At 39.4% G+C, this 489,241-nt stretch overlaps 22 protein-coding genes and 2 long non-coding RNA genes across 80 annotated transcripts; 10 read left to right on the plus strand and 14 right to left on the minus strand.

Moving 5' to 3' along the window:
• The first annotated feature begins 5,295 nt into the window (after nucleotides 1-5,295).
• Nucleotides 5,296-16,736, plus strand: LOC103465442 (uncharacterized). 2 transcript variants are annotated; one of them, XM_081607482.1, is made up of 5 exons: nucleotides 5,296-7,078; nucleotides 7,940-11,613; nucleotides 11,971-12,803; nucleotides 13,518-13,622; nucleotides 14,313-16,736. In XM_081607482.1, the coding sequence occupies exon 1, from the start codon at nucleotides 5,677-5,679 to the stop codon at nucleotides 7,069-7,071; it is 1,395 nt and encodes a 464-aa protein (XP_081463608.1). In that variant the 5' UTR covers nucleotides 5,296-5,676; the 3' UTR covers nucleotides 7,072-7,078; nucleotides 7,940-11,613; nucleotides 11,971-12,803; nucleotides 13,518-13,622; nucleotides 14,313-16,736. The 2 variants fall into 2 exon arrangements, with proteins under 2 accessions (XP_081463608.1, XP_081463607.1); XM_081607481.1 differs by having other exon boundaries at nucleotides 13,518-16,736.
• An 8,989-nt stretch (nucleotides 16,737-25,725) lies between these two features.
• Nucleotides 25,726-38,955, minus strand: cldn19 (claudin 19). Of its 2 annotated transcripts, none has more exons than XM_008410267.3 (5): nucleotides 38,201-38,955; nucleotides 33,789-33,953; nucleotides 33,420-33,504; nucleotides 31,398-31,544; nucleotides 25,726-28,346 (listed from the first exon to the last, which is right to left on the minus strand). In XM_008410267.3, exons 1-5 carry the CDS (start codon nucleotides 38,421-38,423, stop codon nucleotides 28,310-28,312), a joined length of 657 nt encoding a protein of 218 aa, XP_008408489.1. In that variant the 5' UTR covers nucleotides 38,424-38,955; the 3' UTR covers nucleotides 25,726-28,309. The 2 variants fall into 2 exon arrangements, with proteins under 2 accessions (XP_008408489.1, XP_008408488.1); XM_008410266.3 differs by having other exon boundaries at nucleotides 25,726-27,868; nucleotides 38,201-38,953.
• A 14,743-nt stretch (nucleotides 38,956-53,698) lies between these two features.
• p3h1 (prolyl 3-hydroxylase 1) lies at nucleotides 53,699-66,284 on the minus strand. The gene is made up of 15 exons (XM_008410269.3): nucleotides 65,728-66,284; nucleotides 64,529-64,681; nucleotides 63,580-63,769; nucleotides 63,365-63,496; nucleotides 62,464-62,603; nucleotides 61,527-61,616; nucleotides 61,371-61,423; nucleotides 59,868-59,995; nucleotides 59,661-59,788; nucleotides 59,475-59,570; nucleotides 58,193-58,343; nucleotides 57,178-57,295; nucleotides 57,024-57,099; nucleotides 54,354-54,494; nucleotides 53,699-54,237 (listed from the first exon to the last, which is right to left on the minus strand). The coding sequence occupies exons 1-15, from the start codon at nucleotides 66,190-66,192 to the stop codon at nucleotides 53,809-53,811; spliced, it is 2,490 nt and encodes an 829-aa protein (XP_008408491.1). The 5' UTR covers nucleotides 66,193-66,284; the 3' UTR covers nucleotides 53,699-53,808.
• Nucleotides 66,285-78,538: 12,254 nt separating this feature from the next.
• elf3 (E74-like factor 3 (ets domain transcription factor, epithelial-specific)) lies at nucleotides 78,539-82,622 on the minus strand. Of its 2 annotated transcripts, XM_008410270.3 has the most exons (9): nucleotides 82,461-82,622; nucleotides 82,173-82,321; nucleotides 81,177-81,410; nucleotides 80,939-81,046; nucleotides 80,707-80,853; nucleotides 80,542-80,616; nucleotides 80,335-80,454; nucleotides 80,017-80,212; nucleotides 78,539-79,436 (listed from the first exon to the last, which is right to left on the minus strand). In XM_008410270.3, the coding sequence occupies exons 2-9, from the start codon at nucleotides 82,312-82,314 to the stop codon at nucleotides 79,310-79,312; spliced, it is 1,149 nt and encodes a 382-aa protein (XP_008408492.1). In that variant the 5' UTR covers nucleotides 82,315-82,321; nucleotides 82,461-82,622; the 3' UTR covers nucleotides 78,539-79,309. The 2 variants fall into 2 exon arrangements, with proteins under 2 accessions (XP_008408492.1, XP_081463609.1); XM_081607483.1 differs by lacking the exon at nucleotides 82,461-82,622 and having other exon boundaries at nucleotides 82,173-82,332.
• An 8,485-nt stretch (nucleotides 82,623-91,107) lies between these two features.
• arfrp1 (ADP-ribosylation factor related protein 1) lies at nucleotides 91,108-95,338 on the plus strand. Of its 2 annotated transcripts, XM_008410271.3 has the most exons (7): nucleotides 91,111-91,465; nucleotides 92,322-92,409; nucleotides 92,582-92,664; nucleotides 93,060-93,141; nucleotides 93,249-93,319; nucleotides 94,363-94,463; nucleotides 94,963-95,338. In XM_008410271.3, exons 1-7 carry the CDS (start codon nucleotides 91,373-91,375, stop codon nucleotides 95,048-95,050), a joined length of 606 nt encoding a protein of 201 aa, XP_008408493.1. In that variant the 5' UTR covers nucleotides 91,111-91,372; the 3' UTR covers nucleotides 95,051-95,338. The 2 variants fall into 2 exon arrangements, 1 of the variants encoding a protein (XP_008408493.1); XR_533794.3 differs by lacking the exon at nucleotides 94,963-95,338 and having other exon boundaries at nucleotides 91,108-91,465; nucleotides 93,236-93,319.
• A 5,857-nt stretch (nucleotides 95,339-101,195) lies between these two features.
• On the minus strand, nucleotides 101,196-104,329 carry LOC103465448 (acidic mammalian chitinase-like). Its single transcript, XM_008410273.3, has 12 exons — nucleotides 104,290-104,329; nucleotides 104,119-104,182; nucleotides 103,995-104,021; nucleotides 103,688-103,892; nucleotides 103,504-103,560; nucleotides 103,216-103,381; nucleotides 102,992-103,116; nucleotides 102,798-102,921; nucleotides 102,285-102,467; nucleotides 102,047-102,163; nucleotides 101,838-101,970; nucleotides 101,196-101,700 (listed from the first exon to the last, which is right to left on the minus strand). The coding sequence occupies exons 2-12, from the start codon at nucleotides 104,141-104,143 to the stop codon at nucleotides 101,453-101,455; spliced, it is 1,410 nt and encodes a 469-aa protein (XP_008408495.1). The 5' UTR covers nucleotides 104,144-104,182; nucleotides 104,290-104,329; the 3' UTR covers nucleotides 101,196-101,452.
• Nucleotides 104,330-112,665: 8,336 nt separating this feature from the next.
• chia.1 (chitinase, acidic.1) lies at nucleotides 112,666-118,321 on the minus strand. Its single transcript, XM_008410274.3, has 12 exons — nucleotides 118,286-118,321; nucleotides 118,002-118,061; nucleotides 117,026-117,058; nucleotides 116,734-116,938; nucleotides 115,679-115,735; nucleotides 115,424-115,589; nucleotides 115,090-115,214; nucleotides 114,131-114,254; nucleotides 113,657-113,839; nucleotides 113,314-113,430; nucleotides 113,105-113,231; nucleotides 112,666-113,009 (listed from the first exon to the last, which is right to left on the minus strand). The coding sequence occupies exons 2-12, from the start codon at nucleotides 118,018-118,020 to the stop codon at nucleotides 112,801-112,803; spliced, it is 1,365 nt and encodes a 454-aa protein (XP_008408496.1). The 5' UTR covers nucleotides 118,021-118,061; nucleotides 118,286-118,321; the 3' UTR covers nucleotides 112,666-112,800.
• A 1,874-nt stretch (nucleotides 118,322-120,195) lies between these two features.
• Nucleotides 120,196-147,927, minus strand: cntn2 (contactin 2). 2 transcript variants are annotated; one of them, XM_081607484.1, is made up of 23 exons: nucleotides 147,586-147,927; nucleotides 143,994-144,119; nucleotides 142,649-142,787; nucleotides 141,318-141,490; nucleotides 141,065-141,160; nucleotides 140,267-140,479; nucleotides 139,409-139,511; nucleotides 137,988-138,169; nucleotides 137,706-137,842; nucleotides 137,290-137,419; nucleotides 136,886-137,036; nucleotides 136,232-136,359; nucleotides 135,214-135,389; nucleotides 133,382-133,502; nucleotides 132,458-132,616; nucleotides 131,205-131,354; nucleotides 130,664-130,734; nucleotides 128,905-129,139; nucleotides 127,491-127,603; nucleotides 125,856-126,042; nucleotides 125,008-125,120; nucleotides 124,540-124,708; nucleotides 120,196-123,565 (listed from the first exon to the last, which is right to left on the minus strand). In XM_081607484.1, exons 2-23 carry the CDS (start codon nucleotides 144,046-144,048, stop codon nucleotides 123,465-123,467), a joined length of 3,102 nt encoding a protein of 1,033 aa, XP_081463610.1. In that variant the 5' UTR covers nucleotides 144,049-144,119; nucleotides 147,586-147,927; the 3' UTR covers nucleotides 120,196-123,464. The 2 variants fall into 2 exon arrangements, with proteins under 2 accessions (XP_081463610.1, XP_008408497.1); XM_008410275.3 differs by having other exon boundaries at nucleotides 142,649-142,790; nucleotides 147,586-147,925.
• A 13,957-nt stretch (nucleotides 147,928-161,884) lies between these two features.
• On the minus strand, nucleotides 161,885-270,143 carry nfasca (neurofascin homolog (chicken) a). Of its 38 annotated transcripts, none has more exons than XM_008410277.3 (37): nucleotides 269,881-270,143; nucleotides 234,772-234,912; nucleotides 223,734-223,870; nucleotides 211,513-211,561; nucleotides 210,371-210,531; nucleotides 208,127-208,144; nucleotides 205,680-205,788; nucleotides 203,626-203,822; nucleotides 202,659-202,781; nucleotides 201,691-201,861; nucleotides 200,785-200,832; nucleotides 198,993-199,104; nucleotides 197,868-198,052; nucleotides 197,654-197,785; nucleotides 196,863-197,015; nucleotides 196,224-196,335; nucleotides 195,838-196,004; nucleotides 194,926-195,073; nucleotides 193,375-193,499; nucleotides 192,785-192,829; nucleotides 191,335-191,436; nucleotides 190,556-190,753; nucleotides 190,124-190,194; nucleotides 188,969-189,191; nucleotides 188,755-188,870; nucleotides 188,434-188,644; nucleotides 187,366-187,488; nucleotides 186,869-187,042; nucleotides 183,648-183,677; nucleotides 181,134-181,358; nucleotides 179,990-180,109; nucleotides 175,503-175,649; nucleotides 173,382-173,510; nucleotides 172,674-172,709; nucleotides 171,631-171,700; nucleotides 169,976-170,017; nucleotides 161,885-167,321 (listed from the first exon to the last, which is right to left on the minus strand). In XM_008410277.3, exons 5-37 carry the CDS (start codon nucleotides 210,483-210,485, stop codon nucleotides 167,093-167,095), a joined length of 4,206 nt encoding a protein of 1,401 aa, XP_008408499.2. In that variant the 5' UTR covers nucleotides 210,486-210,531; nucleotides 211,513-211,561; nucleotides 223,734-223,870; nucleotides 234,772-234,912; nucleotides 269,881-270,143; the 3' UTR covers nucleotides 161,885-167,092. The 38 variants fall into 38 exon arrangements, 32 of the variants coding, with proteins under 32 accessions (XP_008408499.2, XP_008408500.2, XP_081463620.1 ...); XM_008410278.3 differs by lacking the exon at nucleotides 269,881-270,143 and adding an exon at nucleotides 235,085-235,177; XM_081607494.1 differs by lacking the exon at nucleotides 269,881-270,143 and having other exon boundaries at nucleotides 173,382-173,406; nucleotides 173,497-173,510; nucleotides 234,772-235,166.
• A 7,248-nt stretch (nucleotides 270,144-277,391) lies between these two features.
• LOC103465456 (uncharacterized) lies at nucleotides 277,392-280,806 on the minus strand. Its single transcript, XM_008410318.2, has 2 exons — nucleotides 280,459-280,806; nucleotides 277,392-278,561 (listed from the first exon to the last, which is right to left on the minus strand). The coding sequence occupies exons 1-2, from the start codon at nucleotides 280,664-280,666 to the stop codon at nucleotides 277,783-277,785; spliced, it is 987 nt and encodes a 328-aa protein (XP_008408540.1). The 5' UTR covers nucleotides 280,667-280,806; the 3' UTR covers nucleotides 277,392-277,782.
• Nucleotides 280,807-281,863: 1,057 nt separating this feature from the next.
• On the minus strand, nucleotides 281,864-296,599 carry zc3h11a (zinc finger CCCH-type containing 11A). Of its 3 annotated transcripts, none has more exons than XM_081607500.1 (17): nucleotides 296,494-296,599; nucleotides 294,711-294,782; nucleotides 293,336-293,464; nucleotides 293,096-293,215; nucleotides 291,478-291,601; nucleotides 291,211-291,399; nucleotides 290,658-290,723; nucleotides 290,410-290,580; nucleotides 290,051-290,128; nucleotides 289,872-289,970; nucleotides 288,190-288,249; nucleotides 287,621-288,112; nucleotides 286,565-286,638; nucleotides 286,023-286,482; nucleotides 284,473-284,591; nucleotides 284,056-284,219; nucleotides 281,864-282,887 (listed from the first exon to the last, which is right to left on the minus strand). In XM_081607500.1, the coding sequence occupies exons 3-17, from the start codon at nucleotides 293,387-293,389 to the stop codon at nucleotides 282,656-282,658; spliced, it is 2,502 nt and encodes an 833-aa protein (XP_081463626.1). In that variant the 5' UTR covers nucleotides 293,390-293,464; nucleotides 294,711-294,782; nucleotides 296,494-296,599; the 3' UTR covers nucleotides 281,864-282,655. The 3 variants fall into 3 exon arrangements, with proteins under 3 accessions (XP_081463626.1, XP_008408542.1, XP_008408541.1); XM_008410320.3 differs by having other exon boundaries at nucleotides 296,147-296,596; XM_008410319.3 differs by having other exon boundaries at nucleotides 294,711-296,596.
• Nucleotides 296,600-297,326: 727 nt separating this feature from the next.
• Nucleotides 297,327-312,538, plus strand: sypl2a (synaptophysin-like 2a). Its single transcript, XM_008410323.3, has 6 exons — nucleotides 297,327-297,536; nucleotides 297,726-297,800; nucleotides 304,999-305,120; nucleotides 307,528-307,723; nucleotides 308,654-308,824; nucleotides 311,186-312,538. Exons 1-6 carry the CDS (start codon nucleotides 297,522-297,524, stop codon nucleotides 311,309-311,311), a joined length of 705 nt encoding a protein of 234 aa, XP_008408545.1. The 5' UTR covers nucleotides 297,327-297,521; the 3' UTR covers nucleotides 311,312-312,538.
• Nucleotides 312,539-315,106: 2,568 nt separating this feature from the next.
• On the plus strand, nucleotides 315,107-331,607 carry atxn7l2a (ataxin 7-like 2a). The gene is made up of 10 exons (XM_008410324.2): nucleotides 315,107-315,302; nucleotides 316,226-316,294; nucleotides 318,586-318,922; nucleotides 319,252-319,502; nucleotides 321,136-321,218; nucleotides 322,432-322,643; nucleotides 323,036-323,216; nucleotides 324,997-325,118; nucleotides 326,150-327,080; nucleotides 331,285-331,607. The coding sequence occupies exons 1-10, from the start codon at nucleotides 315,173-315,175 to the stop codon at nucleotides 331,300-331,302; spliced, it is 2,334 nt and encodes a 777-aa protein (XP_008408546.1). The 5' UTR covers nucleotides 315,107-315,172; the 3' UTR covers nucleotides 331,303-331,607.
• Nucleotides 331,608-331,903: 296 nt separating this feature from the next.
• On the plus strand, nucleotides 331,904-338,066 carry cyb561d1 (cytochrome b561 family, member D1). Its single transcript, XM_008410325.3, has 3 exons — nucleotides 331,904-333,051; nucleotides 334,035-334,072; nucleotides 335,613-338,066. The coding sequence occupies exons 1-3, from the start codon at nucleotides 332,895-332,897 to the stop codon at nucleotides 336,117-336,119; spliced, it is 702 nt and encodes a 233-aa protein (XP_008408547.1). The 5' UTR covers nucleotides 331,904-332,894; the 3' UTR covers nucleotides 336,120-338,066.
• A 1,319-nt stretch (nucleotides 338,067-339,385) lies between these two features.
• zbtb40 (zinc finger and BTB domain containing 40) lies at nucleotides 339,386-395,089 on the minus strand. Of its 3 annotated transcripts, none has more exons than XM_081607501.1 (12): nucleotides 394,116-395,089; nucleotides 352,575-352,739; nucleotides 352,075-352,490; nucleotides 351,511-351,713; nucleotides 350,207-350,405; nucleotides 349,759-350,142; nucleotides 348,816-349,022; nucleotides 348,532-348,696; nucleotides 347,869-348,083; nucleotides 340,657-340,813; nucleotides 340,161-340,372; nucleotides 339,386-340,049 (listed from the first exon to the last, which is right to left on the minus strand). In XM_081607501.1, the coding sequence occupies exons 2-12, from the start codon at nucleotides 352,724-352,726 to the stop codon at nucleotides 339,834-339,836; spliced, it is 2,526 nt and encodes an 841-aa protein (XP_081463627.1). In that variant the 5' UTR covers nucleotides 352,727-352,739; nucleotides 394,116-395,089; the 3' UTR covers nucleotides 339,386-339,833. The 3 variants fall into 3 exon arrangements, with proteins under 3 accessions (XP_081463627.1, XP_008408549.1, XP_008408550.1); XM_008410327.3 differs by lacking the exon at nucleotides 394,116-395,089 and adding an exon at nucleotides 354,115-354,259; XM_008410328.3 differs by lacking the exon at nucleotides 394,116-395,089 and adding an exon at nucleotides 353,831-354,098.
• usp48 (ubiquitin specific peptidase 48) lies at nucleotides 356,777-374,953 on the minus strand. Of its 4 annotated transcripts, none has more exons than XM_008410330.3 (28): nucleotides 374,797-374,953; nucleotides 374,194-374,345; nucleotides 373,503-373,623; nucleotides 373,218-373,359; nucleotides 371,495-371,622; nucleotides 371,046-371,170; nucleotides 369,728-369,836; nucleotides 369,211-369,344; nucleotides 368,668-368,753; nucleotides 367,799-367,978; nucleotides 367,505-367,642; nucleotides 367,204-367,353; nucleotides 365,208-365,408; nucleotides 364,850-364,961; nucleotides 364,624-364,757; nucleotides 363,941-364,009; nucleotides 363,681-363,805; nucleotides 363,203-363,325; nucleotides 363,058-363,119; nucleotides 361,931-362,041; nucleotides 361,341-361,465; nucleotides 360,253-360,359; nucleotides 359,868-359,975; nucleotides 358,910-359,092; nucleotides 358,694-358,819; nucleotides 358,561-358,609; nucleotides 357,688-357,714; nucleotides 356,777-357,534 (listed from the first exon to the last, which is right to left on the minus strand). In XM_008410330.3, exons 2-28 carry the CDS (start codon nucleotides 374,325-374,327, stop codon nucleotides 357,512-357,514), a joined length of 3,132 nt encoding a protein of 1,043 aa, XP_008408552.1. In that variant the 5' UTR covers nucleotides 374,328-374,345; nucleotides 374,797-374,953; the 3' UTR covers nucleotides 356,777-357,511. The 4 variants fall into 4 exon arrangements, 3 of the variants coding, with proteins under 3 accessions (XP_008408552.1, XP_008408551.1, XP_017160524.1); XM_008410329.3 differs by having other exon boundaries at nucleotides 364,624-364,760; XM_017305035.2 differs by lacking the exon at nucleotides 374,797-374,953 and adding an exon at nucleotides 374,627-374,728 and having other exon boundaries at nucleotides 364,624-364,760.
• LOC145551771 (uncharacterized) lies at nucleotides 390,290-392,189 on the plus strand. Its single transcript, XR_014087687.1, has 2 exons — nucleotides 390,290-391,271; nucleotides 391,960-392,189. It is a non-coding gene; the product is annotated as an uncharacterized LOC145551771 (long non-coding RNA).
• Nucleotides 395,090-395,596: 507 nt separating the features above from the next.
• Nucleotides 395,597-410,976, plus strand: LOC103465465 (calcium/calmodulin-dependent protein kinase type 1D-like). Its single transcript, XM_008410331.3, has 13 exons — nucleotides 395,597-395,715; nucleotides 397,145-397,256; nucleotides 401,237-401,362; nucleotides 401,552-401,626; nucleotides 401,982-402,120; nucleotides 402,910-403,033; nucleotides 403,930-404,005; nucleotides 405,161-405,273; nucleotides 406,742-406,820; nucleotides 406,908-406,995; nucleotides 407,518-407,876; nucleotides 409,071-409,155; nucleotides 409,243-410,976. Exons 2-12 carry the CDS (start codon nucleotides 397,171-397,173, stop codon nucleotides 409,132-409,134), a joined length of 1,329 nt encoding a protein of 442 aa, XP_008408553.1. The 5' UTR covers nucleotides 395,597-395,715; nucleotides 397,145-397,170; the 3' UTR covers nucleotides 409,135-409,155; nucleotides 409,243-410,976.
• A 537-nt stretch (nucleotides 410,977-411,513) lies between these two features.
• On the minus strand, nucleotides 411,514-430,138 carry lamb3 (laminin subunit beta 3). Of its 4 annotated transcripts, none has more exons than XM_008410337.3 (23): nucleotides 430,018-430,138; nucleotides 429,886-429,935; nucleotides 428,219-428,367; nucleotides 423,555-423,669; nucleotides 423,352-423,425; nucleotides 423,046-423,234; nucleotides 422,220-422,283; nucleotides 421,941-422,131; nucleotides 420,484-420,604; nucleotides 419,251-419,439; nucleotides 418,994-419,149; nucleotides 418,259-418,452; nucleotides 416,930-417,026; nucleotides 416,443-416,818; nucleotides 415,736-415,896; nucleotides 415,400-415,611; nucleotides 414,907-415,113; nucleotides 414,646-414,790; nucleotides 414,348-414,555; nucleotides 413,741-413,882; nucleotides 413,469-413,645; nucleotides 412,363-412,522; nucleotides 411,514-411,958 (listed from the first exon to the last, which is right to left on the minus strand). In XM_008410337.3, exons 2-23 carry the CDS (start codon nucleotides 429,908-429,910, stop codon nucleotides 411,819-411,821), a joined length of 3,492 nt encoding a protein of 1,163 aa, XP_008408559.1. In that variant the 5' UTR covers nucleotides 429,911-429,935; nucleotides 430,018-430,138; the 3' UTR covers nucleotides 411,514-411,818. The 4 variants fall into 4 exon arrangements, with proteins under 4 accessions (XP_008408559.1, XP_008408558.1, XP_008408557.1 ...); XM_008410336.3 differs by having other exon boundaries at nucleotides 428,219-428,370; XM_008410335.3 differs by having other exon boundaries at nucleotides 429,886-430,121.
• A 6,824-nt stretch (nucleotides 430,139-436,962) lies between these two features.
• On the plus strand, nucleotides 436,963-438,613 carry g0s2 (G0/G1 switch 2). Its single transcript, XM_008410339.2, has 2 exons — nucleotides 436,963-437,065; nucleotides 437,746-438,613. The coding sequence occupies exon 2, from the start codon at nucleotides 437,759-437,761 to the stop codon at nucleotides 438,149-438,151; it is 393 nt and encodes a 130-aa protein (XP_008408561.1). The 5' UTR covers nucleotides 436,963-437,065; nucleotides 437,746-437,758; the 3' UTR covers nucleotides 438,152-438,613.
• A 4,562-nt stretch (nucleotides 438,614-443,175) lies between these two features.
• ldlrad2 (low density lipoprotein receptor class A domain containing 2) lies at nucleotides 443,176-456,523 on the minus strand. 3 transcript variants are annotated; one of them, XM_017304597.2, is made up of 5 exons: nucleotides 456,349-456,523; nucleotides 447,065-447,550; nucleotides 445,349-445,498; nucleotides 445,116-445,221; nucleotides 443,176-444,159 (listed from the first exon to the last, which is right to left on the minus strand). In XM_017304597.2, exons 1-5 carry the CDS (start codon nucleotides 456,521-456,523, stop codon nucleotides 443,820-443,822), a joined length of 1,257 nt encoding a protein of 418 aa, XP_017160086.2. In that variant the 3' UTR covers nucleotides 443,176-443,819. The 3 variants fall into 3 exon arrangements, with proteins under 3 accessions (XP_017160086.2, XP_081463631.1, XP_008408564.1); XM_081607505.1 differs by having other exon boundaries at nucleotides 445,116-445,253; XM_008410342.3 differs by lacking the exon at nucleotides 456,349-456,523 and adding an exon at nucleotides 455,398-455,703.
• LOC103465468 (glandular kallikrein-like) lies at nucleotides 451,054-453,842 on the plus strand. Its single transcript, XM_008410341.3, has 6 exons — nucleotides 451,054-451,181; nucleotides 451,365-451,554; nucleotides 451,631-451,813; nucleotides 451,966-452,027; nucleotides 452,558-452,706; nucleotides 452,813-453,842. The coding sequence occupies exons 1-6, from the start codon at nucleotides 451,142-451,144 to the stop codon at nucleotides 452,972-452,974; spliced, it is 786 nt and encodes a 261-aa protein (XP_008408563.2). The 5' UTR covers nucleotides 451,054-451,141; the 3' UTR covers nucleotides 452,975-453,842.
• A 1,287-nt stretch (nucleotides 456,524-457,810) lies between the features above and the next one.
• On the minus strand, nucleotides 457,811-475,102 carry nampt2 (nicotinamide phosphoribosyltransferase 2). Of its 3 annotated transcripts, XM_081607503.1 has the most exons (12): nucleotides 474,669-475,102; nucleotides 473,197-473,258; nucleotides 472,245-472,380; nucleotides 469,565-469,668; nucleotides 469,347-469,475; nucleotides 467,666-467,824; nucleotides 466,831-466,961; nucleotides 466,415-466,640; nucleotides 465,374-465,493; nucleotides 464,533-464,673; nucleotides 461,672-461,797; nucleotides 457,811-459,942 (listed from the first exon to the last, which is right to left on the minus strand). In XM_081607503.1, exons 2-12 carry the CDS (start codon nucleotides 473,215-473,217, stop codon nucleotides 459,781-459,783), a joined length of 1,455 nt encoding a protein of 484 aa, XP_081463629.1. In that variant the 5' UTR covers nucleotides 473,218-473,258; nucleotides 474,669-475,102; the 3' UTR covers nucleotides 457,811-459,780. The 3 variants fall into 3 exon arrangements, with proteins under 3 accessions (XP_081463629.1, XP_008408567.1, XP_081463630.1); XM_008410345.3 differs by lacking the exon at nucleotides 473,197-473,258 and having other exon boundaries at nucleotides 474,669-475,097; XM_081607504.1 differs by lacking the exons at nucleotides 457,811-459,942; nucleotides 461,672-461,797; nucleotides 473,197-473,258 and adding an exon at nucleotides 462,291-462,451 and having other exon boundaries at nucleotides 474,669-475,098.
• Nucleotides 469,732-471,547, plus strand: LOC103465471 (uncharacterized). Its single transcript, XR_001776650.2, has 3 exons — nucleotides 469,732-469,890; nucleotides 470,622-470,674; nucleotides 470,792-471,547. It is a non-coding gene; the product is annotated as an uncharacterized LOC103465471 (long non-coding RNA).
• Nucleotides 475,103-489,241: the final 14,139 nt, after the last annotated feature.

Raw genomic sequence — 489,241 nt, forward strand, 5'->3', positions numbered from 1 at the left:
TTTGTGGTGCCTAGAAGCTGAAAGCTGCTTCTTCTCATTTGATTCTGGTTCTGGGGACGCAGAGCAGAACTAGAACCAGAAGACCTGAGAGATCTGGAAGGTTGCTACGACAACAGCAGATCTTTAATGTATTGTGGTGCTAAGTCGTTCAGTGATTTATAAACTAACAGTACTTTAAAGTCTATTCTCTGAGCTGCAGGGAGCCAGTGTAGTGACTGTAGAACTGGTGTGATGTATTTTCTAATCCTTAATTCTACATAGATCAGCCTAACATAGACTCATAAGGCTGCTTCCTTCTGGCCCAAGTGCATATAAATCCAGAGTAATGACTACTCAATAGAAACTGTTGCTGAAGGTGACTCTCTTATAGTGACTGATCAAAATTGGGCCAAGTCACCTTTTAAATGCATGCTAAATGACAATACGTCATTTCTGATTCATGATGCCGTGAATTTAATCACACAACCAATTCTCACATAAACCAGTAAGCCTTACAGCTGAATATGACCTGACAGGAAAGATTTTTCCAGCCAAGGACACATTGCATGTTATGCAGCTACGATTGTTGCTATACTGGATATCTCTATCTATCTATCTATCTATCTATCTATCTATCTATCTATCTATCTATCTATCTATCTATCTATCTATCTATCTATCTATCTATCTATCTATCTATCTATCTATCTATCTATCTATCTATCTATCTATCTATCTATCTATCTATCTATCTATCTATCTATCTATCTATCTATCTATCTATCTATCTATCTATCTATCTATCTATCTATCTATATGATTTAATACTTTGTCAAAGCATTGTAAATAAAATAACAAAAACTGTTCAATTACGCTAAAAAGAGATGAATTCTGAGACTTTCATCGTTAAACTTCTCTTCTGAAACTCGTCTGAAGCACAAAGTCGGCGCGACACATTCACAGGAAAACCCACACACGTTCTGTCCTCTGACTCAACTTTCCACATCTTAATGCAAATCCCTTTTTCAGAGCTGCACTAAAGGCATGTCCGCCCCAACAAAACGAGAGGAGGCAGGAAGGACGGGATGAGTTCGGAGGAAGAGAAAGGAATGCCCAAATACCCGATTTTCTCAAAAACACCTTACAGTAAAACAAGTTCACAGATGTTTCTGGGTCAGAATGGAAATGAGTGACCGACCTCCTGCAAAAGTAAGGAGCAGTACGAGGAGCAGCAATCCTCATGTACAACCGTTACTCACCACGAAAATCATCCATGGTAGTTTAGTTTAGAAGAAGCAATTTTAGAAGAAATGATAATATAACAAACAAAAAAGGTATGAAGATATTTATTTTAAATTCAATTCAATTCTTCCACCTTTATTTTACCAAAAGAAAAAAAAAAGATTGACCCAGTTCATGCACATCCCAGCCAGAGATGGATATTCTCTATAGGGGTTGAATACTTGGTTTGAATTTGAAGCCATCATGAGTGGAGAACTTTACATGTTCACACGCCACCAGATCGCTCAGTAACTGCAACATCAGGCCACTGGCACATCTAGAACGCTGAGCAGTCACACAATCTGGGCCATCTAGTCCAGATGTTTTTATGCACTTTGACCTTTCATCCACACCAAAAATTCATTTGAATATCACCAAAAAATAATTATTTATGAGAACTCTGTATTTGTGTCTGCATGAGTACATGTGAAAACAGAGATTTGGGGTCTGATGCATTACAATCTGCAACAAGTAATGAGCCAATATATCTATATTCTTGCTTAGACATGAATCCCAATCAACATTGTCTTGTGTTTTGCTAACTTTATATTCTAATATGTCATTTAAAAGTAGTTGCACCTATTTGTCTTATATCTATACACCCATAGGACAGGTATGAAGTTTTCCATATTCATCTCTGGTCTGTGCTGATTTGTTCTGTTTTTTTTCTCTGATGTTTTCTGACAAACCTCTGGGGTTTCCGTCAGAACAGCTGGATCTACCCTGAGGTTACATTTCACACAGCTGGACTCTGTTTACTAATCAGGTCATTCCTGGAGACAGTTAGTCGCACCGGTTTCATTAAGGAGTCTGGCTGCTAACGCAGGGCGTCGACTTTTTGGGTTTTTGAAAATCACACGCACCATTTTATGTTCATGTATCACAAATATAATTCCAATGAAGCGCTTTGAATTGCCTTGTTGCTGGAAATGTGCTGTATAAATAAATTGAACTTACCTTACCAATGAAACACATGGGAGCTTGTCGTTGGTTAAAACTCAACCTGAGTGAACAAAGCTGTTCTCTGCTTGGCATAACTGTAATAATAATTAAACCAGATTTTTTTTAGGCCCTTTTAATTTAGCTCACCAAAGCGCCACCATGTAAAGCTCCTGCAGGCCATCGGCCATGCTTCCTCTTTGGTCATGGTCGGTTCTGCTCCCCTGCTGCGACGGGCTGGAGGCGTGGAGCTCCTGCAGCGGTGCTGCTTGTTAGATGAACTCTCTGTAAACCCTGTGTGTGCACTTCTACCTCGCTGCGGCGCACAGAGACGTGTCAACCGCTCCTACCTCATTTTCATCACTTCCCTTTGCGGGAAACTTTGATTCAATTTAATTAGCATTGCCTGTGCCACGGTAACCTGAGAAGGAAGGTTTCATCCTCTGGTGGCCTTAGTGGAGTTTGATACTGTGGGGCTTGTATGTTAATATGCGAGAGCATGCATGTATTATAAATTGCCACAGCTGTGTCAGACAGCTGCTGGGGGGGCTGCGTTCAAGCAAGGGGTACCTCCCCCCTCTTCCTGAAGGCAGACAGAGCACAGCCACATGCACTCAGGGCTCCACATAACCAGAGTTCAGAGCTCACATTCAAAAATATGCAAATTCACCCAATCACCTTCGAGAACAGTTCCAGAGGTGGATGATAGCAAAACGCAAACAGTGCATATGCTTGGATGTATTCAATTTGTGTGTGTGTGGGGAGGGGGGGGGGGGGGGGGGGGATGTGCGTGGGTGTGCATGTGTGTGTGTGTGGGTGGGGGGGGGGGGGGTGTGCATGTGTGTGTGTTTTCATCTGACTTTGTTGTTGACACAAACTTATGAGGTTCCAGAGATGATTTAATTTGGAGCCTCGGGACATGGCTCAGGCAGAAGAGTGGAATGAGTGTAATGTTGGAAAACTCCCCTTTACTCCTGTGTGACATCAGACTGGCTGCCACCGCTGCTGCTGCCGCTGCTGCTGCCGCTGCTGCTGCCGCCGCTGCTGCTGCCGCTGCTGCTGCTGGCTCTGAGGTACCCAGGGACTTTTCACACAGATCTGTTTGATCTGTGTGCTGCAGACTCAGCAGATTGCTCAGTTATTTTGTGTCCAATAAAAAAAAAAGTTCATAATACTCACCATTTACAATATAAAGCAGGTATTCACAGAGGAGCTCATGTACAAACCAGAAAAAAAATAAGTAATTTAAAAGTAACATGTCCGCTGGCTGAATTAAATCTAATATAAATAAAATAGTGCTTTCATTTTGTTTCATTCAGGGTGCTATTATATAATTGTGTCAGAAGGTGTCACGGTATGGCAATGTTTAGTAACAGGAACCAGTTCGTACTGTGTCTGACCTCATGGCTGGAATGAAAAATCATGTTTGAGTTGGATGACCACGTTAAAATGACACTGACACAATAAAAGCAACTACATCCTACCTTTAATTCTGGTTTAAGTCAAATAATCTAGTTACTTTAAGGGAACTGGTTCAAGTTCTGCTTGTGTTCTCTGAGCATGGAGTTCAGCTCCTCCTATTTCTGAGTTTTGAGTTTGATTTTTCTACTGCCAGGTGTTTCTTGTTACCATTGTAAAAAAAATAAAAAATAAAAAATAGCACACACATACTCCCCAGACACACATTTTCAGGCACCCATACAAATAATCAAAAAGGTTGAAGGTCATACAAACAGAGGTTAATGTTTTATGAGTACAATCTGTCTACTCTGATGCCAGAATGATTTAATAAAGTCAATGAAACAATTAGGATCGCTTCAGGAGACGTTTGAGAGAGCAAAGCTGCTCTGGCCCGTCTAGACACCAAACTCCTCGATACCGTATCAGGTTTGGTTCTTTATGTTCTTATTTTCTGGGAAAAAAAGCAGGCTGTTGTCACATTACGTAAATAAGCTCTAATAGGCTGGGAGATAAATATCACTCCACTCTTTTTTGTTTCCTACAACCTATTTTGGAGTGATGGAGAAGAGGAAGCTGGTCCTACTGGAACCAGACTTATTGAGCTGGCCTGAACAATTCACAGTCCATTCAGCAGTTAACATTAGAGGAACAGCTGCTGCCAGCTAAAGTCGTTTCCAGGTGTTGCCTCGCTGCAGAGAATTACATCATTGGATATTTTAACTTCTCGATTAAATTTTCTTCTTCTTTTCTCCTCTGTGATTCTCAAATGAATGCACCCCTTATACCTCCAGGTGACTTTTTTTCCATTTGAAAACAATTCTTGCCATCTTCCCAGATGATGTTTTGATAATTCATTCATTGCTGCATAAAGAGAGTCTCAAGGTTTACTGAAACTGTGTGTTAGATAAATCACTTAGTCGCTCTATGAAATCAGGACTTTTGTGACTTATGATTACTCCTGGTGTGAAAACAATTTTTTATGATGATGATCAAGCATAGAAACAGAATCCTTAGAAAAAGCATCAGGCAAAAATTAGACTTTACTCTGCTAAATGGACTGAACTTATATAGTTCTTTATCCAGTCATTTTGACCACTCAAAGCTCTTTACACTAGAGTCACATTCATCCATTCAGGCTCACATTTAATACACCGATACTCAGATCAGTTGGCAATTTGGGGTTAAGTGCCAAGGACACATTGACGCATGGCAGGAGGAAGCTGAAATCAAACCTACAACAATCACAAGACAACTACTCTACCCACACAGCCACAGTCACCCACTACCAGGTGGAAGCATTCATTATGAACTCCATGATACCAGAGATCTGCAACTTAAATATGTAAAATATGCATGTAAAAAACATATGTAAAAAGCAAGATGAATAATAATAATAATAATAATAATAATAATAATAATAATAATAATAATAATAATAATAATAATAATAATAATAATAATAATAATAATAATAATAAGCTATTGTACAAGGCTATAACATCTTACACAATATGTTATAATATTGTACAAAAATATTATATAATTCTATAATTTTAGAATTGTATAATATTAGAACTACCAAGAACTACCATTTTATTTCTACTTTTAGGATGTTTTTTTTTTAAGTGGGCACAATTTATCAAAATTCATAAGAAATTATTCAAATGTAGTGTTATTATTATTATCCTTAAACCATAAGTTGACTCCATGCCCCAGGTTTTACTTCACTCAGCAGCACTCACTGAGTGAAGTTCAGGTTGGAACACTCAAAGAGCTGGAGTGTCAGAGCAGCAGGTTGCCGGAGCAACATGGAATATTATGACATAGAACATTATGTCACTGATGATGTCACCAAATCCTTTGGTGACAAGGGGCAGAATTCTGTGTGTGTCTTTTAAGATTCATTTTTGACAGAGATGCATCTGCCTTGTGCTCTTTTGCAGAGCTTGTTTGTGGACTTTTGAACGCTCAAGCTTTGACAAAACAAGAATAGAAAAGAAAAAATACGATCGGAAAATGTTCCGTCTCGAAAAGAATCCAGAATCTCCCTCCCAGCAGGAAGAAGACAAAGAGGCCTTTTTTGGCAAAGTCTTTTCTCTTCTTAAAGAAGCAACCAGTCTGTTCGAGGACAAGGAGGATTTGATCGAGCAGTTGAGACAAATGCAGAGGAAAATAGGAGACATGAAATGTATCGACGATGATTACCAGTATCTCAAAAGTCAGATATTCATTTGTAGTAAGGTCAACGAACATTTAAAACACGAGTTTCATGTATTGAAAGAAAAACTGGAAGCTCAAGCTACCCTCAGGGACAAATGCAGAAGGAAACAGAGAGAACTTGACAGTATAATCCAAAGCAACCAAGCTTTTGAAACAGTAGTTAAGGAGTTAACTTTGAAACTAAAGAATCCCAACGAACTGAAAGAAGAGTACCAGGCAGCGCAAGACAAGAAAGAAATCCTGACACAAGAAAACATGTGGCTGGAAATCCAGATTCAGGAGGTCCAGAGACAGCTTTCAATACAGAGCCAGCTGGAAAAAGACTGCGAAGAATCCGAGGACTATAACAGTAGCTTGGAAATGACTAACATAATTATGGAGAGACAGCTCGAGGGGTTAGAGGACAAACTTTGGGAAAAAGAAACCAACTTCATGACTAGCTACACCGAAAAACTCCAGTCCAAACTCATCCAGCTCCAAAAGGAGTACAAGGCCGAACAGTACTGGTCTGACAAACTGAAGCATATCAGAAGTCATTGGAGCGAGATTAAAGAGAAGAACAGCACACTTCAGGCGGAACACGACAAGCTCAAACGGCAGCTTTGGAAAACTAGGAGGTTCAAGAACAGGAACAGTGAAATTACTTCACTCATTCAGGGTAAAGAGGAAGAAAATGCCTCTTTATGCCTGGAAAATGGGAGGCTCAGAAAGGAACTGCAGGAGTTGGAAAGCACCGAGGAAAAAATCGAAGTGTTCAGTGACGAACTGCAGGAAGTGTTGGTCTGTCCGACAACGACCGAGGAAAGCGAGAGTGCTCATGTCATTTTCCCCCCACCTGTTCTACCAGACGAGGAGCCAGAAACCTCCACCAGCCAGGATGGGCAGGTTACTGACTGCAAGCTTCACCAGTATCTGTCGCTGTCAGAGACACAACCCCACAGTCTGAGAGAAGATCCCGGATTTGTAGTTTCAACAGATGCTGATAGGCCCTCACCAGTCCACTGTGTGGATGAGACAAAAATCACTGTGGATCCGGGGTGGCCCAGCACACAGGGAAGTGAAGCACAGCTTTCCAAGCAAAAGGGGCTTTGGGGAGACGTGTCATTTTACAACATGTTTTTTGTCGTACCTAAAATCACGTACGATAAATTTTTTGGCAGAAGACAAGAGCCCTCACCTCTCACTCACTAACTCACAGGTAAAAACACACGCGTGCACACACACACAATTATTTCACATCATGAACAACATTCCGTAGATTGGTGAATCAAACAAGCACACAGCAAATCAACTAGACACAGAACGACAGAAAACTCACACAAACAGAAAAACATAAACATCTGCAGGTTTCCTCCGGGCACTCCGGTTTATACCCTAAAAGCACCATGTCAAGTGATGGTATTTGTATCTAAACTGCCCTAATAATATTCTTAATTAGCATATTGTATCTTGATGACAATAATAAGTGCCCTACTTATCAGCAACCTGCAATAAGGACGGCAAGAAGAATCGTTTAGAAATAAATTATTTCAAAAGTTTAGTTAGAGCTAAACGTTTTGTTATTAAAGTTTTTATTAAACTTTTCAATTAATTAAATACATGAAATAAAATGCCTGAATTATTTGACAGGCTGCACAGGTGAGACGTTATTTGTACTTTTTAAGGAAACATTGGGGCATCTGTTTATTGAAAGCAGATTATAGAGATGTTAGGGCTTTTAAATAATTTATTTTTTATACAATTAATTTTTAACATAATTTATTTTTGGTAAAAATCAAGAATATTCAGTCCACTTTTACAGTAATCATTGTTGAAGACTTTATTTTTTTAATTGAGAAGCTGAGTTTGATTCTTCCAGATCTCTATTTACAGCTTTAATGTTAGCAATATATATCAATGCTGCTGCCTTCCGTCCTTGCAGCTCCTCTCACACTTCTCGTTTCTCAGTCAGAAAATCTCAGGCAGGCATATGTTACATTATGTTGCATTCAATGTTGTCATAAAAAATAGACTCACATTTTAATTTCCGATTTGCTATAATTATTTCTTGAAATCGTAGTCATCACCAGGGCTTTCTGTTGCAACTGCCACCCCAGTAGACCCGCCGCCGCCGCTGAACACTGAACTTGGCGCCGATTGCTCACGCCACTTTCACTTAAAGCTGCAGTATGTAGCTTTTATTAAAAAATATATTGGCCTACATATTTGTCTTTTAACTGGCACTGTGTTGACAGATAATCTGTGAAAAGATCGAGCTCCTCCATCTCGAAGGGATCACCAGTTCCCTTCACGGAACTGGTGATCCACAGCGGGCCGCACCAGCCGGTGGTGGCGCCTTCGCAGCCGCTGGACCTGGACCCTTTTGGAGCGGCGCCGTTCCCCTCCAAGCAGTAACTCAACATGTCTTCCGCCAGTAGCCGTTAACCCACAGCTGTTTTTTTTGTTTTTTGTCACTGTAGCTCAGGGTCCTACCTGAGGAGCTCAGGTAGGACCCTGAGCTCCTACCTCTGTCGGAAGAAACGCACCGCTCTCAACCAAAAACAGCCAATCAGAGTCAGGAGGACCTTAGTGCTGTCAATACATATATGTCACGACATATATGTAAAACTGAGGTAAAACAATATTTTGTATGACACGGCACCTTTAAAGTTTTATTTCGAAAAGCCCGTCCTTCAAAATAGCAACATGTCACAACATTTATTGAATCCGGTACGGCGTCACCCACCTGAGGTTTCTCTACGGCAGACATATTTGTCTTTGGTCAGAGTTTCTGCTGGCGAAAAGCAGAAGGGGAGTTGGGGTAAGTCAGCCAGGACTTGAGAAAAACTTTAGAAGCTGCAACGTCCAGGTGGGCTTTGTATGTCTCTCTGTGGTCTCACTAGGTCTATTGTTTGAGTGGCGATATACTCAATTTGGTCCACTTTACTTATGAGACAGACGTACACTCTCCCACCCATGCACCGACATCTTCACACCCACATACAGATGAGGAAGAGGCTCCTCTCAGCCTGCTCTAAAAGCCCTTGGCGCTGCTTGTTTACCCTTCACTGTGACAGCTTTGTGTGTTTGTGTGTGTTTGTGTGTGTGTGCACGCGTCTGCGTGTGTGCGTGTGTGTGTGTAGATCTGAGGGGCGAGATATTGCGTGTCAAGTGCTCTCGAGGGCTACACTATCATTTCTGAGTGTTATCACACCATCCTACTTCCCAGGGGTAGGCTGTCTTTCTTTTTGGCTTTTTTTTTTCTCTTTAATACACACACTCTGTTTTCTCTCTCTGTCACACACACACAGATATACACACACATTAGATGTACACACAGACTCAGTAGGAAGTCCAGACAGTGTTTGCGCAGTGAAGTGTAAAGTCAAAGAAAAAAAAAAGTGTATGGAGTAAGTTGACCAGTTGGTCAGAGTACACACACACAAACACACGTAAAAGTTTGTATTTCTTCCCATATTAGAAAAGTTTAAAGATCTCCATTCATTTTAGTTGCTCCATTTGTATCCAACCACAATAATCCAGCAAAGCGGACTAAACTGAGGTTTACTTTACAACATCGCCTTAATTCAAACTCTACCCTGACACTAATTTCCCTCCCAGCCTACAGGAGTATTGGTCAGAACCGGTCAGAACCAGATCACACATCCCTGTACTTCTACCCAACACACAACTTTCTGTTGACTTCCAATTGTTTTAGTAAGTGTCTTTACGCCTAACCCAGATATTCCATAACCTTAATCTCTCCCTAATCCTAACTTTAACCACAATTTATTTCACACCATACCTCTAAACATAAAGCTGCAGTATGGAACTTTTATAAAAAATATATTTATTTTTACATATTTGCTGAAACAGTCAATTTGCCGTGACAGTATGGTGTGAGAGAGCTAATCTGTGAAAAAAAGATATTCTCTTCCAGTGCTAACTAGAAACAACCAATCAGAGCTTAGTGCTGTCAATCACCCTCCGTGTAGCGATGCTCATGACATCCAGCTCCCCCCACCTTACTCTATGCTGTGGTACAGAGCCTGTTGTGAATGCCAACTCTAGTTACCATGGCCACAATGATGACCCATAGCATAGAGTAAGCAGTTTTCCTGAAACAGTAACTTGTTTCTCTACCATTAGCACATAGAGCAGCGAGTACATGAGGTTCATTGACAGCACTTAGACCCTCCCCCTCACTCTGATTGGTTGTGAATGTTTTCATATGCCAATAGCATCTCAAGAAGAGGTGGAGGAGATTGGTCTATTCACAGATCATCTGTCCCATAACGTGCGGCAATTTTAACAAATGTAAAAAAATAAAAACAACATATCTTTAGTTTTTAGCTCAGTACAGAAGCAATGTCAGAACCGGGAAAACCTCCTCACTTTCTAAAATCAGCTGCCTTTAGCTGGTGAGAAAGTGTTCCTCTATGTACAGCCCAGCTCCCAGAACCTCCACTTTCATTCCAGTTAGATGAGGAGCTTCGAAGACTCAAAGGAGAAACCTTTCAGACTTTCTGTGCATAGTGTGTTCCCCCTTTGGTTTTTGGAATCAGAAACCTGGAGCATGTCAGAATTCAAATGTTCTGCCTTTAGGACAGCTCCATGGGCTCAGAAACCTTAGATGTGCTCCTGTCTTCCATGAAAAACAGTCTCACCCACACAGCTGCCCAGCTTGCACTAGAAACACACTCAATCTGACCTTTTCTAAATTAACATCCACTTTCCTGCTGAGGGAATATAATGGACACAACTCTGTGCTCAAATGCTTATGTGTAAGAAACCTCTTTTTCAAATCATAAATTATCAAAACAACACAGTGGTCACAGTTAGGAAATGTCCTCCTGGCTCTAGCTGGGAGTTCCTCTATTTAAAGTCACAGTACCTGCGTCGCTATGCAAACAGCCTAGGATACAAAAATAGATTTAAGCTACAAAAATAATAAACAAAACAAAAAAAATTCAAGATATAATCTAAAGTTGTGTATGTTGTGCTCCTTTTCTGATTTCTTTTCTTTTTCTTTGCATGTTTTCAGAACATCAAACCACTTCAAATATTAGTAAAAAAACAAAATGCAGTTTTTAAATGACGGTGTTTATTGTTAAGGGAGAAAAAAAACTCCAAACCGACGTGTAAAAAGTATCATAACTGTATACCAACATAACACACACATTTTTGCTATTTATTCAAAAAACTATTTTTTTAGATTTCCATCTATCTCTGGTGGACTACTACGGAGCCCCCTAAGGTACATATGGAATTTTTAACTTTTTTATTTTTTGCGTTCTCTCGCAATATGCTTACTGCAATATTTGCTGGTCTATTTCATACACCAGGTCCGGGCCAAGGCATAAGCAAACTAAGCAGCCGCTTAGGGCCCCAGGGCCACTGAGGGGCCCCCTCATTGGAGCTTGTTTTTTTTCTTTTTTTGTAATAATATCTATGTCATTACAATATAAAAAAAACACACAGTTTCACTATGAAGTGATTTGTTTTACTGTAATATATATTTGATAATGTATGTAGAAATAATTATTTTATGGATAAAAAGAAAGAAATTAATTGCTCTTGGGGGCCCCTGGTGGCCGTGGTAGGTACTGCATGCTTCGTGAGCTGTAATGAGCAGAGCATCCAAACGTCCAAAGCTCCGGTCAGAAGTTGAGTTAAAACAATGTTTAAAAAATGGACTTTTACTTCGGGGAGGGAGAAAAGAAAGAGGAAGAATAGAAAAAAGCCCAGATAAAGGTTTGTTTTAATGTGTCCTGGTAATGTAATGTAATGTATAAGATTTGTAAAGCTGCTAATAGAAAATTAGCTTGATGGCGATCTGGAAGGGTCCAGTTCAACAACCAGACATTTATGCTAGGGTCTTTGTGTGAAGCTGAGTTTAAACTTTAAATTAGTTGATTCTCATGGTTGGCTCTGTATATTTCTGAGGTACTTTTGGCTTCAAAACGTCGTGTTTGATAACGTTTGATGAATTTGAAATTAGTGTACTAATCCATGCTATCTGTCAGATTCTGCCATAAATTAGAGAGACTCACTCAGTCGTTTTATTTTTCATCCTCCTCTGCCTGCCTCTGTGTCTCCCTGCTCTGACAGCTTATAAAGTAATTCACCATGAACCACTTAGCAACAAGTGGAAGTCTCACAACACAAATATCCTACAATCAAAGGTACTTTCAAATTCAAATACCTCTTCTATTGAAGATGCCCGTTCGCCTGCTTCCAATGCTGCAGACTCATCAGTCTCAGATTTCATCCCCTTACCTATTCTGGGTTTAAATCTGGGTCTGCATTCTGAAGTCTAAAATTGAGGACAAATGTAGGGAAAGGGGAGAATAAACGTGAGTAAACTCTGTGTTTGCTTTTCATATAATGATGAATTAAATAATGTCATTCACTTTGCATTGTTAAACATTGGAAAACCAGTATGTGGCCACAGGGTTAAAGTGTATTACTTCCAAATCAGCAGCACAAATTTCTCTGATTTCTTCAGGTCCTCTTTGACAATTCAGTCAGTCCGCATTATTAACAAAATAGATAAGATTTAAGATTTAGCATGTTATCTTGACAACTTGGCAGGTAACAACAGTGGTAGTTGGCAAGTGTGCCGTTTTTTCGCCGTCCAGCAGGAAGCCGGGGGGACTGGATGGTCACGTTTCAACAAGTCTATACGCTCAGACCTCTGCACTGGAGAACAAAACAGACATTACACAACACAGAAGAGCCAACAACAAGTCAAGACTCAGCAGTGCACCTATATCTCATGGACAAAAGACACTTCTCTTAAAGATTAAATTGTGCACACTTTGGACAAGGAAGACATGTTTTGAGAGAGGAGTGGATGAAGCCTATATGAAACTCAAAACCACTTGAACAGAGAATGTGTCCTCAGGTTTCATCTTTCTAACACCTACAGAGTTTAATAGAAGGTATTTAATAAATAGTACTGCATAAATCTTGGTCTGTACTGATTAAGAAATGATTTAGTCAAACTGTGAATATTGAGCATAAGTAGCTTTAGCTTAATACTAACCTCATAGCAGTTAAAACAAACATTAGTATTATTTACCAGAGCAAACTGGTTCTGTAGTCTGAGTGAAGTCATTAAACCAGGGGCCTCCAACTCCGGCCCTCAGGAGTTTACGTTCCTCTAGAGGAGGTTCAATGAATTCTGACCAGATCATGACCTCTGCAGTGGTGTATTTCCAAATGGTGACCTGGTGAGCAGGCACGTGCAGAGGGGCAGCTGGGGGTGCTTGAGCACCTGCCCTTTTTGCTCCTTGCCTCCAAGTGCCCTTTTGATCAAATTTTTTATTTTTTATTGTTTTGTATTATTATTTCCTAAGCCCTCTTCTGACACATAAAAACATGTGCTAAAATTATTTGCTTTTTTGTTTCTTTTTTGGATAACATAATAAGCCCTCCGGTCACCTTGATACCTTTGACCTTTTGCATGTGACGCATGACACAGTTGCCTCTAGTGCAGTGAGATAAGGCGGCTAACTGGAGCTCAACGTAGCGAACGTTCCAGATTACTGAACAGTTTTTGGTGAATTAAAAAAAATGTTTTTGGTGAATAAAGTGGAGTAGACTTGCTACTTGTCAGATGACGGAAAACGTTGAACGTATCGTTTCTGCTTCAGCTCGGAGTCGCGGTTTAAGAAGAGAGGTAATGAAATACAACAGACACTGACAGGCCTCTGCGTCTGCCTTTCTCTGAAGAACTACTGAGGGGAGGAGACAACCAGGTGAGGAGAAACTGTTCTTATCTATTCATTCATTATTTTTATCATAGACATTAGGCTGTCGTTGTTGTGCTATTAGCTAGCTGCTAGCTAACGACTTTGCTAGCAACGCAAGATAACTAAAAAGCTTCTCCCCTGTATCTTTAATGATATCAGTCATTCTTTATTATTGCTTATGCAATAAGCAAAACCTATCAACTCCAAAATGGTTATATGTCTTCTAATTTCCTTTGCTGTATAATGTACATTTCATTTATTCTAGCGTTAGGTAAATGTATCTTGAAGGAGAATAGCACTTACATAATAGTCCAACAAGGATATTCATTTAGAATTAAAAATAACTCACCCTGAATTATCTTGATAGATATAATTTTTTTATAGATTACAGTCCACTAAAATGTTGCATTGTGCCCTTGTTTATATTTTTAATAGTGTAATTCTGTAAAGACAAAATATGTCTGCTGGTCTAGCTCTGATTTACATATCCTGCTAAATTGCGGGTTTGAATATTGCAATACATAACTATAACAAAATAGACCTGCAGAAAGATATTACTAATAACATATCTAGGCATAGTGTTATGCTCTATATAGAGATGTTTGTTAGCTTTGATTGTATATGTCACATTTTTGTAATTTATCATTGTTTATTAAACTCTGAAAGCTGTGTGGCTTTGTTAATATTCTGTCCTAGAATGCGGTTAGATGTGCCCATTTTTGTTGTTGAGCACCTGCCCCTTTAGTGGTCTCTGCACGGCCCTGCTGGTGAGACTGCTTCTGACCTATTCTCTGACCAAACTGGGTCTCTACCAGTGTTTGGTCAAAGCGACTCAACTTCACTTTCAGAAGAATAAATTCACCATTTCTGATTAAAATAAATAAGAAGAAAACAAAAAACCCCAGCAGTTTGAGAGTATGCCATAAAGTGAAAGGGTAAGGAAGAAAACTTTACCATGTGCAAATTATCTTGCATATTTATACTATCAATAATTCTAACCAGCAAAAAAAAGGGACTATTTACAACAAATAGGCACACATCACTGGCAAGTGATAAGTCTATGTTCCATTATTTAGTCCAAGTCCAACAGAAGTGCTTGCACCCACATTCTCTAGTTATTAGTGAAGCACTATTAAATTTTATATCTATAAGACCTGAACTAATCTTTGTAAATCCCTTTTTTTTTTTTCTTTTTCACTAATTATTGGGAAAGCCATTAATGCTGCAGATTAATATGCATAGAGAAGCAGTCTGGATTTGGTATACATCACTGAAAGTAATTATGGATGAAAGCCTTTTTTGACTGTGAGGTGTTGGCGGCAGGAAGGTCAACACTGCCCTCTTCAGGCCATCTGCCCCAGCTGTCTTTGAGGTCAGTTTATATCTTGCTCCACAATAATCCATCCAAACATTGCAACATGGTTGAAGTTGTCCAAATACCCGAGTTTTGTGTTTCAAGTGAACTCTCTCTCTCTCTCTCTCTCTCTCTCTCTCTCTCTCTCTCTCTCTCTCTCTCTCTTTTTCTTTCTAATGGATGTAAATGTTTCAAACTTTTCAGAAATAATTTGTTAGTGGGAGGAAAAAAGGGGAGGCTACTCTTTTTTTGGTTAAGCAGGAACAAGTGAAATGATAAACAGAGGCTGGAGTGAAGGACAAAAGTACTGTTTAGTTCTTGCGTGGTTGATGTTTAGCTCTTTTCCAAACTGTTGTTGCTTATTTATTTCAAACGGAACAAGGAGCATTACAAAATATGCTAGTTTTATTTAAAATAATATACCAGGTAGCCTATTAAGAAGAATTAAAAGCCACATAGCAAAACATCAACACTTCACTGCAATACAGACAATGCATAAAAGAATTCAGAATGGACTCAGTGTCTTCACACACCTGGACTAAACAATCACATTGTGTGAGTTATCAGAAGTTAATGTTGATTCCCATTTCATTGCAATGTTTTTATTCCTGCTTCACTGAGTCAGATAGTGTGTTTTTGTTTGGTTGAGGGTGAAAATGAGCCCAAAGTAAACAGAAATGTAAAGATGTGCTCAGGGGCGGATCTACTGGAGTGGCATGGGGTGGCAGTTGCCACCCCAAATGAGAGCCTTGCCACCCCTGTTGTCACCCCAGCTGGCGACTATGAATTCAATAAATATTTATGGGGAATCGAACATTAAGCGCACAAATCTCTTTTTTCTGACAACATTGAATGCGACACAACGTAACCTGACACCTACTGCTGAGTAGCGGGAAGTGAGAGAGAAGGACAGAGCGCGAGGCAGCAGCATTGATGGATACATTACTGGACTGGACATGACGTGACTTATCGTGCGCCACACCATTGCTGTCCATTGAGTCAACATTATGGGTGGTCAGAAAATACCACAGTCACGAAAAGAATCTGAAAAATGGACGCAATATTTAGCGGTTAATTCAACCCTATGAATTAGATAACAAGGGCTTCAGATTTAACAGGTGAGAAAAAAGTTTTAACTTAAAAAAAACATTGAACAAGTGAGCAGTGGGTCAGGTGGGTCTAGCCTAACTGTTGCTAACCTTCTATTGACTTTGATAACCTTAACGTGTGCTGTGCAGTTCGGTGTGTTTTGGTTCTGTTAGCACTAAAACAGGTCAACCCGCCCACCAAGTCATCAGTAGAGCAGGTGTTTAAATACGACTTAAAATAAAGAGGAGAAAACTGATGTTTGATCAATTCTCCGTGATACAAATCTATGAACAATTCTGTTTCTGTTAGTTCTGTCAAGATGCAAGAACGGGAAAATGATTGTATATTGGTCAGTCATTTTATTTTAAATAGGCTGTAGGAGCTGTAGTTTGATGATTAGTTCAGTTTTTGTCGCTTGTTTAATTTTTAGGAATTGCAGCGCCACAATAAAGGTACAATAAAGCTGATAAACAGGTGAAGAACCAAACACCAGTGTTGTGTTCAAGACCACCTAACCCGAGACCAAGACAAGACCAAGACTTTTAGGGTCCGAGACCAAATCAAGACCAAGACCGAGGGAAGTCGAGACCGAGTCAAGACCAAGACCAGCGCCCCGCGCTACATGACACAATAAAATGTAAAATATGATCAAAATTACTTCTCAAATTGATCTCAAACATCCATATTCCCATAAACACACATAGATATTAAATACTTAATAAATTTAACCAATATTAAATTTAACAAACTCTTTGTTCTGCTTTGTGTCCATCTCTGTGCTACGATCTGCGGTAGTCTTGTGCCATCCCTAAAAAGATAACGCCCTGGGTGTTTACCCATGTTGTTCATGTCAGAAACCACCACTGTCTGCACCATTAAACATAACAATTGAGGCAAAGCCCTGATGCTCAACTATGAACACTGACCAAGGAGCAACAAGCAAGAAGTAGATACATGTATGCCAGTGGTTCCCAAACTTTTTGTCCTGCGCCCCCCCCAGTGGTTTCCAAACATTTTCTGCCCCCCCCCACAAATAGCTGTGTGGTTGAACGATGTGTTTTTGAGGGGAAGGATTGTCATATTTGGTTTCATCAAACTAAACAGTTTCTCCCGCAAGGCTTTGGGATTCTTTTTTTCCATGTCTCTTGAAACCTTGATATCCTTACTCCTTAATAATGCTGGCTAAATTGATCCAGAACCTATTAATGTTTTTAAACAAAGATACAATAAAAATGCAGGTTTTTAGCAGTTTTTTATGTTTTCATAGAATATTTGCGTCAATTTCCACAACAGAGTAGAACTGAAAGTACAAATGTTTTTAGATCAATGTTTCTTTATTATTAGGTTGGAAACTTTGTGCTTCTTTCACGTCAATCAGTGGTTCCCAAACTTTTTCTCCTGGACCCGTGGTTTCCAAACAATTTCTAGCTAGTCATCTTTTAGCTAACTTTACCTGCATCAAACAGCTTTACTAAACAGTCTATTAGTTTGGGGGGGAAACTGTGAAAAGTTCTTTGCGTTTTGCTGGTTTGCTGCCATGATTCTAACACACATGAGCAGTTCTGCACAGCAGCAGCAGGTCTCCTTCGCTGCCGCACAGGTGTAAACCCAGCGCCTTAGCGCTCATGTTGCGTTTAAAGGCGGCTCGGAAAAACAGATTACCACATGTTAACAACGGATTAAACAGTTTTAACTGCTGATAAAAGTGACAAAGGACAAAGATATGGGAACTGTATCAAATTGACAGAGGAATAACAGAGACTTGGCCGTTCTAAAGTAAAAACCCAGCGCATACAGCGTTCATGTTTTTTTGTTTTTCATTTTCATCCAGACGGCTCGTGCCCCCCCCTGCAATGGCAAGGCGCCCCCCTCTAGGGAGCTTACCACAGGGCCCGCTTTTCATTGGCTAATGCCCATTTTATGTCACAGCGCAGCTATCACGTGGGTTACCGGCTCACAAACTCATGCTAATATACATTGTGGACTACCAGACCGACAGAAAGTTTTTGCGTCAGGACTCGGGGAAAAAAATGGTTCTCCATCAGTGGGGTATCTGTACAGGCGATGTCAGGTATCCTGATCGTGTTTGTGGAACTAAAATTCACAGATTTTCAAAATCTGAAACGGAAAGCCTTGCTTGGATCAAAGCTTGTGCACGACCGCATTTGCAGCTCAACCGTCGTAGGATCAATAAGAACAAAGTGTCTGCTGGCGTAAGTATTATTGCTTTGCTTTCTTTGTGTTTAGTGAATGAAAAAAATAGTCAATAATAAACACATCCATTATAAAAACCTTTTAGCCAAGTACAGCATAATGGCAGTACCGATACAACTTCTGCATCCTGAAGCCTCTCTGTTACAGCCTTACGTTAGCTGAACAGATCAATATGCAATGTGTACCGTATCTGACATACATTAAAGATTTTATTTAACCTAAAAAGGCTTTTTACTGTAATCATGTTAGCCACACTAGCTTTTACTAAACTGTAATCATGTTAGCCACACTAGCACCAAGTACCGTGTATAAGTCCTAGGCACATTCGAACCCTCAAAACCATGAATGCCCGACTTACCCAGCCTTGCAAGAACAATAGCCATCAGTGATCTTGTCCACAGCTATATTTATGCTGAGGGTCTGAGGATCTGCTGTTTTCCTCATCGACTGGTAGCATTTAGCTGCAACTCACACAATGTTAGAGGCATTGCGTGGCTAAAACAACTTGATATTGTCCAAAAAAGATGACATGAACTTGTTGGTTCCCTTGTCCATTGCCGTGGCTGATATTTTGTGAAAATTCGGCAGAAATGCTAAACTAATCGACTCAGAAATACTCTGCAGTCAGTTGAAACGAAAAATCCCATTGAAGCTAAGCTCTGCCAGGAGGTTAATGTGAGACATGAAGTCACGTGGTACTTTTGAGGGGCGTTTCTGGGCGGAGCTTGGTAAGGTCCATTGTACTGCTCCTGAATGTCGCATCACTACATTGCAGACTTTTGTTGTTTCATATGTGTGACAAGTCAGTCAACACCTCCGCACAATAATTCAGAGCAGTGAGTGACAACTTTTTTTCATCACAATGTTTATATGTCTCTATACAGCTAGCTTTGCTAACATCACGTCAACGGAGCATACCTTTATTTGAGCTACTTTTCTAAGTGACGAAAAAAGTTAGACATAGTCCCCACCGCCTGTGAAAGCGAAGCGCTGCTGAGTTAGCTGTGGCCATCGGATTTCTGATGATTTATGCAGCGTTATTCTATTACTGACTAGTAGACAGAACTTCTGCCGCTGAGAGAAAACCGCTGCGCATGTCTTGGAGCGCCGCGTGCGAGTGAAAGGTGGGGGAGGAGGGGAGGAACATAAACACGTAATTGGCAAGTCACGTATTGGTTGGATTTTTATCGGTGCGTTTTGCATCCACTGAAAACAAAGATGTTAACAAATTAACTGGATAGTATGCTGTACGTTTAGTGATATTTTCACAGTTGCGGTCTCGACCGGTCTTGAAATAAAATACCGAGTTCTCAGCGCCCGAGACAAGACCGAGACCAAATGCGGTCGAGTCCGAGACCATCAAAAAAATGGTCTCGAGACCGGTCTCGAGACCAAGACCGATCTCGAGTGCTACAACACTGCCAAACACCACTTCTATTTTGCCTTTTCTCGCTCTGTGTCGGCTTTACGCGGACCCATTGCCATGGCAACCGACAGACAACAGCTCAACGAGCAGATAGAGCAGAGATTACCGATCAGGGGAATCAACACCAAAAAACAAACATTTCCCACACAAAAAAGGAGCAAAAACACCAAAACAGAACATTCAGTCTGTTACATTATGCCGTCAGGCTTGATGTCTATATTGTCTTAATAAGTTTTCGCCTGAGCACAGCGGTGGTTGATTAGCTGATTTAATAGATTGGCTATATCTGATAACAAATGATGGCGCTATGAATATTTTTGTGACAGATTTCTGCTCGTCCTGCATTGGGATAAAATGGTTTTCTGGACATAACTCAATGAATCACATAGTGACTAATAGACGCTGTCCAATCCAGTAATACATATCAATCAGCAGGAGTATGAAAGATATAAAAATAATTAACTATACTATATTAAGAAATTCTATTTAATCCTCAGTGCTACATGAATGCAAGTTAAAACATTTTGCAACAAGTAAATCAAGTAAATTAAGTCCAATGTTAGGTCTGTGTAAGCTAAACGTGAGAATGAGACGTTCTATACACACACATACTGGCATATGCTGCCACCCCTGGAAAAATCCCTGCCACCTTCTTGCCACCCCATAAATATTTTTCTAGATCCGCCCCTGGATGTGCTGTAAAATCATAAAGATATGTCTGGTGGAGATAATGCTATCCTTGTTAACCAAAACCACCATCACTACAGGTTACTGCCATCTGCTTGCAAAAACATGGAGATAAAATGTAACACAAAAAGGTACAGATGTCCAATTGTCCCTGTTTGGGTCAACCTCAGTTTAATTTGATTTGATAAGCCTGAATAGAGACTGATGATTGTTGCGGTTATTATTGTAATACTTTCATTTTGTTTGTACTTTTAACTGCAACTGTTCTTTGCTGGCTGCAAAACAAATTATCCATTGGGGAAAATAAAGTTTATCTTTGCTTCTTTTTTTTTTTTTCTTTTAGATTCCTCTGTTGCTCACAGACACAATGTGACGTCCCCCTCCACTTTACATGGAGGGGTTCGTCTTTTTGTTCATTGTTCTTTGTCCCAAGGCACACCGGAAGTAGCTCCATCCATGATCCGCTCTATAGGCCGTGCTTCGGCATAAAGAGGGAGAGGGAATAAAGAGCGGAGTTATTGTGCAAGTCTGTCTCCCTATTTTTTGTTACGGCTCAACAAGCCGGGTCGTAACACACAACAATTCGGTTACACCTTCATAGATTCCTCAATGGAGATGCACATACTCTGTCCTGCAAGTAACAAAATATAAATGTGCGTATCCGTACAGCAGAGGGCAGTACTGAGTCAGTGAAATTTCGGCATGCACCAACCAGAAATACTGCCATGAATGTACGTGTCGATTGTGCTGGGAACTTTGAACCCCAATCTGTATTGACAGGAGGGAGAAATATGTATCAAAACTGTTGGTCATGTTTTAGGTCTGATTTATTATGGTGGGGTCAATGAAGTCAAACTGGCTTGGTGGTACTGAAACATTTTATAGAATAAAAATAACAGTTTACCTCAGTTTCTGAACAAATTGAAGCATGAAGGGTTTTTGTATTTATGCAGGACAGGAAAAAATCTACAACTACACAACTAATATTGCATTTTTTTCCATGACTTACATAGAACTGAATACATGATTTACCCCATAATTACCTGCATAAGTATCACATATCAGAAAACCTTTCTTATGACAAAGAGTGTGTGAGTGAACACACTGTGGAGGAATAACCTCTGTTTACACTAGGAGAATAGTGATCTATTAATTAGGCCCTAAAGTTCTGGACTGGAGCCATGGTCATATGTTTTTCTGGAACAAAAGATCCGGACCTCCCAAGATGAGTTAGATTGGTTGAATGGAGTGTGACTATATATCAGAGGAATTTAGTACAAAATCCCAGGGAAAACAGCATCCAGTAAATATAGAAAGTACAAGTCACTGTTAAAATGCCAGATTTCCACAGTCTGAACCTGAAACACACAATTAATATTTTTTTGAGAAACAAAACATTGTAAAAGAGCACATAAACCTTTGATTCAATTTCACTTCTAAGATTTACTGGGTTGTTTTCCAAGTACCTTGGAATGCAAATGGTAACCATAGCTGTGTTTCCATTGGAACCAAATCTTTGTCTATTTTCTGCTAATGTCGAAAAAGCACAATTTAACAACAGCAGTATTTACAGTAAATAAGAAATGACATTCAAATCACACCACAATAAGTCTGTTCACATAAGTTTGCATTAGCACTATCAATTCAACACACTGGAATGACACATAACTTTTTATGAACTGTGATGCTGTGAGAGCTCTGGTACAGCCAGCTGCACAATGTACAAAAAAACTCCAAAAACAAACCATCATCCTCCTACTACTTCCTGTTTTCTTCTTTGTGGTTCTGGACAGTAGTAACATCTGGCTGTTGATCACGTAATGGCCAAGCAACCAAACATGGTGGTATCCGGATAGAAGCAGAGAACAGCCAATAGAAATATTGAGAGAGAACATGAGAAAGTGAAGAAATGCCGAGGCCTCTCAGGGAGAGTCTGGCAGGGGAAGGTAGCAGTAGTGGCCATGGCTACTGCAGTGAGGCTCATACTGGAGATCAGTTTGACAGATATGTCCGTCAAACTGATATACAGTATCAGTGAGGCGAGGAAGTCCTGGATGAGGATGAAGAGTTTGCACTTCATCCTCATCTAAATGACTTCCTTACACCACTTGAGGAAGTCGTTTAGTTTATTTTCCTTCTCCACACTCCCTCCCTCATTCCTTGTCGATGTCCATGCTGTGACCTGTGATGGTTGTCATCCCATCCCAGACCACCGTCATGTTTCCTTTCAGCTTCTGCTCCACCTTTCCCCCATAGGCATCTTTAGCCTCCCTCATACAATGTTCCACTTCCCTGTGCACTAATTTAATCTCCACCTTGTTTTTGCTCCTGAAGGCCATCTTTTTCCTATTAAGGATGATCCCCTGAGCCACCCACAGTTTGTTTTGACCAACCCCTCAGTCGAGGGGTTGGTCAGCCTCTCCATGTCCTCGTCTTGTGAATTCAGCAGCACATCCCAGTCTGTCATTTCATAAGTATTTTAGGGCATCTTCATATTCAGGAGTCCATCTCCTGATGAACCGTCTGCTGACCAGCTGGCTACTAACAGGGGGAAGGAGGGGAACTGCGGCTTCAATTAGACCAGGTTATGATCAGTGGAGGGACGCTACATGTCTCCCTCTTGTTGGCGTAAAATAAGTCAGTTGTCTTTTTTGCTGCTGAATCCAAAACCTAATAAGATGCTGTCAGAGTGGAGTCCATAGTAACCAGAATAGATAATGACCGCTTCCACAAAGAGTTAACATGGGTTACACCAAAGGCTGATTTTTGAGTTTGCATTTCTTGAAAGCTTTTGTATCTCTTTCAGTTCTAATCGCAGTGAACGCCTCCGGCTTGACAGTAGCATCTGGAATGAAGTCAGCTAGCCACTTCCCAGAAAAAAAACCATACTGAACCCACAGTAAATCTGATGTTCGATCAGTGCAGACTGATCACGGATCTTTTTTGGCGGTGAATTCACATCCCCCATAGTTACAGAGGGAATTAATGGCTTAACTCAAATCGCCTGTAGCTGTCCATTAGTTTAGCCGTTGAACTGGCCTTGGTCCCTGTGTCTACTTCTCAGCTCAACAGTTGTACTGTCACACAATAAGTCATTAAAAAAACATGTCGCAGATTTGTCTGTCTTCTTTGAGGTTTTGTTTAGTAAACCTATTTTGATATGACCAAAATAAAAACACCTCATCCTAGCAAAAAAAAAATTATTGCAAAATGGGTGCCCCCCCACACCCCACACCCCTATTTGCTGTGTTTCCATGAAGCAAATGTATTTTCTAAATGTCAAATTACACAATTATATGGTCAATGGCAACACCACTATAGTATGTGGGACAAAAAAAATGTAAAAGATTAAAAAAGACATGGCACTGCAGGACAACTTGAACAACGTCTGCCTCTACAGCGCCATCTATCCCTTCACAACTTGTTACTTTTCAGTTTATGAAACCTGAAAAGAAGCAATTCTGTTCCTACAGCCATATGCAACATTTATTTTGGATATAGTTGTCAGTAATAACTGCAACTATTCCTGTCGAAAACTTGATATGTTCAGTTTTGTCAAAAGCAATAATAATTATTGCGATTCCAATAATCCTTTGCAATGCTTTCACAGCTCAAGCCTCATTAAATAAAAATATAAATACTTGCACAAATATTTACTTCCTTTAAGTAGACTGACCTAATTCAACAGAGGCCCAGCCAAAAGGTGCCAGGAGTCTGACAATGAGTTGAGCCTGGAGAACAAACCACTGTAATGTCTTTATAACACATCATTCATCATTGCATATTTCACCCAATGTGTCAATTTATTTTCTAAATGAAAGCTGTTCTGCACTTTAACTCAAACTGAAAAGTTTTGAATACACGATAAAAGATTTGTCTGTAAAAGCATCCCAAGCTTTTTAAGAAAACACAATGAATTTTACAAAGTTTTTATTTTTGGGTTTTATGACAGTTCTGGCCCAAATGTCTGTCTGCCTCTTTACATGCCAGTTAAATATTGAGGACGGTTCATTCGTAAATGTTAAGCATATGTGAGATTTCACATCCATGCTCGGCTCTCATCGCTGCTGCGGTTTTCACTCGGCTTTTTCATTTCCTCTAACAGGCTTGTTTTGTCTTCACCGTACAAACTGAACAACATTTATTTCTGTTGAGAGTTGTTTTAGTCCTTGTGCTGATATTTAAAATTCTTGTATGGAATCAAAATGGTATAATTGTGTTCCAAGCTCTGTATTCCTGTTAGCTCCACACAAAACTCATATTGAGGCCGTTAACCTATGAAACTTGTCTAACAGGTTGTTCACACACACTAACACACAGCAGCTGTGTTGAGCTAATAGTACATTTCCAACTTTTTTTATGAACCGTGTGATGCTGAGAGCTCTGGTGGAGCCAGCTGCACATTGCCTGAAAAAACTAAAACAAACCATCTTTCTCTTTCCACTTCCTGTCGTCTTCTTTGTCGTTTTCACCAGTAGTAACATCTGGCTATTGGCGTGTGACATGTGATGCAAAAAAAAGTGTTTTCACCTCATCTTAACGCAAAAGGTTTTGATCAAAAAACGTGTTTTCGAAATCGGAATGTTTCCATAAAGCAAATTTATTTTCGTAATTTCAGTTCGTGTCTTTATGGTTAAAGGAAGCGCAGCTACTGTCAGTTATTTCCAAAGCAAAATATTTACATACACGTCACTTCACATCTGCGTCCTTCCAAAATTAGATTTAAATTAAAAAACGTTTCAAAGTTTTTAGCAGATTGTGTCCTTCAGAGCAATTTAGGTATGCCATCTTCATCTTAGCTATCTAGATAATAATAATACCCCAGCTAAACTTTGAGCTAAACATTGTTCCAGAAATGTTAACTTCCATTACTTTCTACACATAGAGAAAAAAAAATCTTCAAAGATACAATGATCTCATGGATCACTTAACTAGTTTAATGCCATTAGGGAAATGGACACAAAATTAATTTGTGAACAAAATCTGACCGTGGATGTTTTTGAATTCAAAGTAAACAGAAATTCACCGGATGCAACAGAATTTTGTTTTGCTCATAAATATCATCTGCAGCCATCCTCATTTCATGTTTTTTTGCTGAAACCAAAAAAAAAATCAAGCCTTGTTGTCAGTTGTAGCAGAAGTGAGCAAGTGAACCTTGTGGGTCTCCCTGCTGAGTATGTGCCGCAGTTCATTCAAGCAGAAGTGGAATGCCACGTCTGTAATTACTGAACAACAGGGAGCAAAAAGTCGGAGGAAGGAGTGGGGAGATTGGGCGAACAGCAGAAAGGCTGAAAGTTTGGAAAACAGGCGACAAACCACTGAGTCAAAACCCACAGTCATTTATGTCTCTGTTTACTTCATTCTAGGAGACAGACATGAGTATACTGTAAATAAGATAATACACAACATAAAAGAGGTAAATATTAGATAAAGGTATGCCACAGGAAATAAATGCAGGCATTTGCTTAAACTTGTGTTCCTTAGTACACAGGACAGCAGGTAGAGCAGAACATCCTGTAGGTAGAGGTGCACTGATCAGCCGTGGAAGGAAATCTGCCAATTTTTGAGCTAAGATTAGGGATTTGAGCATCAAAGGCTGATACATTTTCTGATACTTTCCCTATTCATTAAATCTATAATTACTAAGACGTCTCACAATTTTTTATTGATAAACACTGCATGTACTGTAATGGTATTTATGAGTTTGCTAAACATGAAATAAAGATTAAATAACATCGGTGCGACAATATGGAGAAACAAGAATTCATCTTTTTATGTTTACAAATCAAAATATGTTTTTGAAGTAATCTCTAAACAGTTAAAATATTATATTGTGTTTTGACTTGTACTCATAGTTAGGGCTCAGTCTTTTCCTACCTTGAATATTATTCTAAATAAAAAGTAAAGCACTCTTGTGCTTCTCAAACAGTAAAATCTGCATTTATAATAATGACGTTTCTGATACGGGCGCACATGGGCAACTGCCCAGGGTGGTGTCTTGTGGGGGGGCAGCGTGAGCTAAATTACACCCTGACCCCAGCCCTGTGTTGCTTAACAATCCTTTTAGTGGAGCGCCAACAGAATTCAGCTAAAAGCTAACACAGTGTTTTTTCTGTCCATCTCTCATTATTTCTTTTATTATTATTATAATAATTATTATTACTATTATTATTATTATTGACAGCCCAAAAATCTGCAACACAAACAGTTTGAAAGTGGAGAAGGTTTTCAAACTGGAAGAGCGTCGTCAATCAGACTGACAAACCTGTAAGCAAATCCTGAAAACATAAAGGGTCAAACTAGGAACCGCTCCGCTCCTTACTTCAATATAAGACTTTAAAACATAGGAAATGATGTCGCGCTTTAAGCACTTACCTTCACATCCGGGCTCATAATAATCACTTAGACTTACTTCCACAGGCAAAGTCAAGTGATAACACCAACAAATTTGTACTTTGTGACACTTAACTTTGACAAGAAAAGGTTAAGGTATTTTAACATTGCGTGGTTTTGTGTCATGATATCTTGAGTGACCCTTACTGGGACATACCTAACTGAAAATCCACTAAATTACTATACTTGTCAATGAATTCTCTCTTTTATGTGTCACAGGGAAGAGAACAAAGACTTATAGTCAGTTAAAATCAACCCCAAGGACACAAACGAATAGTTTTATGAGTCGGTATCAGCCAGGAAAGGCTTGATCAATGCATCTCTACATTTAGGGGCCAAAACACTGAGGACACTGTCATCCGTTCATACATCCATTTTCTGACATGGTCAGCAACAACTTATGCAGATGAAAACTTAAAGACAGACACAGTAAAGGGAAATGATTCATCCGTGATCCAGGCGGTTTGGCAACAAAGCAAAAATTCTTCATCAAAACAATGACATAAGACAGTACATATTTGCTAATATTATTTTTGTTCATAAGTGATACTGCAGAGTAGTTACATATTCATTCTTGGAAATCCAACATAAAAAAGGTATACAGAACTACTGGCAAAAGACATCCACAACTCAGACAGGAAAGGGTTCATATCATCAAATACATAACCAATTACATTTGCACAAACTTGTTATAAGGAAATGTAGTAAAATATTACATATGTAGTAAATAAAAAAACAGTATGGAGTAGGTGATATTCACACCCAGGCATTTTAACATGTTATAGAAAACATACCCTGAATGACTGTGTCTCTCCCAAAGTCAACAACAAAGACAAGGTTCTGATCTCTCTGCCCCCTAACATGTCAAAAATTTGCAAACCTCCCCAAGCACTTTCTATAACCCCAAAAATTATTCTGCTGCAAATTGTTTTGAGTTCAGTTCATAAATTTGTTTCTTGTCTGGTTTCAATTCCTCATTTGGGAGGGTTTTGCCTGTTGACAGAATCTAAGCCATGGCAAGGCCAGAAGACTCTCCCCAACTACAAGTACTGCTCCCTTTTCTCTGGTGGGGTACTTTTAACATTTGGTCTGCAATTCAGAGGGGAAAAAAGACATGTTTCAGTGAAAATACAGTCACAGTGAACAAATTAAACCAGAAAGACACATTTGTAACACCTAGAGATCACTGTAGTTGACACCGCAGATCAGCGCAATGTCATGTTTCAGTTCATTCTTAACTTTCAGCCAACGACAGGAAACAAAGGGAGGTATGGAAGGTATAGACAGGGATGATATCTTGCTTCTCAAAGAAAAGTATCCTTTAAGAATCTCTATTTACAATGAAGACTCAAAAGCTGGTGAAATGAAAGAAGACCTAGCCTACGTCTTTCCATTAAAACTGGCAAGGTGAAAGAAAATGGGAATCCTGATCAAAAGGTCCAAATTTGGGGCCAATAATGTGACAGGAACGATAGAAGGGAATTCAGTGGTTGGACAGTCAGATAGTCCTCGATAAAAAGGCGGGGCTGATCAGTCAGGGAAACTAGTTTCACTCAACAACTCTGCCCTGAATTAGAGGAGAGAAGAAGACAATCACAGAAGAACAGGGTAAGACAGGAAGGGAAAGAAGGAACACAACAATACTTCTGAGATTCCCTGTGTTACAAAGTCAAAATCTCTGTGCTGTGTTAGTACAAAGTGATGAAGATGGGCGGTTTACTATGTGGGCGCTGGCTAAAAATGTGAGGGATAAAATGAAGTTTCACAGAAATTAGTCTCCATGGACTGTTTATTAAAAATAAAACAAAATCAATTAATTGGACGAAATAAATAATTGTATTTTATTCCAGTACTCAGACTGTATAATAAGGTTAAGGTGTCTCCAGATATGGTGCCACAGTAATGACAGCTTAGCAAAAGTCTGGATTTAGAGGAACAATTTATGTCTGCGCAAAGGGAACTAGAAATTGCCTACAAGCATACCTAGAAATGTTTAACCTTTCTGAAGTAGAGCTCTATGAAAAGTTATGAGTAAGTCTGTTTTCTGAAGTTGATAACTCAGTAGCTTGGATAAGGAGAAACGCTAAATCAGTTAATATTAACGTTCTAAAGTATCACAAGAAATGGTTGCTAATTTTGACTAAAATACTGATTTCTGACGCAAAATCATATTGGCTGAGGTTGCTAACAAAATCAGTTCACCTGATTGGGCGATCATTAATCTTTCCAGATAAGTTCAAAATAACTAAGACCTAAAAAAAAAACACAGTTTTTAATGCTTCACATGTAACAGTTTGCTGCAAATTCGAAAACCTTCCTCTTCTCTTGGTGATTAAGGCCTCATTGGCCTTCATCAGCTAATGAGGCAGATTAAGGCAACAAACAGCACAACTAACGAAATCACGGAGCAACAACTTAATTGTTCAGCTGAGGAAACAGCAGCCAACTCAACATCTTCAACTCCCTGCAAAATGGCATTTCTCAAATCTGAACCCTCTTTAACGGTTAATAAAGTGTTTGTACTTTACATTACTGTAAGCATTGTATTGGCTGGACTTTTTCAATAAGTTGTTGAGTTAAATCTTCTCCAAGTAGGATTCTTGCTAACTTCCCTGCAAAAACCTAAGTAAAGAAAGTTGTCAATTTAAAGCAAAGTATTGTTCATATGATGTTGTATCTGTATTTATTACTTCCTAAAATGCCTAGTAATGAAAACATTAAACCTCTGTAGATGCTAGACCGCTAGCTTAAACCACATTAGCTTAGACCTATGCTAACGCTGACCTAGCTGGCAGATATTATGTAAAAGTACAGGAATGACATCAATGTTGCCACCTAAAGCTGAATTAATATTAACGTTTCAACTAAAAATAAGAAAAGGAGAAGATTTTGTTTAAACCCTAAATCTTTTACCATTCTATGACTGATAGCTTTTCATAACTGTGGTTCAGTAAAAACTACTGGAAGCCCTTCTTTTACATTACTTGACATTCTTTCTTATTTAAAAGGAGAAAAGGAATTTCCTATAGCTCTACAGGTTCTCCAGTCGGAAAATAACAGGACACTCCAGAATCAAGTGTTTTTGAGGAAAAGAGGATGCAGGAAAAAGGAGCAGGCCAACTGTGACCTTTTCTTGGAAAAGTTAATGGCTTTATTATCTGGAACAGTGGCGGACCAGCCCTTTCATATACACAAATGAGGGCAAAGTGATGTGGGAGCACCAAGAGGAAACTCAAGAGCCAATTTAATGTAACTGCACAGTTCAGCTGTAAAATGTTTGAATCTGGGTTTAGCTGCAGGTAATGCTTCTGTTTTGTCTGTTTTTAGGTCGTATTTCTTAAAATCTGTTGCTACAAATGATATGTTAATATATTTTCTTTCTGCGATTAAAGTATACAGGTGCTTTTTTTTTTAGCTTACTATTAGCTTATGGGTTTTTTCTTCAGATACAGTGCAATTGCATTACAAAGTAGCTTATTGCTCATTATTTGTGTCTGCAACATAGCTTAGAAAAAATTATTAAACGAGGCAGTGTTTAAAGCAGGACCTTCAGTGTTAGTAAATGGACCATAATGAAAACTTTCCCTCTTTCTCTTCATGCAGAAACCAATAGTAATCAGCCACACACATGCTCATTAGAGATAAAGCAATAGGCTAATGGAACAATTCACTTCCGCTGTTGCAGTTCAGATTGTGTCTCTTGATTTAAGTCAGGTGAAAACCAAGCTGGTTTTTTTTTTAATGAGAAAGGCACTGGAGCATTCTGGACACTCCAGTACATTCATTAATACTTTATTTACCAATGTAAAAGCATGGACTGAAAATGATTGTTTGGTTTTTGTTTTTTTATTACAGTTTCTCTGATTTCTGATGTCACACAACCTCACTGCACCAAGTGGAATCGGACACGTTATTGAGGATTAAGAACACCAACGTAGCTCCAACCAGGAAGCACAGGACATGCAGGTAGAGACTCTTTGAGTTTTGCTGTGTGGGAACTTTTACATCCGAACCCAAATTCCAATACTGAAATAAAATGAATAAGACATGAGCTGTCACATACATTTTATGTGGATTTTTTTTTTTCACCATGAGGTGACGTTGTGTACATTCTTAGGAATTCACTTTGTGGTAACCTTACATGCCTAAACAAAATAGCTTTGCTCTTGGCTTTCGAAAGCAAAAAATGGAGACCAAGAACAAAGTTCAAGAATCAAAACAATCCTTAAGTGATCAGAATTATCACTGACACCGTAGTTCCACACAAAGAAGGTTTTTTTGTGTTTTTATTTTCTGCACAACACTGTATAGTGACTTTGCAGCAGATGAGCTCCTTCCACTCACTGCATTAGCTTAAGACCGTGTAACATTGAGCTGGACAAATACTCCTTTAGAGTCTTAAAAATATGTGATGCTGGTAAATCATGTGATTGTGTCTAAGTCTAGTGTGTAAGTGCGGTCTGATAGCGCAAAGGATAGTCTTTCTGTTTTGTTTCATTTTTCATTATTTGAGAGAAAGAAACAAATAAAAACTAGGTTGGTGCCCAGCGTGTCCTCTGCTCTCTGTTTGGGGAACTGCTGGAGGTGTTGGGGTTGGGTTTTTTTTTTTTACACGTACTCCCTGGCTGTGGAAGGCTGTGATTGACGATAATACTGTTGCCCTCGCATGTCGTCTTTAGAGCAGGAGCAGCACAGCAAGGAACCGCCCAGAACGGTCAGGCTGGCAGCGGCCCAGCCCACGAACAGTGCCGAGCCGAACTCGTACCTGCGTAGGAAAAAGAGTGGAAAGAGACAGGAAAGCATTTATAGTCAGTCAAAAGAGTTTAGATCAAAGTTTCACAAAATTGTTTACCTGTTTTCAATTTAATAACTTGAATAAATCGATCCACCTCAGAGTTGTGCTCTAAAATTAGAATTGTGCTAACATCTCATGTTGCAACATTTTTCGTCATAAGAAATCCTGTCCCATGACGCGTTAACTAATTGCTGTTAGCATGTGATTTCAGGTTAAGTAAGGGTGAGCAAATATTGTAAACCCTGGTTGAGGTCAGTGGTTTGAAACCTCGGGTCTACAGTCAAAACTAGAAGTTTACATACACCTAATAAAAAGACACCAAACTTTTCTTGTTTCAGGTCAGTAAGAATTACCAGAATTACATAGATATTTGTCAAGTGCCATAATAATGGGAGAAAGAATATGAGATGTATTTATTAATAAAAAGCAGAATGTTAAAACCTCCACCCTATGAGAACCTTGTTTAAGTAGTTAGGTTTTTATCAGAATCATTGTTATTCACCAAGTCTGCACAGACAAACAATCTGACTTTTGTTTGGCTTTGCTCTCAATAAAGACATTTAAAAAATACATATATAAAGAACACTCAAAATGAAAAAAAATATATACAATCATTTTACAAAAAAGGAAAACATGGTTGAATTAGTGGAAAAATATTAGGTACTGATCTGGGCACTTTGTTGCAGGTTCATCAGAGATGGAGGAAATAGTCTCTGTGGCAGCAGGTTTTTGCAAAGCGCTCTGTTGTGCCTACCTGAAGGTAAATATTGAAAACGTTTGTGTTGAAACAGATGGGTGGCATCTGCAGAGATGTTAGCTGACCTTTTCCTGACCCTAGACCTATACACGTTCTGGATGGGTTTTAGGTCAGCCTTGATGATGCTCTCTGCAGACCTAGCTGGCCTGTTTTGTTGTTTTGTTGATGAGCCAAACCACACAGGTGGGCCTGATGCATCACCAGCTTCCTGATGCATCACCAGCATCAGGAAGCTGGTGATGCACTGAGAGGTGGAGGCTGGTACTATGAACATGTTGAATACCAAACTGAGGTCCACAAGCAAGATCCTTACCTATGTCCTTTGGTAGTTGAGACACTGCAGGGTGAAGTTTAGTTGACTGTTTCAACCGTTGACCTGTTTGCAGGTCAACAGTTGACCTGCAAACAGATTGCAAAGGGCCCAACAGGGTGCTCGAGAAGTTTCAAAACTTGTCGCTAAAAGAATTTCAAGACCATAGACACCAGGGTAAACACTGTGGTCTTTTAACCCATTGATTGTGCGTTTCTTGGGGACAGGGATGATTGTGGAACATTTGAAAGTCTAGGGAACCTTGCTCAACTCAAGAGACCTGCTGAAGATCTGGGCCAGTTGGTCAGCGCAGGTTCTCAGGCAAGAGAGGGATTGCATATCATCAAGATTTGTTGAAGGATCCTATTGACATCTTCCTCAGAGATCTCAAGTCCAGGCAGGGCGAGGACAGGAGAGTGGTTGATGCATACAGAGTTTTTGTGTCAGAGTGTCCGGTCTGTAATCTCTAGTGGAGTCTCTGTCACCAGCAGGGTTTGTTCCAAGCACACACAGGCAGATGGCAACAAAAGCATTGGTGGCTAGCATTGTGCTGCGCTTTTACAGAATACAGAATTTTACAGTCACACCACTGTTCTATCAATATTGATACTAAAGAGAGGTTGGCGATAGAGGGACAACCTGGCAGTTGAAAATGTATTTACCTTCCTAGCAGGTCTGAGCTGCAGAATCAGGATGTAATGCCATGGATGGTACATTTTGTTATACAACAAACAGCAACTTTACAAGAGTATGAGATATAACCCGAGCAAGTACATACCTGGCATTGAGCGGTGTATTTGGGTTAAAGAATTGGTAGGACACTTGAGTGGCGTACCAGGACACAGACACGAGCGTGCAGAGACCTGCGAAGGAAAAAGGCAAGAGATTTGTCTCTCTGCTTTAATTAGGGGTGCTACAACTAAACACAAATGGAACGCAGTGGATCTGTGTTTAGGTCATCTTCCCCTCAGGGATGAGTTTAATTTATGTCTGAGGTCAGAAGCTAAAATGACCACTTCCTGTTTACAGCAGGGGCCTTAACTGCCTAACAGAATCCTACATTCAGGCTAGAAAAATGTGAGATCTCTTGTGAAACACACACTTTACCGAAGCTACACCGTGTGTTCCTTTCTGGAATTAACCCCACCTGCGAGCAGGAAGAGAGCTCCTCCAGTGACAGCAATACGGGTCTTGGTGGATGGGTTGTTATCTCCCACCTTGGTGCACTTCATCCCTACGACGCTGACGATGATGCCGATAAAACCAAGGAGCACTGATATCACCATGAGAGCCCGGCATGTCTGAATGTGGACTAGATAAAAGAGAGAGAAAAAATGAGCAGGAAACGTAGGGCGTAGCATCGTGTAGCACAGAGTAGCATGGAGAAGCAGTGGGTCGGTGTTACAGATACTTGGAGAAGACGCAGAAGGATAAAGAGAAGGAAAGAAAGTAGTGGACAGTTTTCAAAACAAATAATTTCTCAGTTCTTCAGTTGGAAAAACACCCAGAAAAACTCTGGACATTAAAGTGATAATTTCGAAGGAATTACAACACAGATGCCGCAAAGGACTGATGGGAGACCGCATGCATTTATGACGGCTCATTAGTCCACCACTGTCCCACTTTTCACAGCATCGTTATCTCCAGCTATTTATTTGTCGGAGCTGTGAGACTGTAGACGTCCAAATCGTCATTCCAGTGTGGCTTTGCTTTTTCAAAATTTTAATCTATTGCCCACACTGACCTCAACACACATAACTTGTGGGAGGAACAAAATTACATAGAACCGTACACATACACACGCACACATACACACACACACTCTTACGTACAGAGCGCACAATGTCTGTATATATGCAGCTGCTGTAGGTGGGACAGACACAGATGAAGCTCTTTCTCTGGCACGGAGCAGCTGTAGGAGGTCCTGTTCTCCATGTTTCACACAGAGAAATTAGTGTGGCTCGGTAACAAAGCTAGATTGTTTTCATTCAGGCCTCCATTGATGCTGTTTACGGACATACTGTGTGCCAACCGTGGTCACTGAAATGAAAAAGTTACTCTAACAGTCTTTGAACACAGCGTCACAAGAGAAGAAAAGAAAATGGAAATTCAAACACACCCCATGTAGAAGTGAGGGACGTGTTTCAGCACCGGCCTGACACACCATTCGTTATTTGACAGAAAAACACACAGATCCATTCACGGTGCTGCAGAGGCTGAACTGGGACGATTTACAACGGCAGCAACAGGATGAACTAACTTTGATGTCTGATTTATTGCTCCAGAGCTGCTTTTAAAGATCTTGAACAGAAAAGAGTCTTGATTTTTTATTTTATTTTTTATCTACTCTGTGTTTTAATCTTTGATTTTAAGTTAAAGGCTCATTGCCTTTGCGCTGCCCAGGCACAGGCTGTGACAGGGCGAGGCGGTGGCAGCAGGCTCATGGTTAGCCTCCTCTGTCTAAACTAAGACTGGTACTGCCAGCCACACTTCCAATGTACCCACTGGTATGTGTGAGCGCGTGTGTGCGCTTAAGTGTGTGTGTGTGTGCAGGCAGTGAAATCTCATTGTGAGGTCACTCATCGCTAATTGGAATATCCAGCAGTGGACAGTAACGGAGTATATTTACTTGAGTACTGTACTTAAGTGCATTTTTTGAGTATCTTCACTTGAGGATTAATTTTGTGGGGAATTTATGATTTTCACTCCTCTACATTTCAAAGACAAATGTTGTATTTTTGAAAAAAATCCTTTCCTGTATCTTATTTTGGAGGGGCAGGTGAGAGAAGTTTTTCTTTTTTTGGAAATAGCTGTCATCTTTTATTGCATGTTTATGCAGACATTTTTCACAGGTGGTGTAGACATTTTGTAGTAGAGTGGTTTTCAGCAAGTTACAAGGTTCTGTAAAAGCGTTCAGAAAACAATACAGCAATGTATTGATATTAGAAAATATAATTTATACTTTCGAATACTTAAGTATTTTCAAAAATAAGTACTTCAGTACTTTAACTTGAGTAAACTTTTGACCAAGCAACCTTTACCTCTAGCTCAGTGAGATGTGACCACGAATATCAATGCTTTTACTCAAGTACTAGAGTCGAGTACTTTGTCCACTACAATATCATATCAGACATCTGATCCAGTAAACACTTCTGGCTATTTTCCATTAAAAAAAATTCTTCTTAGACTCATGATGCTTATATTATTGCGGCAGCATTAATTTGAACTTTGCCGTTTTTCCTTTGGCTAGCAGTATTTTGCTTTCAAATGGTCCAGAGGTTTCTGCCTGGTTCTACAGGCTCCATAAGAAGCCATCAACTGAAATAACAAAACACACTAATACTTCTCTAGCCTCTCTTACACAAAGCATCTCTACAGAGAAAGCATGAGCCACCAAAGGAGGCAGTCACAGGGCTGTAGTGGTCTGCAAATGTAGGGGCTAGCTAGATTTCAAATTCAGAAATACTTTATTGATCCCAAACAGAAAATAAATGAATCCAGCTTGATGTGATGTTGCCGTGACAGGCGGTCTGTGTGACACAGCTGGTCGGTGCAGATGTGGGACCACCACTGTAAAAGTGCGCGGCACACACCATTCCCGGCCATTAACACACACTCAATGGGTTTCGGTGAAGTGCAGCGAGACGGAACGGATCATTGGACCCGGGCCAAGGTTCCTTCAGAAGTTATAACTTTTGAAAATGGAATCAAACTGAGAAGGCTTCGTATTCCACCGACACGCTCATTCCTGCCCACAGCGTATGCACAGCTTCACTCCGGTCCTGCCTTGGCTACGCGTTGCCAGGTTAGAAGCGAGTTTGTCTTTGTGGCTTTGTGACAAAGTGCTTGTGAAAGAGCTTCCTGTTTAGGACAGCACTGTGGATTGAATTATTTATTTTATTTATTGTGACTATTCATTGTCAAAATTTAACCTGATTAGCATGATTGTCACTTATGTGTTTGTTGATTAAGACAAAAAAGGAACAATTTGAAAACATTTTTCAAAGAGGAAGACAGCTAGTCTTTTCAATGCCTCCAAGTAACAACAAACTGATTTGAGTAGATTTAAAAACAAGGTATCTTGGTGATTGCATGTAAGTTGCAACAAGCTGTCCTTTCAGGACTATTAGCTTCCACAACCCATCGTGACTAACGGCTAATCGTACCTTCAGCTTTCAGCTTCACCTTTAGCAAGAAGTTCAGCAAACCAAGCGTTACTCTCCATTATGTTTGCTTGACAGTTCAAGCAGACAAAGCACAGTCTGGTGAACAATTATGCCCACTGTCACATGCTGCTCCTGCTGCAAGTGCATCCAGAACAGCAGAGGTCTCATGGTGCTCTCACTGCCAGATCAAAACAAAGTTTCAATCATACCTGCTGCGTCTTCCCCAAAGCTCCTGAGCTCCTGCCTACGGCAGTGAAGGGAGGAACATGCGCTTCAGTATAGAGTAACACATAAACGACGGCTTGGAAAGTTTAATTTGATGTTTGTCTTTGGTCACTGGGTGTGTAAGCGAACAACGGGGAACAATGCACGTGTGTGGGGAAGACAAAACACATTCTGGGAATATCTTTAGTGTTGGCCTCAACACTGCCCCTTTCTTCTCGTAATAGCGGCTATTCATCCACAAGGACAATACGCTGCTCTTATTGCTGCAGCGGTTCAAAGGAGATAGACGATCAGTTTGGGTGCCCTGGTGTTGAAGATACTACTGATGCACAAAGTCATCGAAGTGTTTGCACTTTCAAGAGAGTGCCATAAAGTTAAGTTCTATGAAAAACAAGATGTTTTTTCTTACTGCACACCACTTCGACTCTCCCACTCCCCCAATTATTTCATTAGAAACTGTAGTGAATGATTTAAGTGGAGTAAAAGATGGATTGACTCGTACAATCCATAATTAAGAGTCTGTGTCCTCCTCAAAAGATCGGTGATGACAAGAGACTCATATTTGGAGCTAATTTATATCTGAACCCTACATTCCTTAGCCTTTCACCACTTTTCTCACATTACATGAACGCAGCTTCATTAAAAGATGCTGCATTTTTAAGTGAGATTTACAGCTTGGGAACTTCTGTGAGTCGAGATGACATCAATCACTCAGGGGGTGTGAGGATATGAATAGGCCAACTACAATAACTCTTATGATTTGTAGCTCAACAACATTTGTAAAAGAGTTTAGAGAAAAACGATGAGGCAGCTGATTAGCAGTCATTCAAAGCCGCATTAAATCTAACAAAGAAAACAGTGCAACAGAGAGTATCTGAAGAAACGTAGACATGCCACTTGTGGTGACGTTAGCAGAGTTTGGCTTTATTGAAGTCATCCAATAAAAAAATGACCACACAGTTGCTCTGAACCATACCCTGCTAGTTTTAGTACGTCATACTAACAATATAATCATAGAGTTGTACACAACAAACCCTTGAGGGTAAGAAAAAAAACATAACACAAAAATGACAGGAAGTAGAACGGTCAAAGGCATTAGTGCACACACTGCAATAACTTCAAGTATCTTTTTTGTATTTACTCAATCAAATTTAAACATCATACTCACTGTCCAGCGAGAGCATGGAGTCAAAGATCTTGCACTGCACCTGCCCCGTACTCTGGGACGCACAGCTCATCCAAAGCCCCTCGTACAGACCTACAGCTGTGATGATGGCATCCCCGGCATAAGACGACTGCTTCCACTGGGGCAGCGCGGTGGTGGAGATGATGCCGATCCAGCCGCCCAACGCCAGAAAGTACCCCAGCAACTGAAGACCCGAGTTGGCCATCCTCGCTCTGAAAATCTGTTTCTACTTGTTCTACTTCTCTTTCTCTCCACCTGACTTGGAGCGGCTTACTCTCGAGACTTCTCCTTTCTCTGTGGGCAGTCTTTGTGTTGTTGCTGCTTCTTGTTTGACTTTTCTCCTCACTTTCTTGTCCCTCTAAGCATCACCCCTTCTGTCTGCTTCAACTCACATTTGTGTGATTCTCCACTTTATCTCAGTGTTAACTCTTTCTTGGCTTGTACCCACAACTTGGATGCTTGTTTTGCCTGTCAGCCAGAATGATGAACAAAACTCTCCTCCTCGAGGTCTGTGCTATCCGCTTTCTTTGGGCACCTCTCCAGGGATGAGTCAAAAACAATTTGTGCTGGTCAAAGATTAGACTTGTTGAGGAAAATCGCTGGGCCGGCTCACTGTTTGCATGGCTTCCTTCTGTTCCTTCTCTTTCTTTCTGCCGTTTTGCGTGCTCTCTCCCCCCCCACTGAAGTCCTTTCAACTGGTGCAAGCTCAAGTGGCTAAGTGAGAGGGAGCAGAGGAAAGTGAAAAGCAAAAAAAAAAAAAAAAAAGAACTTGTGGAAACAACAGGCTGAACCTGAAGGGATGGGTAATAGAATTGACTTATGATTGGATTCTGGTGTGTTTTAGCAACGCCTATGGGAGGGAAGAGGGATGGACCAACTGGGAGGAGGGGGTGAAGAAGCAAAGACTGTTTAAAGAGAGACAAAGAGAAAGTAAAAAAAGAAAATGCTGGTCAGGCAGAAACCTACTACAGGTGCAAATGAGGTATTTATTTTTTTGTCTTATATTTTCAACCCAACTAGTGAGTTAACTTTCCCTAAGAAACTCTAGTCGATCCTGTTTGATTGGTTGTCGGATGAATTCATCCCTGAAGAGTTGGCTAACCCAGACTGGAGGTGCAGAGGGAGATGGGGGCGAAATGCAACAAATGCACGTAAATCAGCCCCAAAACAAAGCAGCTGCTGAAAAGGACATGTCACATTCAGACAGGCTCTCAGGAAATTATGTTCCACCAAAGCATGCCACCCCTCATCACCACGGAAACCCAGATGACTCAAGGGAGAAATTCACACAGGAGCAAACAAGAGTTCACCCAACTGTACACCCTTGCAAGCTGCGAACACAGTCAAACTCTCCTGCCTTTTGTGTGTGTGTGTGTTTGTGCATGTGCGTGAGCGTGTGTGTGTGTGGGAGGGGGAGTTGGTGCGACAGCAACCCGTTTTCCCACAGCTGCTCGGCCTGTCAGCTCTACTTGGACTCAGCTCATTAAATTAGCTTAAATTCACTCCAGACTAACACACTAATTCCATTCTGCCTATTAGACTGTCCACACGGCTGTTCTCAGAGACATGGCCGTTCCTCGCGTCTGCAAGAGACATGTCTCACCCCTACCAGTAACACTGTGTCACACACATGCAGCCTGTCTACACGACAAGGATGTCCGTGCGTAACTTCTCGCAGATTCTTGGCCTCGTCAGTGCGTGATGGATGCTCAGGTGGGTTACATGGATTTTCTTTCCACCTTCATGTGCAAAAAAAGGAAAGTGTTCTTTCTACTCATATATGTTTTCAGCCTTGAACTTGAACTCAACTTGCCACAACATTACACACACACCGGCACAAAACGGCTTTCTTTGTCCTGAGTAGATCTGGATAGTTTGCCTGTGTGTATGTGTAGCTGGGTTTCCTCTAGCTATGTAATCGAGCAAATTGGAATTACAGAATGAATTTGCTTAATAGAAATATGGCAATTTCCAAAAAACTCACTTTTACAATAAAACGTTTTTGCGCTAGGCTGAGGTTGTTTCTTGGCTGTATCAAAATTTGTGCATGTTGTAACTAGTCATTACTCCTGGTGGAAAAGACAGAGAAGACAACAGGAAGTGGTATTAGGATGATGATGCTGCATGTGTTTTTTACTGACTTATAGCGCTGTGAACAAGCTTATTCACGTGTGATTTTAACTGGGTTTCTTATTTAACGAAAAAACCGCAATTGTGAAATTGTGTTGTTCGACATCAGCAAAATATCGACAAAGTTTTGCGCACGTTTGTAAGGCTAACGCAGCTTTCTGTTAAATGACAGACTTGACATCTTTGGGTTGGTTGTGGTCGGGGCGAGGAGGCCGGCTGAGCCAGCAAGGAGAGATGAAAGAGGAGAAAAACAAGTGCTCAGTTCAGTGAGAGCCGGGTCGAGTGGCTGGTGCTCCAGAGGGGCTGTCAGGTCCTTACGACTTTGAATCATAACAACTTGCTGACGTTGGTCTTAAAATGACAGCTCTGCTAAAAATGATCCACCCCAGGTTTTGCGCTAATTTGATAGTTTGAATAAAATTACCTGCCATTGTTTTTCTTTTGTGTTCAGATTCAGAAAAGACATTGGGCTGTAAATATCTGAACCATCAACTGGTTGAGGCTTACAACTAGTAAAGTATGAAATGTGAAACATTGAAATACCAAAAACACTGTTTGGAAGTCAAGCTTGGTAGAAGGCTATTCAGTGAAGATACTTTAAGGACTAGCAAACCTACATGAGTCTTCAATTTTTTTTTCACTACAGCCATATTTTCCTTTGTCTATGTTGATAATTTTACTTAATTATGACTAAGCCCTAAACTATTTTGCTTACAATGCAAATTCTGCAAGTACCATGATGGAGGTCTTAGCCACCTTCTGTCCACCAACCTTGGACTGAGTTGGTTTGGAGCATTGACAGCCCTTCTTAGCACAGCGTTACTTGACTCTACTCGGTTAAATCTCTTTTCCACTAGTAAAGGCTATGCGGAACCAGTCCCTTTTCAAAACCCACTACCTTTGGGTTCCAAGCGCATCAAGTCAGGCTGGAGTGACAATGGTGCGGAGTAATTGGTAGTGTGACTCCAAGTCTTGCTTCAATTGGAGGAAGTGTGGGGGAGGGGTTGCCCATTTTGAAGTAAGAAAAAGTTGATGGAAATGGTACATTTCAAAATAACTTCCTCAAGTTTGCAAAAACGTTTTTACACTCAGTCGAAGTGATTTTTGGTATTTCTGAAAAAGAGCTTCTGTGCTAAAGGGGAGATGGAAGCACATTTGACCCACTGTGTGGTTGGTTGTACCAGGTATGTTTCAGTGAAAAATAATTTAGGAAGGAGGCTACCAGATTACTTTTAATATAATCTTTCAATTTGCAATGTTTAATTTAATATATTAGTTGAAAAAAATTATCCGACATAGGCTATCCAATTGTCAAAATCAAAATTGTCTACAAATAATAGAGACTTGGCCTACCTAAGTCTCGATTATTTTATCTACTGAATATATCCAGAAACAGTTCTCTAGCAAAGAACAAATCTATTCTCACTAGAACTCTGCCTTTGTACTTTTAAATGCTAAGTGCTTCATTCTAAATCCATTGTTTAAAGTCTATTGAATAGGAAAACTGAAAGAATCAAAAGTTACGTTATGATGTGAAAAACACAAAAAGTTCTCACACCTCGATGTCAAGTGTCAAACTGCGAAAATAAAAATGTACCTAGTCTGTGACAACTATTTTGGAAATTCACACACAAACATTTTTGTAACAGCTCCCTCTAGGCTGCTATTTTTATCGACTGTGACAACCAACCCCTTTCCCTCCTACCTCGGCTCGCAACAGCCTCACACCCAAGATGAATTGAAAACCTGGTGTTGTGGATGCAAAGCAGGAACATAGAGGAGGAGGAAGTTCAGACCACCTCTTTCACTGATCATAATGGACAACATGAGTTTCTTGGCAATCAAATGAGATCAACTCCAAGCGCTAACAAGGACCCTCACAGAGTGCAGTGTTATGTGTTTCACTGAGATATGGATCATATCTTCATCTCCAAATCGTGGTTTTTAAAGTCATATTAACAAGCTCACTCTTGCATGATTTTAATTTCATTCCTTATTTAATGAAAACACCGCAATAGCAACATTGTGCTTTTTTGGCATTAGCAGAAAGTAAACAAAGATTTGCATGCATTCCTAATGGAGCTAGAGACAGATTTATGAAGAGCATAATAAAAGCAGCTTAAAGTCAAGATGGAGACATCAAGAAGACATAATACTGAAGAGCAAGCTCCGGGCAGAACAATGTCAAAAATGTTTGATCAATGAAGAAGGGTATCACAGGCTTCAGCCAGAGAGAGGATAGGGCAGATGAAAGTCTGGATAGGGCCAGATCATGTTCTTTAGCAGGTTTAATTTAATAAACTCAGAAACCTCCTTTCCTGCCCCAAGCCAGACAGTCATCATGTCCTCCTTTGATCCACAGCTTCTCTGTCATACCTCACAGGTTCTGCTTCTACATGTTTGTCTTCTGCCAAATCAGGAGATGCTGGTAGTCCCTTTACCTGAACCCCCCACCTGTCTGTCTCCAGGAAAGTATGAAGATGATGAAGCAGCAGAAGCAACTGAACTGGAGCACAACTGCACATCCAAATGGTGCCAGCCCCAGAACCCGAAAGGCCTTTGTAGAGCAGTTTCTCTGGGATTCTGCTGCACCTCTTCAACCTTAACCTGACTACTATGTGGGACTCATAAAGTACTTTCTGAATTGAATTTAAAAAGGACAGATAAAATCTTTGGTAACACTTTATTTGAAGGGGTGTGCATAAGACTGACGTCACACTGTCGTAAACATGACATAACATCTGTCATGAACATGAAGTCTTTATGAATGTTTATGACTGTTGTCATGAAGTGTCATTCGGTAAATAATGACACTTTAAAGCAAAGTTGCTCTAAAAGTTGCATTGAAAGTCAATTAAAAATGCCAACTTTGCATTAAATTATCATAATTTACAGAATCATGGCACTTTTAATGGACTTTTAATGCAACTTTTAGAGCAACTTTGCATTAAAAGTGTCATAATGACACTTCATGACAACTGTCATAAACATTAATAAAGACTTATTTATGTTCATGACAGATGTTATGTCATGTTTATGACAGTGTCATGTCAGTCCTATGCCCACCCCTTCAAATAAAATGTTACCAAATCTTTTACTAATTGTTTTCTAAGTCGCCTGTTTTGTTGTCATGAAATTGATTCACATTTTAAATTTAGACAACTTTGTCTACATGAATGGTTCGTATGTGAGAGTTAAGGGGTTTGAGAAACTTCTCTGACCTTAATCTGACATCCACTCTGTTGTCGGAATATGTACCAACAACATTGTTGCTGTGGATACACTCGCACTGTCCTTGTGCCTCTTGGTTTATACCCCTGTGAGACAAATCTCCTGCAATTAGGAAAGCACCACATGTGGTTAGCACATTCTCATGTCCGTGCACAGACAATAAAAATCTCATGGGCCCATCAGATTAAGCCTGTCATGACTACTGAGAAACCCTTGTGGACATGTAAATGGTATAAGACTATTACGATATAAAACAAAGCGGACAAGTTGTGGGCTATTCTCAGAGGTGGAACCAAGTCATTAATTTTCCAAGTCGCAAGTAAGTGTCAAGTCTTCCCACCCAAGTTCTGACTAAAGTCATTTAGTCGGTCACAAAAGAAAAGTTCTAAGTTGTATCCAAATCCTAAACCTCAAAGCATATTAGCGATCTATGTTTTTGCATCCACCTGAATAATGTGTAGTTGCGCCACTGCCAAGTATGTTATTCAGTCACAATGGTTTATCATTTTTAGACTTATGACATTCTTTTAAAGCATGTATCTGTTTGCCAGAACAGCCAGCAAAAAGGAACTAAAGTACCAAACATACAGTTATAAAGCTGATGTTAATTTTCATATTAAATACAAACAGAAACAAACAAAAAAGACATTTAATTGAGAAAATGACAAGAAAATGTCACCATAGGAAAAATAACTTTATTTACATAAAAGAAAAAAAATATCCCCTTTTACAGTGTTATATAAATTATTCCATACAGTATTATGATGATGAGAAGTGAATTATTTGTGCAACTGCATAAAAGCAAATGTTCTGTCTTCAAGTTGATTTTAGAGGCTGACTACGGGAATACATAATAATAAAAATAATTATTCAATTTAGATAATAGAAGTAGTTGCAATGTTACCGTTAAAGTCACTATTGCAAGGTTAGGACGCTGCAGAGCCAGCTGACCGATCGGCCATCTTGTTTTTTGGTCAGTGAAAGTGAAAACCTGCAGCTCTTTGACCATGTATTCAGAATTGGTTCATTAAAAAGGAAAGTGACAAAATGATTACTTTTGTTGTAAAGCTAACATTGACTACTGACAGTATTAGCTTTGAGTTATGATTCTTTGTGTAACTTTAAAAGTAAAAGTTAGATAATTTTGTTAGTTCTCCATAGGTTTCAACCCAAATGTTTTACATATCCTAATTCATTTCTTCATCATTGTCACCTTGTAATTTGTGTCAGCACATTTTTATCTGGGGGAAGATGGTAAACTGCTTAATTAAACTTTTTTTTCTTAGCATGGCCATGAGCCGGCTCCAGCAGAGGAACCAGGTGCCTCACCTTCCTCGTGATCATTGACTGTCCATGAGGCCAGATCCTGCTTGGGGCTCCAGTCCAAGGTAAATGACAATTAACTTGAGTTTCTACCATTTTCTAATAATTTTACCAACAGTTGTCCTCTCACCAAGATGTTTGACTACTATCTTGTAGCCCATCCCAGCCTGATAAGATACAGGACAAGACAAGACAGCCAAACATTAGGCTACAGACCAAAGATCTCCCTGGCAGCTCTTTGGTCTGGTCCATGGTGGAGACGTTAGAGTCTGATTGAATGTGTGGACAGGTGTCTTTTATACAAGTAACTCATTTTTAAAATGTATTTTATTTGATTGTTTTCTGAAACTTAGAAAGTGGAAAATATCACAGTAGGTAGATGGAAACGGTAAGTTAAAAAAAAAAAACTTTCTCAATTTTTCTTTTCTTTTTTTCAGTCATTTGAGGTTGCTTTTGGCTCTTCCGGAAAAGAGTCAGTGCACTAAAGGGAAATTTACTGAATAAGTTCTGACACAGCGAACGTTCCCAGTCCAAACCTTTAGACTGGAGGGGAGGACCTGGAGCCTGAACTGCCTGTCAACAGTCACTCCAGGCTGGGATGGGAATGATGAAACGCTCCCTCTGACTGGTGGTCGTGAGAGGCTTGGAAATTGTAAAAGTTCAAACCTCCAGTCCAGAGTGGAGGACTGTCAGCCTGGAGTGGCTGGCAAAAGGCAATCTGTATCTTACCAGAGGCAATAAACCCTGAAAAATTTCTATGTCCAACCCTGCAGCCTGGAGGGGATGGAATCACACCTAATTCACTTTTTTATTCATTATTATTATTATTATTATTATTATTATTATTATTATTATTATTATTATTATTATTATTATTTATTAATAACGACTTTTTAAAAGTTTGCTAAAAGTCTCATGACAATTTTTATGGATACATAGCTAATAACACATAAATGATAGGAAAGTAATAACAAAATAAAAGCAAAACACTAGTGGATCATCACAAAAACAAAGTCTGTCACCATCAGCATGTGAAGCATATGTATTTACATATTTTCAATACTACTTGGAGACAATTTATGCAATATGAAAGACACTACAAGTCACATCCCAATAATTACAATAGTTTATGTTCTTGTTGCAATAATCCCATAAACCATGCTGGTTGTAAGCTGCAATTACCATACACCCAAGTTTTTCTGCTAATGCTAAAGAGCTCGTATGAGAAGGCGGTGTCCAAATGAATGAATGCAGACTAACCTCAGAAATGAATAATGAATGTCTGTGCTTTGAAGAGAGCTCCTCCGGTCCAGCTGAAGGCCCCCTCCAAGAGACTTATTATGGGCAGTAAACAGAGCTACTGTGGCCTGTTGTAGATAGCAGACGATTGTTGTATCCCCAAACGAAATGATTGCAGACATTTAGTTTGGCAGCCTAATGTTTGGCTGTCTTGTCTTGGTTTGTTTTCGTGTTGCCGTGAAGCGAAAGTGTTATTAGAGTTTTGAATGTCTAATGAAACTCAAAAGGTTCCACTCTTTTCATCCTGCTGTTTCCTAGGGTTAGGACACAGCAGGTCAACCGCATTGAAATACAAGGGCAGGAATATATGTCACATAAAAAAGTAATTATACCTAACTCTAGCTGCACAGCTGCTATTTCCAATCTTGCCAAAACTTTCCTTCCTGGCCTGTTTGTTTTTTCTCTTGGTCTTTTGTGATGCTATTTCTTCATTAATGTTTTCTAACCGACCTCTGGGGCCTTCACAGAACAATGGTCTCAAACCGAGAGGAGCTCACACAGATGGACTCATTTTTAGCTCCCCAATATCTCCTCTCTGTTTGCTCCAACTTGTGCAGCTCCTCGACAGGGTACAGTGGCTTCTACCAGTTATGTCTGTTTTCTTTTCCTCTCCTCACATTTTCCAGACCCCTGTCGCACTAAGCCGAGCTTAGCAGTCAGCTGAGCTGATCAAAGACTGTGGCCATGCAGTGGCTAACAAGAGGCGAGAGTTCCCAGTGACATAGGACCTCCCAGCGGGTTTACACCACTATAGACTTACTGTAATTGGAATGAATGTGGGGGGATGAAAGCCAACCGTCGGCTCTACGTATTAGATCGAATGACCTGAAACGATTCAGAAGTTCCCAGATGAACTGTTTTGCCAAAATGGCTGAATATTGTTAAGAAAATTGATGTGATGGAACGAGTGTCCTTCATTAGCAGATTCAAAGATGACATCTTGGTGAAAAAGTGGGGAAGATAGACACATATGACACCTAAGAAGAGACTACAGGAAATGCAGCATTATTATTACAGGAAATGCAGCATCATTATCAAATAACCCTTCTAGTCACTTGTGACTGAGATGTTTCGTTTCCTTAAGTTTCATTTTTTTTGTCTAAATATGAGCTCACCAGTTTATGTTTTATTTATGGATACTTTGGGTGTGGCCTTTACAGACTTTAATACTCTGTATAATGTATGTGACATATCTTAACATGTTGGTGTCCGCTAAAAATGTTAGAGAAAGAAAATGAAAAAGAAAAATGAAATGATTCTATCTGAAAAAGAATCTCAGGTCTGTGGAACATTCTGTTAGTCCTCTCTCGGGTTTTACATCTTAGAACCGGGTCTTCATAGCCTACTCTGACCTCCTCCTCTTTCTTCTCTTCTTCCGTCCACCACGTTCTTGACATTTTGACATTTTGATAGGGGCCCTCACTCTGGGCCCCCTATCATCTCTAATTAGCCCTAAAAGCTCTTCCCTCTTTCTCTTTTCTTTGTTGGACAGCTTGCCTCTGTTCCCTATTGTGCAGCAAACCACACTGAACATAAAGATCTTTTATTGCTTGAGACAGAATTAGTCCAAAATTAGCCTAAACCAAACCTGCAGATCTGGTTGCTAAAAACTGCAGTGTGCCTTTACTATGAGTAAGATATATTCTTCTTATTTACCAAGCCTTTTATTGTCACGTGGATAAATAAGCATTGTTAATGATAGGATCAGCTATGACAACTCATACATTTACTACAGATATAAAAGTTTGAGTGTTGCTGAACATTCTTGAATCAACTCTGACAGAGTTGTTGTCCGCTGATTTGAAGGTCACGAGTTAGACGCTTGGGTTCTTGTGCAAGACGCCGAGATCCATGTTGCGATGTTCTTTCTCTATGAGTGGAGAGACTGATAGCATTGCATCACTCATCAGTAAAGCCAAAACATCCGCTACCTCCACAAACTGAGAACAGCCAAGAGCTCAGCCCCTATGAGGTGCACCTTTTACAGAGGAGAGCATCCTGACCATATAGATGAAAGTGTGGGAAGGTACCTGCCCTGGGTGTGTTGTGAAAGGAACCAAAGGAAATTATTGGTGCGACTCTACTCTTCTTTTCTTACATTTACACCACCTGGCTCACCTGAAATGTCCACCGTTTTGAAGGAATCCCTATTGTATCACCCTTCTCAAAGCTTCTTTAGTTTGCTGCCATCTAGAAAGAGTCTGCCAGCTCTGCCTCCTCCGTCCAATGAATTTGGCACATGCCTGGATCTGCTGGCTGAGGATAAGTGTAAATACAGCAACACTGTTATTCACATTGATATTAATGACACTTGGTTGTACCTAGTGAAGGTGACTAAAATTAGTGTTGACTCCGTGTGCAATCAACATTTCTGACTGCGTAGTTTGCCCTGGTGCCTTGTCTGATCGGAGGCGGGACAATAAGACCATTAAACCAGACTAGTGATTCAAATGGTTTCATCAGCTTGTTGAGTCCCTAGCTCAGCGCCTAGAGTATGTAATTCATAATTAACAGCTCTTTGTGAATTTGTTATTATTTTTTTATGATCTATTTGTATGTTTGGAGTTGAAAATAGCATTGGCCAAGGAAATCATTCATTCAAAGATCCAAACTGGTTCTGCCCAACTTTTAGTACTTCTATTTGGCAACCTATATTAACTGCATTGGCCTTTTAGATCATGATTTTTATTTTTTTATTTTAAGGAGTTGTTTGAGCATTTGAATTAACACGCTGCTCTTACTGCACCAAACTTTAGTCCAGAATCTTTTCCAGAACGACTGGATTTGTAATGGAATTCAAATACACACATATTGACTATTTACCAATAAAGTGACTTCTAAGGTGTGAAGGCTGCACTGGATTTTAGTTTGGGGTGTCTGCATAAAGGCCCCTAGCACCATGAAGTTTACTAAACTTGTTTTTTTTGGTTTTTTTTGTTTGCCGCCCCCCACCTTTTTTTTTCTCTCCAGTGCAGACATATATAACCCGGGCAACACTCATTCATGTCTTTGCCTTCATCCGTTCCTTTCTGGCACCTTCTTCAAGCCTTCTCCTCTTCCTGGAGATGAAACAAAATGAGCTGCACCTGCGTTTCCAGGCTAGAACCAGTTCCTTGAACTCCTTTGAACACAATACTGAATTGATCCTCAAAGAAGAGAGTTTAAGGGATAAAACAGTCAACATAAGTAGCAGAGAGCAACTGGAGCACTCTTGTGGCGTTGCTGTAGGTAAAGAGAGGGGAGCTGGGAGCTGACAGGTTTTTTTACTGTGAGACTGCATACATCAGGTGCTGGTAAGAGCAGCCTCAAGCCACAGGTGGGGAGTAACATTTGCGTTGAGTGACTTTTGAAATAAATAAATAAATAAATAAGAACAGAAAAGGGGGGATAACTACTTTTTACTTCTACATAAAAAAAGAAAAACACTGAAGTAGTGCTGGTCTCAAGTATCACCTAAACCAACTAGTGTGGATGGACCAAGGAGCCAGAGCTCTGGTAGCATCATGCTCACGTAAATGCATACTTGTCCTATTCTTGGATGGGTTACTTTGTATTTGTGATTTTATTTTTTCTTGTCATCTGGTTACCACCCTGTGGACAAAAAGCAAACAAGCAATAAAAATAATCCATCCATCCATCCGTCCATCCATTTTCTAACACCCTGGTTCCTCAGTGGGGTTGAGAGGTACTGGTGTCCATCTCCAGCTAACATTCTGGGCGAGAGGCAGGGTCACCCTGGACAGGTTGCAGAATGAAGATAATGTAAAAAGAAAAATGTGTGAACAAACAGACTAAAGACTTTTTATATCGACCACAGATTTATAAGCAAAACTGCGAATTCTTAGTAATGCAATTGTCTTCTAGGAATTTCCTACAGTGGTATATTGATGTTATCGCTGGTGCCACCACCCACCACCTGCTTTGGGGAGTAATTGCTTGTTCCTGAGGAGTCTGCAGGTGAGTTACCTTCCCATGGAACAACCAATCACTTGACTGGGTTGGCTTATGATCTCTTCAGGTAAACTGGCCCAAAACAAGACTGTCAGGTTAACTGGTTTCTCAGTAATTGTCCTTTGGCATGAGTGTGATCATGGCTTGCAAAGCTGTGAACATCATTCTGTTGGCAGTGGAGTGCTGCTTAGCAAACATTAACAATGTTGGTAATCGTAACTGACCTAAATCAGGAAAGAATTTATCTGATTTGAGTAAAAAAACAAACAATCTTTTCATAAAGTGGGTGTAAGTGATGAATTTTAACTGTTTACTGACCGTTTAGTAAAGTGAAAGGACAAAACACACATCTGATTTCTACTATCAAAATGATTTATGAGACTAGAAACAAATTTAGGTTAAAAGTCAAGATTTTCAAAACAGCATCATGCAAACCACATGGCATGCTGAGGCCAGTCAGTCGTCACCTGTATTAACTGCAATCACGACTTGCTTTAAAGTGTTTCTATTCCTTTTCCTGCAGCAGTCTGGCTCTATAGATCCCTCTCAGCAATGGTCCCATGCCCAGACCGGCACGGCTGTGATCCTAGTTCTATAGAAGAATAAGGAGATGGTTGATGGAGGAGTTGAAGTCATTGGACAGGCATCCATTTGAACAACCACCAAAACAAAGGAGCCCTTTGTTTCAAAAAAACACAAGATTGGTTTTAGACACAAGAGCCCAGAGCAGTAGCAGCAATGGAACTGAGATACAGTTTGACTTTTATTTGAACTGTAATGCTCCGCAAACCTGCAGGTTGTCCATTTTTCCACAGCTCAATAAATGAGCAAGGACACATTGTTTTTTTACGTAGACTAGTGAGAGTCTAATATTGAAACCTGCTACCGAAACACCTTCTTTGCCAGATGGTGTCTTCAGCAGACAGAGGACCAAAGTCGGCCCTCCGTGGCCAGAGTCACAGTTTGGGCTCCATGTCCTGCTTGTGACCAATCTAAACCCACTAGTGCTGTCTCCAGGAACCACCATGCTACCGTGCCAAGAAGGACACACTCTGAGACACTCAGAGGACATTTTCTGAATGAAGACAATCAAATTTAGACTTTAGATTAACAATCTGCACCACACGCATCAAAATGCAGCGTGGACAGTCAGAGATGGCTGTGCCAATCGCGGAGTAGATCCCCGTTGTCTACTGTACTCACGCTGACCCACCCAGCCACCGGCCACCCTCCCTCTGCTCCACTCCTCTGTGTTGCAGAAACAATGGGTGAATCCATGAGCCTCAAACACAAAAGAAAAAACAAAGTTGCCTGTGTGCGCCTCTCTCCCTCTTGCGAACGAAGGGGAGAAAGATGACACAAAGAAAGCACTGACAGCGGGACACGAGTGAGCACGCTGCAGCGGAGCCGAGGGATCCTGCTCATGTATTCATTACTGTGGGAGGGTCGTCTTGCGCGCGGCAGCCGACTCCATCTGACCTTCATGAGGACGCCTGCGAGCTCAATCGTACTAAAATAAAAAAGTACCTTAAAGAGATTCATCAGAGATCTCTGCAGTGGGACTGGACAGAATCTGCTTTTGTCTACAACCAGGGATGGACTTGATGCTGTTCTATGAGCTCACAGCTCGAGTTGGTGGGTGTGTACACCAACTCAACTATGTGTTTGAACAGGGTTAAAGGAATGTTACACTGAACACTTGGTTCACATGCCAAAGCTGACTCGTAATCATGACATGGACTTCATCTGTAAGGCCAGCAGTGGAACCAGTATACACATACACACTTTACTTTCCATTGCAGAACTCTTTCATAAAGTATCTACAGTTTGTTAGCATAAGTAATAGTGGATGTTTTCTTGGTAGTTCACCAACCATAAGTTTTGTACTGCTAAACAAAATCATTTATAGAAGTAATGTACAGTCATGTTCAGTAAAATAAAATATACTCCAGATGAGTTTCATCTGTCAGTCGCTGATAGTCTGGTAGACTCTGTTTGGAGACCAAAGTTGGTTACATTTTCAGTTGGTGTAGTTCGCTTTCACTCTGCACCGTGTCAAACGATCCAAACCCCTTCCTCAACTGTGCACCAAGAACCGCCGAAGGAAATGACATGAAAACCTCTGAAGAAGACACTGAGCGCCACTTCCTTCTTCACAAAATGCAGACAAAAATGGAGTGGTGTCAGATTTGCGCAGTCATTTGGATTTCTCTTGTTCTCGGATTTCAAAAGATGATTTTGGAGAAAAAGCTGACATTATATTGTCATCATAAACAAAACATAACACGTCATGAACATGAAGGAGTCTTCTTGAATGTTTATGACTGTTGTCATTAAGTATCGTTTGGTAAATGACACTAAGTTGACACTTTTAATGCAACTTTTAATGCATATTTGCATTTAAATATGCATTAAAAGTTACATATAAAGACTCTCTCATGTTCCTGGTTCCATGTAAAAAAAAAAAAAGTGTTCCCTGTGTTTAATCAGAAACTATCTACTTGTTTCCTAGAAAGCTGAGATGAATTTACCTGGTCAGACTTAATAAAACCTTTCTTGGAAAAGTCATTAGTAAGACTCTGGGACATCAGCAGACCACATTGAGAGCCATAATCCACAACTGGAGAAAAATGCAGCAGCTAGTTCAAGGCTAAAACCACTGATGACCAAAAAGAACATGAAGTCCAGTCTCACATCTGCCCAGTAAATATTGTGATGGTTCTCAAGACTCTGGGGAAAATATTCTGTTGACTGTTGAGACAATAGTGGACCTTCCTCTGTCTCTGGACATGCTAACTTGAGTTGTAGAAGCTAGCTATGCTAATAAATCATGCAATGAGACAACTTGATCAAAAGCTCTAAGTATTTCTTCTGACCCAAAGAAATCTGATCAGTCCCTGCAGGAAATGTACGCAGTACTTTTAAATTCACTTTATTTTTAACTCATAGCATCATAAAAACAAAACAAAGTTAAACTAATTGCCTCACCTCACAGCTGGTTCGATTCGACTAATTGGATAAAGGTCACATTGTTTCACTGTGATTTCTCTCCGACTCACCAGAAAGCAGATAAAAATACAGTAAGAAACTTTTCACACCTTCGTACATGTAGGCTGTAGGTAACCTCAGATCAGTGACCATCAGGGATTTAGCTGCCCATCGGTGAAATGAACAGTTACTCCTCAACACTCATTGAAACAGCAGCCCAGGGACATGATGTGGTTTTTTCAGCCGTATAAAAATAAATATTTCGCAAAACTGCACTTTTTCACGCGATCAACAGCCAAGTGTTACTACTGCCATGATTTTTTGTGACTTATTGCATGAACAAGTTTATTTATGTGTTATTTTAATGTAATTTTCTATTTCATGAAAACGTCGCAATTGGTAAGTTGTGTTTTTTTGACATTAGCAGAAAACAGACGAAGGTTTGTGCACATTTGTAATGGAACTACAGCAGACGGACACAGTGGGTCAGAAACTCTTCACTCGTTTACCTTTTTAACTCTGAAAGGTGCCCAATAATGCATTTCAAAGCAAGTTCAATTATTGTAACACACCATTTCCTTTTATTCATTCATCCACAGTGAAGACCTTGAGAAGTAAAAAACAAAAAAAAAGTAGACACCACATCGACACACTCACACCTGCACATGTCACAGCTCATCTTTTCCACTTTCGTTATCAGAGGCTGATGCTGAGTCCTTCTTGGAGGAACCTTTTATCGTCTTTTTAACAGCAGGAGCTGCACCTTTTTTATTGCCCTGCTTCGCTTTCTGTTTTGCGGCTTTGGTGGCAGCTGCGGCCTTGGTTGTGTCTCCAGCTTTGTTTTTTGCTTTGGCCGGAGCTTTGGCCATAGCAGCAGGTTTGGTAGTCCTTTTTTTCTCAGCCGTGCCCTCTGGCCGATCGGCTGATTTTCCAGCAGAAGTTGTGTCCGGTTTCTTTTCCCGTTTATCCGTTGCCAACTGGTCGGCCTGTGAAGCAGCCGGCCCAGACTCACCGGGGTCCTGTGACTCTTTCTGACTGAACTCTTCATTTACAGGTGTGGAAAACATGTTCAGCATGTCCTGAGCCTGGATTCTCTCCTGGTAAGGGCAAAAAAAAGACAAACTTAAAAGGTAGAACACCTCCAAATAAAACACTTTTCTTTTTCATTTGTTCATATTGAGCGAAGTCAGCGGACGAGTGTTAGCTGCATTACCTTTTCTTCGTGAGTGGGATCCAAGGTGAACCACAGAGCCACTGCACATCTTTGACCTTTAGTGACGGCCCGGACGCCGTGAGGGTTTTCTTTCCCTGCTCCAAACCCGACAACCCGGCCGCAGCGGGGGTGAACCTCGGCCTGCAGAGGGCATGAAGACGAACGTTTAATCTACCATCTGTTACGACGTGAGCGACACGCGAGCTCAGCACTTTTAACATCGTCACAGTGCATCGTTTTACATCTGTTTATAATATTAGGATTGTATGTGATGAACCATTACGTCAACGTTGCTCTGAGAGGCAACATAAAGGACATGTTTATGTACTAACAAAAATCTGAAAACTGTGGCCATCAGTCAGTCAATTTTTTTAATTTGACTTGATGGTGGAGCCCATAACTAGCAAAGTAATGAAAATATATTGACAAAGCAAGAAACATTTTTAATTCAAAATCCCCTTTTGTTGCTAAATTATTGGATAGACATATGAGCTGAACAACAAATACATTTATTGTTTCTAATCTTATTTTTTTTAATCATCAGATTGGAGCAGAGTGATATTCTATCCATTCGTCTTTCCAGTGTTTCAATAACTCCTGATCATTCATGGAGCTTTTTCAGAAATGTGGGTGCGGACGCTGACGTTAGCATCAGGGACGTCTGTGATTGGTATTCATGTATTTTGTATTCATGTGTTCAGAAATACATGAATACAAAAGTTCTGGGTCTGGACTTTTATGTGTAAAACAAAAAAAAAAGTGGTTAAACCCATTAAAAATGTTTAATATGTTAAAATCTATGAAATTGATTCATCGTAATTAACGTGTTAAACTCGTAGAGCCCTAATAAATGAGTAAGATGAGTTATCACAGTGGTTTCCCTGTTTTCTGGGCCGACTTCTAGGGTGTTTTCTTTCTTTGCACTTCTTTCTCTGCTCCATTCTTATTTCCTTCTTTTCCTTTTCTTTCCCACCTCTTGTTTTTCCAGTTTTTCTCTAGTGATTTCTGCAGTAAAAAAGCACGTTGTCGCTTTGTTTAGTTTAAATAGTTAGCGTAGTTAACGACTGCCTCTCATTAAGTCTGCATGTGTGATCTCTGTTTGTAAGAGATGTATTAGAGAGGTATTGCCTAGTATTGCTTAGAACTATTATCCTGACCATTAAGTTCAAAACGTAGTAAATGCTACTGAACAAGGTTAAGTGGACCTCGGTAACAGTGTTTTGGGACACTGTTTTCACCCCTCACCCTCTGTTTCAGTGTTGTGCACAAACACGTTTCAAACACTGTATTCATGAGTTCAGGTCACGTTTTTGAGATATTGAGAACATTGGTGGTGAAGTGATACGTTTTGGAGGGGAAGCGAAAAATTGAAGCAGTTTCTTTTAGGGTAAACTTGGGATATTTCATGGGGACAGAGCCGGGGTACTGAGGGGTTTTTATTTGTTTACAGACAGGAAATGGAGTGAGGAGAAGCTGCAGCTGGTAACTCCTCCCTCCAGCCGTGTTGTGGATGAGTAACGGAAAGAACAACAGAGATGTATTTAATTTACATCAGTGATGTTTTTTTTTTTTTTTTTTTAATTTGTCCACTGATGTCCAAAAATCACTAGACCACTAACTAGAAACACAAAATAATTCTGTTGTAATTTTTCTTTAAAAGTTCATCAATAAATTAAATGTGCAATATGCTAATTAAACAAAGAGCTAACTTTTCCATCATATTGAATGGCAAAGTGTTTCCTAACTTTTGGGGTAATTTTTTTCAGTTTACTTGGTCTAGAAAAACTTAGTCTACTCCCAGCAACAATAAGTAAAACTTTTTTTCAAAACACAAAACCAAGTCTAGTAAAGTAAAAGTGCTTTAGTCTTTTTTTTAAGTTACAAATTTCCTGGATGTTTCTTGCTATTTAATAGTAAATTAAAAGAAAACACAGCAAAAAAAAAAAAAAAAGCTTTCCATTAAAGAGTTAAATTTGTCACCGAAATTCTTGTGGTGAAAAATTATAAAAGTTCCAGCATTAAGATTAAAGAGAAACATTGTGGTGGACTGATAAACTTATGAAATACATACATGGGCCCTCAATTTCTCTTTGTTGCATTGTTTAATAATTGTAAAATAATTGTGTGATGAGTACTTTATGTCCAAGACAACTCCAGCTTCCAGTTTTTGACTATTCTGAATTACGGTGGGTTTTTGACTTTGCAATAACAGCTTAAAGGGATAAAGAAAACTCCTGACAAATCTCATCTGTGTCATATTGATGCTAGTAAGAGGATTAAGAATGACCGCAATAAAGACAGCAGCTAAAATGGACACTTTTTGGTCAAAGTTTTCTTTTGTGTGATTAAATATATTAAAATATGCGAATAAGACATGTTGTTTTAGGAATTCGTCTCTTGCAAAGACAACAGGGAACAATAAAACAAAGGACAGGCAGTGGCACCAATATGTACACACACTTTATTTGAAATCAGAAAGAATTAGTTGTAGTTGGATCTGTGAACTTAGTTCAAAATATCTAGATGGATGGTGAACTATGAACATGAATTCATTCATTTTAACTCGGATGAACTCAATCAACAACTAGTTTTTGTTCAGAACACTAATCTTCCAGAAATGCCCCTTACTTAGTGTCACTCATTTTCCCATCAGCCCCTGCTGTTACTTACGGTGACTGTTTTTGCATCCAGCTCAGTGAAAATGAACTCTCCTCCCTCAAAGTCATCATTTAGATACAAGATGGCACTGAAAGAACGACACTGCAACGTTAGGCAGAGAACAAAAAACACAAAGATCTCCTCAGAATGTTTTTTTTTACCTCACCTGTAGTCTCTGTGAGTGTAAGCAGGAGGTTCTTTTTTACACTGATTGAGGTCGGAAACCAGGACACAGTTGTCGACGTGAACAGGATGGCTTAGGTCCTTCCGGTCCTCCTGCTTTTCTGAACGAGCGGCAGCACAAAGACAAGTTAACCATCCCACTGTCACACGACCTCTGACCTGCAGCACATCAGGCTGACAAATCCAGGTGGAGCACCTAGCAATAATAGCACCATGGAAAAGTATTTTGCTGTTTACATATTTCTTTTTTTTTTTTTGGCTCACCGTAACTAAGTGCACAAATTTGCAGCAAAACCTGGGTTCAACTAAAAATTAGCTTATGAGAAACACCTCTAACATTAAATACTTTATTTTCTTAGAAAATATGTTCTTTTTTTTGCCTTCTGGCAGTATTTTGACTGGATATTTTCTTTTTTTTTTTTTGCGCAACTGCCTCTGTAAGATCCTGCAAGGGAATCTCAATTTCGTTTAGTTTCAGACTTTGACTAGGCCACTCCTAACCCCTATTTATTTGAATTATTCAGAGGTCAACTTACTGGTGTGCTTAGATCATACTGTATATCTGCAGTGTTTAGGTTTAAAGTCACTGCATTTTCTGCTCTGCAGCAGGTTTGTGCTAGCTGCATCAATATTAACTTTGCTATGTTAGACTCAATCCCCACCAAATTATTTAAGTAAGTGTTGTCTTTGATTATGGTGGAGCTACGATCTTATATGTGGAAGTAATTTCACTTTCGTGTTTTACTGGGAAGTAGTTGGAATTTGAGGCTTGGTCACATTAATAAACTCTGTTATTAACTTGTTTATGAAGCCATAAACAAAAAAACACATTACAATAACATACATCACATTTGCACTACTGTTCATAAAAAAATCTTTCTAACTTTACTCTTACATTCGACTGAACTAGTCTCATCACTGCAAACTGGAAGTGGTTTTCCGTAAGCTGTGCAAGTCTCAGACAGAGAGCATGATCACCCCCTAGTGGCTGAGCTCACCATCGACGGCAGAGCGACACACCAGATGAGAGTAGGAGAAGTACAGAGGCGTGTCCAGTCGGAAGTAGGACTCCAACACCTTCCGGACTTTCTCACTCAGGTCGAAGAACATACGAGCGCTCTTCAGAGGAACCTTCCCCTCCTGGCCGAGCTACGAAACATAAAAACACAATATAACGGCCAGCATGGAGCGGGCCAAATGACAAAGGCTTGTCTCTCTACACACAGTGAGAAGTGCGTGTGTAAATGTGTTTGGCATTCTGGGTAAATACAACCAAAACAGACGCCAGAATCTAATGCTGGTGGGAGAAATAGCTCGAGGTCTTTTACCAATGACAAAAGAGAAATCTTACAACCTCCAGAATCTGACGCCACAGCATATCTGTTTACGCTTAGTGAAGAGGGAAGTTGAAGTTGCGCTCATGTTTTCTTCTGAGGTTTTTGTGTCGTTTCCTTCAGTGATTATTGGTGCAGCGCCACCACAGCCGAGGAGGGGAACCATCCATCCATCCATCCATCCATTTTCTTCCGCTTATCCGGGGTCGGGTCGCGGGGGCAGCAGCTTCAGAAGGGAGGCCAAGACTTCCCTCTCCCCAGCCACTTCTTCCAGCTCCTCCGGGGGAATCCCATGGCGTTCCCAGGCCAGCCGAGAGACATAGTCCCTCCAGGGTGTCCTGGGTCTTCCCCAAGGCCTCCTCCTGGTGGGACGTGCCCGGAACACCTCACCAGGGAGGCGTCCAGGAGGCATCCTGACCAGATGCCCGAGGCACCTCAACTGGCTCCTCTCGACATGTTTTGTAATGACTGAATCGTTTGACACAATGTAGTGAGAAAGCGAACAGAAACAGCCGAAAATGCAACTTTGGTCCCCAATCAAACCGAGTTTACTGGACTATCAGGTGAGAAGACACACTTTAAAATATATAATTATGTATCATATCCTAAAATAATGGCCTGAGTCTCATATTTTGGAAACAAAGAGTTTTTTTTTTTTTTTTACCAAAATCACTTTTGTCAAAAATGACTTGGGCCATTATTTTCAGGAAACTTATGAAGTTATAAAACTTATGAAGTTCATAAGTTTTCTGAAAATAATGGCCTAAGTCATTTTTGAAAAAATTGATTTTGGTTTAAAAAATATATATTTTTTTTGTTTGTTTGTTTTTCTTTTTAACCATAATCACTTTTGTCAATAATGGCTTAGGCCATTATTTTCAGGAAGGTGACAGTACGTTTTCTACAACCCAGTTATCCACTCTTCTGTAAAATAAAATAAGCTGACCTTGATAGCCTTCAGGATGGTGACCCCCTGGAACATCTCACTAGGTGTGTGTGGGGATGGGTGCCCACTGTAGCCGTCGCCTTTCAGAGCGGCAGCCTGGGAGAGGAGTGTAGGATGGTTACGCTGATGTGACACGCTCTCTCACAAAAGCCATCCAGGACGAATCTCCTTTTTGTTTGGACTCACGTTGGAGAGGCGCTGCAGCTCCCTGCAGTCATCGTCGCTGATCACCTCATCCAGCAGCACCCGCTGAGAGCCGTTCAGCTGCTTGGATGTCATGGTAACTCTGATGTTATCGAACAGCACGGCACCCCCTAGAGGACGCAGGTCACAGTACATTTCTGTTGCTCTTGGATGAAGCGTCCCAATGGACTCTGGCGTTTGGACGGTCACCTTCTTGGGGCGCGACCATCTTGGCCATGTCCGAAGAATCCTTCTTCTTCTCCTCAACCAGAGTTTCAATCTCCTTCATCAGGTTTCCGATCTCCTCCGTGATCCTCGCTGCAGTCTCTCTCTCGGCTCTGAGATATGCAGAGTTATTCCAAAGTGACAGAGGAGTGGATGGAGATCAACATAACTCACACTGCAGGAGCTTGTATGTAGGCCCGCAGCTATCAATTATTCTGACGATCAATTGGATGGGAAAAATTTGCCACATTGTGCAGATTTTTCTTTTAACTATGTTGATTTTTTTGTAAATAATAAATTCTGTCAATTTAGATTTTTTTTTTAGTTAGCTTTGAAACCAAAATCTGTTATTAATTTTTATATTTTGCAATAGTTTAGATTACTTTGATAACTTTTAAACCCTCCCAACACACTGGGTGGTGGATGTCTTTTGTTTGTTAGATGTTCAGTGTGAAGGAAAGTTTTTGTAAAATGACTCCTTTTTACCACTTTTTTAACTTTATCATCAAACTAAGTTTGATGTTAAAAGCTGCTATATATTTCTGATAAGTTACTTATTTTTATCTATGTTGTAAGGAATATTTTTGCTAGAAATACACTACATATTTCAAACAATCAAGTGGTAAATGTGTTCAAAAACCCAAATTTCTTGGTCAAATTTTGGTTTTGGAGCTCAGAAGGACGGGGCAAACCTCTATATCCTTCTTAGACAATGTAATAAATACATTAAAATGCTAATTCAACTGGATTTCCCCAGAGTGGGACAAAAAAAGCAGATTTCTATTCCATGAATTCATTGTCTACTGGACCAGAACCCGGTTAAACTAAAACTATCCCACTTGAAGAGTTCTGGGTAGAACGTGCTTACAGAGAAAGGTGTTTTGTCTTAAATGTAAATCGTGTATTTTTTTTATTTTTATTTATTTACTTTTTTTTTTTTTTGCTTAGTTTTATTTTGTTACTTGTTTTTGGCTTCAGTACTGCTCTGAGAGTGTTTTTCTTTCAGCATATCGCCTTTTTAACAATGAATCGATTACTAAATAAGATTAATTCAACGATTGTTTTACATCACAGCTCATTTTTCTATGTTGGATGTGGACATTAGTGCCACATAATGTGGCAAGTTTCACAGCAAACATGTAGTTGTGGTGGGAAAATTAATTCCAGTTTAACAAAAGTATCCAAATCCCTGATGAGCTGTTTGTTTGATGATGTTGGTACGTTTATGTAAGTGTAATTTTACACATTTTTGATTTGTTTTCTGAAACTTCCCATTAAGAGCAAGATTGCGTGAAACGTTTCTGCAGGTTAAAATCTAACACACGTGGGCTTTCTGCAGTAGTAAATATTCTGCTGAACAAAGTAAGATATTCACATCCATAACACATGTAAATTGAAAACACATGTATTATAATAGGCGTGTCAAGAATAAAGTAACATTGCGATGCACTTCGGCACTTCAATTTGCCGAAGTGCCGTGAATCTTACTTGTGTTTGTTCCTCAGCTTCTTTGGCATCACATCCTCTGGAGTCCAAGTGTCCTTGCAGTGAAAACAACATTTGCATGTTAAAAGGAGAATTTTCAGTTATCGGTCTTCCATAACAACAAGGAAAAACAGGACGAGGATGGTTTTGTTTTCTCACCGGATCTACGAAGGTGATTCCAAAAGCTTCATATCCAAAGTACAGCAGCTCCTTCTCCAGTATGGACTGCTGGATGTACTGCTTCACCACCTGGTTACAGAGCAGACACCAAATCCCAGCTTGTGACACATCTAATAAACACAAAGTCAACTAATTATCAGTCATTTTACTATTCTTTGAGGTTCTGATAAAAGCGAAGGTGTACTGCAAAAACACATCTTACCAAGTAGTTTTGGTTTAGTTTCAAGTGAAAATATCTTACACTTGAAATAAGACAAAAACTAACTTAAAAATAACTTTTCATCAGAAAATTTGAGCTCATTTTGAGTGAATAATTCCTTAATATTAATGAAAAACTACTTGTTGCAGTGACAAATTATTTCAATTATAACAAGATATTGAAATAATCTGCCAATGAAACTAAAAGTTTTTTATCATATAAAGGAATTATTGTCTTAAAACAAGCTGCTATATCTTTCTGAGAAGTTACTTGTTAGCTAGTTTACTCTTATTTCAAGTGTATTAAGATATTTGAACTAGAAAAAAATAGAAAATCAAAAATACTTGCTAAGATTTTGTATTTTTGCAGTGTAAAAGAAACTGATCTACAAAGACATTTTCAAAGGTTCAGATTGTCTACTTTAGAAAAAAAACGGAATTAAAAAAGAAAAGCATTTCAGGACTATTTCTTTTCATAATCAGATCTAAATTTTGATGCAAAAAAAGATATTTTACACTGTGTGACTGAAGAACATGACACATTTTAATGAGCCGTCAAGCCAAAACTTAACCGATTTTCAAAAACAAAGCTGCCTCTTGATGGGGAGTTTAACTGGTGTTTTTTTCTGTCAGCAGATATTAAAAAGGTGGTCTTCCTGTCCTTCAGCAGTAACACTGATAAAATCGATCAAGTCAAGCGTTGTGAATGTGACAGTACCTGTCTGGCTGATATGGCCGCGGCCTTTTCCTCACCCAGCACAGCAGAATAATAGTTGAGGTTCTGGTTCATCATCTGGTCCTCAGGGTGGAACAACAGGAAGGTCTTGGCACACTCTATGGCCTGCTCATACTTCTCACCTGCAAAAAGGAAGAGGGGGAGGAGCAGCAGCATTATCTGCTTCGGTCAGGTCGGGTCGCCTTGGGGTTGAGCCTCGTTGGGAGGTTTATTTTCTCATTCCAAGCTTTCTGAATGTGACCATTTTCAGCAAAACATGATGCTGATGAGTGTCTTGACTTCTTGGTTAACTTCTGGAAGTTATATAAACATTTTTACTATAATTTTAGAACGGAATTTTAACAAAGCAATATTTGCCCATTCTGCCTGACAGAAGTTGTCCGGATCGCTCAGCCTGTGAGGACGACTCGTTTTATTCTACAGATATTCAAACCAAATAGTTCTCCAAAACATTAAGCTCTATGCTGCTCTAGAAATACATATCCAATTGTAACACACGTATTTGAGAAGCCGGTCACATAAAGACATGTGACTTTGCATCACTACACAGTAACTGCTTTTACCAGTAGTCATATTTTCAAGCTTATTGATATGCCTTGATGCTCTTATTTGACAAACAGCGGAGGAAAATAGTAAAAAAAAATCCCACAATACCGACAGTTTTAGTTGTTTTTATTTAAACATCATTAATTGGAATTTATCATAAAGATAAATCAAAATCCCGTCATGATAAGGAATTTATCACAATAAACGATACGATAGACGTTCACCCTCAGTTGTAACGTGACAAAAGGTGAAAACACACAACAGGTATGAGCTGGTCTAGACACCGACGTGTGCTCTAGTCTGACTCCATCTCACATCGACAGACTGACAGACTTACTGTTGTAGTAGGAGAACTGCAGGTAGTTGAAGTGAGAGGGCAGGAAGTCCTCGAAAGGAGCGTCTCTGCCAGCAGCAGAGGCCAGTTCCAGAGAGCAGCGCTGCTTGCAGTTCAGCAGCTGCATGTAGTGATCTGACACAAACAGTCACATTTACATGAGCGCCATGAAACATGAAGATGCAGCATGCAAACGCATTTCACCTCCTCTGCCTCACCTGTCATGGCCTGGAACAGGTCGGCGCTGTACTCCATGTAGGTGTATCCGTCGAAGCGGTACCCCCCCTCACACAGAGCTCTGCACTCCTTGTAGGCGGTGAAGTATTCCTCCAGGGCGTTCTCAAAGTGTTTGGCTGCCAGGCCAAAAGAGTCGTCGCTATAGAAGCTCTTCCCCAGCAGAAACTCAGCCTGAGGAAAGACGCCACGTTACCGATTTTGAAAACAATTCCAGATCGGGTATCAATTATCAGGTATGTGTCTGATCTACCAAGTTGGGCAGAGCACCCAAAAATTTGACTCAAGTTAGAGTAGAACTACATCAACATATTTTTATTCAAGTAAAATATGAACAAAATATTTCACTAGAATAAAAAGTAAAAAAGTAACGATCCAATAAATTACTCAAGCAAGAGTAAAAAAAAAAAGTATCTGGTAAAAAGCCTACTAAAGTACTAAGTAACTGATCAAATTATTAATCATTTATTTAAAAATTACATCACCAGAAGGACCACAATATAAAGTCAAGTGGAAATAAGAACATAAATGATAATAATTCATGTACGTGACAAAAAAGAACATTTTTCAAATCAGTTTCACTCAATAAACAACAAAACCTGCAGCTGTGTGTCTGTGTTTGGTAACATTTTGGTTAAAACATGTTTATTTTTCCATTCTCTGTGTAGAAAATCCAGAAATTTTACTCAAGTAAAAGTAGAGAAACTTCATAATAAAATAACTCAAGAAAAAAGCACAGCATAGTAAAAATACTCCTAAAAGTAAATTTTTTTCAAAAATGTTACTCAAGTAAATGTAATTGAGTAAATGTAACTAGATGCTGCCCAACTCTGCCAATCGAATGGCAGATCTATTCAGTCTAAGTCTGTGTCATTAAATAATAATTAAGTATCAGAAGTGAAATATAAAGACTGGTGCATGTCTAGTTCTCACCATGTGTGGCTTAGCTTCCAGATCTCTGAAGTTCTCCTCCTCCACTCTTGCCATCATCCTGTAGTACTCCAGGTTCTGCTTCATCTCCAGGTGGTCTGGGTTGGCCTGGGAGAAGGTGTGGGCAGCAGCCACCGCCTTGTCCAGCTTATTGATCTGAAACGACACAGATCGCTTCTGTTCGCCTGATGTTCTTGGTGAAATAAATTTACAAAACAGACGAAAAACACAGTGAAAGTCCTGCATCAGTCTGAGTAGAACTAAAATATTAGTGTCTACATACTGACAATTATGGAAATGGAAATGATTACATTTGTAAAGGAGATAGTCAACAGATGGAGTGAAGGAAAGGAGACAGAAGATGTCAAATTTCATAGTTGCCATAGAAATTTAAGTGTGGTAGAAAAACCCTGCAGGTACAGTTGACACCAGAAGTTTACATACACCACATTAAAAATATATATGAACGTTTTTTTTCTCACTGTCTGAAGGTTAAATCAGACCAAATGTCTCTCGTTTTAGAGAGATAGAATATGTCAGACACTAATTTATTAATATCTTCAAAAATCAGAAGTTAACATACAGAATGATAACCATGTTTCTAGACTGAGAGAAATCTAAGATGGTGATTGCTATGGCTTTGGGAACTGCTGATAGGTTAGCAGCACAAATCTTCAACTGTGTGTCTATAACATAGATAGAGACAGAGAGACAGTCAAACCGGTGGATGCAGAGATGAATAAGGGATGTAGTTTTGTCTGTTTTACATATTTCTCTGAATTTTTGCCAAACTATTATTTCTGACAACGTGTGTTGTGTTATTGTACATCTGATTGTGTATAGCTTTTTTTTTTCTTTTTTTTTTTTAATAATACCTTGTTTCAAATGGGTAACACAGAATATTTTCACGTCATAAAAACCTAAAGAAGCCTTGATAATAGCTAAAAATGAAACGACTGACTACCAAGCGCACAGTTATTTTTACAAACTCAATCGTTTCCGCTATTTTTGACTCTTCAAACTACACAATGCTGAACTTCTACGTCCCAACGTCAAATTTACGTGGAGGCAGAAGTCAATTTAAGACGTGGCAGAAGTCTCCGTCCGAAGGAGGGGGCTGGGTGTTTACAACGCAGACCTGTCTTAGCTCTGAATGAAAACGTGAATCAAGCTGAAAGCTTACAGTCCGACCATGAAGTTACCTTGAAATAGGCCACTTGTAGGTAGTTGTACGGAGTCCTCTTCCCAAACTCCAGCTCCACTTCCTCGCTGACTTGATGCAAAGTTGGAGAACCGAGTTTCTCGGTTTCGCACGAGTTCACACAGTCTGCCCGCTTCAGAATGTTCTGGAAAAAGCTTAAATCCTCCACCGAACCGGCCCCGGGGATAGGAAATTCCAAGTCCCGTAAAGGCTCGCCGAGAGCGGACTGGTTGTCACATCGCAGCCGACACTGAACCTTCACGTTTCGGACCGTAGCTTTGTTCCTGAGGGCCTTCTCCATGTTCAGGATGACCGCCAGCCAGTCCCCTCTGTAGTAGGCTTCCACCGCCGCGTCGAAGAGGAAATCATAAGGCACCAAAGTTAAGTTACTCAGACTGGAGTCTGGCCTGCAGAAGCCCGCAGTGAGCCAGAGACATGTCCAGAGCAGCGCGTTGCGGGGTCCCATGATGGGGTCCGGAGCCAGGACAGCACAGAGAAGGAGGCCCTTCTCCTCCAGACAGGAACTTTTAGTTTGGAGGCGGGATTGGACATTTGAGAACCCCTGTTCCACCCCCCAACACCTTCAAAATATTTTACATAGTGACAAAAAAAAAAAAACGGCAACACAAAAAGTACACAATTTTTATTATTATTATATTATTATTAAAGCTCAAAAATTGGTCATGTTATAATGTTATTCCTTCATCAGAAACATACCTGGCGTGTTGCTTTGATTATTTCATGCATATTTGAGAAATCCTTTAATCTCGCATAGCAACCATTCAGCTGTGCAAAACACCTGGGTGAACCCACGGCCACTTCAACAACTGTACAGTTTGGATTTGCAGAAGTGTTACTTGAAATTGTAACTGTAACCCAGTGCAATATGAATTATTTTTGCAGGATTGTGGGGGGTGGGGAGGACTGGTGTCTATGTCCACCCTGAGTCCACCATGGACAGGTCACCAGTCCATCATAGTGAGAAACACACAGGACAAACCTGGGCACTCAAATCCAAGGGAAATTTAGAGAGAAAAATGAACCCAACAGTACGAACCGTGGGAGAAAGTCAGAATACTGGACAATTTCATTTTATTTTTAACACAACATGGGAAAAATGTCTCGTCATAAACGACAAAATCTGTTATTACTGGCATTAGTATTATTTTTAAATCAATATTAAGGAATTATTTACTTAAAATCAGCTGATATATTTTGCTGAATCAATCAATCAATCAATCAAATTTTATTTGTATAGCACATTTCAGCAGCAAGGCATTTCAAAGTGCTTTACATAATTAAAATAAAAACAGAAATAAACAGTGAGAAAGAGAGAAATTTAAAAAATAAATAAAAAAAAATAAAAAAACAAACTCCCGTTGTCCTTTGCAGAATTTAACTAACTATAGAGGACTCCGCCGTCCTTTGCGGAATTTAACTAACTATAGAGGACTCCGCCGTCCTTTGCGGAATTTAACTATGTCATAGAGGACTCCGCCGTCCTTTAGCAGGGGACGCCGCCGTCCCACACAGAATTTAACTAACTTAGAGTTAGGGGAGTCTGCCCTCCCGCGGACCTTAACTGCTTTTATTGTACCTGCCTTTGCGGAATTTAACTAACTATAGAGGACTCCGCCGTCCTTTGCGGAATTTAACTAACTATAGAGGACTCCGCCGTCCTTTGCGGAATTTAACTAACTATAGAGGACTCCGCCGTCCTTTGCGGAATTTAACTAACTATAGAGGACTCCGCCGTCCTTTGCGGAATTTAACTATGTCATAGAGGACTCCGCCGTCCTTTAGCAGGGGACGCCGCCGTCCCACACAGAATTTAACTAACTTAGAGTTAGGGGAGTCTGCCCTCCCGCGGACTTTAACTGCTTTTATTGTACCTGACAGTGCCTAGGATTCTCAGGGTTTAACTTCCTTTGCGGAATTTAACTAACAATAGAGGACTCCGCCGTCCTTTGCGGAATTTAACTATTTCATAGAGGACTCCGCCGTCCTTTAGCAGGGGACGCCGCCGTCCCACACAGAATTTAACTAACTTAGAGTTAGGGGAGTCTGCCCTCCCGCGGACTTTAACTGCTTTTATTGTACCTGACAGTGCCTAGGATTCTCAGGGTTTAACTTCTTACCAGAGGACGCCGCCGTCCCACACAGAATTTAACTAACTTATAGTTAGAGGAGTCTGCCCTCCCGCGGACTTTAACTGGTTCCATTCCATTTCCATTCCACTGTAATTTTCATCGTTTTCCACCCTCATTTTTCACTTTCTTCCCCATACATAAAAGAAAGAAGAAAAAAAAAAAAAATTCAAAACATTAAAGACATAAAAACATGGAAGACATCAAAACCCGCACTCTAACCCTAATTTAGCCATAAGCAACTCTAAACAGGTGGGTTTTAAGTTGAGATTTAAAGGCACCCAGTGTTTCAGCTGTTTTACAGTTTTCTGGAAGTTTGTTCCAAATCTGTGGTGCGTAGAAACTGAATGCTGCTTCTCCTCGTCTGGTTCTGGTTCTGGGGATGCAGAGCAGACCAGAACCAGAAGATCTGAGGGGTCTAGACGGTTGGTACAGTAATAACAGATCTTTAAGGTATTGTGGTGCTAAACCGTTCAGAGATTTATAAACTAACATCAGTATTTTAAAGTCTATTCTCTGAGCTACAGGGAGCCAGTGTAGGGACTTTAAAACTGGTGTTATGTGCTCTATCTTCCTGGTTTTAGTGAGAACCCGAGCAGCAGCATTCTGGATCAGCTGCAGCTGTTTGATTGATTTATTAGTCAGACCTGTGAAGACGCTGTTGCAGTAATCAATGCGGCTAAAGATAAATGCATGGATGAGTTTCTCTAGATCGTGCTGAGACATAAGTCCTCTAATCCTAGAGATGTTCTTCAGGTGATAGAAGGCCGACTTTGTGACTGTCTTAATGTGGCTCTGAAGGTTCAGGTCAGAGTCCATCACTACTCCCAGGTTTCGGGCCTGATCGCTGGTTTTTAGTTGTAATAACTGAAGCTGTGCATTGATTCTAGTTCGTTCCTCTTTAGGTCCAAAGATAATAACTTCAGTTTTGTTTCTGTTTAGCTGGAGAAAGTTTTGGCACATCCACACATTTATCTGTTCTAAGCATCTATTCAGTGATTGGATGGGTTCAGAGTCACCTGGTGACATCGTGATGAATAGTTACTTGTCAGTTAGTTTTGTCTTATTTCAAGTGTACTAAGATATTTGCATGTGAATATGGGGGGGGATCTTTGATAGGACTGTGTTTTTACAGTGCACAAGTACGTTTCAAGGTATTGCATTTATTACTGTATCAGTCCACAGAGGGGCGCTGTTGATACATCACAGTTCAACGTGTTCGTCAACATCCATGTCAGGGTCAAAACCATTAGCTCAGTGTTTCTCAACCTTTTTCGGGCCAGCGGGCCATCCATAAAACTTCACCCACATGGCATTTATTGTGCAAACCAGAGCTTTCAGTGGAAAAACAAAAGTTCCAGGTCCTTTTAATGCCATTAATGCCATGAGACAGAAACATGGATTATACCTGTCTATTGATTTATAGATTAATAGTTTTACTGGACAGAAATTACAAAGAACAAACCTGGTTCTTGATCAAATCCTAATGAGCCAAATTGAAAGTGTCATGGAGTCATCAGCCTCATGACAATAACACTGACATGAAAAATAATATTGAAGAAATAAATATATCAAATCTAATTAAAAACATAAATAAGTGATAAGTTCTTTACTGTTATGGTCTGTAATATGTATTTATTCTCAGTATTAGATGTGGTCTCAACAAACCCATGGCACTTCAACAATATTATTTTACCTTTTATCTGGAAATAGTGTCTGTTTATTCTAGCCATACAGTCCTCTGTATTAATTATTGCTCGAAGTGTCTTGCCATACAAGTTTATTCCTCTGTATTTACTTTAGGTTTTTAGTTTATTCTTGCATTTTGTTCTTCATTAATTTCCATTTAGGTTCCTTTGATTAGTATTATCTTCTCTTGGTTTATTGCTATGTCCACTTTAGTTTCTCTCCTGTTGCTAGATTTATTTGATCGTTTATTGACGCTCAGTAATCTTCACTCATCACCTGCTGTGCCGTCTAATTGTCATTTGTTTTACATCATGTGTTGATTTTTCACTGTTCAGCTTTGGATTCTCTGTTTTTATGCCATAATTCACATCTAGTTCATCGTTCCATTTTATGTCCCGCTTCTCATGTTTCAGAGTTTTGCTCAATGTGCTCGTCTTTTTATTTATTTATTTTTTAAGCCCCTAAGGTGCAGGGCGGTCGGGAAATGTATTGATGGGGAAAAAGGCAGACTGACATAAACCTTTTAAAACAACGGAAACAATTTCGGTATTCTGATTATTTAAATTTAAAGGTGCTGTGGTAACGTTGTTCTATCACCCCCGTTTCATACCGGACCACTTGCAGCACCGGGGTTAACTCTATAAAATGAACGCTCTCTATCGTGGTATCACCCATGGAGGGATTTCTTTATTTAAATGGGTTCATTTTTCAGAGGGATACAAAATTAGGGTATTGTGATTAGTAATTACATGTTTATAAGAGCAATTTTGTGTTGTCCTACCATGGAAGCGGGCAGCTTTCAACCGGAAATAAAACACCTTTTAATATAAGTTGAGGTACATCTATGATGAAAATTACAGGCCTCTCTCATCTTTTTAAGTGGGAGAACTTGCACAATTGGTGGCTGACTAAATACTTTTTTGCCCCACTGTATGTACAAAAATCCTCAATAAAACATAAAATATTTGAAAATCAGACACCAGACAAAGTGAATCACAGCACCGTCATCAGCCGGTGTAACGCTGAATTGATGCGGTGAAGCTACCAGTAGCAGGACAACGAAGCTGCACCAAGAAGCTACAAACACTGAATAGAAGGAGAGCTGCCATCGATAGAGTTGCAGCATGATTTAATGTTACAAGGTTGCATTGTGCCCTTGTTTATATTTTTAATAGTGTAATTCTGTAAAGATAAAATATGTCTGGTTTTCTAGCTCTGATTTACATATCTTGCTAAATTGCGGGATCAAATATTGCAATACTTTCCTATAACAAAATAGACCTGCAGAAAGAAATTACTAATAAAATATCTTGCATAATTGTATGCTCTATATAGAGATTTTAACTTTGATTGTAGATCTCACAAATTTTTTGTTTATTAAACTGAAAGCTATGTGGCTTTGTTAATATTCTGTCCTAGAAGGCGGTTAGATGTGCCTTTTTTTTATTTTGAGCACCTGCCCCTTTAGTGGTCTCTGCACGGCCCTGTCAAGGAGTGTCTTATATTGTTTTATTGTCTCAGGAAAGACACGTGTCTCATTTACGATTGAACTATATGACTGAATTCAAATATTTAAAAAAGAATTTTCCTGCTGAATTGAATAAAACAAAGAACTCAAAGGATTTTCAGTCATAAAGTAAAACACATAAATGTGTTTCTAGTTACATAAAATTGTTTAATAAGGGTTAGAGATAGGATCTGAAGCATGACTGGGATAATCTTGTAATTCCTCCATTTTTTTAGAGTAAACTCTTTCCTCTGTCAAAAACCTGCAGCACATTTTCTTCTTTTTGTCAACGTCTTTAGAAAGTAAAAACAAAATAAATAAATCAGTTCAGTTCAGTTCAGTTTACTTATATAAAACCTATTCACATCTAATATCAACTCAATGCCCTGAAAAAAAAAGAGTCAATCCAGTCATACAAACAGATTACAGTTTGAATTGGACTGATTGCAGTCCAGTTCAGTTTAATATTCAATTTGGTTAAAAAGTTGATTTTCTTTAGGAAAGTGGGGAAACATAGCCAAGTGTATCCAGCAATCTAAACCTATAGCAGAATAAACCACTCTAACATTAAGTTTTATCGAAATGGAAAGTTTTTAAGCCATTATTCAGTCTGTGCTGTACACAGTACTACTGTTTCTCCTGATAATACAGTTAATTAAAAAAAAAAAATCTGTTAAACAGCTGTGACCTGTTAACTTTATGTCACGACTCAAGTTTTTTTACATAAAGGAGTTAGTAAAGTACAACAAACATGTATGCTATAAAAGGACAGTTTTAGTTTTATTTGTCGTTAAATATTTTTGCTGCTGTGTTGTACCACATTATTATTATTATTATTATTACTATTATTATTATTATTATTATTACACCTCCAGCCAGCATAGTGACGTTCTCCTTTGTTTTTCTTTCATGTTCGCTCTGCTCTCCGATACTCTCCATGATGACAGCCAGTGACTCAGACAAGATCCTCATTTAAATATGGCGCTCTGCACTGCTGCTGCTCCTGCAATCAACTGCGCAGTCAATCTTTGTAGATCGCGTGCAACATGCCCACTCACTGCACATGCCATTTTTCCCCCCTTCCTTGCGTAACTTACCGTTCCTTATTTGGATTCTCTGTAAATCAGGCCCACAGTGTGAACAACCCAGTGGGGAAACAGTGATGGATGTGAAGGAATGAGATAAACAACCGATACCATCTAAACATTACGAATGTCACATTCATGTTTAAGCTAAAACTGACGTATATTTGCTCTGTAAATGGCTGTCAGTTAGATATTAACACAGCCACTCTACTTGTGTTTAAAACAGGCTTCTGAAGCACTTTCTGAGTGAGCACAGCAGACAATTTACGAACTTTAGGACAGCAAAATGAGTATTTAACTCTTTGCCATTTGATTTTTAGCGGAAGAAAATAGACTCAGCTGGACAGTCATAAAAAAAAAAGGTAAAGGGTAAAATGTCACAGGACCAGAACACAGCTGCATTCACTGTTAAGTTACAGCTGCTGGTGTTCAAGTCCACTGCAGGGTCTTTGTTTCCAGATCACACCTGCACCAGCATCAGAGGGAGAGAGAAAAAGGAAAGGTCACATACTCACAGCTACAGAACAATTTCATATTTGTTTGTTCTAGAACTTGAAGTATTCTGTGGTGAACCAGAACATAAAAGTTTGATAATAATCACTGATCCACTGCGGGTTTTTCTTTAATAAAACACATTGAAGATCTGTGGACGACATTAACCATCAGAGTGAAAAAAGCAGGGAGCCGACTCCAAAATATCGTTTAGAAATTAGTTATTTAACAATTCCCTCTGTTCATGGTTGCTGCTGGTATCGTACAACAAAACCATAAAGGAGTTTCAGTCATAAGAAAAAGCAACAACACACATGCCAAAAATAACGTTAAGCGTTTTACCTGGTCTAATGCTAAATATATGTATAGTAATAACTTAGAACTGAAGCACATGACGCTGTATGATGTAACTTCTCTCCAGCACATAAAATTAACAAGTCCTAATATCAATATCAACGTTTCAGATGTAGATTAGCTTCACAGGTTAATTAAGCGTCTGCAGCAGACAGACAGATGGATGTGTTCAACCCAACTAACAATCTTGTTAAGATCATGAATTTATTTTTCATGAATTTAATTTCTCTTTGGGATCAATAAAGTATTTTTGAATTGAATTTAAAATTTGTATTACATAAAAGAAGTTGTAATATCCAAACCAAGTCAACTTTATTCATGAACACTTAAAAAAAGAGGCACAAATGACCAAAGACATTAAAATATAAATTCTAGAAGACATAAAATATGTTATAAAGTAACATCTTGAGTGAATAAGATGGACAGTCAAAAGCCAATGAAATTTTTTATTTTGTTTAGTTTTAGTTTTCAGAGCAAATTAAAAAAACACAGCTAAGAGTGAATTTCATGACCAGTGAGCTGCTACTGAAATATTTCTGCTTCTCAACAAGATCGTGAAAGTAGTGACTGAAGAGCAAGAGCATGTGAAGATTATCAGAATAAAGAAAAAGAAAAAGAAAAATCTTAAAATGAATGAACAAGCAGCCAAAACCTCTGTGTTTCAATCTTTACATTTAAGGGTGTCAGAGTCAGCTAACGTTTTCATACTGTTTTCTAATGAGAGAGAGCTGATCAAGTAAGAGTCAAGAGTCTTGACTCTTACTTGTTCAAGATACTTTAATAAAGACTGAATGGACTGGAAGTCTTCTTGTTTAAGAGGAAAACAAACCTGTCTATCATCAGCATAAAAACATATTTCTTTGTGTTTCATAAAGATGACGTCCAAGGGAAGCAGACCCTGTGGTTATTTTTATGTACAGCAGCGACTTCAGAGAATCCGACCCTTTAAACACAATGAGAGCAGACCTGCACCATGTAACCACATCCAACACCACAAACAGCCTGACAAAGACTAAGACCATCCAACCCAACAATACCAAGTGCTGCAAGTCCAGATTTCTGTTTCAAACTACGTATCATGTTATTTTGTAACGCTGTTTACAATTTAATTCAGCTCTATTCCATTTTTTGTTTTTGTTGCATCGCTTCAATTCACAACAGACATCGTCTCGAGACACTTCAATAAACAAGTTATTTTGATTCAGTCACACATGCACACACGCATACACACACACACACACACACACACACACACACACACACACGCACACACCCCCCCCCCACACACACACACACACACACACACACACACACACACACACACACACACACACACACACACACACACACACGTTCCACCTGATCTTAGTTGTCAAACATTACAACGGTGCTTTATTTGCTTGACTTTGCTGCCGGTGTTTGTTTACAGCTGAGTATTTTGTTGTTATCCACTGTTCTGTTCTTTGCTTTCACCAGAACTTGTGTTTGTGGCGTCATTTGTGGAAAACCTTGTGCCACATGCCTTCTTCCCAGGTTCATCGGAGTTTATGCCTTGCAGCAACTTTGAGTTTCACTTTATCTGCTTGCTTGTCTCTAAAGGAAGGGCGCAGAAAAGCAATCAATGTTACAAAAGCCACCAATATCCAGGTTTTTAAAGTAAAATTCTCATGTTTTTTTATTTATTCATTTATTTATTAAACTTCTCTATGTCAACCCAAATCCGATGACGTTGTCCGAACTCTTACAGCACTTTAATATGTTCTACCTTATGATTCACACATGGAGTTCCTGTCCTTGCACACATTGGCTCTTGTGTATAAAACATAAAGCATAAAGTCCTATTATAACATCAAAGCAGGCCACGTGACACATGATCTTTTATTGCTTCTCTCTCTCTTTATCTCAGCTCCTACGTCTCCCAGATAGCTTCATGTTGGTTTCTGTAATGGGTGATTTTATGATTTACCAGGCAGAGAGGTGTTAGAGGTCAGTTTAATGTATAACACAGGTGACTGGCTTACTGACTGCATGTGTTTATCAAGTGACAATGCGATGAGATCACGGCAGTAAAAAAGAAAAAAAAAAACATAATCTACCACTCCCTCTGTCTCCGGTATTTTTTCTGGCACAGATCAAGTGGTTTCCAGTAAGCTACGTGCAACACACGGACCTGGCAGCTTGCCAGCCTACCTGCTCGACAGGTATGTTGACTTTGTGGGAGGAGAAGTTGCTCTCACCTCTTTCGGTGTGTGTCAGACTTGCTAAGTAGAGTGGTTAGATAATTAACCCATCCAACGTGGACGATTAGAAAACATCTTATAAGTCAACTTCTAAAGTTTGAAAAGGCTGTAAATAAGATTTTTTTAATCAGCATATCATCAGTTGTTGCTGTGAGTTTGTCAGAGAACATGTTGGATCTGATTGGATTCTTGCCGTTTGGCTTACATCTCAGCAGACAGTGAATTTTAGCCGGGACAAAATAGGTTATCTTCTTCAGGCTTTGCAATATGGCTCTCATTGAAGTCATAGAGTCATACTGTGATCCCAAAGGTGCAATATGACACTATAGATAAACAAGGGCAGCGCAGTGATAGGGCTGTCAGATGCGTCGCCCCACGGCCAGCGGGTTTCTGGTGCATGACTTCGACTGCAGGCCGGTGTGTCTGCATGCTCGTCCTGTGGCTGCAAAAAAATGTTTTATGGAAAGCAAATGAGTGACTAATTTCATTTCATCACAATGCATTTAAACCAACAGCGGTTAGAAGGTCATACAGTTTTGGTAAATTGTAAATCTGCCTTATCAATAGCGTCAGAAGAACAAACATTTTGCTTAGACTCACCTACTAGGCCAGGCGTATCTGCCCAAACTGAAGCTCCACCCGATGTGTTTTTGCAATGTGTTGTCGTGCAACAGTAAGATAAAATAAATAAAAACTATTTTGTTGTAGTTAGTGCAGTCACAGAGACCATGATGAGGCTCACAGTAATATCTTTGAGAGTGTTGAAAATTTGAATTCAGAGACCAAACATTTACATTTTGATTCATCTGAGGGTGGCAAAGCTGAGCCACAGTATTTAAAAAGATACATGTCTCTAGATGATGTTTTGTTATGACAGCCCTTCCAAAGTGGTAACTAAGTCACAGTTGTTAGCTCATGAAGACAATATATTCTGCTTTTTGAGACTGGAGTGTGACCGGCTAAGGCTGATGATATGGACATTTATAATGCAGTGTTTGGTGTTATCTTAAAGGGGACTCTATTGACTTTCATTTAGAGTCAGAGTTAGGGTGGTCACAACCTGTTATAATAATAATAATAATAATAATAATAATAATAATAATAATAATAATAATAATAATGCACAGTTTTCCCCATTTTTCATCTAATCTAAACTAGAAACATTTCTTTTTAGCTCAGTGGTATCCAGTGACATCAGCGACACGAGAGTTAACAACATATAACTTTTCAAAAATGATGGTTAAGCTTTGCCACGTTGAGATGGACCAAAAAAAAAAAATGGTGTGGTTCACGGACTAATTCAGATTAAAACCCACGTGAGTCTCTTCAGTCATCCTGCTTCCTTCCTACAGAAAAACAGTGAAAACAGCCTGAAAAGGAAAAGTTTCCTCCTTTTACTTCTGCAGAATTTATTACTGACTGGTCAGTTATGTATTTGCAAATACAACCTGTATATGTCGCCACCATGGTTCTGAACGGCTAATTTAAAGTGTGGCTCGTTGAAGGTTCTGATGTTAAAGATGTTTTTATGGGTATCTTTATTACTCCTTTCTCACTAAGGTGTTTTCTACTAACATGCTGAGGACTATTTTGCGTGACTGCATTGGACATTTTTATTTGCTCAGTTAATGATTATCCAGCATATACTGTCTGGCTAAAAAAAAAGGTTTTACTGCAAATCACATCAAGCTCTTGAAAGGAATCAGTGAAATTTGTTTTAAAATGTTCAATTTAAGGAGAGAAGTCCAAAATAAGTTCGGCTCAGTTTACGTATATGTTGCCAATTCACAATGCATGTCATCTTTAGCCACTTTACAAACAACTCATTTCAGTTCGGCCACACACATTCCCAGTGATCTTCGTTATCAAATGGTGAAATAAGCTCAGGTCATTATTCAATTAGTTAAAAACATTTCTAAGGAAACCCAGCAGATTGCATCACATTGACATGCAGCCTTCACTCCTCCTGGACGAACACGTTGCGTTGCTTCATTGACTTTACAGCAATCCCTCATATCGAGCATGCATGTAGCGACAGTGGAAAGGAAAAATTCCCCTCTAACAGGAAGAAACCTCAAGCAGAACCAGAACCTGGCTCAGAACAAGTGTCCCTCTGCCACGACCGACTGGAGGTTTGAGAAAACAGAGCAGATACACAAAAAAAGAAACAAAGAAACTGATGGAGTATTTTCTATGTTAATAAAAAGTTAATAACGTTTAGTTGTGCACCTTCCTCCAGGAAGATGCAACAGCCAAGAGGAACTCCAGACCTGGTGTAGCTTACGTGTAGAGAAAAACAACTGAAAACATAGTAGCAGCAGCCTAAGTTTATACCAGCAGAGCTACAGAGATGGCTCAGGATCACCTAACAGCTCAGAATGACACATGAGAAAGGCCGAACCTGACTTTCTGAATGAATTCTATCAGTTTGAATTTTAAAGCATTGCTTATCGGGTGGAGAGATGGCTCAGAGGCAGATTTAAAGAGAAGGAAAAGCAAATTAGCAGCGCCACAGTAACAGCTGATGGCGTTACTGTGGAACATCATCTGTGCTGTCCAGATGTTGAGCTGTTATGGTCACACCAAACGCATTTTGAGCATCAGGCGCATCTGGTTTACATTCAAAGTCTATGTGGAGCGTTGGACGCTTGATGCTCAAAATGCATTTGGTGTGAACTCACCATTAACATGTCACAGCAGTAATGTGGCTGTAACATTCTCAGGATTCTCAGTCTCCAGTCAGAGGCCTCTTCAAATCGGTTGCAAGACTGACTGCTACTGGAGATCCTTCCTGCACACAGTGGCTCTTAGAAGATATTTGGGTGAACTGAGTTATGACATCATTCAATTTCCCTTTGGTTCTAATGAAGTAACTCTCAACTGAATGGAGTTGAATTTAAATATAACTTATTCTTATTCAGATTAAAATAAGACTAAATTCTGCCAACTATTTAAATTTATTTTTTCTTCCCTGCCAAAAATGAAATGAAAAAAAAAATTAAAAAGCATAATAATTATTTCACACTTATGAAGAGCCTTAAATAACTCTCAAGATGCTGATGTTCTGCAACACAAATCATTTAAACTATATAAGGAAATTATAGGGTTTGATCAAAACTGCAGGGAACTTGTTGGAAGGTAAATGAAAAGGGTAAAAGCGCTCCATATGTAGAGTGCTAATATTTATTAGAGGTATAAATGTGCATGGTCTGAGTTTTATATGTGTGTGTGGTTTATGTGAGGGGCGTAATGAGAGGAACATCTGGTAAATCTACATGAGGTCAAATGAACAAATAAATTGACTGATTAGCATTGTGGTTTATTTCTCACATCCACCAATACAGAGATTGACGAGTGAAACAGTTATGTGAAAAAATATATATAATCATAAAATCCGTAAACTACATAGTAGGATTACTCATCTGTTATTCTTTAATAAACATTGTGAGAACATGCTTTACACACTTTATAACAAGTCATACAGATAGGTAGAACATAATGTAAATGTTGACGTGACAAAAAACATCACCTACATTTATTTCTTTCTGTTCTGTCTCTAATTTCTGCTTTCCGAATCTCACATTCAGAGCCACAATTGAGTTTCGTATGTCAATGGAACCATGACAGAACAATACAGAAAATTAGATATTTCCAGTATCATTTATTTATACCCATGTACCACAGCAAAAACTTTAAGCACAGAGATTAGCCGGTCATGAATTTACAATTTTAAAAAAATACACAAAAAAACACACACTATATGCAAACTACCGCAAATATTGAACAACTGCTACTTTGTTTACAAAGGCTCAAAAACATCAGCAGAACTATGTCTAAAGTTTCTGTAACGAGGATCAAAATATAAAACATGTGAAACATTAATATTGGTTCATAAAACCTACTGGAGCCAAACACAATGGCTTACATTTTCTTCAACATCTTCCCCGTAAGAGGAAGTTTCGTCTTTTAAAGTTTCAGATAGTAACGACTTTTTTCCCCAGCCAGGCAAAAAACAGGCTTTTCTGGTTCCTAAACTTCTGCGCTGGTCGGCTTCGTGATCTCTATCTGCTCAGAGACTGACGCCTCCGATACCGCTGCCAATCTCCTCAGTCTTCCACCCACTGGAATTTTTTCCAAACTTGTACACAAGTCTTCTGCCGTCAACCCGCTCCAAAATCTCTCTCTTGTAGTAATACCTGCAAGTAGAGACATATCACCTTAGGGATTCCAACGACTTGTACAAGAAGAAAATGTTCTAAAGCAACTACTAGTGTTCTAATGGTGATTATGATACTATGATGATGGAAAATAATTCCCTGAATTGACGTGCTATGGTAGTCTGCTTCTCATAAAATATGTATTTATCTTGGCTGTTTGGTCCTGAGGAGTCATTGTTGCCAATATGCATGACTATAAACTAATAAAGTTTAGTTTATAGGGTTCAAACAAAGGATTTAAACCTTACTTTGCAAACTTCATCTGTGCACAACTAAGTCATGCAACACAGTAGTAGTCATCCTCTTTTTTTGTTTTTGTTTTGTTTCTTTTTTTTTTTTGCTGTGCCAGCCCAAAACTTTTACTTGCCCAGTCAGGCCACCCCTTTGAAGAAACCTCCAGTGCGTCCGTATTTAACAAATTAAATCTGGGTTTTGTTCAGTGGTTTACGAATGCAAATTCATATTTGAGAAAATTAGCACATTTTAGGTTTTCACTGACACAAATTTGGGATCATCGCGAGAGCAGGGACTCCTTTTTTATTTTTGCCTGGTAACTCACCTCATGGCCCGGCTCAGTTTCTCGTAGGTCATGCTGGTGTTCTTCTTCTTCTGGCCCCACATCTGGGCGACGGCCTCGGACTTGAGGAACTTGAACACCCCCTCCCGACGGTCCTCCCACTTCATCAGGCCCTGGTTCTTCTCGGGGTGGATGAGGATGTCTCTGATGAACTCCCACAGGTGGGTGCCACGTGGTGCTGCAAAGAACGGACAACAATCAGCTCGCTGTTTCCAGTTGTGAAAAGTGTTAGCATGAACACGCAAATATAAAGGCGATCTTGACCCGAGGAGAAAACTACTTGTAATGTAGAAAGCGTACCATGTTTGCTTTTTTTTGGGTTGTCATATATGCTGCTGCTGTGTCCACGGTTGACTTTAGGAGGCCGCCCTCGGGGTCTCTTGATGCGACAGTCTCCGTCTTCGGTTTTGATGTGGACCTCTGTCAACACAGCAATTCGTTTACCATGCCGAACCTCGACTGTACCATAAGACCAGAATGCTAGATCAAGTGTGCCTGAATACTCACTTGACACTGGATAGAACTCAGGGTCTGATTCGCTGCTGCCGGACTCTGGTGAGCTCATGAATGTAAACGTGCCACCTGAAGACACATCACACACGTTTGAGAAAAGAAACGTCTTGATACGCCGAACTTTAAGAAACGTCGACAAGACGATAGAAGTATACTAACTGTTGGCCGAGGAACTGCATTCACTGTCAGATGGATTGTCAGAAAGGTAATCAGTGTCGTCCAAAGTTGTCAGGGACTCCATGGTGAATCTGGTCAAATCATAACCATCGCGGTATTCAAAGTTTCTCTTGATTTCAGCTTCTTCACCTGTGTGGTAGATGGATGTGTTATTCCAAGTTTTCTCTAACATTACAAACTTTCGCTACCTACATAAGTAAATATCAAAATGTACCATGGCCAATTTTGAGCGTGGTCAGCAAAGGGAAGCTCAGGCTGTCCAGAAAGTTATCAAGAAGTTGACATGTCTCACTTAGTTCTGGTCCAGAGAGACTCTGCAGTTCTGGAAAAAAAAGAAGAATTTGTTATGTTTTTACCATCTCTGAAGACGGACTGATGATTGATTGCATGTAGACAGATTGATATCTGTGGATTTGAACAATAAAACGATACATTTTAGAGATTTAGTTTACCATATTTGGTCTTGTATTCTTCTAAGCTCTGGTAAAGATGTGGGCCGAGCTGCGGGCCGAAAACGGCAGTCATCTCTTCCTGGTTTATGCGGCAGAGGTTTGGGCCATCAATGGAGCAGAAGTCCAGACTCAGGGTGCTGGCATCAAACTTGGTTCTCTCCACATGGTCGCTGATCCACTCTAGAACGTGCTCTGCCGTCCATTGGTGAGGGCTGATCTGTTTGTACCAGTGACCTGAGGAATGAGAGCCATTTATTACCTGATGTCCTTCTGACAAAAGTGCTAATAATTTTTTTTTAAATCAAATCAGTCTCCTGATTTCCCATCTCCAGTAAAGCTTAAAGCCAAACAAAAACTCTGCTTGAAACATCCTCTTTTTGATTTTTTTTTTTTTGAGCACATCTGCATTTTCTGGTGTTTTATCCACAAAACAATACAAGAGTGAAACAACACCCCACTTAGGGATCAGACAAGGTCAGACAAATATAGCCAGCCCAGTTGACTAAGCAGGAGGTCACAGCATTTCTCTGCTACGAGCGTCGAGTTCAGTTAAACATTGACAGTTCGGTTAATCATTAGCGCAATTAGGTCAAAGTAAATTGACCTCATGGTTTGGTTATCTTCAGTTAGGATCATGTGGCTCATGTACAAGTACTCTACTATATTACCATCACTGTACAGGATGTAGCTTTTGATGACAAACAGGAGCTTCCAAACTTCTTGATAGTTTTCTGGTGTCAATTTCAGTGGAGCCCAAACATTATTCATATACCTTGGAGATTTAGATTTAAAGTTAAACATAAATATTTCATCAAAATATCTCATTTGATTGGAGGTAGTAATAATTTGAATGTGTGGGAGATCAGTGCATCGTTCTCAGTCAGAAACAAACTTCAAACAAAAGTCTAGTTCTCTACATTTGGGTGTTAAGTGGAGGTCCCACGTTGACCTGAAACAAACAAGGTAAACTGCCTCAATGTCAGACGATCCTCTTACCTCTTGTGTTGTAACTTCTGCTCTCCAAAGTGTGGATGGTGGGCAGCGCATGGAGCTGCTGTGGGGGGATGTCGGGTAAGCCAGTCTGATACATCGTCAGGTTGGCGTGAGTCAAGATGCTGCTGAGGCACGGCGACGACATCGAGTCTCTGAGAGACATCAACAAGTTACAAATCAGTTATTCTGAATTTTTTTTTTCAAAAGTAAAGTTTTTCACATTGTTGCAACTTTAAATGTGAGCATCTCCTCTACATGAATTGTATTAAATAATTCTTTGGAGTCATTTACCTCTTTCAGCACAAAGCCACTGTATGGTTAAAAAAAAAAAGATTCAAAACTATCCCACTTTAGTTTGTGTATCGTCTCTTCGGTCTTTGTTCCTGTCTGTTCTTTACAAGGTTCCTGTCTCCAAGGCAAAAAAGCGCTTTCGGTTGGAAATCAACATGTTTATATCCCTGTGGAGGAGTGGGGGATGGAGAGGTAAATTCAGGGGAATTCCACCTGAGGGTGGCCACACCTCCATCCCTCCTACGCTTTCCAGAGAACTCGACTAACAACGCTCACCTGTCCTGTTTTCCTTTCTAAGCTTTACCGTCTCTTACCCATCATCACTGAAGATTAGATTAAAGTTCTTGCCTGACAGATTCAGTTACTGTAAATTGATCTGCTTTGCCTAACTGGATTCCTTTAGCTAGGCCGCAAACAACAGTGCCATAACAAAATAAGATCTCGGGTGTTTTATCACGGATCATTTGCATTTTTTTTTTTTATCAAGAAAATGTCATTTTCACTTGTAATCATCTAGTTGGACTTTGTGACTTAATGGTATGTTTTTCTTGTTGTCCATTGGAATACATCCACAGAAAGGAGGAAGTAGGCTGATTTAGAACCTTAAATAGAGACTCTGACAATGACAGATTGAAGATGAACATGTGGGCAGGTAGTTTTATCAGTTCCACCAGACGATGTGCAAGAGAGATGAGCAAACCTTACCGAGACTGTTTTCTTGTCTAATTTGTTCACTTAAGTCCTGGGATTACATGTAATTACTTATTGTTGCAAATAGCACAATTGTACGTCATATATGTGCAAACGCATCCATGTAATCACGCACACACACACCTTCACACAAAAATGAACTCAACTCTCACTCATTTAGCCCCTACTGCGTGCTAATGGCTGCGGCGATAACCCAAAGAAAAGACGCAGAGTACAAAGATAGGCTCATTTTTCTGTTTCACTCTCCGTGGCGTGTTTGAACCGAATGACTTAAATAATTGCACTGGTCATACATTTTACCGTGACAAGGTGCGGGCAGATAACATTCACAGTCACGCCATCATTTGGATCAATCTAGGTCACCCTGCAATGCCTAACAATAGCAACAGGTTTGCTGCCTGTGGAGCGATACTGTTATTTTAAACCAGGCAGTAAAAACATGCCATGAAGCTTATTCTGTTCTCCGTAGCTCAGAGAACAGACTTTAAAATGCTGTTTATAAGTCGCTGAACGGCTTAACACCAGGTCTTCTTCTGGTCTGCTCTGCATTCCCAGAACCAGGAACAAATGAGGAGAAGCAGCTTTCAGCTTCTATGCACCACAAATCTGGAACCAACTTCTAGAAAACTGCAGAACAGTCAAAACACTGAGTTCCTTTAAATCTAGACTGAAAACCCATCTGTTAACAGTTGCTTTTTAACCATAATAAATGACACATCGACCAACATTTTGATGTGTAATGATGGCACTTGGAAAAATGTGATGTTTCAATTGTTAATGTTTGTGTTTTTATGATGTAAAACCCTTTGAAATGCTGAAATGTGCCACACAATTAAACTTGATTGATTTAACTTGATTATTTTGTTTGCTATTTTGCAACTTTAATGTTGCAAATAATAAATCCCATCAATGAGGTCTTTTTCCACACCACCTGAAACCTCTTTTAAACAAACAAACCTTTACAGACTATATTTAATCTATCATTTTCACAAATATCATTGAAAAGGTTTGGTTTTATGAATAAATGCATCTTTTATGATGAAAAACAATCTTGATAGTGCTTTAGAGTCAGGTTTTAGGACTGATTGGAGATGATGTCTTTGGGTTAACACCACGGTTTGAGACCTCAGAAAGTTTTGAATAATATAAACCTGTCTGAACAGTGATGGGTCTAAATCAGGGGTCTTCAACCTGTGACCCCGGAACCAATGTAGCTCCTTAGATCTTTCACTATGGCTTTTATTAAAAACCACATACATTCTAATACTAAATCAGCTTATTACCATCTTAAAACTATTGCCAAAATAAAAGCTTTCCTGTCAAAACATGACAGAAAAACTGGTCCATGGTCTATTTTATGTAAATTAGATCACAGTAATGGTTTCCTTTATTCAGAAATTAAAAAAAAAAAAAAAGCTTCTGGATCAGCTAATCCAGAAGCTATTTTTTGGGGGGGGTTTTAGCTACAGCTAATCCGGAAACAAGGTCATAACAATCATATCACACCTGTTGTTAAATCTCTGTACTGACTCCATTTGTTAAAAATAGATGACAAAAAATATATATTATTTTTAAAAAGCACAGAATGTTATTGAACTGAAATACTTCCATGCTTGTTGGGTAGAAACCATGTAGTCTTCAGTTGGTCTTCAGTGGGGTTTGAAAGCTGAGTTTCTGAACTGCTGCGCTGAAAACATTTTTGTTTTGAACAGAATTAATCTGCCCCGGCAGCTTCAACACCTTCATGGTCCTTATCTGCTGCTTCTATAGCCAACAAACACACAAAACGCAGAGTTCATCCAGAGAGGATGAGTCAGGAGAGGTCGGCAACAGGAGGCCGACTTTGTAATTGTCTTTATGTTCACCACTGCACCCAGAATGGGGGCCTGATTGCTAGTTTCTAACTGTAACAGCTGCAGTTGCGTGCTGACTCTAGATCATTCCTCTTAAAATCCAAAGATAATCACTCCAGGTTTGTTTCTATTCATCTGAAGAAAGTTATAGCACATCCAAGTATTGATTTGTTCAGTGAATCTACTCAGTGCTTGCTTGTCACCAGGTGACATTGTAATGTAGAGCTGTGTATCCTGCATACTAATGGCAACTAATATTACTACTTGTTATAATCTGAGCTAGGGATAGGGTTAGGGTTAAGATTTTTATTTTCTTGAGAGGCCCAAGATGGAGCCATGGGAACCCTGCATGTAATTTTTGTCTGCTGTGATGACAAGTTACCTGCTGACCCAAAGAAGTCCCGGTTCTTTAGGTAAGTTTGGAACCAGTCAGCTGCTGTGCCAGAGGGTCCAACACAGTTCTCCAGTCCATGGTCAACAAATGACCATGCTGCACTGAGGTTCAACCAAACCAACACCGTGGTTCTTCCACAGCTTGTGTTCAGATGGATGTCATTGAACAGAGCGCTTGCTCATTGTTGGGAAGCTATTTAAGTGTAGAAAAAACTTTTTCAACAATTGATGATATGGAAGGTTGGAGACTGGCTCATCATTTTTCAATAGCAACTTGTCCAGACTGTTCTTTTGTAGCAGTAGTTGGAGAGCTGTTGTTTCAAAGCCTGACATGAAAGATGAGTTCAGTATTTTAATCAGTTCAGATGCATTGACAGGCAAAAGTTTGATTGACTGCATCTTTATAGTAAATCAGACATGTGGGGCGAAGTGGATAGACACATCCATCATCAGTCTGTTTGCTTGTGTTAGAAAATGCTGTTGATTTGTAAGTCATGACAGATTCTTGGACATCAGATCTGGTCATTCCAGCTCACCCTGTTTCTCTTTATGACTGCTTTATTTAGTGCTTTATTTTATGCTTTATATTTAGTATACTTGAAATAAGACAAAACTAACTTACAAATAACATTTCAGCATATGAGCATATAACATATGAGCTTGTTTTAAGTCAATTATTCCTTAATATTGATGAAAAACTACTTGTTCCACTTGTTCCATTGGCAGATTATTTGTCTCATAACAATATATTTTCCCAATGCTTTTAGTGAAATAATCTGCCAATGGAAATAGAACTTTTTTTATCAATATTAAAGAATTATTTACTTAAAACAAGCTCCTATATCTTGCTGAGAAGTTAGTTATATGTTTTCTCTTATTTCAAGTGTATTAAGATATTTGCACTAGAAACTAGATCGAAAATACTTGCTAAGATTTTGTGTTTTTGCAGCATAAGGTTACAATTATTCACTTAAATCGTAATTTGCAAAGTTCAACTGACTTTCAGGTTTTGTCTGGCTAGCTTGTCAAACTCAGTCAGATATGTACCTGTGAGTAAGACATTAACTGCTCAGCTCAGCACTTCAAGAATTTATTTTAGTGCTTTCACTAACTGCAAAAGGAATTACGTTCATACCAGTTTGTCTGAACAGCTTCATAACTTTACAGTTTTTGCAACGCAGCAACTTTTACTGACAGTTCATCTGCAGAACTTCAGGCCGTAAATGATCCCACATTGTTTGGTTTGTTATTGTTGAATAGTTAAGAAATCACAGTAAATCAGCACAAAGGAAACTACAAGGTGCAATTTTACAGATATGGACAAGTTTCAGAATGCAGAGACTCAGTTTCTATATTGTTGAGGATAGTAAATATCTAAAGTATATAATATTTTAATTAAACACAATGACAACTTTTGGGAATATTTATACACAATGCTTTCTGATTTTTTTCTTCAATCCTGAGGATAAAAATGAAGAAGCATTGTACTTTTGATGTACAGCGACACTGTGCTTTTAAGACAGCAACACTTAAAGAGGAAATACATAAGAAGTGTTTTATTTATATGTCGTTAAGAGTATTTGCTCTAAAACACCTAACATGCTAATCATTAATGAGTCGGTAAATAAGTCAGTTTGTAAGGATCTAAACAATGGGTGGCTGTTTATGTCTGAAGCCAAGAAAGAGGCAGTTTTATGGTTAAACTACAATAAGTACATTTTTGATTAACCTTAAAGTATCCGGTGTAGTTTCTAAAGCAAGAATTCTTGAAAATCTTGTTTTCTCTTGAACATTGACTGAATAATCACAAAGTTACTGAAACTGGTTCCATTTTTGTTGATTGAATTAAGTTTAAACTCCTGGGCAAACTGATATTTGGTGGTTTACATAAATAAGAATTGTGTGTGGAAAGAATCCACTGTTTCTATTGTTATGTTGAAGCCATTGAAACCTTGACAATACTGCTACTGAATAAGAAGTTCAGTAAACTGAGAAGTCAGAAAAGACTGCAGCTTTATGTGATGGTGCCATTGATGGTACAGTGAACCATATGTTGTGGGGATAAGTGGGCCTATTTTCTCCTTTTTGCCCATTGTGTCGTCTTATGTCAATAACAGCCAGTGAAACTGTACTTCTGCTGAAAATTTCATAACAGCAATTATGTCCAGTTTCCACTGGCGCTGGAAGAATGCAGCCCAGCTGGTTTTTACTCTCTGTAGTGCCAAGACACTGGAGTGCCTTGGAGACAACAGAAAATTCATTTCATCACTTCTCATCACACAACATTTCTATTGTCCACCAGAATTATTACTTAAGGCGGGGACTTTCCACAAACATTTGTGGGGCATTTAGAAAACCAGAGTAAGAAAAGAGTCATGATTTTAAGACGGGGAAGTTATGTATGGATTCTGAACACCCTGAAGTATAGCGTCGCTTTATAGTTTTTTGAACACTGAAGTGCTTTGGGAATTTCTGCCCTTCATGCTACATGTGCAAGAAACATGAAATGTTGGAAGTACTCTGTGCTTTGTCAGATCTCACTGTAAACACAACTAAACACCTCCAAATACATCCAAAGCTAATATGTTGCATTGTTACCAAGCAATGAAACCTCTTGCTAACAATGCAGCACTGTGAGTATTTTACTGTGAAGTTCTGACTAACTGAAATGTAAATGCCCTGGACCAGAAAAAGATGCCCGTGTTAGTTAGGATTGCAGAACCTGAGCTGGGAGGGAGCCGTATACACCAAGTGCAACATTTCTGAATGACCAGGAAGCTGTCAATCAATTGCTCATTCCTTCAACTCATTAATTTTTTTTCTAACCCTTCTAGCCAGCTGTGAAGCAGCTAATCAACTTCAGGTGTCTGTGGAATCCAGGAACCTTAAAAGTTTCTATCACAAGGTGCACAGAAAGGGTCTGAGCCGAAGACTCCAGGTAGGAAACAGTTTCATTTGCAGACCAAGGGCCGGGGTTACGAAGCTGCAGCCAAAATGGTGATCATCTGCTAATGCAGCCGTTTCCTCGTGCTTCCAGTGTAAGTGGAGACTTCAGCTCACCAGAATGCAGGAGTCTGGCAAGATGATAACAACTGTGTGTCCACAAGATAAGTTACATAGTTATGCAGATGACCAATCTACTTGGCAGTGTCACCAGGTGTTTATGAACCCATTCAAGTGTTGAGTAGGTAAACTGAAGGAAATCAGTGCATGAATGTGCCAAAGCAACTAAAGATAAACTAACTGTTCTTAGTTGAATTGATTACTGCGACAGTCTTCATCTAACAAGACAGTCTAGATGTAGAATGCTGCTGCCTGCATCCAGCTCTAATGTCCTTGCACTAGCGCTATGATTCTCAGGGGACATTAAAACACTTTTATTGGCTTATAAATCAATACGACATTATCTGTTTTTATATGAACCTCCCAGACCACTCAGGTCTTCTGGATTTAGTCTACTCTGCATCCCCAGAATCAGAACCAAACATGGAAAAGCAGCTTTTCTGTTTTCAGACTCCACTAATCTGGAGCAAACTTCCAGAAAACAGCAATATTGAAACACTGAGTTCTTTTAAAATATGGCTAAATGCAGATTTCTTTATAGTTGACTTCAGTTAATACTAACTGGTACCATTTTTGTCTGTCTTTAGCATTTCTTTACGCTCGTTTATTATGCCAGTGTAATGTTTTGTGTATTTTGCCCGCTGCTGTTCTGTGTTTGTTTGTAACGTTGCAAATGACATTTTCAAGGGACAAAAATAGATCGCGCCGCTGTTGTCGTGTCTCAGTTTCTGTTTTTCTGTGGCATTCAGCAACTATTGTGCAAACTGCTGCCCACTTTCCTCGACTGGAAATTGAGGGTAAAATTGGGTAAAAAAACACATTAGTAATTTATGTGTTTCCGGTTTTAGACACAGGCAAGCTATGACAAACACGTTACAATTCACAAATCAAATCAAAGGTATTGTTATTGCCACTTACTTACCTTAAATAATTTGTCTATTATTAGTGGGTGTGTTTTACTGCAGGCTTTTTTTTTTTTTTTTTTTTTAAAGCATTTTCAAATATGGAGCCTTGATCCAAGACACAATTACAAGCCAGTAGGATTTTTACCTGCATTTTCAGAGTCCTGGAAACGAATGTGACCAAATCAATTGTCAAGACGCAGAAGAATCAAACAATCATGTGCTGCCTTTAGGGTCAGAGGTCAGGATTTTGCTTGTGCAAATACTTTTTCTCTGTTCAATTCACTGAGACCCACAGTTTCCCGCAGACAGAAAGTTAAAAGGGAGCAAATCCTTTTTAAAAAGATTTGCTCCCCTCCTTAGAAAAATGTTTTAGTTTTTTTAACCTTAACAGTCTTGATTACTCCTAAGAGGCTGCACATCACTTCTTTATTTAACAGATCATTTATCTCTGAAGATCTGCAAACATTCCTGTCATATCATATCGTAGCTTTGTACTGACACCTAATGGCCGCAGACAACAACATCCGCTTCATTTACGTTTTTAAATAAAGGATTTACCACATTTGTGTCCTGATGCAGGTTTCCAGATCTATACTGATGACGTTGTTTATGTAGCTGGTAAGTTTACAGTTAAATCTGTTTCATCACAGCTGTCTCTGTGTCACAATGAATCTAAACATAACTGTCATTTTTCTCCTTTTTCGTATAGGGTTTGTTAATTAGTCTCAGTAATTATTCTAATGGAAGGTTTTAGTGGACAAATTACTGAACAAGTCTCAGAAGTAGCACATCTTGGTGTCATTTTGGATTTGCATTTAAAATATGACAAATGTGTCACCATGTTGAGTAGAGCAGAACCTCACAGCCCTTCAGGATTACATCCGCCTTTTCATGTCGCAAATGTTTTCATGCATTTAATGATTTTTATTCTCATTCAAAGTGCCGTGTCCCTTTCATAATTTAATAATGTTTTATTGTAAATAAGTGTTTTATTAGAAGTTTGTATGTTTTGTAGCTTAATTGGCCACTTCGCAATTTATGCAAATGAGGTGCGCAGAGCTGGAGAGTTAACGAAGGATTGAGAGTAGAGAAGGGAAGGCGCTGCAGGGAGATGGACAGAGAGACACACGGGTTTTCAACTGTAGTTGCTTTGTGGAGATTAGCTAAGAACCAATTGCTCTTGTAAGAGAATTACGCAAAAACTGTGGAATTTAGTTTTGTTTTGCATCTTTACATCGGACCGCTGTGTTTTTATTTTTTGTAAAAAAAATAAAAAATTATATATATATATATATATATATATATATATATATATATATATATATATATATATATATATATATAGTTGTAAAAAAAATATATATATATATGTTTTATTTATTTATTTTTCCTCCCTAAACACACGAGTGAAATTTGAAAAATTTACCTTGTGGTAACACACAAAATATTTAAAAAGAAAAACAGTGGAAGGTCTCGCTAAACCCAGAACCTTCTTGCTGCAAGGCAACAGCTCTACCAACAGCCAAAAAGATCATTATTATCTTTTTTCTTTCTTTTTTTCCCGAATATTTACATATTTACATAATATTTACAAATCAAGTGTATAAAAAGAATCGGGGATTTTCTCTCTTTTTTTCTTTTAATTCTTTTCTTTTAATTCTTTTCTTTTATTATTTTTTTTCCCCCACATCCCTCACTCCAGACCAGTGGGTGGCGAGAATTCACATTTCGGCTTTTGCACTGTCAAGAAGAAGAAGAAAAAAGACGACGAAGAAGAAGAACATTGTCGTCGTGTAACACTGCGTATTTGTTTTCCAATATTTATTAGACGCGTTTTCGGTTATCGGGCTGTTTTAGCACAGCTAGCTGTTTTCTGTATATAATGACATCAAAGTGAAACGTATTGCCGTGACAGACTCACGGGTGTTTAGCTAAACCAAGCTAACAGCAGGAGTTGCGCATCAGTACCTCTTTCAGCTGATCCAAAATGTACACTCTGTTGTCTGGATTATACAAGTACATGTTTCAGAAGGACGAATACTGCGTGTTGATCCTGGGGCTGGATAATGCAGGAAAGACGGTATGTAAACGTCTTCCTGACGTTTACTTCTTGTTTTCCTTCCTCTAATGTTATTGTGTGGTTGTAAAAAGTGCAAAGAGAAGATCCTATTTTGGTTTAAGAATCAGTGGAGCTTCAATTAAAACTAAGTCTTTTAACTTTGTATGGAACAGAAGATATTTATTTATACTAGCATTAATTTCTTAGCATTTTTTGGTGGATTTATTTAATGTGATCAACCGTTTTGGATTTCCTTCCACAAGTTTTTCACAACAGTTTGCTGGAATTTTTTTGGCCCATTCCTCCAAAAAATGGAGGAGTCTGTTCTGAACTGCATTCGCTGTTGTTGTATGTCGCTGTTGGAGAAACGGCTTCTTCTTTTGACATTGGCACTTCAGCCATTGATGTTTGTACAGAAACTGAACGTTAAACGCTGTAGTACCAGTTTTAGCCATCAGCTTTAGCAGGTTCTTAGCTTCTCTTCACCCATCTCACACTAAAACTCATTTGTTTCATGGACCCAGAACAGGTTCCATGTCCCTCAGAACGGATACAAACATCACACATCCTCCACAGTGCTTAATAGTTGGATTTTACTAAATAATAAAGGATTTTTAGCAGTGTTGCTCCAAAAGATCTGGTTGCTATACAGATAGCATCTAAAAGCTGTTTTGGAGATTTGGTAACTACAAGAAGCCACTCGTTTACCTGGTTTACCATCCTCTTCACCAAGCAAGACCAACATTTTGTCATAGTTGCATTTATTTTCTTCAGCATTGTTCTGATTAGTTTGATCAGTCGAATCTGCTGTAGAGTTTGCAGCTTGTATGTCCGTTATGATCCAGGGAACCAACTGTTACTCTCTCTCTGTCTGCAGACCTTTCTGGAACAGACCAAGACTAAGTTCAGTAAAAACTACAAGGGGATGAATCTGTCCAAAGTCACAACAACGGTTGGGTTAAACAGTAAGCTGATATTTAAATTGTTTTGAAGGCTTCTGAAACCACACAGATTTGTTTGTCCTAATTCAGATACTCGTGCCTGTTGTTCAGACTTCTGTAGTTACAAACAGAAGCTGTTTGAAATTGTTCCGCTGTGTCGCAGCATTTCTCATGGATCTTTCTCTTTTCTTCGCAGTTGGCACCATCGACGTCGGCAAGGCTCGCCTAATGTTCTGGGATCTGGGCGGTCAGGAGGAGCTGCAGTCTCTCTGGGACAAAGTATGCTACAAATGAAGCACCAGCAATATGAATTCTCTTTTAGGGGTTGGCATTTATCGTATCATGAAAAATAAGAATTTTGATTTAATGTTGTCAAAAAAGTCAAAACTTACAGTATTGTGTTGGGAACGGTATTTTTACTATTTTCTGCACTATTTTTTCCATGAGAGCATTTCTATTGTACATCTACAGTAAATGTTTAGGTTGAATATTTTAGGGAAAAGAAATGTTTGAATTTTTAAGTACTTTTCAAAATTGTTATCAAAGTTTATCCCAATAAACAGCCAAAGGTTAGGATGGATCCAGTGTGTTGATTTGAGTTTTTTGCTCGTACAGAACTGTCTGTAAAACATTCTGCTGTTGTTGTAAAAACTACCTTTTCTTTCATGCTGTAGTACTACGCCGAGTCTCACGGAGTCATCTACGTGATTGATTCAACTGATGAAGAGCGCCTTTCAGAGTCAAAGGAAGCCTTTGGTAAGTTCTGTTTTGATTTTATGGCAAAAAAATCAAGTCACTTTATTGTAGTGAAAAGATAAATAACCGTTTAGACCTACATGAATTGTATCAGGATTGTTTTCCAGAGAAAATGATCTGCAGTGAGGCGTTAGAAGGCGTTCCACTCCTCATTCTTGCCAACAAGCAGGATGTACCGGTACAGTAACCCTTCATTACTCCGATATTCATGTTCATTTCCCTCATTTTTAGCAGAATGGCAATCGACTGACATTTACATGTGAAACTGATCTTATAACCCACCAGGTCACATCTGCACCTGTGCAGTTAGCAACATTTACCCCACTGTTACCGACTCAGTGACTCGGTCACTACATTTAAGGACTTTTCGGAGAACAAATTCGATATCAGCCCAAATTGTAATCAGGTCTTTTAAAGGCCTGATCTCTCAGAGACACTCTGTGAGAAAACTGCAATCTGCTCACCACCGATTTCAAACACTAGCCGTGTTTCCATTCCCCACAGAGCTGCACAAATCCGCTTAATGGAAACACAGCAATTTTGGGGAAAAAAACAAACAAACAAACAAAAAACAAACACATTTTTCAGCTGGGTCCACCAGAGCTGTCGCAGCATCACAGTCCATAAAAAGTTGATGACTGAGACGATGAACGCTGAATTATGGATATATCTCATATAACTGTTTACATTCGTCACTGCCATGAGTTTTAATCACTTATCATGTGAACAAGCTCATTCATGTGTTAATGTCTTATTTAATGGAAACACTGCAATTGTGCAATTATTTGGGGGACACTAGCAGAATATAGACAAACATCTGCGCTCATTTGTAAAGGAAATGATGCAGCTACTGTAAAAGTCGCACTCTGTTGAGAACAGGTGGTGATTTTGACTCTGAAGAACAAAAAAGGAACAAAACCAAGTTTTTACACTCCTGACTTTACATAGAGATGGCAGCGATGTAAAAAAAGCAGAAATTAATCTTCTTTTCCTCTGGGTTTGATGGTTTCTGACCTTTTTTTTAAATCAGAGTAATAATCTTATGATATTTGGCTTTAGTGAACATTGATTTTTCTTTTTTCTTTTTGTCCATTTTGACTTGTTAAAAATGGCAAATAAAATATCAACAGTATTTGACAAACCAGAAAAGAGTTTGTGAGTGTAGTACTTTGCCCTCGTGTTGCTTTTGACGGTTGTGATGTGTATTTTTTCTCTTCTCAGAGTCGTTTGTCGGTTCCAGACATCAAAACAGCCTTCAGTGACTCGGCACCAAAGATCGGCAAAAGAGACTGTTTAGTGCAGCCCTGCACTGCCCTCACAGGGTACGAATACCTCTGGGCTGTAGCACTGTGCTTCAGCAGACAATATAAAGAGTTATTTATGTTTTTGGCACTTAATAAATGTGGGAAGGTTAATACTTGCAGCTTGTTGAATGCACACTTTGATGTTTGGACTGTTGGCACATGTCATGGGCATCCTCACTACCTAAAAGAAAACAGAAATCACTCCTTTCACCACAAACATTAACAATGTATCATTTTTTTTAAGAGACAAGTGGATGTAGTAGAAACATACATACACCGAATAAAAAACACTTATTTACTTTTTTCTCACAGTCTTAAGTTAAACCAAATAAAGCTTCTCTTGTTTTAGGTAGTTAGAATTTTGGAAATTCTAAGTACCAGAATAATAAGAGGTGGAAAATGTTGGACACATATTTATCAACATCTTTCAGATTCAGAAGATTCCGTTCAACATCAGTTTGAGACACTTTGTGAAAAAAATCCACCTGTTGCTGATTCTTCCCTCGTTGTGCTGCAGGGACGGAGTGAACGAAGGCATTCAGTGGATGGTGAAGTGTGTGGTGAGGAACATTCACCGGCCGCCCAGGCAGAAGGACATCACCTAAAACATGGCTGACCCCACATATTCTGGACGTTGGCTGAGTTTTTGGACATTCCATGCGACCCCTGGAGTTGATGACATTCTGTTTTTCTAGTTTTACACTAGTTGGAAGTTTTTCTCTTTGGACTCTTGTTACGGTGTGACTGTACAGGTTGATTTTGCACTGTGAACTTGGGGTGATACATTTTCTAGAGATCAGTAGCGAACTGCACAGTAAGCTGAGCCTCACTGACAGCAAGGAAACATTGATATGTCACTTCTCTTATAAATACATCAAGTTTTCATTACTTTAGTCGGGTCCTTAAATTCATTTTTCCTTTATTTACAGGTTTAGGCGTGTCTGGCCATGAAGTTCAACATTTAATATCTGTTACATCCAAAAGGTCACAACATATTTGAGGACGCAGGGTTAAAAATGAGTGTTCAAACATTCTTTTTATTTAAATACGTTTTCTTGAAAGTCTTATTTGTTCAGCTGCTTTTAACTCTCTGTGAAGAAAAAGAGAACAATATAAACCTTTACTCCCCATGTCAAAGCACAACCACCCTCCCCACAGGGCATGACTCTCGCTTCGGGTGAGAGAGGTCCCAGATTCAAATCCCAGACGAGCCCCCATAAATATGTTGTGTCCGATAAAAGGGCACAACATATTGGAGGACACACGGTCAAAAATGAGGATTCAAACTTTCTTTTTGTTTAAATACTTTTTCTTGAAAGTCTTTTGTTCATGCTCTGCTGCGTGTAAACCAAGTGCTTAAAAGGTTACTTGTGTATTCATTTAAGCAAACAATCAAATGCATTTATAATTTTATTCTTTATATGAAACTGAGCAACAAAATATGTTGGTGTTTCTCTGAAACTACATCAGGTTACTGTGGGGGGGGAACCAAGAGGATCAAAGACCATATGAGTGTAATAACGTAAAGGGAAGTGGTTCAGTTGTGGGAAATGTAAAACTTGTGGGAACTGCAGAATAATTCAGATGATTATAGTCAAGTGTGTTTTATTATCTTTCAGTACAAAAGATACAATCAAAAATTAACAGTATTAAAGTTTACACATTTGCACACTTGAAATACACAGTTAAAGTCGTTACGTGAAAGCTGCAGGTTGATGTGAGGATGTGACGTTGACTTTCTCTCCCATCTGTGGAGCAACACTTTCCTCTAGTGGCCAAAGTATTCCTTCACGTTGTCAGCATTGGTCGGTCAGGTTGCAGTGTCGCAGACAGAATTACTTCAGTATGTCTGCTTAAAGCTGTAGGTTTTATAAAAAGAAAAAAAGGTTACATTTTTACTATATAAAATGTTCACAGTGCAGCGGATGTATAGTCTGTTTAGTAGCTGTGATGCAGGAAGGCTGAACATGGGATTTGATAAGCTGATTAACATTTCATTATTTACAAGGAATCAGTGGGACTGGACCATAGCAGTAGGATACTGACACACACCTACAGGAAGAGGGAAGATATTGACATCAATAATGGAGATAAAAAATGTGAAGAAAGGCCCTCCACAATGGTGTACAACAGTGGAGCCATGCCTTCCAACTGCAGTGGTGCAGGGTAAAAAAAAAGTTTAGGGGCTCCCATCCCCCCCAAAAAATGCATTCTCTAAACCCTTCAGAGCTACGCTGAAAACAACATGGAAACAAATGCAGCTGTGCTCTGTTTATCTAAAGCCTGCAATATAAAATAAAATATACAACAGAAATATCCTTTATTGTGCCTTGGTGGGGAAACAGCAGAATGACAGGCAGATGGTAGCATGCAGATACACATAATCTAAAATAATGACAATAAGATGTAAACTAATACAAAATGTACAACATGATAAAAACAGATCCTCCAACACCATTTAACAATGTACACGTCACCAGCTGCTTTTCCATTGACCATATAAATGAGATAAAATTATCTCATCCAAAATACAATAATTCACTAAACGACAATGGAAACAGCTTTTTTTCGCGTGGCGGGCAGTTATATGATCAACAAACGAATGTTCTGCGACAGGCGGAAAAAACAAGACAACAGGAAGAGATAGGAGGGTCATGAGGCAGAATGTTTTACAAGTGATCTTTAATTGTCTTATTTAATGGAAACAACTGAAATTGTGTGTGTGTGTGTGTGTGTGTGTGTGTGTGTGTGTGTGTGTGTGTGTGCGTGCGTGCGTGCGTGCGTGCGTGTGTGTGTGTGTGTGTTTTTCACGAGTGGAATATAAGTTTTACGCACACTTGTATTGAAAACAGACTGAATGAGCTCTGTAGATCTGCCACAGCTCTATGTGGGAGACGCTGTCCATCGTTGATGTTATTTTTGATCGCCCATTTGTCTCTCACTACCTGTAGTGGGTGGAGGAAGCATCCTGGGTCAGAGCTGGCCTTCCTCATTAGCTTTCCTAACCTCTTCCTCTCAGCTGTAAACTGCTGCTCACCACCAAAGAAGATCCCACTAAACGTACCACACTCTACAACTTACTACACCGTAGAAGATGGCTGCCACAACAGAGACGGGAGGTATGGATTGGGGTCTGAAAAACAGGCAGGGGTTGATAAGAGGGGTTATTCTGTAACTATGGATCTTTGAAACCAAATAGACTCTCAGTATCTCTTGTCTCTTGAAACAGAGTGAAGAATTCCAGAAAAGACGGTGACACTTCCCCACCTAGATAGACTCAGTCAAAAGTCTTCTTTGCTTTTTTTCTTGCTATAACTTTCTTACTTTAAGGTCTTGAAAGTTAGATGGAGGAAAGAAACAACTTAAAGTGAAAGACTGTCATTGCTTTATGACTGCTTTGATGCTAATGCTTTACACAAGCACACTTTGTTCTGTGAGGAAATTGGGAATCTTTTATTAAAAATATATGTATATATTAATGCAATTCACTTGGCAACTAGTTTAAGGATGAAAATGTAGTTTTGTTTGTCAATAATGAAACAATTCTTACATTAAAAAAATAAAATAGTAGTCTTCCAACATCTCTCTCTACCCCATTTTATTTCCTCAAGTCATTTGATTTCGATAAATTTAACACAAAATAACATTAACATCAAAGGGAAATAAATGGTTACAACAGATTATAAAGGCTTTTCTATAGACGTGTTGTAAACAGTGATGATAGCTGGAAGGTTGTCCTGTAGCAGTCAGTATTACAGCGTTTCTGGATAAGCGTCTCTGCTGTTGGATCCCAGTCTTATGGAGAGGATGCTCAGGGCTGCAGGGGGTCAAGGGGACAGACACACTGTTAAGTGAAAAATCAGCTGTGACCCAGAGTCTGAGATGAATGCAGCCAGCTGGGTCAGAGCTGACTCAACTCCACAGATAAGCTCTCTTAAATGTGTTATATCTTATCTTTTCTGACTGTCATACACGGCCATGTACGCAGAGAGATTGGTTCGCTCAGTGCATATCGTTCAGAACAGTTTCCAGATAATCTTAATTGATAATGAAGCGTCTGTGGAGCAGTGACGTGCGGTGAGGTTCATAGCCGGTGAGGCACCGATTTATTTCTGATCGGATTTGCAAATCTAGACCCCTACATGTTATTGTTTACATAAGGAAATTTTGCGCATGCGTACAATGCAATTTTTTTAACATGTGATGCTTAGCCACGCCGCAGAATAATTCTGTTATCTCAATCAAACTTAGACATGTAGATGATATTAATTTCCTGCTGTGCTTAACAGCAAAGGGAGAAACAGTTAAAGTACAACTCAAAACCACGTCTTTCTCGCTCACTGTATCAGCGCAGCTACTGTATTGCTAGATTGTTGTTACTGTGTCTTACTCTGCAGTTGTGGAGTCACAATGTCTGGGATAATGAGCGCCCCCAGCGATGAGGCAAGAGAACTGCCTGCCTCACCTCGAATCTTTTCTCTGCCGTTTCTGATCGCTCCTCGGCACACAAAACATGATACACACACAGTGGGTGACAATAAAAACACAGTATATTAAATACATAAGCTAAATTATGGAAAATCAGTTCATACATTAAATGTTTTTAACCATTTTATTGGCGACGAACAGACAGGAGGAGCATGCTCTCATAGAATAGCAACCGGTGCAGTTAGCGAGAGGTTGCGCAATCCCAGGTGAGGCTCAGCTTCCTGCTGCCTCACCAGCTTCGCTTCTGAGCATTTGAATGGGAAAAAGCGAAAATCCAGCGATTTTGAAGAAAAAAAAATCAGATTTGGTTAAATTAAATTAAAAATAGGTACTTTATAGTACAAACCACAGGGTGAAAATATCTTTATAAATGATTTTATTATTATATATTTTTCCATGATCTGTCTCCCCTGACCACACGTCACTGCTGTGGAGTATCTATTCAGGACACATAGCAACTATATCATGTAATGTATCAGCAATGCACTGCATTTAGGACAGGAGACCAACCGTGAACTGACCCACCACTGTGATCTTGATTCATATTGTATAAAACAGAGTTTGACTTGTGATACATTGCCCTTTTACTGCCCAGAGCTGGTCCTTATTTTTAAGCAAGTGCATTCCATCTTCTAATAAGATGGCAGGAGAGAAATTCAGCTGATTCGCATTTTCCTGAATTAAAATGAATGTGCAAAGATAACGGCCTAATAATCCCCAGAGGTTCCAGAGCAGACTCCATAGATAAAAAGAGACAACCCTTCCCAATGAGCTTCTTCAACATTTTTAAGTCGCTGGCTTTCTAAAGCAAGTGATGAAGATATTGAACAACTCTCCATAACAGACTTATAGAAGACATGCAGCGTCTTGCACTGAGGGACCGAAGCTTCCTCAGTAAGTGCATTCGGTTCTGATCCTTCTTGTAAACAGTTAAACTGCTGCATCTAGGTGAACACTGGCATGTTTATACTCCTCTACAACCTCCGCTCATTCTACCATGTTTGATCTGTTTCTGGAGAAATCTAAAATTTTTGCGTAGTTTACATTCAGCATAAAATGGTTGTTTTCACACCAAAGCGGCCCCCCCAGTTGTCTCTATGCAGCTTCTTGACCACCTTTGGTACACCTGACAACTGCAGAGGCATCTGAGTATTTCTGTAAACGACAGGAAGATGTTTTATACTGGAAGTCAGAGGTGTACAGTGTGAGAAGGAACGGTGGGAGTATAGTTCCTCGTGGTGCTCCTGGTTGGACACAAAGTCCGTCGGTTTCAAACTGTTGTCTGTTGTGGGGTAATCATTAATTCAGGTGATTCTAGAGATTCTGACAGAGCTAATTTGAGTTAAACTGGAGGAACAAAGGGAACCCAGGGTTCACAGTGTTGCCTGCTTTTATCATTTTTATGTCCAGTGAGAGGTAAGCAGAAATGCTAAGGAGGCTTAGCTGTGCCTCCATGTCCTGCAGTAGCTGTCAATCAGAAAAATGTGGATATTTGCAGACGGGAAGAAACTTTGCATGTGAAAAAAATTTGGGCCCCAATAAATTGTGATAGCAATATTTGCTTTAGTTTTGACGTGTAGCATCAAAACTTCATTTTGCACATCCTGAAGTATTAGGTTGAAGCACTTTAGAACATTTTTTTCCTGAACTCCAATCAGCCAAAAATGTTTATTTCATTTTTTATGAACATTGAATACAGAAAAAAGCATACCTACAATCACCACATGCTTGTGGACATGTATTTGTATTTTCTCCAAATATTTTTTTTTTCTACACCATTTGGTGGCGCCATGAGGGAGGAGGAATCTATGAGCTGTTGCTTAAATCAGTTTAAATTGGGATCTTTCTCTTGATAGATGTGTTCTATCAAAAAATGCAATGCACTCCACTGCATGGCTTAAACCGGCTGTGTTCCGTGTTCTCAAGTGGAAGTACACAGAACTCACCTTTACAGATCTGCTCACAGATTTTCTGTACAACCGAGTCTGAGGTTTTGTGATGGCTGCTCCAAAATTTTGATTTTTATTGTCCTTTAAGCCATCCTGGATCGGAGTCTTTGGACTATCTGCAGTTTGGAAGACCCGTTTGTGCCCTTCCTTTAACTTGGCTGATATTAAGAAATGTTGCTTCAATATTTCCACATGATATTTTTTCCTTAAAATGGAGTTCTGAGGGTTACACACTTCCCCCTTTCTTTTGCAAATATAACAGGGGTCCTTATATGATCTCATATACTTTATTTACAATAAAATTACACTGAAATAATGTTTTTATTACTTTATTTCCAATAAGATGTACTTTGACAGCTGTTAATAATGTAGTCATGAGTACAAAGGTAGTTTCTGTTTGTTGGTAAATTTGATTTCTTGTCACATATTTTCCCAAAACTACATTTTTTTTCTGCATCAAGTTATAATACAGGTAAGTACGTGTTTTTACAAACAATAGATGGAAGAGGAGATTTGCAGTCTTTTTGATTGTTGGTTTGAGCTACATTTTACATCACTACCACTGAAAGCTCAAGGCCAAACGCAGCACTTGCAGTGGTCAGCGAAGACGGATCCAGTTCCGCAGACCCGCTCGTACGTGGTGCCTCCAGCGCACATGTAGAACTTGGTCCTGTCGTCGGGGTGGACATAGAGACCGTCGGCCTTGCCGTTGCAGAAGCCAGATCCTGGAGCATGTGTAGTGGTGGTGGTGGTGGTGGTTGGAGACGTAGTGCTAGCGCCAGGCTTGGGGGTGGTGGTTGAGGGCATTGGTGGAAGCTCTGTACAGGCAGAATTGTAGTATTACTACATAAATACCACTCATAAACTGGTATTTTCCTTATGTAAAAAAGAAAACACTGATGAAGACATTGTATTTTTCTGGTTTGGACTGAGGTCGAATTCTACTACACCTCACCGATGTTAAGAAGACTGCGGAGATGGGACAGTAGAGGGTGGCTTCCTTCTCCACAGAATTTTCCAGCAAAGTCGTCTAAATCAAGGGCCCAAACAAAGGCTCCACCAAACTTCTGCTGCTGCAGGTAGTTGACCTGTTTGACCACACATAAGAGATGCTGTTGGAATCACCTCTCACACACTAAGTGTTCAGGGAGAAGCTCTTCGTACCTTGATCCTGTAGCTTTCCTTGTTGTCAAATCCTACCCACTCATTGTTTTTGGTTGCATATGGAACTTTCTGGTCATCGATCCACTGGATGGTGGTGTCCTTCACAAAGTTGCAGATCTACACAATAGAAAACATTGTCAGGAATATAGAACTTTGTATTTCATTTGTAGGCCATTACCCATCAAATATTACTAATATGATACATATAATAAGTAAGTATCCAAAGGCAGTTGTTTACTTCATAGTAGGACCAGAATCCAGCTTCACGGGTGTATGGTCCGGCTGAAGCGGGTCCACTTGCAGGGGCTCCAACAGCTGTGTTTGCCGATGTTAGACGGAATGTACGACCATAGGCTGCAAATCCCATTCTCAGCTTCTCTAATGGGGCGCCATTGTCTCTCCAGTACCTCATTGCGTAGTCCTAAGAATTTCGATTGAACAAAGATAAACATAAATAAACAAAAATACCATGGTACCAAAACAATCCATTCATTTTTCTGCACATGCATAGATAAGCCCTTACATCTTCCCCCATTCCTGTGATCTGTGCAAGATCATAGGAATGGGGGGCCTATCTCATGGATGGCAGATGGGGTGCACCCTAGACAGAGTGCAAGTCCTTCACAGGGCAAAACAGATTCACTCAGAACTAATAATCTTGCATTCACACAATCACACCTAAAGGCAAACTAGGGGACAGTTAACCTGACATATGTTTTAGGATGGTATAAGGATGCAAATGGATCCTTACAGTGTTGAAATAGATGAGGTCGCCTGAATCCTCAGATCCTTGGTACAGTGGGCTGTTATGGCCAGTGAACTGCTCCCAAGTTCCATGGAAGTCATAGGTCATGACATTGATGAAATCCAGTTCCCTAGGTAAACAAAACCCTTAGTCAACAACTCCCAGACTTCCTGTGAGAAACAACTTGACAAAGTACTTACTTGGCAACCTCAGCGACCTCGAATCCACCATCGATGGTTCCCTTTCCGGCAGGCACTGCAGCAGTCAGCATGAGCCGAGGTTTACCTGTGGCTGCAGCCTCTGCAGAATAAGCTGCAACAAGTTCCTGCAATAATTACCCCAAAACTGTGAGGATGGAGGTCAAAATAAAACATGGAAATATAGTTTAGTGTTGCAAAAGAAGGTTTGTTTTTTTTCAACCTACCCTGCAGAGAAGAGTAAACCTCTCCTTATCTTCAGGGGGGCTTCCACGGGCACCCGGGTACTCCCAGTCCAGATCCAGTCCATCAAATCCATGCAGCCTCAGGAATTTGATTGAAGACTGGATGAACTTCTGACGGTTTTCTGGTGTGGACACCATGATGGAAAACCTGGAGGAGACAGATTTTAAGGACCAAGACACTTTTTAGACAAAGTCAGCCGATAGTTATTGACATTTTGCTGCAGGTCATTTGTCTCAGGAGTTTAAAAGACAATCTGCACAGTTACTTACTGAGTGGAGCCAAAGTTCCAGCCACCAACAGCCAGCAGAGTCTTCAAGTGAGGATTCCTAGAAAAATAAAAATAAAACTGAATATTTGAAGAGCATGTAGTGCAGTGTTGAAAAGAAGTGAACATTGAAAGCTTTATGCTTTAAATGTTCGTCTGACATAACGATCTTAACTGTTCTGACTTACTTCAACTTCAGTTCGTTGAAGGCCTTGTAGAGGACATCGTCGTTCCATTCGTAGGTAACCAGCTCGTTGGCGTGATTGATGATGGAGAAGGCATAGATCAGAGAGGTACACAGAAAGGGGTCTACGTTTTGTGGCAGGTATTTGCCTTCACCAGGCCTATACTGAGACCAGTTGGTGAAATAGCACTCCATTCTGCTTGAGTATGCTGTGAAAGAGCAACAAAATATGAAATTATAACCTCAAAGTGGAGTTCTTCAAAATTAAGTATGTAAATCGTGTCGGTTGATGAAAGTATGTCTTATCTTACCCAGCTGGACAAGCACCAGACACAAGGCTTTGGTGGAAAAAAGAATAGGGAGACAAATGAAACCATACATTCAACAATACAGATGGACCTCATAATGGTTGTTGAACCATGATTTTTACAATACCTGTGAGCAATACGAGCCTTGCCATGTTGTAATTTTGTTTTTTTCTTACAACTTCTTTAGATGACTACAAGCAAAAAAAAGAAACAGAGTTTTTAAATTAGTAACACAAAAAAGTCAACATAGATAGTTTCAGCTAAACATCAGAGGACGTCCTTCCCCTCCTCAACTCACCGTGGGACCAGACCAAAAATCCAACGAGTGGCAGCAAACTGTGGTCTTTTATACACTGCTGAAGAGAGAAAGTGAGTGAGAGAGAGAGAGCAAAAGTTGTACCAACCTCCAACAAACTAGAATCATAAATATAATGTTTATTAGAATATGTAAAGATAAGATGGTAAAATGCTACATATGGATAATAATTTACTTAGTCAGGGTCTAGGTGTCATTGAGATTGTGCAACAAATTACATATTATCATATCATTGATCAGCCATATAGACCTTTGAGCACTGTACATCAGTACAATATTGTTGCTGTTGTCATGAGAACCTGCTAGGAGAATAGATAGGGTCAAAATAGTGCAGTAAATAAAATACTTAAGTCAGCTGCAGAAAGAATTTGCTATTATATTTATATATTAATTTACTTATGGCTGAATTTCCTGCATCAAGCAGACTGTAACTTTATATACCTGGAAAAAAAAAACATGCAACAGCATAAGACAGAAAATGGAATAACTTCAAAAGGGTGAGATTTTTCCATTTTACGTTCACACACAGGCAAGCTAGCAGAAAGGCTAATGGAGTATTTCTCCACCATAATTGGAGTTTTTTCTATTCAGAGCTTTGGTTGCTCTATCTTCCTTCTTTAGGAAACCACTGACTGTCACTCAACAATATATTCTTCAGCTTACAGGTCATATTTCTTCCCTCAGTGATTGTGATCTGCAGTACTGATCCACCCTGGGTCACAAAACTGGGATGAAAAGAACACGGTCAGCTGTGCAGATCAGCTTCAGAGTTGCATAATGGGGTTATAAAGCCGACACAAATAAACTCAGCAATATTTGATAACCTGAAATTAAATTACCAGTTAAATTCCAAGAAATTCTGATGATTCATGACCATGATGCATATACCTTGCAGCAATAATAAAACCACAAATGTAATGCCAGATGTCAAAGCATAACAAGATTTTTAAAATATAACATATTTCTGCATACTTTCAGTGTGACAATTTTATTTACTGAGTGCATATTAAAGTAGAGAGACCACTTTAAAAATATGCTTACGTATACTGTGTAAAAGTCCAGAACAGTACATTTTTTTAAATCACTTTACTAATATTTGGGTTGATAGTAACTAATTACATTTATTATATTACATTTACTATATTAATATTTATGTTGTTTTTTTAATTTACTTTTAGGAGCATTTTTTCTATCCTGTACTTTTACTTTTACTTGAGTCATTTTACTATAAAGTATTTCTACTCTCACTTGACTAAAATTTCTGGATTTTCTACCCACTGAATGAAAAACTTGAATAGACTTTTTTACTAAATAATTTTTTCTCTTACTTGAGTCATTTCTTGGACGACTGCTTTTTACTTTTGAGTAAAAATATGTAGAAGTAGTGCTGCTCCTCCTTGTCTACGTGTTTGCTGTACTCTGCCCACCTCTACTAATATCTCCCATATGTCGGCACTAAACTTTGTAATGAGTACCGTCAACCTTCTAGTTGTAGTAGATTTATAGTTCAAATTTTATTCACCATGGTATTTTAATACCTCTCTCATTATTACACAGCGTTAAAAAATTAAATATAATCATACTTATGTAACTGATGTGCAGGACATAAATACCAGGATAAACCTGATGTTTATCAGCTGAAATCTTTATTAGGGTTCCAAGCCCTGCAGCAATGATGTGACAGCATCAGCATGAAACTCAATACATTTAAATCATCTATGCAACAAGGTGACAAAAAGTTACCGATTTTAAGAATTATTGAAGTTACGCACTGACAAGGAAACACAAAAGCTAATTAAGTAAAATTAGCCTTTGTGTTTGAAATAATTCAATTCAGTTTATTTCTATAGCAGTAATTCATAACAAACGTCGTCTCAAGGTGCTTAACAGAGAAATCAGTTCAGTCACACATACATTCCATTTGACCCTTGTTATCAAACAGTACGATATGCTCAATTAATTATTCAAAGTAGATGAAAATGTTTCTATGTAAGAAACCAAGCAAATAGCATCGAGTCTTTGACTTTCAGCATTCATTCTTCCTGGACAAACACGTAGCAACAATCGCTTCAAAGTCTTGTTAGGGGATGCAATTCCATGCAAAATATTTTGTACAGAATTGATACGGGTGGGTCGGTCCGTGTATGGATTTTGTACAAAACTGCGAATTTTGCTTTATTTGAATATGATTTAGAAACGACCGCGTCTTTCAACAAATAAAAGTTGGAAAAGAAAAATGCTTTTTGATCTTTGAACTTTCTGATATTAAAAGATTCAATAGAGCAAATGGTGGTCATCTTTTCAAGTTTCAGATATTACATGTTTTTGCTATGTATTCCTTAACATAGGAAAACCTTTTTGATATCTCCAGCAAAGGTTTAGTCATGATCAACGTCATGATCTGTAGTTTTCTGTAGTGAAAACTACAGAAAAAAAGCAAAAGACAGGTTACGAAACAAATTTCAGCGATTCCTTTGAACTAGAGATTTATGTTATGTTGTCGTCAGGGTGGCCTGTTTATCTAATTGCACTATAAATATTAATTAGCTTGATAGCTAACACGTTTTATACTTCTAGTGGTGTTTACTTGTCTTTGAGTGACATGTTCTTATCACCGGTTGAATAGTCATCGAACTGAAAAATAAATTAAACTCCTGGTATTTTCTGCACGTCTAATAAATGATTGTTCAAGTGGAAAGGATGAGAATTTATATCAGGTTGGCGCAGATAATCCTAAGGTGTTGTGGTAGATGGTGGTGATGGTGGTACGAGTTTGTCTCACAATCGATAGAGTGCCCATTCAAGACCTCTCTCTGCTGTTGTGACTTTGGGCAAAACACGTCACTTGAGTTGCCTGCTGGTGGTGCTCAGAGGGCCTATAGATTATTGCCAAGAGGAAAATTAAAGTCATCAGACCCAACATGTAGATGACATAGAGGCCATTATGGCTTTATGTCGTTAGGTGTAGATCAGTGTTTCTCAACCTTTTTTGGCCCAGCGCCCCCCTAGCCTTTATCCAGGTTCCTCACCGCCCCCCAGTAAGAATTTGTAGGCTACTTTGCACTGACTATTATTTTATCATTAATATTACTATCACTATTATAGATGTTTTGATTTTTATGCTTGTTTCTGTATTTATCATCAAAAATAATTTCCCAGAGAACAAAAAAGTCATGGGAATAGAAATTTTTTTCACAGGCGTCTACAAAAAATGCAATAAACATTCAAGTTAAAATCGGTAGGCCTAACAGCAGCCAATCAGAATGGAAAAAATATTCTTATTTTGTGCCATTTTCTAGTTGTTAAATGTTGCACAAAATGACCAGATAAAAGATGTTCAACATGCCAGTTTAAACTTTGAACTATTTGCAAAACGACTGAGCTCTGCAGCATTAAAACATGGATAGAACTGTAACTACATTAATCATAACTCTTCTTCTCTTCAGTGTTTCTGTCAGTTTCTGGTAGTGCAGCTCTGTGCTGCCTTCAGGAGAATGGGACATCAGAGTATCATCCATAAAACTTCACCCACATGGAATTTAATGTGCAAACCAGAGCTTTCAGTGGAAAAACAAAAGTTCCAGATCTTTTTAATGCCATACAGATATGATACAGAAACATGGATTATATATTTATATAGACCTTACTATTGATTTATAGATTAATAGTTTTACTGAACAGAAATTACAAAGAACAAATCTGGTTCTTAATCAAATCCTAATGAGGCGGTATAAATTATAAAGTAACAGAGAGGTTTTTATTAATGTAATGCTTTAATTGGTGACTGTGTTGTATAACTTTATATTTTTTGTTTTTATGATGTAAAGCACTTTGAACTGCCTTATTGCTGAAATGTGCTATACAAATCAACCTGACTTGACTTGACTCATTCTGTGCCGCATTGATGCAGTAATTCATGTTAAAGGAGACCCAATTAACTATTATGGCCATAGAACAGTTAGGAAAAGCCCAGATGATTATATTATTATATATCAACACCAGTTCTGTCAGGAGGAATCGGCCAAAGTTCCAGCAAACTCCTTTGAAGAGATTTCTGTAGGAAACCCAACGTACCTGACCCAAATCAAACAATTTATAGGCCTCTACATTCTACAGAAATGTATATTCTAAGGAATTGTTTGAAAACTTCATAAGAACTTTTTAACTTTGTTAATCAAAACTGAAACACAAAAACTTTAGTTTGATTCAATGCCAGGCAGTTAGGAAAAAAACATATTACTTACAACACAGTATTCATAACTATCAGGGTTCAGCTGTAACATTCTATTCATGTTAATCATAAGTGTATTTTCAAATAGACCAGTCTAGAAAAATAAACCTTTATTGACCAATGTAACTCTAAAAAATGCATACATACATATATAAATATACACAATTATTGAATTATTTTTTGTTGTTGTTAACCTTTATGTATATAAAACCAATTTGATGGGCCTTGACTGTAATACCCTACACCTCCTTTCAGAGGGTCACAGGTCAAATACAGAATCTGAAGGAAGTCTGATCGGTAACTGCCCTGATTTTCTCTGGCTGTGCCGATGACCTCTGGACTATTGTTATCTGTGCAGCTGACGGGTCAAGCTTCAAGGATCTCACCTGTGTGTGTGTCATCTCATCCTCTTCTGAAATTAGACCTACTAAAGTTGGGTCATCTCTAAGTGATGTGATGTGTGAAGAGCAGTCATGGGAGACACGAACACGGAGGAACGGGTGAGAAGTAATAAGACCTGATCTGTGTTCTTTGTGTGATTTTGTTGAAGCCAGAACCAAAGTCCATAAATATGTACAGGCAGCAGTTCGGTCAGCCATTCACAACTCAAAAACATTGTAGAACCAGAATCTTTTCTTTTTACATCATGTTGACCAAAATCATGCATACATATGAAGTGTGTGTTGATGTTGTAAGACTGTTTGTAAAGGTGAGCTCAGGCAATAACAGACTGTCTGACTTCATAGCTGCCATCAGTCTATTGTAACCTGAGGTTTTTGATCTGAATCCATATCTATATTGCCTTTATCTTTCATTTTTCAAGAAACACAAAGGCAGTTAAGATGGGTGTAAAAAAGTAATCGGTATTTTTATATCTTGCATCCTGTTTATGTAAGAGAACAAAAATAAATTATTAATCTCTCTATTGATAACATGAGTAAAAAACTTCATAAGGTATTTAGAACGGTTTCATTATGTCAACAATCCAAGGTCCATAAGATCAGTTCGTTTCAATCAAATGTTTCATTATTGGTGGATTCAGTGGAATAAAAATTAAGAACAAATATATTAAAATTCTGTCATAAAATCCATAAGTTTCAACCTAAAGAAACAAAAATATGTTGCTGTATACTACAAAATATCACTCAATCTATCAAGCAATATATTCCTATATATATGAGATTTCATATCTGGGAAATTCATATTTTCCAATATATTTCCATATCAGCAAAGAGCATATAGGTATGTAACACACTAAGTACTTGTCACTCTTTAAATAGGCCAGCTAACACATCTGTGATGCAAATTAGAGGACACAACTTTAACACGCCTATATGTTCAAGTTATTTTAAATGTATTTTTAGAGGTATCATCATCATTAGTTTATTATTTATAATGATTCGATTGAATAATAATTCAAAAGTAACATCTGATTTTTAGTCATTAATATTTAATATTTTTATCTATTATTGATTTTTAAGTTATTTCAGTGTCCTTTGTGGGATTTTCAAACATTAACAGAAAGGTATTGACAATTTTATCCACATGTGCATGCAGCTCTCATTTATGAATGACTTCTGAACATAAAGCTTCAGCGAAGCACAGAGATAATCTGGGGCCTTCTAGATATGCACCGATCCGATACTGAAAACATTTCTAGATCTGGTATCAGTGGTGACGTGGCCTATGCATGAGGTCAGATCTGTTAGGTCTAATTCTATGCTTTGTTCTTTGATTTCAAAACAGCTATTTTCAAGAGGCTATGTTTCCACAGAATATTTTGATGAAGAAAAAAATATATTAATCACCTTGAAAGTGGCAGAAACATTTCTAAGTGATGTTTAAAATGGTATTTACTGACACGTAGCTATCAAATGACAAATTACTCTCTTAATTCTTGATAAATAAATAAATAAATAAATAAATAAATAAATAAATAAATAAATAAATAAATCCTACATGTATTCTGAAACGTACAAAGCAAATTCAAAAGTGTCAAATGTTTTGGTGTTAGTAGACTTTGTGCAAAAGCAGAGTTAATTTTACTCTCATAGAGTCACATTCTGTTTATGTAACTCTGGGGTGTTTATTATTAGTAGTTAAAATCCAGTGTTAAATCAAAGTGTTTCGTATCAGATCTAGAGGTGTTAAAATAGAATCAATAACTCTTTACTTCTTAACTCTGATCTCCACCAGCGGCTCTAACACTGAAGGAGTTATTTCACCGACTGCGCCCAGAATCACAGATTCCAAGCGAAGCGACAGAAGCCAAGTTATTTCAGGACTATTTACTTTCCACCTGTCTGAGGTGTTTACCACGCTTGGTAAGTCTTTTTTTTCTGAGATGGTTTATAACTATTATTTTGAGTTGAGCTCAACCTGTATGACTGACGTCACGTTCGCCACACGGCTCGGTGTTAGCATATTTAGCTTAGCATGCCGAATGTTAGCGGAGTATAAGTGTTGGAAAATATCGAGCCGGTGAACATTTAATCAAATTCTTGGCTAACTTGAACAGATCCGTAATAATCTGGAGTATGTTTTTTCATGATGTTGAACGTTTACATGAATATTGGTCAGATTTATCAACCTTTCTGATCGATTTTTTTCCTTTGAAAAAATATAAAAGGCTTTTTCACGTTGAGCGCATTATTCCCGCTGTTATGTCTTCTTATAGTTTTGCAGCATGTTTTAATCCTTTTATTGTATATATTAGATCCAGTCTGGTTGAGGATGAATCTCCAGTCGTCAGCCTAACCTCTCCCTCCCGATCCCTCCATGGATTCTTCGAAGATTCAAGCTCCAAAAATGATTATGTAAGTGTTAATATCTCTGAAACTCTACATTTCTGTAATTGAGGCTTGTTGTTAGAGTTGTAGTAAAAATGTATTCCTTCGCTCCATTCCTCAATTCCTTAATTACAAATAACTCTTAAGAAGTTAAAGAAGAACTCTGTGAGAGTTAATATTAAGATCTAACACTGAATTAGTGTTAGTAAGTGTTAAATTATTAACTCCAGCAGATTTGATATTTGACACTTTATAAGAGTTAAAGTACTAACTCTCCAAAAAGAGTTAAATAAACACTTTCTGGTGTGGACCCATATAGACACTTTAAAAGTGTTGAAATCAAATCTGACAGTGTTAATCTGGGCCTCCTGGATTTGCTGTGTATCGATTCACCCATCCTATTCCCATCCTGTGCTAACAGATTATCTTGCTAATGTCTGAGTCTAATATTCAACTGCTTCTCAAAATGGTAAATTGTCTCCTTTAAATATAGAAATATGTCAGTACAGTTGTGAATTTCATTTGTTAGCATTTCAGGTCAGTTAGGATGTTTAACTCACCCAAACTTGACCTAGAACCAACTAACCTGTAACACAAGCCTCCTTTTTCTGTACTATAGGACAAACGCTTAATTTGTGCACGTCATAAGCGTCTGAGTGTTTTTATGCAACAACGTGAGGGAGGATATGAGTCGTCTCATAGCCGGTTGCGAAAGTGAATGGATAAATGTAACAGCACCCCCTAGTGTTTTTCTCGGGAACAACGGGATGAAAATATTGTATGTTTCAACCTGTAACACTTTCTCCTTCTCAACGAACCTCCTGTGAATGGCCCAACACTCAAATATATGGATATAGATAAGTCCATTGAATGTGATTCTGTGTGAGAACCTGAATTTGAACATACATATAAAAACGATAGGTTGATCACAGCTTAGGGATTTGTATCAACAAGTCTAAATCTGATTTTGTCTGATGAAGAATTTTTTATCTCTTTACTGGGTCATTTAATGGGTCAGGGTTATCAGGCAGTCTGTGGTTCGTCTGATTATGCAAACGTTTTTCTGAACCGTGTTTGACGGTTTATATGACAAGAACCTCCTTTAAAAAACGGTCATGTAGCAATATTTCTTTTTTTAAAGCTAATCTTGACACAACAATGTTTCAAATTGCCACCAAAGTGCAACAACTGTCTTATGTTAAACATTTTGTAACACCTTAGTCGGATTACACAAATTGTCTTTTAAAGTGATATAATATTGTGATATGGATCATATTTGCTGCATTTGTTCAAAAACCTTCTAATGTCTTCAGAACTGAGTCAGACACAATGAGATTTTATCACTGATTTATTTTGTGCTCCTGAGCAGCACTCTGGAGGTTAAGCAGTAATGGACACTTTGGACAGATTTCTCTAACATACAGTGTGAATGTTCAATGAAATGTTATAATTTCTAGAGGATGCTTTTCTGGCTTAAGGCCAGTTGCAGCACTTGCAGGAATCCCAGTAGACGAGACCAGGCTGACAGTGGTGGAGGTAAGTGATTCCCTGGAAGCACTGGAAGTAGGTGGTCTTATCAGCTGCATTCTCGTACAACCCATCAGGACGACCGGCGCAAAAATCGGCAATGGGATCCCTGGTGGTTGTGGGTCGCGGTGTGGTGGTTGGTTTTGGAGCGAAACCTTCATACGGGGACAACAGAAAAAAATCAATCTATAGATTAAGTGGTTAAAAAAGGACATGCTAAAAGATAGTAGAAGAGAAGAAGGAAATATACCCATTGACATTCTGAGGTGGTTGACGAGGGGGTATTGTCCATCTGAACAGAACGATCCGCTAAAGTCATCCATGTCCAGAGTCCACACATGAGCACCGCCCAAAGACGCTGAAGTCATAAACTGGACCTACAAGATCAATAGAAATGGCCATCAGTTTGATAGAAACAGATAATGAGTGAACAAATGAATGAAAAACAGTTTTACTTACCTTGGAAGAAATGCTGCGTTTGTCATCATAGCCCACCCAAGCACTGCTGTAGGTGGCATAAGGAACTTGCTGCTCAGAGATCCAGGAAACTTCTGCACCGTTGATGAAGTCACAAATCTGGAAGCAGAACCAAAACAGAACATTGAGTTGTAAATACTTAAACTTGGCACAACTAATGTAAAGATCCAACTTTCTGCTCTAAATGCGCTTTTTCTCATTACATGTAGATCAACATATTCTGTTGTAGTTTTATTCCACCGCTTTTACAAAAAACGTTCATTATCGTGTTTATTTCTGATGTGTGCCATAAAGTTAACCGAGTTCATTAATGTTGAAGCCATACCTCGTAGTAGGCCCAGAAGCCGGCAGTACGGGTGTAGGGTCCAGCGTCTGCGGGGCCGTTGGATGGAGCTCCAAGGCCGTTCGCCGATGTGCTGAGACGGTAGGTCCGGCCGTATGTTGGGAAACCCAGGAGCAGCTTCTCTGCTGGTGCCCCCAGAGATATCCAGTGAGACACTGAAGAGTTCTGTGGAAAAATAGTTTAAATGTGAAAGGTTTTGCAATGTGGATATAAAACATTGACTCAAACTTGATGAAGTGTGTCCAGAAGGCTGGTTGGGTTGACAAGCAACAGTAAACTAGGATCTTCAAATTAGAATCCAATAAACAATAAATACCACTTTAATGTACTTTTGATATTTTTTTTTATTCAATCTATATTCTCTCAGTGTGAATGTAGATTGAATATGTTATTAACTTATATTTACAAGTCAATTGAGAACCTGCCGTCCAGTGTGATCTAGTTCTAGTTTCTTACAATGTTGAAGTGAAATTGTGATCCGATGTCAACAGAGCTGCGGTACAGTGGGCTGTGGTGTCCAGTCACTGGCTCCCAGTATCCATGGAAATCGTAGTTCATGATGTTCATGAAGTCCATGTGGCTGTTGGAATACAGGGAGAAACAGCATTTTTGATTAACATGAAGGCAAAATTGATAGAAAATTGGAAAATGAGGCTGTTTTTAACAATTAGGTCCTGTGAACGGCTGTCTGTTGATCCCATTAACTTTGGTCAATGAACAATTTCAAACTATTTCAGAATCAGATTTATCTCAATGAAGAAAACCTGAACACAAATATTTTAAAAAGACAAAAAATATATTTTTTTCTTTCTTGTAAATATGTGTATACACAGTGTTTTTACAAAAGTGGAAAAGCAAGAATGAATTAATGCAAATATGCAAGTATTGATCTGTAAAAGCAATGTATATACACATTTGAAACAACTGTATAAGACAGCAAACAATTTATCTAAATTAATCTAAAGCAAAATATGTTCTTAATATCTTTGTTTGCTGAGAATATTAAATTGTGGTAATAAAACAATCCAACCTCCATTTTGAGGGTCATGTGTTTAGGGGTATAAAGAAAAGGATGTGATATTTCCCAGGTTTTCAAATCATTTAGACTTGACCCCAACTATACAACATCATGCGACCGGCACCTACTTTTAATATTATATTTGTTAAACAAAGATTAACCCTGTTTGTGAGAATCAAAGATCTTCGCTCCTTATATAAAACTTAAGAGGAAAATAAGCAGCAGGTGCTGCAGATTAAATTCCCTTTTTAATAATCAACAGGTGTGACCGCCTCTTTATAAGCAGTTGCTTTTACCAGTTTGCTGATCTGGGATTTAAGAATGTCTCTTCCTCTCAGTCTTGACCAGAATAGATGTACAGTACAAGCATAAATGACTTCAGGTTTGTGAAACTTACGCTGCGATCTTGCTGACGTCGTATGCGTTGTCAATGTTTGAAACGAAGCCGGCCACATTGGATGAAAGTAGCAGCCTTGTCTTCCTGTTGTCTGTGGCGTCATCCTGGAACGCTATTGCCAGCTCCTGTACGCAGAAATACAAAGATTTCAATTTTTAAATGAGAACCTTTGTTTTGACACTGAAAATAAGCAAAAATCTAATGTACGATTCCATCTTGAATGATCCTATCTTACATAAGGACTAAGGACAAACTTCTCCAAAGCAGAAGTTAAATAATAGATAACAGCACATCAGAAGTTGCTGTAATGGGTAGTGATGAAGGGTCTGCTTACCGAGACCAGCAGAGTGAAGCGCTCCTTGTCCTCCGGTGGGCTGCCGTTGTGTCCAGGATACTCCCAGTCCAGATTCAGCCCGTCAAAGTCATGGGCGCGCAGGTAGCTGATTGCTGACTTAATGAAGGCCTGTCGGGTCTCTGGTTTGCCAACCATGGCAATGTATCTGAACGGAAAATATTTTATGTCTGCTATAAGGATTCAGTACTTAAGAAACATGCATTAAACAGTAAGTGTTGATAAATTGGGACTTACGGGCTCACTCCATTTACAGTGCCTCCGACAGACAGCAGAGTCTTCAGGGCAGGGTTGCTAAGTGACAAAGATAGGCAGAAAATAGAGTAAACCTTAAAACAAGTAAAGAAATTTCCCATCATAATCATGCCAGGCCAATGTAGTTTAAACAGCTTAGCAGTGGGCTAGAAAACTTGAATATTTTCATCCATCCATTTATTGCTTTGTGGTTATCTGGGATCAAGTCCAGGGGGAATCCCTGATGTCCTTTTCCTCTGTGAGACCCAAAACTCATTTTGGGGAATCCCAAGGATTCCCTGGCCAGCTGGGATACAGAATCTCTCAAGTGAGTTTTGGCTCTTCCCCAGGGAAATCTTCCAAAGGAGGCACAGGAAGCAAACTGATCAAATAACCAACCTCCTCTGAATGACTGGGCCTTCAGATCCTGTTCATTATGCCGGATTGTTGAAAAGGTTTCTCCAATCCTAGATACATCATACTCCTGCAGTATTTCCCCCACAAAACCCCCCATAGGGCATGGTTGCAAGGTTCAACAATTCATCAGAGCCTCTTCCATAACACCCCTCTCAAGCAGCCTGGTAAAGAAGGTACTGCCTCTTGAGAGTTGGAACATGCTCTCTAGTGATCTTTCCTAAAAGTTGGAGCCATCGTAAGATCCTGCAAGTGAGCGCTTTGGCTAATTCTGCTATGTTTCCTTAGATCAGGAGAGTCAAACTCCAGTCTTTGATGGCTCTGCAACTTTTAGACGTGTCTTTTTAGCAACATGCTGTAATCAAAACACTGAATTTCCTCTTCAGCATGCGGTCTGGCACTCTGGAGTTCTGCCAATAAAATTTGATTCAGGTGTAAGGGTAAGTAACATACTTTTATTAGACCATAACAGTTTTGTTTTTGTCTCTCTTGGTGTTGCTTTCAGGGTTCCATTATGTTTTTAGTCAATTTTGTGCCCCATAAAATAATATCTGTGGCTTGAGAATCATACAAGCCATGGCAGACAGATGCTCTTGGACTTGGCAAATACGGACATGAGAAATCGTGTTGCTATACAGACTTACTATTTCTTGAGGCCGTTAAGGCTGGCGTACAGCTCCTGATCGTTCCACTCAATGTTAGTGATCTGGTTGAAGTTGTTGATGGTGGCCAGAGCGTAGATGACATGGGTGCAGAGGAACGGGTCGATGTTGTCCGGGGTGAATTTACCACCGCTGGGTCTGTACTGGGCCCAGTTGGTCATATGACACACCAACTTGTTGGATGAAGCTGAGGGCATTTGGAGATAAGCCATAAAGATGGTCAGCATTCAGTCTAAAAAAAATGCAACTTTATTATTTTACAGCAGAAACTCACCGATGTGTGCGAGGACCAGAAAGCCCACGGCGGCTAACAGACAAAGAGAGAGAAAGATTATGAACCAAGATAACATAATTTTATTCATATTATGTTAATAAGACCAAGAGGAAGATAAAACATATTTGTTGTGCACCAAACCCAAATTATCAACCTGTTCCTATGGCCTGGTTCATATTTGTTTCAATATGTATCTTTTTATATATATATCTCATATACATATTATATATTCTTTACATATTTTGACAGCTATACAAACAATTCAGTTCTATTTTGTTCATTTCTACAGCTCTGTTTCACAACAAACCTTGTCACAAGAAACTTTGCAAAAATTAGAATTTCAATTCAATCACACATCAATTCCAATCGATCCAAGTTATCAAACAGAGCATAAAACTCAGCTTAATGTTCAAATTAGTTTTAAAAATGTTCTTGCATCGGATCATTGGCATATGATTAAATAATAATAATTAACACATTTTGGTATAAATGAAAAAAAATATAGCTGTTTTTTTTCTTCCTGCGTTTTGAAGCAATCTGAAAAAAATCGTCAAAGCTGTATTTCCTTTCACTGGGCTGTTGACAGGAAATTAAATTTCTTACATGTTTGTTCAACCACAATTATAAACAAGGTTTTCATTTCTCATGTTGCCATGCATGTTAGTTTATCTCAATATTTGGACATACCTATAACTGAAACAAAAGTTTCAGTTATAGGTAGTTTCAAATTTTCCAGCTGCTAAGCTCTTAATGTTTGAGGCACAAACTTCTGTATCATCTTATATAATCACCTAAACAGTTCAAATCTATCATCCAAACTTTGCATAATGATTATGATGATCATGATGAGCAAGTAGAAGGAGGAGCAGCAACAGCAGCTTGACAATCATATATATTTGACACACAATAAAATCCATTCATTGCTGTCTTTGCTTTGAATGCTCATCGGCTTAAATAGTGAATGAAGAAGGTTTACCGAGGAGAAACTTAGTCATTTTGTCCCGGTTGGAGTTCCAGTGCCTTCACTGCTGCAGATCTGCAACGCCAAAGGAATGAACAACATAAAACAACAGCTGCTAAAAGCGTTTAACAAAGCTGTTAACAGAAAGTGTGTAGGTTTTAAAAATGTAATAATGTAATATATATATATATATATATATATATATATATATATATATATATATATATATATATATATATAATACTAATAAAATTTCTAAGTAATAACATTCTGTTTGTGCGTAAGTCAAAAATCGGTACCGTTCTTCACGAGGAACAAGGCAGAGTCCTGACTTGACTAAAGAGGCTTCTTATTTATATTATTCTTATTAATGACTAATAGAAGGTGGCAAAGTGCAGCTGATAAGAACTTGGCGTGATGGAGAGCTGATGAAATTGATTAATGACCCGACTTCAAGGGCAGACAGGTCAAAAATCTGGAAGTCCGGGAAAGTGAGCCGCAGTATCAGGCTGGGAGCAGCGATAGGTGTAATCAGTTTATACAAGATCTCTATAAATGAAATCGATACAAAGAAAGGTGATAAAATAAAATAAAAAAACAGGACTAATAAATAGTTAGATATAACTCTGAGAAGGAAGCTTGCAACTTCCTGCTTGGAATGTTGATTTGCGTCCCAATGAACTTTGACCCTGGAGCCAGGAGCATTTAATGAACCAAAGGGGAGCTACAATTAAAGGGGCAGTTCCACATAAACACCACATTTCTCATGTTGCTGGCTCACTGAACTTTCAAACTACATTACAGCCGACTAAGAAGTTTTATACATAGAGTTTCACAAAATAACAATTACAGACTTACCAGAGGGTTTTCTTTTTTTATGTTCTTCATGTTTGTAATAACTGAGATGGTGTTATGGACAAAGACAATAAAACTTTATTGTTTTTGTGATGGTTGCATAAATGTCCTCACCCTTAAAGAAAAACTGGAATAAACTTTCAGGATTCAGACGATATGATGTCAAACGTTCTGTCACTTATATTTACCCTGAAAGTTAATTCATTTCTTGGGTTAAATCAGGGGTAAGAGTCAGAGGAAGGGTAGAAAAAAATATAATGCACAGTTAGTTCAGGTTATTAAGATTGAATTAGTATGTAATTATTTTTAGTTTTTAATAAGATAATTTCTGACATTTTTAAAAACAAAATAAAACATGGTAAAAGGAATAAAAATAAATGTTTTCTATTTCTATTTACATTTTACTTTTAAAAAGTGAAAAAATGTATTTAATTTATCTAAGGCTTTGTGATTAATATAGTCACTTTTAAAATTTAATACACACAATCATATAAAAATAGTTCTTTCAATTCCATTAAGTCTTGATTAATGACTAAATCAGTTCATATTTTTGAATGTTGTGGCTTTCCTGTTGTTCAGATCCAGATGCTATTTGTTGGTATTAAATCAGCAGATACATGTTCATAATGCTACATCCAGGAAATACGATGGACAAAAAAGTTGAAATTATCTTGCCATTTTTCTACATCAAACAGTTGAATGAGTTTTTCTTGTGCTTGTCTTTCTCTCTTTGTGTCATGGCAGATGACTGGTCAACTTCCTGTTAAAACAGACTTTTCCTTTCCACTGTCACCACATGCATGCTCAGTATGACGGCTTGAATCTGTTCATATCAATGATTTGAATTGACTATCTTTCTCTATACAGTTTTGATGTGTGTGGTTTTTTTATGTTTTTCAGACAGAATTTGTTGTGAATCAGAGGATAGACAGGCAGAGCTGAACTTAATGTGATGAATTCATATACGTCACATCACCCACTTGGATTGTGTGTGGATTTGGGAATCATTGATTTGTTGAAATTGATTTATTATTGTTAAACAGAGAAAAAAAACACTAGTTTAATTCTCTGTGTTCTTTGTGTTGGGTATTTGGTCTTATATGGTCATATTTGTGTGTTTGTAGAAATCCTTCCTGTTCAGTCATCAAGTAGCAAAAAACATTTGATTTCCTTTTGGAATTAATGTATATTTGAACTGAACTGAATTCACCAACTTTGTGGGGGTTAGTTGCATTTTAGTGAATAAAATAAAATAAAATAAAAAATGTGTTTGAGTTTTTCTGTCACCTGTACAACAAAGGCAGGCAGTGAGTTTTATGAGTTGATATAAAAGAAAAGAAACACTTTGCTCAAATATAATTCCAATGTGTTTATTTAAAAACAGCTTTACATGTAGCAATCTTCTTGCACCTTCCATTCAGTTACAATACAAATAATAAAAAAAATAATAAAAAAAAAAAAGACCCAAAGGCAAAATAAGCCAGAACTGATTCAAGCTCGTGTCTGTTTGGCCAACGCTACCATATATGGTCACATATCCTTATGGCTCTGCACTGAACACTGAAGGCATAAAAAAAAGAAAACACTGTACAGAGTATAAAGCACAACGACACACACCATAAACTACATTCAGTGGTTCTGACAACTGCTGTGTAATGCTTTACATTTGGGAGTGGAAGACAGAGCAGACGTTAGAAGTCGTGTATAAACAGGTTATGTATTTCATAAGCTCTTCTGGATGAGCGGTTGAATGACAGGTCACATTGCCTCAGAGTACAGCCCAAATTAAAAATTGAAAGACAAAATGGCAACCTACTGTCTTGAGAAAATGTAAGCACTAAGAGGAATATAGACTATATATGTCAAGAAAAAAAATCAGTTTTCCCATTTTTTTCCAGCTAATATAGAAAATGTTTCCCAGGTTTTAAATTCACACTGACTGCTGAAGATAACCAACAGCAACATTACACCAATAATGTGTAATTATTGGTGTAATTATTATTACACCAATAATAATAATAATTAACCCTGTGAGAAAATTCACCAACCTAAGCTAGGGTTAACCCTAACCCTAAGCTAGGGTTAATCCTAACCCTAGCTTAGGGTTAGGGTAAACCCTAACCCTAAGCTGACTACAGAAAACGTTTCCTGATACATCACAAACTAACTGACTCAAAGTCATAAAACTGTAACACAAAACATGTTGAAATGATCAAATAAAGCATTTGCATGTACAATCAAGTAGTCTATTATCCAACCACCAGCAAAGTAAACAAGTCTGGTCGTCAAAGCCATTTAAATACAAAGACGTTCGTGGATTTAGGCACAACTCAACGATAAATTAAAGGTTTGCCCTCAAAGCTGACAAAAAGGTGACATTTCTACCTTTTTTTGTATTTGATTTAAATATTAATTCTGCAGTCTTACTTCCTTCCTTCACTATATAAAGACTGCAGGCTGACAGCAGGTCAGACTCACAAAATCACCTGTGTAGTTTAAGTCTAACTAGGACTTCATCTAGATTTTGATGGAAACATTTACACCATGCTAATTTTCTTGTAAGTGCTTCAGTCTTCACTTGAAGAGACCCGAGTTTTGCTGACTGCTTCAGGTGAGAGCTTAGTGGTACAAACAGGCTGTTCTACAACTTCCTGCCTGTTTATGGACTCGGATCAGAGGCCAGTTGGCACAGAGTATTACTAGTGATAACTGCCGTTTATTCAAATGATAAAATCAGCAAAACGTTTTGGATCATAATTATTTGATTGGACATACATGACTCAACTGAAGCAGAATTGCAGCTTTAAATTAAAACTAGACATTTTCACATCTGCACTATGCATTGATGTGTTGATAAATAGGTTATAACAGCATTTTCCAGTCAGTTCAGAAGTTACAGAACAGCAACTCTGAGAATTTCCATTCAAGTCAAGTAGTGTCCAAACTGGCAAAACTAAACTTCAGATGAGTCACTAAATTCATGAAATAAAAAAAGAAAAAACTGTTTAATGTGATTTTTTTTGTTTCTTCTTCTTTCATCTTTTCAACAATAAAGAAACTTTTATAAAAAATGAATGTAATTGAAGATCTAAATCTTAAAAAGGACTTTGAACTGTTATGTAAGAAGAACAGGCGATTTTCAATTTTTGGGGTGGAGTGGGCACAAATGGCCCCCCAGCCACACTTTGGACACCCCTGAACTAAATCCTGCATAAATAATAAAAGATAGTGCAAACACTTTGACAAAAAAAAAAAAAGTGCAAATAAAAAAATTTGTTCTTGGCAAAACAAGAAATATATAAATAAAAATCAACACATTGAAATAAATAAGGCAAAAATAAGAAGAAAGAAATAAAAATAACAGCAAGAACCTCTAGAAACAACAGAAGGCGGCGGGTGTTCTGGAGGCTCGGTGGGATCTGGGAACTGCAGAGGGTCAGACGTGTTGCGTCAGCGCCGGTGGCCTGACCACGGCACTAATACTAACAACTCTTTCATCTCTCCCTGATTAGCCTTATCGGCAAAAAATGATCGGCAATAAACACATCAAACATGAACGTTTTTTACACTGCAGGCACATATTCTATCAATGATAAAAGGAGCGGACGTGCTCTGCCGCCTGCTGCGGTTACAACAGAGACACAAACACAAACAGAGCGAGTCAGCTTAAAGGTCCGTCTGATTGTTGCGGTCAGAGCAAATGGCAGAAAGGACATTTCTTTTTCTAATCTACCGTTGCGGGAACTTACGTTGTTTTGAAGGCGTCAACTTTTTTTTTAACCTAAAGACATAAAACCTATTTTCTGTATTTAACACTTGCTACTTTGAGATAATCTGAAAAACGAGCACAACAGAAACAAATCATTTTCTTCTGCAGTGCTGAGGCACTAACCTGGCGGCTACAGTGGTTTGTTACACAAAACTCTTTTCTGTTTCATCAGAGTACAAAATTCTGATTTTCTTGGTTTTAGAATGACCACGATAGTTTTAGAGCTAACCGCCCCAGCTATCTAATCATCCTCCCTAAAATATCTGTGAATGCAGAGTGAAACCGTGTTAACCCCAGAATGCCATGCTCATTAGGGCAAAAAGTAAAAAAAAAAGTATATCGAAAGAAAAACAATAGACAGCATTTTAAAAGCTTCAACTCAACTTTAACCAGATTAAAGTGGGTGCTTAGTCCCTGGTTTTGCAGAAACAATTAAGACCCTCCTCTCTAAAGACGGAGTTGCAGCAGGTGGAGACGAGGGGATGGAGGGAACAACATGCAGCTTTCATTCCGTCGGGTTACGCTGCTCCATGCACGTCCAGGAAAACGGGAAGACAGTGAGACCTGACATGCAGAAAACAACTGCGGCAGATGAAAGGCTTTTTTTTGCCAAATTAAACGACGTAGATATAGCTGCTCTTAGAGTGAATGTCAGATCACACATCTAGAAGCTAACAATGCTAACCATCCACTCACTCAGTTCTGTTTGCACCTTAAGAGCTGATGTTCATGAAGAACCCAGGAGTGGTAAGTTCTGGTTCCCTCCACTGCACTGAGATGTTAAAACTGTTATTATAAGGAATGAAATCTAAAGTCCACCTGGAGCCTTCGCTTCACTAACAGTAACAGACGGATCACAGCAGGCTGAAGGCCAAGAGAACCGGGCCAATGGCCATGTGGAGGAGGGAGCTGGTCAGGGCAGAGGAGGCGTCCTTCTGCACCATCATTCCGGTTCCTGTGAAATGGAGAGAGAGAGCAGCACGGCTCAGTGTAGGTCAAAGTGTTTTTCTGAGTCAGTGGGGCTGAATGGAGGAAAGAATCTCAGCTTTTTGGTTTAAACTGAAGTGATCAGTCTCACACAGATGGGTGTGCGTACAGTCAACTGTTCTTAAGTTGTTTTTCTTTTTGTATTTTGACTTGCCAAAAGTACAATGGACAAAAGTTAGAAGCTAAAAACTGGTGCAAATAGGCCTGTTACAAGAAGAAATTCTGCTGGATGATAAATTGTCCCAGATGTTATTGTGATATGTGGTAATATTGTTGTTTTCAGACCATTTTCAAGTAGCATAATGGTTATGACAAAGCAATGCAAGAACACATTCTCAAAGATCAATAAACTTTAAATTCTAATTAAAATTTAGCACAAACAATACAACAGAAATATCAAATAAAATGAATTATGATGAGTCTATAAACAAAATTGTCCTTTGAAAAATGGGATAATTGAGACCAAAGCACCAGAGTGAAGAGTTTTATCATTTAAATTTTTGACAGAAAGAGAGAAAAGAGACAAATGATAAATCCTCCAAGTGGAAACTATTGAGTTTGTTTTAATTTATTATGTGATTATTTGATTTATTGCTGTCCATTTCTGTTTTTTTAACATGTTGTGTGTTAGTGTGGCTCTCAGCGTTGTTGTTTGAATACCACTGAGAAATCAAACAGAATTACTCTCATAAGCAGTTAAGAGTGTTACAAATGATATGTATATACATCTAAAAAAATGTCATTCAAATTTGCGTTTAGTTTATTTCAAACGTAAAGGACACAGATATGATATAAAAAGGAGAAAAAAAGAAGAAAGATGGGGAAAACAGTTTAAAGGGGAAATAGAAGAGTGGATGTTCATGGTAACTTCTTCTGCTTCCTCTAATAATCTCATTTAACTTCTCAATAGTGAAAGATGTGACTCAGGCTGTCACATCTTACCAGAGTCCTGGGACACGATGACCTCATGAGACGGTCCGTCTCCGCCCTCGCCCCATGTCCGAATCTCCAGCAGTGCGTAGCCGTAGTCTTTAGTTAGCGGCAGAGTGAATGACGTCTTCGACTTGTCCAGAAACTTCATTACAGTCTGGTCATCATGTCTGTACAGAATCTGAAAAATAGCAACGCAAGCAGCTCTTAAAAAGCTTTAAAAAAAAAAACAAAAAAACAAGCAACATTAGGTTTCATAAGGAAACAGAGAGGCAGGAACCTCAACAGAATGCATCCAGAAAGTCTCCTGGAATAAAGATTTACTGTCGTTACACAGACAGGAGAGCATTTCAGAAACCGAAGATTTACATAAAAGTACATCTAACCAAAATGGAAGAAATTCCTTTGTCCTGTTGTTGTTTTGAGCTGCAGCTGAGGTCAGTGCTGACCGCTTAGACTTCCTATGTTCAGAGAACTGACCTTATAGCCCAACACGGCTGACTCGTTGTGCATCGCTGTCACATGACTCCACTTCAGCGTTACTTCAGAGCCTTTGGTTTCAGTCGACACGTTGCCCGGAGGACGATTGGGAGCTGAAATTGAAGGACGGGCATTAAAAATATTAGATACAAAATACTAAAATGAACTAAGGCAGGTTTAGAAAACGGTAAAAAGAATCCAGTTTTCTGATATGCATCGACAAAGTTAAGAAAATGAACATGTTGGGCTGCATTTGCACAGAGATTCAGATTTAGAGGATCGGATGCCATTTTGTTGGTATCAGTTCATAACATATATATATATATATATATATATATATATATATATAGACTGTCATCACAATTAGTTTTACAGTTCTATACAATTTTTATTGTTACTAATTATAATTGCTTTGTCTTTTCAATGCTAAAAAAACATGCACAAAGCAACGGGTTTTGGGGGGTTTTTGGCTGACTTGGTTGGGATTGTTCTCTAGTTTCATTTTCAATTAAACTTTTTTCATTTTGTTGAAAAAGCAACCAAGAAGGGCTGAAAATGGTGTATTGTATTTCTGCTTCTTTTTTTTTTATGCACTATATCTCCAAGAGTGTTGATGGGTGTATATATGTGCAATAAGAATTGTGTATTATAATTTGTTTGTTTGGCTGTAATAAAAAAGATTAAAAAAAAAAAAAGCTAACTGCAGGAAGCTGAAATACTAAAGCGAACAGAGTTACTGTCTGCTGGATTTTCATAAAGTCACTTTGTGAAAGCCTAAACGAGCTCTCCAGGGCTGAGTGGTGTTGGATAGGAACGCGTGCGTTGCCAGGGGAGAACTGTGGCCGTACGTGGTTTCCTGGTGGTGACGGCAGTGCGAGGCGACGGAGGCCCCGTGCCGGCGCTGTTGTACGCCAGAACGGCCACATTGTACCGAGTGCTCGGTCGAAGGCCGGACACCCGGGCTGTAGGCTGTAGCCCGGCCGTCCTGACCCGGTCCGCGGCCGCCTCTCTCTCGTGCTGCCGCCAGTATCGGATCTGAGGACAAACACCGAACGCAGACACTTAGGTTTCCTCTACCCCTTCATTCGTAGTTTTATTTTTTCCAGTCTTCGCACTGCAACAACACAAAGCCTTACGCAGTATTTTTGGTCTAGTTTCCAGTGCAAACATCTTAATACACCTGAAATAAGACAAAACTAACTCATAAGTCATTTTCCAGTAAGATACAGGAGCTCATTTCAGTAAATAATTCCTAAATATTGATGAAAACATTCCAGTTCCAATGGCAAATTATTTTACTAATAAGAATTTTTTTTCAGTGCTATAAGTTAAACAATCTGCCAATGGAACAAATGCTTCATTGATATTAACAAATAGTTTATTTAAACAAACTTCTGTCTCTTGCTGAAAAGTTACTTGTAAGTTAGTTTTGTCTTATTTAAAGTATAAGATATTTGCGCTAGAAACTTGACCAAAAATGTTGGGTGGAATTTTGTACTTTTGCAGTGCGCATGTAATGACCAGCTGAGGTTGACAAACAGGAAAATAAAAACTGATTGTTATAATTATATAAACCAGTAATCAGCTGCTGACATCAGCTTTTCTGTCACTAATAAAAAATTGCCTTTGCTCTGAACTGGACTGAAATCAGAAAAGCTGATAATGTGAGCCTGGATTACATCAAATTGGAGTAATAAACAATCAGTCCACCTTTTACAATAGGTCAAAGCAATTCTATATGCATAAGCAGCAATGAAAAAGCTGTCTGAGAGAACAGATAGTGATTTATCCATTAATATAAACCAAGCTGCTGGCTCTGTCATCATCAACTTTCCTTTCATAGAAATTCCACCAGATTACCAGAAACTGAAAAGGTTCATACCACTAGCGGAACAAGTCAGCATCGGGGCGGGCGGCGCGGCCAATGACCGGGCCCCTCACGTGTATCACCTGTGCTGCTGGAAACGGTGGAGCGGTGGGGGGTGCGGTTTGGGTCACGTTTCTCATTTCATTTTTACCCAGGAAGCACATTGGCTAAACCGTGAGTCAAATAGTCACTGGGACTGACTACTATATATTCCATTGAGGGACAGTAACTTTAGCATTACATACACCTTTCTGAACAGGCGAGGGCACACTTTCTCCTTCTATAATCAGACATTAAAGCGACTTGAAACCATTCCTCCCTCCCTGGCACCTCCAGACCCGGGCCCCCATGGGCACCCATCCGGGCCCAGGCCCCCACTATAGCTCCGCGCCTGGTTCATACAAACAAATGCATATATTTGGTCACCAAATCCACCTCGGTTTTCTGATGCTGCCCTGACTGGACAACCTGTTAACCATAAAACCACTTCAACTATTTGGTACAGGTTTCTGTGCTTTGTGAGCTGGTTTTCCCATCAAAACACAGAGTAACATATTTACAAAAATGACCATGGCATTTGATTTGCAGCCATGTTAGTGTGAGTGAAGCTGCTTACCTCATATCCTCTTAGGATGCCGTTGCTAAGCGGCTGGATGGGTTCCCATGACACCTGGATCTCAAAGGCCGACAGTGCTGTGGCATTGATGCCTGAAGGTCTCACAGTTGGCTCTACAGAGGGGCGACAAACTTCATAAAGCAAACTAAATTGTAATATACCAACTAATGTTCCACAAGGGTCAAGACTTGACCTGGCCTTTCTGTCCAATTTACTAATAAAGCAGCTAAATCTGGTGTGATTTCACGTATACAGTTCTATGTTGATGACACAATTCTCTACTTGTATCCTCCAACAACTTCAACTTAGTCTCAGGACAATCCTTTTGAAATCTTCAGATAAATACCTTTAAGACCAAAGTCATGTGGGTTGGTATAAACAAACAAATAACATAAAATGCCGTCTGCAATCAGCTATCGGTACTGTTGATGGGACTCCTTTAGAAAAGGTTCCTGAATGTCTAAATCTGGGAGTCTGTCTAGACTATACTCTGTTTTTTTTTTAAAATACATTGAAAGTTTGCAGGCTAAGATCAAATCAATCTGCAAACTTAATTTTGTTATCAGTTCCTAAAACTTTGTAACAGGCTTGTTGTCCTTTAAGTCTGCTGGAGGAAATCCAGAGACCAGACACACTCATCTCCTCAGATAACAAGGAGATAATTGGTTTATTGGGTTCTTTTATGTTTATGTCGTCTAGTTGTGTAATTTTAAATTATGCTTAATGTTTAAAATTAAGCATTATTTAAAATGTTTAATTTTAAACATTAAGTTTAAAATTAACTTAATGTTTAAGTAAATGTTAACATTAACTTAAACATTAAGTTAATGTTAAACTTAATGTTTAACATTTAGTTAAACATTAAGTTCTCCTTTTGACGGAGAACTCATTTTGAGTTCTCTGTCAAAAGGAGGGTGACGGAGAACTCCTTCTCCGTCACCCTCCTTTTGCCACAGTTAAGAAACCAATTTCTTCTGGATAAATAAAGGTCTTATTTTTATTTACAAACTGACAAAACATGTAAATATGTGACGGTTGTGCCAAGGTTGTGGCTGCTCTCTAGTGGTGGAAGAGAACATTGGAGACAATGTCAAACCATTTCAATGTGTAAAGGGGGCGGGGGATTTTCCTACTCGTCTTACAGTGGGGAGTTTCTGTGAGCAGCTATGGCAGGGATGTAAAAAGTGTGGCCCGGGAGCCATTTGTGGTCCTTTGACAATACCGGTGTGAATGTTTTTTTCCCCTCAAAATGATCTCACTGCATATATTAAGAGCCCAACTTCGAATGCATTTAATCACACTTTAAATTAGATCTATTGATAATCTCAAATGATCAAACATTGCAAGAATTCGTAAAAATATGATCGGTGAGGGTTCAAAGCTGAGCTGAACTGGAGAGAAGTGAAAGACTCGCCTTCCTCTGCAGAGTAGACGTCTGAGAGCTGGCTGAACGGACCTTCACCTCTGCGGTTGTACGCTTTGATCTTTACTTCAAAAGGAGTGTAAGGCGTCAGGCTTTCATTGTAGTAGACGTAGCGAGAGGACTCCACATGCAGGATTTGCACCTCCGACCACAGCGGCGTGTCTTTCTTCCTGAAGGCCAGAATGTAGCCAAAGCCGTCCCCGTTCTGGTACTCCCTGGCCATGGGCTGGGCGATTCAGGACAAACCAAGAACAAGAAGGGCAAAGTGTCAGTGCTGGAGTTGTTGTTGTTAGCGTTACCAGCCTGTCCATCCCATCCGGTGAATCATCATGTGCCAACCACGGTTGGATGGGTTCCCATGACACCTGATCAGTAACCTAGAGCAGTGTTCCTCAAACTTTTTCAGCCTGAGGACCCCTTGACCCATTTCACAAACCCTCATGGACCATCTGACTCGAAACCACCCCACAAAAACACAACATCTTAACATATACAACCTTAAATTGAAATATTAGTCTCTTAACTCATTTATTGTAGTTTTTTTTGTTCATCCTAATAAGAAAGGAAATGTGTAAATGGGGCTGGCCACAACAGAGTCATGAACACATCTATCCAGGGTCTTTTGGAGTTATTTACAGATTCTGAAAGTGTGGATTCAAAACTTTCCAATTGTGTGAAATACATGGAAATCAGAAAAGAAGAAGTTGTTCTTTACTACCAATGTTGTATGCATTAATAACATTTTGGGGCTATCTGTAATTTAGAAACAAAATAAAAGAAAAAGTAAATTGAGTTATTTTGGTAGAAACAAATATCCTCTTCTGCACCATTAAATATAAAAATTATCCACCATTTTCAGTCAATTGTATTTTTCTATTGTATTTATTTTATAGATTAAATTCTTTTTAAGTAAATAAAAAAATAACTAGCTGTTGACATGAGAACAGAGCATTATGAGCAAGAAAAGTCGGAAAACATAGAACAGTTCTGACCAACTGAGACTCGTTCATAAGAATCGAATGGCTCATGAACGTCACACCAATACTCTCAGCACGCATGGCTTGGCTTCCTCCGATCATACAGTATTCCTGGCGTTGTTATCTCTCCAGTGGTAACTTCAGTCTTTCTTTTGAGTGACCCGGTTTTAAGCCATCCATCCATTTTCTTACACCCTTGTCCCTTAGTGGAGTCAGGAGGGGTGCTGGTGCCCATCTCCAGCTAACGTTCCGGGCAAGATGCGGGGTCACCCTGGACAGGTCGCCAGTCTGTCGCAGGGCAACACAGAGACACACAGGACACACAACCATGCACACACACTCACACCTAGGGGCAATTTGGAGAGACCAATTAACCTGACAGTCATGTTTTTGGACTGTGGGAGGAAATCGGAGTACCCAGAGAAAACCCACCATGCACAGGGAGATCATGCAAACTCCATGCAGAAAGACCGGGAATCGAACCCAGAACCTTCTTGCTGCAAGGCAACAGCTCTACCAACTGCGCCACTGTGCAGCCCGTTTTGAGTCAGCAGACCACAGTTTGATAATGACCTGACCTAGATGAACCCTGTAAGTTCTACTCCGTTCACAGATATTATCAGTAAATCCTTTATGGAAGAAAAAATAAAGTATCGTTATAAAACTTGGTTTTGTTGCAGAGCAGCACGCTACTGTGAATGTGAAAATGCCACATGAATAATAAGACAGTGTGCTGTCATGGACAGCACAAAAGCTGGAGACCAGCTACTCACAGTCCAGGTAACAATCAGTTCATTGCGGTTTCCTCCCCCTCCACCGAGTCCACTTGGGGCCACCGTAGGAGCTGTGATCCAAACATGAAAACACAAAACACAAGGTGTGAAACCTCTGTCTGTTAAATAGTTAAAGCATTTAAAGGGGGAGTAGCCTTGGAAACAAAATATTTCCTAACATTTGCAGAAGTTAAGAACTGCACAGTTCTGGTCCTCCGACTTAATGAAGTGTAGAAAAATACTTCAATAAATTGATGTAATTTATTTCCTCACAAGCTCTAGGTGAGCAACTAACAGCCTCAATATCTCTAATAAGTCGGCTTCAATGGTTTTAAAACCATAAAACACAAACACAACTCTTGAGTCTTTACTCAAACGTTAAACACATTCATTTTGTATCATAATTATTTATTAAGCTCAATCATTTTTCAAGGGTTTGGTTAGGCAGCTCTAGAGAAATTCATTTACAGCAAAAATGACTGCGTTGAAACGGTTGCCAGGGCGACGGTGTGAGACTGGGGGTCTCTTTTTGGGACGTTACCTGCTTGCTTTGTGCGGATGACGTGGGACGGCATGCTGGGCTCCCCGCTGCCCAGAATGTTGCTGGCGATGACCTGGAATTCATAATCCATCCAGGGAATCAATCCGGTCACCCGCGCCGACTCGGCGTTCCCCTCGATGTTTGCTGGTTCTGGTGAGAACATTAAAGGCACCTGGGTTTATTTCTATGGATTGATTCTGTCCTTTACGGAGTATATCGAATAATGAGGTGGAACACAGAAAGAAATGTCAAGATTTTGTTGTTTTAAAGAACATTACGATTACATTTGGACTCTCATTAAATAACCACAAACAACGTTTCTGCTTTTACATTTCTCACCCCACCTGAATAGCAACTGGGCCGTATCATATAATTCGTGATAATACCAATATCGCAATAAAATACATTTTATCGCCATGTGCTGATGACACGTAGGCTAAAAATCAAAACACAGACAGTCAGTTGTTCCTTCACTGGAAATGTCCGGGACAGACGGTGGAAATGAAAATGATCATTAGGAAGCCCGTTCACGTTTTTACTGTTTGCAGGGTTTTTTTTGTTGTTTTTTTTAATGTGACATATTTTCTTGAGCATTTTTAACAGGAACACATCCTTTTAAAAACACTAAACAAGATTCTTAGTTTTGCACATATTGTTTGCATTTTACAAAAAAAAAAAACATGGAGGGAAAAACAGTTTTGAACATCTTGTAAAGCTCTGTTGAACCACAACGGTTTGCTTAACTTGTGTGTTTAAGTTTTTAATTTCCATTTGGTAGGACTTGGCTTTTTTTTGTTGTCCAAATGGATTCGTTTTCTACCTGTGTGCCATCACATTTGTCTAAAATGTCAACGTGTTAAGTGTTGTGACACTTTGTACGCTCATGTCTTAAATTAAATGATGTGGCTTATTACTTGTTACCTTGTCAATTCCACTCTATCGTGCAAAGTAATAATTTTTACTGAACGTTCGGCACTTGATGATCTCTCTATTCACACTGTAGATGTTCAATGGTAATTGTCAGCTAGAGTTTGGAAGCTAAAACCTTACATTTTGTTCATATGCTATACATTACAGAACTAAAGTCCCTTGGTGCTACATTGTAGCTGTTAATAATAGAGTGGAGAGGTTCTGAATGTGAGAGGACGATAAATCACTCAACAAAATTAGACTAACTCACTTCCTGGTTCAAAAAGTGAGTTTGCACATGACGTCATTTTGCCCCTTGGACCAAACGCCACGACATCACACACCTGTCATCATCTTCCTCCACTCTGTCGAGAGAGACGATCGACCCATTATGACGTATTTGCCGATGGGACTGTGGTTGTCATAGCCACGGCTCCATTTGAGTTCCACCGACGTCTCGGCCACGTTCTTCACCAGCAGACCACCGGGTGGTCCTGGGGGTCCTGGGCACCAAAGCAGCACATTGTGTCCACAGTATTCACATGAATCAGTCAGAAGCTGGGCTTTGACTCCACGCCTCAAATCAAATCAACATGGTTAGCGATTTTTCTCTGCAGCTGAAGAAATTCAGCAGCAGATGCAAAAAATAATAACTTGTATCACATAAATGGAAGTGAATTATTTATGAATTACTTAACACCAGTAGATGTGACGGGCCACATGGCTGTGAGTTTAGAGTTTAAACTGCAAACATAAAGGTGCTAAAACATCAGCGATGAACCAATAAACCCGTCACAATCAACTTCATGATAAATTAAAACGAGCTTGATCATTTCCATGCTGATCATTAATATTTTTCTAGCAGCAGTTTTGTTTACAGATAAATGGTCCATTTTATTTGTGGACTTGGATGTGTGTGGGATTTGATTTGTTTTATTTTGGATATTTAAAATGTCCTCCAGTTCCAGTGAGAAGTGTTCCTTACAACGTGAATGTGTATTGATGTTGAGAGGGTGAACATCAATATATCACTTTGAAAATGTCTAATTTCCCCACATTTTCAACATCGTTAAACATTCCAACTCTGTTCAGTAGCAGCTAAAAAGGTCGATATCAGTGGAACTTTGAATGATTTAATAATAATATTATATATATATATATATATATATATATATATATATATATATATATATATATATATATATTCTCTCTACTCCCATTTTCTGTCTAAAAACGAAGCAGGTGTCAGAAGCTTTGATGTTACTCACCTCGCACAACCAGTTTAGCAGAAGAAGCAGCGCTGTCCACCACAGTCTGAGCTGTGCAGGTAAATACTCCGGCCTGACTCAGCTGAGCGTTTACAATAAGCAGGTCGCCGATGTTTTCCTTCTGAAAGGACAGAGGGACAGACGGAATACCGCGGGAATTAGGTTCCGCTCCGCCGACGGAAAACAATCTGCGAAGTCAGAAGTCACTAGCGGCGTTTCCATTAACCGTATAATTGCGCAAATTGGAATTACAAAAATAAATCCTGTTAATGGAAACACGGCGATTTCGGGGGGAAAAAAAACTCGTTTTTTGTTTTTCTAATTTTCGGCGCTAGAACGAGGTGGTTTTTCATCTGTATCGCGTCACATGAGTCACGTGATCAATAGCCCAATAGTTGCTAGCTACAGGCGGAAGAGACGAAGAAAAAGACAGGAAGTAGCTGGAGCATGGATGATATGTTTTTAATGACTTATCTCGTGAACAAGTTTATTAGGGCGACTGTGGCTCTGTGGGTAGAGTAGTCGTTTTCAGAAGGTTGCATCAGAAGGTTGCATGTTCAATTCCAGCTTCCTCCTGCCACATGTCGACGTGCCCCTGGGCAAGGCACTTAACCCCAAGTTGCCTACCGAGCTGCGTATCGGTGCATAAATGTGTGAGCGTTTGTGAGTGCGAATGGGAGAATGTGGCTCTAGTGTAAAGCGCTTTGAGTGGTCAAAATGATCGGATAAAGCGCTATATAAGTTCAGTTCATTGCGCAACTCACAGTGGTGGCAGTTACAAAATCTTGGAGGGCGCGAGAGGAGACGAAGAGGGGCGACTCGATATTATCGGAATATATCAGAAAAGTTTCGTGCACATCTGTAGCGGAAAACGCAGCTACTGGTGCACTTAGAGCATCTGCCTGTAAGAGAACATTAAAATATTTCAGTACAAATGAATGAAATAAGAAACTAATCGGATGTAGCGTCTCCTGTAAAGGTTATTTGCTGTAAAAGCATTCTATTTTAGTCACATGCAGCTGATGTATAGTGTAATTTTATTCTTATTCATAGACGGGCTGAAAATAGATCAGTGCTGAAAACGCTGACTGTGCTGTGAATTCCAGGTGTGGTATAACAGAAATCAGCAGCAGAGTATAAGGTAGAATACGTTTTCTTCGCAATTTCTCTACGTCATCATCTTCAACTATGATCATAGATAAGACTGTCAAGCAATTAATCAATTACATGATTAATTAAAATGTTAATTCAATATTTTTCATTCTGATGATTCATATTTTTTTAAGGGGAATTTGGTTTAGAGACTTCGTAATCCGTTTTTTATGGTTTCAGTTGCGTGTAGCTTTCCTTTTTTTAATTGTGTTTGGTTGCTTTATTTGGGATATTTAATAAAATGTCTTCCAGTTCCAGTGTGAAGTGTTCTTAACAAAATTAATGTTTATTATGTGTTTATGGGGACAAACCTGAATTATTATGTCATTACAAATAGATTTCTTGAAAATTGCCTGAAAACAATAACATTATCGTTTATCACAATAATTTCTAGGGAAATTTATCATCTAGTAAAATGTATCATGACAGGCTGAGGTGTACTTGGATTATTATGCCGTTGTCATCATATCAGTTAAAAATGGGGTCAAAATGACAGTATTGTTATGAATTACAATCATTTTTGGGACAATTATCGTCCGATAAAGTCTGTTATCGTGACAGGCCTAAATCTGGATCATAAAGGAATGACGTCCCACAGCAGACTGAAATGTCCGTCTACAATCAGGACTTCAGGCTGTGCCACAGGGATAAGGTATGAGGCTCTGGGTCACAGCGCTCACCGCCTCCACCCGCTGGTACGGCCCAGCCCAGTTCTCCAGGTCCAGCAGAACCCCATTGAGGGCCCAGGTGAAGGTCAAGTCCATGGTGGGGTCATGGGAGGCGTGGCACTGCAGCGTCACGTTCTCCCCCTGGTTGATGTCAGCGTTGGAGGGAGCCAGTGTGATTTTGGTGGCATCTGCAAGTTAAATACATGTCTGTAAATATTAAGAGATAACATTTAGCTGGGCAAAGCGCACGTGGTAGAGATTCTCTCTTTAGGGATCGTTAGTTATCTTCTCGTTCCTGAGAGCGAAAGCTGGGACAGACGGCAATACAGAAAGAAGAGCGGCATAGAAACAACTGTTAAGCCAAACCTGGTTGGCATTTTAATCTGCAAAATAATAAAATAATCAAGGTATATGTAAATAACGGAGCCTTACACAGATGTTTCCTAAACTTTCCAATATTTTTGCAAATATATTCTGTGCAAACTATGAAAATCAAGGACTTGATTTTCATACAGTCATCAACACAGTATGCCAATTGTCAGCAGTTAATATTTACATTGAACAAGTCCTGTGTTAACTATAAAGTCACTCAGAAAGGAGGAGGCCATTTCTCAAAATGAAACAGAAAAAGAAGCCAGATTAGAGATTGAATAAATGCACTTAGGAAAAAACACAGCAACATTTTTTGAATCGAGCTTTGTGGTCAGATAAAGCTAATGTTGAAATGTTTGGTCAACATTTGGTCACAGATCACAAATGAGTCATCATGATCTGTTGACTATGACAACAAAGTGTTTTTCTTACACAACAGGAAGCGTCTGATTAGCACCTGAAGTCTCACATGCTACCTGAACTATAGCCCTTGATATAGCAGCAGAGTTCAAACCATCTCTTCCAGTCCATCAATGATAATGGACAACATTAGATCTGCGGCAAACAAACTGGATGAACTTCAAGTGGCAACAGGGACCCAGCCAGAGTGCAGAGGATGCAGTGTTAGGTTTCACTGAGATGTGAAGCCACAGTTTACCTCTAACAGACAGGTGTCCGGTGCTGTTGGCTTTGCCCAGGTAGTTCTCAGCAAAGCAGGTGTATTTTCCTTCATCTGCCCGGCTGATGTTGTAGATCCACAGCGTGCCATCTGGAGTTACTGTGATCCTGGGAGGAGACAGACGGGAGGCGTAAAACAAAACAGAAACACACAGCCGGCTAACCAGAGCTCTGCTAACAGATATAAACACTGTTTTATGCCTTATTTTCATATCATCTGTTTATTGGTGAATTAAAAAAAAAAAAGACGTTTCTTTTTTTATTTATTATGAAATTTTAATGTCTGACAATATGTAGATTTTTCATATCTGACTTGATTTAGCATAAGATCAACTGATTTTCTGATGATTAGCAGAGTGTGGCAGTGTGAGCAGGAGATGGTTCTGTCCTATAATATGCAGAATAAGTGACAGCTCTGAGGAAACCAGCACCGATTCTAAAAAACACAACGACTCTTTATATAATACTCCGCTGAAGGCACCAAAATCTGCCTTCAGCATTATGATGTTAAGTACTTTGTGAGAGGTTGTTGTGGAATGTCAAAGAAAAAAAAATTTAAATCTCAGAAATGTTTGTCTTTCTTCTGCCTGGGAGCAACAATGCATGTTTTCCTGTTTCTGCTACAGTCTGGTACCTGCTGCTGTTGGTCAGAAGCTCCGTCCCTCGGCTCCAGAACAGGATGGGCTTCGGTGCCGCGCGAGGGCGACACTCGATCACCACCTGGCCGCCTCTGGCTGCCGGGATCAGCTTCCTCACCGGATTCAGCCTGAAATCTGGAGCCTGGACTGGAACAGGGACACGGCATGCAGGAAGTCAGAACGCAGTGTCATGACATAAAATAGTTTTCCTGGAACGGTAAGTTGTTTCTCTGCCATCAGCACATTATGCAACAAGTACAGTAGGTTGACTGACAGCTCTGAGACCCTCCTCCTGGCTCTGATTGGGTGTTTCTGACTGGCATAAAAACCTTCAGAAATTCCTTATCGGTTTGTCGGAGTGTGCAGTTAAAAATGTCTCAGACTGCACTGCCTCTCTTACCTTGGACCCTCAGCTCGGCAGATGAATAAATCGTGCCGTGTTTGTTCTCAGCCACACACTGGTACATCCCTGAATCCTCCAGGGCCAGGTTGCTGATTTTCAGATGCGCTCCGTTCACCGTCACCCGATCCTTTTTCCCGACACGAAGCATGAACCAAATAACGTAAGAGAAAGAGTGAAGTAACTGTCAGTACTGTCTTCAACTGAACAGCAAAGCGACCAAGCAAGAGCTCGTTTAGTTACAGAGCAGCTGTAGTCCTGATCAATCAATCCTAATGTAGCTGTAAATTATTTAAAACTAGAATTTCACCATGGAAGTTTGATGTAAAATCAGGACTTTATGAGCTCAGAAACAAAATATCTAAAACAGGATATCTAAAGGAGCAGAGATGATCAACAGAGCTTCTGTGTGTTACCTGTGTGGTGAGAAACAATCCGTTGCGTATCCAGCGGACAGCCGGTCGAGGTTTTCCAGCAGCTAAGCAGCTCCAGTGAAGTTCTGAGCTGATCTCCACCTCCGAGTCGCTCATCACCTGCAACCACTCCGGCTGAGCTGCAGGGATGGAGAGAGAGAGAGAGAGAGAGAGAGAGAGAGAGAGAGAGAGAGAGAGAGAGAGAGAGAGAGAGAGGCTGGTCAAACAAAGACAAGACAACCCAGATGAATGGCGTATTTCACTACAATCCTCTCTGCTTGGCACCTTGCACAATGATGCGTCCCTGGTATGTGTCACGTCCTTCTGAGTTGTAGGCTTCACACTCATAAATTCCCTCGTCGTCAAAAGAGAGTTCAGGTAGGGTGAGGGTGTGACTCTGTGAGGAGGAGCCTGTTTTGGACGGCATTAAACCGTCAACCTTCCTCCACCGAAGCTTCGGGACTGGACTGAAAAATACAAAAGAATTTAGACATACTTACACTCAGAAAAACAACAAATCAGTGAGTCGTGAATGACTGCTCAGTCACTGGAGCGATGGCAAGTGAGTCTGGAACCCAGACAAAGAGCTTTACAGGACATCAAAGGAAAGACAACAAGAAAGCAGCACTGATATGTGGTCATTTCCTTAAGAGTGCAATAACACTTAGAAACATCACATACGATGTCAAAACACCAGTAATAAAGAAAACTTTATATCCAAATTGAGTCTTTACCCTCGTGCTTCAAAAAGGGAAATCTGTGTCAATCTGTGATCAAAATGTTTTCAGTCCCGATTTAAAGGAACCAACAGTTTCTGCATAACTCAGATTTTTCAGTGACGATGTTCCAGAGTGGAGGAGCGACGGAGACTCGCCTTATTTAGGTCTGGTCCTGAAAATGCTGAGCAAGCAGGTCTCTGATACGACAGATCCTACTGTACAGATTTACTTTCACAAGAGGAGAATTACTCCTTGTGAACAAAGTAATTCTCTATATATGAATTTTTTTCTAAATAAAAAAAATTCTGATTTATATGAACAGAGGTCCTATGTGTTATATATATATATATATATGTCTTTCTATATATAAAAACATTAGCTAAAATCCATTTTACCACATTTTTGATAATATGCTGTTGCCTGATTTAATTTATCTTTTACCACAACTGCAATAATCTAAGCACCCTTAGATAAAAACAAGCTCCAGATTTATTGTTTTTAAGTTAAACATTTAATGTGTTAAAGATAATCTGAGTGCTTACTTTCAATCTCTTTTTGAATTTAGAAATTGATCAAGTATATTTATATTATCATCTTATTTCTTTCTTTCCCTTCTTTCTTAATTGAAGTTTATTAGTGTAATTACAATTTTAATGACTTGCACTGACATAATATAGCCTATACACCAGTATAGCGTTGAGATATAAGGTTACAGAAATTTTGAGAATAATTGTATTTCCATTTTAAAATATGCAAAGTATATATATATATATTCTTGTCCCATGTGCAGTGTGCAAATTTGGCTTCCTAAAAAAGAGAATCATATTGTACCATGTTTTGAATAAGTCATGTATTTTTACAGACTCTTTGCTTTTAGCAACCCTTTGATCAAGTTCTGCTTTAAATAAAGTTAGAGGTAAGTTGAGTTAAAAATGTCTCCATTACAGCTTTTCTAGAATATGTTCTAATTTCTTGTTGCAAGCTTACTTTCCGTTCGCAAAGCATTCCAATTGGGCAGTGTGTCCAGCGAGGGCGTAAGTCTCCGCTGGGAAGCGCAGCCTAATGCTTGGTGCTGACCTCCTGGGATTGGCTGACAAAGAAAAGAAAACCTGATCATTTAATGGTGCAGAATTAGGTTTCGACATCTAAATATTATCAAGTTCTTAAAAATCACTATAAATATGAACAGACATAAAACATAAAGCTCTGAAAAAGCTTTATTGTGATTCTAACCTTCCTGTCGGTATAAATGTTCTTTATACCAACAGACTTTCTCAAAACTGAGACAAAGATGTTCTGCTATCTGATTTCTCAGAACCAAACGTCCAGACTCCACTTTGGACGCCAATTCGTTGGTAGTGGAAAAGTGGCAAATATCAAAACTTCATCATCAAACTGGACTCAAAATAAAAGTTCTATGTCAGTCAAAAGTCTTACATACCAAGTGGTACATATTTATACTGAATCCTTTCTTATAGTTTGAGAGTGGAATTTTCAACCAATCCAGTCTGATGTAAGTTACCCTGGACTCTTAATGCGACTTTTGTAAAATTTCAACAGCTGTAAAATTTCAACACATGGCTATATGGCTGTTGAAAATATATATTTTTATGTCAGGTGATCAGCTTCACAGGACAAAGTGGCTGGTTGTGTTGCACACGCACTCAAGCATGCACACACACACACACACACACACACACACACACACACACACACACACACGCACACACAAACGCACACACCTGATGCATACATTCTGATAAAAATGCATACTTGAATCCTAAAACTGGGGAAAAAAACAGAATTATTCCACCACAGTAGCAGAAAGACATCCGGTGACCTTACCATCTGGCATTACAGTGAGCAGGCTGCCCTTGCTAAAAGTGCTTTTGGTGCTGATGTCCAGATTGATGGTAGTAAAGCAGAAGTAGTTCCCAGTGTCATTTAACTCTGCTTTGGCCAAGTACAGGTTCCCAGTGACCTGCGACACAAACCAGCGTCCGTCGTCCTTTCTGATGAAGTTGGGAAACTCATTGAAATACCAGCGATAGGACAGAGCTGCAGAAGACAAAGAGGCGATATACGGTGAAAGATGTCGCAATCAGGAATTACACTGATCACTCATGTGGGGTTCTGGTTACAGAGAGTTGCATGTTAAGGGCATTTCAGCTGTTACTTGCGCTTATTCCCAAGAATTTTAATGTTTTTACCCAATAGCTTTAACCTACAGCTGATTTTTCAGACACATACCATCTAATATACTCTTTCATGGATCCAATAAAAAGAATTTCAAAATGTATTTTTATGTTAGAACTTAAAAACGTGACTTCGTACTAGTACAGTTGCTTTCTGATGACTTGCTAGGGTCAAAGGGTACTTTGCAGATGGTGATTTACGTCACACATAAATGGGTAATAAGACATATTCAAGTTGTCATGGTGATATCAAACGGGGCTCACAGGTTTGCATTTCCACTAAGAAAGTAAAAAAAAAAGATGACATTTTACAAAAACAGGGATAATGTCCAGTTTACTTTATATTCCAACAGACACTTTATTACAGTGTTGAATACATAAGGTTACATTAGTATTACTTGCTGAGTGTTGGCAGCATTATGCTGAAGCACTGCAGCAAAGGTGCTACCTGGGTAATGTGGGGGCGGCTGACAGGCCAGGAAAGTGCCGGCGCCCTCATACACGGTCTGTGAAGTCCTGCTGTCAGGAGGGAAGTCATGAAGGTCTGAAGAAAGATGAAAACGCAGAGATGAAGGTGGAAATATCAAACACCAAAGACTGCTGACACATGGAGGGCTTAAAGGAGGAATAATGCTTTAAAATCATGAAGATTTGGTGCCAAATTAAACAAAGAGCAACTTATCCAGAAAGGTCCGACTCACAGCCAAACTTGAGATTAGCAGCTCGGCTGATGATCGTCCCACACGGGTTCTTAGCCAGACACTGGTACGATCCGGTATCTTGGGAATTGTCAGGGCTGCTGATCACCAGGCTGCCAGCCACCAGAGTGTACCGGCTCAACCCCAGCTCCAGGACTGTGCCGTTCAGTTTCCACCTGCAGGGTCAGAGTCAACGGAATAAAAACAAACCGAACAGAAGACACTGATTTTACTTTATGTGGGCCACTGGTCAATTTCTTCTCCAAGATGTAAATTGGTGGTGTGCTTTACTAGCTGCATGTCTGTTGACCATATAGTTGTGCAATTTGACATTTGAAAAATAAAGTTGCTTAGTGGAAACACGGCAATTTCGGAAAAAAACTCATTTTTAGTCAAAAGTTTTAGCACTGAGATGAGGCGAGTTTTTTTTTGGTCATATAAAATCGTTTTCTTTCACAAAACTGCATTGGAAATACATTTTTTGTATCACACGACCACATGATTAACAACCGAATGTTTCTACTGACGCAAACCATGAAGAAGAAGATGACAGGAAGTAATTAGAGGATCATAATGGTTTTTTAATGAGTTACGTGCAAACAAACTTATTGTGATTTTTGTTTAAAGGAAACACTGCAATTGTGACATTGTGTTTTGTTATATTAGCTGAATAGTGACAAAGTTTTGCACACATTTGTAATGGAAACGCAGCTCCTCTCTGACATCAACTAGTTCTCCATACAGATGTATAAAAGTTGGACTGCATCTAAATAAAACTTGTTTAGAGCCACAAATGGTACATTAACTTTGGAAAGAAGAACATAGTTTTTTAGAAATAGACTTTATAGGAAATGTTTCTACTTTTAAGTTTTGACATAAAAAAAAAAAAACTTTTTAAAAAGATGTAGGATATATTTCCTTCGATTGGATGCCGATACTTCAACAAATTAAGTACGGCAAAAGGATACAATTTAAATTTATGGTAAAATACCTTTAAATATCTTGTAAAAGCACTAAATATCCTGCTCTGAACCACTGCATATTGTTATTTGGATGAAACCTCAATAACAGTAAATGTGAAGCGTTCTGGTTATTAATTTGCTGAAATGTTTTCAGTCACTCCATAATTACACACTTTTTGGGTTAGTAAGTATAGTTACGGTAAGAAAATATGTCCGATGTGTTGGTCATGCATAAACACAGTTAAAATGAAACCAAAAATAAATGGAAGTCAACACAGTCTTAATATGAGTAGAAACACTAATTTGTATTTGTGTGTGTGTGTGCGTGCGTGCGTGCGGGTGTGTGTGCGTGCGCGTGTGTGTGTTACCCACGAGTAGGTTGCAGGTGGACTGGCTCTCGCCTGACAGCTCAGAGTTATTTTGCCTTCAGTCAAGCCCTCTGGGTAAATTAAGCTGCTTGGCTGCTCTTCAAACACTGGTCCTCTGTCGTGACCCGACACACACACGTTTCCTACTGGAAGCCAGATTTCAAGGAGGACAAGGTGGATCAGAAACATCTCCACATTTTGCTTTATTGTGCAATATTAATAATGTAAAAAAAAAAAAAAAAAAAAAAAAAGCTAGTTCGCATGAGTGAGATGTTTTCCAGAGGAAACTTCTTACTCGCCTTAATCTTTGCGGTGAGGTACTCAAACATTGCCTCGTTTTATTATATAAAATCAGAATTACAAATGTTAAAATTTTTGGTGTAGATGTATTATTATCACTATTAGGAATAAATCACCAGTGGTGTTGTTGGTAATGACAAGTATAAGACCCAAAAATGATATGAATGAAGAAAGGTTAGGACAGGAGAAAACATCCAAACGGAAAACATGCATCTTGTTTCTTCTGCTAAAAATGACCTTCATTACTTTGCATGCAACAAATGCATCTCACAAAGGAAGCTAAATGTTTTTATCAGTAGCAGTATGACCTTAGAGTCCTTTACTTTTATCTCTTGACTTACAGTAAAAGTTGTAATTCATGAGATAAAAGTTATTTTTAAAGTTTCATGCTGTGGCATAAGGCTATTTTAATGCTTTTGTGTCACAATAATTAATTTTCATCACTTTTGTTCCTAAATCTACAACTTGTCCCATGAGCAATGTGGTTGTTAAATGTAGACTTACAGGGTATTAACTTGACTTTGTTGTCTTTCATTTTTAAATGCCTAAAAATTGACGTTTTAAATCTTTGGCATTTTAGAACCGATTTCAGAACAACTCCAGTTCAACATGAATTTAAAACCTAATATTTATTTCTGAACATGCATTCTGCCAGAAAGTCAAAAACAAACAAAAAAACTGATGTGTAAAACTGTAAAATTAAAACTGCACTGTTTAATATTTATTAACCTTTTGTCCTTTAGAAGATGCTACAAAGTAGATAGTCTAGAAACCAAACGTTTTTCTTTTGTCCTGCTTAACCAGATCGGGACATTTTTCAGGACTGTGTAGGAACCATAAAAACATTCATATTTTTTGGAACATGGAGAGTGATGAAACTCTCCATATTTAATTGTCACTGCGATGACCATTGCGATCATTGCAATAAATACCTCCAAACGGTGCGTTAAGGTTTCAGGAGTGTATTAGTCATTGCTGCTCATGTGTGTGTTTGTCAGCAGAAACATTAATCTGTCTAATAACTCAGAGGCATGAAAATTGAAACTTACCAGCTGCCTTCAGAGCGGCAGAACTGAGGAAAAGCAAACCCAACCAAACGTCCATCCTCTGGATCCAACTGGGTCACAATCAGCAGAGAAATCTCCTCCTTCCAGGAAGGACTGCCCGCTCTGTGCCTGAGCAGAAATGATGACAAAAAATACTTTCATAAAAACCCCAACAACGTGGAATCCCAGTTACCGCTATGTGAATGCAACCAAATAAAGCACAAATACACTGAGCAATTTTTACACAACTGTAGCAAAACATCATCTGAAAATCTGACTTTAAAACTGACTCAGAGATTGCACTGAAAACAGAAAACAGGTAATCCACTTTTTAAAAAATGAGTTTGTTACAAGTAATACAATCAAGTTTACTCAAGTGAATATATTAAGTTCATTAAGTTGTCATGTCAAACAAACGTAAACAAATTAAGTTTGACAATCTCCGATTACACGTCTCAAATCAACTCAGATTTTTTTAAACAGCCTTTACAGTCAAAATGGATTTCTGCAAAAATAAAGGCAACTAAATACACAAAATGAATGAATGCATAAATATTCACCACTTCAAGTCAGTATGTAGTAGACGCACCATTGGCTGAAATCACAGCAGAGTGTGTAGGGGCAAATAAATGTACATAAAATGGACAGGTCATCACTCCTGTCCTGACTGTCTGTGACCTTCAAACAGTCTCTGGTCGTCTACTAAAGCAATCTTGGCTTTCCGTTCAGGCTGCGGCTTTATGTCATAAGTAAATATCTATCGCATCAGGGATTATTTTGCCGTATCAGAATCAGAATTTTATTTATTGGCCGAGATGATGAGAACGAACGAAGAATTCGATTTCCGTTTAACAAGAGCTCGAGACGTCAATAAACTTTAGGGGAAATACACTGAGGACAGAGGAAGGAAAATGTGGTTCTTCAGCAGCAGGAACACACTCCAACAGCAGGGACCATCAGTTGTTTAGCTTCCTTCAACTCCTCAGAAATATGAGTTTGAGGAATTTTAAAGCAATGAGTCCCTTTGAACAAGAAGAAACAGAACCAAGCAGAGTTTGGGTTGAGTGTAAAGTTGGGTATGAGGGGCATTGCTGTACACACGGTCACTATGGAAAGATACTGCTAGACATCCGTCCTTGGTCAGGTTAATATTCATTTAGATGAGTTTCATTTGTTTTTATTCTTAAAGCATGATTAGCTCATAAAAACTCTTCTTCTGGTGACATTCCTGCTGATATTTTCTGTGCAGTCTGTTTACTTACTAGCAGCTATTTTTGGCAATAGCTTGGTTTTGTCAAAAAAGTCTTTAAGGCCTTGTAACATGTAATGATTCATTTACTTGATGTTTCTACTATCCGTGTCATTGAAATCATCACATAAGAAAAAGATTCGGTGACATTTATTTCTTGGTTTGTGTCTTTTTCTACAGCAGCAATATAATCTAGAACTTTTCCTTAAGAGGAAAACTCAAAAATCTAAAGCGTTAGTGTGGAGTAGATGTAGCGGGGGAGTCAAAGTCGTTTTCATTTTGGGACATATTAAGATCATGAATGTTCTCAAAGGGTCGGTTATTGTGCCAGGGCGTATTAATAAAACCCATTACCAAACTGTTGAAATATTAATAAAAAGTTATCTCTGCGGTGCATTCAACAAGTATTATTAAATAATATTGAACATCTTTTCCCAATGATGAAATTTGGCAACACAGAGATAAAAACTGCTGATCAGTTTGATTGATAAAATAATATTCAAGCACACAAGTGTTATGTTGAAGGTTCTATGTATGTGGTCCTCCAGTGCACTGGTGGTTGGCCCGTAGGGGGCGCTGGGGCATCATCCTGCCATATGTGGAGAGGGGGAAAAATATATAAAAATGATCCATAAACATTATTTTTTTAAAACTAACTGTACTATTAAAACCATTTTTTCTATATAGTGCATGTCTAAATGTAACCTGAGTTATTTCCCCCACTGACTCATTTAACATGGAGTTTCCCAAACAGACTTTAGCCCATCATGTTTGGTTGCTCAGGAGAAAAAATAAACATTTGGCCAATCAGCATCATTTCTTTGGGCCTATTTGAATTTCACCCCTGCCACAGAAGTTCCTAGAAAGTTTTGTATTGCTGTTGTTATAGAGTTAATGATGGCATTGATGGGAGTTGGAGAGGAAACTTTGACCAGATTCTCCATCCTGAATGACAATGGAAAGGATTTTCACTTATAGCTACGGCTTCTGTTTTATTAGTTCTAACTGCCATTTTGTACTGCTCTTTTCCACCTCTTGTTTGTTCAGATTTAAACTTCTAGGCAATTATACACCAGTTTGACATTTTCCACTGTTTTGAATCTGATTGTTGACACTGATTCTGTGAATAAATACTGGATATCTTGCAAGTTAGTGAAAAGACCTTTTTACTTTTAGCTAATTGAACAATATTATGTAATTGTTCTGGAGTAGGAAGAGAAATCTACTGGCATATCAACCGAACTAAGGTTTTTTTCACCAGCTGCTTTAGCGAGATTTGGCCCCGGGGCCTCGAGTTTGACACATGAGATACAGGAGGTGGAACAAGGGAAGAGAAGAGTAAGGAAGAAGATGGAAATAGAAAGGACGAGAAAGACGATTTTCTACTAGAGAATCCCATGGATGGGGGTCCATAGAAGAGTAAGGACTGGAAACCCCACAGAATCAAACTGCAACCCACTGTGTGTTCTATCTTTCTGCCAGAACCATCGACACAAAGCCCAGCACAGCTGCGCTTTTGAAGACGTTCTGAATTAGCCAACATAATATGGACCGTGTCAAACTCCCTCTAATACTTTTACTATTTATTTCTCCTCGTAACATCAGCTCTGAATAGGCCCGTCACAATAGCAAATGTTGCTGAACGATAAATTGTCCCAGAAATCATTGCGATACACGATAACGCTGAATTTGAGTTTCAAGTCATCTCTTTCGGATAAATGAAAATTCGCCCTCTCAAAGACTAATAAACTTTAATTCTGTACAGAAAACTCCACTCTGCAAATGGAAGATATTTTAAATATCCAAAATAAAACACAACGAAAAGTAATAAACGAATCTCACATAACCGAAACCACCAAATAAAACGGATTATGATAAATTGCCCTTCAAAAAATATTAATCGTCTGGATGGAAATTGTCGAGCTCAATTTAATTTATCACTGATAAATTAATTATTGCACTGATTAATTACTTACTGCAGGCTTAATTCTGAGGTACTATAACGACTTTGCTGCCTAATACATCCCGACCGCTAATATGTGCCATAATCAAGCGATCATGTGTGAGATTAACTTTTATCTCTCGGTGGTCATTATACTTTGCCTGATCTGCGCAGAGGGACCAGCCTAGCAGCCTCAGCCTATGAGGACGCTGGAAATGGAGCATGGACTCGTCAGGTTTGTCTGCAGGAAGCTCTGCTCGATGGAAATGAATAAGCTGATGTGTTATTGTGTAAACCCCTGGCTTCATACCGCAGAGCAAGAAAAAAAAAAAAGAACCAGCATCCCGGAGGGGAAGATGGTCTGGAACGAACCGGGGAGGGGATGGTGCTGTAAGGTTGTTTACCTTTTCCAAGATGCTCTGCTTGGAGCGGCGATGCGGAGCTGCGGAGCTGCGGAGGGAGCTCCGACGGAGGTCGCTGGAACGTTAGACGGAGGGCGGCTGGCCGGCCGGCCGGGCTGGCTGTCCTCCGCGCTCTCCTCCCGGGCTCGGTCCTCGTCGCTACCGTTGCTTCTTCTCTGCCAGTGGAGCCCCGTTCCGCCGCTGCTCTCTACCTCTGTCTGATCACTTCCCTCAGTGTCATCCCTCCTTTCTTTGAATCGCGTTCTTGTCCCATCACTGTAGTCAAGTTTGCGGAAATTCAACAACTTCCGGTCTGTTATCGCGCACAAAAATCTGCAGTACGGCCCTCATTTGTACGACCAGTAACAACAGCCTTCATGCTGTTTCTCCCTCAGTCTGTAAATGAACTCGAATATTATTGAAAAGTCTATTTATTGGAGCTTTATTACTAAGGGAAGCACATTATAAAGATGCATTAAACAGAGATGGCTGTTTTAAAGCCTTTGCTTGTGTTAATTATGATGGGATTCTACTAATACAAACATGACATTTGAATTTAGAATACATCAGACCAATAAAAAATACCAGTTATAAATACAGAAAAAACTGGCTAAAAGTATGTTTAATTCCTGCTTCAGCAGATCATGCTTCAAATCACTGACTTCACTCTGGATATCAAACATCAGAGATTCATTCACTGCCTCTCATTCATTCACTGCCTCTCATTCATTCACTGCCTCTCTATGCTTCCTACAGATTCTGGGACCTTAATTTGCAAAAGGAAAAGAGAGAGAAAGGGAGGGAGAGAGAACTTATCTGACAAGATATTGACTCCTTGTGAAGCTCCTGTTGCTTATGGCACCATGACTTTACAAAATTTGACAACAGTCATTTTTTTCCTGCAAAAAATGAATAAAGGGGCTTTCATTGACTATAACCAATAAAAATTAAAAGAAATAAAGACTTGAAATATTTCAACCTATTCATAATGAATAAAGGTACACAGGTTTCACTTTCTGAAATCACTGACAAAGAATATCAATAAAAAAAAAGTTTTGATTGTCTAGATTTACCTAGACAATCACTGTTTAAGTGTGGAACATTATTAGTATGACATGATGTGAATGACAAACCAGGTTGGTTTAAATAAGTGTCGTTCCTGGGAATCACGTTTAGATGGTAATATTGTATCTCTGAAACATAAACAGTGAGTTTATGTTTCACTGTGCCGAAACATAAACTCAAGCTTTTATTCTGAAGGCAAAGCAGGTCAGTTTCCGGTAACGGTTTGGCTCCCACAGTCTGGTGCGCATAGGGCGATAGTCCAGCGCTGCAGACCACCGTGAGCCCCAACACCACCTGAACGCGCCACACACCCTTGTGAAAGTCTTTTACGTTTAAAAAAATATATAATAATAATAATAATAATAATAATAATAATAATAATAATAATAATAATAATAATAATACTGAAGGAGAACGCATGCGCAGAAAACAACTGTCTAAGCTCTAGTCAACCAAAATAATAACAATATTTTAGAGTACGAGTTGCTTGTAGTTTGTGATTGATTTAGGTTAGGGTTAGGGTTAGGATGCAGAGAGGGTTGCAGGTAATGCCTGGTAGATATGGGACCCTGGTAGAGTTGGGACCCTGGTGGAGTTGGGACCCTGGTAGAGTTGGGACCCTGGTGGAGTTGGGACCCTGGTAGAGTTGGGACCCTGGTAGAGTTGGGACCCTGGTAGAGTTGGGACCCTGGTGGAGTTGGGGCCTTGGTAGAGTTGGGGCCCTGGTAGAGTTGGGACCCTGGTGGAGTTGGGGCCTTGGTGGAGTTGGGGCCCTCATATAAGGGCCTCAGAAAGGCCTCAGCAGCTTTATAAGGCAGCTTCTCCTGCCCCCTGATGCGGCTCTGGGTCAGTTCTGCCCCGTTGTGAGATCGTTGTGAGTCCCAGTCTCTCTCTACTAGTAGACAAACAGTTTCATCCACATCTAACATCAAGCTGCTTGTCCTGTAAGCTATAATTAAAAAAACTAAAGAATGACAAATTATTTCAGGCGTTTCTATAACTCATTGTCATTGGTACTTTTTTCTTTTTCTGTTTGGAACTCTGACCAAACAGAAACTATTTTAAGCCTCTAGCTGATAAATGTGGTTTATTGTAAAACACTTGATCACATTTGGTTACTGTACTGTGAAAATGATAGAAAATCCCTTCCAGTGACCCAAACCGCGGATCTTAACGTCTTGTCTCTTCTCCAGAGTTGTTTGGGTGCTTAGCAAAACAAAAGTACACAGTGACGAAGGAAAAGACCAGCACCAGTCTGAGCTCAGTTCTGGACCGGCTGCAGAGCCCATGTGAACGTCCTTTGTTTGTGGGCCTTGGCTGCCTAGAAGTGAGGCAGAAGCGGGGTGGCAGGTGCTGTCTCTGCTCCTCCTCCTCCTCCCCTGCTCTTCCTCCTCCCGCTCCCCTTCTCCTCCCAGGGGAGCCTGGCTGTGGGTGGAGTCGTCTTACCAGTAAGAAGAAAGAGGGCTCTCCAGTTCTGCACCGTGAGCAGATCTGATGGTTTGGGGGAATGTCACACAACACTTCAGAAATCATCACATAATTCAAATTTACTGTGTTTGTGCAAAATATTCGACAGTCATGGCTTGTATATTCATGTAAAAAATAAATGAAAAAAAGATGAGCTGAATAATGACATTATTTCCTTTCTCCCTGCTCATAATAATAATCTGGAACAAAAAATTGTTTGAAAAGGGTTAAACACAGAGCCGGCTCAGGCACTGCAATAGTTTATCTTTGCACCAAAAAAAAAAACTAAACACTGTTAAACGCTTTTTATTGTTAAATTTTTCTCTGTACCTTTAAGTGGAGTTCAATGCGTAAAAGTTTGATTGAAATAATAACCTGTGGGGACATCCTGCTTGATAAATTACTTGTGAGGAATCATGAGAGTTTCAACTATGAGCGACAGCTTAAATCCTTAGTGACAGGTCAGCAGGATCATCATGGAGGTCGAGGGGTCTAACTTAACAAGAAACTCCAATGCTTCAGATTGTTGGCCTATTTCAGGGTCAGATGTACAGAATATGTATGCATTAGCTGTTCCCGTTTTGGTTTACGGTGAGGGCTCCATGTAAACAAAATGTGTTTGAGTTCAGTCTGAAACAGGCTCAAAAGCTGAGAATAGATTGTTGCGATGAAGGCGGAGTTTCAGAAAAAGCAGGAGCTTCTTAAAGAGACAGAGTCCCAATTTCAAGGCATTAAATTACAAAGTCACATTTCTTTTAAGGCATTTTTGATATACAAAGCATTTATATGACAACTGAAGGTAACATAATTACTTGATTATGCTATAAAATGGAACTATGTGCCTGAAAAACGACATAATACCGCCCCTTCAATGCAGCAGTTACAGCAGGAAGTCCCCATCAGCTCTTGAGACTAAAATGTCTGCATGTTTTTGTTTGCAAAACAGCTCGAACTCATTCAGGTCGAACAAAGAGAATCTCTGAGCAGCAGTTTTTAAGTCATGCCACAAATGACTTAACAACTGTGTTTAGATCAAAACACATGATCTAAGTGTTAATGTAGTCGGCCTCAAACTGTAACCCACTGATCTACTGTTGTACCGCTGTTCAACAGTAGATTTGTGGTTTTCATAGGTCAGCCATCAATATCCCAGCTGTGAGACTGTGAACGTAGTCGTTGCTTGCGGGAGTAACAGTTTTCTAGATTTAAAGCTTGCAGTTTGCATCAGTCATCACTGTCTAGAAAAGCTCACGTTTCCCATGTACAGGCTATCATATTTCCGAGTTGTTAAGGACAGAGAAGGCAGGTCCAGCTGTGTCCTGAGTCTGCATCCATCTGTTGGCCAGAGCAGCACAATCAATACTGCTGATATTAACGATGGTTAAAAGCCTACGGAGAAACCGGAGAGATTTTCTGTAGCCTAAAGCATGGGGTGTTACCCCAGGGGCTACTGAATATCCTGCTTGTCCAATACAGTCAGTAGCGGACTTTGGCCAGAAAGAAAGTCAGAATTGGTGGCTTCCTAGGCATCAGCTGGGTCAACGCACCCACCTGTTTCCCCTTCTTCTGTTTTCGGGCACAATGTTTCCTTTTGATAGTTGGTCCTCGCACCCTGCTGTCCAGTCCATTATCCTCAAGAGCCGCTGTCTCCGAAGTGCGGATTTCAGCCTTGGTGATGTATTACCAGTTGAACTGTCTCCAATGGCCATCAGCTAAGCAGAGCTGCATTCAGCCGTAAAGTTTGTTTTTATTCAAACTTCAGCAGTTTTCTAGTTGTCCTGCTGAGGTAGTGACATCAATTTGTGACATCATGCGAATTGATGTCACAAAGAGAATTGATGTCACTCTTATGGAGCAAGAGTGACATCACAAAGCTGCACCGTCATAACCATTGCAGAAAACAAGAGCAAGTACAAGGATTGTCACCAATTTATAACAAACAAAAGGACCAACAATGAGTGAGAGCAGTAAGCCATCGTTTTCTTATTCCCTGAATGAGAAAACACAACAGAGATTAGCTAGAGAGACAGAGAAACTCGAAGGCATTCTGAAAGAACTCAGCAAGCTGTCTATTGAGAGGCAGACTCTGATTAAATCAAATGAAGAGCTAAAGATTAAAAAGGAACAGGCTGCATTCGAAAAAGAAAAGCTGCTTCAGAAAAAAGATGAAGAATTTAAAAAACTGTTCAATGTAAACAAAATTTTAAATGAGGACAATACCACCCTGGAGAAGAGAAACACTGCCCTGGAGAAGGAAAACACTGCTCTGGAGCAGAGAAACAGCGCCCTGGAGCAGACAAACACTGCCCAGGAGCAAATAGACGACACTCTGGAGGAGATAAACAACACCCTGGAGCAGAGAAACGACACCCTGGAGCAGAGAAACAATGCCCTGCAACAGAAAAACAAAGCCCTGGAGGAGAAAAAGACCACTCTGGGGCATAAAAACAGCAACATGAAGCTTATGAACATCACCCTGGAGCGGAGTATCCCCGCAGTGGAGCAGAAATTCCCTGGAGAAGGAAAAGATCGCCCTGGAGCAGAGAAACACCGCCCTGGAGCAGACAAACATCGCCCAGGAGCAAATAGGCAACGCTCTGGGGAAGGTAAACGCCAACCTGGTGCAGACAAACGACGCTCTGAAGCAGAGACTCACCGAAGTGAAGCAGAAATACTCGGCCCTGGAGCAGAGAGACACCACCCTGGGGCTGAGAAATGTCAACCTGGAGCAGGGAAACGCCATCCTGGGACAGCGAAACGCCGTCCTGGAGAAGAGATGCGCTGCCTTGAAACATAGAAACGCCGCCCTGGAGCAGAGAAACACCATCCTGGAGCAGATAAATGCTGCCCTGGAGACGGAAAAGACCAAACTGGAGGAGGATTACAGCTATCTGCTGGAGAAAACCAACGAGCTGCTAGAGAAACACAATGTCCTCAGACAGGAAAATGACATCTTGGAGGAGGAAAACGACGCCCTGAAGGTGAATCGCATCGTCCTCCAGCAGAGAAGCCTCGCCTTGAAGCAGCAAAACACTGCCTTGGAGCAGCAAAACACTGCCTTGGAGCATATAAGGACTGAACTGCAGATTGAAATGGAACAGCTGAACAATAGGTTGAGGGACAGAGAGGAGCAGCAGAACCAGCAGCCATCTGAAAAAGAAACCCACGAAGACAGCCAGTTGGTTACAGACCAGCCACTGGAGCAGCCATCTGTATTCAGACGAGTGGTCGGACGCCTCACCAATACACTTGTGAAAATGTATAAAACAGACACACTGAGGTATTGGGTTCAACCTTGGTACTTCTAAATAAAGAAGTGTCATGAGAGCCCAAGCTTCATGCTTGATTGTCAGTGGCAGAAAAGCTTGAGGTCCACAGGACTGCGGTGCTATGGGAACTTCACTCCATCGAACTCAGGTCATTGTGACGATTTAATGAATTATGTTTATGTCCACTAGGTGGCGAGAATGAGTTTATGTGAATGCATAAATGTAAAGAATAGAACAACAGAAGAAGACAGTTACATTTTTGATATTGAAAAAGCATATGACATGCTTTGGAAGGAGAGCTTATTAATTAAGATGGATAAAATGGGAATAAAAGGGAAAATGTTTAATTGGATTAAGGATTTTTTAAAGAATAGAATGATAGAAGTAAGAGTTGTGGTAAATTGTTCAAATATTTATGCTATACAAAATGGAACTCCACAAGGTAGTGTATGTAGTCCGTTGCTTTTTAATATAATGATTAATGATATTTTTGATAATATAGATTTTAGAATTAGTAAAACATTATATGCATATCATGAGGCATTATGGGTGAGAGGAGGCAATATTGGTATTTTAAAAAATAGAATGCAATCAGCAATTAATAAGGCTGAAACAGGGTCACATGAATGGGGGTTTCATTTGTTTGTTGAGAAGACAAAAGAATGCTTTTCAAAGAAAAGGGTTAATCCTACAGTAGATCTTAGGATGCCCTAGGCCGCAGTTTGATGATTGACTTTGTCATCGTCTCATCGGATTTGCGGCCGTATGTCTTGGACACTCGGGTGAAGAGAGGTGCGGAGCTGTCCACTGACCACTACCTGGTGACGAGTTGGCTCCGGTGGTGGGGGAGGAAGCCGGTCAGACCTGGCAGGCCCAAACGTGTAGTGAGGGTCTGCTGGGAACGTCTGGCGGAGTCCCCTGTGAGACGGAGCTTCAACTCTTATCTCCGGCAGAACTTCGAACACATTCCGGGGGAGGTGGGGGACATTGAGTCTGAGTGGACCATGTTCCGTACCTCCATTGCCAAGGCGGCCTATCGGAGCTGCGGCCGCAAGGTTGTTTTATGCCTGTCGCGGCGGCAACCCTCGAACCCGTTGGTGGACACCTTCGGTGAGGGATGCTGTCAAGCTGAAGAAGGAGTCCTACTGGGCCTTTTTTTGGCCTGTGGGACTCCAGAAGCAGCTGATGGGTACCGGCGGGCGAAACGGCATGCGGCTCGGGTTGTCGCTGAGGCAAAAACTCGGGCGTGGGAGGAGTTTGGAGAGGCCATGGAGACAGACTTCCGTACGGCTTCGAGGCGATTCTGGTCCACCATCCGGCGTCTCAGCAGGGTCCTGGAGGGTGCATGGGAGTTCACCCAACCAGTCTACATGTGTTTTGTGGACTTGGAGAAGGCGTTCGACCGTGTCCCTGGGGGGGCCATGTGGGGGGTATTCCGGGAGTATGGGGTACCGGGCCCTTTGATACGGGCTGTCAGGTCCCTGTATGACCGGTGTCAGAGTCTGGTCCGCATTGCCGGCAGTAAGTCGGGCTCGTTTCCGGTGAGAGTTGGACTCCGCCAAGGCTGCCTTTTGTCACCGATTCTGTTCATTACTTTTATGGACAGAATTTCTAGGCGCAGCCAAGGTGTTGAGGGGATCCGTTTTGGTGGTCTTAGGATCACATCTCTGCTTTTTGCGGATGATGTGGTCCTGTTGGCTTCATCGGAATGTGATCTGCTGCTCTCACTGGAGCGGTTCGCAGCCGAGTGTGAAGCGGCCGGGATGAGGCTCAGTGCCTCCAAATCCGAGGCCATGGTCTTGAGCCGGAAAAGGGTAGAGTGCCTTCTCCGGGTCAGGGGGGTAGTCCTGCCTCAAGTGGAGGAGTTTAAGTATCTGGGGATCTTGTTCACGAATGAGGGAAGAAGGGAGCGGGAGATCGACAGGCGGATTGGGGCAGCGTCTGCCGTGAAGCGGGCGCTGTACCGGTCCGTCGTGGTGAAGAGAGAGCTGAGCCAAAAAGCGAAGCTCTCGATTTACCGGTCGATCTACGTTCCCACCCTCATCTATGGTCATGAGCTTTGGGTCATGACCGAAAGAACGAGATCACGGGTACAAGCGGCTGAAATGGGTTTCCTCCGCAGGGTGGCTGGGCTCTCCCTTAGAGATAGGGTGAGAAGCTCGGTCATCCGGGAGGGACTCAGAGTAGAGCCGCTGCTCCTCCACGTCGAGAGGAGCCAGTTGAGGTGGCTCGGGCGTCTGGTCAGGATGCCTCCTGGACGCCTCCCTGGTGAGGTGTTCCAGGCACGTCCCACTGGGAGGAGGCCTCGGGGAAGACCCAGGACACGCTGAAGGGATTACGTCTCTCGGCTGTCCTGGGAACGCCTTGGGATTCCTCCGGAGGAGCTGGAAGAAGTGGTTGGGGAGAGGGAAGTCTGGGCCTCCCTTCTGAAGCTGCTGCTCCCACGACCCGACCCCGGATAAGCGGAAGAAAATGGATGGATGGATGGATGGATGGATGGATGGATAGATCTTAGGTTATATGGGAAAAATTTAAAGCAGGTAAATATTGTAATATTTATCTGCTTTAAATATTACCATATTTAAAGCAATGAAAAAAATGAAAGGTTAAGGTGCATATACAGAAGATTATTGATAAATGTAAAAAAGGTATAAATATATTGAGATGGGGCTGCACAGTGGCCCAGTTGGTAGAGATGTTGCCTTCCAGCAAGAAGGTTCTGGGTTCAATTCCCAGTCTTTCTGCATGGAGTTTGCATGTTCTCCCTGTGCATGTGTGGGTTTTCTCCAGGTACTCCGGTTTCCTCCCACAGTCCAAAAACATGACTGTCAGGTTAATTGGCCTCTCTAAATTGCCCCTAGGTGTGAGTGTGTGTGCATGGTTGTTTGTCCTGTGTGTCTCTGTGTTGCCCTGCGACAAACTGGCAACCTGTCCGCCTCTCGCCCGGAATGTTAGCTGGAGATAGGCACCAACAACCCTCCCGATCCCACTAAGGGACAAGGGTGTAAAGAAAATGGATGGATGGATGGATGGATGGATGGATGGATGGATGGATGGATATATTGAGATGTTTGTCAGGCAATGACTGGGGGGTACATCTTTAAAGAGAATGTATGATGTTTTAATTCGCTTTGTGTTGGGCTATGGATGTATTGTTTACAAGTCAGCTGCAAATTCATTGTTAGTCGATTTAGATAGAATACAAGCTAAAGCGCTCATAATATGTTGTGGGGCTTTTAGAACGTCTCCAATTCCTGCTCTTCAGGTGATTACTGGAGAAATGCCAGTGGACTTAAGGCGGATGAAAATGTCAGCAAATTATTGGTTAAATTTACAAGGGCATGAGGAAAGTCACCCTACACAACAGGTATTTAGAGAATGCTGGGAGTATGGTCATAACATAAGTAGTTTTGGATGGGATGGAAATATTTATGCAAATCATTTAGGGATAAATAATACAGCATGCTGTAAAACTGTCAGTAAATCTAAAATTGCTTCATGGATATTTGAAATGCCAATAGTAAATTTAAAAACCAAAAAAAATAGAACAGTCTTGTGGAAGTTGGATCAAATTATTTAGCAGTATTAAGAAATAATGTATGAAAGTATGACACAAATGTGTATAGATGCATCTAAAGAGGAAAATGGTAAAACAGGAGTAGCAGTATATATACCTAAACAAGAAGTTTTTATAAAAAGAAGAACAGATAATTTATCAATTTTTTCAGTAGAAATGTTGGCAATTATTTTGGCATTGCAATGGGTGGTGGAGGTAAAGCCCAGAAAGGTAGTTATCCGTTTAGATTCAATGTCTTGCCTAACTAGTATTATCAGTGGAAAATCTGAAAGCCATCAAGATCTTTTAGGTGAACCTTGTTATTTGATATATGATATAAAGCAACAAAATATATTAAATTCACATGGGTTCCAGCACATAAAGGACTTGTAGGTAATGAAAAAGTAGATAGGGCTGCACAGTGGCGCAGTTGGTAGAGCTGTTGCCTTGCAGCAAGAAGGTTCTGGGTTCGATTCCCCCGGTCTTTCTGCATGGAGTTTGCATGTTCTCCCTGTGCATGGTGGGTTTTCTCCGGGTACTCCGGTTTCCTCCCACAGTCCAAAAACATGACTGTCAGGTTAATTGGTCTGTCTAGGTGTGAATGTGTGTCTCTGTGTTGCCCTGCGACAGACTGGCGACCTGTCTAGGGTGACCCTGTCTCTCGCCCGGAACGTTAGCTGGAGACAGGCACCAGCAACCCTCCTGACCCCACTAAGGACAAGAAAAGAAAATGGATGGATGGAAAAAGTAGATAAGTCAGCTAAAGAAGCAGAAATTGAATATGACGTCCCACTAAGTAAAGCAGAAGTAGAAGTAATTATTAAAGATAAAATAAACAATATATGAGCGCTGTGGGTCACGGCATAAAGTGAGAATCTCTCGCTTACGGAAAGCAGTGTTTAAATAATGAATCGTTTTGCAAAACAATGCTTTATGAAGAGGAAAGAAGAAAAGAAGAGGAATTGTGTCAACTTATTAGATGAAACTGACTTAAGTGACACATTCTTTATTGGTGTTGTGGACTGTGAAAATTAGTCAGAAAAAAGTGCAGTGTTGACAGAGGGTGCCACACACTGCAGCCTGACGTTCACACTGCAGCCTGACGTGACCCAATTCCGATTTTTTTGACGTAATGCGACCTGTATCCGATCTTTTCATGGCAGTGTGAACAGCACAGGTCGGATTCTTTTTCGAATGTGACCCATATCCGACACATATAAAAAGTGAATGAGGAGGTTTGTCTCTTTATGCACAAACTTTTCACAGTCAGTCAATCAAGTTTACTTGTGTCGCACATTTCACTAAGAAGGCTGTTCAAAGTGCTTCACATCATCAAAACACAAAAATACAAAGTCATAGAACACACTGTCAACAACTGAAACATTACATTTTGCCAAGTCCAAAATCATTACACATCAAAATGTTGGTTAGCGTTTCATTTATTATGATTTAAAAGTAACAAAGTAGGTGGGTGTTTGGTCTTGATTTAAAGGAACTCAGTGTTTCAGCTGTTTTGCGGCTTTCTGGAACTTTGTTCCAGATTTGTGGTGCATAGAAGCTGAAAGCTGCTTCGCTAAGTACTAGAGACTTCTTTGTACAGCTGACTGTAAGCTTCAGGGAGAACTCCCGATGGAAGGATCCTCCTGTTACTCCACCAAACTCTTCCATCTCCTGCCACATGAAGCGCAGCTAATGTGTGCCGTCATCACAGTGTGACACATTAACGCCCACCACAGCACACCACCTTCCTCTGCCCTCCATCTGTCTCTCTCATGGGGTTTGCAGAGTGACTACGTAATGAGGTGGCCGGAGCACAGCAGCCAGATAATAGCAGACGACCATTAGCTCTATTACACACGGGGAAACACCAGCCACAGCAACAAATGCACTCCTATTGTTTTCCTGCCCCGCCTCTTCCACTTTGCCTAATAAGAACATTTTGGGGCTCAAGCCATAAACAGGTGGATCAATAATAAAAATGTAACTTAGCACTATTTTTATGTCTCTGAGTGAAAAGCTGCGTCAGCTCATCTCTGAAATATTTTCGTTCCGGACGGATGTCAACTGAAGCTCTTCCTGTTGCTAGCAGACTACCACGAATAAAAGAAAGCACACTTGTACTTTAATTTGCCAGATTGTGCTGCTATAGTGACAAACACTGAAGCTAAATCCTAAAGTACTTACTGAAGTTAGTAAGTTCTTTATTACTTACTAACTGAAGTACTTACTTCAATTAGTGGTACTGACTGTAAGTCTACAGCACACCTGCTGTCGTGACAGACCGCCACCTGCTGCAAGGATTTTCCTGTGGAACGTAACTCCAAATTATCTGTATCTCTTTATCTGTACATAGATTTTAAAAAATCTAATTCATGTATTTTGTTTTCTAAGATATTTTAAATGAAATGCTGCTTAGAAAGCTGAGATACCCAATATCTAGGCCTAGGCTAAATGTTGCCTGATTCACTAGCGGCTGGGATTCGCAAAATAGCCAATCCTGGAGCTGCATTCATTTTCCATGGCTCTGATTGGCTGAACCCTTATGAAGAGAAATGGTAGATATTAGCTGCTGCAGTAGTGCTAAGTTGTTTCATCTGTGTATTAATACATATTGAGGAATATTAGGTATTTAAACTGTTTTAAAAAAGGACGTTTTAAGCACTATTTGCTTACGGTTGTGGTCCCTAACCTCAGTTAATGGCGGTCCACTGTATACACTCTAATCCTTCGCAGTGTTTATTCATCACATTGCAGGAAATAAGCTGCTCCCTTCCTTTAAAAACCCAGACTTTATTTTTTCTGCTGCAATATAAAAGGTTTAACAGTTGTCTGACATTTCTGCTACCATAAACAATGTTTCCTCTGACTTCTTGTTGCCCTTCTGCTGAACAAAGTTAACAGTGTTACGATTTACTGCTTCTGATTCAGTTTCATCTAACTGAAAGAGACGAGGTATAGAAAGGATAAATGATGAACATAGTAGTCCAGCCTTGAAAGAACAAATACATGGACTAGTTTTTCTCTCTGAATGATATTTTTAATTATGGGAATACTGCAGAGGTGAAAAAAGTACGTTATTTTAGTACTGCTATGCCACTATTTCCTTGATCCCAGCAACGTATTACTTTTCAATATAAAGCCATGCAGACTGGGATAGCTTAAGAAATTTAATCAATATTTTACAACTGCATTTTGCTTATACTCTATTACCTTTTATATCAAACAAAGCTATAAAAATGTGTCCAAATCCAAATTTGACCAGCAATATTTTTGTATTGTAAAGTCTAAATGAGCCAAAAGATTCTAATTATCATAATTCTGTAATCTTGCAACAAACATCAGCACTGTGAAAAGCATCTTTTCAGGTCAATCATAACCAAATATAAAAGCCTGCTGATAACTATGAACTCTTTCATGTTTGCATAAGCTCTTAAAACAGCAAAGTGTGAGAACATGTGGGTGTTTATACATGAACGTTTGTTAACTTGCGATGCCCTCGTTCTTCCCTGACACCCAAACCCTCAGTGGCAGCTTAGATAATAAATCACTGAATTTAAATGATTCATAAAGATTGCTTTGTGTCTCCACTAAATAATTTATGATGCACTTGTTTTGACCTCGGTCCCCCCGCCCAGCCCATTCACCTTCACCCATCCACCATGCTTGTCTAGACATCCTGTGCAGTAATTCCCAACTGGGGCTGGATGTGTGGATAAGTTGTCTGCTTAGTGAGGCACTACTAGCCATGCGGCACCACCCACCCTGACGGAGGAGTGGAAGACAGGGACGGAGCTCGCATGGGAGGAGGGGAAGTGAGAGACAGAAGTTTGTACAAGGCCTTCTCGCTACACGCTCTCTGTTTGATGTGATCTTTGTCTCAGGGTCTGCAGTCAGTCTCCGTGGGCTGGTCTGGGCGATGTTTTTGGGTGGGATGTCGGTTGACTGATTTCTTTTCTCCTCTTTATAAGATTGATTGATTTGACCCTTCCACCACTAAACAGTCTCTGACGTTATTATTTTATGCTAGTCGTCTAGTGGAAGAGTTCCCATTTGTCTTGTAGTGGTCGCATCGTGTCGGGTGGATCACTTATTTCGGTCTAAAGCTGTCACTAACATCTTTAGCAGAGCTCAGCGGGTTCCTGATTTATTAAAATTGGACATTTCCTAATTTTGTTTGAAAATGTTAAACAAAATTTGACATTTTCTTTCAGAATATGTAAGAGCAGCAACAATATGCAATTGCGCATTAGAATTACTCCCTTGCATTAGCTTTGGATAGACTAACAGCTAGCATGCCTCGGCTGATCACATACCGAATTGGCTTCTTCCTCTGCTGCTGATTAGCACAACTAGACTGCTGTTAGCCTTGAATAAGCTAACAACTAGCAAGCTAAAATGTTCTCAAGAAATGTGGTTGGGATACAATATCTGTAAGCTGTAAAGGCTAATGGCATTAGCATGCTCTAGCTTAAAAACAATACTCAAACTCCTCAAACATGGACTATATTATTCTAACATACCATTTAAAACTAGGTTAGTGATTTGTGTAATCTTTGGGCGATTAAAGTTGAATAAAGGACCATAGTTGTACGTTCATCATTGCACCAACTCATTTTAATTAGTTTAGGGCTAATTAAACCTAATTTCCAAAACTATTCAATTCAAACCACTTTCACATGTACCCAGTTACGCTCAGGTAAACCGTATTCTTGACTTATTCTGATGTAAGCAGAAACAGTTGTGCTGCTATTTGATTGGTTTATTAAACCATAAGTTTGATTAGTGCAGAGGGACAAAACAGGTTCTACAAATAATATGACAAAAATCACGGATTTTTTTGAAGCACTCCTCCAGTAAAACTCTGCCAGTCCCACCATCCCCACAGAGGAAGAGAGTCAATAAAACCACAAAATCCCAGAGGACCAAAGAAATCAGAAGTCAGACATAGAGAAAAGGAGATAGCTTTACTATAAAGAAGTTGTTGCTAGCAGAAGTTGCAACATCTCATACACGCATATATGGTGAGTATACTTTTTTTTTTCTTGAGTACTTTACAAACGCTTTACTTTGCATGTTGAAGCAAGACTTTAACAAGCTGCTGTGATGCACATGGTAGGTAAAAAAAAGAGAGATGCAAATATGACAGTTCATAAAAAGCCATACACCATGTGATCAGTCATTTACAAAATCCAGAATCAAAGGTGTATTCTAAAGTTTGAAGCATTTGGAAAGGAAGGGGGAAAAAAAGAAATTGACATTTTCTTTCAGAATGTGTAACAGATGGGGGGAAAAAAGAAAAAAGAACTGAACTAAGAATCGAGGAGTGTGCAGATTGTTGCTCGGTTTTGAAGCCAGTTCACTTTTTATGCCCCTGGGGTCGACTCAGGGAGGAACATGTAAGCAGACGGAGCAGCGAGATGCGCGTTTCCAGACCACATCTTAAAGAGGAGGAAAAAGAAGGACACATCTGCAGAGAAAGTTCCAAGATGGATCCTTCCTTTCCCTTTTCCTTGCTTTCTGCTGCGGCTCCTGTTTCAAGCTTGTCAACATGTCGGTTTAAAGCAACAATACACTACAGAACAGAACAATTGCATCAAAGACTTCATCCAACTAATTAAAACTTCACAAAGACAGACAGGGAAAAAATGGATTTTAGCATGGAATAATGTGGATTCTTTTTTATGAGTCACATGTTTTGTTTTGAAGTGAGAGCGAATGAGGAAGGCAGCCTGTTAGAGGAATGTGTTTTGGTCTAAAGATCACCTCCTCACAGCTCTGCACATGCACACATCGTTTTTACAGCAAACCTGCTCAAAGGTTCCTGTAAGAACTTCCTGATTGTGTGATTGGTTAGAGAACATAAACAGTGAAATTATGTGCAAACATTCTCATCGGTGGCTGTTACGTAATTTGCCAGCAGGCCTTGTTCTATTCCTGGTCCTATTAACAACTCTGAACAAGCGTTGGAGTCGGAACGGACGTTCTGTTGTAGCAATTCAGATCATGAGATATGCTGACGGGTCGGGTAGGTAACCAACTAAGTAACATTAATTAGCATAACAGTGGGGAAAAAAAAGAAATTTAATTTTAGAACCTTTAGTATGTAGTTGAAGGAAACACTTGCAAACAGTGGCCATGTTTCCATCAACGATTTTTATACACATTTTAGAAAATTTGAAAAAACTAATTCCTCAATTTTGCAAACATTTTTGGCTGTTGGCTTTTCCATCCATCCATTTTCTAACACTCTTGTCCCTTAGTGCGGTTGGGAGGGTTGCTGGTGCCCATCTCCAGCTAACGTTCCGGGCGAGAGGCGGGGTCACCCTGGACAGGTCACCAGTCTGTCCTGTTGGCTTGGGGGGGCACTAATGCACTAAAGTAGAGATGCTGAATGTGCATGAATACATTTGCTGAATAGGTTCTGACGTAGCGAACTTTGCCATCCACTAGTGGTTAAAGCCTCCTGGGGTGGGGGTGTTCCTGGAGGGTCTGTGCCTTAAAGAGGCACAAAACCTGGAAAAATGTCTAAGTCCAACATTATGTTTGTGTAATCTGGTTACTTTGTTCTACACTGGTAGATGGAGATGAGCCTCATTCGCTTTTTTTTCTTTTTTTTTTAAATTTCTTTTTTGATAATTTAAATTTGTTCAAAATTCTCGTGACAATTGGATGGAAACATAGCAAACGAGCTAACAAAATAAATTGGCCAAAAAGGTACCTACTGACCCACATAAATGGGAAGAATGTGCGCTAGCAACATTTATAGAGTAAAGTGACAACAACATGGCTGCACATACAAACATTGCTTTGCGACTTTCAAATGAGATCCTGGAAGAAAATGAAGGGCTTTCCCCAAGTAAAATCAGTCCGAGGTCATTCATAACTGCTGATGAACGCGTATCTTTGTGCTAATTCCAAATAGATATTTGATTGAATCAAAGGCCAAGGAGATGCCTTGCTGCTTTACCTGACAATGCTGGATTGCTCTGTAAAGGCAACGACGCAGAGAGAAAGTTCGCATCAGGTGCACACAGGTGCAGCACGCCTCACAGATCTCGACCACAATGGAGCCGAACTAATCTGTCACAGGCTAGAGATGCTTTGGGGATACCAACGTGTGACTCTGTCTTTCTAGATAAGAACATATAAGGGGAAGAAACAATAATTATTTACAAAATGGTAGGAGATCTTCTTCCAGGACCTGCATGTACAGAATAACTGCCAAACAGTAAATAAGAATAGAGATTTTCTGTACAGTAGTCAGAGTTATATTACATAAACACACAGCAAAAAAACGTGAATACATGATGGTGACAACAGGAGCAGAACAACAGACAGAAATGTGGCTGTTTTGATTGATTAAAAACACAAGGTTTTATTTAGTTATTGTTTTGTGTGTGCGCACGTGTGTGTGTATGTGCGTGTGGGTGTGTGTGTGTGTGCGTGCGTGCGTGTGTGTGTGTGTGTGTGTGTGTGTGTGTGTGTGTGTGTGTGTGTGTGCGTGTGCGTGTGTGTGTGTGCGCGATTCTATTTCTGACAATGAAATGCAGCCACAATAAAAGGCAAAAATGTGTTTTATTTTAAAATTAAATATGAATATAATGTAGACTTAATATTAATACTATTTCTGTAATAGACATATAAATTAAATATTTACATGGAGTTCCAAGCTAACAAAAAAAAAAAATCAATGATATTCATTGAAGCGCTAGACTATGTTCACACAGCAGGTCTAGATACGCAAATCCAATTTTTTATTTATTTATTTTTTGCGTTTTAATTCATACTACTAACTCAATCTGACCTCTATTTGAACGGTTTACAATCCCAAAGCGACTCGCAAGAGAAGAAGAACGTAGACGTCACACATCAGCGCTCTGTTTACGGCAGTAATAATGGATGGAGCGGTCTGTGGATCAATCTGAACGTTCATCCAGCAGTGAGAGCCGACAGCGTCGTCACAAGATCATAACAAGACGATAACTTTCAGGATTACAACTTTCAGACATTGTTTACATCCAGAGCTGCTGCTTCCTCTGATGCAGCGTTACGACGCAGGTCTCGCTTCAATGACGTAAAAGACAGAGAAAATGCGCCACGACGGTTCATACTGGCGACGCTTTTTGAAAACTTTCGGATATGTACGTAATTCAGTACCACATGTGGAAGTGGAACAGATCCGATTTTTTTTGGGTTCGGACTGAAAATGTTGGATATGGGTCACATATAGGGAGGAAAAAGGGGGAAAGTCGAATTTGAGTCGCATTTGCCTGCTGTGTGAACGTAGCCTCAGATAGTGCTGTTGAGTGGAAGAAGCCACACTCTGGAGGGCTAAAATAAAGTAATGCATTGAATAAATAATTTTGTAAGTAATCAATTTAGGAATCAAAACTATCCCTACTGGTTTTTTTGTTTTGTTTTAGTGAACACGGAGTCAACCTATCAGCTTGCATGGATGTAAAATACTGATCCTTCCTCTCCAAAAACAACATATTACAGCGTATGTCATTTTAAAGTGATTCAGTTAATTATGACCATACTGTAGAAATTCTACTTTAACAGTAGCATGAGAACAAATGACTATCATAATGTCAGGTTCTGCAAAGAGGCGCAAATGGCAGAAAAACGCAAAGGTGTGGATTTGTTCATCCAGTTGGGTTAAGACAACATGAACGATTTTACAAGTCATGTGAAGGGAAAGAAATGCACAATTTTTATCTGCTTTTAAATGTCGAAATGATGTGATATCTCATTCACTGAAGTTTGCTTAGTTTATAGTGGACACAAACATCTGACTGTTGGCTGTAAGAAACCAAAGAATGGAAGCAGCATAAACCCACCTTAAATCTGGACACACCTTGGTTTTTCGTCCACAGGAAGAATTTAAAGTCTGCTTTCAAAATCTAAAATATCCCATGTGTGTGTGTGTGTGTGTGCGTGTGTGTGTGTGAGAGACGCAGATTTTTATTCCATTTTCTGTCATGAACCCAAATGTTGTTGCTACAGATTTTGATGTTTTATTAATAGCGTGCAACAAATTTGAACTCAAAATAAAAGAAAATGTGAGGCGCCATGGCAACAAAGAAGCAGAGCGGCGGTGGCTTGCTTGCTTATGAGGGAATTAACTGGGTTTGATATTTTGGTGTTTCTTGCTAAAACTACAATTTCTGTTTCTATTTAGTGCACATGTTTTACTATCATGCTCCAAAATATTTGTTTTTTCTTATTATTCAAAAGATGGACTTTTTTTTTTTTTTTACAGTAGAATGTAAGAGGCGCTGAAGCCTGTGCAGGTGCTGGGTTCTCTCTCTCTTTTTTTTTTTACAAGACATTAAAAGGTTGGATTGAACATTGGAGACGAACATATCGATAAAAACACGCGTTTTCAGATTTAAGATGGCTAACAGAAACCTAACGTTATGTTTTTATCAACCAGATTAAACTCAAAATGTGATGGAGGTTGTGCATAGTTTCAAGGGGCACTAAAATGTGTGCCAGGACTGTGTACAGCATTTATTAGGATTCAATACATCATCTACCAGCTGTGGAAAACAAAAAAAGAAGAAAAGAAAATTGTTCACTGCGCAGTAAGTATCAATATGATAAACATATCTGCCAGCATCCTGTTCAGATTAATAGTGAGAGGCTGATATGTCACAGGATGGGGTCTGAGTGGACTCAGGGATTCAGATTCAGAGGAGCATCTCAGGCAGAGCAGCGGCGAAATGATGGGGGGGGGGGGGGACAGAAAACCCAATGAAAGAAACCAAGACTGCTTGCTGATGCATCCAAAGCCGCCACTGAAGGCACACTTCAAAGTTTTGCATGGGTGAATAGCAGACAGGGGCGCTCCGGAGACGACTTCTCCTCTCCGTCCAACGATTGCCTCCGACGGATCGTGTAATCAGAGCCAAGAAACGGAAAATTAAAGGCTTGTGGTCTAAGATTACCCCACTCCCCCAACACCCCCGTGTTCCTCGTCTTTATCTCTATGGAGGAGAAAGAGCCTGTTTAGTCTCCAGGCAGCGCCTCCTGCGTTTCTGCGTGTACCGTGTGTTAGATACTCGTATAATCAAGTGTGTGTCTCGTGTACGGTGAGGTGCCTAACGGGAATCAGAGGGGCGTTGGGGAGTCCTGCAGCGGCGCCGCTCCGCTACGCCAGCGAGTAGATGGCGTTGACAGGAGAGGTGGCCTCGGAGCTCTCGTTTCCCTCCGTCTCGTCCTTGTCCTTCTTCACCGTGTACTGGCCGATGAATGAGCCGTCCTCGTTGAACTGGCCATCGCCGCCTTCGCCGTAGTCCACGAGGCTGTCGTCGCTCTCCTTCACGTTGCCGTCCAGCGAAGTCTGGCTGCCCTGCAGAGGCTTGTTGTCCTCGTCGCTGCTGCAATGACAAGCAGAAAGGTTAGAGATTCAGAGACCAGTGTGCCCTCTTGACATGTCAGTGGGACATAGAGAACCCGCCACCAGTTAAAGCTACGGTATGTAGCTTTTATAAAAACCATGTTTTTTACATATTTGTTAAAACTGTCACCGTGTCGTGCTTTCTGAAGAAACACAGTGCTCCCAACCAAAAGCAACCAATCAGAGCCAGGAGGAGGAGCTTAGCGCTGTCAATTATTCTCATGTAGTCGCTGCTAAATGTGCTGATGGCAGGGAAACAACATATGGTTGCTATCGGTGGCCATGCTAATTAGTTTAGTGCAGCAAAGAGCAAAAAGGGAGTGGGGTGAGTGGGTGAGCTGTATACACATGGGGATGATTGACAGCGCTAAGACCCTCCTGCAGCTCTGATTGGTTGTTTTTAGTTAACTCTTTGAACTCTGGGAGAAAGCAGAGGAGCTCAATTTTTTTCACAGATTATTTGTTACCATTACAACATAGTGACCGTTTAACCAAATATGTAAAAATTTACTATTTTATACAAGTTAAATAGTGAAGCTTCAAAGGCATACGATGTAATGATTGCTGGAAAAGAATCATTTTTCTGGTTCACTTTGTCCCACTTTTTTTTTTTTTAAACTGGTTCTGGATACTCCAGGCTCTCTAACACACGACCCAAATGCTTCTCTAATCTTCACCACTGCCTCCACAGATTAGTTACCTACTGGCTACATCTTTATGTGCTGCTGTTCTCCAACTTTGTATTTAGTTCACAATCTAATTCATTAAAGTGCGTTTTTTTTTTGGTTTTTTTTTCCCCAACTAGCATAATTTAATAAGATATTCTAAGCCACTGCTCCTCCCTCTGGTCTATTTACAAATTAAATTTCATTTCAATAAACCATAAAACAAAGGTTGAGCAGGGCAAGCAAGGTTGTGTTGCAGCACAATAAATGTGAAGTTATGAAAGTGCAGCTCTATTATAAGAAACTATTTAACAATTATGAAGAAGATAATTAACCTCTTTGTATTTTTATTTTTAATCAACTGTTCAGTCATTTGAAATATTTCACAGGTTTGTTTTTTTATTGCTATTCTCCTGTCACAATCACAAAGTTTTTTTCTGAGAGTTAAATGAGGGCAAAGTGTCGACATGCTGCCATGGAAACCAGATGCAAAAGAACTGTCCTGGAAATATGCAAATAGCATCTCTCTAGGAACACATTTAAATGAGAAATTATGTTTCTGTTTACCCATATTTATTTATATTTTTAGGGAAACTACAGCCAGAGAAAATTGCTTGGCTTTCTCATTGTTTGCAAAATTGTGCAGAAAAAAAATACTGTCTGCTGAAACCTAGACTTTTGGCGCATGGTAAAAAAGGGAAAACAGTGATGGTGTTGGTTGGTTACACAAATAAAATGAGACGCAGAAGTTCATCCTCTCTTCCTCTGAAGTCTGACAGATATTTTTTTTCCCCTCATTTCTTCTAAAAAAAAATTAGTTGTCGCAATTATTTCAAACTGATGTTTTCCCTTTTTAAATACAAAGATTCCAACCTGACGACCGTGGGACATTCCAAGAGATGCGTCGCATGCAGAGATCGATGAGCATAGCAGAATGAAACTCTGAAGCAAATCCACTGTTACTGGGAAAGCAGTGGGATGGAGGGCTCAGCAGCGCGCCGCCATCAAGATTTAATAGTGCACAAGAGTTTTTATTATTCTCATAAAATTCCAAGTTAGAACAGAAATATAAATATGGAAGACATGACAATTTGCTACACGTTCAATAGCTTTTTTCTCTCCAAACAAATCAGTTGCAGGGACGTTTTATTCTGCTGTCATTTACCATCTGCAGCATCTGTTGTTCATATAAAATTGACATTCTGATGTGATTCCTATAATCAGATGTTTTAAAAATTAACCTCTATGTGGCGGCTCCGACTTCGACTCCAGACCTCGGTTCCTTTGTCCCTTTGCTGTCTGATTACTGTCAAATAATTTTTAGAAAGCTAAAGTTTCAGTTAAGCTTGAATTGAAGCTTCTACTTTGGGATTTTTATTTTACTGCCAAATTGTAACAAACAATTCAAACAGAAAACTATTATTGGCTGTCATACTAAAAGTAACTTAAGTAATATCAAGTGTCTGAACTGAATAAGAAAAAAAGGTAAAAAGGTCCATCAACATTTTGGAGTCCTTTTTAACTCAACAGATTTAAAAAGAATATAGAATTAAGAGTGCGTTTAAGTATTTGAAATATGGTGGGGGGCGGGGGGTTACCTTAGAACAAATATGAATTTTTAAAAACGGAAGCAAAATCCATGCAAACTGTCACCTCGTGTTTTTTTTCCACCTGAGCTAAAGAGAGAACTTACCTTCTCCGTCTGCCTACAAACAGATATGTTGTTCACCAACATTTTCGTATCTTTATATGAAATACTATACAGCAAAGAATCCATCTAAAGTCATCCAGCTGACATAAACACAGATTCCTCTTTGCAATCTGACTGAAGATCCAACATGGCAAGCTCTGTGGTCTTCCAGATCAAGCTCCAGCTGATCAAGCTTTCCCCCCTCCCCCGAATGCAACCACCCCAAAAAAAAAGCGTCCAGCCCCACAACATGCACAAGTCGTGCCGGCACCAATGTACCTGTTTTCATTTTCGTTCCTGTCGCGGACAGATGAACCATTTCCGCATTTGGAAGAGAAAGGGATGAAGTATGAGGAATCGTGGGGGGGGAACAGTGAGGGCAGAAGAGGTGCAGAGAAAAAGATAGAAATGACAAAAACACGAGCTCCGCTCCATGCATGCGCGGGAAACCTTCCACACGCACCGACACACACACAGGGTTAAATGGAGGGACTTGCACCGAAATTAACGTCTGATCTGGGATCAACAGAAGCAACAATCTTAGCAGTAATGGTGTGTAACGGACAGAGTTGATTAATAAACTAAACGTGATTAATTGGAACAGATTAATTGTGTTAACACTAAAGAGCAAATCCGCAGATCACCGTTTTCGACATTTATTACCTTTAGATTTACCTTGGTTTCCCTTGAAAACAGATTTTCTGAGGTTTTTACAACACTAAGTATTTCACAAAACCAAAGCTACTTAATAATAGCAATAATAATAATGAAAACAATACATCCTTAATAATAGTCTCAACAATATGAGAGGCAAAACCAGGAAGGTCTGTGGAAGCTCCAACGCACACAGTTAAGGGTAAATGTTATGGTGCCACGCTTCAAAACGAACTGGAGTTTATTAACTGCAGATTATGTACGTTTAATAAAAGCCATATTAGGTTAAAGAAGATGCTAGATGATACAAAAAAAGGACAAAACCACAGAGATCAGTGGAACCTGAAAGAACCAAAAGACAAATCACTTACAAAACGGCTATAGCACACAGTTCACACAGCAGTCCTGACGTGAACCAGCTTCTGTTTCCTCGTCTGCTGCTGTAAAGGTTTTCTGAACAGCGACAGTTGGTTGTTGGATCATGACGGAGGAGACAGCAGTAACTGTTCTGTATGAAGGCGGTCTGCCGTCGTCGTAGGACTCTAGTTTCATAGTTTCATTCTAAAGCCTCATGTTGTTGAATTTTTTGGAACGGTGTTCAGTTGCAACTCACAACTATTGAGAGATCATCTCTGATTGGCTGGCTGCTTTCCATGGTCTACGCACCATGAAGGACAATATGTAGCTATTTCATACGCAAAGCAGACATGATTTTTCAACGCTTTGGAGCATTTTCAGATGTTTTCTGATTTTCATGATTATTAATAATACATTTCTGATAATCACTTGTAATTAATTGGTAATTTCTAATATATATATTATTAATGATGTTTTTTTTTGTTGTTGTTTGTTGTTTTTATGTATCTGAGCAATTTTGAGAGCCAATTTAAGGAAGATGTGGAGCCAGCAGCTGTAGAGCTCACAGCTGCTGTTGTTATGGTTACGGCTTCTGAAGATGGAATTTGTTTGATTTCAAAGAATTTTGAGATTATTTCAATTTCCTTCCCAACTTTAAAATAGAGGAGTTGTTGCTCCACTGATGAGGCACCTTGGCATGTATACATACAGTAATGTAAATAATCATATGGTATTTATCAGATATAGTCAGTAAAATGACTGTCAGATTTCCTTTTTCCACATTAAAGACTTTTTCCACAAAGTGAAACATTGTTGCTGCTTGTTTAATATGATCCATGATGCTACTTTGAAAAGACTTTTGTACAGATGACTAACTTTATGTGATACACAGTGAATGCAATGAGCTCTTTGTTTATACTTACTGGTAATCAAAGGATCCATCCTGATCTTTCTGATCCACTGGATCCAGGGGAAGATCTTTTTTGTCACGAACTGATTAAAAAAAACAAAGAAAGAAAAAGAAAAGGAAAGAAAGGTTTGCTCAAAGTTCCACGGTTGGTAAAGTTCACGTATTGGTAGCTTTTTGGGGTCAGTTTAAAAAACCCAAAAGTGTTTTTTTCTTTTTTTGATCACACTTGACTTGCATTGTCAAATAAACTTTAATATCAGACAATAACTAGAGTTGATACAAAATAAAGCCATTTTCAGTTAATGGTTTGTTATAAAGGGAAAACCAATGAGAGAAAGGACTAGTGGTAACACTTTATTTGACAGGTTGTTCATAAGACTGACATGACACTGTCATTGAAATTACATGACATAACATCTGTCATGAACATAAAGGAGTCTTTATGAATGTTTATGACAGTTGTCATGAGGTGTCATGAGGTAAATAATTACATTGTTAATGCAAAGTTGCTTTAAAAATTGCATTAAAAGTCCATTAAAAGTGCCAACTTTGCATGATTTTGTAAATTATGATAATTTAATGCAAAGTTGGCATTTTTAATGGACGTTCAATGCAACTAAAGCAACTTTGCATCAAAAGTGTCATTATTTACTGAATGTCACTTCATGACAATCATAGATATTCATAAAGACTCCTTCATGTTCATGACAGTGTCATGTCAGTCTCATGGACCCACCTTCAAACATAGTGTTAACAAACACTTTACTGGGATTCTCTTTCACTGTAAATTATAAAAGTGTAGATTAAAGCTGGGTTACTTAGTTACTGCGGATTAAAAAGAGAAAATATGCGTTAATTTGCGATTGCTCCCTGTCGGACTGACCACGTCAGTAACTCGGGGTCTGCTGGAGTTTGTATTAGAGGCACAGTGTTTGGTAAGATCTTCTGTCATTAATTCTTCACTCACAAAAAAGAAGACCTGGTGTTACTCTGTCAGTCTGCATCATGTTAAGCCCCTTTCTGTTAGCTTCATGTCTGATCCGTCACGGCACCTACCGAGGTATTTTGTGAAACCAGTCAAGAAGCCGGGACCTAGACATTACAGAAACTGTAAAACATTATTACAAATCTGTATTCTCTTCTTCCCAGGGTTTAGGCCATCAGACGCCCATTTTCTGATCTATGTGTTTGTGATTGTGTCAACAAAGAGATATTATTTTAGTTTGATCTACAAAGGAAAGTATTTCAAATTCAATTTGATAACATCTGTCAATCTAAAATAGAATAGTTTTGGAGTCCAAACTGGAGACCTAAATCCATCGTACTGTACATAGACAGATGTTCTAGATATACTTTAATAGAATTCCAGCTAAATATAAAATACATATAAAACACAGAGAAATGCAATAGCATGACTGTTGACCAGCGTGAGTCTACAAAAAAGAAAACAATCATAAAAAACAATGTAAGGCCGAATAATACAGTCTGAACCAAAAATAATTATGGATAAATTATGGATAAAATTACTTTTATTTCCTGAGATTGAATGTAATGTTACCTGTTATGTGATCCAGTGATTCTGACTTTTGTGTACATAATCAAACATGTTCATTAGTCAGAAAACCGTTCAGAATTTCTTGTTCGAGATAAACGGCAAAAGGATTTTTCTCTACAAATCAAATATTCAGAGGGCTGCAGATATTATCCAACAAAAACATAAGAAGGATTGAAAACACTTTGAATGAAGTGAATTTATAGCCTTACTTGGGTATTTGCCTCCTCGACTCCTCTTGATGAAGCAGACAATGAGGAGGATCAGTATAATGAGGGCAATGGCACACATCAAGCCAATGAACCAGCCCTGAGTGGCTATGTCTACCTGGTCTATGTGAGCTGGACACACACACACACACACACACACACACACACACACACACACACACACACAGAGAGAGAGAGAGAGAGAGAGTTTTCAGGATGAGAGTTGTAGTTTTCTTATATCTTGTCACATTGCTCAATTACTTAAGAATTACATTTATCCACAGCAGCAGAAATCTTCTTTCTGTGGAAGATTTTACTTACACTCAAACAATTTTGTGAATGTTGTCATTTAAATTTAAAATCCTCCCTAAAGCTCCCTTAGATATAGCAAAATTATAAAGCTTTTTTTTTTTACTGAGGTACTATATGAGCGGTCTTTGCGATGTGAAGCTGCAGCAGAACTCAGGTTGGGATGATTTATCATTTGTTGTTTGCTTATAAATATCAAATATAGTTCATCATTTACAACAGCTGCGTTTCCATGACAAACATGTGCAAAACTGTCAGTATTCTGCAAATGTCAAAAAAAGCAACGATTTCACAATTGTCTCCATTAAATAAGAAATGTAATTAAAATCCCATGTGTATAAGCTTGTTCACGCTCATTAAAAAACACGCCGCTCCATGATCCTACACCTGTTTCCAGACGCTGCAGTCAGTGTGATGGCTGATATTAGATATATTTTCATTATCAGCTCAAGTCTAAAAAACTCAGTTTTAGGTCAGTTTTGTTCATTCTCACATACATCCACACACACCCAACAAACAAAAGTCATTTACTTGTAAACAATAAAGCAGTCAGGTAGTAATGTTTGTTACATCTTAACCAATAGATATGGATGCCTAGCTAAGTCAAACTACAGTTGAAGTTCAACTAGACATCTGTCCTGGTCCCAGTATTCAGCAGTCAGAGTCTTTCAGCTTCTGACCTTTTATACCATGACAGAAAAAGGCACAACATACAGTGGAGCCTCTGCTGTGTGGTTCAGTATTTGTGGGTTTTTCTGTGTAATGTAACTCCAAATTATTCACAGAAAATCCGTCTTTTTGTGTGTTTTCCTGTAGAGGATTTCTAAAATAAAATATCAGAAGAAAAATGCAGCTTGGGAAGATGAACTACCTCAGCGCAATGCTGCTTGACGCTGCTATTTGCTGGTGTTTGGTTGGAAACCAACCTGGAAACGTCTTTCATTATCCTTGGCACTCACTTCCCTATAGCCAAAATAAGTAAGACCGTAACTGAGATGGTTCCCACTGTACGTAATAATGCATGTTTGAACTGTTAAAATGGGCAGTTCTAAGTGATTTTAGAAGGAGTTTGAGTTATATTCCTTAGCATTTAGCTAAAATCCTCAAATTCTGTGGTCCTAATCCAAACACCAGGGGTCCACTGTACAGCCATGTTATTACAGGAGGTGTTTGAAGCAATAATGTTTGCATACAAAGACTCTGCATAATTGAATTTATCAATAGTTATAAAAATGTACATTGTCACTGCATCACAGTTATAAAATTAATTATATATAAAGTTTTTTTTTCTTTTGAAATCTTGTTGGACAAAATCAGACCGTGGAGACAAATCCATCGTAGACACAGTAGGAAAGAAAGGACTTCAAATGGCCATTTTTACTGTAATGCAGAAATCTTACTTTGCATCCTAATATTAATAAACAATATTGCAAACTAACATGTCCATTTTAAGCTTTTACAAGCTGAATGGGCTGTTTGTGCGTATGTCGATGTCCACCCCTAAGCAGGATTGGGCTGTCTTAAGTTTTCCTAAATTTTATTAGGCAAAAAACATCTGCAAATGTTTGTTTGGTGTCGACAATCAGCTGGTTCCACTTTCAGCTGAGTAAAAGTGTCATAAAACCAAACAAAGTAAAATCAGTCAGCATTGTCAGGCTGCTTAAAGCTTCTTCTCCCAGAGAGAAACTCACCATGTGGGGTAGAGAAAGACAAGCCATGCCAACTCACCCAGCTTTCACTGAGCTACCTTTGACACTACAGAGACAGAAAGGCTTCCGGATCAGCCCACCGGACTGAAAGCAGCTCTCCTCTCACCTGCTTTAGTTTTAAAGGTGACAGATTTGCTGCTGATGCTGTTGAGCTCTTGGGAGTAAACCTTCAGATGGTACTTCTCACCAGCGATCAGAGCCTTCAGATTAACGGGCGGCTGTTTCCCCTCTTCAACTGTCACTGTCTTGTTGCCTTGGAGACACAGGAAAAGTGCCAATCACACTCCGGAGGCGTCACTGACTGGACAGTGATTACTGTCGTGTGCAGCTGAGATCACAAAGTGCTTCAACGGAGAGACCGGTTTGCAAAGCGCAGTGTGAGTAGACGGTTTGCTGATGAGAACAATGCATTGCCATCACAGATAATAAAAAAGATGTGTTTGTGTACCTTTGGCATCTTTACTTTAGCAAAATGAGAAAAATAAATTGAACATCTTGTAGGTAAAAGTTCAAAGTTAATCGTTTCCAAAGGGCCCAATTCTCAAGAAAGACTAATAAAAAAGGGAAACAAAACAAATGCAGAAGGATACTTCGAAGAAACAGCATTGTGTCAAATTAAAATGGTTCTATGCGTCTGGTTTTCGTCCAGCTTTATTGGACAAAAGTGAAGGTTTTGGGTGGCAACGCATTGTTGATGTGAAGTTACTCTCACAGTCACACTTTCATATTCTTAAAGTCCAATCAGAAAAGAGCAGCAACATCATTTGCATCTTTGTGGCAGAAAGGCATGCCAGTCATGACCGGAACGAGCGATAGCCATGACTCGGAAGTGGCAGCAAACAGAAGGGAATATTAGCTGATGACATCAGGCGCCACATGATCAACAGTTTCAAAGGCGTGATGTCATCTGACAGCATCAGCTCAAAGCCATTCTACGCTCAAGACATGCAGTTCACATGCAGACACACAATACCGGAGGACATCGGTGCGCCTCTACTGAGGCTGTGGAAAAATAAATCAGTCTGAGTTCACTCAGGTTCTAACTTGACCTTGTGGAAGTGAAGGACACAACAGGAAGTTTCTGGTTATCCACAATCTCTCAGATGATTTCATCTCCAAGACCTGCACTCAGTCCGCATTCCCATCCGAAAATACTCAGGGGAGCATAAAGGGATGATGATGATTATGATGGGATGAAGGAAGTTGCCAGCCAGGCTTTCTAAGAGTCAAAGCTTTTAGACTTGACCCTGGAAAGCACATGGGATTAAAGGAGCAGCAAATCAATCCCATCATTCCCCTTTCATTCATTTCTTCCTTTCCGATCCGTTTAGAGTCAGAGTGCATTCAGGTCTCAAAGTAGAAACAGAAAACCTTCATTCTCCTATTCATACAGTCATAGTCTAAGGGGTAGACCCATTGCAGTGTGATGAAAGAAAGCATACAAAACAAATTGTAAGAATAATGCTCCATTCCCTTTGTAGTTAGAACTCGGAAATTTCAACTTCCCAGTCATAAAAATCAACCAGAACGCTCTCCGAAGTCGGACTCAGTCGACCTCCAGTTAGGAATTATAAGACCTACTTCACATTTCAATATGGCCACTTCTAAATATGTTTATTTTACAAAACGCATTTTGAAAAATGGCTTAAAATCAATGTTACATGCGCCTGCATCTATAAACTGGACAACTTAAAGTGGCGTTTGCTTATGGAAAGTAAGAGTTCATTACCACCAGCCCTGTTATGAGACTGGGTCATTTAGATCCCACAAGCTTTTTTTATTCTGTGCACAATCTCACTGACCCTGTATGCACTTTTACAAGGTCTTTTTTGTGTGGTTTTGGAAACTGAGGGTCTGACGGGACAAATTCTCCCGCTCCCCTTCTGCCTGATCGTGACATTTTCCTCGCTCACCGTGGAAGGCTTAATCCAACTCCAGCTCCATTTGCCTGGAAAGTCTGGTTCGTTTGGAAAGGTGTTTTGGTAATGGAACACTGATGCGGACCAAAAAAGAGAACTGTAGTCTACCTAAAAACGTGGGTCTTGATTGGGCAGTGAAAGTTCCGTCGAGTGACCAAAAGTATTATTGCAACGCAGTAAGCTAGCTGAAACTACCAACTAGGTTACTGGGGTACTCTTCAGCTCTAGTATATGGCAGCCTTTGCTTATTTATTTATTTAGTTTCTTCATCAAGTTGATTTTAGAAATTATCATTTTGTCCTGGACAATCATATTCAATAAAACAAATTATGTGTTTCAATGAGATTAAAAATAACTATTGAAAATAACAACAAGGGAGGTATGAAACATACTTTTTATTAATTCTACACTTTTGTATTAAAGGATTTTTTGTGACGCAGAAGTTAAAGGTTAACTTGACTTTCTGATTTTGCACTGTGTGGAGCTGATAGATTATTACAGGAAATGTATTAAAACACCTTCACATATCAATTTGTTTAGCCATAAACATAGCAAAAACCATGCAGTGGGACTCAATAAAATCTCTGTAAATCCAAAACAATTCAACCTTAACCAGTTCTAGACCTTAAAAACAAAGTGGAAAGATGTGCTTCAGAAAGGAAAGATTCAAGAGTATCTAGCACCGGTTCCACAAAGAAAAAAGATTACTATGACAACATGGGTGGTCAGAACAGTGGCATACTCAAATAAAAGTCCATGTAAAGCAATCAGAGTGGCCCATTTAAAGTGAAAGTCCAACTGGAGGCATTCCAAGCCAGGCAGCAGCATGAACAGAGATGGCACAGAGAGCTAGAGACGACATGGTGAGGGACTTTTTATAAGAAACCCAAACAGTCCCTTCATGGATACACAGTGTTAGAAATCAAATTATGCAGTTATTTCTTTGTGTTAAGGACTTATTTACTTATTTAGTTCAAATAAATGTAATTGAAGTGCATTGTATGATTTATAAATGTGTACAATAAGTTGCAGGAAAACTCATGTCATACAAATATATAATCAGAAAATACATTTTTAAAAATATCCCAAATGCACGCATTACAAACTGTTGTGGATTTAATAGTTTGTATGTTAAATAGAGTAGTGATTGAAACACTTGTCAAGTCTGGGGTATTTGCTTCCTGAACATCTGTGCAAACAGTTTTTATATTTTCCAGTTTCCTAATGAATGATTTTAGATAACACCATGCAGATATGTAAATGCCCTGTAAAACCTCCACGCTGTCTGACACTGAATCAGACACATTTTCTTTTTTTTTAGGTCAGTTAATATTGCCAAAATTATATCTATTTGCTAAATGACAAAAATAATAAAAGATGTTTCATTAGAGGATAATTTATTGCTTTCTTTAAACTCTGAAGATCACATTCATACAGAGTCCAATGGTTTTGAACACCATGGGAAAGCCCAGATGATGATCTCATGGCTTTGCAAGCTTCTGATAGTTTAACATCTGAGTTAAACTGAATCACACTTGTGAACCTCTTTAAGGTAACTCCCCAAACACACCATGCTCTTGTGTGATTTGATGGAAAAACAAAAATAAATCGGTTAAAATGCAAGAAAACAAAGTTTCAAAGTTCCACAAGGATAGTTTGTCCAATTTTTTGGTCTAATGGTTCCACGTTCATCCATCCTGGTGCAAATCTGTGAGTGGACCAAGTGGAACAGATGCTGCTGAAGCTGGTAAGAGAGTCATTATCCATAGTGAAACATGTCCTGTACCTGCATGGGCTCAGTGTGGAGGATGCAATGACTCCAAAGTTACATGAGGAGCGAGTTTACAATTTGCAATTGTACTTGGAAGCGAATGCCTAATTTTGAGACATGTGCTCATGAAACTAGAACTGATCAGTATGGTCATAATGTCCATTGTTACTGTGGTGGCCGCATCATGTTTGGATGGTTTTCTGCAGAATGAACTAGAGCACTTCATAAAATATTAATACTAATGACATCAGACAGGAAGTTAAAGCTCGGGGGGCAAATGGGTTTTCCAAATGGACAATGGCCCCAAGAATACAGCCAAAATGATATAGTGGCTTAAGGACAACAAAGTCAATGTTGCTGAGTGGTCATTATAAAGCCCTGATCTCAGTCCCATAGGAAATGACTGGGAGAGGAGAAGAGGTATATGTGAGCAAAGCGGCTTATGAACCCAAAATCTCCATACAAATATTGTGAGAAGCTTGTGAAAAGATAAAGTTTAAAAAGGAATTCTACCAAATACCGAGGAAGCACATTTAAAATCTTGAACTTTACAAAGGTTTTCAAAAATAATTTACATCTTCTCTTAATTATTCTGGCATTTAGCAAACAGGCATTATTTTGATCACTCTAATTGACCTCAACAAGGAATGTTTAGTCTGATTTATTGTCAGTCAGAAAATAGGTACCTCTTATTTCCTACAGCTCCGCAAACATTTGGTACACATTTGTAAATCATGCTAAGCACAATCACAGCAACACTAAGATCATGTCTGGTAAAAGGCGTTCACATTTTACTCTTCAAACTTTATGTGCCATCCCTGCAAGGGATTCGCTCTCAGACGAGCAAACATATGTTTTATGTTTTGATGTTTTCAGACGTTCGGCACAGGCTTTGTGTCTTACTGTCCAGAGTGACCTCTAGAACAAACTTGCTGTCAGCTGGGAAGTTGTGACTCCAGTTGACGTTCGCGTAGTAACTGTTGGGGACCACCGTCAGATTCCAGATCTCCCGCCGAGGGGTTACTACACAGATGGGTTATTGGGGGGTAGGATCAGGGGCAAAGGGTTAAAAGTCGGAAGAAACAGGTAACACTTTATTTGATGGGGTGTGCATAAGACTGACATGACACTGTCATAAATAATGAAATTTTTAATGCAAAGTTGCGTTAAAAGTCCATTAAAATTGTCAACTTTGCATTAAAAGTGTCCTAACGCTAACCCTACCCTAATGACCGACTGGTTTTGATTGTGAAAAATGACTCGTTAGCCCCTTTCAGAACAATGAAACCTCCTTTTACGGATCATGTCATATTCTCTGGACAGATAACGGTTTGTGTGCTTTCAGAGCACGCAGCTAGGAGACAGGATCAAATAGGCATGGCCTACAACTTTAAGAATTGAGCTGGGCAGTATGCTAAGTGTTCAGGGTTCTAACTGGCTAACCTGTGTATCTTAGCTCTCATGAAAGTAAATAATATATATAGACCTTTTCACAAATAGGATCTTAAGTTGTTTTGCAAAAAAAAATAAAAAATTACGAAATAAAAAAATGTGAACATGAAAAAGATTAATAGATAAAAGTAAATCTGTATTTTTCAATACTGAATCAAGACAATGAAAGTGTACTCCACAGGTCAGGAGATAATGCTTGACCTGACGGATCGCCACAGGTTTCAGAACAGATCTAAGGAGCCAATAGTATTCTCAAGGTACACCCTTAAAACCTGACTCGTACAGTTCAAGTCTCTGACTACCTACCAAGTAGATTAGAGATGTAACATTGTTAAGTTGACTTTACATTATTCTCCCTTATCCCACGTCACGACCAAAAGCACAGACAGAATGCACGATCTGAAAAGGGCTACTGGATTTATCATGTCATACAACACAATTTTCCAGTATGTCTGTTTTTAGTGCAACATACAGCACAGCCTATCAGGATGCAGTCCTGACATACCTTCCTGTTTTTTGTCAGGAGGGAGAAGTCAACCATATTCCTTCAAACTACAAAGTGAGACTCAGTGAAAAGCAGTAATACAACATGTACCCAAGACATTCTGATCAACTCGCTTGGTAGTGACCAGCACAGGAACTGTGGAGGGTGTAGTTGCCTCAGTGGTAGTAGTAGTGGTAGTAGTAGGAGGGGTTGTTGGAGGAGGGGTAGGAGTTGTGATACTGATTGTTGTGGGAGGGATGGTAGTAGGAGGAAGGGGAGGAAGAGGAGTGGGAGTAGGAGAGGAAACAGAAAACAGGGTGGCATCCGTAAGCTCAACTACAGGGAAGGAAGAAGGAGAGAGCAGAGGGTTAAACACAAGGCAGCAGGAACATCACACAAAACTGTGACACACTGACACTCTAGACGATGGAGCGTAGAACTGAACGCCATCATGTTCCCCTCACTGGAGCAATCACAAAATCACCCACAAACCACAGCTGTTTTTATTTTGTCACTGATGTCATTCAGTCAGATGCTAGAACAGAGGACAGCCAGGACAACCTTTCATTTTCCACTTCCCTTCTCTTGTGTGTGCGTGTGTGTGGTGTCTTTTATTTTCTGGTCCTCAGAACCTGCAATCCTTTAGATGTTTTCCACCTTGAAAACTCCACATTCAAATGACTTATCCTGTAGCACAACGGCACAGGAGCAGCACAGACATGTTCAGGTGTGCCGCAGCTGAGAACATCTAAAGTACGAATGGCTGAGAACGCCACAACACTAACTAACATAGCTCAACATTGCTGCCACCAGGTGGTGAAATATTGGTAATACGTGTGGCTCTTACTGGCAATTAAGATGGTGTGTTCTACAGCAGCTATGTTACAGTCATTAATCTTTTCTAGTTTTACTATAAGAAGAAAAATTACTTCAACTTAGTTTATTATGAAGTCAAAAACAAAACTAAAACTTAAGGGTTCAGTTTGGGTCCAATAACTTAAATGCTTGACATTAGAACAAATTTAACCAATCTGAATGAAGCTCTCTGCACAGATTTTCATAAATGACATTGAGTAATAACAATATGTGAATGACCTTTAGTTTGTCTTCTGATACTCAGAGAGTTTCCAGAATAACATGCATTAATGTGAAACCTTTTCAAGGAAACAGTTTGAATTGCATTAGTTCTGTTAACCTGAACACAATGATGAAGCGGCCAGACTCATGTGAGGAACACCCCAAACCACAACACCCCAAACACCACCCCAAACAACACCACCCCAAACAACAACACCCCAAAAAGCAACACCCCAAACCTCATACAGCATGCTATTGTCATGTATTTCATGCATACCCTTAACCAGCGCTTCACAAAATTACCAGCATTTTTAAGCCATGACAGTTCAGTGGCTTCAAAGGTCACTTCAGGGAAAGACTTCATGCTACCTTACTTGTCACATTCAGAAGTTGCCAATGATTCACTGAACAGTGGTGATCCATAAAGACGACATCATGACAGATGTGCAGAAGCTCAAAACCAACCAAACAAACAAACAAACATAAAAAGAAGCCAGTGGATGACTAAGCAATCCAAGTGTTGTGTACCTCAGCATTCCCTACAACTTGCACACTTAAAAAAAAAAAAAAAAAGACATCATTGTGGTTGTATATTGAGATGCAGCGGCATTCATTTTTTTTGTAGTGACAAAAGCAGTGCCACAAAAAAAAAAAAACCTTTAGCAGCTACAAAAAGTTCCTTTGCATCTCACAGCAAAACGGCAGAGACTGTGATGCAGTCAGGCTGCATTACACAGACGCACCAGCAGGTGCCAGTGTTTCAGGAACGGAAGTTTAAAGTAAGCAGAGGCACAAATAGACTTAAAAACATTTATGGAGTAGAAGTAATGATAAAAGAGAGCATTATGAAATGCAGCCAAACTGGTAAAACGCACACCATGCCTGTTAAACCCCTGGGAACACACAGCAGCAGCAGTGGACCGACAGCGGCTTCAAACAAAGTGGAAGGATGATCAGATGGAGACAGGCAGTCATATTATACCTCATCTAATATATCGCAAGTGTGTTTCAAACTCCTTATTAATATGCTTTCAATGAGTATGATGTGCAGATGGACCCCTAGATTGTATTGCTGTTATTTGTGAATTTACCTGTTTGTTACACTTAGCCTGCTTTGATTTTTTTATCAAAGCAGGCTTATATTATTATTATTATTATTACTTCTTTCTTTATTCTTTATCTTGCCTAAATTTGATTTAGACATACATACATACAGACATACATAAGGTTCCAACCTTTAGTGTATGTATGTTAATGTCTTGAACACCAATTTTCTTGTGTGAATATGTGAAGAAATATAGAAAAAAAAACCTGCCAGCCTGACATAAAGCTTCCTCCTTCCATAACAGAGCCAATTCGTTCTCATGCTGCTGTGAGCAGCACTGAAAACCCGGCCTGCATGAAGCCACAGTGGGGCAGCAACAGAACCGTCGCTAAGGGCTGTAACAGTGACTGCACTGCTGCTGTTGTTAGATGGACAGATAAAAACAAAATGTCAGTGTTGGACAGCAATGGTCAATGAGACTGTGCTTTTTGTTCCCCCATTACCTACATCTGTAGCATCAGTAAAGTTTTCTGCTGGTGGAAAGAACAGAGACACAGAAGACACAGGAGAAAAGTGGGTGAGACAGGAAGGAACAAGACAATAGCACCGTTTCAAACTGTCACTGGTATAAACCATAAAGGCACACAGAAATGGGCTGGAGGACATCTTACCAGCCTAAACACTCGTTGAGCGTGAGCGAGAACTAGACTTTCAGCAGGTAACAGGAAGGCTGGCAAGAGTCATTCTGTTTCATTAGCTGGAGCTTTCAACTTCTCTCAACCTGTGTTTCTATTACAAATGTGCGCAAAACTCTGTTGATGTCCTGCTAAAAAAAAAAGAACACAATTTTGCAATTGAATGAATAAATCTGTTTACGCAATGGGTCATTACAAATCATGGAGGCAACAGATGTAATCTCTGGTATGAGATATATTCATATTTCAGCCATGATATTATGGCACGTTGTCAGCCATCAGAGGAGGCGTCTGCGTCCTATTCAGGCATTGGAGTGGGAAGATCCTTATTCTTGTGAGTGGCTGCGTATGTGGCGTCTTTGGGAAATTTTAGTCTGCGATTTCACAGAAGAGTTATGGATTCAACACTTTAAAATGACAAACTCAACTTTTGACAAACTGTTCAATGCTATGAGAGCTCTGGTGGAGTCAGCTGCCAATAAAAAAAATGATGTTCCTGCTGTATAGAAACAGTCATGACTCATGATGAGAAAAAAAGTGTTTTCATTGAGGTTTTTGCAGATTTCAGTATGACCAAAAAACAACCTTGTCATAGCACAAAAAAATTTGGTAACACTTTATTTGAAGGGGTGTGCACAAGACTGACGTAATACTGTCATACACATGATATAAACATGATATAACACCAGTCATGAACATGAAGTGTCATTCGGTAAATAATGACACTTTTAATGCAAAATTGTCCATTTTAATGGACTTTTAATACAACCTTCAATACAACTTTGCATTTAAAGTGCCGTTATTTACCGAATGACACTTGATGACAACAGTCATAAAGACTCCTTCATGTTCACAATAGGTGTTATGTCATGTTTATGACAGTGTCATGTCAGTCTTCTGCAGACCCTTTCAAATAAAGTGCCTCCAAAAATGTTATCAAAAAATTTAACTTTTTTTTTCGAAATTGGCATGTTTCTATTAAGTGCTTTTGTTTTGCTATTTTGAATTTGCACAATTTCATGATCAGTAAAAGCTCAGCTGCTGCTAAAGGAATGTGTTTGAGTTTGACAAATTGGTCCCATTTTAAACTAAGGGACAACATTCTTTAGGAAGCACACACAGAGGCTGTTGTTTCAGCAATGCTCCCGTTGTTAACAACCTTAACCGTTATTATAAGCTACTGATGCCAGTTTAAAGTTTTAACTGAATAGACATTTTTTCTTTGTTTTAGAATATTAGTAAACCATGTATGAGCAGCAGCTGCTCTCTCTCACACAAGGCGTACCATTGTCTCTGTTCGCAATGTAATTAATGACAGAAAAAGGTATTGCCAACATTCCTCTTATATATTCTGATGCAATAGTTTTTAAACAGCAGGTCAAAGTACACAAAACAACCTATTGTATTATAAATGGATGGAAATTTAGATGAGTGAATCACTGCTATCTAGACATTTTAGATTTAAGACATTTCCAATAAGGTCAGTCATATAGCATCTGTCCAATAGTACAAAAAATAACAACTCTATATTAGTCCTAAACTTCTATGGACCAGGACTTTTAAAAATGATCTCATCAGTAAACGGCAGCAAGTCATTATTTATTAATAGCAGTGATAGATGCGCTTAAAAGAAAGCAATATGTAAAAATAGTGACAGTTCAAGAATCTACAGCTTGTAGAACGAGGTTTGGAGCCCAGAACATTAAGTATTCAGGTGCTTTGTGGCCTTTTCTGACTTTGATGTTGTTGTGCAAGTGTTTTATCTAAAGGTGCACAAGGTCATTGAAGCTTGCTGACATCTTTTATGCGCAGCTTCCTTCAGCTTGCTGTGGGTCGAGGACTGTGCCAACATCTTCAGTCATTCTGCTGTAAGTTAGCTGTTGTACCGAGGATTATTCCAGCTTGGATCAACCTGCATTTGTCACTTTGATGTCCGCATTATGAACTCAATGGCATTTGGGTCTATAGAAGACTTCTGAACAACAAAAACTAGCTTAGTGGCTGTGAAACAAACCCAAATCATTGGTTCGATGAGTTTGTGCAGAAACAGACTGAATGCTTTTCACCCATAATACCACTGTGTGCAAGAGCAAAACATGCACTGCACGCTTTTAACTTTCCGCTGCACTTTTAACTGCAGACAACCGAAGCTGTGAAACAAAGTTCTTTTGGAGACAGTAAGCTTTCTCCTATTATTGCAAAAAGACAAACGGAAGCTTTCAAATCATTCCCCTATTGCCATCTATACTCTCATATCATTTAATTTTCCTTTAAATTTTGCTGCGCTTTCTGGTACAATGACAAAAAAAAAGGAAATTTGACTCTGATTCTGAGTTGAACTCTCCTATTAAATTCAAAGCTCTGGTATTTATTAGCTGAATTCAGTTATTTAACTGTCCCTCAGCTTCCTGTGTGTCCAGGTGAGAGGAACATCTGGACACAGTAGCATGAGTTTAAGTAGTGATATTTTTTGGGTCAACACTCTTTCAGTCACAGTTCTGTTGGTTCTGTATTCATGGTACATCCAGTTAAGAACACAGATTTTCACACATATTGACATATTTCAGCTGAAATTTGTCTTTGGATTTTACCAGAATGTTTCTTCTGACTGAGAGGAATGTTGTGTGTTTAGGTGCGGCTCAGTCAGAGCCCTGAATGGAGCTAAAGATTAGGGTGATGGCAAGGAGAGCTTCCAAACTGATAGCCTTGGATATCATGAGGTAATTTGTCAGAATATTAGAGAAAATATGCAGAAAGCTGCTCAGTTATCAGGAGAAAGGCTTAGGGGCTGTGACACCAATGAAGATTTTTATATTGATAATTAAGAAGATTATCCTGCTTTTAATTAAATATAAAGAGACATTGAAATCATTTTTGGCTTTATCTGTTATTCTGAATATACTTTATAAATTACATTCTCAGACTGATGAACAGCTGATCTTAACTCCTTCTCTCCTTTTGGCAAAACATCATCTTTCTTAAAAAATGAAGGGTTTTTTTTTGTTTGTTTGTTTTTTTTGAATGCTCACCTTCATTGGTAAAGTGCGGCGACTCTTCGGCATAGACCTCTCCCGTTCCCACCTGGGTGAGCGCTGACAGGTTGAACTTGTAGCGAGCGGACCGGTCCGGCAGGCGCAGGATGAAGTCTGTCACGTTGGGACGGAACGTCTTGATCTCCTGTTGATCCAGTCTGGACCCGTTCACTGGACACAAACACAGAGCATGGTCATGGTTTACTGTGGCATCAGAACTTCTCAGTGTTAGTGGGCAATAACTGCTCCACAGAGACGATGATTGGAATGATTGGATTTCATGAATTCTATTACTATCCCACAACCAGTCTTAGTATTTTTTTGTTGTTTTTTTTCCTTTGGATTGAAAATTGTGGGTAAAACAGGAAAGGTCACACCAGCAGTTTGGCAGTAATTCAGTAATTTAAAACAAAGACCTGAAACTAATCAATAATATGTTTTTAAGCCATATTGTCCAGTCATGGTTGGAAGAGTCACAAAGTAAATGAAGTCACCTCTCTGGCATACGAGTTGGTATCCAATTAGAATGCCGTTGGGTTCTAATGGTTTGCCCCATTCCAAGTAGAGTGTGTCCAAACTTCTGCGGTTAATCCTGAAGAACCTGGGAGCATCGGGAACTGCAAATATTTCAAGACAGAAGAGAAAAACATGAAAAGAACAGGACATGAGAAACAAAGAGACACGGTTAGACCAAATACTGAACATAAAGTTCTACAACTAATTACTAACGACTAGTGGCTACAACAAATCTCTCAACTTTATACCAGTGTTGTCCAGTCAAAGCCTTTAGGGGGCCCTGTGGTTAGTATGACTCACAGGATGGTTTGTTTAAAGGAAATAATTATGTGAATAGTTCTGCATATGTTAAACATATCCATATCCATCTATATACACTCTATCAATTTTAATTAGATATTTGAATGAGCAAAACATATAAAACATACAGGACAGAGTGTGCTTTAAATGTCTTTTAACAGTTTTACTAAAATGCATCTAAAACTAAAGACTGTCATGGCTTTAAAAGTAACTCCATCCAAAAATGTGTTCAAGTTCAGATTGATAATGTTTTATTTTCTGAAAGTAATGACTGTTTTTTTGTTTGTTTTGTTTTTAATAAAACACAAAAATACGATAAAATCATCAAGTTCTAATGTTGTTGACAGGTTAGCCTGATGGAGCACACACAGGTGGCGACATCTTCTCCCATCACCCTGAGCAAAGGCATAAACCACAGGGTACGTACGCGGAGTCGCAATTACTATGACGACGAAGAAGAAGAAAACAGGAAGTGATAGTGATAGGAGGATGATGGTTTGCTTTCAGGGGGATTTTTTGGGACAATGTGCAGCTGGCTCCACCGGAGCTCTCGCAGAACCACACAGTTCATAAAAAGTTGTGTGTCATTGCAACATGTTGAATCCATAGCTCTAATGTAACATCGCAAACACAGCTAGTGTGAATGACAGAGACACTGATATAACCTGAACATACCAACTAAAGGGTTGCATGATTCTCATATGACATTGATGTTTATGATAAAGTGTGGTTCGTTGGGTCCTCACCGCCCTCCGCAGTGGTGAATTCCACGTTGTTGCTGGGTAGACTCTCAAAGCGACTGTTGGCCACAACCATGAACATCTTATATTTAGAGTAGGGCACCAAGTCTTTGAGAATCCCGGACGGTTCTGGCACAGTCGTGTAGAACCCAGTGGTCTTCTTCTCCTTGCTCACCACCAGCCCTGGAACCAGACTGGATTCGCGCCAGTAGTACAACTGGGAATTACGAAAGAGAGGACGTATGGGTAAGATGAAAAGTCAGAAAGTAGGGGGTGGGGGGTCTGCAGTGGAGTCAGTTCTCAATTCAAAATGTTCCTCATTCTCACTCTGTACTCCTTGAACTCCCCCTGGACAGAACTCAGATCTACGGGCTTCCAGTGGATGTTTGCTCTGGTGCTGCCAACCTTCGACACCCGCAGCTCAGTGGGTGAATCAGTGGGCTCTGAAAACAGCGCGATATGTTTAATTCAGGCGCTAGTTTTTTTTTAAACAAAAACTTTTTCTTTTTTTTTTCTTAATATTTGTTGCATTTACACTCACTGTCCTCTCCAGAATATCCAATGACGATGTTAGACTCGGGTCCTGATCCCAACTCATTCCTGGCCTGGATTTTTATCTCGTAAGGCACATATGTTTCAGTGTTGCGAACGACATATTTGGTCTCAGACGTGGTCACGTTGGTCCAGTCGTCCCCAGAGTCTTTCCGTCTCCACCACACGTTGTACTGCAGATTTGGGCCGTTTTTCTCCAGATCGCGCAGAGGCTAGAGAAACAAATCAAGCTTCAAGCTCAAGCTGCCCGGTTTGACGATTTGAAAAGTCTTAATGTGATGTAAAACAAACAAAAAGAAAAATCAGAAGGAATCTGCAAGGAGGTCAAAAATAATAACAAGGTGAAAAGTTTAAAAGGTTGTGCCAAAAGATTAAGAATTTAAACATTAATATTTAAGAAAAATGATCTTGACATTCTTTTTGAGCATGTCAAGATTACTGTGGTACAAAAATATGTCTTTTGAATTCCTTGTTCTTGTGCATGTTTTTATACTATCATGTTCGAAATAAAAATAAATAATAAAGTTAACATAAAACATGTTAAATTTATTAACATATTATAACATAGTTATGACTTAAATGTGTTAAGTCATAACTAGACTTAACATATTTAACTAGACTTACAATCAGACTCCAACTACTGTTTAAAATTATTTCTAAACTGCAAGTGGAGAAGATGGATTGCAATGTTTATGTTTTGGTGCTTCATTAGTCTTGAATCATGACTTTTTACCATTTTAGAATTTACAATTTACTCTTTATTATTGTAGATTTATTTTGATAACCAGCACTTGCATGTAGTTCTCATTGCTCAACAGCAGGGGGTCACTGGAGCAATCTAACTTAAGACATGCGTTGAATTTTTTAATGTATTTTTTGGCTCTAGTGGCCTGTATTTCACACTAGACTGTCAGGGAAGGCGGGTTGTGAGAAAGTGGGGAAGACATGCAGCAAAGGTCAACGGGCCGGGACTCGAACCCGTGGAGGACTGAGGTCGCACGCTCTAACACCTGCGCAACCAATGAGGCTGATTTCCGTTTTTAAAACTGGTTTTGATCTTCTTCTTCAAATATTTTTTTACTACCAATCTCTCTGAATGATGAGCGATTTGCTTCCCTGATTCTGTTATTGCGTGGTGCCTTACCTCCCAGGTGATCTCCATGTTGTCCTTATTGGATCCCCAACCACGTAGATCTCTGGGAATTGAATCTGGGGCTGAATTTCAAAAAGATGAATAGATTTATATCAAACATGAGCAAGTAGATTTTTTCTTGCAATCATTTTTCTAACCTATGTTAATAAAGATTATATATAGCGCATGCTCTTGTGTTTCCCATGTTAAGGATTGGCTAACTGTCATCCCAGGCAAACACGGTGTTATTGATTACTAGGTAACGTTGATCAAATTACAATTCTTTACAAATCCTGACACGGGGTGCCACATGGTAGTGTTTGTTGAGATCTTTACTGAATAAAGAGCTGTCCCTGTACAGCAAATGAAACATTTTACTAAATTATCGTCTGACTCAAGCCAGAGGCATGCACTAAATGTGATTTTAGATTTGATGCTACTTACGTGCTGCGGTGGTTTTGTACCGAGGTGAGGGCTGACTAGGTTGACTCCGACCCACTGAGTTAATGGCAATGACCCTGAACTGATAATTGACATTGGGGGCAAGCTGCAGGATGACAGAGTTGAGGTCTCCAGGGAAAGAGGACAGGTTCTGCCATCTGCCTGGCTCCCAGCGGTTCTCCTCAAACTGGACCAAGAAATCTGCAGAAAGCACAACGGGCTTCAGAATGAAACCATGTAAGGATGACACAGTAATAATTCTTCAAGGCTGTTATACTCCCTGCGTGACAGTAAGCCAAGTACAGCTTGTGCTGAAAATATGGCTTTCATCCATTGAAAGCCTTTTTTGATCAAAATATTGATCTGTGGATTTCTTGTCAGAGCCTCTCACCTCCAGCAGTCATTGTACGAGAGGCAGGGGTAACAAGTGCTAGTTCACCATGGTGACATAAGCTGCATTTACATTAACCATAAAATTTTAATCACTTATCGCGTAAACAACCATGTGATTTTCATTTCCTTTCTTATTTAAAGGAAATACCTCGATTGCAAAGTTGTGTTTTCTCGACATTAGCAAAATATAGACAAAGATCTGCACCAATTTGTAAAGGAAACGCCGTTATTGAGACACAAAAACGTACACACTCTCTCTGCCACAGAGAGAGTGTACGTTTTTGATCTAACACTACGAAAAGGCAGTTGACCTAACATGAATGCTTTTTAGCCAAGAGAGGAAGAATACACCTGAAAAAAAAGCACAGGTACACACGGCCAGAGCGTACCTGTGACAGGGCTCCTGCGGTCGTTCCCAGGAATCCAGGTGAGGCGAACACTACGGGCTGACGGGTCTGACAGATCCAGATCTATTGGTGGGTCTGGATGGTCTGCAGAGGAACACAGGATAATACTGCTCATAAGCACACACACAACAACCTTCATTCATGGCATACTGTACACTAGGCCTGCCTATACCTGGTTAGATTATCAAAACCTTTAGAAAATAAATAAAACAGAACAAAAACAAAAACCATAAAAGTAATAAAAGATCATAAAATCTTTCTTGTACTCTTTTCAACCAAAGGGCCAAAGAAAAAAAAACTTTCATTGATATTTAATTAATTCTGTTATTCCAACAATTGAAAATGTTATTCTGTTCATCACAACTACAAACATCTGCACATATTATTGGGATTTTTTGTGATAGGCCAACACAAACCAAAGTGCATACTTGTAAAGAAAATGTGTTAGAGGCACCAAAAGACCCATAGCCTTAGGAACAATGGAATTAACTTTTTTATTCTGTCAGAAAGTCTCTTGAGATAACATTTCTTTTTCAAGGAAATGGAGATGGTGCTCATCAAAGCACAGATTCATATCAGATTCAGAATCTGCAGCAAGATTCATTTCCACAGACAATCTTAATCCACTCTGACTGAGTGGACACTTTTGTAAAGATGAACAAGCAACAAGGTAAGTCCCAAAACACATCATTAGATTATAGCTTTTCACACTAAAATCTGATTTTTAGCTGACACACAGGCTCCAACTGTCCGTCAGTCAACACACCACCAGACTGAACTGAAAATCCTGCCAGACTAAACAGGATTTGGGCTTTTGGGCCAGTAAACCCAAAAGCTGCTCGAGCAACATCACACTTTCACTTTCATTTTTTCCATACTTTTGAGCTCCCATTGTGGATAAGTAGTACACTACTATTTTTTTCTTTACAAGTAAAAATGTTTTGAGTTAGCATTTTTCCCCAAAGCGGATGCATTTTATTTTGCCACCGGGTCTCACTTCCTGTCTGACTCGTGACAGTCTCAGGGAATCTGCGAGGGTCCATTGACTTCCAGGAGTTATAACTGCTGCCAACATCATCCGACCTGATGTTCTGTCGGATCACATGCCAAACCAGATCCGGTGTGTTTTGGGCCTAAGTCTTTCAATGTAGAGACACATATGTATATATTATATATTTGTGCAATGCCGTGCCTCGTTTGACTTCTACGTCACAATTCTGTTCTGCTTTGGTCTGACACGTAAAAATCCCAATAAAAAGAAAAAAAGAAGAAAAAAAATTGTGATTGTAAGGTGGCAAAACATAAAACAGGAGGGAAATTTCAAATGCTGTAGATATAGAGATGGAAGCAAAAACATAAAGTAGATAATAAGGCATCAGGACATGAAAAAAAAAAAACAGACAGACGAGCTTCCAGTTGAGCCATGTGTTACCTGGAGGCAAGGCACTAAAGATTGAGGGGTTGAGGAAGGCGTCCTCTGTGGGTCAGGAGGTGGGGATAAAGGTTAGATTAATTAGGTTAGTCTACAGCAAAGGAGAACAACAGTTAAAATATAACTTGAGTATCATTACAATTCAATTGTATGTAGCTTCTGATAAAGACATTAATTTAATGTAGAGCTTAGAAGATGATTAAATAGATTGCCTTCTTTAATTTGCTACATCTTAATACATGTGTTGTTTTCTTGAAACAAATTGCTATCTAGCTAAATGCCAGGCTGGAACATTTAGTGTTTGCTACATGTTATTCAAACTAGCTGGCTTCACTACAAACAACACATTATTATTCTATCATCACGTTCTTCTTGTATGAAATACACACTGTAGTGCTGCTGGATATGCATATTTTCTTCAGACAATACATTCCATCACTATATGCACAGTGATCTACTCTACATCTATGAGTCTATGTGAAGACACTGAGTTAGCTACATTGTACTAAATGAACATCACTGGTACAGGGAGTTGTGTTTCTGTCAGATCACATCAGTGCTTTGCAGCACCATTCTGTACACTAGTGTACCTAAGACAGTGAGGCGGGCTGAGGCCGAGTCCTGGTCTATCTCAGATTTAACAGTGCAGGTGTAAATTCCCTCATCGTTCTCACTGACAGACGGGATAGTCAGGGACTCTTCATTCTTCTTCAGCCTGGAGGACAGAAAACGGATCAGTTGTTAAGTAATATAGAGCAGCGTGTTCATTGAAAATTACGGTAGAGTGGCACAAGACTAAATTGTAGGCCCTCTGCTTTTTTTCCTTGCATGTGATAGGATTGATTAGTGACGATCTGGGTTACAGTTGCTACTTGGATCAATCGTAGCCCAGCAGTGAACATTTACGTGCTGTTCCACATACAAAACATAGACGTTGGGGTAATCAAGCTTTTTCTGGTGCCATGCGTCAACTGTGGAACCTGCTTCTACTAGATCTTCAATCTGTAACTGAACAAGATCTTTTTAAGTCAACGCCAACAACGTTTTTCTATTCAGACCTTTACAAAATTAAAAACATGACGCCACTTCTAGTTGTATGTACTTGAGTTTTTCTACTTTCTACCTTGTTTTAACCTTGTTTTTATTTATTTTTTTCTTGTATATGTTGACTTTTTATTTACATTTTTGTAAAGATTTTTTTGGCTCAAGTGGCCTTTATTTGATAGTTAATTGACAGGAAAGTGGGTAATGAGAGAAGAGGGAAGGCATGCAGCAAAGGTTGCCAAGGCCGGGAATCGAACCTGCGACAGCTGCGTCAAGGACTAAGGCCTCCATATGTGGGTTGTGCTTAACCCCTGCACCACCACAGCTATGCTGATTTTGCCAAGCACTTTGGTTCATCAATATTGTGGATGCTTAAAGGATTATATAAACAACTGATTGATGGATCAATCAATTCCTTGGTTGGTTGAATTTGATGCAACCTCCACAATCTGGCAGTTAGAAGGACAGAAAGCCTGCCTACATCAATGACCTTGACCCCACTGAACACTAGAAAGGTCAACTTTGGTCTGCTGTTTGTTGGTCGCAGTGACCAACTCAACCACACTGCTAGTGTTGACTTGCTACAGATGCAGGTTGAGGATTGAGATGCCATCCCACAGCAGTGTGTGACCAAGCTGGTGGCCAGAATGAGGAGGCGTTTCAGGTTGTTGTGGTATTGTGTATGATTGAGCAACATACCTATTTGTTAAATAACTAAATTGTTAAATCGCCAAAGTATCTTGCTTCTTCAAACTTTAATCATCCGATTCAATCAACGACACCCAAAGGCAGGATGAGCTGTTTAGCCGAGAGGGTTTTCCAAATTTTTTATGGTCGCAATCCATATACTGAGCTCTGCTTTTCTTCACTAATGAGGGACCATTTAAAGAGAAATAAACAATCTTTCAGATTTATTGACAAACTGGAGACATGATATTATATATGATGACTACATTCAAAAAGTGAAACTAGGAAAAGTGGACTGACATGCAGCAAAAATCCCATCCAGGAAGCAAATTTAAATCCAAGATGTTCTGACTCTGATATAAACTTTTAAAAAAGGAGGCTTAATTGGTAAAAACAATCAGACATCATACCTCCATCCCAGATCCAGGCGCTCTCCGTCCTTGGTCCAGGTCACCTTGGTGGGCAGGCTGGGGTCCGACACCACCTTACAGTGGAAGCTAGCTTTAGAGCCCCTCAAAACTGACTGGTGCGTGGGAGCTTGAATTATACGAGTAGGCTCTAAATCAGAGTTAAAATGACAGAAAAAAAAGTAGAATAGGCACACTGACAGTCACATAGTACGACATCTGAACAACATCTTTGAGCGGCCTCATCAACACATCTCTATATCAAATTCTGTTTTCCTAAAAGCCTTTTTCCCACTCGCCCTCCTCTGGCTCCTCCTCGTTCAGGGATCACAGACTAGTTAAAGTGGTTCACTCCCCTAAACACCTTCACCTCCAACAGAGAAGGAATAACATACATCTGAAGAGAAGAGGCATGATCAAGTGGTAGAAACAAAGTTCTGAGGAAATAAAACGATTAATTGCAGACATTCCTTCTTACAGCCAACTATTCCTAGATCGGTAATTACCATGTACAAAACTCAGATATCGTAAATGTACTTCAACTGTCCACTTAGTCACTTTTAATCACTGTAGATGTTTTTCACTGATGAGTTTAAACTACCAGTCTGTCCAAAACTCTTCTCCGTGTCTGTTTTTTCATTTGAGTTTTGAAAGATGAAGCCATTTTTCTTCCCGCCACCTGTTTAAACCTCATGAATTCCTGATGGTGTCACTCTTTTCTTCTATTTATTAAAAAAAAGTATTTCCTGATGTCTTCTAATTGTATTAAACTCGGAATGCAAATGGACACACAAGGCACGTCAAGAAAAGGCACTGAAGAGCTTGACTCGCCCCCAAACAGCAGGCTATTTGGCACAAGGAAGGAAAATAACTGTTCAAACTATCATGAAAGTTAGTGTTTAAGCAATGTCTGACCTTTGACCTCCAGCTGGACCTGGTTCTCAGCGTTACCCAACATGTTGTTAGCCACACAGGTGTAGATGCCCTCATCCTCCTTTCGAGCGCGTTTGATCTCCAGGGTGCCGTTGATGTAGGCCCGGTACTGACCCCCGTCCAGCCCACTGCCCTGGCCATTCTTAAACCTCCAGAGTAAAGGTGAAGGTTAGCTTTGGTTAACAAAAAAAAATTACCTAAAACACATTAATCCGATATAGCTTTAAATTTAAAATAAGAAACATTACAGAGACACAGGACTTGCATACAGCTGATATAACTAAATTGTGCGACCTGTCAGTGACTTGGTAAGTCATTCTACATCACAGGAGCTGTGTTAGTTTGAAAAAAAACTATGGGATGCTCACCAGCGCAGCTCAGGTAAAGGAGAGCCAAAGAAAGGGCAGTTGAGGAAGGTTCGGTTGTTCATGACGACTTTGATTAACTGATTTTTGGGTCCCAGCATCCGTGGAGCCATGTCTGTAACACGGAAACTAAAGGTAACAACACTGAAACAAGGTCATCGGGACATTTTTAAATTTCTAAGAAATGATATCTTGTGTGTTTGGAAGGTTAAACAAACAAACTGGTCCTGATATAAAGCTTTATCTATTTACAGTTTTGTCCCTGTTCCTGGCAGTTTGTGAACATTATGCAGGAGCAGCTGCAGCTTTTGGTCAAGTCCACTCAGTTCATAGAATAAAAGAACAATGTTCATTTTACTCAAACATATACAGAGAAACTGATCATTATATATATATATATATATATATATATATATATATATATATATATATATATATATATATATATATATATATATATATATATATATATGTATAGCTTTACAAACTGCTAAACTAATTCCTTTAACTTATTCTGTTTTTGACCTACATTTTTACACTGTTTTCAAACACGGTTCACCTTCAGTTCAGCTAATTTCATTTCCCCCTAATCTGCCTAAACTACTCTGTCTAAACATGGCCGCCCCGCTTTCCGCGTCTCACCGAGAACACTGACGAAGGCGTTGGCCAGCAGGTAGCCGTGCTGGTTGGAGGCGTTGCACTGGTAGACTGCACTGCTTCCGATCTGCACCCCGCGGAACAGAATGGTGTCACCTAGAACTTCTCTGTTTGCGCTTGTTGGAGTTTCTGTGATCTCTAGAAAAAGAGAAACATAAGGAGAAAATGAAGCAGCGCGTTTCTCGATTGATTTTTACCCAGAAAGCACATGGGCAAAAACTGTTAGTGAAACGGTCACTGGGATTGACTAGTATATATTCCATTGAGGGAAAGTAACTTTAACATATGAATTCCTCATATGTTAACATAAAGGCTCGTTTTGAAGTATAAGCTGCTACTTACAGGCAACCGTACTGATTAAATAACATAAAAGTCGAGCAGTTCCCTAAAAGTCCAACGGATGGCAGCAATGTGCCATGCAAAACAAAACACCCACAGTTTACAGGACACACTTCCTGCTAAAGAGCCCCTTGGTGGTTGAAGAAAAATCTGGTATATGATCTGAATGGTCTCTGGTATTGTTCAGGGGGCCGGACCAAATGTGGAGGCGGCCCGCAGGTCGTAGTTTGGGGACCACTGCTTTACTGCATCTCCTTAAATGTCTAACGTAGTGATCAGGTCACTTGGATACATCACACAAAAATGATCCTGTATAGTTAAATGTGGCTCTTCTCAAGACGGATTAAACTAATCGTTGAAAGTGCATTTGCCCCAAATTTAACAAAAGCAACAAGGAGCTATGGGTAAAACAAAACGAGTCAAAAAAGAAGCCATACTGTTTATTGGCTCGCCGTTCATAAGCCACTGGATGTTGGGCTTAGGGTTGCCATTGGCTCGACACACCAAGCGGCCATTTTCCTCTGGGGCCAGCACCAGGTTTGTGGGTTTGTCTAACCAGTAAGGAGCAGCTGTGGGGGCAAAAAGGAGCCAGTTTAGCCTAATAACACAGGTTCCTTCATGTTGTTACAACAAGCACTGTCTCGTCCTCACCTTTAACTTGGACATCGATGGAATGGCGTATGCTGCCCAGACGGTTGTCTGCCATGCAGACATACTCCCCAGCATCCTCCTCTGACACACTGAGAATTTTCAGAGTCTTATTGAAATTCTCAAACTTCACCTTTAGTGCTGGCAGGTCTCCCCCCCTCTTAAACCACTTGATGGAGGGAGTCGGACTGCGAGGAAAATGGGCGGAGAGAGACATGTGTAAAACTTTGACGTAATAACTCTGTTGGTTGGATTACATCTAATACAGCAAGAAGAAACAAAGTATCTCCCTGAAGAAAACCAAGATATCTCTCTCTCTCTCTCTTTCTCTCTCTCTCTCTCTCATATATATATTATATACGTATATATTTACATATATATTACAATTGACACTATGTCATGACATTTTTGATCAGTTTTGGTATGATAATTCGTAAAAAAAAAAAAAGGAGTTCCTTTGCTTTCTCCCAGTGCTAACTAGAAACAAAGAATCACAACCAGGAGGAGGGTCTTAGTGCTGTCAATCACCACTCTTTGTGGTGCTGCTCACCTCCTCCTTCCCTTCCATGCTCTCTGCTTCGCTGCAGCTAGCATACCCTTCAACAAATGCCAAGGCTAGTTAGCATGGCCACCCTATGACGGTGGATAAACAGTTTTCCTGTGACGGTAAGTAGTTTCACCACCATTAGCACATTGAGCAGCGAGTACGTGAGGTTAATTTACAGCGCTAAGACTCGCCTCCTGGCTCTGATTGGGTGATTTTGGTTAGGTGAATTTCTTCAGACAGATCTTCAGATCTTTTCACATGGCGACAGATTTACAGTAGTAAAAAAACATCTTTCTTTAAAGAAAGTTACATATTGCAGTTTTAATAGCATTTGAATTATAGAAGTTTTCTTTTAATATGTATGTATGTATGTATGTATGTATGTATGTATGTATGTATGTATGTATGTATGTATGTATGTATGTATGTATGTATGTATGTATGTATGTATGTATGTATGTATGTATGTATGTATGTATGTATGTATGTATGTATGTATGTATGTATGTATGTATGTATGTATGTTTTTTAATTTCCTCTCACTTGTATGTATGCGTATGTATGTGTGTGTTCGTGCTCACAGCCCAGCAGCGATACACTCCAGCAGTAATCGCTCATCTCGTAGCACCATTTTGGAGCTCCCACTCCCTTCAGGAGACAGGAAGGATGGCGGTGTCTCTGCTACTTTGCGGCCTGAAAATGAGAGACGGTGGCAGGTTGTTATGGGGACAAACACATTGATTGTCCCTGGAGCGTGAGCCGCGTCCCACCAGCAGCTGAACATCCTCCCTCTCACGTCATCTAATAATATTATTCCGATCATTTCCTCGTGGCTGAGTTTCGCCTGAGGAAGAGGCTAACATCCTCAGTCTTGTCTGACAGGAAGACATTAGAAAAGACAGATACAGCACGGGGCTCATTCATCTTCACTCTCATTGGGTTAGAAAAGCAGCACATCAAATTAGCCAAGTTTGCGTTTGGAAACATATTTAAGTTAATTCCTCATTGCCATTAGTGCACTGATGAAAAATTATGGTAATAATTTCCAAAAGAAAAAGAAAAAACAACCTTGGTGGTTTTTGTTCTTTTGAATGCTAAAGTTAAAAGAAGGCATTTGCTCTAGTCTGATCTCCAGATGAAACCTGAGTTATTCATGTTACTCTGTACCCCCAACATCTGAAACAAACCTGGTTAATCCAGGTGACATCTGAGCATCTGATTTGGTCATAGAAATATGTCTCTATTACCAAAGGTCACAGGAGGTTATCCTGTGTGATACTTGAACTCATAAAGCCCCAGTTCAACACCACAGTTATATCTAATTATTGTAAGGAATTTGCACTTAAGAAGTGAGGTGGGTAGGTTCGTAGAAAAACATATTCACCTGGAGAAGGAAACGTTTCTATTACAAAGAATAGAAAGTGGTCATTTACTTTACCACTCAGAGGCCATAACATTATTTATTCATTAATAAATTACATAGTCGATCAACAATAAAGACTGTTTTAACCTTACAGAAGCTGCATTTCCATTAACCATAAAATTGTGCAATTTGAAATGGGGAAAATAAATTTATTTAAAGGAAAGACGCCAATTTTGAAGAAAAAAAAAAAAAAAAAAAACTCTGGTTTTTCTACAAAATGTTTTGGCGCTAGGAGGTGGTGGTTTCTCAGTCGTGTCAAAATATATACATTTCGCAAAACTGCAATAAAAACACTTTTTTCACATCTCACAAGTCGTTTTCTCATTGGAGAAAACGACAAAGAAGACGTCAGGAAGTAGTAGGAGGATGATCCGGACAATGTGCAGCTGGCTCCACCAGAGCTCTCGCAGCATCGCACACTTCATAAAAAGTTGTGTGTCATTTCAACGTGTTGAATCCTTCACTCTTCTGTAAAATCGGAGTCTGCAATTTCCCCAAAACGCTACATACGTAGCCGCTCCCAAGTAGGCGGGGCTTGTCGCTCCAATACCTGAACAACCTCTCCTCTGATGGTTGGTAGATGATGAGCGCTAGCGCCATGGTAACTGTTTACATCTGTCTCTACCATGATTTTTAACAACAAACAAGCTTATTCACATGGGATTTTAATTTTAGTTCTTATTTAGTGGAAATGCCACAATTGTAAAATTGTGTTCTTTTTCTAGATCAGCAGAATATAGACAGAGATTTGGGCACATTTGTAATGGAAACACAGACACAACAACCTATAGCAACAGAGCAATGCAGAGTTTAAAGAGCTCGTAGATTAAGCAGTTAGTTTAGATTAGGTTCAGCTTCACTGGGCATAGATTAGTGCGTACAAGATGCTATTGTGAAAACTGACTAGCGGGTTATCAGGAAGTAGACCACTGTGACGTAAACAAACTCACCACCGAAGGGATCAGAGGCATTGTAAGATGTGTCATTATATGGCTCCCCTGGAAACAGCAGGCGCAAAAAAAATGGCTGATCAGTGCAAAAACTAGCTGAACCAGGTAGTGGTACTGAATTAACCTGGAAGATTGATTGAATTTGTTCCATTCCATATAGTGCTATATTAGATTTCTTAAGTAACATTGGTTGTTTTTCATGTAAACTAGTTGTCTGTTACTAAAATGGCATAAATATTACTCATATCTGGAGGAACACACAAACATATGTGTTCTTATTAGATTCATGGGAAGCACATTGAAAAACATAGATTTTTCTTTTTTTTTTCTTTTGGCAAGTTGATTTTTTTTTTAAATCAACAGAAAAGCACTACAGTGAATTCAAACTTTGGGAGATTTTAGAAGATGATACAATACAGGACAAATATCTATTCAAAACACTTGTAGGAAATAAAATAAATAAACAGAATTAAGCTGCTAGCTGTCCTATCAGATTACTTTCATAGTGCCAATTTTCAAACTTACTTTATAATAAATATATAAATTTTTTATCATGTTAAGAATTTTGAGTTATGATCATTTCCAACAAATGATGTTTAAAACCCCCTAAAACTGTCTATACTTTCAGGATTGACAACTTTTCTTTTTTCTCCACTGTTTGCTCATTAAGTTAAAAAACAATACATTTGAAAATACAGTTACCAAATTAAGTTTATTCATTAGACATAGGAATGTTTTTCAAGAGCTGTATTTGTGTTTTTTGGGGGTGTAATTGCCGTGACACACAGCTGCCTAAAAAAGATGTCACAAATACCTTTTATTGTCACTTTTATCATTATCACAATAGAACTGCGATACATTGTGACAAAACGTTATGTTCACTGGTGTTTGCATGTTGCCACTTACTGGTCTGAACTTTGAGGTTGAAGGGGTTCTTCTGCTGGATGGTGTATGTGAAGTTGAAGCGAGCGTTGCAGCTGTAGTCGTTTTGACCGTCTTGGACCAAAACATTGGAGAAATACAGGTCTCCATTCAGACCCATGGAAACCCTCCTGTCTTGATGGATGGGGGTCATGTCTGTGGACAAAGAAGGGAAAACATTAGCACTATAGGAAAGTACACACAAAAAAACTCAACGTTGTTTTCATTTCTATCTTATTTAGTTTTCATGATTTCATAGATGTGCTATATTAACCCTTTCATTCATAAATTATGATCCTTTGTGTCAAGATTTTTTTTTCCAATTTTTTTATTTTCTTAAGGCATAAAAAAAAGGTAGGAAGATTTTTATTTATTTATTTTTTAAATCTTTTTTAGGTGATCAATTGTAATTTTCTCCAAATACAAAGTTGTTATTTGAAAAATACATCAGCAGTTAATGTTCTGTAGGGGTTAGCTGCCAGTTTTAACTTTTCACTTTTCCAGCTGCTTGGAAAGGTGAAAAAAAGAATAAAAACGGTGTGCTGTGGTGGTGCAGGGGTTGAGCGCGGCCCACATGTGGAGGCCTTGGTCCTCGACGCAGCTGTCACAGGTTCGATTCCTGGCCTTGGTGACCTTTGCTGCATGTCTGCCCCCTTCTCTCATTACCCTCTTTCCTGTAAATTAACTATCAAATAAAGGCCACTAGAGCCAAAAAAAAACTAATTCTTTGAAAGAATAAAAACAAATCACATTCAAGTCTCTCTGAGTTTTTCTCTTGCTTTCCTGATCAGGTTAAAACAAGCCTAAATATGCTGATGCCTGCACACGGCTCTTTGTGTGATGAGAGTGAAGAGGAAAAACAACAGATACTTCATTTCTTAAAAAAAAAGAAAAAACAAGTATGCTCTTCTTCTAATAAGGAAATAGCAAGTCTATGAGGAAGGTTTGCTCACTGCTGTCCATCCAGAATATGAGTGGAGGAGGCAGGCCAGGCGGTGGGTTGCAGGGTAGGACCAGAGGGGAGCCTTCAGTCACCGGCACCGGGGCCAGCACTTCCTTAGGCCATAACGGGGCCTCTGAAAGACAAAGGGCAACATAATCAGAATTCATTTTATTGTTATTGTGTACAAAAGAAAGCACAATAAAATTTAAAAATGAACTCTTGAATGTGTATCAAATAATTTAAAATAATGCATAAGTGTATCTCAATAACTATAAAGATATAGTAGAAACACACAGAAAGAACCGGAATGTTAAGGAAAAATAAATAAATAGAAAATGTCCCGTGTACTCTCGCTCGCCCCCTGTACCATTCTCTCTCTCTCTCCCCTCGCACCTGCAACCTGTTTCTAATCATCCATCTGTCTCTACTTCAGGATTCAACCTGCCCAGTCTATATACAACTTATTATCAGTTCCTCCTTGTTGGTTCCTCATGTCTAATCCTGCTATCTCACTGTGGTCCCTTGTTCATGTCGTTTTTTTGTTCTGCTCTGGTTCCCTGTGCTCATTTTGATTTTTGTAAGTTTGTTGTGCATTTTGGTCCAGCCATAAACTTATAAGTCATTACAGATATAGATTAATTTATTACGCAGAGTGGAATATTTTGAGCTCAAATTTAATTTTTTTGTAATTTTGATGATTCTGGCTTAGAGATCATGAAAACCGAGAATTCAGATTCTCCGAAAATTAGAATATCACAAGGGATCAATAAAAAAGGACATTTTTAATAGAAATGTCACTTTTCCTGTTCATTTCTATGCCCTCAGTAATTGGTTGGGCTCCGTTTGCATGAGTCACTGCATCAGTGTGCACCAGTGTGGTCGCTCTTCCTCCTCCTTACAATGCTCCATAGATTCTCTATGGGATTCTCTATGCTCTCTGTAAACACATACTTCTAACAATAAAAAAACGTTCTTACTGGAGACGCGGAGCAGTATTTTGTTGGACAGGGCCACTCCGAGCTCATTTGTGGCAAAACACTGGTACTCTCCCTCGTAGTCCTCTGGTCGTCCTCCGCTACGGAACCCAACCTCCAGGGTTCCTGAGCGTTTTCTCATAGTCACTCTGGGATCTTTGCCAATGTTGAACAACCTCCCATTCCTCCTCCATGAGAACCTGAGGAACATTCAGGGAATTAACCATTACATTTAAACTGCATAAGAAGAAATAACGTATGCCAAGCACTGTAGAACTGGTGTGATGTGCTCCGTCTTCCTGGTCTTAGTCAGAACACCAGTAGCAGCGTTCTGGACAATCTGCAACTGGAGGACTGATTTTTTTTTTAGGCAGACCTGAAAAGACACTGTTGCAGTAATCGATTCAACTAAAGATAAACATATGGATGAGTTTCCCTAGATCTGGGACATTAGACATTTAATCCTGAAGATGTTCTTCAGATGATAGAAGGTTGACTTTGTAACTGTCTTTATGTGGCTCTGGGTGTGGTGATGGTCAGAGTCCATCACCACACCCAGATTTCAGGTCTAGTAATTGAAGCTGTGTGCTCACTCTAGATTCTTCTTCTTTAGGTCCAAAGATAATAACTTGAGTTTTGTAAAAACACTGGCTTAGATTAAATGGGCCATGAGAAAAGAGCCAACATCTAGATTAAAGTCGCACCTATAAACCAGTGGAACCAAGCTTTCTGCTGTGTGTTTTCAGTGTCAGAGTGATGACAACTGAGTGAGTCAGTAAGGTCTTTTGGTGACAATTTTATAAGCATGAATGGTCAACTGAGTGCATTATGGGAGTACAATGCTCTTCCTGTGAAAAGAAGAGAAAGTTTGTGAACAGAGGAGCGAACAGTGTCTGTGTGTGTGTCAATGGAAAGTCCCCACAGATAGCCACGTAAACGTGTGTGTGTGTGGGGCCGGGGGGGGGTGCGTGCGTGTGTGTGTGCGTGCATGTGTGTTTGTGTATGCGTGTGGGTGCATGTGGAATGTGTGTCTTACGTAAAGCTGGACTGTATCCAAACAAACAATGTCCCACTGTACTGAGTGGTCCTCGCCATGATGATGTAACGAAGTGTGTGTCCAACGCTCTGACAGGCTGGACGTTTCAGTGTGTATGGTGAGTGGCACTAAGACTAGATTTGGAAACTGGACTAACAAAAACTAAAACTCTACATTGCTCCAATGGCTGCTGTAGCTCATGTTAATATAATTATTGCTAGATAATTGTCACATCATTTACTCCAGAGGTCCACTGATGGGGATCACATCATGAAAATGTATCTCAAAATATTATTTGCAGAAAATACATATAAACACAAGTATGGACTTTCTCAGAATTGTCTGAATGCAAAGAAATTAAGTAATAACATCACCTGAGCTTAAATAACTTCAGTCAGAGATGAGTGTGTTAATTGTGGATGATTTTTCATTTGAACTTTTACCATTTCTGGAAAAATGTAAGAAGGAAACTAACAAAGCAAACAAACAAACAAACTGCTGCTTTGTAGTTTGTGCGAGTGTGTGAGAGTTAGAGACCACAACCACGTGTTTCCAGCTAAAATCTGTGAATACTTGAGACCCCCTGTAAAGGCTATTATTACTGCCCGTTTTAATAACTCAAACAACGAATATCCCTGAAGATGCAGCAATAAACACAGTATAAACTGTCTTAGTACAACCACAGGAGCTAGCATCCACTGTCTCCGCTTTTAGGGCAACAGCCAATCAGTAACAAAAAAAATGAAAGGTTCCGCTGGATTGGCTGCTTTGCAAATGCCAGCCAATAGAATGTCAGGTTGCATTGCGCCTGTTTATTTCAGCTTCCAAAGCTGAAATAAAGCTTAAGACAGAAAACTCTTTCAGCAAGTGAAGCCATTTCTATATAAGCATCGTTTAGGAAATTAAGCTGAATTTCCCTGTTTGATCTCCAATGAGGGAGCCAAATCAGGGTGTGTGTTTGTGTGTGTTTGTGTGCGTGTGTGTATGTGTTGCGAGGGCTCTGTGAGTGTTCACTGCTTACGTTGGCACTGGGTTGCCCTTGGCTTCACACTCTATGATGATGGTGTTATCTCTGGGGTCGACGATGTAGTCCTTCACTGACTGTTTGATTATGGTGGGGGGCTGCTTCACTGTGGAGCGTGCAGACACAAAGCAACAGCTTATACATACACCGTACAGGTAGATACACTCCGGTACACACACCGCTCTGATATCTACATCAACCCCAAACCACAAACAGCATGATATCAATTATTATTAAGTATTACAAAGTCATTAAATGAGCTATGCTGGAGAAGGAGTAGGAGATATTTGTCCCCACAATAGAAATAGGTTTAGAAAACATAAAGAGGACATCATTTTGGACCAATTTGTTGGATTTTATACTCTGAAGCAGCAACCTTTACACCTCAGAGCCATTTTTTATCTTTAATCCATCTACAAATAATCTGTTTAGAGCCACAAAAGCTCATGAAACAAATTTGATTATTTTAAGTATGTCTTGATTTTTAAATGAGAGGGGGGGAATGTATTTCTGGTTTTTGGTTTTAAAGTAAAATAAAAAAAAATATATAAACTTTTACATAAAGGTAATGAATTCAACGAAATGTCAAATTTATCAAAATTACATCAAAGTAGCAACCAAAAGACAAATAAATTATATTATAGAAAAGAACATTCATTAGACCATTATTGCCATTCTTTGTAGGAAATGCTATAAATATGCTCCTTGAAAAAATGCTAATGCTAGCAATGTTTACTACCGTCACATTTTCAAATACTAATTCTTTAGCAATTTTTTCCCCCCCAAATTTATTGAGACCAACATGAGGCTCCGGAGCCGCAGGTTGAGAAACCTCAACTTCAGAAAGAAAACAGGAAGAGAGGACAAAATAACTAAAAGAGTAAGAGAATCTCCTGAATCAGGTTACACCAGATGTTAAAGAGGATTTCACATCTGGCCCGGCATATTTGCTTGCCAGCTGTATGCTGTTTTTGTTTTTTTTTCGCATCTCCATAACGTTAGAAGCATTTGAAAGAAAATAGCATGCATGACTGCAGCCAGCATTTAAAATGTTTAAGCCTGAAAATCCCACGAGAGCACTAAGACATTAAAGCTGATGAACATCTATAATTCACTGAAAACCTGCAATCCACTCCAAAGGTATCGTCAAACGCTTCAAACATGGCGGTAAACATACTCTGATCGTGGGGACGAGGAGGCAACTTCTCGTTTTCCAGAAACAGCTCTTTTAATTTTCCTTGCCATTTTTTAATGAAATGTAACGTCCACATGAATCGTTTATAAGTAAGCAGTTAATAGTAGATGTGCACTGAAACATGACTGGTGTAGTTTTTTATAAAAGGAGCAGCAACTCGTTCAATCCTAAAACGTCTGCCAATGTTAATAGTTCCAATACAATCCTTTGGATTTTTGTCTGTTAACTAGACAGACATTATATTCTTCTTGATAAAACAGATATTAACTTGTTTCACTAAAGTTAGCATCTGATTCAGAGCTTTCAGTTTTGCCATTAAGAGAAATAGATCTTTATTCCACTGGTGAATCTGAACGCCATCATGAGTGCTCTAAAAACATGGTTTATTTGTACAATTCAAAGATAACAAAAATAGGTAAGAAATAACAGCAGGTATTGGAAAATGGCATCATTGAAAGAATGTAACACAGCGATCCGAGCTCCGACTCTGAAGACTAATGGAAAGCACCATTGAAGTAAAGGCTGGTTCAAACTAGACCACTTTGGAGCAGTTTAGGGGAAAAGTATTAAACCCTGGTACAGGATTCTGCTGCACTTAGTTCACAACAGCTTAAATGTGATTGTATGAATGCCAGAAAAATGGAGGATGTAAACAGTTTTCCCCTTTCCTTTGTGGGATTCCAACCTTAACTAGGAGAGTTATTCACGCACATCAAAGTGCTTCACATTTACAGACTGCCTGGTGTGGTTTATGCAGGAGCCACAATCAGCTGAGCAGCAGAAGGTTATAATCAGACCTCACTGGTTCGACAGTAGAAGGCCCTCAGTAGCTATGGTAACATATGATTGCCCCGCAAATTTTGAGCAAACTTTATAAATTTCGCAAAAACAGAAAGAAAAAAAAAACCGAATTAGGCATGTTTCCATCTACTGGTGGCTACATAAAGCATCATTACAACCGATGTTGATGTTACGCATGGCTGTAATAAAGTTAAGTGCTCACTACGTCACAACTTATTCCACCTCCCCTTCAGCGCATTAACTCATTAATAGCTTAACAGCTGAGTTGATCTGGAAAAATCCACTCAGTTGAGTCTATAACTTTTATTGTCATTTGTTAGTTTTGCAGTTTCCATCAACCTTTCCAAATGCGATTAATGCGCATTAAAAAACCGGCTGGTGGCAGATGTGCTATGCTAACTGCTGGGGGAAGAGATGCAGAAGGAACGACATGCTAAGAGATACTTACAGTCTTGCTGGATCTTTGCTGTTAGTCCGGTGTGAAACAGAAAGAGAGAAAGATGTGATGGGGTGGTTAATATTAATAAAGGCATACTGATTACCGTGCCATGTTAAAACTGGAGGATACAGGTTTGGAGAGCTCCTAGCTCATCCACGCTACTTGTTTTTAGTTTTTGTTAAACTGAGCAGTTAGTGTTATTCATCAATATGTTCAGTCAGGAGTCAAACTGAGAGTTATTAGTGTACTAATAACTATTAATAACTATACTATTTATATGCTTTAGCATAATGCAGGCAACAATCAATGACAATATCAAGCAATTGATATATGTGCGTTTCATCTCCTTCTGCTCATCTCTTAAAAAGTCTATGCTTGAAATATGGATAATCTTTACTTTACCGAATTAATGGGAGGAAGCGACACAAATCAAGAAAATGTGGTGAGTTGGAGCTGAGAGAGAGTTTGACCACCTGAGAGCCACTACTGTAACATAGTTAGGATGGAAAGTATGTAATCTATGTGACAGAAGAGACGTGACATTTGGACTGTAAAAGAAGCCGAGGACACTCACCTGGAAGAGGATTCCATACCGGTGGAGCACAAGCAGTTTCAAACAGAGAAAAAAAACACACTTTGTTATGGTGTTCAGAAAAAAAACATCACTAACACAATGACTCTGTGTGTTGAACTGACAGAAAAAAATATGAAACTGGAGGAGAGAACAACAGATTTAAAAGGCCTTCTTCATGTACGCGCAACCATAACCACACAATGTACAGACTCGGTGCACTTCTACCTAAAATAAGACAAAATGACAAAGCACCAAATAATGATTTAGTGATGTGTGAGAACATATTGGTTTGGTGTTAATTCTTTGTTTTATTAACTTCCATTTTCATCAGTGTTTTACTCTGCAATAACAGCTGCCAATGACGACTCGACTCCTTATTGTTAGTCATCAGTGTGAGTAATGTGTTTACAAGGAGGCATTTATCTCTGCTTGGTTAGATACGCCTGGTTTCGTTATGTGGTGTGGTACCAGTCAGCGCGGTTTGGTTGGGTGTTTTATGGTTTTATGCTGAGTTCAGGAGGAACTCACCACTGGAGGAAACCCAACCCTAACATTCCATCATATTACTGAGACGACGAATGTGATGTGTTAGCATTAGCACATCTCATGCTTGCTAGCAGTTTTCCTGTCCTTTGAACAAAGGACTGTGACGTGTGGCGCCAGTAGCTCCGCCCTTACTGTACCTGTGTCATTGTCCTACACGGATCGACAACTGAAGGGGTCCAGGAACGGCGTGGTACAAGTCGGACGCATGGGCCGCTTTTACATTAGAAACAGACAAAATAGCGCACCAAAACACAGCCACCTGTTCCCTACTGCTCTGTGAAAATGAGATATTACAGGCAGTGACGGAAAGTCAGTGACTCTGTGCAGTTTGCTGTGTTTCCTTTATTAGATCATTTCTTCTCAGCCGTCTTAATTTAATCAATGGAACCGGACTGGTCCGCGTTACAATCTGGATTGAGTTGGGCTGTACTTAACTCATTTAGAATGCCACTCATCCAGTTTTCCTCTAAGGGATGGACATGCCAGTATGTCGGCAGAACATAATAGCCTAGTGTCCAAAGGTCAGGCACAAAAGAATATCAGAGTGAGATGAGAAGAGAGATGGAGCAGTTCACAGCTGACAGGGGTTAGAGGTCAATGCAAGACTGTCCATGTGTGTCCATGTGTGTAAAGATGCATGAGCCAGGTGTGTTTAAGACCCTGACAGAAATAATGTTTTAATTTAAAACAAATGAGTCCTTAAACTATTATCCACAGATAGGAGGTGATCTGTTCTGATCACTATCTGAATGAATTAGATTCTATCTACAGCGTCACATGTTTTCCTGTCAAATGGTATTTGTAATCAACTAAACATGGTTACTAATAATTACTTAATGGGTCATATGTATTTTATAACGATATATGCACGCATCATTATTGAAGAGGTTTTGCAGAAACCATGATGCGTTCAAGAACGCAGAGTCTGGCTGCGTAAAGAGAACACATTGCTCTCTGCTCCGGCTCTAGCTGTGTCTTGTGAAATGTGATTCACTTCTAAAAACAAAAAACAGCTGGCTTGTTTTCGTGTCAGAGTTGATAAGAATAAATAAATATGAACCAGTATGTTTTCATGTAAATTATTTTTTGTAATTGGGCAGTGTTTACACTTTTCAGCCTGTTGAGTGACTTACGATCTAGAGGAACTTCGATGGCTGCCGCTTCCTGCCACAGCAGCAGTAATGACAGCAACGTCAGGGCTGCATGCCCAACCATTCCCAACATTTCTCTCCCTCCAACTGGCCGCATACAATCCTGCCCTCTGCTGATTGGTCAGACGGTTCCTCTGACAGCTCTGGAGTGGAGATAGGAATACAAATTTTTTTTAGAAAGATCAAGGTAGCGCAGCAAAGTGTGCTACAGTATTGTAAATAGGTCATGAAGAGGTGAGCGTGCGACTGTCTTTCAGGTCTGGCCTACATTCACAGCTCGGTTGCTCTGGCTCTCCAGAGAAAAGTGCTTAGAAAACAGGAGAGGAGAGGATGAGCTGCTACGAACGGGATCAGGCCGCATTCCCAGGAAGAGACAAGGCAGGATGAACATGCTCATGTATCCAAATTCATCAGGGCTATCAAAGGTGTCGTGGTTTCTTAAAAAGTCATATTTGGCAACAATGTAATTGCTCATAAAGTGAAGCAAGCATCATGTTTGAGTTTTAGTTTAGTATAATAGCAGTAGTAATTTTTTCTTCATTTTTCTCAGATGTTGATTAGCAGTACTCATACAGTCACATTCAATACATGAGAATATTACAGAAAAGTTCATTCATTAGAAATTAAAAACATTCAGGAACTCAGTTCACCAAGTTAAACAAATATAGATTCATTTCACAAGTCTTTATTTCTGTTTTTTAGTGATTTTTATGAATTGTTAATTAATCAGGCAAATCACAATTTTTTACAGAAATATGAAATGCTAAGTAAACAAATAGTGGCTTAAATCATTTCAGGGTACACATGTTTGTCATATTTGTTTTTTTTAGGTTTTATCTTAATTATTGTTTGATTTTCTGTCAAATAAAAATATAATAAAACCGCATTTCTGACTTGGCGACTCTGGCTACGGTGGTAAAATGTTTGGACCCGGCTGTGTTTTAGTCCCTCCTGTTAAACTGACCGTGAGAGACGGTCAGATCCAGGAGCGTTCTGGTTTTAAGTGTTTCCTAGACTGTCCCTGTCAAACAAACACATCCTTCAGACAGCAGGTGTATCATGTCAGGTTAATCATGACGGACTCTTGCTTTCTAAATGCTGTGCGCACTGTTACACTGACTCACGTTGGCTGCTGTTATATTTCCTTCCACTCTGGCAACTCCCCTCACAGACCTGTAGAGAAATAAAGAAAATACATATGAATTAACAATACATCCATTGTTTTTTGGGGGAAAAAACACAACCAGAAAATTGTTAGATTACATTAGATCATCCTTACAGAAGAAATCTGAACACAAATAATATTTAAATCAAGAAGGGCACGGCATGGATCACACTAAATCGGACATTTAGTCACTAAAGCAGGTTCAGCAAGAACTGAACTCTGAGGGAGAAATGTGCGTCAGAAACGCCAGCCTGCTTAAAATGATCAGAATGGAAAGAAGCAGAAAAATACAGTATATGGCAAACAATGAAAGCAGCAGACACGCTAAAGCGTTCACGCCTCAGGACTGTCTGCAGCAGAGTGGAAACTTCATCTGAACAGTGCGGCTGCACCATAAAGAGCCGGTCTGTGCAGCAGCAGCTGCTGCTCCCCTCAGGATCACCCTCGCCTCTTTCTGGGTCCTTATTTACTCACTCCTACGAAAATACACACAAAATACCAGATGCGAGGTCTACCTGCAGGGAGACCCCTCTATGGAAATGTAGGGAAAGAAAAGAATTAAAGAGTTTCTTTCTCCAAAAACTGCTGCAACTGAATGTGTTTTTCAGGGAGGTTCCTTCATTGTTCGCTCTACATCTGCAGCAGCGGTAAATGAACAGAAGACAAGCTGAGTACACGCACCCAACACACTCTGCTGCATAAATGCAAAAAAAATCAATAAATATCTGTTTTTGTTTGTATTTTTTTTCAATAGAATGGAATATACTCTATTGATCCCCAAGTGAAAATTACTTATTAGTTGACAAGCTACTGCATCTAAGGTGTTAAATGTTAGTAATAAAAATATAACCATAAGCGATAAAATGTATTATGTGTGTGTGTGTGTGTGTGTGTGTGGGTGCGTGCGTGTGTGTGTACCTAAGAGTGATGTGAGTGATATCAAATATGACTGAATATAAATAAATGAATAAATAAATAAAATAACAAGCATACAAATGCAAATATGTTAATCTATAAATGAGTGAAGAGAAATTTTAATTTAACTAACTTAGGAAGTAAGGTTCCTGATGTAGTTGGGCCTTAAATTAGCTGCTCTGGTGTATTCTGACCCTAACCTCAGATATGGGTAATTTACGGCAAAGCTAAAAGATGAATCATAACTTATTTGCATTAATTGCAAACAGAGCAGAGAAGAGGTAGCGATGCCGCGAGATATTATCAGGATGTTTGAAGGAAAACAAATCGTGCAGCAGAAATGAAGAGGTCGTTAGGGGCAACCCAAGACTGGTTTCTGGTTTTTTTTTAGGAATGGCGGGACGCAAACTGTACTTTGACCCAGTTCTCATCTTCCAGGCTGCTGGCTATCTCCCTGTCTGATCTGAAATCAAACATAATATAAATGTACCTACTGGACTTTTAGAACTTCTTCTTAGTAACGGTGACAGCTGACTCATTAAAAGGCGTTATTGGGAGATAAAAACGACTGAGCAACACCACCTAAGAGAAGTTCACCAAGATGAAATGATGCTGCTTTTGACTCCAGGAGGACATGTACGGAACATCTGGGGTAAAAAAAATGTTAACTGGGTTAAGTGTGTTGCCAGAGGCCACAGCAGCAGTCTGTCCTACTTGAGGAGAGCGGCTGCCATGGTCACAGGCTGCAAGCTGGCAGCTCACCCAGCAGCACTTCCATAGTGTTTGAACAGAACCCAGCCTGAACCCAGCAGCGGCGTCACATCAAAAAAACGATGAAGATCTGAATAACAATGTTTGGCTTCCTAAAAAAAAAGCCTAAAACATGGCAACGCACAGGAATTAACTCTCCATTTTCCGCTTTTGCAGTCACAACTGAAACCTGAAACCTTAGAGCCGACAATTTGTTTCAAATGTTTGTCAGTAAAATTAAGAATTTTATCACATTTTACATTTTTATCTTGTACTTATCGTCAGCGTAAATAATAAGTTCGGTTCATTGGTTTATTCATACAGGCCAAATGACGGCTTCAGTCTGGTCAAATTCACAGCAAAATGAGCAGATCCAAAATAACATCAATTCAATCCAAATTCGAAGATATATTCATGATCCAAAAGGCAGTTAAATGATGTTGCAACTCCTGTCATTCAAGTGTCGACAAAGAGTCACTGTGCAAGTCGCAGGATCACTTCACACTGTAACTCCGTTCTTACAAGACCAGGAGTTCTCCTATTGGACCTTGACCAACAGCTGCATCTTGTATTTAGAACTGCTGGATGCAATAAATAACACTGACATTTATTTGTCCTCGCTTAAAAATTAAAAATATATAATTCTGGCACACTGTCACAGATTCTCAGGGTGGATCAAAAGTCTGCTGGGCAATTCCTCATCCAGAGCAACCGTCAAAAGAAACAACTCAAGATGAAATTTCAAAATGAGCCAGCAGAACCAGGCTCAATGTGAGCCAGACGGGGAGACCAGAACCCGACACAAGAAAGAGTAGAATTCTACTGGGTCAACCAGCGAACAGACAGAGAAGTTGTAAACGATGACGTCGATTTTCTGCGCTGTTTTAGAATTGTAGTCTCCCTGTAGTTTAAACAATGGCAGTGGAGGAAGTGAATGAAGTCGTCCAGTCCGTGTCGGACACGCTTCCAAGTATTGATTTAACATTAACAGCCTCCTCGGCTCTTCTCTCTTCGTAGAGGAGAGTGGTTGTTTCCCGTAAGCTTCACAGCATTGATCTGGCGCATTGTATACGTCACGAACAAACGTAAAAACAAATGGTGGGTAAAATTTAGTACATGATAACAGTTCATGCCTCCAGAAAGCAAACGTTTCTCAGTAGCTAAGAGTCCAGACCCTCTGGACGAAGCAAAGCATAGAACAAGCAGCTGGTTCTTATCTAGGAACACATTTCCTTCCAAATTTACCTTCGAGGTGTGACGTGTTTTTATTTCCACAACAGATAAAGAGCCTGAAAAGGTACAACACATCATAGTACTCCACACTAAAATGTGGGGTAGACATGTATGTGTGTTTGTGTGAGCTCATCATCCTTCAAAAGGTATTGAGATGATTTTAAAAAGAAAACCCACAGACCAAGCAGAGCAGACATCCAAACGTCAGGACAAATGGCAGTGAAGATAGAAAGGAACAGGAGTAAATGTTGCTGAGCAAACATGAGGAACAGAAGAAAACGGTTTGATTTCAGAACAGCATAAAATAAACAGAGGAACACGAGGAGACACAGTTCTGGTCTGAGGTGAGGTGGATGAAAGAGGCTCTTACTGCTGGAACAAACCCTGACGTTTACGGCATGTTGCATGATGTGAGTTGGCGTGTGAGATAAAGGACCAAATATTTCATCACTCATTAATAAATGAATTCATTTTTACTATATTTGAAAATCTTTGAAAATTTAAGGTGTTATGACAGCATTTTAAATTCACTGCAAGTTCTAGAAATCAGCATCTATGTAAATCATTACATTGCAGACAAAGTCTTAATGCTACAAAATGTGGGTTAAATGTTTCAGGAAGTATTACTAATCCATTTTTGCGTTACATTAACAGACATACCATAAATAATTAACCTCCCATGTGTGTCATTACCTCCACTTTCCCCTAAAAGATCCATGTCAACTCCCATGTCCACTACACAGAAGAGGGACAAAACAAAGTGGCGTCGTATTTCAGCCTAACCCTCGGCACCCCGCGCAACCTCCAGGGACAGTCGGATGGAGGACATGAAGAGAAGAAGAACCAGTGGGTGCGGGGTGAATGCACGGTTGCCAGGCGATAAATGTGTGTATCTGGATGTCATGCTTGGGAAGAGCTGTAGCTCACTGTTGCAGAATGACCTAGTTTTGATCAAAAGCAAGAGCAAGTGTGAGCAGAAAATTAGGGAACATGAGGGAAACATGGAGATGCAGCTGAGAGGCGAACGGTTTCAGTCGATGTATTCTCCAGAAACAGCAAGAAAAGAGAGAAGGAAACACAAACAGAAAAAAAAATGATCCTACAGATCATCTAAGGAACATAAAGGAGCAGTTCATCTACACCCCACTTGTCAATCAACTTCAGATGATTACAGGGGCATAATTCCCCTAAAAGTCAGTTTTTTGGGGGGATGAGAGGAGAGTGAATATTTGTAGAAGAAATCAAAGACAGTTGACAGACGCCACGCTTCAAACTCCACTCTGATTGCACTGCATGTACCAGAGGAAAACTGATGATCTCGGCTAGACATGTAGTAACTGGGCTGGTAGGAGGGAAGTTCTTTTACTGTCCTGATTTTACACGATGGCACTTTATTAAGGAGAGAGCGTGATCAACAGGAAATAGGCTTCAGTCATCCTAGTGAAATCTCCTCCATGTCATATTGGGTAGTTAAAGAAGACCCAAGTGCAGAAAGTATGACTGCAATCTTTAAAAAAGAACAAAATGAAACTGACATTGAGAACATGGAGGTAAAACACAGGGAACAACAGAGACAAACAGATCGCAATGAAAACAGTCAGAGGAGAATGATGAAATCAAAATACTGGATATGCACTGAGGAAGGAGGAAGAGGACAGGGGACAGCCGGGGGAAATTAAGAGATGGAAAACATCTGGGCAGGGAAGCAGGCTGACAGGCTGACTAAGGGAGAAAGAAACCAAGCGGAAACACGGGGACACCATGGATAATAAGAAAAACCTGAAACTAACACAAGCAATCAACAGGAAGAAACTCTAATCTATAGAAACAAGTCTAAAACACAAGCAATGGGGAATAAGTTAGCTACCAAGGAAAAATCTAAAAAGCTAAGCTAATTAACAAGAAAAATGATAGACACAGAAACATAGATAGAAGGCTAATTTTATACACCTTAATATTGTAACACTTCAACACACTACTCTTCTTATTTTCTGCTACCTTTAACTGTCAGATTTTAAGTCATAAACTTTTGCTTTTTGGCCATATGTGAAGAAAGGCTACATTTTTTCATTCAAATTAATATTTTAGGTACATAAGCTACCGGATTTGAGAATCCCTGCCTTAGACTGTAGCCTCTGTGATACTACCTGAGAAAGAAAAGGTAAAACATCGAAATCAAAATCAAAAACAAAGAGAAAAGGCAAGGCAAGGTGAGACGAGACGAGATAAGATAACTCATATCAGTAGTCATGTTTCCATGAATGTTTTTTTTATGTACATTTTGAAGTATCGCATTGGGAGAGGTTGATGGAAACGACAAAATTCAAACTAACTTCCTCAATAGAGCTTCGGAGCGGGACGTCACTGCCCTAGTCGGAGGGGTATCAGCGCCATCTTTGGTGTCCATAAACATAACCGACAAAAACAGTCCCGCAGATTTTTTTAATCCAAGTTACTTAAAATAATTTAGCTATGGTACGAACTTGCTGCGTTATTGTCTGTAATGTCCGATCACACGACTGAAACGGTAAAAAGATGGAAAACGGACTTTCGTTTCACTATTTTCCTGCTTGGAAACAACGCGAGGAGGCTAAGCTAACGGAGCTAACGAAAAGAAAATGAATGTCCTGGTGTCAGCGGTGAGACGCTGATATTACCTTCTCCAAAATCCCCAGATACCTACAGGTTTGCTCCAGACATTTTCATTCTGGTGAGTGTCTAAATTTGCTTTGTTAGTGTTGTGTCATAATTTTTTGCTATGATTTTGTCCGGGTGTACTCATGTTCAGTTTATGTTGAGTTCATTTAAGTGGGTCAACCTTGTTTAGGTCGGGCTTATATTGTTTAGATAGCGTAGTCCGAGTTTTGTCAGTGGACGTCGAGGTTATTACATTATTGTGAAGTAAACTATTTTACTAGTGTTATCAAATGTACAGCTTTAATACTGATGTGTGTTCAGATATGTCCTCTTAAAGGCAAACCGACGTATGAAATGGATGAGCTCAATCCTGACTGGGGTCCAGCGCTGAATATGGGTCACTGCGAGGTCAACGGCACAACATCGGACCGACATGGGCGTCAATTAAAGAGGCGATACAGCAAAACCATCAACAAGTTACAGAGACTGTTTTTATTATTTACCCCAGAAGAGGTAAATAATGAAAACACAGTAGCGGAGGCAACAGAAGAGGAGCAAGTTGGAGAGGCTGAGGAGGAAGAAACCCCAGAGAGGAGCTCAGCAAGGCTGCAGACTCTGAACAGGAACAGGAACCATTTGTGTTGAAATACAGTTGGAAGTGGCTGTTTTCTCTCATTTAATAATTTAATGTATTAAACATTCATGAATCGTTTGATTCAAGCACTTCAAGTTGCATGTAAACAGGTGAAGAAATGAATCATATTTTAAGTAAAAATGTGATATTTAAATACTTCAGGTAATAAACATACATGTGATGAAAGATTATATTTTTAAATAAATATTGTATGTGATTAAAGTAAACAACTGTATAATCAGACATCTGTCAGGACACTGGGTTTTTGGGTTTGTTTTGCTTTTCATTTTATTTAGCTTCATGTTTTAATTCACTAGTTTAGCCCTTCATGGTCCTTTTGATATTATTAGAGGTATTTAGTGTAATTAGAATTATATTATTGCTTTTCCTTGTTTGTCTGAGTCCATCTCAAGTCTTATTTAATGACTATAGTTTAATTCTATTTGATCCTAGTTATTTCTTATTTCAGCCTCCCTGCAGGGTTTCTAGTAATGTTTATTTATTAATTTGATCACCATAGGTTCAGTTATTCTTTCATGTCTCGAGTCTGTCTGTATCTTTCTTTGGTAATTCTAGTTAAGTTCTTTGTTTAGATTTTCTAGTTTCTCTAGCTCTGTGTTCCTTAGTTCTTATTGTTAGATCAGCCTTGTTTCTATTTAGGTTCGGTCATGGTTTCCCTCATATCTTTCTCTCCTAGTTCATCAGGTTTTCTTTACTCTTAGTGTCTTTTGTATTAGAAGTATTTTTCAGTTCCCTGTTTCCTCCCGTTTGTGTCCCAGCAGATCTCCTTAGTTTCCCTGTGCCACCTTCCCCCCAGCCCTCAGCAGCTCCTGTGCCAAATTACTCACACCTGCTGTCACTCTTCTCATTTAGGCCATTGTCCCACTAGTTAAGCTCCTCTTTTTCAGTCACAACTCGTCAGTCTGTCTTGTTATCCTGCTCACCACGTTGCCAGTTGTTACCTTTGTTATCCCTCGTGTCTCCTGTTTCATTGTGTTTAGGATTTCCTTGTTTTCCCTGGATTTTGGATTTAGTTAGTTTATTTTGTTCATTAAAATAACATCCACATAAAGTACGTAGACCTGCTGCGTTTGTGTCCACCGCCACATCATGACACAAACCAGATGAAAGAGCCCATCTTTAAACATTTAATGTGTAATTAAACAACAAAGGTGACAAATTTTATGAAATAGTTCACACTCTAATAAATATTTCTTGTATTTAACATATTTCAGGTAAGTGAACATGCAATGAAATAGATCCTGTCCTAGAATTTTATGCAATTGAACATTACGGGTAACAAGTGATGATCATCTGAAGTAATGCATTTTATGAATATTTTTTAAAATATAATTTTGGTTAAAAAATAAAAAGTCAAAATGGGGAAAAAAATTGACTACAGAAATAGCTAAAAAAAATATAAAGTGTTTAAATTTAATAAAGGTGAGTGTGCCTCATCTATACAGTCTTAATGGGACACGATTTGGAAGCTACTGAAGAAAACATTTAATGTTAAAATTATTTAAATAATTGAATATGACATAAAATTTTAATAGAGGATAGTGTGCCTCGTGTAATAGCATAGCAATAGCACTTTTTTGTATCAGTTGGTCACAAGACAAAGTCTTTATTTACAGGAGTGTTTGGAAATTGACTGTCCCTATGTGAAACTCCGAGCGCTTGAGGAGGGACCAGTAAAGAACAGCTGGCCGGAATTAGCGTTCATAAATCGGATCAACCTTGAGCTGAACGTCCCTTACTCGGCGGAGCGCGGGATATCCAGTATCCAACTTGAAAACAACTTCACTGCGGTCGGTAACACAATGAAAACACCGGTGTTCTGAATAGTTTGTTTTGGTCTGTGGACACCAAAAATGGCGCCGAGCGACGTAAACGTCATACGCTGTGACGTCAGCTCCAAAGCTCTATTTCACATAAACATGTTCGCATGAGGTGGCTTTCAGCTTTTCCAAAAGAAAAAATGTATGCACTAAAGTTCAAACCTAAAGTTCGCAGAAGAAAGACTCTGAAATATGTGGTCCATGCTAGTTTGCAACTTCTACTTCCTGTGTTTTACTCCCATATGTCGCTGACATTATGCTTCATGTAGCCTGGCTGATTTGCTTTAAATCAGTAAAACACCTAACTCACATTTTCTTTTTCTTTTTTTTCTGACATTTTGAAAGTTTCCTCTGAAGTCTCAAGACAGTTGAATGGAAACATAGCGAGTGTGTGGCCACTTCACATTCCAAGTTAAGAAAAAAAAAAAAAAACACCAATTGACAGAATAAACATATTAAAAGACCTAGGGCGGGGATGCAATTGACGCAATTCAGCACTATTGCTTTCATATACCTATTCGGTCTATAGTGTGCGACATACTAAACATCTATGTTTACAATTATCCAGGATCTTCTTTGCCTCTCCTAAGCACCAACTGCTCATATGAATACTGATCTGCACACCAAACAACCTTCGCTGCAGCTTAAACCAAACATCTTAGCCTTGATCTTATAATTAATGTTTCACTGGTCTGATTTTGCACTGTCTGCTCCATTCTGCTGCCCTATCTTTTGACGGTGTGGGTGGAAGGCATTGACTGAGTTTGACAATTATGTCTGCAAATAATAGAAGAAGTCTAATGCTCCTTTACAACTCAAGGTTAATAGAGTCACAGTCAATGGACGATTTATAGAGATTGTTGTTCACCTCTCAGTTTTATTATTTTTCAATAGACACTTGTGATGGAGTACTGAGTAGGAGGAACTCCTTCAGTGTCAGTGGACATGATTTAGTTGAACAAAGCAAACAGCCCACAGTAAGCTGAGGGTTCTGGGCAGGTGGGTTATGGGGGTGTAGGCGTCAGGTTGTCATGTTTTGTTGATTTACTTTTATGACCCAAATATGTGACTGACGATCAATGCAGAGGCTGGGGAAAGGAGAATTACAGGAGAATCTAATGGTGTTTAATGGCTTCAGATGGGCAAGTAAAGAGAGGTTTATTTGTCTTACTTTGTAGCAGAGATGCAGCCAGCATGAAAGGGAGGCTGATGATCTTGAGATGTCACAAAAGACACATGGAAAGACAAGTGGAACATGGGATAGAGCTGCATGACAGTAGGAAGCTTCAAACAGATAGCTGTTTAGGTTGATGGAGACATGGGTCCACTGGAGATATAGGTCCATTGGAGACATGGGTCCATTGGAGACATAGGTCCATTGGAGACATAGGTCCATTGGAGACATAGGCTCATTGGAGACATGGGTCCATTGGAGACATAGGTCCATTGGAGACATGGGTCCATTGGAGACATGGGTCCATTGGAGACATGGCTCATTGGAGACATAAGTCCATTGGAGACATAGGTTCATTGGAGACATGGGTCCATTGGACAACTCTGGTGCGGATTAACTTGTATTCTGGTTGAGTGTTGAGAATGTTGTCTGACTAGGAACCGACTTGTTGGTCTGAGGAATGCTAAGGTGGGGGGTTGAGTTGGGTTCCAGGTTTTAGAATCAAAGGCACAAGAAGACAGGGTGTACTTTCCTTAGAAGATAACATTAGGTGGGCCAAACTACAGAATGTAGGAGAGTATCGGTGGTCTATTTGTTCTGTGGTGTTGATGAGATTATGAACTGGAGGCCAGCAAGAGATTGGAAATAGAGTTGAAAATAGACACACATAAACCACACGATTACCTCATCTAAAGCATCCTTAAAGACACAGGACAGAATGAGATTCCCATTCTAGGCCAGTTCATAAAAAAAGCTACAACCTGTTGTTTGCTGACTGGTCTTTCTTTATTCTCTGCTAGACTTATTTCACTGCTCCATCTTTTATGCAATTCATTTTATCCTTTTTGGTCCCGGCTTCCTTAACCTTGTTTTCTCTGCCACTCATTTTTTTCTCCTCTCACCCATCCACCCTGTAGGCCTCCATCATCCACTGTTGACAATGAAAGTGTACCACGCGCCCCGATAGCACATCTGGGTTTCACTTTGTGTTTCTCCTCCAACCATTCATCCTTATCATCCACACCTCCCTCCCCTGGCCCCAGTACCTTCATCCCTCTTCTTTTTGCAGCTGTCTTTTTTCACCTCTCCCTCTTGCCCAGACAACCCTGTGGTTGCCAGGGCTCCTTAGCAACAGCCCCACGAGGCAAAGGATAGATGAAGAAGGTAGGCGAGGGAACAAAGGCGTCGAAGGGAGGGGTAAGAAGGGGTGAAGATGAGGATGAGGAGAAGGTGGTAAGGGGGAGACTAAGCATAGCAGCAGAACGAGGCTAGAGATATGGATTAGCGATACAAAATTCATGGCATGTGAGATGTGATGTGTCTCACTCTTCAGTCAGGTCAAGAACTGCATAAAGTGTTTTTGATCATGCATGTGCTTGCATTATGTACGGGATTTAGGAATTAATTCTATGGCAGACAACCTCCTCTCGTTTATTTGAAACGCGTGTTTCTACTTCGCATTCGGACTTGAGATTAAAAAATCGCCTGATTGTAAAGTCAAACACAGGGTATGAAATTCAATCAGAATGCCATGTAAGCTCCCAAGTGACTTATTTTAAAGGGTGAATGAATAAACATGAACCTTGCATCCAAAAGAGACCTGGCATAAAAATGGCCCTTTTGTGCTGAAACACCGGGAAAAAAAAACAACATATTTTCAAGCAGTGCCCTTCATTCTGACTAGAGAAGTTTATGGTAAGAGAAGTACAGACAAGGAAGTGAGGTCTATGAAAGAAAATAAACCAGTGGTAACCAGCTCCTGTTCTTAAATTTGAGAAATCTCTTGCAAAAGGTCAGTTCAAGCAGATTTCATCATGTGATCTCTAGTGCCAATATCACAAAATTAAAACATTGACAAAGGGTTTCTGCAGGCTTTTAAGATATTTTAATATTAATATTTTCTCCGGTCTTTAGGTCTTAATATTTTATTTTAAGACCACATTTTATGAAATTTAAGACGTGTTTCATGACAGGGATGTACAAAAAAAAAAATCCAATGTTATGTATATATTTGTAAGAATGGAAAATTATCGAGGAAGAAATGCCATTACTGGTGAGATTTTTATTTACTTATTTATTTAATTTCCTTTTGCCAAAAACTCACTGAGAACCAGATCTCATTTCTGTGTGAGCAATAAAATCTGAAACACTCAAGATTAATTACATCTTATCACATTCTTACTTTTGTATTAGATATTAGTCATAATTCTTTTCGTTCCATGTTCTACTCCCTTTCCTTACTCCTTCTTAGATGCCTTTCCCTTTGTAGTAACAACTGTGTTGAAATAAAATTCATCAAAAGTCAGACTGGTGCTTGACCACCATGTTTAGTATCCACTAAGCCTGCGCAGGTCAGAGTTTGAGTCTCACTAAATGATGCTCCTAGGTCAGTGCTAGAAGTCCTAGGAGCTAAAGCTAAAGCTGGGGAGCGTTAGCCACTCCAGCAGATTAAAGCTGTGACATTTCCATGGCTATTGACAGCAGCTTTGGGCTGCATTTGGCTCTTTACAGCCTTAACCCCTACAATACCAAGCTTCTTAGCACCAAATGAATGTAGAATCTCATGGAATGGCAACAGAAATGAGCCAGTGGTTGAAGACGAGCGCTGTCCAGCCAACCGGCAATAAATGTGCACTTTGGCTAGCTAGCAAGCCGCTGGTTAGTGGTAGCCTCAACAAGTCGTAGAACACAACGAAGATATCTGCACGTGATTCAAATTTTTGTTTGACAGCAATGTCTCACAGGAAAAAACTAAACAAAAACAAAACTACATCAAATATAAGAGAATAAATAGTCCTGTCACATCAAAATTTTAAGTATTTGAGTTAAACATACAGACACTTTGAAGAGTCAAACTCAAGATGACTGAGATAAAACCTGTCTTTGCTGGTATTATTTAGGCCTATGTGCATTGCGTTACGCGTTTAGGGTCATGTTGTAATGACTCAACTAAGGTATCTCACAAAAGCGTAAGTTTGTGGAAGCACCCAAGTTACCTTAGCTTTTCATTCCCAGGGCTTTAAATCCTGCTGTTGTGACTCGGAGGTGGAAACTCTTCAGAACTGTATCTTGAGCATTTGGAGAAGCTCTCTGCTATTTACGTTGTTGCTTCTTGCACCTCGGTGGCATCTCACTGCAGAAAAATATCCAACACAAATACACAAAAATGGGGTTATGAAATATACTACAGTATATTTAATGTAATATGAAAACTCTTAGGCCTGATTATAGCAAATATATTTCTGTGGAGATAGAAAACTTTAAAAAGGAAATGCACTGGAATGAAGTAATTGTAAACATTCACTGTTTTTCATATTCAAGGAAATTCCAATCACAGTCATCATAGTAAAATCAAAAGGAAAAACTTCTATAGGATGTAAGTATACATTAACATACAATATGTTTGTTGCTGAAATCCATAATCCAACAGCTTAAACAGTAAAATTATTAGGTGTGTCAGAAGATCACCTAATGATTAGTCAAATACATGCCTGGGAAACAGAAGTAGCCATAAATTAGCTTAAAGCTGCCTGCAGGGGGCAGCATAACAGGAAAAACTGCGTCTAAAGAGCTACGAGGAAATCTGTTGCCGGGATACCACAAGATTTTTTTCCACAGATAGATTGGGGGCGAGTACGATGTTTTTATCCATCCATTTTCTTGCACCCTTGTCCCTTACTGGGGTCAGGAGGGTTGCTGGTGCCCATCTCCAGCTAACGTTTCGGGCGAGAGGCAGGGTCACCCTGGACAGGTCGCCAGTCTGTCGCAGGGCAACACAGAGACACACAGGACACACAACCATGCACACACACACTCACACCTAGGGACAATTTAGAGAGGCCAATTAACCCCACAGTCATGTTTTTGGACTGTGGGAGGAAACCGGAGTACCCAGAGAAAACCCACGCATGCACAGGGAGAACATGCAAACTCCATGCAGAAAGACTGGGAATTGAACTCAGAACCTTCTTGCTGCAAGGCAATAGCTCTACCAACTGCACCACTGTGCAGCCCACAATGTTTTTAATACGTTTTAATATGTTTGAAACATATCAGCAGGTTATGTTTCCATAACATAACTTGTTATGGAAACAGGTGTGTGTATGTGTGTGCCGCATGAAGATTAAGCTGACAGAGCAGCTGTACAGACGGCTGTCCACTGGAGGCCCGGATTGGTATCTTCTTATTTGTTGTCATTCTGAATATTAATTTGGCTGGTGAGATAATTTTTCAGCAGAAAAATTTGTGTTCTGTAACTCTTTCTGTTCTCACACTTTATTATTATACCAAAATTTTTTGTAACCAATACATTCTATCAAAACCAACATATTTGCGTTCCCCAGAGCGGAGGCAGTGTTTACTGCATGCTTCTGAACTCTGTCCTTTATAACGACAAATCTAACAGGAATGAGCTAGAAGGGATCATTATCCTTGATCGTTTATTATAATAGTGGTTGTTTTAATAGGACTGAATGAAGTAACTGTAAACCGATTTGCAGGATAGCAGCAACTAATGAGCCACTTTGCTCAACGTGGATTTATGGCACAAAACTGAAATCAGTTTCAACATAGAAAACAGACGGTCCTGTTTCAGCATGCCAAGGTGTGACAGATATTGATTGGTGTATTCACACTGTTCTCTTGTGCTCACGTGAAATTTGGCAGCACGATTTTTGAAGGATTTCCAGCAAAACAAAACATGTGAGCAAGCTGAAAAACATTTTTTGTTTATGGTTAGTAATTAAAAAAAATTCACAATCTTTGTATTTGTATTTGTATTCTTTTTTTGGGCAAAAATAGCTGGGACAAGACCTGTCAGGGTAGAGGTACAGTTTAACTCAGAGCTGTGATATTTGTGATATATTTATCAAAAGTAACTTTAAGAGAAAAGGGAAGAGCTTAAAACCACTGAGAAAAAGAAAAAAGAAAAAAAAACTGACTTTAATTTCAGAATTCTGATTTTTTTTTTTTTTTCTGTGAATTTTTTAAGTGACTAATCCTCTCCTTTAAAAGGGGGCCCTATTTACAAACGAGAGCAATATTACAGAAATGTCTTGTTTTAGCTTCTTCTCTTTGTTTACTTGAGTGCGGTTCTAAAACCATATCAACTGGGCCTCAGTTGGCAGCTCTGGATCGTCTCCCTGGAGGCTAAAACAATAAAAGCCATTTTGTGATTTCCTGGGTTGTCCTAAAGAGACACACAAGCACACGCACACACACGCACACACAAACATGCTTGTCATTCCCAATTTGTCTGCCATAATTACACCATTACCAAATTTCATTTTCTACCCTCTTCTCTCAAAATAACATTATGTGCATTAACACATGTCTGCTCACCAATAGGGACACAGTTAATGTCTCTCTGTTCATTTATTATGTAGAACGATACGACACATCTCTTATCTTCCCTTTACGTTCAAAATCTCAGACGGCCTCGGATCAATGTCAGATATTTAGTTTTTAATTCCCTCAACACGCAAGTTTCATTTGAGGAAGACAGTGAACCTTTAAAAAGTTGCATTGTTCACTTTTTTTCTAAATGAATTTAGCTGTGGATAGAAACCATGGCTCGGTGGGTAGAGAAGTTGTCTTGGAATCTGACGGTTATGAGTTTGATCACAGATTTCTCTGTTGCCACTTGATGATATCTGGCTGGGAAAGGCCTTGTGTTCATTTGTACCAGTAAATAACTGGATAACTCATAAACTTTCTTTAGAAAGGGACAATGTACAGCTCAAATACCAATATCACCATTCAATGCGCTGCACCAGATTATCTGCAGTCCCTTGACAGGTTACGAAAATAGATATAGAATATTTAATAAAATAAAATCGGATACATAAAGCTGCATTTTGCTTTTTAATCACATTGCACTCCTCCAGGTGCTGAAATTAGTTAAATTAGTGGAACAATGACTGACAATAACAGGAAGATTTGGCTGGCAATCAAATTAATTAATAATTAATATGGATGTGATCATATTTTAAAGTTTAAAATTTAGATGCCGATTCCTAAATCTATTAAAAACACGTAGAATAAGTCAGATAGATATAAAAAAAATTTCCTTTGATAGAATGACATATTTTGGGTAAATTATTCATAAATGATTTAACTTGGTTATCAATTTCTTGGTCACTTTATATGTAAACAAGCAGCGACCCAGCAGTCAGCAGCTTGAGGCCGGGCTGGTCAGTAGTTTAAGGAAACCTTTTACGAGTGAGTGACACAACAGCCAATGGCAAGCTGAGCCTGGAGCCGAAACAATCAAGACGGTCACTCAGTGGAAGAAACCGCTGGAGCAAGTTAAGCGCTTAAATAGCTCATTTAGACTGGGGTCAGGAGGAAATTATGACACATACTGAGAAGAGCCACAAGCATGTGCTGCTAGAGCTGGTCTTTTATCAGGTGCAGTAGGATCTCAGCCCTTCTGTTAGGATCTTTGGTTGTTTTATGGTTTGATTTGATTCTAATTTCATTATTAGTTTGTGCTAGTTTCTTATTTTGATTAGATCAGTCTTGTTCCTGTTTTTCTTTAGTTCAGTTCTTTCTTAGTGATTCTAGTTTATCATGTTTATCTCTTGTGGCTAGCTATTTTTACTTACTCTAGTAAGCAACTCTCCCTCTCTCTCTTTGTCTCTCTCTTTCTTTCTCTTCACTCTGTCTCTGGTTTCTACCTTCACACCTGCAACACATTAGCTAATCAGCCTAGGTCCATTGTTTCAGCATTCAACCTCCCAGTACTTAAGCACGTCTTTCTCAGTCACTCCTCGCTGGTTCCTCCTGTTACTTCCCTGTTTCACCCCATGTACCCCCTGTGTTTTCTTGTTGGCTTTTTTCATTGTGGTTTACTTTTTGTTCTGTTCTGGCTCCCTGTGGTTTTTGAAAGTGAAAGTTTTTATTTTCATCATTTTCATTAAATCTTCAAAGTTCACTTGACGTCTATGGATCCACTGTAAACTTTCACACCGCCACACATCATGCCACCTACATCTGCACAACTCCAAATATCACAATGTTAAATTGTACAACTTAATTTAGCTTCACTTCTTGCAGAAAAATCTATATTATGACACAGCAGGCATGCTTTGTTTTATTTTAAAAGAAAGTGTTAAAAACTATTAATGAAAAGTGTTGTTTGATGCTTAAAATATTCACACCTCTCGCAGACATTTTGGTCTTTCCATCCATCCATCCATCCATCCATCCATCCATCCATCCATCCATCCATCCATCCATCCATCCATCCATCCATCCATCCATCCATCCATCCATCCATCCATCCATCCATCCATCCATTTTCTGCAGCTTATCCGGGGTCGGGTCGCAGGGGCAGCAACTTCAGAAGGGAGGCCCAGACTTCCCTCTCCCTAGCCACTTCTTCCAGCTCCTCCGGGGGAACCCCAAAGCGTTCCCAGGCCAGTCGAGAGACATAGTCCCTCCAGCATGTCCTGGATCTTCCCCGAGGCCTCCTCCCGGTGGGACGTGCCTGGAACACCTCACCAGTGAGTCGTCCAGGAGGCATCCTTACCAGATGCCCGAGCCACCTCAACTGGCTCCTCTCGACGTGGAGGAGCAGCAGCTCTACTCTGAGTCCCTCCCGGATGACCGAGCTTCTCACCCTATCTCTAAGGGAGAGCCCAGCCACCTTGCGGAGGAAACCCAATTCAGCCGCTTGTACCTGTGAACTCGTTCTTTCGGTCATGACCCAAAGCTCATGACCATAGATGAGGGTGGGAACGTAGATCGACCGGTAAATCGAGAGCTTCGCTTTTTGACTCAGCTCTCTCTTCACCACGACGGACCGGTACAGCGCCCGCTTCACAGTAGACGCTGCCCCAATCCACCTGTCGATCTCCCGCTCCTTTCTTCCCTCATTCGTGAACAAGATCCCCAGATACTTAAACTCCTCCACTTGAGGCAGGACGACCCCCCTGACCCGGAGAAGGCACTCTACCCTTTTCCGGCTCAAGACCATGGCCTCGGATTTGGAGGCACTGAGCCTCATCGCGGCCGCTTTACACTTGGCCGCGAACCGCTCCAGCGAGAGCTGCAGATCACGATCTGATGAAGCCAAAAGGACCACATCATCCGCAAAAAGCAGAGATGTGATCCTAAGGCCACCAAAACGGATCCCCTCAACACCTCGGCTGCGCCTAGAAATTATGTCCGTGAAAGTAATGAATAGAATCGGTGACAAAGGGCAGCCTTGGCGGAGTCCAACTCTCACCGGAAACGAGCCCGACTTACTGCCGGCAATGCGGACCAGACTCTGACACCGGTCATACAGGGACCTGACAGCCCGTATCAAAGGGCCCGGTACCCCATACTCCCGGAGAACCCCCGACAAGACCCCCTGGGGACACGGTCGAACGCCTTCTCCAAGTCCACAAAACACATGTAGACTGGTTGGGCGAACTCCCATGCATCCTCCAGGACCCTGCTGGTCTTTTCATTTGACCAAAATGTTTCTTCTAACTGAAGGTAACACAAATGTTCTGGAACGGTTCCACCCTCTCTTGAATTGAATGTGACAGCAAATCTGAGGGTATAACTAATCATAGAGTGATAAAGACTTTATAAAATCATTTTCTTATTTCTTAAGTGAAAACTAACAGTTTTATTTTAAAAGTCACTCAGCAATTAGGAAGTGAATACTGTGGCTACGCAAACATCTGTTATTCAGGCATCCTTTAATTTAAATGTTGATATAAATTTTATTTGTTTTATTTATTTATTTATATTTATTTATTTATTTTTGCAAAACCAATACAACCAGAGGATAAATTTTATTTCCACTGTGACTAAATGATGGCATTTCAGAAATTATTTACACCTTTCTCAATAATCAGTGGGATCATTTCCATATGGATCAAATTATTTAAAACCTTCACTCTTAATTATATTCCCAGAAGATCCACAGAACTGGCGCTTGGTTCCTGCTGCATCCACGCTTTCTGTCGTTTAAATATTCTGCAGATGAGGCTAATTAGACACACACACATGCGCGCGCGCACACACCCACCCACGCACACACACACTCACACATACGTCTATCGTTGCAGAGACTTTCCATCAATCTGACCCTATCCATAACCATTACCAGTATGACTAACCCTAAACAAGGGTCATACCTACATTTCAATCGATCCAGTTACCAAACAGTAAAATATGTTCAACTGAATTATTCAAAGTAGATTAAAAGGTTTCCATCAAGTCATTTACCTGCAGAATTCACTCCTCCTGGACGAACACGTAGGAACAATCACTTTAGTTGTGTCCCTCATCCCAAGCATATGCACGTAGCGACAGTGGAGAGGAAAAACTCCCCTTTAACAGGAGGAAACCTCCAGCAGAACCAGAACCAGAACCTGGCTCAGAACTAGCAGCCATCTGCCACAACTGACTGGAGGTTTGAGCCAATAAACCCAATAGACTGCTTCAGAGGATTTGAAACCACTGCTTGACAGAGGGGCTACTTTTTGTCCTAAAATGTCACAGTACTACAACTTCGTACTTGTCAAAATTATTTACCTGAAGAAAGACTTCAACTTCAACGTGTTTCCTTTCCTAAAAGTCGAAACGTGACAAACATCAGAGGCATCGATTTGAGCGCAGTTCATTTGTGGGCTGATCACAGATGGATAATTTGTTCTGATCTTTTCCCTTTGGCCATGGAGAGAGGGGGTGGATGGGGGCAGAGGAAGGGGGATGGGACGCTCATGTCTGAGACCTCTTGCTATCAAATATTTGCTGTGAAAGCGTCGTCACTGTCCATTAGCGTTCCCCTCTCTCTCTCTCTTTCAGTTTTCTGGGTGCATTAACCTCCTCTCCACAACGCTCCCAAACAAAGGAAGGACTGTATTTCACAATGAGAATGTTTGCATGCGTGTGTGTGTGTGTGTGTGTGTGTGTGCGTGTGTGTGTGTGTGTGTGTGTGTGTGCGTGTGTGTATGCATGCGTGTTTGCGTGTATTCAGTTTTCTGCCATTTCCACAGAATATCCACCGTGTTGAAACGCTTAGCAAACACCTGTCTACATCACAATACTACTGCGTACACCTGACCCAGTGACACAAAACACATCGTGCGCATTCATGCCGTAATCCTCCCACAGGCGAATGAAGCCTCTCAGAATACACACACTCACACTCTTAATAAAAAGGCCTTTTTAAGTACAGGGTTCCTAATAACTTCAGCTCTCATTTGAACACCAAACATTCCTGGCCTCAAATTGAACCACAGTGCAGAATCAGCTCCACAAAAGACCTGAATGGTCCAATATGAATCATGACACAACTTCAGTATCAGTGTTAAAAGAACGATATGCAGCCACCGACAGTGCTGCTGACTAAACTATTATACCACACACACTCAGACAGACTGCACTCTCTTGAGCTGTTTAAGTGCTTCAGCTCATTTCTCACAGAAATGTCTTTGTACATTTAGGAAACTGGTCCTTGAAATCTTTTTCCTTAAACTCCAAAGTACCAAAAAAAGGTTAAATTTTACGTCTCAAACATTTCAAGCAACGCATGCAAACTCCACATGGTGACCAAAAGTAGAGAAAAAGTCTTTAGTTTTCCAGCTATGCTGATGTCACACCTCTCTGTACTGCTGACAAAAAGCCACTAATGCACAAATTACCTGCATTTCAGGTAATTACATTTCAGATAAGTTCACACAGAACAAACTAAGGTTCTAGTTATTGGCACAAACCCCCAGATGGCACATCTTCAAACATCGACGAGGAATCAAAAACAGAAAAGAATGTATTTTGTCTTCTAGAGAATATTGCAATAGGTTGGCCCGTTCTCTCTCAGTCCAGTGACATTAGCATATGCTGTTACAACCCTGGAAAATAATTACTTTAATGCTGTTTAATGCTTCAGTCTTCCTGAGAAGACCACATCTTCAAAATGTAGCTGCAAGAATTCTGACGCAGACCAGGAAGCGATCTGGCATCACAGCAGAGCGTGAGTCTTTGCAGGGCCAGCTGTGGCATTTCCAATTGTTTTTATGGAACACTTATTGGTTTTTAAAATTGTTAAAGGTATTAGTTCACCCTATTCATCAGATTTGCTTCTCTCCTGCAGGCCACCTGACCCCGCAGGCCTTCTGTTAGTCATTTTCATTTTCTCATTACGCTCCTCACCTTGGGAGCAGCCTTCCTGATGCCTGGCTGCTGACCGAGGTGATCGTTTGAGAAACTTCTCGGTTCAGCCAGGGTTTTAGTTGGATTTTAATACATAGTCTTTTTATTCATTTACATTTTATTATTTCCATTTAATTTCATATTTGAATTATTATTATTATTATTATTATTATTATTATTATTATTATTATTATTAGTATTATTATTATTACTATCCATTTGATTAGAGTACACTTGTCATTATTTTCGATTTTATCTTAGAGGGATTTTTTTTTCATTTGTTTTTATGATATTTACGAAAAGGCTTTTAGTATTTTTTGTTTTATTGATTTATTTTCATGTCATAATAATTTAATGTCCTTAATTAAATTATGTCTTTTTCTCTTAATTTCATTATTCCTGGTGTGATTGCATGTTTATCTGTGTGTTTTTAAACAGTAAAGAGAATTTTCTGTTGTCATTTGTATGAAAAGAGCTCTGCAAATAACATTTAACTGAACGCATAAATGTTTTTTTTTTTTTCATTCTTTACATGTTCTGTCAGGCACTGTAAAGAGAGAAAGCTAATAAGAGCTGATAAATGTGTCCAGCTGTCCAGGGGGAATGTCTCACACCACACACACACACGCATACAGGCGCGCACACACACAAATGCCCAACTGACCCCTCAAAAAAACACAGAGTTACATAAATTGTTTGAGATGTATTAATATTCTGTCTGATCAGGAAAGTGTCACACAGGATGTCTCTTAATGACCTCAAATAGGTCAAAGGTCAAAGTAAAGCACTCAAGGTTTCCCTGCTGGAGACCACTGGGGGGAACAGATGTAGTTCTCGGAGTGATAAACAGCTGATCACTGAAAAGCAGTCAGGCCTGAACGCTGAGAGGCCAGTGATAAAGAGAAAAGAGAAAAGACATCTACCAACAACAGCAACAAAAGCACATGATCATAGAGAGAAATTAGACTTTTGATTCCTGTTTCAAACACACACTGAAAGATCTGAATGAATCTTTACACCTGGGTTCAGACATTTTTATCAGAAAACGAACAGAGCTCAAACGTCGTCATATTAGCTAATGAGCTGAGCCATGTTCTATGTGGGGCTGTTTGCAAAAATTAACAGCGATAATTTGGGTATTTTAGCCTCCCATAGGTGGAAAATATATGGGAGTTAATTTTCAAAGTCATGTATATTTTTTATATAAATGTCACAGTTTCAAACTAAATATTGAGAAAGAAAGCTAAATGTTGATCTTACAAACTAAATGTTCACCTCTAAACTAAATACTCAGCAACTAAATATTAAGTTTGCAAACAAAATATGCATCATGTTCAGAGCTAACTTAATATTAAGCTAGCTAACGCTAACCTAACTAAACATTTAGTTTGGAGTCAAATATTTTGTTAAAAAACTGAATATTTAGCTTACTAATTAACTATTTGGTTTGAAACTGTGGCATCCATTAATAAATCAATAATATGGAGAAAATATGCCTTCAAAAATGAACCTCCATTTTTGTTTCCCATTATAAATATAAATTACTGCTGTTAAGTTTTGACTGTGTAGTTTTACACTAAGTACCCAGTGGTGTTCGCGCGATGCTCAGTCCTCAAAACTACAAAGGCTTGTTTAAAATGCAGCAACTTTGTGTTGTTTGAACCAACTGGACAACAAATGGACTTAGTGCAGCATCCAGATATCACACCTTACCAGCGCTGCACATCCGGCGTCTCCGCCGAGAGGATGGGGAGTATCAAAATATGCAAGCGAAGCAGATCTGAACTGGATGCATCCGTTTGCAGAGCGGGAGTTCAATGACATGCAGCACAGTAACTTCAAGAGCCACCAAGCTAACCACAGAGAATCACACTACAACCAATAGGTAGTAAACAGGCAGTTTTATCCTCAGTGAAAACTTGATTTACATCATTTTTGTTGTTGTAAATTTTTAATCTCAGTGATTTTTTATTTGAAATTTAGGTAAGTATTGAAATTGTTCAATACCATATTTTAATTTATTTGTTTATTTATTCTTCGTGGTTCATGTCTCCAGGTAAGAACATCCGCCATGCTCATTTCATCCACTGTTTACATCTGACTGATGTGCAAAACTGTGTGTCTTTCACAGAATGACATAAAGTCAATATGACAGGCTCAAATTCAAACAAGCATCAGATATAATCTGATTCAGGAGCACGTGTTTAAAAAGTCTGATCTTAAAAATGATGATTTCCTGTGATATGTGGGTTAAAAATAAGACAAGCTAGTAAGATTTAAAAAAGAACACAAAAAAAACTGGAACTGAGGAACAAAGCCAGAAAAAGCATAAATTGTCAGGCAGAATTAAAGCAATCATAACTGATGACCTGTGTGTTGGGCGAAGCATGGGCAGGAGCTTTTTTTTTTTTTTTTTTTTTTGCTTTCTCTCTATTCCACATTCTGCAATCCAAATAAGGACGTCATATAACAAAGACAAACATTAGATAACACAAGAATTATTGTTTATAATAAGGTAGCAAAAAAACAACCTTAAAAAGTAAGACATACAGTACAGCAACACCATACAGAACCAGAGATGAGTCTGTTTGATGCAACAGAGATTTCCCAAGTCACCTCCTCTCCAGCTTCAGGCAGGTAAACAGTGATGAGATGGAAGATGTGGTGGAAAAGGAGGACAAAGGTTGTGAGAAATGGAAACTGAGGGAATAGAGTTCACTCTGTTTGATTCCAGTCGGACTGTGGTTTTTACAAACAGCGGAGCGAAGAACAAAGAACTGCATATCAGCATTTTATAATGCAAACTGAGCTGAGTGCTGTGTTAATTATTATTGTTTTGTGATTTTTTTTTTTCTGGAGAAAACTGTCAAACTCAATTACCTTACAGAGTGAAGTGGTATATAATCCTTGCATGGGCTTCGCTGAACCACACACAGTCTGCACGTGTTTCAGAGCCTCTGTCAGAGCAGCTTTCACGTAGAGGTGCTTGGTCACCGCTTTGTAGATCCTTGTGTGTCAATCCTTCAGCATACAGGGGAGAGGAAAAAAAAAGAGCAAACACAAAGACTTGAGGTTCTGTCAGCTGAATTCAGAGCTGGGAGACAGAGCAGCAGCAGACGCTCCAGAAATAAAGGAAGGAAAAAGTCTTCTTTTATAGCATTTAATCTGTTTTCCTTTGCCCCCCACAACTCACTCTGTTCCTTTTCCTTTCTCTGAGCTCTCACTGTGTCAGAACGTTACTCTCTCTCCGACACACACTTACACACTGATTCTCCATCTGTCACCGCCTCCTCTTCGTCACCACTCCCCCTCATACATTATTAATGCGTCTCAGACTCACGCTCCACTGCTATCACACACGCACGCACACGCATGCACGCATACACACACACACGCGCACACACACACAAACACACACACGTGCATTTACATTACAAAATATAGACAAATGCACTACATGTTCATGAAAGTCAGATGTGGCGGCAAACGGTTCCAGCCAAAATGTTGAAGATACAAAGGTGAAACGAAAACTTTGTGATGCAATCATAAAAAATTTTTTAAAAATCAGCATGTCCTATGATATATTTAGGACTCTTTTCCAGAATACACACACATGCAAATATCAGTTGGCACATTGGGGACAATGTGGGCATTACACCACCAACCCCAGCCCTCTGGCTAGTCTCCACCAGTCAGAGAGGTGAGTTTTTATGGAAACTGTTCAAAAGATGCCAGCAGGCTCATTAGTTAGGATTGTAAACTGGTTGCATGGCTGGTTGGGTCATTATCCTATTGGTTGTTGTCCTTAGGGGGGGCGAAGAAATTTGATTAAAATTGCATTTTCACTTGATAATGACAAACTCTGATGAAACATTAAAAACAGAGATTGCGATTGTCAAATTTGTTGTTCTATACAAAAAAATGCTAATAATGGTGAATGACATTACCATTATTTGGTAATGTCATTACCAAATAATGACATTACCAAATAGTAATAGTGGAGTAGTTCTACCTCTAGAGGTAGAACTACTCCACTGGATGTAGCTGGTGTATGGAAGAAGTGTGGTGCATGTGCATGTGTGTATAGGCATGTGTGCGTGTGCGTGTGTATGCGTGTGTGCGTGCGTGTGTGTGTGTGTGTATGCGTGCGTGTGTGTGTGTGTGTGTGTATGCGTGTGTGTGTGCGTGTGATAAGTTGTATTTTGAACAGAATTTGTTTGTTGGGCTCCAACCATATGTAGTGAAAGATTTGTTAGTCGAAGAAACGGCATGAATTTCTAAACACATATGTTTAATAGATACTTTTACCATTGATGCACAAAGTAACACGAAATGCTGTGATGACATTTGAAGTCCACCCTGTCCGTACCTGCAGATCTCAGCTGATTGGTCGGTGGTTGGCTTCTCTAGTAACTAGAAGAGCTGGGCTCCTCCCACTGGGTTCACGGTCAGACCTCGCCTCAAATAGAGGATGAATCTGGAGGTCAGGGAGCGACCACAGCCATCTATGGAGAACTGAAATACTTGAGATCCTCTCTAAAATGCGTATAACGTTTTAATAGTTAAAATACCAAATATATGCTAATATGCATTAATACAAACATTAGAAACTGTCTTGGTACCACAGATTTAGCCTGGTTATTCCCTTCCGGTGCAATTCTGCACGATTCTCATCTCCCTTGGATTTCTCCCATTGAGCTTGATTTCTCAGGTTGAATTTCAATTACGCCAATCAGTGAACAGAATCCATTCAGTCCATGTTGGCCACGCTTCCAAATATTGAGCCATTTAAAGTCACAGGCAAACTTTAGACACTGATTGCAGTTTCCCAACCAATCTTTAAATTTCGATTTTGGCCGATACTAATTTTTTTGTCTGAAATGTTGCTAAATACAGCAAGAAAGTTGCTGAGCTGGCAACAGTGGGGCGACTGTTATTAACAGCAAATGTACAGACATGACCTGGTGGGCGGGGCTAACAGTCAAACCTCTGAGGGGAGAACAGAAGAGGACAGTGGTTGATTTTTAGACCTTTGCTGAGGTAGATAAGATCGCAGGATAAGATCGGTTTCACATGCAAGTATCACCCAATCTCCAAACTCCCCAAATTAAGGAAATCTGTGCCGATAATCTGCTTTGCCAATAAATTGATGCCCGTTTACTTCTTAATAGCCGAGGATCCATACGGTCTGTTCGAAAGAAAGCATGAAACAAGCGGCTGGTTTCTACCAGGCTAACACAGAAGTTAACAACCACAGCCTTCCTTCTTTCCACTCTTGTAGATGCAGCCAATCAGCATCGAGAAAAATGAATGGCAGCACTACCAATGGTGTGTCAAGCAGCATGTTTTTCAGCTTCCCAAGCTGCATTTCCTTTCAAATATTTAAGAACGGAAAAAAATAAATCTGTGTGTAGGTGAAGTATTTTAGAGTAACGTTCCACAGAAAAATCTGTGAGTAAATGACTCTGCAAATACACCAGGAAGGAGTGGGAGTCCATTCACGACATACTTTAATCAAGCGACTTTTTCAGATCAAATTAAATTACGTGTAAAAAATAAAATTCACATTCTATTCTCGCGCATTGGTTTCTACACATTAGCATAGCATTTTGTACTAAAAGGTTTCTTTAAACACACACATCATTCATGCACAAAGAGAATTCTTTTATGCGAGAAAACCAATCATGCATTAATGCCAATGTAACACATGCACATACACTGAAATCACACACACACGCAAGGCACACACACAGAGTTATCCATGCATTCAGTGGAGGAAAGGAAGCGTCCCTCAGCTAGAGTAAATCTGAGTTTTCTCATGGATTTGGCATCGCTGGGAGAAAACTAACCAGAGAACAACGAGCTTGGCTGGAATTTAAAAAATACATTCAAGATCCATGGAAAAAAACTGTTATATAAGACCAAACACAGTCCAATAAACTCTTTTAGCCATCTGCTTACTTTTCGGTCTAAGTGGAATGAATCAAAATTAACTTTCATCTGTAATTATGACCAGATTGTAAAGGATTAATTTGATAACATGCCTCTACAAAGAAATTAAATGTCTTTGTTTGTTGAAGTGCTTTGAGATGACATTTATCGTATGTTGGCTCTATAGAAATAAGTTGAAATAACTTGAAATTAAATAAAACTGTGAGGAATCTAAGTAATTAATGTGTTTTTTTCATCAATCCAGTCACTCAAAGTTAATCTTTATTTATGGCAGCCAATAGAAGTCTCAGTTTCATGCTGTTTGGTCATCACACCACAGGATTTCGATCCTTAAGCTTCTGCTATTTGTATTTTCTGCCTGTGAACCTATCAACGCAGCTACATGTAGGTTAGCATCGGCTACCTCTGACAGGAGCCACCCAAGGTGATTTACACATCACTACATTTCTATTGTTGTAATAATCCATGTTTAGATATAATCTTCACGAAAAAAAAGGATTCAAAAATGCTTTTATGTGCCAAAATAAATATGAACTGACCCAGTTTCATTTTTCTGACTTTTGGTATATTCCACACAGTAGCATTGCTAGAACGCAGACAGTCGTTCTAGCAATGTTCAGGCTCACCTGAACATTCAACGCTGAGGATAAAACCCTGAGCTGCTGCTGGAGTTTATGCAGAGTATGTCTGGAGAACAGACTACATGACTTAAAAATATGAGCACGGATGCCTCTGTGTCAAAATTGATGTATGCGCTTCTGTGAGCGAGACTGGATCGATGTGACTCTGGTGCAAAAGTCACTAATAAATGAAACGTAAGGCTTTTACCTTGAAAGGGTAGAAGCAAAACATTGCAGTTTAATCTTCACTGCACTGACAGCTTGTCTAGTTTAGACATCATTTTAAATGTTTTCACAGCTTCAGGCAGTTTTACTTTCTCGATTCAACCCATTTTCAAATCTGTTCTTAATTCCCCTATTTTGTTTTAATTTTTTTGTTTTGTTTTCCTCACGTCCTTCTTCCGAATTATTTTACTTTATATATACATATAAAGTTATATATATATATATATATATATATATATATATATATATAAAAATAATTTTTTTTTCTGTTTTTCAATGCTTTAGTCATTTTTACTTTTTTTATTTTTTTTTATTTTGCGTGGCTGCACAGTGGCGCAGTTGGTAGGTTTCCTTACAGCAAGAAGGTCTTGGGTTCGATTCCCGCAAAAACTTGCTCAGCAGTTTAATGCAAAAAAAAATCTATTGATAATTTTCATAATCTCATTTTTACATAAAATGTAAAAAAAAAAAAAAAAAGTTATGTCTTTCAAAACTGATATTTCTTCTGTTATTTTATTATCCTTTGAGAGATTATATTTTAGTTTACAAAAACTTAAACTTAGCATAAACAATAAAAAAAAAAGAAACATTTTAATCTCCCAGGCCTATGAATCATTTTGGACTTAAACATAGAATTTTAGACATTGGACAATTTTTTTATGAATTTCTAGTTCATTTGATCGTAAAAACATGCTCCTCACCCCATCTGCTATGTTTTACCATCATGTCATTAAATTAGCCCAGAGGGACAAACTGAACACTTGAGTCTCTTTTAACCCATCCATCCATCCATCCATCCATCCATCCATCCATCCATCCATCCATCCATCCATCCATCCATCCATCCATCCATCCATCCATTTTCTTACACCCTTGTCCCTCAGTGGGGTCAGGAGGGCTGCTGGTGCCCATCTCCAGCTAACATTTCGGGCGAGAGGCGGGGTCACTCTGGACAGGTCGTCAGTCTGTCACAGGGCAACACAGACAAACGGGACACACAACCACGCACACACACACTCACACCTAGGGGCAATTTGGAGAGGCCAATTAACCTGACAGTCAAGTTTTTGGACTGTGGGAGAAAACCGGAGTACCAGGAGAAAACCCACACATGCACAGGGAGAACATGCAAACTCCATGCAGAAAGACCGGGATCGGGAATCGAACCCAGAACCTTCTTGCTGCAAGGCAACAGATCTCTTTTAACCATGGTTATATAATTGCACAGTAAGGATAAGGTTAAAGATGCAGTTACAGTTACTAAATGTTGCTTCATCCTAAGCGCTGAATCTTAGGATCACTCTCTCTAGATGTGACATTGAAAGATTTGTGCCTAAATATTCCTTCAGCAAATTCTTGCTCATGTATACTGTATGTTTCATTACAGTATTCTGTTTCTAAGCAGATTTTCCAGCTCCAGCAAGACAAAATAAACTACGTAGCAAAAATGTCTGAAAAAACAAACCATCTCCAGAGGAAGGCTAGAGGAAGGACTGCAGACCTTCAGGGCCTCAGACTCTCAACACACACACACACACGCACACACACACACACACACACACGCACACACACACACACACACACACACACACACACACACACGCACACACACCTGTTTTCATCAAACTATCTTTAGAACTGGCTAGAACAGAAACACTTCAAAAGTAGTAGGGATGTGTTTCTGAAGCTGTGTGTGTGTGTGTGTGTGTGCGTGTGTGTGTGCGTGTGTGCGTGTGTGTGCGTGTGTGTGTGTGTGTGTGTGTGTGTGTGTGTGTGTGCGTGTGCGTGTGTGTGTGTGGGTGTGTAAAACCCTGAGGGTGGATGGGTGTGTATCTAGGCTTGACCTACTGACCTCAACCAACATTTTCAGCTCCCTTCTGTCTACAACCAAACTCCAGAATCAATACCTTTCCACAGTCACTGCTGCCAGGCATGATATGCAAATACGCAGCGCATCTCATTAGAAATGATGCGCTGACAACAATGGGAAGGCCTAAGCCCCTGACTGTTTCCTTAAGACATCTTCAAGACATTCAAGTACACACGGGTGCACACACACACACACAAACACACGCACACATACACAGAAAAGCAATCGGCATCAACTCCTGGCCAGATGGACTCCAGTTTTTGGAAATCTTCAACTGACAAGAAAACAGAAAAGTGTACTTGAGTTCAGGCCAATAAGCAATAAATCAATTAATCGTATGAAAAATTAAAACAAACTCAATGATTTCTTTTAATTTCTTTTAATTAAAAATTTCTTTTAATTTTTAATTAATGATTTAGTGTTTTTCTTCTGTCTTTCTACCAAAACTTGAAGGATAAAAGTCTTCAGTCTGGTGTTTTAGGGTTAGGGTTAGGGGACAACATCTGGGACAATTTAACATTCAGCAAAATTTGTTATCGTGACAGGCCTGCTGGGGTTGTAAATATACTGGGAAACCCACCAATATGAAATCTTTGTGTCTCTTACTGTCTAAGGTCTAGGCCTTTCAGCCAAATAATCACTATAAATGATTATTTATAAAAAAAAATAAAAAATTGACCAAGGCGTATATTTGAGAAAACTCCGTATTTGTGCGTTTACATGAAAAAACTTAGAGGTTAGATTCTCACGACTGAGCAAATTAGAGATGGAGAAAACAGATGAGAAAGACGTGAGGACGGTTTGAAAGCCAGACAATAACCGGACCTGATGTACTGTACGCAGGAGGAGGACGGTGGGGGCGACCGCCACACGCCCAGACTCACCCGCATGCAGGCCACGTCCGGCAGTTACTGAGCCATATGTGGGGTACACATCACCCCAGGGCACTGAGACATGGTATTCTAATTAAGCAGCAACAAAATTAGGCTCACGTACTCATAAACACACACACACACACACACACGCTGAGTGGCTGACTGCAGAATGTAAACCCTGATGTATGATTCAGTAAAAACCAGCAGGCAAAGGGTCACTTCAGTCGCACAGAGGGGAGAAACATTCTTATGACTCATTTCATAACGTCCTATGTTTTTGTACACTGCAAAAATAGAAAATATTACCAAGTATTTTTGTTCTGGTTCATATTGGAAATATCTTAGTACACTTGAAATAAGAAAAAAAAACTTTCAAGTAACTTTTCAGCAAGATATAAGAACTTGTTTTAAGTAACTCCTTAATATGGATGAGAAAGTTCTTTTCCACTAGCTGATTATATCACTTATGACATAGGAAAAATATCTTGTTAGAAGTGAAATAAAGTATTACCGATATTTGCACTAAAATCTACACCAAAACTACTTGGTATAGATTTTGTGTTTTTGCAGTGTATGAACATGATTAACCGAGATGTCAACTTTTAAACAGAAGTGTTAAATGATGCTTAAGGCCTGATGTGGATTCCGATGTGAGAACTGCTGTGCGTCAAGACGCATGTTCATGTTTGTCGGGGGGGAAATTTATGCTAAACTGATACAGTGTGCGGGGGGCAACTATGAATGAGACTCTGTTCCTGTCAACGCAAGATTAAAGACCGCAGCAATTGTGCAAGCGGTGTCCACCTCTGCGCCACGTCACACTGCTGCCCTTTCTGCGCTGCACACAAGGACACATTTACAGCAGCGACAGAGAAAATCTTACACAACAAGAACAACCCGGACAAGACGGAAAAACCCCAAACTTTCAACCAGACACTAAACTGGCCAGCTGACTTTGGCTAGCTGTGCCACAGCTACGGAGCGCCTCTTTGTGCCAATCTGAAGAATTTAAACTCAAATTTTCAATTCATTGTTTTATCCACTACAAGATTTACAACATAAACTAGGTCACTCACATAATTATACATTTATTTTCTGTCTATAGCAAATAACGAGTCCCATCTGGATTAAAGAGCCGTTCTGATTTGAGTAAATTCCACATTTCATATAGAGCACATCTACAATATTCAAAGGAAAATGCATCTTGGGAAGCTGTTGCAGACACGCTATTGGCTGCCGTTTTCAGAGCAGCCAATCCAGAAGCGCCATTGATTTCCCCTACTGCTGATTGGCTGAACCACCAGGAGAAGAAATAAGGAAGAGTGTAAATGTTATTTCTGTGGTATCGCTCAGCTAACTTTAACTGTGTGTATGGATGCACATTGAGGTATATCTGGAATTTGAACTTTTAAATTGAGCTGTTCTAAATGTTCTCTATTCGCTAGTTTCAGCTACTCACCCTGGGAGCTATGTAGCTGCAGATCACTGTGAGCTTCATTCACTTAAACTAGGACATCTCATGTTTACTCAACTAAACACTCGGTCAGATGACATATGGGTTTCCATCCAGCCATTAAACGCCAACATTTTTTTCCTGTAATTAATTAATCAAAATTAATTTAATATTAATGAAAGTCCCAGTCTTAATTTAAATACAAGAATACTGTAATCTTTCAGTAGCTACTCTAAAATGTGTGATTAAAATAAGTAACTGTTTGGGACAGTTATTAGTTTTCTTATTTTAGACATTTTTAATCATTATTTCTGCAATTTAGTTCAAACATTTTTGAATGTATTCAAGATGATTCTGTTTTTCATATGAATTGGATACAGCACTTTCCAAACCCAGTTAGTAATCAAAACTCGTGATAGATCTGTATGAAAACTCCAGCATTGGCCAAACTGGGTCATCAACTGGTCAGTGAGCAAAACAGAAATGAATCTACAACAAAGTGGCTATAAAAATAAATAATCTAAGCCCTGTAGTGGTCTATTCAAAGTCCAGAGCTCCACCTGGTGTAAATTTTGTGGCGGGGCTAAGCATCTGCCAGAATTCCTCCACAACGATGTCATCAATCAGCGGTGTCAGCCATTGCTGTTAAATGTGGTTCTGCAAATAATTAAAACAGGGAGTAATTCATTTTTATAATCTTCGTGCATTGATCTCTTACAAACAAGCAAACACCAACCTTTCATTTTACAGCAATTTCAATACCAAATCCCACAGGAGGTCAAATTCCTTATTTCACTCATTGACATGAAAATCAATTTTAATCTCACATACAACACGACGTCAGCCAGGCTAACTGCATCAAGTCATTGAGTTTGTAGTAATCCCCTATACCGACCAATCACAGTGTGGAAGGATGCGAGAGGTGAGACAGCAGACAGAAGAAACTAAAGCTCCAGTCCAGAGAGGAGAGAACAACAGAGTGCAGACATCATGGCAGCACCAGCCTCCATTAGTAACTTTATACAGGAGAAAACACTCAGTCACTGGCCCAGCAGTACTTTAATGGGAGGATAATTGAATGAGTTTAACAAGTTTGACAGAAAGTGCCAACCACTAGCGTGCGTCTCTCTGGTGAAGAAGGTTTGGAGAAAGTTTTAAACATCAAAATAAAATGGAGGAAGATTGAGAGGCGGTGAGCAGCGAGGGAACTGGAAGCTGAACCAGGTTGTCTGGAGGTAACCATGACAGCAGTAATTTAATTATCATTTCCATGGTGACTCTGATGCTGATCTCCACCTTTCCACAGTCCAGAAACCAAACAGAGCGACCGTCTGATCCAGAGCCAGCTCATCTGTGCTGCTGGTTCTTCACTTGATTCTGCCTTAGAAGGGAACATTTTAAACATGTTTCCCCTTTTTCTGTTTCTGTACATTAGATAAACTTTTCACAATAAGTATTTTGCTTCATAATCATTGGCTGCTTTCATTGCTGTTTGTTTAATGGGACAATTTGACCAGCGTCAAGACATTTAGTTATAAAAAGGTAAATAAAAAAGAAAAGTTAACATATAAACAAGTAAACTGCAACAGGCAAAGCAGACAGTCCACATACTGAATAAAGGTCACATTTCAGGTCTTAGACCTGACCATGCACTCCCCACAAAACTCCAACAACTCCTATGAACCATCAAATGCTTCAGATCCACACATCTGTCTCCAGAAAATGAAGGAGGCCCCATTTTAGGACCACAAGGGCCAAATGGAGTAGGTCAGATTTTTTTTCATGAAAACCTCTGTGCCTCATCGTGACATGTAACAGAAAAGTTTCAATCTTCAGTAAAGCTACTTCATTATTAAGCCTGTCATGATAAATTTTGACGACTGATAAAAAAGAAACTATTGAGATAAACGCCAATATTGTAATTTTGAGACCATATTCAACTACTATAATAATAATAATGGTTTAATAATGCAAGTATACCCACTCAAGATCAAGATCAATTAACTTTAATTTCTAAACAATATAAATTGTGGCTAACTGTCAGACCCGTAATTGTAGTTTTAGTTTGACTTTAGTTTGACGCAGGAACAACAACATCCCACAAACTTTAAGTCAAACCTTGGAATGGGGTGAGAAAGAGTCCCGCTTGCTCAATCTTGCATTACAATCTTGCGTAACACACCAGTCACATCAGAGAATAAACAACACATTTTATTGGATTGTATTTTGGCCTTGACGCATACATACATGCATAAATACACAAATATATTTCCTTATTTGTTGTTGTGTTTGATTTGCTTCACAAATCTCAAACTTTGCTTTGGAAGTTTTTAGTCCACATGTTGCATTTTTATTTTGTTTCATTCTGACTGAGTTCTAATTAGAGGTGCACCAATTGCAGTTTTCTGGCCGATCACCAATTACCAATCTTTTAAAAAGCCTGACCTGTCGATTCCCATTTTGGCCGATACCATTTTTTGTCTTGGCTAAATATACCAAGAAAATTGGTGATTTAGCAACAGTAGGGTGACTATTATTAACTAACAGTCAAACCTCTCTCATGGGAGGGCAGAAAAGTACAGTGGCTGATTTTTTCAAATTTGCTGACGTAGAAAAACATCGGTGGATAAAATCAGCTTCACATGTAAGCATCAGTCAATCACCAATCTCCAAAAATTAAGGAAATCGGCGCAGATTCCTCTCCCAATACTGGACTTAAATTTGTTTTCTTTCAACCAAGAAGTTTGTTTCTGATCAAAAAAAAGGAGTGAAAATGTTCTTTTATTTTCTTTTATTGTCCTCAAATAAATCCAAACTGTGTTTTTAAAGGACCTCCGTTCACTAAAGAGGTGAACAGATTGAGGTTTGATCAACTGAAACACTGTGGATTTAAAACAAGAGGTAGAAAACTGCAGTGCAGATGTAGAGGAATATTAATATTAAACATTAGAGCAGGTCCTATCTGAGAGCAGACATGTTTTATGTTTGATAGGATTTTTTTTTTCTGTGAAAACATCAAAAAAAGTCTGCTCTGTTTCCGGGAATAAAATATGCACTGAAACTGGGGAAGCTGGAGTAAAAAGCTTAACGTTCCTGTTTAACCATTTTCTCTCTTTTATATGTCCCCCCTACACCCCCAAACACACACACACACTCACGGGCATGCACACACACCACCATGCAGTCATTACGTCTGGTGACACAATAGCTTCTGGCAGCAGCTGGTCAGCAGTAGACAATTGAATCACACAAACACTCTGTGTGTACATGTGTGTTAGCCAACACACACGTACACACACTCTTAGATTGAGCAGGAACAAGCCCCTGCATGTCTAATGATGCGCCACGATGACAAAAAACACACGGAGGGACAACCTGACTGGCCATCTGTAGAGCTGGGACCATGTGGAGCATCTGTAACTGATCAATAACTCACTCAGTCTTCAACGTTTGCTCATGACAACATGTGGACATAAACATACCTGAACCGGCTCATACAGCGGAGCACAGAATTACTCCTTCTTCTGCCAATGTCGGACTTAAATTTGTTTTGTCTTTTTTTCAACAAAGAAGTTTTTTTCTTAGAGGAAATGAGAGACGAATAGGTGGCAAAACAAAACAAATAAAGTACCGGTTTTAATTTCTGAGCAGATTTTTGCAGATAATTTATTTATTTTTTTGACAAATTATCTGTGATGGTTGAAAGGCTTCCTGGACTTTACCCTGACCTTTATCTCCCCCCACAGATCCTCTATCTGGGCTGGGCCGATGCAAAATATTAACATTGATTTTAGTCAGAGAATTTAAAGATGACCTCAGTTTCAATCTGTTAGGAGTTTGAATAATTTTGGCCTTAACTGTGTGTTCATTTCTGCTCGTGTCGTGATGGGTGGGTTCCGTTCTCCAGCCCAGAGAATGGAATTTTAACTCAGTTCATGTTTATCGAAAAGATGGCAAAAAAACAAACAGCTTTCAATCATGGCGACAATGAGAAGCAACGGGAGGAGCCAGTAGAAAATAATGAGACCGAGGAGGAAGTGGAAATGACAAAAAAACCATCAGCTGGGGAAGGGAGCAGGAAGGACAAAGGAGGAGAAAACTAACAGCCGGGAAAGACAGAAAATGGACAGCTGAGTGTGAGAATGGAATCGAGAAACGAAACGGGGGAAAGACAGCCTAAACATTAACAGAAATAAATACTAAATCTAACAGAACAAGTCCAAAAAAAACTAACAATAAGAAAAAGTGAACTAACACAAGGAATAAACTAGAATGGAAAACAAACAACTAAAACAAATCCAAGGAGTAAATAATGACACTCCATAGTGCTGGTTTAGTAACCATGTCCCACTTCTAGTGTCTAAAAGAACATATGAAGACTGATTTGTGACCACTGCTGAAGATGTGAAAATAAACATTAAAATAAACCGATGTTATTCCGACTCCACTCTTTACTGCAACTTAGCAACTGCAAAGGTTCGATTTACAGCTCCGACTTTGAATAAGTTGTGGATTTTATGGTCTTACTTGGAACTAATTCCTGCATCATGAAAATCAACACATTTTATTTGAATTGTTTTAATTGAAAAATAAGTTGTTTAAAAAAAAAGTTATATTGTAAAAGTAATATTCTTTTTTACTGTTAAATGTGAAATGATGACAGCAATTCCTTTTAATTTTGTCAAATCCACAGCATTTGTCTTGGTTTCCTAAATGTGTTTTTTTTTTTTATTACCATGAGATTTAATTAAAAAAGATATAAATGCTGCATGATCATGGACAAAAACACATGATGAGGAGGGGGGAACAGTTTGCAGCCTGATGCACAACATGTGTCATGTCGCTCTTTCAATGAAGTCAGAAGATGTGGCAGAATCACTTACTGACTGCCAATTATACAGAGAGACAGAGGGAGAGAGAGAGAGAGAGAGAGAGAGAGAGAGAGAGAGAGAGAGAGAGAGTTGCTCACTTCAAGGAAACACCTGCAGCCATGTTTGTACTTAACGGACTGATGGCCATGTTCCCACTGCTGACACTCACAGAGACGCACATAAACACACGCTGTACGGTTTCATAGAGACTTCCTGTCTGTTCTGTCCAATTATCACCTCAAGTCCCTGATGTATTTCTGAAGATGTCGATGGGAGGCTGAGGGACGGACTTCTCTGTGCGGCGCCCTGTCCTGACCTCAGGGTTGAACCGCAGGGGGAAGTTCCACCCCTTGGTAGGCTGGCGACTGTCTTAAACGTTTTCACTGGAGGCCAGGAATCACGCTGACGGCTGACACTGTGTGCATATTACCAACCATTTTCATTGGTTCATCAGATTAACACTATCTTTGCTATCGTTTACAATAAATTCATATTCAGTAAACCAGTAAAAAAACAATGTTATTTTTATATATAAAACAAATTATGACGAATTTATAGGATGCACATTGGCAAGGAGATAGTAATCATTCAGATGCTGTATGTCCACTTGTTATTTACAATTATCATTATTGCTATTATTATTTTTATTATGGGTCTGTATGTTTTTTTTGTCTAGCTATGAGAGTCAGTTTGTACACTTCAAAAACACAAAATCTTACCCAGTCATTGTGGTCTAATTTCTAGTGCAAATATTTTAATACACTTGAAATAAGATAAACTATCTTAAAAGTAACTTTGGCTTGCTTTAAGCAAATTGTTGCTTATTGATGAAAAAGCAGACAAATTAACATGTAACATGGGAAAAATGTTTAATTAAAGGTGAAATAATCAGCCAATACAAGCACATAATCGTCACTAATAAGGAATTATTGACTTAAAACAAGCTTCTATATCTTACTGAAAAATTACTTTTGTCAGTTAGTTTTGTCTTATTTCAAGTGCACTAAGATATTTGCTCTAGAAATTAGACCAGAATTACATGGTAAGAATTTGTGTTTTTGCAGTGTAATAATTTTGTTTATGTAATACAATTTATTTGTTGGTTGTATATGAACAGGTATGTGAATACCAAGACATGAAAATTGTTGGCTGACAGGGCTACTGATTTAGAAGGAGGAAATGAAAAATCCAGACTGAGACATGAACAGGTCTGTCAGCTGAGCTGAAGAGTGTGTAAATGTTTGGAGGTAGTTGGGTGACCTACATGTACCAAGGGACCCTTGGGCTTCAATTATACTTGGTCATGGCACCCATGAACTCAACCAGTAAGGACATATCCATACAAACACACACAGAGAGAAACAATATTATTAACATTCTACAAATTGTAAATTAAAACATTTGAATCTGCTGGAGGTTTGTTCCTGTTAAAACACGGTGGTATCTTTCCACTGGTGTTATGTTTCTATCAACGTTTTTTTGTTTTGTTTCTTTTTTAGCACATTTTAAATTATTGCACTACAAAAAAGTTCATGGATAAGGTCACATTCAAAATAATTTCCTCCATTTCGGACAAAGGTTTTTTCGCTTGCTCGAGGTGGTTTCTGGCTTTTCCATAAAAGAGTTAATGTGTTAAACAAAGGATGGAAACAAAGATGCCAAAACATTTCTGACATAGACAATTCTTCCCGTCCATTGGAGGGTCTGTGCCTTACCAGGAGCACAAAACGGAAACATTTCTGTTTATTATAGCCATACGTAGTATCAACATTTGAGGATGTTGCGCTTTGGATAGCCTGGTTGGTTCACTCCAAACCAGAAGATGGAAACTCACCTAGCTCTCATTCATCTGAATTTGAATTTTGTCATAACTCTTCTGAATTGAATTGAATGCATCCAAATTGGAATGAACTGAATTGAATACAACTGATTTTAGTTTAAATTCCCATTATACGGAATATGAATTCTGCGTAACTGGATCTGAAGTTGATCTGTTTGCCATGTAAGATACCCAAAGATGATATCTGAATTGGCACTACATAAGTGAATACAACTGAAGTTAATCATTAAAACACTGTGTAAGAATTGAATAATTGTCAGAGAAAGTAATGAGTAATATTTCATTTTATGACTGATGGCTATCACAGATTTTCCTTTATGTGATAATGGCAGTAACTGAGGCACAAAAAAATGAAACTGGAAATGCACAACATATCACATCACAAATCCTCTCTGCATTATCATCGTGTGGAATATCACAATTTCAAACCAGTACCAGGATATGATATTTGGTACAAAACTACTAACTTCAACTCCAGCTGAAGTTAAAATGTATTCTTACTGTGCATATCAGTAATAGGTCTAGTCACCTAACGGTTCTTCATTCCCACATCTGATGTATGATTGTTGTTCTGGCTGAGATAATAAGGATTCCATATGAGTAATAGGACATTACGTAAAAGTAAAAAAAAGAAGAGCCAGAAAATGGTGGGTCGATTACGTCATATACATTTTCAGGAACAACATCACAACAAAATATTTCCTGACACGGTCCAGGTTCCTCGCCTGCGTACAGCAGCATTCCCTGTGTGTTTTTGCCGTTATGTTTAATGAGACGTACAGTACGACATGAAGGCGTTTCACTACACATCTTCTGTTTTTGCACGCATGAACAAACCGTGACACTAGAAGAATATGAATGATTGCTTTGCATCACAGCCTTATAGGTCAAGGCGAGTCTGCATGGCGATAGGTGAAAGATCGGTCTTTTATGGGAGATCTTTATCCTTCACAGATTGTTGAGCAGGAGTGTGTCTGTCTGTCATGAATTGGAATTGAAGTGACTATGTGGTTTAATGTCCTTCACTCCACACTGCCACGCTCCACTGACTTTACACCACTCTACACTAGCTGCCCAGCACACACACACGCACACGCACACACACACACACACACACACATACACACGCACGCACACAGAGGTTCACACATACTCATATGAAACTCAGTTATCTTGTCAGTGTACTCAGCCAAACATGAGGCTTAAAGAGATTAAGCTAGGCCTAAGCTAGGCCCTCCTGCTGCTGAATTTGGGCCCTCAGGGTATTCAGAGAAGGCCTTAAGAGGTCCCAGAAACAAACATAATCATAATAAATAAATACACATTCATAAAATATAAAAACACTATTTCTTTAAAATGGATTCAAATGATTAGAGGAGGTTTCTCTGTGCTTTAAGGTGTAAAATAAGCTTAATTTGCAAGTTTCTGTCAGATATTTACACATTACCGAGATTTTATATTACAAAAAAATAAAAAATAAGTAAGCCAAGGGTGACATTTGAGAAAATGATCAGTCCATCTTTATCTTGAAATTGATGTCCTGGAGAAGCCTTACTGAAAAGCAAATGGGGATACGAAGGTTCATGGGAGAATTATTGTGTTCATAAATTCCAAATACTGGACTGCTAGTCTAGTGGATAGGTCATAACTATATATTACTAAAACCAGGAAGACAGAGCATTCTAAATTCCTTCCACTGGCTCCCTGGAGATCAGAGACTAGACTTTAAAATACTGTTATTAGTTTATAAATCACTGAACGGTTTAGCATCACAATACATTAAAGATATGCTGTTGTTGTATCAACCTTCCAGACCTCTCAGCTCTTCTGGTTCTGGTCTGCTCTTCATCTCTCTCACCGGTTGCCAGGCTATTTAGTAAGAAGGAAGAGCCTTCTTACTAAATAGCCACCTGGATTTGCCTAGAAACTGTTTTTTAATACAGTAAAAAACTTTGACCTGTTTTATTCTTTTTGTAAAGTAGAAACACAGTGACCTACGGAGTTATGCTGAAATAAATTAAATTGAAGCGAACGTGACTGTTACAGGGCTATTTCTGGCCCTCCTTTATTACGATGTGAAGAATGGTTTCTGCTAACCCCAGAGAAATGAGCACTTTGGTCTCATTTAAATCCCCTTTTCTAGAAAATGGTGATATTTCTAGTGAACAGCTGCAAGGCTGGCTGAACAATGAGACAAACCCCTCTGACATTTCCTACACCTGCTTGGTAGCATTCAGGGTCACAGCAGGGCTGAAGAACTTCCCAGCAGTCACCAGGAACGTAGAGCCTGGACAGGTCCATCACAGGGTCAAGACAACAGTTGTGTTTCCATTATGCAAATGTGCGCAAATCGTTGTCTATTTTCCGCAAAAAAACAATACATAAAATTTTGCAACTGTGGCGTTTCCATTAAATAAGAAATTAATTTAAAATCATACATGAATAAGCTAATTGGAAGCTGCTACATATGTGCCGTTTTGGGAAAATTATAGCCGGTAACTTTACAGAAGAGCTGTGGATTCAAGACGCTTGAATGACACAAAACTTTTTATGAACTGTGTGATGCTGTGTGAGCTCTGGTGGAGCCAGCTGCACATTGTCTGAAGAAAACAAAAACAGACCATCATCCTCCTACTAGTTCCTGTTGTCATTTTTGTCATTTTCACCAGTATTAACATTCTGTTGTTGATCATGTGACTGGTGTGATGTGAAAAAGTGTTTTGCAAAATACACCTATTTTGACATTTTGAAAAATTGCCACATGCAAAAAGTTTTTTCAAAACTGGCGTATTTCCTTTAAGTTAATTTATTTTTGTAATTTCAATTTGTGGAATTTTATGGTGAATGGAAACATAGCTAGTGTCAACCCAAACAATACTCCAATCAAGACAGTTTCCAGGTATAAAATAAATACATACGACAAAGGGTTTCTCTTTGTTGTGGCTAACTGATGTGTGGAAGAAATTGATTAATGATAATGATAAACATTAATGATAAACATGAGCACAGAAAAACTCTGCCTGTACTAAATGTGATTTTATCAACTGAGAATAGAAATTCTCTCTTCAGCAATGTTTTTGCCCCATAAGCAGGCAATGTGCAATCAAACTAGGAACAATGGCAATCCAGCCTAAAAAAACATACAACCATAGCAGAGAAATACTTATTACATACAACTACATAGACAGTAAAAAAAAAAAAAGAAAAAAAAAAGGTGATTTAATATTTTTTCACGCTGTCAGTCTGTTGTCTTTTTTCCCCTCCACAGTCCAAACAGAAAAGCTCTGGACATACCAAGTATGTCTAATGTAAAGTAACTGAACCCGTCTGTGATTTTATCCCACCCCCAGTTTCATTTTCAACTCTCCCCTTACCCTCAACCTCTCATTATCTGTCTTGTATTCATATAATCCGACACCCCTTCACACCGTCTTGGTTTGGTCATGTTCTATCCCTTCCAAGGATTTCTCCGTGTCTCTCCGTCATCCCCCCCCCCTTCTCTCCACTCCTTGTATCCCTTCTGTCAGCGGCTGCCGTCTTTCTTAACCCACTTTTAAAGCAAAACAATAGAAACAATACAAAGTGAGCGCCCGGGGTGATGGGAGGGGATGCAGATTGGAGAGGCCGCACGAGTATCAAAAGCCTGCTCCCCACAGAGAGGGAGACGCAGGGAGGGGCAGTGCTCTCCATCTGCTGAGGTGCAAACAGGAAACAAGGCAGTTATGGAGCGTAATGACAGACTGCCAATAGAGTAAGTGTGTGGATAAGTACCCAATCTACATCTCTTTCTGGGTAATTGAACCACCGGTGTTTCCTAGCAAGATGAGGAGCTCCATTTTATCTGGATCTCAGGTACAGCTGATGAGTTCTTCTCTGTTGTTAGGACGTATAAGAACCAGTCGGTTTCGAATTAGTTTATAATTTCTGAATGAAACATTAAGAAAGGCAGTAGATTCAGTCATCTTTCTCAAACAGGACTTACATTAGGACTTAAGGTGTGTACCTGTAATGGGGAGTCTGGGGTTCAGTGAATGCAGCATTCTACTCTAACCAAAAGTTGTACTCAAATAAGAGTGGCACTACTTCAATATATTTTTTTACTCAAGGAAAAGCCAAAAGTAGCCGTCCAAGAAATTACTCAAGAGTAAAAAATCATTTTGCAAAAAGTCTACTCATGTACTAACTGGGGCTGCACAGTGGCGCAGTTGGTAGATCTGTTGCCTTGCAGCAAGAAGGTTCTGGGTTCAATTCCCAGCCCCGGTCTTTCTGCATGGAGTTTGCATGTTCTCCCTGTGCATGAGTGGGTTTTCTCTGGGTACTCCTGTTTCCTCCCACAGTCCAAAAACATGACTGTTAGGTTAATTGGTCTGTCTAAATTGTCCCTAAGTGTGCGTGTGTGTGCATGGTTGTTTGTCCTGTGTGTCTCTGTGTTGCCCTACGACAGACTGGCGACCTGTCCAGGGTGACCCCGCCTCTCGCCCGGAACGTCAGCTGGAGATGGGCACCAGCAACCCTCCCGACGCCACTGTGGGACAAGGGTGTAAGAAAATGGATGGATGTACTAACTGATCAAAATATCAATCATTTAATATTTGGATGATCATCAGATGGACCAAAATATAAAGTTAAGTGGAAATTTTAGTATTTTAAAGACAAAAATGACAATAATTCATATAACTAGCAAAAAAAAAAAAATAAAATAAAATAAAATAATAATAGAATCAGGTAAAAGAAAATGTTTCCAAATCAGTTTCTCTCAATAAAAAACTTGAGTAACTTAAAAAAGTTACTCAAGAAAATGTAATTGAGTAAATGTCTAACACATTTATGATGATCCTGAAACAGCAGTTAGAGGATCAATACATTATTAGTACATTTGATATAATTCTTTCCATCTTGCTTAGCTTAGGGGGTTTTGACACATATGTGGTATTTTCTGAAAAAGATATTAAGCTAACATGCCATGAGGTGTATCTACCATGGTACCTGCTTAGTGTAGACATGTGACAGAAGCTGATATGGAATTCTTCATTTGTGTTTTTGTTTCTGTGGACCTCAGCAGGGTCAATATAGTGAGTTAAAAAACTTAAATCATGCACAGTAGTTAATGTATTTCTTTACCAGTGTTGCTCTATTTTCAAGAATCGCTTTTATTAGAAGTCGACTGATCATTGTGTCACTTTTCTTGTTTTGGCATCAACCTTAAATAAATTGGATTTAAGTCATCAACTTCACCTGGACAGCTCTCGGTTAAAGCAAATGGAAAAACTTCTGTCACCTGTTGTTGCCAAAATCAGCGTCGCTAGATTTCTGCTCAGACCTAACATTAGTGTGTTAAAATCCAGCAGTCTGGGTTTGATTAATCAGCAAATATCAGGAAGCAGTATGGGTGAGTGGATATGAAAAGCCTCATATTTACAGCTACATTTTGACACAATACCATCACTGTGAGTGCTTGTGAAACACAGTCTGGTTACTAAGGCCAGGCTATCTGGCTGCTAGGCAGCAGACAGGAAACATACAGCTGGGTTTTATTTCAGCTTGTTTTTGTCTCCTTCAGCTCTGCATCAAAAACAGATCAGTGAAAGGATTCTTTCTTTCCTACAGCAAGAGTCATAAAGAATGACTCAATTATCAATCGTCACGTCTTTAGATTAAAAGAATTTCCAGCAATAAACTATTAAAATGTAATTTAATCAATTTAAGGAGTCAGAACGTCTGGTCATTATTTAACATTAAAAGCAACAACAAATCAGTGCAAGTTAAATCTTTAAAAGTGTAGACTTATTAATTACATGATTCCAATTTAGCAATTTAAGTTATTCCGACATGATCATGATCATACTATATCGTGCTACGTTCTTGCTGACCCAGCTGAATCAGCGTTGTCCTTAGTGGTGTGGAGTTTTCTTCTTCCATGTTGCAGATCACAGACGTCTCTGTCAGCTGGCCAGAAAAGACCACATTATGACTCGGAGATGACTTATACTGGGAACTTCTTAGTGTGCATCCATGATTTTTGTGTACATGAGCATTGTTGTTGTTTTGTATGTGTACTGTGGTGTATCAGGGCGAAGAAATGTAGAGCTACAGGCCGTACTGAACATGGCATTACTACAGTATCTGCAACAATACCATCATTGAGCGGACTGACACTCGGCATGTACAGAAAAAAGAGAAACGACCAAACAAAAGCAACTACTGTTACTGTTCGATACTAAATGCTACGTCATGCTGCTACGACTACGGCACATTTTTCCACTGACAAGAGTTTATCTCTGTTAGGTTGATTGATTGTGGTTTACAGCTAAACCACAATTCTTTAATGTCCTCACTGGACAGAGCTGCACTATACAGCTAGACTGTCAGTTAACAGAAGAGTTGCTAAGTTCTGTTTCCTTCCTCACTTATTATTTCTCATTTAGTCTGGAAAGCTGTGAACACATCGAAAATAAATCAACCAATAACATTAACATTAAAGCTAATATGATAAGCAGTTAGCTTTATAGCTAACACATAATTAATGTTATTATTAATAACATTGGATATAAGGCTAATATGTGTTAGCCTTATAGCTAACACATCACCAAGTTGATTATGTGTTAGCTGTACAGCTAATACATTATGTTAGCCTTACAGCTAACACATTGGCTAACATGGATTTAGTTAGTTATACAATTTAGCCTTACAGCTAACACAAAATTAAGGTGGTTAATAAATGAATCATTATCACAACATATTCACCAAAAATGAGAAAGATGTTCGGCCTTCTTTGATTTGTAACTGTAATAATTACTCTGTGAGTAATTAAGTTTATTAACTTGTCCTTTAATTGTCAGCATTCTTATTCATGTTTAATTACTGTCCTTTGTACAGTTCTTAACTTTATTTCTAATTTGAACTACTTTTGCTTTATATAAAAATTCCCTTCTCACCCTCTGCAGGTGGTCTCTCTCTCTCTCTCTCTCTCTCTCTCTCTCTCTTTCTCTCTTTCATCCTCTGAGCTTGGGTCCTCTAGCAGAGGCCTGGGAGCTTGAGGGTTCTGCAGTATCTTGGCTTTGCCTAAACATCATTTATAAAGTGTTGTATTGCCTGTTTGAAGAAACAGAAAGGAAGGTTTTATTGGTTAGGTTAAGATACACAAACTTGGTTCAACTCGTTGAAACCAGCTATAATAAAACCGGAAATTCAGAGTTCATCAACAGACTTAATGTTTGCAGAAGCTGCTTCTGGGAATATGACCAACACACATCAACTCACAAGCCAGTTAGATGAGCAACTGACAAAAATGTCTCTTTCTGATAAATAAAGCAGAGAGAATAGAGAGGGCCCTGCAGGCCTGCGCCAGAAGTAGAAAGGCTGTCCTTTGTTAACATGTTGGTGTGGCTCATCCTATTGATGTGAGCTTTTAGATCTGGACAATCCTCAGCTGTCAGTCACACGCAGCCAAACCGAGGCGCTGAGTGCAAGACAGAAACAGATGGGGTATTTGGTTGGTGATGCCCTTCAGGCACCCAGCTTTGGTCACTTTCAAACAGACTGGAAAGGAGCTGGAGGATCAGATGAGAACACGCAAACCATAAACACAGTCTGTTCAGGCTCCACTCCACCCCGGTCCAATGAGACGCGGTGTTAACAGGCATCCTGGCTCATCACATTCTAAGTACACAGGCACCAACTATTCCCTCCTGGCATTACAGTGTTATGAGTGATCAGACACTTACCATGCAAAATAAGGAAAGGCCAAGGCACAGAGTGAGCTGCTAGCTAAGCAAAACACATCAGATCAACTGATGTTTCTGTATTCAGTCACTTGAACCACATAATTATGTAGACATCGACATGGCTGACATTTATCCGAGTCCTACTTTGTGCCATAAATGCCTCATGAGCTATTCTGTCTGATTTTTATTTTTTTTGGGGGGGGTAAGTATAAATAATGTAGGCCTTTCCAAAGCTGTGTCACAGGACACATAAAACAATCCCCCACTAAAACAATTGACAGCTAAATTGCACACATTTCAGTGAATAAATACAATGAGACACTTCGTGGGTTGCGAGTAGCCTGGCCAGTGCCCTCCTACACAATTCTACTCAATTTTCATCTCCATTCAGTTTCAGATTTCTCCTACTGACTTGGATTTCTCTGGTAGGTACCGGGCCAATCAGCGAACGGAGAGAGGACTTGTGAATGATGACATCGATTTTCTGCTGTTCTTGTTTTCATTATGGACTAGCCCACATGGATCATCCAGTTCAGGCCCTTTGACCTGCCTGCCTAATTAACCAAAATAAACCAATCATCCCAGCAATGGATTGCTGACCTTCATATGGCCTTCAGATGAGTTCAAGCACAGTGCATAGAAAGCTGAATGGAATGGGTTTCCATGACCAAGCAGGATAATCTCAGCCTTATGTGACCAACTGCAATGCAAAGCGTTGGATGCAGTGGTGTAAAGGACATCTTAAGAGACAAATCATGCCAGAATAGTTGAAGCTGTTAGGAAAGAGACACATAATTTTATATGTTGTACTTCTATATATTGTATTTCTGGCATGCCCATGATTTGAAGTTTGATGTGACGTCTCTACTGGTCACATCAAGGGACTGACATAATCTCTGAGAAAAAAAGAAAAAAAAAAAAAAGACATGTGTTTAAGGCTTCTGAAGAAAATCTGATTTACTGTTAAAGTGGTTTACTGTGCCCTTTAATGAGAAATATTGGATTGTAAAAATACTCCTTCTCTGAGTAATATCCAGGCACGTGCAGAAGGGGTTGCTGGGGGTGCTTGAGCACCTGCCCTTTTTGCTCCTTGCCCCCAAGTGCCCTTTTGGTCAATTTTTATCTTATTTTATTTTATTTTATTTTTTTGTATTATTTTCTAAGCCTTCTTGTGACACATAACATGTACTAAAATTATTATTATTATTATTTTATTTTTATTTTTGTACAACATAATAAGCCCTCTGGTCACCTTGTTACCTTTGACCTTTTGCCCGTGACGCATGACGCAGTTGCCTCTCGCGCATTGAGATAAGGCGGCTAACTGGAGCTCAACGTAGCAAACGTTCCAGATTACTGAACAGTTTTTGGTGAATTAAAAAAAATGTTTTTGGTGGATAAAGTGGAGTAGACTTGCTACTTGTCAGATGACGGAAAACGTTGAACGTATCGCTTCTGCTTCAGCTCGGAGTCGCGGTTTAAGCAGAGAGGTAATGAAATACAACAGACACTGACAGGCCTCTGCGTCTGCCTTTCTCTGAAGAACTACTGAGCGGGAGGAGACAACCAGGTGAGGAGAAACTGTTCTTATCTATCGATTCAGTATTTTTATCATACAGACATTAGGCTGTTGTTGTTGTGCTATAAGCTAGCTGCTAAGCTAACGATTTTGCTAGCAAAGCAAGATAACTAAAAAGCTTCTCCCCTGTACCGTTAATGATAGCGGTCATTCTTTAGTATTTATTATGCAATAGGGGACACATCGCCTGTCCAAAACAGATCATCTCCATAATGGATATATTTCCGATCTTCTAATTTCCTTTGCTGCATAATGTACATTTCATTTATTCTGGCGTTAGGTAAATGTATCTTGAAGGAAAATAACACTTAAATAAAAGTCCAACAGGGATATTCATTTAGAATTAAAAATAACTCACCGTTAATTACCATGATAGATATAATGAATGTAATAAAAGTGTCATTAATGAAGGGGAAAAAACTCAACCCAGACTTTAAGTTTAGGGTCTGGTTAGCAGAGTATGAAGTTAAATTTTTTTTCCCAATTATTCAATGGGGGGGAAAAAAAACTAACCTCAATTAAGTAAAATAAAATTGTAATTAAAACTTTTGGAATTGTAATGATTTCTTAAAAAAAAAAATCGTTTTGTTTAAAAAACTTTTTAATTAAATAACTAATTTTTGTCTTGTGAACATAAAAAGTTATTTGCCAAACATAAACTTTTATTTTCACACATCAGAAATATTTTGTTGTGATTTTAGGTCCTGCCCACGACGTCATGTGAGAATCACAAGCAAAACTTTGAGTCACAAACAAAACCTTAGAATATTAAGAAAAGATTTCTGACATGCACAAATAAGTTTTTGCAAAAAAAAAAAATCACTTCATGAGACAAATGTGTGATTTAAATGTTTAAAAAAGTTTTTTAAGCAAAACTCAGTAGGCTTTTCTCATGGTGACATACATTAACAATTAAATATTTGCTTTTGTTTTTTGTTTTTTCTGCAGGTCCACGTTAAAGTTTGATGCAGCTCTGCTTTCCTGAATGGACCATCTTCATCTCCACTGCAAGTGCAGCAAACAGGAAGCTCTTTGTTTTATAGATTACTGTACACTAAAAGGTTGCATTGTGCATTGCATCTTGCTAAATTGCCGGTTTGAATATTGCAATACTTTCCTATAACAAAATAGACCTGCAGAAAGAAATTACTAATAAAATATCTTACATATGCATAGTTGTATGCTCTATGTAGAGATTTTCCTTAGCTTTGATTGTATATCTCACCATTTTGTAATTTATCATTGTTTATTAAACTTTGAAAGCTGAGTGGCTTTGTTAATATTCTGTCCTAAAATACTGTTAGATGTGCCCTTTTTTTTTTTTTTGAGCACCTGCCCCTTTAGTGGTCTCTGCACGGCCCTGGTAATATCCTCCCTGAGGTACTTCATTTTTTTTATCAGTTTAGCTTATTGGCATCTTAATTCATTTGTCTTTGTTTATTCTTCCTTTATTTCTTCTTCTTCTGTTCGAGTGTTTGTTATACTTATTCTTGGTATATTTGTTTAGATGAAACTTATATGTTTGTTAGTTTTTTTTACAGTTGTGTCACCTTTAATCCCAGTAGGCACCAGCTCCCCTCTCCCATCTGCTGTTTAAAGTCATGACACATATTTAATGACCTTAAGGAAGATTCTTAAGGAACAGTACTTTCAAATTATTTTATATGTTCATGATAGATTAAGTAGATATGTAGATAAATCAAAAATACCACATCAGTAGTCAGTTTAATCAAGAGAGACAAAGAACAGAGGCTATTAAAGCTGACTCCAACTTTTATTTGCATGATAATGAGTGCCGGAAAATCTGAATCTACCAAATCAGACATGGTGTCTGGGAGGATCAGAGCTGCCGAGTGTATTTCGGTCCTAACCCCGGAGCAGCTACATTTGGAAAAGACGCCTTTGGCGAATACATTACTAAAATATCATCAGTGTGCATAGACAAAGGAGAGTGTGACCTTTGTCTTCCTGCAGGCTTCGCTCTGTGTCTGCTCCAGTGTGAGCCAGCCCAATGCCACTGAGAATATCTGCAACCAATCCAGTCCGTCTCTACGTCTGACACAATGCTACTCCACGGTTCATACCGTAGGCCTGCTCATACTTCACTACTGACTGTATGAAAACAGTCAAACTCAAAAGCCAGAACCGTGGCAGAAGTCTCCACAGAAATTCTTACTATTCACTATTAAATATCACCTAAAACTGAAATCCAGAAAGTCGGGATACTGCAACCGCCTGATTAGATTTTTAATCAAGTTTCTAGTAGTGTTGTTATTATTTCACAAACATTGTGGTGTTATCATCCTAATTTTACCGTCACTTTTAGACGAGGATGTTCCAGTGGCACCAACGCAGCATATTCTGTGTTAAGGTTTCCCTCCTGGTTCCTGTCATTAGCTGATCAGGTCTGTTGATGAGCAGCAGACTGAGGCCTGGAGCATCGTCAGACCTTTCCTCCTTCCATCTGCTCTTCCCATCCTCTGTTTATCCTCTGCCCGTCGCAGCCTGCCAGACGGCTGTGAGGGAAATTCACCTCTAATTCACTTGGGTAAAAGAGAGAGAAATTACCAGACAGGAGACCAGTGGGCCACTTCTGCGTGAAATACCATTCTACAAAGTATGATTACATGTGAATTATTAAAAGGATGAACCAATGACTAAGCAGATTTCTTCCAGTTTTCAATACACAGTGTCAACAGGCTGTGTATAAAAAAAATACACCATCAGAAATAATCTTAACCTAGTGCCTTTCCACACTATGTGAGTCATAAGTCTCAACGTTTCTTCCTTTTGTTGAAATGTGTGATACGGATAACTGAGCAACTTCAAGAAAAAAAAATCTAACTTATATTTCATTTTCATAATACTAGCTTGTTTGAAACAGAAAACAAAAGAAGTGACAGAAAAGCTTAATGAGATAACACTTGAATTGACAGATATTGAATGAGCAGGTGCTGCACTGGAAACACAAAAGGTTTTCAGTAAATGTAGGGGTGGCTTAAGACAGCTAAGAACATTTTTCAAAATACAAAAAAAAGGGGGGGGAGAAATCCTGTACATTTTGAAGAATTATCTTATGCCTAAACCACAACCAACAGCGGTCCACCATGTACAGCGGTCCACCATGAAAAAGCTCAACATGCTGATAACGAAGGCTGGTTTTGTTCTAGGTGGCATTCTGGAGGCTCCGGAGAAGACTGTCCAAAGAAAAATGTTTCATAAAATGAAGAACATAATGGACCTCAGGATTCTCTTCACAGCGCTAATACTCAACAACTGAGTTTCTTCAGTCAGAAGCCGCTTCAGTGATACAGACAGCTAGTAGTCATAGTGAGATTTCATTAATGTCTAATTTCTTTCTGGCCTTAAAGTATGTCTCCAGCACCCTGGATTCAATCTAAAACTGAACCGTTTGTTAACAGGAAAGTTCATTTTACTAAAAGCTGAAATTTTATTTGATGATTTAAGTGTCTTCTTATCCTCCTCTTAATCTAAATGTAACATGTTTGGCTCTATAACAGGTTTTAGACTCTTGAATATAAAAACGTATGTTGTGTAAACAAGTGTTTAGATGAGTAAGTCTCCAGCGTCTGAGTGTAAGTGAATGCAACAGAGTGCATCCCAGTGGCTCTCCCTCCTCCGTTTGACTAAGTATTCTTGTGATAATGATAAAAATGATAATTCACTATCATGCACACAACACACACCAACACACAGGGGTTAAACGCCTTGCACTGGAGGAAGATGAAACTGAACCCTCAACCTTTATCTGTTTCGACTTTATTACCTCATTTTAGATTAAGTAGAATTTTTATCAAAGTTGAGAGCAAGGCCTGTTGTAAAGATATACAATACATATAGATGAAGTCATAATTTGTTCTTTTCATTAAAATAATGCACACTTAGATTTTTTTGTTAAACAGGTAAAAAGGAAATGATTTACAACAGTGCTTTTCAACCTTTTATGATTTATGTTTTAATTGAAAAAAATCACGAGGCACAACATCAACCAAAAGTGTAAACAAAAATACTCTGTAGCTGCCTATATTACATATATAGTCATACTTATCAAAGTGTCTTGAATAGGAATCAAATAACCACAAAAATTTATTTTTATCATATTTTACATTTCTTATTTCAAATTGCACTTAACATGTCCACTTCAAAAATACACCTGGCCAGTGCCACAACACTGTCGTGTGTGATACATTCATGCATCACTAATTCTCTTGCTGTACCTACTGCCATCTAGTGATAATAAAATTACATGATTACACCGCTAGTCACTACTACAGCAAAGACACTCAAAGATGGCATTATTTGCAGATAATTAATTCGATTTAAAAAAAAAAAAAATCTTTTACGACCAATTACCGTATTTTCCAGATTATGAGCGCACCATACTATAAACTGTACCTTCAAAGTTTTTGAATTCCCCGCCCCGCCACCTGGAAACTTACATATATCAGCCGCACCGGGCTACAGGCCGCTGGTATCTCTGCCGCTCTCGGTTTCCCATAAGGACCCAGCAGAGGGCAGCAGAGGGCTGCGTCCTAATAACTGCTGGATATATTAAGGACGCAGTTCTCCCGTCTCCAAATCCAGTTTTGTTCACACCGAGTTTACATGCAGGGGCTCTATTTCCCTTTTAACATGTTACAAGGGAACATGTTAAAAGTTCCCTTGTAACATGGGAAGCTGTTAAAAGCTCATATGATGAGCTTTTAAGCTCATTAAGTTGCTTTTAAGTTGCATATGATGCAAATTAAAAGCTGCATCATATGAGTTTGAAAACATTTCTCCATCGTGCCTGCTGCTAGCATGTGCTTGTTTGAAATGACAATTAGCGCGTTCTTCTTTGATTTCCAATTTTGACTTCCAATGATTCACTTCCTGCTAAAGAGCCCCCTGGTGGTTGAAGAAAAATCCACCGAAAAGCCGCATGTTCAAAGTGTAGGAAAGAAGTAGCAGCTTATAGTCCGGAAAATAAGGTAGGTGAAATTGGATAATTTCCACGGCACACCTGACGATCAATCACGGTACACTAGTGTGCCGTGGCACAGTGGTTAAAAAACACTGATTTACAATACAATTATTTAGCCTTTGGATTGGAAAAACATAATGCACCCAGAGTGCAAACTATAATTCCGCACACACTGACCTTTTCAAGCCTCCATTCCTGATAATTATGATTTTTTGCTACATTCAACCCAAAAATTGGGCCATTCTTACGTGTAATTGTAATTCCTATGGAATTTTATCCAAATATTTGTTAACTGGGTCAAAGTTAGCCCTATGTCGAGGTAAAAAAAATGGCTGTTGCTCTAAGATTTTCTGCCTGGAAAGATAGGGTTCATTCAGTTCAATTCAGTTTGTTTACAACATGTCATCTCAATGCACTGTAAAAAAAAAGAAAAAAAAAAGATGGCACTTCAATCCATTCAAGCAGTGTTCCTGAAAGGAGACTGCATTAGTCTTTTGTTATGTGCCAAATTGAACCCCTAGCTATATTAATTTCACACAAAAAATTAAGGGTAAAAAAAAATACATCAAACAGAGCACAAAAACTTTCTAGACAGATGATTCAGAACATAGAATGTCAGCAACCAGAAGCAATGACATTAGCGGGACACTGATCAGTACAATTGGCAAGCAAATTTGAATTCTACCAACCTAATTAAGGGTTTAAGGTATTTGAGAATTACTATAACCCCCGACATGATACAGCCAGTCAAGGATAATTATGGTACATTGATGGGAAAAATAAAAGCTGATCTTACTACTGGACATTTTCCATTCATTGGATGGGTGGGAACAATGCAAATGAACGCATTACTAAGACTCTTCCAATCTCTACATCTACAGACTGCCAGCTCATTTTTAAAGGAGACAGGGGGATTAAATCTGCCTGACTTGAAAGAAATATCTCCATGCTGCTCGGCTTAGATCAGTGGCTGCGTGGTTGTGCCAAGATAATATTATATGGGTGGGGATGGATGGAGCAGAGTGACTGCCCAAATAGCCAGTTGGACATAAGCCCATTTATGAGAACAGACTCCTGGAAAGCTGCCAAAATACATAATCAGAAAGTAAAAAAGAAATACACTTAATGTCTGGTCAGCAGTGAGTAAGGCGCTAAATTTTCCCCCTCAATATCTAGAACAAAAAAAAGCAACATATAAAATTACATTTGTACCATCAATACCATATTGGCTTTAAACAATAGGAAATTATTAGGGGATCAGGAGACCTGATGTCCTTGCAACAACTCCAACAAGTTATGATCTCCCCTCAAATGACTTAATACTTACAGCTTACACATTGCTGATAGAAAAATGATGAATGGTGTGAAATATTGAACATTTTTTGGAGTCTTTCCAGAAAAGACTGATCACATAAGGCAGATAAAATGATTTAGTGTTTGCTACATGTTATCAAAACTCACATCAGTTCCAGTTGAGAATATTATTCTTAATGGCTAAGAAGGCAACAAGCACATCATAGTTAAAACCACACCCACCAGAAGTGACCCAATTCAAAGAGAGGTTAAAAATGTATGCCGTAGAGAAACTATAACTGCATGGCCATAATTAAAAACACAAGAATGGACTTTGCAAGTTGGGATTTCATTATATTATTTTTCTGGCTGATATTTTGACTATTAATGTTCCCTTTCTCTTCTCTTTTGCTATCAAAAAAACCCAAACATTTTTAATGCCTCGAACATGTGGAAGTAAAATTTATGAACTATTATTTATGAGAGTAATGCCTACAGCTTTTTTTCCCTTTCAAATGCACTGATTGCAATACAACTTCGAAAATAAACAGCCTGCGTGCCGGCCTGTATGATACTGACCTGCAGTTTTAACCATATGCGATCGCCTTGTTCGCCGCAGGAAGCTGACACCAGACAGAATCTAACACCAGAAGATACAGGTAAATATAGCACCTGATCACACCCAACATTGCAAGGTGACCATGGCGACCAGCAGGCTGCACTAATACCAAGTTAATTTATCTTGAACTGGACATCATCCCAATCTAACTTCCTAGTAGTTTTCTCACTAAAAAGGTAAATCCACAAAATATATATATATATACATATATATATACTGCTCAAAAAAATAAAGGGAACACTTCAGTGTTCACTTAAATGTTAAAGTGTTCCCTTTATTTTTTTTGAGCAGTGTATATATCTATATATCTATATATCTATATATATATATATATATATATATATATATATATATATATATATATATATATATATATGTGTGTGTGTGTGTGTGTGTGTGTGTGTGCGTGTGTGTGTGTCCTCTTTGTATATAAAGAAGTGTCGAGTATCTTTAAAAATTGAAACAGCTCATAAATGTCTTAAAGCTTCAACATCTTTATTTTTCTACCATAGAGTTTGCAGTTGTCTTTTTGAGAATTAACCACCGGTAGGCCTGTCACAATGGGCAACAAATCAATGAACCGTATAATAAGTTAAAAGTGAGCACAATAATTTTAGCCGATACAGAGATGCTCCCCTTTAACAATGTTGAAAAGCCACCATTTTGAGCGTTTCTACTGCATTTTCAGCTTTTGAGCTTTCCCTTATATATAGATTATATATAGCAACCAGACTGCTGATTAGATTGACACAGGGATTTCAGTTGGACTCCTTTATTAAAATAATGAAATATCCTCCACATATAACTATGTTTAAAGTTAGCTGATATTTTTTTGTCAAACCAAAACAAAAAAGTGAAAAAGTTTTTGTTGAAGATTTTTGAAGCTAAGATAATTTATCTCTGTTCAGTAGTCTAACAGCAATACAGCACAACAAATGGGATCTAGGATCTTTTGTACTGCAACACTGACATCTAGTGGTCAAATATGTGCACTACATCCTGGTGTGAGCAAAGCCTATCAAAAAAAGGCTTACAGTAAATTAATATAGGATTATGGCGATTTGGTTTTTCCCTACATGACCTCACTTCACCTCTTGGATGTTAGCTTTGCTTTATCAAGCTTTGCCATGTAAACAGATGATAGATGAACATGCTTCCATTTTAGAGCTGTTTCAATAAGAAGCATGTAGAAAATGTGGAGTTGTTCAGAGACAGTCCCACCCATTGGCTACACTGTAGCTGATGCTGAACTTTCAAAGAAGAAAGAAATAATAATTGAAGTAATGTAAATCTTCAGTGACTTCCACTTATACAAACCCCTGATAAAGGCACTGGTTGAACTTCACCTTCACATATTGAGCTGATCAACGTACTGCTTTGTTATTAAAATCAAACATGTCTCCCAGAGTGTACTAGCATCCCTGGATGGAGTCCCTTTAACCCACGCCATGGAGACAATTGACTGCTCCTGGAACCTCAGGTGGTTCGAGAGATGATTGCATCTTTGATTATCAGACCACGGTGTTCTTATGTCAGTCATCAGAGGAAGTCAGCTAAACCTGTTGACACCTGACACCAGCGGGTCGTATTACATTCTGTCCTGTACATATCAGCCTACCTCTGCTCTATGTGCTCCTCCTTCATGGCTCCTCATCTTTCCTCATAACCCTCATCTTTTTTTAGAGCTGAACAAACATATTCCTCTCATGTTGCTGGGGTACAAGCTATGTCCGTGGAAGAAAGGGGAAGTCACGTGCTTGATGCCACAGAGAGTCAGGGACAGTCTGTCTGGGATGTTAGTTTGTTCCCTTCTAAGACCAAACAAGACGAGTTATTCTCTGCTGGTACGATGAAAATTGAGGCAGAAATCACAAATCTGTGCAGCCGTGTTCTCACCACTAACATGCATAACAGTAAGCAATCGTACAATATCTCCTCAGCACAAATTTTCACAATCTTACTTTAAAAATACAGTCAGTCTAAAGCTCCAAGTGACATTTTATTTTAAAGAATCATTTGAAAAGCCTTTCCATGCATAATTCTTAAAATAAAAAACATTTATTTGAGAATAAAACATAATTTAAATGGTGCAGTAACCTTGCTTAGGCATATTTTGATTTGATTTGCACATTTTTAAACATGCTTTTGGATAACAGTGCAGAATTTAAGCCAATATTGCAAGTGATCAGTTTTCTAAAATATGCATCACGTGCTATGCATAGCATTCTGATCAATGCCCTCTTTCCCTGTCTGGTTAGCTGGACATCCATGTCTTGGTAGGTCTGCAGTTGATTCATCCTCTCTCCATGTTCAGATGTCGGTTTGAACAGAGTTCTGAAATATCATTCTTGACTTGTCTGCTGTGTTCCTTGGTCTTCAGTATGTCGTTTGTTCTCTATGTTCTCTAGGAAACCTCTGAGGTCAGAAACAGAACATCTATCGATCCCTTAGATGCACAGGATCACAGAACTACCTGTGATTAAGAGTTACAGGTAGTCACTTCTTAGTAATTAGGTGATAATCTGAAAATCTGTAAAGCGGGTTCCTTGTTCCTTGCCCAAATGTATAAGACATTTTTAAGATATTTATTTGAAACAACTTGAAACCATGTATCCTTCTTCTTTGTACTTTACAATTATGCACTACTTTGTGTAGCCTTATCACATAAAATCATAAAACAATTTGTAGACGTAAGTGGTAGTAATGTGGCAAAATGTAAAAAAAAAATAAAAAAAAAAGGTTTAAAGGAGAAGATAACATTCACTGCAGGCATCAAGACTTTTTCAGCGATTACCTGAAACACCATTTCTCTATTGCTGTATGACTGACTGGTTGAGGGCTCACATGGTGGCTACCAGATCAAAATCTACATTTAGCCTTTGCAGATGCAGAAAGTCCAAAGACATAAAAAGCCAGAATGTACAAACCAAACAAAGAAAGAACAAAACACTATGGTACAGCCGACGACAAACCTTTAAACTTTCTGTTCTACCTAATCGACAGTGTTCTGAATCACACATTGTGTCCTAGTCCAAGAACACGGTGACAGTAACTGGAGCATGCACCGCCACATCCTGTGGCAATAACATGTATGCACATTGGATCCTGGCACAGATGCAGACAACTCGTTCTGCTCACACCGGTCGCACAGATAAGCTGTTGCCTTAAGCAACCCAAAAACTCATACTGTTGTACGCTGTGATGAATAATGTCTGATGTTGTGCAATGAGACGAGAAAAATATTAATGATTTTACAGTTGACTGCTAATAGAACATAATGTATAAAATAAATGTGAATACAAATTTATGTGGAAAGTAATATCTGAATTCTAATGAAGGCAGTGAAGCTGTTTAGATTTATCCCAGCCTCATTAAACAACATAAAGATGACCTGCAGAGAGACTAATCCAGGAGAATAACTATGCAATGTCTGTAGTCAGAGTTGATGTGTAATACTGCAGCACACACGTGGAACACGGGACCTAGAACAGGACAGCAGGACAAGACTTTGATTTGGGCTCTGACGGAGGCTGTGTCTTCCATGATGTAATCACTAAGCATGATTTCCACACTTTCATATCCGTGGTCCACCTCGAGCCAAACCACGGTGTGATGATCCCAGGCTAGAACCCGGAGGCCTAACCAAACAAGCCCAGGCAGCCCTTTAAATGTCCTCGTTGTCCTCTGCGCCGACACCTCCGCTCACACGCCAAAGACAGCCACAGGCCTCTGCGGATGCAGTCAGGGAGGTACAGCCTGCTCGTTTGCGCGGGTTTTGGTGCTTGTGTTTGAGATTTGCGCAGAGCAGCAAAGTTATCCCAAAACCGCAGCATCATCCAGAGGATGCGCAAAGAGGCGAGGCCCGTTGCCCACACCGGGCGCCCCGAGAACACTGCGGCGAGACGCGAAAACACATCTCAGTTTCAGCAGAGTTTGCGGCACTCTGTCCTGCTGTCATTATCTGTTCCTTGACGCCGTGAACTCCATAGCTCCGGTTCCCCACAGCCGGGACACCACCCGATGCGTCAGCGCGACGTTAAAGCTCCAACTACGAGAGCATCATAGAAAGATTATGTCCGCTTACCTGCGCTGGTCTGCTGCGTCGCCCCCGCTGCGGTACCCGGCGCTGTCAGCTCCGCAGCGACATCGCAGGACCTTCTCCCTCCTCTGTGCGGTCGGTGTGAGTGGAACGATGACTCCGTGTTTCCTGTGAGAGCAGCCGCAGCAGCAGCAGCAGCAGCAGCTTTCCCTGTTTCTGTACCTCTGCCCTCCTCAGCTGTTTTCCCTCTGGCTCGCGCAGCGCGCATCCCTTCTCTGCTGCCGCGTGCACACGCTTCGGAGTCAGGTGGCGGGAAGCTGTGCAGCCGGAGGAAACTGCCCCGCAGGGCAGAACATCATGGCGGAAATTTAGTCCGAAAGCTTCAATCATATTCAGTTAATTCAAATGTTGTTAAAAAGCCAATTTATTTCAGTAGCCTATCCTAATTCACTCGGTGAAAGACGCACGAATATTTACGCTAATTATTTTATGCTTACATCTAAAGAAAACACACTTAGGAATAAAATATGTCAGACCAATGAAAAAAATGACAATACAGAAATGTGGACTAAATAGAAAGTATTAATACTTGTTGAAAGTTTATTTTCTAAATGTACTTTTAACCTGCAAACGAGCACATACATACATACAGACAGACAGAGAGACATACATGATTGATATGTTTGACTGTGTCCTAATGGGATAGTGAATGGACTAAATTTATATAACATTTCTCTGGTACTGACCACTTAAAGTACTTTACATTAGAGCTACATTCAAGTCACATATATAGACATAAATCAATATCCCAAGTTGCCTTGCCCGTGGGTATATATGTGACAGATGGAAGTTGGAATAGAACCCACAACCTTCCGATTGCTATTACTCTATACCACTGAGCCACAGCTGCAAGATGTCTTGCAATCAGAACATTTTGCCAATCAGAAGTACTTGCAATACTCATTATGTTAAGACACTGGTGTTGCAAGGAGTGGCTTCCTGCCAATCAAGAAGCCCTTAACATTCACTTGATCACCTTATTGATCCTGAAGAGCCAATGTAACATTCTTCTCTTCCACATCCAGCTTTAGAGGCTCCAAGGTTATCCCCTACATCAGGCTTTTTATCCCTCTGTTTACCGGAATCACCTAACAGTCTTGTGCTTAGACAGAAGCCACAGTGCCAGACGTGTTAAAATAGTTGCTTTACAAATGACGTTTTCTTTTGATCCATCCATCATGTCCATTTATCTCTGAGGTCATGCAGCATAAGGTTGGATATGCCCTGTACAGGTTGCCAGTCCTTCACAGGAGGCATCTAACCACATTTTTCATTTGATAGAATTAATTCAGTGCCTGCAACGGTACTTGGTTCAAATTTAAGTTTCATAAACCACATTAAAAATGTAAAAGAAAAGAAAAAATCTGAAGAACATTGCCTGAGGGCATCTGTTTTTCTCTAAGTCGACTGCAGAGACTTTAGTTTATGCTTTTTAGAACTTGCAGAATAGCTTAACGTCTTTCTTTTCTGGTCTTCCTAAAGGAACTTTAACTCCACATTACAGCTACTTCAGGACTCGAAAGCGAGCTCACATTACACTAAATTTAAAGTCTTTGCACCGACTACACGTACATTTCAGAATTGTTTTTTGTAATGCTCTGAATAGTTTTTGCCCACCCAATTTGTCATATTTGCAAAGGGTCTCCTGTAGGTAATTAGGGTGAAAACTAAAACTTAATCCTTACATAGACGTGTCCCTTAGCTGGAAATCAGCCTTTCTGTAGACCTGATTCCAGTTGCTAACTTAAACACATTTACATTTTATTTGAAGCTTATAGCTATTTTGTACCTCTTAAAGTTTAATAAATTCTTTTTGAGCAGTCCAAAAACATGACTTCTGGATCAACTGAAAACCCTAAAAAGACCTGTAGGTATGAGAATGTGTGTCCCTGTGTTGCCCCATCGTGGACTGGCAACCCCAGTCGATGACCCGTATAACCTATGTCTGGATGGACAAGCAGATATAGACAGTAGATAGAATTCTCTCCTTTTCCAGCATATGTATGTCCAGTGTTTCCTTGTTAATGTAAACTGTCCTGACTGGATGGCCCAGGAATTAGAGCCATGGATGATTATGGTCTGAGTCTTATAACCAGGGGCGTCGTAAAGGGGAGAAATGTTAAGACAATTCCAAGGGCCCCTGACTGACAGGGGGCCCTCCACAAAATAGTTTTGTTTTTTTTTCTTCATAGAAATAGAATTTTTTTTTTTTTACAACTGTCAGAAACATTGTTTAAATTTTAAAGAGTTTAATTGGCAGCAGTGTTGTCTCAATTGTATTGATTCCAGTGTCCCGAGCCGCGTTGTATTAATCGTTTTTAGGTTTGATTTTTACCCAGTGTCATGTGGTGGGGTTGGTGGTGGTGAGGATAGAACGCTGAGACCCAGGTTATGGTGAAGATGACGGTGTTTAATGATGAAGCAACAGTTCAACACAGGCGGCACGTCAGAGAGTTATCGCACAGCTAATACCGGTAGCTACTGATAGACAGGACTGAAACTAAAACAAGCAACCTCAGAACTTCACAGTTCTTCTGAGGAAACTGACTGACTGACAAAGACGACTAACGTATGACGATAGACATATGACGAGGATCCAACGAAGAACACAGACAACAGGTAAGACTAAATACACATGGGGTAATCAAGGGAACGAGACACACCTGGGAGACAATCAACGGGGGAAGACGCAGAGACAGGACTCACAGGAAACAGGATCATACAGAAACTAAAAAATAAACACATAGAAACACGGATCACGACACCCAGCAAGATTGTTTTAGATTTAATATTAATCCTGTAGTGTTGTCTCGTTTCTTTTAGCATTTATCTTTTACACACCAGCCATGTACTCCTTTTAGTGTTTTGTTCAGCAGTATGGTCTTGTTTCTCAGAAATTTAAATTAGCCTCCTCCAGCATTCATTCATTCATTAACAGCAAAAAAGTCAGCATTGCCTATCTGGCCAGAATTCTTAACATTTAAAATAAAAAATCTAGCAGCGGAATAAAGAAAAGCCCCAGTGCAAGACGCTACATAAGGCGTCCTCGGTCCTGCTAATATCCTTAACATCTAAAATAAAAAATCTAGCACTGAGATAAAGAAAAGCCCCGGTGCAAGACACTACCTAAGGCATCCTCGGTCCTGCTAAAAACCATTGGCTTTAACAAAAACAACAGAGAAATTATGGTATCCTAATGGGGCTTCTCAGGTAGATCTTCAGTTTTTCAAGATCCCAATCTAATCAGAGTCACTTGACAAGTCATAGTGAGGTATAAACCACACTCGTCTGGAACTCTCTCTTTCTCTAATTATGTCAGATTCAATCCCAGATGTTGAAGGTATTGGTTCCTCTTCTCTGTCCATGTGAGACTTCATCCAAATACATATGCAAGGGAATGACAAACTTGGAATTTTGCAGTATGTTGAAGGTGAAGGACTATCAGACACAATGGGATCTTCATACGCTGTCCTTCATGGACTACTGAGGACAGGGGATGACAAAACAGGATCTTCACTGACTGGGGGACTGATAGCATGAACTGAAATAATGGGACCTTCACAAGGCATTCGTAGTGAGGGACTGAAGACAGGGGAGGACAGAATGAGATCCTCACATGCACTCTTAGGTGAAAGACTGAAGGGTGGAAAAATGGGATCCACCCAGAATGTCATGGGTGAGGGACTGGAGACAAGGGATGACTGAAAAGAATCCTCATGCACCGTCCCTTGTGAGGGACTGAGGACAGGGGATGACAGAACGGGATCCTCACAGAACGTATTTGTGGAGGGACTGACAACAGGTTCCTCTTCATCATCGCTGTCCCTGGTCTTCTTGGCAGGGGGCTCCTCTTCAGAGTCACTGTCCTTTGTCCTCTTTCTGTTTATGCCAGTCACAGATGTCACACGAGCCACATTCCCTACCAAACCTACCTGATGACGTTGTGAGATACCAATAGGTCTGGAGTCATCTGGACTCAAAAGGCTCTTCCCGCTTGTCAAGTCCATGTATGGATTCAAGTGAGGTTAACTGAGAAATGCTCTCTTGAAGCTTCTGAGCCATTTTGATGTCTCATATGTATTCAAAATTTGGAGGAAGAACCTCAAGTAGCTCTGACTCAGCGTAAGGACGGTCCACTATCGGACTGCAGCTGGTAGTACTGATCTACTGGAGGCTAAGAAGCCTCAGAGTGAAAATCTTTCCTGCCGACAGCCACCAGTGTAAAATAACTCTTTGAAGAAGCTTAATTAATGAGTTACAACAACATTTAATTTCCCTTTGGGATTAATAAAGTATTTTTGAATTTGAATTCTGTCAATATTACTCTCTCTATGGAGACAAAGAACATCAACAAAATGGATTCTCTAAAAGTAATTCTCTCAAACTAAAATAATACGTTTCCAATCACCACACCACTATTAATATTGCTGACTCTTTCTGAAAATGGAATCAGCGTGAAAATATATTACAGCTCCAAATGTGCAAAGGACCAACACAGCATTTCATAAACAAGTAATTATTCAAAACTCTTCTTTCTTAGAAAAATAAAACTGAACAATAATAAAAATATGAACTATTTAGTAATAACACAGGATAAACATTTTTCTAAAATATCTAAAAGCTATGTAAACAGAAATATATATCTAAAAACTTTTCTAATCTTCAAGTGTTAAGGTTTTATTTCAAGCAACATATCCAAGGAGGCCAAATATGTTTTTGAGACATTTTTGAAACCTGGATCAGGTACTGACTTCTTATTACAAAGATCTGAATAAAACAAGACAGATCTTCTAAAACCAGAAATAACTTTTTAAACCACATAAGCAGTGTTAAACTACTAAAAAATTAGATCTAAAAGAGATAAACTAAATAATTTATGGATATTATAGGAGGTACATGTTTGAAAAGTTTTTGTCTTTCTTAAGTTTTTATTGAAGTAATTTCATATAATTTCACCAATGTATCCATGGAAACTAAATATGTTTTCGCATTTTTCAAAAAAATGGACAAAGAATTGGAGTCATGAAAGCTGATTTTCACAAAGAAATCATTATTTCGTATTTGAAAATCAGCTTTGATTGAAGATCACTACGACACAGACACACACACACACGTGTCCACACACGTATAATGCTTATTACTGGGGTGGTCAGTGGTAGGAGTTTGCCCTGCAATGGCCCGCCTCTGTTGTTGTGTCCTTGGTCAAGACACTTCTCCCACCTTTCTTGTTGGTGTTGGTTAGAATCCATTAGCTTATCGTTATCAGAGAGTCAACCTGTACATGAATGGAAATTACTGATTTTATGTAAAGCGTCTTTGAGTGTCCCAATAAATCTCTACAAGTCTGATGTCAATTGCCATGGAAACCAAATATGTTTTGTCAGGGTATTTTTTTAAAAAAAGGTCAAGAACAAGCAAGTTTTCCTGTTTGTTTTTTTCAAACCAGTATAACAATTTTTCTCAAACAGTAGTGCTAACATCCCAGACATTTATCCACAAATTTCAATAAGCTAACACATAAGTCACAAAAGAATTAACTCACAAATTTGTTTAATCAGACAAATGCAACATAGACCTATTAAAGCTATATATTTCAAAGAAGTGAACAAAATTTCTAAGCATTGGACTACAAAGTCATCAAACCTGATACTATTAGATTAAATAGCACCATTTTTTTTTAGCTTTTTCAAATCAATTCACCCATGTTAGCATTCTAATCCATGTTAGAACCCATGTTTTTAGCATAGAATGCTAACTCATGTTAGCATTCTATGCTAAAAAAACAAAAACAGATCAACATGTGCCTATCTTGAAAAAATAATAAAACTAAACAATTAAATCATAGACTGTCATAGGGAAAATAAATTTTTTAAAATGCTTTTTAAAGTAATATTAAATATGTAAAGCATTTCATTCAGCGTATCCATGGATACCGAGTGTGTATCACTGCATTTTCCAAAAAATAATGGTCAAAAACAAGCTAATTTTCCAACAACTGGACAGAATTTTAACTGTTTTTTTTCTTCTTCTTTCTTTTCAAATCAGCATAACAGTTATTCTCAAACACTAGCGTTAATAAAGCATTGGACGCAAAGTCATTAAACCTGATACCCTCGTACAGCACCTGTTTCAATTTGCAGACTTTAGGATATGCTTAAAAAAAACAGGTCTACATGTTGCTTTCCTACAAAAATAACAAAACTAAACAATTAAATTACAGGCTATTAAAGGGGAAAATACATGTTGTTAAATGTTTTTCTTAAGTAACACTAAATAGAGAATGTATTTTATTTAGCGTATCTATGGAAACTGAATGTTTATCAGAGCATTTTTCAAAAAATAACGGTCACGAACAAGCTAATTTTTCAAGAATTTGACATTAATTCAACTAATTTGACTAAAATTAAATAAATACACATATTTCTTAAATCACTACACCAGTTTAACATTCCTAACATTTAGTTGAAATTCATGTCAAGAAAAAGGCTGTTAAGATCTGTGCTAGCAAGAATGCTACTTGTCTTTTTTGTACAGTAGGTAGCATTTCTTTAAAAAAAAAACGCAGACAAACATAAAATAAACTAAACAATTCCTTATTATTTTAGTAATAACTTGTTTTTGTTTATTAAAAATAGAAGAATGATATTAACCTTCTGGCTGATCACCCTACTGGTGCTCCTCATGGCCAGGATCAATCTTTCGTCGGTTTGGGCTTCTACAGCAAGTGCGTATTTCAGCAAGTGCTTCTTCAGCAAGTTTTGCAAAGTAGACTTAACAGGTTCAAACCTTCCGAGGCGTTATGCTCCTTCAGGCGTCTCCTTCAAAAATCCCGTAGCAAAGGGAAAGAATTCAGAAGGTCAGCGTCATTTATAGGGTTGCCGACGCTAACGTTGTTTCCATAACTTTCATTGACGAATGCACGCGCTGGTGCGTGAGAGAAATTGGACTACAGAAGTTGCAAATTTCACTAGCTAAATAGTAAAGATTCATGCAGAACACCTTGTGTTGTCGTACATAGTTCAGCTACAAATCACTCTTACAAGGCAAAAAAATATATTAATATATATATAATAACATATGTTAATATTTTAATATTAATGTTGAATTGTTATCTTGATACAAGTCATTGCAAGGTGTTATAAGTGTAGCTTCCGTTCTTTGGTGCCACAGAAACATTGCCACATCTGTGATCTAGTAATGCCCAGCATTTGCCCACTCAGTCCTCCTGGGCATATCCTTCAAGCAGTTACAGACTGAGTTTGTATGCCTTTCTAACAAAGGCAGATCAGCTCCTAAAATTTTACTATCAAGCAAATAATGCCTCTCTGCACCGATGTGATTTGCCTACATTTAAATTGGGGCTTATGCATGTATTGTCCCAACAACCTGGCCATTTTGGTGGACTTGTATGTAAATTGCAGTTTGCATCTCATATATAAACAAAGACATATATTCTGCTGAAAGCTGGTGAAAAATCTGAAGGAGGAAAACGGGGCTCTAGAGCAACCTGATTTATTGGTAGCTTTACGATTTTTGTATCTGTTTTATTTTGCACAAAGACACATACAATTCAACACTATTGCTGTAGATCAGCGTTTCTCAATTCTGATCCTCAGGAACCACTGACCTGGGTATTTTAGACACTTCTCTGCTCCAGAATACCTGATTCAAATGATTGCATGACCTCCTCTGCATGTCATCAGAAGCCTGTTAATCACCCACTTGTTCATGTCAGGTTTGTGGCAGAAGAGAAACGCCACAACCGTTGCAGGACAGGGCTTCCCTTGGGACAGAAATTGAGAAACACTGCCGTAGACAGTTTGAATGGGCACTCAGGCGAATGAAATCATTTTTAATCGTACAATTGAGAAAGCGTCCGATGAGCGTTCACTTGCACAGTGCCGCTCGGCTCCAGCTGGCCCTCTCCCTCGTGTGGAGCCTGTAGTGGGTGTTGAGGTGTGCCGACTGGTTGAAGCATTTCCCGCAGACGTGGCATCGGAAGGGCTTCTCCCCAGTGTGGATGCGGTGGTGCCGCTTAAGCATGCTGACCGTGGTGAAGCTCTTCCTGCACACCGCACAGCTGTACGGCTTCTCTTTGGTGTGCCAGCGCATGTGCACCTCCAGCTGGCAGGCAAAGCTGAAGGTCTTGCCGCACTCTTTGCAGCAGTGCCACCTCTGGTTGCTCTGGCTGGGGTGAAATGAGCGAGACAGAGGCTGCTTCAGCGATCTCATGTTCTTGATCGGCAGTATGTGCATGCTCTGTTTGCTGTTGGAATAAAGCGTCCCCTTCCCCTGGACGTCAATTCTTAAAGGTTTCTGACTCTTTGCGGTAGAGACGGCCGCTCTGCAGTCTACGTGGACCGTCGTGGGCAACAATAAGCTGTTGGTTGGCTGCTTTTTCTCATTCTCCTCCTCGGCATTTTCCGTCTTTGTTTCCAGACATGTCGGCGGTAGTGTGGAGACACCGGGGGCTGGGGGAGGACATGATTCCTGCGGCTCAATATCACAGCAGTTTCCTTCTAATTGCCCAGTTGCTTCATGTGTAAAACCACTTTGTATCTTTCTAACTGTTGATTCTTCTTTGACTTGAGGAACGAGCTCCAAGTTGCTTCTCTCCTCGGGCTCACAGAGTTGACTTTCCTCTTGGAGATGGACGGTGAGAGGCTCTGAAAGATCAAAAGCATCACATTATGCCAAGGTTACTCCAAAACAGGTGGTCGAGTCCCTGTTCTACACCTGAAGAGGAGCTAAACCTTAACCTTGATACCCAGAGTCTGGAATCTTATCTTAGAATGGATCCTACTTTAGATTGTGCTTCCAATGGTACATCTGCTGTCCAACACATCTGTGGCAAATCAGACTAACTCCAAATCCAAGGTCTAGATAAGAGACGCAAGGAACATTAGACATTGTGAGGAGATTTAGAAATAAATGCCAGGGGCACAAAATGGTTAAGAGAGAGGCAAAGAAAAATAAAGAATGTCTTTTTGATGAGTTTCTAAGTAAACAACTGTATATAAAGTCCCACACCCTTAGCAAAAGGCTTTCAGTGTACAATTTTGGACATTGTAAAAATTTTGATTCATCTTTGTCATGACAAATTTCAATTAATGACGTTTGGAAAAAAAACAAAAAAACTCCAATCTATTGTCGGGATTGTTTTACCATTTTCTCCACTGTTTGTTCAATGATTGTATCAATACATATCAATAAATTAAAAAAATATGATTAAATACAGTTACTGTGAGCAGTTTAGTGATACACATTAAACTTATTCAAACGACTGGCTTCCCAACAGAAAAATGGGTGTGTTTTTTCAAGAACAGTATTTGTGTTTGTGGGGTTATGATTGCTGTACTAAGCAATCGTAGTACAGCACATACTGTACTACTGTGGGTACAGTATGTGCTGTACAGCACTGTACTTGGGTACAGCACTGTGACCCAATGCTGTACTTGGGTCACAGTTACCTAAAAAAGTAATAAATAGTTCTTGTCATCACTTTTATCAAAACAGTAGAACAAAAAATGATAAAAATTTAAATCCATATCACCAAGCCCTACATAACACAACACGAGTCACAAATATTTGTTAGTCGTGTTACTCTAGAAAGAAGGGGGTGTTTTTGTTTGTTTTTGGGGGAGGGGTTTCTTAAGGCTTCAACCTAAACGGAATTGATGCTTGTTTGGCATTTTATTGGTAGCAAGCAAGAAGGCCATCAAAAGGAAATAGCTTCTAAGTTAAAGCCCAGCTAGTGTCTGACATGTGGATACACACTGTAATGGACATTCACAGGATGGAGAGACTAACAGCTGAGGTGAATTAACAGAGGGATGCTTTTCTCTCACAATGGAGGAAATGGATGGACTATAGGATATCTAAGGAGTCGAACCTTGACAGGACAAACTGTAAATAATGCTTTTACACAGAAGTTTTTTTTAAAAAAAAAAAGAAAGAAAGAAAAAGAAAAGGTTAAAGTGCCTTCTCTGGGTTGTGAATGGGTTCTTGACCCGAGTCGAGGAGTTTAGGTATCTCGGTATCTTGACTTTGGAGGCTCTGAGTGTAAAAAGTGGCCATGCTTTCTGCAAAGCCCTGTCTGTTTTTATGGTGTAAAAGCGCTATAACCCTTTCAATGATCCGGACAGCACGTGTGCTATGGCTTCATATGAAATAATCTGGGCAAAAAGGAAAATCAGAACAGGTTTGAGATGGAATGTCGAGTGTTACAATCAGCAAAACTGGATTCAGGTTCTTTAAAAAAAGATTAAAAGAAGTGACGTTTTAAATTAAAAGAAAGCGTTATGGAGCATAATATAACTCACGCCTTTGCCCCAGCCATTGGTGTGTGTGCATTACTGGCATCACTTTCTTTACTATCTTCTAAGGCCCAATCATAATAAGGGTTTTCAAGCAAACTGAATTTAGTAGACCAACAGAGGGGAGAGTGGTTGAATACAGAATCAGATTCCACTCTTCCCTAATACACAGAGCTGCTGGCTCTTCCCAAACTGAATTGAAACCACCACCGCAGAGACTGAAATGCTCTGCAGCACCGCTCTTCACCTGACTGCTGCAGCAGCAGCCGCTGGACGGCTGCGTTCAGGAGCTTCTGGAGGCGGTCGTTCTCCTCTCTGGAGCGAAGCAGCTCGCTCTGGTACTCGGCCACCGCGTCTTTAACGGCCCCGAGGATCTCCGCCGCGGCTGCGGTCAGCCTGTCGTTTAGGAAAACGCTTAGCCGGTCCAGCTTACTCATGTTTTCGACAGTGTCCATCTGTCACCGCCCACCATACCGGAAGCACAAGCAGACCGGCGGCTTCTGTTTGTAGTCAGTGAACTGCAAAACTAGTGTAGTGGCGCCATCTTGCGGTGGGCTGTCTTCTTCTTTTTCTTCGCTTTTTTTTTTTGGCGGTTGGCAAACGGTTGGTGTGGTGTCCTAAGCGCTCTAAAAAACACACTTTTACTCACATATTAAAATACAGTACACTACTTGCACGTAAGGTATTTTTAGTAGTAGTACATTTGTTGTAATTTTATTGCAGAAGTGGTATTTTGTGGTTTTCAGATAGTTCAAAGAACTACATTTTTAAAATCATTAACATATCCTCTGGATAATTTTTAAGACTTTGTTTCGGTATACATATTTCAGTAATGGCATAAAAGTTACGTTTTTTCAACGTAAAAAAGTAACTGGTCGTCGCAAGTGATGTAATATTTGTTGTGATACTTTGATATAGAACTTTTCTGGCAAAAGAGCAAGAATTCTGATGAGTTCACGCAGTTCCATGGTTTTATTTCTATTTTTGACTCATAAAAAATCTATTAGAGTGAGAAAAGCTAAGAAAAGCACAAACATTATATTTGATATTTTCCCTATTCTAATGCAAATCCCCACTTTCCTAAAACGGAATTTTGACTTAAAAAAAGGGAAAAAATACCACTTCTAAAACATGTTTTACGCAAGGGGAAAAACACATTTCGGGCAAACAATATTATTTTAAGAAGGTGGCAAATGTTTCAATAGTTTTTTTTATTCCCTTCTTGATTTCTTTTTTCCTCTATATTCATTTAAATTTGGCATTTCTATTTCTACTAAACTGCACCGCTTCTGTAAATTTCATGTTTAGACTTTCAAGTCTGTAGTTGTCCTGATAAAGCCTTCTTTTAGTAGCTAGGATTATAAAAAAAGACATTTTTACCCTAGTCATTGGTAATTATTGAAGTACGTTTTTTTTAAGACAGTAATTTTTTTCAAATATACCTGTTTAATCAGGATTTTTTATTTTTGGAAGATGGGAGAAACCAGAGAAAATGTGTTGACCAACTTGGTTAACATGAAGTTCAAATTCCAAATTTCCTTCCAATCTTCTATTGAGTTAACAAAATAAAGTTAGAAGTGCATTAACATAGGCACATAGTGCCAAGGTGGCCGCAGCAAATTTCAAATAAACTGAATCCAAACCAATACTGCTCCAATTTGTCATTAAAAGTATTTTTTATTTACATAGATGATTTTAAGATCATGACAAAGCGTCATGGAGGAGCAATCACACATAAGGATCGTAAAACCAGTATGTCATCTATCAGAATACATCAATATAAAAAAAAAAACCAGAGGACAAAAAGAAATAGAAGTGTTTTCTTCTACAGAACATAGAAACACCACAAAGACTCCCTGAGGTATTCATTATTAAAAACTGCAGAGTGCTGAGGATCTCGGCGAGGTTTGGGTTTTTCTAAGTGTTCAGGACAAGAAGTCTCAGTCCAACATGATCAAATCCACCCGTGACAAACGACAGGAGGAATTCCACTCGCATGCTAACTCTGATCACAGGGAACCTGGGCAGAATTTTAACTCATAATACAGGAAGTGGAGGAATCCACTGAGACATACACAACAGAAAAACACAGATACCAGCAGAAGTGCCCCCATGTTCATTAGTTCTATATCCAGCTTGCATACACAGTATACAGATAAGACTCCCCGGCTAAAATGCTGCTTTCCTCCATCAATTCCTGACAAACTGCAGCTTCTACAAACACACTTTTCCCTTTCTTTCTTCTGGAACTTGTCAAACGCAAAGAAGTTGGGAGAACGTTCCCACACAATGCAAGTCTGCAGATTTTCACACGGCAGAGCATCTGACAGAATGGCGTGCGAGAGACGTCGTCTAAAATGTGACAAACGTGAAGGTAATTCGTGAAATGAGCTGAATTCTTTACGACGCATCTCTGACTCGCTCGTGGCTCGCCGGTTCTCCCTTCAGCTGTCGATCATTTCCGACAGCTCCTGCAGCAGGTCATCCTCTCCGATGGCCGGGTCCACGTCGCCCTCCAGATGGTCGTCGGTGAACTGGTTGATCAGATCCTCGAAGTCGTCCACCGAGGAGCTGCAGGCGTCAGGGTTGGAGGTGGAGGTGGAGGTGGAGGCGGTGCGGGACGCCGCCGCACTGGATCTGCGTGCCCTGGACTGGGTGGGACTTCTGAGGACGGGACTGAAATGAAAGAAGGGAGGCGGCCTTGTTCATGTTCGTGTAATAACAATCTGACATCTGAAGTATCCGTGTTGATCCTTTGAGATGGTGGAAGGTAGGTAAACAATGTTTTTCTTTCTACGTGTTTGTTATGGCATTATATTATGAGACAGATAATCTGATAAAAAAAAATAAAATTAGCTCCACTGCCTTCTCCCAGTAGTAACAGCAGAAATATACGACTCAGTTAGAAACAATGAATCAGAGCCAGCAGGAGGCTCTTAGTGCAGCCAGTCACTCTCATGCTCCCCCCTGTCCTTTTTTCTCTCCTGCGCTACAGCAGGGTCACAATAACATAGTCTGTCATGAATGCTAAGGCTAGTTAGCATAGCCGCTGTTGACGGCAGATAAACAGTTTTAATGGAACGGAAAGCTATTTCTTTGCCATTAGCACATTGAACAGCATTGATTGGCAGCATTAAGCCCCTCCTCCTGGCTCTGATTGGTTGTTTTCGGTCGGGAGTGATGCATTTCTTCAGACTAAAATAATAGCACAAATAGGAGCTATTATTTCACAGATTATCTCTCTTATACTATCAAGACATAATGACAATTTTAACAAATATGTAAGAAAAACATGTAACAAAATACAGCTTTAATGTGGGATTTTTTTTTTTAAATGACATGGATAACAGAAAAACATTCATATCGTCTGACTGACTAAACTTCCAATTACAGAATATTTTACTGAGTGCTTATTACCGCAAAAGGTACAGCTCAAATTAGCATTCAGCTTCAAAAAGATTCAGCCTAGCCCTCTGTACAGCATCACCTCTGATAAAATAGATATTCACTGAGAGCAAGTGATTTCAGTCCAGTAGACTCGCTGGAGTCTACACCAGCGAGTCTACTGGCTGCCAATCAGATGAAGGCAGACCAAGATTGCAATGTTTGTTCTATTTTTATTGATGTGGTCTCCGGTCCGCTTGATCTGCATTCTAACCACTCCAGAGTTCACTTTAAACAAACCCAGGGCTAGGTTTTTAGGCGAACCAGAGTTCACTTTTTTGGTTTGGATCAAAGTTCGATTACGCAACAAGCAAACCAGACTTTCCAGACAGACGGAATGGAGTTGGATTAAAGTGGACTAAACAGTTCTTGTGTGAAAGCAGCCTTGGTGTGAACTTACCTTTGTGGGACCGGCCAGCTGTCTCTGACTGCATCTCCACTGGCGGCTGCCTTGATGTCTTGACCCTGAATCTGCGTGAAGACAGGAACCGTCTGAAGCTCGTCCCTCTGGGTGCTGGGGGTGGGCGGCACAGCAGATGTCAGCTGGACCTCTTTGTTTGAAGACTTTAAGGGGAAAATTGGCAGAGTGTCAGTAAATTCAAGGGTTGATTTGAGATAATGACAGATGTTCTAAACACAGGAACATTCAGATATAATCACATCCTTAAAGACAGTCATCTGTCACGGACATTTCTGTTGAAGCAATGACTGACTGTTTTGATTTCTAGCTTTAATGTCATTGTCATTAGCATGTTTCAATAATGATGAAGTATAAAGTGAATGATGCATAGCTCGGCCTTAAGCGGGAGCAATCTACCTGCTGAGCGACGGTGGAGCTGTTCATGGGTTTCACAGCTGCAACAGCAGAACCCTCCACTCCTCTCTTCTTCGGAGGCGGCTTCACCACTGATGGCTTCACATTCAGCTTAGGCCTCACTGAAACAAAACGAAAACAAACATTTAAAAAAACAGCATATTATGGGATGGAAATAGAAGTGCTTCTCTTCTCCTAACTGTTCTTTATAGTAGATTCTACACACATGTTCAGACTGCAACCAGCTTTCTGTTCACCAGAGGTCAGCAAGCTTTTTCAAACTTACTTATAGAGAAGAAGACTTGTTTTGTCCAGCCAAGTAAATAATTCCTTAACACAGATTGTACTAGCTCCATGGCAGATTAACTTATAACATGGGAAAATGTCTTATTAAAAGTGAAATAATCAGCCAACGGAAGTAGAAATTGTTCATCAATATTATGGAATTATTTACTGAAAACAACTTCTATATCTTCCTGAAAAGTTACTTGTACGTTAGTTCTGTCTTATTTCAAGTACCGTATTTTCCGCACTGTAAGGTGCACCTAAAAACCTTCAATTTCCTCAAAAGCCGACAGTGCGCCTTATAATCCGGTGCGCCTTATATATGGACCAATACTGAGCCACAACAGGTCTAGCAACTACGGTAAGCAGCCACCGACTTCATTTTCGCCTGTAGAAGAAGAGCGCGGTGCATGCTGGGATAGTTGTCAGAACGCTGGTTTGTTAATAAAGTTTGATTGACCTATCTACCTACCGACCTGATAATCAGGTCGTCTGCAGGTCATTTAGCACCACGTTCTCCACCAACATGCTGTGCGCGAACGGAGAAGGGTGACCATCGTCCGGCCACGCCCCGGTCCAGTTGCGGAAGGCTCTCCTCGGCGGGGGAAGAGAGACAGAGACTGAGGCGGCAGCGTGTCGGTTGGTCTGTGTTACCCAGAAAGCAGTTGGGCACAATATTGCAACACCAACACCGTGAGTGAAACAATGACTGGGGCAGACTACTATATAAAGTACTCTTCTTTATTATTACACATACACATTTGTAGAGAACGGAACAAATTGCGTCCCGTAGCGTCTATTCAATGCGCCTTATGATCCGGTGCGCCTTATAGTGCGGAAAATACGGTATACTAAGATATCTGCAGTAGAAAGTAGACAAACACACTTGCTAAGATTTTGTGTTTTTGTAATATACACATCCATGTTTGGGGTTCATTAACATTTCAGATCAACTGAGTGGACCACAGCTGCTGATTAATAAATACAATCCTCAGAAATAAGACCTCCTAATAATTGTGTATATTAGCAGGTGTGTATATTTGTCATGCATGTCTGATCACGTTAATGATTCCTCTATAGAACGATCAGTGACATAGGACAGGAAACAGATTTGTCTGAACAGAGCACATAATTTGTTATTTGTCCCCCTCAACAGTTTTGAATAGTTTAATCTAAATTTAGAGGATTTGGAATAAACTCAGACCTGATCCCTGCAGGTCACGTTTGCTCAAACCAAACAGAGAAAGTCCAGTTCTGTCTCGTCTCACCTTTGCAGCTGCCTGGATGCTCCAAGGTTTTGGTCTGATTAGAGTCTGCCGGGAGTTCTGCAGGCTGGCTCGACTCCCTCGTTATCTGTGCAGACGGCTGTGAGACGGGGCTTCTTGTGGTTTTGTCCAGGAAGTCTGTGGAGCTCTGCTTTGGTGAGGTTGAGAGCGCCGTTGCCGTGGCTGCGGTTTTGGGGCCAGGAGAAGCCGTCCTCTTCGGAGGCGATGGTGCTTGCGGTTTTAGGGAGACAAGTTTCCGAAATGAGACTCTGGAAGCCGGCGGGGGCTCTGCCGACGCCTGACAGGTCGTGGCAGGGATCTTCCTCTTGAGGGCACTGCTGGCGCTCTGCTTCTGAGACGAATCGGCCTCGGCGGGGCTTTTGGCCTGCCCCTCCCGCTCCTGCCTGCGGAGGCGTTTCTCCTGCATGATCTCCTCAAACGTCTTAACCTTGATGGCGGAGGCCTGCACGGACAGTAAGTTTCCGTTACTCATGGCTGGCAAACCAGCAGCCAATCAGATGAAGGCGCTGAAGGACCAGACATACCTGAGCAGGAGCTTCTGCAGTTTTTGCCGGCCTCTCTTCTGGTTCAGTGCTCCTTTCAGCCGCCGTGTTGCCTTCTATCACACAGGAGAAAACGTGACAAAATCAGCTGGAATTATCCTCCATATTTGCCACATTTTCATTTTGGGTCATATTAAGATCATGAATGTTCTTAAAGGGCCAGTTGTGCCAAGATATGTTGATCAAACCCATTAACAGATTGCCAAGATATTAATAAAAAAGCTGTCTCTGTATTCAATAAGTTCCTCATAAAGTGAAATAATATTAAGCATCTTTTCACACGGAGCAGTCACTTTCTGAATGTCACAATTGTTTTTGTGGTTTTTACAAAAATCAGAAATTGCTGCTTTTGTGTCGTCAATTAAATATTTGCAAGAAATTTTGCGATATTTGTCATTGTGACTTTTGGTACACGACTCAAGTGCCGAGTTACTCATCAAAACATCAATCATTTAACACTTAACACTTACATTATCACATGGACCAAAATATAAAGTTATGTGGAAAGACTGAAATTAAAATAATATAAATATCAAAATCAGGCAAAAGACAACATTTCCCAAATCAGTTTTTTTCAATTCTGAAGCTTGAACAAAAACGGCAGGTGTGTCTGTGTTTGGTTAAAACATGTTTGTTCTTCATTCAGTGGGGAGAGAATCCAGAAATTTTACTCAAATAAGAGCAGCGATATGTCATAATAAAATAACTCAAGTAAAAAGTACAGCATAGTAAAAAAAAAAAAACTCCTAAAACATTATTTCAAACAAGTTAATCAACTACCCAACTCTGCTTATTCTGCTTAATCAGAATATTTTTGCGGAAAATTTGCAAAAAAGAAAAGTGTGGTGATCTTGTTGATTTTGTGTGAATTTCTGTGGAATTCTGCTAAATAAATAGAGGGACTGACTTCTGTAATTTGGCAGTAAATGGATAAACACTGCCTTTATTTGATTAATAAAGTAATATGTATGCACACAAATGCTGCCCTGAAGGCTCCGTTTAAGCGGTGGTGGGCCAGATCCGCTTTGTGTTTCTTACGTTGGGTTGGGGGCTTCTTGACTCGCAGCAGATGTGGCCTCTTGGGGGCGCTGTGCTCGGGGCTGTCGGTGGTCTGCTGGGCCTGGACCTTGGCTGCCTTCTCCCTGCGGATCTCCTCCAGGGTCTTCACCCTCACCTTCTCCACGTCAGCGGCGTCCATCGGCCCCGGTCCCTTGGCTGGAGCCTTCTCCTCTGGATGCTCCGCCTTCATCAGGTTGGGGTTCTGGTTCTGTTGCTCCTCCTGCTTCATCTTCTTCTCTCGAATGATCTCAGAGAAGGTTTTAACGTGGCCGATGGGGGCGTCTGTTAGAGTGATGGATCTCTTGGTCGCCTTGGCGGCCCTGACCGGATCTGGTTTGGTGGTTTCCGCTGCGTCAGCTGCAGGAACGTCCTTCTGGCTGCCGGCCTTGGCCGCCTTGGCCTGTCTGATCTCTTCTAGGGTTTTGATGCGGATCCGATCGGGAGCTTTGGTAGACACTGGGTTGGCCTCGGCTGGAGAAACGTGGGAAGGGTTTGTAACTACCAACATGAGTAAGAAGAGAAGTGCTGCCTCTAGTCAGAGGTCTTACCTGCATGAGCACCTCTGACAGGAGGAACCAGCCCAAGTCTTTCTTTGATTGGCTTCAAGGCTGAAGAAGAAAAATGAAAAAAGAGTTTGTTGATCTGACCTCAACCTGTGTAACATGACACCACAGGAAGAATATTAGTAATCTGACTGAATCAGCAGGATTTGCAGTAAGGAAGCACAGACTGTCTGCTTGTTTTTAGCCTGACCTCTGACTGCTCCTTTTGTAGGCAGGTGCAACTTCCTCAAAATATTGTAAAAAGAATTAAATCATGCTGGTAGTGATTATTAGAAGGTAGGCCTGTCGCGATAAACGATTAATCAATTAATCAGATGATAAATTAAACATATCGACCTCATTTTAATTATCGTCTTTATTGTCTCTTCCGGCCTTTTTTCTTCCTGTTGATGACACTGAATGAAAAAGGGCTCAACTCTGGTGCCCTCCACTGACCCTCCCTTCCTCATTCCCTTAGTGTAATGTTCAGCGAACACGACACAAGTTATCGACTGATTGTCGGAAGCATTTTCAAAACCTGAGACACACATTAGCCGACAGAAATCCCAGGTATAACGGTTCGATCGGGTTCGTCGTGCCGTGTGGTGTCCAGCCACATGGGCACAAAATATTGGCTACAAGTCCATTATTTTAACTCATTTTAAAATCAGGCATTAATCAAGGCTTTACTAGAATCTACCTGTGACGCATGTGGCTAAAGTCAGCGTGAAGTCCTGACTGAATGAAAATCAATATAACCTATTTATGTCACGTTAACGAAGAACAGCTGAAAAGTTACCAGGTTTATTAACTGCAGTAGCAATTTGGCTCGAACTCCTCCCATTGTCATTTCTATATTCTTTGCACAAAATGTTGAATAAACATTAATGTTGTTTCCACATATCATCTCCAATGTCCGCTGGACTTCAGGTTGCGCTGTGTCAGCTGTTTGGGATTCCCCTCAGAAAGCACAGAGGAGAATCCGTGCTTTCTGATTGGCTACCCGTCACATTCAACACGCTGCCTTAAGCTCCCAGTCGGGGAAAACCCATAACTCACCACACACTGCAGGATGATCGGTTACGAAATCACCAGCGACAATCTTAGATCGGCCAACGATGTAAGATTGTCATAAGGGGAAAATAGTGGCAAAAAATTGTGTAGTATGAACTACTGAATAGGTGGTCAGATGTGCCCATCTTCTTTATTTAAAGCTAGTGATTACTGAAGGCCAATATAGTGTACAGATTTCATAATCTGCACTCTTTTGGTTGAATGCAGTATTTATTTCCACTTTGGCTTTATGTTTAGTTTTTATTCAAGTATGTTTTTTGTTCATGGAGACAGAGAATCCATTTTATTTTTGTTTTTGGTTGTTTTTTTTATTTAGTTTATCAGTTCCAGTGTTGTGTTCTTTTGAAAATAAAGTGCATCTATCTATAGCAGGAAATAGCATGCATTATTACGTCATTTCCATTAAATCAGTGTCAAAAGGTCTTGAAACAATATTATCGTTTATCGCAATAATTTTTTTAGACAATTAATCGCTCAGCAAAATTTGTTATCGTGACAGGCCTATTAGAAGGCAACGTGAATTAGCCAAAACCAGCAAAAACACATCTGAGCTTTGAAACACATGACAAACAGAACATTTTCAGACACCTCAGCTAGTGCGTTTCCCCGCTCACCTTTCTGAGTGTTGACCGGCGGTTGCTCTTCATCAACAATTCTGCCCAGGCGCTCGGCCAGACTTTTCTTTATTGTAATCTGTCCCCCGCTTTGAAAATCTAAAGCAGAACCAAACCAGGAGCTTCAGAATGGAACTAGCACTTTCAGCAGCAAGAGCAACAGATTGATCCAAACCCACCTGCAGGGGGCGCCCTTAGCCCGAGCCGTTCAGCCACGCTGCCTCTGGGTCGCTCAGGCTCTTCCAAAACAACAGCGCCTGATATCAGACACAAAGCAGAAGATCACTGATATGAACACAAGTGGTTCTCTACAGACTCTTGATTGGAAATAACAGTGATATGTAAATGGTGACAGATAGGATAATAAAAAATAAATAAAATAAATAAATACAGAACTTAAACTTCACCAGAAGCACCGTTCTGAAACGTAGAACTTTTTTCTTCTGATTTCTGAGGCCTGAATTATCCGAGGATAAAGTAACTGCTGATGGTTCCAGGGTAAAAGCTGAGGGCACAGGAAGAGCAGTTTGTTGCTCACCTCCAAACTGCAAGTGGGCGGGCCGGTATAATGGCAGGCCGTTCTCTGTCTCTCCGTTGGTGGAGGTGTCGGCGCTCTGGAGGTGGTAACCTGTCCTCCTCATGCTGGACTTCAGGGCCTTCCTGAGCCGGATCTCCTCCAAGGTGCTCACGCCAAAATTCAGCAGCTCTCCTGGACAAAACACGACCCCTCGTAACCTTTCCTGAGGCCTTCAGTCGTTGGGTCAGAGCTGCAGAGCTTGGTCTCACCTGACTTAGCCGTCTTCCTAGGTGAAGGGCCGACCTTGCCGTCCTCTCCCTCCTCCGAGAACTGATCTGAAACGCAAAGAGCTGAGCGGTCAGAATCAAAGATGTTGTTTGAAAGTGATCAATAGATTGGGAAAAGATGATGATGTCAATTCAAAACAAAACAAACCACCATTTTATGCTACCTATATTTGCCAAACGGAGCAAATATAGAACCGGTCTACAGGACTGGTTTAACAAGAAAGGCTATCCAAACAAAAACAGTCATTCAGCTTCTGCAGAGCAGCTTGGACTGAACTGACTGGTCTGAGTTCAGTCATCCACAAGGTGAAATGGACCTAAATGGACTGATGTTTACAGTTTGTAGCTATGGAAACTCTCCCCAAGACTCATGTACTCCCGATTGTCAGGCGACAGTCGGACCTCTGTGACATTTACTATCCAAACAGCCGTTTTGGCATTTGTTTTTTTTTTGCCTCTGGCAAATTAAACTGACCCGAGTTTAGAAGCACTAATTTCACATAACTTTGGGGGAAAAAAGACAGCTGGGGCTCACCTTCTTCATCCTCATCATCATCTGCTGGATTAATCACCACGGGTGGATGTGTGGGGCTTGGTACCGGCTCCTGTGTGTCCGTCTTGATGACCCCTCGGAGCTGAGGGTTGGCTGCATTGGGTGGAGCGGCGGCAGCCGGCGGCGGCGGGGCCGGCTCCTCGTGGGGCGGCTCCTCGCTTTTGCTCAGAACTGGAAAAAACAGCAGCCGTCAACTTAAAGAGCACTATGTTTCTTTAGAGCATATTGGTGGGAAGAAATTCAGCTTACCTTTATCAGGAGGGACAAAGACGCCCTCTATGTAGCGGGGCCTCTCATGGAAGAAGGCACAGTGTGGTTTCTGGCAGCCAGCGGGCTGGTTCTCCCAGTAACAGGGAATTTCCTTCCTGTTTTTCTGTTTTTGATCAAACACAAATGGCACTGTGAGCGGACGAGATCATCGTTTGGGGTTGCTTTAACGTTTCTTCTAATATAATCCAAACTACAGAAGCCCATAACCCTGAACCAGTGTTGTAGGAAAGCCTGGAGTCTGAAACCAAACATAGGATGCAACTCCAGCTGGAGAGAAGGCGGCAATGTTTGGATCAGAGTCAAGCATGAAGACTTACTGCAGGTTTTTAGCTTCTGACAACTTCTACACAGGTTTTACAGGAAGCAACTTCTCTTTGCTCCCTAGTTAGGGTTGCAGCTTCAACACCTGTGTAGCTTATTAACTACACAGATTTGGACGTAATTTATCACTTTTATTTTGACACATGCTTTTGGAAGGCTTGTAAATCTGACGCACAAACGACAACCGCAACATTAATCTGATGGTTGAAGAACCTAAATAACAGATTAAAGACAATAATCTTTGTTAATGAGCGCATATGTCTATTTATTCAACAATTTATCAGCAAAACAGTTTTGAAAATATTGCTTATTTTGTCAATAGATGGTTTTTGAATAAAATGTGATTAATGACAGACCCTGCAATTGATATGAGTTAACTAAAGAGTTAAAAATTTTAACATAATTCTTTGTTTTTATATGCTAAAGTTCCCGCTGAAACCTTTGTATTCACATGTTTTTGGTATGCCAATAAATCTCATGCACAAACAACATCCACTAACAACAGCGATGGACGCTGCTGGGGGTTCATTTTGTTTAAAAAAAAACCACACGATCTGACTGGACGCTGGAAAAGACTATTGCCGTGTTCAAGTTGTGCTAAAAGTGAGTAAAATTTTCTTTAACGTTGACAGGAAATTTGAAAATATTACTTGATATTCATGCATTTTTGGAAGACCAGAAGACTAATACCTAAACACCAACTACAAAAACTTAAAAAAGGCAATCATTTACAAAAAGCCCAAGATAAATTAACAATGCTAAGCCTGGTGGGGGCAGAAGAAAAGTCTGGTGGCCCATCAGGCTAATAATACACTGAGGGAAACCCTGCCATCGGTGAAGCTATTCGTGCCTCAAATAGCATCTCAATGCTAAACATGTAGCAGCACCACAGACGTCCCCAGTGCTGACGCCAGCGTCCGCATCCACATTTCTAAAGAAGTTCCACAAACGATCAGGAGTTTCTGAAACACTGGAAAGTTGACTGGCTAGAATATCACTCAGCTTCAATCAGATGGTTAAATGCACAATAAATATCTTTGTTCTTAAGCTCATATTTTATTCAATAACTTGGCAGCAAAAAGTGTATTTTGAATTGAAAATGTTTATGTGGTTTTCGATTAAAATGCAATTAATTAATTACAGTTAACTTGATTAAAACTCTTTATTGGCTTCCAGCACTAATTATAAGACATTAAATAGGTTAAAACCTAGCTCCTTCAAAAAGGAAACCTGAATGAAGTCGCTGGTACGACAGGGACGGCTAAACCGGGCTTACCGTGATCTCCATGTGGCGAAACTTGCAGACAGTACGGAAGCAGCGTCCTTCCTGCCACAGGTTACAGACAGTCTCGTTGCCCATGGCAGCCTCACAGTGTCGGAATGGGCAGCTGTCACCCTGTTCAGTAAAAAAGAAGAAAAAAAAGAAAAATGAAGCTCACTTTCTCAGTTCTCGTTTCAAGTCAGCTTCAAAACAAAGGATGCAAGTGCAGAGTGCATCAGAGGTCTCTGGTCTTACTTTAGTGCAGGTAGAATAGTAGAAGAAGTAGCAGTCGTCTCCATGGTTGGTCATAGTAATACGTGACGAGGCTTAAGAGGCGGCAGTGACCCAGCAGCTGGTTCCCTTCTGAAACGATCGAGACTCTCCCTGAGATCAAAAAGGAAAAAAAAAAAGGTTTCCTCATTACTTCTATTCCCGTTATACATCAGACCAGGGAGTCACATAATGAACCCAGAAGCAATCCGTCTGCCAGTGTTTACATGGTGACTTAAAGATGCGTCGGAGGAAATCTCTGTGCATCGGTCTTAAAATGTGACTCAAAAATTCAATCTGTTCAGATGAGAGATTAAAGTTTGCAAACGAACATCGGTAGGGCCGTTCTGCTGCTGCCATGACGACCATAGAGAGTTACTATGGTGTCTGAGACGACTAGTACTCTTTGGGAGGGAGGGAGCAGAAAACTGTAGCAAATGTGTCAAAATAAAGACCAACTTATTTATTTTTATGGAGAAACAACTTATTGTTCCATAGTGCTGACCAGGGTTCAATTTAATGTGGACTCGTTACTGACAGCTTCAATGTGAACATGTGGTCGAGTTTTGCTTTGGTTGTATTTGTATTCTGCATTCACTGTATTTTAGTGGTGGATTCCAGTCCAGTCTCACTCCAAGACCATGATGAAATTGTTTGTTTTTTTAAATGAATGTCTGTTGGGAGCAGATTTGTTGAAGAAGTGGTAAAACTGGTGGTTGCTGGTTTACTGTAAGTCTGTACTGTTCTGATGTTATAGAGTCTAGATGTAAAATTTGGACGGTTTAGATTTGTCACAAGGTGTTCTGCCGTTATTTGGATTGTTTTACTTTTTTTAATAAGTTTTAACCACAACTAAGATATCACAGCTGAAATTACTAGTCCAGATTTTGGTCAGGTCTTCCCATTAATGAACTGTTGGGGTTAAACCTTAGACTGTTCAAAGTTACATTTTTAATGCTTATTATTCAGAAAATCAATTTTCCTGCTTACAGTTTAGTTACTAAACAGCCCATAAGCATGTCTGCTACAGGACAGGTACTTGCTTAGAATTTTTTGTTTTATTTATTACATGCCAATTTATTTTTTATCATATTGGATCAAACTGAACTGCATCATAATTTGTTAGAAAACAAAATACTGAATTGTAGCAAATCTGGGTTTTCTCTTCCTAACCAATTAGATTGTTGCAATCGCATGACGCTACTTATCATGTGGGCTACAAATCAAGAGATGCATAACCCCAACGTAGCCAGGCATTTAGGCCAGAGAACGTCTCTCAACAGAACTTAGTTTTAGTTTTTGTAATTTTGTCGACATCCATCAGCTACAACTGACATTGGCTCACACTGCCCCACTTTACCTGAGGTGCCTATGCTGGTGTCTTCCTCTTGAGTGCACTGCTGGTACGGTGTCTCCGGAATTATATGGAGTCCTGAAGGAAGACTTGATCCATGAGATAAGAGGAAAAGTGGGGGAGGTCGCCCAGAAAAACTCGTCTTCCTATGTGATTCCTGGTCTCAGGCGATGTGAGACATCTGTATCTCAGCCAGACCGCTAAACAGGACCGACAAAGGGTGCAAAAGTCCTTTTTTTTTTTCCCGTTTTTTTTTTTTTTTTTGTATGAATAACTGAAGTGACTAATCGAGGAAATATATAGGGGGAATTAATCAGCCAGACGAATGGATAGGACAAAAAAATATTTAAATTCAAGTGGCAAACGTTGGGTTGATGTGTAGCCAAAAAAAAAAAAAAAACAATCTTCAGGGTCTTCTTGTGCCTGGGCGCATTTTGTTGTCGGTGTGGCAATATATATATATATATATTTTTTTTAAAAATTAAAAAATGGGAGAGAAATCTGGGCTTCTAGTGATTTTCAGCTGTTGCTTAACAACGCTGAAATGGAGTCTTCTGCCTACGGATTGTGATGAGTGCAAGCTATCCACATCCAGAGCTCCCCAGAGAGGGTCGAGAGGGCTGGCTCTAAACCTACAAATCAATCAAAAACACTTCCCAACAAACTGAAAGTGGGTTAATATGAGAGAAAGAGAGAGAGAGAGAAAAGGAGAGACAGCACAAACAGCTGAAACATTTCAACATAAAGCAGAAATACACTCTTGATATTGACTCTAGGGTATAGCAGTATTTGACAAAAATCGAGGTACAGATGCTAAGACAGGCTGCAGCTCTGTTAAAATGTCACATTTATTTATCTCATGTATGTTTTGCTGCTTAGGAACCTCCATTTTAAGCTGTAGATCAGCTTGAACAGGTTTGGCCTTATTCTGAAGGTTTTCAGGTGGTTCACACATCTTCACTAATTATAAGCCTTTCCCATAATGTTCCCACTCAAACCATTTTGTACTAATTTATCAGTTTATTTCTCAAGAGAGCTAAGGATATTGATAAAAACAGATACGATGGACAATACAAAAAAAATGCCAGTATTTTATCATACAGATCAGTTGACTAAAACTGATCCCCGACCTAACCAAAGCAGTTCTGAACGAACTCCAGCCTGCAGATTTTTATTACGTTGAAGAGCTCAAGATGTTCTTGCCAATAACACGAATAACGTGACAACTCCCCAGGTTTACGTCGCGCCTTTCTCGCTCTACCTCTCAAAGTAACATTTCTATTCAAACAGGATTAGCATCAGGGAGGGAACATTTTATTCAGTACCTTGCCCAGTTGTACGTGGGTACATGGCGAGGCCAGCTGGATCACAGCCGCCCCACTTTGGTGAAAATAACCAAAGTTTAAAAACAGACAAAGTGAAGAAAGCGATGACATACTTACTCTAAAATGTGTACAATAGCTTAAAGCTAGCTGGAACAAGCTACGAGCGATCCCCAAGTAGTGATGGAAATTAGACTATAACACACATTTATGAACTGATCACGACTCTTTATGGTTATCAAAAAACTAGAAGTACGGATAACGAACTATTCTTAATACTTGTAACGAGTTTGTACGACAGAACTTATTTTAGCACATGCTACATAATACAGGCCGAGACCTTCTCCTTAGCTAAAATGTTAAGATGGCTGTTTATGTCGTAATTACCGGAGAAAGTACTCTCCAGCTTCAACGTTTCCAAATAACAACAGAGTTAGCATATAAACACGACGTATGATTCCAATTACCAGTTGTTGTTTTTTTAAAAAGATATTTTAAAAGTTCTGAAATACGAGAGTTGTGGTCCCGGGTCGCCCAAGTCCGAAGATGTAGGAGACAAAATCAAAATGGCGGCTGCAGCTAAAAATACGAGTGGGCTCTGTTCAAATGTTGCGTTCATGTAACGAGGGAACCTCAGTTATTTAACTACTTCAAGCTTGACCGCCGGTGTTCTGTGCAACTCCAAAATATTCAACCACAGTTGAAAACATAACTTAAACAGAAAATGTTAAATTCTTTGGAAAAAAATATATTATATTAGTGGGTATACAACACTACCTAATTTAATCATTCCAAGTTGTTAGTTGGAATGATTTTGTTGTTTTGAAAGGTTGGGCCCTTTTTGCTGTGACGCTCAAATTACACTACAGCCCGAAGGGGTAGAGTACCCAAAAATAGTCCCCAAGTTAGAGTACTACTTAAGCATGTTTTTCACTGAAGTAAAAGCAAAAAGTAGCCGTCCAAGAAATTCTTCAAATAAGAGTAAAAAATTGTTTCGTTTAAGCTGTGAGAAACTGGTTATGACATCTGATTTAATATTTTACTATTATTTTATCAGAGAGACAAAATAAAAAGTTATGTGAAAATTCTGGTGAAACTGAAATAATACAAATATTACGAACAAATAACATGATTATACGAACGCTTGGACAGATTAGCGTTGTGTAAAGGTGATATTAATGTTCAGTGGCAAAAACAAAGAAAAAATCTAAACAAAAACACCCTGCATATCCCGCCTCTTTTGCCACTCGCCGTCACTTCTTGCTGGGACATGCAACGGTAAAAGGAAAAGGAGCGGAGCCAAAAAAACCGGAACTTGTGTAGATTTTATTGTGGTGTGTTTGACAGCGGTTGGCTGGTTGAGTAGGGTTTGACAGTAGCTTGCTGTTGTATCGTATGTCAGTTCGAATACTCAGAAAGTTACTTTAAGTTTGATAAATAGCTTAAGTTACAGTATTAAAATTTACTAGACGACATTTTACTCCTAACCGTCCCTATGGCCTCTGTTCAGGTGGGTAAGTTGTAGCAGTGGAGTATCGTTAGCATTTCACTAACATGGAGTTGGCTAACTTTATGCAGATAGAGCTAGTTGTTGCAGTTTCACAAACAGTAGCTGATGATAAACTGTAATAAACTGCCGTAATAAACTGTTTTATTCTTTGTGCAGCTAATTAAGTTTGTTCTTTTCTGTGTCGAGCAGGGTTTGGCGTCTGGGTTCTCTCTGGACCTGGGGCCACTGAAAGAACCTCTCGGATTTATTCGTGTCTTAGAATGGGTGAGTAAAGCCACAACACAAGAATTGAGACCTGAAGAATACTTTTAGAGCAAACAGACATACTCCCGTCTCATAGCTTTGTTTGAGTACATGTTTAGAGTTCAGATTTAGCGCAGTTTATTTTCTAATTTATGAGATGTGTCAACCTAAATGAGGTCACGTGTCTCGCCCATTTACAGTTGCTATGCTAAGACAGTACGGTGATACAGTAGGGTCATAGGCGTGTTGTCAACTGACACAAATCTTTTGAAATCAAGAGATGGCGTTTTGTGAAACCGGTCATAATGAACGAATGCCTTCTGCAGACAATCTTATTGCTTGAGGGCATGTGGGTTGCATGCTTAAGAGACTTTACGTCTGCTAAGACACAAGAGCTTAGATGTACCAGGCTGCTGTATTTTCACTACTTTTTAACTTTACGACCGATAGCACTGTGTGTGTTGAAGGTGTGGTTATCGGCGTCCTGTTGCTGATTAACATGTATATGAGACAGAGGTGGGGCAATAACTGGTTACATTTACTCAGTAGTTTCCTTGACATTCGCATTGTATTCATCTTTATGCACATCAGAGGAATAAAATAAAAAAGCAAACTGCATCACCAGAATTGTGACCAGGGCATGTTTTTTGTTTTAGCTGTGTTAATGGATTCTATTGTTTATAGTCAGCCAGTATTTCAATAAGTAGTCATTATGTTGGTCATTTATTCAGGTTGTTTCTTTTCAGATGAATTAACACAATATCAGACTCCTACTTACATTGCAGTAAAACATATCCATTCAACTACTTATTTGCTTTATACCTCAAAGTACTATTCAAACTCAGATGGAACAAAAACACTATATAATGTTCTATATCTGAATAATGTACGACGAGAAACAAAGCTAAGTTGGGTTCTGTGTCTAGTCAGATTCTTAATTTAATAATCAGTTTTTTATTAGTTTTGTATATTCACAAATTAAACGGTAAAATTTCCTCTAGAAAAAGAAACAAAACAACAAGCCTGGACTTTTATACAGAAGTTGAACATTTAGATTGGCCTTAATAACATAATCAGTTCCAGTATGGAGTCTTCTTTTCCAGCTTCTTCTTGTTTTCATTTTCTTCTGACAGAATCCTTTTTGCAGATTTGAGGAAAAACAATAAACATACAAAATTTGTTATCACGATAACAAATTTTGCTGGACGATAAATTGTTCCAGAAGTTATTGCGATAAATGATAATATTGTTGGTTTGGTACTATTTTCAAGTAATATAATAGTAATAATGGCATAGAGCACAATGGCAAGAACACATTCTCAAGGATCAATACATTTTAAATTCTAATGAACATATATCTCTGAAACCGGAACACATTTTAATTATCCAAAATAAAAAAAATATCAAATAAAATGAATTTTTGAAGTCTTTGTCATCAAAAATCTTCAGATAAAAAAGGACTAGTTGAGACCAAAGCACCAAATGTAAGACGTTTTTCATCCAGTTTTTGGTAGAAAGAGAGGAAAAAAGAGAAACAATAAATCATACTAATTGAAATTATTGAGTTTGTTTTCATTTATCATGCTATTAATTGATTTATTGATGATTGTGATATGCAAGTGTACATGCTAACTATTTACAGTTTGTAGCACTAACAAAGGCCTTCAAAGTATAAAACTTAGTTGACAAAGTCACAATTTGGTGGTGATGCAAGGTCTACATGGCTTTTCCGGACTTTCTTAAATTTGACAGATTTTAATCTGACAGGAAAAAGTAATCTTTTTCAATATATTAATATTCAGCATTTCTTCAACCCAGTCTGCCCAGTTAGGGGCCTCTGTTTTCAGTTGTTTCTTAGTAATTGCTCTTTAATTCACCACTAAACATTAACATGTCTCCTGAACTTGTTAATCTTTCATTTGCTCTCCCAGCATATAAGAAGTTAAATATGAATGGAAATTTCACCTTCAAGATGTAATTCATCAGACTCAGTTTTTCTGATCGTTTCAGTTTTTCTGATCGTTTAACTCAGTAATACAAATGGGTGGGTTTTGTTTGACTTCAGCTGCCCTAAACCCTGGACAAAGAGGACAGACAAAAGTTATCAATGTAACCAATGGAACCCAAGTGTGGGGATGGTGACCACAGCTTCCCGCGAATACTTGAGAACAACTTTAAAAATGCTTAAAACTGCCCATTTTATTAGTTCAAACACCAACTATGCATTAATATGGCGAGTGGAAACCACCTTAGCACTACAGCAAAAATGAATATCTAGTCTCTGTTTTTGTGGGATACAACCAGTCAGTACCAAGGAAAATGAATGGTGCTCCTGGTCTGACTGCTTTGCAATATTTCAGAGAAGATCTACAAAAACATTTCTGCAAATTCTTAGTTACATTCCACAGAAAAATCTGCGAATCGAAGGGGTTTCACTGGATCAGTCATTGATGGCTTACCCCCAGATCAAACTTGTCAGATACAGCATTGATAATTGGTTAAACTATGTTATTTTTGTTGTCATACATGCAAATTATTATTTATTAACCTTTTATTTTTTTATCTTTTAGCTAAGTAATGACCTGGTAGGCATTGTTCTTGACACCACGGGGGAGACATTGTTAGTCACCAGTCAGCCTGCTTACCTGTACCTGTGTCAACCTTAGCGAAATGAGTTAAACTTTAACTAGATGCAAAGATTGACACGGTTAACTTACCACCTGCCACTGAATAATCTCACAAAGAAGCTGAAAGCAAAACAGAATGGACACGTAATTTAGGTCAGGATATGCCGTACTTGGCTAGAACAGAGAAGTTTGCTCTTTTCCTGAACGCTTCAAGGACAACGTTTCTCTGACTGGGACGTTTCATTCTTTACGAGAACCCAAGTTCAAAAGTGTCAAACACAAGTCCCTCCTACTGCAGCGCACCCACCTCATGTTTCTCAGATGCCACTCAAGAAAAAAACAACCTCTGCCCAGAATATGTGCCAAGAAAAAACTGGAAGAACAGAATGAGATTTTCTTCCTTTCTGCTCCTTTTATCGTTTTAGACCGTTTACTCTTTTACTAACGTGGCCTTGTGCCATTGGAATATTAATGCTGAAGGTTTCAATTGGTAAAATGTTACAACTGACACTGCTGCGTTGGATTAGATGTAAAACAGTGTGGGTGATTTTTATTTTATGTAATATAAAAAAATAAGTGTTAGTTTTAGAAGATGTATGTAAATCCAGTCTGCTTTACCTTTACTTCCCTAAATACTGTGTAGCCAACCAAAAATTAAAAAACGAAGATCGAGTCCTTTCTAAATTTCTGGTCCTTATCAGTGTTCAGTCTGATCTTCATGCTTTCTTGGAAAGCAAAGGTCCATTTCCTGCACTCCTCCAGTGAAAATGACATGTGCGCAGTCTCTTTTCTGATTGCAGCAGTTGTAATTAACTTTTATACGTTTTTCCACTGACGTCGTCTACACAGTACCGTAAGCCTGGCAACGCCAAAGAACAGCAAAGAATAAAGACGGTTTATCACAGTTGGATATGGATAAAAGAATGATAGAAAAGTATGTCATTAAAATTTTCTGTGCAAGAGAACGATTATTTTTTTTATTCCTCTTTCTACTTTTTTATGCAGACAAGACAAAGGGAATGACTTCCACTGCAACACTTTTCTTTCTGTGGTTTTTCAGAATGGCTGATTGAATTAATGTAGTCCATTGATGTCGGTAGGCACTTTTTATGAAGTAGCCTGAAATGACCTTTGCTGTGACTTCACGCGGTTTACTTAAACAAAAGAAAACTAAATCTAGGAATGTGATCGTACTACTAGGAAAGTGAAAACGTCAAAAGAGCACTACAATGCACTGCAATGAAAATCAACCTACTATCAACACTTGAATGTTAAATAATTATTTTTAGATAGGGAGATTAAAACCGTTATAGCCTAAAAGTTTTACAACTAAATTAAACTTCTTGAATTGGACAATGTTGGTTAAAAATACAAACTTTATTTCTTTTTTTAACGGCACTTCTTTTTCCTTTTATTGTATTTTCATAGTGAGCAGGGTCACAAACAGCCAGTGAAAGTGCTCTCACGGAAAACCTTTTTCAGGAAAGAGTGACTCGGGTCTTGTTGTTGCCGAGATAAGACATTCTTCCCAGGCCAAGAAACCGAAAGTGTGTATCTCGTTGATTTTTGCAGAAAAGACGAGAAGAAAAAAAAACTGAACTGTGTTTGCTTCATTAAACTATTATGTATTTACCTTAAGCATACAAACACAAATGTCACTGTAAAATACTTTTTTCATGTCTATTTGAAAAAAGGGGGAAAAAAATGGTTGCAGTTTCTGCAGCCCTATACCGCTATCGCAGTGTTGGCGTGTGCACTAATTGTTTGCTAATATTTTCCAAGTGTTATAAATCTGCATTTTTCACATGAATTAGAGTTTAGCCCTGAGCCCAACCCCACCCAAAATTTGTCCGGGTTGGGCCAAAATTCTAAGCTTGATGGACGAATCGAGCTTCTGTGGCACATTTTTAATAAGCCTACAGTAATACAGCAAAGAGAAAAGTAAACAACAATGAATGATATTAACTTGTTGATCTACTTATTCGAGTCTAAATGGAGGAGCGGGTAGTTTACCTTGTCGAGGAAAGAAAGAACCGTTGTAAAAATACATGAAATCGTATTAATAAAGATTCACAGCTAAACCAAGAAATGTACATGGGACTTGGTATATATAATGTTTCTGTAAAAGACGACGTGCCTTTGTCACACGGGTGTCACTGAGAAAGGTTCTTTCAGAAGTGTAGAGAATAACCATGTGCCATACTGTATGTCAAAGCAGGAACTATAAAGCTAATTTTGGTTTTAGGTTAACACCTAATGTTACAAATGTGCTCATATTTGTGTCAAGGTTGCTGACAGAAATTTTGCTCATTGTCGTATATTTAAATGTTTTTTGTTGTTCCTGTAAGAGCTCTTCACTGGATGGATAGGATTTCTATTGGTTCAAAGCGTTTTAATGATATTTGCTCATTTTAGTTGCTTTGAGTTTCCAAAGTAAAATGTTGAAGCAGATTTTTGACCTTTCTTGCCTTCATTTCTCAGGTTAGGATTGCTGCATGTCAGCTTCCATTGACAAAGTCTTTAGGGTTAAGAATGTTTCCATGTACAGTTTTAAAACACATTTTGGACCTCTTTGTATCATGTGTCCATACTGCCAGATAGTTACTATCTGTGCTACAGCCTTTAAACATGGACATTAGCCCGTAGCAGGAGTGTTATGCTGTCAGGCATCCAGTGCTCTGGTTATTTTTGCTTTCTGTTGCCACATCCCCATGATGTGTTTTTTATAAATATAGGTTGTTGTATGAAATACTATAGAACCTGCCTTACAGCCTCGTGACTGGCTGCCACTCCCTGACCAGGAAATGCAGTCTGGAATGTGTTGGAAGCCTGAAAGTGGACACAGAGGTTCTGCAGAGGGGTTTCCCTCTGCATATTCCCAATAGAGGCTGCAAGGTGGGCCAAACACCGGCTGAGATGAAAGCTGGAAATGTTATGTAGATAAATATAAATCTTACAAATTTATGCACTATTTATATTAGGCACCATCTATTATATTATTTTATTTGAGACTTTGTTTGCCTAAGTTGTCCAAGTGAAGTTGGAACATCTCCATGGAATTTCAGATGTTGGCTTTGGTAGGTGTAGTTAAACAAACTGTATTATTCTCTAGGAGAAAGTGTAGATAACAGGATAACATCCTTATTGGAAGGTTTCCACTGGAGGAATGGTATCAGATCGTAAACTGTGGCTCAAGATTAATGTGCACGTTCCAATATCAGTTTATGAAGAATAAGGTTAAGTTCTTGGCATTACAACAATCAAACCCTTATAAATGTTTCTAGTGCAAGTCCCGTTTCTAGTGGGCAAAACTAATTTACAAGTAAGCTTGTTTTAAGTCAGTAATTCCTTAATATTGACTAAAACATACTATCTCCATTATCAGATAAATTTACTTGTAACAAGACAATTTCCCATGTTATAAGTGAAATAATCTGCTGATGGAGCTAGTACATTTTCATCTGTGTCGAGATTTATTTAACAAGCTATGTCTTATTGGGAAGTTACTTTTGAATTAGTTTTTGTCTTGACAAGGAGACGCTACACTGTAACAGCTCTGCTGTTTAAGCTCAGAGTAGCTTCACGCTGTCCTGCAGAATCAGTTTTTGTCACAGGTTAAAGGAAGTGCTCTTGCTTAGCCCCATTCTTTCTTTTCTTCCTGCTTGTGTCCGTCTGTGTCAGCATGCTCAGCAATATCAGCTTGCACCCCCCGAACAACCCCACCCTGTTCTGCTGGCTTTTGTTTTTCCACTTTTCAGAGTTGTCCCACCACCTCCCACAAATTGGATGCAAGTTTAGTCCAATTTCATACTGTCAGTTTGATCCAGTATGAAAAATGAACACATTTTAAAATGCTGTTTCTCAAAGGCTGTCTGAGTTAAAGATTGTGATTCAGTCCTCCATCCTGAGGGTTAGCTGGGGTGAGTGTAGAGGAAAATCTCCTACAACCTTTCTGACAATAAATGTCTCTTTTAGTATAAAAAAATAAGATGACTTTGAATTGTTGCCTTGTGATTAAAAACTGTTCTATGTTCTGTCTGTTTCTTGCTTTTTTTATGAACCATAATTGTGTCTAAATAAATAGGATTGATTGATATTAAATAGAAGTAGAGAGCATTGACTGCTAATGTAGGATAAATTTTTCCCCTCGTGAAAAGGGCTGCTCCATGGTGCCATAGATGAATGTCAAATGCAGATAAATACGGATAAACACTGTATCTGTATTTATTGTAAAATATTATAAAAGCTCCCATTTTGACTCAAATAAGACTGAGTGTCATGCCAGATGGTGAAGCTGGTCCAGTCTGGGTTTGTGTTGCTGTTGGCTTGATGAAATAAAATGTGTGGAAGAGGGATGTGACAGCAGCAGGGTGATTATTCTCCCTGAAAGCTCAAACAGAAGATTGGGTAAAAAAAAACAAACGTGTCTTATTGGTCAAATAAGAGAAGCATCATTAGATCCGTCTGATATGAAAACTCTTAATGGCCGTTGTGTTCAGCAACAGTTACACATTGTTCTTTGTGTCACATTAAGTTTGATTTCTTTTTAAACAGAATATTTCAGTTTTGTTTTTATTTTTCTGCTTTTCTAGGTCTTTGCTATCTTTGCATTTGCCACCACCGGAGGTTACTCTGGAAAAACCAACATAAAAGTCCCCTGTGAACCACCATCAAGTTCACATGATGTCACAGCTGTGTTCGGCTACCCGTTCAGGTATTGGAGAGAACTAGTGTTTCCTATAATAATCACCTATGCTACAGCATTTTCCAGATGATCACACTAGCATTGACATGAGCAAAACTAAAAATTCACATTCTTGCTGGATCTAAAGTTGTCTAATTTTCTGATCAAAGTAAGCAGGTATAATGTAAATCTGTCTCCTGCTATGTTTCAACTGCTGTTTGGGGAATTGGCATAATAGCATCCTTTTTTTTTCTTTTTTGAGTAAAACATTTATATTGTAAAACAGTTCAATGTTTTCACATCATAGACTGAAAATCATACATCACATTGATTCATTACACGTGGAGTTAAATATTTCAGGCCTTTATTTCTTGTCATTTTGATGATGGTGGCTCATAGATAACCCAAAATTGAGTGTCTCAGAAAATTGGAATATCAAGAAAAAGTTAAGGATTGGAAACTGATGGTGAAACTCGTGGATTGGGAACTCATGGTGCCTCATCCCAATCAGGGTCAGGAATACCTGAAAGGATTCCTGAGCCTCTAAATGGTCTCAGTCTGGGTCAGGACTGACTGGACAGATGTCCCTAAGACGGCCCGACCTACACAAGGAGGGGAAATCACAAGAGGTCGTTGATGGAGAAGCTGGTTCTTCACACAGTGCTGAATTCAAGCATTATCATAGAAAGTTGAGTGAAAAATTGTGTTCCATTAAGCCATGCATATCAAATTTCTAAATAACAAAAGACTTAAAATATTACACGTTGTGTAATGAATATATATTATATATGAGTATCACTTCACTTTTTAAAGTAATATTTCAAAAAGTGAAGTATCACTTTTAGTTTTTATTTTCACAATATCCACATTTTTGGAGCTGTAACTCTTAAAAATTAAACGGAATAGACCTTCATTAGTTTCAGTGTCACACAGATTATGTTTCATTTTGGAAAATGACACAAAATGCTAACTATCTAATTACACTGAAACAAGTTGCCAGGGGTTTGTAAAACAAGCATTTCTTTTCTTTGTGGCAGTAACAATATGACCAGGCCAGATTATTCACATTTGGTGCTAGTAAAGAAAATGGTGCTTCTTTTTATTTGTCTGGAGGAATATATCACAATGAAAAGGTTCTAAAAGAGTTGTTTCTGCACCCATCCAGGGTCTGCTAGGAAAGAGCATTTAATTACAATTAAAGATGAGATCAGGACCTAGTCACAAACATTTCTAAATTTTCTAGCACTAACAACTTGTAAAATTAAAGATAACCTACAGTTTATAAGAAAATGACAATGTAAATTTCTCTTTTGAAGCATCTCCAAAGAGCAAACATCAAGTCATTCTTAACACGGCGTAGGTTTACTTAGGCTGCTTTCATTATTTCATTTTGCCCAGAGAAATAAAATGATTCCACAAAAGGCCAAAACAGCCAGGGTCAAAATGAATCATACTGCTGAGGACCACAAGCCACTCTTATGTGCTTTAACTTTGTGATCCTTAAAGCTTGACTCATCAAGTTAAACCACCACTTCTGTGGAAGAGACATCTTCAAGTCAGAGTCAAGTATGCTAAGGACAGCCTGTAGAGAATATGGTGGAAGCTTGTCCTCTGCTCAGATGAGTCGAAACAAGAGCTCTTTGCCCGTAGACATTGCTTCTGATTGCAGAAAGAATAGAGAGGAGTAGAACCCAAATTACAATATCCCATCAGTAAAACATGGAGACTTGAGTGAGTCTGGAACTGGGAATCTTATTGTGGTGGAAGGAATCCTGAAAAAAAGGGCATGAGAAGATTCTGAAAGACAACCTAAAGCAGTCAGCATGTTATGGGTCTGGGCTATCACTTTGTTTTCCGTCACGGCAGGGACCCAAAACATACATTGCTACTGCTGAGGACCAACCTCCTCAGGAGGAACATGAACTCTGATCGGCTGTGATCGGCCCTCATGGGTGATGGGAATCAGAAGCAAAAAAAACCTGATCGGAGCATCCCTAATCTTATGATGTAATTTTTAAATTTTAAATAATTTATGTTTTGATCAGTTACTCAGAATTTGAGTAGCCTTTATACCAATACTTATTTTACTCTCACTTGAGTAATCTCTTGGATGGCTACTTTTAAACTTTTACTTGAGTAAAACTGTATTGAAGTAGAACTATTTGTACTTGAGTACAGTTTTTGAATACTCTGATCTTGTGCAGGCTGCCTGAATGCATTCACTGCTTTAAATACAAGCAAACTTGTTGTTCTTGGCTGTATAAATGGTCTGGCGGAGTTTTTATGAAATTCTTTCAAAGTTCACATAATTGCTTCTCTCTTGTTGCTCTCCATTGGAAGTCCACTAACGGAGGTAAGGACATAAAATCCATCATTAAAACAACTTCAGTCACAGCAGCAGGTTAAGGAAGTCTGTCTCTTTCTTTTTTACCATCAGATTGGGAGCGCATCCATTTGAAATTACTTATTGTAACGACAGTCGCAGCACCATGCACCTCCAGGGTGACTTCTCCTCCTCTGCGGAGTTCTATGTCTGCATTGGTGTGTTTGGGTTCCTCTACTGCACCGCTACTCTGATCCTCTACTTGGGCTACCAGAGTGTCTACCGTCAGACCAGCCGCGGCCCCATCATTGTAAGGACACATCCTGGTCTCAGCCGTCATGAGCCGCTCGCAGTGTTGTATCCAATCCCGATTGCTGAATTTTACTTTCTGTCCATATCAACATTCTCTGATGCAGACATTTTTACTAAGCCGTTTATTGTTGCTCTTAATGCATGTGACGCAGGATTCCCTCCAGTGTATTATAAGCCTGGCGGGCCACCAGGCTTTACTTGCCTGGTGGCCCGCCAGTAAGCATCATTTGTTTATTTTAAAATGGTTTTATATAACAGTAACAGTGATTGGAAAGGTGGATTTAACTAGGTTTATACTAGTTGACGCAGTTAACTGGGTGTGTGCACCAACTACACCTTCCCTGAAACCTGCCCGCATGCTATTACTTACAAATAATAGTATGCATCTCTGAATTTTTGTAACTTTTAACATTTTGTAACACAGAATCACAGTAGACAGCTGGTGGACTGCCCTAGCGCCCATCCCACCTGACTGATCAGGATTTTTGTGATTTATACGAATCACAGCCGTTTTCAGTTTAATGCCTCTTAAAATAATTTGAGTTATATCCGAAATCTATTTGAGAGGGAGGAGTGGGTGGCAAATATCACTTTGTTGTTGGAAAAAGCTACTGATCCAGGCCTTACTGAGAGGTACTATGATTATGAGGAGTTAAAAATCCAAGTTAGAATAAGGGCAGCACAACAGGCTGATTTTGTGCAGGCTGCCTGCACAAAAAGTTGATTTTCAGCACATATTCAGATAAACAAGCTATATCAATGCCCATGCTGTCTAAACAAATTATTTTCTTTGTTCTGAATAGAAGTTGAAATTACTTTTTTGCAAATGAGTTGACAGTGTCTCATTTACCTACCCTGATTCCACACTGCTTTGTATATGCTTATGTGTATGCAAAATATGCTGAGTTTAACTTTTTCTTTCTGCCAGGACCTGGTGGTGACTGCGCTCTTTGCCTTCCTGTGGCTCGTGTCCTCCTCAGCGTGGGCCAAAGGCCTGACTGATGTCAAGTGGGCCACCAACCCCGAACACGTAGCAAAGAAATGTCAAATATGTGAAGCAGTAGAGTTTCCATCCATGGGTCGCCTGAATGCTTCAGTGGTAAGTTTTGATGAAGTTGGGTAGTGCAGGTTCCTTTAACTTCTATTATTCAGATTTGTTAGCAAGTAGAAGTTCAGGTAGGCATTCAGGTATTTGTTACTGCAGTACAACAGACGCAGGAGAATTTATGTTAGAACTTTAAACCTAAGATTGAACCGAGTCATCTAGTTGCTAGTATCCCAAGCACTCCTTTCAATCAACTTGACCTTCTTTAGGTTTGCTGGTCATTTCACTGAGGTCATTGTGAGAACCATTCTACCCCAGAACACAACCCTGCTGGGAAGACGTAACTCAAAACATGTTCAGTTGGGAGCATAACCTCTATGAAACATTTAGAGGTTAACGATTCCTTGGTGTAAAAACTGCTTTGTAATTCGTATAGATCTCTGCTGCCAAGCTGAATACAGAACTGCGGTAGTGGCATTCATGTAAACTCTAGTAGTTACACTGTGCTGCCAGTTTCTGTGACCAGTTTCTCTAGCATCATAAACTTATTAATGTTGTGAAGATTTTAAAAATGGCTTCAGTGTCCCCCCTTGTATATCCTGGAAGCTCCAGTAAGATATCGAGGATATATTTAGAGGTTCTATAGTGAGATTCTCTGGGGATACAGATTAAAATTAGAGACAGTGGTTTAGATTGTATGGGGAGAGATGTACAGGAGGGCTGGGCATAGTTAAGAACCTCACTGTTAAATTTGATTTCAATTCTTTGGGTCACAATTCAATTCAGTATTGCTTTAAATAAATGGTATCCTGATACCAATACCAGCAAAGTACTTGTCGATACTCCAAACTGATACCACTGTTCTTCACTAAGGTGCCACGCAAAGTCTAAACCACACTTCATACCAGATTGTCATGGTGATGCACCAATAAGCTATTTGCTGATTCTTCAAAATAAGAAAATAAAACAGAAGAAGGGAAAAGTTGGATCGCGGGAGGGGGCAAAACTATCGGTAGTTTGGAGTAGAAGTTGCGCTTGACTTTTTTGTTGTCCTTCATTTTGACCATTGCTGTCAAAAGAATATCCTGTCATCTACTTTTATTCATCAGTTTTTAAAATGATAACAATAACTGCATTTAGTTTTTATTCTGCATGTGTATTTATTGTGCAGCACATTGTGCTTGTTAGTCTGATGGACATTTGCACTTCAATTTATTTCCTTACTCAGTAAGGTCAGCTACGTACTCTATTTAAATTATTATAAGTACATTAACAACTTGATTGTCCGTCTTCTTTTGGCTTCCTCTGTGTATGTACTGCAGGCTTATTCAATGCCCCACAGAAGCCCAGGCAAATGGTTTTGGCCCGAATTTTGGGTCGGACTACAGATCTAAATTCTATAGAGAAATGCATCTTTTAACAAGTAATTTGGTAAAGAAATCTACAGTGCTCCATTTATGATTTGTTAAAACAGTTGAAGTAATAGTAGACTTAAAAAGAAGAGAAATCCTGTTCTAAATAAAATAAATTTGTTTTCAAAAGTTATCGTGTGAATTATGAGTACCAACTTGTTCACTTTGTATTGGCGAGTACTTAAACTGAAGTACTGGTACTCAGTCTAGACACCCCAACATTAAATACTTCCATATTGATTTAGTAATAAGTAGTACACAAATAATTAATTGGATTACCAGTTAATAGTTGCTTTTTTATTATTTTTTTCCAACCCATATGAACAGCCATGGTGATGTGCATTACTTGAGCAGTGTGTGTGTGTGTGTGTGTGTGTGTGTGTGTGTGTGTGTGTGTGTGTGTGTGTGTGTGTGTGTGTGTGTGTGTGTGTGTGTGTGTGTGTGTGTGTGTGTGTGTGTGTGTGTGTGTGTGTGTGTGCGTGTGTGTGTGTGTGTGTGTATGTATGTGTATATATATATATAGATTCGCATTTTGAGCAGTAAAATATCTGAAGATAAAACAGTAACACAATAACATCTGTGCTTGATATGAGGTACTTTATTAAAACTGAAGTTTGTTTAAATGTAAATAATTCTCCTTTTCTTTGTTGAAACTGAGATAATTCACGTAATTTTTAAATCATTTTTAAGCATATTTGAGCAATACTGCCATTCTGACCCACACTCCTCACCAGTAGGTAGCACTAATGCACACTTGCCAATTAAAAAAGAAGACAATTATAGCAACTTCATATCCACCTGTTTACATCATAAACCTAGTATAAATATAAATATTACAAGATAAGAACAAGTTTATCAATTTGAAGAAATTGTTGTATTTTCTCTGTGTAATACCAAATAATTTGTGTTGGTTATGAATACTTAATATAAAAAAAAACACAAATCAAGCAAATTTGTTTGAAATGAAAAACTAATTATTAAACTCATTTGTTATGTTTTCTAGATTTTTGGCTTTCTCAACTTGATCCTGTGGGCAGGAAACTGCTGGTTTATTTACAAGGAGACCCCTTTCCACAAAGACCCCAGCCAAGCAGCCACGATGGAGGAAGGCGGCGCCCCCGGGCCGTAACCCCCTCCTCAGCAGCCTTAAGCTCCAGCCGGCTCTTACGCTGAAATGGAAACAAAGGAAGGCCAACTGCCATTTATTTTCTGTTCAGCCCCACCACGTAGCTTAAGGTTTTATTTCTCTCCAAACAGCTCTTGATGTCAAGTCTTTAAAAACACTAAGTGCAGACCCAAACTTTAAATGCTTTCACACTGTATAACCTGGAACTTCCAGTTGGTTCGATTTGGTTGAAATATGCAACTTTATGGATTTCAGTGAAGTTGACAAAACCAGACAACCAATGCTCTAACCTACTGAGACACACTAAAAAGTTTTTGTTTTTGTGTGTGTTTGTTTTTTTTTTTGTTTTTTAGAACATCAGCTATATGTTTTACTCCAGAGTTCTTTTTTTTATTTCAGCCTAGAAAGCAAATCTTTCTAAAGTGTCTTTGAAACAATTTTGTGTTATTATTGTTTGTTTTTTGTTGAACTCCAGATCCAGGGAGTCTGGACTGGTTTCCATCAGCTCACAGTGGAGGTGAAGCATCAGGACAAATTGGGTTTATTTCCTGTAATGTAATGCTGAACCTGATCAGTAACACTAGGAGTCATCTTCATTTGAACCAAAATGTGCCTTACTGTGATATTATTTATATACAGTTCATGTGAATTTTTGTCAACACTAATTGGTTTGCTGCATTTTTTTTTAAAGTTTCCTTTCTATTTTCTCTGAAGAAAAAAAGTTCTGTAGGCAGCTTCTCTGACTACTTTTATTTCCTTCTCCCCCTTTTTTTCTTTTTTTTTAGTCCAGTTTAAATCCTCGACTAGGTATATTTAGTCTAATTGTCAGATTTAAAATTCCAAACATGTTTGACAGGCAAAGGTCAGTCTCTAAGTGCTGAGGCTATGAACTGTAAAATGTTTGTAACCAGACAGGGACAACCATCGATGATGTTTTGGTTTCTGATTCTTGACAGAATAAATTCTTGCATTGTACCAGGAATGAATGTACCTGTGCAGAGGGAATATTGGTTGGCATGTTTTAAACACTACCAAGGGCAGTATGTCATACCAAAAATGATTGATTTAAACCCTCAGTATCAGTTTTAAAGATTTACTCAGACATAATGATGTATGTTCGTCTATTGGATTATTGACAATGAAACGTAATGTTTTTTTTTGCCTCATTTGTGCAGAAGGAAGCGCTTGTTTTTCTGTATTGACACGATAAATACGAGAGCTGCACAACTGGACTGTCTCCTTTCTTTCTTTCTTTTTTTTCTACATGAACTGGTCTGATTTGGTAGATCAGTGCTGGACATGTGAACAGTGTGCAAGTATACAAAATAGGCACCACAGGGCCTGAGTCAAGAGCAAAGTTACTGTTACAGGCACTGAAGCATCCGACACTCGGTTAAAACAGTAACTGGATAACTAGAAAGTATTACTGGGATGTAGCAACACCTTTCAAGCAATAAGGCGTTTGGTTCAAAATAGCATTTTTATCTGGATCTTTGTTTTTTCATCTAGCAGGTTATCTGTAAACTGCAGTTTCTGCTCAGAACCAGTTAATAATACATTCACTTGATTGACTTGTTTGGAAAAAAAGAAGTACTTTTGGAAGTATATTTACTGCGCTGTACTTTTTACCTTTACTTGATTGTGAAGTGTCGCTACTCTTCCTCTACCTACCGTGAATAACTTCACTGAATGAAGAACAAGTTTGTTTTAACCAAAATTCACCAAACACAGACACACACCAGCAGTTTTTGTTAAAGTTTCAGAAGTTTTACATTGAAGGAAATTGATATGGCGAAATGTTTTATTTTTGATTTTGTCTAATATGATTGATATTTTGAGTTGCCTTGTTACCAAATGCTTTTTTTACTCTTACTCGAGTAATTTTTTGGACTGCTACTTTTTACTTTCACTCAAGTAAAAATATGTTGAAGTAGTACTACTCTTACCAGAGGATAATTTTTGGGTATCTTGGCTCTGGTCAGAGCCAAGATTGCTTTACATACAGCAAGTTTTGCTTGAAGGTGATGCTTCATGTGTTTCTTTTTGCTGTAAAATAAAGATGAATTAAATCAAAAAAGGGTAAAAACATACTGTATTTAAAAATTTAAGAAGCTTAACTGACGATGGTTTAAAAGCAACGTAATATCGAGGACACTTTAGCAGGGTTTTAGAATGTTTTGTTGAGCTTCTGCAAGGTGACCAATCCAGCACAGCCATTGTGTTTGTAAGAAAGGATGCTAGCTAACTTTTATGTCCAGATGCCTTAAAGTCTGCCAGGTTGTCAGTTTCTCTACCTTGCTGGATGCCACTTCCATTGTTTTCCATGTGAATCAACAACAGTGTCTTACAATCTTCCATACAATATAGAAGGTTTACTCTATGGTCCTTTAGTAAGACAAGTACCAGCATCACAGCTGGTATCTGTCTTACAGTGTGTACCCGAAACCCCAACACTGATTGAACTACTTCAATATCTGAATGAAATCACGACAAATTACACTCAACATACCAATTATGGTTTCTCATTATGGTCTTTGCAGGTGGAGCTGAGCAGGTGGTGCAAATATGGCTGTGCCCCCTTCATCAGTTCGGTTTATTAAACTGTCCCTTGTCGCATCAAGGAACTTCAATCCAATCATCCTGTGTCCAATTCATGTCATTATTCAACTGAGTTGAAAAAGACTAAAACAACTAATGGTGTCGTTAGTGAAAAATCTGTCCCTGTATATGGAACGGTTGCCGTGGGAGTCATGTATTACGACTGTCAGTCTTCAGTCAGAGTCTTCGGACTCCTTGTAAGACTGACTGCTACAGCATCACCACGTGCAACGACTCTTTGAAGATGCTTAGATGATATGAATTTAATTTCCCTTTTGGGGTAAATAAAGTACCTTTGAATTTGAATCATAAAGAAGGAAATCTTTGCTGAGTAAAACAAGGTATATTTTAATTGTTAAATTTCAATTAAATTGCCCTCTTTACCTGTGATAAAATACAATGAAATTAGTATGTTCACATAAGTTTGATGTGTGAACCTTTTTTGGACTCACATCAGTGCAGCACTGTTACCCAGAGTATAGTTTCTACACTACAACAAATGCGCTCTAAACTTAGACAAGCTTCTCCGGTTACAGGCAGTTATTTTAACCAGGTATGTTTAGGGGCAACTTAAATTCTCCAGCTGTCACAGTCTGAACTGTTTCCCACATTTTCACCCCTCCCTTAATTGGTCTTTATCAACAGCAAGGCTCTTTTACAACTCAATTAACATATATCACCATTTTTTATTATTAAATATGACTGGAGCATGTTTATTTGTTTGGAATTTCCCAAAAACTATGCTAATAGTCTTGCCTTAACCTCATCCTGGAATTTGAAAAACAAACTCTGACACACAGACCTGTTCAGCAAACTGTAATGTTATTGAGAAGTCAATTCATTTGAGGAACTTTATCACAAAGTGAAACACATAATATAGATTAATTACAATTTGCAATGGTTTAAATAGGATTTTTGGACATTTTAAATCTAAATGTTTTATATGCCCAGAATCACGGGAACTTGGATAGTTTATGGTAAACTGGTAAATAAAAAAATCAGTTTGTTATTGTAAACACTTGTAGGAATGCGTGAACACAACACATGAATGTCGAAATGCATCAACACTTTCCGAATAATAAAACCCAGTTCATCTGTGTCAAGTACTGCTCATCAGAAAGGTTAGGAAAAAAACCACCCTGAACATTAACGTGCCTGTGGTATGGTACCTCAGCTTCTCACAGCTTCAGAGCGCGCACGCAGGAAGTTCCTGTCCTGTCGTGTCGAGAACGCGAGATATGACGTAAGCCGCTTGCCCGCGCAGCGATGATGGCGGTGCGTGAACGCGCAGTAAAAGTAATGGCTGCTCTGGATCGGCGGGTACCTAGCCTCGATGAATTCGTTGGTCAAAGCTGGACTGCCTGGGCCGACTGGGCTGGTGTGACAGCGGCAGATGGTAAGGAACCATCCTGACACACACATTAGCAGCTACGGAGCCGATTAGCCATCCCTCCGCGGTTATTTTTCTTCAAAACGGATGGTAGAACTAACCATGTTACCCAAACAAAGACCCTGCCGGGTCCTAGTGCTGGGTGGATAACATGTTGCTCCCTTCTGCCTCCTTCTACATGCATAGTCTACAAGAAGATAAACCCATATTAAAAATTAAGTCATGGGCGCTGTGATGTGTGTGCTACTGCTGCGGCCATGAAGGAAGCTGCCAGTTCTTTAGGAACAAGGTTCGTTTCAGGGTTAGCAGTCAGGCAGCAGTGGCAGCATAGCGGAAGGAGGCTAGTTAGACTGGCTGGGCGAGCAACTTCTCAGCCTGGGAAGCTAAGCTAGCCCGGTCCGCCTCTGTGAGGTGGTTAGCCTGAGATGCTAACGCTAGCCGGAGGATCAAAGCAGACACCGGTGACGGAGGAGGAGTCTGATGCTGCTGCCACCATGGAAATACTGGCCCAATCTCTGATATTAGCAAACGTTACTCAGTGTTCTCATTGCCTTGTGCTAATATTTCCAGCTTTGCGGCTTCAGCTATGCCATGTGTGTGACGGTGTGTTTGACAGGAGACCTCACCTGTCACTGATGCACAGAAAACCCTCCTGCCTTTGTCAGTTTGAAAGTATGTGCGCTTACTCAGAGTGTTGCATCTCCTCTGCTATTGAGGTGGCTGTGTGATAAAGTCCCAGTTGTTGCAATAAAACAAACAAAACACACATACCAAAAATATCCCACAGAACTGTAGCAGCCAAAAAGGAGAAGCTGCTGACCTACAATCCCATCATTTATGTAACTCTCTGTAAGGATGTGTGAAAACATGAATGAATGAGAACAGAGACATATCTCTAAAGAAGAACATGTATGTTCTAACGTTTCCAGGGCCTGATGTGGATGACTGCAGCAAAAATGGGAAGAAGGCTGCAGAAGCTATGTCACTCAGTAAAGAGGGTAAGTCGTTTTAATCAAGTTTTTACATGTGACTTTATAAATCTTCAGAAGGGTCTCAGAAAGTGACCCGAACCCCTTCAGATTATATACCCAGTCAGGATATATAATCTGACAGGACAGCAGATCCACAGCATGTGTGTGACATGAGAAATCAGCAGAATTTGGTCCAGGTTTGGGCCTTACTGAGGATGCTGCACAACAACTTTGCTTGTATTAGCAGTACTGAGTGCATTTGAGCATCCTGCAGGAGGGTTGCATTGCATCAGCCTTGAGTCAGATATCGTCGCTTCCGTGATCCCAGCTGGGTGTGCTGCATGTGCAATGTTTAATCTGCCACATATTAGAATCCTCCGCTTTCTTTTGATCAGCTACGATTGGAGATCAGAAGATCAAATACTAAAAAAATCAGAGTTTTTGTTTTTCTCTTTGTTCTTTATATTCATCATCAACTAACAACTCAATTTTCTGTTGATAAACACGAATCAACAGCATAAAATTTGATGCACTTTGTCTTAGTTTGTGTTTTAGTCACTTTGTCGGGGGGAAACCGAATCAGAATTGGTCAAAACGGCAAAATTGGACTCTACTAACAGAAAAACAGAAATTAGCATCAGTTATGCGAAGAGGTAAGTTTTATTAGTTATATTAAGAATCAACTTTAAAATATAATTTTACTAAATACTTATTTAAACCAGAATCCTCTCAGCTACGCTGCCTTTGTCTCAAATGTAAAAGTGACTATTGTAGTCCCGCACCTGATCTCAGTTTTTATGCCAAAAGCATCTTTGTAAAACAGATTTTTTTTTTTTTGATTCAGGTACAAAAAAAAAACTATCAAACTGAGTTGCCTGTGTCTTGTTGGCTCTGTGCTCTGTGGTCCTCTACCTGCTACTACTTCCTTTAGAGACAAGAGTTTCAGTGTTGACTCGTGGGTGGCCGCCATTTTGTTTCCGGGGGGCTGAGCTGACTTAGTTAAATTGATCGAGGAAATATTTTAATAAGCTGTTTAGAGAGGCGGTGGTGTTTAAGCTCTTGTGTGCTTCAAGATATGAAAATATGAATCACTGAAATTACACCTTGTGTTGTAGACTTTATTAAATGACTTTTTTTGGTAATATTGACTTTCTAAATAACTGCTAAGTTTGATGTTTTTTTTGGTGTAATATAGATATTGCTTCTGGTGAAACAGATGAACCACATGCTGTGCACAATGCAGATCAGACTTATAGGCAGGGTTTACCTTTTGATGCAGCACTAAGTGCTGCTAAAACTCTTTCTCATGGCAGTAGCCAAATATTAGCAGCAAAGTGAGATTTGATGCCTTTGGAAATAAATCTGTTCGTAATTTTAGTCTCAGCCTCACAAACTTTTTAATTAGGCCGACACGCAAACAGGAAGTGGAACAAGGGAAGTGCAGAACACACTGAGGACAACATCTACCGGACACACTCACTAACTCTAACTGGCCAATTGAAGCTTGTTTCACACAGTTCAGTTGAGTCTATTTGTACCATAATATTTCACAACTTAAGACACTTTGCAAAACGGACCAAATCCGTTTCTACGTAAAAATATATAATCATATGAAGAGATTCAGATGACTTATGATAAAAAAAAAACTTGATTACAATATAAAGCAGTTTAAATTAATCTATCAATTTTTCTGACGATTAACCGATTAATAGGATAAACATATGCAGATTTTTGTATTGAACCACTTAAACTTTTTATTTTTTTACATAATATTAGAAATGCATTAAAAAATGCCAGTAGACAAATTCCTTTTTAAAATTGGAAAATAATTATTTATTTGGCTAAAATGCACCAACAGCGTTCCTTTAGTGAACACTTGATCATTTGTAGCAAAGGAAGCATCAGCATGTAAAAAAAAAAAAAAAGTCATTCTAACATCAGAGAAGTTCAGCTCTTTCGGCTGAACATTTCTGCTTTCTGCTAATTGTATTTTGGATTAGCTGCTTAAGACAGCAATTGATGCTTAATGGGAGATTTATTCATTTATTTTTCGGAAATTGAACCAGGTAAAGCTAAAACTGCCACTTGAGTTCTGGATAGAACAAATTTACAAATTTTTTAAATTTTATTTATTTGTCCAAAATGCAAATTGTATATATATTTTTGTACAGTTTTGACTTAATCACAGGTCTGAGTGTGTGGCCTGTATACTCCAGTTAATGATTAATCGATTAGTAAATTAGTTGAGGGTTATTTCAACAAAACACGTTTGATTGCATAAAGCCCGCCGTTCTCTTCTCGTTCTCTCTGAATGCCAGACATGTCCATCTTTGGCCTGTACCCGGGCCACGATGACTTCTACCTGGTGGTGTGCAGCCACTGTGGCCAGGTGGTGAAGCCTCAGGCCTTTGAGAAGCACTGCGAGCGGAGACACGGGCCCCTGGCCAAGCTCTACGGCAAGCTGCGCTCTCCCACGCCGGCCCTCCAGCACCAGAGACCCTACCACGGCCACTCTCCTTCGCATGTGGTCAACCCCCCCTCTGCGTCGTCGTGGGAGGCTCGAGGGCCGAGCGTCGGGCAGCCGCGGCCCGCGCCTCCTTCCCCATCCACCCCACCTCAGTACAGATACCCAAAGAGCGCCAAGGACGGAGTACGGTAAGAGACCACAGGGTTTTCAGTACACTCCTTTAGGACACCAGCCACATAAATGTGTGATACTGTCACTAAACTGTAACTGAATTTAATCATATTTTAAAATTTATTAATATCATCATTGAACAAAAAGTGGAGAAATCAGTAAAGCTGACAACCAAGACAATATGAACAGTAGTTTTTTTTGGAATGTCATTATTTTGAATTTATTGTGACAAAATCCTTATGATGACAAGAAGTTGAACAGACGTATTGCACCGTTTTTGATTGTTTGTTTTTTTTACTTGGTAAGTTGTCCCGATGCTGAGGCTGTCTCTCCTCCCGCCCCCCAGACTTTCGCCCCTGGAGAAGTCCTTCCACAGCAGCCACAAAGAGGTGGCCATGTTCAAGCAGCCGCCGCCCCTGGAACCTCCGGTCCTGTCTCCGCCTCCGTCCCTTCGAGACCCCCCTTGGCCGCATGGGGCCCCACCCGCTGGCCGGCCGGCGTCTGGCGACAAGCCGCCCCCGCAGAGGAAGGACTCGCCCCAGCTGTCTGCCGTGATGAGCCACCGGGTCCCCAGGCCCTACAACAAAGTGGCCTCCAGTAAGTCGACATGGAGCGTTCAGCCACAGGACTGACTGGTCAGCTTAGTCTGACGTCCAGATATTAGATATTAGTCATATTGATATTAATACATATATGGAATGTGACTATATGGTCTGATATATGAAATATGTTTGATCTGTTGTCATAGTGATTATATTTGGAGTTTTATTGCAGTTTTGGACAAAAGAGTCCAAAATGACAGAACTGGTGAAAAGAGGATCATGTTGGCATGGAAACAAAGTAAGACATCCTGACAACAGTTGCCAAGCGTTCTGTGTCACACGGGTTAAATTAATGAATGACTTGGGCTATGTTCATACACCAGCTCTCGGTGTTCAGTTCTGTTTATTTTTTGCTCAAAATTCAATATTTATTTATTTATTTATTTATTTATGTTTGCGTGGTCATTCTCACTACTGAATGACGCGACTGCAGTCAGACTTCTGTGTGAACAGAAACCCAAAGCGACCGGCATACGCAGAAGAAGAACGTAGACGTCACACAGTAGCGCTCTGTTTCTGGAAGTAATGATGGATGGAGACGTCTATGGATTATATGACAAAGGAAGCTGATAAAAAGAAAACACAACTAATAGCGATTAGCGCCGACTGCAGCTTCTGTGGAGAAGTCTGTTACATGTTGTAACGTAACTCCTGGTCTCAGTGTTGTTGCTTTATCTTGATGTGACTTCAGTTCAACTCAAAGATATCTTATTTCCCAGAGGTAAATTAAATGTTATCGTAACTCGGATCGTCCGAGTGTCTTCAAAGAGTTGTTGTAGATGGCTGATGCTGTGGGCTGGAAGGATCTCCAGTAGCAATCAGTCTTGCAGTGAATCTGAAGAGGCCTCTGACTGAAAACACTGCTGCTGTATGACGGCATCAGGCCCGTCACGACAAGCTAACAACTCAGTTTCAAGTCAGCAGATGATATTCCACAGCAACATGTTCAGGGTGACTCAAACAGAAGTTATCAATTCTGATAATCCACCTCATTTGCTTTTGCCGCTCCTTTTTAAATCTCCCTCTGGTTGTACGGTTAGACAGATGTTGGAGTAGGGGATACAATTGTTCGACGGACAGAAGAGATGGCCTGAGCTTCCCTATTCTTACTCCTTTTTGGTTTTCTCTACTCTTGTATTTTCTTTTTATAAACTCATGTACATGGCATTATTGCCACATTGTTTTATATTTATTTTCACTTCTAAAACGTAGCATGTTTTTTTTATTATTATTTTTTATTAAACTACCATCTAATCAGCGCTCGCTGTCAGATGGTTTTATGTTTAATAACTTGGTGCCCTGGTCGGCTCTTCTGGTCATGAAGATGTTTTTCCTGCTTTGAGTCACCACTACTTTACAGATTTTAACTGTTTATATAGTGATTACATCAGAATTTTAAATATCTCCATATACAGTTGTTTTAGGGTATTGCTCTTCTCTACACGTCTTGTCTTGAAACAACTAATTTGAGTATTTAACATGCATTTGAAGGCTTGGATGATATAGTCATGCTTTTGTCTGCAAATCAGTATTTCACAGGATTTTTGCAAATATTAGCTTTTATATCTGGGTTTCACATTCTTTCAGATCCATCCGATATTTGACTGAAATGCTCTCTGTGTTCTCAGAAAGGGAGTGCGATCTGGATAAGCACTGCGGCGTCCTTGACCCTGACAGAAAGAAGGTCTGCACTCGGCTCCTGACATGCAACGTGAGTAACACGCAGACTGGGCTAGCCTGGAGCTAATATGCAAAGAGGAGAAGATAAACCTGTCAGCAACTGTAGTGAAAGCTGGTTCTACAAAGTTCTGACTCAAGGATGTTCAGACTTGAATGTATCTTTCTACTTCATTGTTCTGCACTACCTTCTGTGTTGATCTTCCACTTGAAATCCCTTTAGAATGTGTTTGAGCTTAAAGTTGTAATGTGACAAAAGGTAAAAAGGTTTGGTCTGGACAGGAAGACTCCTGTTATTATGACTGTTTTTGTTTTTTTTAATCTGAAGTAGCATGTAAAGGTCAGAGGTCATGTCCTGACAGGATGACCTGAATAATAGGAAATGACAAAATAAACACCTGTCCAATAGAACATTTGCTTCTGTTAACTCTTAGCATCATGTTGACATTTTAACTTCACATTGAGAAATGCTTCAAAACGACATAAAACCAAAGAATTCATCCTCATTGTGTCATAATGAATTTTATTTCGATAAATTGTTGTCTGTGATGAACAATGGTAACGCTTGAAATATTTTCTGCAGAAATGTCCATCAAATATTTCTGCCACACTGCCTCTGACGCTCCAGCTCTCAGCTAAACACTAGGACAGAGTATGTTGGTATAGTAACTTGACTCAGGGTTACTCTAACTGGCTTTCTGAAACCAGATCCCCATGCACATACTCATCCCTGAAGTTATTGAGCTTTAAAGGGGCAGGATTATGTATAATTGACTTGTTTGAGCTTTATATCATGTTATAATGTTATTCTCTCATCATAAACATGATTGGAGTGTTGCCTTGATTCTTTCATGCATGTTTGAGAAAAAAAATCCCTTAATCTCCATGGCAACCATTCAGATATGCAAAACGCCTGGGTGGAAACTTGAACCGCCTTTGAGACGAATCTCGTCCTCAGAGCTGCAGTTTCTAAGCTGTTGACCTCACAGAGCAGCTTTTCCCCACTCAGCTCCTTCAGACTAGCCAGCAGCAATTAGCAAACACCTGGTGGAAGTGCACATCTGCTGAGCTCATTATAGAAGCTACTTCTTATTTCAACGCGGGTAAAAATGTTGTTAAAGGGTTAACAGAGGAGCCATGTTGTGATGACTTCCTGAAGGCGGAGTTTCACAAAGAGCAGAAGTTTCTTAAAGAGACAGAGGCCCAATTTTATGGCGGTAAACACCTGCTGTGTCCTCATCCTTCAGATCCACTCCATCCATCAGCGCAGGAAGGTGGTGGGTCGCAGCAAGAACTTTGACCAGCTAGTGGCAGAACTTAAGATGAAGGTCCGAGAGAAGGGAGCCCAGGCCCTGGATGGGGGCTTCTCTACCGGAGGGTCACCCAGTCCAGAGGCCCCAAGGGAGCAAGCCGGTGTCCCCCACTGCAGGAGACCTCTGGCCAGCCTTCCTGCGTTCAGGTCAGGACACACAGAGCAAGTGGATTCAATTGTAAAGAAAAGAAAGAAAAAAAAAAAAAAAGCATCTAGCACCTTTTGGATTTTTTATTTTGGCTGCAGATGCTTCTTTGCTACAAATAATCAAGAGACTGAAGGAATGCTGTTGTTGCATTCCTTATAAATATTTATTTTCTTATTTAATTAAGGAATTTCATCTTTTGGTGTATTTCTAACATTGTATAAAAAAGAATTAAATGGAAAATCTGCACAACGTGCCAATATATTTCTCTGATTCATCATCAGAATAATCGCTAGATTCTTGAAGAACTAAAACAATGGTTATCTGCAGCCCTAGAGTGCGCGTGTGTTTTTTTGTGTTTTTTTTAAAGCGAGTGTGTGACTCTGTGTTCCAGTCGCTCCATGGCCGTGTCGGAGTGCGCCCCGGAGGAGGAGAAGCAGTGGCAGGATGAGGCGGGGCTCCAGGCCCCGTCCCCTCTGCTGCACGGACACATCTCCAGTGACGACAGTGAGGCCGAAGCAGCTGAAGAGCTGTCGGACTTCCCTTCATCTACCACACACCCAACACCTGCAGCGGTAACGTGTCCCCCCACTCAACACGCACTTCTGCTTTAAAAAAAGATACACAAGGAATCCTGACCCTATTGAGATGAGACCAGAATTATTCATTTCTCTTGCAGGATTAGTCAGGTTTAAAGTAACCACTGTTTTTAAGAGAGAAAAGGACGCATTGAGGCCCCTTTTACATGGAGCCGCTCATCTGTGAAACTGTAACATTTCTGTTGCGACACCAGAGTGAAACTTTTCTGCAACACCCTCCACGAAGGTGTGAAGAAAACGGGTGCAGAACGCACGGCGGTAACAAACGAACAGGCAGAAAACGACAAAAACAATGGCGGAATCTTTTCAGTTTCTGATGAGGAACATATGAGTTACATGGGAAACCGATTACTGTTTATGAGGTGGAAGCTAAGGGTCAAAAACGCATGCACGTTCGATGACATACTAAAATCACAGTGCCATCCAGTGGTCTGGCATGACAACTACAGCATATTTATTTAGCCTCTGCATCGCCATCTAATGGTGAAACTTTTTCCCAGTCCTATTAGGGCTGGACAATAAATCAGTAGCAATATGAATCGCGATAGACATTTGATCATCATCAATAGATGATGCATCTGATAGAGTATTCAGTATATAGCATATTCTTTGAACTCTGATCCAGAACCACACAGCATTCTGGGGGACGTAGGCAGAGGAAAGACTTTATCCACTCAACCTCATGACCAGCTAGGGTTGTTGGTGAGATCAACTCACTCACTCACTCTTTGGTTAACCAACAACAACTTGCTTGATAACAAGCTGTTTCAAGACCCCTCCCTCCCCAACTGCTAGGTACGCTAACATGCTAACACACACTCTAGAGCTGCAGATAACCATTATTTTAGTTCGTCAAGAATCTAGCGATTATTCTGATTATTAATCAGATAAATATATTGACACTTCTGCAGCAGCAGTGTCTAGTTTTGCCACCATGTCTCATAACTGCATAAAAATTAAAAAACAAAGGTATGGAGTGAAAAATGGATAAAACAGGAAAGGTCACGCCACCAGTTTGGCTGTATTTTATGTATTTAAAGCATAAAATAAACAACTAATAATTATCGATATCGACTGATATGAGACACTTATGTCGTGATAAGTTTTCCAGCCATATCTTCCTATTTTCTATTCACATTTAGAATCAATATTTGCAAAACTATAATGTCAACATCTCACGCCAAGCAGTGATTCATTATTATAATATTCACATGAACAATAATGCTGAAGTTATTTTTTCTAAAAATAATAGCACGGTTAGACCCCCCCCCCCAGAAGTTAAAGTAAAATTGCAACAGTCTTTCTAGCTTTCAGGAAGTTTTTAGCTGTGTTTTTAAGAACAGTGTCACCTTGGTGGGAGAATCCTCTGAATCAGTGGATTCAATAGTTGGTGAGAAATGTCACCGCCCTAATCAGTTCAGACTTTAGCTGAAAGAAAAAATAATTATTCACAAAACGAGGAAATGCAGTCATCCCGTAACCATGACGGGGTGATGATGATAACATGAAAGCAGAAGTGTTTTGGTTCCTTATACCAGGCACAGCGTAACAGAGATAACGTAAATTTAAATGAACCGCGAAGAAACCTCTGAACGGCGTTGAATCGATTTGATCAATTACTGAATCGATCTAATCTGTTTTTGAAGATTTTGATTCTCGGAAGAATAAAATCTTGCTCAAATTCGCCAAGAATCTCAATGTGGTCTGCTGTTGCTCACGTCGATCATGAATGAATCTTGTGATCTTGTCTCTTTAGGTGTGCTCGTTCGGCAGCCACTCGTTGGGTCATGGGATCTACACGTTTGACAGAAGGCTTCACCACGTGCGGTCGGCCCTCAGCAGCATGCTGGAGCAGCACATCAGTGCTCATCTATGGAAGTAAGAGACCCAAACTCCCACTAAGCTTTTGTTTATGGGAGTCCTACATACATCTTGTAGTCTGCAAATCTGTGTTCACGTCATCTGAAATAATACGTTGGAGTTTTATGATCTTACCTGGTGAAAACCATATTTGTGGTATTTAAAATTAATGTCACTAATAGAATATGCTGGTTCTATGGCTTTATTTCACATATTTTCAGATTTTTGTCTTTTTAAAACGTCTTTTTTTTTTTTTTTGCAAAAACAAAATCTTACCAAGTATTTTTGGTTTTGTTTCTAGCGCAAATATCTTGTTTTACTGGAAAAGTTACTTGAACTAACTTTCAAGTAACTTTTCAGCAATTTATAGGAGCTTGTTTCAAGTCAATAATTCCTTAATATTGATGAAAAAGTACTAGTTCCATCCATCCATTTTCTAACACTCTTGTCCCTTAGTGGGGTCAGGAGGGGTGCTGGTGCCTCTCCAGCGAACGTTTTGGGCGAGAGGCGGGGTCACCCTGGACAGGTCACCAGTCTGTTGCAGTAATAGTTCCATTATTATTTATTTTCTTATTGAAATAATAATGGCAGATTATTTCATTTATAACAAGACATTTTCCAGTGAAATAATCTGCCAGTGGAACTGGTACTTTTTCATCAATATTAAGGAATTATTGACTAAAAACGGCCTATAAATGATTGAAACGTTACTTGAAAGTTAGTTTTATCTTATTTCAAGAATAAGATGTTTGCACCAGAAACTAGATCAAAAATACTTAGTAAGATTTTGTGTTGTTGGAGTGCATCTAACACTGAACGTGTCTAATAGTGGAGGAGGTTGCAGCTCGACGTTTTCTGTTGCACTGCCACATTTTACCTCTTTGCCAACTAGTTAGACCAGAGTCTAAATTTCTTATATGATTCATGTCTATTCTGATATTCAGGCTATAAATGTTTTATATTTATTATTAGTTTCAGTCAGATGCGTTTTACTGAATGCATCAGGGATTTATTCATGGATCCTTTTCTGCTTTTTTCTTTTTTTCCAGGAAAATACCTCAAGCCACAGACCTTCTGTCACCAACCTCCTCAGCCAAGTCCATCACTTCTTCTTCTCCTGTCTCCATAACAACCTCCTCCTCCTCTTCATTTCATTCTAAGGTCCGCGGAGGCAGTCACATCAGCTCGTCTCTCAGAAACGCGTCGTCCTCCCCCAGCCGGGGGCCGGGCAGACCTCTGACCGCGCCGCAGTCGGAGAACTCTGGTGGTGGCTTTGCCGGTTCTGGTTCTCACCCCCTGGCCCTGGGGAAGCCTGGCCTGGGGCGTCAGGTAACGGCAGGCAGGTCCAGGAACCCGGTGGGGCGACCCAGCAAGCAGATGCTGAAGCTGCGAGTGGAGGCGGCCACCGCTGCCACATTCCGTAAACGCAAGGCCCCGTCGCAGGAAGGAGAGCACTCTGGCCCTGAGAGGAACTGCATCATCCTGCAGGACAGGGGACCCCCACCTTCCTCTTCCTCCTCCAAGGCCCCCTCTTCCTCCCTCCACCCTCATGGACAGACCAATGGCACTCTCTCCCCCAGCAGTAAGCCCCGCCCCCAGCCGCCCCCCTCTGAGTCCCACTCCCCCGCCGCCAAGGCGGTGTGGACTTACAAGCGGACTCTCCCCCCTCTGAGCCACGCCTCCCCCCCTGACCTCTCCCCTGCCACGAATTCCCACAGTCGGACCGGTGTGGGGGACTCGGGGCTGCTGGGCCAGGGCGGCGGGGGGAGGACCTTTCTGGAACATCAGGGACTGAAGAAACGGAAGGGGGGAGGCATGGAGGAACACCCCCCCTCATCCAGACTCTCAGTGCCGCGCCTGCCTTCCTCCTCCTCCAGCTCTGGCTCCTCATCCTCGCCACGCTCCACTTTCTACCCCTGGAAGGACAGCAAGAGTGGAGGTCTGGACGGAGACATGGACAAGAAGCTGGCCTCACAGAAGGTGGGTTTACTTAACCTCACCAGGAAAATAACACAGAGCGTATTTACAGTTGTGTCTGAGGAATATTGACGATCCTTCAAAGTAAAAGGCTTTACATCCTGAAACTAAAACAGAGACAATCTGATATTTAACACTAACGCATAGTAAATGTTTTTCTCCCCCAAGAAGAATTCTAAATTTTTTATTATGTCAGTTTGTCAGAAGAGAGAAAGCAGAATGTTTTATATTAAGAATTTTTTTGTTCTAGTGGCCTTTATTTGATAGAAAATGGACAGAAAAAGTGGGTTATGAGAGAGGGTAAAGGTCAACAGGCCAGTAATCGAACCTGTGACAGCTGCGTGGAGGATCAAGGCTTCCGCACACGTCTATCCCCGCACCACGGCCGCACCTGAGCAGAACATGGGACAAAGGAAAAGGAAACTCTGAGCAGGAAGCTTTGTGCTCTACAGAAGGAAACGAGGTCTTGTTTTACCAAGATTGTAATGAATACTGGACCTTTTATTTTAACAGCTCAGCTGCATCAATATTTCACACCTCTGTCCAGTGATTAGGTGTCAGGTGACTCCCACAGCTGATTTTTACCGTCACGCCTGCAGTGAACATAAATCAGGTGTTAAGAAACCCAAAACAACCGAAACTCTCCCTGGAAATCCCAATCGTCTTAGCAACCGGTGAGCTCCTAACAACCTGGGATTTAATGTCTGTAAACAGAATTACTTCCTCATTCTGCTCTGACCTCAGCCCAACTCTGTGTTCCAGTTCACACACATGGAGCAGGATGCTGCAAAGGCCTATTGCTCTAAACGGGATAAGTCAGAATGTCCACAGGGGGGCGCCGTTTTAGTCAAGACACCCAACTCTTTGGTTTAATCCAAATGCCTTCTGCCTAATTTTCCCCCCTATTTTTAATTTAAAAAAACACAGTGACAAAGACAGCATTGTGTGAAGCATGAGCAGAAAATGCAAATAAAGTCCAACTTGGACATTTCACCATCATGTGGTGTTTTCCTCATGCTGAAAGACGAGAACGGTTATGAAGCAGCGCCGAGGCAAAATCAACCAACTTTGTTTCATGGCTCTGATTCAGCTGCACTTTCCTTCCTGTTAAAACCGTCATGGACACAGCAGTTTTCTTTACAGAACCAAACCCCTGTGTTGCACACTCCACCCAAACAGATGGATACATTGGTGAGGAGAAATTAATTAAGGTTTGGAATCTTGTAGTAAGATTCAAAGATGGAACCAGTGAACCCAGAAAACAGAGTTTAAATTATGGATGCAATGCAACCTATGGTTCCCTTATAGAAAACCAATTTGAATGCTAAACTGAATTTGAACTTCTGGTTATTTGATAACCAGGATCATGTTTGGAATTGATTTAGAATCTATTTGTATGATGGGTTTAGATTTGTTGTGAATTGATGCTATCTAATAAACAAAGCAAATTAAGTTTCATAAAAGGAACATAATAGAAAAAAAAACTTCATTAGATTAAAACACTTGATGTTAAAAATTTGGGAATGACCCTTTAGCAGAGCTGTCGGCCATGTTGTGACTCATTCTATGATCTTCACAGCCGTCGCTTAAGCCATTAAAACCATTCAGTAGCTTTTGGGCTTAACGGCCCACATTAAGGAGAAGAAGTAGTTGTTGTTCTTCTCTCTCAGACTTCCTCCTCCTCATGCTCCTGCTGTCTCCCTTGGCAACCAACATGCTGCTGCTCAGTCAGCTTTCTCCTCTCTAAACAGCTGCTCAGCGTTATCATTACATAACGAACAGACTTTTAAATGAGTCTCCGTCTCTGACCGACGTCGGCTCAACATGGCAACCATTTCCATTTACTCAAATGTTCTACATCCACATGTCCTGCTCTGGGTTTGGAAGCGTTCTTTTTCTTTCTGTTCTGTTCCTCTTCACATTTAATGGCGCATTTATTAATTGTACTACAGCATAAAGCCCAAACTATGACATGACCGCATCTGTACAGAAACGACACAACATAACGGTCCCACAGAATGAATGGAACGAACCTCGGGGAGGGTGATATTCTGAAGCTTTGTATTGTATTAGAATATGATGATATCTGCATGATCCAGCAGGTTTATGCTCCAGTGCAAACTCATCATTTGGATTTGAATTATTTTTCTTCAGCTTTATAAACTTATTTTTTGTTACAAAAGTCTGACTTTGGCAACTGTTGATGTTTTTTTTTTTTTTTAAATCAAGCCATATCTGAGCCAAACTCTTAAGCAAAGTAGAATTTAAATCCAGTTTCTACTGGATACGGAGCAGCAACGCAGCACCGTCTAATCCATTGTTGCAATCCTCTGAAGGCCCACTAGAGGGCGCTTGCAATGCCTTAAAAAGCTGAAGTTGAGATGAGAGAAAAACAATGTAAAAATAAAAAATGTAATCATTTCTAATTAGATTTTTTTAAATCATAAAATATAATCTGTTTCTCAACCATCTATTAAAAATGATTGTGGCTGTGATTGGCTATCAGCAGAGTTGAGTAGTAACTAGTTACATTTGCTTGAGTAACTTTTTTTTTTATTTACTTTTGGAGTATTTTTACTACACTGCATTTTTATTTTTACTTGAGTAATTTTGTTTAATAATTTCTGGATTCTCGACCTAATGAATGAAAAACAAACATCACCAGACACAAACACACAGTTGCAGTTTTTCTTAAAGTTTCAGAAGTTTTATATTGAAAGAAACTGATTAAAATTTTTTTTCTTTTGCCTGATTTTTTTTTTGTGTCTAAAATCAGACTCAACTAAAATCAGAAGTTATGATTTCAACTGATTCTGATCAGTTAAAGTCGGAATCACTAGTCAAAGTGAGAATTCTGAAGGTTGATGGTTCTCCACACATTTAGGCCCCGTTTACACGACAACGATTTCGGGGGAAAACGGAAGAGTTTTGTTGCGTTTGTAGTGTGCATTTACACGAAACCACCGAATGTTTTCTCTAACAACGGCACAGATTGAAAACGGGTTCCAGACCAGCTCATGCATAGTATGACGCAAAACATAGCTGCTTCCTACAATCCACAGAAGAAAAAGAAACTACTCACAATGCTGGTGTTACTGTTTCCCCATCAGATTCGGTTCCCTCAGCGTCTCTTCACCGCTCCGCACCGCCCAGGTGGCAAAATACACGGCTGCTTGTTCAGCGCTCTTATCTAGAGAACTACGGACCAGGACCAGCCCGGCTCCAGACGAGTTTAACAGGAGGGGCACCGACTTATTTTGGGGGGCAAAATGAATCTACGTAGCTGAACATAGACAACAACACCAGCAGCCTACAGGCTACTTGTTAACAAGCTTAACATGCTGTATTGATATTAGCTAGTCATCTTTTAGCTATCATCCCCTGCATCCAACAGCTTTACTCAACTCAGTCGGTTAGTTCGGGGGAAAAACTGCCAAGTTATTTACGTTTTGCTGGTTTGCTGCCATGATTCTAACACACACCTGCGCAGCAGCATCAGGTCTCCTTCCTGCCTCACAAGTGTAAACCCAGCGCAAGCGTCTCAGCGTTCATGTTGCGTTTGAAGGCGGCTCGGAAAAACAGGTTACGACTTGTTAGCGACGGATAAAACTGTTTTAACTGCTGAAAAAGGTAACAGAGGACACGGATATGGGACGTGCGGGAACTCCTATTTTATCAAATTGATATAGGAATAACAGACTGTTGGCCATTCCAAGGTAAAAACAATAAACAGCTTCCAGTCCGGAGCCGCTACAGACACCGTGAAAGCTCAAACAAGGTTTTTCGGCAAAGTTATTCCACTTTTTCCAACTGCATGCGCCCTAATCAGACGCACACAATGCGTGTTCTCTCACGGAAATCCACATGCCTTCAAGTACAACTTTTTTTTAAACACATGCACACTTTCAAAGTTTCAAAGAACCTAGCTCCAACTAGGCGCAGCGAGAGCATTACACGTTTTCGATGTGTACCGTTACTGTGTAAACACAGATCGTAATCAAAACGTTATCGTGTAAACGATCCAACAAAAACGGAACAAAAGTGCCGTTTTTGTTGGATCGTTGTCGTGTAAACGCCCCCTTAGTAGTATTGTCTGTGTGTGCCCCTTCTCAGAATCTAAGGCTGTTTGGGGAAGCTCGCTGCTCCAACCTGTCAGGTGTTTGAATTCTCTCTTACTAACTCTGAACTGTTTTCTTCTGTCTTCCAGCCAAAACTGCACCATTAAGTGTGCTTGCCTTACAAGCCACTAGGAGGGAGCCAGCTCCACTCAGTCTGTGACTGGGCCAACAGGACTATGTGTGTGTATGCCTTTGTCTGCCGAGCGTCCGCTCCAGTATGAATGGGCCGGGTTGTGTTTGTGCCGTGTGGACCCGTCTGTGTGCTGCGTGGGGATGGATGAACGTGGGTGAGGAGGCTGGGATGAACCATAGAGTATGGATTTAGAAATACCTCAAGACCATCTGGTTATGCTGCTAAATTGAATATGTTGGTTTATTAAAAAAATGTATTAAAAATGTCATTTTCACTTGGTTTCTGTCCCTGTGACTGTTATTTTACCTTTTGTACATTTGATCAGAGGGTACTGGTCAACGTCCATGGTGCTGCTTGTTAGGAACGTGAACATATTGGAGTTTATCTTTGAAATTATGTAAAGCATATCGAATGTATAACATGACCTAAACTAACAATGGAAATAGTCAAAACATGGCAAACTTTAATTGAAAATGCTGAAAAAACTTGAGAAATATTTGCAGAATTCTGTTGACTTTTTACGTTTTCACCTGTATTTTCTGTTCTTAGTGGGTTGGGGAGGGATACTATGTTTACATCCTGTTGCAACTGACTTTTCCTTTCTTAAGAGGCTCCAGGCAATGTTCTGTCAGCATAGAACTCAAAGATGGAGGCGGGAGATCAATCGTATGGGTCTATAACCTCCTGACTCAGGAATATACTAAAATACGTCTGCACCAATTTCAAATGTCGTCACCACGATCTTAGCAAGAGTGTGTCAGAGGAATGTCCCAGAAATCCCATCATGAGTGGGGGTGATGCAATAATCAGTTAGATTGGTGAGTTTCCTATGTGATTTAGATTATGCTGAACCTCAGACTGGTGTCGGTCCCCTATTTAGCTTATTGTGCAGAACTTCCTGGTATGGTGGGACATACATGGGGTACTGAGAACCCTTCCTGCCTCTGTTGAGCTGGAGCGTCAGCAATGCTGACCGCAGGATTGCTGCCAGAAGGGTCGCATAAAGGTGTGGTGATTGTCTCCAGCAGTCATTGGGCGAGAGGCGGAGTCCAACCCGGACAGGTCACCAGTCCTTCACAGAGACGCACAGGACAACCAGCCATGTACAGGCAGACGCACACACCTTGTATTTTAAAAACCAGTTTACCTAACAGTCGTGGGCAGAAAGCAAGGTAAATGTTAATTAATCCCACTGTTCTGCTTTCACGCGCTCATCAACTCGCCTTATTTGGATTTAAGATCGCAGTTTTATTATCGTGTGTATTGTTAATATGATTAACTTCAGTTAGAGAACTAGGGCTATTAATATAAAATGTGTCCGTTCTGAGCAGACTTTGGCGAAACCGCTTCCTGGAATACACCGGAAGTGGCGTCGCGTGTTTATTTGTGACGTTGCAGTGGCTCCTGCCAGCCCCTGGTCTCCTCTTCCTTTTGCCGCGGATCGGATCTCCCGTTCTTTCAGTTGACAATGCAGCTTATCGGGCGTCACTTCGCACGCGCCGCACCCCAGCCTTCCAGCACGCCACTTCCATCCAGCGGGGTTGACGCAGCAGCGGCGGCGGCACGATGCCGTCTGACGTGGAGTACAGCCCGTTGGGAGAGGGGCTTGGGATGCGGGATTTCTGGATCTACGTGTGGCTGCGCAGAGCAGCTTTGATCGCAGCTCATGTCACCGGTCTAGGCTTTACCATCGTCATCTCCGTGCTGTCCAGACCCGGAACCAGTGAGTGTATTTAAGTTGAATTCGGTCACTTAATGTGACCGAATTCCTGTCAAGTTGACCGAATTCAACTTGACAGGATTTGATTATCTGTTTCCTGGAAGGAGTGACAACATGTGACTGGTCTTCTCAGTTCCCTACTGGTTTCCATCCGGAGGGACACTTATTGATATAAGGCATGTCGAATTCTGATCCCATCTGAATTTGCTCCTCTTGTCAAAACTCGTTAGACCAGGCAACATTTTTCACGCTCCTTTGACCAAAAAGTGCAGTTTTCTGTTTATGGCCGACGGGAGCAGCACCTGCTCTGGGTTTCTGCTGCTGTATTCCTGCAGCTGCTTCAGGGTCTATCTGTTATTCATTCAGAGATGGTTTCCACATTTGGATGCAGTGAGATGTTATTTAAAGGATCTATCGTCTCAAACCATCCTACCTTTTTGTCTGCATCACAGCACCTTATTGGACGGCTTGATTTTCTGGGACCTTTTTGTGTAAACTGCTCTGGTGCAAGTTGGAGGTCATGACCTCCAGAAGTCAACAGAACCACATCGTCTGCAAAAAGTAAAGATGAGATCCTGACGCCCTCCTCTTTATGACTACGCCTTAAGATCCAGTCCATAAACACTACAAACACCGTCAGTGACCAAAAAGAGTTGATTAGGAGGAACGACTCCTCAAATTAACATTTATTAGTTAATTTAAGAAGAAGTGACCTGTGGGGTGATAATGTTTAAACAAACAGGTGGGAAGAAGGCCTCTCAGATAATTCACCATGCAACCAAAGAACAGTTTCATTTGTTGGTTATTTTGGATGAGAATGTGTAAATAATGTTGGGATTTCCTGCAGCCTTAGCTCTGCTTTCAGACTCTGATGTCTGTTGCAGCTGCAACAGAATAAATGTTACCACATTCTTAAGTTTTTTTTCTCCTGTTCTGAAAATCAACTTCCATTGAGAAACACTCTCTGATGTCTCTCTGTCTTGCAGGTCTGTTTTCTTGGCATCCGCTGTGCATGTCTGTTGCTGTAAGTCTCACACACGCACAAACTAATGCATCGGTGCATCATTTTGTCCCAACCTGACAAACTGATGCATCACTACCACCAGGGACAGTTGATGACATAGATTACATCGCCTTGTTACCATGACAGCAATCTCTCCTCCTGATTAAACATGACTAAATATTAACAAATATGATCAGAAAACACCCACTCTGTGATGTTCAGCCATGTTAGTACCAGCATAAAGGGGTCATTTTATTCAGATAAATTCAGCCTACAGAGCTTTCATTGAACATCAAAGACTTTTGGTCCATTTTTAGAAAGTTCAGCACATCAATCATGATGCGTACTGTACGAGTTATTCAGCCCTTTAGTTCAATATGCCAGTTATTTTTCCTGAATTCTGTACACAACGGGCTGCTGGGACTCTAACTTCATTTTTGAGCTTGGTGTTTGTTAAGACTCATTCATTCCTTCATACCTTACTAATAACAATCGCTTCACTTTAATAAAGTTGGACAGAGTCTATTTAACTCAAATTGCGTTTTTTTCACCACATATAAAGTAGCTTTATTTGCTGATTCGGTTTACTGATGGGTCCAGCTCGTTTAAACATTAGCGGCAGGGTTTCTGTTGACTCTGCAGTTTTTTTCAGCCTTTCGTACCGCCGTCATCTTTCCACTGTAAATAATTGATGCTGGTGGAGGCAGCTGACATGAAGCGTTTCACCGACGTCTCTACAGTCTGGCAGCGCGGACATGAAGCTGCCAGATGTCGTTGTTGGCAGATCTGTCAACAAGTCGACATTTATGTGAAGGAGTATTGAGAACCACTGTAGATTAAAATGACTTTACCCTGAGTGCAGAAGCACATCAGACACAATGACAAAATATGTGTCATTGTGTCAAACCTGGGGCCCGCAGGCCAAATCCAGCCTCTCAAAACCATTTATGTGGCCCTCTAGAATCGAACTTTAACATAACAATTACATTGATGTGAAAAGCTGTTGTTAAATTTTAAGAACTAGTACTAGAATATTTTAACAGTAATTTTAATTAGGGGTGCATCAAATGCAGTCTAATGACGGATTGCCAATTACCAATCTTTTAAAAAGCCAGATCTGCTGATTCTTATTTTGGCCAATACCAATTTTTTTTTTGTCTGAAATGTAGCTAAATAAAGCAAGAAAGTCACTGAGTTGGCAACAGTGGGGTGACTTGTTAACTACAAATGTGCAGACATGACCTGGTGGGCGGGGCTAAGAGTCAAACCTCTTTCAGGAGAACAGAAGAGGACAGTGGTTGATTGTTTAGATCTTTGCTGAGGTAGATAAGATCGTCTTCAGATGGAAGTATCAGCCGATCACCGATCTCCCAAAATTAAGGAAATTGGCACCGATTAATTGACTGGCTGATTAATCTGTGTACCCCTAAATTTAACTGGTGTTTTTATTAAGGCATTCCGCCATGAGCGGTCCCTTTGAGAACATTTATGGTCTGGATATGATGAAAATGAGTTTGACATCCCTGCAGCAGCATCCCTGATCCCGTTCTTCTTTCTGCAGTACTGCTTGTGCATGACTGAAGGCATCCTCCTCTTCTCCGCTGAGGGTACCATCTTCTGCCTGAAGTCACGGAAGAACAAAGTGCGTTTCCACTGGCTGTGCCAGGCCCTGGCGCTGGTGTCGGCGGCGGTTGGGCTGGGCTTCATCCTGGCCAGTAAGGTCGTGTCCGAGCTGCCCCACCTGGTGTCCTGGCACAGCCTGATGGGCTGCTACACCCTGGCCGCCTCCCTGCTCCAGGCCGGCTGCGGCGTCTGCCTAGTCTTCCACAAGCAGCTGCGGCTCTCCTCATCCCTGGCCAAACTCAAGCTCTACCACGCCACCTGCGGCCTGGTGGTGTACCTGCTGGCCACCAGCACCATCATGCTGGCCATGCTGTCAGACTGGTTCCAGGCTACGGTGAAGGGGGCGGCTTGGTGGCTGATGACCATGCTTCCCCTCTTCCTTGCCCTGGTGGCCATGAACCAGATCACTAACGCCTACCTGCCCCGCAAGAAGATAAGCAGCTAGGCTGCAGACGGAACACGGTGCAGAGTCGGAACGGAAAATGAGTTTTCTAAGGTTTTGATGGAGACTGTTTTCACGCTTCAGGGATTCATTGAGTTCTAAGCAGATTTATGTCCAAACATGTTCCTACCTGAAGTCCACAGCCAGTATCTAGTGGTGAGTGGAGGAAATGCAGCATGAAGCTCTTAAGCACTGAATCATATCTGACTCTCGTGGATGAAGGCAGAGCCTTTTGTGCCGCTGATGCAGTGAAAGCGATGAAGGCCGATCGGAAACCTGACAGCAGCTTTTAGATTCCTGATCACTTTAAAGCTGCATTCTGTCACTTTTATTTAAAAAATAAAAAAGAGTCTGTTTTACATATTTGTTGAAACTGTCATGATGTCATGACCAATATGAGACCAATAATCTGTAAAAAAAAAATGCTAACTAGAAATAACCAATTAATGTCGGGAGGAAGGTCTTGGCGCTCTCATTCACCGTGCTCTCTGCTTCACTGAAGCTAGTGTAGCCTGTTGTGAATGCTAAGGCTAGTTAGCATGGCCACCACTGACAGATAATACATGGCTTTCCTGTACTGGGAAGTTGTTTATCCGGCATTAGCACATTTAGCAGAGTAATAAGATTGATTGACAGTGCTAAGACCCACCTCCTGGCTGTGATTGGTTGTTTTTGGTTGGGAGTGAAATAGCAGCTCAGGGAGGAAGTGGAGGAGATGGATCTTTTCACAGATTATTTTTCTCATAACAAACTGTCATGATATGGTGACAGTTTTATTAAATATAGAAAAAAAACAGTTGACAGTCCCCTTTCATTACAGTATTGTTTGATTAAGCGTTTGGTAAAATAAATAGAACTGGATTGATTAGATCAGGGGTGTCCAAATTGAGGCCCGAGGTTCATTTGTTGCCCCTTGTGTGGCCTCATTCAAAAAATTCAAAAAGGCATCAACCACCAGCAAAGGTGGTGGATGCAGACAGAGACATTTTATTTTTAATCAGGATAAAAAAATATTAGACATAATTTTCAAACAATGGGAAAGAAATGAATACAACATAACTGACGATTACATATTGTAACCGAATGTTTACAGTATGTAAGCTATTAGTTCATTAAACCTGACTAAACATGGCTTGTGTTTTGACAGAAAGTGACCCCTGTCATGTTCTCATTACTGGAAATAAATTTGTCAAGTCGAGCGCAAAAGAAACTAAAATCCCTTTTAAGTTTTTATCTCTGATGAATAACATCTATTTCATACAACAACAAAAAAAAGGGAATTTCTTTATTTGCTTGATTTTACGATAGTTTATTTTTTCAATGTTTTCAGAAGTTCAACTTGACAATTGTGGCCACTTGACAAAAAGTTTGGGCACCCCTGGACTAGATGACGTATGTCCAGATAGGAATTGGATGTTGTTTATCCTGCAAGTTGCCTTGAGCTTTCGTTTGTGTGTGAATTGGCTTTATATGAACAAACTGAGTGCAGACTAACCTTGAATGGCTCAGGTGAATCTAATGTACACAGATCTACCAGATTTACTACCAGTTTGCTGTGTAGAAATATGAAAAATACTGTTTTGTGATTTAAAAAAATAGTCTCAGTTATTGGAGAAAGATTTCATTTGTGTTTTTGTATTTTCTGCTCCTCTTTCTTTACCTCAGGTTTTCTTTGGCTCTCCACTGTAAAGCACTTTTGTTTTGTACCTTTTCTATGAGTAAAAGGTAAATAAAGTGACTGGACTGCACTGGTAGATTTTCAGGACGTTCTATATGTATTAATATGTGTCTGATTAGTTATCAATCTTCAAAGCAATAAAAGTAGAAAATGGGAAAGGTGTTGTGGCATTCACTGGCATTGTGAGCTGATCTGTTTTGTATTTTTATGATCTGATCAGGAAGCAGCTGCAAGTGTTTCTTTTATAATAATAAACACTCGTTCAGATGGTTGTTCATGTCTCTTTAATGTTTCCGGGCAACAGAAGAGGACCTTTCTTACGGTATCAATAAAACCACAGAAAAAAAAAAAAAGATCTGATCACCTCCACAATTTTAAAAAACAGTTTTTTTATTTTAACTGACAATCCTTACAGTGGGATTGATTTAATTAGATCAAGCGTCTGAGCAGACAGGCCACATTGATACAACAGTAAAGTGTTTGTAGGACCTTCAGTCATTTCAATCATACACCGCTTGGCCAAAAAAACTGACTAATATTTGGTTGGGCAGTTTTAGATTGTTTTAAAGCACATATTTGCTGTGGCATTGTTTCGGGAAACTTCTGTAATGTTGCATGCAAGATTTATTTAAGCGTTAGTTTTTTTTACCAAGATCTTGCATTGATGATGATGATGGAGTCTGACCGATGAATCTCTATCGCGATCTCATCCCGATGACGCCTGCTGGCGCCGTCGTCTTGGAACATCAGGCGTCATCGGGGAAGAAACAATCCAACAATGACCTAGCTAACCTAGTCATTCAGTACATCCAGCTGACCTCATAATGTTGCTGAACCCCAGGTTATAGCACTGCCTCCATGGCCTGCTACAGTAAACGCAAGGCATGATGGGAGCATCACCTCACCTGCCTCTCTTCTTACCCTGAAGCACCCACCATCACTCTGGAAGAGGGTAAACTCATCGGATCACATGATCTTCTGTCGCTCTACAGTCCAACTTTTTTCTCCCGTTAGCTTCACTGATCAGCTGTTTTCTTCTGGTTCAACAGCTGTTAAGTCCCAGTCCCTTGAGTTCCCTTAACACACGTTCACTTTTAAACAAAGCTATGAGTTCTACTTTTGTTTTCCTCGATTTGATGTCACCAAATGTTTAAATGATCACTAATAGTTGATCTCGGTCATTCAGGTGGTATTGCCTCTTCAAAGACGATGGGTCTCTTCCAGTTTTTAATAACGCAGTGATCAGTTCTCAGCCCAAATGTAAGAGTTACTGTATCTCTTTCGATGATTCCTCTGCTTGATGCCAATGATCGACCCTTCGTAAAGAGACGAACGTACATTCTGCCAGGAGCTACCCGTTGCATCAGCTGGGGTTGAATAACGTGTTGAAGCTGGAAGGCTGTTCTCCATGCAGATATTGTCCAATAGGAGGCTCAGACCTACTTGATCAGTTAAATTCAGGTGGTGACACTTCGTTTTGCGTCAGGCAGTGTGTGAGCATCCAAGATTCAACAGCACCTGGTTCTGCTAAATGTTTCTTTAATGTGGTGAAATCTTACTGTACCATTTGCAAAGAAACATCCCCAGATCGTAATGGTTAAAAACTGTTGTTTATTTTCTTGTTGGAGGATTTGACCTCTTCCTCTTATACTGAACCCAAAAATTTTTTGATTCTTGTAAGGAGGTAAACCTAAACAAATGATCGAATCATGGGTTCTCCCACTGAATACACACACACACACACACACACACACACACACACACACACACACACACACACACACACACACACCCACACACACACACACACACACACACACACACACACACACACACACACACACACACACACACACACACAGTTCTGCAAATATATTGAATTCTAACTACAGTTGTGAGTCCTCTTTAAAGTAAAAACTTTGCTTCTTAGTATCAGAACTGGCCCCAGAGTTCTGAAACAGTCAGACACTGAGTTATATGAAACATGCAAAGTAGCTCCAGTCCAACCCACACCTCCAGCTGGACCCTGGGGTCCTCTTCTAGGTGTTTTGAGGCAACTTCTTGTCCTGGCATATGAATGCCATGGAGCTGCTCAGCAGCTCGTTGATGTTCACCTCCACCACCTCACCTGCCGACCCGCCCTCTACTCCACCGCTGACCGCTACAAGCACATGTTGGCCATTTCCCAGGGTGCTTTGCTCCTCAGACAACATGTTGGACTCCTCCCCTTCCTGCTTGTCTCCTGATGAAATCACCTGAGGGACAGACAGGCTGGGTTGGTGCACTACCTGCAGACTGTTCTCCAAATCACCAACAACATCACTGTTCCAGCTAACATGGAGGATTCCATTAGGAGGTGGTGTTACCGTGTAGGTGGTGGAGCCGTGGCCCTCCGCCCCCGCCTCCAGCTCCATGTGACAGGACAGCAGGTGCTCCTGCAGCTCCAGCTGGGAGACGCAGATCAGCGAGCAGAGGGGGCAGCTGCTGGGCGGGTGGCTGCAGACGTGCTGCTGCGCCTGGTCCCCGCTGCCCAGATCGGCCTTACAGTACAGGCAGGAGGCAGGCGTCGGCTCCGAGCCTGGGGACAGACAGCGCATCTGTGAGGGACAGCATGGGAGCGCTACCGGATCACTCTTCAGTCACATTCTACAGCAAAGACAATGTAGGGCTGACAGAGAACGAGCCCTGAGGGATCCCACATCCTGACTGTGGAAGTGTCTGGGAATAACTGGCATCATGTATGTCTCATAATGATGCCAATTAGTCCATCATGGACTAAGATGATGCTGCCAGTTAGTCCATCATGACAGGAGACATGATGAAGATGATGATGATGAACAGGTCTCCGGTGCCGGTCCTCACCCTGGTGCTCCGTGGCCTGGTGCGTGGACAATGTGGCAGCGTCAGGGAAGAACTTGAAGCAGAGCTCACACTGGACCAGGGTCTTGAGCTGCCGGGTGTGGCTGGCAAACACGTCAGGATGGTTGGTTCTGTTGTGGTACCACAGCCCAGACAGTTGCTGGGATACATGAGAACGAGAGAGAGAGAGAGAGAGAGAGAGAGAGAGAGAGAGAGAGAGAGAGAGAGAGAGAGAGAGAGAGAGAGAGAGAGAGAGAGAGAGAGAGAGAGAGAGAGAGAGAGAGAGAGAGAGAGATTTTTGATTTTTTAAAACCTCATTTATTCACACAGTAGTGATCCAGAAAATATTCAATACAATTTTAGATCAACACATCCATAAATGAAAGTTCAGAATTATATATATTGAATAAAACACCTTCATAGTCCCAAATATTCTGAAAAATATTTAGTTCGTCCATTTTTAGATAATATTTGAATTCTAACATAACTCTTGCTCTAACCATACCCTTAAAGAGCTTTACACAATCAGTATTCTGTCCATTATTGACTTTGAATTTTCTACTCAAATAAATTGCAAGCTTTGCTTGACCAAGAAAAAAATTTAACAATCGTCCAATTTTCTTCTTTCCTTTGCCATATAGAAAACCAAAAATAAAGGACTGTTCTGTAAAATTTTCTCCAAGTAATTTCCAAATATCTCTTAGTAAAGTAAATAAATCCATTATTCTGAAACACTGTACAAAACAATGAAAGATTGTTTCTCTTAATAAACAAAAGGGACATTTGTCTGAAACACCAGGATTAATAATGGAAACAAAAGCATTAACTGCAATGACACCATGCAAGATTCTCCATTGTAAGTCACCAACATTTTTAGTCAATGGTGGTTTATAAAGTAACCCCCATGCAGGTTTCACCTCAAGACCAACTTTAAAAAAATCCCTCCAAGGAGTATCTTTTTTATCTTTTAGCTTTACTTTGTTCAAAGCTTTAACACATTTCATATATATTACCTTTCCACTCACAGAATCAAAGAGTTTCCATTCATTTTTTTCTTTCTCTAAAAAATGTCCAGGACATTCCAAGTCTTTCAGTTGTGCTTTAAAACACAGCTTAAAGAAAGGATCTTCTTCGTCCGGTGTTAGACGTCCATCGAACCATCCCTTTATGAGTCTTTTGTCTTCTTCTGACAACATTCGCCTAAACATTGTCAGCATCATTCCTACAGTTCTTACAGAGTGCATCTCCAATCTTCGAGCCAACGAAACAACATCATCCATTTCAGTTCCAACAAGTTCGAGCAGATGTTTCAATGTGACCACCCCTTTTCTCATCAACAGTTCAGAGATCATGGCCATGTTGTCCCAAGCTGAACCCAAACGAGATCCCTTGAGGACAGGTTCCAATAATAACCAGTTTAAAGATGTGGATGCTCCAACTCTCTTCATTTCCATGAGGGTCCAAGATTTTAGCACACTGACATAAAAAGATGATAAGCACTTTAAACTATATTTTGAAAAATCAACAATAAACAAAGTTTTACCAAAACCTAAATTACCAACTTTTGAAAAAATCCATTCTGTAACTTGTTTCCACAAAACATTTTGTTCACCATACAAAAAACTCTGTACAAACTGTAGTCTGAAGGCTGCCTTCCTACTTTCTAAATGAATCAAACCTTGCCCTCCTTCTTCCTTTGGTAAAAACAAAACACTCTGAGGGACCCAATGTAGTCTGTCCCAAAAGAAATTTAAAATGATAGTCTGTAGTTTTATCAAAAAACCTGGTGGAGGTTCCAAAACAGATAAACGATGCCACAAAGTCGAAGCAGCCAGATTATTAATAATTAGTGTACGGCCCCTGTAAGACAATCGTGGCAAAAGCCAGTGCCATTTCTTTAACCTACCTTCCATCAGTTCAATAAAGCCTTCCCAATTTTTCATTACCTCTATTTGATTCCCCAGGTAAACACCCAAATATTTAAAACCATTTTTCAGCCACCTTAATTCGCCAGGTAATTTAGGTTCTTGTGTTGTCCACTTACCAACTAACAAAGCTTTACTTTTGCTCCAATTAACTTTTGATGAAGAAATGTTGGCAAAACACTCAATAATTTTAGTTAAAGTAAAAACATCTGACTCTTCTATGATTACCACAATAATATCGTCTGCATATGCAGAAAGTTGAAAAGGTAGAGAAACTTCATTTATCTTTACCCCCTGCAACCTTTTCCTGATTTGACACAACAAAGGTTCAATACTCAACGAATACAACATTCCTGACATTGCACAACCTTGGCGAATACCTCGCTTTACGTTAAAAGGTGCACTTAAACCACCATTGACTTTCAGTACACTTTCAATGTCACAATAGAGGGTTTTAATCATGGCAATGAAACTAAGGGAGAAACCAAAAGCTCTCAAACTATTCCATAAATATTGGTGCTCCACTCGATCAAATGCCTTTTCTTGGTCAATAGAAATCAGACCAAGGTTTAAACCCAATAAATTAGAGACGTCCAAATAGTCTCGAATTAATGTTATATTATCTCTAATTGATCTGCCAGGGATGCAGTAGGACTGATCGACATGTATAACTTTATCGATCACTTTTCTTAGTCTGGACGCCAACACTTTTGAGAAGATCTTGTAATCAGTACACAATAGACTGATAGGTCTCCAGTTCCTTATTTCATACAGATCACCCTTCTTAGGGAGAAGAGTGAGCACAGCTCTGCGACAGCTAAGGGGTAACATTCCCCTTGCCACACTGTTATTGAGGACTTCCAACAGATCTTCAGCCAGCACAGGCCAACACCATTTATAAAACTCTACAGGCAAACCGTCTATTCCTGGAGCTTTTCCATTCTCCATGCTCTGCAGCGCCTCCTGCAGTTCTTCCAACGTCAGAGCATGCTCCAAGATGACATTGTCTTGGTCTGACACCTTTGGCAAATCATTGAGAAACTCTTTTGTCATCTCAGAATCTTCTGTAAGCTCACTGGCATATAATGTTGAAAAAAAGTCCACAGCTCTTTTCCGCAGTTCGGTGGGCTCTGTTAATTCTTTTCCATCTTCAGAGCGAATGCAATGAATGAGACGATTTTGTCCATTTTTCTTCTCCAAACTGAAGAAAATTTAGAGGGAGCATCCATTTCAGAGATACTTTTAAAACGTGAACGTACCAGAGCTCCCTGCGCTCTGAGCCCAAGCAGATCAGACAAAACAGATTTTTTCCTTTTGAGAGCCTGAAAATGGCCTCGATTTTCTGTGGACTCACAAAAACCCTGAAGATCCACAATTTCAGTCTCTAATTCCTCAATAGATTTTACCAATTCTCTTGTAACATTGAAAGTGTATTGATTACAAAACTGCTGAATTTTAATTTTACCAATATCCCACCACTGCTGTACAGACGTAAATTGACATTTCATAAGTCTCCACTGCTTCCAAAAAAATAAAAAACCTTTTTTAAAACAACCATCATTTAACAAAACAGTATTGAAATGCCAATATGCACTTTTAGGTTTTAAGTTATTAATAAACACATTCCCTATAATCATAGAATGATCAGAAAAACCCACTGGACATAAAACACATGATTTAAATATTTGCAATTGGTGCCCAAAACAATAGAACCTGTCTAATCTTGCCAAAGTAATATAGTTCTCTTTACAGTGAGCCCAGGAATACTGCCTTATCTTTCCATTTTTAGATCGCCACACGTCAGCTAAATCATATGTTTCAATAATGCGTTTCAATTTCTTCCTTGACTGCATATGTGGCTCCAAATGATTCCTATCTATGTCATCTATTGTACAATTAAAATCACCTCCCAAAATTAGATAATCTGTTGACACACATTTTAATAGTGTATCTGCCAACTTTTCTAAAAAAACACAACGTTCACTTGGAGTTGCGGGAGCATATACATTCAGTAAAATAAATGTTATCTTTTCATACTTAACAGTAACTTTTAACAATCTTCCAGTTACAACATCTTCAGTTTCAATAGAAAATGGAAGAAAGTTTCTTGAGAAAAGAATAGCTACTCCAGCACTTAGTGAAGTTTTATGACTCAAAACAAGATTTCCATCCCATTCTTTCTTCCAATCAACCTCATTTTCTACATCACTATGAGTTTCTTGAGCAAAAGCTATATCAATGCATTTAGATTTTAAAAGTTCAAAATACACAGCTCTTTTTCTCACATCCCTTGCACCATTAAGGTTTAAAGATGAGATTTTAAATCTACTCATAACACAAAAAAGGATCCAAAGGAAGAAAAAAGAAATACTAACTTTCATGAAACTCCCTACATTTGAGCTCTAACTTTTTGCACCAGTTTTCGAAGTCTATAAACTTCAGTGTCTATTAACCCATCAGAAGTCCTTTGTCTCATTAACCATTTAGCTGAGTCAACAAACAGTTTTTTGTTTGGAAAAAAATCCTCTATAACAACATCCCATTTTCCTTTTGTCACTTCCAAAAACCTTCTAATCTGCTCTAGACTGTATCCATTAGTACTCTGGCCATCAGGAATAGAGGAATCAGATTCTCTATTGCTATCAGAATCAGATAAAACCTCCGAATCACTTTCTTTCCCACTCTTTTCTTTCAACTGAGTTTTCTTAGGTTTTACCCCTTTAGCTTGTCTAGATTTTCTTTTAGTGTTTGGTATTTTAAAAACACTTTCCTCGTCCCTGATCAAATTCCCTCCACTATGAACTAAGTCATCAACATCCATTTCTTCCTGCAGTCCTTCTTGTGTAGTCATTTGACTCCCTATACTCTCTTCAGGGGAAGTAATGACATCTTCAATGTCACGTTCTGAAACATTCGACTGTTTTTGGTCTCTTGTTGAAACTTCCTCCCCAGGGTTAGATTCTTGAGCTCCTTCCCCAGCATCAGCCACCGGTTCTCCTTCCCCAGCGGCAGCCGCAGAAGTTCCCTCCCCAGCTGTGCCCACTGTTGCTCCATTCATAATGTCTGCTGATGTCCCTGGCTCTGGATTTTCATTAACCGGAACAGTCCCTTTTTGAACCTTTTCAGGGCAATTACGAACCGAATGTCCCTCCTGGTTACACCCAAAACACTTCATTGTTTCAGTTGTTGCAAAGATAGTGTAATCAAAGCCGTCAACTTTAAATTTCATCACTATGCTCAGTTCCTCAATATCATTTTTTAGAATCATAAACACTTGTCTTCTAAATGAAACAACGTGTTTCAGCTTTGCTGATTTGCATCCCGACGGGAGCATTTTCATTGCCGACACGATCTGACCGTGACGTGACAATTCTTTCAACAACACTTCATCACTGATGAAAGGTGGCAAATTAGACAGGATGATCTTCTTAGCAGGGTTCATTAAAGGGAAAACAGTAGTTTGCGTATTTCTCAAAACAATTCCCCTCTCGACTACGCTGTTCACCTTATCGATCGAGTCCAAAAAAATAACCACTGCATTATTCATCCTGGACGCTGCCTTCACACTTTCACACCCAACAACTTCCCCAACAGCTAAACCACACTCCTCAACCGAAAAATCCACGCCAACTGGTATTTTAATACCATGCCGACGTGAAAGGCTCCTAAAGCCTGCAGCGCCGTAACTTTTCCCGGCCATCGCACCGAGCTAAAAGCTTGGCGCGGCCGAAAAAAAGACACTATTGTGACACCAGTGAAGACAGATCGTGTTAAAAGTGTGAAACAAGTGAATCACCACTGTAGAAGGTGAAGATCAAACCTTTAGAACACCTCACACTCGTTCTCCTTTCACTCCACACATGCAGCAGACGCTCACACATGCGCACTCGAGACAGAGAGAGAGAGAGAGAGAGAGAGAGAGAGAGAGAAAGAGAGAGAGAGAGAGAGAGAGAGAGAGAGAGAGAGAGAGAGAGAGAGAGAGAGAGAGAGAGAGAAAGAGAGAGAGAGAGAGAGAGAGAGAGAGAGAGAGAGAGAGAGAGAGAGAGAGAGAGAGAGAGAGAGAGAGAGAGAGAGAGAGAGAGATGTAATTTAGCTTTGTCAGAGGACACTAACTAATAATTGTGAAAATGATCAAAAGAAGCCATGAGCATTACTTAATGGAGAAATGTCTTTATTATGGTTCACTTCAAGGAAACCAAACAGGATCATTTGGTATACAATAAGTCATTTCTCTATATTTAACACAATCCTTGATGCTTGTTTATTCAATTCAAAAATACCTTATTGATCCAAATGAAAAAATGTGCTGTTGTTGTAACTCCAAAGATTATATTGTTAATCTTATATCCAAAGATATTATTGTAATATCCAAAGATCTTCAAAGAGTTACTGTAGCCACTGATGGCAGTGGGCAGCAAGCATCTCCTGTAGCTGTCTGTGTTACAACGATAGTGAAGAAACCTCTAACTGAAGACACTCTGCTTCATGACAGTCTTATGAAGAGGATGCTCAGAATGTCTGTAAATCTTTCTGATTTTGTGTAAAACTGTTATTTATGTTCCTGACTCTGATGCTGCTGCAACAGCAGATGATGCTCTTCATAACAGACCTAAAGGAAGATCTGCAGACCGTACCACAAGAAGTACAGTCTTCTATTTTGTTCATTAATTGTCCGATAAAATTAAAGACAGTCTCCCACTTTCTCTCATAAAGAGAGAGACTCCCGTTTTCCCAGAGTTCAGTTTTAGTATTTTCAGTTACCGTTCCTGTTTGTTTGATTTAGCCACACTTCTTCTTTATTCCTAACATTTATCATCCCAGGCTTGTTTATGTTTTGAATTTTTACAGATTATTTGATAGAACATCTTGATATAACTTTTATTGTTTAATTTAATAAGTTAACGTTAGGGTTTTGTTTGCCCTGGTTTTTATGGTTGTATTTTTAAAAAAAACTTTTTTTTTCTTATTGTCATATTTAGTCTTGCCTGTAATATGGAACACCATTTTGTTTTAAGGCTTGAGTGTAGTTAAACAAATAAATTCAACTGGAGAGCACCATGTCAGTTTAGCTGTTTGTACATGTCATCCATTTTGGTTGGTTTAAATTCAGTATTGTTTATTTTTGCCAACTTAACTCATCAGTCAGTTTTATAGTATTTGTGTAAAATTGTTTTTGGTCACATTTGTTTGTAAGTCCACCTGCTACAGTGGACAACACGTCTGCTTCCCTTCCTATTTCTCTTCTTCTCTCTAACCATCTTGCCACAGCAACAGAAATTCATCATCTTACCTGGTAGGATTTGTTGCAGAGCTGGCAGCTGAACGGCTTGCTTCCAGAGTGAGTCACATTGTGTTTCTCCAGCAGGGCGGCGCTCTGGAACACCTTGCTGCAAGTGTTGCACTTGTGGAACTCCTTAGGGTGAAACTCCTGAATGTGCTGCTGATGCTCCTCCAGGGTGGAGAAGCTGAGGCAGCACTTCTTACAGTCATGAGGTTCTGACAGGTCTGAGAAAGACAGCAGGAAACAGTCAGCACACAGCAGGAAACAGTCAGAACACAGCAGGAAACAGTCAGAACACAGCAGGAAACAGTCAGAACACAGCAGGAAACAGTCAGAACGCGGCAGGAAAAAGTCAGAACACAGCAGGAAACAGTCAGAACGCGGCAGGAAACAGTCAGTACACAGCAGTTCTCTCTGATTACGTCTTTCTGTGTGAACGTTTACTGAGAGAAAGTGCATCAAAGTTAGCCATTTTCTGTATAAAGTCAGAGAGGGCACATATATGTAAAATGTTTCTAATATTGTATAAAAAATGTTTCAGTGGTTAAATTAAAAATCTGCAGAATACACCAAACTGTTATCCAATAGAATGATCGACTCATAAAATAATTGTTAGTTGTGTCCCTGCTGTGGGTAATAATAGTGTCAGCATCAGACTGAGTGGGTTCTTACTGTGGAAGGTCTGCAGGTGGACAGTGAGCCCGCTGGCCTGGCTGTAGCCCTTCCCACATTCTCGACACACATAAGGCCGGTCACCAGTGTGTGTCCGTACATGACGTGTGAGCTCAATGGACTGGGCGAACACAGACTTACAGTACTGACACACATACATCTTTCCTGAAAAAAAAAAAAAGACCAGATAATATTTTAAGGTTTAAAACAAAAAATACATATATAATCGTAGAGATTATTCCTCCATATTGGTAGTGAGAAGCCACAATGCCATACTGTCCTACCCTCAGAGTGTTTCTTCTTGGTGTGGTAAGCCAGAGCAGCGGCTACGCTGAAGCTCATGTCGCAGTGCTGACAGTGGTAGGGTTTCTCTCCCGTGTGCAGCCTCATGTGGTTCTTCAGAGAAGAGTTGGCTCCAAACACTGCGCCACATTCCTCGCAGGTAAACGGCTTCACTTCAAGGTGCTCCGCCTGTTTGTGGTAAACCAAACCTGAAACGTCATAGGTTTGGTTGGTGGGGAATTTGCATGAACAAAGATTTTTATTCTACACAATATGACCTTGTTATAGGTGGTGTTCAATACTGAAATCAGCTAACTGAATTCAACACATTATTGAATCAACCAACATAACATTCTGTTGCTACAGAACAACCAACTGAGTGGGAAAGACAAATTTGACACCTAGTATATTGTCAAATTAATGTGCAAGTAGCTCAAAGATGAAAACGACTCAACTTTTTAGAGCAGCAATCACAAACCCTGATCTCAGACCCATACTATCTTTTTCAGGTGAGTTTGAAATGTATGGGCAAGGCTCATACACTGCAAATAGTGTATGAGCCTGGTGAAAGTAGCAAACACCACTTTCACCAGGTGTTTGCCAATTGCTGCTGGCTAGTCTGAACGAGCTGAGTGGGAGAGTCACGGGGCAGCGGCTGCTCGGTGAGACAGAGGCTTGGAAACTTGGAAACTGCATCTCTGAGGAGGAGTTTCATCCTCGAAGGCGGAGCTAGATCCACCCAGGTTTTTCTACAGCAGAATGGTTGCCATGGATATTAAAAGGATTTCTCAAACATGCATGAAAGAATCGAGGCAACACTCTGGGTATATTTTTGATTTGGAAATAACATAACATGATGTCGAGCTCAAAAAAGTTGATCTTACATAATACTGCTCCTTTAAAAGTTACCATGACAGCAGAGATCAAAGGTCAGGTGACTCTCACCTGATGGGTGGGCAAAGCTGCGTCCGCAGATATCGCATGCCACCCTTTTCTTGAAGCGCGGCGTGTTGCGGTGAACCTCCCCACGGTGGCGCTGCAGAGCCCGCTGATTCGGCAGCTTCTTGGGGCACTGCGGACACTGGACCCTACACTCCTGTGACATGGAGCAGCGCTTCACGTGGGCTAGCATCCGGCACTTAAAGTTAAAAGTCTTCTTGCACCACCGACAGGGGTAGCGGTTGGAGTCGGAAGAGGGCAGGAAAGAGGAGTCTGCTGCAGCGTCGGCCTCCGCCTCATCCTCGCCGCTCTGGTCCTCGGTGGTCTCCATGTCTGCCTTCTCCTCCGGGTTTGGCTCCTTCGTGGAGTCGTCTGGCTCCTCTGAGTCAGCTGGAAAACATGGAGAAAATTCTGATGAGGCGTGAAAAGCAGGGAACACATTGTTTCTCTCTACCTGCAGCTTGCAGTGTGTCCTCATCCGGATGGTCCAGCAGAGACCGCAGCGGTTCAGGGAACGCCAGCAGCGCTTTCTTCTGGACGCCGCAGAGCAGCTGGAGGAAGGAGCCCTCGCTGATTCCTCCATCCCTCAGTCTGCCGATCAACTTCTCCAAAACAGAGGCTGGATCCCTGTCCTCGTAGCACTGACTCACCACCTGACACAGACACAACGTGACCTCTGAACTTCAGAGAGCAGCACCAATGTTTTGGATTAAAACTGAACCTTTAGTGAACATTTGATCATCTGTAGCAAAAGGAAGCATCTGCAGCTAAATAGCAACATGTGAAAAGCTTAGGCGTTTCTGCTGGACTGAGCAGTTCAGGCATGATCTATTTTTTTTATTTCTACTAATATTTGAACAGCACAATGTGCTTGAGATATTTCTTTTTCTTTTTTTTATAAATTTGAACTAGGTGAAGTTAAAAATGCCACTTGACGAGTTCTAGGTAGAACACATTGAAAGACAAAAAGGTTTTTCATTTTAAATGTAAAATGTATCAGTTTTTTGTACAGTTTTGGCTGAATTACTTCTGTGAGTGTGTTGCTCTCTCAACAAATGGCCTGTTTTAGACTCTGCGTACTCCAGGTATTCATTATTCACTTACTAAATAGGTTGCTGATTATTACAATAATCGGTTCATCACGGTTATTGATGGTTATTGATGATCAGCCATAATCTTGTCCTTACAATGTATATCATTCCTAATTGTGTTTTCATATATTTTTTTAAAATAAATTTGTATGTTGGTGTGAAGTTTCATGCCTCAATGTGCCGTCACACCTGAAGTTCCACACTATTTCTATTCTATTTTTTAATTCAAGAACAATCCAACCACCATGTTAAAAGAAAAAAATTCATTCGCACATATAGTTTGTTCAATCAATTTTAAAATCATCCAGAGATCTCCATCTTCCTGCTAGAAATCTAATTTTAATTAACTTTAGTAAATATATTTACATACAATAAGCTGATGTCTTTATATGAATTAATGAAAAAGCTTTGGCATTTTTTTGAAGGGGATCATTAACATTTAAGTTAATCCTAAGCAGCAGCAGCAGCAGCAGAACATGAAGTCTGCAGTGTCAATATTTCTAACATTTTGGAGGACATTTCAACTTGAACAGCTTAGATTGAAGCAAAGGGGAGAAGAAGATAATGGCAACAGACAGGCAGTGTTACAGACAGAATGGAGAAGCAAGCCTGTCAGTGTGAACAGGATTATGCTGCTCCATGGTTGAGAGGACTGAACCTGTTGTACCTGTCTGTTCTGTTCGTCCAGGCTGCTCTGTGCTGCCTGGCTCAGCAGCTCCAGAACAGACGGCATGTTGCTGAGGAGCTCCACCACCTGAGAGGAATGTTGAAGCAGCAGAGCAGCCGGTCCCTCTGGCACCTCTGTGGCCGACGGGCTGCTTTCTGCTGCTGCTGCTGCTGCGCTTCCAGAGGGGGTGGCCTCTTCAGGTTCTGGGGGGGGGAAACAATTTTATACGACTTTTTCTGCTAGTAAAAGTTTGTTTGTTCAATTGTAAATGCAGAAGATTCCCTGGATGCAATATTTATCAGGATGTTGTACGTTAAAAGGCATCCATGTTTGGCAGCTGGAGAGACTTTCACCAAACCTGATGTGATGGAGATGTGAAGGAAAACTCAGCACAGGTACTACAATTACATATTTACCTCATTTCATGCAGCTAATTTATATGCTGCTTAATCAGGGGAAAGAAAACCATCAATACACAAGCTTACTGATTACACTGATCGGTTCCCCTGCTAAAGATGGTTCAACAAACATTTGGGTAAATTACTGTAACATTTGTAAACAAACCTGAGGTGTCCAAGACCTCGTCACAGGCTTTTCTACCAGTTCCTTCCTCTTCATCCTCTTTGTTGTCATGGCAACATTTGTCCTCAGCTGTCGTCTCCATCTTCTCAGAGGCCGACTTGTCCTCGTTGGGTGATGCTGAGCATTGGGTGCTCTCGCTCCTGGTGCTCCTGGTCTCCTCTTGGCCGCTCGTCTGTGGAACTGGGACTTTCTGACCCACCAGAGTGGTGAGGACCTTCTTAAAGCCCACGGCTACGTCGAACATTTGCAGGCTGTCTGCGGCCGCAACAATGCGGCTCGCGTTGTGCTTCCCCAGAGGCAACCTGCCAGTGTAGACCATTTCCAACAGCACCCCAAACTCCTTGGAGGAAACCACGGAGGTGTCGATGGAGATGGTGTCCGAGTTGTCCAGAAGGGACCTGCGCAAGGACCAGAGGCTTTTGTTTCTGCTGGTCCACGTTTCAAACCGAAGCAAAATGTGCTGAACAGTTCAGATGTTTTACCTGAAGAGCATGCTAGAGGCAGCCAGTACGACCTTGTGAGCCCGGTGAGAACTGTCTCCCACCAGGATGGTGCAGTCACAGAACAGACCCTCCTTCCTCAGCGTCCACAGCTGCTGCAACAGCTGCTTGCTGAAGTCAGGGAGCTCCATCATCGTGATGACTGATCTGCAGAACAAAAAAAATCTAGTTCAACCAACGACTGCGATAGACAGGGTTGGGTTTTGCTCTGGCTAGCTCAGTTTAATACAATCTATTTGTATTTAGCAGCAATTCACAACTACTGTAATGTCAAGGCACCTTAAAAATCGCTCCAAATTATGTTTAAATGGGATTTATTAAGGGAATCGTACAGGATGCTCGAAAACCAGAACATTTGTTTTGTAAAAGTCTCTAATATGATGATGAACCCCCTCCATCAAATGTTACATCTCCTGTAGCATATCTTAGCCAAAAGAAAATAAAAATGCGCCCAGGAAAACAAAACATGCCTAGTTACGTTTGGATCCCGCCCACTTCTGTCCAAATCACTAATCACATTAGTAATAGTATTATCACAGATCCCCAGAGTTCAGCAAAATATATAGCAGATAATTTGCAAGGGAATTTTTATTTAATGTATTACTGACATGGCCGATCTGCAGGAGATTAACACAGACAATTTCCACAATTATTACAAATAGCATAAAATTAACTCGGTGCGAATAGGACAAAACAACTAGCAGAAATGTCCAGAACATTTTTTTTCAATGTCTGTGAATATCAGATGTCAAATATGGGTGGGCATTTAATGTATCGTTTATTTGTTGTAAAAAAAAAAAAAATTCTTATCATGGTAGAAATTTTTATTTATTGTTGTCTCAATAAATTAATGTAAAAAAAAGGACAAATGTTATAAGTCTGAGCGCAGTTTGGTAATATAAATCACGTTTCTTTAAGTGGCTCCTGAAGAAGCTTAATTTGAAATAGGAATGCTATTCATGAACAGTATTTGTGTTTGTAGCAGTAGTAAGTAGTTCTAATCTTATCATTATCACAATTAAACTGCAAAATATCACGATAACAACCTAAGTCCATATAGACCACCCCTAGTCTCTAATATAAAACAGGGAGCTTGATTATTCAGTTTTATCTCTGAATGAGATTTTTATCCTGAATTTAACAGGTCACCAATGAAGGGAAAGTAACGTTGGAGACGTTTAACCTCTCCTTTAAAACCGTTTTGCTGTAGAGCATAACCTCACACAATGATAACGGACCTTGAAGTGAACACAGGAGAAATCCAACTCTTTTAGAAAAACCAAAACAAGACCTCTCCTGGTCGACTTAAAGGAGCAACAGGGAAACTTCTAGGTCATGACTATAGCTAAATAGGAGCATCCATTTATCCTCTGTGTCTGTCTGTAATAAGTCCGCAGATAGCTTTAGCTAAAAATGCTAATATCATATGAAGAAAGCAGCTTTACTAAAGAAAAACTACAGGGATAAGCACTGAGACGTGCAGTAGTCTCAGGTCCGCCATGCTTCTGCTGGTTCTCTTTACCTTTCATTCAAAGTTCCAGCTCTTTATTTAAACTTCTTTAGTGGACAATTCCAGTGTGCAATAAAGCTTAGCCGTTTTGAAAATGGCGACCGCAATACTGAAGTACTTCCGCCTATGCACGGATGTCCGCGTTACGTCATGAAGAGTAATACTGATACGATCCGCGGCATCCGCGGCACGTCGACCCAGTTGGGTGATTTTCTGAATTCGGTACATTTTGGGGTCTCAGGGTACTTAAAAATATATCACAATTCTTTTTTTTATTTTGAACACTTTATCGATTGAAGGACTCTTTGAACCTCCAAGAAAATATGTTTCGCCACTTTGTGCATGAAATCCCAAACATTATTACGAATTTCTTTGTTACTTGGGCTGCTTTAAATTCAACCCCGTAGCGGGACAATTTCATGCTTCTATGGGTGTAACTCTATAACATAATTAAACTAATTCTGCCAGTTCCTCTGAGATCACATGTCCCTTGATTAAAATAACTAATAGTAAATATAGTTTATTTGATTCTGAATCATAATAATTAGACTGATAAGTAGAATATGGCAACTTAATGTAAAAGCGCTTTTCATAAATCATGAAAATACACTTTAAAATAAACATTAAATCAGGCTTTTAAAAATATTTTTGACTCATTCCTTAAGCTTTACAATAAATATTAGTCTAATATTTGCTGTTATTTAAAAAAAAGCATAACAATGAATCAAGTAACAGGGTTGAATTCACTGTAACAACTGATCACAGTGTAACGGGGTTGAACACTCTGGCTGTCTTGTTAAGAACAGTCCAACCTTCAACCCTGTAACAAAAACAACTGTTTTTGTAACGGGGTTGAAGATTTTCACTAAAAGTTGCCATAAGTCCAGATTAGCTAGGGTATTGAGCAACATGAAAACAAGAAATTATTGTTTCGAAGACAATTCTTTACTTTTTCCCAAACAACAATAAATATAATTTATGGGGGTTCAGTGTTGAAAGGTTGAGCTTGACGATGACTATCTATGGATAAAAATAATCAAATATAAAAAAACTATAGGAAATTTGGGCCTCATGACAAAAAATGTAATTGGACCCCCTGCTGTTACAATTTCTTGAGTCTATTTGACCCATAAAAAGCGGCACAATTTTAAAGACATGCTACTACCTTGCTTTCTTGTCATGACAATTTGTTATGGGACAGGTAATCTGCGAAAAGATGAATCTCCTCTAACTCTCCCAGTGAAAACAGTGAGCAACACTGTGTTCAGTGATAAGCTAGTTAGCATCATTCCAGGCAGTCTATTTAGATTTTTCCTTTCTCACTGCTCTTTTTACAATTACACAACAAAACAATATATTTATTACAAATAAATATAGGAATAAATATAGCATAATGTTTATAGTAATACACAGTACTTATTACTAATACTACAGACTCCCTGGAATGTTGCTAACTAGCTTGTCACTGAACACAGTGTTGCTCATCGTTTTCACTGGGACAGGGAGGGATTTTTCTGATATGGTGGTTAGAGCTGCTGCTGACTGACTTATTTGTTAAGTGTGGTAAAATGGTACAGGTATCCTGATACTGTCAATCTAAAACTAAGAGGCTGTTTCTCTTTAACAAGCTTAACATTTTGTCTTGCTGTAGATTTTACAAACAGCTGAACCGAACCAACTAGCATATTTTAACATGTTTTATATAATATTTCTATTGTTTCAACCCACAGCTGCTTCCAGAAGCAACCGCTTTGTTGAGATCTGCACATCTTGTTTTAGTTTCAAACTGATTTTCAATCATTACATTTCACCTCAGTTTGAATGCAGTTTAGACACACAGGGCATTGTGGTGGGGTTGTACTGTCAGTAGGTAGTGGACAAACCAGTCATTCAAAATTTAAATTCAGTTCAAACACCTACTCCTGCATCCATGGCAATATTTTACACTAGAATTCATACATGAACACATCAGCAATAGAGAAAGGCTCAATGATGCATTTTCTGTCTAAAGACAACCAAGCCGGCTCATAATTCTAGGAAGAAACACTTCAGTGTTGATTCACAATATCAAGTTTGTATCAGTTCAGATCGATACTATCTTGATAAAATCAATACTTTATTTGCAGATTCCATCTTGTTCCTTTAGTAGTTGGAAATGCTGTAAAGCTTTTTTTTTGCACCTGTCTTTTTCCATCTTTTTTCCCCAATTTTGCATTGAGTTGCAGTTTAGTTTCTCAATTAAACCTCTAAAACTATTTTGTTTTTATATATATTTTCTGCACTCTATGTAGGAAAAACACACACATGGTATTAATGTATTTTGTAGATGCCTATACACTTTGTCCAAATTCTGTCCCAAGTTTGTACAAAAATAACTCAAAAGTAAAACCCACAAAAACACCGAATGTATTGGTATCATTGATATCAGTGATACGGACCCTGTAAACACTTAGCATTGGATCAGTACCAAAATATGCAGAATCACACACCTATACTTAATGGACTGTAATTTTATTTTGGTGGTTTGGGATCCTTCTGGACTCCAAATAAATAATTTATACCTGAAACATGTTTTACCAACAGCCACCCTATCTTATCATGGTTCATAAGGTATTGCAGGCTTCCAACGAGTTGAAACAAAAGTCAAATTATTAGAAATGAGGAAGAAACAGGATGCCTTGAAAATAGCTTTATTGTCCATAAGAAATAACAGTGAAAAGAGCTGGACATGTAACTACTTGCCTTCCATTTCTTACTTTCAATTCACGTTTTTAACTGTTGAAAATAATAATGAAAAAAAAAAAACAGCCTTTATACATATCCTGCTGTTTTTTTTTTTTTCATGTTTCTGACTGGTAATGTGTATGGTACTGATTTGATGTTATGTTGGGCTAATAAATGTTCTAACATTTAAGAGCAGTGATATTTACTTGTGCATTGTTTTGACAATTCTGGAAATTGAACAGTGAGTACAAGAACCTCCACATAATGAAAAGACGAAACGTCGCCTTAGGTTTTTCTTAAACTATAATTTAAAAAGATAAAGAAAAACAAAAAAAAAAACAAAAAAACTGTTAATTTTCTTGACTGACAGTCGAAATAAACCGAAGTCACAACTTGGAGAACTACAGGTCCTTTCCCTTTTTTTCCCCAACCTGCTCAGGATTGGTCAGACTGAAGTAAGCGCACACTTTTTAAATGAACAAACTTTGAACTTTAGAATATATCAAAAACCCAGCTATCCTTATGCAAAGGAAAACAGATTCTTTACAACATAGTCACAGTTTTAATAAAGAAAACCTAGCCAAAACATAAAAAAATTAAAGCACTTATTTATATATATTGACACTTCACATATTCAAGCATTTCTCCTCCATGGAATTTAGTTATGGCTACAGCAGAACGTTCCTCAGTGACCAAGGAGGCCCGTACCTAAAGAGGGACACAAACACTGGTATGATTAACCATATCCATCTATTAAACTCATAAGTTCATATGCTTTCCAGCACTTCAGGCAAGTTTGTGAAGTAATTTTACTGAAGATGATCTCACTCCTGTGATAAAATAAAATGAGAAAAAACATACCTTTAAATCCCTCCTCAGGCATTCTCACTGTAAAACAAAGGAGACAACTCCATTTTAAAAAGTCAACATGTTTCTACATACAGGGATGGTTTTAGCAGTAGAAGCATGTCGCAAACTTTGCAGCCTCAGTTTTGTGTTTATGAGTTAGACGTGATCGAGAAATGTGAACGAGTCAATCATACAGAACCAGATCCATGACATCGGTAATCAACAGTAAGTATGGAATCTTTACTATTTTTTATGATGTTTGTAAAATATATATATAATAAAAAAGAAGAAAGAACTAGACTTGCAAATAAGGCTTGTTTTAGTAATTGATTTTTTTTATTAATTATTCTGATGATTAACTGATTAATTGGAAAAGAGAACTGGGACATTCTACAGATTTTTAATTGAACCACAAGCCTTTTTTGTACAATATTAAAAATACATTAAAAAATGCAAGTACACCAATATTTCAATATTTTTTAAATGAGAAAATAAAGATTTTATTTCCTAAAATGCAAAAACATAGCATTCTTTTTGTGAATTTGAACCAAGTGAAGCTGAAACTGGGCTTCATGTAGAGTTTGGGGTAAAATATGATTACAGACAAAGGGTTTTTAAAAAATATATTTTATACAGTTTTGACTTATTCCTCTGAATGTGTTTTTTAGAAAATGGCATTTATTTGAGTTTGTAATTCCATTTAACAATTAATCGATTATTTTATCAGTTTATGATTATTTTCATTATCGATTCGTCACAATTAATCTGATTAAATGATTCAGGCAAAAAAACAAAGAAACTCTGAGGCCATAAAAAAACATTTGTGTCACTGCCAAACTTTTTAGCGTAAAATGATACACCTGTAGATCACATGAAGTCACTCACCTTGATAGGCATCATCCATGGCAGCATAATCTGTAACTGGTTCATCAGCCTGAGAGGAGACAAAGGTGACAATGAAACATAGACTTGATAGTTGCTAACGTTCCCAGTCATGGAGTCATGAAGCAAATCAAACCTTTAAACAGATGATGCATTCTGGGATAACGCCCAGGCTGCCTAAAGTGGCTGAGTCGTCTGTCAGACTTTTCCCGTCGATAGAGAGGTTCTGGTCGAATGGAGCCACAGAAAAGGCGTGCATAATCTACAGTTACACACACACACACACAACACGGTAGAGTTAGCGGTGCAGAGCAGGCCGACAGCATTGGATTGTGCGGTTGGAGGCCCTCACTTGGATTTTCAGCTCTTTTAGTGTCTGGTTTGCTGAAACGATGAGTGCTTTCTCTCCTCTGAGTTTCCTGTGGCGGGTGCTTCGTCTGATGCTGCCTGGTTTCATGGTGTTGGTGACTGCAGGAGCAGCCACCGCAGCCGCCGTGCTGTCGCTCAACTTTAGCCGCTTCGCTGCGTCTTGGGCCTGAAGAAAAACAATTTTGATTTTAAGCTATCAATAGATAAAATCACAAAAAAATGTTTTTCGGACATGGTAAAACTGAACCTCTAATTACATGGAAGAGAGGAGATGAAGATCGGGATGATGTAAAACAGGGGCGTCAAACTCGTTTTCATTTTTGGGCTATATCAAAAATTTGAATGTTCTCAAAGGGCCGGTTGTGCCTGAATATCATCAATGTTTCAATAAATAGCTGTTCCTCCAGGAATTTGTGATTGTTTTAGTGGTTTTTTGCAATCAAAATAGCAGATTTTGTGGTGCCAAGTTAGAAATGTTTATATCTGCGCTACTGTGTGATGTTAAATGTGAGTTTTTATTACTCACCTTATCAGTCTTACCGTTTATTCAATGTCACATGCCATGCTGTTTTTATTTTTTCTTTAATTATGTAAAGCGCCTTGAAATGCCTTGCTGCTGAAATGTGCTATACAAATAAAATTTGATTGATGATTGATTGATTAATCAGTCACGGACTAAAACTTGACATCAAGTAAGGTTGAGGCAGCTGTCACACTTACACAGTGTTTTGACCAATTTTGAGAAAATTTGCAGTAAAATCAGAAAAAAAGGAGATTTGTTGATTCTGTGCGAATTTTGCAGATTTATGAAAAACTGGAAAGACTTATTGATGTAATTTGGAGTCTAGACGGCCACATAAACAGCTACTGTGGGCCAGATTTGGCCCCCAGGTCTTGAGTTTGATGTAAAACATTCAAGTATATCACAGCAGTCCAGTTACCTGACTGAAGTCTGGGTCTCTCTCTCCATCCACCTTTGGAAGCTCTTCCCTCTCCTCTTCTGCTTCAGAGCTGCAGGCGTTCAGCTCTGGGGTGCCGTCTTTAGCCGTCTACGTAGAGGACAATGTGATAAAGTCAAATGTCTACACTAAACCCCTTACAGAAGGTAGTTGGTCCTGATGCCAATTCAGTAAATTTGTCGTTATATTTAGCAACTTTTCAGAGAAAAATAAAATCGGTATAGACCAAAACGCAAACTGGCAAGTCAGGCTTCTTGAAGATCGGTTGATCGGCCAGGAAACTGCAATCTGTGCAGCCCTAGTTCTTAATAAATTAACTGTGGTAGTTAATGTTCAGTATGTTCTGCTGTGTGTGTTTGTCTCATACTGTTTTGTCTTCAATGACTTTGCGGACGTAGACAGTAGCCTGGGTGTACTCTCTCAAGTCCCTCTGCTGCTGGAATAAGAAACTCTCTCTGCATTCCCAGCACAGATCTAAATCCAGACACATTTGAATAAAATATATGAAAGATACACAAAACACAGATATGTGACCTAAAAGGCTTTAAAGCTGCACTATGTGACTTTTATATAAAATATGTTTTTTTTAAGTCTGTTAAAAATATCACTATGTTGTGACTCACTTTATTTGTAGTAGCTCCACTCCCGACCAAAAACAACCAATGAAAGCCAGGAGGAGGGTCTTAGCGCTGTCAATCAACCTCATGTACTCGCTGCTAAATGTGCTAATGGCAGAGAAACAATTAACAGTTACTGGAAAACTGTTCAGCCATTGGCATTGATGGCCATGCTAACTACCTTAGCATTCATGACAGGCTATGCCAGCTGCAGCGTAGCAGAGAGCAAGGGGAGTGGGAGGGGGGGGGCACATGAACCTGGAATGAGCAGCGCCACACAAGACTGTGATCGACAGCACTAAAACCCTCCTCCTGGTCCTGATTGGTTGAATAGTGATACTTTTCACACTGCAGCTCTTAAGTCTAGTTAAATCCAAAAATGCTGCCTAAACTGGAAAGAGAAGCATTAAAGGAGTTGCCTCATGGTTCTGCCAGCTGGTCAGGAAACTAGAAATAAATGCTATTTTTTTTTTTCAGATTAAAAAGATCATAAGTTTTTCTTGTTTAAGATGGTCTAAGTAATGTACTAAAAAGTAGTGGGCTTGTCACAATATTAACATTTAAATGTCAATGCTAATTACAACACCATTTTTTTGAAGGCACAGGGTTCTTTCTAGTTAAGGTAAAAAAATAAAAATAAAAAAAAAAAAGATTCATTACAATATGATACCATTTTAACCTCCTTAATTAGTGTAAAAGCAATTAAGGAACAATTCAGCCCTCATTTAGAAAAATATCCAATTTAAAAATGTTACTTCCTTAATTGGCAAGACAGTAGACAGGATAACACTTGTTATAAAAGTCCAGAATTGTTTCTTGGACGTGGAGGAAATCTTACCAGGCTGGGTGGTGTACTGCGTCATGGAGCTCTCTGTCTGTCTCACACAGTGGATTGCTATTGGCTTGTCAACAATGAAGAGTCTGGTGATCACTTCCCATTCGCTCGGCCACAGCAGAGCTATACTGTGCAAAACAAACAGCACGATGTGAGAATGCTGCCGTGGACAGTAAAGGTTCCCCAACGGTTTATTATTAGTTTCCTAATAAAAAGGAATGCAACAGATTATTATTATTATTATTATCCTGTATCAGCACCTCAGACTGAGTCTAGGTTCACAAAGCCCTTCCTTTTGTTTTAAACTAATAATGATGTTTAGTTGCACAATCGCAAAATTGGATTGTTGAAGTTTTTTAAGTATTATTTCTTAAGCACTATTTCAGATTGTGCTTATGAAATGACCTCGTTATTGTCATGGCAATAAATCAAAACACCGAGATAAAATTTGAGCCCATTCCTGCCAGACACATTCTTAAAGCGCATCCTGAGAAAAAAAAAACTTTGAATATCTAACAGAGAGCTGTGAGAAAGGTCATTTTAAGTTTGTTTTTAGAAGAAACACATTCAAGATGTGACTGATCAGAACTCACTGCTGGGCCTCTCCGTTGATTAGGGAGTCATAGGTGAACATGAAGCCGCCGTGAGGACAGAGAAGCAGCGAGTTGCCAACATTAGACACTGGAGAGGATTTAGTGGGTCTCCTAAAAAAAGAAAGTTATCACTGAGCGAGTAGCCTACTCAAACATAATAACAGTTACATTTATCTGAATAGTAGTTAATTTCTCATGGTAAGACAAGATAAGAAAGACATTTTCCTTTAAATGTCCGTCTTATCAGACATTTAACAGCTGCAGCTGATCCAGATACTGCTGCTCGCGTTCTCACTAAAACCAGGAAGATAGAGCACATAACACCAGTTTTAAAGTCCTTACACTGGCTCCCTGTAGCTCAAAGAGTAGACTTTAAAATACTACTGTTAGTTCATAAATCAATGAACGGTTTAGCACCACAATGCATTAAAGATCTGTTATCTTTAATGTACCAACAGTCTAGACCCCTCAGATCTTCTGGTTCTGCATCCCCAGAACCAGAACCAAACAAGGAGAAGCAGCATTCAGTTTCTATGCACCACAAATTTGGAACAAACTTCCAGAAAACTGTAAAACAGCTGAAACACTGGGTGCCTTTAAATCTCAACTTAAAACCCACCTGTTTAGAGTTGCTTATGGCTAAATTAGGGTTAGAGTGTGGGTTTTGATGCCTTCAATGTTTTTTCTTTACTTTTTATCTATTTATGTAAAAGGGGCGAGTGATTGAGGGTACAGAAAAACCCTGTAAATTCTAGACTCTAACAGGTAAAAAATAGTGCACAAAAATCCATGTAGGACGGCGAAGTCCTAGCACAAAAATTCACGTGACAGGTGGACGGAGCCTGATGCTGCAAGGATGGAGACCTTGTCCTGTTAGGCGACGGGGCCTGGATTATACGGATGGCGGAGTCCGGCGACAACAGGCGCTTAAATTCCGTAACAAAAGTATGTTTTTATCTTCTTTTTTTTTTCAAAATCTCTTTCTCTTTCTTACTGTTTATTCAATGTCACATGCTGTTTTTATTTTGTTTTTTAATTATGTAAAGCACCTTGAAATGCCTTGCTGCTGAAATGTGCTATACAAATAAAATTTGATTGATTGATTGATAATGATGAACAACACATACCTGATAAATTTTCTCCACTCTTCCACAAAAAACAGAGGGACTATGTAAAGTTTATCTGTGCCCTGGAGGAACCAACCACAGATGTATCAGTGAGCCACACAAACTGGACATTAAAGCCTTCGCGGCCGACAGCTCTGCATTTTACCTGCGGCCATTTGGTAAGAACCGGTCGGTTTTTTTCGTGGAACAGGTTCAGCAGCTGGTTCTTCTGTTCAAGAGCCATCATCTTACTGACCGCCTCATTGTCCTTTTCCTCCTGCTCCAAAGTCTGAAGACACAGGCGCAAAAAAAAAGAAAAAAAAAGCTTTATAGCATTTCCAACTACTAAAGGAACAAGATCTGGCCTTTTCTCCAACCCAGTCAACATCGATTGAAAGATGCCATAAAATGAAGTACAATTCATATTGTGCTTATAAGCTAACCATCAAATGTATAGAAAACTTATTTGATCTGAATTTGCAATCCAACACCTGCAAAACTCTTGCAATAGGGCGAGTTTACCCTGTGAGTAAACCGACCCTTCAAAGATAACTTCTATGAAAGAAATGCAGACAGTTGGCTCAAAAAAAAAAAAAAAACTGATGGATGGATGCGGGAAGACGCAGACTGTGAAAGTCCCCCACCAGACACTGTCGACACGGCTCCTGCATGTGGGTGAACTCTGGGGCTCTGGGGAAGTATTCTCTCAGCTTCATCCAGACTTCAGTAGATACCAGCTTCCGCTCCGTCTCCAGGATACTCAGTGCTCCTGGCACAGATGAAAAAAACATCACGGGAGAGAATACATGATTGAAAGGTCAGCTTCATGTATTTTGACAAAAAAAAAAAGGTGTTACTGATGGAAGGTAAACATTATTTTTGATGCTTTTGTTGGGGGAAATACCATGAGTGCAAACGATGTCTTCATTGAAAGTTTTCGTCTCATCTTCAGTGGTGGCCTCCATGCCAAACTCTAAGAAATTAAAACAGTAACAATAAAATTCAAACAGTAGTTCTGGACTCACAGGCAAACTCACAACATTAGGCTGTAGGCGTCACCTACTGAGTATTATTTTAGTAGAGACATTTATTTGTCTGTTTTGCTATTTTCTATCAGAAACTTCAGTGGGAGACAAACATTTTACTTTAAGCTCCTATCTCAATGTCTGCTGCTGATGTCACTTTGTTCTGGGATGCTATTTCAAGTTATGATGCTCAGCATCATCATATGTTTTTTTTTTTTTTGTTGGTAGTATTTATATTTTAGGGGCTATCTGACTCAACACATACTAATACAAAGTCTTCAACACATCTTGCTTCAACTTACAGAAGTGCCAAGCTAACATTAGCTTGTTTACTCTTACTTTTAATTTAAAAATGACAATTTACATTCCAACATGTCCTCACGCAGTTACGGTTAATTCTGTGGTACAAAACCACAGTGGACGGGTTGCTCAACTGCTTCAAAAACTAAATGCAGCGAAGGTGTTTGGTTAGCTTGATGTGCTCCGATCCTAGTTTGGCTAACAGACAACAGAGAAGCTAGCAAGCATCAAAAGAGCAGAGAAGCTTTCAGCCATCTCTTACTGTTGTTATTGTGTGGTCCCTGGCCATTGGTCTGGCCGTTGCTGTGTTTGCTTTCCTGCTCGTCTTCTTCCAGCTGTTCCAAAGCCAACTGCCTCCAGCTGCGCAAAGACGTCTTACCCACCCAGTAGCCATCACTGCTAGAACAAACGGCGATATACATTAGCAATGAAGATCTCAGGAACTTCACCTGACTAAATGTTATGTGCTACATGGACTGTTTTGCTACCTGGTTGTGCGTTTTACTAGATTAGAAATTTCTTTGTAGTCTTCGTCGAGTTGTTTTTTTAGCCGCAGCACCCTGCATCGCTCGCTGACACAGTCTCTGCACATAGAGGAACCTGAACCAACAGGCAAAATAAACTTAAACATGCAAATATTATTCTCAAAAGATAGACCAGATCCAATATTAATTGCTTTATAAGGGGAAAAAAATACCAAGAATGTTAAGCTGCTTGAAAGATTAGATTATTTTCAGAACTTCTCTCACTTTTGTGACTTACTGCTACACAAACCTGTCCAGCTGTCGAATTAGGCATTAAAAAAACTCCAGGACTTTAGTTGAGACAAAACAATGTTTCACTAACCATCAAGTCTTGGCCCACCGCCGTAGCGCTCATACAGGAGTTTTGCAGCTTCCAAAGAAACCCTCTTGATTTCCCCCATATTGTCTGGGTGGAGTTTTCCGTGGGAACAAAGAAAGATGGAGTTGTCAATTTCCTTGGTTGCAGTTGAATCGTCGAGCCACTTCTTCAGCCACTCCAGGGGGAGGAACTCATACAGTTCTTCTAAAGAGGGAAAACAGAAACGCATCAAACACAAAGAGATTAATTCTGGAACTATGTTGAGTTGTGGCTTTATGTGCTACAAAGCAACTTTTTGTCCCAGTTTAAGAATAACCTTAAATGATGTATGGAAGACAACAGATGACCTCAGGTGGTGAGGAGGTTGCATGAGCAAGTGTTTGGTGTAACATAAGGCATATTGCTGCTGCCTCTGAGGTGAATACAAGGCTGGATGATATGGCTGAAAAACTTATCAAAATATAAGTGCTGCATTGTCCATACCAATAGTTATTAAGTTTATTTGTTTTAAATATCTGAAATACTGGCAAACTGGTGGCGTGACCTTTCCCGTTTTATCCACAGTTTTCGCTCCACGCCGTTATTTTTTTATTCTTAAGTAGTTATGATGCACAGTGGGGAAATCTGAAACTGCTACTGCACAAGTTACTCAGCGGGTTGTTGCTAGGTGACAAAAGAGTGAGTGAGTTCGATGATACCACCAACCTAGCTTAGCTGGCTATGAGAAATTGAGTGGCAAAAGCCTTTCCTCTGCCTACATCTCCCAGAGACCTGTGCAGATTTTGGAGTTCAGTGAATATTTTATATGTTGAATATTCAATAAGTGTTATCTGTTGATATTGATCACATAGTACATATTGTTATTGCTTTATTGTCCAGCCCTGGGTGGAGTTAAAATCTGAAGCATAATAGAAGCACCAACATCTACTGTCTACCGTTTAGACTGCATATGGCTTTCAAAAGTCGTCACAGACCGGAGAATTGAGCCAATATCTTCTTTTTGGACAAGTTTCTGTTAGTTGTTGGAAGATATAGGAGCTGCTCTCTTCTCAGGTACTGTTTCCATATTTTTGATTTTTTTTTTTCCAGACAAGACAAACACTGTATTATTTCAATTTATATATTTGACATATGAAATAATTATGGGTTATATGTTTTGATTTTTTTTACCAATCAAACTGATTAATGTAAGCAATTAGGCAGGTGGTCTGGCAGTGTACGTAACATTTGGCAAAACTTTTTATTTCTTTTATAGAAAAAAAACATTTTCAGACACTTCATGGATCAGTTTTCTTTTTTTTGGTAGGCGTCTAAACAAATCCCCTACTTTGAATTTTATTTAGTTTTGTTTATATAGCACAAATTCATTGCAAATATTGAAAAAAGAATGGACAAATGTACACACACACACACACACACACACATATATATATATATATATATATATAAAGAAGAAGTCAAAACAACATATTTACATATACTGGTAGGTAATTAAAGTACCATTTGTTGACCGTCCAGCTCACTGCCCTTGCCCTTGCCTTTTTAAATGCAACTCTGCAATTGTTCTATGTTTCAATATTTATTACAGGGAACACCTGCAGGAACATGGGTTCCTCTAAAGAACAGTCCACCAGACGACTAACTTTTCATATGGTAAGCGTTACCGTAAATTCACTATAATGCACGAGATCTTTCCAGCCATCACTATCTACAATAACTCTTTTAAAACTTTGAATGAATGTATTACAACATCATTCAATTTTCCTTTGGGTTCGATAAAGCTTCTTTGAATTTGAATATGAGTGACAAAATTACAGCACAGTGTTTGAATTTGGTAAAATACACAAATGAAAAGGTGTATTAAGAGTAATGTCTTCCATGTGTTGACCTGACTTCCTCTTTGCTACACTGCTCACATCTTAAGATTAATCCGAGTTGAGTCACAACCAGTGTGAATGCTTTCTGTGAAGTGGAGTTGTTAAGGAATGTTGTTACCAACCATCTTTTGCAGGTAAAAGGTCGTAGAGCTCTTTCACCTCTTCATGCTTGGCCCTGCCCTTATCCACACTCTGTTTTCTCATGTGGGCCATCTCCATGCACCACTCTTCAAACTTATGGTTATCTTGATCAACCAACTTCTGAAGGAAAGCTATTATCAGAGATACAAAAAAGTAACATCAGAAAAAGAGACATAGTTGAAACTTTTCCTGAAAGCAAATTAAAAAAACAAAACAAAAAAAAAATCAGTTGACATTTTTGTTTTTTAACATCCAGTCACTATAGGAAAATTAGCTACTCACAAGGGACCTCAACGTTTGTCCTTGAGGTATTTGAACTTTCGTCTTCCTGGACTTTATACACCAGCATGTAGGCGTTTCTAGAGCAGTGGTAGCCTTTACTGCATTTTGGTTTCCGTGACTGCGTTTTGCCCGTCTCAGCTAAACGAAAAAAATTTAAATAACGTCAAGTAAGAGTTCATCGACTTGCATGCCACTGTTAACGCAGGCAGATGTTCACGTGTTATCTGATGTGTTATCCTCGTCAGATAACATGTTATAAACGGTACTATGATTTTCAAGAACTGGGATAGTCACCAATGTCCTCTTCAATGCCAAGCTGCAGCTTCTTTCCCTCCATCTTTTCGATCTCTTCATCGTTGAATTTGTACCAGTCTCCAGTAAGAGCGTCCTTCACGTGAGCTATGTAGTGTCCAGAGTAGGCGCTGATTCCCCGGTGGATCAGCACTGCACTCAGCTCATAGACACATTTCTGGTCTGGGGGGAAACAGCAGCAGAGTCTGTCATACTTCAGGTGCATCAACTGAACAGATTTGTTGTGGAAGGATATTACTTCCTCAGAAAGCATTTAAAATCTGGCCGGCTATGAATGCACTACATGAAGACCCTATTGCATCTTTCATGACTCTGAATTTACAGAACTGTCTCAGCCTTAGCTGTCCAATTGATTGATGGAGAGCTAAAATAAACACGTCGCTGCCATTTATAACCTATGTCCACATCTTTTATTTTCGCTCGGTTTAGTGCTCTCTTTTAGCTTTGGCATAATATATGCAGCCATTTCAGTTCTCTTGTCTTTGCACAATGCCTCTCAGTCATAAGCACACAGACATGCAGCATTCTCATTTCACAGTTGCCCAAAGAAAAATGGGAAACAAAAATTATTTTCTAAAAGGTTACATTTTCAAAAGAAAAATAAATCAAGAAATATTTCATTACAAATGACAAAAAAGGTAAAATTGAAAAATTAACAAAACCTAGGAGTTTGAAAACAATAATACAAGGTTATTGGTGCGGGACATTTGAGGGAAGGTGTAGCTAAAAGCTTTTAATAGAGTTGGTAAAGGTTAACAAAATACATCAAAACAAATCTGCATTTAAAATGGGGGAACGTGAAAAATCAAGTGCCCCATTTCAATATCTGGAAGCACAAACTTCATACATACCTAGTTTTTGTTCCAAGAACGGTTCCATGTCCAGCTGCTCAGGAAAATTGATGAAAGTGTTGAGCTTCTTCTTCAGACCCGTTTGTCTATCGATGAAATCAAACAAAAAGTTAATCTGTTTTCTTTAAAAAATGATACATTTTATTATTTTCACATCTGGATATCTATAAACAAGTCTGCCTTCTTCACACACACAACATTTAAAAACCTGGTTTTTAAATCCAAAACAGAGACTGACTGGGATTGAACCGAAGCCAGTGGAGCACAACATCAGTCCAACATCAGGCTAGCAGTTCTTTTTTATTTTGCATGTGGTTCCAAAGTAAAAGCAAACTAAATGGCCTGAACTAATCAAGCACTTTACCAAGTCAAAGGACTCAAATGCTTTTACACTACATTCAGAAATTCACCCAAACACACTGATGGTGGTAAGCTAGCAAGTGAAAGGTCATGACAAAACGATCAAAATAAAAAAAGTTGACCTCCAAAGTCAGCATGTTTCACTCATTCATTTCCATGTTTCCTTCCAACTCTGTCACTGACCTATCAAAGACAAAGCGCATGAGCTGCAGGTTGAGGGTTGGAGGCAGGCTGTGGAGTCGGATCCTCCGGGTGGCGTTCTGTTTGCTCTGGCAGTTTTCACAGAAGTAGCGGTTCTCTCCATCCAACTTCTCTTCCTACAAGTTCACAGGCAGAGGGATTAAAACCCGACTCCGGAGTTTTCCACCAGGCCCACAAATGCTAACTTCAATGTCATACTATTTATTGAATGCATCCAATTTGATATGCGCTGGTGATTATTGCTTATTTTATAGCATATATTCTAAATACAAACATCATAATTTGTGCGATATGACATATTGTGATATTTTTTGTGATGGGTAGATGTAATGATATATATCATGATATTTTGGAATAAAACTTACAACAGAAATGAAAAAAAGCATATGCTAATTGAGTGGATATATATGTACTTTATTCTGACCTGTACTAGACGTCAATTACTTAATTCATCTGTTCTTGAAAGTCTAGATCAAACTGAGAACGGAAATGAAGCCACCTTCAGGAACTCTGTGATGCATTCAGTGAGGTTTTTGTGGCCCTGAATATTCAGCTCCAGCTCATAGAACCGCGACGGCAAAGTAGATGACCTTCCACACTGATTACATCTGGAGACAGAGACAAAAACTTCACATGATTCTTAATAAAGTCACAAAAGCCCAACAAGCATTTTGCCATGGAAATGCTACTACCGAAATGACTTCTATAATTCAGAACAAGCAGAAATTTCCAAAGGTTTCACGATGTCGTTTCGTACCTTTGTATATTTTTGGCTGACTGCTGCTGTCTTCAGCTTTTTTCTTAGGAATAACATGAACCAAGTGCTCAAAACTAACAAAGTGAACCAATTGTTGTTGTTTTTTTAATCCTGTTTTTTTTTCACTAATGGATGGGGAATATAGACAAGTTGAGAAGCTTCTTTCACTTAGATCACAAAACAGGCATGTTGCAAAAATAATTCACCAATATGACTGAAGATTTTGTCAGCTAGTGTTTAAATAGAATCAAGTTCCAATAAAAGAGGAACGCTGTGGTGTTTAACCTTATTTAAGCCAAACTTAGAATGTCGTATGTATCCATTCATTATATTTTCATGTTTTGTTGTACAAACATTTAAAAATTGAGGAATTTTACAGTGTGGTTCTGACTGTGCAACAACAGAAATATGTATTTTTTTAACTTACTACTATGTCTTTTTGACAACAATAGATATGTTACATTTTCTCCAGTCTACTTGAGGAAACCAAAGCGGGCTGCATCACTGAGATGCAGCGAGGTCATCCGAAGTCTTCTGATTTTGGAGACATTATTAAATAAATCTCTCATTAATGTGGGAATTTAACAAATATTAATCATTTTGGTAATTCCAACACCCTAAAACAAGAGAAGTTTGGTCTGATTTAACTTCAGACAGTGAGGGGAAAAAGGTGTATCTGTCTTTTTTATCTGGACCAAGTGCTTTGATTGTGACATTGACAAAGGAAAAAATATTTTTCACATCATGGTGCAAAAGTCAGCTAGAAGCTGACATCAAGGGGTCCTACTGTTTTCCACCTAGTGGGTCATTTTAACAGATATTTTTAAATGTCTTCTATTGTGAGAGCAGGAACAATTCAAAAACCATCTGGGCTGAAGCTGGCAAACGACGAACACCAAGTCACTCATCTTATTTTGGCATAGTGTGAAAATGGTCATGTCTTAACCGTCATAAAACAGTGGCACATAATAAGTACAACTCATGGCCTCAGTTGCTTGAAATGCACAAACAAGTCTTTTTTTTATTTTAATTTGAAGAACAAAAAAATAACTGGCCTTACATTGTAACATAGAAGAACTGTCCACAGAACTGCTGCTGAATGAGATTTTGCAAGTTGGGATTCTTCTCCTTAGACAATGTCTCCTCCAACAGAGACAAGAAAAGATTGGAAAACTCCTGGGCATCCTGGAATTAAAAAATATATATATATATATATATACATTATTATAAGTAACCAAACTGATGTTTCTAAGCTGGGTGTCATGTCTGCTGAGTGATTCTGAAGTGGGTCGGTAAACTAAATTGATCATGAAAATCCAGTCAACTTTTCTCTGCAGTGCTTGTCGGCCAGTAGTGCAATTTCTGCGTTTCTTATCAAATTTTTAATGAGTGCAGTGCAGAAAGCATTGCTGTAATTTATTACGTGTTGACAGTAAATCAACTTTTGAAGTGTTCCAAGCATGAAACTGGTTTAGCATTTCTGAAATACACAGTTTGTGTTTGACTGACCTGTTGCTGTCCCGTATCCAGACCCAGCGCTTTGACGAGCCCTGATGGGTCGATGTACTTCCTGTTGCTGTTTTGCAGGAGTGCAAAGAGGTACTGCAGATGCTCACATATGGACTGGGGCTCATAATCTGAGAGAGTTAAATAGAGAAAAGACAGTTAATGCAATCTGCCAATTCAGCTTATTTTCAACTCTATTTCTTGAATTAAAGAACATTAAATCAATCCATCAATCATCCATCCATCCATTTTCTTCCGCTTATCCGGGGTTGGGTCGCGGGAGCAGCAGCTTCAGAAGGGAGGCCCAGACTTCCCTCTCCCCAGCCACTTCTTCCAGCTCCTCCGGGGGAATCCCAAGGCGTTCCCAGGCCAGCCGGGAGACATAGTCCCTCCAGGGTGTCCTGGATCTTCCCCGAGGCCTCCTCCCAGTGGGACGTGCCCGGAACACCTCACCAGGGAGGCGTCCAGGAGGCATCCTGACCAGATGCCTGAGCCACCTCAACTGGCTCCTCTCGACGTGGAGGAGCAGCGGCTCTACTCTGAGTCCCTCCCGGATGACCGAGCTTCTCACCCTATCTCTAAGGGAGAGCCCAACCACCCTGCGGAGGAAGCCCATTTCAGCTGCTTGTATCCGTGATCTCGTTCTTTCGGTCATGACCCAAAGCTCATGACCATAGATGAGGGTGGGAACGTAGATCGACCGGTAAATCGAGAGCTTCGCTTTTTGACTCAGCTCTCTCTTCACCACGACGGACCGGTACAGCGCCGGCTTCACAGTAGACGTTGCCCCAATCCACCTGTCGACCTCCCGCTCCCTTCTTCCCTCATTCGTGAACAAGATCCCCAGATACTTAAACTCCTCCACTTGAGGCAGGACTACCCCCCTGACCCGGAGAAGGCACTCTACCCTTTTCCGGCTCAAGACCATGGCCTCGGATTTGGAGGCACTGAGCCTCATCCCGGCCGCTTCACAATAGGCCGCGAACCGCTCCAGCAAGAGCTGCAGATCACGATCTGATCAAGCCAACAGGACCACATCATCTGCAAAAAGCAGAGATGTGATCCTAAGGCCACCAAAACGAATCCCCTCAACACCTCGGCTGCGCCTAGAAATTCCATCCATCCATCCATTTTCTTACACCCTTGTCCCTCAGTGGGGTCGGGAGGGGTGCTGGTGCCTATCTCCAGCTGACATACCGGGAGAGAGGTGAGGTTCACCCTGGACAGGTGGCCAGTCTGTCGCAGGGCAACACAGAGACACACAGGACAAACAACCATGCACACACACACTCACACCTAGGGGCAATTTGGAGAGGCCAATTAACCTAACAGTCATGTTTTTGGACTGTGGGAGGAAACCTGAGTACCCGGAGAAAACCCACACATGCACAGGGAGAACATGCAAACTCCATGCAGAAAGACCGGGGCCGGGAATCGAACCCAGAACCTTCTTGCTGCAAGGCAACAGATCTACCAACTGCGCCACTGTGCAACCGCGCCTAGAAATTCTGTCCATGAAAGTAATGAACAAAATCGGTGACAAAGGGCAGCCTTGGCGGAGTCCAACTCTCACTGGAAACGAGCCCGACTTACTGCCAGCAATGCGGACCAGACTCTGAGACCGATCATACAGGGACCTGACAGCCCGTATCAATCAATCAATCAATCAATTTTATTTGTATAGCACATAAAGAGAACATGCTCTGAATGCAGCTTTTAGATTTACCAGAATCAATGTTGTGTTCCTGCGCCCGCGAATTTTGGCACTGATAAAGGCTCCTCCGAAGCTCCAGGTTATGGAACCACACTTGCAGGAATGTGTTGACGTAACATGTTGCACCAAGGTTCGTCAGGCCAACAAATATGTTCTGGAAAGGGGCAGAGACAAGAGAGTACAGAAAGGGTTAATTAGAGTATTTTCTAAAATGATTCCATGAGTGGCACAATGACACCCTATTAAAGAACAGCTGAGTAAATATCAACAAAAGGGTGTGTAACTTTAAAAAGGTACCTTTTCTCTGCGTTCTGAATTTGGGTCATCAATATTATGGAAAGTGTTTTCATCAATCTCACCGAGCCACACCTGTTCCCCAATACCAACAAGACAGTTGGGATTCCCTTTACAATTCCTCCTATAAAGAAAAATCACCACCATTACCTTCCTTTTGTCAATTTCACTGTAAAAAAAATTTGTGATTCTTTCATAAGTGGAAACTGCAGTATAACTGAACAAAGATGCTCTTTAGATTCAATAATCTCAGCAAACTTTGTAATGAATTTTACTATGCCGTCAGACGCCATACTTCAAGATCACACAAAGGCAAATTCAGTGCAGATTGTGAAAATAGAGCAAACGGTATCAAACCAACAGAATAAACCTTTACTGAAGCTGGGAGACGTGAATCACAATGATTCCATGGAAAAGCGATGCGCACACACAATAAAAACGCGCACACACGTTGCAACCTAATAAAATATGCAGTGTTCTTGTATAAAGGTTCCCAAAAACAACTGACGTAAGTTTACAAAGAAATATGTAAAAAGAACAGAAACCAAAACTTTGACACATCAACACGAAAAAGTCGAAGAGAGAAAGCGCTGCTTTTCTTAAAGCTATACAAAACAGGCTCATTGAGATGTCCACGTTAAAATTAAGTTTGCTTATACAGTCACACGAATAGCTTAACATGTTCATACTGTACCTGCAGATTCCTCTTTTGCAGGCTGGGATATTGATCCGATATGCTAGCTCTATGTGTTCCTGCTCAATGTCGTCTGGTTTTACTGTTTCCACCCAAAGCCAAGCGGCTTTCTCCAGTTTCACTCGGGGTGCCATTATCTTAAGATACAATTCCTATAGCAGAATCGGAAAAGTTTAAAAAGGTTAAACGAACTGACAAATAGAAAGAGAAACGATTTAAAAATATCCAAACTGTTCCCAGGATGCTAACACAGTCAGTTAGCTGAAGCTAAATTATAGCATGCAGCTCAATAAGAAGTCCTTCTATGAGTATGCTACTTATTTTTAGCCAACTAATACAGGCCAGTTTTTACTGTCACAACCAAGTTACAGTTAACAAACCGGACATACATCACATTGCAACAATACAATAAACATTAAAATAAGATAACTACCAACAAATAGTTAAAGGAAGCGTCTCCGCTGAACACTAAACTCGTGAAGTTAGCTTGCTAGCTAAAACGTAGCTAGCTCGACTGTTTGTGCTAGCAACAAGACATTCAGTTTATCGCAGTCTGACGCAGATGTAAATCATTTATTGTGTTAAGGATACATATGATCGAACCTCTCATGCGTGTAGCTGCTTCATCAGTGCATACATAATGGGATATTACATTTTATTTGCGGTTTATTTTAGATTTAGCGCCCTTGCGTCAGTTTATAAATAAATAATTCCTCCGCTCAAAATCAACGCAACGTCAACAAGTGACGCAGGCGACGTAGGATAAAGAAGGGAGCAGAAGTACACACGTAAGTCAATTTAACTAAACCTTAACTTGTTGGCTTGTACATTTGCTTTGATTTCCATTTCCATGTCAGTTTTAAAATAATACATACAAAATTACCAGCAAAAAGAAATAAACAACAGCAGCAAATTCTAAAGCAGACATCAAATTCTAAAGCCCTCCAATGCTCTGACAGTAGGGGGCGCAATTACTTCTGTAAACATCAATGGTCCTACTTTATAGTTAAGCCAACTCAAACACAAGGTAAAGCAAACAAACAAACTTGTTGCCAAAATTTAGGTGATTTAAAATATTTTGTTGTGTCTTTCGCATCATGAACTAGATTTCACGTTGCAAATCTAGTGAAATGTGGCTGATTAATAGCAATCAGCCATATTTGAGTGGCTGAAGCTGCATCCCAAAATTAGAACACTAAAAACGTTTAATATTTTTTGTCACTCAGAAAGTGACACTCACATGTCATAAATATTCATTTCTTATAGAGTGAAAGATCGCAATCCTTAATTCCTTGTAATTTTGATGATTATGACTTATTAAATGACTCAGAAAATTAAGACATTGTCAAAAAGTTAAGTATTGATAACTCATATCACACTAGTGATGGGTCCGGCAACACCGATGCGCCGGCGCATGCATCAAGCCCACAGACCAACAACCCGTGTCGGTGCGCGTATTGGTTTCAGCAAGTCACGTGACCGATACAGGAACTGTTTCAAAATGACATTAACGCGCCAAACTGTGTTTATAAGGAAGCGAATCTGTCAATCTGTCAAATGCATTTGCCAAACGAATTCTTGATCTTTTACAGAACATTGTCAGCTATGGAGCAGCTTCAAAGGAAATGTTTCCGCAGTGTGGGACCATTTTGATCTTATATTGGAAAATAAATTTGTTTTCATTTTTGTTGTTTCATCCGGTTCTTGTCAGTTTCTACTTGATCAATCTGAATCCAAATTCAGCTGAAATTGACTCTTAGTTTACTTTCATATTATGTTCTGCAGGTTAAGTGTCGTTTGACTAAACCGTCTTATTTAAATAAATCCACCTTTTCCATGTTGAGGCATTATAAGGGCATGAGAATGAAGTCCCAGATACACCTTGATAAACTCAGATATGCAGCCATTCTACAAATTACTCAGATGCTTTTTATAAATGATTTCATATACAGTGAACCCATCTCTATAACGCGATTCACCTTTCACGGTATCGCTGCTTCGCAGATTTTTTTTGTGTGCAGTTTTTTTCCCACAGTGTTCTGCGTCCTGATTGACCATATGATTGTTAAGAACAGTCTCCGCGCTTCTTCTCTACCTGAGTGCCAATAAAGTTACGGTATTTAATACAGATTGGCCATTCAGGAGATGGAAACTGAAACTTTGAATGCCAGCTGGAAAAAAAAAAACTGTGGCCAGAGGCAGCGCAAAACCCGACCGGAGGCTTGACGAGATCCATCGCTCTGCCGTAAACAGCTGTGAATCTCACGGGGCAGGTTGGAGGAGACGCTCTAATGACATGACTCCGGATCACATTAAGGCCCGATTGATGCACACGCACACCAGCTGATCTGAAAACAGGTTTTGTTATTTGGTTTTAATGTAGAGTATGCAGGGGTGAAAGTAAGGGGGTACGGCCGGTGTTATGCCCAGAAAAGCCCCCCTGCCCAAATTTGCATCCCCTGTCGCGGGAGCGCGCATCGCTCTAAGCTCTCGCATATTGACGAGGAAACGGATAAAAATATGACCGAAGAGGAAATTTTTAAGATATTTGTAACATTATCACGTTTCCTAACCATGTAATCCCTAATACGGTGGGTTTTATTTCGCAAATTATTTGAAATAAATACGGTTTTTACACTTTTATTGACACATATGAGTCGAACTTTTTTTCAGTCCGTGTCTGTTGTAAACGTTCTCCGCAAATGGTTTGAAATTCTCTGCTTTGTCTTTTGATATCATAATAGCTCAAAAGCATTACAACAGAGACCCATTATGTAGAACATTTTATATCATGCTTCACTTCTAGTCTGTTAATGTAGGAGGAAATGCAACTTAATTTATGAGCCTGAAAATATTGGCATCCGTCTTGTTGATATGAAACTTATAGCATTAGCTCAGAGAACAAGTGTAATTACGTAGAAGAGATTAAATCATTTCAACTCTTTATTTCCCCCAATTAGCACAGGGATGCATGTTTTGGCAATATAGATTTTGAGCCTGCCACAATATGCATCCCTTCTTTATTCCCCACAAATATTATCCTATCGATATAAAACATGTACCAGCAGTTCTTGGAACTACTCAGATTATGTAGAAAAAATATTTCACTATTAACTCTTGAATTCTTTAAATTAGCACAGGGATGCATTTTTGGACAATATGGATTTCCAGCCTGCCAAAATATGCATCCCATATCTATTCCCCTCAAATATTATCCAATTGATTTAAAACTTATAACAGCAGTTCTTGGAGCTACTCTCATTATGTAGAAATAGTTATTTTACTTTTATCTCTTTATTTCTCAAAGTTGGCACAGGGATGCATTTTTGGGCAATATGGATTTCCAGCCTGCCAAAATATGCACCCCTCTCTATTCCCTTCAAATATTATCCTATTGATTTAAAACTTATACCAGCATTTCTTGGAGCTACTCTCATTATGTAGAAATAGTTATTTCATTCTTAACTCTTTATTTCTCAAAGTTAGCACAGGGATGCATTTTTGGGCAATATCTCCAGCCTGCCAAAATATGCACCCCTCTCTATTCCCTTCAAATATTATCCTATTGATTTAAAACTTATACCAGCATTTCTTGGAGCTACTCTCATTATGTAGAAATAGTTATTTCATTCTTAACTCTTTAATTCTTCAAATTAGCACAGGGGTGCATTTTTGGGCAAATTTCCAGCCTGCCAAAATATGCACCCTTCTCTATTCCCTTCAAATATTATCCTATTGATTTAAAACTTATAACAGCATTTCTTGGAGCTACTCTCATTATGTAGAAATAGTTATTTCATTCTTAACTCTTTATTTCTCAAAGTTAGCACAGGGATGCATTTTTGGGCAAATTTCCAGCCTGCCAAAATATGCACCCCTCTCTATTCCCTTCAAATATTATCCTATTGATTTAAAACTTATAACAGCATTTCTTGGAGCTACTCTCATTATGTAGAAATAGTTATTTCATTCTTAACTCTTTATTTCTCAAAGTTAGCACAGGGATGCATTTTTGGGCAATATGGATCCCAGTGCTAATTTGAAGAATTGAAGAGTTAAGAGTGAAATAACTTTTTCTACATAATGAGAGTAGCTCCAAGAACTGCTCTTATAAGTTTTAAATCAATTGGATAATATTTGAGGGGAATAGAGAGGGGTGCATATTTTGGCAGGCTGGAAATCCATATTGCCCAAAAATGCATCCCTGTGCTAACTTTGAGAAATAAAGAGTTAAAAGTAAAATAACTATTTCTACATAATGAGAGTAGCTCCAAGAAATGCTGTTATAAGTTTTAAATCAATAGGATAATATTTGAAGGGAATAGAGAGGGGTGCATATTTTGGCAGGCTGGAAATTTGCCCAAAAATGCATCCCTGTGCTAACTTTGAGAAATAAAGAGTTAAGAATGAAATAACTATTTCTACATAATGAGAGTAGCTCCAAGAAATGCTGTTATAAGTTTTAAATCAATAGGATAATATTTGAAGGGAATAGAGAGGGGTGCATATTTTGGCAGGCTGGAAATTTGCCCAAAAACGCACCCCTGTGCTAATTTGAAGAATTAAAGAGTTAAGAATGAAATAACTATTTCTACATAATGAGAGTAGCTCCAAGAAATGCTGGTATAAGTTTTAAATCAATAGGATAATATTTGAAGGGAATAGAGAGGGGTGCATATTTTGGCAGGCTGGAGATATTGCCCAAAAATGCATCCCTGTGCTAACTTTGAGAAATAAAGAGTTAAGAATGAAATAACTATTTCTACATAATGAGAGTAGCTCCAAGAAATGCTGGTATAAGTTTTAAATTAATAGGATAATATTTGAAGGGAATAGAGAGGGGTGCATATTTTGGCAGGCTGGAAATCCATATTGCCCAAAAATGCATCCCTGTGCCAACTTTGAGAAATAAAGAGATAAAAGTAAAATAACTATTTCTACATAATGAGAGTAGCTCCAAGAACTGCTGTTATAAGTTTTAAATCAATTGGATAATATTTGAGGGGAATAGATATGGGATGCATATTTTGGCAGGCTGGAAATCCATATTGTCCAAAAATGCATCCCTGTGCTAATTTAAAGAATTCAAGAGTTAATAGTGAAATATTTTTTCTACATAATCTGAGTAGTTCCAAGAACTGCTGGTACATGTTTTATATCGATAGGATAATATTTGTGGGGAATAAAGAAGGGATGCATATTGTGGCAGGCTCAAAATCTATATTGCCAAAACATGCATCCCTGTGCTAATTGGGGGAAATAAAGAGTTGAAATGATTTAATCTCTTCTACGTAATTACACTTGTTCTCTGAGCTAATGCTATAAGTTTCATATCAACAAGACGGATGCCAATATTTTCAGGCTCATAAATTAAGTTGCATTTCCTCCTACATTAACAGACTAGAAGTGAAGCATGATATAAAATGTTCTACATAATGGGTCTCTGTTGTAATGCTTTTGAGCTATTATGATATCAAAAGACAAAGCAGAGAATTTCAAACCATTTGCGGAGAACGTTTACAACAGACACGGACTGAAAAAAAGTTCGACTCATATGTGTCAATAAAAGTGTAAAAACCGTATTTATTTCAAATAATTTGCGAAATAAAACCCACCGTATTAGGGATTACATGGTTAGGAAACGTGATAATGTTACAAATATCTTAAAAATTTCCTCTTCGGTCATATTTTTATCCGTTTCCTCGTCAATATGCGAGAGCTTAGAGCGATGCGCGCTCCCGCGACAGGGGATGCAAATTTGGGCAGGGGGGCTTTTCTGGGCATAACACCTGGTACTGCGTACTCCTAAAAGATTTAGCGGGGTTACGCAGTACCTGCAAGAGAGGAGCGGCTGTAAAACATCAATGGATTCACTGTGCAGCTCTGAGTTCACCCACTAATCACCAGTAATCACTAATGTTTGTAAGTTTAATTATTCGTTTTTCCATTAAATATTCTTAAATTAACTACGTCTCTCACCTGGTGCGCTTGGGTCCACTTATAATCAGGGGTGAAAGTAATGATATAGCGGGGAAGCGGTACCTGCAAGAGAGAGGAGCGGCAGTCTGCTGTAAAACATCAAGAACAATCTAAAACACAATTTAATCAGTTAATAAATAATCTTTTTCCCCATTTCATATTGTTTCTGAACTGTTCGTGCTTTGTTAGAGCAGCGCGATATGTCGATCGCGGAAGGTTTTGAGTCGAAATCGGCATTAGGTGACAAACTGAACTCAGCCAGGATGCTGAGAGCAGCCCGTCCTCCTCTGGCTCGCTTAAAATGTTCGTAACTTTATTAAAGAACAACAACAACAAAGTCAACAAAACGTGTCCAAATTAATTACACAACAAAAATAATCTCAGTAATTATTGTTTCTACAAGATGTTGCGCAATTCTGTGCGTTTCGGTTCCATTACCAAAATAAGAAGCAGAGCAGGAGTTTAAAATTAACTAATCAACCACCTCTTTGTTCATGAGAGGTTTATTAATGATCGCGAAATAAATATCAAGCCTGCAAACCTATATCGTAATGGACTGAATGTTATATTTTTAACGTAATCTCTGGTCTGCTTGTGGAGCGCAGGGAGGTTGCCATGACAGAGAGAGAGAGTAAAAGACTTTCTCCAAAATAATAACCTTTTTCAACCTTTATAGCTCCACTGTTGAAAATGAGGCTCTAACATTCACAAATGACATTGAAATACAATCTAGTTCAACATCTGGTTTGAGGTGATTCCTCTGGAACCTGTTGGAGGAAAAATATTCCAACTTCAGAAGATGAGCTTTAACCTAACAGAGCTCTTTTGTTCCTCCTGTCAGTATGAGAGTCAGGGTGAGGAGGCGCCATGTTAGGGAGAGAAGTGGGAGCTGCAGGATCTTCAGAACAAACAGGTCATGATACTGGGCTACTGATTATCCCTCTGTCTGGACAGATGATCAATAGAACTGGTTTAAAAGTGTCGAGAAAAGTTGAGCTCATTCCACTTCCCCATGCTGGAGATTTTAGTTATTTTAGTTTAGCTAAAATAAATGGTTACATGCCAGACATGGAAAACTAGGATCACTCCTTGCCATGATGTTCAGAATTTAGGTCTCATGGCATCTCAAAATTCATCAGCACAGAAACTCCAAAGCATACAAAGAAAAGAAGCACACACACACATATTTATTAATTTATAAATTTTTTGTCATAGTACCCCCCAAAATTTAAAACTACTTTCACCCCTGCTCATAAGGAGCCACCTCTGAAGACCTGCCAATCTGTGGACTGAAAACAGTCCTGGAGCACACAGGCTGCATCCCTGGGCCACACAGTGACTGTCTTCTTCCTTGACCTAATCCGTGTCATCAGTGGACGATATGCTGGCGCCAGCAGGATGGACATGTGGTCGAAGAGGCTAAGATGGGCGTGAGGAAGAGCTCTGTACGCACCGTGAATGTTGATGTAAACACAATACAGAGTGTAAGAAGGATGACATGCCGGTAAAAACTGGGTAGAGTGTCCGTCAGTTTCCCATAGTTAAAGTCCCCTGCAACCACGTACAACGCCTCAGAGTGCTTCGTCTGCAGTGAGCTAACGGTGTCATACAGCTCCTTTGAAGCTTCGTTGCCGTTAGCACCCGGCGGAATGTAAACAATGGTGACAAACACCGCAGTAAACTCCGGAGGCAGATAGTATGGTTGACAGCTTTTAACCAGTCCACAGTTGGCACACCAACCTTCACTCACTTACATACATTGTCCTCCTCCCCGTGTTTTTCATGACCGTTGGCCTGCTTAGAATAACTGAAGACCGTTGATCTGGAAGGCTAAGTATGGCATGTTGCTGTTAAGCCAGGTTTCCGTTAGGCAAAGAACGGCACAGTTCTTCATCTCTGCAGAAACTCTTAGCCTCAGATCTAACAAATCCACTTTCTTAGCCAGTGAGTGGACATTGTCCAGAAAGAGAGTCGGAATTGATGGCTTCCTAGGCACGAGCTGGGTCAACACGCCCACCCGTTTCCTTTTGATAGTTGGTCCTCGCACCCTGCTGTCCAGTACATTATCCTCAAGAGCCGCTGTCTCCCAATTGCGGATTTCAGCCTTGGTGATATTACCAGTCGAACTGTCTCCAATGGCCATCAGCTAAGCCCAGCTACATTCAGCTGTAAAGTTTGTTATAATACAAACTTCAGTAGTTTTCTAGTTGTTCTGCTGAGGTAGTGACATCAATTTGTGACATCATGCAAACTGATGTCACAAAGAGAATTGATGACATCACAAAGGGTCATAGCCATTGCAGAAGTGGGAGAGCAAGTAGAAGGATTGTCTCCTAACAAGAGAGTTAGTGCGGAAGTTCTACAAGATAAAAGACAATTCCTAACAAACAAAGGAAAATATTGAGCAGTTTTTCGATTTATCTAGAGAAAGACTATTAACAATAAGTCAGAGCAGTCAGGCGTAGTCTTCTGATTCGCAATATGAGATAACACAACGGACTTTAGCTGTAGAGACACGGAAGCTCCAAGACGTCTTGAAAGAAGTGAAAATGATGTGTACCGACAGACAGACTCTACTCAAAGCAAACAAGGAGCTGAAGATTCAAGTTATAAATTTAGAAAAAGCTGTACTTGAAAAAGACAAGCTGATTAGGGAAAAAGATGAGGATTTTGAAAATCTGTTCAAAGAAAACCAAACTTTAAAGGAAGATAACATCACCCTGGAGAAGAAAAACGTTGCCTTGGAGCAGAAAACCACTGTTCTGGAGAAGTAAATAATCTCCTTCAATTTGATAAGCAGTGTCCTGAAGCAGGAGATCACCACCCTGGGGGAGAAATGCACTGTCCTGGATTAGAAAAGCACCTCCCTGAAGAAGAAAAAGACATTCCTAGAGAAGGAAAAGACCACCCTGGAGCAGAAAAGCACCGCCCTGGAGCAGGAGAACATTGCCCTGGAGAAGAAAAACACCGATTTGGAGAAGAAAAACACCATCTTGGAGAATAAAAACAACACCCCGGAGAAAGAGAACACCGCCCTGAAACTGGAACACACCGCTCTGGAGCATAAAAATACCATCGTGGAGCAGTACAGCACCATTTTGAAGCAGGAGAATGCTGCATATGAGCTGATAAACGCTAACCTGGAGATGAAGAACACCAGCCTGGATCATAAATGGAAAATCCTGGAGCAGAAAAAAAACATCTTGGAGGAGAAAAACAGCACCCTGCAGCATGAGAACGCCACCCTGAAGAAGAAAAGCATAGCTCTGGAGCAGGATAAAACCACCCTGGAGCAGAAAATGGCATTCCTAGAGAAGGAAAAGACCACCCTGGAACAGGAGAACACCGCCCTGAAGCTGAAGCTGGAAAGCACAGCTCTGGAGCATGATAACTCCACCTTGAAGCTGATAAACGCCGCCCTGGAGCAGGAGAACACTGGCCTGGACCAGGAGAACACTGCCCTGAAGCTGAAAAGCACCACTCTAGAGCAGAAAATCACTGTCTTGGAGCAAATAAACACTGCCTTGGAGCAGATAAACACAGCCTTGGAGCAGAAAAGCACCACCCTGGTGCAGAAAAGCACCGTCCTGGAGCAGAACAACACCGTCCTGGAGCAGAACAACACCATCTTGGAGCAGAACAACACTGTCTTGGAGCAGACAAAAACTGAACTGGAGGAGGGTTACACCTCCCTGCAGGAGGAAAACGACATCCGCAGCTAGATAAACACCATCTTGGAGAAGCAAAACAAAGACCTGAAGCTGAATCGCATTGTCCTGGAGCTGACAAGCACCGCCTACATTCAGGAAAACAAAATGTTGCAGCTTGAAGTGGAACAGTCGAACAAAAGACTTAGGGTCTTAGAGGAGCAGCTATCTGAAGAGGAAACCGACGAAGACAACCAGTCGGTTTCAGACCAGTCAGCAGGAGCAGGAGTATTCAGACCTGTGGTCAGAGGCTTCACCAATACACTTCTGAAAATGTGCAAAACAACCTGAGGTACTGGGTTCAAGCATGGTACTTATAAATAGAGCATGCTTGATTCATGCTTGATTGTCGATGGTAGAAAACCTTGAGGACAACAGGACTGCAGTGTCATGGGAGCTTGACACTTGGGGGCTGATGGCGGAAGAGCTAATCGCTTGAAAGATGTTGGCAGGAGAGCTTGTACCCGGCTGATCTCCAGGGCTTTGTAGCGAGTCTCTGGTCTCCCGGCTGACCTCCAGGGCTTTGTGCTGAGTCCCTTTGGTCTCTCGGCCGATCTCCAGGGCTTCATAGCAAGTCCCGCTGGTCTCCAGGCGGACCTTCAAGGCTTCGTAGCGAGGCCCGTTGGTCTCCCGGCTGACCTCCAGGGGTTCGTAATGAGTCCTGTCGGTCTCCCGGCTGACTTCCAGGGCTTTGTGCCGAGTCTCTTTGGTCTCTCGGCCGATCTCCAGGGCTTCATAGCAAGTCCCGCTGGTCTCCAGGCTGACCTCCAGGGCTTCGTAGCGAGGCCCGCTGGTCTCCCGGTTGACCTCCAGGGCTTCATAGCAAGTCCCGTTGGTCTCCCGGCTGACCTCCAGGGGTTCGTAATGAATCCTGTCGGTCTCCCGACTGACTTCCAGGGCTTTGTGCCGAGTCCCTTTGGTCTCTCGGGTGACCTCCAGAGTTTTATTGCGTGTCCTGTCGGCCTCTGGAGCCTCGTCGTGGGTCCCATTGGCCTCCCGGTTCCTGTTCTGCCGCCAGCAGGTACTTGCTCTACTGGTAGTGTCGTAGGTCCCATTGACCTCGAAGCCAGGCTCAGGAGATTGGCTGGGAGGTCGACAGAGTCTGCGACAATGCTCAGGAGGTCAGTCAGGACTTGACACATCCCCAGCATCCCCAAGGTTCCCACTCTGTCGCCAACACCCACCAAGGTACATGCTCTGCTGCCAGTGTCCTCCAAGGCTGTTGTTCGCCGGCATCCTCCTCAGATTCTTTTGGTGTTCCTTAGTTGTTTCCATTTAATTCTGCCTTGTTTTCCACATCTGTTCTTCATTGGTGATTCTAATTATGTTTATTTCTTGTTTCTAGTTATTTTCCTTTGTTCTAGTTTAATTAGGTTCCTTTAGTCTCCTTACTCCTTTGTGTTTGTATTTTGGTTGTTTCCCCTTGTGTAATCTTCCCCCCTTTCCTTTGCCACTTTCTCTATCCCTTCACGGTCTGATTTCACTCCCTCCACTCACACCTGTTCATCAGCCCAGGTCCTGCACAGTGGTGCACTTGATAGCACTGTTGCCTTGCAGCAAGAAGGTCCTGGCTTCAATTCCCAGCATGGAGTTCACATGTTCTCCCAATGCATGCGTAGGTTCTCTCCGGGTACTCCGGCTTCCTCCCAAAGTCCAAAAGCATGACTGTTGGGTTAATTGATTTCTGTACCCATCCTTAGGTATGGATGTGTGCATGCATGGTTGTTTTGTCCTGCCTCTGTGTTGCTGGCGACCTGTCCAGGGTGTACCCCACCTTCTGCTAGAGATAGGCACCAGCACCTCTCCTGACCCCACTTTGACAATGGTGTAAGAAAATGGATCGATGGATCATCCACCCCAGGTCTTTTCTGAAGCTCACAACCTCCAGTATTTAACCACTTCATTGTTAGTCACTAGTTGCCGGTTCGTCTTGTCACTTTTCTCATTTCTTCCTGGTTTCCTTGTGATCTTCCTATGTCTCCAATTTGTCTTTGTTTTGCACTTCTTTTGTGTCCCTGGATTTTTTATTTCATGTTTGTAAGTTTAATTATTCGTTTTCCCATTTAAATATTCTTAAATTAACTACGTCTCTCACCTGGTGCACTTGGGTCCACTTATAATCAGGGGTGAAAGTAAGGGGGTACGGCAGGGTACTGCGAACCCCTAAATGATTTAGCGGTACCTGCAAGAGAGGGGAGCGGCAGTCTGCTGTAAAACATCAATGGATTCACTGTGCAGCCGTGAGTTCACCCACTAATCAGCCGTGACTGATTAGTTTTTCAAGAACAATCTAAAACACGACTTAATCAGTTAATGACTACCTTTTTTCTCATTTCATATTGTTTCTGAACTGTTCGTGCTTTGCTAGAGCAGCGGTGCAATATGTCGATTGCGGAAGGTTTTGAGTCGATCTCTGCATTAGGTGACAAACTGAACGCAGCCAGGATGCTGAGAGCAGCACGTCCTCCTCTGACTCGCTTAAAACGTTCCAAACTTTATGAAAGAACAAAAAAAAAAAAAAAAAAAAAATCAACAAAACATGTTCAAATTAATGACCCAACGAACAATTTCAGTAATTATTGTTTCAACAAGATGTTGCGCAATTCTGTGCGTTTGGTTCCACTATCAAAATTAATAGTAGAGCAGGAGTTTAAAATTAACTAATCAACCACCTCTTTGTTCATGAGAGGTTTATTAATGATCGCAAAATAAATAGCAAGCCTGCAAACCTAATATCGTAATGGACTGATTGTTGTATTTTTAACGTAATCTCTGGTCGGCTTGTGGAGCGCAGGAGGTTGCCATGGCAACGGGTGTGCTTAAATGACAGAGAGAGACGGAGAGTGAAAAGGTGCGAGTGGTTTAGAGTTGATCACCTGTTCAGGTTGTTTTACCTTTGCTGTGACTCATCACAGCCGCTGTAGTTTCTGAACATTCAATAAACGACAAACTTAGACTAATTACCTCGTTCTTTGTGACTAACAAACATCAAACACGGTATATATTTTTCATTAAGTATTTAACAAACAAATGGCTTCTTCCGCGATAGTTAAGTGAAATTAAATTAATTGTCTAAAATAAAAATAGTTTGGTGCTGTCGAGCTCAGAGTCTGAGAGGCTTGTCCTTTATCAAACAATTTAGTTTTTTGCTTCTTATTTAGTGGAAATATTGATGTTGATGAGACTTTCTCCAAAATAATAACCTTTTTCAACCTTTATAGCTCCACTGTTGAAAATGAGGCTCTAACATTCACAAATGACAGTGAAATAAAATCCAGTCAAACATCTGGTTTGAGGTGATTCCTCTGGAACATGTTGGAGGAAAAACATCCCAACTTCAGAAGATGAGCTTTAACCTAACAGAGCTCTTTTGTTCCTCCTGTCAGTATGAGAGTCAGGGTGAGGAGGCGCCATGTTAGGAAGAGAAGTGGAAACTGCAAGATCTTCAGAACAAACAGGTCATGATGCTAGCCTACTGATTATCCCTCCGTATGGACACAGGATCAATATAACCAGTTTAAAAGATAAATGAATGACTATATGCCAGACATGGAAAACTAGGATCACTCCATGCCATGATGTTCAGGATTTAGGTCTCATGGCATCTCAAGGTGTCAACATTGCAGCCAGTAGGCTGAGAGAAATACAGCTTTATTTTGTAGCAATTCAAGAGCTACCAGCTTTTATTGCTTCGCAAAAAAATAATCAGCACAGAAACTCCAAAGCACATAGACGTAATATGTATGTATATATATTTCTTTGTCATAGTACCCCCAAGAATTTAAAACTACTTTCACCCCTGAGAGTATTTAATTGTGCTGTGTAATAATTGTAAAAACTAAAGGTAACTTCACGGATTTCGCCTATCAGGGGTTATTTTCGGAAAGCAACACCTAAGAAAAACAAGGATTCGCTGTAAATGTAGTGTTCACTTAATTTTTTTCTACAGCAGAAGTTTTGTCAAAAAAGCATAACAGACTAAATTTCAAAATGCTGTAAAAACTTTTTTTTTTAATAAAAAATTGTGGAAAAAGAAACAGTCCATGCATATTCATTCCAAACACATTCACTTAAATTGTCACTTTATGGTACATGTTCACATAATTTATTGACTGTATATCAAATATATTTTAAATTTAACTGAAGATATGACATAATACAATACATAATATTCAATAAAATACAAAGACTTAAATCTTATTGTATAGAGGTCATCAAATCACTACGTTGCCTGTAGGAATTTTTAATGTCCAGCATGTGTCAGTATTGAGTGAGACAGTATTGACACAGAATCAACACAGTTTTGCTATGTGTCGAAACGATACATGACGCCTCATCTACCCATCACTATATCACACCTTAATGGCTAATCAAGTCGAAGCACCCGCACAGGTTTCCTCTATTTTGGGGCTCAGAAACTCCAGTCATCGAGTCTCACTGTCCTGCGACCCGTGAATGTGTCCCTGCTCCAACACACCTGAATCAAATGAATGGCTAATGACCTTTGCAAACAGTTTAATTGTCATTTTCTTGCTCTATCTTTTGTGTCTCTTGCTCCCGTTTCTTCAGTTTGAAACCTAACCTGCATTCTGGTTATGATCCAGCAGCGCAAGATGTAGATACATGACGTTTTCCCAGATTTTTATCAGGAGTGCATTTGGGCTTGTGAATATTTAATAGCAGTTCTGACAACAAAGCAAACTTTAATAATATAACCACATAAACAATTAATGAAAAAAACCCCCACTTTTAAATCTTTTAAATCTAAATAAAATTTCTGGTGTTGAGTATATGAGGAGACCTCACTTATTCCTGCCAAAAATGATAAAATCCCTCTTGTCGTACAATGTTTATGATGAGATTTGATTGTCAGTCCTAAGCATTCAGAATCTCCTTTCAGTGCAAACATGTCTTGTTTCCCCTGGGGAAACCACTGGTCTATAAATACTGTCAGTTTTGAAGAGAAAACCCTCGAAGTGAAACATGTGTGAACTTGCAATAGCTGCAAACACACTCAGCGCTACTCCGTTCATCTAGAACAGCACAAAGTGCCTTATTAAGCACTTTCCAGTCCAATGGGATCTCTTGTTGTTGCAGAGATCCCATTGGTTGTGTGATAAACTCAACAGGGTGGTTATGCTGACTCGCTGTGTCATAATCACATGGTGCGTTTTTGCCAAGCTGTTTTGCTTGGCTGCAGCTGTTCAGTCCTGAACAGCTTATGTGTACATGTGAAAATCTATGTTCAGTAGATGATCGTAGAATAACCAGCACACCCACAAGAGCAATCCAAACGACGACAGCAATGCAGTTTACATGGAACGGTTTCACTACAGGTGACCATTTCCCCTGAGGGACAGTAAATGTTATTCTCTTCAAAACATCAGGAAGAGAGACTTGGATATCTTCAAGCAAACACTGTAAATCATTTACAAACAAAATGTACTGAAGGATTATTATTGTTATTCTGCCATTTAGGCAGAATAACAATAGTCTGGCCTAGTCAAAGTCAAAGTGGAGGGTGCATTGTAGAGAGTACTGAGATAATCTTGCCCACCATCTCCGGAGCATGATAATTATAAATACATTATTCATACATGCAGAATAATGAATTTATTCTGCATGTATGAATATGTAACCCTCTTTTCTGAGAGGATACATCAGAGAGGCTACGTTCCATCATAATATACATCACATAAATTTAAGCAAGTGTGATATTTGAATATGAAATGCATACTAACTTGCATAAAAACAAGTCTGCCTTCTTCACACACACCATTTAAAAACCTGGTTTTTAAATCCAAATATATAAAAAATGTAATATTTATTTGCAGAAAATGAGAAATGGTCAAAATGATGAAAACAATGCAAAGATGCAGTGCTTCCAGACCTCAAATAACGCAAAGAAAACAAGTTCATATTAATTTAGAAATAACAATACTAAAGTTTTCACCCAGGAAGAGTTCAAAAATCAATATTTGTTGGAATAACCAGGAGGTTTTCAATGGGGTTCAGTGCGGTGGGCTCTTCATTTTTTCATAGACCTCTAAATAAAACATGGCTACCAAATGAGTCACAAATATGGAGAGCCATTTCAGCCAAAATTAAATAAATAAATAAATGGGTGAAATAAATAAAAAATGAGTAAAATAAATCAAAAAATGAAGAAAATGAGTGAAATAAATAAATAATTTGTTAAATAAATAATTTAGCTTTTTCATTAACCCATTTTTTCATTTATTTATTTTTCATATTATCAATTTCTCAATTTCCCTTTTTTCATTAATCTATTTTTCATTTACCCACTTTTCATTAATCTATTTTTCATTTAACCATTTTTTAATTTAGCTTTTTCATTAACCCCATTTTTCATTTCTTTATTTTTCATATTATCAATTTCCCAATTTCTCTTTTTCATTAATCTATTTTTTATTTATCCCTTTATCCATTTACCCATTTTTCATTAATTTATTTTTCAATTAACCTCTTTTCAATTTCCCTTTTTTACTAACCCAATTTTTTCATTTATTTATTTTTCAGATTATCAATTTCTCAATTTCTCTTTTTCATTAATCTATTTTTCATTTGTCCATTTTTCATTTATCCCTTTATCTATTTACCCATTTTTCATTAATCTATTTTTTAATTTAAACATTTTTTGATTTCCTTTTTCCTTTAACCCGATTTTCTATTTCCCAGTTTCATTAATCAATTTATCATATATCCCTTTTTTATTTACCCAATTTTCTTTTATCTATTTTTCATTCAACATTTGTTTGAAAAATCTTTACTTTTCCCATTTTCCAATTCCCCTTATTTATTTAGTATTTCCTTATTTTCTTATTTATCACATTCTATTTCCCCGCAAAACTTAGGAAAAAAATAAATGCAAATGAGGAGAGGCACGTCATCAGGCTACAACTTCCCCAATTGGTTGGTTAGCGTCACACCCATACTTTGCTTCAAGAAAGATGGCGACCTACTAACGGGTTATCAATAAGCTGAAGCTCATTAACTTCATTAGAAAATAGTGTTATTACTCCTGACTTTAGTTCTCGTGTGGCCGCTCAGACAGAACGTGTTTCAGTTGGTGGCTCTCATGGACTCAGAGCTTCACCGTCGGGAGTTTTTATAGTTTGAACGAAGCGGCCGCTGAAGTTGGCTTACGATTGAAGGTTCGGGACACCTTCGTAGCTACCAGCTGTGATCCAACTATAAGGAGCAACTTTACTGTACATCGTAAGTGAACTGCAATATCCAGAGGCAGCTCTACGGACCATCGGGCTGAAAGAATGAGAGTGGAGAGCCTTGGAGATCTGCATCGGAGGCCATCTTTCAGACATGCACCGCTGCTGTCCGTCCAGGATCCTCCGGTTGCCCAGACGTTGCACGGTAAGCTACTAACGCTGATGTTTGTTTTCCAACTACAGTCATATTTAATCAATGGGGCTCAATTACGACCGCGGGAGGGTTTGAGTTGATCTCGGCAATAGGTGACAAACTGAACGCCTCCAGGATGTTGAGACCAGCACGTCCTCTGATCCAATACATCTTATTAAGGATAAAATCAACAAAACGTGTTCAAATTAATGGCCCAACAGGTTGATTAAAGACAGTAAAAAGGTAGGAGAGGTTTAGAGTCGATCGCCTTGTTTTACCTTTGTAAACAGAAAACCTGAATACAGTGACCTTTAGTGAGGGTACAGAATGGAGAATGGATAAAAGCTGAACTCCTGCTACAATCTTTGCCTCTCTTGGTTACATCCCTGAGGTGTGCCAAGTGTGGCCCACATGCATATGCACTGTTGAAAATGAGAAGCTGACATTCACAAATGACATTGAAATAAATTCTAGTCCAACTTCTGGTTTGTTGCGATTCCTCTGGATCCTGTTGGAGGAAAAATATCCCAACTTCACAAGATGTGGCTTTAACCCAACTCCTGTCAGTCTGAAGCTTCTCATATTTAGGTCATCAAACCAAAGTTCAGATCTACCATAACTGGTTCCATCGCCACCAGGTCAAAAGTACAGCTTTTTGGCGCAGCACATTTATTAATGTTTCCATCATGTATGTTTTCAGATGCAGTCCATCCTGCAGGCCTCTGGTCTCAGTGTTTCCCTTCAGACTCCCAGTGGGCTCACAGCTTCAGGATGACCAGAGACCTTCACCTTTCTGGAGCAGGAACACTCGGCCAAATGCACTGGTGACACATTCATTTAAAAAAATGTGTCTGTTCTTATACCATTGATATGCATTAACCGTTTGTATTTTACCGTTTTGAATAAACAAACTGTTTGATTATTATGAAATCTGTGTTCCTTCTAATATGTGAAGTTCTAATTTAATCAAATCTCATGTTTTCACGTCCCAGAGACAATAAAATGATCGTTTGTTTGTGGCTTAAAGTAAACGAAACAATCTTAATAGAACAAAGCTACAAAAATAGAATACAGATTGAAAGTTTTGGACCCGTTTTATTTTTTGGTTTCATTACACTGAAGATTCTTCAACATGAAGCTAAACAGTGAGTGGAGTACCTTGCATGTACGACAACGTAGAAATGAACAAACATGACATATTGGGTTCTTAATAGCAACCCTAACAGTTATTTTACACAGCTTGGTTTATTGAATAATGATTGTGTTCATTTACAGACGCCTTCAATTGGAAATCTGCAATCTGAAGTGTCAGTGAAATAGTTTAACCAGTCAGTCCTCAGGTCGTCTGCCCTGCATGTTTCAGGCCTCAGTAAATGTCTGATGGATGAGCTAATGCTATCGTTTGTATCAGGGGCTCTGGAACAAACACTTTAAAATGTTAATGTCCTGTATAACAGAGTGATATAGACAAATGTTTTCATCTCACTGTGTCATTTCCACTCTATAGCTGAAGTTAATCACATTTCTGGATGTTCTGTGTTTCAGTTAAATTGAAGTTAGCAGGTTTTTAATCAGGGCCACAACACCCTGTGTGTGTTGGGTTTAAGAAAAGAGGCTGCTCTGTTTGAGCACCAGCATTCATTTTTCCTCTGATGTTTGGGTGAACTCTTCTCTGTGGAGGTCGGCCGTCTCTCTGGTTCTTCCTGAAGGAGACCCATCAGGAGTTCTGGTGCTGCTCACAGTGCAGACGGTTCTCCTCACTGTCAGCCCTGGTCCCTCTCAGCCAGGATCTCCAGTCATTCTGTTCCTTCACCCTTGAATAAACATAACAGAATATGTTCTGGGTGTTATGATTCATTTGTTAATTGAAACAATGTTTAGTATCAAAATAAGATTCATTTATTTCCTTAACAGTTCCTTCTCCTATTCCCTCAGAAGGGCAGAGTTTAGGAGTGACTAATTACATTTACTTAAATATAGTTGAGTAACTTTTTGAAACTCAAATGAACTTTTAGGAATACTCTTACTATGCTGAACTTTTTACTTTTACTCAAGTCATTTTATTATGAGGCATCACTATTATTTAAACTAATTTTTCATTTTGTCTTTAAAATACCAAAATTTCCACTGAACTTAATATTTTGGGCCTTCTAATTGTGTAATTTTTTTAAGATATGAAATAATAACTTGATCAGTTACTCAGTACTGATCAACTTTTTACCAAATGCTTCTTTACTCTTGTTTAATTTCTTATTCAGCTATAATTTACTTTGAGTAAAAACATGTTGAAGTGCTACTGTTATTCCTGGAGGATAAATTGTGGGTCCTCTGTCCACCTCTAAGGAACAGTAACCACATGTTGAGGCACACGTTGACCAAAAACAGGGAAACTAAGGTGGGCAACTTATACATACAAAGAAATACTTAAATTAATAGTCATATTTACTTTATATGCATGTGGGCCACACTTGGCACACCTCAGGGATGTAACCAAGAGAGGCAAAGATTGTAGCAGGAGTTCAGCTTTTATCCATTCTCCATTCTGTACCCTCACTAAAGGTCACTGTATTCAGGTTTTCTGTTTACAAAGGTAAAACAAGGCGATCGACTCTAAACCTCTCCTACCTTTTTACTGTCTTTAATCAACCTGTTGGGCCATTAATTTGAACACGTTTTGTTGATTTTATCCTTAATAAGATGTATTGGATCAGAGGACGTGCTGGTCTCAACATCCTGGAGGCGTTCAGTTTGTCAGCTACTGCCGAGATCAACTCAAACCCTCCCGCGATCGTAATTGAGCCCCATTGATTAAATATGACTGTAGTTGGAAAACAAACATCAGCGTTAGTAGCTTACCGTGCAACGTCTGGGCAACCGGAGGATCCTGGACGGACAGCAGCGGTGCATGTCTGAAAGATGGCCTCCGACGCAGATCTCCAAGGCTCTCCACTCTCATTCTTTCAGCCCGATGGTCCGTAGAGCTGCCTCTGGATATTGCAGTTCACTTACGATGTACAGTAAAGTTGCTCCTTATAGTTGGATCACAGCTGGTAGCTACGAAGGTGTCCCGAACCTTCAATCGTAAGCCAACTTCAGCGGCCGCTTCGTTCAAACTATAAAAACTCCCGACGGTGAAGCTCTGAGTCCATGAGAGCCGCCAACTGAAACACGTTCTGTCTGAGCGGCCACACGAGAACTAAAGTCAGGAGTAATAACACTATTTTCTAATGAAGTTAACGAGCTTCAGGTTATTGATAACCCGTTAGTAGGTCGCCATCTTTCTTGAAGCAAAGTATGGGTGTGACGCTAACCAACCAATTGGGGAAGTTGTAGCCTGATGACGTGCCTCTCCTCATTTGCATTTATTTTTTTCCTAAGTTTTGCGGGGAAATAGAATGTGATAAATAAGAAAATAAGGAAATACTAAATAAATAAGGGGAATTGGAAAATGGGAAAAGTAAAGATTTTTCAAACAAATGTTGAATGAAAAATAGATAAAAGAAAATTGGGTAAATAAAAAAGGGATATATGATAAATTGATTAATGAAACTGGGAAATAGAAAATCGGGTTAAAGGAAAAAGGAAATCAAAAAATGTTTAAATTAAAAAATAGATTAATGAAAAATGGGTAAATAGATAAAGGGATAAATGAAAAATGGACAAATGAAAAATAGATTAATGAAAATTAGATTAATGAAAAAGAGAAATAGAGAAATTGATAATCTGAAAAATAAATAAATGAAAAAATTGGGTTAGTAAAAAAGGGAAATTGAAAAGAGGTTAATTGAAAAATAAATTAATGAAAAATGGGTAAATGGATAAAGGGATAAATAAAAATAGATTAATGAAAAGAGAAATTGGGAAATTGATAATATGAAAAATAAAGAAATGAAAATGGGGGTTAATGAAAAGCTAAATTAAAAAATGGTTAAATGAAAAATAGATTAATAAAAAGTGGGTAAATGAAAAATAGATTAATGAAAAAAGGGAAATTGAGAAATTGATAATATGAAAAATAAATAAATGAAAAAATGGGTTAATGAAAAAGCTAAATTATTTATTTAACAAATTATTTATTTATTTCACTCATTTTCTTCATTTTTTGATTTATTTTACTCATTTTTTATTTATTTCACCCATTTATTTATTTATTTAATTTTGGCTGAAATGGCTCTCCATACACAAAAGGTGTCTGAATAATATTTTAAAACCAGCTGAAAATTTGCTTCCATTAAGCATATGGAAGCAAATGGATGTAAGGTAGCAATGTTTTCCAAGCAAAAGCGGCCTCGTGATAAAAACATGACGCAGTTTTCCACCCCTGTCCACGTTTTCAGGCCGCGCGATGTGAGTGAATGAGACTCCGCCCCGCCCCGGCCATAAAGAGCCGAGGCAGTGCGGGGCAGCGGGCACACGCGCGGATACCTCGAGTCACCGCATCTGCTTCGCTCCACAGGTAAGAGACACATTTACAAAACTTCCAGCTTAGGGTTTTTGAATAAGATATATGTATATATTTATTTATTGTTTTCAATATTGTTCAGTGTTCGCAACCGTGTGTGTTGTTTTGTTTGAAAGTGTCTCACAACCTAAAGGCTCTGATAAGTTATAGTCTGTAGTGAGTAACTCGGGGAACTATAGCTGCTTCTCTATATTAGGACAACATAAAGACAAACTCTGCTTTTTAAAAGTCGTTTTTATTTCGTAGTTAATTTGCTGTTGCCTTAGCCTTAGTCATAATGATTTAAATTCCGATATAAAATGCGTGGCACCGTTGAAAGGACAGTCTATAAAGGATTTAGGCAGCAATTATATGATAAAAGTCGTTTGGTCGGGCACCTCTACTTGGTAATATAATAATAAAACAACTTTAGTTGTGTTGTTTTGTTATTAGTTGAACTAAAATATACTCAATGAATTAGGCAGAAAAGATTCAGCGCTACAAACAGTGGGATTGTTTTTTTTGTTTTGTTTTTTTTTTTGTATAACGTATTCTTGATAATAGATGGTAAATTAAAAAAAGAAGAAAATCAATCAACACTAGTTTGTCACACCATGTACAAGGTGAATATTTCTAATCTTTTAAGGATGGAACTGAATAACTCTGATCTGGGGGTCAAATAGGCCTTAATCTGTTCCTGTGAACAGTGCTGGAGCAGAGAGGACTGAGGGAATGAATGGGAGGATTAGTTAACCAGCTATTTATCTCTCTAATCCTGTACTTTTTTGAATCTGGTGTAAGTGATAGGTACAAATGAGCTTTACTGAGTAGGAACTGACCTGTCTGCAGCTGGTTATATAAACAGAGATGGGGTGTGGGGGGGAAATAGGTGAATTCTTAAACAGGTACAGATTAATAATTCTGCTGAAACCGACATTTGTAAAATAAATAAATAGATAAGTAAGTAAATTGGCAATTATTTGACTTTATTTCTCAGCTTTTCTTTGACTCTTCAACTGTACAAATTGAGCTTAACACTGATTTCACACTCGCAATGAATACAATTATGGATGTCAAGCAATTTATGTAACTACTTACTTGCCCAAATTTGTTTTAATCCCAGCTCATTGAGGTGTTGCCAGGTGATAAGGGTCACATGTCCCCACAGTACACTCCAGGTCTGACACGGTGTCTCCTCCTGGTGGGACATGCTGGGGCAAACCTCCAGAGGTCCCCAAGAGACATCCTGATCAGATCCACAAACCACTTCAGCTCCAAAATCACAATATTATATTTAGATAATCTAATAGTTTCAGTACTTCCATGATGATCATACTGTCAGAATAAAATAAATTTTATTGGTGTAGCTTATGACAGAGGACTTTTGGAGTGGAGCTGTCTCTGTGCAGTGTAAGAACTGCTGGTTTTTCTGTGTGTCCTGCAGGAGTCTACGGCAACGTCAGAGCCAAGATGGGGCGGAAGGAGATCATCTGCAGCTGGAAGAAAAATGTCAGCAACATCAAGGATGTGTTCGATTTCAAAGGAAAAATGGGATCGTAAGTACTTCTGTTCTTCAGTGACTTAACACCTGACATTGGCCATTTACATTGGATACAAACAAATTAAACACAATCTGCATGCAAATATGCTTTTTTCCTTTTTTACATGTCCGGTCTGGCAGTTTGGTTCTCAGAATAGTTTGTTTCCTTAGTGCCAAGGACAAGCTCAACTGATTTACTTTCACAAGTGGAGCATTACAGCTTTCACTGTTATTCTCTACCTGATATATAAATGAAAAAAAAAAAAAATTGTTTTGGGTCTACTTCAAATGTAATGTACACTTGGATGGAAAAGAAAGGGAGATAGGTGGGGAAAAAAGTTTAAATGAGAAGGGGATAAGAGTAGAGGAAAGAAGGATGAAAGGAAGACAAGAGAACATCCTAGAAGTCTGCTTCCACACCTGCAGAAAGAGAGAAAAACAACATACGGCGTTATAACAACAACGCCACTGACACCACTGAAAAGCAATCTACTAATTAGTATAAGTATTTAGTAGCAACCGCAGCCCAATTCAGACAGACTTACCATGTTCAAAACCACAAAATGTCCCTCTTACATGAAGGTACTTATAATAAGATTCTTCTGAAAGAGCTGGACCATCAGAGCTTTGTGTGGCTGTAAAGGTTGATGATGTTCTGCCCCAAGCCCACCTTTTATTGCACACTGATGGTCAGCTGGCTGAAATAATGCTCTCATGGTTTTAAGCTTGGTTGTATGAAAATCAAATGGTGATAATGAGAAAACTCTTATTAAGGTAAAGCTGTTTTAAAATGTCATTTGGTAACCTACTACTGACATGTCTGCTCAATGGCTACCTGTAGACTCTTCCACAGGTTAGCAGATATCATCTTGTTATCCTTGTCTTACCCTATAAAGAGCAGAATAATGCAAATGTATAGTATTTTGTACAAAAAGCGGATTTACATAGAAATACTTCATTTACCACATATTAATTCTGTAAGTCATGACTCAAATGGGCACAACAACTAGAAGAGATATATATATAAGATGAGAATATAATTTCCATCCACCCATTTTCTAACACATTTATTCCTAGCGGGGTAATGAGGGGTGATGGTGCCCATCATCCTGAACAGGTCGCCAGTCTATCGCAGGGCAACACAGAGACAGACAAGACAAACAACCATGCGCACACGCATGCACACACGCCTTAGAAGAATTTTAGACAGTCATGTTTTTAGTCTGTGGAAGGAAGCCGGAGTACCCGGAGAGAACCCACGCATGCACAGGGAGAACATACAGAGAATATAATTTATTATATGACAATTCCATATAAAATATTAACAATAGGAGGTGGGAAAGTCATCAGTGATGTAAGGTGTATAAAAGTAAAAAGTTTAAAGTATTATGTAAATGTAACTTTAAAAAAAAAATATTTTTAAGCTTTACGCCATGTTATAATGTTATTCCCTCATTAAAAACATACATGGAGTGTTGCCTTGATTCTTTCAGGCATGTTTGAGAAAACCTTATATCTCCATGGCAACCCTTCAGCTGTGTAAAAGCTTCGGTCCCATCTGGGTGGACCGAATGAAGCTTCTCATCAGAGCTGCAATTTCCAAGATTCGGAGCTTGCACTTCGCAGAGCTCTCCTCCCACACCTTTCTCCCCCTTCTGCTCCTTCAGACTAGCCAGCAGCAATTAGCAAACACTTGGTGAAACTGCACATCTGCTGAGCTCATTATAGGAGCTCCTTCTCAGTTCAATATTGGTAAAAACATTGTTCAATGGTTAATATAGGAGCCATGTTCTGATGATTTCCATTCAATAACCTATTTAGACAGTTTATCAGCAAAAAAAGAGTTTATTTAGGGGGTTTAGTTTCACTTTAACATAGTTACTTGTTTATGCTATAAGCAAACAAACAAACTAAACAAAGCTAAATGTATTTTATTATTGAGGCATTTTTGTGTTCAAGCTTATGAGACTTCTTGTACTGACACCTTAAATTTCCATGAAATGTGAATATCTTGGCTAAATGCTACAATATATGATATCATGATCCAATTCCTCACATCATTATGTATTTATATTAATCAAAAACATATTGTAGCTTTTGTTGTTGCGATTAAGTGGCCCTACTGTATTAAGGCACTCATTTGAACACTGAGGCAATCAGCACAGCTAATCAAACCCACTGTAAAAAAAAACAGCCTTCTCTTATAATTTGCATCATGTGCTTCATTAGCCCAGATTGAGACTGCTTGGTGGCTTTGTTAGCCAGGACAGTCACCTGTAACACACAGTGGACAGGTGTATGGATGAACTCACTCCTGTTGTTCAAAGCTGCTTTATTGCACATTTCTCACCTGGCTCTGAATGTGTCCTGTGTGCATGTGTGTGTGTGTGTGTGTGTGTGTGTGTGTGTCTGTTGTGCATGTCTGAGAGCTTACGTCAGAGGAACTGAGCTGGAACATCCTAGCACAACTTCATTAGAGGATTAGGAGAATGAGTGTATGAGTCCGTGCTGAATGAGTGTGAAGTTAGATAGTCGGAGAAGAACCAGGTCTGCGTTTATGCAAGGAGTTCATTTCAGCTCAGGATGCGCTTCACTGGCTTCTGTTTATGTGTGTGAATAAAACTGTGAAAAAAGATTTCTGTAGCTCATGAATGTTCCTCAAAGCCAAAAGAGGAACAAGCAGAATCATAGACATTGCTTGGAAGAGTTAGCTGCAAACTTACAGAATAGTTCTGTTTGTTCTTTTAGTCATGTTTAAATGTTTCAGATCACCAAACGATGTTTAATATCAACAGAATGTAAATATAGAATGCAGCGTTCAGTGATGTTATATGTCAGGGAAAAAAAAGCTTTCCAAGCCTGCCTGGCTCCTTGTGAAAAAATAATCTGTACACTTCAGATGTATACATTCAGATATGTAAAAAAAAATCTATTTGTCTCATCAGTCCACAGAATATTATCCCTAAATTTCAAACATACCTCTGTACTGAAAAAGAGGAAACAATTAAAAAATCAGCAAAAAAATGTTTACGCCACTTTATCAGAGTCTAAATTAGAATATATTGCAAACACAAAAAGAGGTAAATGACTTAGTAAGAATAATACTGTGTATATTTTAGTGTTGGTAGTGCCACCAAAGAAGTTAGCAGAATATTTTGATTGTAAGGTTAATGATTGGGTAGGTTTGTTCTGGTGTGTGTGTGTGTGCATTGAATGGGTCTGGCTAATGATTCCTGATCATCAGGTGCTAATCCGACTTTGTTTTAACTAAAAGAAACGTAACTTCATTGATAATTTCATTAATAATAAATTATAAATCATAATTATTAAGATTCACATTAGCTAAAAGTTGTTGCAATCCCTGTTGCACATCAACACACTTTAACAATAAAGCTAGTCTTGATTTGGGACAAGTGCAATAATGCATCTGCATGCTTATATTGTGGAAATGGTCGTGAATGTATTCTGAATAGATGATAAATGGATGTTGGACTGCGATCAAATGGAGCTAATGAACAAATTGTATCATTTCTTGATTGTGTGTTTGCACTTTGGTCATCAATGCAAACACAGCCTGATGATCTGAGCAGACAAGCATTTACCTTTTGGTCCAACTTACAGTAAAAAGCCCACGAAGGAGAAGTCTTCTCAAATTGGAGACGTTGGCATCGAAGCCAACGGAAGGGATTTTTCTCTCTGTAGAGCTGAAATATTATCAACAATGTTGTGTTTGATAATTGTGTGTTCCATGTATAGGTCTTGGGAAATGGTGAGAAATAGGCTGTTAGGTAATTAGAGGTGTGGTTGAGGCATTGACGTTCTGCTAAACAGTGGCCAACACTTTAAAAAACTCTACTTCCAACAATCTAAACTAGCAATAAAACTAAGACAAACCCAACAACAAAAAAAAGAGTGTTGTGTATGTCATTTAAGTGAATGCCATCGTTAGAAACGGATACTGTTTTCACGTGGCCTTTCTGTGGCGTGTCCATGCAGGGGGTCGTTCTCGGAGGTTTACATGGTGAGAGAGAAGAAAACAGGTCAGCTTTACGCCCTGAAGTGTCTGAAGAAAAAGCACCTCACTCACAGCAATCTGGAAAATGAAATCAACGTGCTGAAGAGGTAAAACTCACACATTTTCAGAGCAATTCACAGAGAGAATTTCAATCAGATTTTAGGAAACAGAAAGACTGAAAAAGCTGACTGTTCCTTTTCTTCACTGTTTTTCTTTTTTACAAATCTTTTTGAGTAAGCTCTTGTAAATAAAAGTTTAACAGCCAAAATGCATCTTTGTCTTTGTCTCTCTTCCAGGATAAAACATGATAACGTTGTAGGATTGGAGGACTTTTATGAAAGCCGAACACATTACTACCTTGTCATGCAACTGTACGTGGACTCATTCATTTTGTCACATCACTATATTGAACAATAGCAAAAATAAGAGAAAAGAAATTCACATTAAACCATAAATCTTTTTTTTGTTTGTTTTATAGCTACATTTTCAGTATGCTACTACTAATAAAGGCATTACCTAAAAGCTAATGTTGATCATAATAAGCCATAGCTTTTGATAAAAATAAATGTTAAATGTAATTGTTAAAAATAAAATCAGCTAATGACAAATGCCTTGGAACAAAGGATGCAGAAAAATCAATACTCATACTTAAAGACATCACAGCAGATTTCTAGAAAGGTTGAAAATCTGACCTTCCTGTTTTTGTGTCGGTGTGTGCATGAACAGGGTGTCCGGCGGCGAACTGTTTGATCGCATTTTAGACAAAGGGGTTTACACTGAGAAGGATGCCAGCAAAGTGGTCAAACAGGTGCTGGAGGCTGTCAGCTATCTTCATAAAAACAGCATAGTGCACAGAGATCTGAAGGTAAACACACACACACACACACACACGCACGCACACACACACACACACACACACACACACACACACACACACACACACACACACACACACACACACACACACACACACACACATACACCCAAGCAGCTTGTGCAGATACAACCTTGCAGTATAAAAAGTTACATCCACATTTTTTTTTTACCAAAAAAAAAAATAAAAAAAAAAATATTAATAATAAACAACAATAATAATAAAAAACTGTTTAAATCAGTATTGTAAATGGTCACTATTTATAGTAGATAAAAATAGGCTTGCTGTGATTACTAGATACACAGGTAATTAAAGGTTTGGTATAAATATGTCACAAGGATTTGAATAAATAAAATGCCACTGAAATTTTAATGTTGTATATTTGTACTTTCTCTTTCAGTGTTAAAATATATTCAGAATACATTTTTAACCTAAAGAAAATTTAATTGTTTTTCTTTTTGACATGGTTGAAATTTCATTTCTTATTTTCACTTCAAGCAAAAAAAAAAATCACATTACTATTTCAAAGTGATCACATTTTCAATAGTTGGTTTTTCAGTTTAACTGAAAACTGAAAAAGTGTTAAATGATTTTGCACATAAAACATTCAAGCTTTTAAAATTCAAATATTTTCAATCTGATTATCCTAGAGACACACATTTACTTCCATGGTTGGGCTGTTTTACTTTGGACCACCATAAAATCTGGTTCCTGTGGTTCCAGGTATTTATGAAGTTAGTGAAGTTCTCATCTTTTATGTTTCTTTGTCTGTTTGCACAGCCTGAGAACCTGCTGTACTACAACATGGATGAGAATGCTAAGATCATGGTCAGTGACTTTGGTCTGTCTAAGACACTTGAGCATGGAGTCATGTCTACAGCCTGTGGTACTCCAGGTTATGTTGGTAAGTCAATCTTAAGGTTTGCCTAAATCTTGTGTGAATACTGTCATTATGTTATGTTAATTGTTGATTTTCAGTAGTCCAACTCCAGACGAAATTAGATTCTGCTAATTTGTAAAGTACTTTGCACACCACCAATGAAGGCAACTTGTTTACACACTAATCGCTATCTTTGAGTATAATTTTTATCTGTCAATGTTTAGAAGTTTATTTCAGAGGCAGAAATGGTTCAAAACTCCAATAAAGTAAAAATAAATTACAAGAACAGAATTGAACAAAGTGAAGCCACAGAATTTGATCCTCTTGACATAAAAAGAAATACTAAATGCTAGATTATTCAAGAAATAGAAAAGATCAAACAGGTCAGAGAGTTAAACAGAATCGTTTTTGTCAGTAAAATCACAGGGTAGTGAGATGCAAACTTTAAAAAGCCCCCCATTGACTTCCAGTATTAGGGATTAAACTGAGTTTGTAATTTTTATTTTATTTTTTTTTTACAAAAATTCAATTCAAAATCCAACTATGTATCATCTCTTGTTTAGTTGTATTCACACAGGACCTTTATAGTACATTTCATTTTGCATAACACACAAACATAAGCTGTTTTTTTCTTATTAAGCGTTTATTGGCAAAATTCCAAATAACAGCAAGTTAACAAAAATCCTTAGCCGCAAACACTGACACAAACCGACGACTTATACATAACTTAACACTGCTGTCATACAGCAAATTTCACAAAATTCCAAATTATGTGTCTGAGATATCTAATAAGGCTTTTGGTCTGAAAAAAAAAGGACTTTATTTCATGCCAACAGTTTTCTTTGTGTAACATGATAGCTTGACATTCTTGATGGGAAGTGCTTTTGAACCTGAATGTTGTCCGCTGTTTTTCATTTAAGCTCCTGAAGTTTTGGCTCAGAAGCCCTACAGCAAAGCAGTGGACTGCTGGTCCATTGGAGTTATCACATACATCCTGTAAGTATGTTTCACCTCAGCAACCTTAACACGAGTCATAATCAGGTCGTAAGCAGAGCTTCAAAATGCAAAAAGAACAAACACGAATAAGAGGGGGAAAAAATATAATACAAGCAAATGATTCATAACTGCATTTAAAGAATCACTAAACACCTGTTCAACTTTTTTTGCAAACAAACTATAAATTGGACCTTTAAGTTTTTGTGCAAAGTTTTACATTTTTATGTAAAACTTTTTATGTTAATTTTATGTTAATTCTGCAATATTTTGCCTAAAACTGTATTGCCATTCCGCCCAAAGAGGGCAGCATTGATCGCTTTTGATCAGTGCTCTGCGGCAAGCATTGATCGATAGCGCTTCAGATGAAAGGCAGATTTTTAAATTAACTCAACCAATAAAAGTAAATTGTAAATTGCCAAACCAAATGAATCAAGCGAGCTAAACCCTGAATAAACTACAAGAGTTTGCTTTCTATTGTCCTGACCACACCCCTCTGCTCATCCTCACTCTTGACTGTACCTGCCCTTCAGTGTCTCTTGGCCCCGTCCATCAAAATAAGAAACAATCGGATCAAGCATGTCTATGAAAATATTTTGAAGTGATCAACAAGAACGGTCAGGCTACTCATTGCTGAGACCTTTATTGACAATTTTAGTTTAGTTTTATTCTTAGGTTTTTCATCAATTGTCAAAAAATATGTTTTTGTGTAATCCTTCTGTGTCTTCTCTTTGCATTTTGAGATCAACTGACAATCAGTTTTTCAATCAGGCTCTATACAAAGTTTAAAATTCAGCAGTATATACATGGAAGAGTCCAGTTGTTCCAGAAAGTCGTTGGAGAACAGTGGTGAACAAAAAGCATAATGAAAACCGAGGATTTCATTATCCACTGAGGTCTGGGAGAAAAGTTTAAAGCAGGGTTAGATTAAGGGACAACATTCCATCCACCCGTTATCTTACACACTTATCCCTAGGGGGGTTGCGACGGGTGCTGGTGCCTATCTCCAGTGGTCAACAACACCCTGGACAGGTTGCCAGTCCATCGCAGGGCATGGACTGGCAATGTTTTTGGACTGTGAGAGGAAGCTGGAGTACCCAGAGAAAACCCACTCATGCTAACTCCATGCAGTAGCTAATTTTGCTCTACGTTCTGCAGACTCTGTGGCTACCCTCCGTTCTTCGAAGAAAACGAGACTCGTCTGTTTTCAAAGATCATGAGGGCTGAGTATGCCTTCCATTCACCTTTCTGGGATGACATCTCTGAGTCAGGTAAGAAAATAAGTTTTTCAGATCTATATTACCAATCAAAACACCAAACCTATGCTAGGCTGGCTGACAAACCCCTCACCACTTGGCCCTTTGAAACTCTGACCCAACAAGACTTGCAATGACTTTCCAGATTACTTTCAGAATAAAACTCTTTCTGTCTTTCCTTTGGTGATCAGTGAAGCACTTTGGGTTGCCTTGTGTGGCAGCGGTGCTATATAAATAAACTTGCCTCTCCTTGGCTTGCATAGAGCAGGATTGTTCACATAATCCTTAGGATTAGCATATTTAATCAAGCATACCGTGACATCAGCCTCTGGAGACATTTATAGTGGTTTGACCTGCTGGATTAAGCCAGATATAGTTGCTGCACACACTGAATGCCATTTACACCATTATAGCATTATAGACAGATAAATGGTTATGTAGATGATAATGGGTGATATTTTGTCTCTGTTTTGTTTTAGGTCAGTTTGTGATTGTTCAGGTTTGTTGGTGTTGTTTGTATCAGTGATTAAAATCAGAGATTTGTCAGGCCTTTGCTGGCTCCAGAAACCTCTATTGCTCTGGGACAGATACTATGTTGACGTACAATTCAACTGTATTATAATTCTCCTTTCATAATGTTGTTACCCTGGATAAACATCACAACCTCTGGATTAATAGCTCACAATGTTCCATCAGATTACCACAGCAACACCAGCAGCTACGACCCCTTTCAAAGATTTTATTTCTTCCCAACAATCCTTCCTTTCAGATGTTCTATCTACACTAACCAGAAGCAGCAACATGTCATAGATGAGCATAAAAATTTTATTTCTACATTTCAAACCTGCAAAAAGGTTTGAAATGTAGAAATTAAAGACCTGAAATAATGGCACCCACCAGCATGGGTCCCTGCCACTGGCAGGGAGTGTGACGGGCCTGCTCCTCCTCACGGTCTCCAGCCTCACCTATGGAACATAAAACGAGGGTGTGGAAAGACCCCAAGCCTGCCTCTCATGTTTCTAGAACAATGTTTCTAGAATCTACCGTGTATTATAAGCAAATCATAGCACACTCTCTGCCACTACTATGCTAAATTAAACAGGCCATGCCTTTCACATGCCTTTGTGTTGCTTGCTGAATTCAGTGTCTTGGCCAATATCTACAACATGGATTTAAACATTCAGCTTATGCTACGTGCTTGGCTAACTGATCAGAATATACAGATACAATAAACATTTCTGTGCATTTTGTTTTGTTGTTGTAATTACCATCGCAGGATCAGTTTGCACGATATTGCAATTAGAATGGACTGTTTGGAATGTTAGTGTGCTTCATGGACATTTCAGTGACTCTTAGCAATCTAAATGAGTGACTCTAAGGAAACACTTGAATAACACCAGTGCCATGTTTAGGTCTGCAGATGTTTAAACATGTTCCGATTTAGCAGCATCAAGCATAAAGTTTCTGCCTCATGTGTCAACAGCCAAAGACTTCATTCGGAACATGATGGAAAAAAACCCCACGAAACGCTTCACTACTGAACAAGCACTCCGGCATTCATGGTGAGTTCTCCCTCTTAACCACAAACAGGTTCTTTAATCTGTTTTTCAGCGTGTTCCTGCTAACACGTACTACTGATGTGATTTCAGGATTGCTGAAAACACAGCCAAAGACCTGGACATTTATCAGTCTGTCTGTGAACAGATGGGGAGAAACTTTGCCAAATCCAAATGGAAGGTTAGTGACCTTGCTGCATGCTGCTTTAATACCAGAATTAGATTTAAGATAATTGATAGGTAATAATAACACTTTATTGATCCCTTAAGACACTTAGTCCACAACAAAGGGACTGATAAAAATAAATGTTTAGAAATACTTAATACTTCCCCCTTAATACAAATTTTAAATGTTCACTAATAAGATGAATCCACCTTTGTATTGTGTTGTAACTAGACTGAATTTGGCTGTATGTGATTGTATTCAAGTCTTACTGTATTAGAATATGTTAAAATGAAATGGATTCAACTGAACAAAATTGGAACTGAACTAGATTTTGGTGTAACTGGACCTGTTTGTCTTATGAAGTATCTTAAGATTAATAGTACTGTGAACTTGTGCTATAAACATAAACTACATTCAATTGATTTAATTTGACGGATGAAAAGGTTCATAAGGAGTTATATTTTAATATTAAACAATTAGTAATCATTCTTTTCTCCACTCTCATAAAGTCCTTTCTCTCTGTGCGTTGTCCAACAGCAAGCCTTCAATGCAGCTTCAGTAATCCACCACATGATGAAACTGCAGCTGCCCCACAGCGAGTCCTTCCCCTCGCCCCTCTCTCTGCCCAACATCGTAGTGGAGTCTTCCTCTCATTCCGACTCTGAGCTGCCCAATCCCTGCTGCGATAAGGGGGACCCCCTTGATCCTAACGGGAACCCTATTGTGATGGCGAGTCATTCACAGAGCGCTAACGCAGAGTCAGGCAGAGAGATGTGTCCGCTCCTCAGATCCAGTCACAGCGAACCTGGCAGCACGGCTACCGTCATGGCAGATCCAAGAGGCGCCGCCCACAGCTTCCATTCGGAAGGGGACACTCATTTCAGGCCGTCTCCCAGGTGAGAGCTGCTCTCCTGTTTTTTAGATATACCATGTAAAAATACTGTGAAAAGAAATATGGAACATGTTCTCAGTTCAAATATTTCTCATGGAGTTATTGAGACAAGATTTACACCAGATGTCGGCAGCAACCCACACAAACGAATTAGACTAAAAATGAAGTTAGAGGTGAAGACTGGAACGACACATGAGTATTTATAGTAAATTGAACAAACTTTCAGAAACGCATTAAATACTTTTTCACACCACTCTTCAGTTCTTTCCACAGATTTTCTGCTTTACTTTTTTAAATCAATGAAAGGTTAGTTGGATAGACTTTAGAACCATTCTTCCTCCAATCATCACCTGCCCATCACCTCCAAATAATCTACTGCTGGCCTCATCTGACCAGACTATATTGTCCTAGTATTTCACAGGCTTGTCCAAATTTTCAGCAGCAAACTTTAAACAAGCTTCAACATTCTTTACATTCAGCAGTGGAGTCTTGCGCAGTGAGTGTTCCTCTGTGGATGAGCAGTTGACTTGTTGTATTTATAGGGGAAAATGCTTGATATCTTTATCTCCTTTTCTTTATATTACATTATTGTTTCAACTCACCTGTCAGAAGGTTTACAAAGGCCACCTGACCGTTGCTAACTCATTGTGAAATGTTCACCTCTGGATTATGGCCGAGTAGAACATTAGAGTTGCCATTAGCAACATTAAGACTTTTTGTGAGGATTTCCTTTGTTTTACCACAGTCTGTCACAATAATTTGGTATCAAGGATTCTTTTTACAGACTATCAGTTTATATTATAAAAGCTGATAGTGATTTTCACACAAAAGCTGGGAAGCTTTCTGAATGGTGACAGATTTCAGTCGGTTTCTTGGCTTCCCATTACTTCCACACCCTTTTCTTCATGTGTTCAGTACTTATTTCCCCACCCTCAGAGGTTTTACACAAGTTTTACAAGGCTTGATACCTTGTGAATGTATCAAACCAATGATTGTTAATGTGTGAATTGCTTGAGTTGATGTGAATTTTATCAATGCCCTCATTAGACAGAAAAACAGTGCTGCTATACCTTTCTTCAGATCGAACACCACATTCCCAGTACTGAGCTCTCAGAATGCCCTTTGTTTTGAGCTGTGCTGTTCATTTTTGGGGGGGAATCTTTCTTTAAATGAATTCTTGTTGTATGTTGCGGTGCAGCTTGGATGTTGTAGGTCAGAGGAAGGACCAGCCGCTTCAGTCTGGAGTCTGTACAATCATGTGATGAACAGAGTCCCCTCTGAAGGTAAAATAGCATTGCTCCTTTTGTGGCATTCAGATTATTATTCTTTCTTTTTTCCCCCTTTCTGATTCTTGATTTGTTTTGTTGCAGTTGACCTGAGTCGTTGACCCTCACAGGCCTGCTGCTGAACTCCATCACTCTGTTTGCTGCAGATAACAGGCCCATTGGAGTTTGTTCTACAACTTCAGATTCAGAGACAGTATACACACATTAAATGTTTAAAACTTAATTACTTCAATAACATGTTCAAAGATAGACACAGGTTGAAAATTATTATTCATTGATAATGAAGCCCAGTATGTAACAAAACTGTGCTTGTCATATATAGACATAGATCATTTAAATAATGTCCTATATTTATTTACCACTGATATTTGAATTCGGTTGGAATTGGGATGGGATTACGATGTATTAACTTCAAAGTCTTGTCATTTGTGATCCGTTTGTGTCTATTGTGTCTCTGCATATTTGCTCTGCTTGTCTACTGTATTTCTATCATTGCCAGGAATCCAATGAAGGCCACTGAAGAGTTCAAACTTGTTTTTGTCCTCTACTCTGAGCCAGTCGTTTGCCATTTCACACATGATCCCACTATATTAAGTGATCTCATTTGTCACACATTTCACCACTGGATATGTCAGTGTATGAAAATACAGCTATGAGTGACAGTTTGAATGAGCTTATGGTAAATCACCGAGGCTCAGGCGGTCTTCAAAAATGCTTAGGTTTCTGGACATGTATGTTTTGGATATTGACAGTGTTTTGGGCCTGCTGTGTGTTACTGCTCATGCTGAATCACGCTGACGCGGATGTTAGTAAAACTTTGCCACAGCATCACTGAATCCCATCAGAAGGCTGTTTGCTGTGCTTTTCTCTCATATGTCTGTAAGCTGCTCTCATAACTAAAGTGATAAAGTGCCACAAGCTGGTGAAAAGATGCTGTCAACACTAGAGATGCACCGATAACAGAATCTGTGGTCGATTTCAGTCTTTTTTTTCTAAAGGTTTGATCTGCCAATAAAGACTTTAACACATCAGGATCTTTTAGAAGCCATAACTAAAAGTTAAATATTTGAGTCCAGCCTTTGCGCCACACATTTTCATTTACCTTTAGTGACCTGAGTATAGTATCTCACATCAGACATATGCTGCCTCTTGGCTTAGACTCCCTTGAAATTCTTTAATATCAATGTTTTTTTTAATATCCTGGTAAAGTAAAAGTTAAATGAAAACCAAAATTAAAAGTATATTTGACCTGGTTAGTACTTTAGACATAAACCTCTGTGTTTCTTCTGGAGAATCCAGATCATAAGTTGTACCAAACGGTGGACAACATTTCCAAATCCAGAATGTTCTCATTCTAGGATAAAGGCTCAAAAGTCTTCAACAGAGCAAGGTGGCTGTTATGCTCAGCCTTTGCCTCAACTAGCATCTTTACAAGTTTGAAAATAAGTTCCCATCGGAGGGTGTGATTTGATTCTCGTTTCACACCAGAAAAGAAAACTCCAGTATGATATGCAAATCCAGGTATTTTCGAAACGTCTCATTGATACTGAAAATGGCTGACGTTGAATTTTCTTCTTCGTAAGAACGTCTGCATCACAAAGTGTTGGTGGCGCTTTCTGGATAGAAATAGATCAGATCTTATTGTTGCTGAATGGCTTTTCAACGTTCAGTAATTTGTAACGAATCGTCTTCTCCGACCAGCCGCCCATTTCTCGGTGCATCTCTAGTCGACACTAGTGATGCCATGTAAGACTGTATTTCCATATAGAGTACAGTGCATTTTTGTATTGTTTTCACATTAAATATATGGTGACTGTTGCTCCTGTTTCTCTTTGAATCAGGGTTATAATAGTTTGGGGTTTTAGTTGTTTTATTTTGTTTGTCATTTTAATTCATTTTCAGCATGTGTTTGCTAGTTTTTATTAGTTTTTATTAAAAAATTGTGTAGTTTTAGTTTAGTTTTTATTAGTTTTAGTAGTTCTTTTAGGTTTTTATACTTTGGCTAATTTTTAGGCTAAGAATTCAGAAAGGTCAAAGTATTAGAAAAGATTATGTATGCATCAATTGAGTAATGTATACTCAACAATACCATAAAAAAACCGACTTTGAAAGGCTAAAAAAAAATAGATCCATAAACACAAAAACAAAAATATATCTATACTTTCAGTATGAGTTTATAAAACTGAAACAATGTAGTTCCTGTCAGTTTTTTCCCCTTAATTGCCGTTTTTATTTATTTCAGTTAATGACAAAGTTTTCTCAATTTTAATTTTAATTTTGTTAGTTTTAACTCTAACTTTTGAATAATTAAGAAACAAACGAGGAAATCAAACTCTAAACAACTCCCACACACACTTAACAGTAAACAAGAATTTATTTTCAAAGTGCACAAACAGCAGATGCAAAAATAATAAAAAATAAATATTGTACAGTATAAGTGACCCTTTTGTTTCTTTTTGAAAGGTAGAACAGTTGTACCACATGCTAACAGTGGACGAGAGTGTAGAGTGAAACACAGATTACTATATCTCTGAATAAAAATGATTTGGTTGAAAAAGTGCTATGCAAAGAGTGCAAATATAAAAAAAAATATGTCAGGTTAGGATTTTAATGATGACCGAGCAACAAGGGGAGCAACAGTGCCCCACTGCATATGCGATTTAGGCCGAACAGGTACGGAGTTCTTCCGCTCTTTTTCGGATCACTTGCAAGATGTCCTTCAGCTTGGTGTCAAGTCCTTCAAGCTTGGCAGACTTCTGGATGATCTCGTCCTGCAGTCCTCTCAGGGAGTCTGCTTTTCCTGGAGAGAAGATGAGAAAGCCGGCGTCCATCATCAGAAAACACAGAGAAAAGAAGCTTCCATCAGAAAACACAGAGAAAACCAGCATCCATCAGAAAACACTCTAAATGTCTCAGAAGCCATCTTACATCCAGCTCCCCCCTGAAAATGACTGACTAACATACTTTCTGTCATTAAGTAATTGAATTTTCTATTTCCTATTTATGACATTATGATGTCATAAATAGCACAGGAAAAGAAAATGAGCAAAAATATTTGGACCGTCAATCTGCATCGAAAAACAAGCATGCAGCTGACAACCAAATGCATCCAACAGTTACATTCAACGAAAAAAAGGTCAAAAGGTCAAAGGTTTGTTATGTTTCAAGACAAAACATATCGATAAAGTAGCATTTCTGCGTTACCTTCGAGAGCATCTGTCATATTGAGTGTGGTGTTGGTCAGAGTTTTAGCCTTCTCCTTCAGCTTCTCCACTCTCTCTGCCAGAGGCGTCGTCTCTCCAGGAGCTCCAGGGCCCGCCTGGCCTTTGAGACGATCGAGCTGCTCCTCCAAAGTCTTTAGAATCTGAAAAGACACACACACAGCTGTCAGCGTGAGCATATGCACATACATACATACGCAAAACATTTAGCTTCATTTAGCCTTGCGTTAGCGGGTCTAACAGAACATTATGCTGCTGAGACTCAAACGCCTTGAAAACACTTGATTTTATCTTGATTTGCAGCTCTATATAATTATATATTGACAACATCAAATCTAGACTTAATATGTCTAATGTTTTCTTGGTCTATGTTTGTGGCAAAATGTCGCAAGCAAAAAAAAAATAGCTAGAATTATATTGGTATACTTTATAGTAGGACTTTTACTTTAGCTTGTGTAACACTAATCTTTATGGATTTCATGCCACTGTTCTGCCTTGTCAGCTGCCAGCTGGTGACTATTCTCAGCTACTGAAAAAGTGACTGATTCTGTTGGAGGTTTCTTCCTGTTACATTGGAGTCTTTTCTTTCCACTGTTCCCACCTGCTTGCTCAGGAGGAAAAAAATAGCTAGCAGTTGTTTCTTAGATAACTTTTTACCAATTAGCATTAGATTAGGAATTGACTTAGCTTTTTCTGTAATGTAATTGGGACAGAGTATACACTTTCTTGGGGAGGAAATCTACTTTTTAAAGGAGTAGTATGGACAGAATGACGAGGAGGAAGTAGCCTTAACGATGTAAGAAACAAGGTATTCTGCAGGGGGTGGTGTTTTCCCCCTAGAGTCCTAATGCCAGATGCAAAAGAACTCTGACAACATCATTTTTATTTCAAGGTTTAGAAACCTGTTTGTGGATGGTTCACTTTTTTCATTCTCTTTATGAGGTAAAAGAAATGCAGCAGAGCTAAGGAAACAAGGAGGACTAGATCGGTCACACTAGATCGGCCACACTAGATCAGTCACACGGGAATAACCAGCTTTGGTCAACAAACGCAGATTCTCAGTTTAAAGTTGTGTTATCCAGATCTCACCGGTTGAGCTGCGGTTGCCTCTTCCTCAGCCTGCCCTGCGGTCTTCAGAGCTTCAGGAGCCTTCTGCTTTGCATCCTCCAGCAACTTCTTCAGCTCCTCCAGCTGGTCCTTCATCGGTGTCATCAGTGCTTCTGTGTCGGTCAGCGCCTTCTCTGCTGGCTTCAGCTTGTCTTCGGCCTTCGTCCACAACAGAGGGGTTAACAAATCTCGGTGGGTTCCATTGACTTTATTGAAATAACAGGGTTACAGAGAAACGCTAGAGCACTTCCTACCTGTGTCAGGTCGTCATTGACGCTTTTGATGAGGTCCAAGCTGCCCTGCAGTTTTTTTTCCAGGTCTGAGAGGGAGTCGTTCCCTGCGTCTAAACCTTCCTGGAGTTTGTCCAACTTGTCCTTGGGTTCCAGCGCCTTGTCCCTGTTAACGTGTCAAAAACAGATTTTCTCTCATTCACACATTGATGACATGTTGATTTGGATTGAGTTACAATGTCCTCTTCTGTCTGTGAAATTTGGTTATTTCCAACCAGCTTCTGGATTCAGATGTAATGATTTATTAATGTACTTTTTTTTTTTTTACTCTGCATTTGTTAATCTGACCAACGACTGATCTGGGTACATGGAACTGTAGTTGTGTTATTGGTAAGCCTGTCGCAATAAAAAATAAAGAAATTAATCGCATTGTAAATGAAAACAAGCACAATAATTTGCATGATTGTTTTTCTCTCTTTCTACCAAAGGCTGGATGAGCTAGCCTCTTTTTAAAAAGAGCAGTTTTATTTCTGGAGACATTAGGATCAATTCTATTTGTTGTTTTGGTCTTTTTTTCCCCTCCAGATATTTAAAAAGTCTCCCGGTCCCAGTGTTAAATGTTCATCCTGACCTGGCCTCCTCCGCCTCCTGCAGCAGCTTCCTGGCTGTTTCCAGCTGGGGCTTGGCCTCCTTCAGAACGTTCTCGGTGTTTGGCAGATTAGCAGCCAGATTTTTCAGCTCCTCCAGTTTTTTCTCCAAGTCAGGCAGACTGACCGGCAGGCTGGCGTTCAGAATCCACTCGCTTATCTCCTGAACCTGAGTCAGGTTGGAAGATGGATCTAGACGCACAGAAAAGTTGAAACGTTTGAGTGAATTTTTACCTTTCGACGCTAATCACAGCAGTCACTGCGACCTGGAATGATTTGTACCCGTCAGAAAGTCCTTGAGGTCTTGAACTATCTCTTGCGTCTGCTTCAGGTCGTCCTCCAGCTGGTCTCTTTTTGTCTTAGTTTTGTCTGACAGGTCTTTCGCTACTTGCCTCACCTCGTCTGTTTTTTCCTGTGCGTTCTGAAGCTGCAGAGAAAAGAGCAATAAAATATATTGAAGAGAAAATCTAGAAAAAAAACAAAAAACAAATCTGTAAATCAATGAACAATGAAAATCTGCGGTGATGAGGACGGAGTGCGTACCATCTCTGCAGCTTCGGTGATCTTCAGACTGAGGTTGGCCAGACGGTCCTTCACATCCGTAACGTCGGCGTCGGCCTTTTTGCTTAAAGGCAGCGCGCCAACGCACTGCGTCCCGCTCTGGCAGAGCGGGCTGCCCTCTGGGGGACACAGAGCGTCCCCCTCACACTGCAGAGGGGTGCAGGGCTCGGACCGAGCACTGCCACACACCTGGAGAGAGGAAGTCACAAATCTGGGATGAGGCACATCAGATTGAAGGTAGGGCTTCAGCCAACGGTCAGTAATCAGTTATTCTGACGATTAATCAGATAAAAAATTGACACATTTTCCAGATTTTTCTTTTTTTTTAATACAATATTAAAGTACATTAAAAGACCCAAGTAAAAACAGTAATTAATTCCTTCTTGAAACAAGATTTTTTTTTCTTTGTTTCCTAAAATGCAATAAGAGAGGAATAAAAACAGTCTCTCTTTTTTTGATCGGCCACGACAGTTACCTGCTTAGCAACAGGAGTCAGGTCTGGCTGGGAGGCCATTTTGTCTTTCAGCTGGCTCAGGACTTTGGTATTGTTTGGCTGCACTTGATTCCGAATGTCCTCCGTCTCCTCTCGGATGTCTCTCGCCTCTTTTACTGTGCTCTCAGTCGAATTCACTTTCTTAGTCGCATTTGTCGACTCATCATACGCCTTCTTGACGGCATCAAGAGCTCCTGTGTACAAAGATCGGAAAACAGGTTCAGAATTTGTCCCAACATCGGCAAAGTGAAATTTTTTTTAGAAGATATCCTCTTCCGGTTGCTTTTATTAAAACTAAAACACCAAGGCTGAGCCGACCTGCATCGTCGGGGTCGATGACGGTCCCTGTGGAATCTTTCTTGGCGTTGTACATTAAAGAGATGCTGTCCAGCAGTTCCTGCAGTTTAATCAGCTCCGCTTCCAAACCAGGATCTCTGACTGGATGAGGAAGAGTGTCATCGGCCTTCTCCAAGTCGTCCCTGAAACAAAACAGAAAATGATCCATTAGTGGAAGGAAAAGATTTTGAACCGAAGCAGGCACTGGACCTCAATGCCCGTCTTTGAAACTCATATACAGAGATGTGAGAGAGTATTTGTCCTCTTAAAGGTCTCTTCTACTTTTCCTTTTTTTGTCACACAGGAATATTTAAGATTGGTGAACAAAATGTTAATATCAGACCTGACTAAATGGATAAGAGCAGTTTTCTAACATTTATTCATTTATTAAGACCTAAAGTTATCTAAACCAACTAGTCCAGTCAGTTTAGTGCTGCTCATATGACGTCCTTTCTCTGATTGATTTCTAAATATAATAAGCATGATGTCACTCAGACCCCAAAACTTAGAATTAGACTAATCAGCCCTTATGGAATGGGTACATCGTCACCGATACCAAATCTAGAATTCATGTTCAGTATCGGGACAATACAGATATTAATATCAGATTGGTACATCTCTAAGCTCCTCCCCTCACTGTACATAATTGGAACATATAGTCAACACATGCTATCTCAGCCGCTCCTCACCTCAGTTTGTTGAGCAGGAACAGAGCGTCCTCCAGTTGTGTGACAGTCTTGGGAGGTCGGGATATGGACTCCCTGATCCGGCCGAGGCCGGCCTCAAGCTCCCGAAAGCTTGGCCCGAAGCTCCCAAGGTCCCCACCGCCGCCGGGAAGAGACGGCAGTCTGAGGGAAAGCTTGTCCAGAACAAGGCTGACGTTCCTTCGCTGGGAGTCCAGAGTGAAGAAGCAGTCTGGACAAAGTTCACAGGCAGGGAACGAGTCACAGTACCCGCGGCTGCAGGAGTCGCAGCGGGGCCCCGTGACACCAGGTCGGCACAAACACGCTCCTGTTTTCCTGTTGCACACTTCTGGAAGGGTTCCTGCCGTGTCACACTGACAAGCTGTAGACAGAAACACACACACACACGAGCACACACACACACACGCACACACAAGGTTTAGATTAGAAGCAAAATTAGGATGAAATATCAGAAAATAAACAGGTGACTCACGTCGGCAGCCAGACAGAGGGGTTCCATATGAGCCGTCTGCGCACTGACTGCACATCCTTCCTCCAAAGTCTCGTCTGCACTGACACTGACCAGTCCGCTGCAACCAAACACACTCACAGTGTGAAATCTTCTGGCTCAGAACATGTTCAGAGAACCTGAACGTCTGATACTGACTGGATCATTTCTTTGATAAATTGATAATTGCTAAAGCAATTTGTAAACGACACATTTCTTCCAGCACTTTTCACATTCTGTGCGCTCATCAGGGGGGCACAAGCTACCCACTTGGATGTTAGCATTGTATTTTACATTCCATGTGGATGTTGATCAGCGTCTTTGTTTTGCAACTTTTAACATTTAAAATTGTTCCCTGACATGAATTTGAAAGGACATTGTGGACGGACTTTGAGTTCATCACCAAAGATAAGTTGTCAAAAAATACCAGAGGAAATTCGCAGAAAGTTGCTTAGCAGTTATGAGAAGGCTTTGATTGCTGTAATCGCCTAATCATCGAGTAGGGAATAAAATATATCTTGTATCTTAGAAAGAAATTTGACAAGTTCTTAAAAACGTCCTTAGAACGATATCAACAATGTCATTGCATACATTTTTGGTATTAGTCAGAAAATCTTCAACTTGACGATATTTAAAAGAAATATTCCATTTAAGAGTCCTAACTAAATGACATAAGGCCACTGGTCAATCAGTCCAGATTTTTTTAAAAGTTGCATTTACAGGGGGAAAATTTTTTATTTTTTTGTGCTGAATTATTGTGCTTCTTTGTCCGGGTCAAAGACATACGGTTGTACTGCTCTGCGTCGGCTTGCAGCCATTTTGACATGTCTAAGGTCCTACTGTAAACACTGAGTTAGGACGGTGCGTTCCTCTATGAGCTCAAAACAGGAAAAACTGTTCGAGTGAAATCTGAGAATAATTTTGTGTATTAAATGTAACGAACATGTTTTGAATCACCTACGGACCCATCCCAGCTTGTTTGAGGTACCATAAGAGTGGACCTTTGAACGCTGTCAGTGGGGAACAAGCACTGAAGCATTTAGAGGGCAAAAAGAGTTTATTTCACTTCAAAAACTCAAACCAAGTCTGGAAAAAAGTGAAAGATGGATAAATGCCTCTGAATACTGCAGTCTAGAACCAACATTTGTCTTTTAATAGTAATTTTGTGGAAGACACTCTTGTGTGGAATTTGTTGCCTTAGGGAAAAAGAAATATGTTTCCAAAAGCATTTTGACAGATGGCGTTTCAGATGGTCAGACGGCGTTTATATCCCAGGGCTGTATTGAAGTGACGGACCTGCACAGGTCTTCTTACCTGGTCACAGGTGTCACTGGCCGACCAGGTCGGGTCACAGCCACACGGTTCGCAGACCTCTGACTGGGGCGGCTTCCAGAAGCCTTTCGAACACAAGTCGCAGGTCAGGCCGTGGAAGTGGGGGCGACAGGGACACTGTCCGGTCACAGGGTCACACAGCACCGACAGGGAGCCGACCGGAGAACAGGAGCATTCTGCAGAGCGGGATAAACCAGCGTTAGGCAGAGAGCAGGCTGACCGCCAACACGTCACCACCGGACAAGACCGCTCTACAAAGAAACAAGAGCCGACGGGAGCTTTGAAATTCTCCCAGAGCATTTCAAAGCCATGATCAGGGCCTGTCCAAGCCTTTTTGGGGCCCTAAGCAGCTTTTTTCCCCCCTTTTTTTGGAAAATGTCAACACCAGATGATTTATCACAAACCTACTATTATTAGTATAATTTCTAATTAGCATAAATTATACTTTTTCTATTATGACTCCTGGGTTTAGTATTGGAGGAGTAAAAACAAAAAACAAAAAATCATTTGGATTCTGAAATGCAGATGAATGGCTGAGTTTTTGTTCAGGTGTGTTTAATTGTGATTTAGTTTCTTTATGAGTGGATTTATTTCTTCTAAAGCTTCGACTTTTCACCAAATGAAAAGATTAAACTACAAGATTATAGTTTTTCTCAAAAGGAATAAAAAGCACGACATGCAGCTGCCTTCCTTTGTTCTGCATGTCGGAGGACTCACTTTTGCAGCCCATGGGGTCAGACGAGCTCAGGCTGTGGAAACCTTTCCTGCAGCGGTCACAGTAAGGGCCCTCCACGTTAGCCTTGCACTGACAGGAGCCGGTCCTGTCTTCACACTGGCCACCGTTCACCGTCCCCTCCGCAATGCAGGCGCAGCCTGGAGCCAACAGAACCCGGATTGTCTCAAACACGACTTTGTCTTTTAACACGCTGTTTTATTTATTTATTTTTTGTTGAAAAATCGGCCTCTTCACTTACGTATGCACGCATCGGGACGATCCATCCGGCTCCGTGGGTTTGGCTGGTAGCCCGGGGCACACCGGTCACACTTTGGCCCTGTGGTGTGGTGCATGCAGCCCTCACACACTCCGCCACTCCTCCGCCCACTGGCCTCATACACTGCTGGGTCGAAGTGACAGTGCTGGGCGTGGTTGTTGCACTCACAGCCTGAGGACAGAACCAAGATGGACAGAACTATGGTTACACTAATTCATTAGATTACTAAGGGTGTGACGCTTATTTCTTTGAAATAGTAACCCTGTTAGGAAAACCTTTATTAAGGTTTGCTAACAGCGTCTTTTACTAAAGGCGTCTCTTTGGCGAAGAAAAGGTCATGAGGTCAAGTAAAGCTGGTCTAGTCTGACCTATTATATGTCAGGGTTCTCTAACAGCATTAGCTTCTGCTGGGGACTCCCTTTATAAACAAACAAGATATGCAAAAAAGCTAAATTTTTTCACTATTATTCACACTTCCATATTTATTATATGCATTTATCATAAGTACTGCTTCATAACTTCTGATTTTAAGGCATCCAGCAGCAGTGTCCGCCACAGCTGGACAGTTCCGACTGTCTTCTTCTTGACAGAAACTTCTCCATTTGCTGCAAACTCACTTTGTAAACTTAACTGGCAGCCAATCATAGATGAGCACAGCAAATAACATTTCACATAGTACTTGTAACTTTACTCAGATTCTATAATAATAATAATAATAATAATAATAATAATAATAATAATAATAATAATAATAATAATAATAATAATAATAATAATAATAATAATAATAATAGCTAATTAAATTTGATGCTAACAAGCTATGATTTAAAATTTGTGATTTAATAACATTTCTTTTTGTATCATTTTTTTCCCTCATCCTCACTCCAGTTTTCTAAACCCTCTTTGGCGCCCTCTGGCGGCCACCGCTTTACTAAACACTTTTCTAGACTAACTAGAAACGCACAACAGTGGTGACATTGCAGCTGTTGTTAAAGTGACTCTTCAAAGAGGTCAGAACTTTGGCTAACAGGGTTCCACAGCGTTACTTGACAGCTGACGACGAGGGAGTCTTATGTAAAGAAAGTGGAGGTTCTCACTGTATATTTAAGTTTTCTTCTAGGTCTGAAGTTTATTTGTCGCAACTCTGACTGAGGTGGGCAGAAACTCCTTGAAATAATTTTCAGACGGTGTGTAAAGATACGGGAGCAGCTTTACGTTGGCAGGTGTGTGTGTTCCCTTCCACTGCGGGTCTCCAGGGCAGATCGTTGTAGAAGTCGGCACAGCGCTCGCAGTTCTCACCGGCCGTGTTGTGTCTGCAGTCACACACATGATTCACCTGCAGAGATAACACAGATAAACACATGGAGTCAACAGTTCATTCTTCTAACAAGAACAAAACGTACATGTTCTTCTCTGCGATAAGCTGTTGTGTACAAAACCAAGTACTGCACTCTAAAAGGCAAGATTTGTAAAATAGAATATAGTTTATTGATCCTCAAGGAGAAATTGCTTACTGGCTGACAAGCTACTCCATCCATATATGGTTACATTATTAATAAAATAAATGTAACCATATATGATAACAATTTATAAAACAAATATGTATGGATGACTAAGTGTGATGTAAAGAAAGAAAGATTTAACATCTAAGTTACTCAGAGTTGGGCGTTGTAAAGACTGATAGCTACAGGCAGAAATGATTTTCTGTGGCACTCAGGACCATCAAGCTGAGAATCGGAAAGATGTATACAGCACACTGTAAAACATTTGAAGATGGTTTAACTTGACAATGAAAGTCCACCTGCTGCCTTAAAAATGCGATTTACGTCAACAAAAAAATTATTTTGATTTTAACTCAGAAATTAACGTTCATTAAGTTGACTTAACAACAAGAGACAAGTTGTCTAAACATTGTTTTTTTTAAGTTTATCAATCCTGAATTGTGATTTTTAATTTAATGCAGTAATTTAAACCAAATAATTATTTCACAGTATGTAAGAAAAAAAACTGCCCTCACCTTGTTAAAGAGCCTCATTTCTGTTATTTTCACTCACGTTGTCAAGTTAAAAAGAAGTACTTATTTTACGTTAGAATATTTACATTTTCAAATTGCAAGAACAAAATTTCTGACCTGATAATCATTTTACTTAACATCACATTGAATTTTGCTCTAGAACATTTTGTGTGAACAGGACATTGTCTTCAAGCTTTGCAAACCAAGAGTTACACTGAAATAAACATTTGACTTAGTAACACACACACGAGTCAGATCGATGTAACCCACTTCCACCTCTGTAACACAGGATACAAAAACATGCCGCTAAGCATTCTGGGAAACAGTTCCCACTCTTATTTATTTATTTATTTATTTATTTATTTATTTATTTACTTTTCCTGTTTTTTTTAAAGTGCTAACTTAAAAGCTCTTATTTATTTAGCTCATGGAGGTTTGACAAAATTAATAAAGTTAACACAACTTACTATTGTAAGCTGATCTTTCACAAACTCACACATTTAGGTTAAAACTCACTAAATTTGTTTGTCTTAAAGAGTAGAAGATAGTAGACAACTAAATGTGGCTCAAATGTTTTACAGTGTGATGATAAATTCATATTACAATATGAAACACACATGACGCTGAAGCAGAGTAATAACTTGCTTTCCGCTCCTACCTGTATGGTGTCGGTACCAGGAGAGTTGTATTCCTGCGCCTGGCAGCGGTCGGCGTGTCCGTGGCACATGCAGGTTCCCATCACTCTCATCTCCTTCAGGGCAAAAAACTTGCTGAAGGATCTGCCCGGGAAGCGGGGCACGTCGCCCAGCTCGGTCAGCATCACTCGCAGGCCGGTCAGACCGGCCTTATCTGGGGGCGGGAGAGTCAGTCAGCAGGCCGCACACACATCAGCCGGGGGGGGTTAACAGCAGCACGACTCACACACACATACACACACCTTCAATCTTCTGGCTGTTGGAAACTGGAGCGTAAAGGTACTGACGCAACGGGCTGAACTCGATCTGGAGATGACAAGGAGGATTAGTTTGATGTTCATAAGGTGTCCTTGAACACAGAGACGTTCTGTGTCGTTAAGAGTTGGACGTTATTCTACTGAAAAATGGCAGCATTCTTAGCCTGAAATAAATATATAAATAAATTATAGCACTGTGCCTATCACTCCATGCTGGAGTAGCTCCATTACGCTGGTTCTGAAGTTTCTGAAGTTTTGCAGACTTCAACATTTTTTTGTTTTTGGTTGAAACGTTGCATGTTTGGACAATTATACCCTCTGGTTCTGGATTCTGTGCAGCTAGAAGGATTTTTGCTCTTGCTTTGTTGTTAGTTTTTTCTTACTTTCGAACAGTTGTTATGATTCATAGTCTCTGTATTTTTGGGGGAAGCTGATCAGCTTCACAAAAGCTTAAAGTAATACCTGAACTATGAGCCCAAATATTCATTATGCTCCACAGGACCAAAAAGAAGGCAAGAGAGCAAGAATCACATCCTGGACTCCACGGTTCCAGAATAGCAAATTACTGTGGAATATCGTCTCTGCTGCCCAAAATTTGAGCCATTAGCGTGTCAGGGTGGTCATGAGGCTGACTGACAGCAACAGTCTTCAGTCAGTATTGATTCTTTTCAAGACTGACCTCTACTGGAAATCATTCCTGCCTACAGCATCACCATCCACAACGACTCTTCAAAGATACTCGGATGATCTGAGTTATGACAACCCTTTGAGAGTAGATTATATAAAACGGCATGAGGCTGCTTGTCCTTACACTTTCCTCCTGGTATGGATCGGCATGGGGTTGCAGTGTGTGGCAGTATGTCTGCTCCAGACTGATGGGGCTGTTGGTTTGGATCCCGGGGAAAGCTTCCTCACAGTTTTTGGCCAAGTAAAGTGCGGGTTGCCAGGTCCGTCCATTGTCCAGAGTTCTCTCTATGAGCAGGGCGTTGGGACGAGGACCCTGCAGGGAAACACGTCAAAGGTTCCTCTGTCCACATATTAAAACAACACACAAAAAAAAAAAAAAAAACACAGCTTGTGTCTTTTGTTTGGGAAATGTCTGGGTGGATCTTCGTACCTTGAAGCTGAGAATCAGGTTATCGAGCTGGAAGAGATTGTTGAGGTCAAACTGAAGAACGACTGGATCTACGCCTATGGGAAGAAGACAAGGCCTTCATGTTCTTCATGAAAAATGGTTTTATGAACAGGAGCACTTAGTATTTCCACCGCTCCAGTGATCAGTAGGGAGTACGATCTCAGGATGTTTCTCTTAGTTTTTACCTTTACTGGACTGCCACCACCGGTTTGGCTCAGAAGTTGTGAGGATGTCTTTCACTGTGTGGGCCAGCTGACCGTTTGGGTTCCTGGAGTCACAAGGGCAGCATTTCATTTTCCACTGTGAGAAAAGAAAACCAAATAAATGTTTCTGCTGCCAAAATATCACCAAGATTATACTCAGAGGGACACACTGCAGATGATGTTTCAAGTTTCAAGTTTTAGTTAAATTGCAGTTAAAGGCTTTAAGGTTCATGATGTTCGTGATCAATGACACTTTGTTCAACGGAGGACATCTAAAAGCACGACTGAGACTTCTGCCACCAGGGCCAGAGAGGCTAATCTGGAAAACTTCAAGAGTTTTCTGTGGACTAGCTGGGTTTATACACACAGACTGACGTAAATTCAAGCCATTTACCGGGTTCAAACCGGTAAATTGCAGACAATGATCACTGCACACCACGGTTTCATGTGTGTCAGATACTGCAGTAGCATTTAGCTATGCTTTGCCTCCCTCAGTTAGCACCTATATGTCACAGAGCCATATCATCTAGACCTGGTTTGTTGTCATTTTATTCATTAATCTTTGAGCAAGATGGGTTTTTTTTTTGATTCCTTACAATCCAACCTTGATGTCAGGTCACACAAATACTGTGTAGAGATGCTGGAATATTTCTTCACATTATACGTATATTATCCTAGTAAGATTTAACTGAAGCAAATGAAGGAGAGACCAGACCTTTCTGAATTAGAGCTTCATGTTTAAAATATAATGCAGAAGAAATAAGAACTGATTGAACAGGGCCCAGGTTTGTCACGCTCATCACCCTTCTTAACAAGAGGATGCACCGTTTGTCCAGCAGGTGGCAGTGTATGTACTGGAGTCCAATAAAGTGGCTCTGAATAAGTGTCTGTCATACTGACACATATGATTACAAAGGTTAGTTGTGTGTCTTTAAATGCTATATTTTAGATTTATTGCCACAGAGGTTTTAAAATAAAACCAAAAACAATTTTGTTTTTAATTCTTGTGGATTCACACATCTACATAATAAAAGAGTCAATGAAGGTTTTTGTTTTCCATCATTATCACAGACGTGTTATCATGCTCAGTATGGTGTTTCTTTTTAAAGATAATAAAAACCAGACCATTATCTTGTCCCAGGTGATAAAGGCAATCCATTTCAAACGCTCAGAGTTGTACAGATGTCACTTTCACCACCTCGGTTGCCTCCAGAGCAGGACTGGGACTTTAGACTTGACTTTCTTTGAACTGCATGCAGGTGAGAAGTGATTCAACGTGGAACCTTTTCTGCTGAGATTTGTGTAAACACACAGTGTTTACAATGACTTTGTGCCAGCTGTCTGCTCAGAATAAATGTGCCTTTTGGTCTACATTTAGGGTGCAAAGTCCACAGTGGACTCTGAGGTAATTTTAGTTACAGAATATACATAAAAAAGGGGGGAGGGGACATTTTGACTGATTTTAACTAAAGGGAATCATAACAAATTTAACAAGTAAAGATACTAAATATAAACTGATTCAACCAAAATGTTGGATCTATTGTGCATGTTTGATTGCTACAGTCTTACACTCTGGTGCTGTTATCAAAACTTACTTTATAAAAAACTTGACATATCTCTATTTTACTTTATATGATCATAGATACATTACAGCAATATTGTTCCACAATAATTACGTTCAATTCAAAATATATGTTGCAAAAGTTGGTGTGGATCCTACAAAATACAACAGACTCAGTCCTTTTATTACATAATGCTCTGAAACTTTTGCAGAAAAATGATTGCGATGATTGTGTTGACAAATTGTACTCAATATTTCTTAAGCTACATCTGGAAAAAAAATACTTAATGATATAAGATTAGCAAACGTATGCCAGTAAAATACAAGATTGTTTCTCTGGTCTGAAAAAACCAAAACAAAACAACAAATCACACACCTGCACACGCCTCTGCACACACACGTGAGCATGTTTCAGTTATTTATAGGTAACTGTTTAGTTACACACGTTTTTCCTATAAAAACAAAACCCAAGTATGAATTATTTTCTGTCATCACCCATAAAAACATGAAGCCTATTTGTACACATTTCAATTAATTGTACGGTACATGCTTACTTTAGCAAATGACAACTGCACTGCATTTGCTGTAGTTCATTGAACATAAAGGTACTGCAACTTCACGTTCCTTCTATTGTACGTTTGCCCCTGATTTTCTTTCATGTGATTTTGTTTTCTCATTATAATTTCATGTTTTGTTTGATGTGCTTTTCTTTTATGTTCTGTGAAGCACTTTGCGATTTTTATCTGTGAAAAGTGCTGCACAAATAAAATTTTACTTACTTAATTGCTTACTTATGACTCCATGCAATGTCAGATGGCATACACTTAAGAACGGACTAGTTATCTAAAACAATTCAAACGTTTGAATAGCTATGGATTTTCCTCTTTGCAAATTTATTTCAAATTTTTCAAACCAAATCACTTTGATCTTTTTTTTTTATCATCGTGGTTCAGGAAGTCCAGACTCATGCGAGTTTTGATGACTTAAGTAGTTAACCAGCGGGTTTTTTTTTTGCTTTTTACTGTAAAATTGAATAGGTAGTTATAGTGGCAGAATCTCTACAAATATAACAAAAGGGGATATTATTCTTTATAATAATTGACCCAAAAATCTGGATGTACAAAAATAAAAAGATGCCCAACAGCAGAGGACCACAGACGGACCCCTGAGGATTCCCACAGTGAGAGGCGTCGGAGTTGAAATTACTGAAAGGTTTCTGCTCTTCGGGTCCATTTGAAACCAGTTCAAGAAACTTTAAAATCAAATGTTTTGTGATATTTTGATTTTGGTGCATCCAGACTTTAGAAAGCATAATACAGTATTTCTTTTCAAAGGAGAGATTGGACGCAGTCTGAAGTCTGATAAAAACTTTAAAATTTAATGAGCAAAAATGGTTTCAGAGCAGAACATGTGACCAGTCCATAATGCTCACAAACAGCTGATTTTAGGAATGCAAAGATTAAGTACCAGATAAAAAGAATGTCTTTTATCATAATTGTGTTAAATTAAAACATTGAATTAACAAAACCATCAGATGTTAATGTTAAAGCTGCCCAGAAACACCTGGAGGTCAATCTATAGAAACAATCACAGTGATATAAAAAATGTCTTTCTAAGCCACTAATCCTGTTTCAAAGTGTGTCTCAGATATAGACTTCACAATGTGCCTTGTTTAAGCATTTAAAGTAAACTGGAAAAGCAAACCTTCTGAGTATACGCGACAAGCTTCACATCAGTAAAGTTACAAAAATGTTTTTTTTAATGATTATTAAAGGGGTTCCTTTGCATCTAGATGACTTTCATATTGACGTAAATGAACTTCAATCTGCTTATTCAAACGAAATATTTTAAAAGTACAGCTTGAGTAATGAACTATTATGTAACTTCATTTTCGTTAATCTTCTGTGTAATAAAAGCAACACTTCCACTCAATATTTCTTTATTATACTGACAGTTTGGCAAATTTTGTCTTATTCAAATTTGGGACACTTTTATGATTCCACAGCTTCCATAACGTTAAGATACAACACAGCGCATAGCATCTATTTTAAAAGATTATCATCAGAAGAAATTCTGACAACACAATGCAAACATAACACCTGGCACAGCAATTAAGCTAGAACATAAACTTCAGATGGTTTAACTTGTTTACAAAGAAAGAACAAAGCTACACTGCAGAAACACAAAATCTTACCAAGTATTTTTTGTCTAGTTTCTAGTGCAAATATCTTAATACACTTGAAATAAGACAAAACTAACTTACAAGTACATTTTCAGCAATATATAGAAGCTTGTTTTAAGTCAATAATTCCTTAATATTAGCGGAAAAAGTTCTAGTTCCATTGGCAGATTATTTTACTTAAAACATGGGAAAATATCTTATTATAAGTAAATTTATCTGCCAATGGAACTAGAACTTTTTTATCAATATTAAGTAATTATTGACTCAAAATAAACTTTATATCTTGCTGAAAAGTTACTTTTAAGTTACTTTAGACTTATTTAAAGTGTAACAACATATTTGTACTAGAAACTGGACTGAAAATACTTGGTAATACCTGGTGCTTTTGCAGTGTAATGAAAAGCTAGAAAGCTAAAGACTTTATTCCGTCTATTTTGAGGAGAAATCGAAGTTGCAAAACCGTTAGCTGGAGTCTTGCACACTGCATGCCCTCTGCTCTGGACACTAACCCTCATTTCAAAACCATCAGCCCTTGGATGCAGCTACGGATTGATTCTGCTGAGCCAGCAGACAGCCCAGTGTGTGACTATGCAGTTTCATCACAATTCTCTGGCACAAAAATCAGACAGCTTCACAAACCGTGGCCAGGTAATGTGGCTAAAACCACGTCCTCATCTCTGTCCACCATGACCTCTGTCTGAAATGAACCCTGATCTCTGCCAGCTACTTAAACAGCATTTTCATCATGAAGAACTGTTCAGATTTTTTGTCTTTTTTCTGCTTCCTACTCTTTGCTGTAAACTCCAAATGTTCATACCACGATGTCTGTGCTAAGAAGTTGCGTCACAGAAAGATTGGGGGAAAAGGAACGTTAAAGACGACGGCTCTGGGGCGCCTGGTTACCTGGTATGGGGTGCAGTAGATCTCTGAGCCAGTGAGGCCGCAGGTGGAGGAGGCCCGGAGCTGGTGAGACCGACCCAGCAGCAGGTCTGTGCTCGGCGGGTAACATGCTCCCAGAGAGCAGTCGTTCTGGGCTGCAGCCACAGCCGCTGCTGCTGTCAAGGAACAGGCAGAACAATCAGGAATTCCTTAGAACATTAACTAGGACGTATGGGTTCACTTCTTTTAACAATATATTTACTGAGTTTTTTCACATATGAAACATTGAACACTCCCCCCCCATCCACAAGCGACACTCAGGGTATAAAATAAAAAAAAAAATCAAGATTCAGCTAGGAAAGGAAAACAAAAAAATAACAGCATTGGTAATAATAATGATAATAAAAGACATTAAAATAAAAGAATAAAAAGTACCCATACAAGTAAATACATGTATAAGTATACATATAAATAAAATAAAGTTTTAATAATCCAGCTCCATAGTGCCTAGATAAAGTATCACTCTCTTGTTTATAAATATTAGTTATATGAATTAATATTAATATTATTAGGTGCTGTTCTTTTACTTTGACCCACACTAATCATTCGTGTTACCATGGTTAATTTCCAAAACTTGCATGAAGGTGTCCCATTTTTTTATTTTTATTTTCTGGTCTTTCCTCAAACCATGCATGTTCATTTCTCCAAAACAAAGCAGGAAGTCACTTCATGTATCCACTCTGCAGCTGTATGTCTGCTATGGGTTCACGTTACTGTCCCCTCATAGCTACAGTATGCATAACTGTCTCAGGGGGAAATTGTCTTATAAGAGAAACAATCTGTCAATAGGAACTAGTACTTTTTAAAAATATCAATAATAAGGAATTATTGTCTGAAAACAAGCTTTTATATCTCGCTAAAAAGTTACTCATAAGTTAGTTTTGTCTTATTTTAAGTGTACTGAGATATTTGGACGAGAAGCCAGATCAAAATGACTAAGAAAGATTTTGACAAAATCATTTTGTGTTTTTGCAGCGGGACATGCCAGGAGCAGACAGGGACCACCGACTGACAGCATCTGAGAGGAAACCCCTCCAAAGCTCACATATGACACTGTAAAACTATCAGCAGCCACATCATTACCACCACCTCAGTACACAGACACAGACAGAGACAGCAGGATGAGCCCCAGGGGTCAGCCACACCCCCGCCCTGCTGGTCCGGGTGGATAGGAGGCGTTTACCGACTATGAATCTCCCCAGGAGCCCACATGTCTATGCCTGTCCCACCGTGCCAAACAGATGAGCCAATCTGCAGCAGCAACTTGCTTTTATGTACAAACAACAATGTACATTCTTCAATTATTGAAAATCTGTTTATTTTATTCAATCAGAGCATCATAAACTGCCGGTATTAACTTTTATGCTACCTGAGCGGCAGACACAAATTATCTTAAGAAGCTAAAATTGTTAATCAGCATTAATCAGGACAATTCCTGACTCCAACAAAGTTACAACATAACCACTTTCATCTCATCTCTAAGTTGAGCTTTACATGGCGTCAGCTCGGATGCGTTAAACTTGATGCTTTGCTTAAACTTTGTTGAAGAAGCTAAAGAATTGAGGAACATCAAGGGTAAATAAACCCCCCCCCAAAAAACTAAAAGAAAGCAGCAACCAAAGAGCTCTCACCAGCTAGAAGCAAAAGGATCTTCATTCTGGATTCCTGTGGCAGAGGAAGTCTGGAACAGATGAGAGAGCCGAGCATCAGCAAACATCAAAGGCTCAGTAAACTCTGGCTGTTGGGGATCAAGTGAAACGGACCTGGAAACCGGATCCGTTAAAGGTTAGATTCCGTCGGTATTAAAGAACGCGCTGCTGTCCGACTGCTGCTTTATACACAGGCTCACCTGGAAAGGTTGATACAGTGTGTGTCACAGTCCCAACCTTCACGACCACTCCCTTCATCGTGAATCAATACACCTACACACACACACACACCTACATGCGTACATACAGACACAGGAAGCAAAGAAAAAAAAACCCACTTAGAAGAACCAAAACATGTCTGAACTGGGCTTCACACATCACTGCTAGCAACTGTGAGCAATAAGGACCTCGCCCAACATACCTGCGGAAAGAACAAACACTAAACATTCCCTTCGATGTATTTGTTGATTAGCTTCTAATGAGACATTGCTTCAGGGATTTATCTTGAAATCTAAACTTCTTAACTTTCACACTGATCCACAACTTTTTGGGATTTGTTTTTTTGCACAAAAAATCCAAACACTTGTAAAGATTCTTTTAGATAAGGTTCTACTGACTTATTTTCAAATGTAAACAAGCGTCTACCCAGACAGCTGTCACGTAAGCAACAGTCAGTAATATCTGTACTGAACTTAAAGTGAATGAAATCTGCTTGACGCTTAGTTACTGTAGGTTATATCTCCAAAAAGTATTGCTGAGAGCAGATAGGCCAATATAGATGTTGGTTTTAGATCAAACTTTTTGCTCTGATGCATCTATTTACACCTAATACTTCATATTATCAGAATTCAGCAGAAAAGGTAGAGAAAGAATGTCTGGGATTCTTTTGTGCTCAGTGGAAAAATAAAAATTTCTTTCATGGCCAGCATGCCTGAACAACATCCAGTGATCACAACCAGATTGTGTCAGAAAATCGATCTGCAATGTTTTTAGTTGCTTTGATGAATTTGATATATATATATATATATATATATATATATATATATATATATATATATATATATATATATATATATATATATATATTAAATAACAATATAACAAAACAAATGCTGCAATTGTACTGTGACATTCCGTCACAGTACAAAATGTGACAAAACACTGTTTAGTCCGATTTACTTTGTCATGATAGGACAAAGGTTAGTGAAAACGAATCACCGTTCCACAGACATGTTAGTGACGCTGCAGGCGATGTTTCCTCATCCAGTCGGGCTGTCAGGTTGTGTGTTAACGCTGATGATCAACACCTGGGGAAAGAAAAAACGTAGCTCCAGGGCTGGAGTAACACACACAGCTTTTCTACCCTCTGCAGACACACTGACTAACGCAAAGTACAGGGTGTGACGTCTGACTCAACACACACACACACACACGCACGCACGCACGCACGCACACACACACGCACGCACGCACGCACAGTGTTTTTCTATCTTCATAAGGATTTTACATTGACTTCTATTCATTGTTCATTTATTTCTATAGCCTAACCCTTAGTAGTACATGTTTTACTAATCCCAACCTAAACTCAATCCATACCTTAGTCATAAACCTCAACCATACCCCCCAAAGCAGCACTTCTTCTAATCTTCCCCATATTCATGGGGCTACCAAGGTGAGAAATGCTAAAACACACAGACAAACACACACCTTCAGACAGGAGCCGGCATGCCTTCAGTCAGTCTACACTGGCTCTGATTCATTTCCTAGCTGCGGTCTGGTTCTTCATCTCTGAACAGTTACAGTAAAGCGGACCTGTAGCCGTTTTTGAATTACTGAAATTTTTGAATCACCAGATTTTCCTTTCTGCTTCCACCAAGCCGAGCCTTCCTTATGTAACCCCGCTTAAACGCCTGCAACTCCAATCCAAATAAACCAAATAATCCAAATAAACTCTCGCTACAGTGGTTAAGACACAATAAACACCTAGCAACACCTCATTTAAAGGGAGTGCAGCTAAGAAGATGAAGAACATGTGTAAGGTGACAATAATTTTGAGGTGAACTGTAAAACAGGCCACTGTGTAAATGTTCTAAGAAATAGTGAAAAAAAATACTGTAAAGTAAGAATACTTTAAAAAATATTATTCTGATTTGGTGGCTGTTGTCAAAAATCCCACAGAATGAGTGTCAAAAAATTTGCAATAAATATCAAGAGGATATGCTGCTTCTGCAGAATTCACACAAATCCTGCTCAGAATTGGCCAGATATGAAGGATTCTTATAAACATACTGGATAGACTTCTGAACATTCCCTCACCTCAGCATGCCGAAGGCGAAAGCTAGCAAAGGTCCAGCCAGCTTTCTAATCGCATCAGCCAGAAACTTCAGTTACATGTTTGGTGATAACAGCACCAAACATTCATGAAGACTCCTTCATGAATGTTATGTTACATTTATTTGAAAAGGTGTGCATAAGACTGACATGATGCTGTAATAAACATGACATAACACCTGTCAGGAACATGAAAGAGTTCATGAATATTTACGACTGTTGTCATTAAGTGTCATACGGTAAGTAATGGCACTTTTAATGGACTTTTAATGCAAATTTTAATAGAACTTTGCATTAAAAGTATCATTATTTACCAAGGGACTCTTCATGATAACAACACTAAACATTCATGAAGACTCCTTCATGAATGTTAAGTTACATTTATTACAGTATCATGACAGTCTTCTGCACACGCCTTCAAATAAAGGGTTACCAATATTTTTTTACTGTTGTGGGGCAGAGTACTAAACTTATAGACAATGGATGCATGCGAAGAAACGACATTTTGTTTTGGACAACAGCTTCAGGTTGCTCTGTGGTGATGAAAACAAAGCCTTTTGACTATCCTGTTCATATGTAATGATGTCAGAACTTGGTGACGATGACACTTTCATAAACATTAGTGCTCGCTTTCGAAGGATGAACAATTCATCTCAACCAGGTCACACACGGACCGCAGGTTGTCAGAAAGGTTTTGGGGTTCGAACAGATTGTTTTGAGAAATGCACCAGCTGCTGTGCAAGTTAACTGTGATGTGACAAAACGCACCGAGAAAAACTGTATTCAAGCAAATACCAACGTAACAATGGAATATGTGAAATAATTGATATTTATATGTAAAAGCTTTTCGTGCAGGTGAAAATATGTATTGACCTAAAGCTGCTGTATTCTATTTATTTGCCATGAAGTATATTACATTGATGGGTAGATATCAATAACTACTTGTATATTATGGTAAAATAGTAAAACGTGAGCTACAGATTACAGGTTAAACGGAATACAAAGTGAACAGTTTTCTCACAAGTCCTACACCACAGCTGTCCTGGGAACAGTACCAGGCACAAGGTTCTGGGAAAAGCATGTGAAGTTAAAGTACTGCTTATACACACATAATAAAACTGAGTAATATTCAACTTTTAAACCATAAGTTAAAATATAATGTCTGATCAATGTTTCCGGTCTCAACTCTTCTGGAAAAGGTTTTTTTATACGTCTCGTCGGTTCCATGGTTTATTTTTCTTGTGGCATAAAATCTAAGACAATTTGCTCCAAAACAGACAAACAAATGCCAATAAACAAAACAAATAATAATTAAAAAAATAAATAAATCTACATCTGTGATTGTCCCAGACAGCTCAGACCTGGTGCTGATCAGTTCTGGAAAGAACTAAGAGTGTCTTTCGCAACAGACCTTATAAATCTGTCTCAGCTGAAGCAGATCTGCGGGAGGAGCAGGCCAAAATTCAGCAACAGGAAACACAATGTTTCAAGATTTTCACATTGTGACATGGATAAACTGCCAAAACCTGAAAGTAGAGGACAAAATATGTTTTGAATGACACCCAACACAGAAAACAAAAGACATTTTCACTACAGATTATTTGCACATTGGAATTAAAACGATATAATTTTTACTAATATAATTTTGCAGTGTTGGTTTTAGTTTTTGCACAGATCTCCTTCACAGATTCAGAAGTTCAAAATTAATTTAAAAAAAAAGCAATGTATTTGAAAATTTTTTGTCAAGCAATACACCTTTCCTATTTTGCATTATTAGTGTTTGTTTCATGCATTGATTACAAAAACCGAAGGAGTTTCCCAGTGACGTATGAGATGATAGCTTGCCATGTGTGCAATCTCTTCGGATGGAAGGAAGAAGCTGATTTTAGCATGAATAAAAACATTGTGGAGGTTCTAGCAAAGCCTCTTGTTGCTTGTTGCTGAGTGACGTGTGGAGTAAGACTGTGCTGACTCACGTGCTCAGCATCAGCCACAGACTTACGGTCGAACATTCTCTGCTCACAAAGGCCCGACTCCAAGCAGCTTCCAGCCAAACTGACCTATAAACCATTTCCCACTTTTTCCTGGAAAGCTTTTATTTATCCGACAATAAAAGGTCAACAGAATGTGGGAAGTCTAATAGTTTTACTGGAAGCCAACAAGACAACTGAACTTCATCTCTTGCTTCATGAAGATATCCCGCCTCTCTTTCTAACAGTGTTTACAAGTTTTGAGTGCACTGGGATGTGAAACTTGGAAAATGTCCTCTCGGATTCTTGAAAGTCGGCCATCTTTAAATGTGTTCTAACAATCAGGCTTTCTCGGTGAAGTGGCCAGACAGACCAGCTTGTTCCTTAGAGACAGTAAGACGGGAAAAAACTAAATTTAAGCCAAAATAGCAGTTTTTAGCCTAAACTTGGAATAGCAGGTCAAGAAAAAAAAAAAAAAAGGAACTCTCATAGGTAGCACCATCCCATCTGGAGGTCCAAAAATCTTCCTGAAATCTTGGCTGATTCTTTTTCATTTTTCCATAATGTAACACAAGGACAAAATTAAATTAAGGTGTTGGTTTAACTAATTCATTTATCTGATGGTTACAACAACATGATTGGCAATTCCTCAAATTATTTACAGAGATAATCCTATAATAATAATAACAATAATAATAATAATCCAAACTGACCTGAAATGTTTAATATGAGTAAATGTCAGATAATGAGAAAAATAATAAATCTATATCATATTTTCCCTCAGACGTTGTTGACCGATGACAGGAAACCATGAACACTCACTGTTGCTATGTGTTACAAACCTTTTATCTGCCTTAGTGGTGACGCATCGGCAAAGAACACTGGCAAATTTTTTTATCAATTCAACAATTAACAAAATCAACTATTGATTTCAATTTGTGTTTGTTTTCTCATCAGTTGTCCAGTATGACCAGCTCCATTTGGCTGCCTTGTCCAAACCATTTCTTGTAATTTTTCTACATATTTCATTCTGGCCTAAAAATGAGGAAAAGAAGAAACAGTTTACTTTATCTAAAAAAAAAAAAAAAAAAAAAAAAAAGTCCTGGAAAATTAATTTTCCTACAAAGTTAAAGAAGTAACAGTTGGTGCGACCCGTAGATGTCAAAGGTAACTGGTATTAAAGGGTCTCATGAGTCGTGAGTGTGAAGGCTGTGATTCAGAACAAACACTTCCCCACTTCCTACTTTGTCTCACATGAGTCACCAGTGTGTGTGTGTGTGTGTGTGTGTGTGTGTGTGTGTGTGTGTGTGTGTGTGTGTGTGTGTGTGTGTGTGTGCGCGCTATGTGTGGCATGCTCATATTAGCAAAGTGTGCCTGTCTGCTCTGGTACGGCGCCACTCTGAGCAGAGTTCACAGACACTGTTGGGTTTACGGCTGCAGGACGACAGGGTTTACACAACCTTTGCCCTGACTGAGCACGTTCATGTGGAGGACTCCCATCCAGACTTTAGCAGGTGGAAAGGCCCTGATCTCCTGTTTGTATACAAACAACAAGATCCCATAAAACTCATGGACGACATGTATGGGTCACTGTTTGTTGGTCTGTCTTAGAAATCCCATTGAATTTCTGCTCATTTCCTCATCTGTTGTTAGTCCACGAGAGAATGACACAGCTGCAGTATTTCTTTTTTACTATTTAACTGTGTAAGTCAACTGTCTTCACTATTTTTTTTTCTTATTAAATAATAATGTTTATATCAATATTTGTGAGGTCACCGAGCAGCGATGTGGATGCCAAAGTCTAGGCATGCAGACCGATGTTTACATGTTCTCAGCCAAAAGTCACAGACAGAGTGCATGTAGAGATCAGGTAAACCTCCCATGCAGCTCAGATATGGTATCATGGACATATTAAGACATGTTAGCTCGGACATGTTCGTTCAAACATGTTAGCTTGACCAAAGCCCATTTGGAAAATCCTGTGCCCTGTCTATATTGTGCCACGTGACATTTTAGTTTGTATAAGCTGTAGTCGTTTATGAATGTTAGTTTGGTTCAGCACTGAATTCCACTTCATTTATTGGGCACAATTTGTATTTTTAAACTGAACAAACCGGAGAGATCCTGAGTTTAAATCTTGGCTGTATAGAATTTTTTGTTTAAAGCATTCGCTGTAATGTTTTGCTTAAAATAATAGTTTGAAACACACTGATTCTAAGCTTTATTATTTTTTATTTGCACTGAAAACCGAAAACAAGTGATTCAACTTGGGAAAAAAAATACTGAGTTAATTCCTTACAAGTAATCAAATAAAATGTATCCAAGTAAATACTTTAAACTTATTAAGTTGCCACGTTGCCCTGCGACAGACTGGCGACCTGTCCAGGGTGACCACGCCTCTCGCCCGGAACGTTAGCTGGAGATGGGCACCAGCACCTCCCGACCCCACTGAGGGACAAGGGTGTAAAAGAAAATGGATGGATGGATGGATGGATGGATGGATGGATGGATGGATGGATGGAAGGAAGTTGCCACGTTAAACATATGTAAATAAAGTATGTTTGACAAACTTAATTAGTTTACATGTAACAAATGAACTCGATGTTTTAAAGATGGACCTCCATCCTCTTTTTTGTCTGTGTGGTGGTTGTGTTGATTGGAACATTGCTGGCTACCAACTGGGTCAAAGGTTCTGGTTAAGAGCCAGGTTTGACCTCATGCATATTCAGCAGGCCCTGCTGTAGAGGAGGGGAGGGAGAGTACATGTGGGTTATAAATGAACAGAGTCCACGAGTTTCCACAGACTGGAACTCACCAACAGGATAAACGTGCGACTCAGCAAAACAAGAACGTCATTTACAGTAAGTATGTCTTTTTTCTCCCCCAAAGATTCTGTTCTAAGATGATCAATAATGTTTGAACCTGGAGGTAGAAGACATTAAATGACTGTAAACACAAGTTTGTTTTAGTGAAAATGTAATATTTAAAAATTCTAGTAGTAGCCATTCAAAACATGACTCACTAGTTCCTGTTTAAATCTATTGAAGTGGTCATAATTTAAAGCTACAATACTTCATGCAGCAGGACACTTAAAGTAGCAGCTAATGTAACTTTTGAGGTAACACTTTATTTGAAGGGATGTGCATAAGACTGACATGACACCTGCCATGAACACGAGAGCCTTCATAAATATTTATGAGTGTCCTCATGAAATTTGATTTGGTAAATAAGGACACTTTTTAACAAAGTTGCATTACAGTGTCAATTTTGCATTAAAAGAGTCATTATTTACCGAAGGACACTTAATGACAGCAGTCGTAAACATTCATGAAGACTCCTACATGTTCATGACAGATGTTATGTCATGTTTAGGACAGCGTCACCCACCCTTCAAATAAAGTGTCACCACTTTTGACGATTTAATACAAAATATACATTTATTTAAATTTACTTGTAGGGAGATGGGTCACTGAATGTTTGGAACCTTTAGGCTTTACTTGTCTTTACCCCATAGCATCATCTTTTCTGTCTTCATTGACAGGCAGCCGCCGGAAATGGAAACCATGCAGGAGTTGATTCCATTTGCAAAGGAGATGCTCCGTCAGAGAGCCAACCGGAAGCTGCTGAAGGTTTACCTGCTGGGCTCCGTGCTGGCGGTGCTGGGCACGGCCATCGGGCTGGTTGAGACTCTCTGCCACCCCTTCTCTTCAGGTGAGCCGCTGGATGCAGAGATGCTCCTCATGTTGACCTCGGACCAGAGAGAAGTTGAAGCTGATGCTCAGGCCACCCTGAAAGCCGGGGGACAGGAGGAGGAGGAGGAAGAAGAGGAGGAGGAGGAGGAAGAGGAGCTTGTTCCAGAGAGCCAAGCAAACACCAAGAACCCGACCCTGGCTAAGATCCATAGACTCAGCCAGCGAAACCTGGCCAACCGCCTGCATGCTTCCTAAGTCCACTGCAGTAAAGCAAGATGGCTGGAAATATTTATTGGAGACTGCTACTGCCACACCATTTTTGGTGTGCAACTCGCACAAAAGACGGAAGTTTTTCAGAGTAATGGTGTCTGAACCGCCACCACACGCTGCCAGCTGATGGCCATGGCTTTGACGGACTGTCAGAATATGATGGGCAGGCACTGCAACGGTCAGAGGTTTCTGAAGTCATAGGGAGAGACAGAGAGAGAGAGAGAGAGAGAGAGAGAGAGAGAGAGAGAGAGAGAGAGAGAGAGAGAGAGATTATTAAACAGCACCTGTAAGCCACAACATCATGAGTGAGTCTGAGGAATTTACTCTGCAGTGCCACCTACTGGCAGCTGGTTGTGGGAGGAGAAGGAAGAAGTTTGCTGTAGATGTTATCCAACTGTAAATAATGCTATATTTTGTTACATTCTATTAAAGTTTATTTTATTCATATCTGATTTGCTCATGGTTTGTCTTTACAAACACTCTGCTGTGTTTCTGCTCAGTCAGGCAGGAAAAGCGGCTCGTTGTCATAAACCATGTGGTCAAGGTCAATAAATCTGAGAAGTTGGCAACATCTGAGAACAGTTCAGAGGTAGAACAACACTGTCCTGTTTTCATCCCCAACATTGCTACCTGCATGATGGCTCAGAGACGTTGTGTCACTTAAAATTACACAAATTAAAATAAGTGGCCTATTTTCTACATCTTTCTCTGTGTTGTGCTGAAAACATGTCTCATTTTGGGACTGAGCTAATCTGGTTCAGATCTTATTCAGTAGATGGGCACCACATGGTCCCATTTGATAATCATAATTCTGGGTGAACAAAAGTGAATTGTGGGGTTCGTCACGGTTCTGTTCATCAGCCGCTTTCATTTAATGTCTGAGATGCACCTACGAAACACCATAACAACAATAACGTTTGGAGGCAGAAATATCAAGGAATCTATAGAAATAATCTGTATTCACAACTCCAGACACGTCATTAAAGATGCATTTTATTGAGATCAGGTTTTGAGACCAGCAGGAGGACAGAGTAATTACAGAAGGACGTAGGGAGCCTCTAGTGACCTCTAGTGGGAACTGGAGTAAGTTCAAGGGACAAAACGAACCCAACCAAAGCCATCGTTCACACAGCAGACAGAAATCTGAATCAAATAACGATGATTCATGACAGGCTAGAACTGAAGGAAGAGAATAGTGATCATGTGACCTACATGTTTAACACAGTTAATAGTAAATAAAGAACTTTTCTTTTTTTTTTTTTACATCAAAACATATTGCACTACTGGCATGTTATTGTCTAACTACAAGGTAAGACGAGACGGAGCCCAACAACATTTCTTATAAAGCACAATTTATACATAAAACAATTCAAAGTTGCTTCATAGAAAATCAGAAGGCAGACGTTTAAATATCAGATACAAATATCAGATATGATCTGCATATCTGATGCAAATGTTTTCATCAGAAATGCAAAAAATGTTTTATCAACATCTTTATGTTTATGTTGATAAAAATAAAAATTTTGATAAACAATTTTTATGTTTATCAAAATTGTCACCATGTTGGGACAGTATGTTATGAGACAAGAAAAAAAGATTTCCTTCACCTCCTCCCTGAGTGACTGTTTCTGTCTGAAGAAACGCGCCACTCATGATTGAAAACAACCAATCAGAGCCAGGAGGAGGGTCTTAGCGCTGTCAATCAATCATGTACCCTCTGCTCTATGTGCAAATGGCGGTTACAGGAAAACTGTTTATTCACCATTGGTGGCCATTATTACTGGTCTCAGCATTCATAGCAGACTATGGCTAGCTGTAGCGTAGCAGAGAGCAGGAAGAGATGAAAAAGGGGTATGAGCAGCGCCATATAAAGTGTGATTGACAGCGCTAAGACCCTCCTCATGACTCCGACTGGTTGATTCTAGTTAGCACTGGCGGAAAGCAGAGGAGCTCATTTTTTTCAGATTGACGGTTTCAAAAAATGTATTTTTTATAAAGTTCCATACTGCAGCTTAGCATTTTTTTTTAGCAATATAGGAGCTTACCTCAAGTCAATATCTGATGAAAAGGTCCGATTTATACTGTACTGACAGATTTTCTTACTTACAGACACAAACATAGTCCTCAGCTAAAATTTAGAAGTTTATGGGACTTCACTGTAAATGATTTATATCTGTTAAAGCATTGTTTTAGCCATTTCCCCCTAAATATCTCATTAGTGAATTCCAGTCTAAACCCAGTTTGAGTAGTAAGAAATATGGCTGTCTTTGACTCATCTACACTGCAGGGCTGATTGTTTGCCCTACACTCCACTGTTCTGATTGGCTGACAGCAAGCTTTGTTGGGTCACAGCTGAATCAGCAACAGGCCCAGAAGCATGGCGCGGTGAGATAGAGCAGAAACAATGAAATACACATAAATACAGAATGAATGGTGGAAAAAAGATTGTTTTTTTTCTCTGGATGTCCACCTTCCTTCTGCAGACCAGTTCAGTGCTAGAGGCTTTAACTGCGACCTTCACGTCCCACTCTCGAGTTGTAACCTAGAGCTATACTGTTTATTTGCAGTCAGACATTCATTTTTGAATGTAATTGACCTTTTTTTTTAAAACAAATAAAGACCAGTAAGAACAATAACAGTGACAATAGTCAAACACAAAACTTCGTTGTTAAAGCAATTAACACATTAAGACTGAGATATACAGTATATATCTCAATGTGAGAGATATATTTCAAATGTTAGGGCCATTTGAAATATATGGCCCTAACATATAATCAACAGAGATCAGTGACAATGACAATAATTTAATGATTACAACAGTTCAGAAAAAAACTTGATGAAATCAGGCCAAATCCATTGGTGGCTGCCTAAATTGTACTCCCACAAGCTGCTTTTTTCTTTGCTTTATAGAAAAAAAATAACATACAGTTCATTCATTTTATTTCCTCTAAATTTGCATACTTACACTTTATGTCTGTACACAGTGAGCACATGAAGCAGGAGAAGCTCATAAAGCTGTTTCTGCACTTTGATTCTACAGCAAACGGAGCAGGTCCCGTTCAGGGCCGGGCCAACGAATTAATGTGAAACATTATTGTTGTTTTTCTATTTTTTTTAAATTAATTTATGACTTTCAAGACAAAGCTCAAAGAGAGAGTGCCATCTAGGGCCATAAATGATCCATGTTTATCCTGTTGAAGGACTGAAATGTTTTGGAGGGCTTGCAGCAGAGTGACATCCAGCAGGTGGCGCCCTAGCAGATTCCTTTCCATGTATAGGATGTTTTGCTTCCAGCAGCCACAGCAGAACAAAGGAACAATGTAAAGCTCTAAGCATGAAGCCACGGAGTAAAAAGCTTTATAGTAAAAAGGAGTTGATCATCAACAGTAGAACATTTACACACACTACCTGGAGCAGGTTCATGTTTTAAGATGAATCATTTCTGACTCAGTAGAGAACAACTTATTGGATGATCAAGGATAACATTTTCTTTTCTGTGTTAAAATGTTTAACATATTTTTTGTTTTTTGCCAATTAAATCCTTTACAGAAAGGTTGCCATGACAACCCTCCTGTCCCCTGCTCTTACTAAAGTGCTCAGCTCTGCACTTTAGTAAGAGCTTAGAGCACCATTTGAAAAAAAAAGAAAAAAAAAAGTCAAATTAACATGACTGGGTTGATGAGAAGGATTTTCTTGCCTCTGTTTTTAAGGATTAGACAGGATTAGAAAAGGTTGCTATTAGATACCAGAGCTAACACACACTCTTTGCCAAGCCCCACTCTGACTCATCTGAGCAATCTAGGACTGAAAAGTAGAACTACAGAGGCGGGTTTTTATGTGGACAAGGATGTAAATACATCCTGGTTTGAGATTGGGGACAAAAAGTTTCTTTAATTACTTTTAGCGGTGTGAATGTTCAGCCCAGAGATTTAATCTCATTCACATTTGAGCCAAGGAGGAGCTGTCCCATTGGCTCAAGATCTAACAGGGATGAATGATAATTAGCTCAGGTCTGTACACCAATTTACAATCGCATTGTAACAAGTGAGGACAAGCATTTCTGTGCTGTAGAATAACAGTAATTGGATTTTGAAAACAGCTAAAACTGATGCTCATCAACTCATACGGTTTTTTCCAAGTGAGGTTTTTTATGAAGTTCTTTTTAGCAATAGCTTCCTTACATGTAGGGAGTGTCAAAGTTTAACCCTGAAATAGTTTGGAACAAGTTTGTTTAACTTCTGCTAATAAACAGCAGGTCTGGAGCTTATAAGGAAACATGATTTTTCACCTTTTTACTGGTCCATGTAGTTTTTGTGGTGTGTCAGTGCTTGAAGTCCCTGTAGACAGTCAAACTTTACCGTATTACAAGGAGCTGACAGCGGTGTCAGCATGGTTGCTTTTATGACTGAGCAAATGGATGAATCAGGCATCTGAAGAAGGAACTTACCCTTCAGTGTTGTATTTGCATAAATGGAGAGGTTATATAAAGAAAAGAAAAAAGAATCACATCATGTTAAAACATCAACAACAAACTGGAACAAACATAGAGCTACAGAAAGTCTAGGAAAAGCTTAAAGAAAAAGCAGAGATGGAACATTAAAGGGGAAGTATTATACGATTTCCAGGCATATAGTACCATTTTATAGCACAATCAAGTAACTTATGTTACCTTAATTTATTATAAAAATGCTGTATAAATCAAATATGACTCAAAAGAAATTAGACTTTAATTGAATGTCTTGAAATTGGGCCTCTGTGTCTGTCAAAGTAAGCCTGGCTGTCACGAGGTTTGTGTGGATGTTTCCACGGTCGGTTCGTCATTAATACGTCAGATCTGAGGCATTCAGCAGTTTACACAAGTCTATTACAAATGAGGTCACACGCTGCTTTAGGCTGCTTCCTCTACAGCTTCGTCTATGGTCTACAAAGCTGTAGAACGGAGACCGAATCGTTGCTCGACTGCATTGTGACTTCAAAAACGGAGTAAAAGATCACTGCACTCATTCAGATTAAACCTTTGATACAACTTGTTTTATTTGCATGGCACATGTTTACAATAAGAGTCGTCTCTTATTAGCACTGGCCCAATTCACAGACATGAACTCATTAAACAATGTTCTGAATTTCCTTCTCCACAGTCACTTTGCTGAACGGGAGATGTTTGCAAACTACACTGAGGATAAATATGGTTTTATTACGGTTCAACAAAACAGTTCACATTCAAACTACACAGGCAGACCATACCCTGCTTTACCAGTTTAAAGATCAGCCATATTGCAAAAGCAAGGCGGTAGAGTAGCGCTGGAAAAATAAACACATCAGACTAAGCAGTTTTTACTGCAAGCATGATCAGGTAATAACAAGCCGGTCTTGCTATTACTTTGACGTATTCTTGTCGCTAACAGGTGACCAGCGAGAGTTTAGATAATCTACTAGCTGATTCTGGAGAGTGAAAGTATGTGTGGCTCAAGAGAACAGCTGAAACAGATTTAATTACAGATTCAAACAAGCCTGGTGTTTCTGATGCAGGGCTGGACAGGCTACAAAACTAAACCATGTTCCTCCAGCTCCCACTGACCTTCTGCTTTCCGCTAATGAAGGGATCGCAAAACTGACCGCATTGGACCAACCTCTACGAATAAATGTTTTGCTGTCATGACCACTGGTGAGAGCATCGCCGCGTCTGTGAAAACCAGGAAGTGGAAAGAGTCAACACGGATTGTCGCCGGGGCTGGCCGCTGGGTCGGTGGGGTTCCTGCTGACCGGCGTGTGAGGGCTGACCTTTGCCACTCGCTGTTCCTTGGTGTTTGCACAGTTGCAGGGAAAGAAAGTGCAGGAGGCGCAGGTTGACTTGCAGCATGGCAAGAAACGGCAGATGCTGAGCCGCCACAGGAACCAAGCAGGCGACCAGCAGCACCAGCAGAGAAACAAACCCCCCGCCACTACACCCAGGACGATGTATAAAGCCAGCAGGGAAGAGGAGGAGGAGGAGGCTGCAGTCAGGAAAGGAAGAAAAAAAAACAAAAAAAAATTAGAGTTACAGCGCTGTCCAAACGTTTGCCATCAGGAGTGGAAATGTCAAGCTGAAAGTTCTTTCTACTTCATAGGGGAGAGACTCTCTTTTAAACAGCAATGAATCAAAAAGCTGTGAGTTCAGAAAGGGCTGTCTCTGGTGTGAGGGCAAGTTTGTTTTTATTTGGATTTTTAAGTCAAGTTAAAACAGATTCGTTTTGTTTTTGATCTGCCAATTTTAAAGCAAAGTAACAATAAAAATACCTCAATAGTAAAATGTTGGATTAGAATCAGAATTAAAAGTCAGTCTCTTATTTTTCCACAGATTATTCTGCTGTCTCCTGTTTAATTAGTTCAATACACGCCAAAGATCCTGCTGAATCTGAGCGACATTTCCAACTCAGCTCTTAAAGGGGCAGTGTTGTGTTTTTCAGGCACATAGTGACATTTTATAGCACAGTCCAGTAACCATGTTACCTTAAGTTGTTAAAAATGCTGCATTTATCAAATATGACTTAAAAGAAATTTGACGTTGCAATTTAATGTCTAGGAATTGGCCTTTTCTTATTTTTAAAAACTCCTGCTCTTTCTGAAACTCCCCCTCTATCAACCCTTTTAGACGTTTTATACAGTGGTTCCTATAATCAGCTAAGCTGATGGGTTAGGGTTCCATCAGGTGTTTGCAAATTGCTGGTGGCTAGTCTTTTCACAGCAGACAATAAACCGCTTCCAGCAACTCACAGGCCAGCCAAAACAGGAATTGGTATTTGAGTATACTTATTACAGGTTATTTAAAGCCATGTACAGGTAGTTTTAGTAACTATTTAGGGTTAAAAGCAATCCACCAATGACGTCCAAGAGGATGTTTGGAAGCTGCAATGTTTCTGCTGTTCGAGTAAAAACAAAAAAAAAAGACTATTTTTCAAACAGTACTTACCAGTTACTGACTCCCGCCTCAGACTGCTGCCTGTTACACTGCAGTTCAGACACGTCCCACCAACATGGGTTGGCAGACTCACCAAGGACAGGGTTGGTGTAGAAATCTGGGGCGAGCGTTCAGCAGGTGAAAGCTGACCTGATGTCCAGCCACAATTTTATTAAAATGATAAAATGGTGAAAATGTATTTTGGAGCTTTGGGGTTTTTTTGTTTTGTTTTTGCACAAACTCACCTTTGCAGCCTGTTGTCAGATTTTCCTCCAAGTCACTTCCATCTCCACAGTTGTCAACGACTTTATCGTCACACACAAGACTGACGGGGATGCACTTTCCATTTCTGCAGGTGAAGTAGGGCTCACTTCTACACTCTGACTGGTTGAACCCTGAAAATGTAAGTGTCAAGAAGTTTGCATTAAAAGGGAAACTGCCACCATAAGGACATATTTTACAACTTACAGTGCTCTCCTCAATGAGAGCCCCACTAAGTGGGAGAGAGACCCCTGACAATGATTATGAAATTGCAAGAGTAATTGAGTAAAAATATATATATATATTGTGGTACTCTACTTGAAGATAGGTTTTGGTTACTCAGTATGTCTGTATGCAGCACTCATAGCCCTTCATCAAAACTCTCACTTGGGTAATCTGAAGGTTTTTAACTCAAAATGTTAAACTTCCTGATAGTGAAGAACTACAATAATCCAGCCTTGTTTGTAACAAACACATGGATCAGTTTTTTTTTTTCTTTGATTGTGGGACAGGGTTTTTTTACTTTAGAAATATTGTGCAGAAGGAAGTCCTAGAAATTTGTTTAATATGGGATTTAAATAGCTTGTACTGGAAACCAAGGTTCATCACATTTTACTGGAGGTGAGACTAGGTCATCTAGGGTAAGACGACTACAAATTTGCATCCTAGCGTCAGCCATAAGTTTGTCAGTATTTTGGAGAACTAATAAATCCAGCCAGAGTCCTAGAATCAAGACCTGCTCATGTCCCATAGTGAGATGAATGCTGTCTCTAGGAATCAGAACTAGTTTTTTCTGAAATCTTCATAATTGTCAAAGCAACCTGCATAGTTTTCTCAACTATGCAGTCATTTGGCCAATGACCAAATGACTGCATGTAGCCAAATATCCCGTCAAGGGTCACATCAGGAAAGGAACCAGAGAAAAATTTATTTTAGTGACCCTGGATTAGCCCATCCAGGTGCCGTTAATCTCTACAATGCCCTTACTCAATTCATGCCAATCCTTAGGCAGCAGTTTCAGGTAGGATTTTATGTTGCCCATTCTGGACCCATGAATACACATGACCATGACCACTGCTTCAAACTACGCTCCTACATACCAACACCTGTTTGGTCTCACATCCCAGCTGACTCTTAAAAATGGCTTTCTGCTGCTGCATTCACATTTAGGAAAACCTTGTAGCTTCACAGTTTTTCTTGGTGTGTTTAACTTGCTTAGGTGTTACAATAACCATCCATCCATCCATCCATCCATTTTCTAACACCCTTGTCCCTTAGTGGGGTCAGGAGGGTTGCTGGTGCCTATCTCCAGCTAACGTTCCTGACGAGAGGCGGGGTCACCCTGGACATGTCGCCAATCTGTCGCAGGGCAACACAGAGAGACACAGGACACACAACCATTCACACACACACTCACACCTATGGAGAATTTGGAGAGGCCAATTAACCTGACAGTCATGTTTTTGGACTGTGGGAGTAAACCGGAGTACCCGGAGAAAACCCACGCATGCACAGGGAGAATATGCAAACTCCATGCAGAAAGACCGGGGCCGGGAATCAAACCCAGAACCTTCTTGCTGCAAGGCAACAGCTCTGTTACGATAACCAACAATAACTTATTCTCTATGGCAGGTTGCAAGTTTCAGTTTGTTTGAACATGAGTTGAACCTTTATTCAGAACGTCGATGTGTCTGTCCTACCCAGTCTGAAGGAAGTGAAATCTCCAACAAAATCAACCCTGGGCTGAGTCCCCCGCGTCACCAGCCTCAGGGTCAAGTAGTTTCCTGTGGACAGCACTGGCCGGGGAGAAGTCTTCCCGCAGAGGGGAGGCCCAAGAGCTGGGGAGTTCCGGTCTCTTCCGTCATAGAACTGAAGGTAGGAGCCGGCATAACACGGGTCTTCTGGGCTTTCACCGGACGCGGGATCAAGTCTTGAGTTGAGAAAGGCGGAGCTACGTGAGGACTCTTGGGCGAGAGGGGCGGGGCTTAAAGGAGCCACTCTGAGCAAACTGTAGACTAGGAAAAAGCGAAAGTAGAACTGGACCTTGTCTTTAGGTGAGCTGGCCTGCATGGTGAGGTGACAGTCGGTCCCCATGGTCACAAAGTAGTACTTTTTGGATTCCTGGTGTGACTTGACGATCATTCCGTCTCTCCGGATTGTTTGGCCACAGAAATCCACCAGGTTCACTAAAAAAGAAGAGAAAAAAGTTACTGAATTATTCCAGTGAATAGTAAAAACACGGTACGAGACTTCACCTGCCTTTTTTAAACAAATGAAAAGAGTGAACCATTGGTTTTATTTCAATTTTATTCATACAGTGCCAATTCAGAACAAATGTCTCGAGTTTTAAGTTTTTGCCATATTTTTGTAACTGACCTTTTTAATGCATAATTCTTACTGGGTTTTTTTTCCAATTTATGACCATGACAGGGTTTATTAGCACCGTTTGCAAGGGGAACAACTGAATCCTCTTGGACTAATATCAAAGTATGCTGTTCTTACCCTGTTCTTACCCTGGTTGACTCACACTAGTTATGATGTCATTTGTACATTATCATAATGTGATGCGACAAATTAAACATGAACTAGGTCAGTTAAACATATCACTCCAAAACCGTTGAACATATTAAACATTGAATTCTGTTTTTAAGACTGAAAAAATAAAGGCCTACCTCGCCAGTCTCCATGTTAGAACATTATTTGAATAAAAGCAAAGACTTTAACAATGAACAATGAACAGCCACCTTAAATATTTCAATAATGTTACAGATGATCATACTGGTCTGCAAATAAATAAGCAAAGTGATCAGAGTTTTGACAATCTGAGGAGCAACTCAACGCTCATCTATAAGCAAAAACAGAACAGATGGGTGGTGAAATCCAGCTCCTCCAGCCCCACATCCACTCACTGGTCTACCAGCTACTGGCTCTGGGCCACAGGCCAAATAATGAAGAAATTTATGACCATTACAGGGTTTATTAGCTCTGTTTCCCTTGGCAATAACTAAATCTTCCTGGACCGACCTCTAGGAATGTCCCAACGGCTGGAGACAGGAGCCCCTGTTGATGGGAAATGGCTAAAAACAAATACAAAACATCAAAGCTAGTGTCTGCTTACGAAAACCGTATAGTATTCACCGAAGTGCTGATGTCAATGGAACATTACTGAGTAGAAAAGGGCAGCACTATGGTTTGGGACAAGCTTTCTTATTGGTGACTCATCTCACACTTTGTGTCCATTGTGTAAAAAACCCCAAAACGCCCATACTCGGTCCTCGAGGGCCGGCACCCTGCATGCTTTAGTCTCTCCCTGGTGGTATTAACCTTTTCAGCATGTCAATGTTCTTCTTAGGTCATCTAACAAGCCATCTTTTGATCCAGGTGCATTAAACCAGAGCGAGAACTAAAACATGCAGGATGCCGGTCCTGAAGGACCGACTTTGGGCACCACTGCACTAGACTAATTCAGTTTTTACAAATAGAATAGTCATGAATCCAAATTACAGTTCTGACATCATTGGAGGTCAGAACTGTAAAGTAAATTCACCAAACATTTTATTTTGAACCCACAATCCTCCTTACTACTCTCCAAGTAAATTAGAAACCTTCTGTCATTTTCCAATTTTGTGTCATTTGTGTGACGTCAATGGGGAAGTTGTGGTCAAATAGGTCTCCTGTGCGAATATATCACCCATCGTCATTTGTTAAACTTCTGAATATTGGTTGTACATCACCCAACCTTCTCTTCCATCTATCATTATGAGCAGTGGTGTCCAAAGTCGGTCCTGGAGGGCTGGCATCCTGCATGTTTTAGTTCTCTCCCTGGTTTAACGCACCTGGATCAAATGATGGCTCATTAGAAGGCCAAAGAAGAATACTGACATGCTGAAAAGGTTGTTACTACCACCAGGGAGAGAACTAAAGTATGCAGGATGCCGGCCCTCAAGGACCGACTTTGGACACCCCTGGTTATGAGTGTTCCCGTACTGTCTGGAAATAATTAAGATTTTAATTCTTAGGGGATTTTCCTAGTAAAAGAAATTAAAGTTGAAAATGTCAATATTTAATTAAATGAAGTTAACATTAATTCAAAGTTATTTATGAAAAGTTTATTCTTAAGAACAGTTGGAAATAATTCCAAAGGAACTAGAAAAATTGCTGTTCCATGAGAAACAGCCGCGAGAATGCAAATCTGCAGAATGATTGCTGCAGCATGTGCAAGAAAGAGCAGAACAAAGCTTTAGAAGTAGGAAAAAAAGCAGAAGAAAGCTACAGTCATACATGGTAGAAATCTTTTGCAATATGGTAAATTTAGCAAAAGATAAAGCATAATTCAGCAAAAGCAGAAATTTACACAAAACTGGAAATATTTGAAAAAGTACAGTAGTAAAATATTTTAAAAAGTACAACAGTAAAATTCAGCAAAAGATATTACATAATTCAGAAGCAGAAATTTGTATGCAACCTGAAATGTTTCAAAAAGTACAATACTAAAACAAGGCAAAAGATATAGCATAATGCAGCAGCAGAAGAACATTTTGATATATGAATTGCTAAAATTGATTAAAGTGTGCAAAAGATCCTTGTAGATAGTAAGACCAGTAAAAGCAAAAAGCATCTGCAGAAAGGTAGACAAAATAATGCTGACACACAGATACAAAGAGCACAAGAAAGAAACACATTGAAGAAAAATAAATAAAAGAAAAACAGAAACTTAAGTGTGACTGCAGTAATGTATTCTCACCTATAATAATAAAGAAAAACAGAAACACGTGCAGCTGTGTGCATGTGACCAGATAAAGCAGACAAAACACATTAAGAAAAAGAGTCCTTTTGACCATAACACAATGTTCCTTATAAATTTCTTGTAACATTTTTGGTCTGTAAAGACGCAAGATTAATAGTTTCTTTTAAGAAGGAGATTTTAGTTCCATTCGTCTTTATTTTTCAGAATGTAGAGTCAGGGCTTCTTTCTATTTTTTTTTATATATAATCCGTATGTTTGTCCTTAACTTGATTTTTGTCAGCACATAAGCTCCAGTTCATACCAAACTAACTTTTAGCCACAAAAGAGATTTTTTTTTTTCGAATAACAGCTGAATATGCAATCGTGTTTCTAATGAGTCAAATCTCAGACTGTTACATTGAACATTTTAATATTTTAATGTGTATTTTCTGCCATTTTGTAAATATGGCAATGTTCACAGAGCAAGCTATGTCTGTTGCAAAAAATAAGAAAAAAAAAAATCAGTTTTCAAAAGTAAAGTATTGAAATATTTTTTGTTTCACTCTATTGAACATTGTGATTTCATCAAATTTTGCTCTATTTTCAACAAATCATAATAAAACAAATTTGAACTGACAAACATCTCCAGCGATGACTTTGGACAGCAAAAATACTTTTACTGTACATTTAAAATATTTTTTTCGGTGTTGCACTTTTTAGCAGCACAAATGCCTAAGCAGTGACCAGTCCCGCCATTTTGGATGTCAGAGTTACGACACTGGGAGTACTGTCCCAATTGTAATCTGCGCACTCAAACCTTTATGTGCATTTCAACTGAGTCCACACTTTATAGAGTGGCATAGGGTGCAGCCTGAGAATTGGGACTAGGAAATGACACATCAGGAAACACGCTCTTTAGGGCAGAGCTTAGATAGAGGCCTAGAAACTCAGTCAATCCTGTGATTGGTGGCTTCCTGTCCAGCAGGAAGTTGTGAACAGAGTTTAAAAGTTGCTGCAGGACTGCAGACATTCACAGGAAGCTGGACCAGCAATGACTCTGCTGAAAGTTCTGCTACTGCAGCTGGAGCTGGGTGAGTTGGACACATTTCCACTGGCTCTCAATGCTATGAATTATGTTGATCTGTGCTTTATTTCTTTATTTATTTCTTTATTTATTTCTTTATTTATTTTTGTTCATTATAAAACTGTCATGTTGGTTCCTTATTTCTACTGTGTGGATTTAATTAGCTAAAAACAGCAGCTTTCTTCTCCAGGTGTTGCAGTGAGTTCAGTGTCTCTGCAGAAGAGGATCATTGGAGGTCAAAACTGTAAAGACGATGAGCGACACTATCATGTGAAGGTCTATAGATATGATCACACAAAATATGAAATCTGTGGAGGATCTCTGATCAGTGATCAGTGGGTTCTGACTGCAGCTCATTGCTGGAACTCAAATCCAGGATGGTAAGTGAAGAAAAGTTTTACTGAAAAATCACCAATAACTGATTGTTTCTTTAACAATTGTGTCTTTCTTGCCTAGGGCTAATGAGGCACATGTAGGACTTCATCCTAACAGGGGTCGAAGGAACATTTATCCAATCACTCAACGTGAGGTTTATAGAGACAGCAACAGTCGTGAACATGACATCATGCTTCTGAAGCTGCAAAGCAAAACAACAATCCAACCAGTCAAACTACCTGACTGTCCAGATACTCTCCCACTGTAAGTTTTACCTTCTCAACTTTCAGAATTTGGTTCTTGATCTGCCAGATGAGACAAAGTTTATCCAGGAAAATTTTTGACCTCTGATCTCCCAGAGTTAGCCATTTTTCTTAATGTGATTTATTTTTAGCTTTGTTTTTCTTGTGTTTCAGCGGCACCAAGGTTCAGTTGGCAGGATATGGAGACGTAAGAGTTGGCCCTTTTAACAAAAGAAGTGAGATGAATGTTCATGTTTTTGTTATTACCTCAAAATGATTCAGATAATTCAAATAATTTTTTGACTCTCTGCTGAAGCTGAACTTAGAAACCTTGTTGAAGTTTTGATTATCAAAAACTCTCTGAGATAAACTGCTTAAAGCTGAAATAGAAAGTTCTGAGAAAACTGTGCGCTTAGCCTGAAAATTTGAACAAGTACACATTACAGTCCTTCCCCTGTAAAGTGAGCAGGATGTGCATGAGCATTGATCTACAGCACTAAAACCCTCCTCTGATTGGTTGTTTTTGACCTGAAGTGGTGCATTTCTGCAGATAGCTAGAAAAAAGGGAGGAGATCAAGCTTTTCATAGATTATATGTCTCAAATTAACTATGAGAACAGTGACAGTTTTGATAAAAATGTAAGAGATACATTTTATACAAGTAACATCCTGCAGTTTAATAACCACAGACAACAAGGCGATATCCTGAGCAAAATGTGTCAACACTTAAACAGACCTTACATGTTTATGTTGCTTTTCTTCTACAGTCACACATCGTCCAAATGATCTTCAGTGTGCAGAGTTTAATATTGGTAAACATGAAAAGTTGGAAGAGCTACTAGCAAAAGACGAGGACTTTGAGTTCAGTTACCAGAAGTGGTACAGCGTGAGCAGCTCTAAGAAGGACACGTCTTTCGTACGTCAGTCTTTAAACAATTTTCTGCAAAAAATTTAGACATTGTTTCTATCTTACTGGATAAGTCACAGCAGTAAAACAACAAAAAGCTTTGTGTTTGTGACAGGGTGACTCTGGTGGAGGATTTGTGTTTTTGTTCAAGAACAGGCTGTTTGGCATTTGTGTCTTCACTGGAGATCCACTGTATGCACTCACTGCACCAAGTGCTTTCCTGGATGTCTGTGCCTACAAGAAGTGGATAGATGACACAATTAACCAAAACCCCTAGGTTGCTAGGTGTCTGTATTGTGGCTAAATGTTCCCAGCATCATAAAATCATAAAGTTCAAGTTAATCTTTAAATTTCACTTTTCAGTCGATTCATTTTCTGGTTTACAGCTGAATTATTTGGGGATTTAAGTTAATGTGTACAAGTTAATCTGTAATAATATCTTATTTCTCAATAAGTAAAGATACTGATTGTAACAATTAGTAAATAAATAAATGGCTGTTATCTGATCAGATTGTCTCTCTTGTGCTTATTTCTGGTTGTTAGTGAAGAAAATAGCACATATTGAACTTTAAAGGCTGTTAAACAAACTTAGAATCCAGAAAAACTACTTCCAGAACAGGAACATTAAAAATTTTTAATAAAGTCCTGAGGATACTTACTTACTTATATTTATCTAGCAATCCATAACAGGGATTAGAACAAACTTAGAATCCTGAAAAAAAGTACTTTAGCAACTACTCTTTATTCCACCAGCCCAGAAAAGGAATTAGACCAGAGGATACTTATTCTTTTACTTTTCTTTTGCTCTTTCCTTTGGTTTGTTATTAGGCCAGAGCAGCAAAAGTGCCATGAAGGCCTATTGCAATCATAGTGTTAATTATTAAACACTATGATTACATAGTGTTTAATAATAAACATCTAAAATAAGTTGTTTTTTTGGGGTTGAAAAAAAAGTTAAAAGTTGTAAAATAAACTTTTTTTGCAAAATGTAGCAAAAAATAAACATTGCTATACAGAAAAGTTATATTTTGCTGTATGACTGGCGATATTTTACAGTACTGCATAATTCATCAGAGGCAGGAATTTTTATAAAACCTGAAATATTTCAAAAGGTACAACAGTAAAATTTTGCAAAGATATAGCATAATTCAACAGAAGCACATTTTGTATAAAACCTGAAATATTTCAAAAAGTTCAGTAGTAAAATATTTGAAAAAGTACAATAGTAAAATATAGCAAAATATATAGCATACATTATTTCTGTACAGGTAATTATGCATAAACAGAACCATTGTGTTTGTCAACAACCAGGACAAGTTCAAAACACGTCAATTACTAGAGTTTATACCAATAACTGACAACAGTTAAAGAATCCCACCATAGGATTATATTGTAACCCTGAAAACATTCTAAAATCTGCATAAAACTTAAATCGCTATCGTGGAAAAACCAAAAGAAATATCAAAAGACATTTGAAGATAGTTTAAAGTCTTGTGACTTGTTGAAAAGTTGAATGGAGTTTATATGTTGAAGTAGGCAGAAGTAATGAGCTGTGTAAAAGCAGAATATTTTTGCAGGATTTTGTGGAATTTTGTAGAATTTCAATGTATTTTAATAGGGCAGAGATTTGCATAATAGCGCCAATATTTCAAAAAGTACAATAGTAAAATTTAGCAAAAGATATAGCAGAAATCTCCAGCAGAACGTTTTGATACATGAATTAGCACAATTGGTTAAAGTTAGCAGTAGTTAAACGCAGTAAAACGTATGAACATAATAATAAAGAAAAACATAAATTTAATTAGTGAGAATGCAGTAATGCATGTTGTTTTAGCTAAGAGAACAGTCAGTATTAGATCTTTGTAGCTCAGGGTGATGAAAATTAAGAGAAATCGCCATTAAAAACGTTTCTCAAACCGGAAGCTGCAATCGGAAGCTAATTTCCTCAAAATGATGAAAAACACATTTGACAGTCGACATCTGTGTCGAACGTCAAACACACGTTCTGTGAGAACGTCCACATGGAGCACAATAGTCCCGAGCTACAGAGTTGTTTTCATATAAAGTCGCTAATTTCTCAGCTTGTAGGTCGCCATTTTTGTTGTGACTGTGGCCAGTAGCACGTTGACTGGAGCTAATGGAGTCTAAAGCAGAAGTTGAAGTCTGAAGACTCCGCCCCTCCTCATTTGCATAATGAGGCAGAAAAGCATACAAAAATGTAAAAAGAAATAAACAGCATTAAAGAAATAAATATAGTAAAAAAAAAATAAAAAAAAACAGCAAAGAAAGAGTAAACAATAAATATTCAAATATAAAATACATAAAAATAAGCACTTAATAAAACTGAAATTAACTGATATGGTAATTATTACAAAACGGGTTAAATAAAGCCAATTAAAATGATATAAAAATTTGTCTCAGTGTGTAATTTAACTACTGCCAACGTTTATTTATCTACTGTAGTTTTTTGTGGATTTAGCCTTATCCTTATTCATTTATATACCGGCTAGACTACAAAGACTAACAAGTAACGTGTCTCGCTGTCATGTCAGGCATCTAATTTTTAAAATAGAAAAACAGGGAACATAAACAGCGGATTGAGTTTCACTGACTCCCTGCTGTCTACACAACTCTATACGCTACTCGGCGTCGTAGCTGTTCATTCACCTTTTCGCTTTTAACGAGGATCAGAAGTCTTACCCGATTCGATGGCTGAACAACAGAGAGTGTTGAAGCAGAGCAGGAGCAGCAGATCGCGATTCGGAGGCTTCAGCTCCATCTTTCCACAGGTGGAAAAGAGGAGAACGAGGAGGAGGAGAGAGGCACTGCGAGGCAGCAGGAGGATCCCCGTCTCAGCTGAGTTTTTTTTTTTTTTTTTTTTTTTGTGGGACTATAACTCAACTCTGTCGCAGAAGTTTCCACTGTTCATCATTTATCCAAGGCGTTTTCAGTTGATCCGTTCAGGTTATATTGCACAAACCTGCCATTTTATCCAGCTGCTGAAGACTATCAAAACTATTGGGGAGTGACAGGAAAGGATACATAGCGCCCCCTGTTGGCCACTCTCCCTACTAGTGTTGTCCACACTTTGTTGTGTGGACAACAAAGTCGTTGCTTCCTACTAGTAAAATGTCTTTTTTTTTTTTTTTAATCATCTGCTACTTTTCAATGTTCTATGCCTCGATTATTGAAATAATTATCAACTAATTTAGTAACTGATTAATGTTAAGTGGAGCATGGAGACTTAAAAGGTGATTTGCTGAAAGAACAGAGCAGTAATTAAGCAAAAACTGTAAAACAAAACATAAAAAAGCCCTTCTTATTCAGAACTCAAGTGGCATAGATTCACCTTCAACTGGTTCATATTCTGTTAAAAATGACCTTTTTGCTATTTATTGATTAGTTGATTTAAAAAAAAATCACTGTATTGATACTATTTTAGAAAGATTAGGAATTCTATGTTTGGATTCTATACCCATAATTTCTTTTTTGAGGCTTTCATGTTGGTGCTCTTAATTATAATGTAGAGAGACATTATAAAAAGCTACGTTTAAAAAAAAAAAATTAATCATATTGCTGCAGTGCTAAAGGACTACACAACACTCTTATAAAGTGTGGCTACATGTTGTTTGATCCCATGTCTGAGCTCACCTGTGGATAGGACTGCTTCTGGGATAAACCTGCTGTGATAACAGCTTCTACATCTGTAATCCTGCTGAGAGGCGGGATTCCTGCTGAGGCAGAGAAATACACACTCAGGCTGGAAGGGATGGTTTATTCTTACAAAAGAAAAAAAATAGGACACAAAACTTTGGACACAAAACATAAAATTACAGACATGTAATGAAAAAATATGAAGAGAAAAGCAAGTCTTCAGTGTATTGACATACCAACATGTTTATAGTCATTGTTGTTCCTGGGGTGTGATGGACTGGTGACCTGTTCCACCCCGTCACCCTGCAAGGACAGGCGGGTTTAGATGAATGGATGGATGAATTTTGAAGAAGATGGAGGAAAAAAAATATCATCCTACCTTACTTAAATCTTTCCAGAACTTTCTGTAATTAGGATTTATCTTTAAAATGATCCTTCTTCTTAAAGTTTTTTTTTCCAAAACAATTTATTTAATAACATTTCCTTACAGAACAGCGGGTCTACAGTCATCAGTCTAAAACTTAAATGACTGTTGAAAAGATGGACAATAAAATGAAAAGCAATGAAAATCTAAAGTTCCTTTAAAGAAGGCAACTGAACCAAATCAAAGAGAGCCAGGTGCCTAATATTTCTATGATATTCAACTTCAAAAATCACACTTCTGGGGTGTGCTGTGCTGTGATGGCGCAGGGGTTAAGCACAACCCACATATGGAGGCTGTAGTCCTCGACGCAGCTGTTGCAGGTTCGATTCCCGGCCTTGGTGACCTTTACTGAATGTCTTCCCCCTTCTCTCATTACCCACCTTCCTGTCAATTAACTATCAAATAAAGACCACTAGAGCCAAAAAAATAAAAATAAAAATCACTTCTGCAATGTGAATACACCAAAGTCATATACCAATGCCTGTTCTTAAAACCTATTGTATACATTTCATAATTGAAATATGTGAAAAGTTTTGAGATTTTTTTCCCCTCTACCTGCCTTGCAGGATCATGGGGAGGTTGATGCCTGTCTCCAGGGGTCAAAGGTTGAGAGTTGGACACCTTGGACAGCTCAGGAGTTCAGACCTTAACATTTTCTTTAAGAGTTTTGAATCTGCTAAAACAGCTGACATGTTGATGCAGGGGTTTGAAAATCATTTATAAAAAATGTTTTCAGCTGTAAAAAAAATAAAAAAATCTTTGGCAGCGGTTTCTAAAAGGCATTCTGGGTAAATAAGTCAAATAAGAGCTTGCACAATTTGAGGACAATTTGAGGAAATGCTAATACAGAAATTTTAATCATGAGCCTACTTAAAAAGAAAAAACCTGAATAGCTGTGGACACAACAAATTGGTCAGTCAATTTGTTCATTTGCCATTCATTAACCAAAGGTTAGCTTATGTTTAAGCTAACTTAAACATTACATCAGTTAACAAAATATGTTCTGTGGATGTCAAACGCAAACTTACATTTCACTCAGTAATTAATGTTTAATATTAAATCAATCTTTTCAAGCAGTATGTAGCAAAACAAACTGGCTGTTTTTCTCAGATCAACACAGCAAACAGGAAGGGGTTAAACAATCATAATGTTTCCAATCAGCTTCAAGTTAAAGATTAAATGCCCAAATAAAACACTAACCTCAAACAAAACATCACATACTGGTAATCAAAGCTATGGCAGTTCTACTATACATTGAATCAGAATGTACAATCAGTGACAAACTGGCAACATTATAGGGTGTGAAAACATGAGGCCATATGTTGAACACAGGTTTGTGGTATAGATGTCAATCAGGCATTTTTAATCAGAAAACCAGATGAGCGCTACACCTTTTCAAAATACTTGGTAAATAAATATAATTTTATACAATTAAAAAGTACAGCCATAATATTGAGCTGTGTAGGTTTAATAAAAGCACTTGTGTAATGTCCCAGCTTCTCTTTAAAAACACGCTTTATTCTAACTGGATGTGACCTTTTAGTTTTCCTTCCACAACAGCAGCAATGCCCGAGTCCAGTCCCCAAAGCTAACATGTTAACATGTTAGCACTTTAAACCAGCAAGAGCAACTCAAAGGTAAATGTGAGTTAGCTGGTCTTCTGTGGTCATGATTAAACAGAGACTGTTGTAACCATGGTGACATAGGATCGTGGCTGAAAAATGGGAAATATTAGCTAAAGACAATAAAATCTCTGCTTGGTCTATTATCTAAACAGCTTGCAGTAGCATGGCTTTCTAATTAAGCTCAATGTTAAGTATGTATTAAGAAGGTTGTGATAGAAGTATCTGTGTTATTCTTTTAACACAGATTTCAGTTTTTCCCTTGATAAGCTGCTGACTACACAGTACTTTTTGGTACAAAACGTAATAATTGCAATGGGTTTCTACGCAGCAAAGCGCTGTTCCTTTAAGAGCCAGAAGGGTGTAAGAGGCTGTGACTGAAGACCTGAAATGGATGAGGACTGAACTCCCATGAAAGCATTTAGTCAGTATTACTGAAATGACATTTACAAAACATTTCATTTCACATAAAAAAAAAAAAATTGCATTTCTATGACAACTTAAGTTTTATGGAATAATAGAAAATTGATACTTTGGGGTTCTGGACAGAGCAACATTACAAAGTACATGCCTGCCTAATGGTATGAACATAAACTGCCGTTATGATCCAACTGTATTATTTCATAGTCATTTCCTGCACTTAAAAAAAATACTTAAAACTTCGTTATTTCACATGAACACTAAAATAAACAGACTGAAGTTGGTAAAACGAGATGCATGTTGACGTAAAAAGCAGCTTTAAGAATCACATTTATATTCCAGAGTTGAATTGTGGCAGGATTTGCTTTCAAAGATTGATGAAGATAAGAAAATGTTATGACACGGTGCTGTAACACTGCCGGCCAGTAAGAAAGGCCAGATATTTTCATTTTTTATGGCTCTTCATCATTCACAAACTTCCGGCTCTATAAATGTCCACCAGAGAGTAACGGGACCAAACTTCACTGGAACATCGGCTGATGCACAACAATTGCAAATGTTTCCTGTGTCGAGCTGATATATTGGTCTACTTCTGACGTAGAACTCAATAGGAGCACAAGACATTTTTGGAAATGAGTAACTTAGCTTATACCTGAACCTGAGTTTCAGTTGGTCACGTTTAGTGTAAAGACAACGCTGCGTTGTGTTCACTGCTGCAGCGTAATGGAACACCAGGTGATTGTGCAAGAGGTACGGGAGTGAGGGAAGCAGATGGACGTGAACACAGACATGTTGTGGCTCTCCGAAATGAAGGTTGCAGTGGTGGGTTGTTGGTGGCTCTTGGCAGTGACTAATCCAGAGTTTCATCATGTAGTCGGTGCTTTAAAAAAAATTGCTAGTCTGTGTGCCGCCACTCCCCGTTGTGCCCAGAGTACCGGGAGTCCTACGAGTCGTCCGGGTGTTCTAATGGATGCTGCTGATGATGTGGTTGTGCAGCAGCTCCCGTTCGTGGTTGTACAGGTTTGGGTTTGGCTCGTCGTCCTGAAGCAGAGCATTTTTTCTGATCTCGTCCAGAGAGTAGTCCTGCAGCAGGCTGCCGTTTTCAAAAACAGTCACTAGGAGGTCCTGAAGAGCACAGTGCACATGTTATCCACACTCACAAGAGCACTACGTTTCCAGTCTAACAGGAAAAGAAGTGACCGCACGCACGCACGCACGCACGCACGCCACTTCAGAACTCTTAAAGATTCTGGATTCTAGAGAATGGATCTAGCCATGTGGTGTTAACATAAATCACATGAAGCCACCTGACAATCACTCCAGTGGGATTGTCAGCAAATGACCAATCAGCGGTCATGCCCCTTACCTGGAGGAACTGAACCTCTGACAGCATTGTTGGATTTTATCATTACAATGATAAAATCATTGTAACTGCAACGCAGCCAGAGAGGTTTGAAGTACAGTAATGTGAAAAAAATGGATAAATGTTGTCAACCTAGAGCTTTTAGAGGGTGCAATAAAGTTTATTCCATTTCCAAAACCTAAATGAAGTCTCAAAAAAATTTTTTGCAATTAAGATGCCTGACTTCCCTTTAACAGGAAGAATCCTGCAGCAGATCCAGGGGGTTTGTGAAGACAGAACCAACACAAAAAAATTGCCAAAAATTAAACAACATAAAAGTCCAGCCGGTCCAGGAGTGGTTTCAATTTTAAAGAAAAAGCAAAGAGTTGATTATAGATGTGTCTCAATCTATGAGAGAAACGTAGCTAAACAGATTAGCGCTGAGCCAGCAGGAATGTCTAAGCAATTAAAATCTGGCAAACATAAGAGTTAGTTGCATATATAGCAGCTTAAATTGCAGGGCCTAGGAAAGAGAGACACACATCATCTGGGAGCAAAAGCTCAGTGGTCTGAGTAAGATCAGATCACTGATTTTTAAGAGTTCAGGTGAGGTTTTTATTTCACCATGTAAAGAAGCAGCATTGCTCTATAAAAAGAATATCTGGAGATCATTCCATTAGGAATGATTTAATAAAGCTTAATTAACTTTATTAAATCAGGGTTGCATCTGACATCAAAGTCGGTTGCCGTGGGTGATCTGAAAGTGTCACATCATGCATTTGTGATTAGCTTATCAACAAAACCTTTCAGATTGTGAAATCAAATTACATGCAGGAATTCCTGCAAATCCAAGTGCTTGATGCAATCAACTGGGCTTCCTTAGAAAAACAACTTTTTGACCTGAATTACTGTAACTAACATTGCATTAACTTGTACAGTAAAGTTCAATGTTATTTTTAACACTGGGTTTAAAGTTACCTTTTAATATTACCAGCATTTTTTCTTCTGATTGGCGGTAACAATAATATTGTGGAGTGGCCCAGAATCTGTGGATGGAGCTAAATTGATGGGACATGGCAAGCAGGTACGAATCTCATCACCAAACCATCAAAGCACCAGGGAAAAGATACAAAACAATCTTAACAATAAAAAAAATAATAATGGCTGAATGCCAATGAAGATGTTTCCCACTCACTAAGAAAGGGTTAAATTATAATTTTTTTACACATGCCATTAATTTGAAGTTGTTCAATATTTAAGGGTATGAATTGGACCCGTTTGTATTTTAACATGTCTTGAGATTACTTTTTCAACAAGTCAACAACTATTCTATCTTATTTGGCCAAGCTATGAATGAGGTAAACAAAATATTTTAGCAAAACAATCATTTAAATTGTTAGCAATTTAAAAAACAAACAATAGAAAAAAAACAGGAAGTTAGATTGTAATTGCTATTTTATGTTTAGTCAAGTGACTTAATACATGATTAGAAAAACAAAAGTTGTGAAAGACCTCCTCGGGTTTGCCTGCTCCTCTCTCTATCGTCTCGAGGAAGCCGTCCGAGTTTCTCCTCAGCGATAATCGGCCCCGCTTCGACCCCTTGGACGGGTCGGTCACTGGCTGCTTGCACACATCCATCTGCAACACACACACAAGATCATAGAGCAGGATGTCAGCCTGCAGTGGGGCAGAGGGAAACTGAGACTTGTTTACTGCGCCACATTATTACATTATTTAAAAAAAATAAAGAGTTACCTCTGCATTTTGTAATAATCAGAGCAAAATGTAACAGCGCAATTACATATGCGGAAGAAAGCATTGAAGAATACGTTTAAGGATTTTATTACATTCTGTGTCGATTGCTATAAAATGTGGCATTGCTGATGTTTTACTACATTCTGAAGCTTAGTTTTACTACCTTATTACATGTTGCGGCGTTATGACATAATGCGGCGCTACACACCATCATACGCCGGCTACAACAGACCCATGCTCATCTGGACAAAGCAGGCACCACTGTGCTGCCTGCTTTGTCCAGCCTGACTTAAATGAGTCAGGTTGCATTTAACACAATTCACCCTGACTGCTGTCAGAGGCTCCAGAGCAGTGGACAACCTGACAAACAGACCTGAAAAGTCGTGTTTCTGACCACGTGGGTCAGTAGCACCGAACCGGGCTGTACTCTTAGCTTTCCTTTTCACTCAGTGCCCTTCAGACCTCCAGCATAAGTCAGAGTCCGGTCGCGTCTGCAGAAATACTCAGATGACTCTGCAGCTGTCGGGTTCATCAGAGCTGGACAAGAAGGAAAAGGTCAACCGCGGTTTCCATCATGGGAAAGGAAGTGGAGGGGGAGCAGAAATACTTGGTTGTTGGACTAGAAAGCAGTCAGGGCTAGAGGGGCAGCACTGAAGCTACATATGAGACTTGAGCTTCATGGAAGCTCAAGTCCTTGAGTGATCCCAGTAAGATACTGCATATCTTCTGTAAGTCTGTTGGAGAGAGAGCAATCTCTTCTGTCACCTGCTACTGGAGAAGCAGTATGAGAGCCAGCAACACAGAAAAGCTAAACAAGCTGATATAAAAGCCTGGCTCTGTTCTGAAGACTGCTCCGGACCCGCTTCAGGTAATCATGCTGATGACAAAAAATTGCTTCATAAAATGAACATCATAATTCACAATCCTGAGAGTTCATGACTTTTTCAGATCCACTGTAATAAAAACCGGTAAAGTCAGTCTTTCAAAAAAGCAAAATGGTTAAAAAAAGCAGCGATGAGGACATGAATGGAGTGAAGCTCTTGCATTGGGATTGAGAGCAATACACCCAGCAGCCTAAGTATGTTTTCACACCAGATAGTTCGGTAGACTCGGTTCGATTGGATCAAGATCGCAACATTTGTTACATTTTGAGCTGCTGCGGTTCTCTGTGTCTAATGATCCAGATCCATTAAAAAAATGTATTCCCTCCCTTTGCCTGTGGGGGCAAACTACTCAAGGAAACAACACTAAAACCTCCGAAGAAGACACAGAGCACACCTTCCTTCTTCACAAAATATCAACAAAAATGGAGAGGCGTCAGATTTTAGTGGTTGGAGAATTTCTCTTCTGTCTTTAATAAAAGACCAAGAGCCACTTCTTCCACTAGTGCTAGATTCACACGTTTGTTTTAGTTGTATTTACCCAGAATGCCCTGCACTGTAATCCACTTCCTGCTTTTGAAGCGGTCTCCAGTTCAAATGCACATTGGCGTTCACATGAGCATTCAAACCGCACCAGAATTCACTTGACCTAGGTCAACCGAACCCGGATCTGAAAAATCTGGGTTCAATCAATCAATCAATCTTTATTCCAGACCAAAAAGGTCCATAAAAAAGGTAAAAACAAAATAAGAGAAAAATAATAAAACCCGGGTTCAGTTGACCCGGGTTTGTAGGAGGACCAGAGTTCACTTTTTTTGATTCGGGTCAAAGTTTGGTTACACATTCACATCTCTCCAAACAAACCGGACTTTCTAGGCAAATGGACTAAAGAATAATTAAGGAATACTAAACATGGCTGAACCCAAAGAATCTCTAACTAGACCTCCTGCACTTTTTACATTTTGATTCTATTTAACAATCTGATGATACCTGTACACACTTGAGATACAAAAACTCTGAAAAAGAACTGCTTCAATGGGATACAATACAATTGATCTAAAAGATTATTTTGCAGTTGCAGCTATTTTAATGGCTGTGTTTAAAACTCTTTCCTAGCATGATGTTTTACATGGCAATGGTATTGCAGGTGGCAGGAGAGAATCAAAACATTGGTAACACTTTATTTGAAGTGGGGTGAATAAGACTGTCATGACACTTTCATAAACATGACATAACACCTGTCATGAACATGAATAAGCCTTCATGAATATTTATGACTGTGTCATAAGGCATCATTCGGTAAATTATGACACTTTTAATACAAAGTTGACATTATCCAAAATGTCTTTGTTATGACAACTTGACATTAACCAAGAAATCATTACGGTTTAAACTTTACCTTTAATAACATAAAGTTACCTAATTTTTAAAGTGCAATCAGTAATACTTTTATAACAAATTTATATCAGTAATGGTTTCTTGGTTAATGTCAAGTTGTCATAAAGACATTTTGAATAATGTCAACTTTGTATTAAAAGTGTCATAATTTACCAAATGACGCTTTATGACAAACAGTCATAAATATTCATGAAGGCTTATTCATGTTCATGACAGGTGTTTATGACAGTGTCATGTCAGTCTTATTCATCCCCCTTCAAATAAAGTGTTACCAAAAATTGTAATGCGTGCTCTGAAATCTAGAATGGTTGAGTGTCTGGCCTAAGCTGTAGCACTTACCCCTTTGCCATTGGTCTCTACATAGCTGCACTTGAAGGCACAGCTAAGTGTATCTCTGTTCAGCTTCTGAAGCAAGGAGCTGCCACAGCCAAAAAGCACATTCTCAGCACTCCACCCTTCATCACTCAGCTTAGCAAGAATCTATAGAAATCAGAGGCAGAATAAAAAATAAGGTCAAAACCAAAATTACAGACAAAAATTTTGTCTGAAGCTAAAGGCACATTTCTGATGCTAAGCTCGTCATTGTTCACAATTACTTCCGTTTGCTGATTGGCCCCATTGAAATTCAACCAGAGAAATTGAGCTCAATGGGAGAAATCCCAAACGGAGATGTGAAGGGAGATGGGAATTGAATGGAATTTCACAGGAAGGTGATGACCAGGCTATGGATGATGGGGTACAAAGAAGGACTAGGGTCACTGGAGAAAACCTCAGAATTATTTTTATAATTCTGAGGTTAAAGTTTATTCAAGTCAGTTTGTTTACATAGTGCCAATTCACATCAAATATCATCTCGGTGCACACGGATGCGCCCAAAAGACCCCTTAACCTCACCTTGAAGTAGTTTGTGTTTTGAAGCTTGTGTTTTATAACAATAAAAAAAGTATTTACAGGCTTTGCCAACAGTGGAAATGTTGTCTTACTTTTAACAAACGTATTTCTTGAACAGGACAATCGGAGTACTTTTCAGAACAAGCAGCTTCCAACTGCGCCTTCCATTTCAGTTTTAGCGATTCCTCACATCTTTGTTGTCAATTTGAGAGTAGGATACCTTGAAACGGCACAGTTCTTCAGTTATGCAGGTATTAAGTAACCTTTCCAATCTTCAGATTTTTCTTACCTGATCTACTGAGCTGAGGTCAATGCCATCCCCTTGGATGATCCGCAGGTAAGATGGAAGAACCTTATATCCCATCGAGTTCAGACTGTAGCCAAAACACTCTCCTAAAATCTTGATGACCTAAAGGTAAAATCCTTGTTAGGGCACTTTTAGAGGAAATGTGTCATATGGAAAGTCAACTAGAGCAGATTTAAATAAGCCATCATCTAGTGATGGACATGCTTTGGTAATGTAGTTACAGTCTGAATCTACTGTAACATGACTTTCAGACACTAACCTTTAGATTCTGTCATTTTTTATAGAAAACTACTGTGCAACAATTTCTCCAAAAAATATTTCTGCAGTCCCATATCAAGTAATCAGCAACTGATCCAGTTAAAGGTCAACATCTAAAGTTAACAGATATTCATATAACACAAATAGTTCTCCTGGAACCACTCAGATTAATTTGGAGAAATTCTTTGCAAAGGCTTCAGACAGATATTGTGTCTTTTGAAAAATTTTATATAAATATCTAATTTCAGATTTCTTGGTGGCATTTTGATTGATAACGAAAATAAATACAAGTCATATGCTGAACTGAGAACGCCATATTAGTCAAGATGCAGTTCGGCGCTTTCCCTAAACACCATCTGGCTTAAGCAGCTGGAGATTGAACTCTGTACTGTGCTGAGCTACTGCAGTCCCAAACGTATTAGGATCAGGAATGATGGTGCAATCAACACTGCTGCATATTGGTTAATACTCAAGCAGTGTGGCAATCTTACAGTTTTACTGTAGCTGAAGGTTTTTGCATGCATCAACAAATTATGTGAAGCCAAATATGTGCTGACAAGTACCAAGAAGGCTCAGCAGGGCCATCTTGAAGTCCAGACCCAATGAAAACAGATGGTGTCTAATTAAGTCAAAGAATAACAGAGGAATGTTGGACGCCCACTTGAGCCCCAAAAATACAATCAAGTCAAAAACGTTGTTTTTTTATTATTTAAAATTAAAATGAAGTCAGACACTTGATCTCTCTCTTTTTTTTTTATTTTTTACCTCAATTAGAGTCTCTGCTGGGTCTCCAGAATCGGGCCTGATCACCAGACAGGAGTCCTCACTGCGCTCCATCACCCGTTCCTTTAGCTTATCTCCCCAGATGTGTTTGCAGGCATTGAAGATGTCGTAGCTGTCACTGACCACCGACACTGGTCCCGACAGAAACTGGTCCAGGATCCTCTCAAATGCCTCCTTCTCCTTGTTCTTCCCCCAGGATATGATCGTACTACACAGGACGCAAAAAGGAAGGAAGTGATGAACTACGTCATAGGGGGGCAGAAACAGAAGTGACGTTTACGCCTGAAAGGGAAACTGTGTTAAAGCTTTAACACACTGATTGGAAACCAGTATTGAGGACCTTCTCTCTTCTTGATGCACGTCATTTCTGAACTGCTTATTCCACTTGTTTAGATCACCTGTGTTCAGCCGCTGGAATGGAGAAGCCAGCCATTGGACAGCCGTAATACCGCTGAGCCATCAATACTCCGGCTATCGTGTCTGTACCGCAGAAATTAACCAGGTGAGCGGCTCCACCCAATGCTGCAGACTACAAATTAAAAATACAATTAAAAATATGAAACAGAAAAAAATTATCTACATGTTTATTTAGAAAGTTTATCTGCAAACAAACTTCAGCCATCGCCATAGACACTTCAGTAAGATTACTATGAACGACAGGTGGCTTTATCCATGTTTTAATACTGTTACATACACACACACACACACACATTCAAAAGGTTTAATTTTGCCACTTATAGCTAGGTGTGAAAATAATAGTGTTCAAATGAAAAAGTGGGAAAAGTTTAAAATCATTAACATTTCGTTTCCACATGGAAACAAAACATTATGCACGTTTCCCCGTCTCAGATCAGATTATTGCCTGGAACTCCAAAAATATTCCCAAAGGTTTTAATGCAAAAACAATGACAAAGAAGCAAAGTTTGTCATGTTCACAAAAAGTTAATTTTACTCTATAATCCTGGCAAAATGATCACAAATAGTGACTTCTTTTCAGTTTTACATACAAATTTTGTCCAGGTTTAGAAACATTTTCTATTAATGATGTTTGTCAAACTCTATTTTAACTTAAGTAATAATAACAACAAGAATAATTTTGATATCCTTTATTATTATTACTCCTGTGTCATACTTTCTAAATAAAGATTTCTTGAAGAATAAAACAGAAAAAAATAATATAGCACCAACATATGAGACACACATAGTGAAGAGAGGCAGTGAGAGCCTCCTGACCTCCTGGGATGAGACTCCTCTGTAGCCGAAGTCATGCAGCTTCAGCTCCAGGCCCTCCAGACTCCCTGAAGTAGCTTTCAGGTGTTTGGCCAGAATCTTCTTAAACTCTCTGGATATGGTAGCTACTGTGATGGGATACCACATCTGCACCAGCATGGTCTATGGCCAAAAAGAAGCAGATAAAAAAACAAAAGCAACAAGGATGAAGGAGAGCCTCAAAAGCTTTTAAATGAGCAATCAGCCTTTAATTCTGAATGCAAAAGGCTCTGCAAGAGAAACACTTAGACATGACGATAAGTTGAAGCGGTGATGTTCAAGACATCAAGTCCAAATGCACGTCGAACACTGTAATGAATAAATTAGGGCGGACATTTAAAACGATTCCTAAAGGTAAGATCTGCTAGTTGTTCTCAGAGTTCAACCTGATTACCTCTTCTTGATTTGAAGTACTGCTGTAGCCTGGTCATGGCCTTCCTGACGGATTCCGCTAAAATAAGATCTCGCTTCCAGCACAGTCTGGGCTTTCTCCCCTTCACCCCGATTCCTTCCGGTAGATTTTCTACCAGGCCAATCGGCAAACAGAAGAAGATGTAATCTATGATGTTGATTTTCTGCTGCTTTATAATTGTAGCCTGTCTGTAGCGGAGGAAGTGAAGGAAGCCGTTCAGTCAATGTTGGTCCCACTACTACATATTGAATTAACATGAACGGCGGCCTCGTGTGGCTCAGCTCTTCTCTGTTCGCAGTGGAGGATGGTTGATTACAGTGCAGGCAATTTCCCGTAAGAATCATAGCAGAGAACTGGTGCATTAAGTACGTCACAGGCAAACGCTAGCAACTGAGTAATGACCTCAACACGGTCCATGTCTCCAGGAAGAAAACATTTCTTGATAGCAGAGAGCCCAGACCCTCTGTATGAAGCAAAGTGTTGTACGAGGGGCTGGCTTTTACTGGCCACAGTTCCACCATTAGCTGACATGACGTAAAGATCACATTACAATAAAATCAATTCCCAGTTCTGGGCATTACGGCGAGATTGCATCAATAGGTTTTTCAAAATTGTGAATTTGACTATTCTAAATAACAAAAAACATTTTTTAGAACAAAAACTCTGCGTTTTTGTGTGGAAGCCTGAAATTATTTCCTTGTTATTCTTAATCCTACAATCTGAATTATTATAAAATCAGATGCCAAATATTCCAGTACAAGTCACAACTGAGTAAAAGCACAATTCAAATTCAAATGTTGGAACTCCTATTAAGTCAAGATTCGTCAGAGTTACTGTAGATGCTGATGGCAGGAAGGATCTCCTGTAGCAGTCTGTATAACTGTGAATGTGAGGAAGCCTCCGACTGAAGACTCTGTTTTTCTATGACAGTCATGAAGAGCATAAGGGCTGTCCAGAATGTTCATGATTTTATGGAAAATCCTTCTTTACATCATCATCTCCAACAGAACCAGCGTTCCTTATCTAGAATCATTCACCTCAGAGACTTTTATACCAAATAGCGCCTCTCAGAGTCAGAATCAAGGTACTGCTTTTTGCTTGTCTTTCCGGGGGTCTCTCTGGACACACAGGGGTATTTAAAGTTTCAATCTGTGAGAGAAGGTTTTGCTACTCTGTATTGTTAATTTGACATATTTCAACAAAAACACTTCAAATTACTTTTTTCAAATTTACCTCAATGTAGTTGGTGAGCCAGTAGAAATCCTGATCTGTATTTTCCACAGTAAATAAAACGTTGCCTCTTGGTATGATCTTCCCCTCTGGAACCGCTTTGATGCGAATAGGAAGGCGACCATTGTGTTTCTGACACAGGAAAAAAAAAAATTATTTTTACATTTTTCACATTGTTAAGTGATTGAAATACAGGTGTAGGTGAACCCGTCTCTGAATACCTCTAGGACTTTTCTCCAGCCCTCTTCATCAAACACAGCCTGTTTGAAATGCATCTGGTAGAATAGCTTGGCCTCCTGAATCTTGTCCTCGGTCACAACCGGGCCTGTAAACAACACCAAGTGTTAGGAAAGCTACCAAACCCCTATGAGCAGATCAAAATCATTTCTACACTATTAACAGTTTCTATGGGCAATTAAAAAAACAATTTCTCATGGGAGAACAGCTTGGAGTAATTGTTTGCTGTTTTAGTCTCATTTCTGTTCTCATGTCTTTACCAAGATTTTCTGGTGAAAGGAGGAGACATACTGTCAGGCAGAGGAAAGATGTGAGTGTTCATATTTGATTGTTTTCCCTCAGAGAATTCATGAGTTGAGGCAAAATAACAAATTTTGCTGGATAATACATTGTCCCAGACATTATCGTGATAAACAATAATGTTTTGAGACCATTTTCAAGTAATCTGATGGCACAGGAATGCAAGAACGCATTTTCAAAGATAGACCAGTGAACATTTAACACTCAAACTGGAAGACATTTTAAATATCCAAAATAAATAAATTTAAAAAACAACAAATAAAATGAATTATGAAGACTCTGGAAGCAAAACTGTCCTTCAAAAACAGGAGCTAGTAGAGACCACAGCACCAGACAGAAGACCAGTTTTGGTATAAAGAGAAAGAAAATAGAAAAACGATAAATCATGTTAATGAGAAATATTAAGCTGGTTTTAATTTAACATGCGATTAATTGATTTATTGTTTATTGCGACAGATCTATTAGCAAGCTTACTTTCTGGCCCTGATCTGTTTTTCGAATATTTTTTTTCTAACAATTAAAAAAACTATAACACTCATGGATTATTAAAAGTGCATGTTAAGAAATGAAGCACAGTAGCTGTGTGTGGGTGGGTGAGGGTAGGTGGTGTGTGTGTGTGTGTGTGTGTATGAAGGGGTGGGGGTGGTAATACTCCTTTTGGATTAGTCTCTAAGGCTTTAAGACATGCCGCAAATGTTTGGAACGTTCTCCGATTTTGAAGGGATTTAATTTTGTTCTCAGGGTTGACAACAAACGACTGCAGAGCCCAATCTTTTCACCACAAAGGCAAAAAGGTATTGACCAAATTATTTTAAAATTTGGACTTGGCATAAACTTCTAATCAGTTATAAAGTGCAACCTTTGATTATAGTTTTAAAACTGGAAATCATGACATTTTTTTTCTTGCACAGAAAGGCTTTCTCCTACACCCAGAGATTGAACAAGATGCTGCTCAACACTGTTACAGCAGTCTGGATCAACAGATGTGATTTATAGTTTTGTTTAGTTCAGGGAAATAATGCCATCAGGGAAAGCATACCTTAAGGAATCACTGCCAGTGTTTGGAGAGGGGCTTTGTTGAGTAAGGAGGTAAAACGTTTCTGATTTGAAGAAGGTTCTCCTCAGCCTCGTTTCAATGAACCCAATTTAAACGCATTGATGGACCAAATTTTGTGCTAACTTTAACTATAATAGAGTTTAATCTCAAACTTCTGCTTCAAGACCAGAAGACTTAGAAGATTTATTCCTTCAAATTGAGGGTTTTAAAACTTGTCAGAATATTTTACAATGTTTATGTTCCATGGCGATGTTAAGGTCGATGGACATTTTGAAGGTTGTCGTTTCTAAGGAATTTGGATACAAACAACCCCCTGGGGAAGGATGTAGGTGGAAAGCCACAGAGTTCAGACTGTTTCTGGCTTACACACCACTGGGACAAAGACCCAACCCCGTCCAAAACTATTAAAAAGAAAAAAAAGGGGTCAGGGTGGGAGTTGTTTGTTCTTTATTGGTGCTTTTTTGTGTGTCCATGTTCATGACATCTTAATCAGTTCTGGCATTTCAATTCAAATGTCTCTTTAAATAACCTTTTTTTAGTTATTCCAAATGTGTGGATACACATGTATTTTTCCTAAGCATTGGATGTTTTAAAATGCCATTTTTCTTGATTTAAAAAAAAAAAAAAAAAAAATATATATATATATATATATATATATATATATATATATATTGTGAATCTCTTATTCTAAAGCCCACTACATTAAATTTAAGCTCTGTACAATTTACATTTTTCTAATGAAAGTTTTACTGATGTCATTTATGCACATATGAATAGAGGAAGAAAGTGTGATTCTTTTTTTATCGTCACATTTGTCTTGGAGGTCTAATACTTTAAAATCCCTTAGTTCTTTGCCAAGTGTTATTTTTAAGTACATTTTCTAATTTGTTAAGTATTAGAAAATACTTAACAAATTAGTTAAGTATTCCACTAGGAAATTTCCTAGTGGAATATTTCCACTAGGAAATGGGGGGGAAACAGGAGAACCTTACAGTTCAGTGAACATTACTGCCATATTAGCATCATTTTTGACATCCAGGGAATGTTGCCTCCAAACTTTTACGGAACATTTATGGTGACGTATTATGTGTCTGAATGTTCAATGTTGGATTGGTCCTTTTCTAAAATGTTACTTGTAGTTAAACACTTTGGATATACCAGTAAGTTGTTGGAAGATTACGCTGTCTCCTCAAAGCAATGAAGATGGATAAGCATAAAGTCAAGTCCTTGAAAATCACCATGTTCATGTCCCAACGTTTTAACATTGAACAGTTGTTCACAGTTGTTTTCTTAATGGGAGAACATACCTGTGAGGTACTTCTTAAGCAAATACTGCAGACCGAAGAACACCACCTCATTGAACTGAGAACCTTTCTTCTGCCTGCATTCAAAGTAGGAGTAGATTTTGCTGACATTTGGAGGATACTGTTTGTAGTGTGTGATCTGAAAAAGGAAAAATGCAAAGAGTCAATTTAGGTGCTTCACTCACTGCAGTCCTTTTCCAGAACAGAAGGGGTCACCAGTGAGGGAAAACAAAGTGCTCCACAGTGACACTGCACAGGTGCAACCACGGGAATCAGTAGCTGGCACTTCAGAGGTTTTTATTTGCGCTCCAGAGCCCTGATGGTGTTCATGTGAGAACGAATCTGAAATGAATCCTTTATGGATGAGATTTTCAGGTGGCTGACAACATTTTCTGGGTTTGTGGCCCCGTGTCCAGTGGCGGAAGTGTGCTTACGTGCAAAACAAATATTTACTTTTGTTTATAAGTTCAAGGGACAGGCCACATTTAAAGGTAAACTTAAATGACCCTTTTTGTGTGTTCTGGTGTTTCATTAGCAGGGCACGGGGGGAAGGGTTGTGGCTGTGGGCCCCTCGGTCTGATATGATTTGGGAGAACTGTGTTGTGGCAGCTTTAAGGTTCCACTAAAAACAAACCAACCACAAATCCCCCGTTTTAGTTTCATATCCTTCCGTCCACTGAGAGTGAGGGTCATACCTTTCCCGACCCTGATTCTCAAGGCGCACTGACCAGCATTAGGCAATCTGAAGTTAAGAGCCTTACCCAGGGGCACCTTGATATGTACGGGAGGAGGATGGAGCCAAACCCACCGCTTTCAGGATGCGAGATTATAATACCGAGTTGTTTTCTAGCAGACAGTGTTATGTCAACAGAAAATGTCCTGTTTTATCTGGATGACACAATGTGACCTTTGGGTAGAAGAAAGAGATTGTAGCAAATAGCTTCGTTATTCTCACCACCAAGAGCTGATCATCCATATTGCAGCTTTTTTTCCGGCTGTCTCGAGGCAATGAGATCTCTTGGAGAAAGAGAATAATTTGAATCCGCTTATAAACAAAGTCACAGTATTCCAGAAGGCATACATTCCTCATTAGCAGCTTCACTTGGAAAATAAAACAGATAAAAAATATCACAACATCCGCAAGTGATTATCAGACTATTGCGTTCTTTTTCATCAGAGTCAATATTCTTTAGTATGTTATATTTTCCTCACAAAACATAACTTAAAAAAAACAACAACAAAAAAACCACAGTGATTGTTGTTGAGTAAAAGAAGAAAAAACCCATCTCTAAACAGGAAATGAACTTGTATACCAGTTTTCACTTCCCGTAAACATCTTGAAAGGAGCAAATGAAGAAATTTAGTTTCCTACAACCCAAATGTCTAAGGATGGAATCCACAGCTCAAGAGGAAATTGTGTATAAAACAGAAAAGGTCAAGTTGGCATATTGGCAGTATTTCAGATGTTTAAAACACAAAATTTAGCAATAATTATCTATATCGATTGATATGAAATACGCATATTGCGACATGTTGTTCAGTCAAGTTGTCCAGCTCTGTATATGTTTTAATTAAATAGCAAAACAACAGCTATTATCCTCTTTAATAGTGACTGTTGTATTTGACTGTTCACCTCTGTTTGTGTTGCTTCTGTGTGTGCCGAGAACAAATTACCCTTCATAGCAACCTCAGTAAGTTGCTTAGGCTCCCCTGAGCACTGCAGATGTTTTGTAAATTCGTTAGCGCACACAATCTGGGCCAACAAAGCTCATTCTCACAAAACTCTTCTGAAAATCTTGCCAACATACACAAAACAGTGTCAAACAAAAACATGTCACGTTTAACATTTTAGTATTTAATCTGATTTAGTTTATCAAACGACAAAATGTCAAAGTTGCGTCTTAGCAGAAATAGTTTGTGGTACCAAGTATGTACATATCCAACGTCTGACCAACACTCATATTTATAACCCAGGCTCTTCTGAACATTGTCACAGAATTTATGAAAATGTCAATTTAAGCTTAGTCCATTTTATCACGTTGTTGACAAATTGACCAATTCCTACATTTCATTCCTAACATATTTGCGATTCAGTGAAACACAGACTTAACAGAGCAAAATGAGAGTTTAGTTTTAACCTTTAAAGGCTCAATGTCTGACTATGTGCCTAACATGCTGATTTCTATCCGGGCTCTGCCCCAGGTGGTCAGTTTCCATTTCCACGGCACACAGCAGGCTTAACTTTCGATTCTTTCCATCACCGTCATCTGCTACACGCTGTTTCTGTCACAACTGTGAGGTGAGTGAACAGCGCCGCTGAGCTGGGGCACAGCACAACCAGCCGCACTCAGAATAAATGCTTACAACCAACCGGAAACATTTACGAAGAACAGAACCCCCGGGGGCGAATCAAACAGATCCGCTCACCTTGTACGAATCCGTAGCGAGCAAGAAATTAAAGTCCTGCGCTGCCATTGTTGCCGTTTGTGAATGAATTAGTAGAAACGCTCTCCAGTCTCCGTCCTCACCACACAAACCAAGACCATACAGCGAAAATGAAAACAGGCGAGGGCAGACAGAAGCCGCTAAAAACCTAAATTTTAGTTTCGTTGGCGAGGCCAGGGGGCTGCACGAGCTCAAAACAGTAAGTGGGCAACAGCAGTGGCTTCTCTGGCTGGAAAGGGGCGGGTCAGGCTGCGCGCAAGTCCACTCCTCTCCTCTTTGACCTGGTGCGTCATGCTGCCTTCAAATGCAATAGGACATTAGCAATACATTTCTTAAAACTCCTCACTTTTCTCGCTCAGCTGGGGATCTGGAACGTGAGGCTACGGAGTCGCACGTTGCTCTTTGGACCTTCCACCTTTAAAAAGATAAAGAATTAACTAATGTTTTAAAATATGGATTTGATAACAAATGTGTGTTTTTAGTATTAGTCCCCCTTTTGTCATGGAATAATTGCATTGAATTTACACAACAGAAGGTAAGTGTTAGTTGTTTTTTTTTTTTTTTTACTTTAAGAATGTTTTACATAATTTAAGAACATTTAAAAATTTTAAAATAGTCTATAGATTTGAATCCAATTCTTGATTGGATTCAATATCAACATCCTACAGAAGATTTTTTTTTTTTGCAAAGTTTCATGTTTTTCTTTATTTCAAAACTTAAAAATAGAAAGAAGAAAGTGAATCTTTAGAAATGACAACAACATTCCTAGAGAAGATATTCATATTTTTCCCAAAGCTCATGCAACATTTGTGACAATTTCATTGGGCTCAGAGTAAAAATGGCTCTTTGGACTGTAAAGGTTGCAGATCCATGTCCTGGTTAATTGCAGTGGGACCTTGTTAGCTTGTGAGCTGCTATGTGTATCCTCGAAATGCAAAGTAGAAGAGTAGTACAAATAAATAGAGTCTGAATCACTGTAGTCAGAATTAAACTCCAGAAACAACTGCAACATGACACCGTCACCATAGGTGTTTGCTGAGTGACTTTTTAACACTCTACTTGAAACCGAAAGTGTAGATGAAGTTTGTGGAGTGTAAGGTGTCAGCGGGTGTACTTCACAAAATACAGACTGCATGCAAATCTATGCACGTCAAATTTACAATTAGGTCCTTGAAAACTGACATAAGTTTTGTTATTTTATCTATTTACTGAAACATATTCTAATTATAGTTATATAATGAAACTGCAAAAGAAAATAAGGTGAGACTCTCAGCTTTCATTTGGGGGGTATCCACACTCACACACTCAAACTGGAGGAAGGCTTTAGAAATTTCAACTCATGAACACATGACACCCTCGCTTTAAAGAGACCAAAAGCTATTGACATGGTTTATATTGAAGGATACAACATAGTACAATGTAGTCATTTTCAGTCCTGTCTAAATGAAACACCATCCATTCATTTTCTTTACACCCTTGTCCCTTAGTGAGGTCAAGAGGGTTGCTGGTGCCTCTCCAGCTAACATTCTGGGTGAGAGGCAGGGTACACCCTGGACAGGTTGCCAGCCTGTCGCAGGGCAACACAGAGACACACAACCATGCACACACACACTCACACCTAGGGACAATTTGGAGAGGCCAATTAACCTGACAGTCATGTTTTTGGACTGTGGGATTAAACCGGTGTACCTGGAGAAAACCCACGCATACACAGGGAGAACATGCAAACTCCATGCAGAAAGACCGGGGCCGGGAATCGAACCCAGAACCTTCTTGCTGCAAGGCAACAGCTTTACCAACTGCACCACTGTGCAGCCCGCTAAATGAAACCCAATAAAACCTAAATTGCATATTTGTTGTGAGAATTTCTTTTTAGAAAGATGTACATTGCCAAGTGTTACAGTTAAAACTTCTGCAAAATTTTGTAGTTTAGAATTCAAGAATTGGGTTGAATCTATAGCCTATTTTAAAATCTACAAAATTTTCTTAAATTATTCAAGTTTGTCTGATTAGAAACAAGACAAAACACTAACATAAAGACCCTAACCACGGTCCCATCCTTTGGACTTTAGTTTGGTGGTTTAGTGTACACAGATTTGCCCCAACTTAGACAATTTCTTTTCTCAGATGTAAAACTCTAAAATTAGTAAAATGATTGCTGGTTGCAAACTTTTCCAAATTTAGTTTTTTTAAATTAATAAGATGGTTTTCCAACTTATATTTGCAACTTGCTGAACTCTATGTTTACAGACATTGGATACTTTCCTCTTTAAGATTTGAACTTGAAGTTATTATACTTTGGGGGGATTTTCGATGGATTTTGACCTAAAACCTTAAAAAAGGTGTTTGTAAAAGAACATCCCAGGATTTAAATTGATTGGGCCAGATAGTCCAACCCAACTCTCCAGTTGCATCAAAGTCAGTAGTTTCAAATGTTGCGCTGAGGATAAAAAATACTAGAACCGTGGTTTTTCAACAACCTGCATTCATGACTGACTGACTGACTTACCTGACTGAAAGACGTCAAAGGAACTGGTCATTGTTAAGAAGGTATTTAACTGTTGAAATGCAGCTTCTTCAATAATCTTATTGATGAATGGACGACTGGCCTGTAATTCTGCATTAGCAACTTGTCCAGATTGTCCTTTTCCAACAATAGTTTGATAATTGCTATTTTTAAGGTGTGGGCTAGAGGAAAACACATGGGAACCACATTAATTTATTTTATCTCTGTTAGGATCTGGGGTTGTTTACATTTTTTGGGGGGTTTCTTCTTATTTTGTGTTCTTTCATATTTTTCTTAGTTCTGCCTTGTTTCCATTTCCATTTCAGCTCTTCATTAGTTTATTTCTTGTTTCAAGTTAATGTTTGTTACTCTAGTTTGATGAGAGTGTTAGTGTTAGATTCATTCCCTGACCCCCTTGTGCCACCTTCTCGCTCCTCAGTCTGCCTCTTACTTCCTTCACTCACACCTGCAACCCATCAGCAATCAACCCAGTTCCTTTGTTCAAACATTCAACCTCCCAGTATTTAAGCACCTTATCTCAGTTACTCCTCGTTGCATCATCTGGTCTACTCCCATCACTTCCTCGTTGTGCTCAGTTGGAGTTTTTTTTTTTTTTTCCAGTTTCTTCCTGTTGGTTTCTTTCACTTGGATTTTTATTTATTTATTTTTCCTGCCCTCACTACCTGTGATCTTTGTAAGTTGTTTTTTTTTTCTCATTAAACCTTCAAATTCATTTGCCATCTCTGTGTTCAACACATCACGTTAATCTCACTGAAATGTTCCGGGTTTTGTCAAGTGTAGCCAGTGGCGCAAAAAGTGGGTATGCAGCGTATGCAACGCATAGGGGCGCAGCACCAGAGGGGGCGCCAAAAACTCCGTCTGGAGGGGGCGACGCGCCGATGATGTTTTCCCAAACTCTTCAGAGCGCCTCGCGCTCCTTCACCTCGCGCACATAACGAGGTAAATATAGCGAGTTTTACCCTTCACGTATCGTCGTTCGCATCCACATTATTCAGGTGGATGCGATTTATGTTTTCGCATCCACCTGAATAATGTGTAGTTGCGACACTGGTGGGGCGCTATACCCCCCCCCCCCCCGCCAGGCAGCACCGTGCTACAGATCCGTGCTACAGGCTCCGGCTCGGAGCCGGGCTGCTGAAGTAGAGCCGGTGGAAAAGGGACATTAAATTTTATTCACAAACAATTCTATGTTGTTAGTTGGGAGCATACACACGAATAAAACGTAAATACGTCTGTAGTTGAAGGGCCCATTTCCGCCTCCTTCTCTGCAGTCCGCTCCAACTCACGTGACATGACGTTCGAGCTTCAGTCTGTCATGTCACCTTGCTGACGTCAGCTGCCTTGGGCCTATGCAACACATCAGTGACGTGGCTAGATAAGTAAACTGTCCTGTGACGTCACAGAGGGGTTGTATATATATCTATATATACATAAGATATGTTATTTGTATTCATCTTCATTCGCATAGTATCATTATTGGACGTTCGAGAAATTTTACAATGAGTTACTTTGTGAGATTTTCTAATTGGATTGGAGCTGGACTGGGGATCAACAATCTAGGACCAAGAAAACCAGCCCAGAACTACAACACAGAGGCATTTACATATAACACAACCCTCAAAAAAGCGGGAATAATTCCAACTTACAACCTGGTTGAAAAAACAAGAAGATTTTGTACAGGAGTGCCATTGTCTGGCATTGAACTTTTAAAAGCTTTGCATTTACCAACTGAAATGAAATCCTGTTCAACTCAAACGCCCCGCAATGTTTTTAGATATGGTAATATGCCTCTCTTCCGACTTCCAGATTTTGAAGAAGTGAGGAGGCCTAGAAGCTGTTGAGGCTTCTAGGCCTCAACATGTAAGGTAAGGTAAAGTAAGTAAGGTCAGATAATTTTATTTATATAGCATATTTTCTGGAACAAGGCAATTCAAAGTGGTTTACATGAGTTAAAAGGAAATACAAACAAAACTAGAAAAATAGCTGTTCCTAGCGAAACAGCCGTGAGAATGTATATTTGCAGAATGATTGCTGCAGAAATGCCAGAAAAAGTGGAGTAAAGCTTAAGAAGTAGAAGAAAGCAGAAGAAATAGAAATAGTTGAAACAGCTGAACAGTGAAACAAATAAAAAAAGCATAAATTTAGTAGGAGAAATTAGTACACAACCAGAAATATTTGAAGAAGTGATACATAGCAAAACAAAGCAAAAAGGAGCAAAAGAAGCATATTTGCAGAATGATTGATGGAGAAATACAAGAAACATGAAAACAAACATTAAGATGTAGAAAAATCAGAAAGCTACAGTCATACATTGTAGAAAAAGTTTACGTACTGAAATTTAGAAGAATTCAGCAGAAGAAGCAGGAGTTTGTGTGCAACCTGAATTATTTGAAAAAGTCAAAAAGTGAAACAGAGGTTAAGAAAATGCATAATTATCACAGGAAGTGGAAATTAGTACAAAACCAGAAATCATTGAAACAGTTGAACAGTGAAACAGCAAAATACATAAACTAGCAGAAGCAGAAATTAGTTCAACGCCAAAAATGGTCGAAACAATTAAACAGTGTAACAGCAAAAAGCATAAACTAGCAGAAGGAGAAATTAGTACAAAACCAGAAATAATTGAAGTGAAATATAGCAAACCTAAAAGCATAAAGGAGCAGAAGAAGCAGAACATTTTGATATATGAATTGCTAAAATTGATTAAAGATTGCAGAAGACCTTAGCAGAGAGTAAGATCAGTAGAAATAGAAGGCATACAGAAAAGTAGACAAGCAGAATGAATAGAAACAGATAGAAACAGAGCGCAAGAGAGAAATACATTGAAGGAATTGGAGAAGGTGTGAAAAGCATCAATAAGCAGAAGCAGAAATTAGTACAATGCCATAAATGGTTGAAACAATTAAACAGTGAAACAGTAAAAAGCAAAAACTAGCAGAAGCCGAAATTAGTACAACGCCAGAAATAGTTGAAACAATTAAACAGGGAAATAATAAAAAGCATAAATTAGCAGAAGCAGAAATTAGTACAAAGCCAGAAATAGTTGAAGTGAAACATAGCAAAACCAAAAGCATAAAGGATCAAAGAAAGCAGAAGATTTTGATATATGAATTGCTAAAATTGATTAGAGATTGCGGAGCTGCACAGTGGCGCAGTTGGTAGAGCTGTTGCCTTGCAGCAAGAAGGTTCTGGGTTCAATTCCCAGCCCCGGTCTTTCTGCATGGAGTTTGCATGTTCTCCCTGTGCATGCGTGGGTTTTCTCCGGGTACTCCGGTTTCCTCCCACAGTCCAAAAACATGACTGTCAGGTTAATTGGTCTGTATAAATTGTCCCTAGGTGTGACTGTGTGTGCGTGCATGGTTGTGTGTCTCTGTGTTGCTCTGCGACAGACTGGCAATCTGTCCAGGGTGACCCCACCTCTTGCCCGGAATGTTAGCTGGAGAGGCACCAGCAACCCTCCTGACCTCACTAAGGGACAAGGGTGTAAAGAAAATGGATATATATATAGTCAGCTGTTGCCTACCTGTGTGGTATACATATTTTTTCATTATTATATATTTTTTTATAATGTATTATAATGTTCTGTTGAGAACTAAGCACCAGATAAACTATTTGCTCTGAACATTGATTTATTAAAGTTGAACAATACCAGGGCAGCACATAATATAATAAAGTCAACAGTTTTAGTCCTTAATCAACAACCCCCTCCCTCTCAAAAGTGTCTCAACAGTCTTTGTGTAACCAGAAAATGCCTCCTAACTTAAAGGAACAGTGACAGTACAACAGCACTAATGAACATTTAACAATAAATTTAGATAATTATCGATTAATTATCTAAATAATTAATCATTACAGTATACACATAAAACATACATATTTAAACAAGTGCTTGTTTTAACAGTGTTGCTGTGAAATGTTCAGTGCTACAGCAGCAAAAATCAAAAACATTGAAATTTGATACCTGGAACAACAGTATAACATAAACTGATATAAACACATGGCCATGAGCCAAAAGTGTATCTACCCCTCATTAAAACATAACACCTAAAAGATTTTCCACAGTGCCTAAAGTAGTACTTGTGTGTATATTATATATATATATATATATAAAACTTCTTTGTTTTCTTTGGAGTTTCTGTGCTGATTAATTTTTTTGCGAAGCGATAAAAGCTGGTAGCTCTTGAATTGCTACAAAATAAAGCTGTATTTCCTTCAGCCCACTGGCTTCAATGTTGACACCTTGAGATGCCATGAGACCTAAATTCTGAACATCATGGCATGAAGTGCATCTCGGTTTTCCATGTCTGGCATATAACCATTCATTTAGCTTTTAAACTGGTTCTATTGATAATCAGTATCAATCATGACCTGTTTGTTCTGAAGATCCTGCAGCTTCCACTTCTCTTCCTAACATGGCGCCTCCTCACCCTGAATCTCATACTAATAGGAGGAACCACAGAGCTCTGTTAGGTTAAAGCTCATCTTCTGAAGTTGGGATATTTTTCCTCCAACATGTTCCAGAGGAATCACCTCAAACCAGATGTTGGACTGGATTTTATTTCACTGTCATTTGTGAATGTTAGCTTCTCATTTTCAACAGTGGAGCTATAAAGGTTGAAAAAGGTTAATATTTTGGAGAAAGTATCATCAGCATCAATATTTCCACTAAATAAGAGGCAAAAAAATTGTTTGATAAAGGAAAAGTCTCTCAGACTCTCAGCCTGACAGCACCAAACAATTTTTTTATATTAGACAATTTAATTTCACATAATTATCGCGGAAGAAGCCATTTGTTTGTTAAATACTTAATGAAACATATTTACCGTGTTTGATATTTCTTATAAATGACGTATACCCACAAAGAACGATTAGTCCAAGTTTGTTGTTTATTGAACGTTCAGAAAATACAGCGGCTGTGATGAGCCACAGCAAAGATAAACAACCTGAACAGATGATCAACTCTAAACCACTCGCACATTTTTACTCTCCGTCTCTTTCTGTAATTTAAGCATACCCGTTGTTATGGCAACCTCCTGCCATAATAACGGCAGAACAACTCCAGAGATTACGTTAAACAATATAACATTCAGTCTGTTACGATATCAAGCTTGCAGGCTTGATATTTATTTTGCGATCAACACAGCGGAGGTCGATTAGTTCATTTTAAACTCCTGCTCTGCTCGTTATTTTGGTAATGGAACCGAAACGCACAGAATTGCGCAACACCTTGCTGAAACAATAATTACTGAGATTATTATTGTTGGGTCATTAATTTGAACACATTTTGTTGATTTTTCTGTTGTTCTTTAATAGAGTTACGAACGTTTTAACGTTTTAAGTCAGAGGACGTGCTGGTCTCAGCATCCTGGCTGCGTTCAGTTTGTCACCTAATGCCGAGATCGACTCAAACCCTTCCGCGATCGACGTGTTGCACCGCTGCTCTAGCAAAGCACGAACAGTTCAGAAACAATATGAAATGGGAAAAAGTTATTTATTAAAAGATGAAGTCGTGTTTCAGATTGTTCTTGAAAAACTAATCAGTCACGGCTGATTAGTGGGTGAACTCACGTCAGTACCCTGCTGTACCCCCTTACTTTCACCCCTGGTTATCAGTCTATCAGGTTCAAAAACCTTCAGAATATAACATCACAAATCAGCAGGAACTGGGTTACCTAGCAACCCCAGTGAAGTCCGGCCGTTACCTAGCAACAGACCTGGCTTCAAACAAAGCTAAACCATGAAAACGCCTTCATTGTCTTTCATGGATGGTCGACATTCCTCACAGAACAAAATTCACATTTTGCAGGTTTTCTAAAAGGCTAAAAACAATTACTTTAAAAGTTAGAAGTATTTTACAGTTGATGCGATATGTGATTGGAAGCCAATGGAGCTGTTGTAAAATAGGTGTGATGTGATGAATTAAAGGGGTTTGTGTAATGATACGAGCAGCTGAATTTTGAACCAATTGTAATTTATGCAGAGTTTTCTGTGGCAGACCAAAAAGTAGAGAATTACAATAGTCTAAACGAGATGAGACCAAACTGTGGACCAGAACAGCAGTGGAGTGCGGAGTGAGAGAAGGATGGAGACGGCGAATATTTCGGAGATGAAAATAAGCTGACCGAGTGATATTATTGACATGGGAGGCAAAAGAGAGGGTGCTATCAAGGATGACACCCAGACTCTTAACCTGAAGGGAGGGAAAAATGGAGGAGTTATCAACTGAAATGGAGAAATTATCAAGTTTACTTAGTATTGAATTAGTACCAATTAAGCAGTGGCGGCTGGCCAGTAGGGGGCGCTTGGGCGCCGCCCCCTTTAAATTGTTTAGATAATAAATAATTTAATTCTTAACTGCAAAATACTTAGAAATGTATTTATTCATACTGTATGTCCAATAGACATGTTAGAATGTATTAAAATAGTAAATACATAATTCTATTTAATTGCTCACATTGTGCACACTTCCTATGTGCAGGGCGCCGTTCTAATGAGTGTGTATGTAGGCGCATCAACTTTTGGCAAGCAGGTGATCTGAGGCTGACTTTTAATTGGTTATTTAAGGTTTTCCACAGGGCGCAGCGCTCTGCGTCCCGGACACACCCATTCTGTTGTGCCATTACTGGTAGAGTGTCAGTACTGGCTAATTTTTTTAAAAACATTGTGTGATTGGACAATCCCCGATTCGACTCATTAGCGCAGCTGCAGTTCGTTAGGTTGATTCACGTTTACGTTTGCAAAGTGGAGTAGTTTCAAAATGAGAGAAAACTCTGTTTTGTCTTTACAAAAAAATGCTTTTACAAAGCGTTCACTTGAAGAAAAAAACAGGATAAAGGAGCTTGGACCGGATCGTCCCAATTTACAAATTCAGCAGCAGGCAAGTGATCGTGGACGATCTTGCACGCGGGCTTTTTCCAGCTCTTCTTATGACAAGCGGAGTTGGCTAGCTGGATGTGATGTCGGACACTGAGTGTAGAAGACCATGAAAGGATTGCTGCAGAGGTGAGTTGTTGTGGAAAATCACTGTTACACTGGTTTATAGTAGTGTTATTTAATATATTAGGAAGATGTGCGTTGTAGTTAGAAATACCTTTAGTTGTGTCTATGCTGTGTAGGTATGTTGATGTAATGTTTGTCAGCAAGATATTTTATTATTTAAGTTGTACTGAAGTTTATGGGTAATGGGGAATAAAACATTTGGTTACTGAATTTTGTATAATCTTGTCCCACAAAAATGCTGTAACACATTTCATAACACAGCCTTAAAAAATGGCAGCAAATGTTATTAAAATCAGTAAGTTTATAAATAAAATGTGTTCCTTCTTTCTATGACTTAATAGAAAGGACAAAATAACATTTCATATTTAGAATGAAAAATGTGATTATAAAATCATAATCTTCATGTTTGTCCTTCTCTCTTAAGGTCTGTGATATCATACTGGGACACACCAGGGAGCGCTTTTCTTTCACAAACCACCTTGTTAGTGCCACACTGCTGCAGGGGGACAGATTTGAACAATACAACACAGCATTTCCTGAAGATGCACTGAGCAACACCTTAAAAGCCTATCCAGTGCTCAATCGAGGTAAACTGAAGACAGAGCTTACTCTCATCTACAGCAAGGAAGAGTTCAAAGCCTGTTGTGGTGCTGTGGGCCTACTCCAGCTGTTTATGGAAAACAATCTAGAAGAAGTCTTTTCAGAAACTGTCACGCTCTTGAAGATCCTCATCACCACACCCATGACCACAGCAGAAGCTGAAAGGTACTTTTCAACTCTGAAAAGAATCAAGACTTTTCTGAGAAACTCAATGATTCAGGACAGGCTGAATGCATTGGCCATGTTGTCAATGGAGAAAAGACTGGTCACAGAGATGACTGACTTTAACAAGAATGTAATTGAGAAATTTGCAAGGCAGAAGGAAAGGAGGGCAAAATTCATGTTCAAATAGTGCTATTTTTTAAGATTTGTTTTGTTTGTTTGTTTGTGTGCGCCCACCTCAGTTTTTTTAGCACCAGCCGCCACTGCAATTAAGTGAAGTTCAGTTTTACTGGAATTTAATTTGATGAAGTTAAGAGTAAACCATTGTTTTATTTCAAGAAGACAGTCAGTGAGGGAGGAAAATGGAAGCATAAAAGTTCATAAAAGAAAGTAGCCGTCCAAGAATGACTCAAGTAAGAGTAAAAAAGTATTTGGTGAAAAGTCTACTCAAGTACTGAGTAACTGATCAAATTATTAATTAATATTTAACAATTAAATAATCAGACAGAACAAAACAAAGTTAAGTTTAGCATATTTTGGTATTTTAAGGTAAAAAATGACAATTCATTTAAGGAAAAAAAAACAAAACAAAATCAGACAAAAGAAAAAAAATTCCAAATCAGCTTCTTTCACTAATAAACCTATTAAACTTTAATAAAAACTGCAGGTGTGTATCTGTGTCTAGTGAGTTTTAGGTTAAAATGAGTTTGTTTTTCATTCAGTGGGTAGAAAATCCAGAAAATTTACTCAAGTAAGAGTAAAAATACTTCATAAAAAATAGTTACTAGCCAACTCTGGTTGTTGCTTAAGGGTTATCAGCAGAGGTGAAAGTAGTTTTAAATTCTTGGGGGTACTATGACAAAAAATAAATAAATTAATTAAAAAATATATATATAAAGTTCCCTTCTCACCCTCCACGGGTGGTCTGTTTCATCCTCTGAGCTCGGGTCGTCTACCAGAGGCCTGGGAGCTTGAGGGTTCTGCGCAGTATCTTGGCTGTGCCTAGAACTGCACATTTCTGGACTGAGATGTCTGATGTTGTTCCTGGGATCTGTTTGAGCCACTGCTCCAGTTTGGGGGTGACTGCCCCGAGGGCCCCGATGACCACAGGCACCACTGTGGTCTTCACCTTCCAGGTCTTTTCCAGTTCCTCCCTGAGGCCCTGGTATTTCTCCAATTTCTCATGCTCCTTTTTCCTGATGTTGTAGTCACTTGGTATTGCTACATCCACCACAACGGCTTTCCTCTGTTCTTTATCCACCACCACAATGTCCGGTTGGTTCGCCATTACCATCTTGTCTGTCTGGATCTGGAAGTCCCACAGGATCTTAGCTCGGTCATTCTCCACCACTTTTGGGGGTGTTCCCCACTTTGATCTCGGGGCTTCCAGTCCATATTCTGCACAGATGTTCCTGTACACTATGCCCGCCACTTGGTTATGTCGTTCCATGTACGCTTTCCCTGCCAGCATCTTGCACCCTGCTATTATGTGCTGGACTGTCTCAGGGGCCTCCTTGCACAACCTACACCTTGGGTCTTGTCTGGTGTGGTAGATCTGAGCCTCTATTGCTCTGGTGTTTAGGGCCTGTTCCTGGGCGGCCAGGATGAGAGCCTCTGTGCTGTCCTTGAGTCCAGCTTTCTCCAGCCATTGGTAGGTTTTCCTGACATCAGCCACTTCAGTTATTTGTCGGTGGTACATCCCATGTAGCGGCTTGTCCTCCCATGATGGTACTTCCAGCACCTTGTCTTCTGTTCCCCATTGCCTGAGACATTCGCTGAGCACATCGTCCGTTGAGGCTTTGTCCTTGATGTATTTATGGATCTTGGATGTTTCATCCTGGACAGTGGCTCTCACACTCACTAGTCCTCTGCCTCCTTCCTTACGGCTCGTGTACAGTCTCAGGGTGCTGGATTTGGGGTGGAATCCTCCATGCATGGTTAGTAGCTTCCTAGTCTTAACATCCGTGGCCTTCATCTCATCTTCATCTATATATATATATATATATATATATATATATATCAGGCGCCGATTTATGTTTTCGCATCCACCTGAATAATGTGTAGTTGCGCCACTGAGTGTAGTGATGGGTAGATGAGGCGTCATGTATCGTTTCGACACATGGCAAAACTGTCGATTCTGTGTCGATACTGTCACTCAATACTGACACCTGCTGGACATTAAAAATTCCTACAGGCAACGTAGTGATTTGATGACCTAGTCTACAATAAGACTAAGTCTTATTGTATAGATCTAAAACAATAAGGGTCTTTGTATTTTATTGAATATTATATATTGTATTATGTCACATCTTCAGTTAATTTTAAAACATATTTGATAAACAGTCAATAAATGATGTGAACATGTACCATAAAGTGAAAATGTAAGTGTTTGTGTTTGGAATGAGGATGCATGGGCTGTTTTTCCCCCCACAAATTTTTATATATAAAAAAGTTTTTACAACATTTTGAAATTTAGACTGTTACGCTTTTTTGACAAAACTTCTGCTGTAGAAAAAAATTAAGTAAACACTACATTTACAGTGAACCCTTGTTTTTCTTAGGGATTGTGTTCCGAAAATAACCCGTGATAGGCGAAATCCGTGAAGTAGTTACCTTTATTTTTTACAATTATTATACAGCATAATTAAATACTCTACATTGAAACCAAAGAACAAAGCCTGTTTTCAGATCAGCTGGTGTGCGTGTGCATCAATCGGGCCTTAATGTGATCCGGAGTCATGTCATTAAAGCGTCTCCTCCAACCTGCCCCGCGAGATTCACAGCTGTATCTACGGCAGAGCGATGGATCTCGTCAAGCCTCCGGTCGGGTTTTGCGCTGCCTCTGGCCAGCTTGGGGGTGCTTGAGCACCTGCCCCTTTTGGTCCTTGCCCCTAAGTGCCCTTTTGGTAAATTTTTTATTTTTTTTTTTGGTATTATTTTCTAAGCCCTCTTCTGACATGTACTAAAATAATTTATTTATTTATTTATTTATTTTTGTACAACATAATAAGCCCTCCGGTCACTTTGTTACCTTTGACCTTTTGCCCGTGACAAATGACGCAGTTGCCTCTAGTGCAGTGAGTTAAGGCGGCTAACTGGAGCTCAATGTAGAGAACGTTCCAGATTACTGAACAGTTTTTGGTGAATTAAAAAAAATGTTTTTGGTGAATAAAGTGGAGTAGACTTGCTACTTGTCAGATGACGGAAAACGTTGAACGTATCGTTTCTGCTTCAGCTTAGAGTCGCGGTTTAAGCAGAGAGGTAATGAAATACAACAGACACTGACAGGCCTCTGCGTCTGCCTTTCTCTGAAGAACTACTGAGGGGAGGAGACAACCAGGTGAGGAAAAACTGTTCTTATCTATCGATTCAGTATTTTATCATACAGACATTAGGCTGTTGTTGATGTGCTATTAGCTAGCTGCTAGCTAACGACTTTGCTAGCAAAGCTAGATAACAAAAAGCTTCTACCCTGTATCGTTAATGATATCAGTCATTCTTCAGTATCGCTTATGCAATAAGGGCACATCGCCCGTCCAAAACCGATCATCTCCATAATGGATATATGTCCGATCTTCTAATTTCCTAATTTCTAATATACATTTAATTTATTCTGGCGTTAAGTAAATGTATCTTGAAGGAGAATAGCACTTAAATAAAAGTCCAACAAGGATATTAATTTAGAATAAAAAATAATTCACCCTGAACTACCATGATAGATATAATGAATGTAATAAAAGTGTGTCATTAATGAAGGGGAAAAAACTCAATTCAGACTTTAAGTAAGTTTAGGGTCTGGTTCGCGGAGTATTAAGTTATCCCCCCCCCCCCCCCCAAATTATTCAAAGAAGAAAAAAAACCTAACCTCAGTTAAGTAAAAATAAAATTGTAATCAAAACTTTTGGAATTGTAATGTTTTTAAATTGCTTTATATTGTTTTATACTTGTGTATATGTATTAATCAGTTTTGTTTTGTAACCAGGTTGCTGTGCATTGCAGACATCTGCCCAGGTCCCCCTTGAAAATGAGATCTGGATCTCAATGGGGTTTACCTGGTTAAATAAAGGAAATAAACATTTTTTTAAAAAAATTCTTTTTTAAAAACAAAATGTTTTGTTTAAAAAACTTTTTTTTATTAAATAACTCGTTTTTGTCTCATAAACTTAAAAAGTTATTTGCCAAACGTAAACTTTTATTTGCACACATCAGAAATCTTTTTCTGGGATCCGACGTCATGTGGGAATCACTAGCAAAACTTTGAGTCAAA

This window comes from Poecilia reticulata, chromosome 5 (genome assembly GCF_904066995.2).
Source record: "Poecilia reticulata chromosome 5, P_reticulata-male-v2, whole genome shotgun sequence".
Lineage (NCBI taxonomy): Eukaryota > Metazoa > Chordata > Actinopteri > Cyprinodontiformes > Poeciliidae > Poecilia > Poecilia reticulata.

Coding starts and splice junctions, on each gene's coding strand:
- LOC103465442 (XM_081607481.1), top strand. CDS start 5,677: ATGTTCCGTCTCGAAAAGAATCCAGAATCTCCCTCCCAGCAGGAAGAA.
- zbtb40 (XM_081607501.1), bottom strand. CDS start 352,726: ATGATGGAGCTCCCTGACTTCAGCAAGCAGCTGTTGCAGCAGCTGTGG. Junction 350,143..350,206: donor GGACACACTGCAAGCTGCAG/GTAGAGAGAAAC, acceptor CATGTTTTCCAG/CTGACTCAGAGGAGCCAGAC. Junction 348,697..348,815: donor CAAGAAGAAACACTCTGAGG/GTAGGACAGTAT, acceptor TTTTTTTTTCAG/GAAAGATGTATGTGTGTCAG.
- cntn2 (XM_008410275.3), bottom strand. CDS start 144,048: ATGGACGTTTGGTTGGGTTTGCTTTTCCTCAGTTCTGCCGCTCTGAAG. Junction 127,604..128,904: donor CGTCTACTCTGCAGAGGAAG/GCGAGTCTTTCA, acceptor GCCCCTCTGTAG/AGCCAACTGTGAGACCTTCA. Junction 125,121..125,855: donor CGTCACCACCAGGAAACCAC/GTACGGCCACAG, acceptor CTTCAATTTCAG/CTCCCAATCGTCCTCCGGGC.
- nfasca (XM_008410279.3), bottom strand. CDS start 210,485: ATGCGGCCAGTTGGAGGGAGAGAAATGTTGGGAATGGTTGGGCATGCA. Junction 200,833..201,690: donor CAACCTCAAAGTTCAGACCA/GTAAGTGGCAAC, acceptor TGCTGTTTCCAG/GGGAGCCATATAATGACACA. Junction 188,871..188,968: donor TGGATATTCTGGAGAGGACA/GTGAGTGTAAAT, acceptor CGCTGTTTTCAG/AGCCCACTGATTCACCCACT.
- LOC103465468 (XM_008410341.3), top strand. CDS start 451,142: ATGACTCTGCTGAAAGTTCTGCTACTGCAGCTGGAGCTGG. Junction 451,555..451,630: donor TGGAACTCAAATCCAGGATG/GTAAGTGAAGAA, acceptor TTTCTTGCCTAG/GGCTAATGAGGCACATGTAG. Junction 452,028..452,557: donor TGGCCCTTTTAACAAAAGAA/GTGAGATGAATG, acceptor TTTCTTCTACAG/TCACACATCGTCCAAATGAT.
- arfrp1 (XM_008410271.3), top strand. CDS start 91,373: ATGTACACTCTGTTGTCTGGATTATACAAGTACATGTTTCAGAAGGAC. Junction 91,466..92,321: donor TGGATAATGCAGGAAAGACG/GTATGTAAACGT, acceptor CTCTGTCTGCAG/ACCTTTCTGGAACAGACCAA. Junction 92,410..92,581: donor AACAACGGTTGGGTTAAACA/GTAAGCTGATAT, acceptor TTTTCTTCGCAG/TTGGCACCATCGACGTCGGC.
- LOC103465448 (XM_008410273.3), bottom strand. CDS start 104,143: ATGGCAAGGCTCGTATTGCTCACAG. Junction 103,117..103,215: donor GGTTTACTCTTCTCTGCAGG/GTAGGTTGAAAA, acceptor TAATTATTGCAG/GAACTTGTTGCAGCTTATTC. Junction 101,971..102,046: donor AGGAAAGCTACAGGATCAAG/GTACGAAGAGCT, acceptor GTGGTCAAACAG/GTCAACTACCTGCAGCAGCA.
- usp48 (XM_008410329.3), bottom strand. CDS start 374,327: ATGGCACCCCGAGTGAAACTGGAGAAAGCCGCTTGGCTTTGGGTGGAA. Junction 367,979..368,667: donor GTTCTTGGAACAAAAACTAG/GTATGTATGAAG, acceptor GTTTCCCCCCAG/ACCAGAAATGTGTCTATGAG. Junction 364,010..364,623: donor GGGACCACACAATAACAACA/GTAAGAGATGGC, acceptor TTAATTTCTTAG/AGTTTGGCATGGAGGCCACC.
- g0s2 (XM_008410339.2), top strand. CDS start 437,759: ATGGAAACCATGCAGGAGTTGATTCCATTTGCAAAGGAGATGCTCCGT.
- elf3 (XM_081607483.1), bottom strand. CDS start 82,332: ATGTCTCTCAGAGACTCGATGTCGTCGCCGTGCCTCAGCAGCATCTTG. Junction 81,411..82,172: donor CAGAAGTTACAACACAAGAG/GTAAGAGGATCG, acceptor CTCATTCCTCAG/GTCACTGGTACAAACAGATC. Junction 80,213..80,334: donor CCCAAAAAAAAGCAAACATG/GTACGCTTTCTA, acceptor CGTTCTTTGCAG/CACCACGTGGCACCCACCTG.
- LOC103465456 (XM_008410318.2), bottom strand. CDS start 280,666: ATGGACACTGTCGAAAACATGAGTAAGCTGGACCGGCTAAGCGTTTTC. Junction 278,562..280,458: donor GCTGCTGCTGCAGCAGTCAG/GTGAAGAGCGGT, acceptor TTGATCTTTCAG/AGCCTCTCACCGTCCATCTC.
- zc3h11a (XM_081607500.1), bottom strand. CDS start 293,389: ATGACCAACCATGGAGACGACTGCTACTTCTTCTACTATTCTACCTGC. Junction 286,639..287,620: donor CAAGAAGCCCCCAACCCAAC/GTAAGAAACACA, acceptor CCTGTGTGATAG/AAGGCAACACGGCGGCTGAA. Junction 284,592..286,022: donor GCATCCAGGCAGCTGCAAAG/GTGAGACGAGAC, acceptor GTTTTGTTTCAG/TGAGGCCTAAGCTGAATGTG.
- cyb561d1 (XM_008410325.3), top strand. CDS start 332,895: ATGCCGTCTGACGTGGAGTACAGCCCGTTGGGAGAGGGGCTTGGGATG. Junction 333,052..334,034: donor GCTGTCCAGACCCGGAACCA/GTGAGTGTATTT, acceptor TCTGTCTTGCAG/GTCTGTTTTCTTGGCATCCG. Junction 334,073..335,612: donor CGCTGTGCATGTCTGTTGCT/GTAAGTCTCACA, acceptor TTCTTTCTGCAG/TACTGCTTGTGCATGACTGA.
- LOC103465465 (XM_008410331.3), top strand. CDS start 397,171: ATGGGGCGGAAGGAGATCATCTGCAGCTGGAAGAAAAATGTCAGCAAC. Junction 397,257..401,236: donor TTCAAAGGAAAAATGGGATC/GTAAGTACTTCT, acceptor GTGTCCATGCAG/GGGGTCGTTCTCGGAGGTTT. Junction 404,006..405,160: donor GGAGTTATCACATACATCCT/GTAAGTATGTTT, acceptor TACGTTCTGCAG/ACTCTGTGGCTACCCTCCGT.
- cldn19 (XM_008410266.3), bottom strand. CDS start 38,423: ATGGCCAACTCGGGTCTTCAGTTGCTGGGGTACTTTCTGGCGTTGGGC. Junction 31,545..33,419: donor AATACACCGCTCAATGCCAG/GTATGTACTTGC, acceptor TTTCCTACGCAG/GTACGAGTTCGGCTCGGCAC. Junction 27,869..31,397: donor CAGCCTTCCACAGCCAGGGA/GTACGTGTAAAA, acceptor TCTGAATTGCAG/ACCAAATGTTAAAAGTACCC.
- atxn7l2a (XM_008410324.2), top strand. CDS start 315,173: ATGATGGCGGTGCGTGAACGCGCAGTAAAAGTAATGGCTGCTCTGGAT. Junction 319,503..321,135: donor CTACAACAAAGTGGCCTCCA/GTAAGTCGACAT, acceptor CTGTGTTCTCAG/AAAGGGAGTGCGATCTGGAT. Junction 325,119..326,149: donor ATCAGTGCTCATCTATGGAA/GTAAGAGACCCA, acceptor CTTTTTTTCCAG/GAAAATACCTCAAGCCACAG.
- p3h1 (XM_008410269.3), bottom strand. CDS start 66,192: ATGGGACCCCGCAACGCGCTGCTCTGGACATGTCTCTGGCTCACTGCG. Junction 59,571..59,660: donor AGCTGCAGCGCCTCTCCAAC/GTGAGTCCAAAC, acceptor CTCCTCTCCCAG/GCTGCCGCTCTGAAAGGCGA. Junction 54,238..54,353: donor ATCCCACTCACGAAGAAAAG/GTAATGCAGCTA, acceptor TGCCCTTACCAG/GAGAGAATCCAGGCTCAGGA.
- lamb3 (XM_008410332.3), bottom strand. CDS start 429,961: ATGCTCGGCTCTCTCATCTGTTCCAGACTTCCTCTGCCACAGGAATCC. Junction 415,114..415,399: donor TGACTCCTGTTGCTAAGCAG/GTAACTGTCGTG, acceptor TCCTCTCTCCAG/GTGTGTGGCAGTGCTCGGTC. Junction 413,646..413,740: donor TCAATGACGACCTGACACAG/GTAGGAAGTGCT, acceptor TTGTGGACGAAG/GCCGAAGACAAGCTGAAGCC.
- sypl2a (XM_008410323.3), top strand. Junction 297,801..304,998: donor TTATTCGTGTCTTAGAATGG/GTGAGTAAAGCC, acceptor CTGCTTTTCTAG/GTCTTTGCTATCTTTGCATT. Junction 308,825..311,185: donor GTCGCCTGAATGCTTCAGTG/GTAAGTTTTGAT, acceptor TATGTTTTCTAG/ATTTTTGGCTTTCTCAACTT.
- nampt2 (XM_008410345.3), bottom strand. CDS start 474,716: ATGGCAGCGCAGGACTTTAATTTCTTGCTCGCTACGGATTCGTACAAG. Junction 469,476..469,564: donor GCTGGAGAAAAGTCCTAGAG/GTATTCAGAGAC, acceptor TTCCTGTGTCAG/AAACACAATGGTCGCCTTCC. Junction 466,962..467,665: donor GAGGAGTCTCATCCCAGGAG/GTCAGGAGGCTC, acceptor TTTAATTTGTAG/TCTGCAGCATTGGGTGGAGC.
- chia.1 (XM_008410274.3), bottom strand. Junction 115,590..115,678: donor ACTGTAAATGGAGTGAGCCC/GTAAGTCCCAAT, acceptor TTTTCCGTTCAG/ATACATTGCCATGGTTGGCA. Junction 115,215..115,423: donor GCTTCACTCTGCTGGTCTCG/GTAAGCAGACCC, acceptor TTCTGCGTACAG/GAGCTGGCAATAGCGTTCCA.
- ldlrad2 (XM_017304597.2), bottom strand. CDS start 456,523: ATGTTTTGTGTCCAAAGTTTTGTGTCCTATTTTTTTTCTTTTGTAAGA. Junction 447,551..456,348: donor AGAAGCAGTCCTATCCACAG/GTGAGCTCAGAC, acceptor CTTCTTTTTTAG/TGAACCTGGTGGATTTCTGT. Junction 444,160..445,115: donor GAGGCGGGAGTCAGTAACTG/GTAAGTACTGTT, acceptor TCCTGACTGCAG/CCTCCTCCTCCTCCTCTTCC.